Source organism: Leopardus geoffroyi, chromosome D3 (genome assembly GCF_018350155.1).
Source record: "Leopardus geoffroyi isolate Oge1 chromosome D3, O.geoffroyi_Oge1_pat1.0, whole genome shotgun sequence".
In the NCBI taxonomy this organism is placed as follows: Eukaryota; Metazoa; Chordata; class Mammalia; order Carnivora; family Felidae; genus Leopardus; species Leopardus geoffroyi.
Window position 1 is genome coordinate 13,777,317 of NC_059339.1, and position 475,777 is coordinate 14,253,093.

At 49.2% G+C, this 475,777-nt stretch overlaps 4 protein-coding genes, 5 long non-coding RNA genes and 1 pseudogene across 25 annotated transcripts; 5 read left to right on the forward strand and 5 right to left on the reverse strand.

The window, feature by feature from the left end:
• The first annotated feature begins 16,777 nt into the window (after window positions 1-16,777).
• Window positions 16,778-143,322, forward strand: FBXW8 (F-box and WD repeat domain containing 8). Of its 3 annotated transcripts, none has more exons than XM_045457952.1 (12): window positions 16,778-16,892; window positions 37,502-37,606; window positions 56,224-56,388; window positions 58,970-59,058; window positions 73,179-73,336; window positions 102,025-102,221; window positions 105,213-105,419; window positions 124,862-124,989; window positions 139,520-139,693; window positions 142,054-142,161; window positions 142,297-142,440; window positions 142,592-143,322. In XM_045457952.1, the coding sequence occupies exons 2-12, from the start codon at window positions 37,508-37,510 to the stop codon at window positions 142,734-142,736; spliced, it is 1,614 nt and encodes a 537-aa protein (XP_045313908.1). In that variant the 5' UTR covers window positions 16,778-16,892; window positions 37,502-37,507; the 3' UTR covers window positions 142,737-143,322. The 3 variants fall into 3 exon arrangements, with proteins under 3 accessions (XP_045313908.1, XP_045313906.1, XP_045313907.1); XM_045457950.1 differs by lacking the exon at window positions 16,778-16,892 and adding an exon at window positions 22,869-23,266; XM_045457951.1 differs by lacking the exons at window positions 16,778-16,892; window positions 142,297-142,440 and adding an exon at window positions 22,871-23,266.
• On the reverse strand, window positions 118,975-122,425 carry LOC123587878 (annotated as a pseudogene).
• On the reverse strand, window positions 134,059-142,620 carry LOC123587888. Of its 2 annotated transcripts, XR_006707584.1 has the most exons (3): window positions 142,490-142,620; window positions 139,097-139,178; window positions 134,059-138,143 (listed from the first exon to the last, which is right to left on the reverse strand). It is a non-coding gene; the product is annotated as an uncharacterized LOC123587888 (long non-coding RNA). The 2 variants fall into 2 exon arrangements; XR_006707583.1 differs by lacking the exon at window positions 142,490-142,620 and having other exon boundaries at window positions 139,097-139,526.
• Window positions 143,323-150,059: 6,737 nt separating the features above from the next.
• On the reverse strand, window positions 150,060-201,993 carry TESC (tescalcin). Its single transcript, XM_045457953.1, has 8 exons — window positions 201,789-201,993; window positions 177,066-177,135; window positions 162,286-162,366; window positions 157,919-158,058; window positions 156,236-156,297; window positions 156,026-156,133; window positions 152,240-152,287; window positions 150,060-150,330 (listed from the first exon to the last, which is right to left on the reverse strand). Exons 1-8 carry the CDS (start codon window positions 201,844-201,846, stop codon window positions 150,253-150,255), a joined length of 645 nt encoding a protein of 214 aa, XP_045313909.1. The 5' UTR covers window positions 201,847-201,993; the 3' UTR covers window positions 150,060-150,252.
• A 12,190-nt stretch (window positions 201,994-214,183) lies between these two features.
• Window positions 214,184-279,366, reverse strand: FBXO21 (F-box protein 21). 10 transcript variants are annotated; one of them, XM_045459120.1, is made up of 15 exons: window positions 279,068-279,335; window positions 278,060-278,195; window positions 275,665-275,759; window positions 268,337-268,458; window positions 265,220-265,366; window positions 264,780-264,916; window positions 263,557-263,693; window positions 254,534-254,713; window positions 253,296-253,428; window positions 245,656-245,867; window positions 243,719-243,876; window positions 220,706-220,717; window positions 216,189-216,198; window positions 214,454-214,457; window positions 214,184-214,195 (listed from the first exon to the last, which is right to left on the reverse strand). In XM_045459120.1, coding segments are annotated over exons 1-13 (1,710 nt in total). In that variant the 5' UTR covers window positions 279,307-279,335; the 3' UTR covers window positions 214,184-214,195; window positions 214,454-214,457; window positions 216,189-216,196. The 10 variants fall into 10 exon arrangements, with proteins under 10 accessions (XP_045315076.1, XP_045315068.1, XP_045315067.1 ...); XM_045459112.1 differs by lacking the exons at window positions 214,184-214,195; window positions 214,454-214,457; window positions 216,189-216,198; window positions 220,706-220,717 and adding exons at window positions 219,721-220,477; window positions 223,949-224,194; window positions 224,752-224,784 and having other exon boundaries at window positions 245,656-245,846; window positions 279,068-279,339; XM_045459111.1 differs by lacking the exons at window positions 214,184-214,195; window positions 214,454-214,457; window positions 216,189-216,198; window positions 220,706-220,717 and adding exons at window positions 219,721-220,477; window positions 223,949-224,194; window positions 224,752-224,784 and having other exon boundaries at window positions 279,068-279,339.
• Window positions 279,367-290,662: 11,296 nt separating this feature from the next.
• On the reverse strand, window positions 290,663-475,075 carry NOS1 (nitric oxide synthase 1). Of its 4 annotated transcripts, none has more exons than XM_045456924.1 (30): window positions 474,771-475,075; window positions 379,746-380,872; window positions 365,577-365,703; window positions 349,992-350,120; window positions 348,463-348,608; window positions 346,515-346,677; window positions 345,430-345,521; window positions 342,122-342,263; window positions 339,543-339,682; window positions 337,064-337,238; window positions 333,608-333,709; window positions 331,455-331,649; window positions 330,933-331,018; window positions 328,466-328,610; window positions 327,074-327,178; window positions 326,105-326,163; window positions 325,049-325,150; window positions 322,662-322,778; window positions 318,780-318,954; window positions 315,227-315,365; window positions 314,693-314,771; window positions 308,639-308,832; window positions 306,780-306,949; window positions 304,036-304,246; window positions 303,242-303,329; window positions 301,532-301,653; window positions 300,320-300,468; window positions 299,106-299,300; window positions 297,314-297,432; window positions 295,851-296,134 (listed from the first exon to the last, which is right to left on the reverse strand). In XM_045456924.1, exons 2-30 carry the CDS (start codon window positions 380,453-380,455, stop codon window positions 296,119-296,121), a joined length of 4,392 nt encoding a protein of 1,463 aa, XP_045312880.1. In that variant the 5' UTR covers window positions 380,456-380,872; window positions 474,771-475,075; the 3' UTR covers window positions 295,851-296,118. The 4 variants fall into 4 exon arrangements, with proteins under 4 accessions (XP_045312883.1, XP_045312880.1, XP_045312882.1 ...); XM_045456926.1 differs by lacking the exon at window positions 474,771-475,075 and adding an exon at window positions 405,842-405,948; XM_045456925.1 differs by lacking the exon at window positions 474,771-475,075 and adding an exon at window positions 405,442-405,491.
• Window positions 312,082-313,716, forward strand: LOC123587307. 2 transcript variants are annotated; one of them, XR_006707223.1, is made up of 3 exons: window positions 312,082-312,746; window positions 312,845-312,940; window positions 313,158-313,716. It is a non-coding gene; the product is annotated as an uncharacterized LOC123587307 (long non-coding RNA). The 2 variants fall into 2 exon arrangements; XR_006707222.1 differs by having other exon boundaries at window positions 312,082-312,940.
• Window positions 408,778-420,818, forward strand: LOC123587308. The gene is made up of 3 exons (XR_006707224.1): window positions 408,778-408,866; window positions 410,924-411,095; window positions 420,582-420,818. It is a non-coding gene; the product is annotated as an uncharacterized LOC123587308 (long non-coding RNA).
• On the forward strand, window positions 441,797-442,796 carry LOC123587306. The gene is made up of 2 exons (XR_006707221.1): window positions 441,797-442,326; window positions 442,529-442,796. It is a non-coding gene; the product is annotated as an uncharacterized LOC123587306 (long non-coding RNA).
• Window positions 450,317-451,091, forward strand: LOC123587305. Its single transcript, XR_006707220.1, has 2 exons — window positions 450,317-450,512; window positions 450,734-451,091. It is a non-coding gene; the product is annotated as an uncharacterized LOC123587305 (long non-coding RNA).
• Window positions 475,076-475,777: the final 702 nt, after the last annotated feature.

A 475,777-nucleotide genomic window follows, 5' to 3' on the forward strand; every position in this document is an offset into this window, starting at 1 on the left:
GGGGGAGGGGCTCAGGAGCCTTAAACTGGAGAGGCTGGAGTTGTCCCTGCTACTGAAGATAAAGATGGGCGAGGGACACTCAGGATTTTGGGGGGGAGATAATGAGTCCTTCTTAAATTTAATGGGATTCGGAGAACTTTGGGATTCAGAAAACTGGAGGCGCCAGAGGCGTCTCCAAGCCGGCTCTCTGGAACCTGATGAAAAAACTTTGATTCTCTCCTTCCCTCGGGCAGAGTGTCGCCCAGGCCCAAGTCCTTGGGTCTTTTGAAAAAGATTCTCAAGACCATGAACACGTTTTGGATTTGCATTTATCACGAGGAGAGATTTCCCCATGGCCTCCAGCATGGTCGGGGCTCAGATCCCAGCTCCGCGGTGTGATCTTGGCGGGCGCTGCCCTCGCCCAGTGCCTTTTGCTACACTTAGTAAGGGCCGAAATTTACCTTCTGAGCGCCTTCTGTGCAGGTTACTGGGGTAAGGTCCCTGCCTGGCTGCCTAAAGTAAATCCCCTAACGCTTCTGGGGTCGGAGGGGTGCTCTTACTGGCCTACTTTGCAGATGGAGAAACTGAGGCACGGGGAGTCAAGGCCTCTTGCCCAAGTTCACAGAGTTGGTGAAGAGTGAACCTGGGTCTAAATTAGGACGGCATGCTGCAGGCTCTAAGCGCTCAACCATGGTTTTATACTGCCCCCTGTAATCTGGGAATAATAATACCTCCCTCCCAGGATTGGGGCAGAGATTAAATGAGAGAAATGTATGCCAAGCACCTGGCATGCAGCGGGCCCTGGATAAACCTTGGTTCCCTTTGCTCCTGGCCAGAACCACTTTCTCATTCTCTGGGGACTCACCTCCTTAATCCCCCCTAGTCTGTGCAGAGGGGACCTGATCCATTGCCCGGTGTAGCGTTCCAAGAATGAAGATACAGTGTCTATTTGAAAAGCCCTTTGGATTTAAACTGAACAATTCCCTCCCCCCCTTTTTAATCTGCACGCTTTTAACGGCTCACTTCATGGACATTAATTTTAATGGGACGATTATTACCCTGTTTGGAAGCCTGCCCCTCGAAATGCTAGGCTCGCAAGGTGGCGCTGGGTTGGGTCCCAGCCGCTTGGATGTTTTCTGTAGCAAAGAGAGTGCAGCCTTGGCCGTGGGGATGTGTCACTCAACAGAGGGAAAAGAGAAGGGTGATGGAGAGTGGGAGAAAAGAGAAGTCATACACACCCGCACACTCCGCATCTGACAGTCCCTAATTTGTTCATGCTGGAGTTGTTTGGCCCCACCCCACCATTCACCAACTGGAGATCTTAGCCTTGAGATAAGGCTTTTCGGAGCCTCCGTTTTCCCCATCTGTAAAGTGGAAACAGTAATACTACCTACCTTATGGAATTAAACAAGACCGTACTGTAATGCCCCGAGCACTGTGTCCGGCATATTGTTCGCATCTAATAAATACAGGCTACTGGGGGTGCCTGGGCGGTTCAGTTTCTTGAGCTCAGCTCAGCAAGGTCTTGACCTTGCTCAAGACCTTGACCTGCTCAGCTCAGGTCTTGACCTCCAGGTCATGAGTTCAAGCCCCACATCGGACTCCACGCTGGGCATGAAGCCTACTTAAGAAAAAATGTTGACTATTAATATTCTAAAGTAGATCTTGTAAGCTAAACAGTGTGCTTTGAAGAATGTTGGAGGGCACACACCCTCAATGATACGTGATTCCCCTATTGTGAGTTGGCCGTTCCATCGCTGATGTTAAGTGTTGTCCAGAAAAAGCAAAGCCTTGGGGAGAGTAAATAACACCCTCTTCACAGTTCAGTAAAAATGAGTTTTTAATTTTAATGTTTACTAAACACTTATATAGTGCTTCCTTTGTACGAGGCGCTGTTCTAAGTCCTTAGACCTGTTGACTCATTGAACCCTTCTAACAACCGTATGTCATAGGACGGGTCCTGTATTTTGGATGAACAAATGGAGGCAGGGTATTTAAAGAGCTTCTCCAAGGTCACATAGCTGTCTGTGCTCATTAGCATTATGCCACTACTGGGCACTTGGGACGAGAGAGAGAGAGAGAGAGAGGCTATTATGGGCTGAACTGTGTCTCCCCAAAATTCCTGTGTGGAAGCCCTAATCCTCAAGACCTCAGAATGATTCTATTAGGAGACAAGGTCTTTAAAGAGGTAATTAATGGGGCGCCTGGGTGGCGCAGTCGGTTAAGCGTCCGACTTCAGCCAGGTCACGATCTCGCGGTCCGTGAGCTCGAGCCCCGCGTCGGGCTCTGGGCTGATGGCTCAGAGCCTGGAGCCTGTTTCCGATTCTGTGTCTCCCTCTCTCTCTGCCCCTCCCCCGTTCATGCTCTGTCTCTCTCTGTCCCAAAAATAAATAAACGTTGAAAAAAAAAATAAATAAAGAGGTAATTAAGGTTAAATTAGGTCATAAGGATGGGGCCCTAATCCAATATGACTATAAAAAGAGGGAGAGGGGCACCTGGGTGGCTCTGTTGGTTAAGCATCCAACTCTTGATTTCAGCTCAGGTCGTGATCCCACGGTTCATGAGATCGAGCCCTGGTCCATTTCCACAATAACAGCACCGAGGCTGCTTGGGATTCTCTCTTCCTCTCTCTCTCTCTCTCTCTCTCTCTCTCTGCCCCTCCCCTGCTTGTGCTCTCTCTCTCTCTCAAAATAAATAAATAAACTTAAGAAAAAAAAAGACGGAGAGATACCAGGGGTGCAAAGGGGTGGCCATCTGCAAGCCGAGGAGAGAGGCTTCAAGAGAAATCACCCCTTCCAGCCCCTCGAGAGGTTGATTATTATCTGAGAAAATAAATGTCTGTGGTTTAAGCTACCCAGTGTAGCACTTTGTTGTGGCGGCCCTAGCAAATGAAGACAGAGACCATGAGAGGGAAAGAATGTCCCAAAAGGGAAGGTGGAAGCAGGTACTTACCAGACCGTGGCCGCACATGTTCCCGGGTTCTTGCAAAGGACTGAGTTCTAGGACTGCGTACACGCTCCCTTCTTCCTCGTCCTGTTGGAGACGTGTAAGGGAGGAGAGGTTTTAGGGATGATTTGAGAAGTGCTTCGTGAAATCCAGTTGACGAGGAACCGAGGAACCTTTCCCCGTCAGTTGCAAGGATGTGCCAGCTATCTCTCCTAAAGAAATAGGACAGATTTTTCTTGTCCATGAAGGTTTCCTACGGTGTCCCAGTGCTGAGAGCTGGGCTTAGCACACAATAGGTATTCAGTAAACGAGAGATTCAATGGATGAATGAATGATAAGCATCCTGATTTGTGTCTCTCTCAAACGTACACGATATAGAATTATCATCGATAACATACGAAAATGTCCTGCTCCACATCATTCCCTCACCTCCTACAGAAATCAATACTCCAGTGTTTTGAGCAGGAAGGGGAAGGGTATTTTTTTTTTTTTTTTTTTTTTTGATGAAAGCAATAATTACCTATCCTGGTGTTTGAGACTGAGTGAGCCTTACCTTATGGTGTTTTAATTCGTGTGGCTTGGTGAAGTGGTAAATGAATGAACAGCTGTTGCCTCCTCCAAACAGCTGTGTTTCCTGAAGCCATGTATTAATGCCAGGGCCAGATTCGATGCCAGGAGTCGGCTTGGTGAACAACGGAGTTCTTGAATCAAAGTCAGAGTTATAGCAGAGTGGCTTGACGCTCCGAGCCAGAGAGATCCGAGTTTGAACCCTAGCCTCACCATGCAATAGCTAGCTACCTTGGGCATATTGTTCACCTCTTTGAGCCTCCACTTTCCCATCTGTAAAATAGGAATAAGCATAGTCTCTGCCTCATTGGGTTGCTGCGAGGATTGAAAGAGAGAATTATTGAGTGGTTAGCAAAGTGTTTGGCACTCAGTAAATATTAGTGATGGTCCTTGTTATTCTATCGGGAATATTAAGCATCCACTTAAGAAAAAGAACTGGGACCCTGACCCAAACCCATTGGGAAAACAAGAGGATTCCGATTTCAGTGAGTCCAATATTCAATTACATTACAGTTATTCCCAGGAAAGTTCCCTCCACTTAATAGACCCAGAGCAGGACAGCTATCATCTCTCAAATTTATGCTATTTCACCCTCTGATACCTGAAAAGATGGGGTAACGCCTTCTCCAGGGATCTCCTAATTATTCATTTGCTACCTCTCCCTTAAGGATCTTTTTGTTGTACGTAAAGAGGGAACAGCCACGGATGTCCACAGCAGGGGAGAAAAAAAAAAACTAACCAGCCCATAATTATAGTCTCATCAATACTTTAAGTGTAAAGGGTAAACCTCACTTAAATAAAACCTAATGCCTTGATTACTGGAGTCACAAAAGATAGGGTTGATTAAAGCAGCATTCCTGCTGTGAAAATTCAGACATATTGTCCTTTGCTCAGGCAATAATCACTTTATTGAAGGCAACCGAGCTTAGTTTAAACAAGTGAATTGCTAGACTTGAAATTATACTGTTGAGAGGGTAAATGAGGATAAATGCTGGAGAACAATTTGGCAAACGTGGAAGAGCTGAACGTGCACCTGCCCTATGACCAGGTGATTCCATTTCTAACTATTTCTAGATCAGTGCTTCTCAACTAAGAACAATTTTGCTCCCCGGGAGACATTTGGCAATGTCTGGAGACGTATTTTGGCTATCAAAACTGAAGGGTGCTATTGGGCGCCTGGGTGGCTCAGTCTGACTCTCGATTTCAGCTCAGGGCATGATCTTGAGGTTTGCGGGTTCGAGCCCTGCATCGGGCTCTGCACTGATGGCACGGAGCCTGCTTGGGATCCTGCCCCTCCCCCGCTTGTGTGCGCTCCTCTCTCTCTCTCTCTCTCTCTCTCTCTCTCTCTCTCAAAATAAATAAATAAACTTAAAAAAAAAACTGAAGTGTGCTACTAGGATCTAATGCCTAAAAGCTAGGGATGCTGCTTAACATCCAACAATGCACAGATAACAAATACTTATCTGTCCTAAAAGGTCAATAGTGCTGAGCTTGAGAAGCCCTGCTCTAGATATATCAGTATGCATTTGCTGCAAGTAACAGAAAATCTGACTGGTAGAGTCTTAAATCATAAGGATTTTTATTCTTTGCTTAACAAAAGTCCAGAGCAGGGCTTGGCAAACTATGATATGTGGACCAGTCGGCTCACTGCCTGTTTCTGTAATAATTTCATTTGAACACAACCATGCTCATTCATTTATGCATTATTTCTGGCTGCTTTTGTGCTATAACAGCAGAGTTAAATAGTTGCAACAGAAATCGTATGGCCTGCAAAGTCTGAAATATTACCATCTATCTGGCCCTTTATAGAAAAAGTGTGTCGACCCCTGATCCAGAGAAAGGCAAGCTCAGGGTTGGGTTTGTAGTGCAAGTTTTCATTAAGGATCAGGCTATACTGATCCTTATACTTCTGCTCCGTCACCCTTAGAATGTTGGTTTTAGTCCTCAGGCTTATTTGTCTCATGGCAGCAAGATGGCTGCCACAGATCCAGATATCACACGTGTACCGGGTTGAATAGTGTCTTCACAAGTTCTCACAAATTCATCTCCATCTAGAAGCTGCGAATTCAACCTTCTTGGAAGATACGTTCTTTGCAAATGTAAACAAGTTAAAATGAGGTCGTACGGAATTAGGGCAGGTCCTAATCCAATGACTGGCTTCCTTGTAAAAAGATTGAAATTTGGGAAATGGCCATGTAAAAATGGAGGCAGAGAGTGGAGTGATGCTGGCACAAATCAAGGAATACCAAGGAATGCTGGAAACCACCAGAAGCTAGGAGACAAGCAAGGAAAGATTCTTCCCTGGAGACTTGGGAGGCATAGTGTACTGTCTCATGATCCAAAATGGCCCCTTGAATTCCCACAACACTTCTACATTCCCAGAATTACCATTTAACACTTTCACATACATTTTATTGACCAGAATAACAATCACATGGCCACATCTAGCTACATGGGATGCTGGGAATTGTAGTCTTTTAGCTAGGCAGCCATGTGCCTAGCTAATATATGAGTTGTGTTACTAAAAAGGAAAGGAAGAAAGGTGGTCGCTTAAGGTCTTTGCCTCGCCATCATTGCCTTAGACCAGGGGTTGGCAACCTATGGCCTGCAGGCCAAATTCAGTCTTCCGTCTGTTTTTCTTTTTTTAATGAAATGTGTATTGAATAATTATAGATTCACGTGCAATTATAGAAATAATATAGGCAAATCCCTTCTACACTTTGCCCGGTATCCGCCAAAGGTAAGGATATATGGCAAAATTCTAGTATAATACCATAACCAGGATATGGACATTGATGTGATCCACTGATCTTATTCAGATTTCCCATTCTACTTGCACTTGTGTGTTTGTATATGTGTGCACATAAGTTCTGTACAATTTAATCACCTGTGCAGGTTCATGTATCCATTGTTATCGTAAAGCTACTGATCCCATGGTATGGATGTGCCGTAATTTGTTAAATTATTCACTCATCAAAGAACATCTGGGTTGTTTCCAGTTTGAGGCTCTGGGAAATAAAATTACTATGAACATTCACGTACAGGTGTTTGTGTGAATATAAGTTTTCATTTTCCTGGGATAAATGCCCAGGAATCCAGTTATCGGGTCATGTGATAGTTGTATATCTAGTTTTCTAAGAATCTACCAAACTGTTTCCAGCATGGGGGGGGGGGCGCATTTTAACATGCCCACCAGCAATGGATGAGTGATCTCAGTTTCTCCGCATCCTCTCCAGCATTTGGTGTCGTCACTATTTTGTATTTTAGCCATGCCGACAGGTGTGTGGTGATATCGCATGGTGGTTTTAATTTGCTTTTGCCTAATGGCAAATGATGTTACCCATTTTTACATATGCCTATCTGCTATTTGTATATCTTCATTGGGGACTTCATCTATTTTTGTCAATAAAGTTTTATTGGAACACACTCAACCGTTTATATATCATCCGTGTCTGTTCTTACACTCTAACAGCGGAGTTAAGCACGTGTGACGGAAGCTGTATGACCTGTGAGCCTAAAATATTTACTTTTTTTGCCTTTTACCGGACAGTTTGCCAAACTCTGCCTTAGACAAATTATGATTTATTCCTTGTGTCTGGGCACAGAATATTCAAGCAAAATCAGGACTTTATTGGCAAGGAAGAAGGAAGAAATGATGGTATTTGCTGCACTAAATAAGCCCACCAGTGGAGCTCAAATATGTTCATGCAGCGTTGTTTGAAATAAACAAAATTTAGCAGAAACAAAAATATCCCCAAAAGGAGAGTGGGTAAATGAAATGTGATAGATTCATGCTTACGGATATTGAATACTTGTATGCACAAACTAGATGTATAGATAGATGTATTTGAAAAACAATCTTGGGTATCACTCTCAACACTTAAGAAATGCCAAGGGTTTGGGTAGCTGTAAGGCAGGAACCATGGAGGAAGACCGAATGTATATTAGAAATCTATTTTGATCATCTCAATGACAAAATATAATTTTTTCACAGAAATCACAATATCACAGTGGTGCCTGGGTGGCTCAGTCGGTTAAGCGTCCAACTTTGGCTCAGGTTATGATCTCACTGTTTGTGGGTTCGAGTCCCACATCGGGCTCTGTGCTGACAGCTTGGAGCCTGGAGCCTGCTTCGGATTCGGTGTCTTCCTCTCTCTCTCTGCCCCTCCCCTGCTCCTGCTCACTCTCTCTGGCTCTCTGTCTCTCTCACACAAATAAATAAACATTTAAAAAATAAACCACAATATCACAGTCATGGTGTATAATTCTTTTTATACATTGTTGGATTTGATTTGCTAACATTTTGTTGAGGACTTTTTTCTCTATGTTCATGAGAGAGAAATTAATCTGTAGTTTTCTTTTCTGGTGGTGACTTTGTCTGGTTTTGGTATTAGGGTAATGCTGGCCTCACAAAAAAATTAAAAAGTATTCCCTCTCCTCTGCTTCTGTCCTCTGAAATAGATTGGAGAGAATTGGTATAATTTATTCCTCAAGTGTATGGTAGAATTCACCAGTGATCCCATCTGGGCCTGGTGCTTTCTGTTCTAGAAGGTTATTCATTTTTGATTCAATTTCTTTAATAGACACAGGCCTATTCAGATCATCTATTTCTTCTTGTATGAGTTTTGGCAGATGGTACCTCTCAAGGAATTGGTCCTTCTCATGTATTCTCAAATTTGTGGGCATGAAGTTGTTCATAAGACTCCTTTATATCTCCATGGGATCTGTAATGATATCCCCTATCGTTTTTTGTATTAGTAATTCACACCTTCTCTTTGTTCTTAGTTGGCTTGGTTAGAGGCTTAACAATGTTATTGATCTTTTCAAAGCATCAGCTTTGGATATCATCAATTTTCTCTATTGATTTCCTGTTTTCAATTTCACTCAATTCTGTTCTAATTCTTATTATTTATTTTTCTTCTGCTTACTTAATTTAATTTGCTCTTCTTTTTCTAGTTTCCTAAAGTGGAAACTTAGATTATGGACGTTATATCTTTTTTCTTTTCTAATCTATGTATTCAATGCTATTAATTTTCCTCTCAGCACTGTTTTCCCTGCACCCCACAAATTTTGATAAATTGAGTTTTTATTTAGTTCAAAACATTTTAAAATTTTTCTTGAGATTTCTTCTTCATGTGCTATTTAGAAGTGTGTTTAATCTTCACACATTTTGGGGATTTTCCAACTATCTTTCTGTTATTGATTTTATTTTAATTCCGTTTAATTTTAATTCCATTGTAGTCTGAAAACAGATATTGTATAATATCTATTCTTTACAGTTCTAAAGGTGTTTTTTTATGGCCCAGAGTGTGGTCTGTCTTGGTGAAAGTTTCAGATAAGGTTGAAAAGGATGTATATTCTGCTGTTGTTGGATGAAGTTGTCTATAAATGTCAGTTACATCCAGTTGACTGATGGTGTTGTTGAGTTCAGTTATGTTCTTACGATTTTATGCCTGCTGATCTGTCTGTTTCTAATAGAGGGGTGTTGACATCTCCAACTATGATAGTGGATTCATCTATTTCTCCTTGCAATTCTATTGATTTTTTCCATGCATAGTTTGAGGCTGTCAAATACAAGGCACCTACAAGTTAAGGATTGTTACCTTCTTGGAGAATTGACCCCTTTATCATTATACATAATGCCCCCTGTATCCCTGATAACTTTTTTCCTCTGAAGTCTGTTCTGTCTGACATTAATATAGCTGCTCCTGTTTTCTTCTGAGTGGTGCTAACATGGTATATTTTTCTCCACCCATTTACTTTTAATCTAGATGTGTCTATATTTAAAGTGGGCTTCTTGTAGACAATGTATAGGTGGGTCTTGTTTTTTAAATCCACTATGATAATTTCTGTCTTTTAATTAGTGCATTTGGACCATTGATGTTCAAAGCAATTATTGATATAGTTGGGTTAATAGCTACTGTAGTTGTTACTATTTCCTATTGGCTGCCCTTTTTCTTTGTTCTAGTTTTGTCTTCCACTCTTTCCGCCTTTTGTGGTTTTTGCTGGTTGTTGTATATTTCCATTTTCTCTCTTTTCTTAGTCTATCAGTTACACACCTTTTAAAACTTTTTTTAGTGCTCGAGTTAGAGTTTTCGATACACATTCACAACTAATCCAAGCCCACTTTCAGATAACAGTATACCACTTTATGGTGATGTGAGTACCCTATCATAACAGAGTAACCCTAATTCTTCCTTCCCATCCTTGTATCATTGCTGTCATTCCACTATATATAAACACACATAGGTATATATACATAAGATATATATATATATATATATATATATATATATATATATATATGTAAGCATTCATACATAATTGAATACATTGTTGTTATTATTTTGAACAAACTTACCTGTTAGATCAATTAGGAATAAGAAAAATAGTATTTTTGTTTTACTTAAAATTTTTTTTATTATTTATTTATTTTAGAGAGAGACAGGGTGTGAGCAGGGGAGGGGCAGAGAGAGAGGGAGACACAGAATCAGGCTCCAGGCTCTGAGCAAGCTGTCAGCACAGAGCCGGACACGGGACTCGAACCCACAGACTGGGAGATCATGACCTGAGCCGAAGTCGGATGCTTAACCGACTGAGTCACCCAGATGCCCCCAAAATAGTTTTTATTTTGCTTCACTTACTCCTTTGATGCTCTTCCTTTTTTCCTGTCTATCTCAGTTTCTGACCTGTTATCAGTTTCCTGCTCCCTAAACACCTTTCGATGTTTCTTGCAGCGCAAACTTACTGGCACAAAATCTCCCAAGTTTCGTTTGCCTGAGAAAGTCTTTATTTCTCTTCACTTTGGAAAGATAATTTTGTAGGGAACAGAATTCTAGGTTGATGGATTCTTTTCCTCTCAATGTATCCAATATTCCACTTGTTCTATTATTCAATACAGTCTACTTCCTTCTTGTTTGCATGGTTTCTGGGAAGTCAGGTGTAATTCTTTGTTACTCTCTAAGTAAGGTATATTTTTCTCCTGCTCTGGCTTCTTTCAGGATTTTTTCCCTTTATTTTTGATTTTCTGTAGTTTGAAAGGGATACCTCTAGGTATAGATTTGGGGGCTTTTTTTTTTCCTGCTTGGAGTTCTCCCAGCTTCCTGGAGCTGTGGTTTGATGTCTGACATTAATCTGGGGGAACATCCTCAGTCATCGTTGTTTCAAATATTTCTTCTGTTCTTTACTCTTTTCATTCCTCCCGGTGTTCCCATGATGCATATGTTACACCTTTTGTAGTGGCCCCACGGTCTTTTGATCTTCTGTTCTGTGTTTTCTCAGTCTTTGTTTTCTTTCCTTTTCAGTTTTGGAAGTTTCTGTTGAGAGACACCCCCCCCCCCCGCCAAGCTCAGAGGGTTTTTCCTCAGCTGTGCCCCATCTACTAATAAGCCCATCAAAGACATTCTCCATTTCCGTTTCTGTTTTCGATCTCTAGCATTTCTTTTTGGTTCTTTCCTAGGATTTCCAGCTCCCTGCGTTCATTGCCCATCTGCTCTGGTGTGCTGTCTACTTTACCCGAGGGCTTTGTAGCGCATGAACCCTTGCTGTTTTAAGCTCCTGGTCAGATAATTCCAGCATCTCTGCCATGTCTGGGCCTGATGCTTGTTTCAGCTCTTCAAATTGTGTGTGTGCGTGTCTCATTTAGTATGCTTTATGATGTCTTCTTGATAGTATCACGTGCTGTACCAAGTAAAAGGAACTGCTGTAAATAGACCTTTGGTAATATGGTGGTGAGGTGGGTGTGGGAGGCAGGAGCATTCCATAGTCCTGTGATCAGGGCCATCTTTAAGTGGACCTCTACCTATGTAATGCGAATTTCGTGTGTTTCTTAGTTTTTTCTTTCCCCTGCGGTGGGACAGGACGGCTGGAGTGGACGGGAATTTCCTTCTCCCGTGGGGAAGGCTGGAGCTAACTGGATTTGGGTATTTCCGTTTCCCAGATCAGTTCGGCTCTGATAATACTCCAGCAGGTTAGGCTCTTGTTAACTAGCTTCTCCTGAGGGCAGGTCTTGTTAAGAAGAACAGAGTAGTGTTGCAAAGATGGTTCTTTCCTTCCTCTCTGCTGGAAGCGAGAGGAGACTTTTCCCCCCACCCACCTATCTGTTGTGAGAACTGGCTCAAGCTCCTGGAGGAAGAACTCCAAAAAGGTTGGGCCCCTTCTGTGACTACGTCCCTCTGGAGCTTTTCACTCTCAGCCTTGTCCTCGCTGAGTCTCCAGCAGTTTGTCAATTGCAGTTGAGGATTTCCTACCCCGGCATCGGTTTCCGCTTGTGAGTCTGCTTTGGTAAGCTGAGACTCCCTGTATTTGTCTGTTTCCATTCTTGGGGCCAGTCAGTTTTCTCTGCGTCCTCACCTCTGCTACAGATCCAAGAAGAGTTGATGATTTTTCAGTCTGTTCAGGTTTTTACTTGATGTTAGGACAGGGTAGAGACTTCCAAGCTCCTAACACGCAGAAGTGAAAGTCAACCTAAAACATCTTAAGTAATATAGAACCTCACTCAGTCTGGAGAAGGAGGAAGAAGGAGAGGAAGGCTTCTCGGAGGAAGTGTCCTCTAAAACAAAACCTGGCAGGAGTTAGGCAAGTGTCAGTGACAGGGGATGAGAGTTCCAGGCAAGAGAGAGCACAAGGTAATGGGAGGCTGGAAGAGTCTGAGATGATCAGAGCTTAGAGACGGAAGGGAAAGTGTCCAGAGATCAGGCTGCAGAGATGGGCTAGAGTCAGATTGCAGGAGGTCTTAGATGGCATTGTCCTTGGAGAAATCTTGTGAAACCAGACGTTAAGATTCACAACAGTGACACATCTCCAAAGAATGCAGGCACATTAAAGACATTCCTGACTTCACCCTCCTGACAGCTCCTGAGATGTCCATCTGCAAAGTGCTTTGAAGGAATCCTCAGCCGCTTAGGGCACTTTGCTGCTGTTAAGTGCTCATATAAATCGTAACTTATTGGCTCAAATGTTTGATTTCCTATTTTTCTTTCCATTTGTGTGTCACCTGTAATTAGAGTTCCAAAGTGCTCCGCGCACCAAAGTGCTCAGAGTGATTTTTCTATTGAAACAGAAAGGAGAGGAGGCTCCTCTCTTTAGCAGAGCGGAAAGTGGAATAGACCAGGCAACTCCTTCTATCTCCTGTACAAGCACTCGGGGCGAGATTTATGAGGCTTACAGTGACATCTCTCACTTCCTTCTTAGAGGAGTGAATTCATCTTTCTCTCTGCTGCTGTGTGTGTGTGTGTGTGTATGTGTGTGTGCATATCTTTATTGTAGCCTCATCCGTAACACAAGTTTTTATTGAGCATTTACCATGTGTGGTCACAAACCTCAGAAATACCTTCTGCCCTCTCCTAGCTCCATCATTCATGGATTCATTTGTTTATTCATTCATTCCTTCAACCAATGAACCAACATTTTTTTAATGTTTATTTATTTTTTGTTTTTTATTTATTTTTTTAAAAATTTTTTTTTCAACGTTTATTTATTTTTGGCACAGAGAGAGACAGAGCATGAACGGGGGAGGGGCAGAGAGAGAGGGAGACACAGAATCGGAAACAGACTCCAGGCTCTGAGCCATCAGCCCAGAGCCCGACGCGGGGCTCGAACTCACGGACCGCAAGATCGTGACCTGGCTGAAGTCGGACGCTTAACCGACTGCGCCACCCAGGCGCCCCTATTTTTTATTTTTTTTAATGTTTATTAATTTTTGACAGAGAGAGAGAGAGAGAGAGACAGAGCATGAGCGGGGGAGGGGCAGACAGAGAGGGAGACACAGAATCAGAAGCAGGCTCCAGACTCTGAGCAAGCTGTCAGCACAGAGTCCGACACGGGGCTCGCACCCACAGACCGGGAGATCATGACCTGAGCCGAAGTCGGACACTCAACCGACTGAGCCACCCAGGCACCCCATGAACCAACAATTATTGAACACATCCTAGGAACCAGGCTCTGTGCTAGGAACGAACAACTGGACGTGGTTCCCCCTCTCAGGGAGCCTATATTCTGATGAGAGAGATGTACAGACATGTAAATAATAAAACAATTAACCCATTAAGGTAAGGGCCAATTTCAGGGATAGAGAAACTTGTGTGTGGATGTGTTACTTGGATGAGGCACACAGGGACAGCTTGTCTGAGGAGGTCACCTTTAAGCTGAGAGTTGAAGGGCAAAGCCACACCGAGGAGTGATGTGGAAAGAGTATTTGAGAAGACAGAAGTATGTGTAAAGGCCCTGGGGTTGGAAAAAGGCTTACCTTCTTCAGACCACAAACAGGTTTAAATGGGAAAGTGTAAAATACACAGCAAGCCCTCGTACACTACGGGTAGGGATGTAAAATAGTGCATCCACTTTGAAAAAACCGCATGGGAGTTTCTCAAATGATTAAACACGATTTTAAAGGACTTAACCCAATAAAGGCGCCTGGCTGGCTCAGCCTGAGGATTCTATGCTACTCTTGATCTTGGGGTTGTGAGTTCAAGCTGCACACTGGGTATAGAGAGTACTTAAAATGGATAAATAAATTAAAACTTAAAAAAAATTTTTAATGACTTAACCTAACAGTCCAAGTGTATAGCCAAGAAAAATGAAAACACGTGCCTACACAAACACCTGGAATGAATGTTCGTAGCAGCATATTCACAATCGCCAATGGGTAGAAACAACCCAGATGTCCGTGAATGGATGAATGAATAAATAAAATGTGGTCTATGCATACAATGAAATATTATTCCACCATTAAAAGGAACGGCGTGCTAATAGACGCTACAACATGGTTGAACCTCGAAAACGTGATGCTTTGAATGAAACCAGTTGCAAAGGACCACACATCATATGATTCCATTTATGTGAAATGTCCAGAAGAGAGAAATCTATATAGAATGTGGAATTATGCTTGGCTAGGAAAGATTGAGGGGTGATGGCCAAAGGAAGTGTTTTTTTTCCTGGGGTGGTGAAAACGTTCTAAAATGTAGTGATGGGGTGCCTCGGTGACTCAGTCAGAAAAGCATGTGACTCTTGATCTCTAGGTTGTGAGTTTGAGCCCCATGTTGGGTGTAGGGATTACTTAAAAGTAAAATTCTTAAAAAAATAAAATGTAGTGATGGTTACACATATCTGTGAATATTCTAAAAGCCATTGAACTGCATTCTTCAGATGGGTGAATTGTACAGCATGTGAATTGTATCTCAATAAAGCTGTTTTCAAAAAGGATTTTTATTTGTTATTTTAAGAACACGGAGGCACCTCAAGGTGTTTTAAATGAGGGTGTCCTGATTTGACTCACTTTTACAAAAGTGGCAGCTGTGTGATTCATTGCCAGGATCGAGAATGGAGGTGGGGAGGGGCGCTTGGGTGACTTAGTCAGTTGAGGGTCAGACTTCGGCTCAGGTCCTGATTTCGTGGTTCGTGAGTTTGAGCCCTGCATTGGGCTCGCTGCTGTCAGGGTAGAGCCTGCTTTGGATCCCCTGTCCTCCTCTCTCTCTGCCCCTCCCCCACTTATTCTCTCTCTCTCTCTCTCTCTCTCTCTCTCTCTCTGTCTCTCTGTCTCTCTCACTCACTCAAAAAGTGAATAAACGTTAAAAAAAAAAAAAAAAAAGAAGGGTGCCTGAGTGGCTCAGTCAGTTAAGCGTCCAACTTTGGCTCAGGTCATGATCTCATGGCTCATGGGTTCGAGCCCCATATCGGGCTCTGTGCTGACAGCTCAGAGCCTGGAGCCTGCTTTGGATTCTGTGTCTCCCTCTTTCTATGCCCCTTCCCCGCTCCTGCTCTCTCTCCCTCGATCTCTCTCTCTCTCTCTCTCTCTCTCTCTCAAAAATAAACATTAGGGGCGCCTGGGTGGCGCAGTCGGTTAAGCGTCCGACTTCAGCCAGGTCACGATCTCACGGTCCGTGAGTTCGAGCCCCGCGTCGGGCTCTGGGCTGATGGCTCAGAGCCTGGAGCCTGTTTCCGATTCTGTGTCTCCCTCTCTCTCTGCCCCTCCCCTGTTCATGCTCTGTCTCTCTCTGTCCCAAAAATAAATAAACGAAAAAAAAAATTAAAAAAAAAAATAAACATTAGGGGCGCCTGGGTGACTCAGTCGGTTAAGCATCCGACTTCAGCTCAGGTCACGATCTCGCAGTCCGTGAGTTTGAGCCCCGCATCGGGCTCTGGGCTGACGGCTCAGAGCCTGGAGCCTGCTTTGGATTCTGTGTCTCCCTCTCTCTCTGCCCCTCCCCCGTTCGTGCTCTGTCTCTCTCTGTCTCAAAAATAAATAAACGTTAAAAAAATTAAAATAAATAAATAAATAAATAAATAATCATTAAAAAAAATTAAAAGTAAAAAGAATGGAAGTGGGGAGACCAGTTAGGAGTGACTTCGGTGGTCCAGGTGCAATGTCAGGGTCTTGGACTTAGGGCTGCCAGATTTAGTGAATAACAACGCAGAACACCTAGTTAAATTTGAATTTCAGATAAGCAAAGAACTGTTTTCAGTATAAGTATGCCCCCCCCCCCAAATATTGCATGGGGCATATTCATAATAAAAAGTTCTTTGCTGACCTCAAATTCAAATTCAAATTTTGCACCATCATACAAAAAAAAATCATTGTGTGTCTGGTATCCCAGTTGAATTGGGCGTCCTGTATGTTATGGGGCAACCCCACCTGCACTAGGCTGATGGGAGAGATGGAGAAAAGCAGACAGATTCAATATGTATTGTGAAGGTACACTTGTCAGGCTTTGCTAATGTGAGAACCAGGTTCCTGGTTCTAAAGCACTGGGGTAGCAGTGTAGTTGGCTGAGATAGGAAAAACTTGATTGGAGTTGCGAAGAAACAAGTTGGGAGAAACGATTTGGAATTAAAAAATAATTTTGGGGGGCGCCTGGGTGGTGCAGTCGGTTAAGCGTCCGACTTCAGCCAGGTCACGATCTCGCGGTCCGTGAGTTCGAGCCCCGTGTCAGGCTCTGGGCTGATGGCTCAGAGCCTGGAGCCTGTTTCCGATTCTGTGTCTCCCTCTCTCTCTGCCCCTCCCCCGTTCATGCTCTGTCTCTCTCTGTCCCAAAAATAAATAAACGTTGAAAAAAAAATTAAAAAAAAAATAATAATAATTTTGGGGTGCTCCTTTCCTTGGAGGAGTCAGGGTCAAAGTCAGGCTAAGAACCAGAATATCTTCGTGTGCCTCCAGAGTGCGGCAGCTCCACGAACAACTCATGCTTTGTCTTAGCACGCTGCTTCTTAAATGGGCAGACAAGGAGATCAGCTCTTGGAGCCTCAGAGTCTGAGTTGGAGTGAGAACACCCATCTCGCAGACCAACGTCATCACCTCTTCCTTGTGTGCCAGCGATGGCTGAGCGAAGCATCTCTGATGAGCTGAATTCCCAAGAGACAGAAAAGGGACCCAAAGACGGAACCTGCCCCTTCTCCGGGAGAAGGTAACGTTTCAGAGGGAGGGGCTTGGGAACCAGGCTGGGGAGATCAGGGGCAGATTGGAGGAGGCTTCAATAAAAGCAGGAGGGGATGGAGGAGAGAGCGAGAGAGATGGGGAGTGGTGTCCATATGGGACAACTTCCTTTTGAATGACTAAGTCTGTAGCTAGCAGCTGACACTGAATCCCGTCTGCGCAGCCTTTTAAAGAAAGGAATTATCCGTGGGGGGATTCTCAAGAACAAGCAAATTGTCTCTTGCTACAGATCGCTTTTCTTTTTTTAAAGACCAAAGTTTTATTTTTCTCCCGCGGAATTTTATATTTTGTTGATTGCGAGGGCATAAAATAGCAATGAAGGGCAATAATGCCCATAGCGATACATCAGGGTCATTGTTGACTTTCAAAAGGGCTGCATCTGATGTTTTTGTTGATGTGTCTAAACAATACACTTTGAATCATAATTGTTGCCTTGTATCACTTTTCATGTTGATCTCCCGGTGTTCCTCACACACTAATGATCCCAAATGAGGTGTGATTCTCCAGTCTTCACGAGAGCTAAGGAGGTATCTTAATGTAAGTTAAAGGGGGTTTTGGGGTGCCTGGGTGGCTCAGTCGGCTGAGAGTCTGACTTCAGCTCAGGTCATGATCTCGTGGTTCGTGAGTTCGAGCCCCATGTCGTGCTCTGTGCTGACAGCTCAGAGCCTGCTTCAGATTCTGTGTCCCCCTCTCTCTCCACCCCACCCCTGCTTGTGCTCTCTCTCTGTCTTTCAAAAATGAATAAACATAAAACAAAATTTAAAAAAAAAGCTAAAGGGAGTTTTGTCATGGATTGTTCAAGAACGAACTACGTCTGGGTTCGAAGCCTACCGAATGCAATTTATGCTTTTAACAAAAAATCTTTATTCTTTACGAAAGTGGAACGTGTTGCTAATAATTAAAAATCAAGATAGTCATTGTCAGATGATGCGGACTAAGGTCCAGCAGGTGGGTGGAGCAGACTACTGTCTAGATGGGCATCCATGCTCCAGCTTGGGACAGTCTACACCTGGCTCACCTGCCTCATTTCTGTTTCCTGGAGTCATCTGTAGGCATTTGGGTCTGTGGTCACTGAAGGCTTTCTGCAGTAGGCTGAATGATAGCCCCCAAAGATAGCCAGGTCCTAATCCCTGGAACCTGTGAATGTTATCTTGGATGGCAAAAAAGATTTTGCAGATGTGTCCAAATTAAGGCTCTTGAGCAGAAGAAGATCCTGGATTATCCAGATATGCCTTCTGTGATCACAAGTATCCTTATAAGAGGGAGGCAGAGGGTGACCTGAACCCAGAGACAGAAGGTAGATACCGGCTGAAGCAAAAATGCTGTGCTGCTGGCTTTCGAAGGTGGAGGCAGGAACCACAAGCCCAGGAATGCAGCTCTAGAAGCTGGGAAGAGCAATGAAACAGAATTTCCAATGGAGGAAGCATGGTCCTGCCCATACCTTGGTTTCAGCACTGTGAAACTGCTTTTGGACTCTGGCCTCTAGAACTTCATCTTGGTAGTCCAGTGTGGGACTGGCCTGAGGAGGGCAAATGAGACAGGACGTACTTGGGGGAAAGATGGTGGCCATTTTCCCTGCCATCTTTCTGTGGCTCTGGCAGACCTGAGCTTGGGTTTTGAGGGGGACACACAGCACATCGACAGTGGGCAGTAAATAACTCTGATGGCATGAGAGGCATGAAGACTGGATTCCTAAAGTCTCCCTTCTGTGATAGCCTTGTCGATTTTTAGTTTGGCCCAGTATCCCTCCTTACCCGTTCTGTTTTGGGGAACTCTGCCTCCTCATTTCAGAGAGTCCTGGAAAGTGAGCCGTTGCGACCCCCAACTCTTCAAGGGCCAGGAACCAGGCCATTCTGTTGACTACTGGTTCTCTGGAAGGTACTGAGAGGGATTGTTAAAACATGCATTGTTGGGGCGCCTGGGTGGCGCAGTCGGTTAAGTGTCCGACTTCAGCCAGGTCACGATCTCGCGGTCCGTGAGTTCGAGCCCCGCATCAGGCTCTGGGCTGATGGCTCAGAGCCTGGAGCCTGTTTCCGATTCTGTGTCTCCCTCTCTCTCTGCCCCTCCCCCGTTCATGCTCTGTCTCTCTCTGTCCCAAAAATAAATAAACGTTGAAAAAAAAAATTAAAAAAAAACAAAAAAACAAAAAAACATGCATTGTTGGGGTTGTACCCCCAGAGTTTCTGACTCAGTAATTCTAGGCTGAGAATTTGCATTCCGTACAAGTTCCCAGGTGATGCTGGGTTGAGGGACCACACTGAGAACGCTTGCTCTCAGAATTTGAGTCTTAGAAGACAGAAGACAGGTGGTGAGATCATCCAAAACAGGTGGTTCATGGCTTCCTCTAATGAAACTCCTGAATCTGATCTGATTCTGGGTATTCTGAGGATATGATTATTTTTTGTTTGTTTGTTTTAACTTTGTGAGCCATCCTGAGCTCCATTTCTTTTTGCTTAAGCTAGTAAGACTTGCAACCTAAGAATTTTAATGGACTGAGCTTGCAAGGAACACTAGATCTAGAAAAAGGTGGGTCACACGGAACACCAGACCTGTAGAGCGTAGGTTGGATGTAATCTCTATTGGCCAAGACTTAATAATATGGATTGTAGCCAGCCTTTACTCAATGTCTACTGTGTGCCTTACGGGTGCTAGGAGTTCTATAAACCACTATCAACCTTTCAGTCACTCTGAACAGAATATATTTTTATTTTTCATTTGAGGAAATGAGAGGCCCAGGAATTTACTGTTGAAAAAAACACCAGAATCAACATACATATTGTCAGTGAATTTGGCAATGCTGAATGGAGCACGGTATCTTCCTTTCTTTTGGCAGATTTTCTCCCCTCCCCCCCACTTTCTCTGGGTGACCAATGGCCCCATTAGCCTGCCTGCATCGACCCTGTAAAAATTCTTTTAAAAAGGCAAGAGGAAACCATAATTTTTTTAAACATCATTATTAGGTGTTTTAAAATTGTTTCGTCTTAAATATTAGATGTTCTGTAAACTCCAGAGCTATCAGAAAAGCCGTATGTGGGTTTTGACTCATAAACAGATAATCAAAACAAACTTGACCCTTGGAATTTCATATGGAAAATAATATGAGGCAGGACGTAAGCTAAAGTTTCTGAGGAAAACAGCTCCTTGTTTTTATTACAAAAAGAATCCTCACTGGACTCATATGCCCCACATCACATCCTCTTGACTCACCTTCTGCTTCGTCATTGCTTAGTAATAGGCTTTGTGCACGGGTCACTGGACAGTCCCTCCTGTTTGCTGCATAGGGTAGTTCTTGCTTTTTGCCCGAGAGCATCTCTGCTCCCCTGGTGTGGGACATTGGTAACAACCCATTTTCTTAAACTCCCCTTCCATTGGAAGCAGGAGACTACGAAAAACTCTTTCCTTAATGTTCCTCTAATAGAGGATGGCTGAGTGAATCCAGTCTCCCTTCTTCCATTTCTGATCTCTTGGGAAGACCATCCAGAGGGGTCGTCTTCAAAAGGCTGCTTGGATGATCTCAGTGGGATGGAGTGTAAATTGTGCACAGCAGGACCAACTCAAGATGGTCTTTGGATTAGCTGTCCCTCCTTCCTGTTGATTCCTTTCTTGGTACCCCACTCCTATTTTCCAGAAGCACTTCAACAAACAACTAGCTGCCTGCAAGCCCAGGTCTCAGGCTCTGTTTTCTAGGGGGATCCAGGTTAGGCTAACCTTCACTGTAGGAAGTTAGAATATACAGATAAAAACACTAACCCATAATCCTGCCCTTTAGAGAGCTCTTCTGTTTTGAGTATATATTCTTCTTAAAAGCATACACACTTTACATTTTTTTTAATGTTTATTTTTCGGAGAGAGACAGTGTGAGCAGGGGAGAGGCAGAGAGAAATAGAGAGGGAGACACAGAATCTGACTCAGGCTCCAGGCCCTGAGCTGTCAGCACAGAGCCGGACGCGGGGCTCGAACCCATGAACTGTGAGATCATGACCTGAGGCGAAGTAGGATGCTTAACGGATTGAACCACCCAGGTGCCCGAAATGCACCTACACTTAGTAAGCAGTACTGGGATCATACTGTATTATGTTTGTCCTGGCTTTCTTTCACTTGCTAGGTTATATTTTCAGGTGATTAAATTTTCTCCATGTGATATTTAATAACTGCACAGTATTTCATCGATGCATTATTTATAGAGCAGCTACTATGTCCCAGGCATAGTTTTGAGTGCTGAAGACTTAGCAGTGAACGAAGATCTCTGCTCTTGCGGAGCTGACACTCTAGTTAGGATCTTTCTTACATCCTAATGGGGCAAAATTTATTTAATCAATGGCCTATTGTCAGTTACTTCAATTGCTTCTGATTTTCAGTATTAGAAAACAATGCTTCGGTGTACATCCTTGAAGGTATTCTTTGAAATCATCCTCCATTTTCTTCTCTTAGGATAAACTCGTAGAAATGAAGTTGCTGGAAGAAAGCAGATGTGAGTAAATGAGGTGCTGGGATTCCCACCTAGATGTCTGTCTGATTCTGGAGCTCAGGCTGTTGATAACCATGCTGTTAATTTCCCTGCATTGAAAAATCATGGTAATTAAAGTAGCCAATGGTTCCTAGCTGGCTTATGATTTAAAGAGGTCAGGTCTGGAGTTAAAATACATACATATATATATATATATATACATATATATATATATATTTTTAATATGTATAATCAGAATCCTTGGTCTACACATCACCAGCTGTGTGATTTTTTTTTTCTTTTTTTCTTTTTTGGCTCTGTTTCTTCATCTGTAAAGCCAGGACAATAGTTCTCATCCAAATGGGCTGTTAGTAAATATTTACTGAATGCCTACTAATCTCCAGACTCCAAGCTAAGAATGGGCAGTCCAGTAGGAAAGGGAGATATTATAATTACACAGGGGCGCCTGGGTGGCTCAGTGGGTCGGGTGCCCACTTGATTTCTGCTCAGGTCGTCATCTCAGGGTTAGTGGGATGGTGCCCCGCCTCAGGCTGTAAGCGCTGACAGCTGGGAGCCCGCTTGAGATTCTCTCCCTCTCGCCCTGTTCCCCGCCCCCCCCCCCCCCCACCGTGCGTGAGTGTGCGTGCTCTCGTTCTCTCTCAAAATAAATATATAAACTAAAAAAAAAATTTACACAAATACTCAATTACAAACTGTTCTGTGTTATGAGAAGTATGGGATGCTATAAGAATGAATAACCAGGTGACCCCATTTTGGGTGGAGGGGGAAGAAGGAGTTTAAGTCAGGTGGGAGCTGAGCTATGAAAGATGTATAGGCCTTAACTGGGTCAAGGGGGAAGCAAAATTCCCGGAGAAGGAAACAGCAGTTACAAAGCATTTGGAAGATGGAATGCGATTGTATGTGCCTTCCTTTCCTATCTCCCTTGTAGTTCCTTCTGGAAATGTCTCTTAGATCTTCCCAGGGCTGGTTTCTCTTCTCCTTTAGCTCTTAGTGCAGATGACATCTCCCAGATGCCCTGCGAGAACATCCCTGTAAAGTCAACCGCCCCCATCCCCACCCTGTGCCTCATTTTTCCTTTATTTCCTTAACAGTTACCACTGATTCAAACCTTCCTGTTCATTTGTGGAACGTCTCCTCCCCCCTCTTACCCCCCCAACTTGAAACCCCAAGAGGGGAGGGATATTGCGGGGTTTTAGGATTTAAATGCTGAATCCTCAGCTCCTGGCATCTATTAGTTGCTCAATTGGATGTTCGATGAATGAAGAAACGGTGCTTGGGGTCAAGTCCGTGCTTGACAAAGGCGCCAGGCGGGAAGCGGAGAGGCGGGGCGCCCGGGTCCCGCCTCTGGGCTCGGCTTGGGGCAGCGCGAGCCACCTCCGCCGGGGACCGCTCGAGGGGCGCGCCGGGGGCGGGGCGGGGCGGGGCGGGGCCGCCCACCCGGAACTCGGGTGCGGCGGCGGCGCGGGTTTCCGGCCGCGGCGGACACTTCCCGCGGAGGGACTGTCCCGTGGCAGCCGGCGGGCCGAGAGCGACGCGGAGGGCGGGGAGCGGCGGCGGCGATGGACGACCACAGCCTGGACGAGTTCCGCCGGCGCTGGCAGGAGGAGCTGGCGCAGGCCCAGGCGCTCAGGAAGCGGCGGCGGCCCGAGACTGCAGAGCGGCGGCCGCGGCGGCCCGAAGTGGCTCTGGGGCGCGGCGAGCAGGCCTCGGGGTACCTGGCGCTGGCCCAGGGCCTCCTGGAGGGCGCGGGGCGGCCCCCGGCTCCGCGGGCGACCCGGGCCGAGAGGCAGGACGCGGCGAGCCGCTCCCGCTCCCCTCCGGCCCGCGAGGCCGCGGGGGGCGGGGAGCAGCTGGTGGACCAGCTCATCCGAGACCTGGTGAGTGGCTTCAGCCTCCTGCCGAGGTCCCGGCTTGCCCCGGCCACACACCCCTGCAACGAAATGGAAAGTAACTGTGCCACCCGGGGTCTGTGCGTGCATAGAGTATCTCTGGAAGTGGTAGTTTCCACCCTGGGTGACCTTGTTTTCCCATCTTGGTAGTAGTGTCTGCAGACCTTTTTTGGATACCACTACTGGGTTGGGGGCGTTGCTATCGTAAATCTAATGGGTAGAAGTCAAGGATACTCCCGAACATCCTGCCGTGTATAGACAGCGCCCAGAAGAAAACGATCCAGCCCACAGTGTCAGTATCAGCTGGTGAACTCCTGCTCTTCAAGAACTCCCGTAACTTAACAAGGGTTGCCTTTAGGGAGGCAAGAGGTCTCGGGACGGTTAGGAAGCAATTGTTTTTATTCTGTAGAATATTCGTAGTACTCATTTTTTCCCAATTGCACATGTATTCATAAAGCAGGAAAGGAAAAATCCTTTGGGCACTACCATTGGCATGGAGGTTCTTTCTCGTTTTGTGCACATGGATCCTTTCGGAGGATCTGCAGAGAAGCTGGGGACCCTCTCTCCCCTAAAGAAGGCCCCCTTTACGAAGTTGGCATGGTCAGGATCACCTGAAACACATCCATGGTTAAGGGTTACGGCAATACAGCAGGTTTTAGTGGTTCAACTTAAATTAGGCTTAAGCCTTCTACAGCCTCCCAGTTTAGAGTAATTGTGTAATTGGCAAAAGCTGTTTTGAGAAAAAATGGTTTATTTAACAGTTCTGTTCAAATAACATTAATAGCTATTGGGGTTTTCACCAAGTTTCTGGGCCTGTGCTCTGCCTGTCTCTAAGTTGAGAGAAGCTGTGTGTGTGTGTGTGTGTGTTATGTGAATTACAAGCTCTCCTTTAATGTGAACAATTCTCGTATATATGAAAATTATTGCTGCCGTCACTTCTGCTTCTATAAGAAGTGGGTCATCACTAAGGAAGTCTGGCAGATGTAAAAATAATCTTTGAATGCCTTGGTAAGGTGGTTTAGCACCAGATAAGTTGGTCAGGCCAGTCCAGATCTATGCAGAAGTTATTCCCTGGGAAATAGATTTGTAGACTAAGGCAAGACCAGCTCATGGAGGTAGAGAGAAACAGGAAAGTGGATTGTTAGGACCGAGGCACGGTTGGGGGCCTGCCAGTTAAAATCCAACCTACTGAATGTGGCAGTGTCTTCAGGCTTCATAAGAATCCTGGGAAGTACCTGTTGTTAGTCTCCTTTTATGAATGAGGATATTCAAAAACGTTTTGTGTAACTGTTCCAGGGATACCTGGATGATAAGTTCTGGGGATTAAATTTGGATCCAGGTCTCTTGGACTCTAAATTTCACCAGCTAGGAGTTTTGCAAACCTGACTGAGTGTAGGAATCCCCTTTGCTTTATTAAAAGACAGGTTCTGGTCTGTACCTAGACCTGCCTAATCAATATCCAGAGGAGGCTTCTAGAAATGTGATGTTTGAGATGGTCAGGCAATTTTGAGACCTTGTTCTCTGCTGCACAGTTTCTTTTGGTTTACTGTCTTGACTCTTAAAGGCTTTCTAGCCCTAATACTTCTGAGGGATAGGCATTGATACCAAAAATAGCGGAGCCCTAAATGAAGTGTTCTAGAAATGGAGGGGGCTTGCCTACTGTAGGATCCCAGGGGCGTACTGGCATCAGAGTTTATTTAAAAAAAAAAAAAAAAAAAAAAGCCTGCCCTGGAATGCATGCCCATGATCTCCTCTGTTGCCAGAATCCCCACATCAGGTACTGCTGGGCTCTACATCCTACGAACATGCAACCTTCAGGGCGCTTTTTTTTTTTAAGTACTTTAAAATACTATAAATAAAATTACGGCTATAAATAAAATTACTCGCTTTCTCCTTGGTGCTGCTTTAAGGGTTTAAAGACCTTCTTCAGTTCTCCCAACAACCCTCTTCCATGGCTATTATTAGCCCCATTTGACAGATGAGCATTAAGAAAGTAATTGATTTTCAGGGGCAGTCAACCCACTCAGTATCTTAATGTGAGAAATGATGGTAACCTTTATAGAAAAGGCTTCGATTCCTAGATCAGTGGTTGTAAGCCCCAAAGCCCAGAGGTCAAGCAGATAATGCAAAGGAGTGAGGTAGCTTAGGTATGGCTTATTCCCTCCTTTTTCCTAGTTCATCGGGTGTCTTGTTAGGTATCTTTTCCAGGTTCCAGTCATACACCTGTAATGCTTCGATTCATGATGGCTGGCTTTTTTTTTTCTTTTTCTTTAATTTATCTACTCTGTACACCCAACTTGGGGCTCAAACTCACAACCCCACATGTTCCACCAACTGACCAGCCAGACATCCCATGTTGGCTATCATTCTTTTTGTCACATTAAATATTAAACATGACTGTGTAGAAATGACTTTCATGATATCCCTAAAAAATACTTAAATGTTTTTTCAAAGCCTCGTCCTCGTCTTGGTCTTGTTTTTCTCCTTTTGAAAGTTTTTTCAGGGGCGCCTAGGTGACTCGGTTAAGCATTTGATATCTCAATCTCACGACTGACTCATCATAGCTGTGAGGTCGTGCCCAGCATCGTGCTCTGTGCTGACAGTGCGGAGCCTGCTTGGGATCCTCTCTCTCCTCTCTGTCTGCCCCTCCCCTCCTCATCATACGTGCTCTCTCTCTAAATCATTAAATGTTTTTTTCTTTAAATCAAACCCTGCATAAAATCATAAATGTACAAGTTGGTGAGTTATCACGGGCGTACACATCCATGTAAACAGCACCCAGATTTCAGAACAGCATTGTCAGCTCGTCAGAACCCCCAACGTGTTCTCTTCTTTCACTCTCACCTGACTTCTAACACTGTATTTTAATTTTGTCTGTTTCTGAACTATAAGTAGAATCCTATGGCACGTGCTTTCCTGTGTCTGGTTCTAGCACGTAGCATCATGTGTGAGATTCATCCCTATGAACATGTCCTGTTTTATGCTGTTGATGGGCATTCTTGATCAGTAGTTCAACAGCCAGTTTGGGACTGTTGGGAGTAGTGCTGTGAATGCTTTGCATATGTGTGTACCCATTTTTCTTGGGTACACACCTAATCGTGGAATTGCCGGGTCATAGGTATGCAGATGTTCAGCCTTAGTAGCCACTGGCAAACAATTTTCCAAGGTAGTTACAGTGGTTTTCCTACCTGATAATAAGTGTGTAGATTATGGTGTTTCACTTTCTTCTTTGCCATAAATATAACCGTATCTAACTGAGATAATGCATGGCAACTGAACTTGACCTCCACGTGAGGGGGATGAGAAAGTGACAATTTGGGGAATACACACTGTAGCTGGGCTAAAGGTGGGAGCCACTGCCCATGTCAACTGGTTGTTTCCTTGTGGGAATGTGGTCCCAGTGTGGACGCCTTCAGACTTTTGTAATTGGGAATGTTTATTTTTATGTGGACTCTGTCTGTTTTTGCAACACAACAAACACCCAAGACTTTGGCCTAAAACACCGGTATTTAGCTTGGGGTACCTGGGTGGCTCAGTTGGTTGAGTGTGCAACTCTTGATTTTGACTCAGGTCATGGACTCACGGTTTGTGAGAGCGAGTCCCGTATTGGGCTCTGTGCTAACAGTGCAGAGCCTGCTTGGAATTCTCTCTCTCTCTCTCTCTCTCTCTCTCTCTCTCTCTTTCTCTGCTCCTCCCCTGCTTCCTCTCTATCTCTCTCTCAAAAATAAATAAAAATTAAAAAAAATCACAGCATTGAAAAAAAAAAAACAAAACCAAAAACACACACCAGTATTTAGCTCACCATTTTGCAAAGTGGCAATTTGGGCCGGGCATCGGTAGGTTCACTCAGATGTCTAAGGTTAGCTGCTGGTTAGCCAGGTGGCTTCGCTTTGGGGGGCTGGCTAGTTGTTGAGTACGTGTGCCTTCGTTATAGGTCTCGTCATCCAACAGGTGAGCCCTGGGTGGGCCTTCTCAGAGTTCTTAGAGCAAGAGGAGGGCACGTTGTAATGCCCAAGTGCTTTCAAAGTCTCTGGCCAGGTCATCCTTGTTATTGTCACGTTGGCCAGAGCAAGCCATATGGCCAAGTCTGGAGTTCACGTGGAGTCACCCGGTGCCTGGATACAGGAAGGAATGAACGAAGCAGAGGCCATTAATGCCCTCTATCACTCCAATTCTTCCTGTTTGTAATTGTTGGTAAGGAATACAAAAAAATTTTAAGTACTAACACTGTGGGTTAAATGAAACCTGTGGGCCAGGTCTGCCTTGGGTTAGGAGTTTGTGATCTTTGCCTTTATTTTCCAAAGAATCCTTATTTGATCCATGCCTGACTTCTGAAAAGGAAGATTTAGTTCCGTTTGAGACGCCACAGAAACTGACAGGTTGATCCAGTTGACGTGAAAGAGAAGGAAAAATCCGGTGCCACCTCCTCACGCCCCCTCTCGCGGGGCACTGCCCCGCCACCTTTGGCGCGCTCTCTCGTGCCAGCCCACCCTGCCGTACCTCACCTGACGCAGCCTCTTTCACTCCAGAGTTCTCAGTATCCTCACTGGAGTGAGAGCCAGCTAGTAAGTTAGCAGTCGGGAGGCTTTGCCTTCGGAGGAATTAGGCAAACAGCACTGCCTGACGGTGTCGGGCTGGGTGTCGGCCAGACCTTCGACGGACAAGCACAGCTGAGCTAAAAAGTGAGAAGTGAGTCCTCTTGAGCCGCATCTTCGCTTCTGAAGCTTTAAGTAACGGCCTTGAGAAGCCATGTGCTTTTAGGTGATGAATGGGAACATCTGGACTGTCTTTTTAGTATAGGGTTTTTTAACTGGTGAAAGAAATGCTACGGCCCTGGACAGAATTTCAGAGGCAGTAGGCACTCTTTTTTTTCTTCCATTTCTCTCTCCATTACCTCCAACTTCTCCATGGTCATGGGGCACTTGAGCAAAATTGCAAGTATGCTTCTTTCTTGGAATCTGTGATGTCCAGTTGCTTGGTCCTGTTTCTGTTCAGGTGATATGTCCGGCTTGGAGCCACAAGAAATCAGCGCCAAACTCAAAGTGGCTTCAGAAACCCAAACTGGAATCTCTTGACTCAAATAACTGAAAATTCCAGGTGGTGGTGCTTGGTCTGGGTGCTTAGATAATGCACCTGGAAATCTCTGCGGTCCTGCTTTCCTTTTTTGTTTGTTTGTTTGTTTACTTATTTAGAGAGAAAGAGTGCGTGAGTGTGGGAGAGGGGCAGAAAGGGAGGGAGAGAGAGAATCCCAAGCAGACTCCACCCTGAGCATGGAGCCCTCCACAGGGCTCCATCTCACAACTGTGAGATCATGACCTGAGCTGAAATCAAGAGTCATACACGTAACCGACTGAGTCACCCAGGCGCCCCCTCTTTTTGTCTCTATTCACAGGAAGATTCTCCCCTCCTGGAAATAAAATGACTACCAGCAGCTCCAGTCTTACCTTCTGTTTGCTTCTAACAGGAGAAAGGGAGCATCTGTTTTCTGCAGAAGTTACGAACTTAAATTCCCATTGGTCCAGACTGGATCATGTGTTCATCCTCAGGCCGGTCACGGGCTCAAGTTGGCCAGGCTTGTGTCCACTGCCCACTCCTGATGATCAGGGCGGAGGGGTCAGCCTCACTGAACCATGTAGTCCAAGTGTGGCCGTCAGGTGGTTTCCTAAGAGAAGAGGGAGTGAATATTGGGCAGGAAACAGCAGAGACAACAGATACCCATCTTAGGTGGGGTTCGGAACAGCCCTAACTATGAGAATGTATGTGTTTTCTAATCGCCAAACGTATTTATTGATCACCTGGGGGCTGGGGAATCAATAGTAAACAGAATGGACACAGTCTCTGACCCGAGAAGCCCGTAGTCTTGCTTCTTTTAACTGAAAGCATGGCATTAATGAAAGCTATAGGCCTGGTTACGGGTCTAGGCTCCGGAGTCAGGTGGACCCAAGTTCAAATTCAGACTCTGCTAACTGCCTGTTTGACGTTGGACAGGTTAACTTACCCTGCCTTACTTATCAAATGAGGATGATGCTAATGCCTGTCTTGTGAAGAGACTGTGAAACAAAACCTGGAATGTTCTAGCACAAAGCCTGGCATGCGGTGAGCAGCCAACAAATTCAAGCTGGTCCTGTTATTTAAAAAAAAATTTTTAATGTTTGTTTATTTTTGAGAGAGAGAGCATGAGCAGGGGAGGGGCAGAGAGAGAGGAAGACACAGTGTCTGAGGCAGGTTCCAGGCTCTGAGATGTCACCACAGAGCCCCATGCAGGGCTCGAACTCACAAACCGTGAGATCATGACCTGAGCCAAAGTCGGACACTTAACCGACTTTGAGCCACCCAGGCACCCCAAAGCTGGTCCTATTAGTATCATTACTATTGCAGGAGAGTTCACTCTGCTCACTTCCTCTTTGCTAAGACTTCTCACCGATCAGCCCCTGCCGCCCTCCTCCTTGGATTGGGAGTCCCTGGAGGGCAGGGCCTCCTGTCTTACTCCTGTCCCCTCACCTCTAGTACTCCGTGCAGTAGGGGCCCCCACTGCATTTGTTGCATCGAAATAACATGGGCAGAATTCCTGCTCCCAACAGCAGTGTTACAGAGAGGCTCTAGGGTTGTTAGAACCCCTGGGAACGTTCAAACGTTCTTCAAGTTAAGATTGGGGTTTTCAGGCCTGATAAAGTTTTAATAGTGCTGGCTGATCTGTATTGTTCACCATGTCAGTATTTGGTTTGTCAGAACCTACAGCTCTGCTGTCAGCAAGATCAGTTTGATGGCTTAGCTTCCTTCTGCTTTTAAGTTAGCAATGAGTGAGGAAAGTTGCTAATCTGCACTGAGGCAAACAATCGGATGTAAACTCCTGACATGGCTTAGCTGGGACAGCTTCCCTTCCTCTTTGCTGCCTTCTGTCTTCTCTTTAATGTTCACCTTGGGTTCTGTCTCTTGCGTTAACTCTTCTCTGATCTCTCCAGCCCAGATTTCTCTTCCTTCTTCGTTCCCTCAATGGAAAAGTTCTTACTATCCATGCGATTCATTTTTTTTTCCTGTTATGGATTAGGAGGTCTCTGCTTGGGCACCCTTTGAAATGGCCTCTGTGTATACCAGAACAACTTGTAACGTAGGCCATCTCTTCATTGCAAGATTCAGTGGGTGGAAGCAGCTTGGGCTTTATTCATTCATTCCACAAATATTTATTAAGTGGCTTCTTAGTACCAGGCACTGTTCTAGGCGTGGAAGATACAGCCACGAACAAGACCGAAAAGACCCATACCCTTATACAACTTACGTTCTGGAGAGAGGTAGACAATGAACAAATAATTGTCAGATAGTGGTCTGGAGAAAAATTAAGCAAGTAGGAGGAATCGAGTGTATAAGTTTTGGGAGAGAGGCTATAATTTTAAATGGCACTTTCAAGAAGGCCTTCCTGAAGACTCACACTTCGTGGAAGGAGATGAGGAAGCAAGCGTGAAGAGATCTGAGGGGGGGGATTCTCGGCAGAGAACAGCAAATGTGGAGGTTTTGTGGTGGCCAAGGTCGGCTGGCCTTGTGGCCTGTGTGACCTATGGAATTGAAAATTCTTAGTCTTTTTGGGGGCACTTGGGTGGCTCAGTTGGTTAAGTGTCTGACTTTGGCTGAGGTCATGATCTCCTGGTTCATGAGTTTGAGCCCCGCATCGGACTCTCTTTTGTCAACATAGAGCCAGCTTCGGATCTTCTGTCTTCATCTCCCTCTCTCTCTGTCTCTCTCTCTCTCTCTGCCCTTCCCCAGCTCATTCTCTCTCTCTCTCTAAATAAACTTTAAGGATGTTATTTTTTATTTTTTTAATCCTTTTCCAACAAGGGCCTCCCCTGTTTTGTTTTACGTGGGGCTCCACAGATTATATAGCCAATGCTGATGGTAGAAACGTCCTTGGAGTAGTTAGGACAGTTGACATGAAACTATTTGCTCTTCTCACAAATGAATCCACAAATGGTCCAAGTTTCTGACTAGGGAGCTGCCCCTTCACCTGTCTTACCTCCTTTCTGGGTCCTTAAGCTCTGATCCCGGTTTATTTAATTTTTTTTTTAATTCGTATTTATTTTAAGAGAGTGAGAGTGAGCAGGGGAGGGGCAGAGAGGGCGAGAGGGCGAGAGAGCGAGAATCCCAAACAGGCTCCATGCCCAGCATGCAGGGCCTGATGCGATGCTCGAATTCACAAACTGTTGAGATCATGACCTGAGCCGAGGTCTAGAGTCGGATGCTTAACCAACTGAGCCACCCAGGCGCCCCAGATCCCAGTTTAAACTGCGACTTTGAAGGCAGAGCTCCCGCCTCTCTTGCCTCCTACCGGCTTCTTTTGCTGCCACGCCAAGCACTCGCTCCCAGTCCTTCAGATTGGCATTTTCTGCCTCCGTCCCTTGCCAGAGTGCCCAGCCGAATCCTACCAGTAGGTGGTGAATGAGAATTGTCCTTGAAGTTGGAAAGCCTGTTTAAAAAAAAAAAGTCCCTCGGACCTTAGTTGTGTGTCTGCTGTGCGCAAGGCAGCGTGCCGCTTAGACCGTGCAGTGTTACATTTCTGTCGCCACGCGTGCAGTCGACAGAAACCTAAATAAACATTTTTTGCCCTTTCTCCTCGAGAGGCACGGGGATTAGGTTAAATGTGAAGAGATAACTTGGCTTTTTGTGGACTGTTCTGGAGCTTAACCACTCCTTGCCCGGCTTCTTTGGAGAAATGCTTCTCAAGTTCTAAATAGCTGACTTCCTAATGAACTTTGGAATACCTTCGGGGACCGTTTATGTTGCCTTTCGTAGTCGCCTGTTTTGATGCTGTTCCATGGGACGATGACTTCTCTCTCTCAAAGATTTGAGCCGTATGAGTGTAGACATCCTTTCTTAACGCATTTGCCACCAGCACCTGGGATGGCCCTGATTTCAGATAGTGTTTTGAACACCGAACACCTTGTTTCAAAAGTGTGTTGCTTTGCTGTGTCTGTGAAAATACCACAAACTTATTGTAAAAATACTTGGGGATTTGAGAAGACGAAGAAAACAAATCCTGTAATGCCGTTGCTCGAAGGCGACTACTGCTGCTAACATTTATTTGGTGTACTTTGGGCATTTTTTTTTTTTTTTTTGGTACGAATAAGAATATGTATTTCAAGACCACTGTGGGATTGTGAACAAATGCCTGTTTATCTGGACGGTGTTTCAGACCCTGTTTCTTTTTTTGGAAGAAGACCCGGGTGAACCCAGCACTCCTCTGTTCTGGTTGGGATTGTGTGGTCCTGCCGTACTCCACGTTTGCAGGAGGCAGAGAATGGAGAGAAATTCCTTTAGAAAAGTGTCCTGTCAGCCACAGATGGAGCAGAAATACTACTATGTCCGTTGTGTGTCTGAGGTGTTCTTCTCTGTTCCTTTGGACACCACCTAGAGAGATCTGGAGTGTTCTGTTTGCCCTGGAGATGTCCACTGGGGACAAACGTGGAGTCCGTTTCTTCACTTCTCACTGATTTTTGGCTCTTAATAATTACCCCTTCTTCTTCTAAACCAGAGAAGACAGATTAAATTTCTAACAGTAAGGCACAAAACCAATCCATTTACAGAATTAGTCTTACATTAGCACATAGGAGTACAAATCAGCCTCCCCGGGGATGGATCTGTTTGCAATTTCTTTTAGCATTTTTGGAGAAAGTCCAGTAGACTTTGGGAAAATCTACTGTTCACTGACTTTGAATTAACAAAGTAACATGAGCCCTTTGTGGGGTTTGTGTGGGTTTTCTTTTCTTTTTTTTTTTTTGCTTGAGTGGGAAAGGATTGTTTTTAATCCACCTATGATTTAGGGTTGTGGTTCTCAACTTCTAGTGTGCATGAGGATCCCTGAGGAAGAGCTACTCGAGCCTCACCCCTGGAAGTTTGGAGTAATAGGCAATTTGGGGCATTTTTTTTTTTTTTAACTCCACAGATGGTCTTGATATGTAATACAGGACAAGAGTCACCATAGTGGTAAAGAATCAATATTTGAGCCATAAAGAGTTAAAAGCCCAGTTGTGTTTTATCCACATGATGTTTTTCCTCAAATTCGAAACCATGTTAATACATCAATATATTAGTTTTCTGTAGCATTATTGGCCATTGTCACGTTGCTTGGGCTATAAAATTAATGGGAAGTGATTCTCTCTAAACATTGTAGTCCTATGGCCCTTTTTGTAATGTGACCAGTTTTCCACGTTAATATTTCTTCATTCTTGGGATATCTCTGTTTCTGAAATGTCAACTTGTCCCTTTCCATGTTTGAAAGTTCATATAGATACAAAATTGGTTCATGTGGCCTATAACTTTTCAGATGGCTGTGTGTTTCAGAAAGGCCTAGGTGGAAATCTCCTAGCATCCTTTATTTTATAAGGTATTTCTCTGCATACTGGTAGCAAATGGTGTTTTTTTACTTCTGTTTCTAAACTGTGGGAAGTGCCAGATGGGAGTGCTTAAGTCCTGGTAGGTTGTGTGTAGATAGTGGGCTAGTACCTCTGTCCAGGATGTGGCTCCACATCCTTGTCAAATCCTGGATCCCTATAAGAGAACTGCATTTTCAACCACAGGGTCAAACATGCTGCTAACTCTCAATCTTTGGTAAGGTGTTTCTCAAGTGATGGGTTACTAATAACAAAGCGACAGTTATGAGTGACTTATTTAACCTTGAATCTACTCTGGATTGTTTTGTCTTTTGGGTGTCATAATGTCCCTATAACTTCATTCCACTTCCTCGAGTGGAGGAAAGGGAAGTGGGTTAGCTAGGCTCCTGTCTCCACAGTTGTGCAGCAGAGCCTTTGGGAATGTGCTCAGTACAGGACTGTCCTGGATCACATCTGCTGCTTTGGGGAAACAGGTTGGATTTTTCGGGAAACAGATTCTGGGTTGGAGATCTGCAGGCAGGCAGTTGAGCAGGTTGGCCTTTCCCAGAAGTCCCGAACTGAGGCAAGGGGGCCAAGCCTTTGTCCCTAGGTATTGACTGGTCACTGGATGTGGGCTCCAGGAGGGGATGTAGCCTTGGACAAGGCAGCTTGTTTGACCAAGGGCGGTGCCTAGGAAGGGACTCTGCTGTCAGGCTGAGCCAGTGAGCCATGAGCAGGAAGCATTGTGCCCACCTGGGGGAATGGGTGTTAGGGACCCACAGGTAGAGTCTGAGTGACCCCTGCAGCATCCACTACACGGACTGGTGATAAAAATATCTTGCCAAAAAGATTCCAAGTGTGCAGCTTGAAGCTTCAGCCTTCGATCTCCTGACCTTGTGGGTCTCCGTAGGTCTTGAGAGGTGGACCTTCCTTTAGCACATCGGTTTCTTTCCTTCCCTGCCATTCCCCAACCAGTGGTAGCAACAGGGAGGGTTGTTCACATGAGTCTGGAATCTGATCTGTTGGGGGTTGACAGTCATTTTGGAGTTTAGACGTTGTAATTCTCGGGGCACAGTGATTCTTAAGAAGTGTGGCTTTGTAATGTTTGTGTTTACATAATTATAATTCATTGCTGTGAAGTTCAGTTCTCAAGACGCATCATCACAGGTACATTAACAGTGAGACCAGCATGGCATCTCAGCTAATTTGTTGGCGTGAGGGACATTACACCCCTGACTGGTCATCTGCTCTCGGTGGTGGCTACACTGTTGTCTTCCACTGTGCACTAAAGCAGATCCTTCTTTGGTTATTACCGTGGTATAACCTTTTAAAATTGGTGATTCTCTTGGAAAGTTTCTCTGGAAAAAGACCTGTTGTATGGACACTCCCATCGTTCAGACTCCTGAATAACTTCATGTCCGCGTGCCTTTCCCTCTCCACTGTCGCCAACTGTCCTTTGCTTCTGGTAGGACAGGGGGAGACCACTTTTCTGTGTAAACAGCACGTAGAGGAGCCCCATGGAATGTGGACCTAATCAGCCAATACTTGTCGAAGGGGAAGAAGAGAGCTGGGGTGCCACTCCAGGAAGGAAGATGGCAGTATTAATCAGGTATTGTATGCTTTGCTCTGGTACTTGGCCCGCCCACACCCTTCCTGTGTACCGTTTCGCTTTATTCTTGTAACTCTCCCAAGTAGGTACATTCTCCTTTAGAGACGAAGCCGAGGCTCGGATGTATTTAGCGTAGTCACGTGGTTACTCAGCTGGCAGAACCAAGGTTATCAGTTTGACTCTTGGTCCTGAACCTCCATCCCAGAGGTCACCGTGGTTGGGATCAAGGAGGAAGACGGCAGGGCTGTGGCTCTGCTAGGGCAGAGGCGCCGTTCTCCGGGAGGAGGGAGGATTGGCCATCTCAGTGAGCAGAAGAGGGGGAAGCCTCCCGCCACCAGAAGTGTGATTTTCTGTCCTAGGATAACTAAAAACAAAGGCGATTTGTCCTGCTTCATTACAGTAGTGTCACATCCAGAAAGCAGTTGATAGTCCCAAAGGGGGGACCGATGGAAGAAAGTGATGCCTGGCATCTCTAACTGTGAAAAGCTCAACAGGAGTTCACTTTGCACGAGTGCAGGCTTGTGTTGGCCTTCCTCCTTCTCATATGAGGTTAAGGAAGGATAAGCATTTTTCCCTTGTTTCTCTACCAAGGAGGTAAAGTAGGCTCCTTCACCTTATCATGGTCCAGTAATCCAAGAGAAAGCAGAGGGAACTCCAGGGTCACAAATGACAGGCTGGCTCGTGTGTGGCTTTGCTCAGCTGGCAGTGGGTGACCCCCCTCCCGCCCCCCACCGGGTTGTGTGAAGGAGTCTCCAGTTGTATCTGGGGCAAGTGAGAGAGAGCTGCCTCTTCTCCTCACCAATGAAGCCGACTAGCTGTAAGAGGGGACCTAGCCTGACATCAGACTAATGACTTTCCGGTATGTTTTTAGGCGGGACCCCTTCGCCTGCTGATTACACTTGCAGATTTTTTCCCGTTTTGTTTTTCCGTCTCCCCCTGTATGGCCAACATCTCTCTGCCGGCTTCACATTCTGCCCTGTCTTTGCCCCCAGAGAACTGTCAGCTCTTGCTCTGTTCCCTCCAGAGCTCCTTTTTGGCCTCGTACTCAGCCTTGCACTGTTGTTGCAAAGTCAACACATTTCCTTCTTAGGCCTTCACGTTATCTTTTAGCTCTGAGACTCCTAGATGATTGGAAACATGATCCAGAAAAATCTTTACCCTGGATCTTGGTCGGGTCTAAATCAGTGCTCACGTTCCCTTAAAAATGCTGAGATGACTTTCAGCTTTCAGACTGTAGCTTGCGGTATAGGACCGTTGTGTTCGGTGAATTACGAATTCGCTGGCAACCTACAAGTCACTGATGTCAGCCAGAGCTTATTAAAAATGAATTTTATTAAGTTCCATTGAGACCAACAGCCTGCTTTCCCTAGCTTTGCAGAAATACATACAAAAGTGAACTTTAGCAGGTGGATTTGGGAACAGGCAGAGAGGAACACATACACTCTTGGCTTTGTGTTTCACCCTCCCGTTCCTTTGTGCTACCAGGATCGTCATGACAGCCTTATCTCTCAAATAAAGCCTGTTACCTCATCCCTAATTGCTTATCCAAAGGCAGGCGAGCTCTCATTTCTCCACATTAATAAATGACACCGAAGATCTGCATTGTTTGCACTGGCTCCCTCAGGTTCACCGGTGGGGGCCCCTGAGTGCATTAGGAAACCCTGTGCTTCTCCAGCGGCGGAAGGGAGGCGGTGCTCACCTCCTTCAGGAGCAGCATTTCGTTTGTGTACTTCTCGCCCCCGTTCATAGCCCTGCTCCCCCGACGGGGGCCCCTTAGTGACCTACCTCGGTCAGCGCTTCTCTGGCTGCGGGTGCTCGCTGCCCTCCGGGGGGCGGGGGTGAAGTAAGAGTTGTCCTGGGGGGACCGGTGGCCCCTCCGATTTCAAAGCTCACCTTCTTGGCTACACACCGCTCAGCTTCCCTTAGAGGCCAAGAGCTTCCCGCAGCCTGTGCGCGGATGCCCGAGGCGTCCACCTCTCCCAGACCCCAGGTTGTCAGCTGGCGCCCTTGCTTCTCCTTTGTGAAGCCTTATGGGAAGTGGCCTTGCGGATTTTACAAGTGAAGAGTGAGGAGGGTGGGCTCGTGGCCGTCCGGTTGTGAGTCCGTTCTGTGACTGCCCCGTGGAGTCGTGAGACTGCGTGGCTCCCCCGGGACGACAGCACCTCTCTCGTTCCCACCTCACGATATCTCTTGTCATCGAAAGGAGCATTTTCATTCCTCCGAATTGTAAGCTTCTTTCCCTTTTCTTCTCCTCAGAATGAAATGGATGACGTGCCCTTCTTTGACATCCAGCTGCCTTATGAACTGGCAATCAACATATTTCAGTATCTGGACAGGAAAGACCTGGGAAGGTGTGCACAGGTAAGCAGCCACTAAACTGGTGTTCAAGGTTTACTTCCACGCGAGACAAAAGTGTAGGAAGCTCCTGGGTAACAGAACGTGACTTCCCAGAACTGCAGACTTGAAAGAAGGAAGGAATCAAGTAGCCACTCTGCTTGAAGGAAAGCAACCCTGAACCTAAGGCTTCTGCTCCTCATCTCCAGTTGGTGTTTATCTCTTTGTAACTGTCTGCCCAAGAGCTCTGTTCCCCCGCAGTCTCCGTAGGGTTGGCCTGTGGCAGTGTGCTTGTGACCAATGACTTTGTGCTCTGCTTCTCGAGCTAGCCTGAGCCGTTCGTGTCCTCGCTGTTTTTAATGCAGAGATGCCACCAGCCCTTGGTCAAATCAAGCCAGTCGTTAGGTTGGGAGCTGAGGGTCAGCCTGGGGACAAAACCGTGAAGTCGCGTTTTAGGCGTAGAGTCCAAATTGCCCTTTAAACACTAGAATCCCACTCAGTGAGGTGCGAAGCACCTGAGAACTGACACCCGCTGAGGGAATTGCAAATCGGTGTCCCCATCTCCTGCCTTCTGGGGCATACGCCCGCCCGTGGGGTGGCACGGTGGCAGATACCGTCCGGGCCACACTTCACTGTGTACGTGAATCACAGGGGATCTTGATAAGATGCAAATGCCAACTCAGGAGGTCCGGAGTGGGACTCATATTCTGCGTTCCGAACCAGGTAATGTCAGCGTGGCTTTGGCCACACTTGGAGAGGCAAAGGTTTATGCCGTTAAATTGGGTCTCTTGTTCACCTCTTTTTGGCAAAGAGTATAATTTCTCCAAAGACAAATATATGATTGCTGACCATTTGGCTTTCATGGATAACTGTATTTCCCAGGAGAAAGAGTATCTTTTGTCCATAACTCCCAAAGAATTAATTTGTCTAATGGCTACCATTTCCTACCCCTGGATTCTAGACTGCATTTTACATACGTGTCTACACCTTTAAAAGAAAGAGCTAGGTAAGATGGAGTGGTAGTAAAAATCCAGGGATGCCTGGCTGGCTCAGTTGGAAGAGAATGCAACTCTTGATCTCGGGGTTGTGAGTTCAAGCCCCACATTAGGTGTAGAGATTACTGAAATAAATAAACTTTAAAAAATGTAAAAAAACAAACAAACAAACAAAACCCTAAAGCACCAAGAACGTGGAGTTAAAAACATTACGGCAGCTTGAGAGGTGTAAAATGTAGTGACCAGATTTAGACTCTGGAGGTTGCTATCTCTGGCACTTCCGTGAAGTCACAGAAAATATAAGGCAATTTTAAAAGTTTCTGGCTTATGCTATTTTTTTATGAAGCAGTTTGCCTAATCAAAATTTTCTACCTAGATACGAATTTGAAAAAGTTTACAGGGTTCTTGACTGCCACACTATTACGTGGGGGTGTTCGCGACTATTTTTTTTTTGATGCAGAGTCTGGAATCTTTAGGAATGATGGAAGGAATTATTCCAGGGCTAAAATTCACTAAATGAAAACGGACTGAAACGTAAACCATGCTCAGAGCCTATCAATCGCATTAAGCAAGAGTACCTATATCGTCTTCTTCTTTCCCTTGGAAATTGGATTTGTTCTATTCTAACTTTACACTTTGGCCCTGTTCCCAAGAGTTGAAAACAAGGGTGTAGCTAAATGAGTCCAACTCCTGGATTTCAGCCTGATGCTGTTAGCCGAAGTCTTGGAACAGGGTCTAATAGCTAGCTGTTTTCCACAAAGTCCGCATTAGATGATAAAATCTTCACTCTTGATAGGGAGCTGCTGTTCAAGGAATCATTTCTTTTAACATGCTTTTTGCTCCCCCGCTTTGTAGAGGGCCATGTGGCTTTCACGTCTGCTGCTGGTTTTCTCATCCAAAGAGTTTATCGGTGAAAGATAGGATCTGGTGGAAGAAGAGATCCCCCTTTTGGTACAAGGGGGCTGCATTTCAGGAGTGATTCGTTATGCTGGTGAGATTATTGTGCAGGTGTGAACGGTTTCATTTGCAACACAGTGGTCCAATTGTCAACCAGAATTCTTCTCTCTTTGGCCAGTTGGATTTGTTTTTGTTTTTCCTTTCAATCTAATTTTTAGAGCACACGTATATGAATAGAAAAGATTCTTAAGCAGAACCCTTCCGGTGGCTCTGGTCTATGAAGCCAAGAATTTTTTTTTTTTTTTTTTTTTTTTAATAGCGCCTTTTCATGAAGGTGACCATGGGCGGCCAGTGATTTTTAGAATTGGCTTTGTTTTTTCGAGCATTAAAATACAACTGCAAGGTAATAAAGATGAGTAGCATTTTCATTTGTTTCTTGGGGTGTTTTTATTTTTGAAACTGGGAAAAAGTCCTTCTGTTGAGCGGAATGTCCTGCTGCTTTATGATTTGATTTTAGAGGGGGCTTGCTCTGTCTGTCCCTGTCTGTCTCTTTTCTCTTTTAATCGAGCCACCTTGGGATTTTAGTGAAATTGGGCCAGTTCTAGTGGAATTGGCACCGTGAACTATTTGTGTGCCCTTGGAGAAAACCTGTTTGCTTAGATCTGTATGCCAAATTGGTAACTGACTAACAGTAAGGAACCCAGATCGGGAAGGACTTGTTGAGATTTAATTATGCCACGAACTGTGCTGGAGAAGTGATTTTGCTTTGACTTTGTCTCCTTTCTGTATCCCCTCTTTTTCTGCTTTGTAGGCTTTGTGCTTCCAGAAAGAAAGTCCTGTGATCCTTGTATACCTCTGCTGCTGACCTTTCTAGCTCCTTGCTATCCATAGTGGTCCCTCGAGGGATTTAGTGTCCTTGTGGGAGTGTTCCATGCCGAAATGTCTTGAGAACAGTGTGACTTGTAGTAAACAAAGTTATGCACTGGGCGATTCATTGAACGGCTTTATCATTTTGCTACTTACAATTTTATGGTTTTGTATGTGGGTGTGTGTGCACGCCCACAAGATCCCTGGCACTTTAAAAGATAATATTTTTAAATGGATAACAATTACAAAACTGAGTTCAAAGTTACAGAAAGTTTTTTTTTTTTTATGGGAAGAGTAAGTCTGCTATTATATTACAATATGAATAATTCTGAGGAGTAACAGTTTTAGGATTTACTGACTTTCATTTTTAAAACTTTAAAAATGGGGCGCCTGGGTGGCTCAGTCGGTTAAGCGGCCGACTTCGGCTCAGGTCATGATCTCGCGGTCCGTGAGTTCGAGCCCCGCGTCGGGCTCTGTGCTGACAGCTCAGAGCCTGGAGCCTGTTTCGGATTCTGTGTCTCCCTCTCTCTGACCCTCCCCCGTTCATGCTCTGTCTCTCTCTGTCTCAAAAATAAATAAACGTTAAAAAAAAAAATTAAAAAAAAAAACTTTAAAAATAATCATAAATTCATGGGTAGTTGCAAAAGATAGTACGGAGAGGTCTTGTGTTCTCTTCCCCCAGTTTCCTTCGTTGGCAATATCTTGCGTAACGACCTAGTCCTATCAAAGCCAGGAAACTGACCTCAGTACAGTCCACGGAGCTTACTCAGATTTCCACAGTTTTACGTACACTTGTGAGTGAATTTAGTTCTGTGCAGTTTTATCACAGGTGTGGTGGATTTGTGTGACCACACAGTAAAGGTATACAACATTCATCACAAGGATCTTTTGTGCTACCTTTTCTGGCCTGGCCACCTCTGCCACTCCCCATCCCTAACCCCTGGCAACCCTGATCTGTTTTCATCTCTATAATTTGGTCTTTTTTTTAATTTTCATTTGTATCACATTTTATTTATGTATATTTGCTAAAGTAAAATTTTAGAAATCTAGCTGCATAGGTAACAATGTCACATTCTTCAGGTGAGAAGTAGAAAAACGTGCATGAAGAGAGCAGTAAAGGAACAAGGGAAGAGACGGAGGTTAGCAGCTTAAGATGTATGATAAAATTGGTAAGCAAGAAGCAGGTGATAACCAAAATAGATAAATTGGGAACTAAAGCCCACCGTACTAGATAGATCATGATGTTTAAAGTTGTTAAGTAGGTTCTACACTCGAGACGGGGCTTGAACTCACAACCTTGAAATCAGGAGTAGCACACTCTACTGACTGAGCCGGCCAGGCACCCCTGATATTTCAGGCTTTAAGGAAAATGTGATCTCGTGATCTTCCCAGATATCCAAACAGAAGCACCTAAAATCTGAGGTTTTATGGCTAAAGATCTTCATGGAGTCTTTCAAGCTGGGAGTCCACAGCCAAGCGCTGCTAGACTGATTTTTCTTAGCAGAAATGATTCTGAAAACCTGTAACTGCTGGCAGGGTTCCTTTCGTCCTTAATAGTGGCCTTTGCCACTTGACTCCATCTCCCAGGGACACATGCTCCGGGCCCAGGCCCCCTCAGGGGTTTCCTTTTAATTCGCAGAGTTGGGGCGCCTGGGTGGCGCAGTCGGTTAAGCGTCTGACTTCAGCCAGGTCACGATCTCGCGGTCCGTGAGTTCGAGCCCCGCGTCGGGCTCTGGGCTGATGGCTCAGAGCCTGGAGCCTGTTTCCGATTCTGTGTCTCCCTCTCTCTCTGCCCCTCCCCCGTTCATGCTCTGTCTCTCTCTGTCCCAGAAATAAATAAACGTTGAAAAAAAAAAAAAATTTAATTCGCAGAGTTACCGTGGCTGCCTCCTTTAACGGGGGTGACTGAAAAAACAGCAACTCTGGGAGAAGATGGGGAGCCGGCTGCAAGAAGAAGGGCAGGGTATTGATAATTACTTGAACTGAGTCCTGGGGACTGAGTCCTGAGGCGCTTTCTACTGCTCACTTTATTTTGTGTGTGTTTGAAATTGTCCCTAATTAAAAAGTTTAAAAGAAGGGGGAAAAAACCCAGAAAGTGAGAACTGGTATTTATAAGAAAGTCAGAGCCTCTTGAGGGCAGTACATGCCAGAAGCTGGCCATTGAAAATAAAAGCAATGCAGTTTTTTTTTTTAAGTGTTGAATTTTTAAAAGTTGGACTTGTTTCTCCGTCTCTTTCAGTTATTTACCCCTTTAGTAAGCGCCCAGTTAAGTAACGTGTGTTCCAGATGGTGATGTGTGCTATGGAGAAACCTGTGCCCCCAGAGGTGATGTGGGGACTGCCCTTGTAAGCGGCCAGGGAAGACTTCACAGAGAAGGTGACCTTTGGGCAAAGACCTGAACGAGGGAAGAAAGAAGCTGTGCAGGTCTCTGGCGGAGGCCCGTAGCAGGTGCAGAGGCCTTGAGGTGGCGCGCACCTGTTAGGGTAGAGGAACAGCAGGAAGGTCAGAGCCGGGGGGAGGTGGTAGACAGAATAATGCCCCTTCCCCGAGATGTCCACTTCCTAATCCTCAGAACCTATGAATAGGTTACCTCGTCTGGTAACGGGCCTTTGCAGATGTGAGGAGGTTAAGGATCTTGGGATGGGATGGTTATCTTGGATGATCCAGGTGGGCTCCCTTCAGGAGGGAGGCTAGAGGTCAGAGACAAGAGAAAATGGTGCGTTGTTGGCTCTGAAAATGGAGGAACAGACTACAAAGCTGAGGAATAGAAGGTGGAAAGAAGGAAACAGATATTTCCCCCAAAGCCTCCAGAAGAAATGGAGCCCTGCCTCCTACACTTTGATTTTGGACTTCTGGCCTCCAGAACCAAACAGAATAAATTTGTATTGTTTTTAGATACTAGGTTTGTGGTAATTTGTTAGAGCACCAACAGGAAACTAATAGGGGTGAAGGTATAATGAGCAGATGGGGATAAGAGAAGAAGAAATAGTCAAAATGTGAAAGGCACTTAAATCCGTCAAAATAACTTGAACGTTTATTCGGAATGAGGCGGGAAGCCATTCAAGTGCTTTGAACAGAGTAGTTACAAGGTCTGACTTCCCTTCTGAGCGGGATCATCTCGGTTGCTGTGTGGAGACCGGACTTGAAGGGGGACAAGGATGCAGCAGGGAGACCCGTGAGTGAGCTGTTCGAATAACCCAGACGAGAGAAGATGGTGGCTTGGAGCGCGTGGTACCAGTAGATGTGGGCAAAGTCGGGACTGCCAATGGCCATGGAAGGGGGAGAGAAAGAGGAGTTGGCCGGGACTCTGTTTATTTGGCCTAAACAACCGCACGGACGAGATTGTGGTTACTGACCAGGGGGAGACCGTGAGATGACCAAGTTTTCAGGGAAGACCAGTAGTGAGATGTGAGGCTGGAGGGAGATAGGAACTGGGGAGCCGTGAGCGCATCGTTGGCATTTAAGTCCAGGAAACTGGCCGAGGTCATCAGGGAAGTGAGCGAAGGGGGTGGGGGATTCAGGGATTGAGCCCTGTCACGCCACAGTGGTGAGAGGTCAAGATGAGGCATTGGAGAAGGCAGTCCCTGTGACGTGGGGAGAAACCCAGAGCACACGGTCCCCTGGAACCAAGGGATAACCTTTTCGAGGAGGAGACGGTGATCAGAGGGTTAAGTGCAACTGTTAAGCAAGAGGATGACTGAGAAGTAGCCATTGGATTGAGCACCTTGGAGGTCACTGGCAACCTTGACCAGAATCCGTGGCATGGTGCACACGGGGTGAATCTGGGGCTAGGGTGAGCAGGTTTGAGAGTGAATGGGGAAAAAGGAGATAAGGAAATTGAGAGAATGAGTGTATGTAGAACTGTCTGTGCAAGGTATATCTTCCCCAAATAGACTTGATTCGTGAACATGTGACTAGAACAATGATGCTTTTCCCCTTGTCATGGGCCTCACTGGTAACCCTAATCCAGGCAGAGTTAATAAAGCTAGTTTTGGAGCCAAGGGCTTTCTTTCTTTCTTTTTTTCTTTTTTTTTTTTTTTTTTTTGATGCTGTAATTCACAGTGGTGCTATAAAGCAAAATGCTGGAGACACTTTTATTAGCAAATTCTCACAGCTGAGGCTCACTCAGTGGGGCTTTTACTGGGCAGAGCCATTCCAGTCCTAGTGTATTAAAGACCATTAGGCCTTTGGAAAATTCAGGCTTATAAACTTGCAAGATTTAATTTAATGTAAGAAATTTAAACTATTGGCTTTCTTTTTGGTGAGAATCTTTAAAATTGTGAAAGTTTAGGTCTTATTATTTTGTTTTGTTTTTCCTTTCAGGATTAAAAGAAATTCTTAAAACCTGTCATTTTTGTGTTCCTTTAAAAGAAGAGAGAAAAAGCACCCTCCCTTTACAGTTTGCCAAAGAAATTGTTGGCACATTTCTGTGTTTAATACCTAACTGTAGGTATAGTCCTGATCCCTTTTTGGAAGGAACTCTCGCCTCTAGTTTTTGTAAATCCCTCAAAGAGATTATTGTTGGTTATCCAGGATTTAAACTTGATCCTGAATATTACTTTCCACAGAATAAGCCCTGTGATCTAGGGGCTAGCAGTGGGAGTGATGTACCGAAACATCAACTTTTTGTTCTCCGTTTTTCATCCCAAAACCCTGTTATACAAATTTCAGGTCATGTTGTTTAAAGTGACTTGGCATTTTCTTTGAAGGGGAGAGAAAAACCTGTTTTCTGCTTCTGGTGCTTTTAAGGTCTCATGTATGGGGGACTTCTTGAAAGTTTCACTGAGAAAAAAGTTCCTCCATTTTAAAGTGGCTGAGAACTGTATGGTGTAGTAGAACTCATGAAAACTATTCCAGAATGTTTATTTTAACTGGTATCTTCTAGCTTGTAATCACTGAGCATCGGATTTGGGTTTTCTTCAAACGCTGCCGCTGATTCAGTGGCTCCATCTAATTAAAATAACGACAGGGGCGCCTGGGTGGCTCAGTCGGTTAAGCATCCGACTTCAGCTCGGGTCACGATCTCGCGGTCTGTGAGTTCGAGCCCCGCGTCAGGCTCTGGGCTGGTGGCTCAGAGCCTGGAGCCTGCTTCCGATTCTGTGTCTCCCTCTCTCTCTGCCCCTCCCCCATTCATGCTCTGTCTCTCTCTGTCCCAAAAATAAATAAACGTTAAAAAAAAATTAAAAAAATAAAATAACAACAAAGAACAAAATGTCCTGTAGCTAATTTTTGCACTAGAGAGTTAAAAACATTGTCCCACACTTGGTCCAGGCTTGGGATCCAACCTGACTGTAAAGGCACAGACCAAAACCTTTCCCTGTAGCTTCCCCACCACAGGGGAGGAGTGTCCTGCAAAGGGGGTCTGTTTGGCAGATGGAGCTGGCAGGTGGAGAATTGCTGCTCCTTGTGGCCAGCACAGACCTTAATCAGGTCACCAGTAGCCCATATTGGTGTTCTCTCCAGTGTCTTCTGCAGAGCACGAAAGCTCTCAGACTGTTCTTGCAGGAAGCGTTCAGGAGCCAAGTAAGTTTGAGGAACGCAGCGTATCCCATCCTTCTGAGAGAGCTCCAGCACGTGTCAGTTGGTTAAAAGCTCTCAGAAGTTCTTCAGCAAACAGCCCTGCTTAGTTTTGGTTAAACCAGTGTTCCCCAAACTCCTCTGACCATGGAATCCTTTAAAAAAATTTTTTTAGTGTTTATTTTTGAGAGAGAGAGACAGAGAATGAGTGGGGAAGGGGCAGAGAGAGAGGGAGACACAGAACCCGAAGTAGCTCCAGGCTCCGAGCTGTCGGCACAGACTGTGAGATCATGACCTGAGCCCAAGTCGGACGCTCAACCGATTGAGCCACCCAGGCACCCCGGCCATGGAATCCTTTTTTTTTTTTTTTTTTAATTTTTTTTTTTCAATGTTTATTTATTTTTGGGACAGAGAGAGACAGAGCATGAACAGGGGAGGGTCAGAGAGAGAGGGAGACACAGAATCGGAAACAGGCTCCAGGCTCTGAGCCATCAACCCAGAGCCTGACGCGGGGCTCGAACTCACAGACCGCGAGATCGTGACCTGGCCGAAGTCAGACGCTTAACCGACTGCGCCACCCAGGCGCCCCATGGAATCCTTTTTAAAAGTAACATTATTAACCCCCCTGAGGAGCTGTTTTACTGAACATGCTTTGGAAAGTGCCAGTCTGTGCAATAATGCCTACCGTTTATATTCTGTCTCAGCTACTCTGAGTCTTTTGTCCAGTTACATTTCATAGTTTTTACAACATTTTACATTTTATAATTTTTACCGAAAAGGCTCACGTATCCCCAGATCAGAGGGGAGCTGCCCTGTGTTTAGTTAGCACTTGCTGCCTTTGAGGACCCATTAGGGTTGCTGGCTGTTAGCCCTGATCTTCTACTTTATTTAACCCTGAATTCCAGAGGTCTGGTAGGGAGGTGATTCTGCTCTGGAACCATTTGAGTTGTGGCTTGGCTCCCTCACAGCTCACGTTGGTCCGTCCCTCTCTGCTCTTCGTGATTGCCCGGTGCTCAGACTCAACTCTGGCACAGACAGATGGACAGACACCGCTCGTGGCAGGGGCAGGCTCAGCTGTGGACCAAACACGCCCAAAATAAAACCGTGGTGTTCTGTCTCGTCAGAACTGGAGCTTCGGTGTTACAGAGTCGCTCTCCCATTCTTTATGGCCTGACCACTTGTGATCAGGTGAGGGTTGGTTTCCCTGATGCCCTCCTGGCTAAGGTGGAGAAGTGCGGGCTGACAGTGTGGGTAAGTGGATTTGTAACTGATGCTGTGGCCAGGCCTGGGGTGGGCTGCTTAATGGACCCATGTCAGCCTTGGTGGGGGGGAGGGCTATAGTGGCTTGCCACGGGCTCTGTCCTCAGCCCCATCCTGGTTAACTTTTTTTTTTTTTTTGTAAATAAGACGCAAAGGCCCGCAGACCATATTTTGCAGAAGAGTATGTATAGGAGAAGCAGCTAATGCAACAGATGACAGAATTGGGATTCAGGGATGCGCTAAAATGCTGGGAAGGGGGTGGGTACAGTGAGCTGGGGTTTAAAACAGGTTTTAAAATTATATTAAAAAAACCATAGAGTGAAAGTAAGAGGTAGGGACTTTTTTTTTTTTCCAACGTTTATTTATTTTTGGGACAGAGAGAGACAGAGCATGAACGGGGGAGGGGCAGAGAGAGAGGGAGACACAGAATCGGAAACAGGCTCCAGGCTCTGAGCCATCAGCCCAGAGCCCGACGCGGGGCTCGAACTCACGGACCGCGAGATCGTGACCTGGCTGAAGTCGGACGCTTAACCGACTGCGCCACCCAGGCACCCCAAGAGGTAGGGACTTTAATTGCCGTTTGTGTTTAAAAAAAAAAAAAAAAAAAAAACTCTGAAGAATGATGAACACCAAATTCAGATTACCCTTGAGGCAGGGGAGAGTATGTGCATCAGAAATGTACAGGACTTTGTTATTTTTATTTATTTTTTATTTTATTTATTTTAAAAAAATTTTTTAATGTTTATTTATTTTTGAGAGAGACAGAGACAGAATGCGAGTGGGTTAGGGGCAGAGAGAGAGGGAGACACAGAAGCCGAAGCAGGCTCCAGGCTCTGAGCTATCAGCACAGAGCCCAACTCGGGGCTCGAACTCGAGAGCTGTGAGATCATGACCTGAGCCGAAGTCGGACGCTGAACTGACTGAGCCACCCAGGTGCCCCGTGGGACTTTAAACTTATCAGTATCTTAAGTGGGATGGTGAGTCCACAGGTGTTTGTAGTATTTTTGTTGTTGTTTGCCTTAAATGTTTAATTAACTAAACAGACTCCAGAAGGTTCGGTGCACTGTGAGTTTAGTAGCCACGATGGTGTATTTACAAGTGAAGCAGCAAATGAGCGTCTGCTAAAATCCTCCTGTTTGTGGCACTTGACAGCCCACATTTGGGATAGTGTTCCATCCTGAGTACCTCCTGAGTACCACATGTGAAGGGGGTTACTGTATATGCATAAATACTAGGGTACGTTCAGAGATCATGGGTACACGAACCAGTCTAGTCCTAGGGCAGTTAGTTGAAGAAATGGACGATAGACCTACGAGATGACTAAGGGGAATCATGATGGTATCTTCAGCCTTTTGAAGAACTATCAGGTGGAAGAAGGAATAGAGATTTCTTCAGAAAGGCAAAATCAGGGCCATGGGTGGAATCCCTTTACTAAGGAAAGGGAGGAAGTACTTCCTAATAGCCAGACTGCTTTGCGGTCGATCAGCCCGATGTGAGGGTCAGCTCTCTGCAGAAGCCTCTCCCCAACCAGGGCTGCCAGGAGGAGCCCTTCCTGGGGTGGGGAGTTGCCCCGGTTGGTCTCCGGGACCTCTCTTCTTCAGTTTCTAAACAATCGAACACTGGAGCCAGTGTGACCCCTGCTGCATTATGGTGTGGCACTTTGGTTCAGAAAAGTGATTGGAGCCTCGTACTACTTTGTGCCACCTGGTCTAATTTCTGACGCTGTGCCTTCCACACAGAGTGCCCGTGCCTAAAGGGAAGGTGACCTAGGTGACATGATTGTTTGTCACACCTAGAGCTTACATGCCCGCATACACAGCAAAAATGTAATCAAGGAAGCCAGAATTTCAGTGTGCCATCACAAGAATGTTCTGTGGGTCAGTGTCACTTTGACACTTTTAGTGTACTTTCAGTTGAATAAGGTGTCCTAAGGAATGTTTTTAATATAGTCTGCTCGAGATGGAAAATCAGAAATTTTGACACTGAACAACCCGAGTTCTTGGATTCTGACTAATTTTTACTTATTCTTTTAAATTATTTTTTTAATGTCTGTCTTTTGAGAGACAGAGACAGCGTGAGTGGGGGAGGGGCAGACACACACACGCGCACACACACACACACAGAATCTGAAGCAGGCCCCAGGCTCTGAGCTGTTGGCACAGAACCTGACGTGGGGCTCGAACTCACGAACTGTGAGATTATGACCTGAGCCGAAGTCAGACACTTAAGTAACTGACTGAGCCACCCAGGCACCCCTCAGACTAACTTTTACTTCTAAGTTCTAGCCTCTTTCTGCTGCCATGGAGCAAGTAGCACCCCACTATAGATTTAATAAAAGTTATTTGTAAAAATAAAAAGCTAATGGCTTCTTTAAAGTAATTGGAGCAGCGTAAGTTTACAATAAGGAGCTGTATCCTGTAGTGTTATCGGTGGTGACCTGTGTAGTGTGTGACCTGTGTGTAAAGAATTACACTTGCACAACACTTGAACCCTTTGAGATGCACAACAGCCCTGTGGGTGGTGGCATATGGTGGCTCACATTTGGAGGATGAGAAAACCAAGGCCCCGGGGTCATAGTTTAGTGTTGTAAGAGACATTTTAGGGTGTCGGATTCCTCCCCACCACTGAGGAGGAAAGCGGTGCGGAAAAGCCTAGTGACCTTGTCACAGTCCCGCAGCTAGTTAGTGAAAGACTGGACACAAGAATCTGAGGTTTGGGGGTTTTTTTCACCCCAAGTGTAACTGGTTTTCTATTATATCTTGCTGCTCCTTGGATAATACAGGTGACCTTGAGCGCCTTCCTAAAAAGTTGATCAAATTTGTATTTACATCCCTATCACTTTAAGGCTCTTTAGGGACATCATTATGTAAAGGAACTCTTTTGTATAGTACAGATTTATTTTGAATATAATGAACTCCCTTTAATTTTAAAGTGTTTGTTAATCTGAGAACTGCATGTGGTTTTTGTCCTTGACCCTAGTACCAGGATATCACCTTGATATTTGTGTGTTAAACTGACTCTGCATTCCTGAGACAAATCGCACAGGGTTATGACGTACTACCCTTGTTGTACATAGCTGGATTCAGTTTGCTAGGGTTTTGTTGAAGATTTTTACAGTATGTTCATCACATCAGGAATGATTGGTTTGTAGTTTTCTTGTGAGGTCTTTGTCTGTTTTGGATATCAGAAATACTAGCCTCGTAGAAGGTGTTGGGAAGTGTTCCCTCCTCTTTTGTTTTTGGAAGAATTTGTGAATGATTGGTTAATTCATTAATCTTTTAAAACATTTGGTAAGAGTTAATTCTTTTAAAAGTTCTTTTAACTTAGTTTTAACCATTTTTAAAATTCTTTTCAAACATTTAGAATTTACCAGTGATGTCATCTAGGCTTGGGCTTTACTTTGTGCTAAGTTGTTGTTGTTGTTTTAATCACTAATGTAACCTCTTGTAAGTCTATGCAGATTTTCCATCTTCTCGAGTTAACTTCAGTACTTTGTGTCTTTTTCTAAGCATTTGCCTATAATCACCTAGTTTTGGCATATAAATTGTTCAGTGTCCCTTTATAATGCTTTTCGTTTTTGTGGTTGTCGATGGTGATGGCCCCTCTCCTTGGGTTTAGGAATTTGAGCCTTCTCCACACCCACGCCCCCATTTGGTCAGTCTAGCTAAAGGTTTGTAAATTTTGGTGATCTTTGCAAGTAACCAGTTTTTACTTACTTCATTTTCTTTTTGTTTCACTTATTTCTGTTGTAATTTGTGTGTGTGTAAATTTTTTTTAACGTTTGTTTTTGAGAGAGTGAGCACAAGCCGGGAGGGGCAGAGGGAGAAGGGGACAGAGCAGAGGATCCAAAGCAGGTTTTGTGCTGACAGCAGCGAGCCCGATGTGGGGCTCAAACTCCTGAACCGTGAGATCATGCTCGGAGCTGAAGTCGGATGCTCAACGAACTGAGCCACCCAGGCTCCCCGTTTCTGTTGTAATTTTTATTTTCTTCTTGGGTTTAGTTTTCTTTTTCTCTAACCTAGCCTCTGGAAGGCTAGGTTATAGATTTTAGATTTTTTAAATTTTTTTTTTTTTTAACATTTATTTATTTTTGAGACAGAGAGAGACAGAGCATGAACGGGGGAGGGGCAGAGAGAGAGGGAGACACAGAATCGGAAACAGGCTCCAGGCTCTGAGCCATCAGCCCAGAGCCTGACGCGGGGCTCGAACTCACGGAGTGCGAGATCGTGACCTGGCTGAAGTCGGACGCTTAACCGACTGCGCCACCCAGGCGCCCCTAGATTTTTTAAAATATGGGAATTTATAGCTATAAATTTTTCTCTAAGCACTGCCTTCACTGTGCCTCATAAGTTTTGAACGTTCTATTATTTTCACTCACTGCAGAGTATTTTCTAGTTTCTTCTGCAGTTTCTTCTTTGACACGTTGGTTGTTTAGCATGTTAACATTTGTTAGTGTGTTGTTTAATTTCCACACATTTGTGAATTTCGCATATTTCCTCCTTTTATCAATGTCTGATTTTCACTCCACCGTGGTCAGAGAACATACTTTGTATAATTTTGGTTCTTTTGAATTTATTGAGATTTGTTTTATAGCCTAGTATATGGTCTATCCTGTAGAGTGTTCCATTGCACTTGAGAATAATGCTCAAATTGTTGTTGAGTAGAGTGTCCCATGGATGTCTCTTATGTCTAGTTGGTTTATAGTGTTGGGTTCTTCTATTTTCTTGTTGATAGATATTCTGCTTACTCTATCTTTTATCGAAAGTGGGTATTGGAGTCCGATTATCCATTTCTTCAGTTTTTTCATTTTTTTGCTTGTGTTTGGGGGCTTTGTTGTTAGGAATATATGTTTACAATTGTTAGGTTTTTGTGATGGATTGACCCTCATTATAAAAATATCTTTTGTCTCTAGTAATCATTTTTGTCTTAAAAATTATTTTAAGTGGTATTGGTATATGCACTCTAGCTCTCTTTCAGGTACTGCTTACAAGTTATACCTTTTTCTATCCTTTTACTGTTTGTGTGTGTGGATCTAAAGTGTGTGTGTCTCAGGGCATCTGGTTGTCTCCGTTGTAGAGCATGTGACTCTTGATCTCGGGGTTGTGAGTTTGAGCCCCACGTTGGGTGCAGAGTTTAATTTAAAAAAAATGTATGGGGACATCTGGGCAGCTCAGTCAGTTAAGTGTCCGACTCTTGATCTCAGCTCAGGTCTTGATCTCAGGGCTGTGAGTTCAAGCCCCACACTGGGAGTGAAGCCTACTTAAAAAAAAAAAAAAAAAGTATGTAGTTATCTTGTAGTCAGCATATCCTTAGGTCATGTTTATTTATACCACCAATCTCTGTCTTTTGCTTGGAGTGCTTAGTCCATTTCCATTTAATATAATTATTGATAAGGAAGCATTTATATCTGCCATTTTGCTATTTGTTTTCTGTATGGCTTATGTCATTTTAGTTCCTCTTTCTCTTCATTACTGCCTCCTTTTGTGTTTAAGTAGACCTTTTTCTAGCATACTATTTTAATTCCTTTTATCTTTTGCTACTCTTTTTAAAGTTTTTTTTCTTAATGATTGCCCAGGGATTACAACTGATGTCTTAAAACAATCTAGTTTGTATTAATGCCAACTTACTTTCAATAGTATAGCAAAACTGCTACAATATAACTTCATTCCTTCTCCCTTCTTTAACTATTATTTCATACAAATTATGTCTTTATTGTTTTACTTTAGGCAGTTATCTTTTTAATTAGATAAAAGAAAAGCGTTGCAAGCAAAACTATATTTATACTGTCTTTTATATTTACCCTTGTAATGACCTTTACCGGTTTACTTTCTTTATTTATGTGGGTTGAGTTCCTGTCTGGTGTCCTTGTATTTTAGCCTAAAGGACTCCCTTGGTATTTCTTGTAGGACAAGTCTACTAGTGATGAATTATCTTATTTTTATTTATCTTGGAATAATTTCTCTCTTATTTTGGGGGGTAGTTTCGCTAGATGCAGTTACTGGTTAGCAGTCTCTTCCTTTAGCACTTTGAATATGCCAGCCGACTGCTTTCTGACCTCCCTAATTTTTAATGAGAAGAACACACAATGTGTCTTTTTCTTTTGTTGCTTTTCAGTTTTCAACAATTTGACTATGATGTGTCTAGGTGTGAATCTCTTTGAGTTTATCCTTCATGGAGTTCAGTGAGCTGCTTTAGTGTGTGGATCAATGTTTTTCATCATGTTTGGAAAGTTTCTAGCCATTATTTCTTCAGACGTTCCTTCTACCCCTTTCTCCTTCCCTTATAGGACTCCGATAATGCCTTTGTTGATCCACTTGGATGGTATCCAGTAGGTCTCTGAGGTTCTGTTAATTTTGTTAATTTTGGGAAGGGGGGTTCTTTTGTCCTTTTTTTTTTTTTTTTTTTAAGTTTATTTATTCCGAAAGCGGGGGGGGGGGGGGGGGGGAGGGGGGGAGGGAGAGAAACAGAACGAGCTGACGAGGGGCAGAGAGAGAGGGGGGACAGAGGAACTGAAGCAGGCTCCCCACCGACCGCAGAGAGTCCAATGCGGGGCTTGAACTCCTGAACCACGAGATCATGATCTGAGCCGAAGTTGGACACCCAACCAACTAAGCCACCCAGACGCCCCTAGACTGGATAATCTTAATTGACCTTGAGTTTGCTGATTATTCTGTTAGCTCAAATCTGTTGAACCCCTCTATTGAATTTTTTATTTCAGTTACTGTGCTTTTTGACTTTAAAACTTGTGTTTTTTTAAAGTTTCTTTATCACTGTTTTCTACTTGGTGAAACATTGTGCTTATAACTTTTATTTTTCTAGACATGCTTTCCTTTAGTGTTTTGAACATATTTATAATAGCTGACTTAAAGTCTTAGTTTAATAAGTCCAAAGTCTGGACTTGCTCAGGCTGCTTTTTCTTTCCATATATGGTTCATTCTTTACTGTTTCTTTGCATGTGTCTACATTTTGTGTTTAAAAACTGGACTGTTAAAATGTGACAACTCCTTTAAAATGTGATTCACTCTCTTCTGGAGAGTTAGTTGTTGCTCTTTGTTATTGCTGCTATTTTTTAGTGACTTTTCTGGACTAATACTCTGGTTTGTATTTTTTGTCATGTGTGACCACTGAAATCTCTGCTCATTTAGCTGAGTGGTTAGTGATTGGACAGAGGTTTCCTTAAATATGTTGAAGCAATAAATCTCCCATCTTTTGCTGAGTTGCTTTCTGTATGTTGGGGCATGCTTTCATTGTGCCAGCGGTTCACAACTCTGTTTTAGCCTTCACATCATGCTGTGCAAAGCTTCAAGCTGAGCCAGGGTGAGAGATCAGGGCCTTCTGATCCCTTTTCTGGGCGCACACACAGTCCTATACAGGTGCATGACACTGACTCCCAGAAATCTGTGGGAGCCTTTCAAAGCCCTTTATGGACATCCCATTCCCCAGGTTTTCCTTTTAAGTTTTAGGTCAGCTCTTTGTAGCCCCAGGGTGGTAATGGTACCTCAGGCAGCCACAACCTTAAACAGTTCTCCCTTACTGTTTGGGACAAATGCACTGGAGATAAGGCAGAGGAAGCTTTAAGTCAGGTCAGATAAAGACAAGCCTCCAGAAGAGAGCTTTCCAGCAGGCTGTCTCACAGGTCAAATGGTGACCATTTCCTGGGGATGGCATTTTGGGCACCTGTGAAGCCATCTGGCCCCTTCGGTGTCTTCCAGGCTGCTGGTTTTCACAGCTACCATAGTTGCGAAGCTGTTGTTTTTCAAGGTTACCGTGGAGCTACCTGTGGTGCCCGAAGAGGAGGATGGGATTAGTGCAAGTTAAAACAGCGTGGAGGTAGTTGCCCTTACCAAGATGAAGCCATTTTTCTTGAATAAATGCTCCTCGGAATGTTGAAAGTCTTTAGTTAATTTCCAGAGTTCTGAAAAAGTTGATTTTGACAACTTTTGGCAGTATTCTTGTTGCTTGAATGTAGGAGCAGATTTTCGGAGTTCTTTATTCTGCCATCCTAAAAGTGAACTACCTATTGGTACTTCTTCAAACGAGGAATCCTAATGAGACACATGCCGTGTGCACTCTCGCCTACTTTGTCTCGTGTTCTCTCTTCTGTCTGTGTATTCTACGTCTTGAAGTGGCCCCAAGGGAGTGTTCAGGAGCACAGGTTACTGTAAACCAGTGGCCATGACCTTCACTTTATTAGAAATGAGTCTCAACCTTTAGATGGGCGGCAAGTGTTAAGCACTTGACCCCACAGACTCAAGATCATGTTGATTTGCTGGATCATTCTCTCATCTTGCCAACAGAGTCCACCTTTTGTGCAACTTTGTACGGTATCCTGTGAAGAAGTAACTGCTCTGTCCCCTGAGTTAGGTTTGGAGGACAGAATACTAATAGCAAAAATGGCCATTTCCTCTGGATACTGTTGGGATTTGAAATTCAGTCCAGACAGAACATTAATTTCTCTCTATCAGACGTTACGGTCCTGGTGAACAGCTTGAGTTTTGTGTAAAATTTTTTTTTTAGTCTATCCACTTAAAGTCTAAGTTTTTCTACATAATATAAATTTGAATTTCTCATATGACCAGAAGTGTTGAGTTATGGATATTGATTTTCTTACAGCCTTTTATTTCAGAGACAGTCAGTCTCCACTTGTATAAGAAGAAATATAAAAAAAAAAAAAAAAAAAAAAAAAAAAAAGAAAGAAGAAAAAGAAAGAAAGAAAGGGAAAGAAATACAAGTGCCTATTGGTAAAAGGAAAGTGAAGACATTCTGGTCTGAAAAACTGTACAGTTGCAGTTTACATTTTTTGCCGTTTATGTATTTGTGTATTTTCTCCTTACATGTTATATAATAATTTCCTTACACGTTATACAATAATTTAACCAAGGCATCTAACATGTGGTATGAAATGATAGAACAACAGTTTGGAAGTCTCGAAAAATAAAACTGGAAACGTTTGCTTGTATTTCTTTTCCACCTCAGAATGTTTTGTTAATGAGACGTTTTATACTGCCATAAACTCGGGGTAATAATAAAGGTGTTGATTGATTTTTGGATGGCGAGGGGCTTCTCTAATTGCAGAATTCGACATTTGTGTCACTTGTGCCGTTTTAGGTGAGCAAGACGTGGAAGGTGATTGCCGAAGACGAAGTGCTTTGGTACCGGCTGTGCCGGCAGGAAGGGCACCTTCCCGAGAGCAGCATCTCTGATTACTCGTGCTGGAAGCTCATCTTCCAAGAGTGCCGAGCCAAGGAACACATGTTAAGAACCAACTGGAAGGTAGGCGGTGGCCAGTCTCGTTACCTGTACTGAAGAATAGCCGGCAAGGATTCGGGAATCCAGGCCCCGGATTAACCCCGCAGGCCCTCCGATTACGGCCTGAGGCCAACTAACTGCCAAAAGCAAAGAGGAGTGCGGTGAGCATCCTGTCGGCTGCCGGTGGTTCGTTGCCCGTTTTGCTCGCCGTTAGGGTATCTGCCCCCCTTTGCAACCGTGCTGTTGGGGAGCATCCTGTTGTCTAGGAGAGGAGGGGTGAGGTTGGGGTGCCGCCCCCTCCCCTCTGATGGCTCGTGCTCAGTGCAGTCCCCTTTCACTTTCACCGACCCTGACCCCTGACGCATCAACAAAGCAAAAGCACCGCCTGAATACGAAAGCAGTGCCGCAAATGTGATTTCCAGTGACTGCGAGGGAGGTTGTTAAATGTCTCTGAGTCCTGTCTTCTCTCCCCTCACATAACCCACTGGCTTGCTTCCATAGCATTTATCACTTCAAAATCTCTACAGAAATATTAGATCACAGCTAAGAATTTGCACGGTGCTGTGTTTCTGTAGGAAATCGCTGTCAAGAACGGCGTTACATAAAGCTGTTCGAGGCCTGACAAGACCACAGTGCGGTGGCGGCCCTCCTTCCTACCCGGTAGCTGGAGATGCCCTCGTAGGGCAGCGGTGGAACCACACCTACTGCCTCCACTCCTGTAAAGGTCGATCCTAACGGACTTTGAGATCACAGGCTTTTGCTCATTACTGACGGTGACCCGTTGCCTGTGTGCGGGTCCGTCCTCGGTCACCTCATAACCTCGTTCGTGACCGATGCTCTTGGTCTGGGTAAACTCACAGTTTCTGGCAAAGCGAATAGGAGCAGTGTTTCTCAACCTCGCATTAGGGGCCAGACAATTCCTTTGGTGGGGGCTGCCCTGTGTGTGTGGTAGCATGCTGAGCAGCTTCCTTAACCTCTACCCAGTGGGTGCCAATAGCATCCTCCACCTACCCCACGTCGTGACAGCCACAGATGGCTTCAGGCATGTCAGATGTCCCTTGGGGCGGGGGCACAATGGCCCCCGGCTGAGAACTGCCTTTCCAAGGGGAACGAGCATAGGTGTCCTTTGATAGGCTGTTAAGACACCTCTGAGTAAAAAGCACCCTGGCCCCGCAGCTGTGTGCTCACCAGGTGATAGCCTCGTGTGGAGACCCCTCCCCACCCAGCCTTCTTGCCCATGTGCTTGGCTGGGCCTGCTTGAGGGAAGTCGGTGAGAGGCAGCTGTGAGGGTTTGACAGAGCTGCTTAGACGAGCTGGGCCCGAGCCTGGCAGGAAGGGCTGGAATTGAAGGAGAGCTGGTGAGTTAGCTTGAACTGGGGCCTTTCCCTCCGGGAAGGAGGGATATTTTGACTTGTGCACGTGGGTGCTGCAATGGTCTGTGTACATCGGCTCGAATTCTGAGCCGTCAGACCCTGAGAGAGCGCAGCCGCTAAGTTTTCTGCTTCCTCTTTGGTGGTGGAGAAAGCCCCAGAGGGAGGCAGGTACCTCCTCATCCGCTGGAGGTGGCAGCAGTGAAGGTGTCCGGAGCCCTGCCCCCAGGCATCTGGGCCTCCATAACCGCTGCAAGTCACATACAGTTGACTGGAACGTCTCGTTGTCTTTAGCAAGTATAAAGCCATTTGTTTGGTTAGCGCTTGATAAATGAGTTAGTGGACTGGAGTCAGATGGCTCAGCCCCTTTCCTGGCCCTGTTAACAGTGAGGACTACGAAAGTGAAATGGGGAATCCTGCCCTGACTGTGATGGTGGGATTCTTACTGTGATTCTAGAGAGAAAGCTCCATCGAAACATGAAAGGTGGTGTTAGAGCAAGTTGCTTTCCTTCGGAGGCCCCCGTTTTCCCCTCTCTAAAGTGGGGGCTGATGGTAGCCCGCTCATAGGGTAGTGGCGAGGATGACTGTTTAATGCTCCTCCCGTACAGCCTGGCCTGTGGCCGGCATGATGATCTTTGTACAAGTGACTCAAAAGTCACCAGAGTCCATACGGTGGAAAACCCATCTGCTACCTGCCGCCTAGTCTCAGGAACCACACGTGTCCTGGGCTTTAGGGTTTCCTTTAAAAATACCAATTCCACGAGCCTCTGACCTTGCGGTCTTCTTCCTTTCCCCATCCTGACTTTTGTCTCTGTGTGTACTCTCTCATCGTATCCTCTGAGTGTTCGTAAGGGCTGTTGGCACGTAAAACACCCTTAAATACTTTCTGTCCTCGGAACTGCGCTTTCGAAACAGACTTTGTGTTTCTTCAGATACGTGCCCCCGCCAGCCTAGTGGAGCGCACACCTTGCCTTTCTAGCCTGTAACCCCCCTGAGCGCGGGAGCAGCGTCTCCCACGGCCGTGCCCCCGGGTTCACGGTCTTCTTGTGTGGGGTAACTCGTAAATGCTAATACCTTAGCAGATTAGCTGTCCTCGTGGTCCTTTGGAACGCCCCGGTGACTTTGAGCACAATACCCGTGGTAAGACACGGCCGTGGAGCGTAGCTGAGCGCGGAGTGCTGCCGTCGGGGTGTCCCGAGAGTACGACCAACTGCATCCCCCTTCTCCTTATGCAGAATCGCAAAGGTGCCGTGAGCGAACTGGAGCACGTTCCCGATGCGGTTTTGTGTGACGTGCATTCCCATGACGGCGTTGTCATTGCCGGGTAAGCAAAAACCTTTTTTCACATAGTAATTAACTCTTCATCTTAAGGTCTTTCGTTTCTCACGCGCCACCCTCTGAGCCTCAGTGCCGCGATCTTCCCCTGAGAGCGTGTACCTTCCCGCCTCAGCCCGGGTTTGAGACGGACACTCTCCATGATTCTGCCGTCCGGGATCGGAGTCTGAAGTTGGTGGTGAGAAGCACGCGGTGTAGCCTAGAGCTACAGTCCATTTGTCTCCATGTGTCTTCCCTGGCTTTTAAATCACTCTTGTGGCGTGTTAGGTTAGATGTTCATTGAGGCAAACCGTCAGTATTTTATGAAGACATAAAAAAGTCAAGCAAGGATGATACGTGTTGGCACAAACAGAGCCCACTCTTCCTCTTGTTCCGAGGCCGTTAGGAGGAAGGGCCGAGGCCACACATAATCTTCCTGCCCCGCCACACAGTGTGTATCTGCTGCTTAACTTGTCCTGAAATAGGCTTTTTAGTTATCTCCATCACGAAGAAATTGAATTTTAGCTTCTGTAAATTCCAGTGGCTTCTGTCCCAAAAACCCCTTTCGTGAATTCTTCCTGTTTGACTACAGAAATGTGAAACAGTTTGTGTATTTCTTTAATGTACAGTGAGGAGACCTATTTCATCTTTGGATTGAGAAGCAATCTTGACAGATCTCATGTTTTTCACTCGTACGTGGATCTTGAGAAGCTTAACAGAAGACCATGGGGGAGGGGAAGGGGAAAAAATAGTTACAGAGAGGGAGGGAGGCAAACCATCGGAGACTCTTAAATACAGAGAACAAACTGAGGGTTGATGGGGGTTGGGGGAGAGGGGAAAGTGGGTGATGGGCATGGAGGAGGGCACTTGTTGGGATGAGCACTGGGTGTTGTATGCAAGCCAATTTGACAATACATTATATTTAAAAACTAACAAATTTTCAGGAAAAGATGAATAAACATTAAAAAAAAAAAGCCGTCTTGAATTACGTCTCAAATTGTATACTTAACATTTGAAGTGGAGACCAGAATACTTAAAACCCTGAGTCTGGATTAGATTTGGGGTGAGTCCCCTAGGAGAGGTTTCTACTTGGAGGAAACCAAAAACAAACCTTGGCCTGAACAGCTTGGTAGTAGGTAGTCTTTTTCTTTAAAGAGGACGCTTTCCTTCCCCCCCCCCCATTCTTAATGTTTATTTATTTATTTACTTTTGAAAGACAGGGGGCAAGCAGGGGAGGGGCGGAGACCAAGGGAGACACAGAGTCCAGAGCAGGCTCCAGGCTCTGAGCTGTCAGCAGAAAGCCAGATGTGGTGGTTGAACTCACAAACTGTGAGATCATGACCTGAACCAAAGTCAGACGCTTAACTGACTGAGCCACCCAGGTGCCCCAAGAAGACTCGATCCTTAAGCATTCCTCGAAGGACACCATTTGAGTTGAAACTCCAAACAGGTAAATGTTCCGTGATCTGCGGGGCCTAAAAAAAGTATGTTTGCTTTAAACAAGATCTGCTCAGGAGGAACACTTTTCCTTAGCTTTTGTTTTGCTGGCCACAATTTAGAGGTTAATGCCCTTGCTGTAAATGCCATAGAACTACTGTTTTTAGAAAGATGAGTGGACCACAAATACGGAAGTGTGGCTTTTGGCTTCTGTCTCTCATTGCTAAAATGTGGGCCTAAGAGCTCGTGCTCCATATGGTCCTTTCTGCCCACAAATTCTAAGACTCCATGGTAACTTGGAAAGGACCTCTGTCCTTCGAGCTTCAAGGGGTCTCCTGGTGTGTCAGGAGGCCTTTGAGGACAGAATATTGAGTTTGGACTGAGAGTCATAGAAGAAATTATGGCTAAAGGGGACTTTAATCTCAGAAGCCAAGTGTGAATTGATCTGGACACGGACCTCACAAGGGCAGGCTGGCCACGAGTCCAGAGGCCAGCCCTTTCTTTCCTGCCTCTCCATTCCCCTGAGGGCTTCTCCATGTTACAGATGATGCCAGCGCAACGCAAAGCGGTGGCAGAGTTTGGTGGGTCGATAGGATGAAGCAGGACCTGTGGGTCAGAGAGGCTCCTCCCGACTCCTCTTCCTAAGAGAATCTTACGTTTACGGCCTGGCATTGGGTACTTCGGTCTTGCTTGTGCGTAGAGCATCTTGTGTTTATCATTAAAATTTTATCTGGTGGTTACGATGCTTGTTTTCTGGGTCGGATCTTGGATCCCTTTTCATTTGAGACAGCGGTGTTTGTGGTTACCTCATTCCCAATCAATGTCGTATTCGCCCGGCTTTGTGCAGCCTGTGCATCTCCAAGGACTTGCCTGCAGAGACGCCAGCCACTTCGCCATCTCTTTCCCCCGTCCTTAGGCTGTGTTTCTCTGATTTTGCTTCTTTTCCTTTCTCTCCCTTTGATCATAAGCAGAATTTGTTCGGGGACTTAAGTTTTGTGCACCTACAGCTAAACCGAAATCTGTTAAGTTTGTTTCATATAATTGACAGCAAGGGCTGTTACGAAACCTCCTGCTTCTTCCCATCTTTTTCAAGCCTCTGTAAAAGTTCCTGCTTTGGAGTCACATTGCTAAGGCCTAGAGTAATTTGCATTACAATTAGCCTTGCAGGTGACCCCATCTTGGGTCTGCCTTGCTCTGCCTCACTCAGAACCAGAGTAACCTTCAAATACTCTTTCACTCAAACCTGCCCGAGACCCAGACCTCAAATGAGCAGGACCTGGATGACGCCTCCTCCCTCAGACTTGTCTTCCAGCAGAGTAGGCAGATGTTATTCTCAGGGCTTTTGGTCTTTTGCTCTTTTTTCCAGGAGTCTTCGCTTCCCTTACTATCTCACAGATGGTAATTTCAAGTTACCTTTTCCTGATGTTCTGAGCCCTTTGAAATTGGTTTCCAACCTACCTTTCTCCTGATTACTCTCCTGAGGGTAACTTTGGCTTTTCCCACGGTGCTTCAGTTGCCTCTGGCCATGTCTTCTTTATTTTTTAACATTGAGATATAAATCATACACCATAAAATGTACCCTTTTAGGTTGCAGAAGTCAGTAATTTCTAGTATATTCACAAGGCTGTGTAACCTTCTGCCACCGTCTCATCCAGAACATTTTCATCACCCTAAAGAGAACCCAGTCCCCATTCTTTAAGGCCCAACTCAAGTCTTCTCTCCTCCCATGGGCATCTATAGCCCCCTGGCCTCTTAACCCCACCCCAATACCTGCCCACCTCCTGACTCCTGGGGAAGTGACTGTCTGCAGCTTCTAGCACAGCTTTGCCTTGACATTTTTGTTTTCTGCTGTGGCTTTACTTTGAAATAATTCACAGCTTTGTATTTTCTGTGCAGTTAATTTGTAAGCACTTTTGTTTTTTTTTTTTTTTTTTTTAGTTTATTTGAGAGCAGGGTGAGGCAGAGAGAGAGGGAGAGAGAGAGAATTCCAAGCAGGCTCCACACTGTCAACACAAAACCCGTCAAAACCCGTCGTGGTGCTCGAACTTACATACCATGAGGTCATGACCTGAGCCAAAACCAGGAGTTGGACACTTAAATGACTAAGCCACCCAGGTGTCCCTGTAAGCATCTTTTTTAAAACTAGGGGTGGCATGTGATATTTGATTAACTGCCACAAAGTGCTTGTACATCATTTTGTCCGAAAGAAGTACTACAATTTAATATACAGACCCCCATCCCACCTGTATACCGCATGTTACATGGTACACTGGAGAAATCCCTAGTTTCTCTGGTCTGTTCTTTGATTTTTCTTAGTCTTTTCAAGAAACTTGGAATCATGTAGTTTTAAACCTGGAAGGAGCTGTCGAGGAAACTGTTTCAAAGCACGCTCGTTTTGTGTGGCTGACCGAGGCTGAGGGGTGTGGTGAGCCGGGACTGGCGTGTGCGTGCACGGCCGCTCTGCCGTTCATCTGCAGTGTCCACGTGGAGAGCCGGGCACCAGGGCTCCCTTCTCGAGTCCTCATTTGCTACTGTGATGGCCCGTACTACCAATCTTCTTTAAAAATTATAAAACACGTGCTTATCAAGAGCCTTTAGGGGCGCCTGGGTGGCGCAGTCGGTTAAGCATCCGACTTCAACCAGGTCACGATCTCGCGGTCCGTGAGTTTGAGCCCCGCATCGGGCTCTGGGCTGATGGCTCAGAGCCTGGAGCCTGTTTCCGATTCTGTGTCTCCCTCTCTCTCTGCTCCTCCCCCGTTCATGCTCTGTCTCTCTCTGTCCCAAAAATAAATAAAAACGTGAAAAAAAAAATTAAAAAAAAAAAAAAAAGAGCCTTTAAATTCCATAAAAGTGTGTGGAATAAAGAATGACACGTCCCTAGCCTCGTTTTCCTAGGCTAGAGTCCCATTTGTGGAATTGCTGCATTTAGAGGAATAAATTTTCACATTTTCCAGATTAAGAAATTATTATTTTTAAAATATTTTTTGTATTTTTTTTATTGAATAGAGACTGAGACTGTGCGAGCGGGGGAGGGGCAGAGAGAGAGGGCGAGAGAATCCCAAGCAGGCTCTGCGCCAGCGGCTCGAGGGCTCGAACCCATGAAACTGCGAGATCATAACCTGAGTCAAAACCGAGAGTGGGATGCGTAACCGACTGAGCCACCCAGGTGCCCCAAGAAACTACTTTTGAAATGCCCCGATGACCCTCAACTCCTTTCCAGGCTAATTTTTTGCTTTGAAGTCTCCAAACCGTCCCTCAAGCCTGCCCTCCTGAATACACCTCCCTCGTTTGTGTCTGTGCATAAGTAACGAGCAGACACGTTCACGTCTTAACCTCCTGCAGCATGGCTTCATCCCTGCCCTTCCACCGAGCCACATGCTGTCACCGGTCACGGGTGCTCACGGGCCGGCGGTCTTTTCTTGGCCCATCCCCTCCCGTGTGGTGGCCGTGTTGGGTCTTGTTGGCTGTATCCCTCTTAACGTGCTGGAGGTGGTGCATCGAGCGCGTGTGGACCCTCAGAGCCTGACACCGGGCCCGGCACCCGAGAACCTTGGAGGAAAGTGTACGGGATGAAAACTCCCTGCTTCTGGGACCCTGTGCTTTCTGTGCTTCCTGACCGCATCTTCCGTACCTTACTGCCCGGGCTCCTGTCGCTGCCCTTCTTGCCTTTCTGTGGTCTTCTTTGGCTGCTTAGCAGTGGTGTGCAGCATCCTGGAAAGCACCTGCAGCCGTTGTTGTCTTTGCTGGTTGGAAAAGTAGAAGTTCCTTCACCTGTGACTGAGTTAGTCAGACACAACCTATACCTTGTTCTTCCAGCTAAAACTTCCGTTTCTTTTTTTTTTTTTAATAAAATTTTAAAAAATGTTTATTTTTGAGAGAGAGACAGAGTGTGAGCAGGGCGGGGTGGGGGTGGGGGGCGCAGACAGAGAGGGAGACACAGACTCTGAGGCAGGCTCCAGGCTCTCAGCACAGAGCCCGACGCGGGGCTCGAACTCCCGAACTGCGAGATCATGACCTGAGCCAAAGTCGGATGCTTAACCCAGGCGCCCCACCCATTTCTTTAACCTGAGGAGAAATTTGTGTTCAGAAGCCAGCAGTCTCCACGCAGTAAACCACCTGTCTGTCAGAGTTCATCCTCCGGCTGTGTTTCCTCTGTGATGGGGTACGACTCCTGAAACTGAGGTTTCGTGTGGGCTTTTCCTTGTATTTAGAAGAAGACATGTGATCTGGACGGTTTGTGGATTATCCGCGATTAGGAAGTGTGGTCTTTGTGTTTCTTTTGGTGATGACAGCTCTGGGAATTTTAAAATGTTTCTCAAGTTCTGCGGATCAGAGATGAGCCTAGGGGAACATCCCTGGCCTGTTTTGTGATGCTTCCACTGTTCTTCGTGTCCCCAGTTGCACTCTGGAAGGGAAGAGCGTTGAAAGAGAGTTGAGAGAGGCCCTGTTGTAAACCTGAGCTGTAGGTCTAGGTGTGATGGGCCAGAAGGAGGTTTGCTTTACCGCCACCTAGTGAAGGAGAGAACTCCAGGAACGACGCGCAGGACACTGTCAGCCTGGGGCTCACGGGGGGCCTTGTGCGCCGCCCCCCATGAGGCTGTTAGCCCCCCAGACGCTTTTGTCAGATGCCCGGGTGTACGGTGGTGTCTTCAAACAAACTCCCTCCTCACTGTTACTCACGATTTGCAAGCCAGAAGCGTTGCGGTTTGCGGAAGAGCATGCTTCTCTATCCCCATTCGGGGACCTTTTCCTCCCCGTTTGGTTGAAACGATATGAAGCCCCCTCTCTGTGTCGCGGTTTTTCTCAGCACTCCTTAATGTTTTCCTGCCCTGTCCTCTGCTGATGTGATCTGTCTTTTTAGCGTACGGTCTCTGTCTGTACTGGAAGGAACGGTGACGGCGTCTCAGTGTCTCTGATCCGTGATCCGCGATCGGTGCCTCTGCCAAGAGTGGTTGGAGGGGCGAACTAGCATTTGGCGTGGCAAAATATCAGCACTCTTCCTTCCCTGAAGATACTGCTGTCCCCTGTGGTCTCGTTTTCATCCACCCCTGTTCCTTTTGAGGCAAGAGTGCCCGAGCAGACGTGTGACCAGAGTGCCGGCACCTGTCTGTAGCAGCCAAGTGACTTGTGGCTGTGGCTCCGGCTTCTGCCTTTATCAGCTCTGTATATCCGCACGACCTGGACACCAGGGCTTCCAGGCTTCTGCGGGGGGGGGGGGGGGGGGGGAAGCTGAGCCTTGAGCTTCCAGTTTCTATATGTAAAATAGAACGTCTGACTGTCCGGTTCAGTTTGCACTTGCAGTGCAATTGTCTCATTATTTCTAAATAAGAACTACAGGAAAATAGTGATTCAAATGCAGTCCCACATCTAAGGGAACTTGAAATACCCTGCTTTTAGCCCCTCTTCCTCCACTTTTTCCCAGTAATTAAAAAAGTGCCCTTTCGTTGACTATGTACCATACCACAAATGGCTTTCCTCTAAAATCGTGGGGGCGCCTGGGTGGCTCAGTCGGTTGGGCGGCCGACTTCGGCTCAGGTCATGATCTCGCGGTCTGTGAGTTCGAGCCCCGCGTCGGGCTCTGTGCTGACAGCTCAGAGCCTGGAGCCTGTTTCGGATCCTGTGTCTCCCTCTCTCTGACCCTCCCCCATTCATGCTCTGTCTTTCTCTCTATCTCAAAAATAAATAAACGTTAAAAAAAAATCGTGTGTGTGCCCCATTTTAAAAATATATTCTACCCAGGAGCTAAAGACGGCAAAGACAGGATTTAGTACTCGGCTAGCTTCAAGTGAATGTATAAAAAACGGGTAATACCTGTGGATTGCTTTGAGACTTTGGAGATAACATGCTTTGTAAGTAGAGACCGGTGATAAAGATGTGTTAGATAAATGTCCCCTCGCTTATACTTAGTAAGGACATGCTTTTTATCTTTCTCCTTCTTAAGGAACTTTTTCTCTTGACAGTTTTCCTTTCAACCTTGGTTTATATAGATTTTGTGCTGCGGCTCATTATGACATTGGACTGTTTCCCATAAGGAATTCGATCATTATCCGTTAGGGACCTCTTTTTTAAAAGTACTTCTAAATTTATTTATTTTCTGCTGTGAGGTATACATGCTCTTCTGGTAAATAAGTCTGAGGTAAGGTATTGATAAGAGACTGGAGAAGAGCATTACATTTATTGTATCCTTAATGAAGGAGCTCCAGAATATCCTTAATAAATACTGGTGAACTCATGACTGCATTTATCCATCTCTGGTTCTCCAAGGAATAATGGGAAGGGCCACAGCTACAATAACTCTGCATAACCATCATTGACTCTGACTCTATTGATTGTGATTAACCAAGATGTATGGAAAACAGTTTTAAGTGTGTAGTGCATGTATCTCGTAAGGTCCATTAAGATGTTCATTATTTTTCAATTGATGCGTCTTAAGCTGCACTTGATGTCTACAGTAGTGCTTTTCCACGGAAAGACTGCACTGTGGGATTGAGTTCATTTTGTTAATTGCATAATCCAATACAGTCATGTTTCATAGAAAACAGTAAATACTCTTGATTTCATTGATTTGTACTCTTTGGTTATTACTAAATAAACTATGGAGCATGAGAATAGTCCTTAAAGCTTCTACATGTTAAGGGAAAAAAATGTTTCCTGAAATGTGGGACCTCTGCCAAATTGCTTTGTAGGCTTTAAACCACTTCTACCTTCTGAGTTTAAGTCGGTAGATTGATTCATTCAACATTTACTAAGCACGTATGAATACTCCAGACACCTCCCTTGCTCCCCGGCTGGCAAGGGACACGGTCCAGGCGGCCACAGAACAACCAGGGAGACGTGAGGGGAGGCCGAGAGCAGGGCGCCCGCCATAGTACACTGGGGAGAGGCACCTCGTCCGGGCCTGGAGTCAGGCCGGCTTTCTGCTGGGACGTGACTTCTCAGCCGAGTCTGGAAGGATGAGTGGGAGCTGGCGGGTAGAGTTTTGTCTGAGGCAGGGATGCGAATGAGTTCCCTACGTGCTGTCACTCCTCAGTCCCACACCTGCGATGGGCATTAATAATCCATCGCGGCATTTGTGATGGCGTTCAGCTTCAGGATCCTTCTCCACACCCGGCCGCTACCAGCTTCCCGGATTTGACACACAAATGCAAACATTTGCATTCCTGGCCTGAGGCCTCGTAGCAAGGCTCCTTTGGGCTGCCGCGAGTATTGACCAGAGGAGAACCGTGACTTCGCTTTGGGGATGGTTGTATGCGTGTGGCTCTGTCGAGGGTGCGGTTCTGTCAGCCGTTCTGTACGTCCTCCCACGTCCCCTGTGGAGCGTGTGTGGGAGGCTCCACTGCGCCCACCTGGCCTCACGCTCCTTGCCAGCACAGGGAGTCTTTTTGTTGGCTGCCTCCCTTCCGGTTAGAGACGGTGGTGGGATTGGTGGCTTAGGTTCAGGAGTTGTGTCCTGCAAGCCTGAGTCCCAATACTGAAAACGATAAAGGACGTATGTTGCACTTGAGTGGGGATGGTTCTGGAAAGCCGTATTTGTTTGAAGACACTGTCCTGTGAGGAGGCAGCCTGGCTCATTGGCTAAGCAGCAGTTGGAGAACAGCCTGGGGACCTGTTTTGATCCCAGCTGTGCCACTAAAATGTTTTTTGTGACCTTGGGTGAGTCACTTAACCTTACTTACAGCATTCTTGAATCAAAACAACCCCCCCCCCCCTTGTCATGAAGAGCCTGGGGAAAAAAGTGTTTTTAGCAAATAAGTACAGGCACCTGGAAGCAGTGTAAACACCCTCTTTCCTCTCTGCTGCCCACCCCCCCCCTTTGGATATTTATACAAGAAGAAAGGCTAAAGCTGGGTTTTGTTGTTTGTTTGTTTTTTTTTTAACTGCACAGCATTTCTTCTTTTCCTTCGGGTCTCTTAGTCCAAATGAGTAGTCTGTTTGGTGGAAACTTACTAGTCAATAGAAGCTCTTTGGTGGTAAATCATCAAAAATTGGCAATTGCTCTGGCATGCGGAGCTTGAGAGAGGCTCTATTCCCATTCTTTCAACAAAAAAATCAGCTGTGGTCTCTGACCTATTTATTTGGAGGTAACCTTGCCAAGCGTAAAAGAGATTGAGAGAGCATACAGTGTCACTGGTCCGTGCCATGGGCTGGGACATCCTCCCTCATTTTGAAAAGCCTTCTTTCTCCTTCAGTTTTTCTTTAGTGCTCTTACGTCAGCTAATATATTAGTTGCAGTTGTACTTTGCACAGACACTAATTAGAGAGCCATCAACATTGGGGTCCAAAGGCTTACCGACAATGCAACTGTCGTAGTGGCGTCTTAATTGGTTGAGTGTAATTGTCATTAGGCAGCGATAAAGACATCTGGAGCTCTGGAGAAAAATCAGCTTCTTTTCCTGCCTCCCTTCGATATCTGTTCTTGCTTCTCCTGGCCAATGTTGTTAAGCACTTTTAGATCACATTTAGGGCTTGGTCCATTTCCCTCTGCTCCATCCGGTGTTGTACCCTCATGAAGCTGTCTGTTTCTTCAGCACGAGTTCGTTAGCATGGAGTCTGATCTCCTTGGCTATGGCTGCTTGCACTTGCATTAGATTCTAGAGCCTGGCTCTGAGTCATCCCCCAGCACCTCCTGAAACGGTATTTATTCTCTGTTCATTCTGCTCAAAAAGGAGACATACGGTCTTTTATATTTTGCAGCAAAACATTTATGCTATTGGGGCACCTGGGTGGTGCAGTCAGTCGATCGTCCAACTCCTGTTTTTGGCTCAGGTCATGATTTCAGGGTCATGGGATTGAGCCCTCTTTGGGCTCTGAGATGGCTGGAGCCTGCTTAAGATTGATATATTCTCTCTCTCTCTCTCTCTCTCTCTCTCTCTGTCACCCTCTCCCTGGCTCACATGCTCTCTCTGAAATTAAAATTAAATTATAAAAATTATAAAAATTATAAAATTATAAAAAAGAAAAAACATCTCATGCTCTTTGGACATGAAGAATGAAGTTGATTTAAATGGATATCTATGAAAATGTTCTTCTTTACCAAAATAATTTAGCTTATCCTGTGTTTTTATAGATACTTCAATCAGTTTGGAAGTAAATGCAGGGAATTTAATACCTATCAGTGTGTGTGTTCTGAGTGTGTCACTGACCATCAGCAGAAGGTGGGCAGTAGGAGTAGAAGGAGATGCCACTCAAACCAGTCAGGTTGTTCCTTGTGGACACCCTCTTTCAGTCACTGTTTACTGTTACCCGTGTGTAAGCCACTGTGATGGAGATAACAGCATTGATATCTGGCCTTCTCAGGGACTTGACAGTGAAGTTGAGACCTGGAATGTAACTGTGAATGCCGTTTCTTCAGGTACAGGGCGTGCTAGTTGAGTCAGAAAAGGCTTCCTGGGGGAGGAGGGCATCTGCTGGACACTGAGGGGTTGGTAGGCTTGGGCTAGGTAGGGGGTTCTCCATGTTGCCTAAACATTGGAAACACTGATGGCCTGGTTCCACTCCGAGAGAGTCCGATTTTAACTGGTCTGTGTGTGCTTCAGGCATCAGGAGTTTGGAAAGCATCCCAGGTGATTCTCGTGTGCAGCCAGCACTGGGACCCCCCGGGCTGGGTTGTCAGGAGGGAGAACACCCCAGAAAAGTGGACAGTTGAACAGAGATGCAGAGGCAAGAGTATGTGGAAGCCAGGAATGGCGGACTTGGCTGGAGGCTGGTTCATGCTAAGGAAGAGCAGAACAGGAGACTGGGTGGAAGCTAGTTTGGGGAGGGTTCTCTGTGCGAGGCCCAGTGATGAAGCCGTCAAGGCCTGAGGAGTTAGTGAGCTTCCTCAGTGTCCGGTGCTATTCTGGCCTGACTCTTCTAGTTGTTGGACTCACAGTAAGGCCCAGCCCCTGCCCTGAGAAGCAGGCTTGTAGGTTCTTGGGGAGATGAGCAGACACACACACACACACACACACACACGCATGCACGCACACACACACTTGCCATGAGAAAAAAAGTCTAGGTTGCTGTCATCTGGGCTAGATCACGGGGGGACTTGGGCTAGTGTGGAGGTGAAGGGAGGGAGGGAGAATGAGTATTCATGTCATCAAGTACTTTTGAGAGCTTGGCTTGTGCAGGGTTGACTCTGGGGGAGGCTCAAACTAAGGGGCTGTGAGGTGCCGAGAGGTTTGGACCGGAGTGGCATCCCTGGGGAAGGAAAGGGAGAGGACGTGGCCCCTGAACGCAGAGGACAGTGTGTGGTGGGCGGCAGAGAGGATATGGAGGAGCTGCCCGGTTTTGCACCAGTGATGGGACTAGTGTGGTCACCTAGGAAAGGAAGGAGTTTAGCAACAGGCTGGTTTGTGGGGAACTGAAGCCTTTCAAGGAGCACATGCATTTAATTCTAGACACATGGCATCTCAGGGTGAGTGGGACATTTTTTGTGGAGGACAGGCCCATCAGGACCCTCCACGTATTAATAGAGCGCTCTTGGTGGGGCCCTGCGTGCCCTCCCTCTCCTCCTCCCGGGAGCTGAGCGGGGGCATCCGGTTGTATTTCCCAGCTTGCTGCTGGGTGTGGTCCAGCAGTTTTTCAGGTTTTGGTTTTGTGGTTTTGCCTCCAAACTATATGTGTAAAGGGACCTTGGGGCTGGAGCTCAGGCCGCTGAAACGCTCTCCTGTGGCCCCTGGTGGGGTGCACCTGTGAGACTGTGGGTGTGGGCCAGCGTACTGGTCGTCAACGGACAGGAAGCACACCTCCCAAGCACACCTCGCCCTGAAAGCCCTTCGTTCTCTGACTACCGCGTTCCCTTTCCATGTCTCCCACTCCCCTTCTCTGTACTTCTGGGGGCGTCACCACCCTTCTCTCTTTTCTTTTTTTTAATCTTTTTTAATGTTTATTTATTATTGAGAGACAGAGCATGAGCAGGGGAAGGGCAGAGAGAGAGGGAGACACAGAATCCGAAGCAGGCTCCAAGCTGTCAGCACAGAGCCTGATGCGGGGCTCGAACCCACAAACCACGAGATCATGACTTGAACCAAAGTCGGACGCTTAACCAACTGAGCCACCCGTGTGCCCCACCCTTCTGTCTTTTCTGAAATGGCTCCTAACTTCCACATGGAATGTAACCTGGAGAATCTCATCATGCACAGTCTAGACAGTCAAACACGTTATCTCTGTTGAGTGTTGCCATAGCTAAGCGAGTGGCCTCTGTCCAGGGAACGCTGGAGTTGTTGTCAGGGATGTCGCGGTGAGCCTGGTAGATCTGGCGCAGTGGTGTGTGTTCTTGTGTAGGGTTCCTCATTAGGAGGGGTGATTTGGAAAACTGCCCGGAAGACCTGGGAGCCAGCGGCCGTGCTTTGGCCGCGGGGATATCAATATCCGCCCTTGCTTGCTTATCGCCAGGCTTAACGACACTCGTGGAGCGAACGTTCCTATTTACTGGAGGATCAGTGGTCCTGCAGAGTTCCCTGAGTCCGATTTTAGAAAGCCCGTCTCTCCTGTTGGCCCTTTACACCACACGTACACTCCCCAGGCACTGTCCTGCAGGGGGAGAACCGGATCTCCAGCGGAGGGACTTTGACAGAATCACCTTTGAATTACATGATATGTGTGTTTACTGTCAGTAGTTTGAGGGAAATCCTGCTACGTTCAGTAAACGAAGCACTCCTCTATCAGAGTGTTCTTAGTTTGTTTATTGAGAAATTGATCTGTAACGACTTCACAGATCTATCATGTGATTTCAGTAGTTAAGTAAATCTCAGAGATTATCTTGTTTGAGTGTTTATACTTTTAATGTCAGATCCAAGAAACCCTGAAGGACCTACAGCCTCAGGAGGACTGAACCTGCTTAAACTTGCCTGCCTGTCTTTGTGTTTGTGGGGGTGCATCATTAGACTCTTAAAGCATTTCTAACACACCTCCTCACAGTCGCCGTACATGTTGAATCGAACCCTCTGTGGCAGATGTAAGGAACTTGGTGTAAATACCTCGATGGCAGGCACACCACCTCATCTGGTCATTCCATTATCCTCGTATCTGTGGGGCCTGATGTCTGAGCAGCTTCTGGCCCTGCCTTGGCTTTGATGGAGAGAGTCATTTGTTGGAGTGGCACTAGTAATAGGAGAGAGTGAGTGCTCCTATTTTCTAAGTGGGCAAAACCGGGGAGCGTCATGCATTCGGGCAAGAGCTTTTCATGAGAAAGCAGCATTGTCTGGCTGCTAAAGGCAAGATTTAATTGTTTCAGCAAATCAATTAGTCTTTGGGGACTTTAATCAGTCAAATCTGATGCATGGATGAGGCATTAGAAAGCTCGAGCCTGTAAGACCATTAGTCCTTAGCATCTCTCTGTCTTGACTGTATATGTGTAAACAAACACTGGGACTTCTACAAATTCCTGCTAGCCATCCCTTTGCTGGGAGAATGCAGGGTAGCAGACTCGTTACGATAGCGTAAAGGAGATCTCAACACCCAGTGTCGTAGTGTGGCGTTCTCATTGAACCGTCACCATTGTGCTGAGAACACGAACCGTGTTGACAGCCTTCTGTCGTCTGCTTGACATTTTCTCCTGTTGGAGTCACTCATCTAAACAACGTGGCAGGAGTGGTTCTACACCGACCAGATCTTCTTCCTCTGTTGTTTTAAGGCTCTCCCCATTTCCCCCACCACAGCCCTGCTCTCCGGTCCCCATTTGGACCCAGGTGTGCCCTTCTTTTCCAGATACACATCAGGGGACGTAAGGGTGTGGGACACCCGCACCTGGGACTACACAGCCCCTTTCCTGGACTCAGAGTATGAGGAGGACGAGCCTGGAATGCAGCCATATGTCTCCTTTGTGAGGATAAACAGCTCGCTGGCGGTAGCGGCTTATGAGGATGGTAAGTAACCGCAACCCTCCTCCCTATTAAGGAAAAAAAAAAAGCTTTACAAAAATTAAGCAGCTGTGGCCGGCTCCCCCCTGTAATCCCTGCATACATATACGTGGGCACACACACATGTGCACACACATACACCCACTCTTTGCCTTTATGTGAAGAAGTTGGCCAATAACCGTCCCTGCATTAGTAGGCAGTGGGGCACAGCACCCAGTAAGACTGGTGTTTAATTCCTACTGGAGCTGGTAGACTGGGTTTCTGTGCCAGACACGAGGCTGGCCAAGCCATCTTAAGCAAATAGCTTGTTTGGTATAAAATATTAAATATACTTGGCCTCCTTTTCCTTCAGTCTCTGCTCAGTCCAAAGGGAACAGGGAAAGGGAGGGATAGATAATCTATTGACAAATATGAAAATAGAAAAATAAAAGTCGGTGCCTACCTTGTCCTGGCACTTCCATACCATACAAGATAATTTATGGTGATCTGTGGTCTCTCTGGGATTGATAGAATCCTTTTGTGTACAAACAACTGTGGATTTACAGAACTAGCTAGGAAAAGTCTAAAATTATATGCACCTGAGTCATGAAACACTGGTCAGTTTTGTAGCTAACAGGAATAATGATTTCGAGGGCCATGACATCCGTGTTCCTGCCTTCCGTTATGTGTGAATTTGGAATCTCTAAGCTCTGTTTCCCCACTTGCCTGAAAGGTGAACCACAAAATATTTTGGAATGTTAGTGTTCATGTTGTGGCACTATGGCAGATCTTCAGAGTCAGTGGTTGGCTCAGGGACAAAACTATAGTAAAGTAGCTCATGGGCAATTTTAGATTCGTACGTCGTTTAAAAAATAGGGCTGAAGTCTTGAAAATATTTTCGATTTATTACTTTAACGACATGAACTCTGTTCTTTCAGTTTGACATTAGTAGACACCATTGGTAGATTTTTTTCAGCCTCTAGAAATTCAGCTAAGCTGTTTCTGTGGTATGTAGTATTTCCTCTATGTTTACTGAGATCCTGGATAGATAACAGAAGATCAGCTTGAGTGTGTTTGGTACTTTCCAAATTACCAATGAGGTTTTTTGTGTGTGTGGTTTAATTTTTTTAATTTTATTTATTTATTTTTAAATTTACATCCAAATTAGTATATAGTGCAACAATGATTTCAGGAGTAGATTCCTGAATGCCCCTTACCCATTTAGCCCATCCTCCCTCCCACAACCCCTCCAGCAACCCTCAGTTTGTTCTCCATATTTATGAGTCTCTTCTGTTTTGTCCCCCTCCCTGTTTTTATATTATTTTTGTTTCCCTTCCCTTGTGTTCATCTGTTCTGTGTCTTAAAGTGCTCCTGTGAGTGAAGTCATATGGTATTTGTCTTTCTCTGACTAATTTCACTTAGCATAATACCCTCCAGTTCCATCCACATAGTTGCAAATGGCAAGATTTCATTCTTTTTGATTGCCGGGTAATACTCCTTTGTATATACGTACCACATCTTCTTTATCCATTCATCCATCAGTGGACATTTGGGCTCTTTCCATACGTTGGCTATTGTTGAAAGTGCTGCTCTAAACATGGGGGTGCATGTGTCCCTCCGAAACAGCACACCTGTATCCCGTGGATAAATGCCTAGTAGTGCACTTGCTGGGTTGTAGGGTAGTTCTGTTTTTAGTTTTTTGAGGAACCTCCATACTGTTTACCAGAGTGGCTGCACCAGCTTGCATTCCTAGAGGGTTTTTAAATACAAGTATGCAAAGGTTGTAGTACAGTTAGAATCCTACAGTTTTAGAATCCTCTCCTAGCCCCACCCCCCAGCCATGTGCATACATGTACACCCACATTTTTCTTCAGACGGGGAAATGGGGGTCCAGAGAGGCCAACTGAGTGATTTGCTTGAGTGCATCCAGAAGTGTGAATATGTGTCCCAGGCCATGTCAGGGTTGTAGTGCACTATTTATGTAATCTGAAACACAGATGCCTGGAGGAATATGGGCACCTGATTGATTTCCACCCCCACGTTTCCTATCTTGTGAGCTTGAAAATACAGCTTGAGGAGATAGGACGCGGGCTCCTGGTTTTGCGTCACTGGTGACAATCGTGTTTGTCCCCCTCTTCCCTGTTGCCGCACAGAAACATTGGGGAGCCACAAAGGTAGGACAGAGAGACTACTTCCTTTGGCAAATAATGGCCAAAATGTATTTTTAAAACTTGATTTTAAAAAATACAGTTAAAATTCAAACAGAGCAAAAGTATAAAATGAAAAGAAAGTGTATCCAAAGAGAAGCTGAAGTGTTCCATCCTGCCCCCCTGTCTCTGTCCCTTTCACGTTTTACTCAGAGGTCCTATGCGATGTGCTTTTCTGCACCTCACTTTTATTTTATTTTATTTTATTTTATTTTTTTAATAACATAATGACACATCTTGGTATCCTTCCACATTGGCACTTATAGGTAAATTTTTTCATCCTGTGTACTATGGCATGAAGTGGCTGTATTTATAATTTATTTATTAGAGCCCTTAATGACACACACTTGGATTGTTTATTTTTGTTATTAAAAACGGCGCTGCAAGCAATATCCTCTAACAAACATCACGATGGACTCGTGCAAGTCCAGCTATGGGGTAAATTACCAGTCATTACCGGGTTGGAGGCTACAGATGCTTCATGTTTTGATAAATACTACCAAATTGCCCTCCAAAAAGGTTCAACCAGTTAATGGTCGCACCAAATAGATGAGAGTGACGGCTTCCTCATGCTGGTCTGATGGGTGGAAATGGCATTTCCCCGTTGTCTTTGTCTGCCTTCATGTGAATGCAGTGAATTTCATTGTCTTCCTTTTTCCCTATTTTTCTGCAAATGGCTTGTTCCTCCTGTCCCCATTTTTCTCTGGGTTCTCTTTTCTGGTTGGAAAGAAAGGGATAAAGACGTAGTCCTTGCCATGCCTACTTCAAGTATATTTTTTTTAGCTCGTCAGTTTTTCTTCAGTGGACCTTATTTATGGTTTATTTTTCAAGATGGTAGTTGTACATGTGTATAATTCTAATTTTTTGAGAGAGAACGTGTGTGCAGGGGGGGGGGGGGAGGGGCAGAGGTGAGGAGATAGAGAATCCCGAGTAGGCTCCATGCCCAGCACAGTACCTGATGTGGGACTCGATCTCTCAGACTGTGGAATCGTGACCTGAGTCGAAATCAAGAGCCGGACTCTTTAACCGACTGAGCCACCCAGGCACCCCCTAATTTAATTTTTTAATCCATAAATGAAGTGGGTTTCATTTTGTAATTTAACGTCTTTGAATAAGTACTACATTTTGGGGGACATAAGATGAAACAACTATAAACAGTTACACGTTGAGAAGTCTTGCTTTTACCTATTTTGTCTACTCCATTCTATTTTTTTTTTTTTTTTCAACGTTTATTTATTTTTGGGACAGAGAGAGACAGAGCATGAACGGGGGAGGGGCAGAGAGAGAGGGAGACACAGAATCGGAAACAGGCTCCAGGCTCTGAGCCATCAGCCCAGAGCCTGATGCGGAGCTCGAACTCCCAGACCGTGAAATCGTGACCTGGCTGAAGTCGGACACTTAACCGACTGCGCCACCCAGGCGCCCCTTGTCTACTCCATTCTAAAGCAACCATATATTTTAGGATTTTGTCTGTCCTTCCAATATCTCAGCATTGTAAATATAAGCAAATATGAATATTCTTATTCTCCCCCCCCTTTTTTTTAAATTTTTTTAAATGTTTGTTTATTTTTGAGAGAGAGAGTGAGAGTAGGGGAGGGGCAAACAGAGAGAGACACAGAATCCGAAGCAGGCTCCGGGCTCTGAACTGTCGGCACAGAGCCCAACGTAGGGCTCGAACTCAGGAACCGCCAGATCATGACCTGAGCCGAAGTCGGATGCTCAACCTACTGAGCCCTTCAAGCGGCCCATTCTCCCCCTTTTTCTTAAATGAAAGCTCACATATTACTTTGTATTATTCCACACCTTGGCTTTTTTTCACTTAATGACCTGTCTTGAAAGCTTGTCCATGTCTGTATATAGAAAAACAGCTTCCTCTTTTTTTCATAACTGCACAGTATTCGATACGTACAAGGACCTTGGTTCACTGACACTGTCCGTTATTGAGGAACTGTTGTGTTGTTGCTGACCTTCTGCCATGACAGCATTGTAATGAAAGACCCTGCCTATAAGACCGTTCATGTACATGCAGGAAGGGTAGTTTCCTATAAAATTGACGAATCAAAGGGGAAATGCAAATGGGGTTTATACAATGTTGCTCTGTCACCAGCAAGGTATGTAGGTATGCCTGTTTCCTCACAGTATTTTTTTTTAAATGTTTATTTATTTTGGAGACAGAGCGAGAGCGGGGAAGGGGCAGAGAAAGAGGGAGACACAGAATCTGAAACGGGCTCCAGGCCCTGAGCTGTTTGTTAGCACAGAGCTTGATGGGCTCAAACCCATGAACCACGAGATCATGACCTGAGCCGAAGTCGGACGCTCAATGACTGAGCCACCCAGGCGCCCCTATTTCCTCACAGTTTTGCCAGCAAGATGTGTTTCAGACATCTAGGTATTTGTTGGTTTGATAGATCAGAAATGGTATCCAAGGGTGCCTGGCTGGCTCAGTTGGTGGAGCGTGTGTGCGACTTTTGATCTCGGGATTGTGAGTTCCAGCCCCATGTTGGGTGTAGAGACAACTGAAAAATAAAATCTAAAAAAAAAAAAAAAAAAATGGTACCCAAATGTAGTTTCAGTTTACATCTCTTAGCCTAAGAATTTTTTTCATCTTTGTACCTGTTACTTGTACCTCTTTCTAATAAGCTGGGGCTTATTTTTCATGCTTGAATTTTGGCCAATATAGAGTTCATCCTGGGACCGTATAAAATACGAATCTGAGAATTTTTTTTCTGGCATCTCTTACTAGAAAGCCCATCCCTACCTACTCACTGGTTTGAGGTGCTGCCTTTATATGTTTTTAGGTGTGAGATTCTCTTAGTACCCAGGTCTGTTTCTGGATGTTGTGCTCTGTTCCTGTTGGTCTGTCTAGTTGTTTTACTTTTACACCTTCACGTTTGTCTTTCTCAGTTTCCTGGCATGCTTGGGGGGGGGGGGGTCAACCCTACTCTAAGGTCAGATTCAATCTATAGAATCTATAGTACTTCCATCATTTATGTTGAAATCTTTGGTTGGTCTCAAATTCATGTTGGCATAAGGACTATTTCTTTGGTGAGAACTCTTACATGTTTATCTCCCTCTCACTCTGAGCTGGTTTTACCAGTCTGATTGGGATTTAGCTATTCATGGGCTACACAACTCTTTCGTTTTTTTCCCAGACCTCAGGTGGCATTGTCTTTGGTCTCACTTCAGTTTAACAGATTGACACTGTGGTATTTATACCAACATATTCATGAGTAGCTACTTCTGGGCAAAGACAGATTGAAATAATCAAATGCACATTTTGATACTGTTCCTTTCCAGGAGCCGCAAACAGGCACTTCTTAGGCAAAACACGGTGAAAAGGCAATGTACCTTGTGGGGTCTGCTGTGTAGTATTTGCAACTGCCATGCAGAAGAGAAGAATAAGATGATAGGATGAGTTCATGAACTTCAGCACCCTTGGCTGTGCCGAAGGGAGGCTCTTAGCCACTGAGGCCCTGTTGATGGTCTACACACGTATTCTCCACGGAAGGGGTCTGATCCAGAGGGGAGATGGAAGCCGCTTTGGGTGCAAGGAAGTCGTCCCTACATCCTTTTCAGCCTCCTCGCCCTGCGGGAACACTGTACACCCACCTGGGGTGTTGAGATTTGGCAAGGTGATCCACAGTTGTGATTTTGTGAATTCCAACCCACTGGCCTCATATTTCTTCTGCCTTGTTTCCGATTGTCAGCACTGGCCGTCCTCCAGTTTGATTTTACCACTAATTGTGTTGCACGTTACCGTACCGAAATGAATCAAATCAAAATGCTTTTCCTGGAGCATTAGATAAAGCAGGCGAAGGTTCTGAGTAATGAGCAGATGCTGCTAATGCGGGGACAGTGGGGACCTTGCCAGGACTCCATCTGCTCCATGCTTGCCTGCCTCTGGCCCCGAGCCACAGCACGAGGGAAGGCGGTGTACTCGAAACCCGCTCCCCGTTCACAGAGTTTGTCTTGAAAACTCACTGTTGGATGAGAAATGAGATGGCACCCTTCGTAGATGCAAAGAAGTTCTCGTCTGGCCCCCTGAGTGGACAGGAGAGACATGGCCCGGTGGGTATTAGCTAGCGTGTGGAAGTCGGGCCGGGATAGCCAACAGTCGTCCTGTGCCACCGTCCGGCAAGGCGGAGTGGCTTCTCCACTCGTGCGGCACTCCCAGCACAATTGTCGCAACACACACATGCTCCGTTGTCCCAGGGCTGGGGTGACTGTCATTTCTCACTTCCTGGCGTAGGAACAATGGATGGGAGTGGGTCTCTCCGGGCCTTGGTAGGACTGTGTTTTAGTTAGGCAGCTTTGATGGAGACTGGGTGCTTTTTAAGCTTTGTTTATAATTGTATGTTTAACAAAAAAATGAATTCTTTGGTTTGCTTATGTGTCTTGTGTGTATGTTGATGGTGACATTTGAATATAATGACATAACTTGTGACTATAGTAACATACAATCACGGCCCCGCCTCCCCCCCAATCAAGATAGAAGTTTTAAAAGTGAGGCCCCTGGGTGGCTCAGGTGGTTAAGCATCCGACTCTTGATCTCAGGATCGTGAGTTCAAGCCCCACATGGGGCTCTACACTGGGTATGAAGCTTACTTAAAAAAAAAAAAAAAAAAAAAAGAAGTTTTAAAAGTGGAACATTAACATGTCAGAGCATCGCTTGGGAGGTGGCTCAGACACCTGAATGTGGGTTATGGAGGATTTTTTTTTTTTTTTTTTTTTTTTTTTTTTTTGCCAAGGCCTTTCTTGGCTGTTCATTTTTCTCTTCAGTTTCAGTAACTAGTTTTTGTTTGAAACCTCTGCCTACCCTTGGGTCTAGGAGTCTTCCTCAGATATTTGACAAAACAAAATGCAACCACTTTCTGACAACCCCCAAATACTGGGTATAGTCCTTTTAAAAGATAGGATACCTTGATAGACATGAACAATGAACAGTAGGAACGCTCACATTGTCAGGTTTCTCGGAGCGGAATTAAACCCTGAAATGCAGAGTTCTGAACTGAGGTCATTCTTTTCAGTGTTGAGGGAGTATTTCTGGGGGGATTGAACTTACAGTGGACTGCCATCTGGCATGGGCTGGAGTGCTACATTGTGTTTCATAGACATGCCATAGGGACTGTGCATATGTAGGAAGTTTTTGAATAAAAAAAAACTTCAGGGGCTCCTGGGTGGCTCAGTCAGTAAAGCATCCAACTCTTTCTTTCTTTCTTTTTTTTTTTTTTTTTAACTTGATGTTTACTTATTTTTGGGAGACAGAGAGGGTGAATGAGAACAAGTGGGGGAGGGGCACAGAGAGAGGGAGACATAGAAACCCAAGCAGGCTCCAGGCTCTGAGCTGTCAGCCCAGAGTCCAACGCGGGGGTTGAACTCACAAACCGCGAGATCATGACCTGAGCCAAAGTTGGACGCTTGACCGACTGAGCCACCCAGGTGCCCCTAAAATATTCAACTCTTAATTTGGGCTCAGGTCATGATCTCACAGTCATGAGATTGAGCCCTATGTCAGGCTCATCTCTGGGTTGTGGAGCCTGCTTAAGATTGGCTGACTCTCTCCCTCTCAAAAAAATAAAAAATCTTTTAAAAGTTTTTTCATTTTTGGTGAGAAGAGTTTGGCATTATATTGCACACTTGGTTACATATGCTTTGGGCTGAGTTGCACACTTTGGGTTACATATGCTTTGTTCCTCAAATGGGAATTTAGAGATAAAGTCTTGAGCAGGAGCTGTGAGATCTCTACAAAAGGTTTGTTCTGTTTAAATCTATAGTTTTATAGGAATCTAAAAAAAAAAAAAAGAAAAACAAAACTGGATCCTTTGACCTTGTAACTGAACCATACTGCATGATCTCAGTGTTTGAATTTGCAGTTTGTGTTCCCAGCCTATTGGCACCAAGTGATCACATGACCTACATACCTTGTGGTTGTTTGTCATGCTGCGGGTCCACAGGTTACTTTTTAGAAGTCTGCAATCTCTCAAATTTAAGAAACACTGGGGAGGGAAGTTCTTATGCTATAGGCACAGATTAGCAGATGATAAATTTCTAGGATAACCACACGTTTTTGAAGTTACTAGTGAAAAAAACTTGAAACAATTTTTCTCATGCAGAAAGTGGCACATTAAGTTTGTGGGAGGAGATTTGGTGGTAATCTGATTAATTGCGTGGTTTTCCTGAAAACTGATTTTTTTTTTTTAATGTTTATTTCTTTTGAGAGAGAGAGCACAAGCAGGGGAGGGGCAGAGAGAGGGAGAGAGGGGGAAAGAGAGAATCCCAAGCAGGCTCTTCGCTGTCAGTGCAGAGCCTGACAAGGGGCTGGATCTCACAAACTGGGAGACCACGACCTGAGCGGAAATGAAGAGACAGGTGCTCAACTGACTGAACCACCCAGGCGCCCCTGAAACCTGATATTTAGTAGCACACAGTATGAAGCATTAAATTCCAAGTATTTGTCCTGTCTTATTAAAGTTGAGATTAAAAATAGAAAGGAACAAAAAATAGTGCAAAGTATTTTTCCAGGGAGACAGTTGGAGACTACAGAAATAAATTGTCAAAGTTCTTAAATGTACCTAATGAAATCCAAACATTAACTTGTTGTTTTGGAGGCTGATAAATCAGATCAGCATGAAAATTTAATTTCCCTTTCAATACTTGTGATTTTGATTGTAGCGTCTATTCTGTACTAAACCCTAGGGCTCTGTTAAAGCAGAAGTAAACATACTCGTGGAGCGCGTTTTTGTTTTAAAAGCAAGATGTGCCCACTTGTCTGCCATTCCAGTCAAAAGGCTGTTAGGCAAGCTGCAGTAGAGTAGGAAGGGAGCCCAGTGGGGCCAGGGACAGGTGGAGGAGGGAGTCTGAACAGTGGCCTGGCGGGTGTGGGAGGTTGGCAGCATCGAGGGAGATGGAATTAGGTAAGTATATTAAGGATCGTGGAAGCCAGTTTTCTCACTTTTGGAGAAGGGAGTTACAGGCATGGAAGAGAGCGATCCAGATGAACCCTGTGGTGCTGGATTGGAATAGGAGGTGTCCGTGTGGAATTCATGGTTTTCAACATAGATGGAGAAGCGAGTAGAGATGTACGTGCGCTAGTACGTGTGTCCTAGCTTTGTTTGCTGGGAAGGCGTAAGAGCAGTAATAGTCCAGTAGCAGTGAACACACGTAGTGCTCAGATCTTAAAAATACGAGTCTCCACTGAAAGGAATCAGGGCTGCTTGGCAAAGAGGTTGACTCCAGGGCTGGGCTAGGGAAAGAATGAAATAAGCCTGGAACATCCTACTGTACCAGGGAATATGGAAGTGCTTAAGGAATAAGGGTGACGTGTCAAAAGAACACAGAAGCTACCTTGAAGGCGTTCTCACTGGCCAAACCTGGGACAATTTGAATATCAGAATAATGCTAGTAACAGATTACAACTTACCGGACAAAATAGGAATCCTTGAGTTACACACTTAAAGTAGAATGTCACCTAACAAATACAGAAGGAATGATGGCATTAGAAAATCATTAATTGGCAGTTAGGATGATGATAATTGAGACAAAAAAAAAAATCTATTGATGCTAAAACTAGAGATGAGAAGAAGATAAGGGATAGGATTTTACATCTCAAAGAAGCTCCCTGCCAAACACTAATTAATTACAGAGTGAGGAAAAAAAGTAACTTTGTAGTCAAGTCTGGCAGATGCCAAATTAATAAAGTGGTCACATTCAACATCAGTAATGGGACAAATTGACATCCTGTGCTACTTAATAGAATACATTGAGACAAACACAGAATTGCTTCTGTGATATTCCAGTCAAAAAGGATATAGCCCAGTCGAATCATGAGGAAATATTAGAAGACCCAAATTGAAGGACATTCCACAGAAAGACTGATCTGACTCCTAAAAAGCTGTCAAACTCATGAAAGTGTTAAAAAAGAAAATATTCCAGGTTGAAGGAGACAAGACAAGGGAGTGCCATGTGTTATCCCAGATTGGATCCTTTTGCTATAAAGGACATTACTGGAACAATTGGAAATGGGATCTGAATAATGGGTATGTAGAAGTTCTTGCAAGTTTTCTGTAATTGTCAGGTTGTTTCACCGTAAGTTTAAAAAAAACAAACTAACAACTTTTGCTTCTGATTAAGATGAACTAACAGGGAGTAGATTTATTCTTCTGCCTTAAACAACCAGAAAACCAGACAGAATATATTAAACAGTTTTCAGACATTGATCTTCTTTAAGGGATCAGAGTCTTGGACTATGTGTTTTCAAACAAGCTTACCAACCAGAAACAGCTTACCAACTAGAAACAACCCAGTACAAGGAAAGGGAACCTGAACAGAACCTGGACCTCACTGAGTTGAGGAGACACCAAGAGGTCAAGGAAGCCAAGATGGAAAGAATTTGTGGGCCAGAGTGTCAGGGAGGAGGGAGCTGCACAAAGGGAGAACTCTGCCGATCTAAAGGGACCCCTCTGTCTTTGAGTACTGATGTGCCCGTGTGTGAGAAGAAATACCCAAGACCAGGGAAATAACTGCCAGAAAAGGAGAAGGCAGAACAATTTTTGAAGCTCACATGGGGTTAGGAATAGTTTTCATTCCCACCAAACATCAGGGAAAGAGCTCTCTCTTCTTATAAGGCCATTGATCCTATCATGAGGGCCCCCTCTCAAGACTTAATCTAATCCCAATCACCTCCCAAAAACCGCATCTCCATATAGCATCACATTGGGGCTTTAAGCTTCCACTTGTGAATCTGAGGGGAGACAAACATTCAGTCCATAGCTTTACAAGAAAGCTATTTTAAGTATGAAGATACAAGTAGGTTAAAAGGATGGGCAGTTATACCATGCAAGCATAAATCAAAAGAAAGCTGGAGTGGCTAAATTAATTTCAAACAAAGTCGATTTTATTTTTTTAATTTAATTTAATTTTTTAATGTTTATTTTTGAGAGAGAGAGAAAGAGGTGAGTGGGCAAGGAATAGAGAGAGAGGAAGACACAGAATCCGAAGCAGGCTCCAGGCTCCGAGCTGTCAGCACAGAGCCCAATGTGGGCTTGAACTCACGAACTGTGAGATCATGACCTCAGCCGAAGTTGGACGCTTAGCCAGCTAAGCCACCCAGGCACCCTAAACAAAGTAGATTTTAGAACAGGGAATATTATCAGGGAAAAAAGGGACATTTCATAGTGATAAAAGGGGTCAGTTCATCAAGTGGATATAAAAACCCTAAATATGTATGCGTCTAATAACACAACTTCAAGATACACAAAAGCTGACCAGTGAAAGGGAATAGACAAATTCATAATTATAGTGGAAATTTCAGGCACTTTGATTTCAGTAATTGATGCAGGTAATCAGTAATTAGTAAGGTCGTACAAGATTGAACAACATTGTCAGACAGTTTTACCTAATTGACATTTATAGAACTTTATCCGCAGCAACTACAAAATACACATTCTTTTCAGGTAGATCAAGACAGACTATGTTCTGGGCCATAAAATTAGTTTCAGTAACTTTTTTTTTTTTTTTTCAACGTTTTATTTTATTTTTGGGACAGAGAGAGACAGAGCATGAACGGGGGAGGGGCAGAGAGAGAGGGAGACACAGAATCGGAAACAGGCTCCAGGCTCTGAGCCATCAGCCCAGAGCCTGACGCGGGGCTCGAACTCCCAGACCGGGAGATGGTGACCTGGCTGAAGTCTGGCGCTTAACCGACTGCGCCACCCAGGCGCCCCTAGTTTCAGTAACTTTAAGACGATTGATATCCTACAAAATGTGTTTTCCCACAAAGTATGTTTTTGGACAACTACAGAATTAAAGTGAAAATAACAAAATAGCTATAAAACCTGCAAGTCCTTGGAAATTAAACAACACACTTTCTTAAAAATTTATTTTTTTACTTCAGTTTTGAGAGAGAGTGAGAATGGTAGAGGGGCAGAGAGAGAGAGAGACACAGTATCTGAAGCAGGCTCCAAGCTCCGAGCTGTCCCCTCAGAGCCCCATGTGGGGCTCGAACTCCTGAATGGTGAGCTCATGACCTGAGCCAAAGTCGGATGCTTAACCGACTGAGCCACCTAGGCGCCCCTGAACAGCACACTTCTAAATAACCCCTAAGTTAAAGAAGAGGGACGCCTGGGTGGCCCAGTTGGTTGAGCATCCAACTTCGGTTCAGGTCATGATCTCCCACTTCATGAGTTCCAGCCCTGTGTCGGGTTTGCTGCTGTCAGCGCGGAGCCTGCTTCGGATTCTCTGTTCCCGCCTCTCTCTGCTTCTCCCCCACTCATGCTCACTCGTTCTCAAAAATAAACATTAAAAAAATAAATCAGGTAATATTTTGAATGAAAATGAAAAACCGTATATCAAAGTGTATGCAATGTAGCCAAAGCAGTGCTTAGAGGGAGATTTAAAGCAATAAATGCTTACATTAGAAAAAAGTCCATGATCTCACTTTTCACCTTAACTAGAAAAAGAGCAAATTAAAATAAGCAGGAGAAGTACAATAATAATAGGAATCCATGAAATTGAAGGGGAAAAAATACAGGAAAATCAAAACTGGTTTGTTTAAAAAAAAAAAATCAAGTTGACAAGCACTAGTCAGAATGATTAGGGGGAAAAAACCCAACATCAGGAATGCAAAAGGAACATCATCACAGATCTTACAGATGTTAAGACTGCACTGAAAAATTATGAACAACTTTACACCAGTAAATTCATCCTCTTAGATGAAGTGGATAAATTGACTTTTTGAAAGACACAAGCTACCAAAATTCACTTAAGAACTAGAAAGCTTAAAATAAAATTCAAGTCCAGTGGCTTTACTGGAGAATTCTACCAAGGGTCTAAGGAAGTAATAATACTGTATACTTTCATAAAATAGACTAGGAGGGAACACTTTTCAATGAGATCAGCATTACCGTCATACCAAAACCAGATACGAAAAAAATAACTGGTGTATGAAAACAAGGAAACTACAGATCAATATTCCACGTGAATGGAAGTGTAAAAATGCTTAACAAAATACTGTAAAATGGAGTCCTACAATACATTGAAAGGATAATACATCATAGCCACTTAAGATTCATCTAGGGAATTTAAGGTTAGTTTAACACTTGAAAATCATTTCATTATATTAACAGATTATAAAAGAAAAACTGATCAACTCAATGAAACAGAAAAAAATATTTGACAAGAACCAATTAGTATTGATGATTAAAAACTCCTGGCTGACTGGGGTGCCTGGTGGCTCAGTCGGTTAAGCATCCAACTTTGGCTCAGGTCATGATCTCATAGTTTGTGGGTTCGAGCCCCACGTTGGGCTCTGTTGACAGCTTGGAGCCTGGAGCCTGCTTTGGATTCTGTGTCTCCCTCTCTCTCTGCCCCTTCCCCGCTTATGCTCTCTCTCTCTCAAAAATAAATAAACATTAAAAATTGAAAAACAAAAAGACTCCTGGCTGAGTGACATAGAAAGGAACCTTTCGGGGTGCTTGGGTGGCTCAATCAGTTGAGTGTCCGTCTTCATTTCATTTCAGCTCAGCTCATGATTTCACAGTTTGTGGGTTCAAGCCCCATGACAGGCTCTGTGCTGATAGTGGGGAGCCTGCTTGGGATTCTCTCTTTTCCTGTCATCCACTGGTGTGTGCATGCTCTCTCTCTCAAAATAAACTAAAACAAAACAAAACAAAACAAAAAAACCCTTTCTATGAAAGACCTACAGCTAACTTCATAATGGTACTTTTACATAATGGTAAAAGACCAGGTTTTCTCAAAATTGGAAACATGGCAAGGATGTCCCCTTTTACTACTGTTATCCAACACTGTATTGGAAGTCCTCCTTAGTCCACTCATGCCAGAAAAAGAAAGGGCATACAGATAGAAAAAAGTAAGAGTGGTTGTAGATAAATTGTCTTTGCATAAAATCCTAAACAGTCAACAAAAATGTCACTAGAACTTGTAAGTATCTTTAGAACTGTCACTGGAGATGAGATCAGTATGCAAAAAACCAGTCGTATCCAAGTTAGCAACAGACAGTTGGAAAAATATAAGCTAATTGGGATTAATTCAACAAATATTCAGCAAAATATGTGTAAGACCTATGTGCTGAAAACTACAAAATACTGAGAGAAATTAAAGCCCAAATGAATGTAGAGAGTTATATTCATGGATTGGAAGATTGAATGCTGTTGAGATTCAGCTGTCCCCTCAATGACCTAGAGATTCAGTTCAATCCCAATCAGAATCCCTGAAGAATTTTTTTTCTTTTGATAGAAACTGATAAGCTTATTCTAAAATTTAAAATCTAATTTAAAGGACCAAGAATAGCAAGGAACAATTTTGAAAAGAAGTACAAAGTTGGTAGAGTTACCCTATCCAATTTCAAGGTTTACTGTGAAACTAGTAATCAAAACAGTGTAACAATACTGGCCTGAGGATAGACCCATAGGCCACTGGAACAGAATAAAGTCCAGAAAAACCCACCCACTGATTTTTTAATACAAGTGCCAAGGTCATTCAATGAAGAAATGATTGTCTTTTCAACAAATGATGTTGAAAGAAGCAGATAGCTCTATTCCTTTTTATCCCTGCCTGTGAACCTCTACTTTTACTTCATGCTATCTACAAGGAACTCAAATGGATTATATAGACTTAAATATAAAATTTTCGGACAAAAAGTAGAAAAATCTTTGTGACCTTGGCTGGGCAAAGATTTCTTAGGACACAGAAAGCACAAATTGTAAAATAAAAAAAATATGTTAGACTTCATCAAGTAAAAACCTTTGATCGTGAATATACTAAGAAAATGAAAAGGCAAGCTACAGATTGGCAGAAAATATTTGCAAAACACATCTGATGTAGGACTTACATCTAGAATATATAAAGAACGTTTATAGTTCAAATATAAGAAGACAGCCTATTAAAAATAGGAGAAGGTTTGCATAGACCTTTCAGAGAAGACCTATAAATGGAAAGTAAACACATGAAAAGATGCTCAGCACCATTAATCGTTAGGGAAATGTGAATTAAAACCATTATGAAATATACTGTTGCACATAATACACCGGCTTTAAAAGACCGATAATACCACATGTTGGTGAGACTGGTGGAGTTGGCACTTTCTTTCCTTGCTGGTGGGAATGCAAAATGGCGCAGCCACATGGGTAAACAGGTTGGCAGTTTCTTACAAAACTAAACACAAACTCACCAGATGACCCAAGCACTCCCACTCCTATATTATCCAAGAGAATGAAACCTATGTTCACACAAAAACTTGTACTTGAATATTTATAGAATTTTATTTGTTTTAATATAATTTATCAAATTGGCTGACATACAGTGTGTATGGTGTGCTCTTGGTTTTGAGGGTAGATTACTATAGTTCATTGCTTACATGCTGTAACATTTTAATCATGGTAGCTCCAAACTGGAAGCCACATAGATCAATATTAACCGATGAATGAGTAGGTGTGTTGTAGTACATCCATACAATAGGCCATCGCTCGTCGATTTTAGACAACAAACTACAGATACATGCAACAATACAGATAAATCTTAGTAGCGCTAATGCTAAGTAAAAGAAGCCAGCCACAAAAGAGTACATACTATATAATTCTGTTTATGTGGAATTCTAGAAGAAGCAAAACTGTGACAGAAAGCAAGTGAATAGTTGCCAGGGGAAGGTGACTGTCAAAAGTGTGGTGGAAATATTCTGTTATGATTGGGTGGTGGTTACGGGACCATAAATATTTGTCTGTTCGTATCCAATAGTGCACTTAAAGTTGATGAGGTTTTTTTTTACATGTAGGTTAGAACTACATGATTTTTTAACGTATTTTTAAAAGACCAAAAAGTCCCATTTCAAGATTTTCTACAATATAGTTGGTGCTACTCTTGGGAAGTTTCATTTTGTTGGTTTTTGCTCATCAGGAAAGGTCAAGATTCTGAAATGTGTTAGAGTCTGAGGACAAGAGTGCTTTCCATCTCGGTTCTAGAGTTGAGTGGATGCTTGAGAGCAGAGAATTCCCCTGGTGGCTCATGGCCACCAGAACACGTTTAGTGATTGAAGTTTTTGTTGTGTCTTTAATTTAACAATAATCTTTCGTGAAGAAACCTGGACCTATTTTCAAAGAAATACAAAGTAATATTGTATTTATGGGATCATAGTATAGTGGTAGCAGGCATGGCCAAAAATAGTGGCTATATGTACCTGGAATTGTTCCTCTTTCTTTGTGTTTAACTCTGCTCTGAAATAGGACTTAAAACCCAGGATCATGCGATATTACAAAAAAAAAAAAAAAAATTCCTGGATAAGCAACTCTTCTCAATTCTTTATTCCAAGGCCATGGAAGATTTTTCTGCATATTTTAAAGAGCTTATGACCTTTGAGGCAAAGACCTGGCTTTTATTCTAATTCCTAAGAGTTGCAGGCATGCATTGTGCTACCCTAGTAACAGTAAGCGCAGCTAGTGCCCAGATCTTGGTCTCTAAATATCATTAATTCTTCAGTGAGTGGAACCAGTGCTAGGAGAGACAAATACAAGATGAGTCTGGAACATCTTGTGGGACCAGAAAGTAAGGGTGGTCCAAAAAAAAAAAAAAAAAAAAAAGTGGGTAAGATGGAAGGAGGAGGTTCTCTTTATAGGAAAATGGAAACAAACTGGAGCTCCTTCCCAACGGCAAATCAGGGGCAGTTCAAGCAACAAAATAGGATATTAATGGATTATAACCTATAGAATAAAGTAAATATCCACAAGTCCATGCCAGTATAAATAAATAGTTAAATAAATAAGCAAGGGAGAAGAGTCAGCTCTTCTTTACAATAGCATTTCAATTAATGAATTTCTCTATATGGAGGAGTGATGAAAATAGAAACTCATTTGGCAAGTGCTAGAATAATTCTTACAGGCAAGAATCAATGGATGCTAAAATCAGTATGATGAAAAACAGGATATGGTGAATAATGAGAAATTGACATCATGTACCTCCTGATTCACTGAAAAGGCACGTTACTTCTGTGCTACTTATGTCAAAAAATGCATAACCTGATTTTAACCATGAGTAAACATTAGACAACTGAGAGATCTTCTATAAGATACATGGTCCGTACTTTTCAAGTGTCAGGGACAGGAAGGACAAAGATAGATTGAGGAATTGTCTCAGAGCAAGGAGACATGACAAATGCAACATGGAATTCTGAATTGGATCCTGGAAGGGGTGGGGGTGGGGGGGAAGGATTTTGGTGACCCACTTCATGAAATGGAAATAAGGTCTGTAGGTTAAACATCTTGTATCAATGTTAATTTCCTGTCTTTGATCATGTTACTGTGGTTATGTAATATGTTAACATTGGGGAAGCTGGGTGAAGGGTCAACTGTAACTCCTTGTATGATTTTTAGAGCTTTTTTGTAAGTCTCAAATATTTCAAAATTAAAAAATCATTAAACAAGGTAAAATTTTTCTCATAGCAATTTAAAATGCCATGTTTTTATATGCTAACTGATTACTCAGGAAAAAAAAATGTGCCTGACCGTTTTCTTTTTCGCTGAATTGGGAGCCTGATATTTGATGAGATTAGGACCTAGGTTCTTCTGGTGGTGATTCTACAATTAAGGATTCTCCACACACTTTGTGTCTGTATTTTGCTTTTTATCTTTGGGCTATTCTTTCCCCCTTTTATTTAATGCATGATGGTATGAGTGATATTTCATTTCCAAAGAATACTTTTTAAAGAATGATATAGCCATTTTATTTTATTATTTAAAATTTTTTTCACATTTATTTATTTCAGAGAGTGAGACAGTGTGTGAGCGGGGGAGGGACAGAGAGGGAGGACACAGAATCTGAAGCATAGCCATTTTATTTTAAAATGTCAGTATTTAGCAGTATGCCAGAAGTTAGGGTTTTTTTGTGTGTGTGTTTTTTGGTTTTTTGGGGGTTTTTTTTTGCCACTACACGATAAACAAGATTTTTCGGTTTTATATGTAAGATATGAAAGGGAGACCTGATTTGCCAAAATAATTTTGGGGGGGGGGGCGTAAACAAAAAAGTCTGAAGACCACTAGTCTTTAAGGCAGGTGGATCCATGGGTCTGGAGTTCAGAGGAGAATCTGTATAGGGCTGTTGTAATCCACACCTGCCCCTGTCTTGTCCCCCAGGGAGCACCTAGGGACATGGGGGCGCCCCAGCTTAAACATTCTTGGCCCTCCTGGCAAAACCCATCCACATGCAGGGAGATTTGCATTGGGGGTTTCAGATGCCTAAGTGAAATGTGAGATCATCTGCTGTTCCCTTTCTCCTTCTTGTTTGGCGTAACTCAGAGTTGACTACAGTGGTGCCATAATCTAAATCTTTGATTTTTTTCTACTTTTCCTTTGAGCCATGTAATACTTTTATTGAAAGGGAATTCATTGATAGTATGATTTCAGGATATTTCGAGGGCTTGGAAGGGGATTTCCAAAACCTGCAAAATGTCATCGCTGGAATTTCCATTGCAAATCTGTTCTGAGACTACACTAAGTTCGGAGCGTAGCTCCTGAAAACTTTTGCAAAATACAAGTTCTGTGTCTTCACTTTTGTCAGTGATAGCTTTTCAAATTATTTTTAAGAATCCTTTTATTGTAGGAAATTCAAAATACACAAAATTGGGGAGAATAGGGTGATGAATCCCCATGTACCCATCATTCTGCTTCAGTAGTCCTGAGCGTTATCTTAAATCACGCATTTCTAAATATTATATAGTTCTGTCACTTAGCACATGAGTGGAACTGTTTTTGAAGATAGACCTATTTGCCTTTTAGTAACAAATAAACTTTTTGAAAAGAGAAAGAACAAGGAGATTAAGACTTACCCTGGGCTACTCTTGGCCTGGGCTCTCTTGCACCTGTCTGGTCAGGAAAGTGGTGGCGATGTTGCATACTCCTTTGGAGTTTAATTCACCTTAACCTATCACTGAGTCAGAAGTAGAATTTGTATATCAGAGTTAAATGTTGATTATAAAATTATGTGGACCGTGATTGGGAAAAGTGAAAAAAATCTCATCACAAATCATGTTAATATTTATAAAGATATGTATACAAATTATAATACAATTTTTGAGATAGTATAACATGTAGAAAAAATTCAAATTGTCCCAAAGGATGTGTAGTGAAGAATAAGTGTTCTTTCTCTACCCACCACCACTGTCCCGATTGCCCAGTACCATAGTTTGTGTGCTGGAGGCATCACCTAGTACCACTGTCTGATGGACTCTTCAAAATATATTTCAGATTATGTTTATATTGCTCCGTTATAGTGTAGGAAGACACTGGCTGGAGCTGGCAGGGTTGGTGGCTGCGTGCATAGTGATGTCTCTTTCGCGTTCTCTGCCTCCTTGGCACTTCCCCTTGTAGAAGACCTGGTCCGGATGCTTCCCCATGAATCCGTTTTTCCTTGGACTCCATTAACTCTGAAATTCTTCTACGGAGTCACATTGTCCTGTCTTACGATCTGTTATTTGATTCCTTTTCAACTTACTGTCTTTTCTCATTTTTTATTTTTAAAATGTTTTTCTTCTGCTTTGAACCTGAGACTCCTAACTGTATTCATCTTGCTTTCTTCTTGACTCTCTTTCTGCTTTGGTGATCTCTCATCCGGTCGCTGATCTGTTGTGCCTAACCAGCCACTTGATCGGTCCATGAGCCCATTCAGATTCTCGTCAGTCCAAAGTACAGCTTCCAGAATGCTTCCTATGCGTTGTTTTTCTCCACATCACAGGGTTCAGGTTTAGAGTTGTGTTCGGCTGCAGTGTTGAGGATGAACATGCACGGTAGACGCTTTGTCTTATTCCAAACCTTCGTACTGAGCACTTCAACACGACCCTTGTTTGCACTGATATGAACCTCCCTGGCCACCTCTTCCGTAAAAGCAAAATTTATTTTCTCCTTTCAAACTCATGCCACCTTTACACCTCTGGCCTCTATCTCATAGTGCTGTTGTATGGACTTGATGAATGAGGCAGTACACAGTGAATGCAATGGGTAGATCTTAAATTTTTGTTAAAATGCTTTTTCTCTTGTCAAGGAGTTTTTTTGGCTCCTGTTTATTTATAGGCAAGTGTTTACGGGGTGGAAATTGAAGTTACAAGCTGTTTTTAAAAACAGTTTCATTCACTGTTCTCTGAACTGCAGTTAGATGACCCTGCCTACGTAACTACAGCAGTGCCCCCTTATCCGTGATTTCAGTTTCTGCAGCTTCAGTTACCCGCAGCCACTGGTCTAGAAGCAGGGGGGGGAGGGGGGGGGTCCTCGGTCAGTGGTAGTCTAACGCTACCTCATGCACATTGTTCCATCTCTTCACGCAGGTGTGTTATTATCTCACATCATCGCAAAAAGAGGGATGAGTTCAGTTCAATAAGATACTTTGAGAGAGAGACCACATTCACATGACTTTTGTCACAATATAGTGTTATAATTGTGCTATTTTATTGTTGATCTCTTACTGTGCTTTTTTTTTGTTTATAAATTAAACTTTATCAAAGGTATGTATGTAAAGGAAAAAACATAGTACCTAGCGGGTTTGGAACTGTCCATGGTCAGGCATGTCCTGGGGATCTTGAAACGTATCCCTCACAGGTAATGGGGGGGTCGATTACTGTGGTCAGAAACTGCCCTACGCCTCAGGTGTTTACTGTCCAAGCTCAAGAGGATAGGAGCTCATGGCTACAATAAGTTCTAATCAAGGAAGCACTAAAGACCACAAGATACTCTGTGGTTTAAGAAGTGACTAGTCTGTGACTTTCTAAACTGTCAACCTGTTTTAAATTTTAATGGTGCTTGAAAAAGATCAAAGGGGAGGGGGCAGGGCCAGTTGTGTGTGGTGTGTTTCCCCACCCCCCCCCCCAAAACCAGTTCAGCAGTTATTTACCTTTCAAGCAATTAACATAATTACCATTATGCTAAAAAGTAATTTTGGAAAGTTCTGCCCTGAGCTCTTACGACCCCACCGGGACAGTTTTAGTTGGGACTTATCTTTTTGATGGAAGCCTAATTGCAATTTTGGCTTTGTGCACACAAACAGAAGCAGCTAATTGTTTAGGCAAATAGCAGATTAATTTAAATATGCATCCCTAATAAAACAAAAATGGTATCCATTATGGTCCTTGTTCCCATGACGAGGAATATAAATATTCTGTGCAAGTACCATTAGGCGGAGGTCTTAAGGATTGTCGACATTATTTCACAGTGGTAGCACTTTCCTGATATCGAGTAATCTTTACAAAAGCTCACATAAATCAGTTTAAACTCATTTAGATCCCATTTCCACTATGTGCAGTTTCATTACCACACTCTGGCTGGCCTCCTCCGGGAGGTGGGAGGGGCATGTCGCAAACTGGCATGGGTGCCCACCACAGCTGCTGAGCAGGCTTTGTGTCTCCTCAGAAGACTGGCCATCGTTACTCATGTCATTGTTAACAACCGTTCCCCGGTCTAGGGTGAGCTCCGAGTTCCTTCCGCCCTGCTGCCGCTTGTCAGAGCCCCACTCCCGTCTCCTCGATTGGGCCGAGGGCCCTCACTCATTGTGCTCTTCCAGATTTTTTGACAGACCCTTTTTCTTCTTTCGTCTGCATCCGTTTCATATTTCTCGTGGATGAAGTCGTGTTGTCGTGAGGCTGGCACTGGCTCAGAGTTGAACATCCTTCATCCAGCTCTTGAGGTTTCGTCAGGGAGAAAGAAAGACCTCTGCTGTCCTTTTAGTTTTCCCGGTGTGGGGCAAATGGGGTCGTGAGCTCTGGCGCTTAGGGATCATGGCTCGTTCAGGAAATGATGGCAGTGACCTGCTTTTTAAGTCACTACTGAGGAACTACACAGATCCTCCCTTTGCATTTGCTAAGACATTTTCTCGTTTTCCCCTGGCCTGACTTGCAGGATAAGTGTAGTAGACACTTTTGGGGTGTCTCCTAACCCCAGTGAACCTCCTTAGCCCCCGTAGGGGTAGGCACGTTCACCGTGAGTATTTGCATTAGTCTTTGGCCTCGGTTGGACGAGGGTGGGAACCGTAGGCCCGGGGGGCAGCTAATTCATGGACTGGGATGAGCCATTTGGGCCTCACACATTCAGTTCTCGTTCTAGGCCTGGATTAGAAGACTCTGCAGATTGGGGAAGAGCGACGGCTGGTTTGTGGGGGGGGGGGACAGAAGAATGAAAACAGCTGCCCAGAGAGGCACACAGAACACATAGCCTGCCGTGGTTCTGAATGTCTTCCTAGTCCCTGGTTCAGATTCCTTACGATCTCCAGCCGTAGTTCTTGCCTTTGGGTTCCGCGAAATAGCCCCATTCCCTCCCAGCCCATTTCCCTTTTGTGTTTGAGTTGCGGTGGATTTTTGTCTCTTAGAACCAGATGTCCCTTGCTAAAACGTAAGACAAACATTTGGCAAACCTTCATTGACAGCCACGTTGTCAGTGACGTTCTGAATTCACTGACATAGGCGATACGGAAGAAAAAGGACACAGTCTGACACTTGAGAGGTCCATACAATATCAAGAGCCAAATCCATATCATTATTGTTTCTGTGATATAAGACTTGGCCTTTTGAATGAATTTCTATCAGATTTTTAAAAATTATCACCTGTTTGACAAGTGACTATATTTGGTTCTGACAGGCATTGGCTACTTACTTCTTAATGTCACGTGATGGTTGTGCATCCAGTTCAACTTGAAGTGTCTAGAGAAATTAGCCGCCCCTTCTTTGGGGATATTAAAATAATTTTATGACATGATAAAAAGCGTATCCATTTTCCCATTGTACTTTGTATCTTCTGTTATGTGTTACATTTTGGCCATTAAAAGGTTTGTTTCTCTCAGGTGCAGGTTCTGTGAGAATAGGAGTCCTATCCTTTCTGTCTGCCCCCAAACGAGATGCTTGGTAGATGCCATGAGAATATTCACTGCATGCAGTCGGTGATTTTCTTGTTTCATTTTGTCTTATTTGCCGCAGTTTCCCGACTACCTAGAATAGTGGCTGGCCCAAAGCCGGGGCTCAGTAAATACTTGATTGTACTATTACATCGATTCCCTTTTGACTAAATGTCGGTTAACGTGGGTGATAGTCAGCTACAATATTAGAAGACATTATTATAATTCAGGTATTCGTAGTTCAAGTCCCTGCAGTTTTGAGGTTGTAAGAGTAGCCATGATGTAACTAGTAACGCATAGATTGATCATTTATAAAACTAGCTTCCACCCAAACATCTCTCCCCATTCGCTGCTGTGTCTGTTCCTGCCCACCTTGCCCGGGTGGTTTTGGGTCAAGTGTCCAGCAACACAGTTGCAAAGTGAAATTGCAAATCTTGCAAAAGCTGCACGATTTAATGTTAAAAGTGATATTGGAAGAGCCCCAGATGCGGTAATTACATGGGTAAGTATACGTGGCTTTTTTTTTCTTACTATTTAAGTCCTTTTTTAAAGATTAATTGCCTGCTGATGCAAAAGTAATAATGTACATGGGGTTCATCACACACATAGAAACGAAAAGCCTGACCACAGTGGCACAAAGGCTGGGGGGCAGGAAATGGAAGTGTGTGCCAGTGAAGCTCGCCCTCTTCACATGAAGTGGGGCAGTGTCACTGGAGGGTAGACCGGTAAGTTAAAGATGAATGCTAAAATGCTGAAGCATTTGGGCTAAAATAACACAACAAGAGTTTGGGCTAATGAGCCAACAGGGGAACGCAAATGGAATAAACACATACTTGGTTGAAGCAGATACTCCATCTAAAAGCAGGCAGAAAAAGAGAAAAAGGGAACACAGAACACATGGGACAAATAGCAAAATGGTAGGAAAAACCCATTCCTGCCCATAACCACCTTAAAGGAAATAGTCTACACACTCCAGTTAAAAACAAGACCAAGTATATATGCTGTCGACAAGAAACTCGTTTCAAATGTGAAGGCACAAGGCAAAGAGAAAGGACAGAAAAATATATACAGTGCTAACACTAATCAGGAGAAAGCTGGAATGCCTATATCCATAGCAGACAAAGAAGATCTCAGAGCGAAGAACACAACCAGGGGTAAAGAGGGACATTTCACACAACGAAGGGTCAATTCGTTCAGAGGACATGACAGTTTTAAATGTTCACACATGTAAAAGTGGTCTTGGAGGACTGTGCTGTCGACAAGGAAGGGGCTGACAAGGTTTTATATGCTTAGTAGTTGAAGGGAGTAGAGAGAATTGATAAAGATGACGACGCTGTGGGAGTCCAGAAAAGAATGTGGCCATTAAATTGAGGGAACCCTAGAATATATTTTCCAAAAAGACTTTTCTTAGGATGGCTCTGTGAAGCTCAACCTTGCAGCAAAGGATATTTTATTGCACAAGATTCTGTTGGAATAGTGATGCCGACAAAACCGAGTAGTTGATTAATAATGAAAAATGTGTTTATAGATAAACTCCATGTGTGCTTAGAGTGAGCCGTGGTTGAGTAACTTCCACATTTGGCAGAATCCAGGCAAGTTTACGTCATTTGCTCGTGGAGCTCATGGTTATTTTATGCACTTGGAGAGGCAGCCGCACATCCCGCACTTTCCCAGCATAATTCCAGCCCAGCCTCATCACATACCAAGTGGCTTTGGACCAGTTGTTTAACCACTCGGAGCTTCTGTTCTCTTTTGTAAATGAGGATAATGATGTTCCTCCCAAAATGGAAGTGAGCACTCAATGAGAGGAGACAAATGAAAATGTCTCACTCTCAAAAGCTCTATGAAAATTGCAAATTTTGTTTCTCTCGTGACTGTTTATTGTGACGTCTCTGAACAAAGGCAAACACACATAACGCAGAAGTGCTTGGAGGAGGCACATCTTGGAATATGCCTGTCTCCTATTGAATGTGTATTCAGCATTTTCTGCAGCATCTCTGTTTCTTCTGAGAGTGGGGAGGACTTGCCAAAACATTTGCCAGGGGAATGTGTCGTGGAGCCGTGTGTGACCCGCGGATCCCCTTGGTTTATCGTAATTCTTAGAAAAGAACGCTGTTTTACGTCTGAAGCGACATTTAACTTGAAGAAAGCTCCGCTTCTGTTTGTCATCACCCACCCAGCCTGCTGGCGGTTTCAAAGTCTTGCAAAGCAGCCCACATGCATTACTTTCTTCTGACTGTATTTATTTAGTACTGAATGATGCTTTATGGTAAGATCCTAAGTTCAAAGCACTTGGATTGCCGAGAGAAGAAACGTGAAAGAGCTTTATCTGTTTTGGGTAATAGGAAGTTGTAGGAAGTAGGATTAGATTTTTGGAGGAGCAACGGAGGGAATTTGCACTATTAGTAGATTGTAAACATGCTTTACAACATGGCAGGCCTTCTAGAACACATGAAAGGTAAAAATGATTGGCCTATTTCCAGCCTTTGGTGTGGCTTTTCCCCTTTCGTCTGTCCAACAGTCCTGTGCAGTAGGTAATGTTATCTTCCGTTTTGTAGATGAAGAGACAGGCCCACAGCCTAAAGTAACTTGCCCAAGACCTTCTGCTAGCAAGTGGTAGAGCTGGATTGGAACTCAAATAACCACAGACTGTTATTTCTGTACAATCATTTCTCAGGGAACCTCGAAAAATAAAACCAGTGGGAATTGGAGCAGGACGTTATCCAGTATGATGCAGACAGTAATTATTTTCTTGGGTACATATTGGCAGGGAAAGAAGTGGGTGGGAATGATAAAAAGAATTCGGGTAAGAAGAAGAAAGGCGTCCCAGGTACAGAAAAGTTTCTGTTTCTGATAGAAGAGTGTAAGTTCCTGTAGACAGACTGGTTCTCAGACTTGAGCGTATATCCCCAGAGTTTCTGTTGCCCCCAGATCGGCATTTCTAACAAGCCCCCAGGTGATGCTGCAGCTGCTGGGGCTTCTGGTCTGAAGACCACTTGGAAAACTTGGATATCATGCTGTAGACCATTTGAGAAAGGTGGAGACACACAGCCAGTGTGTGTAAGAGGGATTCATCTGGGTAGCAGCATCCAGGGAGCTGGAGAGAGAAGGGTGTGTAGGTAGATCAAGGTTTTTAGCAAGTGTAGGATAGTTAAGCTCACGTTTGATAACGATGGAAAGTAAAGCATCAGTGCTCACTGCGGCTGGAAGAGGGTGGTGTGAGGAAGGATGTAAAATACAAGTTAGTGGCTGTTTTCAGATCTTGCTGGCATCTAGAACAGTGCCCCGTATATAACATGCTCAGTAATTTTCTGCCTGATATCTCAACGCTTGCTAGAATGGCTGTCGTCAAAGACCAGGGATGACAGATGCTGGTGAGGATGTGGAGAGAAAGGAGCCCTCGTGCATTGTCGGTGGGAATGTAAATTTGTGCAACCACTGGAAAACGGTATGGAGGTTCCCCCAAAAATGAAATCTAGAACTCTAGATTTCTTAGGGTCCAGCAATTCCACTTCTGGGTATATGTCCAAAGGAGATGAAGTCACTGTCCCGAAGAACCGTCCGCACCCCACGTGCACTGCAGCATTGGCATTATTCATGACAGCCAAGACGTGGAAACAGCCTGAGTGTCCATTGACAGTCGAACAGATAAAGAAATTGTGGTATACGTGTCCAACGGAATACTATTCAGCCATGAAAATCCCGCTATTGGCAACAACATGGGTGAACCTTGAGGGCGTTATGCTAAGTGAAATAAGTCCGAGGAAAAACAAATACTGTGTGATCTCACTTATGTGTGGAATCTAAAAACAAACAAACAAACAAACAAACAAAACGCTCAGAAACAGAGAACAGATTTGTGATTCCTGGGGACGGAGGTGTGGGAAAAATCAGTAAAGGTGGTCAAAAGGTGTCCAAACTTCCAGTTAGAAGATAAGTTCTGGGGATCTAACCTACAACATGGCAACCACAGTTAATACCGTACCGTATATTTGAAAGTTGCCAAGAGAGTAGATTTTAAAAGTTCTCATTCTAAGGAAAAAGAAATTTGTTAACTGTGTGAGGTGATGGGTATTAACTAATAATGTACTATGGTAATCATTTTACAGCGTATGCATATATCAGACTGTTGTGTCGTACAACTTATATGTCAACCATAATCAATAAAACTGGGAAAAATTATTTGTTGCATGAATGGACAATTAAGAGAATGAATTAGGAGCGCCATATGTGCAAAGTATCCAGCAATTGATGTGTGTCCTGCTATTGTTAAGTTTGTCTCATAAAAACATTTTATAAAATTTTTCTTTTTAGTAAAAATAATTTTAGGGAAAATCTTCAGAATATACAAGTGGATATATAGTAAAATGCCCTCCTACTCTTGTCCCTTCTCTTTCGTTTCTTTCCTTCAATGCCAAGCACTGGTAACAGTTTCTTGTGTATCCTTCCATACACGAGGATAGTCTGTGTATACGTTGGTGTGTGTGTGTGTAAATTTTTTAAAACACGGAAGTAGTATAACCTGCTATACCACTACTCTGTCCTTCACTTTTTTCATTTAATAATATATTTTGTTGATCTTTCAGATAGCTTATGTATAAGTCTGACACAGTCTTTTTAACTCCTCATTTTATTTAAATTTCAAACTGTGGTGCACATTTAGATAGCTTCTAATCTTTTGACATAATGAAAAACATTTCAGCGACTATCCTATAGACATTCGTAATTTGGTACGTATCATCAAATTGCCTCCCAAGTTGGGTGAATTAGTTTATATCTCCACCAACAATTTAAGATAGAGCCTAGGGTGCCTGGGTGGCTTTGTCAGTGAAGCATCTGACTCAGTCAGTTTTGGCTCAGGTCATGATCTCATGGTTTGGTTGTGAGATCGAGCCCCAGGTTGGGCTCTGCACTGACAGCGTGGGGCCTGCTTGGGATTCTCTCTCCGCCCGCCCCCCCCCACTCTCTGTGCCCCTCTCCCCCCTCAAAATAAATAAGCATTTAAAAAAATAGAGCCTATTTCCCTATAGCCTCAACAACAAAATGTTTTATGAAATTTTTCATCTTTGTCAATTTGATGGATGAAAAATAATATTCTGTTACCGTTTTTGTGTTTTTCTTTTTTTTTTAGTGTTTTATTTTTTCTTAGAGAGCGCATGCGCTTGCCCGTGAACTGGGGAGGGGGGTGGGGGGGGGCAGAGCAAGAGAGGGACACAGAATCCAAAGCAGGCTCCAGGCTCTGAGCTGTCAGCACAGATCCCGATGCAGGGCTCGAATGCATGAACCGTGGAATCATGACCTGAGTTGAAGTCAGATGCTCAGCCGACTGAGCCACCCAGGTGCCCCCGTTTTTGTATTTTTCTAATTGTGAGTGAATTTTTGCATTTTTCTTACGTTTGTATATCAGTTGTATTTCTTTTACTGTGACCAGCATGCTCTTGTCCTTTGCTCACTTTCCAATTGCTTTTTTTTTTCCTTATTGGACCTTAGAAGCTCATTGTTAAGGAAATCGGCCCTGTGTTGTATGTGATGCAAATTTGTCGTTTACCTTTTAACTTTCTTTATATTGCACGATTACTTTATAATTGTGCGTTTTAAGCGAATCTAAAATTACCTGCGCTGTTTTTCTCTACGTAGGGTTTCTTAATATCTGGGATCTAAGGACCGGAAAGTATCCCATCCATCGTTTTGAGCATGACGCAAGAATACAGGCACTAGCTCTCAGCCAGGAAGATGCAACGGTTGCCACAGCTTCCGCTTTTGATGTCGTAATGTTGCGCCCCAACGACGAGGGCTACTGGCAAATCGCGGCAGAGTTCGAAGTTCAGAAACTGGTGAGCTTTTTAGTCCAGTCATTTGATTCTCCATTCTTAGAACCTCTGGGTCTGATCAAACAGATAGTAATGACTTCGGCAGCTCCCATTCCCTCGGGGCTTCCTGGGGGCCTTACATTTCTAAATCTCACTGCAGCCTTGCAAAATAGGTAGATCGTATTCTTTTTGTATTCTTTTTCCCCATTTACCAAAAAGCCCGTAGAGGCTGAGAGCAGTGTATCTATTGGCTTGCCCCGGATCTCAGAGCTAAGGAGCTGAGATTCAGATCTCGGGGCTGACCTCCAGGCCAGGGGTTTCTCGTCACTGTGGTCCTCAGCCTCCTTCCGCCTCTGGAAATGTGAGCTCGGTTTCTGGCCTATCATGTCAGTGAAAATGATGAAAATGATGAAAATGAATTCAGTGGTACCTTCCCAGTCCATATGGGAGGGAAGATTTCCGTCCTACACTTTCTTCCGCCTCAGATTTTCTCACCTGGAATTAAGAGTAACTCCTAAGTGAAAACAAGTTTAAGTCAGTGTTAATTGGGGAGCCGAGTTCCAGGATGTCATGCGTGAAGCTCAGCCAACCTGAAGCGTTCTTTACGTCAAGCTTATCTCCATACTCAGTTACACGTGAGCCTCCACTTTTATACGGTGGGAGGTGATTCTGCGGTAAGAAGCAAGTGCTCAAATCTGCGCTAAATTTGGATTTAATGTAAACAAACTCGATTTTGGCACTAGTAGAGTGAGCAGAAAAGCCAGTGTTGAATAACGAATTGGTGGTCTGATCCGGAACAGATCCTGTTTTTCTGCCTTTTCCCCCTGGTGGAGATCTTGTTAGCCTTGAGTATCTAAAAAGCCATGATGTCAGCACTTCGCCTGCATAAGCTTCTTGTCCCTTTAATGACCAGTTTCTGCCCTGTGGGTGGTGTTCCCCCCAAACCGTCTGATGCTCCTCTCGGGGGTTTTACTAGAAAAATGTGAAGTACCATCTTTCTTTGTTCTCAAAACTACCGTAGTGCTTATTATTTGGTCTTTGCCTAAAGAACATTCTAGACCAGCAATAATTATATGAATGCAGACAGTTACTTAAGATGTGAGTTCCTCCGTAAAGTGTAAATCCTGCCTTGGCAATAAAGTGGCATCCTGGCACCCACTGGAAGCTTTTTGAAGGAGTTTACAGCTTCTGGCAAATGGCACCACCACAGTCAGTCTGAGCCTCTTGGTCTGTCAGAAGTCCAACAATAAAGTGAAACTAAACAGCTAGGCTGAGGATGTTAATTTTAGGGAAATAAGAAATGACTTTTAGAATGGGGGGGAGAGGAAGCAAGCCACGACTGCTTGGCAGCATAGGCCTCATTTCTCATCTCGGATGAGGGGCTGCCGGGCCTCCCTGAGAAAGGTCGTGTCCCCCCCCTCCCCCGCCCCCGCCCAGCCCGGCCCTGCGGGCCACTTTTGTCTTCCCAGGTGGGCTCCCCCGAATCACAATGGCCATCTTCCCTGGGTTGCAGCACTGGCCTAGCCCTTCTGTCCTTCCTTTGTGATGAGTCCTCAGCTGGGCAGGTTGGGGGGGTGGGGGGGCAGCACTCACACTCACACTCTTGGGCCTGAGGATGAACAGCAGAGGCCCCCGGATGTATACTGTCCCTCCAGCTCCTCTGGACAGTCCTTAGGATTCAGGCTTTTGAACTCGTTTGGCTTCTTGTCAGGGCCACGCTGTCCTTTCATGCGGTGATTTTCACGATTACACAGTGTGGCACACCTGCTTTTGTACGCTGAGATTTTACTCAAGGAGGTGAAAACCTGGTGTGAAATGTGCTCGGGAGAAATGTGCCACTTAGGGAAGTAGAAAAGCAAGTGATGCCTGAAGGGAGCGCCTCGTTGCCGTGCAGATCAGAGGCAGCGGTCACGCTAATGCGGTCAGGAGTACCGTGGCGGTGGTATCATACCTTCGATGACCTGGAAACAGCAGAGGACGGATAACGCCGCTCTTTTTAACCTTTTAGCCGCACGTTTCTGGTACCTGCACAAATGCTAAAATGTGAATTTTGCTGATTGGGAACCGAGGGGATTTGATTCAGTTTCTTGTAAAAAGAGAAAACAAGGAAACTTAATATTTTGAATAGTTCTTATACTCTCATGTTGCAGAATTTAAAAGGCAGGAAGGTTTATGGGAGAAATCTCTCTTCCACCCCATCAAAGAACTCTGTTCCCTCTTTGCAGGCAGCCGTCCTTAGCAGATTTATGCTTGCACAAGCCACGCACACCGTGTTCCCTCTGCCCCCCTCCACGCACGTTAGTGCACTGTGAATCCTGCTACTCCCCTTCCTTGCTTTTTGTCCCCAAATTTATCTTGGAGATGGTTCCATTTTGTATCATGCTTTTTTCTGTGACTACATGGTATTCCTGTTAATTAGCCCCTTAGTAAGGCATGTGTAGTAGGTGTTTCCAGTTTTTAGCTATGACAGCATTGTGCTACAGCAGATAACCTTGTATGCAGTTGTGTGTGTGTGTGTGTGTGTGTGTGTGTGTGTGTGTGTGTGTGTGTGTTTATTTGTAAGTAAATTCCTAGGACTGACTTGCTGGTTCAGTGCTTATGTGCATTTGACATCGTGATAAGTATTGCCAGATTTCCCTCTAGAGAAGTTGGACTAGATTACATCCCACCAACCATAAGTGGGATCCACAAATATGGTTGTCTCCCCTCTACTTCCAGACCGGTGTCCTATCAAGCTAATGGATTTTACTGCTATGACTGGTAAAAATGGTATCTCGGTGAATTTTTACTTCGTATTTCTCTTATTAGGAACATACTGTGTTTCTTTTACAAAGAGCTTCTCTTTATTAGTGTAGGAACTGTGTTCTCCTTTCCTATGAACTGTTTCTTTGCCCATCTTTTTCTGTTAGGTCGCTGGTCTTAGTGACCTATGGGAGGCATCGTGTGTTTTTTGACCAAGTAAGGATGAGCTGGAGGTGAGACCTGACAGACTGTGTAACTCTTCCCCGTTCACAGGTTGACTACCTTGAAATCGTTCCAGATACCGGAAGGTATCCTGTGGCAGTGGCCACAGCTGGAGATCTGGTATACCTGCTGAAAGCTGAAGACTCTGCCAGAACCCTCCATTACGTCTATGGCCAGCCAGTCACATGTCTGGATGTCTCAGCCAACCAGGCTGCTTTTGGTGTGAAGAGTCTGGGATGGGTATACGAAGGAAACAAGGTACAGAAATAGTAAGGTGTATAATCAACGAAAAAGAACGTCGATTTTTATTTTTTAGAAGGCAATTAAAAAATTAAGGCTCTCTGATATTATATATTTTTAAGATGTATTCAGACCATATACATTTAGCATGGTAAAAAAAAAAAAAAAAAAAAAAAAACAGACCCCGAAGCTCTTCTAAAGGATGTAAAATGGAAAGTAATTGTCTCCTTTCTCCTCCCTTCCCCCAGCCCCATTCCACAGAAGAAACTAAGCATTTTTTAGGTATCAAGAAAAATTTAATGTGTTTAGAAGTGTATTTATGCACCAAAAACCGTATTTGTGGAAATGCGATTGTAGTATACATCTGTTCTGTACCCAACATTTTTATTCAGTAATAAGCCTTGGAGGGCATTCCACGTCACCACATACCATGCTCCGTCTCGCTAGGATTCTGGCGTAGGCTTACAACCCATGGTCTGTGTATCTAGCCCCCTCGCTGGTGGGCATTTAGGTCACTTTCACTGTCTCAGCGATTACAGGCAGTGCTACGATGCATATTGCAACTCTTGCGAGTCCTCGTGTGGTCGATCTCTGGGATAGATTCCCAGCGGTTGTGTTGCCTGGGCAGAAGGTATACACTCAGGATGGTGGTAAGGGTTGCAGCAAGACTTGCATTCTCACCAGTAGTGCATAAAAGTGCCTTCTGATCATCCTTTTGCCAGAATTAAGGAGACAAGTTTGTAATTGAAATTCTTTGCATGATGACTAAATTTTATCACTACCTAGCATTTTGTAAGCCAAGTAGTTAGTCTTAAACTTGATTTATAGAACTCTTTCTCCTCCAGTGGAATCGGGAGAAAGGGATTCAGTTTTTTATTTTGTTTTGCTTTGTTTTTCTCCAATTTTCCTGCCCTTGACCCTGCTGCCTATGGGTACAGTCCCTGGGAAGGAACTTCCCTGAGCCAGCGGCTCCTCTGACAGCACCCTTCTCCTTCGGGAAGGAAGCCCTTCTCCACAGAGCAGCACAGGAGCTGGAGGAGCTGACTCTGGATGCACGCAGCCTGAGTTTCAGTACCAACTCGGTAGTAACCTACCGCCCTGTGTGACCTTAAGCAGGTGGCTTAACCCTCTTCATGCCCCAGGGAGTTCAGAACAGTGGCTACTTGGTAAAATTGTAGGGTTAAATGAAAACCTGTCTGTAAAGCTTTAAGCGTGGTGCCTGGCGAGCGAGCATTACCATCACGGTGCTTTTATTTCCTCCCCTTATAGTTTAAGTCTGGCCTCTGGTTGTGGTTTTTACATACTGTTTCCCCTTTGTGTAGCCCCCCGTAAGGTCAGATCTCATTCATTTAGATGTTCACTGGTTTTGCAACTTAGTAAGTGCTCAAAGAATTGAAGCATCCTGGATTCCACGGACCTCTTCTTCGTTCAGGAAGAGGCAATAAAGTGGCAGAAAATATGTGTGGCTTATTGTAACCTCACTGTGACAACGGACTCCCTTTGTGCTCAAGTTGGCCTGTTTTGTTGGAGCACATTCACAGCTTAGCTGGCGAGATAGACGATGATAGAATTGTGCTGTGCCTTCCTAGGAAGTGGGGGAGGGGACCACAGTTTGTGTCCTAAGGCAGTTTCCTTTCTCGGGCTTTGAGAACACCTTCTTTTCTGGTCCCCACTGAGCTCATTTGTTGAGGGAAGAGAGACTGTTTGCTTTCTGACTTTTCATCCATCATACTTTCAGGCTTTGGTTCTCATTTATTTCTCAAGTTCTCGGCGTAGTGAGATGATAGTTATATTTAGCACTAGCCTGATTTAAATTTGTCATACTTTAATAAATTTTTCATAAACAGGCCCTCTTTCTCTTTGACTTACGTGAGTGGATATATTTGAGAAACCAGCAAAGGGGCAGAGTGTTGAGCTCAAATTTAGACCGGGTGCATCCTTTCAATATCGATGTAAGAAAGTGCTGTTTGGGATGCCTTTTGGGTTTTTCAGCCCAGTTAAAAGCATTGATTATAAGAATCAGCTGATTATTGATTTTATGGAAATCCATTTTTAAAAGTTTCTAGTCCCTCAAATAAGTGATTACCCGGTATTTTTCATCGGGGTTTTAAAATGAAGAGTGGAAATAAATTTGCTACAAGAGCGTGTTTAACAACCTCTTCGAAATCTGACGGTAGCATTAGTCATCCAAATATTTTGTGAGTGCGGCTTCAAACCCTCCATCACTTGTGTGGGTGGAGAGTCGGTTGTTGTTCGTAGTTTGGTAATAACTTTGCATGGAGCTGTTTCTCCGACATGAGTGCCGCCCACGGGAACGTGAGGGAAGCCAGGCTTTCCCTATGAAACTTCCCTCATTTTTGAGGAGGCAGCACTTTCCGTCTGATTGCGTTTAATGGATTGTCTGCTTCCTGACAAAAACCTGCATTTTTAGGAATTGAAATTGTCATGTGATATGCCTGTGTGAATTAAGCCATGTTATGGGTGACGCTGTGAGATTTTAGTGTCCTCCTGCTATCCTATATCGTAATATCATAATTCCCAAACAGTCTCATGTGCGTTGCTCGGTGTCACCGTGCTTGTGAGTACCATGTTTTGGCTACATCTGTGCTGTGGCCTGGCCGCATGTGGCCCAGCACATTTTATTAGGTTGATGCGAGACCATTACCAGTAGAGTTTGCCTGGAGCTATATACACAGGGGGGTTTGTGTCTGTGCCTCTGGCCTGTATATTTAGGATTCAGATGAAAGCTTTATGAGAACAGAGAGTTTGGTTTATCTTCGTTTTTACTGATACAGAACTGGGGTTTAGTTATAATCCGTTATTGATTAACTGTGATCAAAGCGGACAGTGAAGTCCAAATACTGACACAGAATTTGAGTCAGCAACCAGAATTTCCCTAACCTGTAGAAGTATTCCAGAGGCGTTATTTTTGTTTAGCAGGAGAACATCCTTGCACCGTATGATGATCACATTAGCATTTTATAGGCACCACAGCTGTCTGAGCATCAAGTAATAATGGTTCAAATCCATCCATTCACACATCTAGCTAGCCAGCCGGACGTGTGTTCGGCACAGAGAGTTACAGAACACCAGTTGTGTTCCTGGCATTGGAGCTTGACAACGGCATTCTGCATAGACTTCAGCAAATTGGCACTTGTCAAGAACCTAGCCCTCTTACTACACATAGTCTCCTAAGGAAATGAAACACGGAACATAGCAGAAGTGTATTTAGTCTTAAGAAGAGACTTGTAGGAGCCTCTGGGTGGCTCAGTTGGTTGAGTGTCCAACTCTTAATTTCGGCTCAGGTCATGATCTCACAGTCCTAAGATTGAGCCCCGCTGCATGGGATTCTCTCTCCCTCTCTCTCTGTCTCTCTCTCTCTCTCTGCCCCTCTGCCACTCATGTGCTCTCTCAAAATAAATAAATAAGCTTTTTAAAAAATTAAAAAGAAAAGGCTTGTAAACACAGCTGGTTGTTCAGCTATTTCCGGCTCAGGTAGGAGGGTTCAGAGAGAGAGAGAGTAGTGTCCCAGTACATCTTGGTTTGCCTGTGTGCAAGGATCCCCAGACTTAGGGGTTCCAGAGTTTTGATATCGCCTTCTTGGGCTCTTACCTTCATTGGCATCGATGACCTGAAAGGTAGCCATTGCCAAGTGACTGAAGGAAAAAAAGATGTGGTTGTGATTACTCTGGCCTCTCCATCATGCTGCCGTGTAAAAATCAGTGTCACTTCTGTTAACATCCCTCTAAAATTTGTTTGTGTGTCTCACATTTCCTGACTCTGTCAAAAATACTTCCTCCATGAGAATGGTATTTATGATACCATATTATCTTTATTAATTCTTTTGCTGCTTGAATTAAATTTTGCTCTCAGAGGTAGAGGGTTAGAAGATAGAATTGCCTCATTTAAGAGCATTATGTTGATGATGAGCCTCATGCCTCATAAAGGAAAGAGAGAGACCCACTTAGGGCTCTTAGCGTCATTCTATGTATTTGGACATATTTCCTAATTTAGTTCTGAAGTACTTGGCATTCGATGGCAGATTGTATTAAGCAGCATGCGGCGCGCATCCTAATCAGGGAGATGCGAGTGAAGTAATCCAGAAGGCTGGAATATGTTTGACAAGGACGCTTGCTTGGCCCTGCTGCCTCAGCTTACATCACGCTGTAAAATAATTGCTAACGTCTCCTATGATAATCATTCCCTGTACGTGGACGTGAAAAGACTCTGGATTGGTTGCTTGTACTCATCATAAGTTGAAATATCTGTCTGAGAGACCCTTCGGAATCAGAAACACAGCGCCTGTGGATTCGGGCACTGCTCTCCCACACCTACACCAGAATAGAACGTCCATTTTTTTTTTTTTCAACGTTTATTTATTTTTGGGACAGAGAGAGACAGAGCATGAACGGGGGAGGGGCAGAGAGAGAGGGAGACACAGAATCGGAAACAGGCTCCAGGCTCCGAGCCATCAGCCCAGAGCCCGAAGCGGGGCTCGAACTCACGGACCGCGAGATCGTGACCTGGCTGAAGTCGGACGCTTAACCGACTGCGCCACCCAGGCGCCTCTAGAACGTCCATTTTTTGCTCAAGGTTCTATTGCAGAGAATAAAAGCTTGGTATTTCACAAGCAGGATGACTGATTTAAAATTTAAAGTTCACAAAGTAAATGGCTAATTTTCTTTTCACTCTCACCTTGAAAGCTTTAACTATATCTGTATGTTTTGTTCTTGGAGAAATTTAAGAAAATAGCTCTTGAAGACCGTTTTCTGGGTTCCTGAGTGAGGCTGACCATCATTTTTGCTGTTGTGGTTGCGGCCGCTGTTAATGACTGCTTATCGCACACATACCTTAAAGCTGAATTTCTGATCAGCACTGGAAACAGATGAATCACACATGACATCTACATGGGGGGTCCCTGTGGGCCTTACCAACAACTTAGCAACATAAAGGTGGTTTTCACCTCAACAAAATGGACCCGAGGCCCTGTGGGGGCCCTCTTCCTGATGTTGTTGAATTTCAGGGTAATGAAAAGTTCTACAGATAAATAGATGATGATTGGACCTTCAAATGCAAAAAAAGAAAAAAAAAAAAGAAAAACCAAAAAGCACCCAAATGCATTTTGGACACGTTTTAGTATTAAAATGGTGTCAGGAGGTGATATAATTGTTCTATATTGTTAATAATAATACTCACATGTCATGAAAGCCTTGGAGCACCTCCCTAGCCCTGGGGTTTCTCAGGACAGAGCACAGAACCTCTGACTTTAGAGACCTTCGGGACTGCCTCTGATATCCTGTGCAGCCATGGCAGGTGATTCTGCATTTCTTGGGAGTACTGTTGCTCACGGAAGCTAAGAGGGCTTGAGGGTCTCTAGCGGTCCTGAATCACTGCTGAGAGGGAGTGACAAAGTCGGAGAAAGGAAGTACAGGGGAAAGTGTTTCCAGCTCCATTCGAGAAGCTCTGTAACCACTGGAGACTCAGCAAGGGTTCTGGAGTCAGTTAACCTTAGGCGGGTCACTTGCACGCCTCAGGCTCCCCGTTTAGAAAGGGAAAAGACCCGGCAAAGGCAGGTGGTGGGCTTTGCACATGGCTGGTGCTCAGCACTTGTCAGTTTCCTCCTTGGCCTCCCCCCCCCCCCCCCCCCCCGGCTTTAGGTCAAGTGGGAGTTCTTCAGGAGAGCCTAGGCCGGGTGCAAGTCCAGACAGAAGCATCAGGCCTGGAGGAGGGAGTTTGGGAGGGGGGAGAGCAGCATTGGGGTGACGCGGGCCGGCCGGAACACAGGGGCCCAGGGGCTGGTGCGGGGCTGGTGCGGGGCTGGTGCGGGGCTGGGCTAGGCCCGTACTTGTAGTAATAGCAGTCTGTGGTGCTTCCCGAGTTTCGTTTTCCTGAAAATTGTTCTGGAAGAATACATTTAGAATAGATAAGGGATGGACCCACTTAGCTTCTTGCAGAACTACTGGAGGGAGTTAATGTATGTGAATGCCGAGTCCCTTTGTGTCAAAAGCCTCATCGGAGAGGGCTGGAGGGCTGGCGCTGTGTCTCGCACATCTTTGTCTTTGCTCACATTTGCATGATTTTTGTACATCAGTGACATTTGTATCATTTTGGAAGTTTTAAAAACATTGACCAGCATTCTTGAAGTTCTAAGCAAGATTACAAGACGTATATTATCATCGTTGCCTTTCTTCTCTTTTTCCCCTTGAATTAGCTTAGAGTTTTAGTTAGGGCCTAATTTTCTCTCTTTCTTTTTTAACTGAGATATAGCCGACATGCAGTGTCGTATTAGTTTCAGGTGTTCCACATAGTGATTTAACAGGTCTGCACATTCGGTTATTCTGTCTGTCCGCATACAATGTTTTTACAGTATTACTACATTTCCTGTGCTGTGTTTCTCATCCCCATAACTTACAACTGGAAGTTTGTACCTCTTAATCCCCTTCACCTATCCAAAGAAGATCTACCGATCTATTAACAGGGCCTGATTTTTCTAATGGCTTTCCTGATCATTTACATGGAATTTCCGTCCTGGTTTACCATTGCGCACCCATGGAAGAGCGTGAACTTGGAGTTGACCTTTGTGTTTGTTTCACCTCACAAATAGTTATGGCTTTGGTTTCTTTGTGACACATCAGCCTTAAAGTAAATATAGCCCAAGCAGCAACTAGGTTTTGTTAAGGTTAAAAATTAGCTTGTTTTTTAAGTTAATAAAGATCAAGGGTGGCTATTGGAAATGTTTGTCTTTGCCCTAGAAGTAAAAGCAATAACATCGTAGAATAGGCTTCATGCTTTTGACACACACACACACACACACACACACACACACACACACATTTGAAACTGATGGGTAGCTTGGCAAAGAGTAGGAAAAAGAAGGCACACAGATGACCTGTGTGAGTGGAATTTCAGAACACTTACGACATTTTACTGTTTTCAAGTACGCATAGCAGCTTGGACTAGTCTAACAAAATATTACAAGTTAGCGAACTTTGCTTTTTATTCATTCCATAGATGGAATATGATTTATTCATTCACTCAGCTCTTCAGTCTCCTACAAGGCGTCATGTTAGAGTGGGTTAATAATGATAAATTATTGAGTTGCAGATGAGTCCTAATGGACACAAAGTTATTCTTCTAAGCATTCTCTCTGTGTGTTACTAATTTGCAGGGTAAAAGAAAACTCTAGCTCAGTCCAAGTTTGATCGTATTCCACATTAAGGAATTTGAGATGAGTTATGAGGTTTACAGTGTGTTCAAATGAGGCCAGGAATCCAAAAGAGTGCCCCTCACCAAACGTCCACAGTTATTGGAACCTGTGAATAGGTTAGGTTACATGACAGAGGGGAATGAAGGCTGTAGATGGAAGTAAGGTTGTCAATCTCTTGACCTTAAAATAGGGAGATTGTTCTGGATTATCTGGTGGAACCGAGTGTAATCGCGAGGGTCCTTAAAAGTGGAAGAGGGTGGCAGGAGAGGAGGTCGGAGTAATGTCACATGAGAAGGTCCCGACCCCCGGTTGAGACAGAGGGAAGGGATCTAAGAGCCAGGGAATGTGGGCAACTTCTAGAAGCTGGAAAAGGCAAGGAAACGGATTCTTCCCTAGGCTTCAGCATGAAACATAGCTAGCTGACACCTGGATGTTAGCCAGTGAGACCCACAGTAGGTTTCCAACCTACAGAATTATAAGATGGTAACTATTTGTTTCAAAGGGAGGGAGGGAGGGAGGAGAAAGAGAGAGAGGGAGAGAGAGAGAGAGAGAGAGAGAGAGAGAGAGAGAGAGAAAGAAAGAGGAAAAAGGAAAAAACCCCGAGGCCAGAAATCTTCTGAACTGTTCAGCAGGCAGAAAGTAGGTCTGCTGGGGCGTGGGCCCCAGCCTCTGCTCAGCTCTCCTGCTCCAGAAACGTCCATTGATAAGGGACCGACTGGCTGGATCTGGACCAAATTCAATATCCAGATCCTTTCTAGGTTAGGACCTCTGGCTGAGGCTCCATCTACTCCCCTGGGTGGCCCCATTGCCCTGCAGTGTTTCCTTGGGGTGTGAACTCTTGTCTCATGTTCACAAAAATGACATGAAAGTATTTGCTCCCCAGGCCCCCCTCCCTTGTCTCTGCCCTCTCCCCACCACTGCCTCTTACACCACCTATCAGCCTACCTCCTCATGGTCCCTGTCTGGTTTTACCAGAGTGAGGGCTGCGTGCTGAGGACTGTGGGTAAGGCCCTGGTGCTGGCCTTCAGCGTGGCCCTCAAGACCTGGGGGGACCGGGTTTCCATCCTGCATCCCACACCTCCAGAACGAGCCCCTTGCTCCAGCCAGGCCAACTCGATCCAGAATATGCCATGTTACTGACTAGCGGTAGCGTTCCCTCTTCCCCTCCTGTCTCCCCACGTCCTTTCAGGGAAGGTCCGTCCAGAGTCCCACTTGCCAGAACGAGCCTTACTGATGTCTGACTCTCAGTGCATACCCTTCTTCTCTGACTTGTGTGGCACGTGGGTGTAAATCTCACGTTTTGGTACTGTCGCTGCCCAGCACGATTCTTAACCAGATTGGCATCAGCTGGGAGGTAGGAAGTGAGCATTTATAGTTGAGTAACACTTCTGTCCTGGTGGAGACTCATTTTTGGCTTGGGAGGCAGTATAGGTTAGTGCAGGGGTTCTCAGGTGCCAGGGGACACAGAAATATATGGACCTCTGCACCCTACCCCAAGGCTTCTGAGTCGGGGGGTCTGGGGTGGGAGAATATGAGAATCTGCATGTCTAGCGAGGGCTATGATGCCACTCGTCCAGGGGCCATACTCTTGTGCATCCTGGGGCAGAGGTTTAAAGAGCATCGGCTTGGAGGCCCGCCACCAAGGTTTGAATCCTGGTCCCCAAACCTCCGCACTGTGTACATGCTTTGACCTCTCCACACCTCCGCTTCCGCATGTGTACAGGGTGTAAAGTCATAATACCCACCATATGGGATTGCAGGGATCGGGTGAGAGACTGCGTCACGGTGGGCTTTTGCACCTGAGAGAACGCTGTAAGCGTCAGCCATTATTAACCATTTTTCTTGGAATCCAGAAAGGCATTGTGATATGGTGGCAGACACTGATGTAGGGACGGGACAGGATGGGCTCTGCCTGCTGTGTCCTTGGCTACTGTCGTCACCTGTGTAATTGGGGCAAGCTATTCAAGCATTTCTAGGCCTTAGTTTCTTCATGTATAAAACGTAGGCAGTAGTATTTGTCTGTTTTCCTCTTGCTGGCTGTGAGAATCACGTGGAGTATTCTGAAAGGATTTATATGAAAGGAATATCAGAATTATTATTAACAGCTGCTACGTATAGCATTCCTTATGTACAGAACACGTCTAAGCTCGTGCGTGTGGGTGCAGTCGTGAACCACACTGGCGGGGTGGACTGTCTGCCCTACGCCAAAGGCCGATTGTTCACTGCGATTGCTGGCCTCCTCCGTTGGCCTTCCTGGTCCTGTGATCTGATTTTAGCCCCACTCTTCCTGTCTTCCCCCTTCAAAGCCTCTGTCAAGTCTAACCTGGGGCCAAACGAGAAGTCTCCAGGCTCGTCAAAGGAAAATTGAGAACCGAGCCAGTGTGATAGCCTGAACTTCAGGAGCGATGTGGAGTCTGTAGGCTTACAGATACCTTCACGTGTTGATAGTCTCACTTGTAATCTTCCTATTGAAAAAATAACGTCTCAGTTGCCTATCATTTTGAAGAATTCATTTCAGAGTCTGCAGCCTCCCTTTTCTTCCCTATATGAGAGAGATGTAATAACTTTCTTTCTCGTGGGGGCTATGATCAGTTACATGTGGCTAATATTTGTGAAGGGCTTTGAAACTGGCTGTGCTCTTTGTTACCATGAGGCGTGTTGGGACATAACAGGAGGACGGGAGGACTTTCAGCTTTCGGTTAGACGTTTGTATAACCAGTGTAATCTCTTCATTGGGCTGAATGCTCTGACAAGGAGCATTTCCTGTTGATTTTATGTGCCCCTTATCGGGTTCTTTGTGGCCACCTCTCTGTTCTTTATTCTAGCACTAGGACAGAGATTGTCTAGAGAGAGCCCTGAAGCAAAGCAGGGAGCTGTATTCTGCTCACTCCACAAAGTAGACCTGCCTTTCTTATTTCCAGCATCTATGAACGTAGGGCTGAGAGAGAGAGATGTGGGTTACATCTGCCTGCGTTTTCACCCGAGCTTACTCTTGCTCTCTGGGCTGCTTTCGGGTTTAGGTCATAATAGGTGTTGGTTCGGCCTCGCTCTGGTCCTTTGTAGACATCTGCCCGCGCCACAGAGCCCCTGCGTTTGGCACAGACCACGGTGATTGGCAGTGCCTTCCCAGGCAGGGTCCAGTCCTGGAACAGCGGGGGTTGCAGGTGCATTGGCACGTGCTGGTGGGGAGCGCACACGGGCCTTGCCCACCCAGCGCCTGGCGACTCTCAGCAACACGGTCCCATCTCTGAAATATCTTGGCCTTGTGGGCTTGTCACTCCAATTAAAACTTCAACATGAAAGCAGCCCAGGCTGCTGCTCCCTTTGTGCTGCATGTGAGCGTGGCCCGTGCCAGGAGCATGTCATGGAGACCGTGGAGGGGGCGCCACGTTTCGGGGGCCTGCGCTCGTGTCGGGGGTCCGTTTCTTCAAGCTTCACGTCTTGCTGGTTGCTGCTGCTAAGTGCACCTGAGAGGCAACTTTCTGTTTGCCAACAGACAGTCACCTTTGGGCTGGTGGTGAAAGTCATTTTGCACATGTTCACAGATCCGCCGTGTTACCAAGCCTCACGCTCTGACTTCTCTCTGGCAAGGACTTACAAAATAGTCTCTCTGGCTGATTGTCAAAAATTACATCATATCGGAGTAAACTGCTTTTAAATCAGACATCCATTATTCATGTATATTAACTGCTTTTTTATTTTTTTATTGGCTGTTTTGTGTATGATTTACTCTTTTCTCACTAGGTCCCCCCTCCCTCCCCGATTGTCTGTCTTCCTCCTCGTTGTTTTTTTTTTTTAATCTTAGCTCATCTGTGAATTTATAGAGGCTGTTGACTTAGCTTTGCATGTGAGTATCAATATGCTGGCCCTGCATTGTTTTGTAGTGAAATTTTAACCACGTTTTTGCAGGCCATATTTATGTTGGGTCAGGACAGCAGCTTGGGTCATTTACATGAGTAAATTCTACCCCAAAGACTGAGAAGTCTTGGGGCGCCTGGGTGGCGCAGTCGGTTAAGCGTCCGACTTCAGCCAGGTCACGATCTCGCGGTCCGTGAGTTCGAGCCCCGCGTCGGGCTCTGGGCTGATGGCTCAGAGCCTGGAGCCTGTTTCCGATTCTGTGTCTCCCTCTCTCTCTGCCCCTCCCCCGTTCATGCTCTGTCTCTCTCTGTCCCAAAAATAAACGTTGAAAAAAAAAAATTAAAAAAAAAAAAAAAAAAGACTGAGAAGTCTTTTTCTCTTGTACCTTTTGTATTGTTTTAATGGGCATTACTAGTTTTGTACCTCAAGAGCCGTACTGAACGAACTGTACCTCCCACTTATGAAACAGCTAAATACGTTGCCATGAGTGAAAAAGCCAATGGACTTAATGTGTTCATTTGTATGCACGGAGCAGATCTCTACTGTAGGCCGGTGTGCTGTGGGCCCGGGATCGATAGACACAGGCCGAGATGTGTAGCACTCACTCATTCTTTCATCAGATCCGCATTCAGTCCCTCCCATGGTGCCAAACACAGCACAGGTCTCCAGGAAGTACCTGTCGACTCCACACCATAGTGCCAGAGGGTCCCCTGGGCAGCCGGCATCTTTGTGGCCATGGTGCAGTGCCCTGACCCGTGGCACTTGTCTGTTTGGAATAAGGACCACGTGCAGTTTGAACTACTTATTTAACCCAGATCGGCAGGGTTATTGTGGATAATTGGTATTTGCATACTTTTAAGCACATTTACCTGAATCTTTGCTCACCGTTCCTTCCAGCACCTCAGACCTTTTTTCTGGAATGATTTTCCACCTTCCAAAAATATACTCTTTTTTTAAAAAAAAAATTTTTTTTAACGTTTATTTATTTTTGAGGCAGAGAGAGACAGAGCATGAATAGGGGAGGGGCAGAGAGAGAGGGAGACACAGAATCCGAAGCATGCTCCAGGCTCTGAGCTGTCAGCACAGAGCCCGACGCGGGGCTCGAACTCACAGACTGTGAGATCGTGACCTGAGCCGAAGTCGGACGCTTAACCGACTGAGCCACCCAGGCGCCCCACCAAAAATATACTCTGAAGAAGTTCCTTTAGTGAGGGTCTCCTAGGCGCAGGAGTTCTCTGTATTTTTCCCCAAGAACCTCTTTTTTTTTGGCCTCAGTCTAAAGGTAGTTTTGCTGGTCCTTTATAACTGTGGGTTGACAGTCCTCTACGCTCAGCCCTTTGGAGAGACGATTGGTTTGGACTCCATTGGGTCCACTGAGAGCTTGGCTGTCAGTCTAACGGTCATTGTGCTCAAGCCTCTTCCTCCTCTTTTGTCTGCTTTGAAGATCTTTTCCTAGTCTTGCTTTTCTGTGGTTTCCCTCTGATGTCTCTAGGTGTGCCTGTACTTTCATTTTTCCCATTGGATCTCTTGTGCTTCCTCCTTCCGGTTGTAGAACATTCTCAGTCATTGTGGAAATTTTCCCCTCCCTCATCCTATCTGTTCTTCCTCTCTGGAACTCAGGGCAGATGTGTGTTGGACCAGCTTGTCCTCTCTGGGCTGTGTGCTGCTCACTCACATTTTCCATCTCTGCCTCTCTGTGTTGCATTCTAAGTGACGTCTTCAAATCTGTCTTGAGTTCATGGAATTCCTTGGACTTTAATTCTCTAGCTCGTCCATTGCCTTTGTAATTTCTAGAAATTGTTTGTTTTGTTTTTGCAGAGGCTTCTTTGATGCTTTTGACTCCTCACCATTTTATTTCTATAAACATTTTCAGCATATGTTTTTTGTTTTATCTAATAAACATCTGATGTCCTTGGAAGTCTAATCAGTTTGTTTTCTACCTCTCATTTTTGATGAGTTGTTCCTTTCTGTAGTTGGGATTTTTTTTTTTTGAGCCTCATAAATATCTATTTATTTATTTTTACTTTTAATTTAAATTTTAGTTAACATACTAATATTGGTTTCAGAGTAATTCAGTGGTCCATCACTTACATACAACACCCAGTGCCCATCACAAGTGCTTCCTTAATGCCCATCTAGCCCATCCCCCACCCACCTCCTTCCATCAACCCTCAGTTTGTTCTGTGTCCTTAAGAGTCTCTTGTGGTTTCTTTCCCTCTCTCCTCTCCCCCCTGCCCAACCCCGCCTTGGGATTTTTTTTTAATGAGCTGTATTTGGCTGATCTTGATTTGTAGGTTTTCTTTTGTTCTTTGTTTTTTTCCAATCAAAAGGTCTCACATATTTCTTACTGAGCCAACCTACTGGTGCAGAGGCATAGTAACAGACAAAAATCATTTCCCCGGTAAAACAGGTCTATTGTTCAGGTAGTAGGGATGACTACAGAGTGATAGGGGAGGAACATGGGGCCTCATGCAGCATTAATGTGTGTGCCATCTCATGTGCGATCCCTTATAGATGCAGCTTGGTTCTTCTTCAGTGTCTCCTCTTGGAGTTGTACCTGATTTTATTACCGGTTTTTATCTGAATCCACTGGGGAATAGGATGATTCTGCTTTTGTTCCTTGGCCATGAATTGCTTGATCCGGAAAGTCTTGTGAGAAGACACGGAGACAACCGTCAACTGCCCACACCACAATGGCGGAGAAAAGGAAAGCAATTTGTAGGTTTCCTAAGGGGCCTGGGTTGAGAGGATCTTCCTCCTGAGAAGACCCTGCCAGCTACTAGGAGACATGTTACCAACCTGAAAATACTTCAGTTACCAGGCCAGGGGGCTTTGGGGCCTTGCAAGTAGTTTAAATGTCTATTTATTTATTTTTGAGAAAGGGAGAGAGAATCCCAAGCAGGCTCCAGACTGTCAGCACAGAGCCCTATGGGGGGGGGGGCTCTATCCTGCCAATGAGAGATCATGACCTGAGTTGAAATCAAAGAGTTGGATGCTTGACTGACTGAGCCACCCAGGTGCTTTGGGCCTTACAGGTAGTATAAATTTAAACTGTGAACCTGGGTGAGGGCAGACCCGGGGCAAACAGTTTCCACACTGAGTTGAACCTGAGGCAGAAACGAGTTTCCAGAGAGGCTCTATTTGCCAATGGATAGGCTTCTCCACTGGTCTGATTTTTACTGAGCGTACCCGTCTGTACGAGGGCCCCAGCAATAGGCAAACATCTCGGTTCTGGTGTTTCCACTTGGTGCTGGCCAGAAACCGTGCCTCTTGTCTCCCCAGGCTCCTGGGCTCCTGACATTGGCAGATATCCTCAGAGCAGCCCCTGACATGAGCGCCCCTTCCTTTTCTGGTTTTAGCGCCCTCTTCGTTTTTGGCTCCTCCGAATTTCTCTGATTTCTCAGGAGTTAAACAGAATGTTTGAGGAATATTTAATAGACTGAATCTTATGCAGCATTTTCAGTGTTTGTAAACAGGAGGGTTTTCCCCATATTCTAGTCTGCTGCGCTGTCAGAGAAAACCTTAGCCTGGCTACAGTTGGAGTGCTCTAGAATCTGGATGGTCTGGAGAGGGATCTGTGGAACCTCCTTCTGTTTTGAGTAGGATGAAGTAATTCTTTGTATAAGCCAATAACGGGATTAGGCATCCAGAAATGGGGGAGTGCGTCAAGCAAAAAAAGGTGTATCTGCGTATTTATCGTGAACCAGACTGTGGTTACCAGATTTGCCGATGTACCAATCAGTTCATCTCCAAGCACATGCTGGGCCCTTGATCAGTGCTGCAGGAATGAATGATAGGATTTCTTCCCTAAGGAACTTAGGGTCTGAGTCCGAGGCAGTGTTCTATGGCATGTGGCATGGCGCTGGGTAGCACAGCCTCAGCTGGCCTGGCCGAACCAGTTTCCGGTGTTTGAGAACCACGGGTCTGAGAAAAAGAAGCTGACGTGCTGTTCGAGACGGCACCTCGTAAACAGCAGCTGAAGCGTGTAGACAGTAAATACCTTCATTACCGACGAGAGGAGATGAACTCTGCCAAAGGCACAGAGAGAGCACAAAATAAGCTTCCTTGGGGTGGAAGAGGAGAGGACGTGAGGACTGTTTGCTTTATGCCCTAGAATTTGGCTTCTTACCATGACTTTTTCCCCTCAGAAGAGCAAAGTATGTGTGGTAGTGGTGGGGGCGGGTTATTAGGGAATCAATAGAGAAAAGTACGTAGACTGTCATCTCCAAAGATTTCAGTCAAATACCCACCCCCATGCCTTTTATCTTGGACTCTCTCAGCCTAGCATCTGCCAGCCTTCCGCTCTCCTTGTCCCTTCCCCTTCTTAAAATAGCAGCAGAGGGGGTGCCTGGGCGGCTCAGCCAGTTAAGCATCTGACTTCGGCTCGGGTTGTGATCTCAGTTTGTGGATTCAAGTCCCATGTCGGGCTCTCTGTCAGCCCAGAGTGCACTTTGGAACCTCTGTCTCCCTCTCTCTCTGCCCCTCCCCCACGCAGCAGACAAGTGATCTTTAATTCACCATGCTTTTGAAAATGCCACTGTCTCGTAAGGAAGGCTTCTGACCACTCCTCACTTTTTGGGAAGGGCAGTGCTGCGGTCCTGAGGAGGCCAGCCAGCTGCTCAGGTGGGTGTTGGAGTGATGCCTTTGACAGAAGTGTATGAGGAGGACTTACTGTTTTGGTAAGTTTAAAATCAAAACACAGACGGAGTTCCTTTCTTCATTCATCAGTGTGTGACCAAAAGTCGGGGACCGCGAGGCTCTGTAATCTCTTCGTAGTGATTCCTGTATGCAACTGGGTGCTGTTTCATGATGAAGGTAACAGCGTGCCCACATTTAGGAAACCTCTGCCGTGCGATATTCACTTCTTACTAGGTGGGTGAAGGACCTCGCCCACTGCAGGGACAGTAGCCGTTGGTCAGCTCTTGCCTTCACGCTTTGGTTGGAAGGCCAGTCCTGGGCACACTGAGTGTTCCGGGTCGCACCGGGGTATCCCAGATGCTGGCCCCGTGGCCGTCCCCCACTTCCTGATTCTACCCTGCCGCCCCTGCCATTACAACACCAGATGCTAGGACGTGGCTGTAAGGTGGACCTCCTCAGAGAGGCGGGTCCCACATATCGAGGAGCAGGACAGCCGGTGGCCGTGCACCAGCTGGTGAAGAGGCGGCTTGTTGCAGCTGGCAGCAGGCTGAGGCCTCCACGTGTCACCCACCGTCCCTGTTCATTCCAGTACCGACTGCAAAGAAGATGATTGATAAATATTTGTTGCAGTAACGAAGTACGTTATTTTGTCTAAAAATTTATTAACAGCCCAAATAGCCATCAATACGAAATTACACATCCATAAGAAATTCTATGCAGGCATTAAAAAGAACAAGATTTACCTATAGATACTAATGAAGAAAGGACTCTCCTGTTGTTTAAGTAGGAAAAACAAGTTATAAAACAATAATCCCATTCAGGGAAAAAACAGTTTTACACACACACACACACACACACACACACACACACGTAGAAAGGCAAGGCAGACCTGTGTCAGAAAAAGTCTAGCGGTATATACACCGAACTGCTGAAGTGTAGTTATTTCTGAGATTGACCTACAGAAGGTTACCACTCCTTATTTAATTCTGTTGTGTTAGAATTTGTTACAAGATCTATTACGTTTGAAATCAGAAAACAATTTTTTTTAAGAAAAGAATTTCAAAGAAATCTGAATAGCTGACAGAATTTAAAGTTTGGATTCTAAGACTAGGATTTAGGAAGATATTTTAAGGTTTTTACAAAGAGGAGGAAAAAACACAGAAAAAAACTTTCTGCTGAAGTTCTTTGTCTATGGTGTTTGCTTCCATCCGGTGCCCTCTCGGTCTGCCTGGAAGCCAAAGAGCAGGGAGGGCCACCCAGTGTCCTGCGACTGTAACACTGCACATCCTATAGTTACCTCTGCAGAATAGCTGTTGGTCATTGTAGATAATTCTTAAAATAAAAATTTGCTCTGTAATCACTATGTAGGCTCCTCTGCAACATTCACTTGGTACTTAAAAGTAAAAATCCCCAGCAGCATCTATTGATTTGGCGGTCACATGAATGCAGAACATTTTCTCCAAGATTTTAGCTCTGGGTAGTATTTTCCTTCTTTCTAGCATATCCATACACCTCTGAGAGGGAGTCAAGTGGCCATGGGTTGAGACTCACCCAACTAGGGCAATAAAGAGAAAAATTAGTCTAATGCATGGTCTTAACAAGAGGGGGAGTGTGAGCATGAATAATTAATCTCACTAGTCTGTGGCAATCAGATAAAATGAAGTCCCATTTGCTCAACCTTATTAAAAGAGAGAGAGCGTGGGAGGGAGCGAGCAAGGGAGGGAGAAATGGTAAAGGTCGTTAAGGGACTTTTAACAGGGAAAGAACCGCCTCAGAGATGGGTAATGTGTTTTCTAATCTCTGTGGTCTTTAACTAACCCTAATGGTAAAGGTACTCTTTGGATATTCTGATTCATTGAATTATTAAACATTTCAGAAAATACTTGACTCTTTGCTATGAACTCTGATGCCTTTATGATGAATTTGCAGTCTTTCCGGAGAGGGATCAGAGTTCCCTGTGTCACTCAGAGATGACCTATCCACTTGTCAAAAATGAACTAGAAAAAGTAAAGACGGACTCAATACCAGATTTTAATTCTTAGGTTTACCACAGACCTTTGCACTTTTAAGGCCTACCTTCCTACGGTGGAAGTGGAACTATTATAAAAACAAAAAGACATTGAGTCTAACAACTCTACTGAAAGCTCTATCGTGACACAGAAGTGTGGAAATTACGAGAGACCATGAGGTTGCTGTTTGAATTGTTTTTATCCTCCCAGGAATGGATTTTATGCAACTTTTAGGTTACTCACTATAGATAGATTTGATTACTTCTAATCAATATTACTTGGAAGAAGAACTTCTTTTGGATATTTTAGAATTGTTGAAATTGTTTTCATTTAAAATTGTTGGAATTTTCTCAAACTTACTTTCAACTGCGTGAAAATAAAAATAAAATTTAGCTTGCTCTCTGTAGTCTTTATGATTAGGAAGGCGGTTTAAATTTTGAAATTGCCTCTTTCCTTTCAGCCTCTTTCAGGTGCTGCTCACAATAGTTAATTAATATTAGTCTTTTTTTTTAAACTGTGAAGCATTTCCAAAGGTTCACTTATTAGAAGTGTGTGTTGATGAAGAGATCGTGGTTTTCAAGGTGGAGACCCACAACCTCTCAGTACTGAAATAAGAATCTGTATCCTGATAATTGGTAATCGTACAAGTTGAGAAGAAAAAGATAGCACATTTCATTTTCATGTGTGTGAGAAGGGAGGAGAATCTATCTACAAAATATTAACATTAAAACTTCTGAGTTCAATAAATTTAACCACATGACCAACAGGATAGAATGCATGTTCAGGGAGGGTGTGTGTGTGTGAGTGTGGGTGAATGAGGAGGCTTTTGAACTGTGAATTTGGGCAAGGGCTGTATCTTCAGTATTAACAACAGTGAATAATGCATAGCAAGCATTTCATGTTAATTCACTGAATTACTAAGATTTTTTGTTTAGTAAAAGACTTAAATATTCTTTAGAAAGATTCCTCATAAATCCTCCTTTTTTTTCTTTTTGCTGGAGAGATAGCACAGAAATGTTCAAATATGATGAATACGTTGTCTAGTGATCAAGGATACCTTATTTGCCTCTATACCTTATAGAACAGAGCCTCCTAAAATTAGCAAGTTGAGAGTGGCTGAAGAGAGAAATGGTTGGGAATGTTCATTATACCAATATGATTATACCAATTATATCAATAACAAAATTTTTTTTTAATGCTTGGGAACAAGGCTTTGTGTTTTGGTTTGCAGTTTAACCTAAAGGAATCACTGGTCATGTAGTGATTAAGTGTCCATCTTCCCGGATACTTGTAGTGTTGTTTTTACCTTCCGGGATATCCACAGAGAGAGGGGAAAAATAAAGAGAACACAGGCTGGCTCATCTGCAGACATCAGAGAATCAGAAAGCAGCTTCTCAGCAGTCAGTGACCCTTGTTTTCTCTGCTGCTTTTTCTGGCTTAGGAAATTGGGATACCTCATATCCCCATTTGGCATTTTCTTTTGTGTCCTAGGATTTTGCACCTTGGCCTGAGGAATTCTTGGGATGTTCTTTTGTTTTCTTTTGCGTGTCCTTTTGTCATTCCAATAGCCATATCCCTACACTGTCACTCCTTGGAAAAGGTAAGGACATTAAGCGGCAGATCCTGTCCCTTATAAAAGGAGCTGGGGAGTAATAATGGCCCTGCCCTGGGCAAGGCTGCAGTGAGAAGTGTTGCATGTAGGCCTCCTGTGTGCAGCTGCAAACCCACGCGTCTTCCTTCCTTCCCAGATCCTGGTGTACAGCCTGGAGGCAGAGCGCTGCCTCTCGAAGCTGGGTAACGCGCTCGGGGATTTCACTTGCGTCAACCTCAGAGACAGCCCTCCCAACCTCATGGTCAGTGGCAACATGGACAGGAGGTAAGTCTGAGCGAGGAGCCGCGTCTCATAGCCACGGGAGCTCCTGCCGAGGCTTTGCCCCTCGGCTCGGCGCCACTGTTCTCGCTCATTCCCTCTGCTGCTCACACCGCTGCGTGCTCGCTCCACAGCCTCGCCCGCCTCAGCTCAGCCCTGATCCTTAAATACCGCCCCTGTGAACGTGGAGAACAAAGTCTTGCATTAGGTAATAGTTGGACAGAGCTGGGTCTCCGCCTCATTTCTGAAACGCTCCGGGAAGGTGGTCTTTTCAGCCATTTGGTGGACACAGTTGGTAGAAGGTCCAGTGAGACCACTTGGAATATCTTTTGTTCCCCTGCTGCAAAATTTGTTTGGCATTCAAAAGCTCACTTTCTAATATTAAAAACAATAACCTAAGGGCTGAATCATGTTCAACAGAATAGGGTTGCTTGCCAAATGATGTCAAGAGTGTATTTCAGAACACTATGGTGTCCCTCTGGTGATGGGGGGAGAAAGGGACTTGATGGGAACAGATTCCAGTTTCTCTTTAGCTGATTAGCAGTCTTCTCTTTAACGCTTTGGCTTAGGGAGTCGGATTTTCCTGGTACAGGGTCCAGTGCCAGCCACGACGCTCCAGGAACCATCAGCACGAAAGGATTAAAGTGTTTGAAAAGACCCTCTGAGTCCAAATTTTAGGTCTTTTTCTCTGCCCATTCCCTCTCCCCCTTGTCTTTTCTTTTCCTTGTCTTTTTTTTTTTCTCTTTTCTCTTTTTTTTTTGGCTGGTTATCTGCCTTGTCTGATCCGGTGCCCCGAAGAGAGGTAGCATGGCTAGAGGCCAGGGTCTGCCGGCGCCCCCCTCCCCCGGCCCGGCCCCGGGCTGCAGGTGGTGGGCTGCTCGGTGGGGGGGATCGGATCGCGAGGCGGGCACTCCTGCGTGCCAAGTCCCAGACCTCGGCCGCACCCGCACCGCTGCAGCAGCTTGCAAAAGTAATTATCATGTCAAATAATATTTTCAACTCCTGACCTTCACCCCTCTGCTACCCCCTTCCCCTAGAGCAAACAGATTATGTGAGTGTGCTCTATCGAAAGAAAATTTTTTTCTCAAGGCTTCCTAAAATGGCTGATGATTTCTGAGCTCGAGAATTGAACTCCTCAGTGTAGGTCCCATTTTTCTATTTCAAAACAAAACAAAACCAGGCTTGATAAGCGGCCCCTCGTGAGGCACAGCAAATGAAACCAGTCAGTTTGTAGTTCTACTCCCATGTTTGAGTTTGTAGACCGAGCTGTACAAAGGCTCCAGGCTTATCTGATAGGATCTCCCTCCAGGGACCTAGTAGCTACTCACCGCTTTCCAGGAGAGCGAATGCAGAGGGCTCCTGCGGGCGTCCACATGGAAGGGTTTCGGATTGTAGCTTATGCTTCAGAGTTTGTTTACAGCGTGAGCATTTAGGTAGGTGTTCAGCTACATCTCGGCTCACAGGACAGCATGGTAGTGTTCCAGAGAAGAGACGGCTCCCTTCTGCCTAACTTAGCCTAGTCGGTTGTAGGGCAGTTAAAGCCAGGTTTTCCTGACCCTTGTTGGCTGAACAGGATCCTTGTCAGTTAGGAGACCTACAGACTTCAGACTCTGTAAAGCTGAATTTTTCCCCTGGAGCAAGGCTGTCTGAGGGGCTAAAGGCCTTGTGTAAAATGGCTCTCTGGTCGTTTTTTCTTTCTTTCTTTCTTTCTTTCTTTCTTTCTTTCTTTCTTTCTTTCTTTCTTTCTTTCTTTCTTTCTTTCTTTTTCTTTTCTTTTCTTTTCTTTTCTTTTCTTTTCTTTCTTTTCTTTTCTTTCTTTTCTTTCTTTCTCTTTCTTTCTTTCTTTCTTTCTTAAAAAATTTTTTTAATGTTTGTTTATTTTTGAAAGAGCACAAGCAGGGGAGAGGCAGAGAGAGGGAGGGAGGGAGGGAGGGAGCAAGACACAGAATCCGAAGCAGTCTCCAGGCTCAGCACGGAGCCCAACGTGGGACTCAAACGCATGAACCGCGAGATCATGACCTGAGCCAAAGTCGGACGCCCAACCGACTGAACCGCCCAGGCACCCCTCTCTGGTCATTTTCAAGTGCAGATTTGACCATGTTAAGCCTGTTTTATTAGGAAACGAATGTTATGTTTTTTGTTTGTTTCTTAATCCCCTGTCTCTGTGGGGTGAAAGGAACAGACTAGTGGTTTGGCGTTCAGGAGGCGGTGTGCAAGGTGGCATTTCATCAGGGCAGTCCTACAACTGCATGCCAGCTGTTTGACCACTCTGCTGGTGACCATCATATAGGAGGTCACTCTCTGTGAAGCAGAAAAGCAGTGTAAGCACAAAGAATTTGAAACATGGGTGTTAAAAAATTATGTCTGGAAAAAGAAAAGAATGAAGAATGTAGGCTTTCAGATCGGTAGAGGGGAGTCGTGCGTGCATGTGTTTCCCCAAAGGCTTAATGAGCTATGAGTAGGATCTCACTAGAAATGCATGCCCAGGCTCACACGGCTTATGTTTCATTTCAACAGAGGCAGAAAGGGGTCAGATACTATGAAGAGAACTATATGTAGTTCTGGCTGCCACTATAATGGTCAATGCACTTGTAAAAGCCTGGAACCTCCTCTTTCATATTTAAACTTAATCCTACTGCCCTCTCTTCATACTCTATCAACAACCTAAGAGTGTAGTGGACTGTAAAGATACATGAAACTGTCCCAGGTTAGGACAAAAATAATTTTTCATTAACATAAGGAAATCAGGAAACATGGGTAGAATTTTGTAAGGAGCTTGGGGGAGGGGTGGGAAGCAGGGGGTACTGATAGGCTGAAATTTAAAAAATATCAGGGCACCTGGGTGGCTCAGTTGGTTAAGCGTCCAACTTCAGCTCAGGTCATGATCTCTCAGTTTGTGTGTTTGAGCCCCGCGTTGGGCTCCATGCTGACAGCCTAGAGCCTGCATCTGATTCTCTATCTCCCTCTCTCTCTGCCTTTCCTGCTCATGCTCTCTCCCTCAGAAATAAGCATTAAACACACACACACACACACACACACGGAAAAAGCTCACCTAGCCTGTCACCCTGTCCACAAGAAGCAGGTTAGAGTCTGATGAAGTTGAAGAGAATGATTGCCTGGAAACAGCTCTGGTTGGATCATGCCTCTGCCTCTCCCCTGCTGGCAGAGAAGGGCTATAAAGCAGGGACGGAGTGAGGTGTGGCTCTGCACGAGAGTTTTAACACTGTAGATCAGTGACTTCTTCTGAACGCACCCTTTGTCCTTTCCTTGGAAAGCAAGAAGAGTGAGGAATAGCGGAGTACCACGGACACTCACGTTCCTCCCCAGAGTGTCAGTCTAGCGCTCAGCGAGTGCCCAACACAAAGCTTTGTATTTACTCTAAGATGCCCTTCTCCTTTTACGTTTTCACCTCTGTGAAATCAGGACTTGCCGTTTACAAGGGCATCGTAAAATTGGCAGCATTTTTAAATGTTACCCAAAGTAACGGTGCTTCTTACGATCAATGGTATTTTTAATTAAATGAAACTATGTATTTGTTCACTGAAGGCAAAAATGAATTAATGGCCTGGGAATGAGAACATTTATGAGAAGCTTGAATAGATTACCAAGAGGAAGACTGCAGGAAATAAGCCACTTTGTTGTTGTTGTTTAACCTGTTTGGCGTTCACCGAGCATTTAAATCTGTGAATTTATGTCTTCTACAAAATTTAGAAAGTTTTCGGTCATTACTTCTTCAGATATTTTTTTTCTGCGCTCATCCCCTCCCCTCCTGGGACTCCAGTGATGTCAAAGTCAGACCTTCGGATACTGTCCATCAGCCACTGATGCTATATGTTCCTTTTCTTCCCTAAACTTTCTGTTCTTCAGACTGCATAAGTATCCATTTAATTTCAGGTTCATGGCCGCCTTCTTTCCTCTGGCATCCCCATGTTCCTACTGAGCCCCTTCAGTGAATTTTTTATTTCAGATATTTTTAGTTCAAAATTTCCACTTAGATCTCTTTCTCTGTTCAGAACATCATTCTCTCTTACCATTTTTACCTTTACTCCTTGGAATATAGTCACAGTAGCTGCTTTGAAAGTCATTGATGGTTCCCCAAGTCTGGGTTGTTTTTTCCCATGAGAGCGGGTCACATTTTCCTGCGTGTGTGTGTGTGTGTGTGTGTGTTTGCAGGGGTGGGGTGGGGGGTATGTCAAGTAATTTAGGACTATATCCTGGACATTTGGAGTGTTACGTTGTGTCTGCTTTGGATCCTATTGCATAATCCTCTGGAGAATGTTAAGATTTTTGTTTTCAACAGGCAGCCGTCCTGGTTAAGTTCAGACTGGAAGTTCTGTCTCCTGTGGGTGGATATTCAAGTGTCCGCTCAATTTTCAAAGGTTTTTTTTATGCGGCTCTCGCTCTGTCCGACACATATGCCACCCAGCTCCCCAGGGGTTAGTCTGAGATGGTAGTGGTCTTTTACTTTTTTAAGTTGAAATATTGGTTGACATATAATGTTATATTAGTTTCACATGTACAACATGGTGATCAGCCGTTTTATCCACCTATCCATTATCAGCAGAATAAGGGTAGTTACCATCTATTACCATACAATATTTTTATAACATTCTGGACTGTATTCCCTTTGCTGTACTTTTCATCTCTGTGACTTATTTATTTTATAACTGGGATTCTGTGTCCTCTTAGTCTCCTTCACCGTTTTGCTCATCCTCCCAACCTCCCTTTGCTCCGGCAGCCACGAGTTCATTCTCTGTATTTATGAGTCTGTTTCTGTTTTTGGTTTGATCTCTTGTTTTGTTTCTTAGGTTCCATATCTGTGACATCATATGGTATTTGTCTTTTTCTCTTTGACTTATTTCAGGTAGTATAATACCTTCTAGGTCCGTGCATGTTGTAGGAGGAGAGACTTCATTTTTTGTGGCTGAGTAGTGTTCCATTGTATATACACACCACATCTTTATCCATCCACCAACAGACACTTAAGTTGCTTCCGTATCTTGGCTCTTGTAAATAATGCTGCAGTGAACATGGGGATGCCATGCATCTTTTCAAATTAGTGGTTTTGTTTTCTTTGGGTAAATAACCAGTGATGGAATTTTGAATATTTCTTTTAATGTTTGTATTAATTTTTGAGACAGAGTGAGACAGAGCATTGAGCGGGGGAGGGGCAGAGAGAGAGGGGACAACAGAATCTGAAGCAGGCTCCAGGCTCCGAGCTGTCAGCACAGAGCCCGACGTGGGGCTCGATCTCACAACCATGAGATCATGACCTGACCCAAAATCAAGAGTCAGGTGTTTAATCGAGTGAGCCACCCAGGCACCCCCCTTGTTATTTCTCTTCCATACTAGCCATTCTAACTGGCATGAGGTCGTATCTCATTGTGGTTTTGATTTGCATTTCCCTGATGATGAGTGGTGTTGAGCATCTTGTCATGTGTCTGTTGGTCACCTCTGTTCCTCAGGAAAAAATGTCTATTCAGCTCCTCTGGAGATGGCAGCGGTTTAAATCTTAGTTGAGATCGCACAGCCTTTGCTCTGCTGATTTGGATCTCACCTGTGCAGCTCAGAGATGAGCCTGGGATTCATGTATGTGTAAGAAGCTTTCCTTTAGTGCCCTCCTCTCTTCAACCCTGCATTCTCCAGCCTTTTAGGTGCTCCTTTCCCTTGGGCCTCTCACCGGAAGAGGGGGTTTCTCTCAGAGTTTTACCTGCTTGCTTTGCTACCACTGTGCAACCCTGTGACTAGAGTCTGCCTTTGGGGCAAAGCAACAGAGAGAAGAGGGAGAAATCCCCACAAAGAACTTCCCCCCAAAAAACACACACATTGTTTGGACTGCAGGGGCCCCTTTCCGTGGTTCTTCAGAAAGGTGGTGGGATTTTTTTGGAGCTCTAGCTCCTGTTGCACGTACAGCTCTGCTCTTGGAGCTCATGCCTGGGGCATGGCTGTGAGCAAGAGGACCCCCACGTGATCACTGCCTCCGTAGCCCAGCGTCTCGAGTTGACTCTCCAGAGTCTTCAGGTATTTGGTTTTTGTGTTGCATCCGGAGGTTTTGGTTGTAGTTCAGCAGGAGACAGAGGTGGTAATGGGCTTTAGTTCCTGTTGGCCAGAACCAGAACTCCCATCTTCTCTTCAGTGAGAATAGTTGGCAGTCAAGGGCTGTTTGAATGAGGCCCCTTCCCATTCTGTCTGTTGTTCTCAGTCTTCTCATCGGTGACCCGCTCGTTCCCCGCCATGAAACCGGGGATCTGGAACAGAGCAGCTCATCAGTCCTCTGCAGGGAGGATCTAAATAGGATGTGGTGGTGAGGGCCTAGGTCAGGTTGGTAGTGGGTTGTCAAGGCAACAGTACTGCACCAACAATTCCCACTGCTTTTTTCTCCCTATAATCTCAAGATTATTTAAATTTTTAGCAGCTTTATTGAGATAAAATTCACATGCCTACAACTCACCAGTTTAAACTGTACAATTGAGTGTAACATCCACAAGGTTGTGCGACCATCACCATCATCCCCATCTGTCTGGGACATTTCCTATAAATGGAATCCTATAAAATGTGACCCGTCGTGACTGGCTTCTTCCACTTGGCATAGTTATTTCCGAGATAAACGTGCGTTGTAGCATGAATCACTACTTTATTCCTTTTTATGGACAGACAGTATTCATTGTGTGAGTATGCCACATTATTCATTCATCAGTTAATGAACATCTGGGTTATTTCCACTTTCTGACTATTATGAATACTGCTGTCGTCATTCAGGTACAAATTTTTGTGTAGACGTATGTTTTCAGTTTTCTTGGCTATATACTTAGGAGTGGAGTTCCTGGCTTATATGGTAACCCAACGTTTACCCATCTCGGGAACTTGGACGCCTTTTTTGAAAGTGACTGCGCCATTTCACATCCCCACTGGCAGTCGGTGATGGTTCTGATTTCTCCACCGCCTGGCCCGTACTTACTCTGGTCTCTAATTACAGCGTAACGGGTATGAGGGGTAGCTCATTGTGATTTTGATTTTCATTCTCCCGGTGGCTGATGATGTTGAACACCCTTTCGTTTGCTTTTTGGCCTCATCGGATAAATGTCCGTTCAGATCCTTGGCCCATTTTTTAGCTGGGTTGTCTTTTTATTTATTGAGTTGTAAGAGTCTTTCATAGATTACAGATACCAATCCTTTATCAGATAGGATTTCTAAGTATTTGCTCCTAATGTGTGGGTTGTCCCTTCACTCTCTCAGTGGCATCCTTTGAAACACAATTGTTTTTAATTTGAGTGAAGTTCAGTGTATCTTTTTTTCTGTCACCAGTGCTGTTGGTGTCCTACTGAAGAAGCCATTTCCTAGCCCAGGATCACCACGATTTACTCTTCTGTTTTCTCTAAAGAGGTTTTCTAGTTTGGGCTGCTACAGTAAGGTCTCCAATGCATTTGGAGTTGATTTTTGTATGTTGTGAGGTAGGAGTCTGGCCTCATTCTCTCACATGTGGATGCCCTGGTGTCCCAGCACCATCTGCTGAAAAGACTGTTCTTTCCCCCATTGAACTGTCTCAGTACCATTGTTGAAAATCCACTGACCATAAAATAGGTTATTCCGAGTGTACTCCTCTGATTAAAATTTAAAATCTACAAGGACATTAACGTAAGCCAAATATTTCCATGTTTCCAGTTTGGGATCTTGTGCCGTATTATTTGGGCGTTCTGTGTATCACCATTACTGCTCACAGACCTCTTCAGGGCCATCCAGTGCTGGCCCAGCTGAGGAACGAGGGCCAGAAAGGTTGAGTGATCATTCCACGGGTCCTGCTGCTCTTCGTGGACACCGTAAGGGGGGCTCTAAACCCCAGAGACATACAGCTTTTAACACGCAGAGCTCTGAGCCGACCCTGGAGTTGGATCCTTAAACTGGCTAGTTCTACTTTAAAACTGCGTGTTCTTGTAGTTGCTGTTTCAAGTGAATTGTTCACCAGAGGCCATCAGTGGTATATAGACAAAGCTATTCATTTTGGCATATAAGGTTGTATGTAAGGTCCTCTCTAATAGCCCAAGTTCAGTGAGACAAAACAGAATCCTGTGATTTCTTTAAAAAAAATAAATAAATAAATAATATATATAAAATAAACACACACACACTTCCATTTTAAAGGTTTCTTATTTGTCCCGTCTATTTTCTGGATAGAAATCCAGCTTTAGGTCAGGTCCTTCTAAATGAAACTGCTGAGCCAGAGTCTGAATAGGCTTCATCTCTGCCATCAGATATGGCTTGCCTTATTATCATACAGAACTATTTAATCCAAACCAATGGGAAGCGAGCCCCCCCCCCCCCCGCCCCAGTCAAAGAGTCTCGGAGCTTACTTCTGGCCCTGACAAATAGGAAGTTGTGGTGCCCTGCTCCCTGCTGTCAGCGAGCGAGCGAGCGAGCGGGGAGTGGGGCGTAAATGTTGTGTTTGCTCCATCTGTAAGTGTTAGAATAAGTTATTCAGAGCTCTTAGCACAGGACCAACCAGAGTGGGCCTCCCTCCCCGTTCCAGCACGTTTTCCTGCCCATCAGATGGATGCTCCTCTGCTGGAGTCTTTGGAAGGTTCTGGTGTCTTTTATTTTAATTGGCGGGCGAGAGCCGACTCCTACGGCGCGATTTTCATTAGAGAGGGGCTGGAGCGAGGGAGTGTTGGAACAGCCCTCCAAACCCAACCATGAATATTAAACATAACACAATTACAGCTTTCGGACCAATTATTTTTCTTTTCAACGGGCAAAGTTGATGAAATACTCGCAGGATAGGAATTCACAATATCTACTGTTGGCTTCTTTTTGTCCCTGGCGTCGGTGGTCTTGGCGTTATGTTGTGCCCGTTTGTGGTGCTACCTGTGTCCCAGCATCAAGTCTTTGGTTGGAGCGCTGAATTTGCCAAGGCAGGCAGTTCAGGGCGGGGTGGCTCCGTCAGGCGTTCGAGGCAGACCCCGCTCTCCCCGTGGGAACGTGAATGGCTCACGCGGACTCTGCCATTTCTGTCTGTGGACAAGAAAGCAGAGGATGCCTCTCCCGGGAGATGTCCTATACCTGCTCTTCCTTTTTTCCTGGGGGGGGGGGGGGGGGTTCAAATCCGTTTTGGCCGTTCTTGTTTTCCTTAGTGATGTAAAATACACAAATGCTGCATCTTTTGGTGTATTTGTTTATTTTGTTTGGAGCCATCCACGCTGGTATCTAAATACAATAGGAAAACAGATGGCAAACTTTGAACTTCTGGGCCGAATTTGTGTTTGCCTTTGTCTTCCTAACAGCCAAACTGTAAATTATAGAGTATAAATATTCAACAGAGGAGCTCTTTATGAAAATCACCACGGTGAAATGGACCCCTATTAACCAGATATCCGCTGACAAGTACTGGGGCTAGAATCTTCCTCTTCACGTTGCGGTTGGTAAGCGGTGCAGCTGTCGCCTGCTGCCAGCCTGCCTTTTCCAGGGGGTCCACCTTTTCTCACAGATGCCTCAAGTGGCTCTAAATGCTGATGGAGGGAGACCTTTGTCTCCCAAGTCTGCTCCACGCTGTCTGCATCTCGGGTCCAGACCCCACGCTGGGGAGGGGGGCCCGCGGGGCGCGCCATAGTCAGAGAGTGTGAGGTGGTTCCAGGCCCTCGCCCGTGTGCCAGGAGTACGGATTTCTCAACTCCAGGTTTATGTACAGGAGCGCGTGTGAGACACGGCACGGTTTGAACAGGAACAGCGTGCCTGTGCGGCCACCGCCCAGCCTACCCAGTGCCCCCGTCGGGAACGAGTCTGCTTCGCAAACAGCATGACAGTGCCCGCGACTAGAGGGAGCGGGCACCTTTAACCCCTTCGTCCCGCTGTCTCCACTCCTCCCCGCCGTAACTGCTGTTATGCATTCAAGTGCGTCCTTCCAGCATCTTACACTCTTTCACCTAAACAGGTAACCTGCATGAAGCGACGTTTCTGGGCACTTCTCTTTCCGAGCAGCCTGGTCCTCCTCCTCGGTCAGCATTCTCCGGAGGGGTCTGTACGCACATGCGCGGAGACATTCTTCTCCCCCCCCCCCCACCCCGACCCTTGTCACACCATTGGCCCTGTGCCCTCCGTGTGTAGCAGTGGCTTGGTGACAGCTCCCCTCCCGTGGTAGAGACCGGGCGTGGCCACCGTGTGACTGCACCGGCAGTGCCCGAGCGAGAGCCGTTCGTGTCCATTCGCACTCGTGCCTACTCCACGGCGGCCCGTGGCTCCCGCCACCCTGCTTGGCGTTCGAGAGGTGATGCGTCTTTCCATCAGGTTGAAGGCCTTTTGTCTTCTGCACTTGCCCACTTTAGTAAGATACTCTTCGGTATGTCATTCTCACTTTGATGAGTGCCGAGCGTGAGCATGTGTGCCCTTCGTGAGTGCTAGAAACACGCCCGCCACTTACTATTCGAATATTGCCTCTTTGCAGTATGCTTTGTTTTCTCCGTCTGGAACTTCTTTTGGACACAGGCTGAACTGTCCCCTTCTATCATTTGTGTCTCCTAATCCGTTGGTCACATTTTTTATTTATGTGCACTCCATTCTAGGTCATCTTTCAGATTTACCGTCTAATTCACAAAGTCTTCCAGCCTATCTAATGAATTTAATTTCAGGGGCTGTGTTTTCATTTACAGAAGTTTTATATAAGAATTTTTTTTAAGTTTACTTATTTCGAGGGGCACTTGGGTGGCTCGGTCTGTGAAGCATCAGTCTCAGTGCTGACAGCCTGGAGCCTGCTTCAGATTCTGTGTCGCCCTCTCTCTGCCCCTCCCCCACTCATGCCCTGTCTCTCTCAAAAATAAACATTAAAAAAAATTTGAGAGAGTGAGTGAGAGCAGAGAGAGAAGAAAAGACAAAGACTCCCAAGCCGGCTCTGTGCTTTCAGCCCAGGGGTTTGAGCCCCACGAACCATGAGGTCATGACCTGAGCCGAACCCAGGAGTCGGATGCTTACCTGAGCCACCCAGGCACCCCTCATTTATAGAACTGTGACTTTTTGTGTGTGTGTGTGTAAAGCAGGAATCTATTCCCACCCCCTTTGGGTGGGCCCAGGTCTTACCTTCTTGCCGCTGTGTTTTGGGAAGCTCCATCCCTACCCGTAGTTCCTGAAGTTGGCACCTGGCAACAGACTCACCCCACCCCACATGCATGCCGGCAACTGAGACACCGAGCAGTGCATTTTCAGGGGTGTAATTTATCCGGCCGTATTAAGTGACTTTCAGTGGGAGGGTCAGGAGATCGTCTGAAACAGAAACCCCATCTTCTAAAAACCGTGCTAATGGCCTTGTGTGGCCATGTGTATTTGTATATGTATATTAGGTACAGCCTAGATAAAATTCCTAGCAGCAAAACTGCTGGGTCAGAAGCGAAGTATATTGTTGCTGGATATTGCCAGAACACTCCCCGAAGAGGGGTCTGTGCTCACATCGGGCGTGTGTAAGTGTGTATCTATCCAGGTCTCTCCAGCGTGGAGGGTCTCACGGGGTGGATTACCAAACTTGATCTCTGCTGGGTAGACAGGTAACCGGTGGTATCGAACTGTAGTTCTAGTTCTTAATTTCTCTCATTACCAGTGAACACATCTCACACATGTTTAAAAGCCATTAGTAATTTCCTGTTTTTTCTTAGCTTTTATTTTAATTTTGGGTTGCCCATCTTTACTTTCAATTTGAAGGAATTTTTTTTTTTTACAAGAAATTAGCCATTCCTCTCTGATGCATACATTTTCCCCAGTTTATCATTTGCCTCGACTTTGATTTTTTCCCCCCTCTGTGGGAAAAATTTCAATACTTTTATCAATATTTTTGACTTCTGGGTTTATTTGTTTAGAAGGGCCTTCCCTATCCTGAATATTCTTGGCCGTTAATTATGATGAACTCTTTGAGCCACCTGTAATTTATTTTGATGCAGTGTATATGGTAGAGATCCAAGTTGAGAGAGTTAATTGCTCTCTTAAGTGGGATCTTTTCTTTGATTACATTTTTAAAACCAGTGGTTGGTTTTAAGACAGCTATTGATTTTGACGTATTAATTTCATTTGATTCTGAGTTATTACTGAATTATCTTTGGCTGTCATCTCTAATTTGTCCCCTTCTCATTTTTTCTTTTATCTAATCAGGTCTGGTTTTTTTTTTTTTTTTTAATGTTTATTTTTGAGAGGGTGCAAGCGGGGGAGGGGGACGGAGGGTCCCAGCGGGCTCTGGCAGAGAGCCTGACGCGGGCCTCAAACTCACAAACCTCGGGATCGTGACCTGAGCCACCCAGGTGCCCCTAATTGTGTCTGTTTTTAAACAAGTGAAGTATTGGTAAAAACGGATCGTCATTTTTTAAAGCCTTCGTTAGAAGGAAGTGTTCTGTCTCCTCGAATTTGTTTTCAGCGCTCGTGGAAACGACTGTGTGAACTGCAGTAGACTCCTCGACGGGTTCTGCTTGTGGGTAGCACATGGCTCTGGACCCTGCTGTACTGTCTTGAGGTCTGGCATTGACCCAGACCCAGGGCCGCCTCTCACACTGGGCCGATCGGCAGGGTCTGGGTGATGACAGGATGCCGGCCTCACATCAAGATCGGGGAAGCGGTTTGCTCCTTCTTGTGCTGGGGAACCGTGTGCGCGGCCCCAGGGGGCCTTCCCTCCAGAGTGTGCCTGTGTCGCTCGCTTGTTCCAGGGACCGTTGGCTCCCTTGAGAGCTTTCCCCGTCTGCTCATTGTTACTTTTTCTATCCTCGGGGGTCAGTTTGGGTAATTCCCAGGAGATTGAAGAAAATCGGCTCAAACCTGAGTACATAGTGACTCAAGAAACCATTATTAAAAAAAAAAAATCTCCAAAAAAAATTAGGTCCATGTAGGTTTTTCCTGTCCAGGCACATTTTATCAGACACCTGCTAAACTGTCTCCATCATTATAAAGCTTTTCATGCTGCAGTCCACCTCTCATTCGTAGCACATACTGAGTCGTAGGTACTTGGTGATCCATTTGGAGCCCTTCTTGCTCCTAGGTGGGTTCTTCCCACATGCAGTCTGTGACTTCGCAAAGCCATCTTCTCGAGCCACGCTGGAGTGTTTCACGCATCCCTCTGTGTGCTCCCCTCCCAGTCCTTCCAGTATTTTGCCACATCCCTTTCTTTTCGAGAGATCCACAGCTAGCAGATTTGGGGTCCTTTTCTGTTAAAAAAAAATCTTAATTACGCCTTCAAACTCGGTAGGTCCACGAGGTGTAGAATTTTTGGTTCAAACTAATGTTCCTCAGAACTCTGCGTACCATTGATCTGGTGCGCATGCTCATAACTGGGAGTTGAGGACCCAGCGGGTTTCAGATCCTCTCTCTGCACCACTTGTCTAGACCACACTTCCCATGCTAGCATTAGCTGGGTCTGGCCTCCTGCTAGGCACTGGGTCTTTTACTTTTTGACTTGCAGCAGCGAGGCTGTTAAGTTCACCTGTACTGAAATTTTGCCCCTTTTAATTTTTGCTCTGTGGCTTTTATTTCAGGAACCGTGTTGGTGTTTTGCCAGATAAGGGATCTGCCTCGTTTATCCATGTGTGGAAATGCAGCATATACTTAAACAGTCATTTTTTTTGACATTTTTTAAAATTTATTTTTGAGAGAGAGGCAGAACACTAGCAGGGTAAGAGCACAGAGAGAGGGAGACACAGAATCCGAAGCAGGCTCCAGGCCTGAGCTGTCAGCATAGAGCCCAACACCAGGCTGGAACCCGGGAACCGTGAGATCATGACCTGAGCCAAAATCAAGAGTCAGACGCTTAACCGACTGAGCCACCCAGGCACCCCAAGCAGAGTCATTTTTAAAGAGGTTCTTAAATTCACATTATTACAAGGCAAGTAATTATTGTGGGACTTCAGATGAGTGGCAGCCAAGTGTCCACATATTCTTATCGTGATTTTATTACGCTTCGTCAACTACAGACACATTGCTTTCCAAATTTCGACAAGAGGGTGATAAAATTTAAAAGTCAAGCTAAATTCAACCCCAGAAAAGTGTCATTTTCCCAACCAGGTAAGGGTTTGGGTTGCAGACGAGTGTGGCCGGTTTACCTCCTGCCCTTAACAGAATTTGGTGGTACCAGCAAAACCCCTGGGCTGGGCGGTACACTTACCACTGGGTCAGCCTCCTCAGTCCGGTGTGGTCAGAGTTGAGCTTTCCTGTGTGTGGGCTCCTGCTCAGGGCAGGTGTCTTCCCTGTTGAGCAGAGAAAGCATGTGTGATGGGTCAGCTGATATAGTTGTCTTGAGTCTATCTTGTTCCGGGGGCTTTTAAATCATTCTGATTAGACAGTTGTGGGTACTGTAAACTCGTTCATTTGTCGCACCCTAGCATCCTATGACCATGTACTAATAAGGAGGTAAAAGTTCTATATCAGTATGAAGATATTGGCACACAACGGTTGTTTTTTTTTTTTTTTTTAACGTTCTGGCACAAGATTGTTGGGCATCGACCAGCACAACCAAGGATGAACCTGTCATTTCGGGCCTTAACACGAATCCCATTTCTCTTCTCTGTGCTTCTCTCGGGCCTTCCAGGGTGAGGATCCATGACTTCCGCACTGACAAAATCGCCCTGTCGCTCTCCGCCCACCAACTGGGCGTCTCTGCAGTGCAAATGGACGACTGGAAAATCGTCAGTGGAGGCGAAGAAGGCCTGGTCTCGGTGTGGGACTATCGGATGAACCAGAAGCTGTGGGAGGTGCATTCCAGGTAACTGAATGGAACAGGAGCCGTAGGGGTAGCAGGCCGCCTCTGAGCCAGTTCCTTGTGTCACCACACCGTCCTCAGCGTAACCGAGGAGCTGGCTGCGGTAAGTTCCTCTCTCCATTTCTCAGGCGAGGAACCTGAGACCCAGAGATGGCGCTGGTCACTGGAGAGGTAGTTCTACTCACGCCGTTAAAGCTGCTGTGACTTACACCCAGCCAGGGTAGGCAAGGCCTGCTGGGAGTCCCCAGCCGCATCCTCCACTCTGGAGTCCCAACATGCGGGACCTTGATTGTCCATTTCTTGGACTTGCTTTCCACTGTTTAGAAGGGCCCTAGGACTGCAAGTAGTCAGGCTTCAGCTAAGGAGGGAGCAGTGTGGCCTTTCATTATCCCAAGTGTAGGTGGGGGGCCTCACGGATGTAGGCAGATAACCTTAAGGATGCCTAACAGGTAGAGGCAGCCGTGCCTGGAGCTGACTTGAGGCCGTCCCCCTCTTGCCTGGGGATGGGGCTCTCCCTCCCCCCTTACCCTGCCACAGCCACCTGGCCCTACATGCCACCAGTTGGGGGCAGGGAAAGAGGAGAGCCTTCTTCCCAGCTGGCCCAGCACCACTGTGAAGGCACATTCTGCGACGTGGACTGGGAGAAGAAGAGGAGGAAACACACAGACGCTGAGCCCACAAATAGAAATTTCAAGTCCTAGTAAGAGAAGGCAGTACAGTCCAGGCCCGGTACCAGCGGTGGCAAGGTTAAAACAGGAATTGACTGCTTCTTAAAAGACAGGGGTGGCTAGTGCTTGCTCCCTCCCGCAGCTTCTATCAGACTACACCATCTGGCTCTGTCCAGCCCTGTCTTACTCAGCAAACAGGTGCAGAAGCCCTTTTCCTGCTTTCTGTGGTGATACGAAGAGTTGCCACCAGGTGGTGCCGAAGGGCAACTAAACGTCCTCCATGGTGGCACCTTAGAAGGAGGAAGCCCTTTTATTGCTTGGACGAGCCGGGTCAGCCTCTCCTACTAGCACAGCTCACTGCAGCTGCGGCCCTGGGGGGCTGCCACCCTCCCGTCCCGCTTTCCAGCAGCAGCGCCGCCTGTTCACTAGGGCTGGACTCCAGCAAAATCTCGTTTTCTCTCCCGGAAGAGCTGTGTTCCCTTTGACATATCATTCAAGCGAAGCCACAGTCAGTAAGGTCTTCCCCAGCCGTGTCCTGTCCTGGCACTTGCCTCCCTAACTCACTTGTAAGTGTACAAGCAGTCCTTGCCGCCGGTTAGTGGCTTGGGCCACCTGGCAAGGTCCCCATGTCCACCAGTGAAGGGCTGGGCCCCACTCTTCAGTGTCCTACCTGGAGCTCGTGTGCTCATCAGGTCCTCGCCTGCCTTGCGTGCAGCCCGTCTGGGTCCTCTCGAGCCTCTGGTCCGGCCCCGCGGTACAGCAGAGCCTCTCCCTCCACACTCAGCCTGCTCTCCCTTGGCCCCACCTCGCCGGGCCCCTAGTGAAGTCTCCCAGACATGCTTGCTTCTGGTTGGTGCCCTGAATCCTGGACTGGCGGGGCCAGGTTCAGATTCCCCTGGACTTTCGATACCGAGAAGAGAATGCTCTGTTCCGGCCAAGAAGCCAGCCCCTGCTCGGCCTGCACAGAGTTTCCCTCATCTCTGCCTTTACTGCAAGGGCCTGGCTGATGGGCTCAATGCTGAAGCCTGTGTCCCATCCTTGGGGCTTGTGACATCTTTCATGCTCTAGAAACCTTGGCTTCGTTTTGGGGGAATGCACTCTTACATTCTTAGCTAGTTAGGAAACCTCTGATAGCAGGTTCCCGATTGCATTGGACATCCTTTACATCCTGTGGCTCCTGGCTTGGAGCTGTGACCAAGGCACTGGATAGAAGTGTTTAGAATGAACAAAAGCCTTTACTCCACCCGTCGGCTTCAAGCTACTGTTGCAAAATTTTGCAGCACAAGAGCACAGAGTCCAACTATCAGTTGTAGCCCTCTCAAACGTAGGAGGAGGGGGCCTTTGATGGATCAGCCCCACACCCTGCAGAGGGGGAGCCTGGCGAACCTGTCCAGGGCCGGCCAGCCAGAAATGGGGCTGTTTTCTACCACGTGCTGCTAAAATCCTTCACGTCAAAACATACCAAGTTGGGTGGCCGGCCAGGAGACATAGGGGGCACCCGGACTTGTTAACAGCAGTGCCCAGAGTACAGAACCAAGGCAAGTCTCTGCCCCTGTTGGGGGCCCGGGTTCCTCCCCTGTTCATGAGAAGCTTGGTAGAGGGTTCTAGAGCCCCTGTACTCTAAACTTCCGAACGTAGAGGGGGCCCAGTTTGGGGGGGGCTTCCCTTTACCAGGCGCTCTCTGTTGTGTTCCAGGCACCCCGTCCGCCACCTGTCCTTCAACAGCCACAGCCTCATCACGGCCAACGTGCCCTATGAGAGGGTGGTGCGCAACACTGACCTGGACTTCACGGCCCACAGGAGGTCAGTGCGTGGGGCTGGCTTTGTTGGGGCTCAGAACACAGCATCTTGGCTTGACTGTGTTACTAGGACCCCTGGGCCACCTCGTCCCCCCAGGGTCACCTCGTACCCCATCGGGTACGGCCATTGTTTTCACAGAAGCTGCGAACTTACGCGGCCGCGCAGCAAAGTGTGCACATCGCGATGCTCCTGCCGTGGTTACGCTCCCGGTGACAAAGCCCCCTCCTCCTGCTCCATCTGCTGGGGGACTCCGTTCCCAACGAGGGGGAGACCCCCGTGCAGGTGGCTCGGGTGACTGCTGGCCTCCCCTCCGTCAGATGCGGCGGCTCACCTGTCTCTAGTCCCGGGACTGCGTGTCCGCCACGCTGTCGGCCCAAAGGACGGGAGCATTCACGGGGACCGTCCCGACGCATGCTGTCTGTGCTTCCTCTAGGCACCGCGGGCTGATCCACGCCTACGAGTTCGCGGTCGACCGGCTGGCCTTGCAGAGCACACTGCCCGTCTGCCGTTCGTCCGCAGACCCCACGGCCGGCCACGGCTATGCCCTTGCGCTCGCCTTCCCCCAGGACCAGAGTTAGGCGCGAGCCTCCCTGCGGAGCGGGGAGAAAAGCGGGAAGAACCACGCCTGCCGGATTTGGAAACTCCCGGGGGGAAGAACACGACCTCCGGTGCACTCGTCTGACCCCACACATGCCTCGGCTGCCTTTGCCTTCCTCCGCTGCCTGTTTGTTTTTCTGTAGCTGCCTGTGGAAAGCGGGAGCCTGTCGCGGCTTGTCTCGTCTGTTTTCTGGGTGCTCTGGTCCTCCTCTGGGGCTTTCTTACCACTCACGCTGCACCTCCTCCCCCCGCCCCTCCACGTCCACCCTGGCCCCATCCGGGCCCCTCTGTCCGGATACCGTGTGGACCTCCCCCCACGTCTGCACACTACAGTCCAGGGCCCTGCTCACCTGCTGCCGCCATCCTTCCGGTCTTCAAGCCCTTTCTCCAGGGGCAGGGGGGAGGGGAGGTGCCTGAGCTGACACGGCCCCCCCTCCCCTGGACCCGAGGGCACATACTCACTCGGGCCCGTCTGTGATGCCACCACCCGGCGTAGACTTGGGATCACAGGCCTGTTTCCTCCTAGTTCTTAACCATGATTCATAATTATATATTTATACAATTGCATTAAGGACTCTGTGGTCTGCTCTTTTGTCCACAACCTGTGATACAAAGTAGATTATTTTCTACATGTGTGTTGCATAAACAGCCATCCTCCACGCAGGATGGAAGAGCTGGCGGAGAAACCGCTACCCTAAACCACGGCGCTACAGCAGGGCAACACCTGGGGGGGGGGCACGAGTATGATAAACAGCCTCCATTTCCGAGGGAGGCCGAGCGGTCACCTTACAAAGGATGGAGACTGTGCAGCAGCAACCGCCCGATGTCCCTTCAAAACAGCAAAGCAGAAACTGAGAGGACCACGAAGGGAAAGTCCATCCCCAGAGCGAGTGATCAATAAGGACTCCGAGGATTTACTTGGCGGAATTTACAAGCGTGATCCAATACGCGTATGTAGTTTGGGGCCTCTTTAAATACCCGTAGACCATGCACGGTACATGAGTCCGTGTGAGGACCACAAAGGATGATCCCATCCAGGCCAAATTCCATGACCCCCAATGCAGTAAAATTAGATAAGGTGAAATACGTCCACCTGGAAATTCCAAATACTCCAGAATTGGTTCAAAGAAAAATGGAAATATGAACTCCCTAGACCAGGGTGACCATGACTGCACTGAACATCAAAACCCCCAGGACGAGGCCAGGGTGGACAGAAGCTGTGGCTCGAGTAGAAAGCACAACAGGCCAAGATAAATGGATAGCTGTCACCTCAGATAGAGACCTCAAAGGAGGGTGTTAGGCAAAGATTAAAAAACACATTGATGGGACAGAAAGCCAATAAATAGTAAAGTTTATCACAATGCCGGAAACCCCACGCTTGTACCATTTTACGCTGGACCAGCTTTTTTGAAAAGCCAAAATATACAAGTCTTGATTAAAAAAAAAAGGCACAAGGGGCTTTTCAGGGCGACAACCTGCCCACGCTGACCCAAGAGAAAGGGACGCTTTCCTACTGTACACGGGAGCAGAAAATTGGGACACGTGTGCCATTACGGAGAGTCCCGGCCCTTCTGAGTTGTGAAGGTTTCAGTTTTTTCAGATGAATTCGGTCCACGTTAAAAACCGACGTGCAACTAGACAGGACGGGGGAACCGGGAAAAGCCCCGCCTGGGAATCCTCAACCCGCGGGGTGACGCTGGCTTCCAGACCGCCTTCCTGGGCAGGAGCTTCGTCAGCACGGCCTTCTGCTTCCTCTCAACCAAATTACTTCATAAATGAAGCCGGTCTGCAGTTAGCAGATGAAGGATTTTACTTACTCCTCGTGTCATGTGCTGCTCTGACCCCCTAGTGACCTCGCTTTATAAGGTTTTCATCTTTCATAGCCTTAATGTAACTGGACCACTGGGTAAAAGACATTTTTCTTCTAAGAAGCGGGCCCTTCCAATCCGATTTTTACCTCTCATTTTGCAGACGCAGTCACCCTTCCTAGCTTCGCAGCCGTGAAAGGTAGTTGAAGAGTTGCAAAGAAATCAGACCCAGAAAAATATACCAAAACTAAAAATAGTTCTAAACTCTTGTCATTCGCGGCCAAAAGCTGGTCCAGCGTAAGATGGCACCGCCACAGGGGTTTTCTTACCTCCCCAGCCTGTTTATAACCTCTCCCTTTACGGAGAAGTGCCTGTTTTTTGCAGAGGAGGGCTTATCAGATCCAGACTCTGATCCCCAGGCACGGCAACCTGTGTTTGCTGCTACAAACTTTACATCCTGGAACGTGGGGAAGGGACCGAATTCCTCCATAAATTCCCATTTACCCAGTGACTTAAAACGCCGTGGCCCGTATCCCCCCACCCCTTCTGCTCCGCCCTCCTTACCTGGATCCCTGTGCTCTTTTGAGGAAGCTTCTTTGCAGGTTCTGAGTTCGCAGGTGGATCATCTCCTTTCCTTCCTCCGTAGCTCTTCTCCTCCTCAGACTCTGCACCCCTCCGGCTCCCCCGAAGACAGAAGCAGCTCCTGTACCACCTGGGGAGCCAGAGGGCCCCACACCAGGGCTCTTGTGTCCTAGGACATCGCCTGCCTTTTGCTTTCTACTTTTATCAACTGTCTGTCCCGATATTAAATTTTTGAAATTTGTTTCTTGCTCAAATGACCGCTTGCCCTGGCAAGGCCCCCGGCCAGCCGACCGTGGCATCTGCTCTCCCCGACCCCCGGCGTGCGCCGCCAGCAGGGCAGCCTGGTGTCACAGGCCACAGGGGAGCGCGACCACCACTCACAGGGGTTCCCAGGCCAGGATCCAAGAAACCCACAAGATGAGGTGTGAAACCGGACACAAGCGTTAGGCAGGTTGGCTTTCGTCAGGTGTAAGGGGACTGCCGAGAATCACATCTCGGCCACTGGATTGCGCCTTTTGAGCCAAGCCACGTGCTGCCTTCGAGCTGCCATTGCACAGCCAGTGATTTGTGTTTAAAAGCTACCCCGGGGGTGGCATCACCACCCCCAGGAGGCACAACGCTCTCCCTGGCTGACTTCCCCAAGATGGGGATTTGGGTCTGTTGTGAAAGGAACGTCTGATGGCTCCCTAGATGAAGTCCTGTATCCCAGCTCCCCGCTTCAGAGAGAGAGGCCCCCCAGGGGCACCTGGGCGGCTCAGTCAGTTGGGCATCCGACTTCAGCTCAGGTCAAGATCTCGCCGTTTGTGGGTTCGAGCCCCGCGTCGGGCTCCGTGCTGACGGCTCAGAGCCTGGAGCTGCTTCGGATCCTGTGTCTCCCTCCCTCTCTCTGCCCCTCCCCTACTCGAGCATAAACAACAAATTTTGTTTTTAAACTAGAGGCCCGGCATGTAGGGGATGGCATGCCGCTCTGCGTTTGAATGACAAGCACCAGCTTACTGCAGACAGACTCTGCTCACTGAGGAGGGGAAGTGGCTTCCCCTCATGAGGGCACAGCCTTCTCGTTAGAACCGCCTGGTAGCTTGCCATTACCGGCAGGCCCGTGACCACGGGCTAGACAGGTGCTGTCTCGCCCCCCGACTCGGGGCCTCTGCTTTGGGCAGCCGCTGCGGCGGCCAGGAGCTTATGATGCCGGCCGGGCCGCGGCACCGTGAGCCACGCAGACCTGCCCGCCTCGCCCTCGAGCCAGGCCAGACGGTTACCTGGCTGCTGCGGCAGGCCCTGCCGGTGGCTGTCTGGACAGGGCCGCCTCCGATGTGCGGCGGCAGGTTCCCTCTCGCGGGGCTGCAGCGGCCCCGGGCAGGGCAGGCGTTCGGCCTCCGACCTTCGCCGTGGGTTTCCAGCCGCAGGTTTGCACACCGGCTCAGCGCCAGGGCCCGCTTCTTCCCTAGGAAGGGCGGGAACGCTCCCAGCTCCCCGCAGCCCCCCAAGAGCTGAGCCTGTCACATCTTCCCTTCCCGTGCCCACTGGCAGGACGCTCCCTGTCCCTCGAAGACTGAGGGGACCGACGCTGCTGCTCAACATATCCCTCACCCTGACTGCTGCTCGGGGCTCTGGGGCTGAACGTGAAGCCTGGTCCCTTGCTGACTTGGTTGGATTAGAAGGCTCGGCAGCCACCACGGGCCAAGTTCATCCACTGCCGAACACTCCGCTGGCACTTGCCTCCTGATTCCGGAAAGGCCCAGAGACAAAGGCAGAGCTGACAGAAACCCGGGCTCCTCCGGCTCCCCCCTCTCCAAGGCCTTCCCAAGGTCACCGTGTGGGAGGACAGCTTGCAAAGCAGGTGTTTGCAAAAACCCTCGCCAAGGCAACTTGTATTTTTAACTCTGTCAGCCCACGGAAGTCACTGCCGATCCTGGTGCTGCGGTTCAGCCTCAGCAGGCAGGTGGGGGCAGGCTCGGGTGCATGTGTGACCTGCCTCCCCTGAGCAGAGCACAGAAAGAACTTTCCAGTCCCTCGGACAAGAAGGTGATGGAGTTGTTTTGCGCAAGTCCAGCAAGGTGGTGCTTGGCCAAATTTGGAAATGGTTGTGATCTTAGGCTATTCCCTGATCCGTGATGCACGGTCAGCGTGGCTGCCGGATGTTTCCCCCGAGCTCCTCCTATTAGATTTCCATTACGCAGCCCTTTTGTGAAGCTACCAGACTCCTGCGTTTGTGTCAAATTGCTGGATCCTCTGAACATCCAAAAGCTGAGTTCTGGTAACTTCTCCCCTTGGTGACACGGCAGCATGGGACTAGATCCGGCCTTCAACCCGACTGCCGGCAGATGGGTGAAGAACAGAAGGGGGCCCTCACCCTGCTGGGTCTCCACCCACCGCCGGCGGCCTTCAAAGCACGACCTTACTTCCTCCAAATATTTGCCTTAGCACTGATTTCTGCCTATTTCCTTTTAGTCACTGCTGGAATTCTTGATAGAAGACAGGCTGTCGAACAAGCATATCTGTTGATTGGACCACTTGCCTCTTTTAGAACCAATTTCCAAACAAACACACCGCTTGCTTCTGACGAGGCGCCCGATCCAGGGACCCAGGGACGTAGCATACTTGCTCAGGGGCGATGCAGCCACAAAGCCCCTCCTGGGCACCCTCGCCGGTCCGGCGGGTGACAGGGGGGAATGGGAGCCCCCACCTGCGTCCTCTGCTAGACTGTGGGGAATTAACCTGCCCTTTCTAGAAGCAGGTTTGCACCCACTGCTAGGAAACCCTGATCACTCCCCAAATGACTGAACGGGTACCCTGGGAGCTGGTGGGAGCCCCAGGTAAACTCTGCAGGCCACGCTCTGGTGGGAATAAGCCTTAACCCTGCCAATTTCGTGACACCCTCGGTGACTGGGAACAAATTAGCTTTCTTTTGAGCAGCATGGACTGGGCTCATGGTGAATAAATCTCTTTTTAATTAGCTGTTTAGGTAAGCCGGGGCCCAAAGCTTCAAAGACGTTAGGCTGGCCCTCAGCGGTCCGAACAGATGAAAACGTTTGATGTGTGCCCACAGTGGCCACCTCTCCCAAACTAAAACTCAGGGCACAGGGGCTGATGGGAAACGGTTTCTAACAACACTTCACATTAACGAACTGCCTTTGTAGAGAAGCACAAAATCGAAGCAAATTGGGGGAGCCCCAGGAAGTCCAGGCCGACGGTGGCCACACCAGCCATGCCGCTGCTCAAAGGCACCGTGGGGGGAGGGGAAGGGGAGGGTGCGCACCTCTGCGAGGCTGCAGGGGGTCACCGGGCCGAGATGCTTCCGGGAGAGTGCCAGATTCCAGCACACCAGGCCATGCCAGGGACTTGAGACCGTCTCCGAGGGCAGCCGGGAAAGCCAAGGACGTGAGCAAGACGGTCCCTAGGGGCAGCAGTGAGATGAGGCAGCTCACGTCCCACTCCTGCTCCAGGAAACACAGTTCAGGGTCCCACCAGGTGGCTGGTACCCTGAGGGCAGGAAGCCAGGCCTCTGCCTTCCCCGCAGACCTACCGCTTAGGAAATGTCAAAACACTTGTTGAGTAAGCGCTAGTCTAAACAGCCGAGCTCTGGAAGTGACTTCAGACCGCTCTCTACTTCCCCACGGGCGGGGCCATGTGGCCTCCCTGCCACCCACCAGGGCCCGGGAGGGAGAGAGGAGGCCGCGGCTCGCACCGCAGGCCAGCATCCCTCAGGCTCCGGGTCAGGGCCCCAGGCCGCCCAGTTATGCCCTTACTGCCTCACCTCCAAGAGGCGTCTGCTCTCACCTCCAAGGTCCTAAGCGTCACCAGAAGGATGCGCGCGCTTCCCAAACCGCCACCGCCACGGTGTGCCAGCCTCGGGACTCCTGCCCTGCACACGGTGCTCCTTCCACACAGTCCCCCTCCACCCTGCCTCACTGCTCTGTTTCAACTTTTCACTTAAATACCGACATTCAGCTCATCCTCGGCAATATACCTGCTTGCGTCTGCAGGAACAGCCCCGGAAGGATGTCAAAGAAACAGGCTGACCTGACTGCCTTCGGGAAGGGCAAGCCGGGGCCCGCCGGCACGGGAGAAGGGCCGTGTGCTGTGCCTTCCTGCGCCTTTTCAATTCTGTACCCCCACGCACAGGTGTTAGCTAAAACACGCTTAGTAACAAAGCTCCGGAAGTGCGAGAAGGCCAATAACGGCAGTTCTCGGTTCCCGGAACTTTCTTGGAAGGCTGGAAAGGGACCTCCCAGTGAGTGTGGACGGCAGGAGCCACGCAAGGGGGCCCGGGACGCCGCCAGCGATGAGCGATCACAGCAACGGCCGTGCTGGCCCCACCGAGCACCAACCGGGAGCGTTCAGCCCGTGCCGGCCTCTGCTGACCCACCGGCCATAGCCACCAACCGGATGGACAACTTTCATCTCCCCGCCCCTAGCGCAGCTCACCCCTGAGTCAGAAGGTGACCTTGGAGCTGTGGGAGCCACTCCCCGGGGACAATCCCCTCCCCTGCTGCCACCACCACTGGGGACTGCCACATGCCGGCCTGGGAGGGTGTGGACGCACTCAGCCCGACCTCGGCAGCCAGGCCCGGAGTCCAGTGCCCCGGGTACCGTCGGCGGGCTTGGGCACATCACCGCAGGTCCCCCTTATCTCCTCTGGCCTAGATGCTCAGTCACAATACCAAGGAAACCACACCGCCTGCGTCCCGGCCACCACGGCACGAGGAGCTGCCTCGTCTTACTAATTACCGCCCGGCACTCATGCAAAGGAGCAAACCTTGCACCCAAAATACACCAGAAAAGGTCTGGGAGGAAAAAAAAAAAAAACTCCCCTTTTCCAAACCAGCCTTTGAAAATCAGCTGTCCTGTTCAGCCTCGTGCCACCAGGTGGCCAGGCCACCGAGTGGACGTGGGGAACAGACAGGAGCCGTGTTCATTAACAAACCAACCGTCTTCTTTTTTATTAGACATAAAAACAGAGTAGTCCCACATACCACACCCTCGGGAAAACAGGACGGCAGAGGGGGGCTATTTACAAGAGCTGCAGCAGGACACCGGTGGCCTCGGGCCCCGAGGGCGGCTGCGGACCCCAGTGCGGCTTCCGGGGAGCGGGGATGCCTGCGGGTCAGTGGCAAAGGGCGATGGTTTCCATATTGAGGAAGCGGACGTGCATCTTGGTCTCGATGTCTATTCCCTGCCAGATCTGGAACGGACAGAGCAGCAGCACTGAGCGCGCGTCCCTGCCGCCACCGGCCCACGTCCCCGCCCTCCCCTCCACCAGGACAGGTGACAACCAGAGGGCCGGTTTCAAGGCTGTGAGCCAAGCGAGGAAAAGAAACTTCCACCTGCCTTTCTGCGGGTTAATTTGGCTCTGACGTGTGGATCCTTTCTGATGCTGTCACAGCAAGTTGTTATTAAGTGCTGAATCCAAGCTCTTCGCTCCAAGTCATTCCCGTCCCACCCACCTCACTTCAGCCTCTGTGATTTTCATGCAAGTTCCTTAACCCCAGTAAACCTCTTCATCAGCACCACGCCGGGACCACCACCTGCACTGCCCACGTTAAGTCACACGATGTCGGGGGCTCAGAGGGGATCATCCGTGGAAACATTCTGTAAACTATTAAGCGCTGTGCGTTAGTCGCACCGTTTCATTAAGCCATCCTCGCTAATTAAAAGGTCACGACAGTTTGGTGTTTATAGCCTCCCTGGGATAAGCCACCTCGGTTCTACGTAGACAAGCTCACGCCCGGGAAGGGCAAAGATGTCCACAGGCACGTACCTGGCACGGGTTCTGCCGTGACAGTCCACCCTGGCCACGGCCCCGGGGGACATCTGACCCCAACTGCCACGCTACGAGTCCCCCCACTCCCAGGACTGCGCTTGCTAGGTCTTTGGCCACTCGGCGGTGGGGGGGAGGGGGGCCCAAGAGGGCCGCAGACGGAGAAACGGCCAGACCTGGCTCGGCCTCCCCGCTTGTGAGAACTTCTAACACTCAAGCTGTCGCCTGCAGCATCTCCAGGGCCTGCCACCAGGCTGCAGTCAGAGTCCTGCCGGCACCCAAGCTGCTTTCTGGGATCCTGCACCTGTTCTTGGTGTGGTGCCGGGAGGGGGCAGAGAAAACAGACCCGGTTCCTGGGGAAGGTGGTGGGGCACCCGGGGTGCTTTCTGCTAAATGCCAGGTGGGAACAGGGTCACCGGCAAGGCCCAGGGGAGGGGAGGGGCCAGCCGGTCAGGAAGGGCCCCCACGGGGTGGGGACAGGCTCGGGGAACACTGGAGGCCTCGGGTGGGGGGCAGAGGGAGCCTTCCGGGGAAGAAGCTGGGTCTCACAGGCTCTTCGCCCTGCCCAGCCCCGGCGGATGCAAGGTGGAAGGGGCTGCCCAGCCCCCTTCCTGCAGAGCTGGCAGCTGACTGGCCAGGTTAGCAGTGCAGCCCGGGCGGAGTGCCCATCGAGCTGCCCCTGGGCTCCGTGGGGCCATGACCGCCCAAGTCCCGGCCTGGCCCCAGGCCCGGGCCCATCAGCGCCCTCAGGCGGGTCAGAGGCTGGCGCGGCAGGCTGGACTGGGACCTCTGGGTTGTGTTCCCCTGACTTCCTATCCTAATCCCAGAATGAGCCTGGCGGCCCGCTGTCGGGGCTCTCGGCACCAGGCACAGGGCAGGCGGGTTCATCTCCCTCCGCCGGGCTCCTGCCAGTCCGAGCAGTGAGGGGGTCCCAGTTCCCAACCTCGGAGCACGTTTGTGACGGCAGGGGCCTGGTGTCCACCCGTGGGGGCTGGGAGAATGGGCAGCTATGTCCAAGGCACGGGAGAAGCAAGGGGCTAAACCCCACACAGCTGATTCCACTATGTGACTCGCAGGCATAGAACATTCCAAAACCCGGTTCCAACTGTCGGCAGTGACGCTTCTGACATGGGGACCGGGGACTTGTGGGGGAGAAACGGTATCATTGCGGCCCTTTTGTACGGCTCCAGTCGCTCCGACCACGTGTGACTATTGCCCTCCCGATAAAAATAAGTACAGCCATGCGTGCCCCCTCTCCACAGAGGTGCCAGTCTCCTCCTGCCCAGTGGGCAGGAACTCCCCTCAGCCCCCACCTCTGCTCCTAGACACCCACCTTCAGGAAGTCGTCGAAGGTGATCCCCTCGTACACCTGGTCAGGCTCCTGGGGACAGAACACACGCAGAGTGAGCGGCCTCCCGGGAGACCCCCATCCCTGCCTCCCCCGGGACGCAGATGGTCGGGCCCATTCAGTCCGAGAAGCGGGGGTCCCTCCGGACTTGCTGCTTCCAGCTGGAAGCCAGTCCCTCTGAATTCCAACTTGGACTGGAAGGGAGGCTGTGGGCTGACCAGGGCCCCATCCAAGGCCCCCAGGGAGAACCTGGTGGGTGAGGGTGGAAAGGAAGGCGGTGGGCACAGAGGCACGGGCTCCCCTTCCCCCCAGCCACCCTGCTGCCATTTCCCGGTCCTGCGTCACCATGCCCGCACTGACCCTCTGAGCTCACAGACCACTGGGGCAAGGGGGGTAAAGGGCTGGCCCGTGCGGCCCACCCCTCTTGCCCAGTGAGTCACCATGATAACGCCTGCCCGCCGGGCCTCTCACCCACCTAGTCATGGCCAGTGCCAGTCTCCACCTGTGTCCTTCCTGCTCTGGGCACACATGACCTCATGAGACCAGAGGTAGGGCTCCTGCCCCTCGTACGACTATCTCGGGCTCTGGCACAGCTAAGTCTCCCCAGACCTCACCCCTGCCTGCAGCACTCTTTGTGACCAAAAGCCCGGCTGCCGTCCCGTGTCCATCAACAGAAGACTGGCTAAATAAATCGTGGTCCTCCTTGCTATTGATTACCAAGCATCCATTAAGAAGGGGTCGATCCCTACATGCAGATATGGAAAAGGCTCCAAGATGCATGGTGGAAAAAAAACAAACACGTGGAAAGAGGTCTGCAGATCCGTGCACGCATTCCAATTTCTTCCTGTATCGCTAACCAGACTGTCGCCATCTGCCCTGGGGACGTGTGGGGTCAGCAGAGGCAAAGGAGTCCGGTCAGTTCCATTGTGTGCACGTCAAAAATAAAAGACACACGTGTACGTCGGTGTGTGTTGGAAAATAAACTCCAGCAAGGATGCTTCCCTCTAGGGAGGAGTGGCTGAGGGGGAGAAGGGCACAGAGAATTCACCTCTCTTCCTATACCTCCCTGCAATTTTTTTTTAACCTTTTTAATGTCCTATTTATTTTTGAGAGAGAGAGAGCGTGAGTGGTGGCGGGCGGGGGAGGAGGGAGGCAGAGAGAGAGGGAGACACAGAATCAGACGCAGGTTCCAGGCCCTGAGCTGTCAGCACAGAGCCCGACGCGGGGCTCGAACTCACGAACCGCGAGATCATGACCTGAGCCGAAGTTGGATGCTTAACCGACTCAGCCCCCCAGGCGCCCCTGGAGTTGTTCTGATGTGTATTTAATAGCAGGCGCTCAGTGTCTGCTATTCGGGTTCTGTTCTCAGTCCCATTTTACAGATAAGGCCACTGAGGTGCACAGAGGCAAGGCCACCTGCCTGTCCAGCTGGGAGTAGCACGGCTGACTCCAAGTGTCTGATAGGATTCTTCACCCTCTGGGGTTTCTTTACACTTGTTTTTAACACAGAAAACAAATCTATATATGTCTTAATTTTGTAAATGTGACCAGTTCTCCAGTCCCCGGGCAGGTCCCTGGGGCTCCCTGCTCCTCCCGCCCAGGGGCGTAGGGAGAGGTGGGTGCCCTCTCTCTGAAGGCAACCCCCAGGTCCCCTGGGGCAGCCGAGGGGAGCTAATTATAGACCAGGCTCTGTATCCTGAGCGGGGGCGGGGGGGGGAACCCAAGCTGATACCCCAGCCAAGCAGCCCCACCCTCAAGCCACAAGACCGTCCAGAGAAAGCACTCTGGGAAGAAAGCACTGCTCCGATCAATAACCGGCTCTGGAAGTCCATTAACGCGGGGCGATGGATCGGCTGGCTTCGGTGGGCTGCACAGGCTGGAACGCTCGGCGTCCCTGGAGGCCGGATGGTATTGAACCGCGCGGCCGGCCCTCGCCCTGTGCGTGCGTGTGCATGGCTCACGTTTATCCGGCTGACGTTGACACGAGAAAACATTTTCAGAGCACACAGAGGACCCGTAAGTAGAGAGAGAGGCTCGGGACACACACCCGGGAGGCAGCCACGGGCTCTCAAATAGCCCCGCTTCTGAGGTCGTGTGCCTTTTATGCAGATGAGCAGCTGCCAGCTGCCAACAGTTTCACTGCAGCAAATTAAGGAAACTGTCACCGGTTGCCACCGGAGCGAGACGGGGAGCAATTTGGAGGAGGAGAGTGTAATTAAGTCAAATGGGAATTTGGCTCCACGGCAGGCACGGCAGGGGGATCCCTGCGCTCTCCACGGAGGTCGCGGCCCTTTCTGCCACAGTTAATCTGCTGAGTGGGGGGTGGTTTCACCAAAGCCAGACGCCTCCCCCTGGGCCCCAGAAGCAGACCGATAAAATGCAGGCCAATAAAATGACCACAGCCCCTGCCTCTGGGAGCAGGCCCCGGGCGTGCCAGGACCCTCGATGGCAGGCCGGGGGCACAGACAGCAGGTTCCGGCAGGAACACACCCCTCCACTCGGGCCGTGCTGAACCCAACGCCATAAAGGCATCTAGAGCCACAGCCGCTTTAAGCACAAGGTGTGAGGAGGTTGACGGTTCGGTGGGACCCACCGAAACCCTCAGGGAACGCAGTCATCGAGACGGTCGGGTGCCACCCTGTCCTCAAGGTCCCCCGGGGCTCAAAGCCACTGTGCCGGGCTAGCCAGGCTAGACCCGGTCCTACGAGAGTGTGTCCAGTGGGCACAGTAAAGATCACTGCCCCCAATTCCAGAAAGTTCCTTATGTCCTTGGGCCTCAGTTTCCCCACCAGTAAAATGGGACTAAAAACCTATGAAACAACGCACGTCTGCACATGCCGTGCGGTCACGCTCAGGGAGAGGAGCCTACCTGCGGGTGCCCCACATGCCTGACAGCCACCGCTCACCGGGCCCAGTGCGGCGACCGCTCGGCTCACCGTCTGTTTCTGGGCCCCTCCAGTTGATGGCTCTTCACTGGGGACCATCCCGGCCTCCTGCCAGGGACATCTGGCCACGTCTGGGGACACCCTTGGTTGTCACGACTAGGAGGGGATGACTGACGTCTAGTGGGTGAAGGCCAGGGACGCGGCTAAACACCCTACGACACACAGGACGGACCCCACCACGGACGGCTATCCCGCGTGGCACTCTGAGAAATGACCCAGCCGCTTCCTACCAGCGCAGCCCCCGACGAGCACGTGTGTGGAGGCTCCAATGCTCCCGCCTGCCTGTCCTCCTCCCCCCTCAGCCCTGCCCCAGGCCCTCGGCAGCCACACGTCCCCCTCCACGGCTACCTGCCTCTGGCCCCCGCATCACTTCTGGGGCCGGCCGGGGGCTCCCCCTCCACAGTCGCCAGCCCCGAGGCCGGCACCCCCCTCCTCTGTCCCGTTTACACGTGCCCCCCACTCCCGGCTCCACACGGGTCCCCAGACTAGGTGGCCCTGCTGACCCCTTCTCCAGACCAGAAATGCCCTCCCAGCCACTTGTCGTCAACTGCGTGTGGCACGCTGACAGCAGGGCTCCGGGGGGGGGGGGGGGAGGCCACACACTGCGGGGGCTGCCTGGCGGGGTCTCCACTCCAGGGGTCTCCCCGGGGCGGGAAAGCAGTGGGGTAAGAGCATCGAGTCGGACAGGCACCACCAGGCCTTCCAGAAACACGGACCACAAGCAGGGCAAGGTGTGGGAGTTAGCCAAGGGGCAGGGGAGGGGACCGGAGATTCTGGGGACCTGGCTCTTCCCCCCCACCCCGCCCCGCTCGGGGACCTGGCTCACCATCTGCCCCACGCACACGCTGGCCGCCTCCATCATGGCCCCGTCGGCGATGGAGCGGGCCGACTCCTTCTCGATGTGCGGGTTTCCCGACAGCAGCTCCTCTACCACCTGCCGGGCGAGTAGACACAGGGTGACCTTGGGCCTCCGTCCAGGCCACGGGGCAGGGAGGTGCCAGGAGCCCTGGCCCGCGGGCAGAGGAGCATACTTTACATTTCGATATTCCTCCAGGGTGATGCGGCCGTCGCTGTCCGAGTCATACATGTGGAACAGAACTGGGGGCGGCAGCGGGGGAGAGAGAAGGGCTTGGTCAGACGAGCCAGGAGGGGAGCCCCGGGTCCTCCTGCTCCCCCAACCTTCCTGCTCAGAAAGCTACCTCCAAATGAGCAAAAGACACCCATGATGAACCCTAAACGGCAACCGTAGGGGTCAAGGGCAAAGGCCATGGGTCCAGACCGCCTCCTTCCTGGCGGGTGACCTTGGGCAAGTGACCTAACTTCTGAGCCTCGGCTCTCCCACCTATAAAACGAGAGCAACAACAACAACAGTGTCCACTTCGAGGCGTCCCGAGGGCTCAGTGAGCCACCGAGCTGGGGGGTTAGGGACCAAAGGTCCCGGCACACTGTCAGCGCAGATGCGACACTCTCGTCGAAGTGAAGACAAATCAACATGATCCCAAAATGTCATTTCCTCGAAGACCCAAGAAGGCAGCTACCAGCGGCAGGTCGTGGACCCCGCTGCCCATGTTCCAGACCCCTGGCTGGTCTGAGCCGGTCCCTGGTGGGCCCGAAGGACACCAGCACCTCCTCGCCTCTGGTTATCCCACTTGGTGACAGTCCTCTGTTCCTTTACTGGCATCACGCAGCATCCGGCAGCCCAAAGAGGCCAGGAGCCGAAGGGGGGCAAGCCCTGCCCCAGCGGCTCACCCTCAAACTCACAAAGTCCCCGGCCCTGACCCCGCATGGATCAGACGCCCTGAGCCACGCAGCGTGTGGCAAGCGTCATTTCTTCTCATCCACACGTGACCCCGTGAGGCAAGGCTGCCCTGAGCCCGTTTCACAGACTGCACCGTCGAAGCTCAGACAAGTTAACGTGTTTGCCCACGGCTGCCCCATGAAGGGAGGGGAAACCAGGGGCCCCCACGACCTCTGACCCGGCCCTTGGAGCAGGTGGGCAGCTGGGCTGCCACCAGGCTGCCCCCGGTCCAGGATGCCGTCGGAAGGCCTCGGGCCACCCAGCCCGGGAAAGTTCCCGGCAGCCCTCCCGTCTGCATTCCAGAGCTAAATACAGCCCAGTCCCCGTGTTTACATGTTCCTGCCGATGAGGCTGAGCCTCGGGTGGGGTGGGGGCGGGATGTCAGGAGTCGTGGGAAAGTCCACACGGGGGACGGACATGTGACACATGGGACCCTGGGACCCTGTGCTGCTTGGCCAGCCCGGATCACAGCCAACCCCGCTCCAGAGCCCGGAGGCCCGGGGGGTTCCTCCAGGACATATCAGCCAGAGGCTCGTCCCATGAACTTGGCATTTGAGGCGCCTCGAGGACGAGGGAAGCCAGGGTCTCTGCCTATGTGACCTCACTGAGCCTCACAACGGGCTGTGTTCACCATCAGCACCCGTGTCCTGGTTCAAGGCCACACGTCTGCCTAGTGGAAGGGGCCCGACTGGAGCCCAGGTCCTTGCTCTGTTCCCGTCACCCACTCCACCCCCCGCCATTCCCCCAAAACACCAGCTGCTGGGGGGGTGTCCACGAGGAGGCCACCAGGGCGCGGCCTGGGAGGAGAAACACCAGTGGGGGCCTTCCTGGGTGCCGTAACCTGGGACCGGCGTCCCCCCACCCACCCCTCCATGCTCGCCCACCGCCTGCCGCAGGGGCGCGGCCCCCATGCTCACGCACATCTCAGCTTCTCCTTCCGGCACAGCTGCACCTGCTCCTCGTCCATGGTGGTGTCGATGGGCCGGAAGTAGGACATGATGGTCAGGAAGTCCTCAAAGTTGATCTCGTCGGCCAGGCCACTGGATCCCTTGCGCAGGTTCCTGTGGGAGCAGAGACGGGAAGTCAGCGACGGATTAAACGCCGGATCTTACCCTTTGAGCACCGATGCTTCAGAGAACTCGGCCCTTCTGGGCACACGCCTCGCCCACGGCGGCCGTCCTAGCCTTGGGTTCTGTTTCCCAGCAACCTGCTTATGGGGTGCGGGGCAGCGGGGGGGGGTGGGTGGAGGGGGAGGAGGTGCTGCCCTCCCCGAGCTCAGCATGAGGGGGGCAGGGGGAGACACACAGTTGCACTGCTGTTGGTGAAGGCCGGGGTGGAGGGCTGCCTGGGTGTGCTACAGTGCGCAGGGCGGGGCCCTCAAGGGTGGGGAAACCAAGGCACCAAGCAACTCAGTAACTCACCAAACTGACCCTTTCCTTCAGATCCAGGGCGGGCAACCACGGCCCGCGGGCCAAACCCTGCCTGCTGCCGATTTTTGTACGGTCCGTGAACCAAGAAGGGCTTTTATGTTTTCGCATGGTTGCAAATAGGTTTTCGGGGAGAAAAAACCCGAAACGGTAGCAGCACTTCATGACAAACTTTGGTAAAAATCACATAAAATTTGCAAGTCAACGTCTATAAATAAAGTTTTATTGGCACACAGCCACGCCCATTCATTTGCTGTCTGTGGCTGCTTTCCTGCTACCAAGGCAGAGCTGAGCAGCCCTGACAGACACCGCATGGCCCACGAAGCCTAAAATATTTACTCTGTGGCCTTTTGCAGAAAAAGTTTGCCGACTCCTGCTGTCTATCAGCTGCCTCAAACTCTAGCACAGTGGTCAGCTTGGCTGAGTAATCGCTTTACTACCAAAGTGAAAAGTCTACTCTTAATTTCAGGGTGTTTTTAGCAAGTCAAGGCGGGCTCCAGGTGGTCGCTGCTGACCTGCTTCTCAGAAGGGGCAAGAAGGGTTCGTGTTCCAGGTGAGGCTCAAGCTGGGTCAACCGCGTGGCTGGCCCGGTGCCAGGCATACAGCAGGCGCTCAGCAGACGGGCAGTTTCCCTTCTCTTCTGCAAAGATGCCCAGTTCAGACACTATTTTTCACCCTTAACTTCCCGAGGATCCCATAAGATGGAACCCTTCGAGGTGGGGAAAGACCCTGCTCACACCGCCCTCCAGACCAGCTTCTCCGTCCACAGTCCTGTTCCTGAAGGGTCTCGGGAGGCAAGGCTGACCGTGGTATTTCGTGCGAAGAAAATTCTGTCTCTGGCCCCCCCGCTCCAAAGTCGTCCTTCACCACGCCCCTCGGAACTTCTAGGACGAGGAGTGAAGAACTATGGGATATACAGGCTCTTAGCTGCAGCGTCCAGGCTGTTCTGGGGACTGGCTGGGGGAGCCCTGCCTCAGTCGTCCCCTCTTCAGAGACGTCCAGGCTGCCTGCCCACTCGCCTACCTGCCATGGCCACCCAGCTCCGCCATTCCCAGCAGGACCCTCCCCCGCTGTGCTCCAGGAGCAGCCACATGGGCTTTTGCAAAACGCAGATCAGACCCCACTGCTCCCCTGCCCGAAGCCGTCCAGAGGCCTCGGTTCTCAGGGTAACCCCAGCTCCCCCACCTGCTATCTCAGGCCCGGAAGGCGGGTATTGGTCTCACCAGCCACCCCAGCCCTGGACAACCCTTCCTGCCGCACTCCGGCCCCCACAGGCTTGTCCGGATGTCTATCTTCTGGACACTCAATATCCCCCGACCGCCTGACATCACTTCCTTCCTCCTGTGGCAGCACCGCGTCTGCACCAGCCCTCCGCCAGCTGTCCTAACTCCGGACCCTCCGAGGAAGGGGGGGGCTTGTCCCTCCTGCCTCTCACTGACCGCCCCGAAGTCCAGTCCCCGAGCCAGACAGAGGCCTCAGCTCCGCCCCGCTCCCACGCCCCATCCCCTCAGCCGACACCCGAATGCCACCCGAGAGCTGAAAAACCAGCTCCTGAGGCCGCTCCCAGTTCCCACGGGTGACGGATGAAAGCCAAGCTGCGACCTCGGGTCAGATTTAAGGCCCCCAAACATTCTCGCCCATGCCAGGAGTGCCCTCTCTCTCTCGTCCGAATACACTCCCTGCTAGAGCAGTGGGGAGGAATGAAGGACCAGCCTGCGCGTTCCCGGCCCAGGCTGGCTCCCGCAGGCCCCGGGGAGCCGCCTTTGCTGGTCCCTCCGGGGCCACCACCCTCTCCCCACCCGAGTGGACCTTGTGCTACGGGAGACACTGGCCCCTCCAGCTCCACCCCACGGAAGGCTGGGTCCCTGGTGCCCGGCCAGCTACCCAGGTGGCCAGGTCCGCACGGAGCCTTTTGGAAACAAGCGTCCCCCACAGACCCACACGCGGCAGGCACGCGGACAACGCGCACACATCCTCACCCCCCCCTTGTCGTGCCAGGCACCACTAGGCTCTGGTCACCCTCTGCCATCTTCCTATGACACCTTTCAACCCTAGACCCCAGCCCTAGACCCCCCGACCCACATCAACTCCCCCGGCACCCCCTCCCGCCACCCGTCAGCCTCACTGCCCACCGAGGCCTCCCTCCGAGACCCTTCACGCAGAACCAGGGTTACGAGTGGGTGGGGGCTCTGAATTCCAGCCCCACCTCCACCACGGACCGTGCACCTCCCCCCTCCTTCCTCCCCCCCCCCCCCCCCCGGCAACGGGACAATCCACCGTGAAGGTTCCTTCAGCGCCGGCTTGTCACCTCCAACCCCAGACTGGACTCTCACTCCGTCCTCTGGCATCCCCTCCCCGGTGGCGCAAAGCTGCCCACGGCTCTCCAGCTCCCCTCAGCAGCCCTGCCTCCAGCCTGGGGAACCGCAGGACGCCCCCTCCTGGGCCCCGGCGGCCAGAGTGTGCGCCCCCCCCCCCCCCGCCCCCGCCGCTGCTCTCAGGTTGAGGTCAAGACCCCTCTTACTGGTCAAGAGGCTGCACGATGCAGCTCTGCCCTCCGCACCCCTCTCCTCTTGCACGGCCTGTGCTCCGGCCAGACCTCCTTTCTGCCACACACACTCGCTGTACTTTGTGCCGCAGGGCCTTTGTACATGCAGTTCTGTCCTCCCAGAACACCTCCTCTCTCTGCTTTGCCTCATTAACTCTTGGTCACTGTCTCAGGCCTTGCCCTGCATCTTCCAGGGCAGCTGAGGACTCCTACCCCTACCCCATGAACAGGGAAGGCCCAGAGAGGGAGGCACAGCTGGCAGAACCAGAGCTGAGTGGCTCAGGCTCACAAACCTGAAACCTGTCCGGAAGTCACTGCCCATCTTCTGGCCACAGCATGGCTGTTCCCTTCCTCCCTCTTTCTGCCGGTTCTCTGGTTTCTCGGCCATCTCTGCAGACACTGGCTGTCAGGCATATGGTCCCGGTGTGTTTGCCCACAGGCCCTGGCAGCCTGGAGAGGGCGTCCCCGACCCGAATCTTGCTAGAGCCTCAGACAGAGCGAGCCTCCATCCAGTCATGAGAGTCTCACGACTCCGACAACGCTGGACAGTTGAGGACACGAGCTCTGCTTGGAGCCTCAGCTCTGGGACACTGGCCCAGGTGCACCGCCTCCCTGTGCCTCAGTTTCCCTGTAAGTCAGGGCAATGAGCAGAATGATACCCAACCTGGTACACATCAGATCAGTGTACCCTCAGCGATCCTGCGAGGCAGATGCTATCGTTACATCCGTTTTACAGGTAAGGAAACTGAGGTGGCCTCTGAAATCACCCTCAACGATCCCCACCTCCTGGCACTCAGCCCCGTGTGGTCCCCTCTCCTCGTGTGGGAGGCCCTGGTGACTCACTTCTCATGAGGAGGACACAGAAAAACTGATGGGAGGTCCCCGAAGCAGGGCCTGCCGGCAGCCACACGTGTGAGCTTGGAAACAGAGCCACCCCCCGCCGAGCCTTCAGATTGCTGGAGCCCCAGTGCCTTTGAACCCGAGAACTCAGACAGTTTGCCCGTGGGTCCCTCATGTACAGAAACAGTGAGGTGGTATTTGTTTTAAACTGCTAAGTACTGGGATAATTTGTTACGCAGTCATAGCTAACTAATACACAGGCCTAGAGGGACTGAGTGAGCTGCCCAAAGTCAACGAGCCAGAGTTGTCTGACCCCAAGCTGTGCTCATAACTCCTACTCAAAGCAACCCCCTCCTCTGCTCAATGGCTTAAGGAGACATTCAGAGCACACAGCACCATAAGAAGGTACAAAGGTAAAACACTCCCTCAAGGCCAAAGTCATCTGCCATTGGGCTGGTTCAGGGACAAGGGCCCACCTGTTGTCGAAGAAGGCACGGACGATTTTGGAGCGGATCGGGTTGAGCTCCAGGTCAGGAACATTGTTGAAGTTCTCTTTGCTGAGTTCCAGGAAGGAGAAGCACCAGGAAAAGAAAGAGGGGGGGGGGGGGAAATCAAATGTCAGATGGCAGGTCCACCACTTATCGGGCTGTATTTTTAATCCTGAGCCAATCCCACAAGAAGAGTCCAGAGATGAGACTGGAATGTGCTGCATTGATCTGCCCCCACTCTAACCTTTGACTGGCAGGAGCTGGGAGGATTCGGAGGCTCAAAGATGTTACGTGTCCTCGACGTTCACCCTCAGAAAGACACAGAGACACAAGATGTGCACCCCACCCCAAGAACTCAGAGACCACCGGAGGCCCATCACAGACCCCCAGGCAAGGAGACCCTGGTTGGGCCATTCTGGAATTGGGGCAGCAGAATGGTGGCTTGGACACCAGAAGATAGTCTGACGAGTCCTCAGTGGGTGGCATGGAGAGTTACTGCGTGCCCCAGCAGTTCCACTCCTAGATATACGGCCAAGAGAAATGAAAACACGCATCCACGTAAAGACTCGTACATGCGTGGTATAGCAGCCTTACTCATAAGAGCCACAAAGTGGGAATCTCCCAAGTGTCTGTCAACCGATGAGTCGATAAATTGCGGTCGATTCTCCAGCCATAAAAAGGAAAGAAGTGGGGATCCACGCTGCGACACAGAGGAGCCTTGAAAACACTAGATGTGCTGAGTAAAAGCAGCCAGACGCCAAAGACTACACAGTGTTGACTCCATCTACACGAAACATCTAGAACGGGTAAATCCGTAGAGACAGGAAGTAGACCGGTGGTTGCCAGGGGCTGGGAGAATGATGGAAAGTGACGGCAAAGGTACAAGGTTTCTTTAGAGGATGATCAAAATGTTCTGAAATTGACTCTGGGGCTGGACACACACCTTCAAGGATTCTAAAAGCCACGGAATTATATACACTTTTTTAAGATTTTATTTTTAAGTGATCTATACCCAACGTGGGGCTTGAACTCACAACCCCGAGATCAAGAGTTGCCTGCTCTACCCACTGAGGCAGCCAGGCACCCCTGGAATTATACATTTTGATGGGCAAGACGTATGGTATGTGACCTGTATTTCGGTAAAGATGTTTAAAACAACAAACAAACAAACAAACAAAAAAACGATCCTGGCTTGGGGTGGGAGAGGGTGAATTGCAAACCCAGCTACCCCGTCACTGGGTCATACAGGCTGCGGGTCCACAGTCCAACCTTCCCACATAAGGCCATCCTCTGTTCTCAGAACCTGCTTCCTACTCACCTCTTTCTTCTGTTCCATGGACTTCAAGGAGTAGTAGCCTTGAAAGGGACCCAAGGCACAGGCTGGTAATCCCGGGCAGCAAGGAGGCACCCCAGGCCAGGGAAGAGGAAATAGCAGCTACTTAAAATGAGAATGTCCAGGGGTGGGATATTCATCAGATCTGGAACTCAAAACTAGAACAAAGCCATGCTGGGAAGGAGGAAGTGCCACATACCTGGAGAATTAAGCACGGTTTGAGTTGGAAGCTTCCCGAAGCACATGGCTGACCCCTGTCCCGCCCCCACCCTACCGATGGGGAGACTGAGGCCCAGAGGGAAACGGAGACCTGGTCCTGGCGTTCAGAATCCCCTGCCCCCGTGAGCCCACCCCGACCCCCACGCTCCTTTCTGTCTTTTTCCTAATGCTCCTGGCCGGGCTGGCTGGTGGGGCGCCGGGCCAAACTCAGGAGCCAGTGTCAGTGGATGTCCGCGTTTTAGATTCCTAAGATCCCAGGTCCAAAGAAGGGGTACACTCAGGACAGTCGCCTGGGGGATGGAATACTATTTGGCCACGACAAGGAATGTAGTACGGATACGTGCTACGATGTAGACCAACCTTGAAGACATGGCACTAAGTGAAGGAAGCCAGGCACGGGATGCTTGGGTGGTACAAGCGGTTGAGCATCTGGCTCTTGATTTTGGCTCAGGCTGTGATCTCGCGGTTTGTGAGTTCGAGCCCCGCACTCGGCTCGGTGCTGACAGCTCAGAGCCTGAGCCTGCTTCGGATTCTGTGTCTCCCTCTCTCTCTGCCCCTCCCTCACTTGTGTGTTTTTTTCTCTCTCAAAAGTAAGAGGGGAGGGGAGGGGAGGGGAGGGAACGGAAAAGAAAAGAAAAGAAAAGAAAAGAAAAGAAAAGAAAAGAAAAGAAAAGAAAAGAAAAGAAAAGGAAAAGAAAAGAAAAGAAAAGAAAAAGAAAAAGGAGCAGCCTGGCTCAAAAGGGCCACGTATGAGAGGACCCATTTATACTTGGTGACTGGAAGAGATAAATCCATAGGGACTGAAAGAAGACGACTGGTTGCCAGGGGTAGGGTGCTAGAGGGGTTGATGGCTAATTAGTACAGGGTTTCTTTGGGGGGTGGTGACAGAAATGTCCTCAAATTGATTGCATACTTTCTTTTAATATACTTTTTAAAATTCTTTTAAATGTTTATTCTTAGAGAGAGAGAGAGAGTGTGAGCAGGGGAGGGGCAGGGAGAGAAGGGGAGACACAGAACCCGGGGCAGGCTCCAGGCTCCGAGCTGTCAGCACAGAGCCTGATGCAGGGCTCGAACCCATGAACCATGAGATCATGACCTGAACCAAAGTTGGAAGCTCAACCAAGCCACCCAGGCGCTCCTAATTACGTACTTTAAATGGGTAAACTGTACAATAACGTTGTACTGGAGACAACAGACAGAATGCCCAGAGACCCCGCGTGGGAACAAGTCAAGTCAAAGGGGCCACGTGGAGCCGGAGAGAGAATTCTGGGAGAATGGAAAAGCAGCAACCAGCTGCCCCGTGGCGAGTTAGTACTCGAGACCCCAAGCCCCCTCTGGCTTTCCTTGGCCAGAGGGTCACGGCTAATTCCTCCTCAGCCTCAGTTTCCTCATCTGTAAAGCAGGCGCACAGATGCCATAGACGGGAGCTTTCACACGCCCGAGAGCATGCAGCATGGGGACAGGGACTCTCATTTCCATAGCCCCACATTCTCAACCTCATATGGCTGGGGGCATCACAGGTGCTCAGGGAGCGGAGTGGAAGGGGTGGTGAGCACGGGTGGGGCTCGCCTCCCGGTTCATTCTGTCCTGGCGCCAGACTCAGTTCCCCTCCCAGGTGCCCAGACCTTTCAGCTGCTCCCAGGACTTCCCCTTGGATCCTTGGAGACCATCAACCCCCAGCTGTGGCTTGCTGAGCTCGGGAATGGGCTACCAGAGGAGCTGTCCCCCAGAGCTGCTGGAAGGAGCATATTGGGGGACACACCTGGGAAATGGATCTGGTTAATTCCCCGGAAGGGAACAGAGACCATCGACAGGGAAACTGCGGGTTCTAGGGGGTTGGGAGAAACCCGGGCCTATGCTGACTCTGGAAGGAGGCAGAATAGAGGGAAGAAGGACCTCACAGAGCCTGACCAGTGTCTACAGAAGAATGGTAAGAAGAAAAGGCTGACCTCCCACTGACAGAAGAGGAGGTGAGGCAGATACTCGGACTCGGACAAGGGCAGTGTCCTGGGTCCTGGCATCACAGCCTTTGGCGGGTCTGTGCAGGTGTCTCAGAAGCCCAGCTGCCCTTGCCCCCTCTCTCCATGGGTGCCTGCTGGATTCCTCCTCAAATCTCAGCTCTCCCTCACACGGGCACCGTACGGATGCCCCGTGCCTCAGTTTCTTCATCTGTGAATTTGGTGAACACCTAGCACCGCCCACGGCAAAGGGGATGTGAAATCAAGTGTACCCGGGGTCTGGTTCAGGATCTGCTCCTCACCAGGCCCATCATCTTGGGTGAGCCTCTCCACATCTCAGAGCCTCAATTTCTCCTCTGTGAAATGGGGATCATGGGAATGCCTAGGCAGTATCATGGGGTTAACGAAATTATTAAATCCGATAAACACACATAAGGTACTTAGGACATTGCCTGACACACAGCGAGCTCTTAATTTTAAAATGAGAATAATAGGGGTGCCTGGGTGACCCAGTTGGTTAAGCCTCCGACTCCTGGTTTCGGCTCAGGTCATGATCTCACAGTTCATGGGTTCGAGCCCTGCGTGAGGCTTCTCACTGACCGCGTGGAGCCTGCTTGGGATTCTCTCTCTCCCTCTCTCTGTCCCTCCCCCACTTGCTGTCAGTCTCAAAATAAATGAATAAAAACTTAAAGTAAATAAATATGTATGTACGCACACACACACGTGTGTGTGTATTTAAAGGTAGAATAATAATACCAGCTAACCTATTACTCCCAAAGTGTCAGGTAACTGCTCTAAGAGATTTACCTTATTCTCCTACAAGGCAGACGCTCATCCCCATGTTAAAGATGGGGGAAACTGAGGCAGAGAGCTAAAGAACTGTCTTGTGGCAAAGAAAAGAGACAGGCAGCACTCAGAATCCCCAGGGAGCAGATGCTAGCAAGACTTGGGTCCTGGCTGCCGGTCTCGGGGACACTCCCGGATATTTGCCAACCTCCTTTTTGAACGAGTCGATTGCAGGCCTCGGGTCCAGAGCCTGGGAGAGGCTGACCGCAGTTTAATGTCCCATAAACGCCAGTTTCGGTCTTGTTTTCCTTCCTCCCCCACCCCCACCGCCAGGTGCCCACTGGGCGGGTAGAACCGGCTCAGCTGAAGGTGTCGGGCCCAGGCTGCAGCCCGGAAGGGCTCTGCTCCACCCAAGCCCAGGGCTCTGGGGCCACAGCTGATATGCGGTGGCCGGGGTCTGGCCATGGGGCCCCTGTGACCAGCGGGGAGGGGTCCCCCACGGAGACCCCAGGGGCACACAACTTGCACACCTCCTCTGGGTGGGGTGGAGGATCGAACCCCGGGGTTTAAGGATTCTCTGCACCCCCCTCGCCCGCATCCTGAGGGCTTTCCCAGGGCCAGGCTGTGCAAAGCGCTTTGCAAACACCGCCACATTTGATCCGCCCCACACACCCACAGTCCCCATCGTGCAGGTGAGAAAAGGAGGCCCAGGGAGGCCAAGTGAGGAGGCCACAGCCCCACAGCTAGGAGGACAGCTCTGAATCCGGCTCTAACCGCCCTGTGCGCTTCCTCACACTTGCTACTTCCTCTGGGTTGCACGGTTTTACTTGAAAGAGAGCACACAACTGAAATCTTGGTCGGGGATCTGCCCCCACCCAGCCCCGAGAGGCCCCATCCGGGACCCAGAAAGAAGGCAAGACAAGCGTCCAGCCCGCAAGGGAAGGAAAGACTGAGCAACCACCAAGGAAGGGCTCCTCCGCAAGCCTCGTCGTGGGGGCCGGTTTCCGGCACCTCTGAGGGCCAGCTTCTCTGCCAGGCCCTCTGCCGGCTTGGTCATCCTCAGCCCCCACCGGGCCTGACCCACCGGGAGCTGAAGACCCAGCGAGGCCCCAACGGCTCCCAGCCTGGAATTCCAGCCTCCTTGCTCTCACCGGCCCATCGGAGAAGGGTCTCTACCGCGGGGGCTGCCTGCCTGACTCTCCTGGAGGCCCCACCCTGGAGAAACTGGGGACCCATGGGGACTCACAAAGGAGGAACCAAGAGTCACTAACCACGCGTCTCCCCGGGCAATGCTGAGCAGCTCAAAGTGTCATCCCTGGGCCAGAAGCATCAGTCTCACTTGGTGTGTGACACACAGAGCCCTTAGCTGGCCCGGAATCAGAGCCTGCATTTTAACGTGATCCCCGGGGAACTCGCATGAAGGTTAACGTTTAAGAAACGCTAGGAATTCCCTAACTATGCCAGGCGTTTCTCCCGTCCACGTGCCTTTGCACGAAAGATCTGGCACAGGAGCACCTGGGTGGCTCAGTCGGTTAAGCGTCCAACTCCTGACTTTGGCTCAGGTCATGATCTTGCAGTTCGTGGGATCGAGCCCTGCATCAGGCTCTGCACACTGTGCAGCCTGCTTGGGAGTTCCTCTCCTACCCTCTCTCTCTCTCTCTGCCCTTCCCCAGCTCATGTGCACACATTCTTACTCACTCTCAAAATAAACACTAAATATATATGTGTGTGTGTGTGTGTGTGTGTGTGTGTATGTGTGTGTGTGTGTATACCCACACATATACACAGAAAAAGCCCTGGTCCCCTTGCCACCAGGCAAATGCCTCTTTCAGTGACTGGGGCAGCGTCACCAACATCACCCTTCCCCACCACACGCTTTCTCAACTTCTCCTGTATCTGCTCCAGGCCCGTACCCAGCTGTCCTCTCAACACCTGCCCTGTGCTGATCACAGGGACCTTCGAGGTGCTGGCTTCAGCGGTGAGTGGGGCAGACATCACCCCTCCTGGGATTCCAGCAGGGGAAATGAGACAGAGGGAAAATGACCTGTCTCGGGCAGCAATGAGCACTTTGCAAGCACACCAAGCAGAGACAGGACAGAGACCCCAGGGAATCGGATGAAGTCTCAGTGGGGCGACCAGGAAAGGTGACACATGGCAGAGAGCAGAGGGTGGCGAGTTCTCAACCCCCCAGGGAATATGGGGCCATGTCTGGGGACCTTTTCGGTAGTCACCCGGTGGGGGGGGTCCCAGAATGTGCTCTACACCCTACCATGCACAGAACACCCCTGCCCCCACACACATTCTCCAGCCCCAAGTGCCAATAGAAACCCCGCTCTGGAGAAAAGCACTCTAGAAAGCAGGTCATGAGTGTGTTCTAGAGCTCCGAGGCAGGAACAGCAGGAACAGCCCCGTGCCTGGCACATGCCAGCCCTCAGCTAACGGCAGCTGGGACTCCTATGTATGCACCTGACTGTGAGCAGACCTTTAACTTGACAAAGCAGGGGTGAGTGCTGCCGGGGGATGCAAAACAGGACACGGAGTTAGGACGGGAGCAGGAGGCTGACAGGTCAGGAGGGAGGTAGGGACGAAGGCCCATCGCACAGGGGTCTGCCACTGCCTCTGTCTAGCGCCCCTTCCCTCTTGTCATCACACAGGTGACATCACACTCCTTCTGTCCCTTCTGTTCTAGTCCAAACGTGGCCACCTACCCCAAGGTCCTTCTCCCACCACGGTCCCAAGACATGCACCCTCCCCGTCCCGTTTCCTTCCCTCATCTCACATGTGATGAGCTTGTGGGACGCGTGGGTGGCTCAGTCGGTTAAGCAGCCGACTTCCGCTCAGTCATGATTTCACTCTTTGTAAGTTCAAGGCCCGCGGTGGGTTTTGTGCTGACAGCTCAGAGCCTGGAGCCTGCTTTGGGTTGTGTCTCCCTCTCTCCCCTATTCATGCTCTTTTTCTCTCAAAAATAAACACTAAAAAAAAAACCCTAAAGAATACATATAATGAACTTGTGTGCATGCTAGTTCCCTCTCCGGTCCTCCCTCCCCGCACCCCCACCCATGTCCCCACTCCAAACAGAAGCCCCCACTACCTGCTTCTGCAAGCAAGGGCTGAGTCCTTCAGCTTCCGGGGGAAAGAGTCTCTGTAAAAACTCTCTATTCGAGTCCTTGCGAATTATTCGGGTCCATTTAGAAAGCTTCGTCCTGTTTCAGGGACACCTTGCACCCCTCAAACTGAAGGGACCCCCTGCACGGCTCTCCGGGTCACCTGAACGGACAGGAGAGCGGGCCCGCTTGTGCCCACTGTGGCCTGGGGAGTTTTACAAGCAACCGTGGGTTTTTCTCTTTCAGATGAACATGCACCATCTAAGCTGACGCCTTAAAGGGAAGATGCGTTAACTCCCGGAACCTGTTATAAACACTGACAGCAAAATGGCCCGAGGATGAAGGCAGGGCCTCAACTCCTCACTGTTGTGAGTACTTAAAGGGAAAAAAAGGAAATTGCTAGCTATTTGACAAGTTAAAAGCAAAGTTACTGGATTAAAATGACTTACTTTAGACAAATGCAGTATGATGGCTGTAGGCTCTGGCTTTTCTTCTAAGCAGGGAACACCCTCCCCTAAGTAAACCCATCAAAAGATGCAGCTTTAAAAAAATTTTTTTTTAATGTTTGCTTATTTTTGAGAGAGTGAGACAGTGCGAGTGGGGGAGGAACAGAGAGAGGGAGACACAGAAATGGAAGCAGACCCCAGGCTCTGAGCTGCCAGCACAGAGCCCGACGCGGGGCTCGAACCCATGAATCGTGAGCTCATGACCTGAGCTGAAACCAAGGCTAGGACGCTCCACCAACTGAGCCACCTAGGTGTCCCTAAAAGATACAAATTTTAAATAGGAAAATATTTGGGGGCCTCCAGCTCTGCCTCTGAACCCCAGCCCTGCTGGGTGACCTTATCCTCTTGAGCCTCAGTTTCTCAATCTGGAAGATGGGATAATGGTGTGAACTTCACAGGCTCCCTGAGACCCCTAGGACCCCACGTGTGGCCATTCAGCCCCGTGCCCGGCACATGCCAGCCCTCAGCTAACGGCAGCTGGGGCTCCTACGTACGCACTTGACTGTGAGCAGACCTTTAACTCGACAGAGCCGGGGTGAGTGCTGCCGGGGGATGCAAAACAGAACGCGGAGTCAGGGCTTTGTCGGTGCCCTGGCGGGCAGCCTGTCCGAAGACTGCCGTATGCTTTGGAGACGAACAACGAACACCGCCCCCCGCCTTCGCCTCGTGTGTCCGTGGTTCCCTTCACGCCACAACTCACTCCACACTCGGGGGCCTGGTGAATCTACAAATATTTTTGCGGTGTGGCTTTACCTAATCAGCCCTCCTACCGGCCTGCAGCACTATGTCTGACATTTCCTTGGGGAGGAAACCCCAATGGGTTTCCTTGGGGAGGGGCTTCCCTGCTGGAAGAAGAAAACGTTTTGAGGACAGAGGTCTCTGCAAAGGATTGGTACTCAATGCGTCACATGACCATTTTCTACTCAAGCATTTCTCCAAGAGGCCACGGAGCTCAGTGCTCTGTGGTCAGGGTGGATTCAGGTTTTGGGGGGCCCTTAAAGAAAAATAATGCAGCATTATGAATTTTTGTTTTTAAAAAATTTTTTTTAACATTTATTCATTTTTTGATAGAGACAGACGTGAGTAGGGGAGGGGCAGAGAGAGAAGGAGACACAGAATCCAAAGCAGACTCCAGGCTCAGAAATGACAGCACAGAGCCCGACGCGGGGCTCGAACACACGGACCCTGAGGTCATGAACGGAGCCAAAGTTGGACGCCCAACCGACTGAGCCACCCAGGCGCCCCGAATTTTTGTTTCTTAAATCAGATGCTGGGCTTTGTAAGAAACACACACACACACACACACACACACACACACACAGAGTGGGAGTCCTGACACATCAGCTTTGAGGCCTCAGGGGTGAGGCCATCCCTGGACATCCTAGGATAATTTTTAGAAGGAGAGGAGACTAACCAAACATGGATAGGAAAAAATGGTGGGTTAACATTAAATCCGTTTTGGCAGTTTTTACTCGATTTTGATTTTTTTTTTTTAAGCTATATACAACTTATCAAAGTCACAAATTCAGAAACTCAATTCTTCATTAATTTAAAGTTTTATATTTTTTTAAGTTTATTTATTTTGAAAGGGAGCAAGTGGGGGAGGGGCAGAGAGGGAGAGCGAGAATCCCAAGCAGGCTCCCCACTATCCACGCAGAGTCGAACCCACGAACCGTGGAGATCATGACCTGAGCCCCTCTTCATTTTTTAATGCAACTTACAAAACTTATTAGGTCTATGTTTAAAGCCTGCAGGTTTAAATGGCCACTTTTAAGGGGCCTTTTGCACTGGAGGTATTTACCTCTCCCCCCCCCCCCTCCCCAACCCCTGCCCCATGGGATCCTAGGCTCTCGGGCACCTTCATTTTCTGAGAGGCAGGGGCAAAGGGTGCTGCCTCCCACACCCCTCACAGACTGCGGGGGCCTCGCCCAGCGGACCCCAGTCAGTGCCTTTCGCCAAACTCAACCCTAAGGAAGCAAAAGCCCCTTTCCCTACTCAGAAACCCCAGCATAGCCCACAGCCCCCCCAGGTGTGCCCAGGTATCAGAGAGCCCCCCCCCCAGGGTCACTCGGGAACCCCCTGGCAGTGTGGGGACGGTGCTAGGGACCAGATCACAGCCCAGGGCTGCTCATCCTTCTGCCCTAGGAGGGTGGGCAGGAAAGCCCGCGGGACGGAAAACCTGCCCAATCACCCTTTTCCGGGTCCTGAGAGACAGATTAGGCTTAGGCAAAGTGACTCTGGGAGGGGCTTTTCAGGCAGGCCTGTTTGCATAGAACACTGTGGCCTGTCACCTCCTTCCTGCTGGGCAGGGCTGTCACCATGTGCAGCTGACGCTACCCTCCCAGCAGAGACTAGGAAATTAGGGAGCAGGGGCTTTGGTGGTGGGAATTATACATGCCTACCGCGGGATGGTAAGGGTCCTCAGACGGCAGACGAGGGTGACTGAGGTCCTGAGACCACTCACAAGAAATGTCCACAACTTCCTTACAGAGGCATCTCAGCACTGAGCGCCTCCACTTACGAGCTGTGTGACTCAGTCACAGGTACACAACCTCTCTGAGCCTCCCGTCTGTAAAATGGGGAGAACAGGTGTTCCTACCACTGCTTCCTGTGGGGTTTTTATGAAGCTCAAGTAACATGCTCCGGCTACGCAGCACAGAAAACGTGCTCAGATAATAACAACTTACATCGGTGAGCAGTTCCTATGAGCCAGGCCCCAGATAAATTCTTTCCCGGGAATATGTACACCCTCTGGAGGGAAACAGTATTAACAACAACGGGTCTCACGCACACCATGCTTCCTGGCGTATAAAGAGAACTTTGGTAGTCCTGGGATGCCTGGGTGGCTCAGTTGGTTAAGCCTCCGATCTTTAGTTCATGAGTTTGAGCCCCATATTGGGCTCTGTGCTGACAGCTCAGAGCCTGGACCCTGAGCTCAGCTTCAGATTCTGTCTGTCTCTCTCTCTCTCTGCCCCTCCCTCCCTCTCCCTCTCAAAAATAAACATTAAAAACAATTTTAAAGAATTTTGGTAGTTCTTATACTCACTTTTGCCTCATTACTTTGGTCTCATTCATTCATTCATTCATTCGTTCATTCATTCATTCGTTCATTCATTCATTCGTTCATTCATTCGTTCGTTCATTCATTCGTTCATTCATTCGTTCATTCATTCGTTCATTCATTCGTTCATTCATTCGTTCATTCATTCGTTCATTCATTCGTTCATTCATTCGTTCATTCATTCGTTCAACCGGCCAGTTGTACCCCCGAGCATCTAGAACGTTACCAGCCCTGAACTGAGCACTAGGCCAAGAAAAAAAGCCCCAGTTCCCGCCCTGCACGGGGCCAGCTGTCTATTACGGGCACAGTTGCAATTCTGTAAGTGGCAGGTTGGGGCAACCCCAGGAGGAGGCCATGGGAGGACAGGAGGTAGGGGGGTTATCCTGCAGGACGTGGTGTCCACACTGAGACCTCAGCAAAGCAAAAGCCAGCATCTAAAGACCTTGGCGGACCCCAGCTAGAGTACGGATGTCACCTTAAAGGCACAGGGGAGCCCCAAAAGCTGAAGCAAGGGCTGCTCACTGGGTCTCGGCAGATGCGCAAAGGGTGAGATGTGCGGTGGTCCTGGGGGTGGGCAGGCAGAGCCGAGGGCTCGTATTCCCACGCCCTGGCCTAGCCCACGAGTGGGAGGTAGGAGTCTCCGTGCCCGAGAGGGTGCAGCCTCCACCCATAGAACCCGGGGGGCCCACTGGGCACCATCCTCCGTGCTGGGGAGGCCGACCTGCCCACGACCACCCATGCTTGTTGGAAATGCAGAGTCTCGGGCCCGGCTCCAGACCCGTGAATCAAATCCTGCCTTTGAACCAGGTTCCCAGGTGATTCACACGCACATTCACAGCCAGCGTCCCACAGGGAGGCCAACTGGAGTCACCCCATGCGGCTACAGAGAAGACGTGCGGGGCCCAGGGAGCCTGACGGGGCACTGACTGGGTCAGGGGCATCGTCCAGGCAGACTTGGCTGAAGAAACGTTGCTCAGGCCCAACAGCCGGGACGGGTTTAGTCAGAGGGATGTGAGGCCAGGGAGGGAGGCCACGGGCCTGAGGGGAGTGGAGGAGGTTGGAAATACCACACAGACTGACGTCTGAGGCCAGGGGGCGGGAGAGCGGGTCAGTGGCAGAGAGAAAGGCAGCTGCATTTGCTGAGTGAGCATTTAACTGTGCCCCGGGGCACCGTGCTGGCCACCCGGGGGCCCTGCGACCCCCAGTGAAATGCAGAGTCTCAGGCCCCACCCACCTGCTGAGGCCGAGCCTGCATTAGGAACATTCTCGAGTGATCCACACACATGCTCAAGCTGGGAAAGAATGTGTGCAGGTCACCGTGTTTCAGTTCGTCCTTGCAGAGGCCCCGGAGGGGCCGCTGGGCAACACCGGGCTCGGATGCTAGAACCTCGAAGTGGGAGGGGCTCCGAGGGCCTCACAGCCCCCTCCCCCCACAGCACCTGTGCTCCCCGCCTCCACTCCCGCCCCACGGTCAGACATCTGCTAACAGGCATCTCAAGGTGGGTCCCCGAGACCTCACCAACCGTGGGGAGGATGGCAGCCAGGCTGCCCAACCGGCTCAAAGTGGGATCTTCCCGCATGGTACCTGCTTACTTTCCGCACCCAAATCACTTTGTGGATGAGGACGGAGGCTCAGAGACAGAGAGCAACTAACGCAAACACACACAGCCCCTCCTATACAGGAGGCCGATGCCAATGGTTTCTCAAGTCTGGGTTTTTGCCTCTGTTTCCCCCAAGTCTGGAAATGAAACACACGCGGCACGGGAACTTAAAACCTCTCAAGAGGCAAGACCCAGAGACCCCCGACTAGAGCAGCTTCTTACGGGGCTTACTGGAAAACTATCTTGAGAAAGGGGGCCCCGCCTTCACACGCCACCCACGGTAGGCTGCATCCAGCAGCACAGGTACCAAGCACCTGGTACAGAGCACATGCCCAGAAGCTCCCGAAGGAAGGGGGGTGCCCTTGACACTTCCAGGTTCCAACATCCAGGTGCACAGATGCGGCCTCTCCTTAGACTCCCAGGTGTCCGGCCAAGGTGTGCCCACCCGGCCCTGGGAAAGCACTCCAGTCTCCACCCCGGCTGATGGCCCAGCCCCGCTCCGTCACTGCTCTGGGAAAAACCAATTTGCATCTCTAGCCCTGGCCACGGTGACCGGCTCCGACTCGGACATGGAACGCTCTTGGAGCCAATGAGAAGCCAGGTGACTTTCCCCTGGGCTCACTCCCTCTCCTTCACGGGGCTTACCCAGGTGTCACGGACAGAATTGACCACAAGACTCCTAACTGGCTTTAATTCTGCCTTGGATACCATCGAACTGAGACAGGAGGCCACCGGAACCAAGAGATCACCAGAATCTAAGCTCTGGAAACGGATGCTTTGAAAACATGACGCGTGGGATCGACAACACGCTTTCGTTTCGACAGACCAAGGAAAGTGATCATTGTTTCTGTCAATTTCCATAAAGCTTAAGTGAAATTTTAGTCTGTTGGCTAAGAAGAAGGACGTTTCCCTGGGTTACTAAAGGTTAAGTATTATTTTTAAATTTTAATATTTTTAATATTATTAAATTATTATTAAGTATTATTAAATGTTGGAAGTTCAAAGACTGTAACCTGAAGACCTTGCATATTTATTTTAGGAAACTCCATCTGTTTGAAAGTCTGTGGTAGAACGCCGTTTACTCTGTGTCGGGGACCCCGCTTGCTACACTTCAACTCGAAGCTTCCTCCCCAACTGTGCAACAGCCAAACATGCTAACTAGGATCGCTCACTAACCTAGTTCTATAGAACTCAACCAGCATGGAAGACTGAACACACTCTCTCTTGGGGTAAGGAGGACAGTTTAGGGCATTGCTCCTCATAAAGAAATAACCTGGGGCGCCTGGGTGGCTCAGTCGGTTGGGCGTCTGACTTCGGCCCAGATCATGATCTCACAGTGTGTGAGTTCGAGCCCCGCGTCGGGCTCCGTGCTGACAGTTCATAGCCTGGAGCCTGCTTCACATTCTGTGTCTCCCTCTCTCTCTGCCCCTCCCCAGCTCACGCTCGTACTCTGTCAAAAATAAACTTAAAAACAAAGTAAAAAAAAAAAAAAAAGAGAATGAACCTACCCAGCTTCTAAAAGATTAACATTAAACACGCAATGTAGGGGGGCACCTGGGTGGCTCAGTCGGGTAGGCATCTAACTTTAGCTCAGGTCATGATCTTACGGCTTGTGAGTTCAGGCCCCGAGTCAGGCTCCGTGCTGACAGCTCAGAGACTGGAGCCTGCTTCCGATTCTGGGTCTCCCTCTGTCTCTGCCCCTCCCCCACTCATGCTCTGTCTCTCAAAAATAAAATTAAAAAAAAATTTTTTTAAAGGCAATGTAGGACGGCCAGTCTGACTTCTGTCAAGAAATCGGTCTGCTGCCCGCCATCTTGCCTGAGGCCCGAACTAACAACAGAGAGGAAGCAGAGTGAAGAGACCTTCAACGAGGTCTTCAAGTTACGTATACCTGAGATTCTAAGCACAGAGGCCAGGAGCATGTCCCATTTGAGGAAGCCAGGGCAGGGTACACGTGGCTGACTGGCCCCCTGTCTTCACTCTAGACAGACATTCCTGATCCCAACAAGTATGGCTCTAGATTGGCTCTAGAACATCTGATCTAGAGTGACCAAAAGAATGACAACTGCAAGTTTGCCACAGGAAATGGGGCCACCCAGGGGCTCTTCCAGAGTCATGCTGCACTCAGGGAAAGAGAGAGAAGAGAAATCCTCCAGGGCCATGGAGCTGCCCAAGGCCCAAACCCAACTGCAGATCTTACCGAATGGTGGGCTGGTCTCCACTCAGCTGCTTAAACCTCCGGTGGAGCTGCTCGATCTGGTCTGAGGAGACTGGGAAACGGGAGGGAGGGAGAGAAAGAGAGAGAGAAGACATCACTGACCGCTGAACTTGAGCCGCCAGCAGGAGGCTGGTGACATTCTCCCACACTTCCCAGGCGGGCAACACCGACCACCACCAGACGAAGAAACCGACAAAGGGCGTCCCATTCTTCCTGGCAGTGCACCCCTGGGGTCATTACCTCCGATCCCCCGGCAAGATAGCCTGTGCTACAAACGGCAGCTGCTGGGACAGCACGAAAGTGAACCAGCTCATTTTCCCCTTCCCCTAAAGGGATCACATCCGTGTGACTTCTTCCCCTCCTGCTCCCGAAGACAGGGCTTTTCCTAGCTGAGCAAGGGGCTTCATACGGTCACGTACAGAGAGACAGAGGGGCAGGGCAAAGGGGTTGGGGCTGCTGCTGGAAGTCACCTGGGAGACACGTAGTAGGACGCGGAAGGAGAATCTGGTGCAAGGGGACTGGAAGGAGAAGAAAGAATTTTGATCATTGCGCGGTGGAGGACGTGTTTAGATCTTCCCAGTAGTTCTAGAAAACCTTAAGTACAGTTTTTCGTAATTACCATTTCGGGCGGGCGGGCCACCGTGTCTTCCCCCAGTAAGACGGGGCCTTGCCCGTCCGGGTTTCATAAGGGCTCCGCCCCCACGAGGGCCTGTTTCATGAAGCACACAGTATGGCACTTCATGAAGCACACAGTATGGCACCCGGACCTGCATTCTCTGCCCTCATCCACGACACATCCTGCATAAGGGAGCAGATGTGCTTTTCTCCGTGGGATAATTCGCAAACTGCAGCTCAGAGCACTCGAGACCGCACGACCGGTGACTGGTAGAGTGGGGTCCCTCTCCTGACCCCGCCTTCAACCTGCCTTCACTCGGTATCGCCTGCCCGCCCACATATCCTGGTGCTCCAAGGCCTTGAGGGCCGGTTCCCGGGGACTATACACGGTTCAGGCAAAACTTTCCAAACAGGGGCTGGGCTGAGAAGCAGCCATCCCCCTCCCCCCGGCTCCTCCCGGCATTTCCCATGCCCTATTATAAATGTCTTTTCTTGTTCCAGAGACAGCTAATTTCTGGGACCAGCTGGTCATCTCATTTGCTGTTGGTTTTTTTTTTTCAAGTATTACAAGAAAAAAATATTTTTTTTTTATTTTAGAGAGAGAGAGAGAGAGAGAGAGAGAGTGTGTGTGTGTGTGTGTGTGTGTGTGTGTGTGTGTGCACGAGGGGGGGAAGGGGCAGAGGGAGAGAGAATCCCAAGCAGTCTCCACGCTCAGCATGGAGCCCAACGTGGGGCTCAGTCCCACGACCCTGGGATCATGACCTGAGCCGAAATCAAGAGTCAGACACTCAGCCGACTGAGCCACCTAGGCACCCCCTTTTTAAGTAATTTAAGTAATCTCTATATCCAATGCAGGGCTCAAACTACAACCCCCAGATCAAGAGTCACATGCTCCACCGACTGAGCTAGTCAGGTGTCCTCCTCATCTTTTTTGGGGGGGTAGGGTGGGGGGGGGGTTTCAGGCTCAGGTTGTATCACTTTAAGAATACGTAGCTCAAGGGCTCCTGGGTGGCTCAGTCAGTTGAGCATCTGACTTCGGCCCAAGTCATGATCTCACAGTTTGTGAATTCGAGCCCCACATCGGGCTCACTGCTGTCCGCGCAGAGCCTGCTTCAGATCCTCTGTCCCCCTCTCTCTGCCCCTCCCCTGCTTGTGCTCTTCCCAGAATAAATAGATGTTTAAAAAAAAGAATCTATAGCTCAGAATTCTCCAGCCTCCCTAGAAGCTGTTGGTGAGGAAATACCCCTTAGGACGGCCAACAGCTGTGAAGGGTTCTCCGTGTACCAGAGGCACATCTCCACACATTAGTGCACCTGTTCCCCATGGCACCCTGGGATAGGGCTGTATTCCCATTACAGATGTAGAAACTGACTCTTGGAAAAGTGGGATGACCGTGAGGGGCAATAACCGCCTTTCTGGAGGAGGACATGGCCATTCCTATCATGTGTGTATCAGCAAGGACATCCGAGTACTCTACAGGGCTGAGCGATTGCAGTCCTGGGTACACATCCAACAGAAATGCACACTTGCGCTCGTCAGAAGAGGTACAGAAAGGAGGAGAGGTTCACAGCAGTGCGGTTCCAACAGCCCTAGACTGGAACCTATCCAAATGCCCGACAACGGCAGAATCAAGTGTTGAGGTGCAGTCTACTCAAGCAATGGAATAGTATACAGCAAGGAAAACGAGCAGACAGTGCATGCCATAAGTTGGGTGAGCTTCAGAAACATAAAATCAAGGAAAAGAAGTCAGATGCGAAAGAGCAAGTACGTTAGGATTCCATTTAAATGGAGCTCGATCTGGGCTGATGGCTCAGAGCCTGGAGCCCGTTTCCGATTCTGTGTCTCCCTCTCTCTCTGCCCCTCCCCCGTTCATGCTCTGTCTCTCTCTGTCCCAAAAATAAATAAAAACGTTGAAAGAAAAAAAAAATTTAAATGGAGCTCGAAAAAGGGGAAAAACTCCTCTGTAGTGTCAGAAGTCGGGACGGAAAGGCTGCGCACGGTAAGATTCTACTATAGGACCTCCTGGAAAAGGCAAAACCGCGAAGACACGAGAAAGGTCTCCGTGTCCGAGTCTGGGGATGAGGAACGAACAGGCCGAGCACAGAGGGTTTCCGGGGCAGTTAAACTATCCTGTGGGTCCCATCATGACGGACACACGTCGCTGAACACACGTCCAAACCTGCAGAAGGTGCACCACCACAGGTGAACCCTAACGTGAACAATGGACTCTGGGCGATAATGAAGTGTCGATACAGGTTCATCGACTGTATCAAACGCACCACACTGGTGGGGGCCACGGATAAGGCGGGAGGCTATGGCACGTGTCGGGGTGAGGACATAGGCGAAAACTAACTTCCTCTGAATTTTGCTATGAACGTATCTAAGACTTGTCTGATAATAGAAATGATAAGGTGGTGCCTGGGTGGCACAGAGAGTTGAGTGTCCGACCCTTGATATCGGCTCGGGTCATGACCCCAGGGTCATGGGAGCAAGCCCCACGTCAGGCTCCACATGGGGGTGAGCATGGGGCCTGCTGGAGATTCTCTCTCTCTCTCTCTCTCTCTCTCTCTCTCCTCTCTCTCCCCCTCCCCCACTCATACACTCTCTAAAAGAAACAAAAGACTTTAAAAAATATAATAAAAATGATGATGATGTTGTCTTATTTTTTTAAAAAAGAGAAGTCAGAATAGTGGTTGCTCCCGAACGGAGAGTAGTGATTTGAATGGGGCGTGAGGGGCACCTCTGGGTAGTGGGAATATTCTATTTCTTCATCCAGGTTCAGGTTACACACACGTGTGCTCAGCAAGGACATGGAACTCTATGCTCACAGGTGATGTACTTTTCTGTACCTGATATTACGATAAAAGGTTTACCCGAAAATTTCAGTGATTCTACCTGGCAGGAAAAAATAAATCCATGGGGCGCCTGGGTGGCGCAGTCGGTTAAGCGTCCGACTTCAGCCAGGTCACGATCTCGCGGTCCGTGAGTTCGAGCCCCGCATCGGGCTCTGTGCTGACAGCTCAGAGCCTGGAGCCTGTTTCCGATTCTGTGTCTCCCTCTCTCTCTGCCCCTCCCCCGTTCATGCTCTGTCTCTCTCTGTCCCAAAAATAAATAAACGTTGAAAAAATAAATAAATAAAATAAATAAATAAATAAATAAATAAATCCAACGAGTACAAAAGACAAATACATAAATGTGTCCACCCGTGGATTCTTAACAGCTTAAAAAATGGACTCGACCTAAGTGCTCACCCAAAGCAGATTGGTCAAATATTTTACGGAATGCTTAGCCAATTAAAAAAAAAAAAAAAGCAAGCTGCTTTTGAGGAGTGACAGTTATATATCGGACATGAAAATACGTTCCACAGAGAATGTTTAAAAGTCAGGGCGCCTGGGTAGCTCAGCTGAGGGTCCCACTCTTGATATCAGCTCAAGTCATGATCTCATGGTTTGTGAGTTCGAGCCCTGTCAATGCAAAGCCTGCTTGGGATTCTGTGTGTGTGTGTGTGTGTGTGTGTGTGTGTGTGTGTCTCTCTCTCTCTCTCTCTCTCTCTCTCGCTCAAAATGAATTTTAAAATGTTTTAAACAGCTTGCTATGGGGCGCCTGGCTGGCTCAGCGGGTAGAGCCTGCCCCTCTCAGTCTTGGGGTTGTGAGGTCAAGCCCCACACTGGGCATGGACCTTACTTAAAACACAACGGCCTGCTACAAAAATAGCATGACCTCATGCTGGGGAAAACATGTAGATATACACAAATGTATAGAAGTAATGAAAGAAAATCCGGACTCCCTTTCCCCAAAATAATAATAGCAGTTGTCTTTCTCAGTAGAGGGATTAAAGGCTTTGTTTTGGTTGAATTCATCTATATCTTCTAAATTTCCTCTAATACACAATGCATATTTATTAGTCATGTAATGAATATTTGAGGCACACAATATGGTACCACATGGGACAGCCGAAGGATCTCGAAAATATTGCTACTGATGAATCATCTGTTAGCTGAGTACCATATCCTGGGCACACGTGGTCTTATTTAACCCTTACCATGACTGTATAATGGAAGGACTGCTCCCATTTTCCAGAAGAGTAAACTGAGGATCTGAGGGGTAAGGTGACTTGAAGGTCAGGCCCTAAACTTGAAAGGGAGGCCCAGGATTTAAGCTCAGTTTGTCGGGCAGAACGTGTGCGGTTTTACGTTCGTGGGTTACCGATCAAAGGCAGCCCAGCTCTCAACCGCAGGTCAAAAAAAACCCCAAAAACAAAAACACAAAAAACAAAAGCACACGGACGAGAAACAACCATAGAAATTGCAGCCACACGTGTGCTCCTAACATTGCATGAATCCATTTATAGGAGATGCTCAGGGAGGCAAATCCAAACTGGACCAGGGCTTGCCTGGGGCTAGGCAAGGATGGGGAGTCATGCTGATAGGTACTGAGCCTCTTGGGGGAGGGCGGGGGGGAGGGGAGGAAAATGTTCCAAAGTTAGATTGTGAGGGACGCCCAGCCCTGTGATTATACTAAAACCCGAGTACACTTTGAATGGGTGAGATGTAGGGAACGTGTTACGTCTCAAAAGCACCATCAGGAAAACGAATTACGTGCCTAATCCTGGGAACCACAGCAGTCCACGTCAATTGAGCGCTGACTGTCCAGGGCACTGTGTCAGCCCTACTCACACAACCCTCTCGTCAATCCTATCGGCTAGGGATGGTGTGTACCCCCATTCTAGAGACGGGAACACCGAGACGTGCCCACGCTCACACAGACAAGAGGTGGTGGGCACGCCAGAAATCAGAGACCAGGTTTGTCTAATGAAATTCCGGCGAACTGCATCCAAAGCACACGCACGGGTGCCCACACCCTTCCCTGTCGTGCCTGACTGAAAGCAGAGGGATGAGGAAAACAGCCTCCCATCTCTGGTCCCCTGTCTTCGGCACCCAAATCCCCCTGAGCCAAGAGCTCGGAGCTCAACTCGGGGAAGCCTTCCCGGGCTCAGGGACTGGGAGAAGGAACATCCGAGGCCTCGCGAACTGACTTCCGAAGACCTCACGCGCTCTCCGGTCCCTGGGGTCCCCCAGAGGATGTGTCCTGTGGGCACCTACACCTGTGTGCAGAGCGCCGTCGGGGGCTCCAAGGACAGAAGCTCTTCTAGTCTCCCTGCTCCTCCCTCAGCCCTTCTCCAGGTCCCCATGCGGTCACGGGTGCCATGGAGACAAGAGGCAGAGTCACTTGGGTGCCTGGCACGTGGACCTCGTTATCTTTGGTTTTAGATTTCAGCCTGAGGGTTGAGGTCACACCCTTCCACAGGCTGGTGGGAGTTTAACTGGCCCAATCTGTGTGTGTGTGTGTGTGTGTGTGTGTGTGTGTAGTCCAAGCTGGCACCGGAGGTGTGAAATTGTGTAAAATACACACCAGCTTCCAAAGACTTAGTACAAAAAAGAATGCACACAGTCTCCATAATTTTTATATTGGTCACACGTTGAAATATTTTAGAAGTAAAATATTAAAATTAACTGTATCTTGTTTCTTTTCTAAACATGGCTACTACAGGGGCAGTGCCTGGGTGGCTCAGTCAGTTAAGCGGCCGACTTCAGCTCAGGTCACGATCTCTCGGTTCATGGGTTCGAGCCCCGCGTCAGGCTCTGTGCTGTCGGCTCGGAGCCTGGCGCCTGCTTCGGATTCTGTGTCTCCCCCTCTCTCTGCCCCTCCCCCCCCCCGCTCGTGCTTTCCCTCAAAAATAAACATTACAAATTTTTTTTTAAGCATGGCTACTAGAAAACGTAGAATTACATATGTAGCTTCTGAAAACATTTAGAATTATTCCGCCTTGCATTATAATTTGCACTGGACAGTGCTGGTATCTGCTTTTAACCAGCAACTTGATCCCTAGGAACAAATACTGAGGAACTGAGACGACTGTACAGAGATAAACAGGTAACCGTCATCATCCTGGCCTGTTTAAAACAGTAAAAAACTGGGTCACCTGGGTGGCTCGGTCAGTTAAGCACATGACTCTTGACTTCAGCTCATGATCTAACTGGGAGACAGAGCCCAGCGTCGGGCTCTGCACTGACAGCGTGGAGCCTGCTTGGGATTCTCTCTCTCCCCCTCCCCTGCTCATGTGCACGTGCCCGCTCTCTCTCTCCCTCCCTCTCTCTCTCAAAATAAACTCATGGGACACCTGGGTGGTTCAGTGGCTTAAGCATCTGATTCCTGATTTCAGCTCAGGTCACGATCTCATGGTTAGCGGGTACCAGCCCTGCGTCAGGCTTCGCGCAGAGCCTGCTATGGATTCTCGTGTGCTCTCGCTCTTTATCTGCCCCTCCCCTGCTTGCATGCTCTTTCTCTCTCAAAATAAACTTAAAAAAAAAATCTATAAATAAGTATGTAAATAAGCAAACTTTAAAATTGGGGAAGTGGTGAGCTATAAGGAAACGGGTTGAAATAAATCCTGGTACATCCGAAAGGCAGTATACTACAGAGCCTTAAGAAACATTTTTAAAATATTTAGGGGAGCCTGGGTGGCTCAGTTGGCTAAGGATCCGATTTCAGCTCAAGTCATGACCCCGGGTTTGAGCCCCGCTGTGCAGACAGCTCAGAGCCTGGAGACTGCTTTGGATTCCGTCTCTGTCTCCCTCTCTGCTCCTCCCTCGTTCACACTCTGTCTCTCCCTCTCTCTCAAAAATAAACATTAAAAAAATTTTTTTTTAAATATTTAGAACACAGAAAAATTTTCATGGGATGTCGCTACAGGGAAAAACCAACAGGCCACAAGATCTCACGTACATGAAAGTCCGTAATGATATAGTTGTGTGCACAGGAAAAAATAGGAAAGGATGAACAAAATAGCACATTGCTTCCAGGCGGCAGGTTTCCAGGACATCCCTCTCTTCCTCTTGTCCCTTATCTTTGCTGATCGGTCCCTTAACTTTTCTCTAATTATCAGAGATGCCTTGTATAATCTTCAATTGCAACGTTGATGGCTAGGATGAAAAATAAAACCTACAGTAACAAGCTCCGGTGGGACTGCGGAGAAACTGACATCCTCGTGCGCTGCCGATGGGAATGTCACATGGTGCAGCCACCGTGGGACACAATTCCGTGGATCCTCAATAAATTAAAGACAGATTCACCACGTAATCCAGAAATCTTCCTCCCAAATACGTACCCGAGATACATGAAAACCACGTCCACACAAAAACCCATAAACGAGCGTTCACAGCGGCACTATTCACAATAGCCTAGAGGGAACAACGCAAACGTCCAACGATAGACGAAACTATAAACAAAACGTGGTCTGTCCATACAGTGGCATAGGATTCGGTCACAAGTGGAACGAAGCGTGGACACGTGCTCCAACATCCATGAACCCTGAATACATAATGCCAAGGAGAGAAGCCGGACGCAGCCATGTATCGTAGGATTCCATGTATGTGAAACGTCCAGAGTAGGCAAATCTCGCCACAGAAAGTAGATCAAGGGGTTGCCAGGGTTCGGGGTCGAGAGGAATATGGAGTGATGCGGACACGGGGTTTCTGCCTGGTCCTGGCCTCCCCTGTCCGGCTGTGGGAGCCACCTTACAGCCTCGCTGTGCTGAGCAAGGGGTCACCGGGCAGGAGGAGGGTCGCGTAGACCAGGAGGTCAGAGACAACCCTCAAGGAGGTGGAGGCAGGAGCCTGGGTGGAGGCAGGAGACCCAGAAAAGGGGCATGAAATCCCTCACGAGGCCCAGCCTCCCTCATCTGACTCTGGAGGAGATCGAGCATCAGCCTTCACCACACCCACTATGGGGTGGCCAGGATCACTTGAGCCTGTATCTCCAGGGACCCGAGTCTGGTGGCAAAGAACACCTAAAATAGCGCTTGGTCCTTCCCAATCCACGCTGGCTCCCAGGGGTGTGGGGAGACCTGACTGACTCCCTCTGAGAGATGCTGTTCACTAAGAGACATTTACTGGGGCGCCCGGTAGATGCTGGGGGTACAGACACAAGCAGAGCCCTTATCTACTGGAAAGACACATCACCTCCCTGGGGTCCAGGGTAAGAAACGTGGTGTCAGCTTGCCAAGGAGCACCCATAGGGAGCTGATGCCCTGTGGGATCCTGAAGGCTGAGGGCCAGGCCGGGGAGGGCAGGGTGGGCAGAGCTCAGGAAGCCCCGGGTTCTTCAGCCCGGGCAGAAGGCAGGCTGAGGACAGCGGAGAAAGGAGGTAAGTAGTGGCAGTCACACATACTGAACTCAAGCATTCAGACCTCACCCTGAGTTTACATAGGATGCTAAGGGAAGGGACAAGATCGCATGTGCCTGGTGACAGAGTGCAGGGTGGATGCAAAGGACAGGATGTAGGGAACCCGCTGAGGGATCGGCAGGTGTAGCCGTCCGGGGGTGGGGGTGGGGGTCTCAAAACGCAGTTGCAAGGACAAGGGCGGCTGACATTATGCACCTGATCTCTCCAGGGGCTCTGCAGGCGCCACCCTGCCTCCCCGTCTCCCCAGCCGTGCCGCCCTGGATGCAGGCCCCAGGACGCCAAGTGGCATCACTGGGAAGGTCTCGGTGGCTTCCAGGGCCCCCAAAGCTCTCCGGCTTGCCGTGTCCTGACAGACCGGCCAGGACTCAACCCAAGCACCAGCCAAAGTCCCCAAATACAGAGGTGAGCCAGGCCAGACAGAAAGGTGAGCTAACAACATCTCTGCCAAGAGCTGCTGGCTCGGTCCCCAGCTTCCCGTCCCACTAAACTGTCCCCGCCTCCCCCGGAATACAGAGATCACAAGAGCACCACCCTCCTGAAGCTGTCCACGCCCCGGAAAACAATCAGAGTCGCAGACACGCCATGCGCGATCCCCGGAGGGTAGGGACACCCAAGCGTGCATCAAGTGGTCGACAGATGAACCAAACGGGGTAGCTCTACGCAGCCCGACATCATCCTACCACAGAAAGGAAGGAAGCACAGGCACCTGCTGCAGCACAGACGACCTTGAAAACAGGATGCCAAGCACCCAAGGCCACCGCTATAGCCTGCCATTTACATGGAGCATCCAAAAAGGCGAGTCCACGGGTTCAGAAAGTAGATTTGTGGTTGCCACAGGCTGTGCGTGGGGGGATTTCAGGGGCGGCTAATGGGCACGAGGTTTCTTTTTGTTGGGGGGGGGGCGGTGAGGATGCCCTGGAACTGATGGCCGCACAACACCGTGGATGCGCTTAACTAAGCTAGCAAACTGTAGGTTCAAAAATGGTGACTATGGGAAGTTTTAGGTTGTGTGAGTCTTTCCCCAATTAAATAAAAAAAAAATCAGGGGCGCCTGGGTGGCTCCGTGGGTTGGGCGTCCGACTTCGGCTCGGTTCGTGATCTCGGGGTTCGTGAGTTCAAGCCCCACATGGGGCTCTGTGCTGACAGCTCGGAGCCCGGAGCCCGCTTCGGATTCTGTGCCTCCCTCTCTCTCTGCCCCTCACCCACTCACATTCTGTCTCTGTCTCTCTCAAAAATAAACATTAAAAAAATAAATAATAAATAAATAAATAAACATTAACACATTTTTTTTTTTAATTTTAAGAAAATTACATATATTTTGCACCGGACCCAGCGGGAAGAGCTGAGACACCAGAGTCGCCACTACAGCTATGATGATGCCCTTAAAGTAATAATCCTGTGGTGCCTACTCTGCTCCTCCGAGGTCTCCCAGCTCACTCACAGGGGAGGGAAGAGGCAACTGCACGCCGCCTGGGGCTACAGCCAAAGCAATGACTAATCCTGGGCCTCGGGAGGGAGGTGGGGGGAGGAGGGCTAAGAGTGGATGGAGACCTCCACAGCCTGGAAAGGGACCAGCCCATCGTACAGAAGACGCTTCGCGTGGCTTCACGGACGCCCTGCTTCCGTCCTTCCCCTGCGCCACACGCTCAGTGTGTACCCATCAGGGACCACGCCTCACCGCCGGGATTTGTAAACAAACCAGCGATGCAGGGCGCCTGGGTGGCTCGGTTGGGTAAGCGTCCCAACTCGTGATCTCAGCTCAGGTCATGATCCCGCAGTTCGTGAGTTCGAGCGCCGAATCGGGCTCTGCGCTGGCAGCACGGAGCCCACTTGGGATGCTCTCTCTCCCTCTCTCTGCCCACTAGCCTCCCCCCGCGCTCATGAGCGTGCTCTCAAAAATAAGCAAACTTAAAAAAAAAAAAAAAACCCACAAAGACGCACTCGGCCTTGAGAAGGAAATTATCAAAGCCAATTCTAGTCTCCAAAGCAGAAGTAGGAACAAGGAGGTCCGCTACTGGCTTTTATCCAGCACCTTCGAACCCTTTTCATGCCAACTTCAACTCAGTCTCTAAGTTATGAGCCAAGGAACCCCTGGGGGGGGCTGCCCCAGGCCCCGGCCAGCACGGGGATGGCTTTTATTTTAATCTCAAGTATGGAGGGTCTCCTAAGGATCTCTGTGGGTATCTTTCCTCGCGGAATGAATCTTCCATAGCAGAAGCCGAGACAGAATGAAAGGGGCTTGACTTTGGAAACTATCCTTTTCCCATGAGCGATGAGGCACCTTGGCACCCGGTCAGAGTGGGTGAGCACGACTCTCGGAAGCACACAGCCTGGGCTTTGCTCATCTGTGCTCACCTTCCTACTGCTGTGCGCTTTGCCATTTGCCCGATCCCAGCAATAACTGCCACGTGGTAGCATTTACTCAGAGGCAGGAGCTGCTCTGTGCCCAAAGTTGAGGATGACGGGGGACAAGGAACACGTATCATTTATGTCACTAAAGAGACAAAGAGGTCTCCGTTGTAATAAGAAGACTAAAGATGGGGAAGGCAGGTGGGGGGGAGATGCGAGTGAACCAGCAGAGATTTGAAGAGTGGGCGTCTTTCAGAGCATCCAAGGAAACAAATGGCTTCCCACATCCTTCCAGAACTATCTTCAACTCCAGAATTAGATGGAGGCCAAATCAAGCGGAGACAGGCTCACCGAAAGCAGAAAGGCTTATTAAGTAAAGAACTCCAGTTCCTGCTATGTGGAACGAACACAGACCCTCCATCCCAGCACAGATCCCCGAAGCACTGGATAAAATAGGAAAAACCTCACATACACCACTAAGCTCAAAAGCAAGGGACACTCTCAAGGCCAGAAGCAAGGAGGGACGTCACACCCAGCAGGGTGGGAGTAGGAGATGCTGCTGAGGTGGCCCAGGGCTGTGAGAATGGTTACAGGCTCTAACAGCTAAGGGGAGGAAGCTTCCAGCCCACTGAGTGACAGAAGTGGCCGTGGTTCTATGGAGGCTAGAAGGGAGACTCCCATCAGAAGCTGAAGCATAAAAGGCTGCTTCCCCATGGAAGATGGGCTAGAAAAAGTATCCCCTACTGTCTCCGACAATCAGCAAGGAAGTGGACTTGGCTGAGGAGGTGACCGGGTGCAGGAGAAAGGGGGCAGGCCTGTGATGTACCAAGATGCCAAGTCTGTGCCATGCACAGGTGCAAGATCCAAACCTGTGTGGTGCAGGAAAGCCAAATTGAGGAATCAACGCAAAAAAGTGTTTCTAGACCAGTGACATCTCTAAGGTCCTAGAAATAAATGAAAAGCACTGTGAGGGACCCTCATGGGAGAGGTACTTTAGATAAGCCCTTCTCCACTTGGTTTGGCCTCAGCATAAATCGGGCACTGAAGATAGTTCCAAGAGGATGTGAAAACCAGGGGAGGCAGCCCAATCGAACAGGAGCTCATAATCAAAAATCAAACCACACAAGCAAATGAATCACCGTAAGGGACAATCAGCAGACACAATTAACAAAAGGAAGGGCACCCTTTTTGTTTTAAATGTGTTAATAACATCACGATCTGGTGGGATTTATTCCAGGGATGCAAGGGTGTTTCAATATTTGCAAATCAATCAAAGTGATACGTCACACTAACAAGAGAAAAGATAAAAGCCTTATGATCATAACAAAAGATGCAGAAAAAGCATTTGACAAGATATCCATTCAGGATTAAAACTCTTAAGGGGATTTAGAGGGAACATACCCGAATGTAACAAAGTCCATAGCCGAGAAACTCACAACTAACATCATACTCAATGGTGAAAAACTGAGAACTTTTACTCTAAGATGAGGAACAAGACAGGGTTGTCCTCTCTCACCACTTTTCTTCAACATAGTAGTGGAAGTCCTCCTAGCTGCAGCAGTCAGACATGAAACAAAATGAATTCCAGTAAAGTTGTAGGATACAGAATATACAGAAATCTGTTGCAACTCTATACACTAATAATGAAGTGGCAGATAAAGAAATTAAGAAAACAACCCCATTTATCACTGCACCAAAAAGAATAAACTTAACCAAGGAAGGAAAGACATATACTGTGAAAACCGTAAGACGCTGATAAATGAAATTCAAGAGGACACAGATAGGAAGATATACCATCTTCATGGATTGGCAGAATATTGTTCAATGTCTCTACTACCCAAAGTAATCTATAGATTCAAAGCAATCCCTATCAAAACAGCAAAAAGCATTTTTCACGGAACTACAACAAATCAGCCTAAAATTTGCATGGAACCATGAAAGACCCGAAATAGCAAAAGCAATCTTGAGAAAGATGGACTTACAGGTTCCAGATTTCAAAACCTACTACAAAGCTCTAATACTCAAAACAGTATAATACTGGCAAAAAAAAAAAAAAAAAATAGACACCTACGTCACTGCAACAGGAACAAGGGCCCAGAAATAAACTTATGCTCCTGTGGTCAATTAATCTATGACAAAGGAGGCAAGAATACACAATGGGGAAGAAACAGTCTTTCCAATAAGCAGTGTTGGGAAAACTCGGACAGCTACGTGCAAAAAAAAAAAAAAAAAAAAAAAAAAAAAAAATAGAACTGGACTACTCGCTCACACCATACCCAAAAAAACAAACTCAAAATGGGTTAAAGACCTAAATACGAGACCTGAAACTATAAAAGTCCCAAGAGAAAACATAGGCAATAATCTCTTGGACATCAAGCTTAGAAACAAATGGGACCACTAAACGAAACTGAAAAGCTTTTGCATAGCAAAAGAAACCATCAACAAAACCAAAAGGCAACCTACCAAATGGGAGAAGATATTTGCAAATGGCACGTGCAGTAAGAGGTTAATATCCAAGGTATATAAAGAACTCATACAATTTAACACCAACCCCCTCCCCCACCACGCCGAACAATTCTATTTAAAAAACAAGCAGAGGACCTGAATAGACATTTTTTTCGCAAAGAGAAAAGATGGCCAGGGGAGCCTGGGTGGTTCAGTCAGTTCGGTGTCTGACTTCGGCTCAGGTCATGGTCTCAAGGTTCATGAGTTTGAGCCCTGTGTCGGACTCAGCTCTCAGCGTGGAGCCCATCTAAGATCTTCTAACCCCTCCTCTCTCTGCCCCTTCCCCACTCGTACTCTATCTCCAAAATAAACATTAAGAAGATATATAAGAAAAGTGACGGCCATCAGACGTGAAAAGATGTTTAATATCATTCCTCAGGGAAATGCAAATTTAAACCACAATGAGAGATCACCTCACACCAGTGAGAATGGTTAATATCAAAAAGACAAATGAGTGGTGGTGAGGGTGTGGAGAAAAGGGACTCTCGAGCACTGCCGGTAAGAATGTAAATTGGCATAACAGCCGTGGAAAACAGCATGAGGTTTCCTCAAAAAAAAAAAAAAAAAAAAAAAAAAAAAAAAAAAAAAAAAATCACACGAGCCAGTAATTCCACTCCTGGGTATTTTACCCAGAGAAAATGGAAACACATGCATCCCTATGTTTCTTGCAGCACTATTTACAAGAGCCAAAATACGGAAGCAGCCAAGTGTCGCCGACGACAAGATCTGACAATACAAGATCTAGGATGGACCTAGAGGGAATTATGCGAAGTCAAATAAGTCGGAGAAAGACAAATACCATAGGATTTCACTGCTATGTAGGATCTAGAAAACAAAACAGACTCTTGAATACCAGGAGCTGGTAGTTGCCACAGAGAAGGTGTGGGGGGAGGAATGGGTGAAAGGGATTGAGGGTCACAAACTTTCGGTCACAGAGATGAAAGGTAGGCGTGCGGAATAGAGACAATACTATCATCATGACACCGTTTGGTGATAAACGGCGACCACACTTACTGTCCTGAGCACTGAGTAATGTCCAGAATTGGCAAATCACTAGGTCACTTACTAACACTGTATGTCAATTATACCTCAAGAAATTTTTTTCAATAAAAAAATCGGGGGGCGCCTGGGTGGCTCAATTGGTTAAACATCCGACTTCGCTCGGGTCGTGATCTCACAGTTCGTGAGTTCAAGCCCCACGTCGGGCTCTGTGCTGACGGCTTGGAGCCTGGAGCCTTGGAGCTTCGGATTCTGTCTCTCTCTCTCTCTGCCCCTCACCTGCTCACACTCTGTCTCCCTCTGTCTCTCAAACATAAATAAACATTAAAAAAAATTTTTTTTAAAAATCGGGAGGGGGGGCATGCCTGGCTGGCTCAGTCGGTAGAGCACCTAACTCTTGATCTTGGGGTTGTAAGTTTGAGCCCTATGTTGGGGGTAGAGTTTAAATTTTTTCTTTAATTTTAACAAGGAATGGCACCACAAGAGGGTGAAACAGAAGAAACCATGTAGGAAGCGTTAAATTTTTACAAATAATGAAAGAGCACCATGACAAAAGCAGTGAGTTTGAAAACCATATGGAACTTATAAAAAAATGTTTTAAGTTTTGTTGAGAAATAGCGTGCACACACAGGAGCAGGGGAAGGGCAGAGAGAGAGAGAGAGAGAGAGAGAGAAAATCCCAAGCAGGCTCCACACTGTCAGTGCAGAGCCCAATGTGGGCCTGATCTCACAACCATGAGATCAGGACCTGAGCTGAAATCAAGAGTCAGTCGTTTAACTGACTGGGCCACCCAGGTGCCCCGTGTTTTTTTTTTTTTAAAGTCATTGGAATTTAAAAACTTAAGGGGCAGCAAGATTTAAAATTTTTTAATGTTTATTTTATTTTTGAGAGAGACAGAGCACAAGCGGGGGAGGGGCAGAGAGAGAGGGAGACACAGAATCCGAAGCAGGCTCCAGGCTCCGAGCTGTCAGCACAGAGCCCGATGTGGGGCTCAAACTCACTGATGGTAAGATCATGAGCTGAGCCGAAGTTGGATGCCCAACCGACTGAGCCACCCAGGCACCCTGGGGCAATAAGATTTTAATAGCTAAAGAGAGAATTAGTGAAGTGGAAGAGAGACCTAAGAAAAAGACTCCAAATACAGCAAAAAGCAGTAAAACGATAGAAAATATCAGAGAGGAGTAAAGAGGCATTCAAGACAGAATGACATGGTCCAACTTTTAAATTTTTTTTTTAATGTTTATTTATTTTTGAGACAGAGAGAGACAGAGCATGAGCAGGGGAGGGTCAGAGAGAGGGGGAGACACAGAATCTGAAGCAGGCTCCAAGCTGTCAGCACAGAGCCCGACGCGGGGCTCGAACTCACAGACGGTGAGATCACGACCTGAACCAAAGCGAGACGCTTAACCGACTGAGCCACCCAGGCGCCCCGGTCCAATGTATTTCTAATAGGAATTACTGAAGAAGAAAATAAAGAGAAGGGTCGGGGAGAGAACATTTTTCATATGGTAAGACGTAAGCCTTCTTCAGAATAAAAGAGCATAAACCATTCTCAAGCAGGACAAATAAAACAAATCCACCTAGACAAAGTGCAGTTAAAAACAAAAACAAAACCCCAAAAATCTCAGAGGTACAAAAGCAGATTTCACACAAAAGAATCAGACCAAAGAGATGACTTCTCAACAGCAACAAGGGACCAAAACCAAAGTGCTGAGAGAAGATATAGCCGGCCAGTGATCCCAGGAGGATCCTGGCAAAATCTAGTCACTTTCAGACAGCTGCTGACTCAGAGACTCACTGGAAAGCCTATGGAAAGGTGGAGCACATAAGAAAATGAGATCTGTGGGGGAAACCTGTTCCAAGAATTAATAGGGTCTGCATATAGGAATAATCAAACCAACGAGTGGCTTTCAAAAACAGAAAAAGCACCACAGAGTGACGTAAATTAAGGTGGGTTAAGGTCCCTGATCATCAGTACAGGGAAAGACAAAGACTAATGTCACTTGTGTCAAATGGCGGCCATGTCAAAAAATGAAATGAATTAGCGAAGTTACAGAATGCCCTAAAAGGGAAAAATTGTATGGGGCGCCTGGGTGGTTCCGTCGGTTAAGCATCCAACTCTCGATCTGGGCTCAGGTCACCATCCCAGGGTCGTGGGATGAAGCCCCGTATTGGGCTCCACGCTGAGCATGGAGCCTGCTGAAGATTCTCTCTCTGCCTCTGCCCCGCTCCCTCACTCTCCACAAAATGAAAAATGAAATGAAATTTTAAAAAGGGAGGAACATAGCCAGCCCCTGAATGGTTCCTTTTTTAATGTTTATTTTTAATTTATTTTTAATTTTTTTTAACATTTATTTTTGAGACAGAGAGAGAGCATGAACGGGGGAGGGTCAGAGAGAGAGGGAGACACAGAATCTGAAACAGGCTCCAGGCTCTGAGCTGTCAGCCCAGAGCCCGACGCGGGGCTTGAACTCACGGACGGCGAGATCATGACCTGAGCCGAAGTCGACCGCTTAACCGACTGAGCCACCCAGGCGCCCCTTAATGTTTATTTATTTTTGAGAGAGAGAGAGAGAGAGAGAGAGAGAGAGAGAGACAGAGTGTGAGTGGGGGAGGAAAAGAGAGACAGGGAGACACAGAATCTGAAATAGGCTCTAGGCTCCGAGCTGTCGGCACAGAGCCCAACGGGGGGCTCGAACCCACAGACCGCGAGATCACGACCTGAGCCGAAGTCGGACGCTCAACTGACTGAGCCACCCAGGCACCCCTGCCTCTGAGTGGTTTCTAACGGAATTAGTACTTGCCAACAGCTACTGAACAATGTGTCAAGGGCTTTGCTAAAATTCTCATTTAATCCTCCCAATAGCCCTGCAACACGTGCCCATCTGACAGATGAGAAAACCAAGACATGGAAGCAAAGTTACTCGCCCAGACAGGGAAAGGCGGTGCCAAGTTCAAAGCCGCATCTATCTGCTGCTATGGGCCAAGGTCAGGGGAGCCCAGCATGTGCCTGTGTGGGACCTCGGCTGCAGTCTTGGGGGATGCAGGTGAGGACAAGACAAGAGAACCCCCGGGAACATCAGGTGTGTTGGGCCTAACTAAGTGCTCAATTGAGGGTTCTTTGACCACTGGGACCCCAGCATAAATGCTCAGGAGGAAGGAAGGGAACCCCCACCCCTTCTAACCTCAGCCCACAAAGTCCTTGACCGTGGCCACCTTCTCCCTCCATCACGGTCTAGGACTCAGCCACGCCAGTAGTGAGGCCTCCTGCTGGCCGCCTGCCCACCCTCCCAGAGGCACCTGATCCCCGAGACCTGAATGTGCCTTCTCGCCTCCTAGGGAGCCGTGCCAAGAGCCCAAGACCCACTTCTGACAGCTTGCCCATCCGCAAAGGTCACACTGCTGGAACAACAAAGGGCCTTTTTGTCCTCGCGCTTAAGGTGGCTGCCACCACCGGCGCAAATCACCCACTCGACCTTCTGGCTTTATGAATTAATAATAAAGTTGGCACGGGCGGCAGGGAGGCTCACGGGCCCAGACGCCGCCTCCTCCCCATCCCCTCGCCTGGTCCCACCAACGTGGGTACGAGAGGGCCCCTCGCCCTATCTCCCCAAAGCAGTGGGCACCTCTGAGCCAAAAACACCATGTTCCCGCCACTTGAGATAGCAGATGCTGGAGGGCTCTGCGAGAGTAAAAAGCACCTTATCGACACGACACTCGAGGTATTCCGTCTGGATGATTGGGTCCTGCGGCATGTCTGGGCACTGGTGACAGTCCGTGCTGCATTCCGGGGGGGCCATTAACTCACAAAAAGAGATCCTGCCAGAGTGGGGCTGGGGGTGGGGTGAGAAAGAAAGACGCATAAAGGATCTGGTTACTCCTAATTCGCGGAGCTATAGGAAGTCTTGAGCGGCCTGCCAATTACTTTCCTGCAGGGAAAATACAGATTCTTCCTCTGAAACAGACGTGAGCCACCCAGCAAGACCCCACAGAGCAGAGAGGGCAGCACATTCCAGCTCTCGCTCTCAGAGCCCCCAATTCCCCCTCGTGATGCCCCCCACCGAGCTTGTCCTCCCTGGGGACAGCACAAGACCAAGCCTGTCTGCCTCAAGGTCCAATTCTCCCCCTGCCAACTTAGTAAACGAGCATGTGGGACTCTGTCTACGAGGTCACGGTGTAATGGCGTTGCCTCTCCCAGACATACAAGATCCTTGGTCTCTGTCCAGCTTGTGTGGGGCTTAGGTCACGTGGGAGAGTCAGCTTTGAATCTGGGTTCCCCACTCAGCATTTAAGTGACCTTGAGCAGTCCCTTCGGGTGTCTGAGCCTCCGTTTCCTCATCTGTAAATTGGCAACATATGCTACCGTGAAAGTGGAGAGGATCCGGCCCAGCCGGAGTACAAAGTATTAGCAGGGCTGGGCCAGAGGGCAGAGGTGCTTCCGGTGCTTACGAATTAAGTGCATTTCCCACCCGGCCCTTTTAAAGGCTTCCAGAAGCAGCCTGCACATTTCCGCACCGCAAGCACCCCGGGATGAGCAGGGGTGGAAGAATCTGGATACTGCCCACCTTACCAAGCTCTGGAGGGTTCCCGAGGGCCGGGACCACTGTGCCCACATCGCCACCAGACCACGGGCCCCAGCCCACCCCGAGAGCTCAGCCTGTGGTGACAGATCCTCCCCAGGCCCCACAGACGTGCTTATTCCTCCTTGCCCAGAGGCCACTTTTCGCCTTGTCCTAAAAAATGTTTTTAATTATTTTCTTATTACGGGAGGCTTTAGGATTTACATGAGTCTGATGAGCGCTGGGGCTCTGGTCCCAACCCCACCCCGCCAGAGCCCCACAGACACAGCAGTGCACCCTATTTCGTGGGGCTTACAGAGTGACCCCGGAGCCCAGGGCAAAAAGCCATAATCCACCCGCAGGAAACAGAAAGGGGCTGGGTAGGTGCTATCGGTCATTTGACTTCACAGGCCTCGGCGGATGACAGGACGAACTCAGTGGTACCGGCCAGGGCGCCTGCACCCCTCAAAGGCCCTGAGCTCCTGGAGGGCCGGGAAGGGGTCCGGTCCACCTGGCTATCCAGAGGGAACATAACGCACGGCAAATAGGCCGAGGCCTTTACGACCTCAGAGTAGTGCCCAGCGGCCAGAGGCCAGTGGAAAACGCAGGGCCACCCACGCTCGCCCGTGTGGGCCACACAAGCCTCCGTCCCTGGGGAAGAGGTCTGGGGAGCAGACCAGAAACTGAACCCCGGCTCTACCTCTCAGTAGCTTGTGGCCTCGGGCAAGGGGCCCGCTGCCCGAAGCTTCCAGGGCCTCATCTGAGAAACGGGAATCTACGGTGTACCTGGGGGGAGGGGGGGGCGGAGTGGGGGGCCCGAGAGCAGCTGTGCACGTGAACCGCACGGCTCGGCTCCGAGTTCGGCAGATGACGGGCGCCTGGTGCACACTCACTGTCACCATGACGAGGTCTAACTCTAGATCTGGGACGTTGTTTTTCCTTCGTCCTTCTGGCAGCTTCTTGGCATGTACATAGATAGGCCTGTGGAGCTGTTTGGGAGCCTGAAGGAAAAAATAGACCCTCCACCTTCCCCAGAATTCTTCATTTATTATTTCCTTTGCAGCCTCAGGAGCAGACCAGATTGGGGGGGCGGGGTGGGGGGGGAGGCGGGTGGCAGGAAGGGGCCACGCCTGCTCAAGGTGGTGAAGGGGAGCGGACGCACACCTTCGGTGAGTGATTCCCAAGGGGCCTCTCTTCCCGTCAGGGGGCCCCCGTCACACCTCGGGGCTGATCCCGCTGTGGAAGGAGAAAGGCCAGCTCAGGGTTCAATGTGAATTTTAACAATCTAGGTAGTCAGCCTTCTCGGCTCAGAAGAGATGTTTGGATGACTTTTTTTTAGGTTTTAAATCAATCAAGGAGACTCGCAGGCAAGGGGAGGTGGGCGTGGAACCCAGAGATGCCCTGTGTGGGCGAGCTCGCACTCAGGCCTATTTTTGGCGGGGCTGGCTCAGCTCTGAAGCCCACAGACTGGATCTCACGGTGCCGGGCAGGCGTGGCGGAGGCCGGCCAGTGGGGTGGCACCGGGGGTCGCTCCTGGGCAACACCCCTTGGGTTATAAAGTCCCCGGGGTCTCCGCCCCTCCAACACGAGCGGCTTGTGGCCCAAGGACCACGCACACATACAAAGGTGAATGAGAAAGACACCACATCTCCTGCGGTCGAGGAGCGCCAAGCTTCGAGGGGGTGGCTGGTGACAGAGCTGACAGTTCCACCGGGGTGTGATGTGTGCTATAACGGGAGGGGACGCAGGGGGCGTGGCCATCTCGAGGATGCACATTAACCCTCAAAGGCTGGATGGAGAGTAACCAGGGCGGCTTCTGGAAGGGCGCTAGGGAGCCCTGAACCACGACGAAGGGGTTTGCAAAAAGACAGGCCTGAGGGGAAGCGTTTGCCATCTTAACCTGGCTGCTGGTTACAGAAGCATCTCCTTACATAAACGCCAAATTATGCCCCTTCGAGGGAAGAGTGCTCCAGGCAGAGGGAATGGCTTGCACCACGGCCCAGAGGTGAGAAAAAGAGACGAGCAACCTGTTCCTACCCCTTCTGCGTTCCTAGACATCAGAGAGGCAACTCAACACGGTGAAAGCACAGTGTCGGAGGAAATGGACTTAGGGATCCTCTGAGCCCCTGCTCCTCCACTTATGACCCCTGAGGCTGCCACCTTGGAGGCTTCACCCCTCCAAGCCTCAGTTTCCTTATCCGTAAAATGGCCACATGGCCATCTTCCATGGAGGGTTATTATGAAGATTCCACCAGAATGCGCGCAGAGGGTTCAGCACAGAGCCCGGTGCTCAAGGAATCGTGCCCACTGTCACCATCTCGTGCTCATCAGTTCCAGATGGAGTCCTCAGAGAGGGGCCAGGCTGACCCTTCAAATTAGGGACCATCTTGGTCCTCAAAGAGGCTGGGGAGCCCAGCAACGTTGTGGGCACAGCCCGTTCCTTGGCTGACTGGGCCTTTAGGCTGAATGCTTCCCACGGATTCTTGTGGGAGCAGGATCCTGGGAGCTGACCTTCCCATGCCAAGCCAAGCCCTTGACATACATATATACATCATGTCACTGAATCCATGTAACCGCCCCAGAATCCAGATGGGGACCCTGACGCTCAGAGGTACAAGGACTTGTTTAAGGTCACGCAGCTGGGAAGAGGTAGGACCAAGCTTTAACTCTTAGCCGTGGTTCAGAGTGATGGGGACAAATGGGTCTAAAACACGGCCAATAGTACCAAACACTCGCCCAAAGCCACACACCTAGCAAGACCCCTTTAAATCAGGCTCCTCCCACAAACTGAGCCCTCACTATGGCTGCACCCTCCTCTCACACAATTCTCATTTATTGTCCTCAACGTCTTCCCGCCACAGGGCCCTTGCACTCACTGTTCCCTCTGCCCAAAATGTACTTTTTGCTGACTTGCACGTAGCTGGTTCCTTCCTATTTAGGTTTCTGTTCCATTTTTGCCTCTGCAGAGAAGCCCTCCTGATCCTCTCTAAAGAATTGTTCCCTTGCCGTTCCTCGGACTCTCATGCCACTGTGTAACTCCCCTCAGGGACATCAGCCTCTAAATCTCCAAGTCCCTGGTCAACAAATACTCACTGAACGGGTAAAAGCGCCAGACTGTACCGGCCCCTATCAGAGAACTAGGTGGAACTTTCCACCTGCTGAAAGTTCAGAGAACTGAAGGCATTCATTCTCCTTTCTGACTTCAGAACCCCTTTCCTGACCCCCCCCCTCCCCCATCTCTCTTCTCCCTTTGGAGTACAAACTAGAATCCTGGGGCAACAAGAAGGGAAGCCACATCAGCCATTTGTAGGAAGGCTACAGGGGGAACACTCAGCATCAGTCTTCTCCCCCCACCCCCTACCCCAGACCTGAGGCACCCAGGAAACTGACAAGATTCCCATCATGCTCTGCAGTCCCATCACCTATCAAACTCACAAACAGATGGAATCCCCCGCAACCGCCTGTGCGGGGGCTGCCTGAGTGATGGAGGCTGGTGGCCAGCCCACCCTTCTGGCAGAAATCCCAGCTCCAGGGAACCCTGATTTCAACCAGTCCAGACACAAGGCAGCAAGAGAGTGTGCAGCTAACAGGGGAAACCCAACAAAGAGGGGAATCCTACCTCCTCTCTCATGTTAGCCTTCGGGTTGAACTGGACTTAAAACTTTTTGAAGTAAAACATTCATACGTTGTTCAAAAATGAAAATATTTTAAAAAACTATAATGAAAAGCTCCCTCTCCCTTCATCCCTCCCACCAAACCTCCAAGTATTCATTATTCTTCCTTGTGGATCCTTCCAGAGTCCTTGATGTAAACAAAGCGATTGTAAACGTAGGTTCTTATTTTTTTTTTAATGTTTATTTATTTTTGAGACAGAGAGAGAGACAGAGCACGAACAGGGGAGGGGCAGAGAGAGAGGGAGACACAGAATCGGAAACAGGCTCCAGGCTCTGAGCTGTCAGCACAGAGCCCGATGCGGGGCTCCAACTCATGGACCGTGAGATCATGACCTGAGCCGAAGTCGGCCGCTCAACCAAGCGAGCCACCCAGGTGCCCCTGTTATTATTATTTTTAAACCAAAAAGTGTTCCATATTATATATACTACACACTTTTCCCCCCTCCAGTCGCAAATACTCTTGTATTTGTCCACGGGAAGATATACACATGTATGTACGTGGTGTGTGAATGTGTGTATGCACACATGCGTGTACACACACACGTACGCACACACACACACCCTCCCCAGACCAGTTATTAAGGTGTTTTCTGTAATTTTCACCCAATTCTCCTGGAAAGAGCTGTTCAGATTAGGATCAGCAGGGGTCGCCTTTCAGCCTGGGCACAAGTGGCTGGGTCACCTCCACCCCCACCCAGGTCACCAATTATGGACCTGGCTGACTGCACAAAATTCAAAGCAGGTGCCAGCTCTTCCCTTGAAATAACACTGCAGCTCCCATATCTTGGGCATCTAGCAGGTACTAGCAGAACTCTCATTCTAGAGAGAAGGAAAAAGAGAGAGGAAGTGACTAGCCCAAGGTCACACAGCCAGAAATTGGTGTCGGCAGGATTCACATCGCCCTGTCCAGTGCGCCCCCTCGCACTGGGGACCCGGCCTCCCTCGGTCTTCAGCCCACGCTCCCCTTCACGGCGGGTGGCAGAACCCGGCACCCCGAGGTCAGAGCCCAGGGTCAAGTTCCCAGCTGGGCTGGACTGGGGCGGACAAACGCTTCCGCCGTCACTTCCCTGCGGTCAGCTCGGGGGCCCCCGCGGCCAGACCGCTCCGTGCGCCCAGCCTCGGGCCGGATGCGGGGCGCGCAGCCTCTGCGGGTCCCAGGAGCCCGGGCGAGCTTGAGGAAGGTCGCCGGGCTCCAGCCCAGTGATCCGCGGGCTCTGCCAGCTACGCGGGGAGGTGGGCCCGCCTGAACCCACTTTACAGACGGGAGGACAAAGGCGCAGGGGGAGGCGCTCACCCGCCCGAGGTCACACGGCCGGAGAACGCCCGGCTGCCACCCAGGTCCCGTCGACTTCAAAACTTTCCGGCCCCTGCGCCTCGCGAACCCGAACGACTTTCAGGTGCGGAGCGCGCACACCGGCTGGGCGGCCCGGGCGCTCACGCTCCCGGCCGGGACGCCCGCCCAGCCCTGCTCCCTCCCGGGTCCGCAGTCCCCAGGCCCGGGGGCTCCCTGCCAACCCCGAGGGCGCCGAGGCTGAGCGGCCGCGGCACTTACTCAGCATCGCCGCGGAGCTCCTCGCCGCAGCCTGCAAAGTGGCCGGCGGGGACCCATTTGCAGGAGGGGGAGACTGAGGCGCAGAGAGGGCCAGCTGCCGGCCCAAGGTCACACAGCGCGGCGGCGCGGAGCCGGCCGGGCGGCAGTGAGCTGGGAGCCCCGCGCCAGCCGGCCGCCGGTCCCCGCCCGCGTCCCCGCGGATACTCACAGCCGGTCTTGCCCACGAGCTCCCGCACCTCCTCGGACGCGGAGTGGGCAGCGCCCATGGTGCCCGCGGCGGGGACCCCGGGGCGCGCGTCCCTCGCAGGCCCCGGGCTGGCGTCGGCTGCGCCGCGGCGGGTCCGGCCTCGGGTCCAGCGCGGGTCGGGACGCCGGGGACGGGTCTGAGCCGCGGGTTCCGCGTGGGGCGCGAGCGCGGCCTCTTATAGCGGCGGAGGGCGGCGCGCCGCGGTCCTAGCGCGCGCCGGCTTCGAGCACCGCGGGGAGGAGGGGGAGCGCCCTGCCCCCGGCAAGAAACGGTGGGGAGGGGAGGAGGGGGGTGCAGGGCCTAGGAGCCCCCCGCCAAGGTTCCCCCGTCCCCCACGCAGCGCCTGGGCTCCTCGCGGCTCGGCACCACCTCCGCAGCGCCGCCGGCTTTGGAAAGAGGCAGGTGTGAACAGAGTTGGGGTGTAGGTGGGCGGGAGCAGCCCCCTGGGAGGTTCCGTGTTCACCCCACCCCGCTTCCACCACACCCTCCCAGATCTCAGGAGGGAAACTCACCTGGGACAGTGAAGAAACACAGCCAGGGTTAACTAGCTCGATGGCGAACAGCAGTGAAGGTAACATAATAATAGTAATCCCAAGCGCACCGGGTGCTTGGCTTGGCTTTGTTCCAGGAAAAGTCCTTGGCCCCTCCCCAGCACCTTGATGAAGCGGACAAACCCCAGGCCAGAGCCGCCCATCCTAGTAACACAGCCCAGGAGCCCGGGGTGGGGGGTGGGGTTCTCAAACTTGAGGGGCAGGGGACTCCCCCTTCCCCCACCATTCTGACTGAGGCAGGGCCCCGGAAGGCTGCATTTCCAAAATGCCAGAGAGAATGTAATGAGGGTGGTCCCTGAGCCTCCTGGGAGAAGTTTTGCCTTAAATTGGTTTAAGGAATGGGATGCTGTGGTCAGCCTGGATGACCTGGGCCAGTCCTGCCACCTGTTTGACCCTGATTCCTTCTAGTTAAAATGGGGAGAATGACAGTCAATGACAGGTCTATCAGAAGGGCCTGGCATGGGACGAAGCACAAGGCAGTTGCTGTGGAATCACGTCCATTTTACAAGGGAGGAACCGATTCTCAGAAAGGTCACACAGCCAGGGCAGAAATTCAAAGTCAACACCTTCTAGGTCTCAAGGCCAGGCCATTGCGCTCCACAGTGCTTGGTGATGTGGCCGTCAATCTTCAGCACGTACTTGGTGTATGTCCCGGATGCCAGGCTCTGTGACAGTGTAGGTGCTCACAAAGGCCTAGATGGGCCCGCCTACAGCAGCTTCACAGGGCACTGGGGAGGGCACTGCCCATTCCTCCCGATCACAGGTCCAAAGTGAGAGTCACAGCCCTGGGGTGGGGGGAGGGGGCAGTGTCCTGCAACCAGCCAGAGCTGCGGAAAGAAGGAAAGGGACCCCCCTCCTAGTTGAAGATCCAGATGCCCGTTCCACTCTGTTGGCACTCTGGAGCAGTACCTGGAATCTGCGTTTCCAAAGCACTCTTGGGCAGTGCCGAGATAGCCAAGCTGGGGGAGTGTTGGCTGTGGGGCATCAGCTGGTCTGAGTTAACTGGACCCAGAGTTTGCATTTCAAGGCAAGAAGGAATCTAGAAATCGAGATTGGCCTCAGGACCAGGAAAGGGGTTCTAGGGCCCCTTCGGAATTACCCACAATTGCTGGACACAATTTTATTCTCACTTAAAATACCCGTTCCTAAAAAAAAAAGTACCTGTTCCTGGGGTGCCTGGGTGGCTCAGTTGATTGAGCACTGGACTCCTGATTCCGGCTCAGGTCATGATCTCATGGTTCGTGAGTCTGAGCCTCACATCCTCAGGCTCTGTGCTGTAGCACAGAGCCTGCTTGGGATTTTGTGTCTCCTTCTCTCTCTGCCCCTCCCCTGCTCTCCCTCTTTCTCTCTCTCTCAACATAAATAAACTTTAGGGGTGCCTGGTGGTTCAGTTGGTTAAGCAGTGAAGCGTCCTACTTCGGCTCAGGTCATGATCTTATGATTTGTACGTTCGAGCCCTGGAGCCCTGCATTGGGCTCTGTGCTGACAGCCCAGAGCCTGGAGCCTGCTTCGGATTCTGTGTCTCCCTCTCTCTCTCTGTCCCTCCCCCGCTCATGCTCTGTCTCTCTCTCAAAAATAAATAAACATTAAAATTTTTTAAAATAAGTAAACAAAGTTTGGAATAAAATAAAATACCAGTTCCTGGAATTTTATTATATTAAATTATCCAAGGGTTAAATGATGGGGCTTTCTGCTGAAGACACAGAAAATAGCATTTTCAGGACCGCACCTCCGCCCCCTCGGCATAGCTGCTCCCAGAGCTAGAGACAGTGCAGGTGGGTGGGGAAGAAAGCTCTGGGGCAGTTGGGGGGGGGGGGGAGGGGCATGGCTCTGCTCTGCCCCTCAGTGATACCAAGAGGCCCCAGCGTGTGGGATGTCTGTCTTCACTCTATGACCTGTCTACACGGTCACCCCAAGCCCCACTGGCTCCTGTCAGCTCCTAGATGAGTCCTGGCACTTGTCCCTTCCCCTCCCTCTTCCTACAGCTGGGGCTTCCTCTTGAGATCTCAGTGTAAACATCACCTCCTCTGAGAGGCCTCCTCAAGGCCTCCCTCTGCCCTCCTGGGTCTGTTGCCAACAAGCCACCTTCAGGAGCCAGCAGGGAGCTGGAGGAGGGGGGGGGGGGCCTGGGACATGATGACCAGGGTGGGTATTTATTCCTGACTGCAAGCCTTGGAGAGATACTCAGGAGTTCCTTGTGGCAGCAGGAAGGTGGAGAGGCCAAGGCCAAGTGTTCGTTCATTCATCCATTTCACATTTATTGAAACCCTGACGTGTTGCAACCCCTGGCTGGGTCCTGGGGCCACAAACCAGGAACAATCAGGAGCCACCCTTTGGCTCCTAAGGAACTCCTGGAGGAATGGACAGACAGACACACAGGAGGTGACAAGGCAGAGGGGTCAAGCACGGGCTGACTTAGGCCAGGAAAGATCCAGAATGTTCAAGCCAGAATGGTTCCTGGAAAGACTCTTGTCATCCCTTAAGCCGAGCTTCGGGGAATCCAGGACTAGCCCCAGCTGCGAGCCCAAATGGGCAGGCCGGAGGCACACACTGGGTGGACAGCTGTATCTGTGAGGTGTGGGGGGCCTGGGCCTTGCCCCCCTGCTCTGGCGGTGATGCACGAACGCAGCATGGGCTCTCCCCCACACGAAGCCTGCTGCTGCCTGTTCTAGGGCGTCACGGCTTTAATTCCATCCTAGCAGTGGCTCTGGTGGCGTCAGAGCAGGAAGGAGGTCTGGAGCCTCGCGTGGGGTCTGGCTCGGCTGATTGCATCTGGAGCCCTGCAAAAGGGGCACCCCGTGTGAGGATCTTTAGGTTCGCTTTACACGGCATGCCCTTCCGGGGGCTGGAAAACACTTCGGTCACCAGGCAACTGCCTCTCTTCTCCCCGAGGAGCTGATTAAAACGGGTGGCCGAGATTAGAATGGCTGGTAACTGTGAGTCCACAAAGGACAGCAGTGCCCAGAGACTTCAAGGATGGTATTCCTGCAGCTCTCCCACCTTCCCGTTAGGGAAGGCTCCCAGACCATATGTGCGCAAGTGACTTCCCCTCCCTGGGCCTCAGTTTCCCCATCTGTAAAATGGCAATAATAATGGTGCCTTCCTCAGGGTGGCGTGAGGGCGAAACGTGGGTATTTGAAAGGGCTTAAAACAGTGCCTGATGGGGGAAGCGCTATCTAGTGGTGGTATGCAGGTAAAGCTGGGGACGCCCTACTTTGTAGCATTTGCCCATATCCGTGGTGTAAATATTCCATCAATTTCAAGCTACCAATAGTTTGACAAGGGGCTTGCAAAATTCCTGAACGTCTGACGATTCCATCTTGCAAGCCGGTCTGAGCCCACTGCAGCATCACCACACGGTAGACCATTATTCACAGGTTCATTCGTTATTTTTTTTAAGTTTGTTTATTTAGTAATCTCTACGCCCAACATGAGGCTGGAAGCCAGGACCCTGAGATCAAGAGTCACACGCTATTCTGGCTGAGCCAGCCAGGGGCCCTCGTTCATCTGCTTTGAGTGCCAGGAATTTTTTTTTTTTTTAATTTATTTATTTTGGGAGAGACAGAGACAGCTCAAGTGGAGAGGGGCAGAGAGAGAGAGAGGGGGAGAAAGAGAGAGAGAGAGAGAGAGAGAGAGAGAGAATCCCAAGCAGGCTCTGTGCTGCCAGCTATGGAGTCCAACACGAGGACTCGAACCCAAGAACTGTGGGATCATGACCTGAGCCGAAACCAAGAGTCAGATGCTTAACCGACTGAGCCACCCAGGTGCTCCTTAAATACTACAGTAAAGGAGCCAGTTCCTGACCTTGGAGGATCCCGGAGTCAGGAAGAAAAGAGGTATAAACAGACCATCCCAGTACAGCTAATGGATACCAGCTGCTGTGGGAGTCTGGAGGAGGGGCACCTAACACATGCCCATTTTATTAATGGGAAAACCAAGGTATTCAGAACGTATGGTAAACCAGAATCAGAATGCAGGTGTGAAGCTGGATAAATGGCAGTTCCTATCATTCATCTGTGTCGATTCCTTTTCCCTCTAATCACTTAGGGGCGCTCCCAAGGCTCCACAATGTTCTGGGAGCAAACAAAATGCCTTGATCTTCAGGCCCCTGCTCTAAGAAATTTACAGGGAATACAAGTGCCACCTGGCTTAGCCTCGGACTTAGAGAAGAGCACATCTAAACCACTTCAAACAAGTAAGGATTAGTGATGCTCCCATAAAATATGTTGAGGCGGGAAGGGAGGGGATCTCTGTAGGTGCCCACACCCACGTCTAGTCTCTAACACGGGCAGTTTTTCTCTTAAGCTCATTAAGGCTCCTGCTGGTCTCATGAATGGAATCAGAGAAGAATCATCCCCAATCTGCCCTTTTTTTCTTATGTTTATTTATTTTTGAGATAGAGAACGAGACGGAGTGCAAGCAGGGGAGGGGCAGAGAGGGAGGGAGACACAGAATCCCAAGCAGGGTCCAGGCTCCCAGCTGTCAGCGCAGAGCCCGACGCGGGGCTCAAACCCATGAACCATGAGATCATGACCTGAACTGAAGTCTGAGGCTCAATCAACTGAGCCACTCAGGCGCCCCACCCCCAATCTGTCTTTTGAATTAAAGTTGCCCTTTTGGTTATCTTTTAAACAATCCTTTCTTACCCGAGGCACCCTGATCTTTTAGGTGAACCTTGGGCGACAGCGTGTTCCAGCAGACAGGCATCGGATCCCCCGCAACGGCTCTGGCATTCCTGGTTGTGTGCCCCAAGGGTTGCCTGCTTTACCCTCTGAACCTTGATGTCCTCATCGGTAGAAGGGGTCCACAGCCCCATCTTTCTTGAGAGGGCTCAGCAAGGGGAACGGCTGGCACGGAACATGGCTTCCACACCTGGCCGTTCCCTTTCTTGGGGGACAAGAGCAGGACCTTGTAGCCAGGCTGACTCTCCTGTCTCTCCATCGCTCTCCTCCCTGCAATACCCCGTGAGACAATTAAACGGAACTTGCGCGCGAACTTTGGTCTTACCTCCACTTGTTAAATCATTTGCCGTCTCGAAGAGCATTTTACAAGCATTGCTCCCTCTCTTCATCTCCGAGACTCCCCCCCCCCCCCCCCCACCCTGAGCTGGAAAATCATGTCCTCTCGACCGCCTGGGATAAGGATCCTTCCGGGTGGCCAAGTTCCCCGGATCCTTCACGCCCCCCACCCTCCCGGGCTGCCCCCAGCATCTCCAACCTAACCCATAGCTGGAGCCCACAGCCCGGACCACAGAGGGACGCAGCTCCATGGGAGGGAGGGCCGGCTGCCTAAAAAATAGGAGACAGGGGCTCTTTGGGGAGGGCGGCCTTCTCTCATTTATATAATTATAAATAGTGACCTATTGCCGGAGTTTGCAGGGGGCAGATGGAAGCCTGTCCCTGGATGGGCGTCAAACGGCCCTGTTGTCCGAGAAACAGGCTCACCGGAGAAGCAGAAAGAGGTGGCAGGGGCCCAGAATCTATTTTAACTTCGCTGTCGCCATCGATTCACATCGAGCGGCGCGGCAGGCTTTGCAGAGAGAGTCATCATCAGTGTGTGGGAGGGTCTGGTAGGACTGCTTCTCAGACCCGAATGCAGCCACCCCGTGGGGGCTCCAAATGGCACTGCTTTGATTTACTCAGGATCTGTGCTGTGTGGAGAGGCATCCTACACACTGAGCAGCAGGACTGTATGGAAGGCAGAATAACGGCCCCCAAAGGCGTCCACGTTCTTATCCCTGGAACCTGTGAGCACGCCAGCCGACCCGGAGACGGGGAGGTTATCCTGGACCATGCGGGTGGGCCCAACATAATCACGAGGGTCTTTGCATGTGAAAGAGGAAGGCAGGAGGGGGTCAGGGTCAAGAGTGACGTGATGTGAGAAAGAGTCCACTAGGCGTCGCTAGCTTTGGATCGGAGGAAGGGTCTGCAAGCAGAGGGGTGCAGGCGGCCTCCGGAAGCTGGAAAATGCAAGGAAACAGATCCTTCCCCAGAGGCTCCAGAAAGGAACACAGCCCTGCTGACGGCAATGGCAGCCCAGTGAGGCCCGTTCCCGACTTCTGACCTCCAGAACTGTGGGTCAAGACATTTGTGTTGCTGCCAGCCGTCAAGTTTGGGGTCATCTGTTACAACAGCCTTAGGAAATTACCGGAGCGTGGGTTTGCACCTGCAAATACCCCAGTGCCGAGGAAACTAGCGTCGACCAGACTGTCTTCCCAGGGGGATGGCTCTTTAGATTCTGTGTGCATGCACATCACCTGGTGTTCTTGCTGAAATTCAGATTCCTGGGCCCCCCTGCACAGGTCCAGACTCAGCAGGCCGAGGAATGCATGGGAAATGAGAACTCCAGGTGATTCTGATACCGACGGCCTTTTATTTTCGGTACTGGCTACTCGAGATGTCATCCACATACCAGACAACTCCCCGTTTAGAGCATACAATTCAGCGGTTTTCGGTATCTCCAAAGAGTTGGGCAACCATCACTATAATCAATTTTAGAACGTTTGCGCCATCCCCCAAAGAAACCCCACACCCTTAACCTATCCCCCCTCGGTCACCCATTCTCTCTGACCCCTGACAACCACTAATTACTTTCCCGTCTCTATGGATTTGCCTCTTCTGGACATTTCATGTAAGTGGAGTCTGTAATATGTGACCTTCTGTGTCTGGCTTCTTTCACTTAGCGGGATGGTTTCAAGGGTCGTCGCTTTGTGGCAGGGGGCAGCATGGCACTCCTTTTAGTTGCCGGGGAATACAGCGTTGTGCGGGTATACCGCATTTTCTTTCTTCACCCATCCATTGAGGAACACTTGAGTAACGGCATGGCTTTCCTTAAAGTATCTCACTCAGCCACTGCAGCCGAATGACGGGGGGTTTGGCAATCTAGCATTCCCACTTTGTAGATGTGGAAACTGAGGCTCATAGGGCTCAAATCGCATGCTCAAGTCACGTGCTCTGTAAGCGAGGCCCCGGTGGGTCTGAGACCCTGGCCCATGAACCAGTGACACCTCTTGCTGGGGTCTCCACTGAGACTCTTCTGTGACCTGCCAGCCGGGTGACAGAGCTGGCAAAAGAGGGAAGAAAATGGAAAACCCACTTCTTCCCTCTGCTGAATCAGTTGGCCATAATTTCACTGCGCTACTGAGTAATGACCCAGGCGATGCCCTTCACCGAGGGCTAAGCACTTTACTGTATTTACCTCTGGATCCTATGACAACACGTGGGATCTGCATTCCTCACTCCTCTCCGTCCCCATTATACGCACGAGGAACTCAGGGCTTGGAGAGTCCAAGCTCTTGGCCACCACATGGGTGGTTCTTAAATGGTTTTGTGCCTCAGCGTTACATAAAGGGCGTGGCCCAGGAATCTGCATTTTTAACGAGGGCCCCAGCTGTTTCTGATGCAGGTCACCTGGGGACCACACACACGAAGCCTTGCACCGTCCCCAAATGTCGGGGGCAGGATGCAGACATGACTGTGCTCCCACGAGACCCCTTCAGGCACTTGCCCAAATCCTTTCAGGAAAGGTGTGCGGGCTGGGGTCCAAGACTGCGCCGGGGACTGACACACTGGCTTGTCACATCCTCACTGTCCCCGGGCCCCTGTGGGAACAGACTCCACGTTCGGGTGCAGGGAGAGAGACCCTTCCCAAAAGCCCACCTCTGTGGCTGCAAACAGGTACAGACAGTGAAGAAAACTGGGCTCTGGTTCACCTTCTACTATGACTGACTGTCCCCTCGGCTGCCTGGCCCTCAGGCAGGTCCCCACCTCCAGTGTGCTGGTAGGTGGCAGGGCAGCCATCTGGGGGACCACGAGCTGACCGGCAGGGCAGGACACGGGCTGGGATCCTGCCACCCGCTCTGTCTTAGCACCTCGCCACCTCCCACCGCCCTCTCTCCCTCCCTCCTCCCCTTCCCTCCAGGACGGCTTGCGTGTTCAAGCAAGACCCCAGCTGAGCGCCTGGAAGGCAGGATGATAAATACACGTTGGGGTTCGGAATCGGCACAGTCAATAATTTGGGGCTTACTTGGGAGAGGACGCAGCAGGCACCTACCATTAGGGCAGCTGGCGGCGGAGGGGGCGGGCGGGCGCGGAGGTGGGCCCAGGGCCTCCCGCTCCCCGTGTTGACTCAGCAGAGCTCAGGGCCTGCTCCAGCTGACCGGGCGCCCTTCCCAGATGTCCACTCTGGGCTGTCTCTTAGACCTCTCCTGGGGCTGGCTGCGGAGAGCAGAGATGGGAACCAGATCCGGCTCTCCTGCCTCATGAAAAGGAAGGATGTGAGTGTGAGGGAAAGGCAGGAGGTCCTTTACGCTGGGGAGGCTTCCTCTGTGCCTGAGACTCCAGGGGGTGGGTGGGTGGGGAAGGGACGTGGCCTGGAGGCTTCTCAGTCCCACTGGGTGTGGAGGCAGGTGCAAATCCTGGGCAGGGTTCAGCGTTTTGACCTGGCAGAGGGGCCTGCCGGGAGAAAGCCCGAAAGAGAGCCCCCTCTCTCTTCCCTACGTCACGCTGGATGGGAGCCAAGCTGGAGGGCTCGAAGCAGAACTGAAAAGCTCTCTGCAATTGGTGAGCTCAGTGCTCTCATTTTCCCAGGACAGGAAGCTCAGAGAGGTCAAGGTCATGCAGCAAGGACAACCCTGGCTGGGCCCAGAAGAGGCCCTGAGACTCAGAGCAGGGTGAGGGGACGGCTGGTCCCTGGGCCATTTATGTCAGGGTCTCCTGCATTTTGTACAGAGGTGCAGGCTCCTGGGACCTACTGGGCTGATTTTTATGTACTCTCAAATTTGGGAGCCTCTGCTGCAGAGGTTGGGGTGGGGTTGGAGATACGGTTCAAATCTTGTTTTCGGCCTCAGGCCACGACTTGCCTGGGGAATCGTTGGTCCCCATCTGTGAAATGGGTACCTGAGACTTCACATGAAGTGCTCACAGCATGCTGGCGCATGGAGGGTGCTCAGCCTCGGGCAGGTCTCTGGGCCAGCTCGGGGCCAACCAGCTGCCTGTCCTGGCTGCCTCTAGGTGGGGGCTGGCAGAGGGCAGGCTCCCTGCACCAGCTGGCACGTGTGCACTGGGGGGACCGTGCAGAGGGAAGAAGCTGTGTGCAGCTTGTGACGAGGAGGACGCTGGGGCTCATCCCCTGGGGCCAGGCTAAGCCCCACAGAAGGAGGGAGTAAGATAGGAAGGGCCAAAGAGGCCATGCCTCCTGGATTTTGTCAAGCCTGGGCCCCAAGCCCAGAGACCAAATGTCACAGGGTGAAGAGAGGGCCTGTGGATTTCCGGGGAGAGGGAGGCTGGTGCAGACAGCAACGAATCGAGCACTGCGGTGGGTCCCCGTGGGCTTGCGGGTCAACAGGAACGGAGTGTGCGTGTTGGGAAGGGTCCCGCGAGCCGGGGCATCCAGAAGGAGGCATCCCTCCCTGGGGACCTCAGTCAGGCCAGGGCACGATTCAAGGGCACAAAGGAGACAGCCCTTGATGGGCTCAGATCCTGCAGTGTGCACTTGAGGGCTGATGAACCAGGACCTCCCCCCACCCCACCCCGCACCCCGCAGAGATGAGTGGTGAGGCCTGGCGGTTGGCTTACAGCAAAGGCCCCCTTCCCTCTGTCTCTGCCCACAAAGCACAGTAGAATGGGGCACGTTTTCATGCCACTCATGCTGAGTGTTTATTTCCTGTTCAGGGAGAGGCAGCCAGAAGACTTACTGCTTCGGATTGACTTCTTCTTGACATTCAGAAGCCCAGAACAGAGTTTTCTGGAGACGCTTATCTATATATGAGCAGCAACACGGGACCGAAGTCTCTTTCGGGAGGACTCTGCAAGGGCAGGGCAGCCCTGTCTGTAGGGGATCAGGGGTGGGGCCAAGAGTCCGGATGCAGAACGAACCAGAACCGTGTTCTCCAACCTGGCCACACGTTTGAATCACCTGGGGGAGCATTTCAAGACCCTAATGCCCAGGCCACACCCCCCACCCCAATTAAATCAGGCTGGGGTGGGGGAGGGCCGTATTTTAACCTCCCAGATGATTCCAATACACAGGAGAGTTTGAGAAACGCTGTCTCCACCCCAAGCTGCAAGTTAGGCTCGCCTGGGGCGCTCCTAAAGCCAACAGGGGCAGGCTGCGTGCGTCCTGGGCGCAAGGAATCAGAACTCAGGGGGTGGGGGCTCCGGGGTTGGTGGCTGTGAAGTGGCCACCAGGGTGGAGAGTCACAAATCGCGTCAACGTGGCGGTGGCATTCCTCCGCCACCTGGTAGCACGGGTGCACACGTGTCAGTATTCTCTTGGTGAGTTCTGGTAGTGTGACCTTGGACCAGCTGCTCGCCAGCTGTGCTGAAAGATGTGGCTCATTAGCCCCGTGTCCCAGAGACTCCAGTGGCCTATCAGCCTCGAGGGCGCGTGGCCAGGGCACCAGGGACGCCCCACAGGTGGCCTCCTGTCTTTCCACTCAGGGTACATGTGGGTCCTCGGGCGGTAGGGACAATCCTGGTAAAGGGAGCGTGAGTAATCTGGGGGAGGCTGAGTGCGACCTTGGGTAAGTAGCTTCTCTTCTCTAGCTTCAGTGTGTCCTTTGTTAAAAAAAAAAAATGAAGAAGAAGAAGAAAGAAATGAAAAAAAGAAAATCTGCCTTTATCCTTCCTTGCAGGCAAAATGTGTAGGTGAAGGCTTTGGGCTCTCTGAAAGTCAGGTGTCACGAGTTTTAAAGATGATTTGTCAGGGCACCTGGGTGGCTCGGTCGGTTAAGTGTCGTAACTCTTGATTTCGGCTCAGGTCGTGATCTCGCGGTTTGAATTTGAGCCCCGCATCCGGCTCTGTGCTGATGGTGGGAACCTGCTGGGGATTCTCTCTCTCCCTCTCTCTTTGTCCCTCCCCCATTTGTGTCGTGTGTGTGTGTGTGTGTGTGTGTGTCAAAAATAAATGAATAAACTTAAAACAATTCATATTAAACAAAAAAGATGATTTACGTAGCCCCAACTGAATGTGTGAAGGCAGAACCACACCGGTGAAAGGGCGAAATTGAGGTTTGGGGGCTAGATTGTGTGGAACCAGGGTGCAAGGTCAGAATCCTCACGTGCAGCCCCAATATCCTGGAAAATCCCCCAGGGGCCATCAAGTATGGTGCGCAGAGCTTTGCGGATAACGAATCAACTCACACGGGCAGAGCCTGAAAACAGCAAGACATCATTTGAAACAGTGTTTTGAGTTTTGTTTAAACTGTTCCCTTCTCCTTTCTCTCCCCCTAGACCCCCCAACCCCTCCAAAGCCTCCAGTAGGAGCTCACAGCTCCTGGCGGGGGCGGGGGGGGCACCACAATTTAGCCTTGGGAGGACTTCATCTCTGTACTCTAGCCCCAGAATTTATTTTGACTTCAGAAAAAGTCAGGGGTCACCCTGCTGGCGCTCTGAGCAAGTTCCAAACTCAGTGTGCATTGAGAAGTGTCTGGTGTGGTGGGCAGGGGTGGGGGACCGGGGTCTGCTCCTGTTAGAAGCCCCCCAATGAGGGATGGAGAGGCAGGGGTGAGCAGGATGAAGGCACCTATGTTCCAAATCCCAGGACCTGCCCTGTGCCCTCCCCTGCTGACTTCTGCTCCAACAGCAGGATGGTCAAACAGCAGGATGGTGAGGAAGGGGAGAAGTGACACATTAGGAACCCGCAGACTGGGGCGCCTGGGTGGCTCAAGGGTTAAGTGTCTGACTTTGGCTCAGGACATGATCTCACGGTTTGTGGGTTCAAGCCCCGCGTGGGGCTCTGTGCTGACAGCTCAGAGCCTGGAGCCTGCTTCCGATTCTGTGTCTCCCTCTCCCTCTGCCCCTCCCCCACTCATTCCCTCTGTCTCTCTCTCTCTCTAATAAACATTAAAAATTTTAAAAAAAGGAAAGGAACTCGCAGACCGATGGAAACCCCGCTTGTCCCGGGATCACCAGACCCCTTCCTGTCCCTTCGGCAGGCCCTCTCTGGAGGGACGGTGGAGCCCTCCTGGGCAGATGTTGCAAAGCTGGAGGAAACCACGGCCCCGCCCCCAAGCTGCTGCTGTGCTCTGATGTCACCAGAAAGCCTCTCCCGTCAGCTATTCTTAGTCTGGAGAACACACCTCCGCCTGTTAGAAGTTTCTAGACTTCAGGCTCTTTATAAATAACTTAGAAACTTGTAGTGTGCCACCGGCTTAAGCACTTGCTTCTTTTATGCAGGATGTTCAGAGAATCTGGAAGCTGGGGCACCTGCTCCCTCCCCGGCGAACCTTGTAAATACTGTTCCTCTACCCGGAAGGCTGGCTTCCACTTCCATGCAGCCCTCCTGGAACCAGACCTCATCAGTACCAGCAGCTACCCAGGGAGTGGGTCGTGTACGGTGCTGGGCGCTAAGTAAGCACTGAGGGATGTCGGAGGCAGTTCTGGTCGCCACCCGGGGACCCGGGTTCAAATCCGGACCCCGCCCCTCACGGGTCAGGTGATCTCGAGAAGCCACTTTGCTGCTCTTTGCCTCCGCGTCTGCATCTGTGAAACCAGGACACGGGCTGTTGTGCAGGCGACAGGAACCAAAACACGGCACACACACACAGCACGCTTGGGGTGGCACAGGGGAGCTCTCTCTGAGGGCCCGTGTTGCTCCTGGGGTGAACGAGAAAGTGCTTCCGGAGGAGGGACTGTTCTCTCTGTTCACCCACAGGAAACAGAGACCCCGGCCTGCAGGTTAAACGACTTGCCCACAGCTGCTCAATTAGTATCAGAAGTCGAATTTGAACCTGGGTCTCTGCCGCCAGAAGCACACAATTATGAAGTGCTGTTGCCCCCTAGGGCATGAGGAGGAATCAGAACCAAGTCTAGTGTGTGGGGGTGGGGTGGGGTGGGGTGGGGGGACTCCCTATCTCTCCGAACCTGAGGGAGCCATCCCTCTCCACCGTCTGTTTCTTTTCCCTTGAGACCTTGGGCAACTCAGTGCCCCTCGCTGAGCTTCAGTTTCTCCATCTATAGACTGGGTTTATAATAATAGCATCCACTCTGCAGAGGAGCATGAGGACTTTGAAAGGGGCGGGGGGCGCCCTCTTCGGCGTCCTGGGTAGAGCAGACACCCCCCACCCCCGCCCTCCCGCAAGACCAACTGACCTCCAAGATGCGCCAAGGTTGGAACGCTCCCGTCTTCCTCCACACGTCCCTAGAGCCCTGGGCACCGATCCCGGGCGACTTGCATCGGTCGATCGTGTGCGTAAATATCTCCCTCGATGGACACGAAGGTTCTGCCGTTGTCCTCGCCAGGGAGCAGGTGCCCAGGAGGATCAGAGCAAGGCTGCTTCCCCAGCTGCCTCCCCTCACCACCCCCCTCCCTCCCCGGGGCATTACGTACTAGCTCACTTTGCATGGTGAAACACCATCTGGAGACTTTTTATCTAGGCGTTCCCCACATTTTTCCATGTTTGTGATGGAGCACCGCACGGGGTAGAATTCACGGCAAAGGCCAGTGCCTCTTGCTGGCGGCAGGAGGGAGTCGGGCATAGAGCAGAGTGACAGGACCCAAGGGGAGGGGAGCAGCCCCTTCCCCAGCCCCCTCCAGGCTGGCCGGCTCACTGAGCCCTTGCTCTGCGCATTCGAGCCTTACCAGTCCCGTGCTACCACCAGACGATGGGAAGAGGGGGGCTCAGCAGGGACGAAGGCTGCTCACGAGGTGTGGGCCACGAAACAGTGTGGCCAGCTGCTGTTTCACTTATCAGACTCGAATGAGTTCCCCTCACCTCTTGAGCTTTCCTTCTCTTGGAGGCTCGTTCTCCAAAGACCGGTTGTCAGTTCTCCTTTCTGGAAAATCCTTCTCTGCTGTCCCTGACTCCCACCACGCTCTTCCTTCTCTGGAAATCTACAGGAGTAAGAGCCAGGAGGAGCCTGGGGTGCGCCATCATCAGGGCCCCAGGGTGCAGCATCAGCAGGGTGCGATGAAAGTTCTCAGCAGGAGTCGTGACCCTGGCAGGTGCGAAGAATTCAGGGCAGGAGGAAGCCGTGCAGACGGCACAGTTCGGCAGCTCTGAAGAAAAAACGGGGGCTGGAGAGTCAAGGTGGGGGGGGTCAATTAGGGTATCTGCCATCAGACCCAGGGAATCTAGGCTTTGAGACCACAGCCCCCCATGGAGAGTGAAGGGGACCCGGAATCTTCCATTGGCATAGTGACTACAATTAAGATTCGGCTGAGGTCCCTGGAAAAATCAATTCCTTCCTCCTGGCCAAAGAGCAGTTTGCAGACTTCTGTACTTCCCGGGAGCATCAGCTTGCTTGGGATTGCACGGCGCTTTTCTTAGGACTTTACTCCCCAGACGGGTTGTACTATTTAGTACGGAGATGAAAAACTAAAGCAAAGCCATAGTTCTTGGTCTTTATTTTCATCCTATCTTATAATGGAAAGCAACCTACATATATTTTGTATTTTCAGTGCTTAACACATGGAAGAGAATTTGGCATCCTCAAACAGGAAGGCTTTGTGGCTCCCATTTTAAAGGTACCGAGTCGTCGGTATGGCCAGATCTTCTTTCCTAAATGTGGCAAAATACACATGAACACAAAACTGACCTTCTTAACCACTTTTAAGCGCACGTTTCGGTGGCGTGAAGCACATTCACATTGTATCGGGCAGATTTTTAATTTGAAAGTTGTAAGTTTGCAGAGAGGATGTTACTGTTGAAGAGAATGGAGATTTGCCACATTCAAAAGTTCAACTTAGTGGATGTATAAGAATTCATGAGGGCCATCTGGGTGGCTAAGTCAGTTGAGCATCTGACTCTTGGTTCCAGCTCAGGTCATGATCTCGGGGTCGTGGGATTGAGCCCTGCTTGGGATTCTCTCTCTCTCCCTCTGCCCCTCTCCCCGACTTGTGCTCTATTTCTCTCTCTAAAATTAAAAAAATATATATATTTTTTAATTCATGAAGTACTTGGAAGGTTTGGAAAAGTGCTTAAGAAGAAATCAAATATATTAAATTCATGAGTGCACTTAAAGTATTTAAGGGGAATTAAATTTTTTTTTTAAAAGAAGTGATTGTAAAATGCAGTCAATTTTATAAACAAAATGGATTCATAAATTCAACACAAAATCTTAGGGAAGAACTGTGTTTTGAATTTGTGTTTGTAAGAAATAGAATATTAATTGGAAAAAAACAGCACAGAGGTCCCGGATCCCCTTTCACAAAAGGCTTTCAAGACAGCAAGTTGACACAGAGTGCTTCCCAGCCTTAAAACCATTTGTGCGTAAGAGCTCACTGTTCAGCAGTTCCCAAACTTGAGTGTGCATCACAAGCCCTCGGAGGGCGGCTTGTTCACAAACAGAACTTGGGCTCCAGCCCCAGAGTTCCTGATCCAGTGGGTCTGGTGCCCAAGAGCCCGTGTTTCGTTTCTTTTTTCTCTTCTCTTTTTTTTCAAGATTTTATTTTTAAGCAATCTCTACACCCAGCGTGGGGCTCAAACTCACAACCCTGAGATCAAGAGTTGCACGCTCTTCTGAATGAGCCAGCCAGGTACCTCAGAGCCTGTATTTCTAACAAGTTCCCAGGAGATGCTGATGTAGCTGGTCCAGGGACCAGACTTTGAAACCCAGGGTGCTAGGTCCACACAACGTACCCCGAGAGGCCAGGTGGTGGTTTTTTGTTTTGTTTTGTTTTGAAGTAAGCTCGAAGCCCATCACGGGGCTTGAACTCATGATCGTGAGATCAAGTTGCGTGCTCTACAGACTGAGCCAGCCAGGCGCCCCCCATTTACTATGAACGATCAAGGGCTGGCTATGAGGGCAATACTTACGTACTGCCCACAAGTGGCCACGCCCGAAGCCCCTGGTCTCAGGGTCTTTCTCCAGGAAGGTGAGGGAGGTGACGGTGCCTAGTGACCGAAGACAGTGAGGCCACCTTATCTGCGCTGTTCCCCCAGCCTCGGCTTGCGGGGACGTGGGATTCCTTCCTGTCCACGGAATGCCTAGCGAGCGCAAAGGCAGAGCAGAGACGCTGGCCTGGTGGGAAGCGCCAGCCCCAGGGCAGGACGGGGGGCTGAGCAGACCAGCCGCACACAGGGGCGGCTGAGGAGCCAGGGACACGGGGTGTGAGTGGCCACCTGGCCAGGTGCCTGCCGCGGAGAACCCCGGGAGACGTAACCACCAGCTCATCGTCCGAGGAAAGAGTCTCTTTGAAGGTCACCTGGTGACTTTTCAAATGTGGGCTGTCAGATTAGGGACTCCTGCTCTTGGGGTGCGGCCGCCGTCCCGATGAGGAGGTGGACATTCCCACGCCTGCCCCAGTTCCCTCAGAAGAGAGCCCTGGAGTTTTCTTCCCTGGCTGTTCTTGTGGGAGAATGTTCTGCCACCTCCCCCATGGCTCGCGCCATACTTTGTTCAGCTAGTTCTTGGATCGAAACGCAGAGGGATTACGTGAGTTGGGCTTCTCTAAGACTGACATGAGGAGACAGATGGCTCTCCCCAGCTGGGGCTCCTCAGGCCCCTGTCTCCCTGGTATCTACAGGGAACTTCTCCTCAGGGATTCTGCACATTTGGTTGGAAAGTGAACAGGGAGACATTCAAGATTGTGTAGCCACAGTAGGAGGAAACATACTAAGCTGCCTTCTCTTTGTACCAATGAGCATTTATTTATATAATAAGAATGATGCGTTATTTCGGTTATTTAGGACCTGTTAAGGCTCTAAGTAAGGAATACTTGCTTGGTGTAAACATCACAGACAGACATTATCTCTCTTATTAAGAAGCTGGAGATGAGCATTTCCAGGGTTGGTACAGAAGCTGAGCAAAGTTGGGACCCTGGGCTGGCATTTCTGCAGTCCTTCGGGCTCTCCCCTCATGGCTGTAACGTGGCTGCAGCAGCTCCAGACATCACATCCTCTCAAAATATAGGTATTCGGACCAGGATGGGAGGAGAGGCAGAAAGGAAAGGCTTCTCCTCTCATCAGGGAGCGAAATCTTACCAATATCTCTGTGCAGATGCATTGTATGTCAGGCTGAGTCCCACACCCTCTCCCAGACCAATCGCTGGCAAACTGGGTTAACCATACTTGGCTTTCACCGCTTGTAGGTAGTTCATATCTAACTGGGGGAGCTAGGTACATTGCTGCCAGAACAAAGTTTGGGTTCTTTTTGTAAGAATGAAGAACTAGCTATGGAACAGCAACCAAGATGCAGTAAGCTGTCCCTGGGGTCCTGCTAGATCCCTGGCTTCATGTGACGTCCTTTTCGCCAACCGCCAACTATCTCCTGAGTGCCTCGTACCCCCTTGGCATTGTGCTAAGCACATGAAGATAATCTGGGGACAGAAGGGACCAGAGGCGGTCCCACTGACTAAGCATGCATTGTTGCAGGTGTCGACAAAGCATGGCTGACCCCTGGTTTTGCAAATAAAGTTTTATTGGAACACGGCCACGCCTGTTTGTTTAGGTCTCTGGCTGTTTCCCTCGTACCACAGCAGAGCTGAGCAGTTGCAACAGAGACTATCACGCCTGCAAAGCCTGTATTATTTACTATCCGGCCCTTCCTTTACAGAAGACATTTGTCAGTCTGGGCCTTGCCGTGCTACCCGTCATTATTGACAATTCGGAGGACTGCCTGCCCTCTGGGAAGATGACACGCGCAAAAGGAGAACACAATAGGCATGACCCATCACTCGAGTCTATGTGTCTGGAAAGGTGTGGGGGCATCTCATGGAACGGATGGCTTCTTCCTTTTTCCTTCTCAAAGGATTTTTTCAGGGTGGCTCCGTGGGTTGAGCGTCCGACTTTGGCTCAGGTCATGATCTCATGGTTCGCGGGTTCGAGCCCCGCGTCGGGTTCTGTGCTGACAGCCCAGATGTGTTCCAAATCCACGCAAACAGACGCAGCAATGAGCGGCCAAAGCCTCGCAGTAGGGCCTCCTGAACCCCACGTGTCACTGGGGCACCAAGGGGTGGCAGTGTCTTCATCTAAAATGAAATGAGGATATGGGGCCCCCAGGTGGCTCAGTCGGTGAAGCGTCCGACTTCGACTCTGTTCCCGGGTTCGAGCCACTTGTCGGGCTCTGTGCTGGCAGCTCGGAGCCTGCCTGGAGCCTGCTTCGGATTCTGCGTCTCCCTCTCTTTCTGCCCCTCCTCTGCTCGCACTCTGTCTCTCTCCTTCAAAAATAAATAAGAATATTAAGAACAATTTTTTTTTTAATGAAATGAGGACAGAGAGATGGCACACCCAGGCAAGCGGGTGGCCCCGCAGAGGCATCCGGAAGCAGATCGCGGGGAGAAGTTACGGTCAGGAGGTGGAGTGGGGCCCGACGAAGTCCTCCCGGCCTTCGATCTGTGAGGCTCCACCAGAGAAATGACAGAAGGAGTTAAAAACAAGCTGGGAACAGATCTGGTTTTCTTCTGAGTCACCCAGGGAGGGAAAATGGAAAATTCCCAGTCTCCCTCTCTCTCCTTCCCAAATGGGAACACGGGTTCCCGGGAGGGGACGGCGTAGCCTGGGGTGTGAGACCAGCTGGCAGGACACCGGGGCCATCTTGTGTGGTGGCTCGCTCCTTTCTGGCTCTCTGGGTGCTCCCTGCTCAGCACAGTCTTCCCTTGCCAGGTCGCGGGGTGCCAGGAGCCTAATGAGATGGTAAGGTTAGTGCTGCTGATGGTTTTGGGCCGCTGCCTGATGGGGGTGACTCATGCCGAATGTACCTTGCCTGGACAGTGACGCGTAGCAGAGTCCATCACGGCCAGAGGAAACTACAAAGCCGGTGCCCCAGATCTCCTGGCCTGCCCTCACCACGGAACCATCTGTTTGTCTCTATTACCACGTGCACAACACTGTTAGGAGACCTCTGCCTCCCTGCTCTGTGGCTTACCTGGGGATGGCGGCTCCACATGTCACAACCTGAGCCCCTGAGACCCGGAATCAGCCCTTCTGTTGTGCAGGGGTACGTCCACCCCCAGCCCCCAGAGGAGGCTGAAACCAGGCTGGATGGTAAACAATGCCCCGACAATTTCAGTGGAAAACTACGAGCAAAGGAAGGTGGAAGGCCTGACACACGTAGAGGGAATCTTAGCCGACGATAAATAACACACCCATAGACATAGAGCATGAGTTACCATCCTGAGAAACCAACAGATCAACAGGTGGTCCTCCGAACGCCTTTGGATGGCAGCTTCTAATCCCCGCCTGGAAAGGCAAAATGATGATGTGCACAAGAATAAGTCATGCTTTGGCACAGGTCATAAGGCATGCCCTGAGTCTACCCCTGGGACTTCAACTAACTCACCCGAACTACACTCTCTGACATTTTGTCACAATTTCACAGACACCGTGTCTCCCCCTCTCTGCCCCTTCCCCGCCATGCTCTGTCTCTCTCTGTCTCTCAAACATGAATAAACGTTAAAAAAAAACATTTTATAAAAAAAAAAAAAAAAGAATAAGTCATGCTTTGGCACAGGTCATAAGGCATGCCCTGAGTCTACCCCTGGGACTTCAACTAACTCACCCAAACTACACTCTCTGACATTTTGTCACAATTTCACAGACACCTGTAGGCACTTTTATACAAGAGGTTGCCTTGTTCTACTCTATCCTGGCACAGAATCAAGGCTCTGAGGAGTGTGAGCGTGGACAGTATGGGATGTTTGTGCTTTTGGGGCAGAGTATCTGTTGTGGGAAGGTAAAGGGACTTCAGTTAATGTTCTAGAAGCATTTGCCTGCCACAGTGTCAGCCGCTGTGGATACAGATGGGAATAAGTGTGAATGCTGACATTGGGAGCTCACGGTTTTACATCCCACTGAGGTCTCGCCCCGCCCCTGCTGCCCCAGCAGAAGGGAAGTCGGCTTCACGGCCCAATGGCATGACACATGCCAGCCAGACTTGGGTGAATGAGCCCCTGCTTCTCAGAGGCACGTGTGGTCTAAACAGCCAAGGCAGCACACCACTCGGGCCACTGTGAGTCTAAATCACCCCCACACTAAACCAGGTTAGTCCGGGTGTGAGAGGAGAGTCCCATTTGGTTCTAAACCTCTGCTGACTGTGTCTTCCACATCATGAGGTCCAGGCCCTAAAGGCAGATGAACAGACTGGCGGAAATGGAGGAGAACGGTGGCCCTGTGCCCAGCCGCCCACGCCAAGCACTAACGGAGAAGCCGGCTGCAAGCGTGCAAAACTGGAGGTTTTGGGAACAGTATCCGCTTAGACCAAGGGACTTGGATGAGCCCCAGCCCGTGGTATCTCCAGTCCTGACAAGACTCTGGGCTGGACCTCTCCAGATGAATGCTTTCAAGTCTGCATTTGTGGAAGAACATCTCTGTCATCCAGGGCTCAGAAAAACAACCCCCTCCCACCCAGCCTGGGAGGGGAGAAGTGGAGGGCGTTGGGTTAAGTAAGCATTTGAAGACAGGGGCTCGTGGAAGATGTAACTGGAAACGGCTGTTGGTGGAGCCCTACCCACGGCCAAGCATCCTGCGTGGGCCAAGAAGGGTAGATGCTTAAGGCCCAGGAGGGGTAAGAGGCAAGAATGCGAACGTTTCGATGCATCAGCACATCACTGGCTCGTTCACACGATGGGCAGGCTCAGAAGAAGAGAGGCCATTAGGTTCTCTGTGTTTGCAAGTGGAATTGCTGAGAACCAGACCCAGAAATAAAGCACAGCCCCCAGACCGACCTTGGATGGATTATCTTCTTATACCTCAGCCCAAATCATTGTTCTTAGAGCCAATGCAGTCAATGGAATTAGGGTCTTCTTAGGCTGAGTTTGGATGGGTTATTTTCTTAAAAAAAAAAAAAATTTTTTAACGTTTATGTATTTTTGAGAGAGAGAGAGAGAGAGAGAGAGAGAGACAGACAGAGCATGAGCAAGGAAGGGGCAGAGACAGGGACAAACAGAATCCGAAGCAGGCTCCAGGCTCTGAGCTGTCAGCACAGAGCCCGACACGGGGTTCGAACCCACAAACCTTGAGATCATGACCTGAGCTGAAATCAAGAGTCTGATGCTTAACTGAGCCATCCAGGTGCCACCCTCCCAATGCCCTAACTTAAAATAAAACTCTCTATTTGTTTTTAAGAGAGAGAGAGAGAGAGAGAGAGAGAGAGAAAGAGAGAGTGAGCAGGGGAGGGGCAGAGAGAGAGACAGGGAGACACAATTCGAAGCAGGCTCCAGGCTCCGAGCTGTCAGCACAGAGCCCGATGCGGGGCTCGAACTCACAAACTGTGCAATCATGACCTGAGCGGAAGCTGGACGCTTAACTGACTGAGCCACCCAGGTGCCCCTAGATGGGTTATTTTCTTATACCTGGGCCCAAATCATTGTTCTTAGAGCCAATGCAGTCAATGGAATGAGGGTCTTCAGGGTACCTAATTAAGGAAGAAAGTCGCAAGGTCACGTATGGGCCTTTATGAGAGAACTCCGCTACCTTGAGTTCTGCAGAGCTTCTGGGCAGACAGTGCTAATTGTGGGGGCTCCCGCTAAGCCGTGAGTGGAAAATGTAAGCAACCCATCCCTTTGTGGGCAGAAGGGGGGGACCACCCATCTCTGCTAAATTAGCAAACGCTTTAAAAAAAACAAAACAAAACCCTGTTTCTGCTGAATTTTATGCCCCTCGTCAAGGAACATCTCAGAGCCGAAGCTTACCTGAAACCACAGGTCTCTTGTTGTCAGGATGCCACAGGCTCACCTCGGGCAAACAGACTTCCTGGTGAGTGATTTTCAACAGCTTCTCTTGAACAACTTCTACCCACGGGGCCAGGTGCTCCCCAGGGTGCTCCAGGGAAATTGCAAGTGGTGTAAGATTCTGTGGGAACACTGGTTGGTCCTCAACACCCAGTCTCATACTGAGGATATGCTTCTTGCTGTTAACTTTCTTAGGTACGCACGGCACTGTGGTTGGGGAGGAAAGCATCCTCGTTCTTAGGAGAGAGGCATCAAAGAATTTAGGGAGAAGTCTCAGGTTGTCTGAGACACTTTCACATGGGTCGGGGGGAAAACGTATAGAGAGAAGGGAAATAAAGAAAATATAGTAAATGTTGAACCTTGGTGCAGGGTATGTGAGTTTCTATTACCCTTTTCAACTTTTTAAAAAAGTTTATTTATTTTTTAGTAATCTCTATACCCAACATGGGGCTCGAACTCACCACCCCAATATCAAGAGTTGCATGCTTCTGACTAAGCCAGCCAGGTGCCCTGACCCTCTTTCAACTTTTCGATGTTGCTTCTGCTTAGACTTCCGTTTAAAGAAAATAGTCAAGTGGATTGTACAGTAGGGTCAGTAACCTACAGCCTGTGGGCCTTCCCCAGCCCATGCCTGTTTTTGTCAATAAAGTTTTATTGGCACAAAGCCACACTCACTCATTGACCTATTGCCTATGGCTGTTTTCCTGCTGCAAGGGCAGGCCTGAGTAATCGTGTGGCCTGAAATTTCAGCCAAAAATACTTACTCTCTGGCCCTTCCCAGGAGAAGTCGGCGACCCCTGCTTGAGGAGAAATCATATTTTAGGTTACGGTTACACAAGATGAGCTAAGTTCCAGAGATCAATTACACTTCCATAAAGCCGGAGGGGAAAAAAGCAACTGCCTATAAAAAGTCTTTGCAGGTTTTGAGGCGCCTGGGTGGCTCAGTCAGTTAGGCGTCCGACTTTGGCTCAGGTCATGATCTTGCGGTCTGTGGGTTCGAGCCCCACGTCAGGCTCTGTTCTGACAGCTCAGAGCCCGGAGCCTGCTTTGGATTCTGTGTCTCCCTCTCTCTCTCTGCCCCTCCCCTGCTCATGCTCTGTCTCTCTATCTCTCTCTCTTTCAGAAATAAGTGAACATTTAAAAAAAATTTAAAAAGTCTTTGCAGGTTTTGAATAAGATTTCCCCAAACTTCAAGAGGACAAATTTCCCAGACAATGAGGGATAAATAACGCTTTCTCATCCTCCGTCACAGTGAATGTGAGGGAAATAAGAGACTGCTGAAGCTGGCGGGGAGGTTGCCACGCAGTTAGCAAGGGAGAAATTTAACAAGGTTTTGAATGCCAAATAGTAAGGGATGATGTTATTAGCAAGTTTCCCTGCAGGACAAGAAAACCCTCAGAGGAAGCAATTTGGGGGCAACAGAAACACCTCCGCAGTCAAATCCAAAGGCTCAGGCTTGAGTACCTGATCTGAGCCACCCGCCAGACACCCTCCACGGGCCTCATTATTTCTCTTTGTAAAATGCCAGGAACAATGGTCTAGCAGAGGCCTTTAGCTTTCAAATTTCCTAATCTCCTGGGAGTGGTTTCATACAAAGGGAGCCATTACCCAGAAAGTCTTACAACTGCACTTTCTTTCATCTCATTTTTTTTTTTTAAGTAGGCTCTACCCCCAAGGTAGGGCTTGAACTCACAGCCCTGGGATCCAGAGTCTGATGTACCACTGACTGAGCCAGCCACGCGCCCCGTTTTCATCCCATTTTTAGAAGAGGCAAGTCAGGGCAAAGACCGGGTAACAGGGATCCCAAAAGTTCCTTAGAATATACGGGTTAGCAGTTGCAGGTGACAGAAACGGCACTTCTCCGGGCAGAGCTCCTGGCACAAAGGTGGGTGCCATGAAGACACTCAAGACACCAGGGGTCGACCAGCTAGAAGACAGAGACAGCGGCTCTTCCCAGTGCCACCTCCCAGAGAGGGACGACAGTGGGGCGACACTGTCCCCGAAGGGCAAATGGTTGCTGGGGAGGATGAAAAGTCATTACTCTCCGGATGTATAAAGCACAGGTGTCCATATGTGCATAAGCAGACTTAACATCGCATTCAGGGTTCATGGCAGGTCTCTTCCCAAGAGTCCAAAAGTGGAAACAACCCAAAGGTCCGTTAATAGCTGAATGGATAAACAAAACGTGGCGCGTCCACACAACGGAGTATCATTCGGCCTTAGGAGGACTGGAACACTGATTCATGCTACGGAGCGGATGGCCTGTGAAAACGCTGCTAAGTGGAAGAAGCCAGTCGCCAAAGATCACGTGCTGCCTGATCCCACCCTCATGAACTGTTGGGAACAGGCCAATCCATAGAGCAGGAGGTAGACGGGGCGCTTGGGGGAGGGAGGAATGGGGAGTGGTCGCTTAAAACAGGGCTTTACTTTGAGGTGGCGAGAGTGTTTTCATCTACACAGAGGTGGCGGTCGCACAACTTTGTGAAGGTACTAACTGCCACTGAGCTGTGCATTTTTAAATGATTCGCTTCAGGGGCGCCCGCGTGGCTCAGTTGGTTATGCATCCCATTTCAGCTCAGGTCGTGATCTGTTTGTGAGTTCGAGGCCCGCGTCGGACTCTGTGCTGACAGCTCAGAGCCTGGAGCCTGCTTCCGGTTCTGCGTCTCCCTCTCTCTCTCTGCCCCTCCCCCACTCGGACTCTCTCTCTTTCTCAAAAATAAACACTAAAAAAAATAAAATGGTTCACTTTATGTCATGTGAATTTCACCTAAAAAAAGAGACAGCAAAACAATTTCATGGGGGAGGTGACGAGGAAAAACTCGTCTGAGGTTCGTGGGATGGGTGGGGAGGCAATACTGGAAAAAAGGCCGAGCAGAGCCGGGGAAGGGGGTACAGGGAGGGATGTAGGAGAGCCTGTGGGCCAAGTCCTCTGCATGCGAACAGCAGGTGGGGTTCAGGGCAGGCCGCCCCCAAAGACGCCACTGTGGCTTATTGATCATTTTGAACTAAAGTGCAGCCAGGGCAAGGAGGGCACTTTGACCCTCCTTTGTCCCCCTGAGAGCAGGAAATCCTTCTCCCTTGCGCACGGTACTCCCGCCCCGTGCCAGGAGAAAGAGAGGCGTCCTTATCACCAGCGGGAACTCGGGGCCGAGAAGCCTGTGGAAACCACCCTGGCTGCTTCTCCACTAATCTGCGGCCCCACGCCCAAACCCCTTGCCCTCGATTCTCCACAGAAGTGTTGGTTGTCTAGAAGGCACAAATGATGCCTGCCGTGGGCACTCCTCTGAGTGTCTTATTTCTAGGGGCTCCTGCAAGAAATTACATTTACTACTATTTTTTCTCCTGTTCATCTGTCTTGTGTCAATTTAATGATGAGACCAGCCAAAGAACCTAGCAGGAAGGAGGGAAGTCAATGTTCTGTCCTGGGGCCATGACTGAGGGAGGACATCACCATATAGTTAAGTGGTGCGGTATTAGAGAATTCCAAAACCTGGGGGGAGGACCAGGTTTTGGAGACAGGGAAAACACACACACACACACACACACACACACAACAACGAGCTTTCATTGAGTGCTCCGACTTCTGCGGCTTGACTATGAACGTTTCCATTAAGATCTGTGTCATTCTAAGGGAAGCAGTTAGGAATTCTGGCCCCTCGAGGATTCTAGAATGCATGCTGCCCGGCTGGTTCTCTCCCAAATTTCTTTCCTTTTTTTCTGTCAACTTCCTTTCCTAAGTTCACCGAACGATTTGCCTTTAGGTCTTTCCAAACCCCAGATAACTTGCCATCATTATCCTTTTTTTTTTGCACAGCCAAATGGGGAAGAATTTCCTATGGGAATATTAGCCTAACTCTAAACTTAAACCCCACCCTCCCCTGCACCCCCGTCACCCACAAAACTAAAACGTTTTAAAGGGGAATCCGCTGTGAAAAAAAAACCCTAAATCGCAGGGCGGCAGCCTGGCAGTGAGGTGGCAAGGAACACCTTGCCGGAGGCTGGGAGGCGCGAGGGCCGCTTTTGGGGCTTTGCTTACCGTTTGCAGCGTTTGGAGCCACTGGGGTGCTGCATCTGGTCTAGGGGAAGCAGCCGAAGAGAGAATATAGCGTGTGTCCACTGCCCTTTGCCGCTTACAGCAAGGTCATCACGAGGAAGATGCTCAGCGGAAAACGCGAGAACCAGGGGTCAGAAATCCCGGGCTTCCTAGGTTCCAAAACGGAACTGCTTCTGTGCGACCCCCAGCACGAGAGGAGGAGGAGGATCACTTTGAGCCATGCAGGCTCGTTAAACACCTTGACCCAGCTGTGGCTAATATCAGACTCAAGTGGCCGCCGTTAAGCCAGGGGGTGGGGGCCGAGATAGGCACGGGCAAGAAAACAGAACAGGCTGGCAAGTTCTGGCAAAGAACTATGATCACGGGCACAGATAGGGGAGTAGTCTAAGGGTTCGAGGGAATCGTTCCCAGAGGAATCACGAGCCGGGAAAATGAAAGACGCCCGGGGCTGACCCCAGACCTGCACCAGGCGGGAAGTACTCGGTCAAGTTGCCCAGCTCCCAGGGAAGATGCGCCCCCTCCCCCCACTAGTGGTGTGACCAGGGAGGACTGGGCTCAGAGGGGAGGAGGGGCGGCAGCAACCAGTCTCCCCACCCCCCTCCCCCCACTGTGGGGGGCAGGGCGGCTTCATGGTACCTGCCCACCTGCCCAGCAGAGTATCTTGTCACTGGCAGCACGGTGGCTTCTGTGCGTCTCGCTCTTCTTCCAGGTGGCAGTTTGTACTGCAGCTGTCTGGCCCCTGCATCCTCACTGAATGGGGACCGGGGGGAGGGGCATGTCAAAACTTCTGGTTTAGGGGGCTGGTCCCCAAGGAGCCACAGCGGACTGACTCCGGCGGGACACAGGAAGTGGGTAGGAGAGGTTTGGGGTGAGCCGCACAGATGAGGCGGGGCCCCCAAGCCTTTCCTTTTCCACAGGTGCACGGGAGGCCGTTCCCTTCGGAGTTATGCTGTGGGTGGGTCCGCGACTTGTGTGGCTCCTGAGGCAGAAGTGACACACGTGGCTTGTCCTGAGGCCTCCTCTCTTTCCCCACCCCCGTGGCCATCTGCTGTAGACGGAGGAGTTAAACTCCCACCCCTGGTGGCTGTGCTGCTGCGGCCAGAGCAAAGCAATAGTTTCTGGACTGAGTGGTATCTGCCACCCGAAAGTCTGACCTCACAGAGGCGGTCTCCCCGGGGAGGAGGCACGTCCTGCCGTGGGGAGCACACCCAGAGTGGGGAGGCCACATCGGTGTCCAGGTCTTCATTCCCAGCCCCCCCTGGTGGAACGTGAGAGGCAGTGCCACCAAGGGCCACCCCAGCTTCCCCGCATGGAGCCCCCCCCCCCCACCCCAGCCCGGACGTGTCCCTCTGTGCTCACTGCCCTTTGGGGCAGGTGGATGACGGCTCCCCGGTGCTCTCGGAGGCCGCACACCCCGAAGCAGACAGCAGAGCCCCCTGCCCACCCCATCCCCCTGCCCGGTGTTAGGTGAGCAAGAAAGGTCTATTGTGTTCGAGCCACGGTATATTTTTGGGTCTATTTATTACAGAACTAGCATTACCCTAATACAATCATCGCTAAATGGCCATAATACATTTATTCTATAATTGCACAGAATTTTATTCACCGAAGGAATGTCCTTTCCTCTCAAGACTCTAAGTGTTCAGAACTGAAACGTTTAGAAGTTAAAGTGGCTGCAAAGGATAAAACCAGTGCGAGGTAGTTGCTAAAGTTGGCGGTAGTGTGGTAGTCAAGAGCTGGCGCTCGGAGGTCGGGTCCCCGGGTCCCCCGCCCGCTGTCCCACCTGCGCGCAGTGCGCTCCGGCTCCCCGTCTGCTCGGTGGGACGCTGGCGGGGCCCGCACCTTGGCTGAGCTCGGCAGACTGTGGCCCACGGGCCAGACCACCCCAGAGCCCGTTTTCTTTACAGCCCTCGAGCTGAGAAGGTCTTCTACGTTTTGGAAAACAAAGAACACGTGACCTTAAGTGGCCCGCAACAATAATCGACCGCCCGGCCCTGCCTTAGAGGGTTGCCGTGAAGAATATAGGTGAGGCCAGTGCTGGCTCAAAGTAAGCTTGCGATACGAAATAACACATGCACCACAACCATCGACGTCTCCAGAAATAAACGGTCACAGGGCCAGATTCTGCATTTCGTCTGGGTGAACATTCACTCCTTTCCTCCAGAAAACAGACAGAAACACATAAACAGCTACATCTGGATTATTATGGCCACAGGTTACTTGTCAAATTAAAAGGCTGCTGGTAATCCAGTTTTATGTACTTGGAATATGGAGAAAGGAAAACAAGTTATTTTCCCTTCTAGCGGTAGAAGAGAGCCTAGAACGTGAGCGTTTGACTCCATTTCATGTGTTAAGAAAGAGACATTTTAAAATGAGAACAAGTCCTTAAGTAGGTATTGTAAAATGCAAAACCGATTTAGCAACAGTACGAATGCTGGTTTCGGCGAAAAACAACTCTGCGGTGGAAATTCACTTATGATGGAGAAGCTACCATGAGGTCCAGGTGGAGGCAACGTGAAGCCAGCCTTTCAAAATCGGACTAGACCAAAGTTTTCAAACGAGAGAGAGAGAGAGAGAGAGAGAGACAGAGAGAGAGAGAGAGAGACACGCCTGGCCAAACCAGCCTGAGGATACAGTGGACTAGTTTTGGACACACACAGTGTTTCCCAAAGCACGTCTGCAAACCCTGGACCTCGGGGATGCTGTGTGTGTGTGTGTCCGTCCGTGTGGCAGAGGAAAGTTCTAGGGTCTAAGCAGGGAAGACACAGCACAGTACACTGTCCTCTCATGAAGTCACAACGCACAACAGGATGTTAAAGGTCTGGGACCACTGCGGTGCAGGAAACCGGTGACCGTGTGGCCCCTGACCGCTGCGCTCCGCACGGCGCGGCACGCGGGGGCATCACGGACAGTGTGTGCTCTGCAGGACGTTGTGGACACGTGGAACGTCATGCAGCTATCACCTCGTTAACAACGCACCGGGCACCTGCCCTTTTCCCTTCGTACAAGTACTCTAACAGCAGCAAAAAGCTGCAATGTTCGCATTGTAACCAGGTGCCCTCAATACTCCTAGCCAGCTTCTAAAATTGCTGTTTGGCAAGGAACCCGCAGAACAAAGTACCCTGTTCACTCACCAACGTTAAGAAAAATTCAGTAGAGCCAAGTTTTGCATGTTTGGATCAGAAGAGAAGCCAGAGACGTTCTGTTGCCGTCAAGGCTGGGCTTTCTGTTCCGAAACGAGACCGGGCAGGCCGCTTGTGTGGATTCTCTGGGTAAGTTCCATTTATTAATCATTGTACAAAAAAATCTTGGCATTCATTTGAAGAGAAAAGAAGTCACTCTATCCAAATAGTTAGTATTTTAACATCGTGAAAGTCCTACTTTGTTATAACAGGACTTCTTAAAATGGAGAAAACTTTTGGAAAAAATTTTAAAAAGAAACTTATGATTTATTAGAGTACAGGAGATCCAAAACACGTTTTTAGAAAAATATAAAGTGCCCAAATACCAACTTACACAGGTGACACAGGCTTCCTGGAGCCAAATGAAGCATTCATGAAGAAACACATTTAAAAACGGTCTAGATACATATTTACATTGGGTCACTAAAGGTAAAACCATCCTTCTTGGCTTTGATGTGACTCTAAGGAAAAAGGAAATCAAACCAGAAAACCAACAATTATAACTCAGCATGCTCCACAGTTTCTTAGTAATGCATCTGGTTAGTATTACCTCTGGATTAACTAGTTCTCACCTTCAAACGAGAGTAGTGTAAGACCCCCGGCCTCGGCGGGCTGGGTGCTGTGAGTGGTCACATTTCCCAGGCCGATCGAAACCATCAGGCTCTGGATCTGACTGGCGACAGCGAGCTGGGGCTGGCAGGGGCCGGCCAGACCCTCGCCTCTTTCTAATAACTGCTCACCAGCCGTCAGTGACTACTAAGTGGTCTCGGGTGGCCTCCCCAAACCTCGGTCATCCCAGGGCTTCCAAAGGGGGAAATGAGGCAGTCATCAAACAGGGTGTGGGGAACCACATGCAAATGCACAGAAGGGCGGCGAGGCGGGGTCGGATCACAGCCCCCGAAGCCTCGCTCACCAGAGCGACTGGATTCTTTGCAACTCAGAGAGTAATGTAACTAGGTCCTAACTCCCGAAGGCAGCTTCTACTGGTTAACTACGAATTAGCTAGCTCGCGTGAGAACTGGCAGGTCGAGAGTGGCGGGCGCTTGGGGCTGTGAGGGCCTCGGTGCCCCCGAGCTCAGGGACCAAGGGTGGGGGGCGGGAAACCAGTGGGACCTTCAGGGCAGCGGGGACTCGAGAAAGCAGGGCGCTCCCGCCTCCTTCCCCACGGATTGACACTCCTCAGGTTAAAGACGTTTTACCTGCGTCCACCCTGCCACAGCCGGCAGGGTCAAAGAGTGATTCTAAGGGATGACGGGGGACACGGACCCTCCTCTTTCCCCTTTAAAAAAATGCATAAGGTTCATTATTTCTTTTTTTCTGATTACAAAAGTGAAACCTCCTTCAGGTCTTTGGAGACCACGGAGTGTGGTTTCTAAAAGTGAACATTCTAACACCAGATTGTACTTCCTACTATAAAGAGAACCCATCACTGACTTAAGATCTATTTATGATACTGGAATATTTTTAAAATTAAAGGAGAGAAAAAAGTAGTTATTTCAAAGGGAAGGAGAGTAGACGAATGTGGGAAAATCCATCCATAAAGGCCATTACGGTGCACTTTCTCACAAGATTTCACGTAAGGAAACAGAAAACTGGGGATTTGCAGACAGGAGCACGGACCTGGGAGGAACGTGGCGGGCAACGCTCTGCCGTGCTCCCGCTTCAAATAAAGGAAGAGATAAAGCGGCTGAAATCTGTTTCACGTGTTGGAACAAATAAAGCCGAACGGTTCTGATGACCGATCCGCGTGTTCGCGTCCCCGCCGCTCGGATGCTGCTGCCGTCGCTCGCAGCCTCGCCTCTGAAGAAGCAACTACACGCAGGGCGAAAAGACAAGCGGTCCCGACTCCGGGCCGCGCGCGCTCCACGGCGAAACCAGAAGGGAACCGGTGCAAACATGGAACCCCATCCGTCCGGCAAATGAAACGGTCGGAGACGAGTGTAGACAGACGTAACGGGAAGTGGGCGGGAAGGATGATTCTACGAGTGTCGACTGTGAGGCCTCATGAAGACAGAGTGTCACAAACTGTCACCACAGGACAAGCACACAAGCCATGCCACTGAACACAGTGCCGTCAAATGAATTCACTAGTGTAGGCGGAGAGCGACATTGTCTTTGCAGCTGGAGGAGAGCACACGTTGTTTAAACTTGGTGGGAGGCAACCAGCGCTACTGGTTAAGTGCTTTCCTGGTGGTGTGAATCCAGAGGGATCCGTGGAGACTTCTTCCGGAATCCTGTTCTCCTGGAGACAGCGGCAGCGGCAAAGGCTCGGTGTCCTCTACTGGATATGCTACTCTATGTCCTCCTTCTTTGCACTGTAAATATTCTGCACCGTTTCATACACAGACTCCAGGTCCTCCGGGTACCGGATTTCTAGCTCCGCGTTCGGGATGTAGTGAGTGCCGGTAAACTCTGAGAAATAGCGTCCCACGTCAGGGTGTGAGATTTCTTGAGGCTCCACGTTATATTCCAGGTTTTCTGTTGGCAAAGAGGCACATGGACAGTCCTATTAACACGGACACTTGTGTAGCATCTTTTATCCAGAGAGCGTCCTATCTCTCGCCCCCTTTCGCGCAGCAGGATTGAGGTGGAGAAGGAGAGGCCTGTTTATGGGATCTGAAGGAGGTAACAGGACCAAGGCAGCGGGGGCGGTGGGGACAGTGGGGGGCTGGAGGAATGGGCCCCACCGGCTCCGCACTAAACAGAGTGTTTCCTATTCTCTGAGCAAGAAGTCTGCCCCGGGAAAACGTCCATGCTTTCAGGACCGGCAAACTACAGATGCGTCACGGTCCTCTGACTTGATCGTGCAAACAGCCAAGCGTAAGGGACCCGGGCATCCCAGCCTGCCCGATGGCTGCCACAGGTTCACCCTGTGAAGCCCCCACACCACGTGGCTACAAGTCTGGCACCTGCCACCCGTCTCCTCTACTGACCGGAGCTTCCACACAGACCTCACTTCGTGTCGCCCCCCGCCCGGTGCCTTCCGATCCCGGCTGGTGCTTGTGCAGCGAGCCTGCTCTGGGCTGTCAGGAACCCGTGGGAGGAGTCGACGAGCGGCTCGCACCTCCAACCTGTACGGATGTGGGTTATCGCTACTTGTGCGGTCTCCTAGGAAACCACACTACCTCCTCTCCCTGCTCGCCATTCTGCCACTAGAGAAACAGAAAGACTCCTTCAAAACAGAACGACGAAAACCACCAGAAGAAAACACGTACAAGCTATTTAAAAGGCTGAAATCCTAGGGCCGCCTAGGTGGCTTGGTCGGTTGGGTGCCTGACTCTTGATTTCGGCTCAGCTCGTGATTTCACGGTTTATGAGTTCAAGCCCTGCAGTGGGCTCTGCACTGACAGCACGGAGCCTGCGTGGGATTCTCTCTCTCCCTCTCCCAATAAATACATTAAAAAATAAAATAAAAAAGGCTGAAATCCTTTCATATCGCTTCTCCCTAAAAAACTGAAAAATGGCTCCCCCGAGGGCCCAATGAAAGGACAGTGTCTTGAGCCCCCCACATCCAGGAGAAGCCGAGCCACGCCCCCCACGGCCCGGCACCAAGAGGAGCTGGGCCAGGCAGATCTTCCCGCTCAGACTGGGGGCCAGGGCAGTCTCAGTTCTGATCGACAGCCACACTCTGCACAGCCTATCACTCGAATTAATTCAACGGAGTCTCTGTGCAAGCCTAGCCCAGGGCCTAACACAAACAGTGCAGCCAACTGTCCCTAAAACAGCTTGGTTAAACATCCTGAAATGCAAATTCAGGACATTCAGCGCCCTCCACCCAGAGGCCCTGCATCCCCAGCATCTCCAGCCTCCACCGGAGCATCATTTGGAAGCGCTGACTTTAACTGGTGCTGGGAATGGGAAGGAATTGCGTGATTCAATCCGGAACTTTTTTTTTTTTTAACAAAACAGGAAGGGATTTAAAGAAATTTTGGGCTAACAGCGGCTGTGTTTCTTCAGACTGCGTTAGAAGGACATACTCGGGGCACCAGTCCGAGACTCAGTGCTGCCGAGGAAAACACATACAATCCGTATGCAAGGGTGAACACCGTGAGGTCACCCTAACCTTACTTAGCGAGGGCGCAAGAGCGGTCCAATGGTCCACTGCAGCTCACCGTGGCCATCACGGCACATTAATCCTGCACAGGACAGGCAGCCGGGAAACAAGTGACCTGTTTCCCACATCCTGCGACGCAAGGGGGAGGGGAACTCCACACTGCACCGAAGGAGCCCGGAGGCCACACAGCAGGGCTACTCTGTCCACGGCACACTACGCATCTCTCTTTTCCACGTGGGCGCTCCCAGCCAGGGAGTGTGCCAGGCACTACGACGGCCAGCCAGGCCCCAGCTGACAGTGCGCACGCGTTGTTGCACAAGGGGCCCCTGTCACAACTCCCATCTGCAGCCGAGTACTCCGTGGCACAGACAGAAAGACCTGGCCCCGGACGTATTGGGACTCAAACCCAGACAGTCCAGCTCCAGAGCTGAGGGCGTCGGAGTAGGAGACACACGACGGGGGGTGGGGGTGGGGGGCAGGGGCTCACGGATGGAGGAGCGAGGACTGGCTGGACGGCCCGCTGGGGCCCCAGGAGGGCAGCGCAGGCTCTGGCTGACGGTGCTCTGTGGATGCAGGGGCCCGAGGTTTTCCAGAAGGGAGACTGAGTAGTCTGTGAACACGGATAGCTGCTCTTACACTAGACCTCTACAGAGAACTTTATTTCCTTCTTTAGGTTTTACAGGTTTCTTCTTTCTTGTTAGTATTTACTTACTTATATATTTTTATAACTAGGCTCCATGCCCAGGGCACAGCCCGATGCGGGGCTTGAACTTACAGCCCTGAGATGAAAATCTGAGCTGAGATCAAGGGCCAGGCACTTCACCGACTGAGCCACCCAGGTGCCTGGTTTTATAGGTTTCTAGAGCTGCAACTAAAAAAACAAGTGTAAAAAAACCCCTCCGATGTTTACAAATGCCACTGGCTGAGAAAATGCCCCTTCCTGCAACTGTGCCTGCCGCCGTCTTCCCTGGCCAGGCCTCTGGGTGCAGCCACGGCCACAGTGTTTTAACCAGGGCAGCTGCCGAGGGGCCTCGGGTTTTCTTGCTGAGGAACGCACAAGTATTAGGGGGAGGGTCTGGACTCTGGGGATACCACCGAGAGGCAGAAAAGCTGTTTTGCTCTGAAGGGACCATAGTCACCTGTCACTGGTAGGCATGATAGAAATATTGAAAATAAAAAGAATTCAAGTGGGTCATTCAGAACAACTGTTCTATTGCCAGTTTGTGGAGAGCGGTGGTTCTCAACTGGGGGCTGTTCTGCCCCTTGCAGGACAATCAGCAGGATGTGAGGACGGGTCTGGTTGTCACAAGGGGGGCTGCCACTGGCATCTGGTGGGAGGAGGGCAGGGCCGCCGATCAACAAACGCACACGACAGTCCCCACCACAAAGGACGGACTGGACCAAAATGGCAACTGCAACTGCCCTGGCAATTCAGGTGTATGTTTTAGCACCGTTTCACCCTTTTTTCCCCTTCCTTTTTCTGGGTATTAAGTAGCAGCTCCTAAGGGCTGGGAAGAGGACAGGAAGGTCAAGGCCAGGTTATGGTCATGGATCTGGGAGAAGACGTGACCCCACAGCGGCTGCACAGAATCCTGTGTGTGGGCCCAAAAAGAGGCACGGACAGCACAGACCGGCTGGGAACCACGTGGGGGGTCAGCAGCAGTGACCCTCACAGCCCCATGCCCGGCTGGTAAGGAGGGGCGGGGCCCGGATTTGTGCATTACCTGCCCAGGCTCCTAGCGAAACAGGAAAGAAGGTACTAACACGAAAACACTTTGGAGGAAAAAGGGTAATGAAGATGGTTCTATGTATTATGAGGGACAAAGTTGAAAAAAATTCACCTGAAGAGTAATGAAAAATCTAAGCAATACTACAGTAAGTAAAATATCAAACGGGGCCTACCTAAAAGTCCCAGAGAGATTTTTTTGTCAATTTTTTTTAACATGTATTTATTTTTGAGAGATAGAGCTGCGAATGGGGCAAGGGCAGAGAGAGAGAGAGGGAGACACAGAGTCCGAAGCAGGCTCCAGGCTCCCGGCTGTCAGCACAGAACCATGAACTGTAAGATCGTGACCCGAGCTGAAGTCGGACGCTTAACCAACTGAGGCACCCAGGTGCCCCAAAAGTCCCAGGGAAATCTTAAGAGGTCTTTCCCAATTCCCTTGACGTTTTTCACAGAAATGTCTGCTTATTTCTGAAAGAGAGAGAGAGAGAGAGGGAGGGAGGGAGAGAGAGAGCGTGTGCACAGGCACGAGAGCAGGAAAGGGGCAGTGAGAGAAGGAGACAGAGGATGTGAAGCGGGCTCCGCTCTGACAGCAGAAAGCCCAATGTGGGGCTCAAATTCACGAACCATGAGATCATGACCCGAGCTGAAGTTGGATGGTTAACTCACTGAGCCACCCAGGTGCCCCGTGTCTGCGTATCTTATTTTCAGCTACCCAGGGGACACCTGGCCAGCTCAGTTGGTACAGCATGAGACTCTTCATCTCAGGGTCATGAGTTCAAGTCCCATGTTGGGCATGCGGCCTACTGAAAACAAATTTCGGCCGCCCAGATATGTAAGTACAGTCCTGTAAACCTATGGGACCACCAAGCAGAGTCCTCCCCTCTTGAAGTAGCTAGACATAACTACATATAAAGAGAACTTGGTATTGTTTGTGTCTATTATGTGAAGCATACCGTAAGCATTTATCTGCAACTCGTTTAGTTGCAGCTTCGCATTCCGCAGTCTGACAGACCCCCAATTCACCTGGCGAGCCTTTGAATGACATTGCTGTCCCATTCCGACAAGAACACAGACACACGTCTGAGTGTGTCTCCAGTGGAAGGAGTGGGGGTGGAACGGCCGGGACACAGGAGAGTGAGCACATCGACCTCTGAAATGGCTGAGAACGTGCACTCCACCCCCCCACGGGGGCTCCACGCACTTGCCGGCACACGCAGACAGCCACGGACGGCTCGTGGGTGGACATTCCCGCTTCATAGTGTAAGACAAATTATAAAGACGGGAGCTGACACTCCCTGAGGCACCCCACGTCCCCGGTGTTCCCGGAGGAGCTTTGTCATTCTATACAGAACACACGTCAGAATGGGATTTTCACAGTGCGCTGAATTCCTGGCCGTCCAAGATGGGCAGCTGACTCCCATTCAGACCATCTGTGATGTTCACTTTCTGCAGTAGCTAAGTATGGGGGAGGGGGGGTGGGGGTGTGGAGGGGAGGGGTGGGAAGCTGAGCACGAGGTGCTGCCCCTGCCCCGGTGTCTAGAAAGTGCTGAAGTGTGCCCCCTAGTGGGAGCAAAAGTGAGCCCCCTAGTGGGAGCAGACGACACTATACAGCACCCCACTTGGGTTTAGCTGAAATCTCACATATTGAGAGAAAAATTCTCTCAATTATGCAGACTAAAACTATTCGAGGATGTCATGCATGTATGTGGCTTATAGTTCACTCTTCAACTCTCTGTGGGGAGCTTAGAATTAGGGAAGCATTCATCAGTGGGCTCTACCCAACAGGATTACCAGAGCCAAAGGATGAACATTTAAATCACGAAAACGTTTAAAAACAAAATAATTTGATGCAAATAAATTAACTGAAAATGTTCAAAGAATACTTAAATAAGTGTTTTTTTTTTTTTTTTGTTTTTTTTTTTAAAGATTTTATTTTTCAGTAATCTCTCTGCCCAACACGGGGCTTCAACTCACAACCCCCGAGATCAAAGGCTACGTGCTAGGGGTGCCTGGGTAGCTCAGTCGCTTAAGCCATCCAACTCTTGATTTCAACTCAGGTCATGATCTCATCGTTTTTGAGTTCGAGCCCCATGTCAGGCTCTGTGCTGACAGTGCAGAGCCTGCATGGGATTCTCTCTCTCCCTTTACCCCTCCCCCACTCACACACACAGGTGCTCTCTCTCTCTCTCTCTCTCATAAGTAAATGAACTGAAAAACACACATATATAAAAAAACCTTTTTTTTATTAGCATTTTTTTTTGTTAATGTTTATTTCTTTTTGAGATACAGAGAGACCACAGGTGGGGGAGGAAGGGAGAGAGAGGGAGACACAGAATCTGAAACAGGCTCCAGGCTCCGAGCTGTCAGCACAGAGCCCAAAGCGGGGCTTGGACCCACAAACCTTGATATCATGACCTGAGCTGCAGTCGGACGCCTAACCGACTGAGCCACCCAGGCGCCCCTATAAAAAAATTTTACATAGGGGAGCCTGGATGGCTCAGTCGGTTAGGCGTCTGACTCTTGATTCCAGCTCAGGTCATGACCTCATGGCTTGTGAGACCGAGCCCCATGCTCTGCGCTGACAGCAGGGAGCCTGCTTGGAATTCTCTCTCTCCCTCTCTCTGCTCCTCCCCTGCTTGCATTCTCTCTTTCTCAAAATAAATAAATAAACATTAAAACAATCAAAAATGAAAATAAAACCTTATTAAAAAAAAGAAAAAAGTCACATGCTCTACCAACAGAGCCAGCCAGGTGTCCCAGTGTGTTTGTTCTCTCTCTCCCTCTGCCCCCGCCCCCACTTGCATTCTGTCTCCCTAAAGAAAAATAAATAAATAAATTAACTCAGGAATTTACGGGAGAGGGGAAGAAGTGAGAGGGCAATAAGCAAGGAAGGAAAAAGGGGGAGGGGGGAGGGGACAGGGAAGCTCTCGTTCACAGAAATGAAAGAGAAGGGCAGCATTTGCAACTCTCCTGCAATAATTTAGGCAAGGAGATTCAACAGGTACTGAAACAAAAATACGGGTTCAAGTTATCGGGAACAGGATATTCACGGGACGTCACAGTGTTAGCTGCAAAGGGAAAACTGTGTCTTACATCGATCTTGGCTAAGTGACCAAACTGCCTACCACCAGTGGGACATCGATCACACGGGCTCTGGAGGAGATGCAGGAGACACACACAGCATCTGACAGTGAGCATTCTAGCCAAAAATATGCACCTGATCTAATCCAGCCTCAGACTCTGCTTCCAGTTTGCAGATAATGCAGAGAAGGAAACAGTGAGACACACGCGGAATGTTAGGCGATTTGCGAGACAACCAGCCTGGAAGGAAGAAAACGAGGTGAGGAATGAGGAATGAACCGGTCTTAGAGAAAAGGCTCTGCCGTTGGAGACAGCAACCAAACGCAGTGCGAGGATCCTGGCTGGATCACGACGGAGCAGCAAGCGGCTATCAAAGCCGGGCTGGTGGCAAGTGGGAAACGGGGCCGCTGACCGGGCATCAGACAGCAGACATTTACTTGTCACGCGTGGCGATGTGACTGTGGCAACGCATGGAAACGTCCTATTCTTACACGACGCCTGATTAAGCATTCGGGTCGTTAGGTCTGCAATAGTCTCTCAAAAAAGTTCAGCAGAAACCTAAAATCTCTACCTACAGATAAAACAAATATGGTAAACGCTAGCTGTTGAATCTAATGGACGGTGTATGGGGTATTCGATGTATACTTCTGACCATTTTGCATATTTGAAAATGCTCTTAATCCAAAGTTGTAAAAACAGTTAGCATCTTATTAATGACGCGCTATTTACACTCACCTCATTATTTTGCGCTTCTTTTTTAAATTAACTTATTTATTTTGAGGGAGAGAGCGTGAGCGAGGGAAGGGCAGAGAGAGAAGGAGAGACAGAGTCCCAAGCAGGCTCTGTGCTGTCAGCGCAGAGGCCAAGTGGGGCTCGAACCCCTGAACTGCAAGATCATGACCTGAGTCGAAATCAAGAGTCAGACGCTCAACCGACTGAGCCACCCCGCCAGCACCACTGCATCTGTGTCTATAAGCTTCTCTGTCAGACAGAGGTGAGCATCCACTGGGGTCTGGAGCACCCCGCGGCATGGACTCCTCACCAGACGGGCAGACTGGGGTCTGGCTCTACATGCAGAGAGCTTGCGACGGAGAGAGAGGGCCAGATGGTCAACGGGAAATCCTGCAATTCCCATGAAGGGGTGAGGACTCGGAAGGGGCGGGGGGGGGGTCAGGGACCTTGGAGCAGGGACAGCCGACCCAATCTCAGTCCTGTGGGGGAACAGCAGGGGGGAGAAAAGCTGCTGGAAGGAAGTGACGTTAACCTGAAGCATTAGAGAAAAGAGCCTGCTCGTGAGGGACAACTACCTGCGCAAAGACTTGCGCGAAGGATGGTGTCAAAGAACAAGGTCTGGCTGGCTGGAGTGCGCCGGGGGCAGGAGCAGAGAGGAGGCTGTGGGACGGGGTCCAGGTCACCGCCATGCAGGGGAGTCTGGTGGATGCCAGTGAGAGACGGCATGATACAGGCAAGGAGCAGGTGTGGCTGGAGCGTGGGGGGCAGGAATGGAAATCAGTGGATGGAAACAGGACAGACGTGCAGGAGACACAGCTGGCATCCGCGGGCCGGACAGATGATGAGAGGAAGGACAGGGAAGAGATGGTGGCCCCAGAGCCCCTGAGCCCCTCGGAGCGCACAGGCCAGGACGCTCTCTGGCCCCGCGGCCCGGCACCTGGGAAACAGCGACCGAGGGCCGACAGGGCCCCGGGGCAGACGGACAGCGCTCGTAGGGGAATCCTGGCTGTCCACCCCTAAGAGCCTCTAAAAGTCTCAGAATTTCAAACTAAGAAAGGCAACTGCGAACCTTGCTCACATTCACTCAGCTCAATCTCAGTTTTAGAATGCAGAATCGCAGATAGGAAGTTGTTTTTTGTTTTTTTTAAGTCATTACTACACCACAACTCTGATAAACCTGACATTACAGCGCATGTTTGCTTAGATCTGTTTGAGATGAATTCCCCAATCTTCAATACAAACACCAAATTTGGAACACCTACAACTGCATACCCAGTTTTACCTACTCTGAAAAGCCCATTTTAAAGTTAGTATGTTTCTAGAAACTCAAATATTAAATGCTAAATGTCTTAATATCGACCGTACGTAAAGGGCAGCAAAGGCACACACATGGCCAGAGCCCCGGACACTGGCCTGCGATGCTGGGGAAGGGACGGTGCCCTTCACTCTTGGGATATGTGACATGCAATGCTTACCAGGTGACTAGTGGGGGTGCAAGAGTCCACCAAATCATCCAATAATTTCTAAATCATTTGTTGGTTTTTAAACACTGTTAGTATGATTTTTTTTTTTTTTTTTTTTTAATATGGCACAGCTTCAAAAGTTAAATGAAATCCCCATCGGCCCCTTCATCTAACAGGGGACACACAGACCCTTCTCCTACAACTGTCCCAGCATACTGATGGAGGTTAAGCTTCCTGCACAGCCTCAATGAACAGAATCTCTCTCAATTCTGTATACAACCCTCTCTCAGCTTCTGAGGAGTTAACATGAATAGGAAACTTTCTAGTCTGAGATTTTTATACATCCGATATTTCTATTATTACATTTACCAACACAATACTGAGTTAGGTCAAACCTGATGCTTTAGGTCACACACAAACAGGTGTGGCAATGACAGTTAAGGGCATGGCTCTCGGCCAACGTGTCAGGTTCAAATTCACACTTTGTTAGATTAAACTTGGAATGAGCCCATGCGCGTCAGTTTCTTCATGTACAACACGAGTATGATGAGGACAGTATTCCTATTCTCAAGTGGAGTTAATATACATCAGAACACTGCCTGTCACAGACCAGCATTACATTAGCATTTGTGGTTATTATTTTTTTTAGTAATCTCTACGCCCAACATGGGGCTTGAACTCACAACCCTGAGATCAAAAGTTGCGGGCTCTTCAGGTTGAGCCGGCCAGGCGCCCCACATTTGTGTTTGTTTTTATTAATAAAACAAAAGCTGTGAATGCCTTGACAGGCAGCCATACAGTAAGTTCATCCCACTAAATGGAGGAACAAGGAAAAAGGAGACCCACACTGCGGGCATCTGCCTCTAACCTGCCTCTCCAGACTCCACCCACTCCCCCCTCACGAGTGCCCCGGACGAGCACCTATCAGGGCTGGCAGTGGCCCCAGACACCACCAAGCACCTGTTGACTACCAGGGGCTCTCAGAGCCAGTGCCGTGGGCTGCAGTTCCCACAGTGGCCACTTGAGGGCATCCCCGGGGAAGAAGAGCAGGCCGCCCGCCTCAGGATGCCAGAGGCTGCTGGGGTGATCCTTCCAACATTGTCCACTCGGTGCCCTCCAGTTCAGGCAGGCCATATGGGCAGCGCACTGGGCAGCAAGACTTTTGGGAATTTGGCAAAGGCAATGACAGAGGTCGGCAACAGCACTGGAACGGGGTCCCGGGTGTGGTGGTGATGGAGGGAAGAATCTAGGGGCAGCGACTAACCCAAGGCATGGCTGCAGCACGGCATACCCACCCATGTTTAGCGGAATACTGGCCCTGATGAGGTTAGCCATCTCTAAATAAACTGATGACTGTGCCCACAATATTGGAGCGCTCAAATGTGTGCTTAAAATGTGCCTGTGTGTCACTACAGGTACAGACAGGACTAGTTACTCACCTTGGGCTGCATATCTACAAGAACCATCCTCCACCAGAACATTATAGAAAGGCTGATGATGGCCATGAGGCAGGCTGTGGACGTTCATGTTTCGGATCCATTCGTGTCCCATCATGCAGGTAGGGTCCCAGCCATAGATCACACAGTTATAGCCATACCTAATTAACATAAGAGCAAGGGCAAATCAATTCCCTGGACCCTGTCACAGCAACTATGAAATATATAAACGATGGCTTGGCTTCTCTTAAGTTCATGTTCTTACGAATTTACCTGCTTTTATCCCTGTTAATAAGCATTTTTCAGGATACTCTTGGCTCCCTTTACAAACCCCTCTTATTATCAAGATAGCACGTCAGGTGGAAAAAAACAGACTTCAATGGAGAGTCACAGGACAACTGGTTATCCAAATGGAAAAAGGGATCAGGACCCAGGCCTGAGAACAGCGCACAGTGTCCTAGTGGGACAAAGGCCTGGATAGAAAACACAGAATTTGTAGGCTAGCTTCATGACACAGGACATAAAAAGAGTTCTTAAACCAGGTATGAAAAATACAGCCCATAAGGGAAAAGAGTACTTGATTTAATAGTATTAAAAGGACCCAGATTCAAGCAGACTATTAAAAAACTACAGGACAGGGGCGCCTGGGTGGCGCAGTTGGTTAAGCGTCCGACTTCAGCCAGGTCACGATCTCGCGGTCCGTGAGTTCGAGCCCCGCGTCAGGCTCTGGGCTGATGGCTCAGAGCCTGGAGCCTGTTTCTGATTCTGTGTCTCCCTCTCTCTCTGCCCCTCCCCTGTTCATGCTCTGTCTCTCTCTGTCCCAAAAAAAATAAATAAATGTTGAAAAAAAAAAATTAAAAAACAAAACAAAACAAAAAAAAACTACAGTACAACTGGGGAAACAGGAACCCTGACTAGACCTAAGTGAGGAGGTGAAGGAGTTGTTTTTTTCTTAGATACAAGAGGATGGTAAATGTACTTTTAAAGGAGACAGCAAGGCCTTACCTTTTAGGTACACACACTGAAACAGCTACAGGTGAGCCACAGATGGAATGACATCTGGTACCAGCTTCCAGGGAGGGGCGGGGTTAGGGGGATGAAAAGAGTGAAGGCAGACCCTCACGACAACTGTTGAAGCTGGTTATGGGAGCATCATCTGGTTCACTATCCTCGTCTCTACTCATATATGCTTGAAATTTCCATATTAAAGTTGAAGACAAAAAGAATGCACTAAAAGGATAAAAAATACTAGCCCCAAACTGGGAAAAGATATTGCCAATGTATACGCACACAGACACAAGTAACAGGATAAAGGACTGAAAACCCCTAAGAAAGACGAATAACTCAAATGAAAAACCGGAAGACTTGAAGATGTGCTTAATAAAAGGAAACTTGAATGAGCTTCTTTTCCAGGTTCACTAGCCCATCCGCGTAGTCAACCGGGGAAATGCAAACGAAAACCACAATGAAATACCAGTCGCCATTTACTCTGTAAGTGCATTTTTAAAGGTCTGGCAATAACACGTAGGGGAGAACAGGACCCTCTGCTCCCAGCCTGCCGGTGGCACGTAAATCGTAACCAGCACTGTCACTGTGGATGCGGTTGAGTTTTGCCTAGTCAATCGACCATGAGCTTGCCCTACAGACGGGCAAGCCCTACCTGCAACTCGGATTCCCAGGGATGGAGATAAACGAAGCGTCAGGACAACGAGGAAATGAGCGGAACACCCCCCCCCAGCTTACAGCTCTCCCATTAGAAGACCCTGAGGGAGGACAGCGAGACTCTTCTTACAAAACGAAAAGGGTAGATGCGGTTCAGACCAGCTCGGCCTCGGGCGGCTCCCGCGGTGGCCAGTCCGTCGCGGCGGCTCCCGAGACACGTGCTGGCAGGCACGCGTGTCCTCTGCAGCCGTGTGGGGATGGCCGCCACGGGCACTCACCTCTTATGCTTCATAATGAGCCCAATGGAGTAGCAGACGTCTCTGTGCTTCTCGTGGGAGCGCAGCTTCACCTCCACACCCACCTCCTCCTTCTTGCGCTCGATGTGCTCTAACGTGTGCTGCACCAGATAGCCCACCGCCCCATGCTGCCCGGGGTCTAGGGTTTGAATGTGCTGGAGGATGTCAAGCACCTTCAAGACAAGACAGAAAGACTAGGAGATAATATTTTCATTTAGGCCTTTTCTTTTTTGCGGCACAGGATTTAGAGCTACCTAACCTGGCACAAGGCGGCAAGCTGGGGGCCGTGCTGATGGCCCCCACGTCTGGGAGCTGGTGGTCTCCCCTCTAACGCCGGGCACTGGTCCCACAGCAGATTCGACCAGCGGGAACGTGGGAATTATTTAGAAACACGGTGGGCCAGAACAAGCGAGGGGTGAGGAGGCAAGAGCCTGCCACCCACGGACGTGTCTGGATTGGGGAACTCCAACAGAAGGTGGTAACACTCTTGCTGGTCAGTGTGGGGATTCCATTCTTTACACACAGAAAGAAGAGGGTTTTAATACATTGCTGACCAACTGGGAAGAAAAGTAACTGCTCAGCTGCTTCAATCCAGATCAAGGGGACGTGTGACAGAGCTGCCTCGACTACCCAGGGGGAAGGGGCTACACAGAAACCATGGAGTGATGCCCATGAGCTTAGCTGATGAAGCCGTGGGTCTCAAGGTTCTGAACACGTACCGATCATTTTCAGCTATTTTAACTCGCAGTGCAATTCCGCACGCACTCAAGTGGACAAGGAGAAACCGCATCTATGTGGAATTTAAATGACTAAGCTGCTCGCGGCAGAGCTGACTCCAAGGTTATGTTTTCCTACCGTACACAGTGCTGCTAAGGAAACCTGCAAATTCAAATAAAGTTTTACACACACACACACGCGTGCACACACACAAAATCACTTAGCACCTATTCTATGACGCCATTTAGCAGAGGGTCTCTGACATGTTCTTCTTTTGGAAACAGGATCTTTTCCTATTTACTCAGCCCTAAGACAGAGTAGGTAAGCAGACAGAGTGACCTATATTCTAGTCCCAGATCCAGCAAATGGTTTTTACCTTTAAGTTAGTTTATTCACGTTATCAGACGATGACTAGTAACTGTCCTATTTCCTGATGTATTTTGACCCACCAAAAGTGCTGTGAAAATTAGCTTTTTGCAGGGCGCCTGGGTGGCTCAGGCGGTTAAGCACCCGACTCTTGACTTCGGCTCAGGTCAGGATCTCACAGTTCATGAGATTGAGCCCTGAGTCTGGCTCCGCGCTGAGTGTGGAGACTGCTTGGGATTCTCTCTCCCCACTCCCCTGCTCCTCCCATGCAAACACGTGCACTCTCTCCCTCAAATACACAGACATAAAAAAAAAACACCAAAACCTAGTTTTTTGCAGTGTAAGATGTTATTATGAAACCCACTCCTAACCTCCAGATTGGTATTTGCAGGATCTCAGTATTTTGTGAATGCTTCTTCTCCACTGATCACTGATTCGTGCCAAGCCCATCACATTTATTTCATTTCATCCTCCCAACGTGAAGTATAGTCAATGCTGATTTCCAAAGAGGAATCAGGCATCATCAAGTTAAGGAACTTGCTGGAGGTTCCCAGAGTATGAAAGTGTGGAGGGAGAATGTGGACCGGGGGGGGGGGGGGGGGGGGGGCTGACTCCAAACCTAAGGTCGCAACCACCTTCTTACCAGAGCAAGAGCAGGAGCATTTTAATTCATTGTTAGGAAAACTTTCAAACCCATAAAAACTGGGGTGCCTGGATGGCTCAGTCGGTTAAGCATCTGACTCTTGATTTCTGCTCAGGCCATGATCTCACGGTTCACGAGTTCAAACTCCATGCTGGGCTCTGGGCTGAGAGTGAGTGTCGAGTGTTGCTTGCGATTCTCTTTCTCCCTCACTCTCTGCCCCTCCTGTGCGAGTGCCCTTTCTCTCTCAAAATAAGTAACTTAAAAAAAAAAAAATCAGTAAGATTGCTTAAAACACACACACACACACACACACACACACAAATGGACAGAATGGTATAACCCTAAGCACCTCAAACTCAGCTTCAACCAGTATCAACTGAGAGCCAATTTCCATCCACCACCCCACCTTTGCTTTAGTTTGTACTGTGCTTTACTTTGGGGGACACTAATCATATTCATCCTCTGAAGCTAAAAGCATCGGGTCTGAACGGTGAGTTCTATTTCCGGCGCTTGCGTGTGGCTTTCCTTGTGTTCCCATATGCAGCTCCAACTACAGCCGACCCTTGAACAACACGGGTTTGAACTGCATGGGTCCGCCTATATGAGGATTTTTTCCAGTATGGGACCGTAAATGTATTTTCTCTTTCTTGTAATTTTCTCAGTAACATTTGCTTTCCTCTAGCTTACTCTATTATGAGAATATAGTATGTTACACATAAAACATGCACAATATGTTAACTAGCTAGTTGTTATCCGAGAGGCTTCTAATCAACAGCAGACCATCAGTTAAGTTTTGAGTCAAAAGTTATACATGGAGTTTTGACTGTGTCAGGGGTCAGCACCCCTACACCTACCCCCCCCAACCCCGCTCCGTCTGTGCAAGGGTTGACTATAGTTACTTTTTTTAAAATGTTTGAGAGAGAGAGAGAGAGCGAGCATGAACAGGGGAGGGTCACAAGAGAGAGGGAGACATGGAATCTGAAACAGGCTCTAGGCTCTGAGCTGTCAGCACAGAGCCCGATGCGGAGCTCAAACCCACGAACCGTGAGATCATGACCTGAGCCGAAGTCGGACGCTTAACCGACTGAGCCACCTAGGCGCCCCAACTGTAGTTACTTCTGACCACACTTCTGCTACATTCTACAGATACAGCTTCCCTCCCTAACTAGCAGCCCCTCCCCTGCAGATAAGTGCAACAGACCTATCTTGGGAGTCTTGTAAGCACAGGGGAAGGCTTAAACTCCCTTGTAGCATCAGGAAGAGACAAGGTTCAGGGGTAATTACCACTCCCTGTCCCCAGATGTGCAGATGACAGGGTGAAGGGAGAGGGCAGAAACAGAAAAGATACCATGACAGGGGCCTGGTGTGCTCCTGAAGGACAGTACTGATGACAGCGGCAGGGGTGGGGGGTGGGGGGCGTTATGATGTCTCCAAACACATGTCTAGGCTGACAATCCCAAGAGCCCACAGTTTTGGGGGTAGGGATCTTGGAACACAGGGGTCTGTCACTCATGATTGGCAACCTTTACCGTAAGGAGCCAGAGAGTAACTACGGCCTTGTGGCCCACATGGTGTCGGACCCAACTACTCTCCTCTGCCCCCTGTGGCTGGAGAGTAGCCAGCGATAAAAAAGCAAGCAGATGGGCCTCTTTCGAAATATGCCTTTGATAAAACACATCCACAAATCCAGGCAGCAGAGTGTGCTGACCCTGTTCTGTCCCGGCTACCGGTTTCCCCTGTGGCTCTCTGTGAAGTGCCTGGCTCCATGCTGCAGACCTCCACTTGGCTGGGGGCTCTTCTGCTTTTGGGGCTTCAGCCACCAGACGCTGATACGGGGAGCCCCTGCCAGATGTCCTCAGACGGCTGCACTCAATGGCCCCGGTCGTATCCAATCCAACAAACCCCAAACTGAACACTTTCTCCTGCCCCTGAAACAAGTCTGTTCTCCAAACACCCGTTTTTTTTTGAGGGGTAGGGGGCGAGGGGCAGAGAGAGAATCCCAGGCAGGTTCAGCACTGTCAGCACAGAGCTCAGTGCAGGGCTCGAACTCACGAACCACTGTGAGATCATGACCTGAGCCGAAATCAAGAGTTGGATGCCCAACCAAATAAGCACCCAAGCGCCCCAATACCCAGTACAGAGCCCAACATGGGGCTCGAACTCATGACCCTGAGATCAAGACCTGAGCAGAGATCAGAGTTGGATGTTTAACCGACTGAGCCACCCAGGCGCCCCATCCAAATACCCACTTTTAACGCGCCCAAACAGTCTCCCTTGTTGGAAAATCTGGATATCCTCTCCCTCGTTATCTAACAAAGATCTTAGTCACTCGTCCAAACCATTTTTTTGAGCACCTCCTGCGTCTCGGGACTTGGGCGGAGAGCCAGGGGGGCCGCTACCCTGAAGAACCACACAGATGCGGTCCTCGCCCTCAGGGAGCCCGGTCCCTGGCGAAGGCACAGTACACACGCAGCCACAGTGTCCTCAGAAGACGTTCTGCGGCAGCGCAAGCACACAGCTGGCAGAGCAGGGGACCTGGACTGCTGCGGACGGGCTGGGGAAGGGGTTTCGGAGGCGCAGCCAATGGGACCGAGGCCTAAGGAAAGGCGTTTGGGGCAGCGCCGGGGCGCGCACCAAGCACTGAGGCGAGAGAACACGGTTGAGTGGAGGGCGCAGCCGGGCAGCACAGCGTCCAAAAGGGGCAACCGTGAGCACCAAGGCAGCTGAGGCTGGCAGGGCCAGACCGCCGAGAATCTAGTAAGCCATGACGAAGAGAATGAGCCTGATCTTCATGACACCGAGGCAGCTACTCAGAGGGCTCTGAGCACTGAAGGGGCAGGGCCGCCATCTTCAGAGATTGCTCCGGCCCCAGTGTACGGAACAGGTTCCGAGGGGTAAGGGTGGAGGGGGGAGAGCAGGCAGGAGGCCTGGGCGGCGGTCTAGGAGATGGGGCCGCGGGCACATGTGCAGCAGACACCTGGGCACGCGGGTCTGGAGCCCGGGGTCCAGGCAGAGCGTCCGTCGGGGGCGGTCAGCCTGCGGACGGTAACTGAAGCAAGGCCAGGTGACCTCACCTCGGGGAAAGGTGTTCACCGAAGTCTAGAAACTACCCTGCGGGGAAGAAACATAGGACCCGGAACTAGCAAGAGGCTGAGAACCATGGACCAGACTCAAAGGAACAGAGTGTTCTGAGCAGTGAATGGCCCTCAGTGATCCAGAAAGATAAGGAAAGACAAGTATCTGTGGATTCGTCAACAAAAAGAACGGTTTCTGTCAAAAGGGGTCATTGGCTTCCTTGGCAAGAGCGGCGTGTGGAGGGGGGAAATGATCCCCATGTTCTGGGGCGCAGGTGGGAGGCCAGGCATGCGGCCATCTGGGGCTGGAGTCCCGCAGGGGAGGAGAGAGATAAGGAGGCGGCCGCAGGGATGTCATGGGAGCGCGTTTCGTTTCTTCCCCAAAGATGAGAAAGATCGATTGGAGTCAGCAGAACGCCAACGGCAGACAGCAGAAACAGGGAGTTGTAGACATAGGAGAAATAAAGGCAAACAGAGTGGGATGGAGCACAGAGAGTTGCCTTGGAAAACCAGAAGGGTATCTTTTCCAGTGGGACGTAGAGGAGGGTGAGGGAAGGGAGGGAGGGCTATGGGTCAAACTGAAGAGGGAGGTCTGGCAGCAGGAAGCAGAATGGGCCCGGGTGCCGGCTTCACCGTCCCCCCCGTAGCCCGCTGGCCCACAGGGGTGAGGCGTGCGGGTGGGCTCAGGCACCGAACTGCCTGTGCGCAATTCCCAACGCCATTGACGCCAGCGCGGGTGGCCTCAGCAGGTTACCTCACTATTTACAGAATGACAAAAACCCGGCATCCACCCCACAGGGTTGGAAGGAGGCGTCTGGTGCCAGTGACTTTTCAAAACGTGACCACCCTCCACTGTCTCTTCCCATCACAGCCACAAGGACCCTGGACTATGACGACAGTGACCCAGAGGGCTTGTGTTTCTTCGCTCTTTCTGATTTACTTCAACTGAAAACAAGCTGACTTTCCAGTGTTCCCAGTTTGGGAACTAATAAGGCCACACTAATTCCAAGCCTTCCAGAAACTCATCTGAAAAATATGCACACAGCTGCTCACGTTTCCACGCGCATATATGAGTACGGGCATACAAAGCCTTGTCGGGTGGGCCCACAGTGCTGGGCCCGTCCACCTCCGTGCCAGGCACAGGCTGCCCCTGCCCACGGGAACAGCTGCCTTTTCTGCCCTCTGAATGGTTTCCCACCCTTCAAGGTCCACCTCAAACACCTTCTCTGGAGAGGAGCCTTTCCTCATGGCTTCAGTGTCCCCTGGAAATTTCCTCATCAGAAGCCCCCGTGTTCCCACTCTCTCCGGTGGCACCCGCCTAGCTCAAGTGCACTCTCGTGGAGGGGAGCGACTTTGCATTCCTGATCCCCGCATGAGGGGCCATCTAAGGTGCTCAACCCCAGAAGCAAACGAATGGTCGTCATGAGGAAAAATGTTCTGCACGTAAGCAACCGGGATCTTGTTCTAGTGACATTTACTTGGCAGGATGGCACTCTTGGTCATCCACGGAGGGTACTGAGGTATTTCCCCAGTGCACAGCATGAGCACTGAACGGAGTCCATCATCAAAGAAAGGTAAGGATGCCAGAGCTCCTGCAGACTTTCCCCCAGGGCAGATGTTAACCTTACCCCTTCTAAGGCTGATGTGTAATTTAATACAGAATTTACATCTAAAAAGTCATGCTTTGAGAGGGTTTCAGCATTCTACAAATTATCATGGCATTCCTTAATTGAAGAAAGAAGTGACAAGAGTTAGTTATGTATAGCCCAGCATCAAAAATAAAGTGGGGGAAAAAAAATAAACGACTGAGCTGTGGATAAGAGGGTTCTGGGAAGTAGGTGGTAACTTCGGTAGAGGGTCTGGTTCTGGCAGACCACAGGATGTTCCGGGAGGACATCTGCTACTTGGACTACAGATGACCTCTTAAGATAGGAGCTCAGGGATGTTCCTACCAATGTGTCCTTTCTCAGAACGATTCCACATCTTTGAAGTGGGGAATAAATGAGATAATTTAAACCTAAGCAATGTGGGGTCATACTATTGACCCCTCTCTAACAACACGAACGGATGATTTTATGCTGATGTCCCTGTGAGCACCCGGAACAAAATTCTCTCGCCAGGCTGCTCTAAACAGACATAATGGATTATTAACATATTCCCCTGGAAAAGCCAGCCCATGACGGAAAGGCGCAGCTGCTCCCACGCTGTAACACACCCTCGCACTCAGACACCTGCTGCACTCACAGCTTGCTGAGGAGCGTTTCTGATCGCAGACGCCGCGGTCCTCTGAAAGGGCTTGCTGCTGGCCACAGGGGACATTAGAAAAAGGAGGAGCCCAAGTGGGACTGTATCAGAATCCACAGTTTTCAAAGACGAAACCAGTCCGTGAAACCCAGCAGCTGGACCGGAACTCAGCCAAGATCTACTTTTCCTTTGTTAAACAGGGGTGCTCACATGGTCAGTGTGAGCACCACCAGCACTGCTGGAGGGTGAACACTTAAAGTTCTGCTTCCCCTTGCTGAGTCAGGGTGACCCGGGGGGAACACGTGTGGGCACCAACAGGTGGGTTGCAGAGCTGAGGCCTTGTGCTTTCAGGTGTTTAAGGCATGGACCACAAAGAGAACAGGCAACCCCTGGCAGTGTAGCCAAGTTTTTTAGATTTAAAGGAGACAAAAAACATTTAATTGACAGGCCGAGATAGGGAGAGTGAATAAATTCACGTTCATCCTCCAGGCTGATATGAGGATAAACTTCCAAGAGCCGCCTTTCAAGCTAGAGTTCCTCTCTAACGCAAGTGCAAAGCATCAAAGTAAAATAATTACCTTCTCTGGCCAGATGCCCAGGTGGAAATAGAGCCTGGCTTGCAGGAGGAGAAGCTGCACCTGGTCCGGGTACATCGCCAGGTACAGATCCAGAGAGTCTCGCAGGAGTTGGTAAGACTGGTCGATGCCTTCCCTAGTGGGGGAAATCAATCACGGCCTCACTTTCTGCTTGCTTCTCAGCTGAGACCCTCTTTTTCAAGACCCAGGTTTTATGAGTAATGGACACAAAGGCCACACACCTTTTCGGATTCCGATACCTCCTCTCTGTTCAGCAAATAGTTACAATGATCTTAGTAACAATATTAAAAAAGCCCCAGAAGAAACGTTAACTTTTGTACCCCACTTTGGTGATGGGCATGAAAACTGGAAGCACTTTCACTGTATAGTCACCTCCATAACGCTGCACATAATCAAAAATAACTTCTGCCTAGGTGGAGCACAGAGGACTTTTAGGGCAGTAAAACTGTTCCGCACAATACCACGACGGTTGGTTCGTCACGGTGCGTTCATCCAAACCCACAGAACGTACGCCACCAAGAGGGAAGTCGGGTGTTAACTGTAGAGTCTGAGGATGACGTGTCTGTGGGGGTTCGTCAGCTGTAACCAGTGTCCCACTCTGATGGGGGATGTTGGGGAGGTGCGGGGGAGGGGGTAATAGAACTCTCTGTACTTTCCACTCCATTTTGTTGTGAACCTAAAATTGCTCTAAAAAATACAGCCTATTTTAAAAGAACAAAGAATTCCACCGTTAGGCAGGGAACTACGACTACAACACACAATCTTCTATTTTCCCTGTAAGACATATTCCCTTGGACTCAGAGGCAGAATGGTTTCATATTTTTGTTTGCTTTCTTATCTAAGTGATAGAAATGTATAAACCAAGGGACAACAAGGCACTTGGACCGAAGAACACACTGCCCTGAAAAGTAACCTTTACCAGTCTCAAATATTCCGGTTACTAAAGAAAATATTGAAAATATTACAGAAAACTTGCACACAAGTCCACTGCAAAAGTGTCAAAGTCACTCAGTACATCTTAAGCCAGGACAGCATTATGTCACAAGGATGCGTTTCTCTCTGTGGTGGGTAGACAGCCGCAGACAGCCCAACTGTGCCTCCCGGCATCCACAGCTTTGCCGCATGACGGGAGGCCCATCAAATAAAATCCTCTGTAAGGCAATCCGAGCCTCCAAAGACATGCATTCTGCAGAAGTGCTGGAAAACCACGAAAACCTTACCGCTTTCCCAGGCTTAAAAGGTTTCCCACCATTCGCTGTAACACCTTCTTCACGTTGACCACCCCGTACAGTGCTGCCGTCACGTGCTGGCCGATCAGGTATTCACACTCTTTCACTGTCAGCTGCTTCCCTTTCCCAAAAGCGTCTATGTAGATGTAGTCAAAGATGTCCAGGGTCGCCCTATCCAGACAGCACAGGCAGTTAGCCAAATCTCAAGTCAGAGCTGAACAAGGCAATGTCTAACATCCCCTCCCCCCTCCCCACAAGTAGCTCAAATTAGAGACTGAATATTATTAACACAGCAGCATTTTCACTTAAAATAGTAAGGCCTTGTCTAAAGTTCAAAATCTGACCCTTTAGACATTCCCTGCTGTGTTAAGACTTCAGGACACAGATGTTTAGGAAACGGCACCGATGCGTGCCATCAAATATAGTTTTGTGAGGAGATTCAGCCAGATCAAACCAAGTTTAAAAGAGAACAGAAGAGAATTTATTGACCTTAGTCTACAAAACGCTCTATCAGAAGTTGGGTGGGAAGGCCCGAGGCACTTTATGATTCTGCAGATTAGCACAGTTAACGTCTGTGGGCCCTAGGCCCCTGGGGCTGTGAGGAAAGTTACAGAACCCAGCCCTGCCAAGTGTCCTGCCCCCGACCCTGCAGACACACTCCGGTGGGCACTCAGGGCTCAGCCTGGGAACCTGGCTCCAGACCAGAGAGCTGAGCCCCCACACTTGACCCTGCCACCCCTCCCGTGAACCGTGTTCTCAAAAAGGGTGGTGGCCTGAGCTGAGCGGAGCGGTGGGAGGAGGTCACATGAAGCCAGTCCTCATCACCATTACCAAGAACATTCTCTGAGGACTCCTGAGGGTCTTTGTTTCAGGGACAGTTGCGTTTTTTTTTTCTTGAGCAGCTGTTCCACTTTGATCTTATGCTCATTGCAAACCACGCAGGAGATTTTCACTTGGGCTGCTTTCTTTCTTTCTTTCTTTCTTTCTTTCTTTCTTTCTTTCTTTCTTTCTTTCTTTAAATTTTTATTTACTTTAGAGACAGAGAGACAGAGCACAAGTGGGGAAGGGGCGGAGAGAGCCGGAGATGGAATCCGAAGCCGGAGATGGAATCTGAGCTGTCAGCACAGAGCCCGATGTGGGGCTCAAACCCATGAACCATGAGATCATGACCCGAGCCGAAGTCAGACACCCAACTGACTGAGCCACCCAGGCTCCCCTCACTTGGGCTCCTTTAAAAAGCCCAGTCAGATTTCTTCCTAGAGTCATATTAATATACTTCCTGTAGCAAGACAGACACAATGTTCCAAAAATAAGAGATGCTCTTCAACTCTTTTTATGAGTCTAGAAGAACTACACATATACACACAAATTGATTACAGACAAAAATCCTAAATAAAATAGGAGCAAATCACATACAGCAATGAATTTTTAAAAATCCTATGATTAAGACAGATGTACCCCAAGAATGAAAGGATAATTGAATGTTAAAAAATCTATTTCAGCATGTATGAAGAAAAATGTATGATTTTATCAGTAGACACAGAAAAGAGATTTTGGAAAAAAAAAAATCGAATGCCTACTTATTTAATAAAACTTAAGCAGGGGCAGCTGGGTGGCTCAGCTGGCTAAGAATCCAACTTTGGCTCAGATTCTATCTCTTGGTTCATGAGTTTGAGCCCTGCATTGGGTGAGCTCAAGCCCTACTTCAGGCTCTGCACGGACAGTGTGGGGGAGCTGAGTGGGATTCTCTCTCCCTCTCTTTCTGCCCCTCGCTCACTCTCACCCTCTTTCTAAAAAAAGAATAATAATAATAATAATTAAAAAGAACTTAAGCAAACTAGGAATTTAGAAGGCAGCTTTGATAATCTCAATGAAAGGAAATACACCAAACGTCATGCCTGATGATGAAATTTTGAAAGCATTCCACCTAAAGTCATACCCAAGACAAGGGTACCCACTATCACTGTTTCTACTCAACTCTGTGTGAGAACACCCAGCCATCAGAATAAGTGTAAGAAACAAATGTACAAAGGCTAGAAAGAAAAGAACCAAAACGGTCACGATTCACAGGCAATATGACCATCTACACTGGAAACCCACAAGAGTTGACAATTAGCTCCAATAATTTATTCAGCAAAGGTGATGATTATCAGATTTATATCTAAATATCAGTCATATCCCTATACATCATCAATACTTAGAAAACAATTTTAAAAATTACCATTTACATTAGCAATAAATATTTAAGGTACTTAACGAATAAGTCTGGCAAGAGTTAAAGAACTTCATGAAGAAAACAATAAAATCTTTTTAAGGATATTAAAGACAACTTACATGTGTAGGGAGGCATCCCGTTCACAGACAGACTCAGGAGCAAAACACTGAAACACTGCTCATATTAATCTATGAATCCAATCCAAAGTAAACTCTGGTACCGATTAACATCCTTATGGACTTCTGAAGGAGGCTGGTAAATGCATTCTAAATCTACAGAAGAGCAAAAGGCTAAGAAGAGCCAAGGAAATTCTGAAGAACTCGATGGGGGGGTGGGGTCTGACCTACCAGGTACTAGTAAACGATAAAGTTACAGTAAGTAAGACAACAGGGTCTTGGTGCAGGGACGGATCAGAGACCAAGGGCATGAACGTGGGTCCAGGTGAGGAGAGGGCTTGCAGCCCGGCCGTTGCTTCATGGGCTGTGCACCCGCACTATTCTCACCGGCCTCCTGACTCCTTTGCCCTGAGGACGCAGCCAGGGGCTCGGTGTTTGTTTCTGCCAGGTGCCTGGCGTACAGACAAATTATTTTATTGCTCATCTGCACTGTTAGTGCACATTCACCGTAGCCTGAGAAGAAAAAATGATACTGTTACCATGCACAACTGTGCCCAGCAATACGTTTCTGTGGCAAATAATATGGCAACTGCAGTTTTAAATGCTTTCTATCATGCAGAGATCCTTGGTGGATTATTACATGGGCATTTAAGATTATTTTTGAGATATTTGGGGAAATCGGTTGGGTTACCTAGGCAGAGAGAATGGACTGAGAGAGCATATTCCCCATTTACAATCACGGAAAGTGGGTACCTGCTACCCAAAGCCACGCAATACGTGTAGAAAGGGTATCTGGAAAAGAAAGGACGCCCATGCATACCATTTAAGGAAATATACATATGTAATGAACTATAAAAATTTGCATGGAAATAACAGAAACTTGCAGGTAACTGGTGGTTATCTCTGCAAAGGAGAGGAAGAAGGAGGGGATGAGGAATACCCAGGAGGCTCCCAACTATTCATGTTTTATTTTTTAAACTAGGGGGTAGAAATACAGAGATGAGTTATGATTCCAGGTATGATTCACAAATTCTACTAGGTGTATAAAGCACTGGGCCATCTCAATCCTCCAAATGCTTGAAAAACACGTGCTCCATTTTCACAGAGGAAGAAACTGAGGCTCAGAAGAAGCCGAGGTCTGAACCCAGCCCAACACTAAAGCTCAGGTACTACTATACTGCTCATCACTCGCCAGAGGATATTACAAGGTCATTCAAAGCACAGGATATAATTAAATAACTTTGTTTCTTTTTCCTCTAAATGGCACATTTAATGAGAAGATAGTTCTGACTATGTGATGAACTATTTCTTTCACAAAAGCTAGATTACAGTTGAAAAAAAGCTTTATGTCCAATAGGACACCAAGCTTAAAGGAGAACAAAACAGAACTGGTTGACCTGGTCTACAAAATGCACATCAGTCACCAACCTTACCTAAAAGGGGCATCACTGATGATAAGAAACTGAGCATTTGCTGTGCACATGAGTGAAGAAGTCAGCTACCCTGCTGTCTCCCCCTCCCCCATCCTCCCTCTCTCTCTCTCTGGTGAGGAGGGAGGGAGGGGAGATTTTATGGAAGACTGCAAAATAAGGCTTTAAGAACTCTTTGATCTAGATGGACTTAACAGATATATTCAGAACATTCCATCCTAAAACGGCAGAATACACGTTCTTTTCAAGTGCACATGTGACATTCTCCAGAACAGATCACATATTAGGTCACAAATCGAGCCTCAACAAATACAAAATGACTGAGATCATACCATGCATCTTTTCTGACCACAATGCTATGAAACTTGAAGTCGACCACAAGAAATAATTTAGAAATAAAACAAATACAAGGAGGTTAAACAACATGCTACCAAACGTGAATGGGTCAACCAGGAAATCAAAGAAGAAATAAAAAAAATACACAGAAACCAATGAAAATGAAAACACAATGGTCTAAAACCTCTGGATGCAGCAAAAGTGGTCCTAAGAGGGAAGTATATAGCAATACACATCTACGTCAAGTAAGAAAAATCTCAAATCAACAACCTAAACTTGTACCTAAAGGAGCTAGAAAAAGAAAAATAAAACTAAAGCCAGCAGAAGAAGGGAAATAATAAAGATTAGAGCAGAAATAAATGATACAGAAACTACAACAACAACAGAACAGATCCAGGAAACCAGAAGCCAGTTCTTTGAAAAAAATTAATGAAATTGATAAACCTCTATCAGACTTATCAAAAAAGAGTAAGGACCCACATAAATAAAATCACAAGTAAGAGAGGAGAAACAGAAATATAAACAATTAAAAGAGTACTATGAAAAATTAGAAGCCAACAAACTGGACATCCTGGAAGTGATGGATACATTCCGAGAAGCATATTAACTACCAAAACTAAAACAGGAAGAAACAGAAAATTGAACAGACCCATGACCAGCAAAGACATTGGATCAGTAGTAAAAAATCTCCCAACAAACAGAAGTCCAGGACCAGATGGCTTCACAGGGGAATTTTACCAAATTTTACCAAATTTAAAGAAGAGTTAATACCTATTCTTCTCAAACTATTCCAAAAAATAGAGAAAGAAGGAAAACTCCCAAATTCAATCTATGAAGCCAGCATTACCCTGATACCAAAAGCAGATACAGACACCACTCAAAAAGAAAACTACAGGCCAATATCCCTGATGAACACGGATTCAAAAATTCTCAACAAGATACTAGCAAATTAAATCCAACAGTTCACTAGAAGAATTATTCACCACGATCAAGTGGGATTTCTTCCTGGGTGCCAGGGTGGTTCAACATTCACAAATCAATCAACATGATAAACCACATTAATAAAAGAAAGGATAAGAACCATACGAACATTTCGATGGATGCAGAAAAAGTTTCTGACACAGTACAACACCCGTTCATGATAAAAGCCTCCAACAAAGTAGGTTTCAAGGAAAATACCTCAACATCATAAAGGCCATATATGAAAAACACACAGCTAATATCCTCCTCAATGGGGAAAAACTGACAGCTTTCCCTCTACAGTCAGGAAAAAGATGTTTACTTTCACCACTGCTATTTAACACAGTACTGGAAGTCCTAGCCTCACCAATCAGACAACCAAAAGAAATAAAAAGGACCCAAATCGGTAATGAGGAAGTCAAACTTTCACTATCTGCAGAAGACATGATACTCTATGTAGAAACCCTAAAAGACTCCACCAAAAAATTGCCAGAACCGATACACGAATTCAGTAAAGTCAGTTGCAAGTTACAAAATCCACATATAGAAATCTGCTGCATTTCTATACAATAATGAAGCAGCAAAAAGAAATTAAGGAATCAATCCAATTTATAATTGCACCAAAGACTGTAAGATACCTAGGAATAAACCTAACCAAAGAGGTCAAAGATTTGTACACTGAAAAATATAAAACACTGATGTAAGAAACTGAAGACACAAAAAAATGGAAAAACACTCCATACTCACGGATAAGAATAAATATTGTTAAAACGTGTAAACTACCCAAAGCGATTTACACATTTAATGCAATCCCTCTCAAAATACCAACAGCATTTTTCAGAGAGTTATAATAAACAATCCTAACATTTGTATGGAACCACAAAAGACCCCAAATAGCCAAAGCAACCTTGAAAAAGAAAAGCGAAGCTGGAGGCATCACAATTCCAGACTTCAAGCTATCTTGCAAAGCTGTAGTGATCTAAACAGTCTGGTACTGACACAAAAATAGACATATAGATCAGTGAACAGAACAGAAAACCCAGAAATGAACCCACAACTATATGATGAATTAATCTTTGACAAAGCAGGAAAGAATATCCAACGGAGAAAAGACAGTCTCTTCAACAAATGGTGTTGGGAAAACTGGACAGCTACATGCAAAAGAATGAAACTGGACCACTTTCATACATCATTCATAAAAATAAATTCAAGATGGATGAAAGACCTAAACATGAGACAGGCAACCATTAAAATCATAGAGGGGAGCACAGGTAGCATCTTCTTTCTAAATAGGTCTCCAGAGGCAAGGGAAACAAAAGCAAAAATAAACAAATGGGACTTCATCAAAATAAAAAGTTTCTGAGGCGCTTGGGTGGCTCAGTCGGTTAAGCGACCGACTTCGGCTCAGGTCATGATCGCAGGGTTTGTGGGTTCGAGCCCCGGGTCAGGTTCTGTGCTGACCAGCTCCAAGACTGGAGCCTGCTTCGGTTTCTGTGTCTCCCCTCTCTCTCTGCCCACCCCTGCGAGTGCTCTGTCTCTCTCTCTCTCTCTCTCAAAAATAAATAAAGAACAAAAAAATAAATAAAATAAAAAGTAAATAAATAAATAAAAAGTTTCTGCACAGCGAAGGAAACAATCAACAAAACCAAAAGACAACCTACACAATGGGAAAAGACAGTTGCCAATGACATATCCAATAAAGGGTTAGTATCCAAAATATATTAAAAAAACTCATTAAAACTCAACACTACAAAAGCAAATAATCCAATTAAAAATGGGCAGAAGACACAAATAGACATTTTTTCAAAGAAGACATACAAATAGCCAACAGACACATGGAAAGATGCTCATCATCACTCGCCATCAGGGAAACACAAATCAAAACTACAATGACATATCACCTTACACTGTCAGAATGGTGAATATCAACAATACAAGAAACACCAGGTGTGGATAAGGATGTGGAGAAAGGGGAATGAACCCTTGCACACTGTTGGTGGGAATGCAAACTGGTGCATCCATTCTGGGAAACAGTATGAAGGTTCCTCAAAAGGTTAATCCAGCAATCACATTACTAGGTATTTATCCAAAGAATACAAAAATACTAATCCAAAGGGATATATGCCCCCTATGTTTATAGCAGCATTATCTACAATAGCGAAATTATGGAAGCAGCCCAAGTGTCCATCAACTGGTGAATGGATAAAAAAGGTGTGGGGGGTGTGTGTGTGTGTGTGTGTGTGTATACATATATATGTATATACATATCCATATGTGTGTATATATAGTGGAATATTACTCAGCGATAAAAAAGAATGAAATCTTACCATCTGTAAGGATGTGGATGGAACTTGAGGATATTATGCAAAGCAAAATACATCAGAGAAAGACAAATACCACATGATTCCACTCATATGTGGAATTTAAGAAATAAAACAAATAAAGAAAGGGAAAAGAAAAAAAAAAGGCAAACCAAGAAACAGACTCTTAACTATAGAGAATAAACTGATGGTTACGGGGCGGGGGGGAGGAGGTGCACGGGGGGATGGGAGAAATAGGTGATGGAGATTAAGGAGTGCACGTGTTGTGATGGGCACCAAGTGTTGTACAGAAGTGCTGCTGAATCACTAAATTGTACACTGGAAACTAACATTACACCGTATGTCAACTAACTGGAATTTATTTTTTTTTTTTTTTATTTTTTTTTTTTTTAGATAATTTTTTTTCAACGTTTATTTATTTTTGGGACAGAGAGAGACAGAGCATGAATGGGGGAGGGGCAGAGAGAGAGGGAGACACAGAATCAGAAACAGGCTCCAGGCTCTGAGCCATCAGCCCAGAGCCTGACACGGGGCTCGAACTCACGGACCGCGAGATCGTGACCTGGCTGAAGTCGGACGCTTAACCGACTGCGCCACCCAGGCGCCCCAACTAACTGGAATTTAAATAAAAACTTAAAAAAAAAAAAGTAAAAAGCAAGATTCCTTGTTAAACAAAAAGAACTCTTTGATCTGATCTGCTTTGCAACAAAAGGATTTTAAGATCCACCTAAATTCCTGAACTCCTAGTCCTACTCTTTTTTTTTTTTTTTTTTTTTTTTAAAGTTTATTTAGTTTGGGGCTGGGTGACTCAGCTGGTTAAGTGTCCGACTCCAGCTCAGGTTCGGGATCTTGTGGTTCATGAGTTCCAGCCCCATGTGGGGCTCTGTGCTGACAGCGTGGGGCCTGGAACCTGCTTCAGATTCTGTGTCTCCCTCACTCTCTGCCCCTCTCCGCTCACACACACTCTCTTTCTCCAAAATAAACAAACTTAAACATGTTTTTTAATGTTTATTCATTTTGGAGAAAGACTGTGCATGTGCAAGCGGGTGTGGGGCAGAGAGAGAGGGAGGCAGACTCCACGTGGTCTGTGCAGAGCCAGACAGTGTTTGATCTCAGGAATTGTGAGAGCGGAAATCAAGAGGCAGATCCTTAGCCCACTGAGCCATACAGGTGCTCCTCTATTCCTTTTTGGTTTTTTTAACGTTTATTTAATTTTGAGAGACAGAGACAGAGTGCGAATGAGGGAGAGGCACAGAGAGAGGGAGACACAGAAAGGAAGCAGGCTCCAGGCTGTCAGCACAGAGCCTGACTCAGGGCTTGAACTCATGAATGTGAGATCATGACCTGAGCTGAAGTCGGACGCTTAATCGACTGAGCCACCCAGGCACCCCTAGTCCTAGTCTTTATACTTACTTTTAGATGACTGTAAATTCACATGCAGCTTTAAGAAGTAATACAGAAAGATCCAGAGTGCCCTTCTCTCAGAACCAGAATACGGACACTGATGGCCAAGGAACAAGACAGCTGCCCCACCCCCCGTACCCTAGTCGACCTCTGTTCTGTTACCACACTTCCTCTCAGCACAGTGGGAGTGAATCCCAAGGACCAATCACAACATATGGCATAGGTGGCTCACCCTTCTGCACCTTGGCACCACCTTAACAAGAAGTGACTGGGGAAGTTGACAGGTTCCAGTGGGACCCCCAACTGCCGGGCAATTGTCAAGTAGAGCAGAGACATGCTGATCGGAATTCCTGTTCTTCGAATCAAAACCTGAAGGAGAAAAAAAATCCTTTAGCTTCACAGAAACGAACCTTCCCTTCTCATTCCTTCAGAGCAAGTCCTTACTAGGCACTCACTGTGCATCAGGAACGACACTAGGTTTTGTGGTTTAAGTGGATGAATATTTGCTTTTTTTTAGATCAAGGGTCTGCAAACTGCAGTCCGCAGGCCAAGTCCACCACTTGTTTCTGTACGGCCCGCATGAGAAAAGCTTTCACATTTTTTAGTGTTTAAAGAAAGTCAAAAGAATACCGTTTTGTGACACATTAAAAATTACATGAAACTCAAATTTCTATGTCCGTGTATACAGTTTCATTGGAATACAGCCGCACCCGTTTGTTTTGGTAACATCTGTGCCCCCTTTCAACTACAATGGCAGAACTAAGCAGTTGGGACACAGAGCATCTGGCTTGCCAAACCAAAAGGCCTGTTTGGCCCTTTACAGAAAAAGTCTACAGACCTGTGATCTAGGCTGTTCTTCCATTTTTTGTTTTAAGTTTCATTTATTTATTTTGAGACAAAAAGAGAGAGAATGAGCAGGGGAGGCGCAGGGGGAAAGGGAAAGAGAGACAATGCCAAGCAGGCTCCGCTCTGTCAGCGCAGATAGGCTGTTCTTCCAAAAGAATTTAAGGTCATTTCAAGGAAAGCGTATGAAACACGACAGAAAAAGATTAGCATACAGAGCAACAGAATCTGAAAACAGTGTCAAGAAGGAAGCACATAAAAACGAAGTATCAATTTGGCCAAAATGGCTGGCCAGACTTCTTCCAAGGCTTCTAGAAGCCAGTGTAGGAAAAAGATCCGATTAGTTTCACAGTTTAGTGTTCATAAGACACAAATTAACCAAAGTCAGAGAAATGTGTATTTCTAGACAGGAAATGATCAAGGGTTTTCACACAGAGGACACTATAAAGAAATAAAAATCCATAGCAATATCCTTACAGTGGAGGCAAAAGTGAGTTTCACTGGGCATTGAGAGATGAAAAGACCATGTATCTGTGCCCCAAACTATACAATTTTATCAAAAATGAGCTTTCAAAAAGACATATGATTATGTTTTAATACACCCACACTTACCTGGTGCATGTATAAGTTTAGGGCATTATAGTAATCCATTCGGTTCCCCTTAAACTTCAGCTGGTCATAAAGGACGTAGTTCATGGCGTCCAGCACCTGGCTCTGGAGTTCTATCTCCATTATCATGGAGGATTCACCTGAAACACAGAGATCTACTCTGAGGACAGAAGCACTGGCAAGGCTGTGACCAGCATCCCAAACGACCTGTCACACGCAGACACTGGCAATGTCCTAACAATACTCAGTAGGTGCTGCCAGTCCAGGGTGGAGGAAAGAATATGAAGTTCAAGTCTTTCACATTTCCAAGTGAACATGTGGTTGTGTCATTAACTGCTTCTTTGGTGACATAATGGAAACACACTACAGAATTTCTCACATTAACCAATAGCTCTGCTAGGTTTTCTTTTGCAAATACAGTTGGATCCAAAGCAATTCCACACCTGCCTTGAAGGCCAAGCTGGGGTGGCGACTGTTCATGCCCCGGAGGGTTTTGCAGACCAGCTCTACGATGTTGTCAATCTGGGCCTGGATATCTTTGAGGCTGATGTCAGAGAGAGGATTGCAGTACTGGTCAATATATACAGCGCCTGAAAATAAACAGGAATCACTGAATAAATTCCTATTTCTGCCCTCGTCCTATCAGTTGGTCACTCAGCACAGACACTTGGGGCCATCCTTCTTTCCACCACCTGCCAGATAAGCTTCATCTGTAGATGCCAGACCCTGCTGCTGATACATGGAAAAGGAGCAACCTTCTCACAACAAAGGAGTTTACACACTTTATTTTAAAAAAATAAAATAGGAGCGCCTGGGTGGGTGGCTCAGTCAGTTGAGCGTCCGGCTTCGGCTCAGGTCATGATCTCACAGTTCGTGGGTTCCAGCCCCACGTCAGGCTCTGTGCTGACAGCTCGGAGCCTGGAGCCTGCTTCGGGTTCTGTGTCTCCCTCTCTCTCTGCTCCTCCCCAGCTTGCACTGTCTCTCCCTCTCTCAAAAATAAGTAATAAACATTAAAAAAAATATTTTTTTTTAAATAAAAATAAACCAAACTCTCTCTCAAAGGTCATGGACTCTAGAAACCACGTGATATGCAGCATATTCCCATACTCTATTACAAAGAGGAATAAATGCTATAAAGGAGATCTTCCCCCAAGAACTCTGAACACTTAATGGCATAAGCCAGTTCCTTTACTTAAAAGAACATTTAAAAAGCTGAAAGCCCTCACAATGACAGATTTCCACAAACTGTACCCCTCAAAGGTGAAATAGTAAATGAACTCTGGAGACAACTATACTTCTGAATTACAGAAATAGTGACACTCAGGGGACCTGTAGCCAAAGACTTGTACAAAGTACACTGGAGACACGGTGTCTTGAAAATCACCTCTCTGCTCTTTATTATCTTGGGTCGTTTTCTTTTGTTTTGTATGTATGTATGTATGTATTTGTTTAGAATCACGTACGTATGTATTTAGAATACTAGGCAGGCTCTGCCCCGGCAGCGTGGAGCCCAATGAAGGGCTCCACACAGGGCTCGAACCCACAGGTTGTGAGATCACGACCCCAGCTGAAGTCAAGAGTCAGACGCCTACATGACTGAGCCACCCAGGCGCCCCGACCTTAGGTCATTTTCTAACCAGATGCCAAAGGGCTAACTTGATCATTTGGTTATGAAACAATTTCACTTGGGAAGCTGCAGTTATTGCTTTTTTTTTTAAGTCATTTTAAATTCAAGTCATTTAAATTCAGTTTAGGATCTTGACCCCCTACTCAACATCCCAAAGGAGCTGAAGGCAGTGAACAAGAGCTGGGACCCCAGTGCTAATTTTGCCACTAGCCAGGGATTGGCTCCTGGGCTTCCTCGGGATGGAGTTTCCTCACCTGCTGGCTGCAGGACTTCTCCAAAGTCCATTCCATCCTAATGCTATGATTCCTAGACTTCGTTAATAGTTATCAGATTATTCTTGTCAGTCACCAAGAATCAAAACCTTGGAGCCAACTTCCTGCTCAATCACTTAAAAACTTTCAATGGCTACCCAGTGCCTACAGTACTGATTGGATGAGTTATGGAAAACCATGTTACTTTGTATTTGGAAGATGAAAAAGAAGCAATCGTCTCTATAAATAAGCTACAGAAAACACACCCTGTTAAACTGTTCCTGACTGCAGAATGAACAGAAGAGTGGGGACTCTCAACTCCAGTACACATAGAAAATTCCAGGGTGATAAGGCTGTTTGATTTTAATCAACCGAAACAGATTTTTCACTTCCTTCTGGATATGAGACTTTTACACAATCAGTAGGAATCCACACTGGGCACCATGGAGTATGCAGTGGATCATAATAACGTTAAAGGACCAGGGACACAAGAAAGTTGATGATCAGTTGGAGAAAAATGCCCACACCTGAAACAGACATTAACCATGGTCTACGAGTCAATCTACTGCATCCCTCCCGAGGCAAGTAAAATCTGCACGCGTTGCAGTAGTCAGCAGAAACTCATCGGAAGTTACACAGGACCTGAACTCTTGCGGGCAAGCAGGATTTGACAGGGGGATACCACTAACGAAGATACAAAGCCAGGAGGGAGGACAACACTGGCTGGAGCAAAGGGTGTGTTTTGGAGAGTAATGGGGAAAAGTCTGGGGCTAGGGGAGGTCCGGATTACGGAAGGCACCAAAAAGCAACAACAAACAAAGGAAATCAGGTGGCCACTCGGAGTGGTGGAAAGGCCAGGTTTCGGGCTGGACTAGCACTAGGGGGTCAGAAGCCATGAGGCTCAGGGAAGCAAGTGCTACTCAGAAAGCTGCTGCTGGGAGAGCTGGTGACAGCCTGCACGACAACAGTAACAGAGCGGGGACATGACCACGGAAATGCTGGCAAGGAAGAAAACCGGCAAACTGGGTAAATTGTGGGGAGCAGGGAATGAAAGTGAACGGACAGGCATATCTGTACTCCATAACCATGACTTACGGGAGCGTTTGTGTGATACGCTAGGAATTTAAATTAGTTAAAAGAAAAAATTAAGTCACATTTTGTTCTTGCCCGACTTAGCAGGAACAGAAAGTTATTCCCTTCACTGCGTCCATCCACTCGACTTCTTCCTCCTCACTTCTCATTATGAACAAGCAGACTCACTGATGCGCGAGGGCACTTCGTCCTCCTTAAACTCCAACCAGGGAGGTGAAGGGATCTGCATGAGGTCCCATGGAGACAAAACTGGATACATTTATTTCTGATTCGGAAATGACGCTTGAAAGCTTAGACAAACAGGGAATTTAACCTCATTAGCTAAAATATCAGCCTCGTGCTTTGAACTGATGGTGCATCTTCAGAAGGCGCTGTCTTGCTTCAGCTGATGGCCAAATATTCTGGCAAAATGAGCTCTAGGGTGAGCAGTTCTGCCTACCTAAGTGATCAGACCACACAATCCCACCTCCAGAAGCCCACGCGGCCTGGCCCGGTCCATGTTTCCACTGCTCCACCCTTGGGGATGGTATCCACTACTGCTGAGAGCGACAACTTAGCTGCCTATTGGAAGATCATTGCTGAGATCTCACCTTCAAGGTACGATTCATAGTCATCAGGCTGCTGAAGAAATGCCTTTAGGTTATTTAAAATTTTCTGTTGGCGTAGGTAGTAAAGAATTTTTTTAGCGTAGTACTTCCAAGTCAGAGCTTTTCTGGAAAACAAACAAACAAGCCAATGAGAATCAAGACACTATAAAAACCTCCGATTACTTTTTTTTTTTTACTTCCCTTCACACTAATTACAGCATGTAAAGAGTCTACTTAACAAGAAGAATATAATTGGTTCATGACCACACAGCACTTGTTATCACAGAAGCAGACAACACAATTTAGGACTTTGCGTCTGTAATGTAACACTGAATCAGTAGTGCTGAAATCCAAGAAACACTGACCTGCGTGGCTTCAGATTGACTAAAAGGAAATCCAAGAGAAACCTGAAGAGCTGGGGCTTTTCAGCTGGGGCTGAAAAGTTGGTGGAGGCTCAGGAGCTAGGGGTGAGGCGTCTGGAATCCTTTGCTGGCCGCTGGGCACCTGCCTCAGGGAACTCAGGCCCTGGGCGGCTGACTTTCTCTACGATCACTGCCATGGTGATCTCGTCCAGTCTCATGGTTTCAAATATTGTTTCTGGCAGCCTTCAACTTATTTCCCAGAACACACTTCTCCTTACGTGCAACTGCTACTCCACATCCCCGCTTGGATATCCAGTGAGCTCCTGAAATGTCTCGGGTGAACGCGACTCTGCTGCTGCAGTCACGCCGCAAACCTTGGGGCCATCCTGCCCTCCTTGCTGGCCTGCTCTCGCAGACCATTCCAGCCATCCACCAGAGCTATCAGTTCTATCTTCAGCATGTATCGGACAGGTGAACACTTCTCACTAGCTCATCTGCGTCCTCACTGAGCTTCCACTTCAAATCCTGCCCTTCCACACGGCAGCCAGAGCGCTTCAGTTCACATGTTAAGTCAAGGCACAAAAATCCCGTACCCAAGTCTCCAGGGGGTTTCCACCTCGCTCAAAGTAAAAGCTCCAGTCCTAACGACGGTGCCTTAAACTCTTGCCCCATGACCTAACCTCAATTCCTGCTATTCCCCATCTCTGCCCGGCCTCCAGCCACACTGGCTTCCCTGCTGTGCCATCGTGCTCTGTGGTGCTCACCTGGGGCCTCAGCACTCTCAGGTCCTTGACTGGAAGGTTCATTCCCTGGAGATTTGCAACCTCCACCCTTACCTCCTTTCAGGTTTTCATCAAATGCCATTTTGAGTAAGGCCTTCTCCCCTCTCCCCGCTTCACCCTCTTGCCTGGTTAGTATCTGTCTAGAGCCCCTTCTCCTCTTCTAATGTACTAAATCATCTTACTAGGTTAGTGACTAACCCCCACTGGAAGGTAAGCCCCACAGATGCAGTGCTTTTTGTGTTGTTCACCGCTGTATCCTCAGTGCCTGGGATAGGTCTGGCACACAGCAGAAGCTCAACAAATACTTGCTAGTGGATGAGATACTTCACCAGACATACCAAATGTACATGGGGATCATGGGAAACAGGGTGACAGTGATTACTTTATCTGCGTGACTTCAGAAAGAAAGGCCTCTCACTCTTCAGTTAGTAAATGACTGTCAGCAGAGCTAGGTTCCACCAGCCTCTTAACCTTTGAGTTGTAAAGTGTGTCAATCTAGAAAAGTGCATGAAACAAGTAAGCAGCTTAATGCATTTGTATAAGGCAAACAGCCCTGTATCCACCACTCAGGCCGAGAAACTTTGCAGACACTCCAGAAGTACTCCAAGACCTTCTCCTCCCACCCACAGCAATCACAACCCGCACCTCCATGCTCATCACTGCCTCACCAAACATACAGCCCTAAACTCTCTAGCCAGTTTTGAGGTCTTTCAAGTCTCTTAATCCACAGGATCCCCTCCGTCTTTTCTGTCCCTTGCACTTTATTTGCTGAAGAAACCTGGTTGTGTGACCTGAATTTCCCAGTCTGGAATCTGCTGATTGCATCCACAAGGTATAGTTTCACATGCTCTTCTGTCTTCTGAATTCCCTGCAAATTGGATGTAGAGGCTTGATCAGATTCAGATTCTGTTTATTTGGCAAGGAAGTCCTTCCATCAGGAGGCAATCACGCCTTGGCTGTCTCTCTGGTGATGTTAGCAGCCACCGCTCCTCAGTGCCCAGGTCTGTTAACTCGTTAGAGGTCGCAAAGTGGTGATATTCTAATTCCACCATCCCTTCTTTATTTATTAGCCAGAGTATTCCTACAAGGAATAATTTCCTCTCATCTACTATCTGGCGCCCCCAACGGCACAATATATAGGAAAGGCGGGATAAACGCTCATGTCTTTCCTTTTACTGTTTTTCAAAATAATAATAATTTGGATTTCTATTACCCTCCAGAGGTGAACAATTAGTTGTTGCTAAGTATTATTATGAACTAGCAGAGCTAAACGCAGTTGGTGTGTTTCAACCCATTCCAGTTATTATCCACGCTACTGCTCAAATCCTATCTCTGGCCAATGGAAGCCTCTCCACGTTGGTCCCAGAACACTTACAACATGAAATATTGGTACTTCTCCTGATACCTGGTTCCAGGCTTTCAAGATTCTCCAGCCTGATCTTTTACAATTCCTGTATAAGACCTAGAATCAGCCCTTTCCCCAAAACCCTGGCTTCTTTTGATGGGAAATGGTATATTAAGACCACTGTCTGACTACTAGGGATCATCATTTCTACTAGGCTGGCTGTTGTTTCTGAACCTTTTCAATGGATAGAAATAAAAAATCTCATGTATCTATGTGTGTATATACACACACACACATACACCTACATTATTTTTAAATATACATCAGGAATTCATACTGACACTTCTAAATCAAATTCAGAACTATACAGTTTTTACCATTTTCTATTCTGTATCTATAGCTTTCTTTCTTCCAGGAATACTCTACTTATCCAGGATACCAGAGATGACTTAGAATATCACCTAGTTACTCATCTGCTTTATTCCACTTCTCTCTTAGAAACATACATATACCAAGCCTCAGAATAACGAGACCAATATATTTATCACCTTGATGAGTACTGAAAAGAGCTAAATTTATTTTGCTTACATTCTGCCCTATTCTCTGCTCAGCTTTTTAAACAGTTGTACTACATCTATATTAAAAGGGTTTACGGCCATTACATACAATACCTTCTACCCTATTAACTGTCACTTGGATGTAATCCTACAAATAAATACGGATTTGATGGTCACCATTAGTCCTCGTGTCAGTGTCTCTCTGGTTGTTTTGGTTGTCTGACACTGTCCTATTTTCTAGAACATTTCTCATGAAGGGCTCACAAGTCCCTGAGTCCTTGCAAGTTGGTAAGTTTGGGTCTGTGGTCTTTATACTTGGAAGTCAGTTTGGCTGGATATAAAAGTCCTCGGCTGACATTTTTGATCCTTGAGCATCTTAAATATGTTATTGTTTTTTCCTCTGACACAGAGCAGTTGTTGAAAAGTCTGATGATATTCTGATTTTCTTTCCCTTGTATGTGACTTCATCTTTTTTGCTTGGATGCCCAAAGGACTTTTCTTTTAAAATCCAGTAGGTTTACTGAAATGTTTCAGTGATGGTCACTCTGGGTCATTTTCTCAAGTATAGTGTATGCCATTTTTAATATGTTGTTTCAAATCTTTATTGAAGATGTACTCTTTTTAAAGACCACACAGAACACCATAAAAGCAAAATATTTTCAAATATCCAGAGATTAATGCTTTAGCATTTTTGGAAAACTATCCTTCTTCCTTTTTATACTTTCTGTATCTGCACAATAAGCATTCGCCAGGAATGAAAACAAACAGGCTCCTTCAATAATACCCAAAATATTTACAAATGTAAAGTATCCCAAAATGTTTACAAATGTGAGCATATTCCCTGTCATTTAAATACAACCCTGTCGGGGGCGCCTGGGTGGCTCAGTTGGTTGAGCGGCCGATTTCACCTCAGGTCATGATCTCACGGTCTGTGAGTTCGAGCCCTGCGTCGGCTCTGTGCTGACAGCTCAGAGCCTGGAGCCTGTTTCAGATTCTGTGTCTCCCTCTCTCTGACCCTCCCCCATTCATGCTCTGTCTCTCTCTGTCCCAAAAATAAATAAACGTTAAAAAAATTAAAAAAATAAAAATAAAAATAAATAAATAAATAAATAAATACAACCCTGTTTTAGGCTCAATTATGTCAGGCCAAGGGGTGACATATCTATGACATTTACTTCTAAAAAGACGATAACACTATACTTTTTTTTTTAATTAAAAAAAATTTTTTTAAATATTTATTTTTGAAGGAGAAAGAGACAGCATGTGAGCAGGGGACGGGCAAAGACAGTGGGAGACACAGAATCCAAAGCAGGCTTCAGGCTCTGAGTTGTCAGCACAGACCCTGATGTGGGGCTCGAACCCATGAGCTGTGATCATGACCTGAGCAGGTCAGACACTTAACTGACTAAGCCACCCAGGTGCCCCAACAGTATACTTTTTAATTGGCTGTGCCTATTTAGTCATTTTGCCAACGAGAGAGGTGAAAAAAGCAATATTTTGTTACTACTTAACATTTCTGTGAAGAGTGAATTTAAAGATCTACATGATTTTCAGCTACTTGAATTTGCTGTTTTCTGAATGTCCTCCTCCTTTGTACATTTTTCAATGTCCTCTTAGAAATTTTAAGAATTCTATCGGCTTTCTTTACAGTTTCTTTGCTCATAGGAAAGTTTATTTCTTATTGAAAAACCCTTTGTCTATATTCTTGTACTGCTTTTGTATTATCAGTCTTGGTTAAGTAGGTCTCCCTAGACTGGACACGAAGTCTATTTAATTGAGGGATTTTCATTGTGGTAACTTTTAAATTTAGGTAATTTAATCTTGTGGAACTTAATTTTGCTACATGATGTTCTAATTTCTTCCAGATGAATATTCAGTTACCTCCAATACTATTTATTAAATATGCCATCTTTCCCCCTCTGACTTTAAATAGATTATCTTCTATTCTGGGACCTGTTTCTGAATTATTATCACTGATGTCGCTCTCAACTTTCATTTAAACATTATATTGTTTTGATTACAGCTAGCTTTATCATATGCCTTATCATCTAGTGATGCAAGTCTTACATCATGATTATTTAAAAATGTTTTTTTCTGGCTTTTCTAGTGAATTTATTGTTCTCAATATATTTTATGCCAATATTATCCAGTTAAAACACACACACAAAAAAAACCCTCCTGTCCCCAAACTCTTTTTGGAACTGAAATGGAATGGTACTAGGGTTATGTGTTAATTTTAGAAGAACTGACATTTTTGTGATAATAAGTCTCCCCACCCAAGGACACGCTATCTTTTATGTTTTTCAATAACCTTCTATAGCCTGACCTCGGACACTCATTCCTACGAGCCTATTACTTAGAAATGACACCACAGGGGCGCCTGGGTGGCTCAGTCGGTTAAGCGTCCGACTTCAGCCAGGTCACGATCTCGCGGTCCGTGAGTTCGAGCCCCGCGTCGGGCTCTGGGCTGATGGCTCAGAGCCTGGAGCCTGTTTCCGATTCTGTGTCTCCCTCTCTCTCTGCCCCTCCCCCGTTCATGCTCTGTCTCTCTGTCTCAAAAAAATAAATAAAAACGAAAAAAAAAAAAAAAAAAAAAAGAAATGACACCACAAAAAACATCACCCTCCTCAGCAACATAAGATGGAGAAGATAGTGGTTACTCATCGATAGCAGGGTAGTTAAATAAACTGTGGTACATACTGTAAAACAGTAAACGGCCGTTAATAAAATGATTAGATTTCCACAAGGTAATGCTGAACGAGAAAAAAAAGATACAGGAAAGTACCTAGTTAATGATCACAATTTTGTGAAATAACGATGTGCTCCCATCCCCACGTATGTTGATGTATATTGGCATGAGGAACACAACCTAAGTTGGCAACCTAAGTTAATTACAGGGGCAGGGCTGGGAAACAACACAAATGGAGGGAGTAAGGAGCAAGGGAGAAACAGCATAAGCAAAAAGAAACACAGTCTGCACTCAACATCAAATCAAAACTAAAATAACTTGGGGCGCCTGGGTGGCTCAGTCGGTTGAGCCTCTGACTTCGGCTCAGGCCATGGTCTCGCAGTTCGTAAGTTCGAGCCCGCGTTGGGCTCTGTGCTAACAAACAGCTCAGAGCCTGGAACCTGCTTCGGATTCTGTGTGTGTCTCTCTCTCCCCGTCCCCTGCTCATGCTCTGCCTCTCTCTGTCTCTCAAGGACAAATAAATGTTTAAAAAAAAATTTAAAAAAACTAAAATAACTAATAAACAGTATATATGTTACATTTATGTATTTTAAAGTATATGCATATATATGTAAAAAAGACAGGCCAGCTTTTATTTTTAAGGCTGCACAATGCTGACTATTAGATCATACTTTAATTCATTTATAGATAAACCAAAATAGAAACGGAAAAATGACCTCTGCATCTGAACTCATCCAAGGCCTAGAATAGTGGCACATCTTACCTCTCCCCTACAGTTGTTCCACTGATAGACATTTCTCTTTCCTAAATCTCTTTAAAAACAGCAAGAAGAATACCTTACTTCTTGTTTGTGAGACATATCACAGTGAGCTCTCTTAAGGAAGATGCTAAGCTACATTTCTACCTTCCATCACTAATAGTTTCCAAACTGTTAGAGCAGAAAATCTTTTTCACAGGTATGTTACACTGGAAGCCAAGTCATCTTTTTAGGTAAACTGGAAATTAACCTTCACAGCAGAAAATAGAAGGCATAAACATTTTTAAGCAACAACCAAGAGATGATGGATTCTTCTTGATCAGGAGACATAAAAGAAGGACTCAACCAGATACCTAGAATGTTCATAGCCAAAGTAAGATGACTTCTTACCCAAATTCAGAAATTGTTAAAAAAAAACAAAAAACATCCATTAAGACATGCCTAAGAAATTAAAAAAAAAAAACAAAAAACCAACCCATAACAGACAAATTCAGTGATGGTGGATGGAGAGGTCATAACAAAGAAAGAGTAGTTTATATTACTAAATGGCATAACAGACACAAGTTCCCAGAGCCCTGTATGTGACCCACAGTGGGAACAAATACACATTCTCTTTTCTTCCCAGAAAGATTTTTGTAAGGTTTATTTAAATATCAATTGTCTCAGTGTATTTATATTATTTACACAGAATTTTTCAAAAATATAATTACAGCAAGACATGAAAGATTTGGAAGCACATGTCCCAGGGCTCGGCCACATACAAATTATAGCAGTTAATTCTGGGCATTATTATTAGAACAAACAAACAAAAAACAATCCCTGCTAAAACTATGACTTACCTTCCTTCCATATTTAGGATACACACCAGTTCATCCTCAAAAAATATCTCTGGTCCCTCAAGATTCTCTATGTCACTAAAACCATTACAAGGGACCTATGAAGAAGACATATACAAACAGGCCTCAGTCACAGGCAACAGTGCTGTCACTCTCATACACAAATCTGAGATACAAAGATGCTCATGTTCGTGGCAGTGGTCACTGCTATCCTACGCTATCTTGTACCACTCACCATGGCTGGAAAGTAATGTCCAGCATCAATAATTTGTTCAGATTTTATTGTCAATTGTACATTAATTATATTTTCATAGTCTGTAGCTTCAGTATCATAATTCACAATGATTTCATGCAATTTATGAGGCAGTCAAGTAGGAGCAGAGACCCAGAGAGAGAAGTCTAGTACTTTGGGCAAGTAGCTCAACTCACTGGGCCTATTTTCTCCTCTGTAAATTTAGGTGATGGTACCAATGAGCTTTAACATTTTATTAATTCTTCCACTTTTTTTTTTAACACTTTTTTTTTTTTTAACACTTTTTTATTTTTTGAGAGACAGAGCATGAGAAGGGGAGGGGCAGAGAAAAGGGGGGAGACACAGAACCTGAAGCAGGCTCCAGGCTCTGAGCTGTCAGCACAGAGCCCGATGCGGAGCTCCAACTCACGAGCCGAGCTGTGAGATCATGACCTGAGCTGAAGTCAGACGCTTAACTGACTGAGCCACCCAGGCGCCCCCCACTTGGTTTTAAAAGTAGCCAGGAAATTTCATGTCAACCTGTGTGCATGCAGAGAACACAGGAATAGAAAGGTCCTGAGCCAAAGTAATCATTCGCCCACTGATCAATCTTAAGTATATTCCTACTATGTTCAAAGTCTTTGACATACTTCTAATTAGGCAGTGGTACAGGGAAAGAGGGAGCTAAGGAAAAAACATAACAATTCATCATTATTGGACAAACACACAGGCTGTTAAAAATGCACACAAAACCAGTTGGACTAGAAGTAGGAGTTGCAAACCAGCAGCCCATGACAAAGTGCATCAAATGTATCTAGCACCCACAAACAATTTGTACCAGTTTTTAAAATATGGTATGAATGCTTTCAGCCAGGACATGGCTCATCCAGAACATAAACTATCCATCCTAATATCAACGAACGTTTATTTATAGAAATGAATTATACTGGGGAGTATCTAGTTTTATTCTCCACAGAAGAATAAGTTCAAATTTGTCCAAAGTTCAAATTTTCCCCTTCAAAACTTGAAAAGCCTTGAAAACACTCTGCATGTATGAACTCTATGAAGTAATATTAATTAACATTAGAAAACAGGAATTGATCGGGGTGCTTTGCTGGCTCAGTCGGTAGAGCATGCAACTCTTGATCCTGGGGTTGTAAATTCAAGCCCCATATAGAGTGTAGAGATTACTTAAAAATAAAATCTTGAAAGAAAGAAAGAAAGAAAGAAAAGAAAAGAGGAATTAATCTTCGGTAAACCATGATAGTAAAATAAATCAGGGGTGCCTGGCTGGCTCATTTGGTAGAGCATGTGAGTCTTGATCTCAGGGGTCATGAGTTCAAGCCCCCCACTGGGCGTACAGTTTACTTTAAAAAAAAAAAAAAAAAAAAACCCAAAAATAAATAAATCAGACTGGCTCTACTTCCAGACCTCCCCCAACCCCTGTACTAAGAAATAAATTTAAAAGATTAGTGTGAACTACTTCCCAGAGTTACAAAAAGAACCAGGACCTGATACAGAAATTCTGAGACACTTTGTGGGAAAACACAAACAACAAAACCCCATGCATTTCAGCAATATTAAGAAAAACAACAAGGACACAAAAACTTTTCGGGGATTATGATATGTAATGTAAGATAATTTAGCTGAGGGAATAATAATTTGATTTACAGATCGCTTCTAATCCTCTGCTACCTTAACAAATAGTGCTATTCACCACGGGTTAGAATCTTCAAAGCCACAGAGAAGAAAAACTGTGTTAATTTCGTCAACCCTTCCGGGAAAACTACTGGGTGAAATCTGTACAGCGTTCAATCACTGATGATTCCCCAACTCAAGGGGAGGCTCCGAAAAATAGGTTTAACCCCCTTGCAGGGAAAGAATGCTGATCTGGATTCCCTCTACATTGTGCTGCAGTTCCGTCCCTCCCCCTCCAGCCCCATTCTCTCGCAGGCTTTAGAAAAGTAAAGCTGGCAGGGACAAATGGCTTCGTGTTGTTGGATAGGAGGAAAAGGACACAATGACTCTTGCGGCCATCTAAGTGAGTAAGGGATTGTGAGGACTGAAAAACGGATACGGAAAAGAGCTGGATGAGCTAAAGCCTCCAGACCCAGACACATGCACCACGGTAGGCAAAAGCCGGGAGCTACATCAACAGATCCTTACGTGCTCTGAAAAGAACCTCTTTGAGAAGGAGGCTACAATCTTCCGGGCTTCTAACCCAGCTTTCTGCCGAACTTTATACTCCTCCAACCAATTGACGTAGTCGGTGGGGCTGTAGTGTTTCATAAGGGAAGGCCACCTACAAGGAGAGAAACACCCCCTCAGCTTCACAGAGACTCAAAGGCAGACACGCGAAATCAAAGGCAGCCTTGAGACACAGGGAAAGAGCAGTATGGTTTAGCGGCACTAGGGGCCCTGGCGATGGACCCCGTTCAAATCTCCACCCGGCACGCACGCACTCGCTCGCGGCGTGACCTTGGCGTAGCAGTAGGAATGCTGTGTCTCCGCTCCCCATCTATAAAATGGGGCCAGTTGCAGCAACAATAACAGTGACGACAAGGGCTGCTAACATTTCCTGCGCGCCTCCCAAGAGCCGGGCCCCGCGTAAATGCTCCTTACATATCATCTCATTTAATAACTAACAGCAAAAGGTAGGTCTAATTATCACCGCCTAAAGTCGATGCATGAGGCTCAAAAGGAAGGGAAGTCGCTACCCCGCAAGGTCACACGGCGAGTGTGCCAGGGCCAGATTTATCCGCGGTCCCACATCGAAATCTGTGCTCTCCGCCCGCAAGCAGGGGATGCTGCGTCCGCTTCCTCCAAGGGCTGTTAAGATCATTGCATCGCCGGATCCATGTAAACATTTTAACTCGGAGTCGGGCACAAAGAAGCGCGCGGGATGGATCAGCAGGGATCCTACCGTCGTGACCCTCTAAGGCGGGCCCGGCTGCCGGGCGCTTCCCGATGCGCAATTTGGGCAGCGGCGTGGACCCGAGGGGCCCGGGGAGCCGGCGGCCTGGAGGCCTTTGTCTGTCGGTCCGCGGGCAGGGGTCCGGGGGTGGCCTCCGGGGAGGGGTCCGCGCGCGAGCAGGGAGGCGGCGGCGCGGGCCGGCCAGGCCCGGGCCCAGGGGGCGCAGGGCGGGGGCGCGGGCGGCGGGGCGGCCGGCTCACCTCACCCGGAACTGCTCCTTCCACACCTTCCCGCTACTCTGGCACAGCTCGCGCAGCCGCCGGCAGGTGCTGGAGACGCGGCCGATGTCGGCGGCCGTCAGCGAGCCGCTGCACAGGATGTACTCCAGCACCTCGCCGGGCAGGTTGACGAGGCAGCTGAGGCCCGCCGCCTCGGGCGCGGCCTCCTCCGCCAGCGCCGGCACCACCTCCATCGCGCTGTCGACCGCTGCCGCCGCCATCTTGTCCGCGTACCTGGGCCCGCCGCGCGCGCGCGCCAGGGCCCTCCGCTTCGCCCCGCCCACCCGCCTCGAGGGGCCGGGCCCCAGGTCGCCCCGCCCACACCCGTGGCCACCCCCCCCCCCCCCCCCCCGCCCGCCCGCCCGCCCGCGACGCGGGCCACGGCTGACCCAGGGAAACCCGTTCTTACAAACCAGCTGTGCTGTGGGCCCTGCGGCTGCGAACCAGCGATCAAAGCAGATTCCCTTTTTGGTTATGTGTCCGGAGCGCTTCCTGTGCATGAGCTCATCAGATCTTCCCAATAACCCTATCAACTTTTATCGCCTTGAGTTACAGATGGGGAAACTGAGCTTCAGGGAGATAAACGGACTTACTCAGAATCCCGTGTCCTAGATGTTAATTCAGATCCGCTTGGCTTGTGCTTGACTGTGCTCTAAGCCAGTATGCCGTAATAACAGCTAATTTAATATTCTTGAGAGGGTACCGTGCCAAGCAGTTTACAGGTTCTTTCTCCTGTTACGTACTGTAATGATACCCATTCTAGTATCATTAAGGAAATAATAAGGAATAAGGAAAATAAGGCTCATAAAGGTGGGAGCCACTGGTTCAAAGTCACAGACACAAAAAATGGTAGAGCCTGGGTTTGAACGCTCAAAGCAGGAATTGCCACCCAGGTGTGGGTGGGCACTCTTTTTTGGTGCCTGTTCCTATTATTACCATTACTATTACTATTACTAACCCAGGCCCTGTGCTGTGTTCCCTGGAGATACAGATATGAGTAAGATGCTGTCCTTGCCTCCTAGGAGTTCGAAGTCCAGTTGGGTGGGTGAGTGGAGGGGGGGGGCACACAGGCATAGAACGATTTGTTGTCAGTACTTAGAGGCTCAACAAGGTAGCCCCCACCTCAATTTGGAAATCAGAATGCCCTGGAAGTAATAAAGTTATAAAGTTAACTCTCAGTGGATGGTGAGCCATCCATAGCTCCCTACTGCCCTTAGAAATGAATCTGAAATCTCTAACATTGTTGCAAAGGGATAGACCCCTGTCTACCTCTTCTTGCCTATCTGAAGCCATCCTCTCCCTCACTAGCCATGCCCCAGCCAGCCTGGTCTCTTTCCTTCCACTTCTGGCCTTCACATGTATGCTGGCCCCACTGCCTAGAATATACTTTGTGCTAGAATGTCTTCCTTTGAGCTACTCCTTCTCTTCCTCCAGGCCTTAGCTTAACCTCTCCAGATGACATTTCTTCCCTCACCTCAGCCCCACTGCCCCAGGTATGATTCCTTCCCAGGATTTTTCAGTCTTGTCATTAATTAATTTATAACTATCCAACCTTTGTCTTTCCTGCTAGATCAAAAGCAACTTCAGCATCGGGACAGCATTTGATCACCTGTGGGTGCCCAGTGACGTGGCCCAGACCCTACACATAGTCGATCCTCAATAATTGTCTATTATTTGCAATTGTCTAACGAGCTGTTTAGCTCGAGCAGGTCAGACTTTCTGAGGGGCAGCTTCTTATCTGTAAAATGGGGATAATAATAAGAATGCTGGCCTCCTGGGACTGTCAACAGAATTAAATGAGTACATTGAGGTAAAGTGCATAGAACAGTGCCCGACACAGGGAAAGTACTGGATGAAAGTATGTTATAGAGGAATGGGGAGAAACTGTTCCAATATTTTGGAACTAGATAGAGGTGGTGGTTGAACATTGTGAATGTACTAACTGCCACTGAGTAGTTCATTTTTATTTTATTTATTTAAAAAAAATTTTTTTAATGTTTATTTATTTTTGAGACAGAGACAGAGCATGAACAGGGGAGAGGCAGAGAGAGAGGGAGACACAGAATCCGAAACAGGCTCCAGGCTCTGAGCAGTCAGCACAGAGCCTGACGCGGGGCTCGAACTCACAGACCGTGAGATCATGACCTGAGCCGAAGTCGGACGCTTAACCAACCAAGCCACCCAGGCGCCCCGAGTAGTTCATTTTTAAATGTTTAGTTTTAGGGGCACCTGCCTGGCTGGTCTCAGGGTTGTGAGTTAGAGCCCCACGTGGGGTGTAGAGCTCCCTTAAAAAAAAATAAAATGTTTCATTTTATGTCGTGTGAATTTCACCTCAATACATTTGTTCAAAAGTGTGTTACTGATTGTATTCGTTTGCTAAAGCACTGTAACAAAGCACCCCAGAGTGAGTGGCTTCACAGAAATGTATTTTTCCATGGTTCTAGAGGCCAGAAGTCTGAGTTCAAGGTGTGGGCAGGGTGGCCTTCTTCTGAGGCTTGTCTCCATGGCTCGGGGATGGCCGTCTTCTCCCTCTGTCCTCACGTGGTCTTCTCTGTGCGTGTGTCCGTGTCCTAGTCTCCTCTTAGAAGGACACTAGTCCTGTTCGATTAGGGGCCATCCTAACGGCCTCATTTTAACTCAGTTACCTCTTTAAAGACCTTGCCTTGATCTCCTATTTTTTTAAGTGGCCTTATTATTGGCAATTTTTTCAAGTAATCGCTACACCCAGTGTGGAGCTCGAACTTGCGGCCCTGAGATCAAGAGTCACAGGCTCCACCCACTGTGCCTTGGGATCCTCATCTATAAAGTGGGAGAAACAACAGATCTCCCTAAGGCGAGAGGACTCTTCGGGACATCAAGACCTTCTACACACCTCCATTGAGGAGATGCCCCTCAATGTGACTGACCTCATCTGAGGGGCTGTCCTGCTACCTAGTCCTACCCAGGGTTCAGTCCATGTGGCGCTGAGGAGGAGCAGGAGGGGACAGGGAAGAGAGCCAAGGGATGGACCTCTTGTCATTTTTTTCTCTGAGTAAACGTCACTTTTTGAGGCAAAAGAAAGACAACAACAGATCTTCCTATTAAATGAAACCGTGCATATATGTCAGTTACTATTGCCACAGGACAAATAAACCCCAAACTTAAACAGCATAGTACAACATAGTACAGCCGTGTGCCCTTGATTTTGTGGATCAGGAAATGGGAAAAGGCTTAGCTGGGCAGCTATAAACTGGAATGACGTGGCGGACCCAGATTCCATGCTGTCAACCGTGGCACGTACTTACTTGCCTCTGTCAGGTCCTATAGGGCCTGCAAAGAGGCTTGGGATCGTGTCTTAAGTGTGCTGGGAAGCACTATCCATATTCAAATGCCCAAGCAGAGGGTATGTTCTCTCTGCCTCAGTTTCTCCGAGAAAACTTTTTCTTCTTTTGGAACGAGGAAGCAATTCTCTTCTCTAAACAGATCACTCCTAATGGTCGTCAATCTGTCTCCTCCTCTCCGTTTTCCTCAGCCACAGTCTAGGTCCATGTCCCCAGTGTGACTCCTAAATGTTCCCCTGGCTTTCACTCTGGCCACAAGAATGTGAAAATCAGCCCCAATGACCCTAAGACTTTAGTAAGCAAAGTGTTCAGCCCCTTAGGTGGAAGGCAGACCCCACAGCTGCACAGGTGATTGGTACGCCATTCTTAAGAACAACTCTTATTTTCTTATCGATGCCATCCAGGCCTTCCCTCTGCCCATTTCTTCTTCTTCTTCTTCTTTTTTTTTTTTAATCTTTTTAATGTCTATTTATTTTTGAGAGACAGAGAGACAGAGCGTGAGCAGGGGAGGGCAGAAAGAGAGGGAGACATGGAATCAAGAGCAGGCTCCAGACTCTGGGCTGACAGCACAGAGCCCACACTGGGCTCGAACCCACAAACCATGAAATCATGACCCGAGCTGAAGTCGGACACCTAGCTGACTGAGCCATCCAGGCACCCCTGCCCAGTTCTGATCAAAGATGGCCAAGACGCCATTGGGAAAAAATTAAAGTCTCCTGCCAATCCAGAAAATCCTCTCCCAATTCTAGAAAAGAGTCGTTTCAATAGTGGGAGCAGGCATTAAACCAGACTTAAGGCACAGCACAGGTAATCCGCTAATGAGATTACAAGGACGGAGAAATTCCACTCTTTTGATATACAGCCAAGTATCGCGTCACATACATGCTTTCGAGATGAATGTTAACTTCCTCAGGGACGAGGACCTGGTCACATATTTCCTAGTTCATCCTAAGCTCATTTGGTAATTGGGGTACACATTGTGCTAGCGAATTGCCTTTGGCTCAAGGAAGTATGAAAACTTCTTATCTTTACCACAGGCCAGTGGTTACAGCTTGGAACAAGACGCTTAGGCTAAACCCCCACAGTCACAGGGAGATAGGGACACTATCTTCCTTGATATTTACATTTCAAAGAGATGTTTCGCAGGCCCTTAAGGAAAATATTCCTGAATTTTACTACTGTCACAAGGCTTGTTTAGCCTTTTAAAAATGTTTTTTATTTATTTATTCTTGAGAGAGAGAGAGAGAGGGAACGTGAGCAGGGGAGGGGCAGAGAGAGAAAGGGAGAGAGAGAGAGTCCCAACCAACTCAGCCCCAACTGAGTCCCTCAGGTCCCCCGGCTTGTTGAGCCTTTCAAAAAGATTTGCAAAATGTCATATATATGCGCAGTGGAATATTATTCAGCTGTAAAAAGGAATGGAGTACTGATATGTGTTATAACACGGATGAACCTTGAGGACGTTATGCTAAGTGAAAGCAGCCAGTCACAGAAGGACAGATACCGTATCATCCCACTGCTGTGAAACTTCTAGAAGAGGCAAATACATAGACGCTGAATGTAGACTGGTGGTCACCAAGGGCTGGGAGTGAGGAGGCAATGGGGAGTTCTTGCTTAATGGTTATAGTTTCTGTGTAGGGTGATAGAAAACGTTCTGGAAAGAGATACGGGTGACAGTTATATGCCATTAAGAATGCCCTTTAGGGGCGCCTGGGTGGCGCAGTCGGTTAAGCGTCCGACTTCAGCCAGGTCACGATCTCGCGTCCGTGAGTTCGAGCCCCGCGTCAGGCTCTGGGCTGATGGCTCAGAGCCTGGAGCCTGTTTCCGATTCTGTGTCTCCCTCCCTCTCTGCCCCTCCCCCGTTCATGCTCTGTCTCTCCCTGTCCCAAAAATAAATAAACGTTGAAAAAAAAAATTAAAAAAAAAAAAAAAGAATGCCCTTTATACCATCGGATTGTATGCTTAAAAATAGTTCACTGGCAAATTTCCTGTTACATGTAGTTTACCATAATAAAAAAAAAATAGCACTGACAGAAAAGATTTGCGTACATATCAAAGGACAGAGGAGAGATTTACACATACGCAGTTTCTCAAGGAAATGCTCTGAGAAGGGAAGATGGGAATGAGTCTCTTTCTCTTTGGGCAACAGGGGAGATTCTAGGTGTTAAAATTAATCCTACAGTTCCCTCTCGCTGAACTGCTGACTCTATGTATTGAACACAGAGGCAGTATAGCTCTGCTTAAAATTACCTAATATAAGCCTAAATGCTAGACTAACCCCCTCCCACCCCATCCTACAAGCCCCCCCAGAGCTCCTCCAGGGTGCCCTCTCCCTGCGAATAAACTCATCTTTGTGGACTATCAGCATATGGTGTACATCTGGTTATCTTTGGCCGGAGGGTTTCAATATTCCTCTCCCAAGAGATCTCTACAATCTAACTAGAGAGACCATTTCCACACCCCTCAACGACCTCAGTGGCTTTCCTTGTTCTCAAAATATGTCTACACTTTCTCTTCTGGTCCATTTCCCCAGACTCTGTTCCAGCCGAGGGCTTTTGCTAGTTCAGTTCCTTTTTCCTGGAGTGCTGGCTTCCCAGCTCCTCACTTACCCTTTGACTTGCTCCCTCAGTCACGTGGTTGATGAGACCTCCCCCCACCCGCCACCAAACCGCCTTATTTAAACTCTCCGTCTGTTTTTTTTTTTTTCTCCAAAATCACTTATCACCATCTATCGCTATAACATACTCCCTCAAAAAAAAAAAAAAAAAAAAAAATTACGGTCTCTCTCCTTCCAACAGATGTGAGCCCTCCTGGTTGATCTCCAGTGTCTATGAAAGGGCCTAACACACAGTAAATCCTCATTATATTTCTGGTGAATAAGTAATCCTGTGAGTGCAAGTCAGTTTAGCTGGCTGTATTTTGCACGGGGTGGGGTGGGGGTGGGCATCAGTCTCCGGGGGCCAGAGGGCGGACTACGGTAGGCTGAGTGGTAGCCCCCAAACACGTTCACATTCTAATCCCTGGAGCCTCTGACGTGTGTGTGTTTTCTCCCAGCACCACCAAGCAATTCTCCGACACTACAACTCGACCCAATTCTGACACTGTCTACCTGGAGATAGCATCAGCCCCCACAGGTTCAGGCTTAGACCTCTAAGACTGCCCCAGCCCCCCTTTAGCCGGTACTTAACAAGCCAAGGTTGTTACCTGTAGTTCTGATTGGCTATAAATCAGAGGTTCCCTTGATCTCTTCAACCAGTTTGCTAGAATGACTCACAGAACTCAGAGACATTTTACTTCCCAGATCACTGGCTTATTATAAAAGGATATAACTCAGGAACAGCCAGATAGAAGGTACGGGGAGAGGTCTAGGAGCTCCCATGCCCTCTCAAAGGGCACCGTTCTCCATGAATCGCCACGGGTTCACCAACCTCGGTGCTTCTGAATCCTGTCCTTTTGGGTTTTTATGGAGGCTTCATTACAAAGGCATGGTTGATTCACTCATTGGCCACTGGTGATTGATTCAACAACCTCCGACCCCTCTCCCCTCCTCGGAGGTCAGGAAGGGTGGGACTGAAAGTTCCAACCCTTTGGTCACATGGTTCGTTTCCCTGGCAACCAGCCCCCCATCCCCAGATGCTTTCCCAAACTCACTGCATTTACATCCACTCAGGTGTGGGTGAAAGGGGTTTGTTGGGAATGAGACAACTTTATCGCTCTTATCACTTAGGAAATCCCAAGGGTTTTAGGAACTCTTTGCCAGAAACAGGGGTGAAGACCAAATATGTATTTCTTATTATAAATCACAAGTTCACAGTTACCTTACATGGCAAAAGGGACTTTGCGGATGTAATTAGGTTAGGACTCTTGAGATGGGGAATTTTCCTAGACAACCTGGGTGAGCCCAATGTAATCACAAAGGTCCTTATAAGGAGACAGGAGGGTCAGAGGCAGAGAGTGGAGATGTGACACAGGGCAGCTTCTAGAAGCAGGAAGAGGCAAGGAAAGGGATTCTTTCCTAGAGCAGTAGCGAATATGAAACTACCACAGATTTAATGCAGATTTTGTATGAGTTTTCCATTGCTGTTGTAATAAATTACCACAATTTACTGGCTTAAAACAACACAAATGTAGGGGCACCTGGGTGGCCCAGTCAGTTAAGCATCGGCTCTTGGTTTCAGACCCCATCATGATCTCACGGTTTGTGGGATCGAGCCCCACGTAGGGCTGCGTGCTGATAGTGCAAAGTCCACTTGGGATTCTCTCTCTTCCTCTCTCCGCCCCTCCCCTGCTCACGCTCGCTGTCTCTCACTCTCAAATAAATAAACACACTTTATAAGAAAAACCTCACGGGGCGCCTGGGTGGCTCAGCCGACTTCAGCTCAGGTCATGATCTCACAGCTCTTGAGTTCGAGCCCCGTGCTGACAGCTCAGAGCCTGGAGCCTGCTTCGGATTCTGTGTCTCTCTCTCTCTCTCTCTCTGCCCTTCCCCCACTCACACTCTGTCTCTCTCTCCTTCAAAAATAAATAAACATAAAAAAAAAAGCCTCACAAATTTATGATCTCACTGCTCTGGATGTCAGGGGTCTCTGACGGGTTTTACGAAGCTACAGTAAAGGTGGCTGCAGGAGTGCTGCTCACAGCCGCATGACCCCGAAATCTGCAGTAATGCAGTGTGCCAGGGAGATTACGTGGTTGGCTGTTACTCAGCATTCAGTGGCAAGAGGTAACAAATACATAGAGGCAGATAAAACATGCGCGCGCAGACACACATAACGATTGCAAAGCAAACTCTCCAATACGCCAAGCGACTGGTTACAGAGAAGCTGAAAAGGCAGTGTTTGAATCCAGCCCTCAGCAATAGACATGGGATTGGAGTTGGGCAAAGAGGAGGGGTGAGCTTTCCAGGTAAGGGGAGGAGCAGAAACAAAGGCTAGCCAGAAGGAGAGAAAAGCTGCCTTTAGAACCCTTGGGGGGTGGGCGGGGAGGCCAGGAAAATGGGTGGTGGGCATTGAGGGGGGCACTCGGGAGGAGCCCTGGGTGTTTTATGTAAGTGATGAGTCATGGGAATCTACTCCCGAAGCCAAGAGCACACTGTGTGTTAGCTAACTTGGCAATAAATTATATGCAAAATAAATAAATAAAAGACAAAGGCAAAACACACACACGCACACACATACACAAAGAACCATTGGGGTGAACCCACAGACGGGGAAGCTTTGTGTGGAGCCAGGGAGGCAACCAAAATTGAGAAAGCCTGCCTGTGGCCAGAGCAAGCACTGAATATTGGCCAGAGGGGATGGCCCTGATCCTCTGGTCCCTGGCGGCATTGAATGCCTTGTAAAAAAAAGGCATGACGGATAAGAGAGATGTTTCAGAAGGGCAATCTGGGGGCAGTGTGTGTTTTTCAAAGAAGGGGAAGCCACCAGCCTGGAGGAAAAAGGAACAGGTGTCTCTCTCCCCACAGATTGGCCTGTAGCTCTCTGCTAATAACGGCATTTCCATCAGTGACTCTTTTCAAAGCCTTCAAAATGAAACTCAGTTACCGCACAGTTTCACCAAGGCCACGGATACCACACCTGGAAATTACAGTGGGTCTCAGAGGCTTTCCTGCGCTTAGTATCTTTTCCCCACCACGTCCCCGTGAGACCAGAAATGGGAGCAGAGGAAGGAGGGGCTCATAACTTGAAGATCTCACGTTCCTGGGAACTGTAAGGAAAAGCTAAGAGAGGCTTCCGATATCAACTCTGAATTCCAGCGGAGGAAACCCAGACTGCCGAGAGACCAAGAGACCACACGCCCCTGTTCCCTTCCCTCCCTAAGTCTAGCAGTACAAAAAGATTTAAAAAAAAAAAAAAAACAAAAAACCCTTTACTAATTACTCAGCTTTAATTGTCTGCTGTTTGATTAACTTAATCTTATTTTCCTCCAGAGGCCATTGCTAAAGCGATTTCCTTGTAGTGATGTGGGTTCCAAGCTCCATACTGATCCCTCGATTGTAAATAATTTCTCTGGTTTTGTTCTCTCGGTGATTTTGCCAAGGGTCCAATGAAGAAAAAAAAAAGTACATTTTTACTATTTAACTGACCGTGAGGCCCATATTCTATATGGACCTGCGTTTTCCTCCTTCCCCCACTTGTCTCCCACCCCCTTCTCCTTTTGATTTGTGGTTGGGAAGGTTCTGTTTTGGTGTAAACTTGGATTTTTTTTTTCACCTGGTTGCCAGGCAACAGCAGTCACCCCAGTCAGGATGCGGAGAAATGTTAAATTGTTCCCAGCCACCTCTGAGGCTGGACTTGTCAAAACTCCAGTGCAGGTTGGGGGGCTGGTTAAAAATTCAGAAGTCAGAACTTATCCCTAGCAAGCGCTAATGGGCAGGCGGGGGGAGAAACCCAGGAAATCGGCTTTTAAAATGTCTCCTCTGATGACAGAAGTCTCAAGGGGTGCCTAAGGGACCCAGGGCTGAATAGCAAATGGTAAATTATGCCAAGAAGGAGCCGTGTGACAGGCGCCTGGGTGACTCCGTCGGTTAAACGTCCGACTTTGGCTCAGGTCATGATCTCATAGTTCGTGAGTTCGAGCCCCGCGTCGGGCTCTGTGCTGACAGCTCAGAGCCTGGAGCCTGCTTCACATTCTGTGTCTCCTCTCTCTCTGCCCCTCCTCCCCCTGCTTGCACTCTGTCACTCTCTCTCGAAAATAAACACTAGAAAAAAATTTTAAAAGAAAGATGGAAAATTAAGAAGAAAGATGGAGCTTCCATAAGAGAAAAAAAGCTGAGAACATCGGAAGCTAGGACCTTAATTTATTTATTCATATATGGGACTATTCTATCCTATCCTATACTGTTCTATGTATGTTGAATATGTTAATATATGAACCCATTTAATCCCATTGCAAGACAATGAAGTTGAAACAACCGCAGCCTACTAGACATGCAGAAAGGAAGAAACAGAGAGGTTGAGTAACTCGTCCAAAGTTGCACAGCCGGGAAGTGGAAGAGCCGGGATTTGAACTTTGACTGTCTGGGTCTCTTGGCAGCAGCACTGGCTGGTGGTGTAGAATGCAGATTCTAGAGCTGGACAGTCTGGGTTCGAATTCTACCTGTAACGTGTACTAGCTACGTTCACCTTGCACAAACTGGCTCATCTCCTTGTGCCTCAGTTTCCCAACTTGAGTAATGATACACGCCTAACTATTCCCATGAAGATTGGCATTTGATAACTCTTAGCCATTATTTTAATTAGTTTCTGTGAGGCAGGGTAGAGCTGGACACTGAGGGCTTCTCTGGTCCCACCCCCATCTCTGACCTGCATCTCGCATTTGAACTTGGGCCTGAGGTTCAGGAATAGGGTGGAGAAGGCAGGGATGGTATGTGGGGAATGTTTGATGTTGGGGAAGTTATTCTGTAGTTTAAAAGGCTATCTAGCTGTTTGTGCTTTTTGGCCAGGAAATAGGCGTGAAGGTCAAAATGGTCACGGCATCCAAATGGCCATGTCCAGAAGGGCATGACGAAGCCTTGGGGCCCCCCACCCCCCCAGTTTATCCTTTTATACTAACCATCCTGTCGGGGCATTTGGGGTAAGCTCCTCTTCATCTGTCCTTTTGGTGCTTTTGAGGCTCCTTCCTTCTGGAACCGGGTCTGAAGCTAGCTAGGAATTAGGTTTTAGGGTCCTCAGGGTTGTGTATACAGGGAGAGAGGGCTGGGGCGAAGGTGGTACAGTTTCTTTGGGGCCCATGCAGTGAATGCAGCCATCATGGGGGCAAAGGTGTTGTGGGGCAGTGTGGACAGGATGCTGGGAATGCTCCACCGGGATCTGGATCCATGTCAAGACTCTAGAACTGTTCCCCAGCTGCTGGAAGCATCCTGGAGCGCCCTCAGCAATCCACCCCTCCGGGGTGGCTTCTACTGCAGAGAGCAGGCTGGTCCAGGACTGGCTGACAGAGGGGTATGAAACCCGGCCTTCTGGCCGCAAATCACGGGACAGCTCCGGAAGGTCACCTTCAGAATTCCCTGCACTGTTGGCTGAAATTTCTGTTGCGACAATATTGCAGCTCCGGCTTTCCCTCGGATCAGGTGGACTGCTCTCCCTCCCTCCCTCCCCGCCTCTCCCCTCCCCTGCCTCAGACCACTCCCCAACGCATCTCTGCCACCTCCCTCAGGGTGGGCTTCCTGGGTGGGGGTGGTGGGGGGGGACACCTGGCCAGCGACAGCAAGCAAAGGTGGGAGAAGCTCCAAGCAAATCAAACAACAGACAACAGCCAGTGAAGTCGACTCCACTTTTTAATATTGTAACCATAATGCAAACAGGCATAAGTAGACTTTTGTTGAATTCCATCAAGTTAGAAGATGAGGACGAGTTAGAAGGACAGCATGCAGTGAACACAGCTTGGACAACCTCGCGAGGAGCGTGGGGCGGGCGTCAGTCCTTAAAGGAAGGTGCCGGAGCGCATGGGACACTGGGCGGACATTAGCAGCATCGAGAGCTCAGAGGTAGGGGGACGTCCGAGTTTCTGACGGCGTGTGTGTGTGTGTGTGTGTGTTTGGTGACATGTGACACCCACTCTGCCCACCTCCCCAGCTCCTCAACCCTGAATGGAAACCCATTGGGACAGCAAGGAGGGGCGGCCAACTGCGTGTTCTCTCTCTCTTTCTGCCTTCCAGAAAACCACTGCTGAGCCCAGAGTGGGTCTACGATCACAAGACAGCGCGACACAAGGAAAACAGGGTGGAGGCAGGGCGGCACGGCATTGGGCCTTCACGGGTCATAATCAGAGCGATGCCGAGGGCACAGCCTCCTACCGGGATGGAAGCAGCATCCTTCTGTCTTGGGAGGGAGTTTGTGAAACCACTTTTTTTATCCCCCCGGCCCCCCACCAAATCCTTGGAGTCTCAAGTTGGTGGCAGATAACGGAAACAAAGCCATCAGGCCGAGGGGTCCTCCGCTGACTCCAGTAGGTCCGTGATGAAAACGCCTGGGGCAGCCAGGAGCGATGTTTTTGCTCCCAGGGGACATCTGGCAATGTCCGAAGACATATTTGGTTGTCACATTTGGCAGGACGGGGACTGATACTGGCTTTTAGTGGGTGGAGGCCAGAGATGACATGCCACATCCTGTCTTTACAACGCCCAGGGCAGCCCCCACCACAAAGAACTGGGCCCAAATGCCAATAGTGCTGAGGTTGGCTGGCCCTGGACCAGAGGCTCTGACAGCTTGGGTGCCAAGCTGGGGCACTTTGATGTCCTGGAGTCATTTTCTGGAAGACTACGGAAAAGCAGCATCTTAAGGCAGGTTTGTTCGGTCCTGCCTGCCAGGGCCACCTCGTTAAGAATGGTCGCTGTCCTGGACCAGGCAGACATGTCCTTCTTGTCCAGAACCGTTCGGACATTCCAGGACAACTCAGACGCCTCAACAAACAAAGGCATATCTACCCCTGACCTCCGCCCTTGCACGGGGCTTTGACAAGTAGTCATAGGGAATAGACTCAAGACCCGTGTTCCAGGGGTGAACATTTAGCTGGGTCCTCACCTAAGACTCACCCGAGTCTCATCGGTGTTTGGGGGCAGGGATTGGCGGGGGACCGAGGACAGGGTGTGTATGATAGAGAAAGGAGAGACCAGGTTCGTGTCAGCGCCGGAAGGTCAGATTCAGGTTCGTGGGACCATCTGTGATGAGTCCCGGACGGTGGGAGGTAGGGCAGGGACTCTCAGATCTCCCTTCCCCCATTCCAGCCCCTGGCCTTTAATTCTTGAGCTAACCAGGACTTTTGGATGCAGGAAGCCTTACAAGGGTTGAGAGATGTCAGTGAGGATGGACAAGTCCTCTAGGATGCCCAGATGAATATTTCTCTCTCCTTGTCACCTGCAGGTGGTCTCAGATGAACCGGCCAGTTCAGACAGAAGGCTTTGTGGGTAAGGGGGCCATGGTGACACATTAGAGGTCAGGGTAGCAGAGATGAAAATATGCCAGTTAATGGCCGGCTTCAAACAAGATCTTAACCCCACAGTTTTCCTGATGGCACGAATGGCCAACGTTCTAGAGGAGAAGGGGCCCAGGCATCTGGCTGGCCCATCCTGGCATAGAAACTGTTTACCCGTGATCTGGGTCAAAAAATCTCACTTGTTTTGGACTTCGGGCAAAACCTGACCTCCTTTCGGAAGTCCAAAGCAGGTGGCTGCCGAGAATGTGTTTGGCAAGAAAATCCCGTGTTCTAAGGCCAACGTCTACTGGCCTGGGGTCAGTTCTCTTTGTGTGCATGCAGGCATGGCCGGAGCCTGGAAGGATTCACCCCATTGGCTGGTAATCATGGCAACAAGTGTACACTCTTCTTTCCCATGAGGCTGGTTTTTTTGTTTTTTGTTTTGTTTTTTCCTCACGAGGCTCCTTTCTCAGCCTAGAGGTAAGACTCTTGACTTTCTCCGCAACAGATAGGTCCCCAGTTCCTGGTGACTCAGCCCCTGGAGTGGCTTTGTCACTGCATCTGCCTCTTCCCTCGGTCCAGTCTTGGTAACCGCAATACTCCACAGATAGTTCAACAGGCCAGCCATCCACGCTCTGTGCTGCAGCCCCAATATTCTTTTCCAAGCGCAATTCCAGTCGCCTTATTTTTTTCCCATTAAAAAAAAAAACGTTCTTAGGGATTTCCTGCTGCCTACCAAATGAAGTCAAAATTCCTCGACATGCCCTCGCCTCTCCCTAGCACCTGGCCCCTGCTCACCTGCCAGGCATCTGCCTCACCACCGACAGCTTCCACAGCCTTCCAAAGCCACGCCTGAAAGCCAGCCCCGATTTACCGTTCCCAGTCTGTGCCTTTCGTCCCCACTCTTCCTACTTCCTCGAAACCTGGTGTCCCCAGGCCGGCAGGTGCAATCCACCCAATTCTCGAACCCCAGACATGTATGTTGATTCTAAGCCTTGTGTGTCTACATACGAGATTCTAATCTTCCACAAACAGGAACTGTATATTGTTCTGTACACATCATTGCGCCTTCTGCATACAGTTACTGACGAAGTGAAAAAAAAAAAATTCAAAAGCGTCAGCGGGCCAGGAGGTATAAATGGTTATTTTACGGGCATTATCTCATTTAACCCACTTTGCTCTATAGGCGCTGTAGATGGACTTGGAAAGGTTAAGTCACCAGCCCGGGGCTGTCTGTGGAAACAGGGAGGAGGGGTGACAGAGTTACCATTTGGACTCGGGTCCGTTTCCAAAAAGCTCCATTTCGGTAAGTCCGAAGCATTTCCCCGAACAGAAAGGTCCCGGGCTGCCTCACTCTGTGGAAACCAATCGGGAAAACACTCCTCCGCTCAGGGAGTTTAATTACCTCTCTTCTTTCATAACACGAGGTGCGGGATTCATAGTCAAGACGTGATTATGGATTCATCGTCAAGATGGGCAGCGTGACCGTTTCACCTTTTCCTGTTTGCTGGGGATGTCTCCTTCCTCTTGGCCAAACTCACTTTTGTTACATGCGGTTGGAGCCACGGCAGACCAGTTCAAGGCGGAGAGGGACCAAAAGGGCTGCAGCCTAGGTGACCCCCAAATGCCCAGTGAATCCTTCTTTCTGCTCACCTGTTGTGAAGCCAAATTGGGCCCCTCGTTTTGGCCACTGGGACTGAACTAAAAACCACCACAAGAGGGCAGCATTTACCCACCCTGGATCAGACCTAAACCCTGAACCTGGACTTCACTCTGCCTCCCGATAGGCTCCTAACAGCGAGGTTTTTCCTAACAGGGATTCTGGCAAAGGAGAGAAACACATCAGACCGATCTCCAGTCTTCTCCCCGGGCATCATGAAGCAGCTTGTGTCGGGAGTTGAAAGGCGTTTACTCTAAAAACAAAACTCCTTTTTGGGGACGAAAGATGCATCCCCGTTCTATAATCGCTGCTTCGGACTCCCTGACACAATGAGATGATGTTTCCCGCTGCCTGCCTGCTACTAGAAGGGCAGGGCTATACGAAGAAGATGCACAGAGGAACTTCACACAAGTACTTATTTGGGGACGGAGAAGCACGCGCAGAGCTTGGTCTGGAGAGGGAAGCGCTGATGAATTCCTCCTTGAATGACGGGCGGGCGGAGAAAGGCGAGGTCTAGTTTGCCCTTTGCCTTTAAGAATCTCCGAGGTTGTCCCCTCCTGGGGACGCCTCTTTGGCGCCCCCTGTCCTAAGTCCCTTCTAGAGAGGGTGGGGGGGCACTTTCTCTTTGGCAGGCCCCCCAAGCGGAGCATCAGGAAATGCCCACTGTGACCTACAGAAAGGCGAAGCTGTCTCTCTGTATGCTAGGACACAACCAAACAGAAGCACCCACTGTCTGAAGGCTCCCCTTCCAGCCCTGGGGACCCAGGGCAGGCCCCTCGCCCTGAAGACTGCTGGCCATTTTTGATTGGAGTCAAAGTTCGTTAATGTGTCAAAATTATTTTATCAGGCTTGAAACCACGGGATCACTCGTAGAAGTCCGAGAGCGTGTGGGGCAGGCCACCCTGGGTTGTGGTCCCATACAAGAAGCTATGTGAAGCCTCGTTATGGCTTCCCTCTCCAACTACCCTTTTGGACGGGCTTCTGTGATTTCCTTCCTAGGGCAGATCGGCAAGTTCCCATTTGGAGAAGACAAAACGAAACAAAAAACCCGGCGATGAGACTCTTCCTTGAGATGCTCTCCAGTCTCCACCACTTTAAAGTTTCATCTATTCATACTCTTCTTTTTTTTTTTTTTTTTTTTTAGCTTCATAACATGACAAGGGGAAACTGAGGACAAGTGACTTGCCCCAAGTCACCTGGTGGCGAAGACAGGAACATTACTTCCCAGACTTGCGGGTAGGATTATCTGGGGAGGGCCAAATCAGGTGATCCTATCTGGGGCGGGCAGGGTAGGATCAGGGAGGGGGGTTTGCTTAATCCTTGAGATGGGTTAGTTTCCCAGAGAGGGCTCGCTCACTGGTGCGTGCTGGGATCTAAACGCATGCAATTCCGTGAGCCCCTTTTTGATGGAGATTTCCCCTTAATCGTCACACTCCCTTCTCCCTGCCCTTGGCAACCGGGGACCGTTAAGGTGCTTCAGGGATAAGAATTTCAGGAACACGGAGCACAGATCTTAAGTTATGGACACGTGAGGAACCAATACAAGGCCAGGGCACGGTTTGGGGCACTGAGAGGCTGCCGGCAACACGCCTGTCCAGGGGAGGGGGCGGACGACGGGGACCCAGGCCTGTCACATGCGTGCACACACGTGCACACATACACACACAACGAGGACGTCATCATAAAAAAAGGATAAGGTGGGGGGGGGGGCTTCAGCGGCAGAGGGACTGGCTGGGACTCTCCTGACCAGTCCCTGCAGCCTCTCCAGGGGAAACCCCAGAAAACAAGCCCTAATAGGAGCGACGGCCATGTTCCAGTGACTTCATGCACCAGTGATTTGCCCTTGTCAGGAAGAGAGAGAGAGAGGGGGACACAGTTTTGGAAGAGCCACTGTGGATTATAAAGGCATTGCATTGCGGCAGGAAAACTCAAGGAGAAAACCCAGGAGGGCCAAGGAAACCACCGAGGGGTGGGGACCCAGAAGAGGAACAACCACGGTGACAGGACGAGAGGGACAGCGGGGGCCACGTGGGGTCCCGTAGGGAAGGTTCAGCAGTGTCCACGCTTAGGAAACCTGCAGCCGCCCCTGCCGGAGCGCAGGGGACAGCCCCCCGGCCATCCATCTGGGCAAGAGGAGCCAGTTAGGAGCTGAAAACTCTGTAGGAAGACAGGGAGGGAGGGAGTTAGTGTCACAGAACAGAGCTGCTCTGTTTCCTTGCAGAGCCCCAGGGAAGCCACCAAGCTCTGGGCACAGGGCACCAAGCTCTGTCGTTTCTTCTGCAGCCTGCCCACCCCCCCCTCCCCACTCCTCGCCCCCAGCTGGGGCTCCTCTGGAATGAACAACACAAAGGGCCAGGAAGAGGGACAATGAAAGGGGCTTTCTGACAGCCAGAGGGGTTGTAATCTGAAAGGCAATCAAGTGTGGGCCTACTGGACACGAAGTATGTCATCCTAAGGGGGGAGAAAGGAGGCTGCTTAAGAAATGGGGTGTCTTGGGGCGCCTGGGTGGCATCTGAGTTCCGCTCAGGTCATGATCTTGAGGTTTGTGAGTTCAAGCCCCGCATTGGGCTCTCTGCACTGGTGGCGTGGGGCCTGCTCGGGATTCTCTCTCTCCCTCTTTCTCTCTGTCCCTCCCCCACTTACATGTGCGTGGGCACTCTCTCTCTCTCTCTCTGTCAGAATAAACAAACTTAAGGAAAAAAGAAACAGGTGTCTTCCCTCTGCTACCAAAAACGAGACAGCCGAATTCCCACTTAATTCAACACAAGGGGCATCCGGTGGTGGTCTGGAAGTTCTCTGTGGCGGGAATAGGGTGAGCGACCTTGCAATCGCAGTTCAAAGGTCAAGGCCTTCAGATAAGGTTGAAATCCTGAGACTCAATCCAGTCTCGCGACGCCTCTGACTGTTCCCAGCAACTTCCAGAAGGCCGGTAAACTTGTCATAATAACACCAATTGGGATTTGTGTGGATGAGAATGTTCTGAGCGACTTGGGGGGCGTGGGAGGCGGTGTAAATGCGGGAGCAGTGGCTACAACACGCCCTCCCAGAGGCTGGAGCCATTGTTCCACTAGGGGGCGCCCCAGGCAGACGCTGGGCACCCAAAGCCCGGGTTCCCACACATGGAGGGGCCTCAGAATCCCCTGAGGGCTTTCTAAAACACAAACCGAGGTTCTCGCTCCAGAGTTTCAGAGTCAGCAGGTGTGGGTGGCCTGAGAATGTGCATTTGCCCTCCTCCCTCTCCCCTCCCCCCCCCCCCCCCACATTGTGGGAAAGCCAGTGTGAAACGAAGCCTGACACCCCTGCCCGCCCCTTGCCCACAGGATGGAGGCTGCTTACTCATCAGTGTCTTTTTTGCTCTCCTCAATGAAGGCAATGGATTCAGATCTAAGGCGGTTGGTCACTTCATATGTTCGCAGGGTGACCCCGAAAATATCCTCATGGTACCGGTTGTCATCCTGGGGGACAGAAACAGCCCTCAAATGCCAGCCAAAGGCGGGAAAGGGACAGACAACGCTGACACCCTGGAATGGAATATCCCTAAAGAAGTCCGTTCCTAAAGAAACAAGGTGCAACCCAGCGCCCCCTGGAGGATCTCTGGCCTCCAGGGCTGCGTTTCACAAGACCCTGGGCTCTCCAGCGCAGAGCCGTCTCTCCAGCCCAGGGGGCAAAGAACATTTCGCTTTGCATCCAGAAACAGAGCTGCCGATTCTGAGGACAGAGGGAGTGAGGAGGTCAAAGGGAAACCTCGCTCCCTTTCTCTCCCTCCTCCTGTTCCTGCAAAGTTCAGCTCTGGGCATGGCTGGGTGGAGTGTAAAAGGCATCACAGCCCAAAGAAGCCAGCAGAGATGGGAGAAAAGAAAAGTGCCCGTTTAGCACTCAGGGAACACCGCACAGCCACCAGAGTGGAGACTTGGCGGGCACACATGAGTTTATCCAAAGACGGGCATCTTTGCGCAGAAATAAACAGCCAAAAAAGAGGAATCTCCTCTGGGGATTCAAGAAACAGCACAAGTGATGACCGATTTCTGGCGTCTAAGAGTTTCTGGAGAATGTGGGAGCTCCTTCAGCAAACTGAGGGGCAGGCAGCAAGAACATCCTCCCAGGGCCGTGTCCTTGAGGATTCAACAAGGGGAAAGTGTGCCCCGCTGCTGAGGCAGGGCACTGGTTGGGGGAACAACGCGGAATCACAGTGAAGCACAACGAGGCACAGAGTTCAGTTCTGGCACCCTTCGGTCCTGAAGGAAGTTGCACATTTGTAGAATGGGTTCACCTTTAATTGGGGTAGGTTTTGAACCTTATTTTGCAGAGGTCCGGGAATCTATGACAGTGTCTCCAAGGCTCATGCCAACGAGATTGAGCGATAGGAGCTCTCTGCCGCTCCCCTTGGTTCTGTGGCATTTCTACCAGAAAGTTCTTTTCTTTTTCTTCTTCTTCTTCTCCTTCTTCTTCTTTTTTTAACCACCTGGGGTTCAGCATTAGATTTAGGGCAAGACTTCTTGTGCAAAAAAATGTTTAATGCTCATTTAGGGAAGAAGGGGGAAGGATGGGATCATCTCTGGAGCTTTGTGGAGGCATGGGACTCGGTCCCTCCTATTTGGGGCAGCTGGCCACTCAATCAGGACTCTGCTTGCGGGGCTGCTTCCAGCCTCTGTGCAAATTAGGTGAAAGTAGCCCTCTTTCTGGGGTAGACACAGTTCCGTGCCAAGGTACATGGCTCTGTGCAAACATAGGGTGGCTGGCCTTAGACAAACTTTTTTTTGTGCAGTGTTCAACCTGCACCACCACACAGGGCAGTGCTGCAGCTTGGTTCTGGGGGCAGGAAAAGTTGGGTGTGGACGGTTTCTATCTAGCCACCCAGCAGCCCACTCACTTGTTATTTTCACACAGCACTGCCGCCCTCCCTATTTAATACCTGCACCTGCCCTGACCCAGCGCCCAGTCACCCTTCCTTCTCTCTCAACTATGGTCTGGGGCCACCAGTAGCCTCCACCTTGCGCCACACATGGGAAAATGGAGCAGCCGGGGATGTCATCAAGGCTCCCCCGATCACTGAGACAGGCGGGGTGAGGAAGAGGAGACGGGAACTGGATGCCAGAAAAGGGATCCAAGAAGCCGGCCTGTCGCTCACCCTCAGCCTGCTGATGAACACGCCAGCATCCTCCGCTGAGAGCTTCCCTTGCTGGGTCATGATGCGCTGGATGGCTTTGAGGACATCGGCGGCCATGGTGACGTCCCCGCAGACGTAAATGTGGCCCCCTTGCTCCTTCAGGGCTCGGTACACAGGTTCTGCCAAATGCTCCTCCAGGATGTCCTGAACGTACTTCTGCGGGGAGCAGGAAGAGCCATGGGGAGGAGCTGGGGTCCGGCGCAGCTCACTCCCCCAGGGGAGCGCAGCCCGACACCCGTGACCCCAGGGGACCGGGAGGAGTGAGTAAGACCGCGAAAGCCAAGCCAAGGGTGTGTGAATGGGGCTCAGCCCTGCTAAGGACCCTCTAGGGGGGAGGACACACCCCAGCGCCACCCCCTGGAGCAGCACAGAGCAGGGCACTATCTATCTGCTCCCCTCTGCAACGGCCAGCGGTCACCCACGGGGTGGGAACGCCTGTTCTCCACGAGGTGTGGGTTTCGCGCCTGCGGGCATCCTGGGCTGGCGTCCCGAGGAGGCCCCAGGCCAGACAGCAAGAGGCGGGAGGGGCGAGGGGCTCTCAGTTCACACCCGCACAAACCCAGCACACCGGTTGTCAAACAGCCGCTGCCCGGACCCTCTGAGTGCCCACCCTACCCCAGCTGCCCTGGGCCCTTTCCGGGGACCGCCCCCTGGGTCTCCCCAAGATCCAGCAGGAGCGTGCTCCAGTCCAGTGGCCTGTGACCATTCTGACAGGTAGTGCCTCTAATGGACTGTTAAATGTGTTTTTCGGTTTTTTATTATTCATATTTTTAAGTATTTTTTTTTTATTTTGGTAAAATACACACCACATATAAAAGTGGACAATTCAGTGGCATTTCATATACCACAATCTTGGGCCACCATCACTCTGTCTAGCTCTAGAACTTATTCATGACCCCCAAAGGAAACTCTGTGCCCATCGGCGGTCAGCCCCCCATCCCCGCAGCTCCTAGTAACCAACAATTCCGCTGCCTGTTTCTACGGATTTGGCTGTTCCGGATATTTCATAGAAGTGGCATCAGAGGATATGGGCTGTTAAATATTTTGAATCGGTATTTTTGTGCTCCTGCTTCCTGAAGTACAGAGCAATGTTCCGCAGGAGAATTCGGGAAAGGGGGGGGTTGTCGGCAGGTGTTGGGCTGGGGCGTGGGGACTGTGAACGGGCCGGATGTTACCTTTGGTTTGTCTGGCTCCCGCGAGTAGGCCGTGTAGAGTTCTCTGAAGACCCCCTTGTTCTTGGCCTGTAGAGTTTCCTCCCTGTAGATGTGGTCTATCTTGGATTGCCGGCACCCAAACACCAGGACCATGGGGCAGGGGCTCATTCCTGGGGACCGGGAAGATCTCGTGTCACTGACAGCTCTGAGGCCTGACCTGGGGCTATGGGTGGTGATGCCAGGGGTGGGGTGCTGAAAGCCTTGGTGTGTACCGTCCGGATACAGGTACACAAGCACGGGGACAGGCTGGGGTACACACACGCGCGCATGCACGCACTGAGGGAAGCAGGTACGGTGTGCTCAGGGTCTCAATCCTTCCTTCTGCCCCCACCCCCTGGCTATTTAGCACCCCCCTCCCCCACTTGGGTAGTGCTAGGGGCCTAGACTGTGGAGCCATACTACCTGGGTTCAAATCCCTGCTCGGTGTGATGGTGGGCAGCTTACTTAATGTCCTGGGTGTGTATTTCCCCAGGTGCAAATGGAATAAAAATAGCATCTACCTTCCAGGGTGACTGAGAAGTAAAACAGGGGAGCCCAGCAGGCGGCGAATCCTTTATCAGTATGAGCTATTCCAACCAGAATGACTGGTCTAGGACGGAAGCTTATTATTATTATTATTAATATTATTTTAACTTGTTTCCCTGTCTTGTTCATCGTTGTGCCTGTGGCACCCACAACAGCGTTTGGCATTTCTTACACGCTCAATAAATCCCCGTTTAATGCGTACCGCCACTGTGGGTTTCTTGCTCTCTCTCCTCCCAAAGCTGATGTGTTGTGTCTCTCACACAGCAAGGCTTGCCCTCGAGTAACCACCTTTGGGACGATCCCACACCCACACATGCCTTTGAGAAGGTTTAAGGTTTATTCTTTCAGGTCTGCGTGACGTTTCAGATGGGTCCTATCTTAACGGTCAAAGAAATGTCCTCTGGGGATGGAATTTCAGGCCCGAGGATGAACTGGGTTGGGAGAGTTGTTTGGATGTGTCCTTTGGAGTACAACCGTGGACCTCACCTCTGGGTCCGGTCAGTACTATGACCGCCCCCCCCTGCCCTTCCCCAGGCAGTGATGCAATGGAGAGACAACGCCATCATTCGTCCGGGTGGCTGGGACACAGGCGGGTCTCCCCGGGTCCAGGCGGGGTGGAAACCCCACAGCTGCTGAACTCTGACCCACCTTTGTGCTGGATATCAAATTGTCGCTGCTGCCAGAAGCTTCGGAAAGGGGCAATGCCAGTGCCTGGGCCAATGAGGATACAGGGCACTTGGGGATTTCGGGGCAGGTGGAAGCTGGGTGCTCTGGGCAAGAAAGAGAGAATCAGAAGGCTGGCTGAGCCCAAGTCTGATCAAGGATGCCTGACCGTCTTGGTAACTCAGTGGGATCGCACTCTTCATGTGGGGTCTGATCAGAGTGGGGGGGGGTCCCAGAGATTTGGGGAATCCCCCAAACAGGAGGTAATCTGGCTACGACTCCAATTCCCAATTTTCCTCGTTGCTGGGCTAAGACGCAAAGGGCAGTGGGATCGATTTAACTCAGGGTTTCCCAACCTCAGCATTCCTGACATTTGGGGCTGCACGCTTCTCTGCTGCGGGGGGGGCGGGGTGCCTCGTGCGTGGTAGGATATTGAGCAGCACCCCCTGGGCCTCTACCTACTAGACGCCAGGAGCACCCTCTATCTGTGACAAACAAGAGTGTCCACAGAATTTGCCAAATGTGCCCTGGGCGGGGATGGGGGGCGGGGGAGAATCCCCCGCTCTGAGAAGCAGTGATTTAACCACCCGTGGGATCTCCCAAGATCAGGGAGCAGCCTGCCGTGTATAAGAGAACCATGGGTGGGGGAGGGTGTTTAAAGTGCCGAATTTTGGGCAATGCAGCAAGTCTGGGCTCAGGATACTGTATTTTTGAAGCACCACGGGGGGCGGGGGTTCTCACGCTGATGGCATATGGACCATCCCATGAGCACTCTACTCCCAGCAGCTGAGAAAAACCACTGGTCGAGACCACTGCTCAGGTAGAGAAATTAGTGGTTGCCAAAGCAGGAACCTAGCGTGGGCTCAGGTATATCCTTTATCGTGAAAACTTTTTTAAGTTGTATTTTTTATTTGATTGTGGTAGGAACACTTCAATGAATCCTACCCTCTTAACAAAATTTTTAAGTGCACAGTATAGCACTGATCACCGTAGGCAGGAATGCCCTTTTAAAGTGAGTTTGGGGGCGCCTGGGTGGCTCAGTCGGTTAAGCGTCCGACTCCGGCTAAGGTCGTGATCTCGCGGTTTTGGGTACGAACCCCGCGTCGGGCTCTGTGCTGACAGCTCGGAGCCTGGAGCTGCTTCGGATTCTGTGTCTCCCTCTCTCTCTCTGCCCCTCCCCCACTCGTGCTCTGTCTCTCTCTCTCTCTCTCTCAAAAATAAACCTTAAAAAATAAAAAAAAATAAAGTGAGTTTGGGAGGAACAGCTCTGATCGATGCGGGGTGGGGGTGGGGGCATGGCTTGGATCTTCCCCATCTCCAAGAAAGTGGGAAACGGATAGGGTGGCCGGGAGACATCAGATAGAATTTCCACAAGGTTGCCGATTCCAGGAAAGCGGATATTGCGTTTGCCCGGCCGTCTCCTGCAGCCCCAGCATCCAGCCCAGGACATGCACTTGATACATATTTGTTACCTTGACCTGACTTGAACTGGAGGTCTTGCCCAGTTTCTGCTGCGTCGCCCTCCCATGATCCCACTGACTTAACAACTTGGAGTGATTCGGAGTGTTTGCTGATCTCAATTCTGTCTGACTCAGCCATTTCTCTGGAACCCGCGGGGCTGGTCCACCTACCCCACCTCAGGACATCCATATGCAGATTTGGGACAACGGTCATTCCTTTTCAGTTGCCACTCACCCTCTCACGAAACAGGGGACCACTTCGTCAGTCGGTATCCGGTTGAGCCAGGAGGAGCACACGCCGTGGTGAATTGGTCCTTCTCCATCTAGCAGAGGAACCAAGGCGGTCTGGCGCGCCTCCTGTCCCCAAGGTTCCCCGTCCCCGGCTTCCCCGCTCCCTCCAGAGCAGAAGGCCCAGAGCCCCATGCCAAGTCTGTGCCTTGGAATTCCTTGTCTGGACATGGTATGGTTGGGGTGAGCTCACGGCTGTGAAACCGCCCAGGGTTCCTGTGGGTAAGGGTGGGTCGGATTCAGATCCTGCCACTGACTGAGGTCACGGTCAGTGTGCTCTGGGTGACCTTCCAGGATGCCGGTCTCAGAGCTCCCCCGGGCACTGTGCATTTTAACTGCTTTATCAAGGAGGGAAAATACAGGAGGAAAACGCTAGGGTATCTGACTGACCTACAGCCAGCTGGACATCACGCAGCAGGGAGCTCCCCGCCCCGAGGGATGGGTGGGGGTGGCTTGTTTGAGTCGCTGCCTTGGTTGGGGGGGGGGTGGCGATGAGGAGATGACAGTAAAAGGGCTCTCAGGCTTGGGGAGTAGAGAAGAGTTTCAAACGCACATCCTTCTCGCTTCCTGATTCGGCACCGGGTTGGCTCTGCCTGAAGGGGCGATCCACCTGCCCGGCCCCTTTCCCAGCTCCTGGCCTTGGGGATGGGTCTCCTCCCTGGGAACTTGGGATTTGGCAGACCTGCAGAGGCCCCTGGGGGCAAACGCAGACCCGGAGGCTCTCCCAGTGCCCTTGCCCACCTCGGGTGTGGTAGGAGACAACGGCCACGGTGAGGTGCACCTCGTCAGGGTACATGTCTGGGGAAGAACTGATTGAATAGTATCGAGGCTGCAGCAGGGACAGCTGGGTCAGGAGCAGGGTGGTGGGCATCTGGATGGACGGGAACTCTTCCAGCACCTCCACGATGGTGGGGTTCTTGCCCCATTTCCATTCCTCGTACTCCTGCAAGCCCTGTGCCAAGGAGAGGGACACAGGACTTGCACCCGTCCCGGTACACACTTCCAACGAGGGCATCAGGATGTCCAGGGAAGGTAATGAGCCATCATAAATGATGGCTAACATTTATGCAGTAATTACTCCGTGCCAGCTTTTAATTCTTACGACCGTATGAGGCAACGGACAAATATGGACGCCCTTTGGCTTTAAGGCAGTGATTCTGGGTTTTGAATCCAGGTGGGGGGTGGCAGACTTCAGCCTGACAGGGAAATGTGGCTTAACCACCTGTTTCGTAGGAGCCTAGGAGCTAAGAGTTGTTTTTACGTGTTTGAACGGATGGGAGCTGGGGATGAAATCAAAAGAATACTATTTCATGACACGAGAATGTGATATGAAATTCAAATCTCTGCACCCACAAATGAGGTCTGATTGGACCCTGGCCACGCCCACTCACTTAGGTGCTGTCTATGCTGTTGGGCTATAACGGGAGAGTTTATGGGGTTGCGATAGAGACCTCAGGCACCGTGAGCCTCACATACTTCCTACCTGGCTGTCTATGGGAAAAGGTTGCTGACACCCACTTTAGGCCGTGTGGCCCCAGAATCTGTGCTCCCAACTATTATAGGTCCTGCCATATGTAAAGGTCAAGAGAGAAGGACCTGGAAATGGAAGGAGTTGTGACTCGTTGATACAGAACTCAGCTGTGATCTGTGAGTTTGCAGGGCTGGAGACGATGCATCTGCAGAGAGCATAGGTCAAGTTTAAGATGGTGAATGACAGCCCCAAAGGAATAGGTTAGGGTGTGGTGGACCATGTTCAGGGGCATGTGGACAGCACAGCCCCTCTGGGGCTCTGGAGTTATTTTTCCTACATCTCAGAAGCTGCCCTGGGCATTCCCTTATTGCTTAGAGGATGCTCAGACTTTGAGGAATAAAGCCTATTATAAGTGCATCGTATAACAAAGCTTTCCCCCATGTTCCTAAAGGCGACCCTTGCTCTATTGATAGGGTATGGCACCCTTAAGGACGTGCCCCCCCACCCCCAGACCTCCAGTCTCACTGATCTCTAGCTTACAAGGGTGCAATTAGCCAAGAGCCTCAGGAACTCCTGTCTGAAATGGACACCCACTAGAAACAGACATGGGTCACCAGTGCTGGTCCTTCCGAAGGCAGCAGCTGCCGTTCTAGATGCTTCCATTCAAACTTCTTCCCTCTCCTTCACTTGGGGTCAGACTTGTTAGAGGTCTGATGGTTCTCCCAGCCTTACCTGAGTCTTTGCCATTTTTCTCTCACACAGGTGTTTCCCTTATTAAAAATCCTTACTCATTTAACCCCACCTTAGAGTTTGCGCTCTTTGGAAGAAACGGGCTAAGACATACAGTTTATCAAATTCTACTTGAAATCATCCCGTCCGAACAGTACTGATCTCTGGTCCCTCTTCATAGCAGCCCCTGACTCATGAATTACACCTTTAAATTAAAGTTATGCATGTACACAGTGTAAAAAGTGAAACAATTCTGCAAAGCTTATGATGAAAATTAATGCTCTGACTTCTCCAATCTGTTTCCAACTTTCCAGAGTTAACCCCTTACAACTCTCTATAAATGTTCCTTTTGGTGTTACTTTTCTAACTTCTAAATACAGGTGATCCTCAAACAACACGGGTCCCTCAAACACATTTTCTTTTCTCTAACTTACTTTATTGTAAGAATACGGTATAGACTACGTATAACATACAAAATGTGTGTTAATCGACCGTTTATATTCCTGGTAAAGCTTCCAGTCAATCGTAGGCTATATTTGGGGCAATTCTGGGGGAGTCAAAAGTTATATGTGGATTTCTACTACATGGGGGGTGGTTAGCACCCTTAACCCCGGTGTTGTTCAAGGGTCGACTGTAATATGCATTCTTTGAATTAGCCTCTTCCTCTCTGCCCATCATTCAGTGCCCTCTCCTGGACAGCAGAAGAGAGCTAAACCAATGTTGCTTAGTGGAGAGGAGCGCCCACTGGGAGAAGTCTGGGTGGCCCCCCTGGGTAGGATTCTACTGAGCCAGGTTTTGCAGCAGCTTGGGGCAAGGAAGCCCTAGGCTTCAAAGCAAGGATGATAGAAGGGTTTGTTTGATTCATTTTACCATCAGAGGGGCTCCTATATCTTGCAGTCCTACCAATAAGTCCTCTGCTTTGGGAAAGGCCTCTCTCTAAAACAGGGCAAGTGGGATTCTCTATTTCTTTTCCTCCTAAGTATGGGCTCAGATAGAACTCATGGAAGCTCAAGAGTTGCAAAGGAAGGAGGAACAAGAGTTAGCACAGCAATTTCTACTAGGCCAGAGAACTCTGAGATTCAAAAGAGTTACCCTCGTTCTGTCAGACCTTAGAATGAAGGGAGATGCTCAGGACTAGCCAATATGGCGGCCGCCTGCAAACAAAAATTGGCAACTCTTGCTCAACCCTGCCACCTGCTGGACAGCTGTGGTTATAGTTCTATAACTCTCCGCCAACTAGGAGGTGAAAGGTGCCCTTGGGGGTTGTATGAGGCCAGGGACCCACCTTGCTGAGGACCAGCAGTCGCTGCTTCTCTTTCTCGCTGGTGGCCAGGGACGCAAACTGCTGCAGCTGCAGTGGCGTGGGCGGCGTGGTGATGTCCAGGTAGTACTTGAAGGCCTGGAAGATGGTGCAGGGCGGGAGGCGGTGCTCATCTGTCCAGTTACTGATGACGCCTATGGAGGTGAGGGGTGGACGGGGGAAGGAGAGTCTGAGCTCCGAGGGCTTAGGTCCAGGCCAGGAAGGCCAGATTTGCTTCTGGGACAGAGGACGGGGCCGGTGAGCCTTGGCTTGCCACCTTCCATGTTCCACATCTACACCCAGGGTTCTGGGGACCACGCGATCACCTCATCTATGCAAGGCGCATATGCAAAATCAATCGAGCAAACCAGTTCAAAAATAAAAAGAATAAACCATTATTAAAATAGCATGAGACAGTCCCGTGGCATTCTATGCAGTGAGCCCCCCTACTGAACACAAGCTATGGGTCTATTTTGGCTCTGTCTGCCCTCTCATGGTGCCAGCCTCTCAAACCTCTCAGTGGGACTTCAGTATTTAAAATTGCAAACATACCTAACACTTTCCTAGCACTTTCTCTAGGCCAAGTGCTATTCTCCAGTAATTCATTTAGTCCTTACAACAATCCTAGGTGATTGGTGCTATTATTATCATCATCCCCGTGTTGCCACTGAGAAAAAAGGAAAAAGCACAGAGAGGTAAAGGGATTTGCCCGAGGCCACACAAGTCATAAGTGTGAAGTCAGGCAGCACTGCTCCAGACCTCGTTCTGACTACTACACTGTAGGGCGTCTGTGTAATTTGCACCTGATATAGCCCCTAAACACAAGCCTTTACTTTATATCAGGGGTTCAACCCAAGATAAAAAAGTGCTAGTCCAACACCAAGGAAGAACTTGGCTGGGTAGGATTTATGAAGATAAAGTGTTGTCTCTCCAAAGTGGTATCTTTCTTCTTCTTTTTTTTTTTTTAAATGTTTATTTATTTATTTTGAGCAGAGGAGGAGCAGAGAGAGAGGGAGAGAGAGAGAGAGAGAGAGAATCCAAAGCAGGCTCCATGCTGTCAGCACAGAACACGAACCGTGAGATCATGTCCTGAGCTGAAATCAGGAGTTGGACACTTAATTGACTGAGCCACCCAGGCGCCCTCAAAGTGGTATCTTTCGGTGGGCTTTTCAGCAGGGCTCTGACCACATACTATTTCCACATTCTGCTCTGGCGGTACACCCTAACTCCTTCGGAAAGGTGATATGTCACCAAATCAGGGGCTGTCACGTAAGGTCACTGTGGTTCCTCGTACCTGAGCCCTAGGCTTACCTGCGCCTACTGAGCTGAAGCACCGAGACCCATTTGCCTGTGAAAGTTCTTCAACAGGAATGTCAAGGATGGTCACAGAAACGACCGGAACCTGATCTAATGAGGCCAGAAATGTGGTTCAACCTCTAGTGGGCCATCGAGCTGCATATAGTGCCTTTTCATTTTAAGAGGAGGGAGGGGCACTCAGCTGCTACTTATTTGGTGGGCAGTGAGGCGGTGGTGATGAAGGCAGGCAGAAGCCCCTGCCCCCAGGGATGAGCTATGGGTGTCCTGGTATCATGGACGCTGGTCCATGGACGCGGGCTCAGCCAGTTGGGCCAAGGTTGTTCAGCCATGAGCCCGGGAGGAGTTTTCAGTCTCAAAAACTGGAGGTGACAGAGACCCATTCTGCCACCTGGCACGGTGATGGGGAAGAAGGACGGGTCTCCTCTCCCCCCCCCCCCCCCCCCGACGCACTGCCCCTGGAGCCCCCGGGGGAAGGGGAGGAGCCTCGGGAGCAGCCGGGTGGGGTGCCCGGCCCTGGCCATAGTTACCCAAAGCCGTGTTCCTCTCCACCAGCAGTTCCACCTTCACCAGCTGGTTGACTGGGGGAGCATCTTCCAGCCGCTCCATCAGGGCGTTCACGAGGTCCTCGCGGTTGCCAGGGAAGACGCCCAGGTGGTCCCCAGGCTGGTACTGCAGTTCCTGATTCCCATTGGTGTGGAGACGCACGAAGATCGTTGATCGGCTGGAGGGGAAGTCGAGGAACAGTTGGGTAAGGGTCACCAGCTACTGCCTCCTCTCCTTGCTCCTTTGTCTCTTCTTGTGGCTGCAATCCCCCTCCTTCCATTCCGCGAGGCCCCAAGTCCTCTGCCCCCATCATTCCACACCACAGCTTTTGGCACCCATGAGCTCCGCATTGCAAATCCAATGGAAAGTTCCGAGCGCTCCTCTTGGTCATGGAAGACGCACTGGGCATATCTGCTCACTTCCTCCTTCTCAACTCCTTTGTCCTGGATTCTAGCACCCCAGGCTCTCCTGATCTTCTCTCCTTGGCGGCTCCTTCTTGTCTCCCCAAACTCTGGGCATGAGAGTACCTCAGGGTTCAGTCCTCAGATCCCTTGCTTTTCTATCTTCCTTCACCTGCCTTTCTCCAAACCACTTACCGCCATCTGCCCTCTAGTAGAGTTTACATCGTCATGTGGTTTGTGGTCTGGCCCCCTGCCTGCCCCCCTGGCCTCCAGGGCAATGTAAATTCTAGACGGCAAGGAATCTGCTTTCTCCACTGCTCTATTCCTGGCAAATAGGACCGTGCATGGCACATCGTTGGTACTCAAGAAATATTTATTAGATGAAGAGACCTCAGACTCCCAGGGTTAACCAGCCGCCATAACAGACTCTGTTCTCAGTACTAATTGGGGTTCTCCCAGGAACCACTACCCCATTGGAGCCAAGGTAGCTGAGTCCCCATTCTGTGTAATGCCGGCTCTCCTGGGAATCCCAAGCTCCACCCCTCTTCTGTAAGTGGAGGGTCCCCATATTGTCATGGAAATGAGAAACATAATTGGTCTTTGTTATGTGCAAATCCACCAATATAAGTTTGAGAGATCTAAGGAGAAAACGCAGAGAGAAATTTATTTATATCTGTCAGGTACTTCTCTTTTGCATTGGTTTTTGAATCTTAAGGGCAGAAGGCGTATGCCAAGGGAAGGCTTCAAGAATGAATTCACAGACTACGATCATTCTGGTCCTTTACAAAGTTTTAGTACAGATCCACCTGGAAACTTGGGGGCCCCATCACCCTTTGAAAATCAGATTCTTTGTACTCTTTGAGTCTGCATTTCGACCTGCTTTTCTTCGTTGCTAATTGGTTCTCAGTTGATAGAGACCCTTCGTATTCAATGTGAAGTTTCTACATTCTCCACAGAATGTAAATCATCACTTGAATAGATCAATGGGACTCGCTATTTAAAGGAGTCTCTGGCACACCCAAGAAGCCTTTTGTGCTGCAAATAGCCACCATTATTAAAAAGAGTTGTGCTGGCACATTCACTTTTGCAAGTATTTTCTTGAAGCAAGGCACCCCCCGTCCTTAGTCTGGTGGGGAAATTGGTGGCTGAAATTGTGAATGGTGCTGTCAGGGTCTGGGGTCCCATTCTCTTTTCCTGGACAGATTTTGCTATCCCTGGGACACTAATCTTGTCAATTATAAGGACTTGCTCGACTGATTCTGCTCTGAGTTCATAGGGATTTCTGGTTCCTGGAGAGCAAAGACATCATCACCTCCTGCCAGTTCCACGATCGGAATTAGCAGAGGCTGAGAGCCAGCAGGGGGCGCTGTGGGGCTGCTCATTTCGGAGCCTCTCGCGCCAACCACAGGAAGCCTTTGAAAGGCCCGCAAATCAATTCCCACTTTCTCCTAGATCATCACGATTTCTTTCAGAAGTATATTTGCCTCCGTTCTGGGCGGTACAAAATAGAAATGCGGAGGACCCGTACTTGCTGAGCTGGCTCACGTTCACAGTCATTTCTCCCAAGTCCTCCTGAACGTGACATAAGGTGGTCAGGCCGCCAAGGGGCAGGAATGGGGAGGCAGCTGGCAGGTTAGCTGGGTGGGCCCAGGCTGTGCCCCAGGCTGGGAATTTAACCCGGGGGACTCTGCAAGCCTCTGATCAGGCATGACTTCCTAAGCCCAGCGCTGAATGGCTGCGTGGCCCCAGGACACCCTGATGGGCTGCTCCTTGAGACTTTGTGGGGGCAGCAGATTTCCCCCCAACCCCTTCCCAGTTGCACTAACCTGGAGACCAGTTGTCTTAAATCTCAGTTGGGGGGGGGGGAGGGGTTTGTAAGAATTGTATAGGATTCTGTAAGTTTTTTTTTTTTTTTTTTTTTTTTTTTTTAAGCTTGGGACACATATGGGCCTTTGAGAAGTACAGAGAAAGGGGAGAAAGGGAGGGATGGGAAGGTAGCAGTCATTTGGAGCCTCACCATCCCCTCCTCCAGAGTATCCACTGCTTGTGATTTATATCCACGCACAGAAGCATAACACACACGTGTGCTTGGCAGTGGCTCATTGACGGGCTCACAGATGAAACAACAGTCAGCTAACATCCAGCATTAAATGGAAAAAAAAAATAGCTACTTTCATTCTTCAGTGGAAAGAGTAAATATTGTAAGTTTCAAGTTTCATTCGTTTAGCAAATTTATATTGAGTGCCGGGCACTGTTCTAGGCACTGGTGAGACAGTGATGGACGCACAACAAAGTGTTCTATTCTCATTGAGGAGCAACTTAAAAAGGTCTCAGAGGGGGTTGGTGATGTGGATGGGTGGGTGGTGATGGGCTGGGCCGAGTGACCATCAGATAAGGATGGTCAGGGAGCCCTCTGTGATGTCACATGTCAGCAGAGACCTGAACAAAGAGAAAAAGGCGACATGCAAAGATCTGTTTGGGAAGAGTGTGCATGTGCAAAGGCCCTGGGGTATGAAAAGGTGTGGCATGTTTGGGGAAGGGAAAGAAGGCTGGAGTGTTTGGAGGTGGGAGAAGGAGATCAGAGAGCCGGGCAGAGGCCAGATCACAAAGGCCTCATTATGACCTGTCATGGCAAGAAGTTTGAAGGTCTCCTCAATCCGGTGAGAAGCCACTAAAGGGCTTGAAGCAGCAGAGGATTCAATTTACGTTTTTAAAAGACTGGTCTGGCTGCCGTTTGGAAACGTATCTTTGAGAGAAAAGCCAAGACACAGGGAGACAAATACCATTGATGAACAGGGCTTTGCTCCAGGTGGCAGCTGTAGGTCTGAGACGAAGTTGAAAGCCAAGTCCCATAGGACCAGAGGACCGGCTGTGAGCTGGATGTGCAGTGTAAGGGAGGGGCAGGAGGCAAGATGGACGCTTGAGTTTTTGGGTTAAGCCAAATGTCGATGTTCTCTGTCGAAGCGGGAAAGTTGGAGAGAAGCAATTTCATCCGAGGCGAGACACGAATCGAGAGCTCCCCCACCAGGAACTGTCCGTCGTAATGTCCTGCCACCCTCCACGATGCCTCAGGGCTCAGGACCCCTGCTGCACCTTGGCTCCTGCCAGCCTCTGCCTAGACGCTCCTCCTTTGTCCTCATTTCCTTTCTAAAGCCTACCCTGTGTCTTCCTTCCTCCTTCTGATATCTGGGACTTAAGATCACCCAACCCGATTACCCATTACCACTCCATTATATCTGCTTCTCTATTGTTTGCTAATTGGTGTACCTAGAAAGTGTATCTCCTGGCCAGGCAGTAACCGTGGTCATTTTTCTCTTTCGATGAGGAAGAGAAATTGCAGGTCACTTTGCCTGCAATTAAGGGTCTGTGGGGCGGAGAAAGTTTTGTGATATCTTGCTCATGGCCCCAAAACTGTGACTTTGTGCCGACTTGGGCAGGGGGAAAATGGGAGAGAGTATCATACTTTTTGACTCAATCATCCTTTTAAAAAAACCCCAACTTATAAAGCTGGAGATGGCAGTAAGCCTGAAAAGAGGTACTGTTACGGATTGTGCTTCTCAAGACATAGACACCTGTATACAATCTGATTCTTTTTGTGTTCCTTCATGACTGATTTTAATACTACGTTCCAGGTCCTAACCTTGCTGGAGTATTCTCTCCCTCAGCATAGAGTCAGCTGTCCTTTCCAGAGGTGAGTGGGGGTTATTCTGGGACTTAGCATGCAGAACATTTGCAAAGGACCTTGCTTTTTATGGTTTAGGGAGTAATTTTTGTGATCTGGTTTTTCAGAGCTTGTTGCTAAAGGAAATTTCCAGTGGATTCTCGGTCCCTTCTCCTCTGGGCTACCAAAGTCATCGCTTTCCACAGGGCAGACTGGGAAGTAGGGTGCGTATTTCAAATACAGAGTCCCTCCCTGTATCAGAGATCATTATGCTCCGAATGTAGCATTTAATTAATTATTCAAAGGGATTAATTTCCCAATCCATTTCTTTCTTGCTGGAGGAGCTAAGAGAGAACATGAGAGCTCTGGGGGCTTCATCCTGCTGGTAACTTTATCAGAGGTTTGGAGCCCACGTAGAAAGCATGCATACTACATTTGCAGGTGTTTGATGCTGGGACAGACAAGGAAGAGAAGGGAAACGTATGATACGCTAGCTGCTTTGTGCACCTTGTCCTTAATACAACGGCTTTGCAATGCTCTTGAGGTCACATGTGGAGCCATCCAGCATACAGACTTTGGAGTCAGAGAACTGAGTCTGCGTGACCTTGGAAAAGTCACTTGCATTTTCTGATCGCCATTCTTCACGTTTAAAGTGTTGATGGTCAGAGGAGCACCTACTTCCTGGGCTGGTCAAAGAGTTCTGGGAGATCCCACACAGAGAGCAGTCAACACAGTGCCCGGCACACAGAAAGCACTAGCTAACCATCAGCGATCTTTATGGCCACCACTCTCCTTTGACATAAGGAGACGGGGCTCCGAGGCCCTGAGTGACTTTGCCCACGGTCACACAGCTGGTGTGCAGCAGAACCCAGGGCTGTCCAGCTTGCGAGCCTACTCTTTGCACTATGCCATGTGCAAAGAATCAAGATTTCAAAAGAGCGTTGTGGGCTGTAACTGGAAAGTGAAAACAAAAACGCCTTTCAACAGGGATCGATGCAAAGGACTTCATTAAGGCCACAAATACCTTTTACTCAAGGACAGTGATGGACGGACCTGGCTCCATCACTCTGAAAACACTCGATGTCTAAGAGCAGCAAGGATGCAAGCTTAATGCGAGAGCAGCGTGGCAATCAGGACAACGCCTGACATCTTGGGCGGCCTCAGGGTGTCCCGCTCAAACGGGGGGTGGTGGTTATAAGGCTACAAGAGCCTCGGGGCACGTGGCGGCTCCCACAGGTCCTCCACTGCACTGTGACCAGGTCTGAGAACGACATCCCCGGCAGGGCACAGCGTGTCCTTTGACGAACGCGAAAGGCTCGGGAAACTAGGCCTTAGGAAGAACGACGGGAAGGAATCAAGACCCCAGGAGAGGCTGGTTGGTGGCTTTGGCTCTTAGCGGATCTCCCATTTGGAAGAACTGAATCTGGTTTGGGTGTCGCTCGAGTATCACCGGGGTCAAAATGAAGTGCTAGGAAGATGCCCTCTGGTCATAGCGAGAGTAAGATGATCTCTGAGAACCTGCACTTCGAAACACAGCGTGGGCTGTTTTGTGAGGTGACGAACCTCCTGTCGTCCCAGAGGAATTTCAACAGAGTCCGGGTAGCCAGTTTTCAAGACTCCACAGAGAAGAAGGACCCACAAGGAGGAAATGTTCTCTGACCGGGATGCTGGGGTGCGATGCACGTTAGCAGTCTGACAAGGGTGCGGTCTATATCAAAAATGCCTCATAAATCCTTCCTGTTTCTGCTTTCCGCCATGGTCACCACCATCTCCGTTCCTGGACCTTCTAGGTCAGAGCTTGGCAAAGGGAAAGCAGGAAAATCTCGATGCTGCAAGGCAGCAGGGGGGGTCTCCGTGGCACTTGGAATAGTAACGGGGAAGCCAGTCCCCCGAGCCAACCAGGACTCTCTGCCCCGATCGTGGGTGACCCCCGGAGCACAGGGGGGTGACCCCGAGCCAACCAAAGGTGCTCCTACCTGGATTTAGGGCTCTGAAGGTTTTGGCGGCTGAGGAGTCGAGCGGCCGAGACCCGCTTTTTGTGGACATTGGATAGACCTGCGGGGAGCAAAACAACAGTCTTCCTGAGATGGGGTTAAACTGTGGTGGTGCAAACCCTCCAGCTTCTACTGACCCTCTCTTCACACTTCCACTGTCCCCCAGAGTGAAGCCAAGAGGTGAAAGAAAAGACTCTGGTGGGGGGGTGGGTGGTGCCGGCTGTGGAGAATGCGAAGGAAAAGCAAATCGGGTCCAGCTGAGTTGAGAAGAAGAGGTCAGAGTGACATCCTCCTGCTGGAGGGAGGGACATCCAAGGACACGCCTGGCTGAGCAGGGGTGTGGGGGGGGCGCTGGCAGTGGACTTGTTTTGAGAGGATTGCACGAAAGGTAAGCAATGAAACCCACCTCCTCTAAGTGGGTGGAGGTGAGAACTCCTGTCTTTCCTGCCCCTCCCCCCCCCCCCCCCCGTCTTGCGTGCCTCCCCAGGAGCGGGGGGGTGGGGGGGGGAGAGGTACCTTGTGTAAGTTCCGGAGCTTCGGCCACGTAGGTGAGGCGGAACTTGTCTCTCTTCCAGCTGCGGTCGTTGCTGATGAGGGAGTTGTTTGCCTTCTCAATGTTGACGTCATCTCCCACGCAGAACACATCGCAGGCTGCCTGTGGCACACACAGGGCTTCCGGTGACCTCTTTCAGCCAAGAGGGACTCTCCACCAACAGCTCCAAATCATGACATGAATCCCTCCATCCATCCATCCATCCGCCCATCTGTCCATTCATCCTTCCATCCCTCCGCCTACCCACCCATTCATCCTTCCACCCTTCCTTCCTTCCACCCCCCCTTCTTCCCTCCCTCCCTTCCTTCCTTCCTCTCTCCCCCTCCTTTCCTTTCTTTTTCCTTCCTTCCTTCCTCTTTCCCCCCTCTTTTCCTTTCCTTTCCTTTCCTTTCCTTTCCTTTCCTTTCCTTCCATCCTCCCTTCCTCCCTCCCTCCCTCCCTTCTTTCCTTCTTTCCTTCCTTCCTCCCTTCTTTCCTTCCTTCCTTCCTCTCCCCCTTCCTTTCCTTTCCCTTCCTTCCTCCCTCCCTCCCTTCCTTTCCCTTTCTCCCTCCTTTCCTTTTCTTTCTTTTCCTTTCCTTTCCTTTCCTTTCCTTCCCTTCCTTCCTTCTTTCCACCCTCCCTCCCTCCTTCCTTCCACCCTCCCTCCCTTCCTTCCTCTCTCCCCCTCCTTTCCTTCTTTCCTTCCTTCCTTCCTTCCTTCCTTCTACCCTCCCTTCCTCACTCCTCCCTCCCTCCCTTCCTTCCATCTATTCATCCATCCATCTGTCCATCTCTCCATCTACCCTTCCTTCCTTCCTTCCCTCCTTCCATCTATCTACCCTCCTACCCATCCATCTCTCCATCCCACCACATACCTGCCAGCCAATCATCCATCAATCCATCCACTAATCCATCCAGTATTTTTTGAACGCCTTTGATGTGCTGGACATATCATATTTACTAATAAGTTTAGGATTTAACCTCTACTTAACATGTAACTTCTACGTCATTTATTCCTAAAACCAATATTTGTAGAGACCTAACATTAAAAAAGAAAATAAACACCTTAGAATTTCCCATCCATCTTCCTCTAAAGGTTTAAAAAATTACATTAAAAGCAGAACATACTGAATGTTTGAATACCTGCATATGAAATTTTCTTCCTTTTTTTCCTTTTTTTTTTTTTTTTTTTTTTTTTTTTGCCAAGTTCATAAGTTCTCCGGCTTTAGTGGTCCTAAGAATTACTGTTTGGAATTCAGGTTTTTGGAATAAAAGCCACGGATAATTAAAAAGCTTTTAAGGGCAGATTTAACCCTTTTTTGGCCTTGCGTTGATTTTCAGACAATCTGAATGTCCATCAGTTGATGAACGGCTAACCAAAATATGATATATACGTACAGCAAAGTATCATTTGGCCATAAAAAGCAATGGGGTACTAATATATATATTGCAATGTGGACGAACCTTGAAAACATGCTAAGTGAATGAGCCAGTTTCAAAAGACCACATATTATATGATTTCATTCGTATGAAATGTCCAGGACAGGCAGCTCCCCAGAGACAGGAAGTAGATTAGCGGTTGTCAGGACTGGGAGTTTGATGGGAGGGGGGTGGTGATAACCAAAGGGTATAGGGGCTTGTAACAGACCCTGACTCTGGGGCATTCAATCGAAGTTGGCTGACGACGTCAAGAACCATAGTTTTCTCAAGGTAAAAAGAGCCGAGTTATCTCAGTTCTCCTCATCTAGGAAGAAATCCAGAAAGAGGCTTATGGACACAGCCTCCCCCCATAAATATCCTTCTAGCTCAGGGGCCTCAGTTTCCCCTCTTTCTATCTGCATTTACATGCAGGACGGAAAATGCCAACTGGATGATAGGCAGCTACCTAATCCACTTTCTCCTGGGGCTGCTGAAGAGAATGCATTCCAGGGTGGAGGAAGGAGCAGGTGACAGGTGGCAGGTACGTATTCATGGCTTTCTGTTTTTCCCAGGATGGCCAATCGAATCATGCCCCCATGCAGATAGAAGGCCATTATTCATTTCTTCCCCTGTGACCTCATGTCTAGAATAGCCCTGTGCAATACGAGGTTCCATCATGATGGGAATGTTCTGTGCTGTCTCATATAGTAACCAATAGCTATTTGTGGCTGCTGAAAATATGAAATACACAGCCAAGGAATGAGATTTTAAATTCTATATGATATGTGTATATTAAATAGAGTTTTTTAACTTCTATTTAATATGTGTATATTAAATAGAGTTACATATTTAATGAAAAATTAAAATTTTATACATCTATTATAGTATATAAATATATTTAATTATTTTATGTAATATCAATATAGTTCTGCAATTATGCAATATATAATATTTCTGTCTTCATATACGATATTATATATTATAATTAATCACCTAATTATTTCTATGTACATATACATATGCAAATTTTTTAAAAATGTTTATTTACTTATTTTGAAAGAGAGAGGGGGAGGAGGGGCAGAGAGAGAGGGAGAAAGAGAGAATCCCAAGCAGGATCCACTTTATCAGAGCAGAGCCCAACGTGGGGCTTGATCTCATGACCACGAGATCGTGACCTGAGCCGAAATCAAGAGTCAGATGCTTAAATGACTAAGCCACTCAGGCGCCCCTAGAAATTTTTCATGTAACATAAAATTCATCACTTTCAAATGTACAATTCAGTGGGTTTGAGTGTATTTACAAAGTTGCACAACCACGACCACAATCTGGTTTCAGAACATCTTCCTCCCCCAGAAGAGGCCCTGTACCTGTCAGCAGTCACTCCCACTCTCATGGCCCCAACCCCCTAGCAACCACTACTCTAATTTCTGTCTGTATGGGTTTGTCTATTGTGGACACTTCATTTAAATGGAATCATAGACCTTCTGTGTCTGGCTTCTTGCACTTAGCATAATGCTTTCAAGGTCCATCCACGTTGTAGCAGGTATAAGTTCTTTATACTTTTTATGGCTAAATAATATGTCACTGTAGAGACATACTATATTCACTTGTCCATTCATCCTACTGAATGTGAATTCATTCACATTTACATTTAAATAGCACATGGGGCCGGCAACTCCTGCATTGGTCAGCAAAGATCTAGCTCAAGAGGGATAAGTATGTCAAAGTAGACAAATCGTTGAGATCTGAGTTCCACGTCGAGGCACAGCCCCCTGGTGTGGCTAACCTACTTTATGGTTTTTTGTCTACTTGTCTACCAAATGTAAGCATGGGATGGATTCCTCCCAGCTGTGAAATTCCAAGAGCACAATGTTTTATAGACCAACTCCTTGCCCATGATGCAGGAGGTTAGATTCTGGGTGAAGAATGTATGTTTGAAGGCCACCCAAACTCATGTGAGTTGTTTAAAGCTGTATCCTGGCTGGACACACGGTGGGGAAACACCAGAAGTTCCCTCAGGTTTCTTCTATTTCATATGGTGTAGGCACTCTGTCTTTGGAGGTCTCAGGGGTCATGACTTCTCCCCCTGGGTCTCTGGGATCTGGGCAGGTGGTTACCTTGAAGACCTTCTTGGCCCAGGTCCTGAAAGCCTCTTCCTGCCCACAGAGCTCGTCTCCCTCCCTCATCTTCAGGATCCTCTCTCCTCCCAGCTCCTCCAAGAGGGTGTCCACGGCATGTCCAAAGGCGCAGAAATGAGGGTAAGCCCGGGAGCCAAGGCCAAAGACGGAGAACCTGCCGAGGAGACAACAGATGGTCTGTGTTAGGGGACTGTGGGGCATGAGGGGCTTCTGGTTTTATGGACTCCACGTCTCCCCTAAATTCATATATCGAAACTGTAACCCCTGATATGGCTGTATTTGGAGATGGGGACTTTAAGGTGGTAACTGAGGTTAAATACAGTCATAAGGATGGTCCCTAGTCCAATGGGACTTGTGTCCTTAGAAGAAGAGGAAGAAACACCCAATAGCATTCTCTCACTCTGAATGTGCACAGAGGAAAGGCCATGTGAGGGCACAGCAAGAAGGCAGCCGTCTGCAAACCAGGAAGAGAGGCCTCATCAGAGACCAATCTTACTGGCACCTTGATCTTGGACTTCCAGCCTCCAGAACTGTGAGCAGATAAATTTCTGTTGTTGAAGCCACCCATTCTGATATTTTGTTACAGTAGCTTGAGCAGACTAACACATCTGGCATCTCCAGAAGCATCTCCATTAGCCCATGGTGGTCAGACAGCCCCAAGCCCACCTGGGTTAGGCCATTTTTAAAAAATCTGGGAGCCCTTGGGGCCTCTTCTCCTCTCCTTCTGGTCTCTGCAAGGTATGACCATCCTCAGGAGAAAATTCCCAATGGTCCTAAGGAGGATGAGCTGGGGATAGCGATGACCCAGAACCATTGGCTGTGTCTTGTGTGCCCCTTTCTAAGCTGGAGAAATTAGTCTATTTTATGGGAGGGCTTGGATTCTACAAGGGACACAAGCAGATTAGTTTTAAGTACACAGGTAATGAAAACCATAACACGGAAGTCCTCAGGGACCTGCATTAACGAGATCAGAAGGCCTTGCCATTAGCACGTCAAATGTTCGCTGTGTGTTGACTAACTGGAATTAAAATAAAAACTTAAAAAACCCCACATCAAATGTTGGTGTGTAAACAGGTGCTTCTACAAGGGGATGGAAGACTTATAAAGATGCTGACTCCACCCCTTGCAATGTCTCTGGCATTAATTTGCCTCACAAACCCTCTCTGCATAGGTACCACCAAGAAAACGTGGCTGCTTGGATCAGCGGGGGTCAGGTTAATGAGATTTTCCTCTCTGTGAAGGTGGTGTGGCCTTGACTGAGGTATGAGAAGGGAGGGCTGTGTGTCAGATGGCCGCTCTTGCGGCCCGACTGTCCGACTGACACTTGGTCCTGGCTGTGGGTCTCGACGTCACTGGGACAGAAGTGACAGGTTCACACAAGTGGGACGAGAACGCCCCACCCCACGTCTTTCCTAGCCTGGAGTTTTCTGCTGGAGACTGTCATCTCAGACAAGCCCAGGCGTGGATCTGTGCGGGCTATTTCATACTGTCTCTGCCTCTGCCTCCCAATCCGTTTGTTTAGAATGAAGGGGTCAGGTTGGCGAAAGATTGAGATGGGGGAAGCAGAGAGGAGGAGGGGAATCTGGGAAGGGACTCCCATTCTCTCTGTCATTGGAGAATGCACTTGACATGGCTCTGGGGGTCTCACGGGTCAGGTAAAGGTTAGCATGGGTTAACATCTGCTTTTAATTGCACATGCATGCTTCCTCTCTGGGCCTCTTCTCCTCTCCTGCCCTTCTTTCCCTGGCTGTAGAGGCTTTCTAAAGAAAGCACATGGGATTAGGCAGTGTTTGCCCCCTCAGCCCCCCTCCCCCACCTGCCCGCTCATGCCCTTCCTGGAGGTGGGTTCCTCACCTTTTCCTCCAAGGGTGATGGTGTGACAGGAGAGCTGATAACTAGGAGTGGACTGGTTGGAGGGGGGCCAGGAACTTCTTTCCCAAGCCACGCCCCCCTTAACCTCAGTCCAGTGGAGACTGGAAATTCCCAGCATGAGTAATGGCTTTGTGGTTAAGCCGTTGTTCCTCAAACATGCGATGTTTACGTTCACGACGTCACCATATGTGACCACTGCTGATACTATTATTTGCTTATTACCGCTGTTTAGCTTGCTTTGAATTTGTCTTCACCACCTCACCAAAACCACTTGTGTTCACTAGCAGATGGTTCGGGTAATTCATGCATTAATACGTTTCCCGATGCACCTAAAGACCTGCCTCCCAGTCATCTCCTAGACTCACGTTTCCATTATGACCTTCACCTGGGGGTTTCAAACTTCCCATTTTAAGCCTCCCAACCAGGAATTGGCAAACTTATTAGACATGGGGCCGGAGAGTAAATATTTTTAGGTTTCTAGGCCAAGAAACAAAATCGAAGCTGTTATGGGGATGCCTTCGTAACAGAGAGAAAACAAATTCCTGCACGTTTTTATTGATGACATAAAAATTTAAAAAATTATTAATTACAGTTATTGAGGATGATTTTTTAATAATATGTCTACCTATGAGACTGGGGTTCCTTGTTTGGGGGGGTGGGTGGCATTTTGCTTAATTGGGGTTCAACGGTAACGGTTTCTATCCTCAAGTGAATTGCCAATGTTCAAGTGCAAAAACCACTCCCAGCTCATGGGTTGTGTAAAAACATACAGTGGTCAGGCTGGATTGGGTCTCCAGGCTACAGCTTGCCAATGCCTGCTCTGAGCCGTGATAGATTCAACAAGAGAAAAACGGGTCCGGCCGTCAACGCACAAAACTGGTGTTCCAATGTCAAACTAAAACAACGCACTGATGTCAAACCCCATAGAAAATAACACCAAGGGTGAACCCGGATGTACACTACGCACTTTGCGTGATGATGATGTGTTAGTGTAGGTTCATCAACCGTACCAACGGACCCCTCTGGATGGAGATGCTGCTGGTGGAAGAGGCTGTTTCTGTTGGGGGAGGGGATATATGGGAATTCTCTGTATCTTCCTCTAAGTTTTGCTGTGAACCTAAAACTGCTTGGAAAAAATAAAGTCTATTACAACGTGCACTACGGGGCATAAGACTTCGATATCCAGGGCCCCTTGTGATGTGTACCATCTACTGAGCACTGTCCTGAGCAGGTAGGAAAAGGTTCGGTCAGCAAAGGTCGGAAAGATTTGTGGCCAGGCCCGGATACTCAGTGTGCATCAACCTTGTTTTCACAAACATCTGTGAAACCAGGGATCTGCAGTTTTCTTTCTTTCTAAATGCTCATTGGACCGCATTCCCAACTGTTGAAATATAAAATATCTGCCCGTATCCCATATAAAATGATCTCTTGGTATGTGACCACTGCCCTTTGGTAAACATGGGGTTAGGCCAGTATTTTTTGAATCAGACTGCACATTAGAGTCACTTGGGGAAATTAAACAAACAAAAAAAAAAGGCAATACTTGCCCAATTCTAGACCAATTACATCAGAATCTCTGGAAATGGGGCTTGATTATCAGTATATTGCAAACATCTCCAGATGATTTTGATGTGTGTCCCAGGTTGAGAGCCACTGGGGCATGGCAGGGTGTCTCCAGAAGTTTCTATTAGGTGTAACATATCATTGGGAAGGGCAGCTTACTGAGTAATTTCCAGGGATTAACATCCTTCGGCACAAATGATGTGCTGATGACGGGGCGAGATTTGGGTGATGGGGCTCTGACAGAGTGTGCATAGGAAGGGGTCTGGGTAGTGTGCTTTAATGGGGCGAGGGGAGTCCCCAGAGAGCTAGAGTGCAGCTGGTTATTCAAGAGACGGACAGGAATACAAGGGAGGAACCTTAAGCCCACTTTGCAACTAAATCCAGTTCCCCAAGATGGCTTCCCTGAGGCCCTTGACCCCTGCTCACCTCACGTTGGCCAGGGGTCCAGCACTCTCAAAGTTGTCTCTGAGGTCTGGCCCGTCGCCTGATGATTTATGGGAGTCAGAATACGAGGAAACACTATTGAATCGGACCTTGTAGCTCCTGCCAAAACAGAAGAGACCCTGTGAGCTCTGGCTTGGAACCTCCCCCTGAGGTCCTGTTTCAAGGACCTTCTCTTGCATGTTGGTTGAGACCATAACACTTCCATGGACTCTTCCAGAATGGATAAACTTACCCACCACTAGAGCTAGCCATCTGCACATGACCCCACTTGTATTTAAAGAGATTTCCGACCATACTCAACTCAGGGATCTTGAGAGCCAGACAGCCAAAACGATTTAATTGGCAAAAAAGTCACGAATAGATCAGACCACCCCCTAACCATTAGAGAACGCTTCGTTGCTTCCCAAATTTTAACAAGCACAAGAATCATCTTGGGATGCTGTTAAAGTGCAGATTCTTTTTTTTTTTTTAATTTTTTTAATGTGTATTTATTTTTGAGAGAGACAGAGCATGAGCGGGGGAGGGGCAGAGAGGGAGAAGGAGACAGAATTTGAAGCAGGCTCCAGGCTCTGAGCTGTCAGCACAGAGCCGGATGAGGGACTCGAACCCATGTGCTGTAAGATCATGACCTGAGCCGAAGTCGGACGCTTAACCGACTGAGCCACCCAGGCACCCTAGAAAGTGCAGATTCTGATTCAGCAGATCTGGGCAGGGCCTAAAGTTCTGCATTCTAACAAGCATCCAAGAGGCACCAATGCTGCTGATCCCCAGACCTCACTTTGAGTAGCCAGGAACTAACTGGTGATGTCCACTCTGGTATCTCTGTGTGGCTATTTAAAAAAACCCTTTTTTTTAATGTTTATTCATTTTTTGAGAGAGAGAGTGGGGGAGGGGCAGAGAGGGAGACACAGAATCCGAAGCAGGTTCTAGGCTCCGCGCTGACAACACAGAGCCCAAGGCGGGGCTCGAACCCACAAACTGTGAGATCATGACCTGAGCCGAAGTCGGACGCTTAAGCAACTGAGCCACCAGGCGCCCGTACATGTGGCTATTTAAAAGTAAAGTTAAATTGATTCAAAATAAATACAGTTAAAAATTCTGTTCCTCACTTGCACTGGCCACATGTCAAGTGCTCAAGGGCCCCGTGTGGCTAGTGGCTGCCCTATCGGATGGCACAGACATAGAGCATTTAGAAAGTTTCATTGGATCGTGCTGGACAATTCCCATTCAATACTCTCTCTTCATCAAGTTATGGTCCTTGGATGTTTCAAGGATCTGTCACATTTCCCATTTCAAGTCAACGTGGATAACGTTCCGCACTGAGACATGGCATAAAAAGAGATTGAATTTCTTATTAAATGATTTTGAAGGGGAAAGAAGATGTTACTGGAACTCAGACCTCAGCACGAGAGGCTCAGGAGCTTTGAGACTTCAAAAAAAGATCCAGTTTCCCCATTTTCCTCTAAAAGTGGTCAGGTTTGTTCTCAGACAAGGCAAAAACAAAATAAAAACAAAAACAAAATCCCCAGACCAAAAAAACGAAACAGAACAACTCCCCCCAAAACAAGAGACCAAAACCAAAACACAACAGCTCAACAAATATGAGTGCAGAAGACGAAAGAAAAAAAAAGACACTGTGCATTCTGGCAGCAGGGTTTCTAAGCTGGATGTTCTTCAAAGTTTTTGTTCCAGCATCAGGAAAGTTCTAAATATATGTAAGTGTATTTTCTGCCCTAAAATAGTCTCACACTGAGTCACTTCTCCAAATAAGTCATGCAACATATCAGGGGGTGGCTGTGTTGTTAGTGTGGGAGGGATGGTTGATGGTTGTGGGTTAAAAATAACAGCACATGTATTTGTATGAGGTTTGCGGTTTTTCCAAATGCTTTCCTCTTTGTTTTTATCCTTTGATCCTCTCAACAAGTCCCAGAGGTGGTCAGGGCAGAGATGGGTTCTCCCCATTTGGCAGATGAGAAACACTGAGGTCCAGAGAGGTCAAACGCCTTGCTCAAGCCTGCTTAGTGAGTTAGTGGCACAGCCTGGGTTAGAGGGCAGGTCTCCTTGATACCCAGAGGTGGCTTTGGATGCTTGGGCATCGGACATGCGTGCACATGTGCACAATCACACACGCCTTGCGCACACACGCCTGCATGCACATATGAACGCGGTATATACATGTGCACGAACGCATGTGCACACATGCACAGGTACACACACATGCACACACGCACACACATGCACGCACACGTGCACATAATGCATGCCTGCACACATATGCACACGCACACATATGCATGTGCACACACACGCACGCCTGCACACACATGCACGCGTGCACACACATACACACATGCACACACGCACTCTACCTCTGCTGGCTGTCACGGGCTGCAGCCAGACCATGGACTTCTGTGTCACCTTGGGGGAGGGGAGGCCCTTTACGGGGAAAGAAACGCAAGGGTTCCGGGTACCTAGAGGGGAGAATGGATGGTGCCCTCTCTCTCCCTGAAGGAGGGGTGAGGGGGAGCCTGTGATGGCCACCTGGGAAAGAAGGGCAGGGAGAGCGAGGACTAAGGTGCTCATGGTCAAAGATGACCGATCATGAGGGACTCAGCTATCCCTTGGATATGGAACGAACGTATATGAGTTTGGCAACAGGTGCTTGGCTAAGAGAAACCCAGGAGAGGTTTTCCGCAGACCGCCGTCTCCAAACACCAGTCAGCTGTGGCGTCTGCTCTGCTCCATGCTGGAGGAGACGCCGTGTTGGCCTAATGGAAAGACAGCTCAACATGCACACGCTATATGTTGTCTACTTTAGGGGGGACTTACAGGCTTCGCAAGGGTGGTCATCATTACAGGTATTTGTCACCTTAGGAAATATCTTTAGAACCCAACCTGACCTTGGGATGCGATTTCAGCATGAATGTCTTTTGGCTACAGGTTTTTTTGGTTTGTTTCATTTTTGCCTTATGAGGTATCTTATCTACTGAACTCAACCTCTACATTAGCTACAACTCCACCATGAGCGTCTGATGGAAAAGTTTTAGGGAAAGGAGCTCACTTTTGCTGTTTTTGAATGTAGTTTCCAAAGGGGAAAGATAATAAGAATTGGTATTTACATAGGGCTTCTAAGTTTTCATAAGACGCTTATAGCTATTATATCTATTTTCTCCTTTGATTCTTACAAGAAATTAAGGCAGGTATTTATATGGACAAGGGAACTGAGACATGGGGCTGTGAAGTTACCAGAGAAGCCAAAATATCAGCCCCAGTAGACTCCAGACACCCACCAGCTAAAAATGCTCACAAATGGGCTTTAGGTCACAAAACCCAGCCAGAACCCAAATGTGAACCCCAGATGCCAAAAGACAATCTTCAGTTACCCACAGAGTATGTCATGTGACCCTGGAGGGTCATTCACTTACTTCCTTTCCTCCTGCACGGAGTTGGGGTGCCTCATTTCCATCAAAGCACAGCCGAATTTCTGGAAGCCAAGAGAGGAGTAAAATGTGAAGCATGGGTCTATGAACCCAGAATAGGGTAGGGCACTGAGCATCTGGGGTCCTGGCTGGTAAAAGAGGAGCCTGATGCCTCTGGGGGCCAGGATGTTAGAGATGGTTAGGGGTTCAGGCTGGGCAGCAGATGTGTGTGAAAGGGCCAGCTGATAAAAGGGCTACAGTGTGTGGACCCCCAATTCCCAGCACACAAATCCCCATTATGGCTTTCTCTTTACACATTTTTTTTTAATGTGAAATTTATTGTCAAATTGGTTTCCATACAACACCCAGTGCTCATCCCAACAGGTGCCCTCCTCAATGCCCATCACCCACCCTCCCCTCCCTCCCACCCCCCCATCAGCCCTTAGTTTATTCTCATTTTTTGAGTCTCTTATGGTTTGCCTCCATCCCTCTCTAACTTTTTCTCCCCCTTCCCCTCCCCCATGGTCTTCTGTTAAGTTTCTCAGGATCCACATAAGAGTGAAAACATATGGTATCTGTCTTTCTCTGTATGACTTATTTCACTTAGCATAGCACTCTCCAGTTCCATCCATGTTGCTACAAAAGGCCGTATTTCATTCTTTCTCATTGCCAAGTAGTATTGACTTTACTTCTCTCATCTGGAGCAGGGGATGCCAAGCTCTTAATTGGAGCATCCATTCCAAAAGAAGTAGCTCACTAAGGCGACAGCATTGTCACTAAAGATTGGCTCATCAGTGGGCACCAATAGGCTGAGGTCTTGGAATTGTCCCAAATCTTTGTGAACTTGGATCCAAATCCAAGTCGTGGGCTTTGAGGCTCTGGGAGGATTTGCTAACTGAACGGCAGGTGTAACTGAGGCCCCTCCTTCTTCCCCCTGATGGGGAACATGCTAGAACAGGTGAAAGCTCGTCTTACCTCCCCATTCTCTGGGGGGTCGCCATTGCCAAAAGTGCTGGTAACCACTAGGACCAGAGCTTCATGTTCCAGGTGTACAATGTCATATTCTTCCATGGACATCACCTAGGTGGGTGAGGGGGAAGGGATGGTGGGGGGAGAGGAAGTGAGGTGGTGACAAGGAGAAGAGGTAAGAGAGAACAAAAAGTGAAGGAGAAGAAGAGAGAGGAAAAAGAGGAGTCATCTTGAGCCATCTCCTTTGGAAGAAGAACCAAAAGTTCTGGGTGTCACTATTTCAATGGGCTCAAGTGGGTAGCACTAAAAGCTTTTTGGTAGTGTGGGACCTTTCTAAAGTCACAGTGGCCTGAAGGACCACAAAGAACCTGGGGCAATGGTGGAAGGGGTTGGCCGCTAATAGACACAGATCTTGATTGAGATCGTTGGGCTTCTTACAACCAACTGATCCGGGAATCTTCTTGACCACTTTTAGGCTGGGAATGGCCCGGCTGGATCTGACCAGGTCTGCTCAGTCTCCTTGCTAATCCTCCCTCCAGCAGTATGGGGCCTGGGCCAAGTAAGTCCGAGATCCCTGCCTTAAGGAAGATTATTGCCCTCTATCTTAGCATCTCTTGGGCCACATTTCTCCAAGTAGGTTCTAGGGAAGCCCAGACTTCCGAGAGGCTCCTTGAAAATAAGTGAGCCATGCACAAACATGTTTATATTCTATCTCCTTCTCATTGGGGGATTAGAATACAGCTGACCTAAAACAACATGGGTTTGAATTGTGTGTGTCCACTTATACGTGGATTTTTTCCAATAAATACAGTACTGTCAATGCATTTTCTCTTCCTTATGGTTTTTTAATAACATTTTCCTTTCTCTAGCTTACTTCATTGTAAGAATATGGTAATGATACATGTAACATACAAAACATGTCAATCAACTGTTCATGTTATCAGTAAGGCTTCTGGTCAACAATAGTTAAGTTTTTGGGAGTCAAAAGATGCATGTGGATTTTCAGTGCCCCTGAAACCCTGATGTTTTTCAAGGGTCAGCCGTACAGACTTGCAAATTCAAGCCTCCAAGAAGTCATTCAGCAAAGAAACCCACTGAACTGTGTTTAATTCAGAGCTTCCCAAGCTGACCCCAGAATGTTTTTTTTTTCATAAACCCTCTAAGATTTTGCTCTGAGATGGGGTTTCATTTTGTGGACTCCTAGACTCCTAGAAGGTCATGGGAAGAGAGGACATCAAAGTCCCCTGAAACTTAGGTGGATGTGCATATGTGTGTTGATGGCTACCTCGGGATATGCTATCATCCATTCTCAAAGGTTCTTCTCTGTTGACTCCACTCTCTCCCCTTCCAACTATACATACCATGGGGGCCAGGGAGCTGGCGCTTCCCCCTACTCACCTTGGCATCAAAGGCATGTTTGAAGATCTCACACAAGGTTTTAGCATAGGCCTGCGACTTGCCCGTCTCTGTGGCATAAAGGATGGTCGCCTTGACCCTCTTGGCCATTGCCTGCCCCATAAGCTTGGCTGAGAACTTGACGGCTCTGGAGAGAAAAGAATGGAGAGGAAAATGGGAAATGTAGAAAAAAGGGAAGATGCTAGGCTGGGACTTTGGGGCCAGAACCATGATCCTCGAAATGTAATGAGAGAGAACTTACTCTCTTGATCTCTGATGGTTTTAGGGACACTAGAAGGTTGGTTTTGTTAGTTTGTTGCTTGGTTGTCCAAACCTAGTCTTGAGAACCTTGGTTTGCCAAGCATTGCCCCCGAAGACAATCATTCATTCATTCATTCATTTGTTCATTAATTAAACATGTGTTGAGTGCAGAACATCTGCTAGGTATAGTTATAGGAGCTAAAGAACATAAAAAAGTAGGTGTCACGGGGCTTACATTTGTGTGTGTGTGTGTGTGTGTGTGTGTGTGTGAAAGAGAGAAAGAAAGAGAGAGAGAGAGAGAGACAGAGAGAGAAAGAATCACTAATAAATCACCAGGCATTGAATTAGAAGGAAATTTAGAGGTTTATAGATCCACAAAGGAAGGACTAGTCTGGTTTAGTCAGGCTTGCATATTCAGAGTCTCGCACAGAGACTGATATCTAATAGGTGCTAAATAAATATCAAAAGAAGGGATGATTTTTAAAGATGCTGCTACCACCGGAGCCCTGGGGAGTTGAAATATCAAGTCGAGGCTCTTTCTTGCTAAATGGAGAATTCAGAGCCAGTGTTCCTTTCTTCCCATCTACCAGGGCACGGGGGTGGCAGACAGGCAGTGGCTCGGGAATGGCTGGGCTCACCTTCTGAGCCAGCATCCCGGCTCTATTAGGAACCTCAGAGTAGACAAATCGCTAATTACCCCCACCTGGGGATTACTGATGGTAAATTCATCATTTTTTAGAATCAGGGAAACCACCCACATTGCAGGAGCATTCTGAGCCAAGGGGGAGAAACAGAAAAGAATAAAAGGTCCCTGGAGGAGTCCCTTCGAATGACTGGAGCATAAAAAAGCATCTATAATTAACTCCCATTGTTTCTACTCACTTAATAGTGCAATTAATGTTTTAGATTTCTTCCTCCCTTCTTCTCCCAGAAACAGTTGAACCGAACTGAAGCCAAAGGCTGCTCTCCCTGAGAATATCTGTGATTCTCTTGTTAGGAAAGAATGGCTGCTGATGCGTTCTCTTTTGGCTGGGAGATGGGGTTAGGTGGAAGGAGAGAGAAAGGAGGGAGAGAGGGAGACAGGTGCTCTGGGCCATGGGAATGGAGCCAGGACCTGGGTTTGAGTCCCTGTGGGATCCACAGCCCTCGCTTCTGGGGTCTGTGGCCTGCGTGGCACCTGTTGTACATCTAGGGATTGTATCCAGAGAGTTCTGGACCCAAGAGGGCCAATGGAGGAGCAGCTCAGTGCATGCCTAGCATCTGTGCCAGCACTTTAACTCCAAACAGGGGTCTCTGCTGAAGGGGCCAGTGGAATTCGCTTTCTTTAGGAGAAGGCTGGCATCCCCATTCGATCATCTCGGTCAGCCCCACCTCACTTGTCAGTGGGTCCTTTGGCTGGCCACACATTCTTCAGGCTTATTACTCTTCAGTGGCCTTGGCCCATAAGCCCCTTCCCTCTTCTCCTTTGCTCAGCTTAGTCTATTCATCTCATTCTTCAGCCCAACTGTCATCTTCTGAAGGAAGCCCTCTCTGACCTCCCAAACTGGGTTTGGTCTATTTACGGCACCACGAGACCATTCCTCGATGGCGCACTGTATTTGTGTGATTCTTGGACAAGTGAATGGCTTTGAGCTTTGACAAGAACATCATTTAACTGGCTGATCAGGCATTGCTGGAGCCTAGCACAGTGCCTGGCACAGAACAGGCACTCGGTATTCACTTGTTGGCCAAATGAATGAATGAATGACTGAAGGAGCGATGTTAGAGTTCAGCCCTGAGCGAGAGAGAGCCCTCCCGGGTTGGCTTGTACCAGCTCCTCCCTCCTCTGGGTTCAGTGACTTCCTGTTAGCAGCTTGAAATTGGCCATGGGGGGAGTATTTACACCCTGGAAATGGACAAATGTTACACATCTGTTGTTGTTGTTGTTGTTATTGTTATTATTAGAACAGCTGGTTTATCAAAACGTCATTGCCTCCAAGACAAGAATTTAGGAAGCAGAGGTGAGGAAAGTGAGGTTGGGAAGGAAAAAAGGTTGGCTCAACATCCATATCTCAGGCCCTCAGGCACAGAAGGCACGAGGTGGTCAGAGAAAATGGAGAACTCACATCGCACAAGAGGTCAGAGGCATAAGCATCTGCCCAGCCTCCTTCTCTGGCGCTCTCCGAGTTTGGAGGCACCTCCAGTCCCCACCTATTTCCAGGAGACTTACTCTGCCAGCTTCTTGAAGCCGATGGCTCGCCGCTTTGTGGGGGTTCCATTGGTGCCTTTCCAGACGTGGGTGTTCCAAGGCTCAGGCTGGGAAGAGAGGACGATGGTCACTGCAGTGAGCGAATCTGGCTCCTCTTGGGAGAGGCTCAGGACTCCCTGGGTACTTGTGGCTGCCCAGCTATGCCCAACCCTCAGCCCCTGAAGGGAGGAGATCTGCCAGCGGTGACCACAGCGGTCCTTGCGCCGAGTGGCCGGTCCAGTCTGCCTGTGTTGTCCTGCTAGACCTTCTCACTCAGCCCTTGGTCCCTCTGAAGCCCTCTCCTGGGGACCCCTGACCACTCCCTTTGTCTCCATTAGTGTTCTGGCTAGGGCCGCGCTGTCCAATATGGTAGCCACTAGCCACGTGGACTATGGAGCACTTGAGCGTCCGCAGAGGAAGTCTGAGTTGAGACATGCTTGGAGCCAAACATGCATATACCAGGTATTGGAGACTTAGGACAAAAGAGGCCGAAAGGGGCGGGACCTGGTATTCGAAGGACGGGGTGAGTCGGTAGTTGAGCATCTCCTGGTGGAAGACAGGGGTGACACTGCCAGACATGGGGGGCACAATCCACACCCAGTCGGCGGGGCAGCCCCCCCGGCAGCGGTATTCATTCTCCATGTGCTTGATGAAGGACTCGGTGGCAGAGTGGTGGTCAACAATGGTCACTTTGTCACTCTGCGGGAGGAGAGGGGGCACAGTCAGGCGGGAGGGGAGCTGGGGTGTTTCCGGGACTCCCTTCTCCACGGGGAGCGCTTCCCAAAGGGTGGTCCTGGAGATGCTGCGAGGCCTTGTGAGCTGATTCTCTGCATCTCTCTCTCACTCACATTCAGGGAAGAGTCTCCTTTTGACGCTAATACATCTTTTAATACCTCTCTTGCCAATTTTCCTCTCTCCTTTCTCCCTCCCTCCCTCCCTCCTTTTTTTTTTTTTTTTAAATAAGAGAGAGGAACCTCAAGCAGCATTTAGCTAGAATTTGACAACTCTGTGTTGTTTTCCTTCTGCTTATTTGCTGATTAATTTAATATTATAATTACCTTCTATTTATGGCAACCGATACTCTCCATTTATGGCAGTGATACAGAATCCTCTTAAAGAATTTTAAGTATTAAGGATGGGTTTATTTATCCATTTATTTAGTTTTTGAGAGAGAGAGAGAGGGGGCGCAAGTGAGCAAGGGGGAAGACAGAGAGAGAGAGAGAATCCCAGAAGGGGCAGAGGAAGAGAGAGAGAGAGATGGAGGGATGAAGGGAGGGAGGGAGGGAGAGGGAGAGGGAGGGGGAGAGAGAGAGAGAGAGAGAGAGAGAGAGAGAGAGAGAGAGAGAGAAGGGCTCACCTGAAGTGGGGCTCGTGTTCGCCCGATGTGGGAGTCGAACTCACTAACCGTGAGATCATAACCTGAGCCGAAGTCAGATGCCTTAACGACTGAGCCACCCAGGCGCCCCAAGGATGGGTTTATTAACACCGCGAGGCAGAAATCGCAATAGAGGTGGGTGGACTGCAAATCTGGATAACCGGCCCCGGGGCCCCCTCTGGTGGGCCGGTCTGGATTCCCACCGTGTGTAAACAGTGCTTCCCCTCTCTGCCCACTTCCCGTCCTCAGCCACTCATCCTGCTCACATCCCTGCTGTCTCAAGCCCACTGGACCACACTCCATCCTCCTCAAGGTCTCCCGAGGCCTCACTCGCCCATGGCCGAGAGAGAGAAGAGGGGGCTTGCTTCCGTCTCAGGCCATCCCAGCCTGTCTCTTCCCTGGGATATTCCTCAGCGTATCCATGCTCCCTGCTCCTGACCTGGGGGCCTGCAGTTCACATTCGTGTCCACCGATGACGTGATGCGTTCATTCTCTGTGTCCTTCTGTGCATGTCTGGGAGGGTCTAGCTTCCCAGACTCAGCCCCCAGAGGATAGAGCTGAGCTCTGTTAACAGAGTGTGAGCTCTACTCTGCAGTCGACAGGTTTGCCCAGGAGAATGCCAGCTTACGCCCATCACCCTGGCATTATTATCAGCAGTGTCTTCCTTTTGCCCTCAAAAGGATCATGGTTTGGGGCACCCGGGCGGTCAGTCAACTAAGTGTCCAACTCTTGATTACGGCTCAGATCATGATCTCACGGTTCATGAGTTCGGGCCCTGCGTTGGGTTTCTCTCTCTTTCCCTCTCTTCCTCTCTGCCCCTCCCCTGCTTGCATGCATGCTCTCTCTCTCTCTCTCTCTCTCAAAATAAATAAAATAAACTTAAAAATGAGTATCATGGTTTAGATGATACATTCTAAACTCATCCTACAAAATATCACTTACCACAGCGCCACGCATTGAGAAGCCTGTGCGTGTCTGGTTAATGAGGATGAGTACTTGTGTCTGTTGTGTGATAGTCTGAACCCCGAAGAGGTGGGCAGGACACAAAGGAGGCGGCCTGCCAGCCCAACTGTCATCGATCATAAGCAACAGGTCACAGCTCCCCTCCCCCACCTATTACCGCTTCCTCCAATGGTCCCCACCCAAGATCCAAAATGGAGATGGGAAGTGGACCTCATTGGTGCCCCCCCCCGCCCCCTCCCCAGGAGCCAGGTCTCACGACCGTCTGCTCCACACCTTGGAGGCGTTTTAGTTCCCCTCCGGGACGTGTGTGCTGTGCTACCTGGAAGCTGTAGAGAACAGCAATGTTGATTTCCACCAGTGCTTGGTCCTTCCACAGGGAGGACGTCTTCCTCATGTCCAAGTTCATGTTCTTGGCCACTTCCTGGAAGAGGAAGGAAACACAGACTCACAGGCTGGGGCACCCGTGGAGAGACAGGGCTAGCTGGTGGTCACTGATGAATTTCTTAACGAATTAGTCAACTCATTGCCGGACTGATTAACTCACTCAAAAGATTTTTTTTTTTTTTTAACGGAGAACCGACTGGTAGCAGGAAACTAGAGAGACGTGGACGGCCCTTTTATTTCTGAGTTTCCTTTCTTTCTTTTTTTATGTATTTATTATTTTATTTTATTTGAACTTTTTTAATGTTTATTTTTGAGAGAGAGAGAGAGAGATAGACAGAATGTAAGTGGAGGAGGGGCAGAGAGAGAGGGGGAGACACAGCATCCAAAGCAGGCTCCAGGCTCCGAGCTGGCAGCACAGAGCCCAACGTGGGACTCGAACCCATGAACCGCGAAATCGTGACCTGAGCCGAAGTGGGACGCTTGACTGAGCCACCCAGCCACCCCTCTGAGTTTACTTTCTAGTGGGGGAGGGAGACATTTACTATTTAGGGAGAAAATAAGACAAGGATATGAGATGAAGAGGAATACGGGGGCCGGATTTAGCCAGGACAGTCAGGGAGGACCAACTGTGGAGGTGGCATACCAGGTGGGACCAAAATAATGAGAAGCAAGACATCTTCAGATCTACGGAGGAAGGTTGTAGACAGAGAAGACAGTATGTGCAAAGACCCTGTGGTGGGATCAGGCTTCCACCATCTGAGATTCAGAAAGAAGGCTGGTGTATTGAGGGGTGGGTAGTGAGCCAGGGGAGTTGGTGGGAGATAAAGGCAGGACTGGATCATGCAGGATCTGGGATGAGCCCAGGAGTCAAGATTTTACTCCCAATACTGTAGCATGGAAAGAGTCTTCGGAGGGTTTGAAGCAGAAGAGTGGGTCTGAGAGTGACATCATCTGCCTTCTAGACGGAAAAGCTTTCCACTGATCCTGCTCCACGCCTGGGGTAGCCACACTTGGGATCCAGATCATGGGCGCTTTGCCCTCAGGCGGACACCTGTCTGACTCCATCTAACAGATGAGGAAACTGAGGCTCAGAGAGGTCCAGAGAGCCAGCTGGCCTCAGAGCCGGAGCCCAGGCAGACGCATAACGTCCAAGGACCCGAGAGCTGCCGCCATAGCCGGCCGACTCCTTTGGCAAAACTATTGGAAAAAAACAAAACAAAAACCTCCTGACATTTATGTTACAACTCAGGAGCTGATGTCAGGAGTGGGAAACACCCAACAGCAAATTCATTAATTAGAGCCTTGCTGTTCCTTGCTCTGTCAATTCCAGTCACTTGTGGGAGCCCAGGTCTCATTACGGGGCTAGCACACGACAGTTTCTGAGGTCTGGGTAAACTGCTTCCCAGCCCTGCTCTCAACATTCGTACATAACAGCCGTCGGGCCTGGAGGGCTGGGTGGGAGAGGATCTCATCTGAGTTACTCGGGAACAACTCTCTGCAATCAAAACATAAGCAGGAATCATGAAAGCAGATCTCATATTAATTCATTCTTTGAGGCCGAGGCGTTGGGTTCCTCTGTGGCCCTTTGATAGTGACACACACACACACACACACACACACACAGAAAGAACGAAATTCGCTGCTTTACATAAATACATAAAAAACTCGAGTAATTTTGTGAGAGTGGAAAGCATGTGTAGCCATTATGCTGAGACTGTTACTCCTACAACATTCTTTTGCTTAAAAGAATGGAACGCATTTGCGGGGGAAAAAAAAAAAAAGATTATGTGATTTTTAAAAATCCCCAAATGTGACTTGAGGCACATCTATGGAAATTGCCTGAAATGTCTCTTCCTTTCCTGCCAGAAGTTTGTACAGATCAGTGGCTGCCCTCTAGAATCTTCTGGGGAGCTCTGAAAAATGCAGGTATCGAGGCCCCATCCTTGAGCAACGATATCTGAATCCCGGCGAGTGGGAATCTGGGAATAATGAAGTTCCCTAGGTGACTCCGGTGTGTGGCAAGGCTGAGGACCCCGGGCTTCGATTTCCAAGCTAATACCTATGGAATTTTTTTTTTTTAATTTTTTTTTTCAACGTTTATTTTTTTGGGGACAGAGAGAGACAGAGCATGAACGGGGGAGGGGCAGAGAGAGGGAGACACAGAATCGGAAACAGGCTCCAGGCTCTGAGCCATCAGCCCAGAGCCTGACGCGGGGCTCGAACTCACGGACCGCGAGATCGTGACCTGGCTCAAGTCGGACGCTTAACCGACTGCGCCACCCAGGCGCTCCACCTATGGAATTTTTAAAAAACGTTGAGACACAGTTGGCATACAACGTTGTGTGAATTTAAGGGGTACAAATTCGAGGTGTTGGTTTGATACATTCATGTGTTGCAATATGATTACCACTGCGAGCTAACACCTCTGTCATGTCACATAATTATTATTTCTTTTTCTGTGGTGGGAACAATTAAGATCTAGTCTCTTAGCAACTTTGAAGTGTACAATTCAGTGGATTGTGGATTATAATTACCCTTCTGTGCCTTAGATTTCCAGAATTTACTTATCTTTATGCTGCAAGTTTGTACTCTTAAACACCTCCTCCCTAACTACCCCCACCCCCACCAGCTCCCGGTGACCAGCGTTCAATTCTCTTTTTTTTTTTATGAGTCTGGCTTTTTTAGATTCCACATATGAGCGGTATGTATCGTATAGTATTTGTCTCTGTCTGACTTAACCCACTTTAGCGTAACGTCTTCAAGGTCCATCCACATGAACGCCCGTGGATTTTAACCACATAAACCTAATTAATGCTTGATTCCGAGTTCTTTAAAAAAACGTTTTAACGTGTATTCATTTTTGAGAGACAGAGAGAGACACAGCGTGAGCGGGGGAGGGGCAGACAGAGGGAGACACAGAATCCAAAACAGCCTCCAGGCTTTGAGCCCGACACAGGGTTCGAATTCACGAACCATGAGATCATGACCTGAGCCGAAGTCAGATGCCCAACCGACCGAGCCACCCAGGCGCCCCTTGATTCTGAGTTCTAATCTTGCCTTATTTACTGTGTGACATAGGCCCAGTGCTTAACCTCTCTGTTTCCCAGTGCCTCCTTTCGAAACAAGACCCACCACAGCAGACAGTTGTCAGGGACAACGGCTGCTGGCAAGACCACAGCTATCCCAATGCATTCTCCAGATCTGAGCTCTAGCCCACAGGGGGGACATGCGCTGTTCACGCTGTGGGTGCCCTGGAATTGCCAGGGGCTCCACCGAGGTTGCGGAAGTTTCCACGTTTCCAAGCCCCAAAGCTCAGCTGTGGGGAAGGACTGTGGGGCCCACGCCCTCTGCCCTCTGCTGGCCCATCGCGATGGCGGGGGAGGGACCTCACCTCCAGGATGTTGTATCGAGAGTTGTCACAATAGTCGCGGACGCCAATCTCTGTGCCCATGTACCAGCCGCTGAAGGGACAGGCGGTGAACTCCAGGCCGCCAATCTCCAGCAGCATGTTGGACACAGCGGGGAGGCCATACCACTTCAGGCCCAGATCCTTGAACCACTCAAACCTGTGGAGAGCGACACAGCCCCGCTCACCATGGGGCAGGAGTCTCTCAGGCGGACATGTGGGCAGGACAGCCTTGGTCTGGGGATGCGGAAATGCCAGCAACCTCCCAGGACTTGCTGTGTCAGAACCGGACTCCTGGGCTCTGCTTTAGACCTGTGGGATCACAGGCTCCACGGCTGGGTCTGATAATATGCATTTTAAACATGTTTCCCAGGTGATTTGGGTGAACATCCGGGCCTGGGAACGAGTGCGCCAGGCTGCTGTTTCTCTCCCGAACCCACCCTGAAAGTTAATCCAGGAGAAAAGGGAGTCTTGCCGACTTCCTTCCTACCTCAGGGCCTTTGCATGGCAGTCCCTTCTTCCTGGGATCTTCTCTCTTCCTTCTGTGTCTGTCCAGCCCTTACCCAAACTTAAATTGTCAGCTAAAACGTTGCTTACTCTTGGAAGCCCTTCTCCGATGCCCAGTTTAGGTTGGGTCGGGCAACTTTGTCCCTCTGGGCATCATAAAATTTCTTTTGCAGCACTTTATTGGAATTAAGTGGTTATCTGGGTAACAGTACGTGCAAATTCTTCTCCTTGAGATCAAAAGTGTCATGGAGGCAGAAACGAAGTCAGCTACAATGGCCGGCCCAGAGCAGGAATAATAAACCGTGTTGAATGAGCGAATGAGTAAGTGAATGCATTAATGAATGTAGGCCAGGCTTCACCAGGGAGACTGGGTGAGTTCCCAGATATTGGGCAGTGGCATGAGCCTCAGGACACTTGGTTCCTCTCCAGGGCTGGGGCTAGGGTGAAATAAATAAGGCACTAGCCCTGGAGGCAAAATTTAAGGGTGCACCAACAAAACGAGGAATTGAGTCTAATGCTACTTTTTATTCACATTACATTCTAAATTAACTCAACGTTTTTCAAAAAATCAAAATTAATGGAAAAAAAAATCCATCGTGAGGGATGCCTGGGTGGCTCCGTTGGATGGGCGTCTCACTTCGGCTCAGGTCATGATCTCATGGCTCGTGAGTTCGAGCCCCGTGTCGGGCTCTGTGCTGACGGCTCGGAGCCTGGAGCCCGCTTCGGATTCTGCGCCTCCCTCTCTCTCTGCCCCTCCCCTGCTCACACACCGTCTTTCTCTCCCTCAAAAATAAATAAACGTTAAAAAAAAATCCATAGTGAACAAAATATCCCAAATTTAAAGACGGGTCTCACCTTGCACATGCATAACTTACCTTGCTTGCTCCACTTGAATCTCAGCCCTGAACTGGATCCTGTCTTTATTTGAAATTTTCAGATAAAAAAATTTAAATTTGGATCCAATTTTTGATATAGAAATTAATTTTGATAAGCGTATTACATTAAAATAATATTTATCTTGATTATTGAGCTTTGGGGCACCCCTCCCTTACCCTGCCCCTCGATTTTGCCTCCAAGGATAGTGTCTCCCTAAGGATCTCCTTCACTCTCAAAGCGTGTTTTGTTTTTAATTTTTTTTTAACATTTATTCATTTTTGAGAGACAGAAACAGAGCATGAGTGGGGGAGGGGCAGGGAGAGAGGGAGACACAGAATCCGAAGCGGGCTCCAGGCTCCGAGCTGTCAGCACCGAGCCCAACGTGGGGCTCGAATTCACGAGCCACGAGATCATGACCTGAGCCGAAGTCGGCCGCTTAACCGACTGAGCCCCCAGGTGCCCCATAAAATGTTTAGTTATTTTTGAGATAGATACAGAGCATACGCAGGTAAGGGGCAGGGAGAGAGGGAGACACAGAATCCGAAGCGGGCTCCAGGCTCCAAGCTGTCAGCACAGAGCCCGACGCGGGGCTCGAACCCACGAACCGTGAGATCATGACCTGAGCCGAAGTCGGACGCTTAACCGACTGAGCCACCCAGGGGCCCCTCAAAGTGTGAGTTTTGCTGGTGCGGCTGGCACAGCCCTCGTAGTTCCTTCCTGGCTCCAAATTCCTTTTGGACTTGACCCACATCAGGTCACACGGTTCTAGTGCTCACAACAAGACAAGAGGTGTTTCTGCTTTTCTACCCGTACGGCTGGAAAAAAAGGGCAAGTTCTGGTTGATTGCTTAGGAGCAGGGGGAGGAGCGAGATTCCGATTCAGAAGAGATGGTGGCCCCCTGGCTGGTCCAGGAGGATTTGCTCATTCCTGGGGAGGCCCACTCTGCCCAGGCCCAGGAAGGAACCAAGGCCCCCTTTCAGCCTCTGTCTGGGCTGGAGGGAGAGTCAGGGGGTTAGGGGGCCAGGGGGAGGCACTGGGTGAATCCTCCCACCCTCACCCACCCCATGCCAGTCCCTCTTACCTGGGGTGCCTGATGGGCACTTCCAACACCAGCTCTGGGGGGATCTGGAAGAGCTCGGGATCGTTGCCGTTGGCCTGGAGCAGGAGTGGCAGGATATCGAAGCGGCCTCTTGGGGGTTTCCAGCCCTGCTGCACACAGATCTGCAACCAGAAATGGCCAGGTCACACCACGGCCACCGCCGACCTGTCCCCAGACCCTCCAGGTGCTATGGCAATGGGGGGAGGGGCAGAGATCCCAACGCAAGCCTGCCGACAGCACCTTTGTCTGGAGGCTCTGGGCCACGCCATCTCCTCTACAAAGTTCTGACATCACACGTCTGTGTGACGTCTCCCGGTCCACAGGACAGAAGGCAAATCTGTCCTCCTGCACTGTGCTTTGTTATGTTTTCTGAGTTTTTCTTGTGGCCCGGGGACTCCTGGAGGATAAGAGCTGAATCTGATTGTTGTGTCTGTTAACGCCCTTGAGCACAGGGTCTGGCATGTCCTACGAAACTCACTCTGGAACTGTTTGCATTGAGCACCCTGAGAGATAAAGAAAGCCTATCATATTTCAGGAGGGCAGAATGATCAGAATTTGTGCATAAATGCATCTGTTAGAGCAGCTGTCCAATCAAAATATAAAGCAAGCCACATAGGGAATTAACACATTCTTCTAGTAGCCACATTAGAAAAAGTAAACAAAAGTCCAAACAGAAATCAGGTGAAATAATTTAAATAGTATATTCATCTTAGGGGCGCCTGGGTGGCGCAGTCGGTTAAGCGTCCGACTTCAGCCAGGTCACGATCTCGCGGTCCGGGAGTTCGAGCCCCGCGTCAGGCTCTGGGCTGATGGCTCAGAGCCTGGAGCCTGTTTCCGATTCTGGGTCTCCCTCTCTCTCTGCCCCTCCCCCGTTCATGCTCTGTCTCTCCCTGTCCCAAAAATAAATAAACGTTGAAAAAAAATAGTATATTCATCTTAATAATATTTCAACAATTTCAAAGTTTCAACACTATTTGATTATTAGTTACTAATCATCATAATTATAATATTTATTAGATTAATAATATCAACTTATTAATATTGAATTAAAGTATTGCTATCCATATATGAATATATTTGACATTAAAGTTAAATATGAAATATATTCATCCAACAAATGTGTCAAATATATACTGTGTAACATACAATTAAGTGTATTAATCATCATTAATTTGTTAATGATAAATGATTAAATACGTTATTAATATTACCATAATAAAGATATTTAACATTAACATAAAGTTTAATATATTTATTAACTCAATAGGTGTATTAACTATTAATAACTATAATAGATTAGCCTACCGTTATCTATAATATTATTTCTTTTTTTTTTTTTTTTTTTTTTCAACGTTTATTCATTTTTGGGACAGAGAGAGACACAGCATGAACGGGGGAGGGGCAGAGAGAGAGGGAGACACAGAATCGGAAACAGGCTCCAGGCTCTGAGCCATCAGCCCAGAGCCCGACGCGGGGCTCGAACTCACGGACCGCGAGATCGTGACCTGGCTGAAGTCGGACGCTTAACCGACTGCGCCACCCAGGCGCCCCTATAATATTATTTCAATAGGTAACTGAGATAAAAATTATTAATGAGGTGGTTCCTACTGTCTGTTTTGTTCTCAGTCTTTGAGACCCGGTGTGTGGTTTGCACTTAGGACGCACCTCCATTTGGACTCACCGCATTTCCAGGGCTCACTAGCCACATGTGGCCAGTGGCTGCCACACTGGCCAGGGCAGAGTGAGAGGGTTTCGAAAGATACGGTCATGTGGTTATGTTTGGGGTGATTCTTTCTGCTGTGTTAGTAGAAAGAGGAAGCTCGAAATCAGGGGCTTAGGCAAACATGTGCAGTCAGCGAGGTTTCTGGAGACAGAAGGGAAGGAAGGGGCTGTGGCATTTATGTTCTGGTGGCCATGAAGACAAGGTCAGCCAACTATGCAGTTAGCACTCAGCCAAGTGGAGCCGCGAGTCTGGCTGAGTCTAAACCCGCACAGGTGCAACTCCTGGTCGCCCTGGTTACAGCCCCTTCTTCTCGGTAATAACATTTTAATAAGAAAAGCCGCATGCAAATGAAGTCGGCAGCCAGGGAGTGGAGCAGGGCTTGGTCTGGCCAGCTCAGCCCTGAAGAAGGTCCTGGGTGGCGTTTGAGGAAAGAACAGAGAAGAACCTCGGCCAGGGATGAGTGAGCGATCAGGAAAAGGGGTGCCGGGCTGTGTGCCTGAGATCATTCTAGGCAGGGGTCTGCCCGTGGCGTCTCCCTTGGGCACAGAGGCCGGAAGCTACCGTGGCTAACCTGTGCTACCCGTCTGCGTCGCCACCGAATGGGGAGGTGGTGGTGACAACAGCTCCTATCATGAGGGTCGGGTGAGGTAATGGATGGAAACGACCAAATGACCGGCTGTAAGGGAACCAGCTGGACTGGGGGCCGCCCGAAGGAGCAGGAGGTCTGCAGAGGAGTAAACGGTACCCCACTGGCTGCTTTCCCTATCATGATAACAGGAAACGAAGAAAAGCCTACTGAAGACAGTTTGGGGGACTGGGCGGGGTGGGAGGCACACACCTCTGTGAATTCCACATTGGCTGGGTCCCCCAGGATGGAGCCATCAGGCTGCTTGTAGCCGGCATAGCGGATGAGCTGAGAGTTCCAGACTCGGAAATCGTGCTTGCCGTCCGTCCTCTGGGGGAATATGGTGATGGCGGATCTGTGGCGGAGAGAGGGAGACGTGGTATCGGGGCAGGGCTTGCACCTCGTGGACGTACTGCGAAGGGCGTCATCCGGGCCACCAACAGAGGCTCAGGGTGGATCACCTCTGTGCCAAGGTCCCCAAGGGCCCACGGAGCCGCTGTTGCAAGGGAGGGACCGTGCCCTGTCCCTCCACTGGACCATTGGTCTGAGGAAGGGTGGAATATGGGAGGCCCCACGCTAGCTCGCTTAAGAGTGGAGAATGCTGCTCTAACTGGAGACTCTGAAACACCCTTGACTTGGGCCAGCTTTCCAGGGGTTCTTGGGCAGCCGGTAAGCTCCAGGGAAACAACGGGGGGGGGGGCCCTCTTTCCCCACAAAGAGTGAATACCACTCATTCCAAATTCCACTCTTTTAAAAAAAAATTTTTTTTAAATCTCTATTTATTTTTGAGAGGGAGAGAGAGACAGAGAGAGACTGAGTGAGAGTAGGGGAGGAACAGAGAGAGAGGGAGACACAGAATCCGAAGCGGGCTCCAGGTTCCGAGCTGTCAGCACAGAGCCCGATGCGGGGCTCGAACCCACAAACCGTGAGATCGTGACCTGAGCCGAAGTTGGACGCTTAACCGACTGAGCCACCCAGGCGCCCCCCAACTTCCACTCTTGCTCTTATCGCCATCCTTACTTCTCCCCTGCTTGCCCCACCCCCACCCCTCCCTGTACCATACCAAAGTCTACAGACATAGGACTAAGAAGAAATCAACTTCCCTTGTACTCACATTCATCTACTCTAAAGGAAAACTGGAGATCGCCACTGGCCTCACCTACCTAAACTGGCAACTGTGAGACCATACACTGTTATTATGTTGCAGGAAGATTTGTCATTTGTGGAAGGCACCGAGCTGGCACCCAGCTGGCTCCCCTAAGGGGGAGATCGGCAGTGTTAGGTGTTAATGATGTCTCATCATCAAACTGGGATTTGGGGATCATCAGAAGGACTGAGAGCAACTGAAAGGAGAATGACTTCTTTACGACGTGATTTCAATGTTATTTCATCCCAGGAGTTCCTGCCATCCCGGCTCAACAGTCTCATCAGGGGACTCAATCCCAGGCTATGGGAGACACCACCCTGGCTCGGGTCAACATGAGGGTCACACGGTAGGTCCAACCCATTGCTTGCAGACCTTCTGTACACACCTTGCCCCTGGAACTTTCTTGCCTGGAATCCATCTCTCTGCTGTCACGTACCCAAGTTCAAGGCCAGACTCAGATTCACCTCGCCCACAAAGCATCTCCTGTCTCGTCTGCTCCCAGGACTACCTTCTTTCTGAGCCCACGTAGGTCTTGCCGTGTGCACATTACAGTATTGCATTTAATGCTGCAGGGATGGGACGCTGTACCTGGGGCTGAGTCTACAACGGGGGCTGAAGGCAGAAGTCGTATAAGGCCAACAGGGCTCTTAACAATCTTGTAGCAAAGGCACCATATTGGAGATGAACACAGAACGAGTCAAACGGTCAGTGTTCCCGCCAGCAGCAAAACACATTGCCGTTTCTTTGGTTGAGCACCAAATACAGGGTGTTTGTGTAATATATGTATTTAAAAAGCATGTTCAGAAACACCAGACTCACACACAGCGTGTGGAATGCTTACTCTCTGTGCGGGAACGGAGACCAATGGAAGAAATAGAACACACTTATGCCTCCTGAACATTATTTCACTGAACGGCAGATCGAGTGCCTGCTCCGTTTAAATTACATCCCTCTTTCCCTCCCTTCTTCTCCCTTGCCTGACTTCCTCTGTTATGTTTCGATAATTTCTATAGATGGTACACATTCCCTTAAGACCCTCTTCCATCCAGATTTGTGGTTTAAAACTTGTGGGGGCACCTGGGGTGGCTCCATCGGTTAAGCGTCTGACTTTGGCTCAGGTCATGATCTTGTGGTTTGTGTGTTTGAGCCCCGCGTGGGGGCTCTCGGGAAGTCAGTGCAGAGATCCTCTGTCTCCCTCTCTCTCTGCCCCTCCCTCGCCTCGCAGATTCATTCTCTCTCTCACTCTCAAAAATAAATATCGAAAACATTTTTAAAAACTTGTGAAAAAAAACGGGGTGCCTGGATCGCTCAGTCAGTTGAGTGTCTGACTCTTGATTTCGGCTCAGGTCACTGTTTCATGGTTGTTGGATTGAGCCCTCCATCAGGCTCCATGCTGAAAATGGAGTCTGCTTGGGATTCTCTCTCTCTCTCTCTCTCTTTCTCTCAAATAAAATTTTTAAAAAAGTGTAAAAAAAAAAAGGAATCAGCTGAATATTTCTTAAATAGAAGATCTCAAGAAGATGTTCTCTGAGGGGTGAGGTCTTTCAGGAAAAGATCTAAATACTAATTCCCCGAGCAGGCTCTGGGCTTATATTACAGGCCCTTTTCCTACTGGTAGGCTCAGCTGGGACACTGTTTCCTTCTCAAGGAAGGGACACATCCAGGAAAACCCATGCTTCATACAAACAAGCCACTATGGGGGTGACGCAGTGCAGCCTGGGGCTTGTGGGAATATCCCTGCAGAGGCCCACATGGCCCCACCGTGGGGCTGGTCCTCAGCAGCTGGGACAAGGACTGATTGCACGGGATTAACAAGTCTAACCGTCGGGCTGCGGGGCCCCAGCTGTCGCCTTCCAGCTGCAACTTGCCAGTGTGGAAGCCACCAGCTCACATGGTGCCTCCCTGCCTTGGCTTCCTCCCTGGGGCTTTGTTCTTTGGGGCAAGAGGAATCCAAGGTGTGGCTTGGCTTGGCCGAACCTGAAGGAACAGTGCCCCCAGCGGCAGGAAGAGAAACTGTCTTTGAAATGCAGGCAAAAGACCGAGAGCTGGTAAAAGCAGGTCACTATTGGCAATGGGACTTTCCGAGTCCTGGAAAGGGAAACACCCCTTCCTGCCCCCTCCACAGGTGATACTGAACTGTGAGGGTTGAACGTGATTTGGGCTGCTGTAGCTTTGCAAGCCACGCAAGAGTCTGTGTCTCCCGGAAGAGACAGGACACGGCAGGTGGGACAAGAAGCCAGGCCCCCTCTCGCGGCTTGGCACGTCTTCCCGAGAGGAGAGGGAGAGCATTTCCTCGGCCGGTGAGCCAACTCCACACCCAAGGGTCGACGCTTTGGGGACATCAGACCCCCCTCTCCGGGGCTGGCGGGCTCACCTGAGGTTCCCTTTGTTGGTGGCATACTTGATGTGGTTGCAGATGTAGTTGAACATCCCGTGAGCCGTGGTGCAGTCGCGGGCATCGAACACCTGCGAAGGATGCACGGTGAGAACGGGTGCCTCCTCCTTCCCTCCCCGGCTCCCCCGGTGCAGCCTTCCCACGGGACGAGAACCCGGAGCCCGTGCCACCTGCTGTCCCGCCAGAGTAGGGAGCACTCCCCTAATGTGATCAGGGCTGGGTTTTTACGGTTTCTTTTTCCCATCCTAATAACCACGGTCAGTCAAACCAGGAAGAATCCCCTGAAGGCAGGCCTGGTGTGTACATGAACGTGGTTAACGGGTGATGAGCAAAGGGGAGACCTGAGTGGGCTGCATGTATTTCCTGCTAGGTTACTAGGGATGAGGGGTTTCAAAACAAAACAAAGAAAAATCAAACAGAACCCCACTGACCTTGATAACTATTCTACTTCTGACTTCAAACTATTCCCCAGGGGGGCAGAAATCGTATCAGGGGACACAGAATCTAATGCTGTCAGGGAGTAGGTGGATAATATAAATACGCAGAGAGTAGGTGGAATACAAAAGAGAGTGGTGGGGTCTGTGGTAAACTGGAGAGCATAAGCCTTACCAAGAGACGAGCAAGTTGCTTTTTAAAAAAAAAAAAAAAAAAAAAACCGTGTTGGCGCACCTGGGTGGCTCAGTCGGTTGAGTGTCTGACTCTTGATTTCGGCTCAGGGCACGATCTCACGGTTCGTGAGATCGAGCCCCGCAGGGGGCTCCATGTGCTAACAGTGTAGAGCCTGCTTGGGACAGAGAACCTGCTCTCTCCCTCTCTCTCTGCCCCTCCCCCACTCATACTCTCTCTCAAAATAAAAATAAGTAAACATTAAAAAAATCCCCAGCATGTTGGCTAAGTGAGACACGACTATGAAGCAGATTGAGTCCCGATCCGAGAATCTGGGACCCCATGCCTACCATCTGGGACTTCGCCATACCCTCCCAGGTGGCCTTGGCGAGAGCAGACCCTTTGTAGAGCTCCATCCCTCCCTCCCTCCCCACCCACCGAAGAGCCTCACCGCCTACCTGCAGCTTGGACCACTGGATCCTGCCCACGCAGCGGGAGGCGTTCCGCCAGGCATGCTTGGCCCCGTAGATGAGCTCCGTGTCTTTGAGCTGGTAGGTGCCGGTGGTTTCGATCTCTTTGTTCACCTCTTCCAGCCTCTCCGTGTGGGCTTTGGAGCCAAACCTGAGCGAGGAGGGAAGGGACATGGGAGTGTCACCTCTGCTCCCAAGTTACGGGTCAGTGGAAGGAGTGAGCCATTCCGGGAGGCCAGAAGCTGCAGCAAGTCTGGGTCCATATGTGGAGACAGTAGTTCAAGCATAAGAAGACTGCAAACTCCAATGTCCACAAAGGCCCAGCAGGGACTAAACTGGCTGGGTGGAGACTGTGGCCAACAGGTGAGCCCGTGTCTGGCTCAAAGGTCTCCTTTCATGGGACGAGCACTGGGTGTTATATGTAAGTGATGAATCACTAAATTCTATTCTAAACAAACAAACAAACAAAATTTGATTAAAACAAAATAAACAAATAAAACCAAAGGTCTCCTTTCAAGAGAAACCGGATATCAGATTTTTATTTTTATTATATATATATATATATATGTATATGTATATGTATATGTATATGTATATATGTGTGTATATATATATATATATATATATATATATAGTGTTTATTTTTTTTATTTTTGGGACAGAGAGAGACAGAGCATGAGCAGGGGAGGGGCAGAGAGAGAGGGAGACACAGAATCCGAAGCAGGCTCCAGGCTCTGAGCTGTCAGCACAGAGACCCATGCGGGGCTTGAACTCCCAAACTGTGAGATCATGACCTGAGCCGAAGTCAGATGCTTAACCGACTGAGCCACCCAGGTGCCCCTTTATTTGTTTATTTTTAAAGATTTTTATTTTAAAGTAATCTCTCCACCCAATACGGGGCTCGAACTCACAACCCCAAGATTAAGAGTCACTCTCTCCACTGACTCAACCAGCCAGGCACCCCTGGAAATCTGATTTGTAAAGGGGACTCTCCTAATTTTTAAACGATGACAAGGAATTCAAGTTTAGAAAGCTGAAAAGATTATTGTAAAAAATTTGGGGCTTACAAAAAGGTATCAAAAACAATATGATGAATACTCAAGCCCAAGAAATAATACATGAGGGGCGCCTGGCTGTTTCAGTCAGAGGAGCGTATGACTTTTAATCTCGGGGTTGTGAGTTTGAGCCCCATGGTGGGTGGAGAGATTACGTAAATAAATAAAACTTAAAAAAATAATAGAAGAGAAATGATTTTATAATTCCTTGGGGACTATTTTCCCATCATAACCCACTTTCTTCTTGGAAGTGTCTCACGCTTTTCTTCATATGTTTGTCACACGTGTATATATTCCCTAAATCACATACAATATTGTTCTGTATGTTTAAAAAGCTTACATAAATGATGCTACCCTGAATGCATTCTTGCACAAACTTATCCTTTCTTCCTTTTGCACAGTTTGTTTGCGAGCTTCATTCCCACAAATGTGCCGAGCGCTAACTCATTCACCTTTTTACAGCTGTGTAATATTCCCTGACTCAGAAAATACCATCACTTACCCATGCATCCTCCTGTTGAGGGAGTCGAGGTGGTTTCTGGTTGGCTCTCTCTTTTTAATTTTTTCCCCTATTATAACAATGTTTCGGTGCACATTTTTACGCATACCTTCTGGCGAACACGTGTGAGAGTTTCTTTCGGGCACATATACCTAGGCATGGAGTTGCTTGAAATATTTCAAATTGAAGCAACACTTTGTAGGCCAGACAAAGACCTTTCTGGGGGCCAGATTTGGCCCTTGGGCCGCTGGTTTTCAACCTGTGTGTGTATGGTGGGCGGAGCCCTTACTCTTGGTTCAACTGTCTGCATTGTTGGAGCCGAAGTCTTTGTCCCTGGTACTCAGGAACTCGCCCTGGGTCCCCAGAGTCAACATACACTTGCCTTTTAATTGATGAGTAGTACTGGTCAATGAACTCTTTGGCGAGAGGGAAGAGCTGTTCTTTTGTGCGGACGTCTTCAGGCCTTCGTATCTGCTGAGAGGGGAGCATGATGGAGCCCATACAGATGTGCTCGGTGCAGCCCATTTCCTGGAGGGAAAAGAGAGATTTGGGCTACCACTTGGAGGCACGTGGGGGGCTGAGGCCATGGATCTGACCTTTGTGGTGGAGTTGACTTGGCCTTTAATCCCCAAACGGCACTGCTCAGGTGCCAGCTTCAAGTCATTGTAGGGTGTGGTCATCAGGCATGGTAAGGAATGATGGGCAGCATTCGAAGGTCCCCAAAGTGTTTGCTCTACCCAACTAGGGGAAGAGGGGCTTTCTGACTGGCACTCCCTGGGAATCAGACTCATTCCTACCGAATCCTCGAGTATTTTCTGAGCCCATGTTCATCAAGGAAGAACTACTATGGCTGAACACGTCTATGGCACACTGACTGCAAAAAAGGTCGTCCCAATGCCTCCCTTCCCTGCATCCACACCCTTTGCAATGTGACTTTGCAGGAACTGTCATTGAGAAGTGGAACCTCTCCCCTCTCCCCTTGAATATGAGCTGGTTTTGGCCAATAGAAAATGGCAGAGGTGACACTGTGCCCATCCCACGACTAGGCCTCAAGAGATCAAGCATGCTTTTGCTCATTTCCTCTGAAAACCTCGCAACCACCAAGGGAACCAGGCCGCGCTAGTTTGCTGGAGGATGAGAGAAACCACATGAAACACGTGAGCGATCACGGCCAAGGCCATCCTAGCCAGCCCACCCAGAGCTGACCCCTCAGATGACTGCAGATGCTTGAGATCAACTGAGACCAGCAGGAGCACCGAGGCAGTCTGTGGACTTTTGAAAAATGAGTGGTGGCTGTTTCAAGCCACTGAGTGTCAGGGAAATTTGTTACACGGCTATAACTCACCGATACAATGTTCTTCTAAGAAGCTCAATTTCAACAAAAATGTAAAGCAATATGGTGATTTGCTGACTGTTAAAAATATGATAGGGGTGCCTGGGTGGCTCAGTCGGTTAAGCGTCTGACTTTGGCTCAGGTCAGGATCTCACAGTTCATAAGTTCAAGCCCCGTGTCGGGCTCTGTGCTGACAGCCTAGAGCCTGGAGCCTGCTTCGGATTCTGTGTCTCCCTCTCTCTCTGCCCCGCCTCCACTCACACCTTGTCTCTCTCTCTTTCTCGAAAATAAATAAAAACATTAAAAAAATTAAGAAAGAAAGTGTTTCCATGAGTGAGTAAGTATCTGCCAGTGATTCTCAAATGGGAGGGGACTTCCCACCCAGGGGACAGTAAGTAATACCTCGAGACATTTTTGGTGTGGTCACAACTTCAGGGGGGCTACTGACATCTCACGTGTACAGGTCAGGGGTGATGCTAAACGTCCTACAGTGCACGGGGCGGTCCCCACACAAAGGCTTAGCCAAGGCCAAATGTGGTTAATTGTGAGGCTGGGCCACGCCCTGCTGGGGTACTCACCAATGTGCTCTTAAGGTGAAGGGTGTCAGTGAGGACCACGTCGGTCTCCCAGTTCTTGACCTTGAGGAAGCGGGGGCACTTGGAGGGGCTGCCGTTCTTTGTAGGAGACTGTTTTCCCGAGGCAGGGGGCTGGAGGAGAGATTGGAGGTGGAACATGAGACGGGGCTCGGGGGGCACTCGAAAACTGTCCTCTGGGATTCTTCCTGGAATCTGCCAGAGTTACCAAGGGTCTGCAGAGAGAGGACTCGATTCTCCCGGGGTGACACGTGCAAGGTGGCTGGGAACCTGGTCCCTCTGCCTATGAAGAAGGAGGCACCATGGAAAAGCCTTTTGGGCTCCGTTCTGGGGAGAGGGGTCAGGAACTCAAAGGTGGTCTCTCTGGTGTCTAACACAGGTCTTAGCATACAGCAGGGACTCAATGAATGTTTGTTGAATGAACAAATGAGCAAGGGACACCATCAGCCTCTCTGAACGGTACTGGCTTTCAGGCCTGAGGAATCACACCCGAAGCTAGGTCAGGTTACTTGGATTTCCGGGCTTTCCTGCTACAGCCCAAACTCACTATTTCCGGCGAGTACTGGGGAAACAGAAAAGATTTAATTGGAGAGTTTTGAAGCATGAATATTTCCCCAAACTTCAGGTTTCTGCCTTTCAAAAATGCCCAGTGCGTTCCTGCCTCAGGGCCTTTGCACTGACTGCTCCTCTGTCTTGAGCACCTTCAGTCCCCCATTTGTCTTCACTTCTATAAACAAATTGCCCAGTAGGTGGTGGGGGATAAGTCCTGGGCTGACCATCGTGGCCCATCCACTTGAGACCTCATTACTAAGGATCACATTCTGTCTTGGGTGTTTCTGAGGAACTGTCTACCTGCTTTTGCGCCAGACAAGCATCAGTCAGTCAGCGGCTGTCAGGGAGAGGCAGCAGGCACACCTTGACATGACAGCTGAGTGACAGAAGGGAGAAGACAAGCCAATGTGGAGTGACATTCATACCAAAGATCGGAGCACTGGGTAATGACCTTGTGTCAGGGCATGCTCACGCTCAACTAGTATTTATTGAGGACCTATTATGGGCTAGACACTGTTAGGCACTGGGGACACTGTCATGAGCAAGACAGAGAGTGCCCTCGCCCTTCTGGGACATTATTGTCAGAGAAGTGGGGATAAGTTATAAGTAAACCAACACCCAAATGATAGAATATCAGTTGGTTGTAAGGATATATATTGATGAGGAGAGAAAGGCAAGGGCAAAGGCCCTGAGGTACAGATGAGCTTGTTAAGTTCAAAGGGCCAGTGAGGAGGCCAGTGTGGCTGGAGTGCGTGAGTACGGTTAGTTCAAGGAGATGAAGTCAGAAAGGAGGCCGAATCGTCATCTCATCAGCTTGAGGGGCTCAGGATGGTGAGGAAGCTGTGAATTCCAATGAACTGGACGAAGTCCGGGAAAGAAATCACAAAGCACACTGAAGGACTACTACTGGAAACTGGCATTCAGTAAGCACTCACTATGTGCCAAGCAAAATCTTATCATGGCCATTTTACAGATGAGGAAACTGCAGCACACAGAGAGGTTAACTAAGTCGTCCAAGGTCACAAAGTTAGTACACTGGAACCAGGAGTCAAATCCTAGCAGTCTGTCTTTCACACCATGTCCTGAACTCTGACTCTCCTGCCTTTTGGCCATTATGCATCATTCATTCATTCATTCATTCAACATGTGTTTATTGAGTATCTCCTATGTTCCAAGCAAGGTAGCAAGGGCCAGGCCTACAGTGACAAACTAGGCAGATGTGATCCTCTGCCCTCATGGAGTTCATTGTGCAAGATGGGGGTCAGGGGACGGATGACAGTTTACGAGTCATTAAAACCAGGTGCAATGGCTGCCCTAACATGAGAAGTTGGTTGTATACAGGGTACTGTGGAAGCCCACAGAAGGGGCACCTGACCCAGAGCATTTGGCTTCTAAGCAGAGACCTGCAGGACAAGTAGGTATTAATCCGGCAGAGAGAGAAGCGCAAGGTCTTGTGGGCAGAAGGAACAGCTTACGCAAAGGTCCTGAGGTGAGAGGCATACCACAGCCACCTTTCTGGCCAGCAGAATAGAGAAGCTCTGTGCTAAAGCGTCTGTGCCGCCATGTTGGAATCTGGGGCCCAGCGGGTAGGTGAACAGCATGCTAAAGACCTCTCCAGAACCATGCAAGAGTTAGCAGAGAACAAATGGAAGGTGCCATGACTCCTCATCTTCCACACCTCCCTGCTGTGGCCAGATCCGGTCATCCCCAGCGATTCCCGTCTCAGTGCTGGGCATCACCATCCAACCACCTGTGCAAGCCACAGTTGGGGCCTGTCCTGAACATCATTCTCTTCATCCCCCGCAGCGAGTGCCTCCTCAGGTCCCACCATTTTAGCTTCTCCACAGCTCTAGAACCCACCGCCTCCTCTCACTTCCCATCGAACTGGCGAGCCCCCTGGCCAGGCCAACATCATCTTTCACCTGGATGAATGCAATCACCTCCTGAGTGTCAGCCATCACTTCTTGCTGCTGGCATGAGAATCTGCTACCCTTAGTGCACCTGCCAGTGCGGTCATTGGGGTCATTGCCGCAAGTATCACTACAGTCCTGCCACCCTGGGGGCAGGAGAAGATCCTTCTTCCCTTCACTCCCGTTCACATTTTCTGCTTGCTCAGCTCCAAGTTATGGAGCACCCCGGCCACTCTTCCTAAATACTGGGCATCACTCAGCCAGGTTACAAACTCTCTTGACCATCCCTAAGGATGTTCCAGAGGCTGAGGAGTAGCTGGAATCCCAAACGGGGGATAAGAGGCGCCTTGGTGGCATTGGGGTCAGGCCTAGGACCCAGAGAGGGGGTGCGAGGGCAGACGGTGGGGAGCACAGTGAGGCGGGAGGAAGAGGCGTGGGGTGTGGCTGGTGGGGGGGACAGCGAGCAGCCCTCATCGGCAGGGTGTGGAAGTAGCGAGGTAACAGGCATAATGAAAAAGGCCATCTGTGGAGGCTCCAGATGTGCGAGGGGTGGTCATTTCGAGCCCAGAACCTGGGGGCCCCGGGCGTGGGCCTTGCCCCGCTCCACCCTGGGCTGCGCGGACCGGCACCCCTGAAAGCAGGCATTAGGAGGCCTCTGGCAGGGCTGTTGTACTTGGGGCTTTGATGTTTTAATTAGCCAGCAGTCATATTAGATGACTCAGGAGGGGACAAATGGGGAGATTAATATAGCAGTCAGGGGCCCTGCATGGGGGATGCAAATGACTTTTCTGAGTGGGGACTGAAAGGTTCTCGCTAAAAATGCACATTAGTGGCACTTGTGAGTTATTAAGCTGGGGAGAGGGCACACACAGGCTTTGGGCTGTGGCTACGCATGTCCTCTTCTAGAATTGTGTCTGGGGTAGTCAGTGGAAGTTTTTCAGGTGGCAGGAGACACGGGCTAGGTCTTGGTGGGCTCTGGGGGGGGGGGTGCCCAGATGCTTGCCCCTAAAAACAGACAGGAGGCTCTGAACACTTAACTGACTGCACCCTGTTTCGTTCTGCCCCCTCCCTCCTCTCTCTTCTCCAAAAAGTACATATTGAGTGGGGCGCCTGGGTGGCTCAGTCGGTTAAGCATCCGACTTCGGCTCAGGTCATGATCTCGCAGCCTGTGAGTTCGAGCCCCGCGTTGGGCTCTGTGCTGACAGCTCGGAGTCTGGAACCTGATTCAGACTCTGTGTCTCCCTCTCTCTCTGCCCCTCCCCCCACTCATGCTCTGTCTCTCTCTGTCTCCTAAAAAATAAATAAACATTTAAAAAATTAAAAAAAAAATATGTATCGAGGGGTGCCTGGGTGGCTCAGTCGGTTGAGCATCAGACTCTTTGGCTCAGCTCAGGTCTTGAACTCAGGGTTATGGGTTCAAGCCCCACATTGGGCTCCACGCTGGGCATGAAGCCTACTTAAGAACAACAACAACAAAAAAATAAATACGTATCGAACACCTGTTGTGTGCCAGCGACCTGTGTTCTTGGCCCTACAGTGGTCCCCACTCTCATCCCACAACTGGGAGAAGCCTCATATGGTTGCGTGCAGAGGTTTGCAAACTGCAGCCCGGGGGCCAAACCTGGTCCCCTGCACATTTTTATACAGCCCATGAGCTAAGAATGGTTTTCCCATTTTTAGCCTGTTGAATAAAAATATCAAAAAAAGAGAGTAATGTTTCATGACACATACAAGGTACATGAAGTTCGAATTTCAGTGTTCATAAATAAAGTTTTATTGGCACATGGCCATACGCATTTGTTTCTATATTGTCTGTGGAGGCTTTTGTGATACAGCAACAGAGCAGGGTAGTTGTAATGGAGACCAAGATCATACAGCCCACAAAAGCCAAAAATATTTCCTACCTCTCCCTTTACAGAAAAGTCTGTGGACTCTTGATCCAAAGAATCAAATTCCAGTGGCTGAATGCTTAAGTTATGTTACTTATGTCTCCAGCTGCATTAGCGATCTCTCCCGATCATCTTTTAAAACAGCACCCCACCATTGATATTCCCTGTTCCCTTATCATGCTTTATTTTTCTTCAAGGCCCTTATCCCTGCCTGCAATTTATGAGTATATATGTTTCTGTAGGTGAATGCATACGTACCTATGTCTCTATGTCTTATACAGATAATTGGATACAGATACAGTTTTCTCTCTACCCGCTGTCCACTTAGCTCTATCTGCATATGCTACAAACACTTGAGGTCTGCGATGGACTGAACTGTGTCCCTCCTGAATTCATACGTTAAAGCCCTAACTCCCCATATGACTCTGTTAGGAGACGGCACCTTTAGGAAGTAATTAAGGTTAAAAGAGGCCATGAGAGTGGGACCTAAACTGATAGGATTGGTGGCCTTATAAGAAGAGGAAGAGACATCTCTCTCTTTCTCTTTTTCTCTCTCAGTGCACGCACAGAAAGGCAGAGTTAGGGCACAGTGAGGGCGGCCGTCTGCAAGCCAAGCAGGGAGCCCTCACCCAATGTGACTGTGCCGGCATCCTGACCTCTGACTTCCAGCCTCCAGAGCTATGAGAGATAACTTTCTACGTTTAAGCCCCAGAGCCTGTGGTATTTTGTGATGGTAGCCCGTGCTGATGGATGCCAGGTCTAAATGCATTTCAAAATTATAGAGCCCCTTGAAGGCTAAGCCAAAGGCTTTTGTCTTGACTTAGTAGAGAAGGGGGGACCCTGGAAGCTGCCTGATGCAGGGGGGAGCTTATCAAAGCTCTAGTTCAGGACACATGACTGCAAGGGCTGCAGTGGGGAGAGGGTGAGGGCAGAGAGACCCATGTGCAGGTGGGAAGGCGGAACACAGCTGCAGCTGCAGGGGGGTGGGAGGAGCTGGAGATTGGGGTGCCAGCAGCAGCAAAGACAGCCTGGGGGTGTGAGAGGGTGGGAGGGCAAGGGACCAAGTCAACACTGACTCGCAGGTTCTTCGTGAGTGGGAGTATGGCGAGCCTTCTGGAACCTTCTGGAGCTTTCTAGCAGAGATTAGGGAGTAAGGAGCAGAAGGGATGGCAAGGTGGAGGGAGGGGGTATTTGAAGGCAGGAAGATAGACACGAGACATCAGAATCTGGGAGATCTAGAAATAGAGGCCAAGCACCTTGCCCTCCCCCAACTGTGGGCTGTCACAGTCAGGGGCCTCCCAGTGGGATGGGGCCAAGAGCTTGACAGCAGGGAGGGAAGCCCCTGGGAGACACAACATCTTAGGAACCATTAATGGGCTGAACTGTGTCTCTCCCATATTCATATGCTGGTGTCCTAACCCTCCAGCACCTCAGAATATGGCCTTGGGGCATCTGGGTGGCTCAGTCAGTTAAGGGTCTGACTCTAGATTTCGGCTCAGGTCATGTTCTTGTGGTTCATGAGACTAAGCCCTGCGTTGGTCTCTGTGCTGACAGTGTGGAGCTTGCTTGGGATTCTCTCTCCCTCTCTCTCCCCTGCTCATATTCTCTCCTTCTCTCAAAATAAATAAACATTAAAAAAATTAAAAGAAAAAAAAGAATACGGCCTTATGTGTAGTTCTAAACAAGGCAATTAAATTAAAATGAGGTCATTCAGGTGGGTCCTAATCCAATATGGCCAGTGCCTTTATAAAAAGGAGAAATTTGGGGGCACCTGAGTGCCTAGTCGGTTAAGCATCTGACTTTAGCTCAGGTCATGATCTCGCAGCTCGTGGGTTCGAGCCCCGCGTCGGGCTGTGTGCTGACAGCTCGGAGCCTGGAGCCTGCTTCGGATTCTGTGTCTCCCCCCCTCTCTCTCTGCCCCTCCCCTGCTCTCTCTCCCTCTCAAAAATAAACTTTTAAAAAGAAGTGGGGAGGGAATTTCGAGGCTCACACACACACACACACACACACACACACACACACACACAGAGGGAGAAGCCGTGTGAGCATCCCCAAGCCAACGAGACAGGCCTGAGGAAGATTCTCCCTCGCAGCCCTCAGAAGGAAGCAACCTGCCAACACCTTGATTCCAGGAGCTCTCCAGCCTCCAGAACCGTGAGACAATACATCTTCTGTTGTTTAAACCACCCAGTTTGTCATGCTTTGTTAGAACAGCCCCGGGAACGAACCCAGCAGCTAAAGCCCAAACCTGTACGAGGCAAGTAACTTCTTACTCTTTGACCGTCAGCACCAGGGACAGCTTCTCCCTCCTGGGCCTGCAGCAACCCGCGGCACTTGGCTTGTCCCAAAACGAGGGCAGCATCCTGGGGCTGAGCCGGGCGTCAGGCCAGCCACCCTGGGGGGCCAGATGCCGCACGCCGTGCCCTCAGCCGCAGCCTCAAGCAGCACTGCCGCAGCCTGTGGGCACCGCCTCCCCAGGGCAGCAAGTGTAACCCGGTTATGAGCTGTGGCAGCTCAGGGGCCAGGACCACAGACCCGCAAACCAGCAGGTATGTGCCCATCTGTGCTGTGAAAAAAATTGCTACTTGTAAAACTTAACTGGGGCACCTCGGGGCCTCAGTTGGCTAAGCGTCCAGCTTCGGTTCAGGGCACGATCTCACGGTTCATGGGTTTGAGTCCCGCATCGGGCTCTGCTGTTAGCACAGAGCCCACTTGGGATCCTGTCTCCCTCTCTCTCTGCCTATCCTGTGCACGTGCTCTCTCTCTCTCTCTCTCAAAAATAAATAAACATTAAAAAAAAAAAAAGAAAAACTTAACCAACTGTGTTTCGTACCTTGGAGTATAATTTCCTTGTAGTGTATTCAAAGCGTTATTTCTAAAGTGATTCATTCTTTATAATAAGTCCACTGAAGCTTGAAATCATTTATTCTCCACCCCCCTCCCCCTGATTCAACAGTCCATTTTCTGTAGAGGATGATTAAAGAAAGGAGGTACTCCACAGTCAGACCATCACAGTTTGGATCCACAGACAAGGGCCTCTGCAGATAAGGGGTCTTTAAGTTATTTTGCTGAGTAGATGCTTAAAGTTGCACTGATGTTGCGAGGCAACTAAATGTTATTAGACAACTCTAAATTTGGTCCCATTACCAGACCAAAATGTATCTGTGCATTATGAATTAATTTTAATGTTTATTTTATTATTTTTGAGAGGGAGGGAGAGAGGAGGGGAGAGAGAGAGAGAGCGCATGCGAGTGAGCATGAGTGGGGGAGGGGTAGAAAGCGAGAGGGAGACACAGAATCCGAAGCAGGTTCCAGGCTCCAAGCTGTCAGCACAGGTCCCGACTTGGGACTCGAACCCACAAACTGCAAGATCATAAGCTGAGCTGAAGTTGGACACTTAACCAACTGAGCCACCCAGGCGCCCCGAATTCACTTTAAAAGAAATCTTAGAATTACCTTGTGGCCTAACCCCCTTCTGCTACATTGGCACCGTGTGCGTGTTTAAATGAGAGCATTAACTTGCTAAAGGTAAATATTTAACATGCACAACAAGCTTGGTGATTATGTTTTGTCCTTTTTACCTTTTAAAATATCCTAGGTGGGGCGCCTGGGTGGCGTAGTCGGTTAGGCGTCCGACTTCAGCCAGGTCACAATCTCGCGGTCCGTGAGTTCGAACCCCGCGTCAGGCTCTGGGCTGATGGCTCAGAGCCTGGAGCCTGTTTCCGATTCTGTGTCTCCCTCTCTCTCTGCCCCTCCCCCGTTCATGCTCTGTCTCTCTCTGTCCCAAAAATGAATAAACGTTGAAAAAAAAAATTAAAAAAAAATATCCTAGGACCCTCGGAAAATGGAAGTGGGTTGGGGCTCTATCGACCTCTAAGGATCTGCTTGGAGAACTACCAGTTTCCACAAAGAGAAACAATGACTTTGACCGAACTTGGCTTATCTGGGAAAAGAATAGGAATACGGTTTGATGCAATGAATAAGCACGCGGAGTGGTGTCACGGATTCCTGAACCAGACATCACTGTCGCACTGGAAAGCGCCAGGACGGCTTGCTTTGAATACACTCACTATCAAAACAAACAGTTAGCAAAAGACGTGGAAATTCCTGCAGGGCTGAACCCAAACCCCCATCAATTCAGGCCCCGCTTCCTGGCTCCTCCCTGGCTCTGAACACCTGGGGCGGCAGGATAGGAAGGCTGATCTCATGGCTAAATGACCTATAAAGACCCTGAGGGTCACCAGCAGGTGACATCGTGGGTGGAGGGAAACAAGGTTTGGATTTGGCTGCCACTGGGGCCTGACGAAGACTCTGCCCCACATAATTCCCAGAAGCATCTTTGTTGAGGCTGTTTTTGTCCCCCGTTTGAGGGCGTCCCTGGAGCACTGGGTAACGTAACAGAGGGGGGTACTGAAGGCACTTTGGGGAAATCCAGCCTAGATGGTCTTATCCTGGTCACGAGCTGGAACCAACCAAGGGATAGCTAGTCCGATTGAGCTGGGGGCGATAATGAGTTCAGTAGCTGTTTATCGCTTGTGATTTGGGCACCTTCCCACAGAGAGAGATTAATCTCCAAACACAGGAGTTTCCTTAAGTGCTCAGAGAGGCTTAGGGAAGGGAATAATCCACCGGCAGCCCGATGGAGCCAGTGTCTCTGGCTAACGCCCGCCAGGCAGGTCTGCGGGGAACGTCTGAGTGTGATTCCACAAGATTCCAACTATCACGGTATATTAACTGCCGTTTGTGCGTGTATGTGATGTCTGTAGCTTGTCCCGGACATGGAAGTTTCCGGAGGTCGAGGCAACTATTTGACGAAAAGACGACGCCCAGGCGGTGAACTTCTCCAGGGCAGTGATCGTGTCCCATCTCCTTCCATTGTGAGCGGCGTTCCGTGAGTGCCTATTCGGTGCCCGGCTGGGGCCAGGCCATTGAGCATCCAGGGGCTCACGGAATCCTCATGGTAAACCCATTTTTCAGAGGAGAAAACAGAGGCTCTGAGAGGTGCAATGACAAGCTTCAAATTAACAGCTGACAGGCAACAGAGCTGGGCCCGCAAAGCCCCCGCCTTCCCACTGCAGACACGGCTGCTCTCAGTGTATCCTCCCAGAGCCTGGACTCAAGCAGTGGCAGAAAGATACACACACTGCCTCTATCTCAACGATCGACGAGAACGACGACGGAGTCACAGAGGGAGACAGGTCCAGCTGTGTCACTCGGTGACTCCGTGGCCGCTTACCTTCCCTTTCTAAGCCCCATGGGTGTCATCTGTGTAACGGGGATCGTGCTTCCTGCCCTACGTGCCTCCCGTTAGCAATATAACAATTAGCAGTAAATCTACATCTGAATCAGCAACATGAGAATTAGCCAGATGAAACGCCAGCAAAAGCAGCGATAATAATCATGCACTTTTTTGGAACGCTTATTCTGCGCCGGACCTTTAAGAATTAAGAGTGGGCTCCGTGGCCTGGGTTCAAGGCCCATTTCCATCACGCGCCAGTCACGTGACCTCCATCCAGCTAACCCTCTGTGCCGCAGTTTAGTTATCTGTCAGATGGGGGCGATAGAACTTCACTGAATCGGGCTGGGGGTTCACGGAGACCACGGACCCGAAGCGCCCAGCACCGTGCCTGAGGTTGCTCAGCAAATAGCGACTATTGCCACAGATGCTGCCATTCCACACCTCACCTCCCCACGACTGGATGAATCTGTTAGGAAACAGAGCCTCGGTGCAGGTGCGAATTTGTTCTCTGTCCAAGGTCACCAGTGGGATGAGGCCCAAACCCAGCGGACCCCAGAGCTGAGCTCTTGGCCCCGTGCTGAGGGTGGGGAGTCTGAGGGTTCCAACGGCCACACCGCGCAGGGTGGTGTCGGAATCCTCATTATTGTTATTTTTGTCCTGACATCGTGAACGCGCGGTGAGTCAGGGCTGACTTAGCTTTCCCTGTGGCAGGCTGGGTTGTCATCGAGAGGCAGACAGTTTTGCTGGTTTGCCTTCATTCGGATGCAGCCGGGGTGGGGCTGGCTGGCGCCTTTCGTCTTTCGGTTTTCAGCAAAGCCAGCACTTGCTGGCCAGCTGGGGCTTGTGCCTGAGTGGAGAGGGGCCCAGACCTCCTCTGATCGTCTCAAGACTGGGGATCCGCAAGCACTCCCCACATGCCTCATAATTTGGGGCTCCCCAGAGAGACTGGGATGATGCCGACGCGTACCTCATAGTAGAGAAGAGCTTCTCAACAGATTTTGACATTTTGAAAGCAGCCAGCCAGCCCCAGGTCCCCAGGGGTGAGGAAATGCCAGGCTCTGGATGTAGTACGGGCAGGGGGAGGGGGGTTTCGATAAAACAGTCATCTCTCTGATTACCTGATCATCTCTGTCAGCAAGAGGCTGGAGAGACAGGCAGCAGGCTGAATAAGATGGGGGGAGGACAGCAGTGGACATCCCCCCCCCCAGGCTCAAGACCCTCCCTCACATCTACTAAGGACTGGATGAACAATGCTTAATTAGCATCTGAAAATAGACATTCTGCCCTTAAGGCGGACACCCTTTCCCCCTTTAGGAAAGCAAACCAGGCGGGTAAGGTGCTTAATGAAAGGGAAGCTGAGGGGCACCTGGGTGGCTCAGTCTGACTTCAGCTCAGGCCAGGATCTCACAGTTTGTGAGTTCAAGCCCTGTGTCGGGCTCTGTGCTGACAGCTCAGAGCCTGGAGGCTGCTTTGGGTTCTCTCTCTCTCTCAAAAAGAAATACACATTAATTTTTTTTTTTAATTAAAAAAAAAAAGAAGGGAAGCTGAGAAGGGCTTGATTCAAATCCTGAGGTTTTGCAGGGAGAACAGACCAATGGCAGTTTCTCAAGTCACTTTCCCAGGATGGCATTTGCACTTCAGAGGGTTATTACGTAAAGGGCCTTTAGAATGGTGTCCAAATTCAGTATGTGTCCCCGCTGGTATTAACGCTAAAGACAACCTCAGAGGTTCAATAATCATCCTTAGCAAGAAAAAAAAAAAAAAAAAAAGGCAGTGTATGAGCCACTGCTATTCCTTTTACTAGAATACCTTTTCCTACTTCCTACTAGGCAAACTCCTACATGATCTTCAAAACCCTGTTCAAATGTCCCTTCTTTAGGTAAACCTTTCCTGATACCTGCTGAAGTATTGATGTTCCCCAAGGGTTTTGTGTCCCTTTGTGTTTTAGATTAATTGCGCTGTATCTGTGTCTGTCTCCCCACATTTGTCTGCGAAGGTCTTAAGGGCAGGGAGGGCCATGTCTACTCATCTTTGCTTCCACCAGAGCTGTGCACGTGGCAAGCATGGGGTGAATGTTTGGTGATGGGTAAACTGATCCTTTTAAGCTACCAGCACATGCCAGATACAATTAAAGATGAGAATTAGAATCACACCCAGTGTTCCAGGGACTTGGGTCTCACTGGCTATGCCCACTGCTGAACCAGACTGTTAGCAAGAGAAATAACCATTAGATACAGATTGACATTTCAGCCTCGTGAGACTGGTTTAAGAGAAGGTGCTTCTGTGGCTGACTTTACTTGAATTCGGACAAAGGAGAGAATCAAGAAGGATGAAGCAGACCTCACTATTCCTTTGGGGAGCTAATAGTCTTCTGAATCAGGAAGTTCTTTCTCTTGTCTAACCGGCATCCGCCCTGCTTCACTTGGACTCTGTTGCCTTTTGCCGGGTCCCTGGGGAAGATGCGGACCAGCTATGCTTCCACTTTCTGCTGTCTATTCCTGACTCACGAAGGCAGGTAGCGGCCGGGTCTCTCTTTGTGTTATTAACAATGCTATTCCCCACAGATGCCTAAAAAAGCAGCAAATGTGGGTTACAACTGGGAGGAAGGAAGCCGATCCCAGGAGCTCCAGGTAAAGGGGCTTTGAGCAGGTAGAGAAGAGACTAAGCACATACGCCGATCTTTTAGGACAGAACGAAGAACGTTACGTTTTTCTATTAATTTGCTCAGCCTGGGAAACATTTCTCAGCACTGTGCCTATGGAGATGTCTAGCAGGAGGTAACAGGGCTGCTTCCTTTAGCTCTGGGGCTGGATTCCAATTTAACCAGGCGCTTGGATCTCTGTCCCCTTCCAGCTGTATTTCTGAGAGGCATATGGACACTGAGTCTCAGACAACTGAGCCAGGATGATCTCGCTGGCCAGTGGTTTTGGGATCACGGACGACACCAAGGATTTGCTCATGATAAAGGAGTGAATGTACATCCTGACCACTGCCGGTCTGTATCCCATGCGTCCAGGGGCTCCCAAATTCTAAAACTGCCTGGCTGCCTTCATCTCAGGAAGATGCAGTCTTTTCTTCTCTCTTTAGCACCTTCTCTACTTCTCCAAGCAAAGGGAATTGCCATTTCGAGGGGCCCTGAGACAAGGTCTCACAGCACCTCTTCCTGATGGCTACGCACTGAGCACTTGAGTCCCCCACCCAAATTCATATGTTGAAAGCTAACCCCCAGGTGAATGGTATTGGGAGGTGGGTCCTCGGGGACAGGATTCGATCACAGGGGTGGAGCCCCTATGGAGAGGATTAATGTCTTATAAAAGAGACCCCAGAGAGATGCCCCTTTGCCTTGTGAAGACACAGCGAGAAGACATCTGCCAGAAACCAGGCAGTGGGCTCTCATCAGACACTGAATTGCCTGTGCCTTGATCTTGGACTTCCCAGCCTCTGGAGCTGTGAGAAATAAATACCTGCTGTTCGTAAGCCACCCAGTTTATGGAATTCTGGAAATAAAGCAGCCTGCCTGACCTAAGACATTTGATCATTTCATCACAAAGCTCCAAAAACGGGGGTGGTCAGCGGTCCTATTAATCACTCTTGCCTTGTTCCCAACATTGAGAACCTCACTACTCAGGCTTGGCGTTCGAGGTTATGGCTTTCAAGCTGTGACTGTCTAACCGAGGTGGACAGCATAAAAGGAGATGGCTCTCGTCCTGCCACTGCCCCGATTTCGGCAGTGACTTTAAGGGTCTTTCTAGTGGGGTCAAGGCTTCCTCTGCTTTGTCTCTGTGAGTTAGATCTCGGGGGTTACTGCAGACCAGCGATTATAAACTCCGATACCTGGAGGGGACAGGTAGGAAGCTAAGGTAAATCAGCAAGGCGGCTTGGCTAACTTCAAGACGGATGTATAGTAAGCATGAAAGAATATTCTTCATTGTTGTAAGGCACGAAATCTTTCTCGTGTTTCCTGAAACATATAAATCTCTTGGTCTAACTCTAACCACTTATCACTTTGTGCCGCTTATCACAAAGTCATGGGTATGAAAATATTTCCCTTTCGTCCTGAGAAAATCAACAGCATTAATGTTATAAAAGGTGACAACAGACAACAGCCTTAACAAGAGGGATGTGATATGGAGTAGCGGGGATTGAGACAAACTAGGGAGTCCTTGCTCTGTCTAGAGGGACAGCTGCTGCTCAGTCCATGCAGATTATCGTCCCGTTAGAACACAGGCTCGAGGTGGTCAGATTGTCCACATTTTGTTAAGAGAAGCTGTGATTATGATATTTATATAAAATTGCAAAACACTGGCTGTAGATTCAAAGTACAGATATAAATTTCTCTTAGGACGCTAGAGTGCAGACCTAACACTTCATGTCCATAGCCTGGATCTAGCCTGAGGCTGCCTCTTTCTGTCCTTTTCATTTGTCTTGGGAGGGTCTGAATTATGCCAATACCCCTTTATTGTAAGTTAAAGAGAATATAAGGAAAAATGCTAACTTTTTTGTTCATTTAATCATGAGCGGAAAGTAGTCCCCTCCTGCTCACAGCGTGGCCCTGACTTTTGAGGACAGCATAGCAGAAGTCTACGATGCTGTTCATCGTCCAAGCATTCAGAGGTCACTGCAAGAGAGAGAGGAACTGGCCGGTGGGAGCACGGCTCTGACCTACCGCAGACCCGTGACATCCTTATCTTCCTGGCCAGCTATCAGCAGCTGAGGAAAGCAATCCCCACCGAGGCTCTGGAATGTCCCATCCTCCCCTGAGGCTACACAGAGAGGCTCTGGGTCATTGCTCAGGTGGACTGGTGGTAGTGAAAGGTGCCATCCACATACACGCATCAGAAGACAGAATTTGGCAACCTGCCCGATGCCGTCCAGGGCTTGAGACAGATGGAGAGAAGAAGGTGGCCTGTTGAGTGACCTGGGCCATCTCCCGGTTCTAACCTCGCATTTGTCATTCTGGCCTATACTTTATTGCAGTGCAGAGGCTGGGTGGGAAATTCATATGCTTTAATGGGGTGGCGCTGGCCTGGTCCGTTAGCTACCCGAGAAGGTAACAAAAAGGCACTGCTGATCTCTGGCCAAATCTATCCGTGCTCAGACACAGTATTGACTCAGCTGTCAAAACACATCTTCGCAAATTGGCAAAGACCGAAAAATTCGGTAATACGTTAGGTTGGCAGGGCTGTGGGGAAACCACCACTCTCCTGCTTGGCTGGTAGGTTTGGGACAATCTTTACAGTGAGCAATTTCTCAATGTCTGCCAAAACCACAAATGTATGTAATGTTGGACCCAGAAATTCCACTTCTAGGAATTTATTCTATTGAAAAGTCTGTCCATGTGCCACAGCAAGGCATTTATGGGATGTCACAGCAAAATACTGGCAGTGACTGAAGTGTCCATTATGGAGGATGAGCTCAGTAAGTATGGCGGAGCCATGCAATGGAATATTATACAGCCATGAAAAAGAACCAGGACTCTCTTTGCCCACTAATGGGGACTCATCACCAAGATACGGCGGTAAGTGAAAAAAGCAAAGTGCAAAGCAACATGTAGAACGTGCTCCCACTTGTGTGAAAATAATATGTGTGTGTCTTCGTCAGTCTATGCATAAAGTATTACTAAAAGGACCACAGAAATGATGACTATTGCTTGCCTCGGTGGAGGGAAACCGTGTGGCTGGGATTAGGGGAGAGAAGAAAACTTTTTACCATGTGTCTTTACCTTCTAAATTTGGAGTGCAAATGGCATGTGAGTGCCTTTCTTGGTGGAAACAGAATTACATTTGAGGTACAGCAAAATTACAAACAAAACAAAACAAAGGCAAAATCCATATCCCAGGATACACACTCCTGGCCTCAACGCCCCTCAGCCATGGTGGCTCATTTCCATCCCCACATGGCTGGCCATTTGGCATCCCTCCCCCCATCTTCACACCGGAGAAGGGCCAGGGACCGCGGGTAGAGTGTGAGAGCCACTTACCTGCTCCTTCTCCGAATACGGGTTGTTGAGGACGACAGGCACGTGGCCCTTCCCCCACAGGTCACTGAAGACTCGGTCATTCTCCACGCCCAAGGGCAGTGGCTTGTGTGACTTGCCATCCATACCTCTGAAAGGCAAAGCAGGGGAAGTGAGAAAGGCGAGACATCAGGAACGACAGGCCGGTTGCCCTGCCCTCAAAGTTCCGAGTCTGTACAGAACCTCCATGGTTCACCCACGTGACTCTATGTAGAGCCAGCAAGCTGTCGGCACCCAGCGTGCCCCTCGGTAGTATCGCCAGCAACACATGGGAAGGCAGCCCCGTCGTCAAGCACAAAGCGCACTGACGTCGGCACTGATGGGTGGCGTGCACCCACCGTGTGGACATCCCTTCAGAATGACCATGACAGGGCTTTTGCTCCTCCCTCCCCGTTTCAAAGAACTAGGAACGCAGAAGGCTCATCTCCTGGCAGACCCCCCTGGACAACTTAATGCCCACAGATAAGATAACGAGTCCTGGGGTCCAGGGTGATAAGTTATCTCAGTGCTGAATAAACACGGATAATAAGACGAATGATACCAGCCCAAGAGAAACATAAATGATTCTGAAAATGAGGGGAACAGAGCAAAAAAGTAAAATACCATTAAGAATGATAGCTAGTGTCTATTAAGCACGTATTGTGTGTCAAGCACTTTACAAATGTTTTAATTTAACCCTCGTGACGACTCTGTGAGGTGGGTGTGAATATTAACCACCATTTTATAGACGGTGTAAGTGAGACAAAGGCTAAGATGCTCAAGGTCACAGTTTTTCCACCCACTCTTCACACCCGTTCTGAAGTGGGGGCTCTCATTATTACCATTCATCAGCATCATTATCATTACCACCACCCTGTCACCATCATCATCACCACCATCACCATCATCACCACCACCATCACCACCACCACCATCACCACCACCACCACCATCACCATCATCACCACCCCCACCATCATCACCATCATCATCACCATCACCATCATCACCATCACGATTGCATCATCACCACCATCATCAATATCATGATTGCATCATCACCACCATCATCACCACCACCACCATCACCACCATCATCATCATCACCACCATCACCACTACCATCATCACCATCATCACCATCATCATCACCATCACCATCATCACCATCATCACCACCACCACCCTCACCATCATCATCACCATCACCATCATCACCATCATGATTGCATCATCACCACCATCACCACCACCATCATCATCACCATCATCACCATCATCACCATCATCATCACCACCACCATCATCACCATCATCATCACCACCCTCACCATCACCACCATCATTACCATCATCATCACCATCATCACCATCATGATTGCATCATCACCACCATCACCACCACCATCATCATCACCATCATCACCATCACCACCAACATCACCATCACGATTGCATCATCACCACCATCATCAATATCACGATTGCATCATCACCATGACCACCACTGCCACCATCACCACCATTATCACTACCACCATCACTATCATCACCACCATCACCATTATCACCATCACCACCATCATTACTGCCATCACCATGGCCATCATAACCATCACCATCATCATCACCACCACCACCACCATCATTACCATCATCACCACCACCACCATCATCACCATCATCATGACCATCATGACCATCATCACCACCATCATCACCATCACCACCACCATCATCACCATCAACACCATCACCATCATCACCATCACGATTGCATCATCACCACCATCACCACTGCCACCATCACCATCACCACTACCATCACCACCATCATCACCATCATGATTGCATCACCACCACCATCACCATCATCATCACCATCATCACCATCACGATTGCATCATCACCATGACCACCACTGCCACCATCAACCATCATCATCACCATCACCACCATCACCACCACCACCATCATCACCATCATCATCACCACCACCATCATCACCATCATTACTGCCATCACCATGGCCATCATCACCATCACCACCATCATCACCACCATCCAAACTTCCATTGTTACCACCATCACCACCACCATGATCACCACCATCACCATCACCACCACCATCTTCCTCATCCAACTTCTCATCAGCATAACCATTATCGCTATCACCATTGCCATAATCAATGTCATCATTACTATCATCACCTTCATTACATCATAATATTCACCATCATCACCATCATTACCAGCATCACCAACCTCCTCCATCATCACCGTCATTAGCATCTTCATTACTATAATCATAATCCTCAGAATCTTCCTAAGATCAGGAAACTGAGGCTCAGAGAGGTTAAAACACTAGCCTAAGTCACACAGCCAGGGATGATGGAGTTGGGATTCAAACCCAGACTGGTTCCTGACTCAAAAGGCTGGCTTCTTAACGGCAAAGTTTTCCTGGCTCTCTGTTCTTGAACTCAGATTCAGGGGGAGACTATCTTAGCTAGTTTCCACAGCCTGGTCATCCTCTAAGAAGGAGAGAAGTCATGGCTGAGATGGGACTGACTTTGCCTCAAAATCCAGACCTCCTGACCATCCCTCGTCTCTTTCTCTCTCCAGGCGCTGCCCCGCTGCTTCCTGACAACTGGCTTCTTTTGAACTAGCCCGTCCACTTTTACTCTGATTATAGCATCTGTCTGTGGCTTACTCTGGAGCCCCTCTTGGTTTTGGTCCCAGGTGTGGAAGCTGTTACCTAGCCCTTTGTTCTACATTCCCAGCTTTGGGGACTTAGAATCCTGGTTCTGTAATTTCCCCCAACCTCTAGTCTGGCGCTGACAGTCATTTGGGGTCAATCGGAAGCCAGGGCTCAAGCCCTCTGGCTGCTCACTCGGGGCCATCCAGACCTCTCCTCCTCACAATGTTCCAAAAGTCCTGGTGGCCTGCGTCAGAGCCACTTTGACTCTTCTGGTCGGAGAGGTCTGCAATTGTCAGAGGGAACATTCTGTTTTACCCTCTTTAAAAATGCCACCAAAACACACGGGGAGTGGTTCTTGATTACAGACATTTCACAAGTCAACGGCTCACCTACATGGTGACAAACAGAGAAATTGTCTGTTGAGAGGGCTGCTCTAAATGTCACTCTGCTCCCTCTCAGCTCTGAAAGTCCTGATCCCATGATACCACATGACTATAAGTGGCGATTTAGCGGAGAAGAGAGGTTAGCATTGTTGGAGCATGTGTAACACACCAGGTGCTTGCACAGATGTTACTTCATTTTATCCCAACAGACAACAAAAGCCCTATTTTACAGATGCAAAAACTGAGCCTGGAAAGGTCATGTAAGTTTCCTGAGTTCCCACAGTAAGACAAAGAAGGGCTGGGATTTGAAACTAGGTCTGAGTAATGTTTGGCCCAGATCCTTCCTTTTTTAAAACAGAGACAGGAAAAACTAGTTACTCTAAGCCAGAGGCTAAGGAGCAAGTAATGCAACATCTCTTGCTGAATGAGGCCAGTTTGCAAGAATTAAACAGGCAACAATTACCTAAGCAACTCCAAAGTGGGTTGTCTTGTGGGAATTTTCAGGGAGAGCTGCTTCTGTGTTGCAGTTCCCCGCTTTGTAAAAAGCCTTTAACACCTCTGTTTAAATAATGCATTTGAAGTGTTTTGTCCACAACAAACTTATTTAGGAGTCCTGTGCGAGGAGCAGGTGAACAATATTTTTAATATGGGACCAGAGGGAACATCCAGGTTGAACTATTTTGTTCCCATTCACCCAGGAGCAAAAACAGAAGTACATGTCAGTATTTTCCAACTCTCAGTCTGACAGTGATAACCAGGTCTGAGGGAAATATCTGGCTTATTGCTGCAAATTTGCTCACCCTGGGACCTAGCTGCTTGATGGGGTTCGTACAGGCAGGGTAGTTTGCTGGTTAAGAGCATGGGCTATGGGTTGGGTAGCATTGGGTTCAACTCTTGGCTTTGCTGGCTATAAGCTGTGCAACTTTGGATATTTTGGATACTCACACTTTCGAATTCTCCATTTATTCATCTCTAAAATAGGGTTAATAATACCTTGCTCATGGGATTGCTGCAAAGGTTAAATAAGGTAAAGCTCACAGCCCTTAGCTGTGTGGTACCTACTGGTGGTTGCTCTTACTGCTAATGTATGGGATGATCAGACAGAAACAGAAAAAGGGAAATGCTAGTTCTCTATGAAACAGTTAAGGGGCACCTGGGTGTATTGGTTGGTTCAGTGTCTGACTCTTGATTTTGGCTCGGGTCATGATCCTAGACTTGTGGGATTGAACCCCACGTCGGGCTCCATGCTGAGTGTGGAGCCTGCTTGTGATTCTCATTCTCTCTCTCTTTCTCCCTCTGCCTCTCCACCCAACTCATGCGCTCTCTCTCTTTCTGAGATAATAATAACAAAAAAGTTTCCTCTAAGCAAGCACGGTCTAGTAGAACTTTCTGTAATGAGAAGAACATCCTAAGTCTATGTTGTCCAGTTTTATAGCCACTGGTAACATGTGGCAATTGAATACTTGAAATGTGCCTATGGTCACTGAGAAACTGAATCTAAATGTTATCTAACTTTCATCATGTTTAAGTAGCCAAATGTAGCTGGTGGTTGTAGCATTGGACATATTGGTTATAGCAGTGAGCATCCCTCAAAGCCTAACGTCCCTCAACACTGGGGAACGGACACACGTAGCTCTTAGCCAAGAAGGACATCTTCCCTGGGGGTTGGGGGGCACAGGCAGAGATACCCAAACCCTTTCTAAGCTGTTCACAGGGCACAGGACTTTGGGAATTCTCTGCTTCCATTCTAGATTCCCAACTTCCATTATTCTCAGTCCTGATCTCCACTCTCCCCTCTTCCCGAGGAGCACACTGTTGTCCACTCCTACCTTTATATTTGCCGTCCCCGGGATGCCCTTTCATCTTCCCTCTGCCAGGAACCAACTCCTACTCAACCTTCAACACCCACTTCACACTCTTCCTCTCCTGGGGGTTAAATGAAGTCATGCATGTAAAATGCCTAACCCATAGTCAGAACTAACTAAACATGTGCGTCTTCATCGGCAACTAAGGAAATTGAAGCTCAGAGAGATTAGGTAACTTGTCAAAGGTCACAGCACCAATGAGCAGTGGAGAAAGCCTGAAATTCAGGTGTTTCCTTCTTGCTGTTGTGCTGGCTGAGAATCACTGAGAACAGGGATTAAGAGGGTAGCGGAGGGGCCATTTGGTTGAACCTCATACTTTTGAAGAACTTCAAATTTAGGTATTGATTTTTCCTTCCAAATGAAATAGGGGTGTTGAATGTTTTTATCTGTTGAATGAGATTTTCGTAACTTTAATGCATCATTTCTTCATTTAAATAAATACACTGGGAGTCCATAGGTGGAGGTGGATGGGGACTGTTTTGACTTCTTAGAAGCCAGGATGGTGACTTTCCTTTGCCATACTCATGAGTGTGGGTCCTTCCAGCTGCCTGGAGTGGTCTCAGTTTAGATCAGGGTTTCTCAAACTGGAACTATTGATATTTGGGGGGCTGGGTAATTCTTTGTTGTGGGGGGCTGTCCTGTTCCTTGTAGGATGTCTAGCAGCGTTCTCTAGGGGGTCTCTACCCATTAGATGCCAGCAACACTCCTTCCCTTTCCACAGTCCCTCCCAGTTGTGACAATCCAAAATCTCTCCAGATATTGCCCAATGTCCCTTTGGGGAGGAAACCAAATGTACTCCTCCTTATTGAGAAGCACTGGCTTGGGTGTGGCTGAGGACCCCGATCTCATGCTTCCCAGTCCTTCCCTTCCTTGTTCTATACCCATCTCTGTGTCTACAAGGCTTTATTTACCAGTTGTCCCTTGTTCCCAGATGGGATTGAAGAGACTGTCTTCACTAAGTGTCTTTTATCTCCCCTCAGGTGTCCTTAGCCCTCTGGAAAGGCCATCCTCCAGTGGGCTTGCGTTCTAGGCGGACCAGTAACCCCAGAGCCATCATGCCATCATGTTTGGCATTTCTCACTTCAGAGTGCATCAGCATCAACTGTTAAAACTCTCCTGAACTCGCCCTTTGGAGAGTCTGGGTCCCCAGGGAAGCCTGGAACCTGCATTGTCAAAAGCACCCCACATGGTTCACAGACCTCCTTGAAGACCCACCTTCCTGGGAGGGCTCTGGGCCTGACTCTTGGCTGTGAACAGCAAGGCGCCCTCCTGGTCAGAAATATCAACATCCCCCAAGCTCCCTCTCTTCTTTCCCCCCATAAAACCAGGCATGGAAGTCTAACTCCCACTTGGCGAGCATTTTCTATCCTTTCTGGCAAGGACTAAACTAAAGCTCCTTTTCCTCCACTTTGCTAGCTAGACAATCATACCCAAGCCAACAGTCAGTCTGGCATCTCTAGACCTTCTAAGAACCTTTGCCAAATCCTTCCAACTGGGGGGCTTCCTGGGGGCCAGGCCTCGGACTCTCACACAGGGGGTGGGCTCAACTCCACAGGAAGTTGGCACGTGTGTTGATCAGCCCAGTGCTGACCACCAACCAACCCCAAGCATCCAGGATGGGGAGCAGGAGGGCCACGCCTGTGTGCAGGGCACAGTCTGGAAGTGGGGGCCACCTGCTCTGGCCCAACCGGGCAAGGAGGCTGCTGAGGAGAGCTGCTCCTGGCAGGAAGCGCTCTGCATCTCTCCACAGACACCACACTATTCCCTGACCACCCCCCTTCTCGCCCACCCCCCCTCCACCTGGCTGTGGATGCTGGGAGCTAAGTTAAAACAGGAGGACTTGGGGACTGTGGAAAATGAATCTGGGGTCTCTGCAAAGCTTTGTTCTAGAGCTCTTCGTGCTGGGGTGGGGGAAGGTTGTGAGAGAGAAAAGTATGCTCTTGAGAGCTGGAATTTTACCACAATCCTCTAGCTGAGAAGTGAGGTGAGGGCCTCTGGGCTCAGCAGCAATCACGACTGTAATTGCTCACATCACAAATGCTGGGCAGGATCCTCAACCTCCAGTGTTTGCAGCGTCTGGGCTGAGCAGATTGGCTGGTTTTGGATCCTGGGCCACTGGAGAGCCCATGCCAGCTCCCGCACAGCTCCCGAGGCTGGTTGTCTCCCCACAATAGAGACTTGGTCCTAATAGCTCTTCCGATGCTCTCTTTATTTTTGAGAGGCTGGAAATCAGGTTTAATGTGAAACCTCTTGATTTCTCTGTTTTGCCATGAAATCGCTTTTTCAGAAAACTCTGCGGGCCCAATAAAACTCGAGGGAGATCTGAGTGTGACCCTCGATCCCCAGTTTGTGACCTCTGACCTAAAGGGGTGTTTGAGTGCCTCTCCCTGGAGTGATGGTCTGGGGAGGTCGAATGGAGCAGTGAACCTTCCAGGTGGGTTTGACAGGAGGTGGACCAGTAAGTTGCTTGGCCTGTGATGAGCGTGCCCACCATTGACCTTCAGGAGGACCCTGAATGGTAGTTCTGGAAGGAATCTTAGGGCTCATCTGGCCCACACGCTACTTTTACACATGGGGAAACCGAGGCCCAGAGAGGTCAAGGGGCTTTCCTAAAATATGTAGCTAATGATGGCAAAGGGGGGTCTAGAAGGAAGGACACTGAGCCCAGTCCAATGAGACCTCATAGTAATGGCCAGTCCAGGGTCTGGCCACAGAATTGCTCAGTAGGGCTTGTTGGATGGGGGTGGGGGGCTGAAAATGGCCCCCAAAGACATCAAATCCTAATCCCCAGAACCCACATATGTTACCTTATATGGAAAGAGGGTCTTTACAGGGGTGATGAAGTTAAGGATCTTGAAATTGGGGAGATCATCTTGGATGGGCCATTAACTATAATGGCCGTAAGGATGCCATCACATGTGTCCTTATGAGAAGGAAGCAGAGGGAGTTCTGCCACGGAAGACAAAGGCCATGAGACTCCAGAAGCAAGATGCTCATGCTGGAAGGGGCAGGCAGGGGCCCCAGCCAAGAAAGGCAAGGGATGAAGCTCTAGAAGCTGGAAAAGGTAAGGAAACAGATTTGCCCCTAGAGCCTCCAGATGTAAGATCTCCAGAGCTGTAAGAGAATAAATGTATACTGTTTCAAGCCACCACATTTGTGGTCATTTGTTACAACTGCAAAGGGAAATGGATACAATGAATATTTGGTGGCAGGGGCAGGGATGGCTTGGGCTGTGTGTGTGTGTGTGTGTGTGTGTGTGTATGCGCGCCTAGCTCTCTCTTCCTACTCACTACATTCACGTCCCACAGACCTTCTTTCCGTTTCTTGAACATCTCAACCTTGTTCCTGCCTCAGGGCCTTTGCTCCTGCTGTACCTTCTGCCAGGAACGCCCTTCCCTAGATTTCACATGGTTCATACCTTCTGGCCTCAGTATAAATGTTACCTCTTCAGGGAGGCCTTCTCTGACCCTCTGATCTAGTTTTTTTTTTTTTTTTTTTTCCCCAATCCCAAGCCATATTTCTTCAAATCACTATTCCATTTCTTTTATAGCATGTGTCACTATCTAACATGATTGCCTGAGAGCCTGAGTCTATCTGTTTATCATCCATTTCTTGTCTGTGACTCCATAATGGCAGAGGCTCATCAGTGGATCCCCAGTTCCAAGGACAGTATCTGGAGCAGAAAAGATGCTCCGTGAATATTTGCTGAATGAAAGATGGTGAGAAGCTCCCCTTCCTTGCACACAATCTGGGGGTGAATGGGTGGCTGCGTGGGCTCATTCCATAGCTCCTCCTCGGAATGAGGGGCTGGGTGCCACTTGACAAGATGGCGGGGACACAGATAGGAGAGAGTGCAAAGTAAGAGTAATAGCTCTATAACCAGGACTTCTCTCCCCTCCCCAGGAAACGACGGACTGGGGAAGCCCCTTATGTTCACATGGTCAAGGTGAGAATGAAAACTTGCACTTAGGTTCAGTGTGAAGGCAGTCATTGGAGTCAATGCCAACGGACTGATTCAAAGCCATGAGACATGTCAAGTGCAGTCACGGAGGAGACCCTCTATTGCAGACGGTCCTGGAATCAGTGTGGTCATTGGTTGGTCTGAGGTCAGTTCTCCTGGGGTGCTATCTTGCGTGGGGGGCACTTCAGTTTCCCTTCCAGACTGAGAAAATACCCCAAGTCCTCAGAAACTTGATGGCTAGCGGTCAAGTGCACTGTGGCCAACAGTGTAATCTATGTTAGTGGAGGCCAAGAGCATGGGCCTGGGGTCAAGTCCTGGCTCTGTCATTTGCTAGCTCTGTGAGCTGGGACACGTGACTGTGCCTCTCTGAGCCTTGGCTTGCTTACTAGGAAAATGGGGTGCTACGAGGAGCAAATGAGGTAACTGATGTAAAGACCTTAGTGTGAGGCCAGGCCCCCTGGAGGGCTCAGTACAGCTTGATTAGTATGTTGGTCATAAAACAGAGGCTTGTCACAGGAGACCTCCTCTCCCCAGTTAAGCTCATTCTCTAGGATCGAAACTGACTTCTGAGCCTCCGGCCACCTCTTCTCACCTGGTTTCGTGTCAACTGTAGCCACCCACCGTGAGATTTCTAGCAGAACCAAGATGAGCACTCTGTGGCCAGGGCTGTGTGACTCTGAGCAAATTGCCCCACCTTTCTGAGCGTCAGTTTCCTTGCCTATAAGGCGGCCCAAACCATACAACCTACTTAGGAAGCAGGGCTGAATTCACCCAAGCTCTGAAGAGATGGCTATTATGAAGGTTCTCTGTAAGTAACCGACTGCCCTGCGAGTGGAGAAGTCATCAGAACGCAGGGCGAGGCTGACCGGCTGGTCCAGATGGATGCTGGACCAGGGACCTTGGCCTCTTTAGAACCCTCCTTCAGGGCAGCAATCTGAACAACCTGGATATCCTCTGACACGCAGCATTTTAAAGTGACCGTTCCCAAGTGCCGAAGGTCCCAGAAGCCCCCAGATTTCCCTTCCTTACGCTCCCCGCACACTGCCACCACCTGCCGGACCCACCTTCCCCCTGGGATCAAGGGTGAGACTGTGTCTAGACTAAACATCGCTTCTCTCCCCAACGGAGGGCCAGCATTCCCAAACAACAGGACTAGGGACGCCCCGTGAGGGCAAGGAGTTAGATAAAGCAGGTGAATAAGTCCTCGTCCAAGAGGAAAGACGGAAGGAAGGAAATGAGGCCAAGAGAGCAGGAGAGTCAAGGGCACCGCTGAGAACCAGGGACAGCCCCAGCCTCTGCTTGGCCCCCGGAAGCCACAGCCTGCTGGCTGTGACCCGGATGTGGGGCTCCAGGCCTGGTAGGCAGCCGGCCTCACTGGGCATCCAGAATCCGGGCTGCCAGCTCTGACCCCCACCCAAAAAAGCAGCCTGGATGGGGAAGCCACTGGAAGGCTGAGTAATTTCCAGGCGGCCACGTGCTCCAAGGGGCTGGAATCGTCCCCAGCCTGCCAAGCCCGGAGAGTGACGTTGAAGACCCTTCTGTCTCTCGGCTTGCATTTCCTGACTTGGGACGCTGACACTTAACAAGGCTCTTATTCCTGTCACCTAGTTTGGTGATTTCTGAGGGCACTTTTGGTTTTTCCAATGATGGTGAGGGTCCCTGGCATCACGGTGGAAAGGAGGTGGCATTGGGGATGGTCCAGGGGCAAACCCACACAAGGAAGAAGGGTCCTGCCTGCCATGCGACCTTAACACATCAACCAAGATGAAAAGCAAGCTTAAACTTCTGAGTCAAGACCCCGATTCAGTCTTACGCTAAAACATGGCTTTAAAACATACTCAGTTTTCCGTGCATGCAACCATTGGGAAAAGACAGGACATCATTTTATTGGGAGTCTGTCACCATTTCGGAAGATCACATCACCAAGGAAACACCGCTGGTGGCATCTGAGTGGCCAAAACAATACACCTGGTTCCACCTGCATTTGACACGGTCGTGAGTGGACCAATTCTCTGTTTAGGGGCAAATAGCTGAGCGCTGATAGATGAAATTACAGCTTCTGTTATGATAAATTACTTTTATGCCTGGTCTCCTTCAGTTTATAGTTAGGGCATTATTAGCTCCTGGTTAAGAAAGGGGGCATTTAAAAATATTTGTGGGGGTGCCTGGGTAGCTCAGTCGGGTAAGCGTCTGAGTTCTGCTCAGGTCATGATCTCATGGTTCATGGGTTCGAGCCCCATGTTGGGCTCTGTGCTGACAGCTCAGAGCCTGGAGCCTGATTCAGATTCTGTCTCCCCCTCTCTCTCTGCCTCTCCCCTGCTCGTGCTCTGTCCCTCAAAATAAATAAACGCTAAAAAAATTAAAAATATTTGTTAACGTGGAGGGTGGGGAGCTTTGAGCACAGGCGTGGGCCACTGAGCTAGGGGACCATGCACTATTATTGGATAATACTCCTGCTGAGAACCGTTTACCCTAGCGGGGTTCATGGAGCCCTGTACTTGCCCTGGGCCACTTTCTTCCAAAGCAGTGTTTCCTGCTCCTTTTGGTCACTGGAGGGAGGACTGTGATGGATGAGGGCGGGTTGAGAGCTGAGGTGCAGCCTCCCAATTTGGGAAAATAGGTCTGCCGGAGGAGACCCCGTGTCAGACCAGCATGTCCTGCCCCGGTCCTCGGGGAAACAAAGGCTGCTTTTCGGAGGCGGTGTTTGGAGGGGCCCCTGAGGCCAGGATCCCGTTAAAGTCCTTCACGTTTGGCAACCTCACCCAAGCCTAGTGTCCTGCATCAGGTTTTTGCATCCCGCACTGCCAGCTGGGAGAGGGTCACGCTGGCTTCTCAGAGGGGGAGGGCCGAGCTCCCAATGATAAGAGGGACCCCTCCGGGGGCCTTCTCCATGTCACACAGGGAGATTCAGGCTCCTAGGTCTGGGGCGGGGCTGAAGGAAAGCCCCAGGGAATTCTGATGCTCACAACCCCATGCCCACCCCATGCCCAGCTGAGAATCAGAACCAAGCGTATGGAGCATCATTCAGGGCCCCATTGCTCTTCCTAGGAGGAGGGGGTGTTGAGGAGCAGGGAGGCACATATATCCAGAATGGGAAGAAGAGGTTGTACTCAGAAGACTTCGTTGGGGGGCGGGGGCACATCTGGTGCCTCCTAGAAAACCAGGCCAATGATTGATTCTGGATTCTATAGATGCTTTAGGATTTAAGCCCACCGGATGAGACTTGGGGGCCGCTGGCTGCCCAGAAACTACATCAAGACCTATGTTATCTCAAAACAAAAATATGTTATCTCTGCTGCAGGTGCTGTCGTAGGGACACCTGGGAAATGGCAGCTCCCCTGAGGACCCGGCTCTAGCCTGGTAGGGAGGGTCTCCAGGCTTAGTCATGGGTGAAGCAAGCCCCAGATCTCTGGATGCCAGGACAGCCCTGAGGACTGATCCCAGCCCCCAGCTCTGGCAAGGAAGGTCAGGACAATAGGGGCCCCCATCCACTTGCCCCACCGAGAGGGTAACACCACGTCCTGTGTACTGGGGCCAAGACTCTCCATCTCCTGTGGAGATGGGACCAAAGGTATGGGGAGACTCCAAACTGCGCCCCCCGCCCCCAGGAGCTCACAGAAGAGGGAAGAAGCAGGTTGGAGGACAGGAGCTCAAAGAGCAGCAGGGAACCCCTGGGGCTTCTGGCAGAGACCCCATCTTCCCGCTCGGGGTATTGCTGGAATCAGCTGGGCTTTTGCTCAGGTGGGAGAAGTTGGAAAAGCTCCAGGATGCAACGGCGGCCTGAGGTGCGGTGCCATAGACCGAGGGCCCCCCTCAAAGGGTGGTTGGGGGGCTGACCCGTCAGGAAGGGAGACTGGGTCCCACGCAGGCCTTCCACCACATCAGGCACCCTCCCACCTCAGGACCTTGGCACCTGCCATTCCTCCGCCCGGCATGCCCCTCCTCCATAAAGCTTCGACGTGCCCTTCTTCCCCTCCCTCCGGGTCTTCCAACATCTGCTTCCTTGAGACCTGCCCAGCCTCTCTCTCTAAAATCCACCTTCCGCAATAATTCCTGACCCCCGTCTGATTCCGTGTATCTCCTTAGCACATATCTGACGGCCTACTTATGTTAACATTTTTATCTCACTGATTCTTTGCCTTTTCCCCGTGACACTGTAAGGTCCCCAAGCTCACGGGGCTTGTCTATTTCATTCACTCACAAGGTCAGAGGGTCGGCGTGTTCCCTCCACCCCTGGTGCCGGGTTTGTCTTCAACAAACATGTGTTAAATGAAATCAGTGCAGGAGCCTGGAGAGAGTTGCTTTAATTCAGGTTCCTGAGGGACACCCTGGGGACCTCTAAGTGCTCTCTGGACACTCAGGGGTCCTTGGGGATGGGGTGGGTGGGTGGGTGGGTGGGAAATCTTGTCCTGGGTTTCTGGGTGGCCCCACATGGGGGCTGGATAAGAAGTGGGGGCTGTGCTAACCTGAGACCAGAATGGGCACACAGAGAAGCTTGCCTCTCTCCTCTGTCCCTGGACCCACTATTCTCTGACCCCTTGGCCCAGCTGCCCACTCCTCCCCAGAGAAGGAGCTAGAATCGCCCACTGTGTCACCTGTTCTCTTCCTCCACAGAGGCAGAAAATGCCAATCTGGCAAACACAGAGGGGCCGGGACCCGGGTTTTCCTGTTCTCGCCTTGGTTCCTGCAGACTCTGAGCAAGAGCGCCGCTTTGGGGGCGGGGGAGGGGGGCAGGGCCTCTACTTCGATTCCATTCCCTTCCCTTAGAACCTCCCTTGCTCTCCAGCGGCTGCCCAAGGCGAGAGCTGGTTTAGGCTGAGGCCTGCGCAGGCCTCGGCCCATCCCCTCTCTCTTCCCAGGACCTTGGTATTCACCCTATGCAGAGGCCGCCGCGGACACGCGGCTCTCGCTCACGGGGCGACTCGGGAAGGGCCCCTCCTCTCTGAGCCTCAGTCTTCTGCCCCATGAACTGCAGATCGCAAAAATACCCATGCTGAGTGAGGGGTTGCTGGAAGACGTGACATCAGCCACCGCGACCGTCAGCTGGGTCTCGTGGCAAGAGATACAGGCTGGAGGTTACGCCCATTCTGTTCCTGCGGTTGCACTTTTGAGAGAAAGAGGCAAGAGCGGTTGAGGGCATGTGCCTCTGCAGGTGTCTGGGACGGCTCGGGTGGGCTTCTGGGCTGTGAGACTGAGTTGCGACACACGTTTGCGTACGACACATCCATGCACACACACAGGGCTTACCTGTCCACCTGGACTTCTGCATCCTTCGTCTCTGCCTTGGAAGGTCCCCCGCCATTGATCCCTTTGCTCCCACTGGTGAGAAGGCTCAGTACAGGTTCTATCTCTTTGAGCAAATCACTGTTCTGGCTGCCCTGGATGCTCTTCTTGGCAGAGTCCTGGCCCGGGGGCCCGGGAGCCCGGCTCTTGGTATGGGGGAGAGAGCCGGCTTCCTGCCCACCGTCTTGGGCGTGCTGCGGCCCATTGCCAGGACCCGTGGCCCTGTCCACTGCCGGTGAGTGCTCTCTGCTGGCCGATGACTGGTGAGACAGATCGACAGCGGTGGTGGGGGGAGCCAGAGGCCGCGTCACGCGGATGGTCTTGGGGGTCCCGTCCCCGGTGAAGGTGGTCTCCAGGTGAGTGGTGAAGCCCTCGGGGCCCCTCAGAATGAGGACCACGTGGGTCTCAGAGGCGATGCCCCTGAGCACCTCCAGGGCGCTGTCATAGCTCAGGTCCACCAGGGGCTGGCCGTTGACTGCAAGGATGATGTCACCGGCCTGGATGAGGCCGCTCTGCTCCGCGGCACCCCCCCGAATCAGGTCGGAGATGATCACGGGCGGCTTGCTCACCCGCTCCTTCACCAGGAACCCCAGGCCCCCCACCTTGCGCTTGAAGAGGCGGACGGAGATGACGTTGGGTTGGATCTGCTGAACGCTGAACACCTGATTCTCCATGGTGTTTACTACCCAGGTGTCTCAAGACCTCAAAATGCGTCAAGCCAAGATGGTTTCACCAGGAGGAGCCAGGCTTCAGGGCGTGCTCGGAGGAAGAGGGGGCTGGTGCTGAGGCGTCTCAGGAATGAGCTGCTCTGGGGCTTTGTCTTCTCCGTCTCTGACGTCAACACGGCATCACCCGCTCATTGCTGTCCGGCCATCGGTGGCATGATCTCCTGCGTCTGCCTTCCTCCTCGTTCTCTAGGAAGCGATGGTTGATCAGGCGGACGTCAGGACCAGCCGTGGGACGTGTCCCCAAGCAACAGGTCAGGCAGACTGGGGAGGAGATGTGTCTGGTGGATGTGTCTAGATGTGTCTAGAGGTGACGCAAGCTTCGGCACACTATTCTCCGGGCGCCGCCAGCCCGTCAGACCCGTGCTGGAGAGGAGGAACAAGGGAGGGGGTGGAGAGAATCACAAAAGAGAGATTGATGTGGAGTGCCCAACACCACCTTCAAAACCGAGATGGAAAATGCAGCCAACTGAGAAGTCCAACCACGAGACGCTGGAGCTTGGAAGCCAACCTAGAAATGAAATCCTTCCTCCTCGAGGGGAGTGGGGGGACCTTCCCAGTGAGCTGCAAATTGCCTGGTTTCATCTCCCATGAGCAAAGCCCTCTAAGACCGAGGGTCTCCTTGAAAAACCACTGCTAACTGTGGAAATCAGATGGCAAGAATCACGATCTTATCTCTTATCTCTTTCCCACCTCGTGAAGTCAACCTGTCACGTGGTCTTTGGCTCTCTGTGTTTTACAAACATTTTCCACTCACGGGTCAGGAGCTCAGCCGGCATGGACCTTTGGACGCTCTGTCCCAGCTACCCCCAAAGTCCCCACAACAAACCCACTGGAAGGAGGAGGGCCACCAATGATGTCAATTGGCCTCTCTGACCATTTTTGTAATGAGTGACTTGTTCCAGGCTCAAAAGGACAGACGTGGCCGCATTACAAACCAGTATAAACCAAATTTGGTGTGATAAATACGGAAGACAAGGGTTCACGCAAAACTCTGGAGGGCATCTGCATTCCACAGACAACCCGAAACCCTAATGCGGAAACATTTGGAAGAGCGACTGTGTCCCCCTAAGCGCACAGCATGTGCTCAATGAGTGTTGACTGAAGAAAAATCCCAAAAGATTAAACATAGCAGACACTTATTGAGTAAGTACGCTCCTAACGTATATATTTTTTCTCCTTTGATCCTCACGATTACCCTTCAGTAGATGAGAAGCCAGGGAAGGGTAGTTCACTTGTCCAAGGTCATGCAGAAATGATGGCAAAGAGAGGTTTAAATTCAGGTGTGCCCCACTCTTGAGCCCGAGCTTTTAAACTTACACTCTGATTTTTTAAATTTCATATTCTGGTTATTTTCTTCACTCTCCCTGGCCCCCCCAGGCTTGGAGACACGGGGTATATGGTTGGGGGTACCAGGGCGCAACAGGGGACCTCGCTGAAGATGCTATGGCCCGGGGGGGGGTGTGCACCTGTGGAATGCACACACAGCAGGCAGCTATTAGTGAGTGCCATGTGTCTGGGTTGGAGCAGGTTGTCTGTGGGTTGTGGGTGGAGTGGGGGCAGGAGGGAGGCAGCAGAGAACCCCTCCATCATTCTCTGTCCCCCGGTTCAAGTCCTGGTTCCAGCTCTATCCCGACACCCTTCCCTGCGGGCATCGTCCCCACACTCAGCGCGGGGAGGGAGCCCCCATCTGCCACTACCAACAAAGTGACACTCCCTCCCTCGTTTCCCTTTTGGCGAATTCCCGGGGTCATCCGGGGGCTGAGGCAGCTGACCGGCTCCCACTGCCTCTGTGAGCAGGAGGCGGGGGCAGACACCCCCAAGAAGGAGGTGCCACTTCCTGGATCCCCTCGAGGCGGGGCGGGGAGCAAGTCCACCTCCCCCTTTGCAGCTCGCAGTATGTAACTCCACCAGTCCCTGTGCGTGGGTGAGGGGAGAATGAATCCCCGGGCCCAGCCCGGGCTGCGCTCTCCATCTGGCGTCGCTGTGTGTGTGTGTTTCTCTCTGTGTATTCATGCATCGCCCTCATGCTGTGTCATTCCTCTGCTGTGTGTGTGAGCGCGTGTGGCCCGTGTGTCGACCAACCGAGTGTCTTCTTTCTGCAGAGAAAACCACCCAGAGCCCCTGTGTCTCTCCTCACCGTGGAGGACCGGCCCTCCCCCCACCCCTTGGCTTCCTTCACTCATTTCTTCTGGGTACTGAACCCAGGGTGTTCGTTGTTTAGGTGGAAGCAGAGACAGCCGGGACCTCTAGATCTCTCTTGAGCGTCCAAGTTAGGCAGTGGACCCTGTTCATTAATTAAAGAAGGGACTCTCACGTAAGCTTCTAGGGAGGCGAGGTTTGCGAGGTTTTTTTTTTTTTTTTTTTTTTTTTTTGCCACTTCTGGCTTGGGCCAGATCTTGGAAAGGACAGAACCTGGGCTTGGCTTAAGAGAAAAGGAAAAGAATAAAGCGATCCACACGCCTTCCCAGCCACGCTCAGTTTTTCCTCTTTCTCAGTTGGTTTCCAAATCAGGGAGGGCTGCTGGTTGGCACTTGGGAAATTGGGGTGCTGTTTCTCAGACTTCGGCTTTAGGAAGGCAACTTGATCTTTGGAAACAACCGGAAAGAGGCTGGGCTTGGGAGGAGCAGGGATATTCACTGTCTGCTGAGACAGAAAGAGAGAGAGAGAGAGAGAACAAGCCCTGTGTCTCAGTGACCAGACTCTAAGCACTCACCAGGATCTATCTGGATCCTAATAACAATCCCACAACACTTTTGTCTCCCTCCTTTTCCTCCCCAAAGCACATCCTCACCTACTGCCATATTTTTATCCTCACTCTGACCAGGGTCAGGTTCAAATATCCCCATTTAACAGATGAATACATTAAGTTGCCACAGGGAGACCAATTTGTCCCAGCTTGTGAATGTCCAGTGTCCAGGAGGCTCCTGGGTCAGCTGGGGTGGTTGGATACCCTTCTGCCACAGGGGAGATTAAAAAAATTTTTTTAAATATTTATTTATTTTTGAGAGAGAGAAAGAGAGAGAGGGAGAGAGAGAGAAACAGAGAGAGAGAGAGACAGACAGACAGACAGACAGAATCTGAAGCAGGCTCCAGGCTCTGAGCTGTCAGCACACAGCCCGACATGGGGCTCGAACCCACAAACTATGAGATCACGACCTAAGTCGAAGTCCAGAGCTTAACCGACTGAGCCACCCAGGTGCCCCCACAGGGGAGATTTTTAAGGGCCTTTTTGGCTCTGTGTGTTTCCAGAGGAGTTCTTTACTTTCTCGGAACTTCTATTTCCTTATCTGTAAAATGGGGTTGGTAAGCAATTACACTGCCCTGGGTAACCAGGGGGATTAAATAAAATAGCAAAATCAGGGTCCTCAAGCAATGTCACACAGCAAACGCTCAGAAGAAATGGCTTCCTGTTATTGTTACATAATATGCAAAGATTCGGGCTTCCTGGCTTTTAATTTTAATTTTCTACACCATCGCAGTTTTGCCAGAGGTCGTTCATGTGCCATCTAGAGGGGGTCCTTTGCTGGAAATCGCACGGCGGAATCTGGCGCTGGTCGCGGTACAGGGCTCTGAACACAAGGGGCCGGGTGCCGGGCCGCGTATCCTGCCGACCCAGCCTCCACCCTTTGGAGCAGTGACTTTAAACAAATCACATGCGTGCACGCCCTCGTGCATATCGTGGAAACAATACTTGGACCCGGGCCTCATTCGAGTAGTTCAGTGGTGTCGGGGGTATTTATTTCATTTACCTGGCTGCGAGGAAATTAGCGGCTGACTTTCGGGACAATTGCCAGGGAGAAGGAGGGAGCCAAAATAGGCCAGCGTCAGCCAGTACCGTCTCATTGTGCGACCTTGGGCAAGCCGCTCCCCGTTCTGGGCTGCATTTTTGCAACCAGAAGGGTGGGGAGGGCAGCAGTTTCTAGTAAGGGAGAGTCTCCTGTGTGCTAAGCACGGCGCTGAGCCCACGGCACAGGTGCCTTATTTGATCCTGGCAGGGACCGCAAGGAGAAACTGCTATCCCCACCTTACCCATGGACAAGGTGAAGTGAACCCAGGCGGCAACCTTGCATCTAGCAGGTGGATTCTGAGCACTTACCAGGGTCGGTCCTAATCCTAACACCACCCCTAACACCAACACGCCTCATTTATCCTCCTCCCGAAAGCACACCCTCATCAGCTGCCATATTTTTCATCCTCCCTCTGATCAGGGTCACCTTTGATTGTCCCCATCTTCTAGATGTGGAGATCAAGCTGCCATAGAAGACCTGACTGTCCTGGCTTGTCCGTGACTTTCCATTTGTAGCACCGAAAGTCAGAGGACGTTAGGGCGAAGGACAGCCGTTGAGGTGATCCAACCCGACCTCCGTTCAAAAATGAGCAAACAGAGGCCTGGAGAAGTAAGAGGCTCATTCAACGTGGATCAACAACAGGTCGGGGAGGGGAGGGTCTAGGGCCGTGCCCTCCAGGAGGCTAGCCACTAGCCACACGCGGCCATTGAACTCCTTAACTGTGGCTGGTTCCATTGAGGTCTGCTGCAGGAGCAAAACACACATTGGGTTTCAAAGGCTAGTAGGAGAGGAAGAACAGGGGCGCCTGGGTGGCTCAGTCAGTTACACGTCTGACTCTTGATTTCTTGGCTCAGATCATAATCTCACGGTTTGTAAGCTCAAGTCCCACATCAGGCTCTGTGCTGACAGCTGCAGAGCCTGCTTGGGATTCTCTCTCCCCCGCTGTCTCTCTGCCCCCCCCCCAACCCCGCCCACTCATGTATGCATGCACTTGCTCTCTCAAAATAAATAATAATAAAAAAAAAGAATGAGCCAGATCTCTATTCACAGGTACAAAACGAGCTCCAAGGTACAAAAAGAAAGATGCACATGTGTGAATTCTTCACATGTAAATGCAGAGAATATTCTGGAAAGAATGGGTGGCAATTGGTTGCAATTCACAAGGAATACTAGCAGTTAGAAGTAGGAGGGAGACATCCTTTGCACGGACTACCTTGTTTTTCTCTTTGAACATCATTTAAATGCTGTTTTTAATTACATACATATTACCTCTTAAGTGAGCAGTATCGAAGAAACAGCACCCAGCCTGTGAACTCCTGGGTGTTTTCTGCTTGCACACTCACAAAATCGCGGACGGAGTTATGGCACCATTTACCATCTCCCTTTAATCTCATTTAAGAACAAATTCCAAGTCTCCATCTCTTAAAAACAAAACAAAACCAAAGACCCAAACCGTAACTCAACCCTGCTCTTTAAAAAAACAACAGCAAAACACAACAAAACAACCAACTTCCTTGTATCTCCCGAACTGCTAATTTGCAGTCTTTCCCCCGAGAGAACACCACCCGGGAATCAAGCTGACACGCTTTCTCCCACGCTGGCAAGTCATTGCTACAAACCCGCCAACCTCTGCAAATCAAGGAGGTGAGCTGGCGTTCTGTGTCTTGGGGGTCCCAGAGACATGTAACTCCCCCAGTTTCATTACTACAGCTTGCTGGTGGTGATGGCCCTGATCTCAGATCGGATGCCCACATCTTACAAGTAGTTCAGAGTTAGCAGAATGAGGATTCACGGGGGTTTCAAGTTTGATAGTGTGCCTCGTCATGAGGCTTCGGGAAACCCTCACTCTCTCACTCTGCTGCACTGTACCATCTCTTTGAATGGCAGTTTGGCAAGATTTAGCCTAAAACTTAAAATACACAGATCTTTGGCCTGGCAATTCAATTTTTAGGACTTTCTCTTGCAGATACACTAGAGGGAACATCCTTTACACACACACACACACACACACACACACACACACACACCCCTTCCTTGCAGGGTTGTTCAGAGTATCAACAGATTAAATAAACAATGGCACATCCATGCAGTGGAATCCTGTGTAGGCATTAAATAAGGGTGGGGGGGGGGGTGCCTGGGTGGCGCAGTCGGTTAAGCGTCCGACTTCAGCCAGGTCACGATCTCGCGGTCCGTGAGTTCGAGCCCCGCGTCGGGCTCTGGGCTGATGGCTCAGAACCTGGAGCCTGTTTCCGATTCTGTGTCTCCCTCTCTCTCTGCCCCTCCCCCGTTCATGCTCTGTCTCTCCCTGTCCCAAAAATAAATAAACGTTGAAAAAAATTAAAAAAAAAATAAATAAGGGTGGGGGATAGATCTAAAAGGACCAATGGGAATGGGGAGGTGGCTTAGTTGGTTGGGCATCTGATGCTTGATTTAGGCTCAGGTCATACTCTCAAGTCATGCTGAGCCCTAGTCTGCTTGAAATTCTCTCCCTCCCTCTCCCTCTGCTCCTTCCTGGCTTGTGCACTCGCTCTCTCTCGCTCTCTCTCTCTCTAAAAAAAAAAAAAAAAAAGGACCAATGGGGAAGGAGCTTCAAGATACACTATTAAATTTTAAAAGGTGGAGAGCACTGACATATAAATATATTTACATATCCATCCTATGTATTCATCCATAATCCCATAGAAGTTTGATGATGCATTGAATATCTCTGGAAAAACACCCGAGATATTGGTAAATATGCTTGCTTCTGGGAAAGGGGGCTGGGAGGCTAGGGGTGGGGTGGGAGAAAAGCTTACTTTTTATTATATATTCTTTTTTTTATATGTTCTTTGGTGATGCTTACTTATTCATCTTTCACTCTGTTTTTGTATCATATATAAACCAAAGAGCGTGGGCTTTGAAGCCAGACTGTCTTAAATCTGGACTCTGGCTTCTCCACTTGGCTTTGTGATGGTGAGCAGTTTGCTTAACCTCTCTGAGTCACACTTTTTGCATCTATAACATGGGGATGAGAACAGCATTTCTTCAGGGTGTCTGTGAAGACGGAATAATAGTTAATATTTTCTGAGCTCTAACAACATGCCGTACCTACAGTCAGTGCCCATCAGACGAATCTTCTTCCCACTGCTTTCACTAATAACTATCACACTGGCAGCCATTATGCTCTTGGTCCTCTGTGATGTCAATGGACGGACATACGTTGCTTAAAGTACTTTGTGTCGAAGGACAACTAAAAGCCGTGGACACACAGGCTGGTCTTGGTTTTCAGTGGAGTGGGTGCCTGTCACCGAGTCCTCGCATCACCAAAGGAGCGGGGTTTGGTGTGTTGGAATGTGGAACTCAAGAGAGGCAGCCAGAAACTCAGGCCCCGGATCTTGGTGATGAGTCACCACCACTGCGGTGGGATGGGGGTGTCGTGGGTCCAGTCCATCATCAGTAGAGAGCTACAGGGCTGTCGTCCCCATGTTGGAATAGATCTGGGGAATTATGGAGCCTACATTTCATCTTCATTTTGCAAAGCTCATTTTTATGAGTGAGTTCAGTCAGCTGTAGAGCACTAAATCCATCATACAGACAGAAAACCCCAGGGTTTGGGGCTAAGGTAATTAGCTTCCTTCCATCACCCCTCAGTGGCACAAAAATCCGCAAAGATGCACCTCCACTGCCCGCGACCCTCGCCAGACACGCTCCGTTGCTGGTGGTGTCATGCAGCAGTCAGAGTGGCGAGCGTTAGAGCCAGAAGACGAGAGTTTGGGACCCACTTCTACTACGTATTAGCCTCAGCTTTGTCATCTGTAAGATGGGAACAATGATGGTTTCTACCTTTCAGGTAGAAATGAAGTGGGAGTACATCCAATGGGATAATCTATGTAAAACGTGTGGCACTGCTCCGTGACTATTTTTAGAGTCGCTTTCGACTGCACCTCAAGGAAAATGAGCAATTTCAGGCCAGATATGTGAACATAATCACAGCCAAGAGGATGGCCTCATTACTGTAAAAATGAAGCACTACCAGTGGGCTCTGAAACATTGCTTAAGAACCATTACAAAGACTTAGTGCATATTTCATACCCCCAATCAACCTTACCCTCTTTCTCTCTTTCTTCCTCCTCTTTTCTCTCCTTCCCTTCCTCTCTTCCTTCCTTTTTTTTTTTCATTCACACCATCCATTCATTCATTATGAAAGGGTACACAGCTCCCACCTGGGTCAGCAAGGAGGATGGCGGTGGAAAAGCAGGGATGGATAAGATAGCTCCCTGCCCTCAGAGCTTACAACCTGGGGGTGGGGGAGAGTGGGGTGGAAAAGAGATATTAGTGACAAGTGCAGCAGGCAGAACAAAGTGGAAATGCAGGCTGTTAGCAGGAACACGGACAGGAAACCAAACAGTCTGGGTGGTGGTGGTCAGGGAAGGCTTCCTGGTGGAAGAGTCACAGTTAGCCAGACTGAAGGGGTGGATGGTAAGAGGGAGGAGGGGAGGAGAGAAGGCGCTGAGAAGGCAGAGAGAGAGAGCAGACATTTGAGGTAGTCCACTGTGCCCTCTCCACTGTGGCAGAAGAAAGCCAATGTCTTATAAATCTGGAGAGGTCTTCAGAAGCTGGATCACATAGGTCTCTTGAGAGCTAAGCTAAGATTCTGGCCTTTATTCTTACAGCAATGATGAGCACTGGAGAGTTTTGAGGACAGAAGTTCTATGGTCAGGTTTAGAGTTGATAAAGATCACTCGGGTTGCTGCATGGAAAATGGGTCAGAAAGGCAAGGCTGGCTACGGGGAGCCCAGTTAGGAGGCTGTGGCAGGCCAGAGATGAGTAATGACAGTGGTTAGCATAGTGAAGGGAGGAAGGGGGAAAGTGGGCAGGTTTGTTTTTTTTTAATTTTTTTAAACTTTGTTTTTAATGTTTCTTTTTGGGAGAGAGAGAGAGAGAGACACAGGGTGTGAGTGGGGGAGGGGCAGAGAGAGAGGGACACAGAATCTGAAGCAGGCTCCAGGCTCTGATCCGTCAGCACAGAGCCCAGCGTGGAGCTTGAACCCATGAACCATGAGATCATGACCTGAGCCAAAGCTGGATGCTTAACCGACTGAGCTACCCAGGCACCCCTTTTGTAATTAAAAAAAAAAAAAAAATCTTTTAACTGTTTATTTATTTTGGAGAGAGAGAGACAGAGCATGAGGGAGGGAGGGGCAGAGAGAGAGGGAGACAAAGAATCTGAAGCAGGCTCCAGGCTCTGAGCTGTCAGCACAGAGCCCGACATGGGGCTCGAACTCACAAACCGTGAGATCATGACCTGAGCTGAAGTCAGATGCTCAATCGACTGAGCCACCCAGGTGCTCCTTAGGGTAGGTTTAAGATACTTAGGAGTTTAGGTCAACAAGATGTGGTGACTGAGTGGGTAGAGGGCACAAAGGAGAGAGAGGTGTCCATGGTGATTTCCCAGCTTCTGGCTTCCACAAGTAGATGGAATGTGATGCTATTTCCTGGCTGAGAGCATCAGAGGGCAGGGAAAAAATAGGGTAAAAGAAAGGATAAGAATGAATGAATCTTATTTGGATGAACTGTCCTGCTTGCATAGTAATAAATAATTTAACTCTGGTCTAGGATATTGCAAAAGTCAACATTTCCTGATATCATTATTTCCACAATTTTGGGACACATCAACACTGTATATTTACAGGAAACGTACACTTGATTTGGCTCATTCCCCAGCCATTTGATATTGGGCAAATCATTAAACACTTTGAATCTCAATTTCCTTTTGTCAAATTGAAAAGGTAATAACAACCATGTCCAAGGTTTTTGTGAAGATTAAATAAGACAGATGCTGTAAAGAGCACTTTGTAAACTGTGAATGTCAACTGCAGTGGCGATGCTACGTCTTTATTTCAAGGACAACATCAAGAATGGTACTCTTCAAATTGCTGCTCAGTATTAATGTGAGACTCAACCAAGTTTCTCCTCTCATGCCCAGGTGTCCCTGGTGCAGGGAAACTGGGTCAAGCCAAAGGTGCCCACGGAAGGAAAAAGAAGTAAGAGTGGTTATCTTAAGGAAGAAGTGATAATATCTGCTCCCTTAACTTGAAAGTTCCCTGCAAATAGATCACAGTATCCACATAGGTCTGAATCAGTTACAAATGAATTTCAGCAAAGGGAGAATATGTTAAATAGAAAATGCAAACTACGGGGGCGCCTGGGTGGCGCAGTCGGTTAAGCGTCCGACTTCAGCCAGGTCACGATCTCGCGGTCCGTGAGTTCGAGCCCCGCGTCGGGCTCTGGGCTGATGGCTCAGAGCCTGGAGCCTGTTTCCGATTCTGTGTCTCCCTCTCTCTCTGCCCCTCCCCCGTTCATGCTCTGTCTCTCTCTGTCCCAAAAATAAATAAATGTTGAAAAAAAAATTTAAAAAAAAAAGAAAATGCAAACTACGACATTAAGAATAACACCACATATGTCAGATATATCAGGAAAAACAATAAATGTAAATGGGTTAAACTTGAGTAAAAGATCAAGACTCTCAGATTAACTAAATGCATTTTGGTTGCCCTATATTAGCATGGATGTGGGGACAAGGGTGAAAGACAGGAGGAAAAATAGCTCACCAAGGCAGGTATGGGTTTGATGTACATTTGTAAAGGCAGCCTAGGTCTGCTTTGATTTGAAAGATATAATTCACTCTCTTAAAATATGTTAGCACTTGGTAAGCACAAAATAAATATTTACTAAATAAATGATCAGCTATCCACAGCAATTTCTTTAATTTAATTTTTATTAATTAGGTTTAACTCTCCTAAATTAGCGGTTTTGCAAATGATCAAATTCAACCCAATATTTTGAACATTTGTATATATAAACACTTTGTTGAATTACCTAATTTCATTCTTGCAACAACTGTATGAAGGACATGATCTTATGATTCCCATTTTATAGATGCTGAAACTGAGGCTCAAAGAGATTAATTATATTATAGAAGTTGATGCAGCCACTGCCAATGATGGGGATTCAAACCAAGTTTGTCTGAGCTCAAAGTCGTTGCTTTTTTTTTTTTTTACCTGATAAACTCTTTTATTATCTCCAGTAAATTTTAGTCTCAGATTTTCTAAGCAGATAATTATATCACTTACAAATAATGACAGTTCAAAGACTTTTTTGTTGTCACTTTCCAAATACTACTGTGTATTTTTATTTCAGCTGGCCTGATAACTACCTATAATTTTAGTAATTGGTCGCTGAAAGGACTGTAGGGGGTTTCTATTCCAATTGTTCATAATATGGAGTCTATGGACCCCCAGCAGGGCTCAGGGATCCCTGACAATCCTGGAATTGTGTGCACAACTTTTGTGACCACGTGCATATGTGTGTTTACATGGGGAGACAGTCCCTAATATGATTGTCTAAGCACTCCATGACCCAGTGAGCAATAAGAGTAGAAGTCACTGGATTAACCCTACCTTTTACAGATGAGAAGTCTGAGGCTTACAGATAGGGAAGGATTTGCCAAAGGTTCTTAGAGACAGAGTCAGAACTAGGATTCAGGTCTCTTGCATGATTTCTTCTCAACCTCAAGTTCCATGCTTATTTTCCTTACTCCCCCCATGAAATCAGGAAATGTATTCAGGGTCCTATATTTGACACTAATGCTCATCTCAGGATGTGAGGCACAGCCTCCCCAGTAGATGCCCTTGATGTCTGTTTTTACTGTTTCTTGATTATTCAAAATAAATCCAAGCAGTCAAGTATCTTATCCCTCCCCACCCTTCCTGATGAACCACCTCCAATTATTATCTGCCTATCCAGGGTTGATAACAGGGGGTGGGAAGAAACCATGACAGGTGAAGGCAGGGGGAAAATCATTACAGAAGCTGCACAATGCAATTTCAGGATTCTCAGGTGTCCCAGATACCCTAGAGCTCTGTAGGGTTCCATAGACCCCATACTAATTGCTTGTCAAAGAAAATGTTTAAAAGATCAAATTCATTGTTAGGATAAAAAGCTGATTATACTTGTCTAGTATTGATGAAGGGAGCCATAAACAATAACACAGTTTTTAAAATAAAAAATAAAATAAAAAGAAAGATCGTAGTGTCAGAGACCCCAGACACAACTCCTTCCTTTACTGAGCTTTTACTGAGTAACTATGTTGTTCCCCAAACCTATCATCCTAAATGAATTATGAAATCGTATGCTCCTTGAAGACGGGAACCCTGGTTTTCTGGTTTACCACTGGATCCCTGGGGCACAGCAAGGTGACCAGCAGACAGTAGGTGCTCAGTAAATCAGAGTCTCAATACCTGAGTCCACAGCTATGGAAGGAGGCGGCCCAGGCGGGAGGTGAGAGGGAGCGATGGGGACCGTAGGGACCTGGAGAACCCCGTGCCACATCCAGAGCACTATTCTGGGCTGGTGGCTGCCACACAGGAAGGCAGGGCCGGGGTCATTTCACTTGTTGCTGTCACGCAGCTACAGGGAGGTGATAACACGGCCCATTACAAATCAAAGAACAAATAAAGGAGACCTCACATCCTCGGGTAAGAACACTTGGATTCAGAAAAAGGAGAGGCAAAGAGGAGGGGGTTCTCAACAAGTTTGTAAAGTCACCAGTGATGGACACGGTCCAGTGCCTACTATATAGAAGCTGTGGTCCACGGACCAGCAATCACCACCCGAGAGCTGGTTAGGAATTGCAGAACCTCAGCCCCAACCCAGACCTAGGAATCCGACTCTGCATTTTAAGACGACCCCGGGCGATTGGTGTGCCCTTATGTCTTGAGAAACCCTGGTCCACTTTGACTCTCAATGCCTGTGTTACCCTTTTGCGGTCCCTTCAGGCTTCAAGCAGAATACTTGAGTCAAGGGGGTAGAATAATATTAGGTCGAACCGAGTAAAATTGCAGATATCCACCTATTTCGTGACCTGCAAAAATGGCAACTGCCAGCGAAATTTCATTTTCACCTAAACTATAAACCGTTCTGCACAAAAGTGCTTTAGACGCAGGGTATCACTTGCTTCAAAAAGTCTTGGGTCAGATGCTACAGACAACAGCCCATAGGCATACACATGAGTTCTGTTTGGTCAACAGAGCTAAAAACATTTTTTTTTTTCAAATTGGTTACCACTATCTAAAAAAACCTGGAAGTTTCACATGAAATGCAAATTTCTGGTTTTTTTGGAATGCTGGACGGCGTGCTAGTCCTCGATCTGCATTTCTGAATGTCGGCAAACAGCTGGGGTGGGTAGTGGCACCCACTTTAAATGTTTATTTTTACTTATTTTTTGAGAGAGAGAGAGAGAGAGAGAGCGTGCACATGCACATGTGCATTAGCAGAGGAGGGGCAGAGAGAGAAAGAGAGAAAGAGAGAATCCCTAGCAGGCTCCGTGCTGTCAGGGTGAGCCCAGCATGAGGCTTGAACTCATGAACTGTGAGATTATGACCTGAGCAGAAATCAAGAGTTGGATGCTTGGCCAACTGAGCCCCCCCAGGCGCCCCATAGCAGCACCCCCTGTAGATGGGGCATGGGCTCTCCAGTTCCCCTCAGCCCCATGCAGCCGCCCTCACTCATTTGTTCCTTGCCAGGACCTTAGAGGTATCTATTTGACCGTGGGACCCCTGTTACATAGGGAGTTTTTAAGAGAAACAAGGAAGGTCACCTTTAGAAGCTGCCCAATGAAAGGACAGATGTGCTTAGTGACTTGGGTCCTGCCATAGGTGCCCTGGTTGATCTGGGTGTTCAATGGGATGCCCACCTTCCTGACAGCCCTCTGCATCTGTCCCCGCTTGTGCCCCGTGGCCGATGCTCATCCAGCCCTCATGTTCCCTGGGTTACAGCTACGAGAACGGGGGAGCATTTCACACAGCAGTCACCTTTAACTCCCTAGCTGCTGCTTCACTCCACTTGGTGCAGGGGTTTACAAAACCCTTCCTGGAGTGACACCTTTCTCTCTAAATGGAGCTTTCGCTTTTGACGTCAAAGCAGTCTGCCTACTCGTTCCGACAAGAGCTGCACAGAGACCAGCTTCCCTTCACTTAGAGGGAACACACAGTCCAAGATCTCATTCATTTTCCTTAGGTGACGCTACCTTGGGGTTCCCTGCACTGGCTGGGAACTGGTACATGTTGTACCAGTGCATCTGGAAAGCCCCTAGAAGACACCCCTCCCTCGGCCCTGAGCGACACATGCCCGCCTGATTCAGCCTTACTGAACAGAGCACTGTGAACGTCCCCCCCTGGAAAGTAAAACCACCACGAGCACCATCTAAGCTGACATCACAGAGGCAGGAAGGAAGTCTTACGGGGGATTGTCATAGTTAAGACTGTAGGCCCTGGGTTCAAATCCTGACTCTGCCATTTACTGACTGGGTGGCCTTGGGCAAGACATCTAGTGTCTCTGTGCCTCTGCTTCCTCATCTGTAAAATGGCAAATACTAGTATTTACTTTGTGAGGCTCTTGTGAAAATTACACAAAACGATGTCGTGTTTCCCCGACCACCTGCGCCTCACCTATGCAATCATCTGTCTTCCTCACAGTTGACTCACTTTTTACCTTAAATACTTATTATAGCCTCATCTTTTTAAAAAAAACTTTAAATGTTGATTTATTTTTGAGAGGGACACACACAGAGTACAAGTGGGGGAGGGTCAGAGAGAGAGAGAGACACAGAATCCAAAGCAGGCTCCAGGCTCTGAGCTGTCAGCATAGGGCCCCATGTGGGGCTCGAACTCACGAATGGTGAGATTAGACCTGAGCCAAAGTCAGACACTCAACCAACTGAGCCATCCAGGCGCCCTTATTATAGCCTCATCTTAAGGAATAATATCCACGGAACCATGGTACAAAGATAACAGCTACATTTGTCTATTATTGATCAAAACAAGTATTTAATGAGTCAATTTAAAAAAGGGATACCACCGTGTTCCAATCGTGAGACAAGCACTGAACACAGTCAAATTGAGGGACATCCTCCACAGTAACTGACCAGTAGTTTTCAGAAGTTTCAAACTCCTAAGAGGCAGCCCGTGTGACAAACTGTCACAGAGGAGAAGAAACTAAGGAGAAATTAGCACTAAAAGTGTGTGGGATCCTGGATAAGATCTGGGAACAGAAAACGGTCATTTGTGGGAAAAGTGAGATTCAAGAGAGGTTGGTAGCTTAGTTAACAATTGTACCAAAGCTCTGAATGACGTTAACATCAGGGGGTGCTGGATAAGGGATATAAAGAAACTTGGTGCACTATTTTTGCAACATCTCTGTAAGTCTAAAACTACTTCAAAATAAAAGATTTTAAAAAATGAGTACAAGTGAAGCACTCTCTTTCTCCCCCTGCCTTTTCCCGCCCGTCCCCCTCGAGAGCCTGGCAACAATCTACTTTCTGTCTCTATGGATTTGCCTGTTCCAGGCATTTCGTACAAACGGAATCCTACAACATGTGGTCTTTTGTGCCTGGTTTGTTTTACTCAGCACCATGTTGTCAAGGTTCATCCACGTTGTGGCATACGTCAGTAATTCATTCCTTTTTATGGCTGGATATTACTCCATTGTATGGACACACCACCTTTGGTTTACCTGTTGATGGACATTTGGGTTGTTTCCACCTACTGACTATCACGAATGGTGTTGCTCTGAGCGTTCATGTACAGGTTTTTGTCGGAACGCTTGTTTCCAAGTTTTAGTGGGGATAAGGTTTCCCACTGGGGTGGGGAAACGTTTTGGAGCAGGACAGAATTGATGGTTGTAAACCACTGAGGATGTATGCAAATACCACTAAATCGTACGGTTTAAAATGATACGTTTATGTTATGTGAATTTTACCATAATTTACCACTTGGAAAAGTTCTGTTTCTGCGAGCCCAGCGCTTAGCACAGCACCCGGCCCTCGGCATGTGTGCGAAGAATGCTGGCCTGTGCTGACATCATTGCTGGACCCCCACCGGTGCCCCAGCTCCTACTCTGTGATTCTTTCTACATCATCACGGGGCTTTGGCCAAGAAGTTCCTCCATGTTTGATCTACAGCTCTTCGAAGGTCAGCAACAAAATTTCAGGGTCCCTGGGACGCCACCACTAGAATGCCTTGCTTCGAAGGCATCTAAGAACTCCTGCTTCACAACAGGAGTACCCGGCAGGTACGTCATACCTGGCCATCGCCTCCAGCTACGTGCTCAGAGCATCATGGAGTAGACATCCGACTGGTTGCTTGTTGACTGAACACCAAGCCTATTTCAGCAGCCTCTCCAATAAGCCTTACCTCCTCAGAAGACCGCATGCTTTATTTACCCAAGATGCTACCCTACAATTTGCTGCTTAAGTCATGATGCCTTGAAATGCATTGGACTTTATAATGCCCACTCCCCATTTCCTCAAAGTACCTTGGGATGTATTTTGGTGCTTGCAATGAAAGTAAATGCCGGATCTATGTTGAGAATTTCATGGGGATCCTACAGAAAACTGGAGACACTCCAGCTCATCCCAGATGAGGGAAGCATGTTTCTGCCCGAAGATGCCGAGTTGAGGTTGGCTTTCTTCCTGATAATCAACAAGGTCTTCCTCTTTTCCCTGTCTGTGCAGGGATGGTTGTTCTCTATCCTTTGGCCCCGGATCTATTCTCCATCCTTCTCCTAACTTATCTGGGCCCCGGGAGGAGGCTGACCTCTATGGATATCAACAGGATCCTTGTCCTCTGGCTTCTGATTGGGTTTGGCCAATGGGAGAAAAGGGAGATGGGGAGGAGGGAGAGGGGGATCCATGCCATCTCAGTGCTGTGGTCTGGAGAGGTCTATATTTCTCTCTGAGCACAGCTTCTTCTGAGAGCTCCCCACACCCCATTCTATGGCCCGAAGGTTTCGGTAACATGCTCCCTCCCCCTGCTCCATTGGGCCTGGGGTGGTCATCACTGGCCCAGTTGCTGGTCCTTGAATGCTTCACTCTCCCTTGCTGGCATCTTAAATTGCATTCTTAAATAATACTTTCGTTACATTATCTTGGAATCAAAGTATCACAGCTACAAGTGTCTTCTGTTTCCTGGTTGGACCCTGGCTGAGAAACCTTGACCAGGGTCTAGGGATGAGGAGTACCAGAAGCAACCCCAATGTTCAAGGGTGTAGCATGTCTACACTGGATTACCTTAATGGTGATCCTCGTCCTTACGAATAAATGCACGGAACACCCAATAGGCACTGAGCATTTAACGGTCCCAATAACCCAGTGAGGTGGAATCATCCCCATGCTTACAGAAGAGGAAAACGAGGTTTAGAGAGAGATTCAATAACCTGCCCAAGGTTACAGGATGAGTAAGTGGCAGTGGCTGGATTCGAATCTGGCTTGGATGGGCTCCAGAATCCTGCCTCCTGCCATCACCTCATATCCAGAGGGGTCTCATACATCTAAAAGCCAATGTCAGGGCAAGTCAGACCCCTGTGCCTGGGAGAAGAGCCTGCTGTCTCCAAGAAGGATGTCAAATCCTCAATTTTGGATCACCTTTTGGAGCTGAAACGCACTCAAACCACACCCGGGCTATCAAGCCTCGCAGTGGAAAAGGCAACTTGGGAAGATATTCCAGAGATGAACCTCCACCTTGTTTCTGAATTCCTCAAGAGGCCCAGAACCTGTTTTGCTGCTGACAGAGAGAAGTGTCTGCTCACTGCTCAATGCCCCTGATGTAATGAGCGCCTCAGAAGAGGGCTCGATTGGGATGCTAAACAGCCGTAAATGACATTGTCACCAGCCTTCATAAAGCACGGTGACTCATAGCCCTAATTAAAATGCTGGGGGGAAAATGTAAAGAAAGGCTGCCATGAAAAACAGTGACATTCTGCTAAACTGCAGGATTATTTCTTCCAGGAAAAGCGGTGCTTGTGAGCGTGTGTATATGTGTGTGCATGTGTGCGTACGCGTGTGTGGGGAGGGGGGGCAGAGACGAGAAGCCGAATGTTATTCTTGCAAGAAACTTGGGAAAATTCAACACAGAGGAAAGCCTAAAGCTATTCTTGCCACCCCACTTCTCATTATGAAATATTTAAACACAGAGAATTGAAAAGAATAGTACAATAGCAATGATGAACCTCTAACCAGATTGGACGACTCTTACCATTTGCTATATTTGCCCTGCTTGTACCTGTCTGTCCATCTGTCCATCTACCCACCTACCCATCCATCTATCAGCTCTCGCTGACTTCATCTATCTACCTACCCTATTATCTTCGGTCTGCAACTATCTTTCCCGACCCATCTGAAAATAAGTTGCAAATGTCATGAAGCTTCAGCCCCTAACTCTTAAGCACACATATCTTAAAGACAGTGTCTCACAAGGTGCACAGTGCTGTTATAACACCTAAGAAAATTACCTGTACTTGCAAAAGGTCCCCAAATATTCAGTTAAGGTCACATTTTAAACAATGGCAACTGGAGTATTAAATCTAATCCCTACCGCTCAGGGGACAGAAGCCAATCGCAACATGGAAACAGGCTGTCAAGTGGTTCCTGAGCAGGCAGACTGTTGGCTTCATGGGGGCTGGTTCTCGTCATCAGAGTCTCAAGATCAAGTGCACAAAGCACAATGCTTGACTTAGACACCCGTTTGGAACCAGACAAAAAAAAAAAAAAAACAAAGTCCAAGTCTAATTATACCATACTGTTTTTTAAAAAGAGCCCCTCCTCAAGACAGAATCTCCACATGATTTCATCCCGTGTAATCACCCATCTTGAACACAAAATGTGCCTTTCAATGACTTCTTGTTATTTCTGAAATGCAAATCCACCCCCCCCCCCACAAAAGCCCAAGAAGCCATCATTAGGCAGGAGAGTCGGAAAGAAATGCGTAATTTCGGAAGGCAAGCCTTGAAGGAGGTACCCCCAAGAAATCCTGTGCATTGAAGACAGCAGTTAAGGAAATATTTACCTACACGTAGGAGTTTTGCATGCTTGTTAAAAAAAATAATCGAAACCAATAAAAATATCAACCCCAAACATCCATCCTGTCTCATTATTTTATGCCCTGCCTGGCGAGAAATAAAAGGATTTTATTTCAGCGACTACAGTGATACTCGGAAAGAAATGACAGATGAAGGTTTTTCCAGCTAAGACTTATCTTAATGAACTAGCACATAGATGTTATTGACTATTTTCATTACCTGCATTCTGGTTACATGAACGTAATTGTTTTCATTTTCCTTATTGGATATTGAACAGTCACAGCTAAAAGACTGCCTCAAAATCCAAAGGAAAAAAAAAAAAAAAAAAAGAAACATGCCCAAAATATGTCAGTTATTATCAGGTGGTATTTTGATTTATCCCCCTAGGTTACATGTTTAGGCTTACAATTCCTGGGATGAAATACAGCACAATGAAATCCACGCGGCTGTTTTAATGACCCAAGGCGATGGACTGCCCACATCATGTGCCCCACTGCATTCTAGTTATGGGCAAGTTGGTCGCTTTCTTGGACACCCAAGCCCCATGAGGGTAGGGAGAACGTCTTCTGTTTCTTTACGCCCCAGCCTCTCCCGCGGGGCTCTGTCACAGAGCTGGAAGCTTGGGGCTCGTTTGCTAGATGAAGAAACGGCTGCCCAGACTCTTGTTCATGACAAGAAATCCTTTAACTCAGAGGCACTGACTGGTCATCCACAGCATCTGAAGTTGCCATGTGCCCTTCTCCATTTCAACTTGGAAACAGGTTCCAGAAAGGCCCACCATCTAAATCCTCATGGTAATGATGTAGCTGTCAAGTTTTGAATAAGGAGGGCATTCCAGAGTATTATTTAACACCGGTGGGCCAAGTTTCCCAGCAGAAGCCGAGACACTTTTTGGGATACCCCTGATAATCTGTGGAATTTCTTTTAGGTGCCTTTAGTCAAGATGCCTAAAGCAGCCTGAGTGGCCAAAAAACAAACAAACAAACAAACAAGAAAGACCTGTGTTTTCTGGGAACCCCAACTGACAAGAGGTGATCTTATGATGGTCAGGGGCAGAACATCACAAATCAGAGGTGAGGAAAGAGAAAACATTGCCCGGGCTGGAAATGAGAACTTCACCCCTGCCAAGGGCCCCTGTGTTTCCAGTGCTAACAGACCAGGCTTCCTTCAGGAACTGTCAGCAGAAATCACGAATGCCACTGACAGACGAGAATTGGGCAAATGTTGGTCTCCGGTGAGCCCCAGAACGTTAAAGTGGAAAAGGTCTTTGAGGGGTTGTAAATGGAAAATGTCTTCAAGGGCCACGCAAGTGACATAAACGATATTTAATGGTGGGGTTTCTGACCTAAAGGTGCAAAGAAAACTAAACCAGTCCAGACCAAAATGCAAAGCCCGTAGCAGGCAGCCAGAACATTCCTGCAGGTTTCCGAAAGGCATTGCCCTTGAATGCTAAACATCATTTCACAGATGAGAAAATCGGCGCTGAGCGAGAACAGGCACGGTCCACATCAGAGGGCTAACTAAAGGGGTCTCTCTTGTTTCCATTTCTTTGCTTTGTTCTGATCACTAACACGGGCCTGAAGCTGTTTCCCGTTCCAGAGTTTCACATATACTATCTCACTGAATCTTCCTAACAGCTCCATGCGGTAGCCATAACCCCCATTTTATGGATGACATACCTGAGGTTCAGAGAGGTTAACTCACTCACCCCGAGTCACAGAATCCACAAGTGCTAGGGCCTGGTGTCAGGTGCCTTCCCAGATGACATCCCTTCTCGATGTTCCGTGTGGTCTCTGCCTTTCAACCTGGCTGCTCTTGACCCAGTTTGGCACCGGAGACCCTGTCACTGACAGGATGCTACGAATCAGTAAGGCCGATGCTGCCTCCTCTGAGCAGTCCTACGTGGATACCCCCAGTCATCCATCCGGGACGCCTGCTGCAACATTTCACTGCAGCCTCTCCCGCAGAACCGTCACACGTGCCACAAGGCTTGTTTGGAGCCCACTGCCCGACCAGACCACAGGCTTCGTCGGAGAGGAGCTCACCCCACCTTAATCTGAGCATCTGCCCTTGGGGTCCGGCACCGAGCCTGCCGTTTAGCACTCATCATTACACATTTGACAAATGTGCTGACGTCTGCCGCAGAGCCACAGATAACTGCTACTCATCTTTGGCCGATCGTCACGAAACACGGCTATGCCAAGACCCATGCCTGCTGCACCCTGTTAGCTACACTTTTATGGGGGACTTAGGGACCTTTTCTGTTGATCGATCATTTTTATTTAACAGATTCAAGTAGACTCAATCTTCCAGCATTGCTGGGTGCTGTTCATAGGAACAGGCCTGTGAGTGATATAAACCTGCAGGACTTGGAAAGGTTGGGTCGGGGGCTGACGCAGCTGTCGAAGAGCTCAAACCAATGGTTTTGGTGAAATCAATGGTAGTTAGACAGGGTTTATCAGCATCTGTGATTACTCGGCTCCTAAAATTTTACCCAATAGATCACTTTTAAGTGAAATCCTCTCTGCAAGGACAGATGGGTCCACCAATGGAGCTAATGCCCAACATGACACAGGGTCATAGGGCTGATGCGCCATGAGGCCAGACTGGAAGGAATCCTGATCAGTCTCTCCTGAACAATCTGACAACAACTGGGAGAGAGAGAGAGAGAGCTACAGAGAGAGAGGGAGAGAGAGAGAGAGAGACGTAATCAAATTCCTTTAAGTTCGGAAACTATGGGGCTTCTCTATCCTGGAGTAAACATGATGCTATCAGATTGAGCACTGGCAAAGAGTCAAGACACAGAGGTTTGTCAATACAGTGCTGTGTGACCTTTGGCAAGTCACATACCTTTTCTGAGTTTCGTTTCCCCCTCTGGAAGATGTGGTGGTGGATAAGAGCTGAGGGGATTAGAATCTGCTGCAGAAGTCATGTTAAAAACACAGAAACTTCAGGTCTCCCTCAGAAACGCTGACTCGTTAGACCTGGGCGTCAGAATCTGGCATCTGTGCTTTTGGGTTCTGATGGCGACAGTCTACTGGGCTGCCGTTCAGAAGCTGCTGGATTAGTGAGGTCTAAATGCTATCATGTATGAGGAAGATAAAAACGGTCATATCTACAGTCATTGTAGCCACTGTGTTGTTAAACACACAACCCACAATGACCTGTAATGGGAAGTGTGCCCCTTTGTTCAAACGGGCCAGGTGAAAATTGGTCCTAAAATGCCAAATTCAACTTCGGCGCATTCCAGTTTCTAATTAGGAAAAGCCCCGGTTCTAATGGGCACAGACTGTTGCCAATGGCTCTCAACCACGTTCCAAAGCTTACCAAGGCACGCACAGACCCACAGAACCAGAATGACGGGCAATATACTGAGTCTTGTCATAAGACACCCCAAAACATACAGCCAAGAAGGCACCACGGCCGGATCTGTGCATTCTCACAATACCCTGGTGAACTGACCCCCCCAAGTCTTCCTATGTCCTAGGAAACTGGCACCCCACCAGTAGGAAAGTTTGGGGACAGTTGTCCAGTTGGTACCTTGGACAGCGTCTTGGGCCTCAGAGGTAGAGGCTCTCAGGAAGAAAAGCACCCCGCTTCACCACTCCTAGACTCTCACCCTTTCCTGCAAGGTCCTTCTCTGTGGATGACAGCCTCCTAGACGGCTTGCGTTGGCCATCTGGGGAAAATAAAGAAGGGACAGGAAAAGCATAGGGCAGACCGGTCTGGAAACCACAGCCACACTACTGGCCCCAAAGAGTGTGACAGAAGACTTCCTCTGGAATCACCAATCTTGGCATAAACCTATTGTTTCCAGAACACCTTTCACATACATTATGAAGAAAATCTACAACACAACCCTGTGGGAGTTACGTTCTCATTTTGCAGATAATGAAACTGAATCTCAGAGAGGTTAAGTGGCTTGGTCTCAAGCAAAGATCTTCACCAGATCTCTCTACTGTGCTGATAGCTCTTTCTCTGCATGGTCAGGGACTTTGGGGAAATTACAATTTCTGGAGACACAGTCGTGCCCCTGGCCACTGGGGTAGTCTCTTGCTGAGCAGATGTATCAGGAAATGAGGCTGTGGGTGCAAGGGCACCCACATGGACTTGTTAGACCACTTAGGTGTCCAGATGTGGGTGCCCCCTCCCGCAAATGAAAGAGCTAAAACCTGAGACTAAATTCTCCAGCTGTGGCACTTACCACCTAGGCGACTGTGGGCAGGTGGCTGGGTTTAATCTGCCTCAGCTTTTGCATCTGCAAAATGGGATTCAGATCACTGCACTGGTAACCTGGGGGAGTTCGGGGGAGTATTCTGGGGTATTCCAGGGATACCTTATTATGTGACCTCCCCTTGGCGATGGCACAAAGCCGTGCACTCTTTCAGGGGTTCTGGAAATTGGATTCTTCGCAAGGACTGGGGTGGTGGTAGTGAAAGTGATGGTGTAGAATGTCTCCCTTAGGATTCTTGCCCAGGCTTCTCAGATCTGTCTGCTGAGCTGCCTGGGGGCAGAGAAGAATTGACACCACCCCTGCCAGCTGGGGCACAAAGGCCCCTTGCCGGCTTCAAGTTCAAAATAACAGTGGGGAAAATCAGGGCTTCCCTGAGTCTGAACCGGCAGCATTTGCCCCAACCCCAATTAGAGAAAGGGGTAGAAGAGAGGGAGAGGGTTTTTCTCCTTCCTCAGGGGGGGCTGGCTTGAGGGGTTACTTCCTTTTTCCTCTCTGTCAAGGTCGTGGGCCCCCGGAGGCCAGACCGTGTGCCCTGGGCAGGCTCACCAGCACCACATCTATGCTCACCCTTGGGGGTGCTCCGTCACTGGCCACTTGTAGATTCTTCTGGGGTCTGTGTGCATGGTTTGAACTAAACTATGGAATTAGAATGGGGTCTCATCTGCTAGGAAGAACCCTATGCATCTTCTCCTGGACTACTCGGGTTCCACTAGAGGTAAGTGCCTCCGACCCCAGCCTGGGGGCCTTGAGGGGCGGATCTGTAGGTCCTACTGGCAGGAAACACCTGACCCTGAGTCTCCCGAATCTGGCCCAGGGGCGTTATAATAATAAACTATCAGAAACACTGAGCACTTTATTCACATTCATAATTTTTTAACGTCCTCACCACAGCCCCACGAGAAAGGAATTGCTTTTCCCATTTTACAGACAAGAGAACTGAGGCCATACACCCGGTAAAAGGTAAATCTGGGATTGGAGCCCAGGGGTGTCCCTCGGAAGCTCCCTGTCCTCGCTCTACGCCTTGTCAGCGCGCACCTCTTCCCTCCGGGTGCCCACCGCAGGCAGCACGGTCTCCAGCCCGCAGAGAGCCCGGGGCGCTCCGGCCGCAGTGCCGCCCCCCACCCCGGGATGGAGGCGAGGGTCTCAGGGTTTCTAGGGCGCAATCCAGGGAGCCCTGTCGGGACCCTCGGACCCAAGGGACCTTCGGGTGGTCCTGGAAGCTGGATCTCACGGGGACCCTGCCCTGACCCTTGATCACCGGGAAGCAAAGCCGTTGCTCGCAGTGCACTGCCCGGTCCCAAATCCCAACCGTGGAGCGCGCCCCTCGTCCGTCCGGGGGACACGCGCGCCGGGAGCCCCAGAGCCTCTTTTCCAGCGAGAGGCACAACTTTCCTAGGTTCTGGGAGCCGGCGCTCTTACACCCCAATCTCGCCCGGGCTGGAGAAGTAAGAGGTGCAGGCGGCCCCGCCATGACCGCGGGCACGCGACGAGGATCCTCGCAAAGTTGGAAGCCAGGCAGGAGGGACGTTTCCCGAGAGCGGAGCCCTCCCAGCCTCCGGGCCCCCGCCGGAGGAGGCCAGCGATGCGGAGTCCGCCATTACCGCGGGCGCGCAGGTGCCATACCTCCGGAGGGCCGGGCGCGCAGCAAAGCTTAAAGTTGAGGCCGGGCAGGTGCAGCGATCCGCGGGGAGCGGCGTCCCCCAGCCGCGGGCTGCCCGCCGGGGACAGCGAGCGGTGCCAAGGGGTCCGCCATTACCGCGGGCGCGCAGCTCGCAGCCGAGCGCGCGGCTCGAGAGGGACGCGGGTCCCTGCAAAGTTGGAGCGCGGCGGGCGCGTCGACCCCAGGCCCGGCGCCCCCGGCCTGGGGCCGCCCGCTGGGAGGAGAAAACAGGGTCGCCCGAACCAAGTTGGGACGCGCGGCAAACCCCGCGCCTCCCGTGCACTCCCGGGGCTGGCGCCGGGGCGGGGAGCCCTAGGGCACCGGGAGGGGACGCGGGACGGCTGGGCCGAGAACTCACCTGCCGCCGAACCGGGCAGCGCCGAGGCTGCCTCTTCGCGCTGCGCGCCCGCCCGCCCGCCCGGCCGCGGGTCCGCTTGCCTGCCCTTCTCCTCCTCCTCTTCCTCCTCCTCCTTCTCCACCTCCTCCTCCCGGGCGCCCGCGGCCGCCGCGCTCGCGGTTCCGAATCCTCCCGGTCCGCCGCCCCGCGCGGCTGGAGGGCGCCAGTGGCACCCACTCACCTCCCGATGGGAGCCGCGCGCGTCCCTCCCCCTTCCCCTCCGCTTTGTGCCTCTCTGATCCCTCCCCGCCCCCTCTCGCCGAGCCCCCACCCCTCCCGAGTCCCCTCCCCTCCCTCCGCCCCAGCGAACCCAAGTTCGGGACGGAGGCTGCGGGCTTCCCCGCGTGCGCCCCTGGCTCACCCCGGCCGCCCGGCTGCCGCTCGCCGCCTGGCCGCCCCTCGGAGGAGCCGCCGCGCTAAGTGGCTCCTCGCCCAGCGGCTGGAAACGCGGCATAAATATGTAGGGACTGAGCCGTGAGCTCAGCGAGGGTCGTGAGGGGGAATTTATTTCTTAATGTCCCTCCTTTATCCTATCATCGCTGAAACGAATTAGCGGTGACGTCCAACCCGGCTGGTTTATGGGTGTGGGGCGGGAGACGTCGCAACCCTCATTAAAAGAGCCGCTCTGGGCTCCAAAGCATACATCTTTTATATAACCTAATTTCCATTTTTTTTCCCCTATCAGGAAACACACACACATACACACACACACCACGACGATTTCTGGGAGCCTGGAGGGGGCTGAATGCAGTGGCCACAGGGCAGCTCTCGGGGGCAGACAAGGCCCCATGGGAGGCGGGGATGGTTCTTTCGGTCTCTGCATCAGTGTTGGATAGGATTCCTTAACGGGACAGTGGGCCCCGCGGTTCCCCCACGCGGGGCGTGGCCGGAAGCCCCCAGGAGCCCGCAGGAGGTCGCAGCTTGGGTTCCGGCCCTGGCTCTTGGGTGGGCAGACTGGGACAGAAGCAGCCAGTTCTGGAAACGTTGCCTTGTTCTGGTCTTCTCCGGAGCAGCACTTAGGCCTGGCAGCTGGGGAGGGGCCTGGCTCACCTGTGGCCCAGTGGGCCTGCAGGTGGGGAGAGGGCCGGGGCTGGGCTGTGGGAGGAGAAGATCGAGATCCAAGCTTTCCTCCCTTTCTTAGGGGCTCTAACATATGGGTAACCATATAAACCCGTCTCAAAAGCTGTCTTTTCCTGGGCAGATTGCAAAGGATTTTGCATTTCACTGTTACTGCTGCTCACACACTCTTGGGGAAACAGCAAATCAAGGAAAGAGAGGAGACTTCACACACACACACACACACACACACACACACACACACACACACACACACCACCTGGCTCCAGGTGGCTTGATCTGACTTCCCCCACCAGCCTTGCTGAGAGAAACAAGCCTCTTCAGGTTCTGAGTTCTGCAGAGATGAGGCAAAGAAGAAACCCCCCCTCCACCCCTTGTCACTAAGAAATGCTTTTCAGAGCCTCTTGCATATGACGCTCCGGAGAGGGGGGTGTGACTTGGGGGCCAGAAGGAGAGGTATGGGGGGGATGAGGAGGGGAGGAAGGAATAAGGAGTAAGCTGGCGGGCACACGGAGCTGTTTGCTTGGTCCTGGAAAGAAGACGCCAGAAATTCCCTCTGGGCCCCAGGGCTCTGCTGCCACTTCCTGACTGTGCCACATGGGCCAAGTTCCAGAGCCTCGGTTTCCCCAGTGGTGAAATGGGCCTGAGGTCATCGGGAACATGTGTACGATGAGCTGATGCTGGTGAAGCTCTTGGCAAAAATGCCTGGCATATAGTAAATGCTCAGTAAACAGTAGCCAGAAAAGATAGTAACAATGCCGAGACTAATAGTGACATAAACGTTGGATGGGGCACCCCGGGGACGTGGGGCCGCAGCTGAGTCCTTCCAGCTTCCCTGGCCTGAACCATTTCAAAGTTGAGCACAGGCTCTCAGTGGTGTCAGACTCAGAATGCTGCTCCCCTCAATTACCATGGCAACTGGGGAAAATCAGGAAGCCAGGGGAAGGGAAGCCACTTTTCCGCTGGGCTGGCCGTTCACCTGCTCAAAGCAGCTACCTCGCCTGCGTGCGGGGTTGGGCCCAAAATAGGCCTAAGGCGGGGCACCTCCTCTCCTGGAGAACCAGTTGCCCCGATCTGGGGAGAGGGGTGGCTGGTGGGGAATGGGCAGCCACGAGATGGTGGGGTCAGGGCCCAGGCTGAGCTATGTCTGCAAAAGGCAGAGGTGGCCTGGGTTTGGGGACAGGGAGACAGAAACCCTGCTCCTTCAGGTCTGTCCTCACCGCCAGGTGTCCTGGTGCAATTGACAGCAAAGTCCCCCGAATGTGGCTCTCCAGACAGAGGTGTGGGGAGACGGGGCTTTCGAGCCCAGGGTAGGAGCTTGTCGTCCTGAGGGGTCCTGCGTGCGGGTATGAGAGCAAAAGAGAGAGAAAGAGAAGGAGAGAGAGATGAGAGAGAGGGCGGGGGGCGGAGTTTAGGCAGGGACTCCCCTTCCTTTACTGTGTTTATTGCCATCAGCTTAGGGGACTCGGACAATATAGTCCTCACAGTAGAAAGAATAATGGCTGTCAGCGTGAACCAAGCATTTTATAGGTAGATCTCATGGACTCATCATAAAAATTAAGAGATGATTCCTTTTCTTAGTCCCATCGTACATTTGGGGAGGGGGGCGGAGAAGCAGAGGTTCCGAGAGGCACAGAGGCTTGCTCCAGGTCACCCAGTTCATTGGTGGAAAAGCAACTGTGAGAACTCAGGTCCTGCTGATCCCAAAGTGGGGCCCTCCCTGCCTGCCCCCCCTGCCCCCGCCACCTCGTGGAGAAAGAGTGACTAAGTCAGAGACCTTCTTTCAGGATGGCGGGGGAGTGTCTGACATCGGGGGGCTCCCCTCGCTTGTGCCGGGCATGGACCCCGGAGGGCTTCAACAACTGGCGCTGGGACCAGAGACTCACAGCCATGTGGCCGTCCGGGACTATGTGGAGTGGCGGTCCCCGAAAGCTGCTCATGCGTGGTGCCCCCTGATGTCTCTTCCTCTCCGAGGCTGCTTGGGCATTCACTCTAAGCTGATTCCAACAGGACCCCCGTGGTGTTTAAAACGGGGCGGTGGGGGGGGGATGTCGGTAAAGCCACCCTTCTCCCCAACTGCTGTAGGAGTCAAGCAGCTATGACACATCCAGGGGTCAGCTCAGAGCAAGCTCTCCATAAATGGTCACCATGAGAACAATTATTCTTGGAGCTTCTCTGGGGCCCACACCCTCAATCCCCGTGTGGATGGTGGGTGTGTAAAAGGCCTCTGCCGGCCGAAAGGAGGCTGCCGCCTGTCCCCCCTCTCTGCCACCCTGGGCCCGAACCAGTCCCCACCCAGCAGCTTAGAGGTGAGCCCAGGGGAGCATAGTGCTCCAGCGGGACCAAGGGGAGGAGGGGGAAGGAGGAGGTTGGCTGATGTGGCTGCCACTGAGGGGGTAATACATTATCCAGGGCTAATGAAAACATAATTATCTTCTTTTGGCTGCAGAGAGGGGCTAATTTAATAGGCTGCGATCGAAAGGCATCTGTTGAATTCACCCAGCAGCGAAAACACTTGAAGGGCTTGGGTGGGGGTGGGGAGAGCGGCAGAGCGCAGCTGGTCAGCGGCAGGCCGGGCAGCAGCTGCATGTGGGTGGCAGCTCCCCCAGGGGAGGGGAGGGGGGTGGGAAGCAGCACGGGGAGGGGTGCAGCAGCTGGGGAGGTGTCCTATGCACAGGCCGACTGGGACTGCTTTCTCGCTGTGTGATCTTGGGCCAGTCCTCTGCTTCTCTGAGCCTCAGCCTCCTCATCTGTAAAGTGGGGTCAATCCTGCCTCCCTCCCATTGACTGGGAAGACTAGATGAGGAATATGAGAGGGGTTCTGGCACATTCTAAGTAAGTGTTTAACAAAAACTTCCCCCTTCTGCTGCTTTGCTGAGCCACTTCTAGTTAGCCTTCGGGATTCAGCATAAACACCCCCTCTTCCGGGGAGGCTCCTGCTCTGGGCTCCCCTAATGCCCTGCGCTTGCCTTTTCTTGAGGAAACCCATTGTAGGATATTTGCTGGGTTCCTGCTGGGCTGCTAAGAGCCCCACAAGGGTAGCAAGGGTCTGTCTCATCTGTCACTCAAAGTCAGTGCTTCTCAAAGCATGTTCCCTGGGCCAGAGGCCTCAGCATCCCTTTAGAACTTAGTTACCAGTTCCTGGGCCCTGCCCCACACCTGCTGAAGCAGACACCGAGGTGGGGGCCCAGCGAGCTGTGTTTCATGCAGGTTCTCCAGGAGGGGCTGGTCCACGCTCAAGTTGGAAAGCTTCTGCTCCAAACAGAAACCAAATTAATGTTTGTTGAATCAATGAATGAAGAGCTTCCTGGGGTCCAGCCATGAAATGGCAATAGCTCCCTAATTAGCCACCAACTGTATACCAAAGTCTGTGCCCCTCCCAGCCACTCCCTGTTCTCCACCACCCCTCCATTCGCCAGCAATGCCCCTTGGTTGGCCTCTCTGTCCTGAGGTGGAGACCCACAGGGAGTATTGAAAGACCCGGGGGGGGGGTGCCTCCTCTGTGTCCTCCCTCTGCTCCCACTGCACACAGATGCCCCTTCCCTTAAGTTGTCCTCCCCCCCGCCCACCCACGCAGGTCCTCTAATTCTGGAAAAGAATTAGACCCTGTCCCTGGGTGCCTGGCTTGGGAAGTCACTTAGATATGCTTATGAAGGATCATGCCTGTGGGTCAGTCTTGCACAGAGTGGGAGGGGCAGCCCGCGGAAGGGCCCTAGAGATGGCTGTCCCCAGCCGTGGCATTTTACACAGGGGGAGGCCAAAGTCCAGGGAGGTTTGGTGATTGATCCAAGAGCAACAGCCTGTTAGTGGCCTATAAGATCCTTGTCCTGGCTCCCAGCTCGAGATGCTGGTTCTGGTGCCCCTAAGAGGGGTGGGTCACCATAGTGGCACCAGGGCATCTGTGGGAGGGCAGGCCAGCAGGGCCAGGGAGCAGGGAAAGAGGTTGTTTGAGTGCCTAGAACTCCTGCGAGGGGTGGGGATGCCACGGTCCCCACGACTGCTACTGACTGGTCAAACACCCCTGGTAGACATTCATTCATAGGACTCCTGCAGAGAAGAAAGAGGGAGGAGCCCTTTAAGGCTTAAAGAGGCTGCCTGGGCCTAGGAAACACTAGATTTGAAGCTGGAACACCTGGCTTCCAGGCCTCGTTCTGTCACTAATGGGCTGTGGGCGCTTGGACAAACCCCTTGGAATCTCTCAGTCTCAGAAGAGTGATCTAAACCAGAAGATGGTTCCTGGAAGTATACACAAAATCAAGCCCAAGTGCGCTTTTCTGGGGTAGAGGGTTTTCAGTATTGAGTAGCTTTTTTAAAAGAGTCTAAAACCTTGGAAAGACCAGGAGAAACTGAACCAATGGTCTTTCAGGTGCTTTAATGGGCAAAATGGAGGCAACTTCTTGCCCGGGAAACCCCGCCCCGGCAAGTTTGCAGCGGCCCTTTGCTCTACGCAGCCGTTTCGGCAGAGGCAGTTCCCCGGATGACCGACAGATGGCGCTAAACCTTCACTATAGCCTTCCTGTTTTCCTGAGACTCTTCAGGTACGTTCTGCTCCTGTTCACTCAGCTTTGGGGACCTCCGGGCCTGGGTCCCCTTTACGCTGAGCTGACCTGAGTGGCATGAGACTGTTGGGTCATCCTGGGGGTTGTCTGTATCTTCTGGCTGCCACTCAGTCTTGCAGTGTCTGTCCATAGAGGAGACACCAAAAAGGATGTGAAGGTGGGGGCATTAGAGTGTGGGCGTCTTGAGCACCCCAGTGAATGAACTGAAAACTCCAAAGGAGCCTTATTTAGTCCTTTTGTTCTCCCCTGCACCCCCAATACAGGACCCCCTCCTGTACTCCCCCGTCTCAACCCGAGGTGCCATATCTCAGGCTCCTCCAAACCCTGGAGTGTTTGATAGCCTGTCACAACGGGGGTGTGAATGGGAATCAAAGTATTTGCATTTTGAAGGCAAAGACCTGGGGAAGCCAGTGCCTCCAGGGAACAGATGAGGTGGGCTGGCCCTGAGACATCAGGGAGCGGTAGGACCTGTGGCTAACTGGAGTGCAGGGTCCACCTAAAGGCATTCACATTCCAAGTCAGCCATCAGTGTAAGAATTCTGACCAAGGGAATGGATTTCAGCACCTGGCGGTGTCGATGTTTGAGTGCAAGGCAGGTCTTAATCAGAACATAAAGCAGTGGTCCCAGGGGCATTCGGGTGACTCAGTCAATGAGGCATCCGACTCTACGTGTCGGCTCAAGTCATGATCTCATGGTTTGTGAGTTCAAGCCCCACATCGGGCTCCGTGCTGACAGCATGGGACTTGTATGGACTTCCCTCTCTCCCTCTCTCTCTGCCCCTCCCCTGCTTGCATGCTCTCTCTCTCTCTCAAAATAAAGAAACAAACTTTAAAAAAAAAAAAAAAAAAAGGAACATAAAGCAGTGGTCCTTAAACTGCCAGGGGCATGAGAATTACCTGAGAAGACCACCAGTTCCTGGACCGCGCCTCCATAGATATCGGATCTGTAGGTCTTGGAGGGGGGAGAAGAGGATTCAAGAGGCTAAATTTTTAGCAAACTCCTCAGGGGAAACTGAGGCAGGCGGTCTTCTGGTCCCAGGTTGGCTACTCCATGCCAGCGAGGCCACCCCAGTGACCTGAGCTGGATCCTCAACCTCCACTTGCAAATACTTGGAGTTCAATGACACAGCTTCTCAGCAGCAGTGACGGCTCCCTCCCCGCATCAGAGCAGCGATCTAGCAATTCTGTCCCCCCCCCCCCCCATACCAGAGACATGCATAGAAAAGATGACACACTTGGACTTATTTCTAAGAGTTAGGAAACTTCTGAGACCAATCCCTGGGGGAGGGTAATGGGGAGGTGGTAGAGACAGGAGCAGATGGAAATGCCAGCTCAGTGTTCTGGAAACTACCAACCTGGGGCCAACGGGTTTGACTTCTCATCTGACCCTGTCCTCCATTCACTGTGCGACCTTGGGCAAGGCCCCTCCCCTCTCTGGGTCTCAGTTTTCCCATCTATAAAATTAAGGGGGTAGGACTGGAGCATAGCTTCCTTCTCTGTTCTAGGACTCCCTTGGGTTCTGCAGCAGTGTCTTGTGTAGGTGGAGGAAGAAGGGTGGGGAAGGGTGCCCTGAACCCCGTTATCTCCCCCTCCATTCTGAGCTGGTCTGTTCTTTGTCTGTGAATCTGAGAGACCAGGTTTCATTCGAAAAACAAACTCGAGAACGACTGGTGTGGGAACTCTCATGGCATCTTCTAGTGTCCATTTAATCATCTGCTGTCTCCTCTTTTTTGGTGGGCTACGTACCAGGCACTGTGCCAGGGGCTGGGGCAACCAAAACCCCCAGGCAGGATTCCTGGCTCCTGAAGGACTTCGTACAATGAGGAAGTCAGACAAGTTCACAGTCCAGCCTGCTAGCCTGCCATGCTTTGCAGTCTACGCTGCCCTGAACCCCAGAAAGTGATTCTGCTGGCCTTACCCTGTCTTTTAAAGCCTTAATGAGAGAACCCACTTTCTTCCTCTCAGCCTGACAGCCTAGAGCTCCATTAGCTTCCTATATTTTGGCATTTGATTTATTTAATCTGACACTCAAGCAAACTGTCTTATACTCTAATTGTGTGGAAGAGGGGAGTGTGCAAGGATATAGTGTGATTTAAAAGCTTTGGAGTTAGTCCTGGGATTTGCCACTTCCTAGCTGTGTGACCTTAGGCAAGTTAATTATCCTTTCCGTACCTCAGCTTTCTCATCTGTCAAAATGGGGGTGATGACAGTCCCTACCTCCCAGAATTGTGCTGATTAACTGAGATAATGCATGTGAAGCCCTTTGCATGGTCTTTGGCACATAGAACATGCTCAGACAGTGAGAGCTCCTTCTCCTATTATTATTATTATTGTTATTGTTATTGTTATTGTTATTATTAATATACAGGGGGTTCTTGTCTCTGTTTCGAGATTAGAAGATCTCTGAGAAGTATGAGCCATGCCTGAATCCGTTTGTATGGACTTCAATATACCTCGCAGTTTGCTAGTACATCCCAGGCACTCAAAAACTGAATTCTCTTGCATGGAAGAATCAGGACAGTTTCTCTGCAAAAGTGGTCCTCAATCAGCAGCTCTGGGGGTGGGGTCTGGCAATCTGAGTCTCAACAAACCTGCAGTGATCCTGACACATTTTTAAGTTTGAGAATTACTTTTCTACACCAATGATTTCCAAACTTCTTTTAGCTGTGGTAATACATATATTTTAAATTTCCAAATGGAATTGTAGGCAGAAGCCAATATATAAAATAAGTGAGGGAGGAATTCCTGAGAAATCACTGGGGAGGAGACAAGATCCCTGACTACCGTATCCTCCTCCAAGGAAGCCCTGAAGTGCTTATGACTTCTAGGAATAAAGCTTAAAAAGCATCACAATTTTTAATCCTCATGCCCATCTATCCACCCACTTACCCACCCACCCATCCTCATCCATCCATCCATCCATCCATCCATCTATCCATCCATCTATCCATCCATCCATCCACCAATCCATCCACCCATCTATCTACCCATCTGTCCATCCATCCATCCATCCATCCATCCATCCATCCATCCATCCTCCAATCCATCCATCCATCCATCCATCCATCCATCCATCCATCCATCTATATTTGTTGGGAGACCACCTATCTTATTCATTTCTGCAAGTCTTGCCAGAAGAGGCACTGATTGCCTTTTTTCCAGACTCTCTTTTCAAGATGTTTGTATAACAGTTTTGAAAAATGGAAATAGTATCTCCCTTCAGAGCAAAAGTCAGGCATGCCTACTGTCCTGTATAATAAAGATACTGACTCCCAGAGTGCCTGGGTGGCTCAGTCAGTTGAGCTTCTGACTTTGGCAAAGGTCATGATCTCATGGTTCATGGGTTTGAGCCCCATGTCGGGCTCTGTGCTGACAGCTCAGAGCCTGGAACCTGCTTCCGATTCTATGTCTCCCTCTGTCTCTGACCCTCCTCCCTCAAAAATAAACATTAAAAAATTAAAAAAAAAAAGACACTGACTTCCTCAAGAGCAAAGGGCAGGTTTGCTTACTCCCATTATAAATAATTCAGTTTCTCTAAATGTGAGATTCCTCTCCTGTTGTCCAAACCACAACACCTGGTCCTCTTTGTGTTGCCCTGTGGGAACTGGGGTTTGGGCTACTGACACAAATGCTGATACCCTGGTTACTACTATTGCTAGGAGTAATAAAATCCCATGTCTCTGACCCAGGAGTCTCATGTCTCCTGCCAGCATCCATAAAACCGTGGCAGCGTTGTGTGTTGGCTACTTCATGGCATAGAAAAGAAACTTAAGATACTGCCCTGGCCTTGAAAGGCTTACGGCTGGGTTGCCAAGGAGAAGCCTAAAGAGTCATCAAGAGCTTTAGCCATGCTGTAGGGCAGGAAGTGGGAGCTTTGGAGCCGAGTGAGAAGTATGGACAGAGGGGATAGCAGGGTGTTCAGAGAAAGCTGTGTCTGGGGGTCCACAGGGAAGGGAAGGGTCTGGACGCTTTGGCCTTTCACTGGATGTGATGTCAATGCTCTTCTGGCCCTCCCACTGTCCCAGTGCTGATCAGTTTGCTCTGTATTCGTTGTCCTCTGGCTCTGCGTCTCCATCTGATCCAGTGCTCCTTGAGGGCAGGGATCCTGTTTTCTTCATGTCTTGGGCCCCAGCGCTCCACCTAGTGTTTGGCACGTAGTAGGTGTTTAATAGTATTTTGCTGACTCACAGGACTTTAGATAATATTAAGGATGACAATAACAAGAAGTATGATGGTGGTAAATACTTGGATAGACACGTAGTAGCATGTGAGCACTCATAACATGGCAGGCACTTCCTACACCTTACCTCTCGCTCACGTGGTAAGTGGAGGAGCCAGGATTTGAACCCAGGAAGACTGGCTCCAGGGTCTGTGCAATGAAACCCCTACATGTTGGTGGCTGATACTGAGGAGGAAGTGGGTAAAAGAAGCAGCTCAGGGTACAGCAAGGTGGGGTAGCAAGTGACAAATAAGTAAGCATCACTTCTTGGAGATCGCCATGGTTACCATTTCTTGAGCACTTACTATGGGCCATGCTAATCCTTCTTAATCTTCACAGCCACCTTGCAGCTGGGTATCATTGACCTTCTTTGGGGAGAAACAGAGGCACAGAGAGGTAGAATGACTTGCTCAAGGACACATAGCTAAGTAGTGGCAGCTCCGGAATTTGAACCCAGATCTATTGGACTCCAAAGCCCACCAATCTTAAGGGGGGAATTTTGGTTGAAGTGAAGCCCTGGAGGGTTATAGTGACCTCAGGGCAAGGGGGTTCATTGGCTGAAGCTTGGGACAAGGCTGGGCTGACCCACACCTGGAGCCAAAAAGAAGACAGATAAACAAGATGAATGAGACAAACAGTGACCCTTCTTGAATTTTCTAGCCCAGAGTATCCACATTGCTATTTTCTAGCCCAGAGTATCCCGCCAGCTGACATTATGAAAGAAAGAGAATGGGCATGGAACCAGACAAGATAGGGCCAAATCTAAGCTCTGCCTCTTGCTTGCTGTGTGACCTTGAGCAAGTTACTCAGCCTCTCTGAGCCCCAGTACCTACCTGTCTTTCAAAAGCTTTGAAAATCATATTAATAAATAGCTACAAGGCACCTGGCATGTAGTAGGCATCCAACCAACGTCCATTATTGATTCATTCAATAAACAATTACTGTAGCACCTTCCAGCAGTGCCCCACCTGTATCTTCTTGGCATCTACAATTCTCACACATACTGATCCAAACTCTAGCTTGAAGCACCTTTCCTCTTTTGCAGAAGAAATGTCGGGTGATTAGCATACCCTCCCCGCCTCCCGCCCGCCTTAGAGTACCTTCAACCACTGCCCGACAGGAGTTGGGACATAAGTCCCCTTGAGTAAGGTAACTCTGAGATGTGTGGTCTACACTGGTTCCTAAGCCTCCCCTGCGGGATTCAGCTCTCATTTCCCACCGTGGTAACTTGCATGATAACACATATTTTTCTGGAATCACCTCTCAAAGAAATCCCTTGCACTTCAACCCTAGTCTCAATCTCCCAACTAAAACTAAAAGAAGACATTGACTGAGCGACTATGTGCCACATTCCATCCTGTGCCTGGATTAATGATTAACCAGACAGACATGGTCCCTGCTGTCCATTTAGAATCTGTAGTTAGGCCAGGAGAGGAAACAGACAGTGAAGAATTAACTGTGGTCAGTATAGGAGTATCTTACCCATCTCTCTTCACTTGCCCTTGGGGAATGGTAAGGTCTCTCTCTTTCTCTGCCTCTCTCTGTCTCTCTCTCTCTCAGAATACACCCAAGTTCTGTCCAGAATTGTAATTGTTTTTTCTTGACCACCCCATGAATAAGCATTTTGAAGCCAGAATCCACGTCTTAATGTTCAGATTTTTTTCCCCTTGCAAAATCCCTGGCCCAGTGCTTGGCATGTGTTCATCTGATAAATATTCAGTGAGCACTCACTGTGTGTTCTAGGCTGCGGGGACATAAGAGTGAGCAAAGCAGAGTCAGTCTTGGCCCTCAAGAAGCTGACGCTCTGGTCTGGGAGACGGACCACAAAATAAGTAAAGACATAAACACCATATAAATCGGCAAAGAAGCAAGTAATATGATGTCAGACTGGGATAAATACTATGACAAAAACAGGGCAAAGGGCAGAGAGGGGACTGGGCCGGGGGTAATTGTAGGTAATGTGGCAGAAAAGATCTCTTGGAGGATGTGCATACAGTTGGTGCTCAATAAAGGGCTGATGAATACAGGAAGTAAAACCTTTAGTTATGTAACCAATGAATAATAGCACAGAAGAGGATAGCATCTTCAGTGATGAGGGAGCATAAAGCAAGCTCAGGGCCAAGGAAGCATACTTGCCAGGCACACGCCACCCTCCCCCACCAACAAGGGGGATAGGTGTGTGACATCCCTCAGGCACTCCTGGCTGCCCCAAGAACAAAGGAAAGGGGAAAACAAATGGTTAACTGGTAAGAGATCACAGTCATTCGAGACACTGAGTCTCCATCAGTTTGCAAATATCTTAGTAAATTAAAAAAAAAAAAAGGCAATCTTATCAATAGCCTAATCTCCACGAACTCTCTACTGTCTTAATGATAGTACTTTGCTGGAGGGAAAAACAACCTTAGCTTGATAATAACTAGGCCTCCTATGAGTCTTCTTTAGCATATGGAAATCCCTTTAAGAAACTTCCTCTAGGGCATCCTGGGTGGCTCAGTCGGTTGACTTCAGCTCAGGTCACTATCTCAGGCTCAGGTCATGATCTCCCAGTTTGTGAGTTCGAGCCCCGAGTCAGGCTCTGTGCTGCCGGCCCAGAGCCTGGAGCCTGCTTCAAATTCTGTGTCTCCCTCTCCCTCTGCTCCTCCCCCACTCCCTCCCCCCCTTTCAAAAATAAACAAACATTAAAAAAATTTTTTTTAAAAGAAACTTCCTCTTGACTTTACCTCCAGCAGCTCCATACTATATAACAGGACACTTTTCACAACCCCAGTGCAGCTTTTTCTGTCCACGGGTCCTGTCCTCCTGCTTTAATAAAATCACCCTTTTTGCACCAAAGACATCTCAAGTATTCGTTCTTGGCCGTTGGCTCCGAACCCCACCATCCCTCTGAAACCTCATCATTCAGTATATAAAAGAAGGCTTTTCCAAGCCCTTCAAGGACTGCTAACCCCTCTCTGAGGTGATGCCACGAGAAAGGTATCCATGATTTCGTTCAGAAATCTGTTAGATCCCCATGCACACAGTTCTTGGGCCAATGAACACCCTTGAGACAAAGGCAGCCATGATATTTGATCAATACTAGTAGGAGTCTTGCCAGAATCAATGAGGGGCCATCCAAGGTCTTGGGAAAATCCTCTGCCTCTGGAAAGCAAAGGTCTGTAGCAGATTCTGCAGTAAGTCTCCTGACTGAGAAGTGGCTGAGGCCAGTGACAGCTAACACTGACTGTCTGCTTGCTCTGCTCTGTGTACCTTCCTAGATGCATTATAAGAGCCACGCCATTTAAGGCTCATAAAGACTCTGTTAGGAGGCTACTATTATGACCTTGTTTTCCAGGGGGGAGGAAAGGGAGGCTCAGAGAAGGCTAAGGAACGGCTCAAGGTCACACAATGACAAGGCAGGGTATCGTGGGCAATAATGGGAGGTGGTGGTGGGAGCAGGAAGGAGGCCTACCCAGCCTGGGACAAAGAAACTCCTATCCCGTGGGTGTAACTTCCAAGCCGAAGTCTGGCGAAGATTGGAGTTGGCCCAGGGAAGGGAGGAGGGGAGCAGGGGAAGGGGAAGGAACTCCAGAAATATGCAAAGACCCAGAACTGATGGCACATTCTGGAACCCCTTGGAGGCTGCATTTTGTCCAATGCAGAATTAGCCCCTTGCCTAATTTTGTGTGGCTCAGGATTCAGCAGGAAGCAGGTCATGTGTCTGCAGCCAGAGTTCAATTCTGGGCTGTACCATACTTCCTGGAAATCTGTAAGCAGAGCGTGGGCACCTGCCAGATGATTCTGGGTGATCCCCTAGTCCTTCTTTGGGTGGCAAGGTTATCCTTGTGCCCATCTCCCTCTGCCCAACAGAACAGAAGATCCTGGGGGCCAGTGACTGGGTCTCCATCATCTTGGGAAATAGAGGGATATTCATGTTGGTTCATGGCATGGGCCTGGGGAGTCCACAGCTATGGGGGGTTAGAGGTGACTGTAGCATCTGACAAGCTACTAGCATATCAGTAGCTGTAGCTGCTCACATCAAGCGCTCCTCATCACCTCACCAAGGCTGCAGCTGCCCCATCCAGGCCCATTGATGGGGCTCTAAGCTGCATTTATTTAGCAGCTTGATCAACTGCCACAGGTTTATAGTTCTCAAAGGCTCCGAATGTGCCCCAACCCTCAAACTCTATCTTTCCTTCTGTATGACCGCTCTCCAGTCTGAGCCGCCATCTTCCTCATCTAGGGCATCCCATCTACGGCTTCCCTGCCCACTGTAGTCCAGTCTCCCCATGCAGATCAGAGACACCTTTCCAAAATGCAAATCTGACCATGCCACCTGCTGAGCTGGAAACACTTCAACATCTCCAGTGCCCTCTGGGTAAAGCCCATCTTTAGCATTCCTTGGTTCATTTATTCTTCCAACTTGCAAATGTTGATTGAGCACCAATGAGTGATCCTTCTGAGGTTTGATGAAACATTAGCTTCTCAACTGACTTGGTTTTATTTTCTTTTTGGTAGCAGTGAGTCTTGTGAGGACATCTCTTGTTTTTATTTTCATTCATTCATTCATTCATTCATTTGTGTGGGCCCGGCCCTTGCATCCTTTCTTCTGGCAATTGCGCCTCAATTTTCTTTGGGGAGCTCCCCTCCCCCTTCAGATACAGTCCTGGAGTGTGGGTTCCTACCCCTGAGGGTCAGCTTTTCAGCTTTTTCTTGAAATCTTAGAGTTACCTGAATCCCTCCAGTACATTCTTGGTTTTGCTAGAGTTTTGCCAGAGTCATTTGGTGCCTGAAACCAAAGAGACCCTAATGGATGGCACTACCTCTTATGTTCCAACCTGAAAGTCTCATGGGCTGCTGTTGGCTCCTTCAGGTCTATTCACCCCACTTCAGCATCTCTGTTTGGTTCCCCTGTAGGCTGATCCAATCAGCAGAGCCCCTTGCCTCCAGCTTCTGGTTGGAATCAGCCAGTGGAAAGCATGGGCAGAACAGTGGGAGTTGGGAGGACAGTGAGGGTGGGTTTATTCCATTCTGGGTCCTTCCCTGTGGGCTGGGGGAACAGTGGCTATGTCCCTCTGTTAAAGGCAGCTCTTCCCACACAGCTCACTCTGCTGGCTGCTCCCTCCTCTTGCTCTGTGAGGATCCCCATGGTCCTGGTTCCTGTATGCGCCTTGTTGGTTTCTCTTGACCATGACCACACCTTCATAAACAGACTCTTCATTAGTCTCTCTTTGATTACACACTTTGAGTGTGCATCCCTCTCTTGCCAGGGCCCTGACTGATACAGGAGGAGTGTCTGCCATGAACTGTACCTGCCTAGGGTCCAGAGGAGATCGGAAGGAGCGGTGAGTTTCCCAGGATCTTGGGAAGTGGGAAGAGAATGGAGGTCTGAGAGAAGACAAAGAGAAGTCTCACCAAGTACCTCCAAATAGGATTGCTAAGGAGAGCCCCAGCTAGAAAGAGCTCTGAGCTGTAGATTCTCCACTTCCTTGCTGTGTGCCTTTAGGAAAAACCACTGCCTGTCTCTGGGCCTTATCTTCTCATCTGTGAAATGGGAATGGTAATAGAGCCTACCACATTAGTTGTGCCAGGGAGTCAATGACACCATGTTATTCATTCATTCATCATTCACTCATTCATTCATTCAACAAATATGTACTGGGCTCTACTATGTACCTGGTAATGTGCTAGGTGGTGGGGACACAGCAGTAAAGAGAACAGGTAACTGCTCTTACCCTCTGGGAACTGATAGCCTATGTGGGGAAAAGGACATAAACAAGGAGCCACACAAATACTCAACTAGCCCTTCCCCGAAGGGTCCCATTTGGACTGAAAAGTCCTCTGTGAAGAAATGGCTAATGTTTGAGCTGAGTCTTGGAAGATGAAGATCAGCCGGTCGGAAAGGTGATCCGAGTGTAGATAACAGAACAGGTCAGTGATGAGGGTGGTTGCTGGAGGAAGCACGAGTGATGGGGGAAGAACAAGACGAAGTGGGAGAGGTCACAGGAACCAGGCTAATCCAGCTTTGCACGCCTCAGTGAGGGTTTGCGTTTTATTCTGAGTGTGGGGGGTGATATGGATGGTCTGATATATGGTTTGAAGCACTACTGTGGCTGCTGTGTGAAGAACAGACTAGAGAAGCAATAGGAATGAAGTCAGGGAGACCAGAAGGGGACTGTTTCAGTCACCCAAGTGACACATGACGGGGGCTTAGATGGGGGAAGTGGCAGGGAACTGAGGCAGAGATGGCTGGCTGTCTATTTCCATAGTGTAATGTTGTGGCTGGGAAGGAGCTGCCCAGCCAGAGACCACGTTTCCCAGGGACCCTGCATCTAGATGGCGTCATGTGACTGGTTCTCACCAATGCAAGTGATGGCATCGCTTCTGGGCTCAAGTGGCTAGAAGCAGATGTGTCTTCCCTGCCTTCTCTTTTTCTGTCCATTGGTTGGAAGCGATGCCTTAAGGGTTGGTGACTCATAAGATCGGAGCTCCCTGGGTCCCCGAATCATCATCTGGGTCCTTAACTAGACTTTACTTGATCTAAGAACACATTTCTATACTATGGATTCCACTGCGAGCGTGGGGTCTATCTGTTAGAGCAGCTAGCACTACTTTAACTACCCAATGAACAGATCAGTTAGGAGAAAGAACCATCAGGACTTGGCAATGAATTGGCTGTTGTGGATGAGTGAGAAGGAGGTCAAGAACAACCTTGAAGTTTTAGCTTAAGCGACTACGGAGATGAAGTTGATATTTCCTGAGCTGGGAAGACGTGAGAGAGTCTTCTGTGTGTGTGTCGCGGGGGCAGGTAAAGAGCTGCATTTAGAACACGGAAGTTTGCAGTCTGGGAGACATTCAAATGGCAATGTCAAGTAGAAAGATATAAAGATTCAAAAGAGGTCTGAGCTGGTGACGTAATTTATGGATTTGTCTTGTAGACAGAATCTGAAGTGCATAGTAGCTACTTAATAAACCCTCTCTGAATCAGAACGTGAATCATTTCTTCTTTATTTCTAGCTAGCATTTGGAAGTCCATGGGCACAAATCACCCAAAAGTGATGAACACCCCTCCCCAACCTGAGAGCGAGCCAAAGAACCATCCATTTCTTGCTCTGCTCTCATATGCCCATTGAAGAGGCTCTCTGAGCTCAGAGAAGTCTGAGAATCCAGCCATTCAAAGGCTGAATGAAGGTAATTCTGACGATGTTTGAAATTGCCTTCCTGACACATTGGGTAAAACACTCACTCATCTTTGATGCACTGAAAACCACTTGAATCTCTGCCTTTTATTCCCTCAAGTGGCTTCACCTAATAGGCTGGGTTTTGAAAACAGAGTGTGAAAAAGGCAAGTCTGGGCTTCACCTGCCTCTGGATAAGGCCACTTGTCTCTCTCCCCAGGCTAAATGTCTTTTGCTCCATGGAGGCTTTGGAGGAGCCACGGTGGAGAGAAAGGGTTCTGGGCAGGCTTGGAGGCAATTTGACTAGGCAGAGACTCTTGGCAAAGCTGATGGTTTCCCCCAGTGCTCTCTACTCCCAGGATAGCAAACTTTGTCAAATGCCTGCAGGAACCAGCCAGTTAATGCATCATGACTCAGAAAAATGCATCGTGTGGGAACCTTGAAGAATGGGAGAGTACAGGTCTTATTTAAGGGGTGGATACAACGTGGGTCCAGCCAATCATTTCTATGTGGAACATGCATCCATCATCACTAGGTCTATCTGGCTTCCCAAGAGAAGCCTCAGATTCAGATTTTAGAAATCTACTGAGTTTTAAACGCTGGCAACGAATTATATCTAAAGAGTGATCTGTGGGCCAAAGAGCATGTGCCTTGTGCATATGATCCCTGGGCTTGGAACCAGCTTGAAAGCCTCAGGGAGTTATGGAATGGGTGTGTGCCTCCTTCCTAAGAAAGTTCCCAAAGGGGAAAAGATAGAATCATTTTGGAACTGTTACTGAACGAACACAAGTTCTTTGACTCAGCCATGTACATTGTGAACCATAATTTGTGTGTCAACTTTTTATCCCCTCATTGGTGAGGTAAACATTGAAAGCTTATCAACAGGTGAGGAAAAGAGTGAGGACTGAGAGTCAGCTAGACTTAGAGCATGAGGGCTGTGTCTTCTTCACTGCTGAATCCTCAGGCCTGAGAAGGTGCATAGAAATATTGTTGAATAAAGTAATGAATGAAAGGGACTGGGTGAATAAAAGAGTAATAACCACAGAAGCAAGTTTGCATGCTTCAGGGTGTGGGAACCCTTGGTGAGTGGCCCGGCTGTCTCCCAAGACTCCCATTTTACTTCTGCTACATGTAAATTATTCTTTTACAGAGGACACCTATAGGATGCTGGTGCAACCTACGATGGTCTCCATGGAGGTGAACATGAACTTAGCGTTAACAAGGCGTATGTAGCTGACCTTCTCTCCCAGCTAGAATTTTCCCAAGATTTTAAATCACAATTCCAGACTTCTCTACAAACAAAGCTGTCACTGACACCCCCAGGAAATGGTGCCAACCACATTCCCATTTAATGAGCAGCTACTACATTCCAGACACTGTCCTAGGTGTTTGTAATGGGTTTTAGTAGCCTTTTGTAATGTGTCCTGGCCATGGTGGTGAGTACAGGACTAAGGTGTAGCCAATCATAGTACCTCATTCCCTTCTTCCAAAGCGATTGGCCTGCAGAGTGAGCATGTGACTAAGCAGGACCAATCAAGGGCTTTCCCTGGGACTGATACACTGTTACTAGGTGAAGGAAGCTCTCTCTCTCTGCTGAGGGTGGTTCTGTCCACGCCATTTGGAAGAGGCTCGTCTGTGGGAGGAGAGACTGAGGGTTCCATTTTAAGAGAAGAAGAGACAAGCAGAGAACAGAGGGAACTAGGGACACGATACATTCCCTTTTGTCTGTCTGGAGTTGGGTTTCTGTCACTTGCAACCAAAAGAATCCTGACCGGGGCACCTGGGTGGCTCAGTTGGTTAAGCATCCAACTCGGCTCAGGTCCTGATCTCACGATTCATGAATTCCAGCCCCACAGTGGGCTCTGTATTGTCAGCACAGAGATCTTCTTCAGATCATTTGCCTCCCCCGCCTCCCTACCGCTCTCCCTCTCCCTCTCTCTCTCTCTCTCTCTCAAAAATAAATAAATAAAAAAAAGAATCCTGACTGATACAGCCCTTTATATACCTTGTCTCTCTCAACAACCCTATGAAAATGGTATTAATAACCCTCATTTTGTAGATGAAATTGAGGCTCAGAGAGGTGAGAAGACTTGCCCAAAGCCACACAGCCAGTAGGAGGCAGTTTTGATGACTCCCAACCTGTTCTGTTTCCACTGTGCTACTCTGCCCGTCCTGACGAATCAGCTTTCCAAGTTGGAGCTGACCTTATATTTTCTATTGTGAGTGCAATCCCCTATGGGCATAAGTGTCTTCTACTAAGAAATCCATCATTTCAGGGTTAGAAGCAACTTCAGAAGTCAGCTGGGGCTCTCTGGAAAGAGCAGCGGGCTGGGAGTGAGAAGCCTTCCAGGGCAAGTTCTGTTTCTTACTAGTTGGAAAAGTCACTTAACTTCTGTGAATCTGAATTTCCTCATCTGTGAGAAGGAGATTATATTCAGGATGCTAGTCAAGATACACGGGTGTTATGACAATTAAGAGACAAAGAATATGAAACTGTTTTACAAATGTGAAGTCCTATACAAAGTAAGATACCAGTGCTGTGGTTTACCCCTGTGAGACTGAGTCCTATCTCATTCTGTGCTTCAATATCCCCCCACACAGAGGGCTCACTGCCTCTTAAGGCAGCTCTTTCTGTCTTTGTTTCCATTCTTATTGTTGTAAAAAAAATTCTCTCCCATTCTAAGTTGAAATATTTCCTTCTTGAATTTGATTAATTTGTTTTTAAAAAATTGTTTTAACATTTATTTATTGTTGAGAGACAGAGACAGACAGAGCATGAGCAGGGGAGGGGCAGAGAGAGAGGGAGACACAGAATCTGAAGCAGGCTCCAGACTCTCAGCTGTTAGCACAGCTGACTGCGGGGCTCGAACCCACGAACTGCGAGATCATGACCCGAGCCGAAGTCGGACGCTCAACCAACTGAGCCACCCAGGTACCCCTATTAATTTGTTTTATGGGTTTCATTCATTCATTCATTTCCTTCCTTCCTTCCTCCCTCCCACCCATCCATCTACTGTAATAATATTGAAGATGGAGAGTTAAGAAGATACAACCCCACGTTTACACTAGCTTCACCCCATCTATCCAATTCATTCTCCTCAGAGCAGTGAGAGTGATATTCTGACACACAAACATAATCAATTCTGCCATGCTTTTACTCCAAGCCCATCAGTGGCCCTCTGTTGTCCTCAAGATAGAATGAACTGCAGATCCCTATCTGATCCCTGCCCACCTCTCCAGCCTTTCCTCTCCCCTTGTCCCCCCGCCATGACCCAGACTTTGGCCAAATAGAGAATAAAGTGACTGACAATTGCTAGTATAGGCCATTGTCTTCCACCCCTGGGCCTTTGCACAAGCTCTTCTTTATGCCTAGAATATCTGCCTAACCTTTTTTCCCTGGCTAACCCCTACTTCTCCTTCAAATCTCAGCTAAGATATCACTCCCTCCAGGAGACCTGTCTTACCTCCAGAGACTGGGGTGAGTGCCCCCTCTGTGTTTCTGAGTCTCCTGGGCTCACCTCCAACTCATCATAGACCACACTCCTCTTGGTTCCCTGGCTGCTTCTCTGTGTCTGTGTCATGTTCCTGACTGGCCGGCTCTCTAACGCCTAACAAAGTTGCAAATAAAGAGTTCTGAATGAATGCCACCTGTCCTTCACTTCTGACTCCTGTCCCCTGCCACGATCCATCAGGGCCCTGTAGTTGCAAAGAGAGTTACTGGTTCCCACAAGGTTGGGAGGGAGAAGCTGCGGGAGGTGCATCCTGTCCCCGTCCACCATGGCTCTGACCTACCACAGTGCTGGAAAGGCCACGGGGATCCTCAAGTCAAGACCTTACGTTAAGCATGTGACTTTTCCAGTGTCAGGGAAGCGTTCCATGGGACAAAAGACCCAGAAGGGGGTGTGCGTGTTCCACACTGTAGTACTCTGAAAGGGTCTCATTGTCCACAGCAATGCGATCAGGGGCCAGGTGAGACGCTGTCCCTCTGAGACCATGTGGCACAATGGTTACCTCCTCTGGCTGGGGTGTCTGGCTTCCTGGGTTTGAATCTTGCCCCCATCATTTACCTTCTATGTGCCTCAGTTTCCCCTTCTGTAAAAATGATCTTGATGAGAAAAGACTTTTGGGGTCAGGAGGGGCCTTCAGTGCCATGTTGCTGGTGAATTGATGAACCTCAGCTATTATCATTATTGTCCTTTAAACTTAAAGGGAAATTATCCTGCTTACCCAGAAGACCTGGCCTCTGGGCGCAGGTCCGAGCAAGTCCCTTCCCTTCTCTGGGCCTCCGCGGCTGTGCTTGGATTCTCCCACCCCGGGGAAGGTGGGCTTTGCCAAGCAGCTGGGAAGCAGCTGTCGGACCGCCTGGCCCAGGCCCGCCCTTTCAGGGGGTGCTCAGAAGGCTGGCTGGGTGGAAAGCGGGACTGATTCGCCCGCAGAAGCCCAGGGTGGCCTGTGTAAAGGGCCGGTAAAGGGGCCACGGGTTGGGTGACTGACCTGGCTGGTTTGCCCAGGATTATCCTAGTTTGGGCACAGAAAGTTCCACATCCTGGGAACCCCCTCAGTCCTGGGCAACCTGGGACCATCAGTCTCCACCGTAGCCCAGCAGATCCTAACACTTCCGTGCATAATGAGGCTGAGTAGGGAACAGATGTGGCTACGGAGGCCCTGGGGGGGGGTGGGGTGTGGGCGGGTGGTCTTGCCCACCCGGCCCGGCTGGAGCTGGGGCAGAGGCCCGGGGAGAGGCACAGGAAGGGCTGCTACTGTCTTTTTTTCTGCACCTCTTTCCCCCACAAGTCGGCTGCCTTGCGGAATGAAAGCTGACCTTTCCAGCCTCAAAGCCTTATTCAGGCTGCACCCACTGCCTGGACCTCCCCACCCTCCCTCCTTTCCTTGAAATTTTGGGAAGGGCGCGGGACCCAGCTCAGATATCAGCCCTCTTTCCTGACCCGCCAGCTGGGTAACCCTTCTCTGCACGGCGCCCCTGGGACCCTGCAGAAAGCCCTCTGTCACAAGCCCTCAGGCAAGCTACTGAAATACCTTCATCTCTTTGCACAACAGACGTAATCAGAGAAGTGACCTCCTAGGGTCATCCGGATGATTCCGTGAGATAATGTTTCAAGTTCTTAGAACACTGCCTGCAACGGAGTCCGTGGTCAACAAATGCTAAGTGATCATAGTAAGGACAACAGTGGCGATAGAAAACTACCAGGTGATGGAGACGAGAACGGTGCTCCTCTTGTGTTTCAGGTGTGTCCCCCCTCCCCCTTCAATCTTCTGGTCGCATTGCTCTTACCTACTTAAACCGGGTCCACATATGTATCCATCCCAGGCTGGCCTACAGCTCTCCATACATGCATGATGTATGCATGTTGAACCACAGACTTTGAAGCCTGCTTTCCAAGGACTGGAAAGGTCCTTTGGCAAGAGAACAGTCAGAGCTAACATTTGTTGAGCATTTACCGTGTGCCAGGAAATGTTCTAAGCGCCCCGGACGCTGGTCTGGGGCAGTCTCTGTCTATCAAGTGTTCCCCACCTGCCAGGCAGAGTACAAAACACCCACAGCAGTGATTTTTGGCAGGGACAATATTGACCCTTCAGGGACATTTGGCAGGGTCTGGAGACAGTTTTGGTTGTCACGAGTCGGGGTGGGGTGCCACGGCATCTAGTGGGTTGAGGTCAAGGATGGGCCAAGGATGGGCCAACGGTGGTCCTGGACACCCTACAAAGCGCAGGACAGCCACAAAAATGATCCAGACCAGGGGATCAGTCAGCAGCATCAAGGTCGAGAGACCCTATTTTGTCCTTCCAATGGCCCTGTGTCATAGGAATCATGGAGGAGGAAACAGAGGCTCAGAGAGGTCCAGGTGAATGCCCAGTGGAACCAGAACACGATCAAAACCCGGTGAATCTGATGCTCAACCCTGTGTTCTTTTAAGCCCCTGCTCTGGATGAGCAGATTCCGAGGGGAGAGCAGAGGTGGCCGCCTTGGAGGGGGGGATGAAGGCGGGTGCTTGGCAGGAGGGGGAGGACTCTCCTGATTAGCTGAGCACAGCCCTGTCTGAGGGTCACTGGAGGGTCGGGTCGGGGCAGAGTGGCTTGTCCAGAACCCAGAGCTGGCCTACGGGGAATTCTCCAGGCCAGCCAGCGCAGCCGCCAGATGGGAGGCAGAGTAGAATTTAATATCTGACCATCTGCAGCCAGCAGCCCCCGAACTCGGCAGGCAGCCCTCCCGGTGGATGAGAAGTCTCTTCCAGCAGCCCTGCACACTGGATTCCCTGCTGGTCCTGGAAGGCCTGACTGCTGAAGAGTGTCCCACGCCATGGGCGCTCTCTCTCTCTCTCTCTCTCTCTCACACACACACACACACACACACACACATGCCCACACACCCAGCTTCCATCTCCTGAGTGCCAGGAGCTCTGATGAGCACTGAAAGTGTCCCTCTCTCTGCCCCATGGCTGCTCTCCTCTGTCACTGCTACTCCCCAGAGTACTGAGCTGTGATGGGCGGTCTCTTTGTCCCCTGTGCCAACACCAAAATTTCTGTGAGCGGAGGCTTGATGCGCCCAGGGCAGACATTCAGGAGTGCAAGGTGACACCTGGATCTCTCTTGGCTGTCCCCAGCCCACCGTTAGCCTTCAGAAAGGCCCCAGTCCCTTCTCCCTCCTGTGAGCTGCCAGCCCATGCTCTGCTCTTCCTTGATCCGCTTCCAGAGAAACACATCTAGCTTTATTCCTCGGGACCCGAGGGGGTCTTTAGGGCTGCAGAATCCCTCTACAGAAGCACATCTCTTAATAGCAACGGGGAGCTACCAGTAACTGAGGATTTCTATCAGGCACAGGCACTGCAATTCTTGTGTCACCTTCAAGGCCTTAGGACAGCTCTGTAGGTGCTGAGATGAGTCCCGTTTTCTGCAGCTCAAAGAGGTCAAGTCTTTCTCCCAAGGTCACAGAGCAAGTACACTGTTTCAGGTTTCCTGGTATGTTGCGAATGGCTACAGATCATCCCGAAGGGTCTAGGGTAGAGCTGGCATAGGGCAGGCACCCCGGATTAATCCATATCCCCGTGGGGTCTCAGGGAGCCCTCTCAAGGAGGCACAAGAGCTGCTTACCAGCCTGGCTACGCCTCAGGTGTCGTGGGCAGTCTGTTCCCTTGAGGTGGCTGGAGGACACGTGATTGCCAAGCAGGGAGTTCATGTCGCTGACGCCTTTGGCCAAAGCTCTCTATAGAATAGGCTTACAACCCACTTCATGTCAACTCTGCAGCTGAGAAAAGGTCCCAAGTCTGGAAGGTGCAGCTTCTGACCCTCACCCTGTTCAGAAATGATATTTTTCCTTGATTCTCTAATCGATTAGCCCAACGTGATTAAGGGCTGAGTCTGTGCCAGGCACGAGGGAAACAAGCATGGTGGTGACACAGCTCTGCCCGGCGTGTCCCCCCCACGCCAAAGAGAGTCACCGTTTGCTAGACAACTACTTTCCACAGGGTGCTTTGCAGGCCCTCACGGTGGTCCTGTGAGGTTAGATTACCATCTCTTCCATTTTGCAATTCTGGAAACCGGGGCTTTGACGCGTCCGTGGCTTGCTTAGGGTCCTACAGTCAGATAGTGCCGGAGGTGGGATGGCGAACCCGGCTGGCTGGGGTGTGGGTCCCCGTCCCTTCTGGGTATGAGCTCTGCCCACGTCTGGAAGGCTGCCCTGCCCTGGGCTTGCTGGGGTCAGGAATGAACAGGCCCTTTCCCTTTGCTTCCTTGGCTAGGCCACTGTGCTTTGCCATCTCTGGGGGTCCAAGGCAACCTCCTCCCAGTGGGACCAGTTTCACCCTCCCAGTTTCACCTGAGCAGGCAGTGCCGGCCGGTTGCAATTCCTCAGTAACTTTCAGGCGTCCCATGAGATCAAGCCAGACAGGGCACATCTTTTGCTCCTGCTGGCCCAGAAGACTTGAGTCTTCCCTAGTCAAGGAAATTGCATTACCGAATTACGGTTCGTTTGCAAGGTTCCCCTGACCAGCCAGGAGGCTGGCTTCCTGACCCCATTAGTCAGATATTCAACTTCCCAAGATCAGGGCAGCCCAGACGGTCTGTGGCTGCATCCCAGAGGACACTGGCCTGACCTCTGTGGAGCAAAATGCCAATGACAAAAACACGGTTCAAATTCCAGCCGCTCTTCCTGATTTCGGGGCCAGTCACCTGACTCCTCTGACCCTCAACCTTCTCACCTATAAAACAGGGAGAGGAACAGCGTTTGGCAGACTTTCCCACCCCACCCTCGTAAATCGGGATTATATAGGATGCTGCCGGCAAAGCATTCAACCTGGTGCCTGGCTAACTGTCCCTCTGGGGCAGGTGGCCCCCACAGAGCCCCCAGTGATCCCTGCCTCCTGGTGGTCACACCCACATCCCTGTGAGGCCCGCGCCTTTCAGTGTGACTTGTTTCTAATGACACGGCTAAAATGACGGATGCTTCTTCTGAGATTAGGTTCCAAAAGACAGAAGCTCTGTCTCCCTGCCTTCTCTTGCCCTTGCCTTAGGATTAATTAAGGCGATGGCTGCCACTCGGCTGACCCAGTACTCGAGGGTCCCTGGGAGCCCTCGCCCTGGGGAAAGCTGTGAGCAGCCCCATGGAGAAGCCCACGGGCGAGGAGCCGAGGCCTGCCAAGAGCCTTGTGAGCGAGCCTGGATATGGATTCCTCCCCGGTAGCGCCTTGAGATGACTTCTGGTCTGCTTTCTTTTCCTGGCCTTCGGAGGATCCACAGGGACTGTGGTGTTCAAGAGCTCTGTAAGCTCTGAAGCCCTCTGAGACGCTAGCTAGCAGGCCATCTGTTAACCGTTACGCGGGCAACCGGCACGGCCTGAGTACTCTCTGTGTGCCAGGCGCTGTGTGAAACCCACCGGTCCATCTGGTTTTCTGAAATCCCCATTTTCCAGATGTGAAAACTGAGGCAGGGAGCAGTTAAGACACCTGTACGCAGTCACGCAGCTGCTACGTGTCTGAGGACTCAAGACAGAGTTGGCCTGGCCTCTGAGCCTTTGCTTCCCAGCAGATAGGGTGGGCCTCCCAGGAAGTGGGCCCCAAGGAGCCCTTTGCTTGGTCCAGGAAGGACCCTTAGCCTGTGCCTGGGCTGGAAGAGGGCATCAGTGTTGTCGTCTTGCCCAAAGGGACATCCGAAGCGGAGACCTGTCCCAAGACGTAAGTGGTTTTGTGGCTTCTTCCTCTTAGGAACAGTCTGCAGTGGAGGCAGGGGAATGGCCGAGGTGGCCTGTATGAGCGCTGGCCGACCTGGACTCCTCCCACATCCTCCTGGATCGGAGCCCTGAGGCCCTGGCCACAGGCTTCTGCCTCTGGGTCCCTGAAGGCCCCTGATGGAGAACGGCCCCGCCTGTGGGATTGAGGGGCGAAGCACCCCACTATCAGCCCCGTTCCAGGGGAAATCTCATCTGAGCCAGAGGTTCGTGGCTGCTGTGACCTCATCCCCCTGTGTGCGTCCCTGCTTCCCCATAATTTATGTCCACGTCCACATTAATTGATGGTGCCGAGGCCGTGAACTGGGCTGATTGTTTCCAAATATCGAATTGTGAGGGTTCTTGGCTGATTACAGGGCATCAGAGTGGGAAGCAGCAATGTTCTGTTGTGTGATAATTAATGAAGGACCCAGGAGACGCCATCTGCCCGGATGGGACTCAGAAGCCTCGGCATGGCGTGGTCACCCAGCAGCCTTGGACGCCCTCCAACCCCAGACCACAGGAACGGTGCATCTCTTGGACACAGCGGGAGGTATTCCATCTCCCCAGGTTCATGCGGTGATGATGTGGCGGAAAGAAGGAGCCTCATGGTGGACTTCCAGGCCACAGAGAAGCGAATGTTGCTAGACCATGATGATAACAATAATTACGACTACGATCATCGCGGTATAGACTATGTGCCGGGAACTGTGCTGGTGCTTTCCGTAGGTCTCATTCATTCATTCATTCATTCATTATTTACTTATTTACTTAAATGTTTATTGGGGCACTTGGGTGGCTCAGTCAGTTGGGCGTCCGGCTTCAGCTCACATCATGATCTCGCAGGTCACGAGTTCGAGCCCCGCGTCGGGCTCCGGGCTGATGGCTCGGAGCCCTCAGCCTGCTTCAGATTCTGTCTCCTTCTCTCTCTCTCCCCCTCCCCTGCTCATGCTCTCTCTCTCTCTCTCTCTCTCTCAGAAATAAAGAAACATTAAAAAAATTAAAAAAAATCAATGCTTATTCATTTTTGAGAGGGAGAGAGAGTGCGTGCGCGAGTTGAGGGTTGGGGCAGAGAAAAGGAGGAGACAGAGGATCCGAAGTGGACTCCTCACTGACTGCAGCGAGCCCAGTGTGGGGCTCGAACCCACGAACCGTGAGATCATGACCTCGACCGACTGAGCCACCCCGTCTCCCCACCCCCCAGCCCCCCGCCCCTCAGGTCTCTTTTAATTAACACCCTGCCCCTGCGAGGAAGCCTCCCTTAGTTGCTCCTATTTTGCAGATGAGAAAACTGAGACCCGGAGAGGTGACAGCGCACAGCCAGGACGAGGTGGAGCTGGGTTTCCATTCTGCCTAGTCTGGCTCCAAAGCTCATGCTCTTAGCCACAACTCCCAACCGCCTTTCCAGGCAGCTGTGTGCCAGCCAGATGAGCTCATATCTCTAGTGGAAGCTCTGGGTTTTGTTTTTTTTTTTTTAAACTTCCTGTTCCTTTCCAGTTGTTCCAATCTCAGTTCCTGTCTAGATCAGCCCCTCCACACATTCCTTATCCAGTTATTCCAGGCTCTTCTCCCTTCCCTTCCTGACTTCTCACCTCCCCCCCTGCCTCACCCCCCAGGCAGGGAGACAGGGCGGGAAGCAGAGACATAGAACGTATTGAATCGTTTCGCATATATGATCGCACTTAATCTTTAAAAAATACTACTTGACAGGAGTGATGTCATTGCTGTAGTAACGAGATGAGGAAACCGAGGCTATGAGAGGCAGGTAACTTGCCCAAGGTCATGCGGGACATACGTGGCGGAGCCAGGAGCAGTCTGAACTCAGTCTGCCCTTCATCGTGACAAGGGGCCTCAGGACAATCCCTCTGTTACTGCTCTGCGTCTATTTCTAGTTGGGCATTTTTCACCAGGATGCACGAGATTATCCATTTGATCAGCTAATAGCTGGTAAATAGCTGGCCTGTGCACACAGCCCACTCTTCCCTTGCCCCTGGCAGACATTACTAGCGGATCACAGCACACTTCCCTGCTGAGCCTGTGTCTGTGTTCAACGCGGTGGTCTAGGCAGTCCTTTCCAAACATTCTGAGATGGCATTTAGATAAAAATCAGGTGTTACTCCTGTCCCAGAGGGTCATCTTGAGGACAAGACGACGTTTCTAAGCCCTTGGTCACAAATCCCACAGCCTCAGATGACTTCCCAAAGACATGAGGGAACCCCAAAAGGCCTCTAAGCCTGCTGAAAACAAACCCCACCCAAGGTTTGGCTGCCTCCCCAAAAGCACAATTATTTCTGGGAGGTACCCTTTCTGGCACCAATTTTCGTTGAGTACCGCTCAATTGCAATGCTTGGCTCTCACTCTTCTGAGACCTACAGAAGAGATAAGGCAATGCACCTTCACGGGCGTGCCTGATTTTAAGGCTGCAAAAACATTGCCGCAGAGAAATAAAGTCCTGGTCACCACCAGGAGTGCCCCTTCCCACCGGTGAGTTCACTGCATCAGGCACGGTGTGGCTGAAATGGGGCGATGGTGCATACAGCCCTCATGCACCCGTGGGAGACTCTAGGTCCTTCTCTTCCGCTCCTGAACGTTTCTCTTACTGCCAGGGATATGTGTGTGGGGACCTCCTGTAATGTGCTCTGATTTGTCTCGAGTCAGGTCTCTACACACTCGAGTGCCCTAGTGTCTCTAGGCTGGTCCTGACACACCATCGTCCCGCCCTGGGGGAGAGGACCACCACCCTAAGCCATGGGGCCAGAAACAACCTCTCTCATCCAGTGCCCGAGCCTTTTCCCCGATAGTTGGCACAGAGGAGTACACGCCACGTGCACTTGCTGGAGGCATCTCCTGGGTTTGCCTGGCTGCATCCCACCCTTTTCTGGGTGGATCTTCCTTCCCATCTTCCTTTGGGGAACAATTCCCCCCTTCCTCTCACTGCCATGACATTGGTTGAGGAGCCAGTGGCTCCGGCCAGGGCACTCAGAGGTACCACATATCTGCTACCGCCTGCCCATTACTCTCCAACCCCCTCTCAGCTACGATTATTTTAGAGGCCTTCTTAGCCTGACTTATATGTTGTCTGCATCCACTGCTAGAACATAAGCTCTAAGAGGACAAGAACGCTGTCCCTTTCGTGTAGTGATGGCTCCCCAGTTCTTAGAGCAGTGCCTAGAACATAGTAGGTGCCCGAGTGATAAGTGTGAAGGCCTGTCCAGTGGATAAATAGTGGCTCAACTCTGCCTGCAGTGATTAGGAAAGAGAGCCTCTTTTCCCGCTGGAGCTGCTATTCTGGTAGAACAAAGGCCTGAGAATGAAGACAGCCGGAGGAGAGCAGATCTAAGTGAACGGAGAAAGATCCCCTGATGATGAAGCCACCTGGATCCAACTGTGCCTGAAGCTGGCATTGGAAGCACAGCATTAGGTGGCTGCTTTTCTCACTCTACTAGGGGTAATTCATTGTGCTGGGTGATGTATTGGTAAACAAAATACCCAGGGCCTCCGTTTTCATAGCTCAGAGGAGGAACTAGGCAGCATAGGTGCAAACAAATGAACAAAAGCTTTAACTGCAAGCCCCGATAAGGGCTACGAAGAAATGCCATAGGGTGCAGTGAATGAGAATGATAAGGGAGGCTTACTTCCGCTAGGTGTTCTGGAACATTTACTCTGACTTGAAATACAAACTTGAAGGCCAAGAATGAGTACCGTTGCCCCTCACGTGAAGACGGGGTATTCCAGGCAGAGGAGAGAGCACGTGCAAAGGCCCTGAAGTTGTGTTTGAGGATGCCAGAATCCTGATGTGGACGGGTGAGGGTCCGCGTGTCTTGGGATGAGGCTGGACAGGTAGACATGAGCTCATCACTTAGACTACAACCTGGAGGTCAAGGTGAGACATGGAGATTTTCTCTGATGTGCATTGAGAAGCTACAGAAGGATCTGGAATGAGGGAATGATGGTCGCTCTGTCTCTAGACAGATCCCCTGTGGGACGCCCATTCCCAGCCTGGCCCCGAGGCACACTTAGTCATTTCCAGGCCTGGCCTTCCAGGCTCATTCTTTTACCTGCGTTTCTCTCTGTTTTTTAATCTCTTCATTAGTTCCTAATTGTCCAGATTTCAGTTCTTTCTTGTTCTTGTCAAACACCAATTTAAAAAATGAGTCATCATGAACTTCATGCCAATCCTCGTTTATAATTAGGCCCATTTCCCCCAGCTCTCTCTCTCTCTCTCTCTCTCTCTCTTTTCTGCTTCGAAAAACCAGGGAAGAAAAAAATGATCCTGTTTTGACATCCTCACAGGTCCCTTCCATGGCCTACGTAAGCGGCCTTGTGCTTTGGCCACATAAAGATCACACCTGGGGGTCCAGGAAGGCTCCAGGATGCCTCAAAAAACAGTCCGCTGGATTGCACCCTTGATGGCTCCTGGAGACGTCCATCAGAGAGCCCAACCTCCAGGCCCCTGGACTCAGCCTCCCAGACTGGCCAGCTGAGGCTGGACCACCGGGGATGTGAATCCAGTGCTCACCCCATGAGCAAAGCTGGTCTGACTTTGACCTACCGCCTGGGAAGTAATCCTAGGCGCTTTCAACATAGCAACTCCAAAAACCAAACAGCAAGACTGACAGCTGTTTTAAGGGGGTTCACTTCACCTAGTCAGTTAGCAAACATTGATGGCATGTCTAGTGGGTCCCAGGGCTCCAACGGGAGGGAAGGCAGGATCATCCAGTGGTCAAGGGCAGGGTCTGGATTCAAGCTGGCGGAGGCTGCTTCTTATAGGCTGTGGGATCTGGGGCAAATGTCTTCACCTCTCTGAACCTCATCTGTAAAATGGCAGGAAAAGAAACACCTTCCTTACAGGGCCGTTTCGAGAATTGAAACAGATAATACAGAAATCTCTGTCGGGCCCAGAGCGATGAGCAGTAGGAGGACCTTGAGGAGACACAACTTGTAGAGAGGAAGAGGCACGGGGAATTGTCGACGGGCACAGTAATCCGCACTTTCTGGAGAGGGTGTTGTGGAGCGAGAAATAAAAATACACTGTCCGACTATCAAGAAGGGGCCTATGGCACAAAAGGAACATTCTGTGTGCTTCCATCTTAGCAAGTTCAAGAGGAAGGACCCTGTTCCTTCCAGAATCGTAGTTACCTCTAGGGGTGGGTTACTGGTTACGAGAGCTCACGAGTGAGATTGCAAGGTGTGCTGGAAATGTTCTGCATCTTGATCCAGATGTGTGGATATACACCTGGCAATGCAGGTAGATATCCTTGTAAAAATCCACCAAAACATTAAAAAAAAAAAAAAATGGGACGCCTGTGTGGCTCAGTCGGTTAAGCGTCCGACTTCCGCTCAGGTCGTGATCTCGCGGTTTGTGAGTTCAAGCCCCATGTCGGGCTCTGGGCTGACAGCTCGGAGCCTGGAGCCTGCTTTGGATTCTGTGTCTCCGTCTCTCTCGGCCCCTTCCCTGCTCATGCTCTGTCTCTGTCTCTCTCTCTTTCTCTGTCAAAAATAAATTAAAAAACATTAAAAAAAAAATCCACCAAGCCTGTGCCTTTCAGATTAGTGCGCCATATTGGGTGTGGTCTATTCCTCCATTCAAAAGAGAGGGCCAGAAATAAATGGAGGGTCCGGGGGAGACCACAGGAAGGGCCAGGCCAGGAGAGAAAGGAGGAAAAGCTCAGGGACCTGGCTGAGCACCTTGAACCCCAAGCCATGCTAATATTCCCTCCTTTCACTGAAGCCACACCTCCGTGACAGGCTAGGTTCTCAAGGTGGTCCTTGGAGCAGCAGCATGGATGTCAAGTGGGAAGGTGTTAGAAATGTACATTTCCGAGCTGGCCCCAGACTTCCTGAATCAGGTGTCAGACCAGCCCACTCTATCCCGCGCCCCTTCCGAGGAAGCTTTGGCTTTGATGACCCCCAGTCATTCGAAAGAACTTCTTCCTTCGATTTTCACAGCTGCCCTGTCTCGGCCCCACTTCATCCTGTGGTTGCCTCTTCTGTCTCATCCCATACAGGTTTCTTTGTCCCTTTTACCCCTCCCCACCGTTCTGGAGACTTCAGTCATCATCTACCTACTCCCTCCCCCACCAACTCTGGAGGCTTCGTCAGTCAGGTACCCACTATCCTGTCCCCAGACTCTCCCATCAGGTCACACCTCTGTCCTGAACTACCAGCAGGTTCCTCGACCCTTCTGCCTGGGCTGAATCTCAGCTCTACCACACCCGAACCGGGGGTGGGGTGGGGGGAGCTTGGCACTCAGTTTTATCATCCCCTGGGGTGTCAGTTGCCTCCCGGTAAAGTGGAAATAATCATACGTAACTCATCAGTCTGCTCTGAGAAGTAATGGAAATAAAATATGGATCCAAATCTCAGCTGTGCCACACACTGGCTGTGTGACCCCCCACTGGACCATTCTGAGCCTGGGTTTCTTCATCTGTCCAATGGGATGTGGAATGTATGCACTCAGTGGAGGTGTTGGGAGCGCTTCTCAGGGCCCGGAAGGAGATGACTGCTGGCTCCACCTCTTGATCTATGACTTGGCCGAAGCCTGGGCTGTTGACTTAGTTGGGGTGGACTTGGCCTAACTTCAAAGGTGCTGGGGGGCTGGGGGGAGGAGGGAACCATTTCTGAGGGAAGGGCCGGCCCCAGACTGCCCCTCATTTACTTATTTTTTAATTTTTTTAAACGTTTATTTATTATTGAGAGACACAGAGAGACAGAGTGTGAGCAGGGGAGGGGCCGAGAGAGGGGGAGACAGAGAATCTGAAGCAGGCTCCGGGCTCTGAGCTGTCAGCACAGAGCTTGACGTGGGGTTTGACGACCTGAGCCGAAGTCGGATGCTTAACACCGACTGAGCCACCCAGGTGCCCCTCAGACTGCCCCTCATTTAAAAACAAAAGCCCTTCCACAGCTTCAGGGGCTTTAGTGTAATAATTCCTCCTCCCTTTTCTCCAAACCTGGAAGTGCTTTAGTTCGAGCAGAAAAACAAGCCCTGGGCCATGATTAAACATCTACAGTACACTCAGTTATGTGAGCAATTTAGATTTAATAAGAGGGTTCCTGGGTTGTGTAATAAAATACAGTGAGCGGGTTATCAGGTGAGGTCTGATCTCTATTTAATTAGATGCCAGCTTCCTGTGGCTTCGGGGGACAGCAAAGGAATTCTGGGCTTGGCTGATGGCTTTTGGAGCTGGGTCTATGTTCCTCTTCAGGATATCTGTTGAAGCTAGTAATGAAATATAAAATCCAGGGGGAAAGCCTTTATTGGTGCCGTAAACTAAGGAAGCTTGGCATCCATGTTGCCCAAAACTTCAGGTAAGTTATGCAAGATAGAGTATAGATGGGATTAGATGGGAGGGAGGTGGAAACAGATCCGTGGAAGTTCATGTGAGAAAGAATAACTCACTGTCAAGTCAGAAGGAGAGGTCCCCGAGCATACCACTGTCAGGAATGGGGAGTAACAAGCAGCTCAATTAATCCAGCTGGTGCCTATGGGAAGGATGCAGTAGGGGCCGCCATGTTATAGGGAACCCCATGGTGCCGCCATGGCCGACTGCCATGGCCGACTGCCACTGAGGAAAGACGGGCTTGGCGAGGGACTAAGGACACTACCTCAACTTCCCCCTGCTTCCACGAGTACCAGAGAAAGGATACTATTTGACCTAAAGCTGAACTTCCTGATGAGGTTGCCCATGGCGCAAGTCTCCAGCGCGCTCCCCCAGGGGGCTGGAATCCCAAACGAGACATGTTTCACTGTTAACAACTTCAATTTTCCCCTTCTGACTTCCTGGGCCCCGAAGGATCAACAGGATGCCTAATCTTAGAAAAACGTGGTTCAGTTGCCTGCACTGTATTGGCAGAAGGCTCCCGTAGAAAGAACGAGCAAATAGGAGATGGTGTATCGGAAAGAATGGCACGGTGTATCCTCATGTAATGGGAAGATCATAAAGGAATCAGGGTCAACCATCAAATTCCTAATCTGTATTCTTGAGACAACTCTAAGGAATGCCACCTCTAAGAAACCATAGGAAGCATAGAAAGAGGCATAGCTGAGATTACGGAAGACTGAAGAGAGGCGAGCATGACTGCTGAATTAAAAGCTACAGTGGAAACAGGAAACGGAAGATTAAAACTAAACCAGAGACCGAAGGACAATCAATGAGCACACGAAAAGATGGATAATACCGGTCGTCAGAGAAACACAAATTAAAACCACACACCCTCCCTCCACACCCATCAGAATGGCTGGAACAAGGCAAAAGCAAAAACAAAACAAAAACAAAAACACAACAATTGTTTGAAACCCTGGCAATTTCAAGAGCTGTTCAGGATGTGCAACTAGTGTGCATTGGTCCCGTCACATTGGAAAACTCTTTGACGGGTTCTTACAAAGGTAAACATTGACTGTGTCTATGATCTAGCAATTCCTCTCCCACACACATACCTGATGTTGGAAAAAAGACCTGCAGGAGAATGGAAGTCCCAAACTGGAAACCACCCCAGTGTCCATTTGTGGGAGAATGGAAGCGCAAACTGGTATATTAATTCAGTGGAATCCTACTCAGGTGGAAACAACACAAGGAATGAAACCGGTGGTACGTGTCACGGGGTGGATGAATCCCAAAGGTGTTGTGTTGACTGAGCTGAGCCAGACATAAGGGTCGTACTGTGTGATTCCATTTATATAGAGTGCAAGAGGGGCACCTGACTGGTTCAGTCGGTAGAGCCTATGACTCTCACTCTCGGGGTCATGAGTTCAAGCCCCGCTTGGGCACGGAGCCTCCTTAAAATAATCAGGGTGCAAGAACAGACGAAAAGAGACCATAGTACTCTCAGAATGCATCATATGGGTGGAAGAACGAATACAAAGAACCCAGGGGGAACATTCCGTGGTGGTAGACATATTTTCTATCTTGACCTGGTTGATGGTTACATGGGTAGCTTGTTGGTCGAAATTTTTAATTAAAGATTTCTGCGTTTTACTGTATGTTTGTGACAGTCGAACACAGTTCCTTCACACGTGTGTGCGTGCACACACATGCGCATTCGTGCACACACACACACACACACACACACACCGCGTCATGGGGAACGAATCATAACCCAAGAATTCTGCAGTCTCCAAATTGCCTTAAGTGGGAAGGCACCAGAAATACATTCTCACACAGGCTTACACAGTTTGCCACCTATGTGTCCTTAAAAAAAAAAAGTACCCCGATATAAGCCCCAATTGACCAAATAATGAATCAAGGTAAATAATCCAAGAATGCGGTGGAGAGGATGGTGGTTTTTAAGCACTGGTACTGAGTGATAAAACCAGGAAAATGAAAAGATAGATCTATTTTTTTTTGCCGGTGGTTATTGACAATGCAAATATCAAATAATTATCTGAAGCAAGATCTAGTCCGTGAAACTATTTTATGATAATAATAATAATAATTGGAATCTAAGCCTCCAGAATACAGTGGCAGAAACAGGGAAAACAAGGGAAGAAATAAAATCTTAAGCAAATGAACGGACACAGGACAAAAGGTGAAGGTATAAGGAGGGTCATCAAGTTACTGACTGGAGAGAGGAAACGATGTAAGAGTCTAACAATAGAAGATCGGAGGACGGAATATTATGAAGGTCATAGACCTATGTCCTCTTCCTCATCTGGTGCCTTCTTACAGGGTGGGGGGTCCCTTCACCTCAGAGTCTCAGGTTCCTCATCTGTAAGCAGGATCGTTCACTCTAATCTGACAGGGTCACTCATCATTTGTTCATTCATTCAGCAAATGCTTTTTGAACGCCTCCTAAGTGCCAGGTGTTGTGCTAGGTCCCGGGGACACAGAGTGGACACTTCAGCTACCTGCACTCATGAAGCTAACATCTGACGTTCTGGTGTGTCTGGGGATAACGGGGATCTGGAGAGAAATAGGACAGGGTAGGGACATGGTGGGGAGAGGGGATGCTGGGTGGTCAGCAAAGGCCTCTTTGGTGAGGAATCATTTCATCAGAAACCTGATGTCAGTGGGGGAATGAGACATGTGGATACTTGGGGGAATAGGTTTCTAGCTGGAGAGAACAGCCAGTGCAAAGGCCCTGAGGTATAAGTATGCTCAGTGTGCTGAAGAAACAACAGTGTGGTTTGAGCAGAGCCAGTGAGAAGGGAGCGATAGGAAAAGACCCTAGAGATAATGGGGGCTTTATGGACCATGGTGAGGACATTGGACCTCACTCTGAGTCTTCTCGGAAGTCACCGGAAGGTTTTGAACAGGGAGTGACATCATTTGACTCCTATTTTCATGGAATCCCTCTATGTGGGAGAATAAACATAGCGGCACTGTAAGAATATGATCAACGACCATGGGGAACACACAGAGTCTGGCACACAGCCATGCTCAATAATGTTTTTTAAAACCTTACTTCCCGTGCACGCAGGAGAAAGCAGGATTCTTTTTGTTATAAGGGGTGGGAAACGAGGAGGCACCTTAAATGTCCATTTGGTCCCTTATTTTTCTAATTGTGCTCCTTCCAGAGGGCCCTGGGTGTGCAGTGACTGTTTGCAAGGCCTGATGGACCTGCCGGGCTTTGCTCTTGTGGCTATGACTTCTGCCAAGCTCTGAGCAGTGCCTGCTATGAGTAAGTATGTAATAAGTGTGAAATCAGTACAAAAAGTCCAAATTGGTCCCTGTTGCTACATGACACGCTGGCACCAGAAGCGGGGGCAGGGTGCATTTGATCTGGAGGAGGCCAGAGAGAACAGTGGTTTGCCTCCCCCTCCCCAGGAAGAGCGCCCCCCCCACCCCCCGCCGCCCCACCGGGTCATCTCTCTGCTTTGCAGGTGCTTGTCTGTAACCTTCCTGAACCCTGTCCAAAGTCCTGGACTATTATGGTGCCAGCGGAGTTGAAGGGACACCGTGCAGCCATGAACAGTATGAACTTCAGAGCCAGACAGACCCGGTCTGAATCTTGATTCTGCCACCTCCCAGCTGCGTGACTTCAATCCTCTCCCTGCCCCGGGCCTCAGCTTTGTCATCTGCAAAATGGGGATGGTAATAATGGTACCCACTTGGCTAGGTTGTTGGAGCATTAAATGAGACCATTCCACACCTCTCCGCATCTCGTAGACAGGACCCAGTGCCGTGCATAGGGCTACAACAGCGAATGGGACAGGAATGGTCCCTAGCCTTGACAGGGAGGGGACACTGGCACAAAGCCAGCCCTGAATAGTATGAATCAGTTGTAATAACTGAATGACAATGTTCATTCTCTCCCCTCTTCTCCAAATAGTCCAAAGACCCATGATCCCAGCATGGATAATCAAGCTCCTCTTTTAATGCCTCTGGCCTCAGTTTCCCCAGGCTTGTGGGAGGCTTGCTATGATCTTTGCAGGAGGGCCACTGTGCACTGAGTCAGCCTGATCCTCTTCCACAGACCTGGCCCCATCTGGGAGGACCCAGCTCTTTTGTGCTCTCTCAGGACCTAGGAGATGTCCCAGAGCACACGGGCTGTGTTTGTTGTTTGTCAATTGGGAGAGAGGCTTTGCCAGCGAGAGAGGTTCACTGAGACGAGCTCAGGGCACGGATCTCAAAAATTTGCTTTTAGACCAAATAACAAAGCCACAAGAGGGGCCCTTGGTCCATGCTTAATATTCGAACTTGAGGGAAAAAAGGTCCTGAGACTTTTCTGGCCAAGCCACTTGGGTTTTCCCTGGGAAAATAGACAGGAGGATTGATGGAGAACCACTGGGGGCTTGTCAAGCTTTGGCTACTGATGAATTACAGGAGACTCAGCTCCGGGGGAGAGATGCACGTGCCCAGCGTAAACAGCCGGGCCTCCTTCTGTTTCAAGGACAGATTATGAAATAATAGGCCTTCCTTTCTCCACTATCTTATTTGAGCTTTGTGACAACCTACGAGGCAGGCAGGAGGGGTCTATTTTACCTGTAATGGAACTGAAAAAAACAACCAACCAAAACCGAGGTCCAGAGAAGCTAAGTAACTTTCCAAGGCTACATAACTAAGTAACTGACAGCTTCTCAGAGCCAGATTAAGTGCTGGTGCCACCATCCACGAAGACTGTACATAAATACCGGACCTGGGCGTGGAAGGAACACGCCCCCATGGCAGATGACAAAAAATGACAGCAACATTTTGTGACTCTCCCTAAGTTGGTGGAGTTTACCTCACCGCCCCTTGAATTTGCACTGGTTGTGTAACTTGCTTGACCAACGAAATACAGCAGAAGTGACATTTCCTAGCGCCCCGTATCCTGTACCACTACATTTACAAGTTCAGAATCGCCTGCCGGAGGCTGAGAGGCTAGCTGGGGTAGGGGCAAACCATCCTAGCTTAAAGCTTTCCAGATCAGCCAGCCCCCAGTGGATCTGGTTAGCTGACCACCGATGCATGAACGAGCCCCCCTGGAAACCGGAAGCACCACTCAACCTGACCCAGCCTACAGTGCCAACTTGCGGCATTAGGAACTTAAATAGTGACTTAAAATCATAAGCATTTGCATTTGGGGGTGGATTGTTACACAGTAGAAGCTGACTGATACATCGCAAGGAGAGGCTTCGGAGGGCCATCAACGACCCACACCTGTCCGACTTGGAACATCCGTAGGGATAGGCCCTTATCCCCTCATGAGGCCAGAGCCTTGGTAATTGCGTCTGACGGTCAGTTCTCCTGGGTACCCCCCCAGCCTGCTTTCAAGCTGGGACCACAGATGCCTCTTACGCAATAAACAGACGTAGCTGTATCCTGTTTGGAGTAAGCACTCTATAAGCTGTTCGCCAGTGGACTAAATCTAGTGTGGTGGTTAAGGGCATGGACAGTCTCGTCTCAAATGTGCTCATCAACAGTCACACTCCCTACCTCTCCGAGCCTCAATTTTTTAACCTGCAAAACGGGGAGTATTAAGAGTCCCCATCTCATAGGGCGTCCGTGAGAAAGGATGGACCTAATGGCATAAGCCTCTTGCTACGGGTCTAGCATAGAGCCAATGCCAACATGTGTCAGGTGTTAGCACTTCTGGGCCTTTTCTCATTGCAAGCTCCAAACAGCAGCCCACACAGCGTCTTGGTTTTTTCCCCTCTATATTTCCAGGAGGAGAACATGACATCCTCATCCTGCGGCAAAATAAAGGAAGTAGAGAAACACATAGCCCAGGGGCTCTCAACCTCAGCACCACTGACATTTGGGACCTGATGATTCTTTGTGAGTGGGGGAGGGCTGTCCTGTGCCTTGTAGGTTATTTGCCCGTGTCCCCAGTCTACCCACCAGACACAAGGAGCACCCTCTGCCCCAGCTGTGAGTGTGAGAGCCAAAAATGTCTCCCAGCATTGCCAAATGTCTCTGGGGAGGGGTGTGGGGGGCAAAAGTGTCTTCAGTTGAAGACCACTGACATAGACACCCTCTTATGCCCACAAACCAGGGCAGAATTTTCTCCATCGCGGAGGGCAGCAGAAGGTGGAGAGAGGCAGCTAAAAATAACGGCTGCCCAATCAAGGATCATAAATCACCACAAAGGGAGCTCTCTCGCCCAGATGATGCCATCTGTTTCCAAGTCGGTGGTGGAGGTGCCCGGGGAAGGCGGCCGGGAGGGGAAGGCAGAGCAGGGAGGAGGTGGGGAGAGCAAGGAGGCAACGGAACCAGGTTGGGAGGGAGGGGCATTTGGAAGGCTGAGATGAAAAGAGATCACGTCTTTGGTTGGGTTCCCCAGAAGCAGACCCTGAGATGAGGATTTGTATGGCAGTGATTGATTGGGATACGTGTCCACGAGAAATGGCAGGGGAGAAAGGGAGATGGGAACAGGGAGGGAAGGTGACCAAGAGAGGGGTGTGCTATCAGTAAAGTCCCCAGAGGTCGGTCTTGTAGGGAAGTGCTGCAGACAGTGTAGACAAGACCCCAGAGTTGTCCCCCTTAGGGTGTGAGGAGGCCACACCCCTCCCGCTCAACCACCCCCAGGAGGATGCAGGTTCCCAGATACTCGGCTTCTCTCCCAGGCAAAGCGGGTTCCGGCTGTTGGGAGTGAATGCACACGGGGAGCCAGTGTGCACAAATATGGTGAAAAAATCGTAACGGATCGGTGCAGGGCACTGACCGCGTCTGCTACAGACACTTCGAGAAAGAACTCGATTGAAGAAATATTAATGCACAGACGCATTTGTCTTTTCTCGAACAAAGTGCCAGGTACTGTGCCCATCACTTTATGGATATGAGCCCGTTTCTTCCCCCAGTAACCCGTGAGGTGATGTCTTTATTCCTCCTGCTTCAGGGGAAGTGGTGAACTCCACTCTTCCTTGCACTGGATTCTTAGCTGTGAGTACGAGATTACAGGGCATGGGGGAGGGGGGGTGGATAAGGAGGGGCACAGATGAAGAAGAAGAACTTTCAGAATCGCCTGGGACGAGGCAGAAAGACATGCAGGGGCTTGCTGGGCTCTTCTCTCTCCATTTCCCTGCCCTCTTTCCCTTGCTTCCCTCTGTCTGGGCAGATTAGAGCTGCCTTGAAGCCGACTCAGCCAGCCTGGCCTCTGGAGAACAGCCCAGATCAGCGCCTTTAGGTGCCGGGGCTGGAAAGGGTAGCGGAGAGCTTAGGACCCTCCGTGCGACCACCCTAGGTGCCCTGTTGCACCCAGGGGATGCTGAACCCACGCCCGCTCCTCAGCTCCGGCCGATCGTTCCAGGTGGGAATGTGGAGGATCCAGCGCGGCCAGATGACCTGATCTAAAATTTTTTTTAAATGTTTATTTATTTTTGACAGAGAGAGAGACAGACAGAGCATGAGCGGGGGAGGGGCAAAGAGAGAGGGAGACACAGAATCCGAAGCAGGCTCCAGGCTCCGAGCCATCAGCACAGAGCCCGATGCGGGGCTCGAACTCACGGACCGCGAGATCGTGACCTGAGCTGAAGTCAGATGCTCAACCGACTGAGCCACCCAGGCACCCTGAGCTTTGTTCTTTTAGTGTAAAATCTCCTGAATTTTATTTTTTTATTTTTTTTCAACGTTTATTTATTTTTGGGACAGAGAGAGACAGAGCATGAATGGGGGAGGGGCAGAGAGAGAGGGAGACACAGAATCGGAAACAGGCTCCAGGCTCCGAGGCATCAGCCCAGAGCCTGACGCGGGGCTCGAACTCACGGACCGCGAGATCGTGACCTGGCTGAAGTCGGACGCTTAACCGACTGCGCCACCCAGGCGCCCCAATAAATTTTTTTTTTTAATTTTTTTTAATTTTTTATTTATTTTTGGGACAGAGAGAGACAGAGCATGAACGGGGGAGGGGCAGAGAGAGGGAGACACAGAATCGGAAACAGGCTCCAGGCTCTGAGCCATCAGCCCAGAGCCCGACGCGGGGCTCGAACCCACGGACCGCGAGATCGTGACCTGGCTGAAGTCGGACGCTTAACCGACTGCGCCACCCAGGCGCCCCTCTCCTGAATTTTAAATCGGGCAACTCACCCCCAGAGCAAACCCAACAAGATATAGCACTGCAGGCTGAACAGAATGTGCCCGCCTCAGAGCTGTTTGCGTGTGACAGCTGGCTTCTCGGGTCAGGACAGAAGGACCATGGAATGGCGAGACCATGATGCTACATCTTACTGTATGGGATCCCACCCTTTTTAAAAAAGGTCTCTCTTTCTCTCTTCCAATTTTGTCCTGTCCGCTCCCCATTCCTGTTACCCCCTTTCACCAAAATGTTACACATGACAGACTTTCCAGCTTGCCTCAAATATATCCTCGCCATTTTGTGCCTCGGTGCTTTCGGACATACAGTTCCCTGTGTCTGACGTGCCCCTTCCTCGCTGCTTCCCTTCTGGCTCAGCTTCTACTCCTTCCAAGAGGGGCAACTCGTTGCTAATTTCTCTAGACTTACACAAAGCAGAGCCAGGCCAGCCCCCCACACCTCTAATACAGAACATAACTCCCGTGTTTGTAAACGTGTACTTGATGTATACCCATACTTAACCCTAGGAGGGGAGGAATGATACATTTTTTGAGCAACACAGTCCTGCCCGTACAGTAGGTGTGAACACAACGTGTGGAGTGAATGAATGAGTGAGAGAATAAATGAGTGTATGAGACTACATTCCCCCTTGGGTGTGGCGGACTGGCCTCGAGAAGATTCACACGCTAACAAGGGTCAAGGTCAGGGTTTGTGCGCTCCGTGTGCTAGTGGGGGAGGGGCAGAGAAAGAGGGAGACAGACGATCTGAAAGCAGCCTCCGCGCTGACAGCAGAGGGCCTGGCGTGTGGCTCGAACTCACGAGCTATGAGATGTACGACCTGAGCCGAAGTCAGATGCTTAACCGACTGAGCCACCCAGGCGCCCCAGCAAGGGTTTATTTCCATGTCATGTGGTCAGGGACTCACGTGGGAACAACCACAATCCTGGGAAAGCCTGAGTCTTACGGTGAAGGCTGGCCCTCAAAATCCAGCCAGGCAGTCAGATCTCTCCCTTGGGAACTGAAGCCCCCAAAACGTTCAGAAACGGTCCTGCGTCAGAGATAGGGAGGAGATGGGACAAGGAAGCAGTCAGGGGTGCCAGAGGCATAGATATGATGCTGAGAGGACGGGGGTGGGTACCCCACAAACGTGTTGTTATTCTTAAGCGCTTGGCACGGGAGCTTGGAAATAGAGCTGTCCTCAGCTGAGCCTTCGGAGGAGACTTCACTCCGGGCTGATACCCTGACTGCAGTCTCATCAGAGATCATGAAGCAGAGGAACCAGCTGGGCCAAACCCAGCTTCCTGATCCAGGGAAACTGCGACCATAGCTGTGTGTTGTTTTAAGCCATTAAGTTTGTGGTGACTAGTTTACGTGGCAACAGATAAGTAATATATCTTATATATTTAATAAGTATATATAATAGCTAAAGTTGTTAACAGTTAACATATACATCATATATCACTTAGTCCTCTATCTTTCTATCTATCTCTTGTCTATACAGTCCTGAGGCCAGACACCCACCCACTGGGCTCTCCAGGAACGGAAGCCATTATTTTCACGTTACTGGTGTGGGTGGGAAAGAGAAAGCCACAGGCTGCCCGTGCATTTCCCAATCATGACAAACACCCCAACTGTTTTTGCTTTTCTGTATTTTCCGATGTGTCAGCAAAGAACCCAAATATATGCAAAAATCCGCATTGGCAATATCCATAAGCAAAGCAAGTCTGGCTGAACCGACTTCAGGAATTAAAGGCCGAGTTCCTGAAAACACCCGAGAGGACATCCTTCTCTGTATCTGCCGATGCACCTCTCCGTTCTCAGCAGTCCTACCAAGGGCTCCAGCCTCCTCTGTCCAGTCCCTGCTATTCCTTCCTCTGGGAGCCCCCTTTGTGCCCTTCCTTACATGGCTCATGCTTGGTCATCTTCCAGGTCCCAGGTGAGACCCGCCTCTTCTAGGAAGTCCCCCTGGCTCTCCCGGGTTGGGTGAGATGTTTCCTTCACGCTCCCACGGTGGCCTGCCTCATCCCACTGATGAGGGACGGAAGCAGAAAAACGTTCACCCTTAGCTCGGCAGGCTGAACTTCAGCCTGCACCATTCCGATAAGGATCAGATTCGTGCCGGTGGCTACGTTCTCCAAGGGTCTCATGGCTGCCTGCACATCTGAAGGACAGTCCATAGCGAACTGGACGATAAGCACCAGGGAAAGCTTGCAAAAGTAATTTTACGAGTAGAATTTCGAAGAAGACACTGATAATCTGCTGTTTCCCGCACGTCCCCTTCCCCTCGAACGCTCCTCGTCTTATCACCAGCTTCGTACAGCAAAAGGGCAAGCCCTTTCTGCCCACGGGTCCTGTCTCTGTGCTACTCAAATAAACTTACTAAGTGGCACCATACGTGTCCAGAATTCTTCCTTGGCCGTTGTGCTCCGTGACCCTGCAACACAACCACACCCCCCAGGTCCCCTCACTGAAGTCCTACATGTCTCCCTAGTGCCGGCAGGCCTCCTTCTGCCCGGAGCAGGAACTTCAAAGGCAGGTACCCGTTATCTCTGAATCTCTGAACCGAATGACCGTGGGGTCACTCACACAGTCACCAAGATGCAGTGATAGGGTTCCAAGCAGGGACGTTCCGTTCATCGGACAGCTTTTAACTTCTGGCCAGCCCCAGGCTATGGCACCTGCCGTGCGCCATGAATCAATATTTAAAACAAGTCCCTTCATTTTCCTAGGACCAGCACACTTGTATTGCCCTGTTGTGGGCTGGGTGTTAAATGCGGCCCCATTAGCTCATTGCAAGCATTTAAAATACAGCAGCAGGTTTTTAACACTCTGTTTAGAAATTTCCTCCTTTTCCTGTATCCCGGGAGCTTCAGGAAATGGGGATGGTGTGGATCTCTCTCGAATGCTGAAAAGCCCCCGTTCCTGGCTCCCACTGTTGCCACCCCTAGAAACACCTTACTAATTCCCCTCTTCCCCGGGGGCAAACTTGCCCTGACCCCTCCAGTGCCTTCAGCGGGACAATTTCCTTAACCAAATTAAGACCCTGCCCAGGATGGTCAGGTGGGCGGTACCTGGGCTGGGCCTCACTGAGGGCTCTTTACCAAGTCTTGGCAGAAGAGGCCCCTCCCTACCAGGCAGAAGGGCTGTGCTCCTCCCTGCCCAGGCCTCCTACCTGGGGAGACCCTTCAAGGCTCCTCCTCTTCCTCCTCCTTCTGCTTCGGAGCTGGGCGGGCAGATCCCGTGGGCGCCTTTCTCCTTGCTTTCCCAGAGGCCTGGCCCCCTCGAGCTCCTGGCAGCCTGGCACTGAGCAGGTCTGCCCCCCGGCCCCGGCAAGCCCTCCCTCACAGGGCCCCAGGCCGTGAGAACCAGCCCAGGTGAGTCCTCTGGGGCCCTGTGACCTGGACCCAGATGTCCCCATGATCCTGGGACTGTACCTGAGATGACAGGGCTGCAGCTGAAGGGAGGGGGAGAAGGTGGAGCTCCAGGCTCCCCCCTCCCTCCCCGGGCAGGGCACAGCAGCCTTTCACAACAGGGAGCTTGTTAAAACACTCAGGGCACCCGCGTGGGGGTCTCCAGAAATCTGTATCTTTAACAGGTGCCCCAGAAATGCTCACAAACGGGCGAGTTGGGGCAAGAGCGAAGGCAAGTTCGGCAGCGCAGACCCCCTCGTTAGCAGGACAGAGCGAGCAACGTCAGGAGAGGTACCAGCGTTCGCGGATGGAGGGCCAGCCGGAAGGAGACAGGCAGCGGCCTGGTCGTCTCCCCCTGAGTCTTTGCCCGACTTGTGATTACATACTTACCTGTTTGTTTACTTGTTCTTGCTGTGTCCCACACTAGAGTGTTAGCCCTAGGAGGGCAGGGACTGTGTCTTCCCAGTTCACACACAGCAACGTCCCAGGCCTAGCCTAGTTCCTGGCACATAGTAGGTGCTCAATAAATATTTGTGGACTAAATGAACGAATGAAATGGATGCATGAGAGCAGGGACTGGCAGACAGGCAGATAGGCAGATGGATGGATGGATGGATGGATGGACAGACGGACAGGCAAAAGAGATAGAAAGGTGAGTGGACAGGTGTATGGACAAGCACCAGGTCTGGTGTCCAGGCAGGCTCCTGCCCAGTCCCCTGCCCTATTTCTCCACCCTAAGAATCCTTCTAAACCTTGAAGCAGCCCCCATTTTCTTTGCCAGCCTGGCCCAAGGCCCTCCTACCTCCTCAGCAGCTTGGGTTCTCCCTGAGTCCACTCCAGACAAAGGAAATCTACCCAGAGAGAGAAGGTGCCTCCTGGGTCATGCCAGAGAGTTCCATAGGCCAGGTCATAGCTGTCCTGAATAGATCTCGAAGCCTCAGACCCAAAGCTGAAGGGTGTGCTGAGGGCAGGGCTCTGATTCAGCAGCTGAGGCCCCAGGAGACTACCTTCCTGCCTTCCAGCCTCGAGATGGAGGGAGGTGTCATACTTTGTAAGAACCACACATAATAAAACAACCACTTCACATATTCCTACTACCCTGCATTAACCCTGATTAACATTTTGGCATTCTAGCTTTTTTCTAGACATATGCCTAAAAAAATTTTTTTTAAATGTTTATTTTTGGGGAGAGACAGAGACAAAGCGCAAGCGGTGTGGGGGGGGGGGGCAGAGAGAGAGGAAGACGCAGAATCCGAAGCAGACTCCAGGCTCTGAGCTGTCAGCACAGAGCCCGACATGGGGCTCGAACCAACGGACCGCAAAATCATGATCTGAGCCGAAGCTGGACACTTAAATGACTGAGCCACCCAGGCGCCCCTAGGCATGTGCTTTTTAAAAAAATAAATTTTAATTTTTAGAGCGGTTTTAGGTTCGCAGCAAAATTGAACGGAAAGTACACAGAGTTCCTATATCCTTCTGCCCACCCTCCCAACCTCCCCCACAGTCAACATCCTGCACAGGGTGGGAGGTTTGTTACTATTGGTGAAGCTGTGTTGATACATGGTTATCACCCAGAGTCCATAGTTTACATTCAAGTTCACTCTTGGTGGTGCGCATTCTATGGGTTTGGACAAATGTATAATGACATGTATCCACCATCACAGTATCAGATAGAATACTTTCCCTGCTCTAGAAATCCCCTTGCTCTGCCTATATATCCCTCCCTCTCCAGTACCTCCTGGCAACCACTGATTTTTTTCTTCCCCCTAGTGTTGCCCTTTCCAGAATGTCCTATAGTTGGAATCGTACAGAATGTAGCCTTTTCAGATCGGCCTCCTTCACTTAGTAATAGACATTTAATGTTCCTTCACCTTTTTCATGGCTTGCTAGCTCATTTCTCTAAATAACATTGCATTGCGTGGGTGGGCCACACTTTATCCACTCACCTACTGAAGGGTATTTTGGTTGTTTCCAAATCTTAGTAATTATAAGTAAGGCTGCTGCAAACATCTGTCTGCAGGGTTTTGTGTGGACAAAAGATTTCCACTCCTTTGAGTAAATACCAAGGAATGGGATTGCCTGGATTGAAAGGTAGGAGTATGTTTAGGCATATATTTTTATTTTTATTTATTTATTTATTTATTTAGGCATGTATTTTTAAAAACAACGTGCTTAATATATGAATACATTGTCCCCCTAAAAACGTGGCTGACATTATTAAGCACCTACGTATGCCAGATGTTTCTCTGCATTTTTTTTTTCAACGTTTATTTATTTTTGGGACAGAGAGAGACACAGCATGAAGTGGGGAGGAGCAGAGAGAGAGGGAGACACAGAATCGGAAACAGGCTCCAGGCTCTGAGCCATCAGCCCAGAGCCCGACGTGGGGCTCGAACTCACGGAGCGCGAGATCGTGACCTGGCTGAAGTCGGACGCTTAACCGACGGCGCCACCCAGGCGCCCCTCTGCATTTTAAACAAAGTATCGCACGTCATCGGCACAAACACTCTTTGACAAAGGCATCATTGCCCCATGTTACAGATAAGGAACGCAAGGCCAGAAGAGATTAAGTAACTAGCCCAGGGTCACACACTCATGGGGCCAAGATTTGAACCTCGGGAAGTCTGACTTTGGAGTCCGGCTCGTAGCCAACTATGCTAGAAAAAATTAGAAAATGACAGGTAAAGCCAAAGTCCCCTTTGACCCCCTAGCCTAGACCCTAGCTTTCCCTAGCAATGAGGTCCCAAGGGCGGGGCTGAGGGGGGTGGCCCGCCCTGAAAGCAGGAAATATGAGCGGTCTGTAGAAAACTGTGCAGCAATAATAAAACCGACTGAAGTCAGTCTGCTTTTTATTTTCACTGAGCAGTGTCTCTTTTAACCAAAGTCAGTGATCAAATAAATACTCCTCCCTGAGAAAGTATTTTGTTTGTCTAAGTTGTAAACCACTGCTGCATTACTGTTAAGTTTTGAGAGTAAGTTTCAAAGCAGCCCATTTTTATCACTTTTAGTGAAGGTGGTATTGTACCTGGAAGCCAATTCAGAGAACCCGCTGGTTAGACACTGGATCCCGACACAGGTAGACTCAGCTACATTTCAAAAGTTCCCAACACTTTGGAATTGTTCAAAGTCACCTTTGGGTTCGGTTTGTGTCTCCAACCTCTGGGATAATATATATTCCTACATTTAAGCAGTAGGTTCAAAATAAACAGTGATTATAGACACGGAGAAACAACAGGAACAAATTATTCCAGTCACTCTTTGTCACTACCTGGAGTGGCATTTAAAACTTATCTGTGTTTAAAACTTGAGTGAAATGGAGAACAAATCGCTAGGTATAATATTTTTTGTTCTCTGTTTTGTAAGGCACAGATGTTTCACTCATTCACGATCATCTTTCACATTGAAATTCATTCTTTAAAAACCAAAGACCAAACCATGAGAATAATAATTTTTATTATAGAATTGTTATTGCAAGTAGTCTTGTCATCTAGAGGAGTGTTAAAAATTGATCTGTTCTAGGTATCAAATATCCTCTAAGGTTAACTGCTTCCCAGAGGCACTCTGTGCCGTGATTTACTTGTGTATGTTTCCAACCTTGCTTTCCGTGGATACATACAAATACAGGTATCCGTAAAACATACAGAGTGTTATTTTGTATATGTACAGATGTTGAAACAGACATTAATATTATCCCCTTTTCCACTTTGCCCTGTAACAACTTTCTTTTCTTCCTCTACAGGATGCGTGAGATCTTGTTACATGAAGGCTCACAGATCTACCTCTTTCTTTTTAAATTGCTGTATCCGTTAAAGAAACCACATTTTACTTATTCACTCCCCTCCTAATGGGCATTTAGGCTGTTTCCAGTTTTTTACTATTATAAACAACGTGCCCCTTGGCCGCAGCTGCTCTAGACATGGCAAGGTCAGAGGCAGGCTGAGTTCTCCGGTTAATAGGTCCTGTCAGGTGCCATCCTGAAGGCTGTTCCAGCCTGTAGCTTCTGACAGTCCAGGGTTATTTTCACCCTTGCCCTTTCTCCAGACAGCCCAGGGCCAGGCGAGGCTCAGGATGCCTTTCTCATCTCAGGTGGCATCTCTTCCATGGATCCCGTGATCCAGTGGCTGTCACAAACCCTGCACCACGAGCCTCGTGATCTGGGCTATTTAGGCAACCTCGCCCACCCTAACACACACACACACACACACACACACACACACACACACACACACACCATCCCTTGGTCAGTCCATGCCAGTGAGAGATTTCCAGGCCTGATCATGTTCCCCTGCTCTGATTTCCCGGGCTGGCAGCTGGCGCTGGGGATCCCAGGGGCTGTTCTCATTGCCTGTCTACACTCGAAGCTTCTCTCTCAAACATTCCCCTGGCGGTCCATGGCCCATACCTGCGAGGTACAGTAGGCATGATTAACTCTCCTCTCCCTTTTATATACATGCCTGCCTCCCAAGCTAGCCTGTGATATCCTTGAGAGTAGGGACAGTGTCTTGTTCACTGGGTCCCCAGAACGTGGCACAAAATAGGTGTTGGTACACTGGAGAGTTAACAAGTGATAAATGAAATAATTACAGCGACTCTGTTGGGCACCATTCTTTATGTGCATTTTCTCATTTAATCCTCACACAGTAGTAGAGTAGATGCTCTTGTGTCTCCTGTGAGGTAGGTAATTAGCCTTATTTTATGGTTGAGAAAACCAAGGCTCAGAGAGCTGGAGCATGTTGCCTGAGGCCACACAGCAAGTTCCTCCATGAGCAGGATCTGAACCAAGATGTGCCTGACCTCCGCTGGGGATACTCTCTAGCTCCTGCCATCTGAATAGGTCAAGTTTGGGAGTTTGGAGGTGAGACAGGCACCATGTGCATCCTCAATTCCTTAGCCATATTAGAAAGCCTTAGGTTCCCACCCTCTCTCACCAGGATTGCTGTGAACACCTGCTAACTGTAGGTCTCTTGCCTTCTCTTCATGCCCATCCAGCTGGGTGTCCATCTGAATTTATCTGCCTTCTTCCTTGACTCCCCACTACCCAAGTTCCATAAGCTGTCTGGCAGCCCTTCCTTGACCCAGACCTGCCTGTGTCCCAGGCTCACCTCTCTTGATCACTCACCACCCCAGCTCCATGTTCCAGCCACACCTGGCTGCCTTCAGTTCTGTGGTTGGTTGCCCCTCCCTCTTCCTCACCCCAGGGACTTTGCACATGCTGCTTCCTCCACCTGGAGCACTTTCCCCTCTCTCTCCCTCCCTCTGTGGACTCAACCTTCAGATCCGTCCCATGAAAGCTGCCGGGATTCTCATTGGAAGAAAAGTCTGGCCCTTGTTATCAAGCTGCAGCCCTGATCTGGGGTTTGGGATCACCTGACTCAGCCCCAGGGACTAATCTCAGCCATGGGGACATATAGCAGCAGTGGCAGAGGAGGGGGGAGAAAGCCACGACTGGCGGCCAAGGTTGCCCTGGCCGTGAGGCTGGACCCCATCGCATGGACACTGTGACTTCTTCTGTGCCTGCATGGAAGGACCTCCCTCAAGAACTGCCCTGGAAGGGAGAAAAAGCCAGTGTGTTTTTGTTTTTTTTTTTTTTTTTTTTTTTGCAAATGCTGGGAGAATGATGTCCACAAGAGGGACAGGGGGAGGACCAGGCAGGGGACAGCATGTCCAGTCCAGGACTTGTTCCATTTGATCTTCAGTCTTCAGAACAGCCCAATGAGTTCAGCAGTCTTGGTCCCATTTTATAGATGAAGCGTTAGGGGCTCCGGAAATAGAAAAAGATTGTTGAGAGGCACAAGCCCACTTAAGAAAAAATGGGAGTGGGGCACCCTCATGGCCACCTGGCTCTCCTCCCGGACCACAGACCCTTTTGTCACTCAGAAGGCCCAGCTGCCATCGTGGGCTGGTCGGTGGCACATGGTGCCCTTGTGATGGGATCCAGCTGGGGACAGACGGGGTCTGGGCCCAGGGCCAGGAGGGGCCTGGCCAGCAGCACCAGGGGACAGGGAGTCCCTGGGCCCAGACTCTCTTTGTGGGGGGCCTCCCTGTCGGTGGCTTCAGCGCCAGGATCCCGGCGGCCATGGGCGATTCTGGGATCAGTGGCTGTGCGAGGAGACTGAGGCTGGACAGGTGGCCCCTGGGCACCCTCACGTGGGTGGTGGGGGTCACACCATGCTTCTCAGGCCCCTGGAGAAGGGCCCGTTCTTCGCAGGCAGGGGGGAGTTGTCATTCTAGACAGCCTGGGGGCCGCTCTGCGATGCACGCCTGAGCTGGAGGTGTGGCCTCAGACGGCCACTGGCCTCATCTCACGTCTGGGCCGGGGCCGGGGGCCCCCCACCCCCTCCTGCCTGCAGCTGCAGGTGTCGGAGAAGCGCGTCTTGCTGCGGGAAGATCATGGTGCGCCCACGCCTCACGTGGGTGACGTGCCCTGTGTGACAGGCAGTGGCCCTGCCTGGCAGTGACCGAGGGTGAGAACGTGCTCCAGCTGGAGGTGGATACACAGGGCATCCACACCCCGGGCCCCGCGCCGGCAGCCTCAGTGGATGCCGTAGCGCGTCTACACCTCAGGGACCTGCCCGAGCCCACAGACACACGGGCTGGGCCTCTCACCCAGGTGCGCCCTTGATCTCCAGCCTACCTCGGCCGCGTGAGGAGTCTGGCGGTGAACCCAGACCCTATCACCTTGCCTCGCTCTGTGGGCATCCAGTGGGCAGTGGGGACCAGGGGCTGCCCAGTCGCCCAGTGCAGCTGGCCCTCTGGGACTCTGGCTCCAGGCCCCAGCAGCCACGCAGGAGAGTCCTCAGGGGCCCCTGCCTGGGGTCCGCAAGAGATCTACTGCAGGTAGGCTCCCACCTCCCAGAGCTTCTGGCCCCTGCACTCAGCCCATGTCACATTGTTGATGTATATTTATCTGGACTCTAGATTCTAGGGGTGATGGATCTTTATTTCCAGAAATGGTGTAAGTTGTACCTAACTTTTTAAAGAAGTATTTTTAAAAAAACCACCGTAAACTGGGATTTTTAATACGTTTTGTCTTTCAACTCTATTATGAGATTTGCTTCCACCAATTTTTAATAACATAAGAAATCTGCCCTGCTTCTTAAAAATTAAAGTAACTTCTGGGGCGCCTGGGTGGCGCAGTCGGTTAAGCGTCCGACTTCGGCCAGGTCACGATCTCGCGGTCCGTGAGTTCGAGCCCCGCGTCAGGCTCTGGGCTGATGGCTCAGAGCCTGGAGCCTGTTTCCGATTCTGTGTCTCCCTCTCTCTCTGCCCCTCCCCCGTTCATGCTCTGTCTCTCTCTGTCCCGAAAATAAATAAAAACGTTGAAAAAAAAAAATTAAAGTAACTTCTGTTAAAAAAAAAAAAAAAAAAAGAACCGAAAAACACGAATTGGGAGTGGGGCAGAAGTGCCCTGGCTGAGGTTTCTTGAATCCTGATGTACACATGGGTCACCTGGGGGGGGGTCTTGCTGAACTGTTGATTCTGATTCTGCACGTCTGGGGCAGAGCCTGAGATTCTGCAGTTCTTTCTTATTTATTTATGACCATTGAACTGTAATTGACATGCAGCACTGTGTAAGTTTAAGGTACGCAGTGCATTGATGCGACGCATTTATATATCGCCCTACGATTAGTCAACACCTCTATGACGTCACATAATTATTATCTCTTTTTTTGGTGGGAATAATCAAGATCTTGTCTCTTAGCAACTTTGAAGTTTATAATACAGTCCTGTTGACTCTAATCACGAGATGCTATATTTCTAACCAGCTCTCAGGTGGACCACATTTTGGGCAACCACGCTATTCGATAAGGTGCCTTTCAAATATAACAACAACCCCCCTTTTTCAAATGCAGTCTTGTGCCCTACATCCCTGAGGAATGTCTGAGTTACGCTGACCTTCAGATCCATGGTAGAAAGTTTAAAAGTCTGTGTAAGGAGGGGGCACCCAGGTGGCTCTGTCGGTTAAATGTCGGACTTCAGCTCAGGTTGCCATCTCACGGTTCGTGGGTTGGAGCCCCGTGTCAGGCTCTGTGCTGACAGGTGGGAGCCTGGAGTCTGCTTCGGATTCTGTCTCCCTCTCTCTCTGCCCCTCCCCTGCTTGCACACATTGGTGCTCTCTCTCTCTCTCACAAAATAAATATTAAAAACATTAAAAAAAAAAAAGTCTGTGTAAGGAAAAGCAACCCCCTGAAACCAACACGTATTTATTGAGCACTTACTATGTGTCAAATCCAGCCAGGCAGGCCTGTGTCTGTTACACCTGTGCTGGTTTCCTGCGGCTGCTGTAACAAGGCTTAAAATAACAGCTACTTATTGTCCTATAGCTCTGGAAGCGGGAAATCCTTAGTCAAGGTACCTGCAGGGCCACATGTCCTCTGAAGCTTCCAGAGGACAATTCGTTCCCCGGCTCTCAGTTTCTTCTTCTTTCTTGCCGATCACATTTATTTTCTTATTTTTTTCTTTTAACAAACTTTTTGTTTTGAAATAATTACAGAGTCACAGGAAGTTGCAACAATTGTATGGGAAAGGGGGAGGGGCGGTCCTAGGTACTCTCAGCCTCTCCTGTTGCTGGTGATCCTTGGTATTCCCTGGCTTCCTTCCCCTTCTAAGGACCCCCGTCATTAGACTTGGGCCCACCCTAAAGCCAGGGTGACCTCATCAAGAAGTCCTTAACGTGATCACATTGGCAGAGACCCTATTTCCAAATAAGGTCCCATTCACAGGTATGGGGGAGCTACGACTTGGATATATCTTTTTTGGGGGACTCTGTTTAACCCTCAGGAAGAGGTAAAGATAGGAATGGGAATGAAAAGCGTCCAACTGGATACTGAACCCCATAGATTCACTACTCTAGTGGGTTGTGGCTGGAGGTGCCCAAATCGACCCCCACCTTCTGCAGGAACCCACTCCTCCCCACCCCCCACTGACGATCCCCCCCCACCCCCCCCGACGATGGGTCCAGTTCACCCCCCTGACGATGGGTCCCCCCTCTCCCTTCCTGACCCCTCAGTACTGATGACACTGCCCCATTCTACAGAACGTAGTATTTTCCTACAGAATCTAAAGTCACCGACTGGACTGCAGGATCCCAGGGGTCATAGACCCGAGAAAAGCCCCTCATCTTTTGGTACGAGGTGAGGACACGCTGGCTACTTTTAGCACTGGAAGGTTAAGATCACATGAGCGTCCGCCTTTACCTTTTCTTTATTCTTTCGTGATGCATGTGAACCGATTATTCACCCCCTCAACATGCCGGGCGCTGGGGTAGAGCTGACCCCAGTCCCAGGCTTAGCGAGAGGAGGCAAAGGCAATGTCAGACCCTGTCTCAGGCACTGCTTCTCTTGAAATCCCAGGGAGCATTCTCTTTGGAGCTCTCTGGTGTGGGTGCCTTAAACATGGTGCTGGGGAGGCCACCTGCCACTGAAACGCTGCTCGCCCTGACTTCGTGGGGGGTTCCAGCTGTTGCCTTCTGTCTAGCCCAGGGAAGTTAGTTACATTGCACAGTCAAGCCCAGACTCCCGAACATCCCTTTGGGGTGAGGCTCCGCCAAAGCCACCCACAAACTGGGTCGGGGCTGAGAGTCATGAGGGGCTGAGAGCCCAGGACCCAAACATTTGTCCTTTGGACTCTGCCAAAGTCCTCTCCAGAGGTGGGACAGGCAGGGGGGCCAAGCCCTAGAGGTTACCTCTTCTCCAACTGCTGCCAGGGAGTGTGGAAGCAGGGACCTTCCTCCACAAGGCAGCCCTTCAGGACTCTGAAAGTTGCTCTGACATCTTTCCAGACCATCTTTAAGAGATTGGTGAGGAGTGGGACGGTCAGGCAGCTGCGGCCCAAATCTGCATGTCCAGAATCTCCTGTGGCTCCCGCTCTGGGCCAGGTGTCTCTGAGGATGGTCTGCAGCCACTGGCACCACAATCACACAAGGACCTGGTAAAATGCAGATTCCAGGGCCCCACCCCAGCCTTTCTGAGTCAGAATCATGACCAAGCAACCTGGACCGCCACACAGAACCTCACACTCAGAAGGGCCCCAGGCTTCTGCTGAGATTCTCTGCCGCCATCTTGAAATGCTCATTAATTTCTGAGCCCCACAACTCGTAGAGCCAGCCCTGGTTAGAATCTCTGGAAGTGGGGCCTGGGAATCTCCTTTTTCTTTTTTTAGCCTGGTCCTTGGGCGGGTCAGATTTACGCTCAAGTTTATGAGCTGACCCCCTAGGGATTCTAAAGTATGAGAGCGCAAAGGTGGGGGAAGTTTCTGAATCCTCTCGCTTAAGAAGGTAAAATGCATTGAACACTGTTTCTTTTCCAAACCCCCAGCAGCTTGCCCGCCTGACCTTGGCCACTCAATCCGCTTGTCTGTAGGGGTGTCTTCTTTCGTCTACAGGAATCAGTCTCAAAATGCCCAGGTACCGTACTCTTCACTTATCTGGACAAGGGAGAGTACGAGGGAGGGGAGGAGGAGTGGTGGGGGGTGGGGAGGGAGGGGAAGAACCACAACCCAGTTCTGGTGACAGGCGTGTGTCCTTTACACTTGGGTTTGGGACATTCATTCGTAACCACGTGCCCTCTCCCTTCTCCTCCTGCCATTTTCTTCCTCCTCCTCCTCTTCTCCGTTGACCACTTACAGAAGGGATCACTACTTTCAAACCATTCTTCCTAAGTTGCGATGCAGTCCCGTCTCGTGGGCTGAATTGTGCTCCCCCCGGCCTCTGATTCAGGCACTGAAGTCCTCACCCCTGTAACTGATAACGTGACTTTGTTTGGAAATAAAATCATTGCAGATGTAATTAGTTAAGAGGTCCAACCGGGGTGTGGGGGGCAGTGCGATATGACTGGTGTCCTTAAAACAGAGCACATACGAAGAGCGAGACACACACAGAGAAAGATGATGCACAGGAAAGTTAGGGCCTTAGCCGCTTCTAAGTCCAGGAACACCCGAGGCCACCAGAACCAGGAAAGGGCGGGGGGCAGATTCTTTCCTTGGAAGGACGGCCCCTTGCCAGCACCTTGATCTTGGACTTCCAGCCTCCAGAACTGTGAGATGGTACATTTCTGTGGTTTATGCCTCCCAGTCCGTGGCAGTCGTAGCAAACTAATATATCTCTTCTTCAAGACGGTCAATAGCTCGCAGCCCAATCACAAAAGAGATACGGCCCCTCACATTTCAAAAGTGGGGCCATGGCGCCCAGAAGTGTCAATAATATGCTTGGTGGCCCCCAGCACGTCCAGCCCTGACAAGGCTGAGACTTGGAACAGTCTCTTTCCTCCAGGCAGCCTCTTTCTTCCTTTCTGCTGTGATGCATCTCCCACATCTCGTGGGTGGAGGTGACAGAGGGAGACAACGCGTCCACCGGCCACGGCTCTAACTGACACGATCTGGTCGTTCAGTCGCAGCCGCCATGGATGGTGGCTGAGCCCATTCGGGGGCTGAAGCCGCCCACTTTGGCGTGTCTTTCAGCCTTGCGTGGGGGAGGACACCGCCATCAGGCTGTCATCTGGCGCCTCTCGGCCTGTCAAAGTCACGGGGGAGAAAAAGCCACTCCCGCATCCCTCCCAGGAGACGAGGACCCTGGACAACCGATTTCCGATGGCTTTCTTTCTCCTGTTACCAGCCAGTCTCAGAATTCGAGGAATGATTCAAGGGTGTCCTTGGGCTGTCACTAAAATGTTGTCCGCTGTTCTCTGCCCCTGCTAAAAGAGCAGGCCATGTATTGCCAGCCTGGGAATCTCCGAGAGCTCTGGCAGCAATGGGCTGAGGGAGCCTCAGGTCAGTGTGCGGTCCACACAGCGTGTCCCGAGGCAGGGAGCACAGCCCACTTCAGGGAGGCTCATTTTGGCCACCCCTGAGGTCTTACTAGAGGAGTGGGGGTTCGCACCGCATTCACCCTGCTTCCTATCTAGCCCCGTGAGCTCGGGTCCTACAAGGGCACTGTCCCACTGCATTGATCTTTATGAGCCACAAGTGGCCTTCAGTCACGTTAATCCTCTCTCGTTAGAGACACAACTATCAGAAGTAAACGGACTCAGATTCAAATCCTGGCTCAGCCACTTCCTGAGTGATCCCCGGTGAGTAACACCACATCTTTGAGCCTCAGTGTCTTCGTCCGGAAAATGGAGATCATAGCTGAGATGGCTTTGTTTGTTTAGAAAATGCTAATGCAGGGCGCCTGGGTGGCTGGGTCAGTTAAGTGTCCCGACTCCTGCGTTCGGCTCAGGTCACGATCTCAGAGCCATGAGATCAAGCCCTGCATGGGGCTCCGAGCTCTGTGTTCCCAGAGCTGGCTTAGGATTCTCTCTCTCTCTCTCTCTCTCTCTCTCAAAATAAATAAACTTAAAAAAAAGAAATGCTAATACATATCAGAGGCTATGTGCAATGCTCAGAACACGGAAAATGTCCAAGCAAGGGTGGTGGTGGTTGTTTTTATCAATTCACAGACCCTTTAGAGCATTTTCTTGCTTATCCATAGAGAGACTTTCAAACTGGATCATCTGTGGTCCCTTGGGTTTCCAAAATCCAAAATCACCAAAATGCTAATGTGAGCAATTATATGACTTACACCTTGGCCCTAAGACCAGAAGGTCTGACCTTGCACCTGCACTGGGGTGCAAGCCTCTTAAAAAGGTATACCCAATTCGAGGTGCAGATACATTTTTTTTTTTCTTCGAGAAAGTTTCTGGCTGTTATCAGATTCTCAAAGGGGTTCTATGTCTCCCAAGGGATCATCTCTGGAAATGGTCTGAGCAGGTTGCTTGTGCCTAAGGGACAGGAGAAGGGACCCACCGTTTACCAAGCCCTACTATGTGCCAGGCTGACATACATCATCCCTGTACTAACAACTGGATAAAGTAGACCCTATCACTCTCACTTTCCAGTTGAGGAAACAGAGGTTCCCGGTGCTCAAACTGGGGGATAGACACTGGCCTTGGTCTCTTGCCTGCCCCACGGCTGGCACAGGCCTCTCTGATGCCAAGCTGGGCTCCATCATCGGCACTGAGCTCCCTCTGGGAAATGGAGCAAGGTACCCTAGCCGGGAAGTGCATGCCCTGCCCCTGGTCAGATCTCAGCTCGAGCTTCACCCCACGGAGTTTACCACTGACATATCAGGGACCACGGGACAGCCCCTCTCCAATTCTGTGAACGACCTCCCTTCAGGTCCACAGAGAATCCACAGCCCTGAGTGAAGCGTCCACCTCTTCTCCAGAAAGTACCTGGCACCTGGCTTAGACCACTCTCAGTCCCTCTCCGTGCTCGCGGCATGCCGTGCCAGAGGCCATGCAGTGGTTAAAAGCCTGGGTCCTGGAAGCAGGGAGAATTCTGACTCTGCCACTTATCAGCTACGTGACCTTGAATTATTCTGTGAACCCCTCTGTGCCTCACTTTCTACATTTCTACAGTGAAGCTAATAGCACCTATTTCACATGAGAGAGTATTACCTTTTTCTTGTGCCTTCTCCTATCAGGGACACCCTCACTTCTTTCTCCATCTATGTCCTATTCTCCTCCTGGAGAATTCCAAGCAGGTTCCACGCCCACTGGGGAGCCCCACGTGGGGCTTGATCCCACAACTGCGAGATCACCAACTGAGCCAATGTCAAGAGTTGGATGCTTACAGGCATCCCAGGGTGAGAGACTTTTTTTTTTTTTAATTTTTTGTTTGTTTATTTTTGAGAGAGACAGAGCATGAGCAGGGGAGGGGCAGAGAGAGGGAGACACAGAATCTGAAGCAAGGTCCAGGCTCTGAGCTGTCAGCACAGAGCCTGACGCGGGGCTCGAACTCACGAACTGCGAAATCATGACCCGAAGTTGGACGCCCAGTTGATGGAGCCACCCACGCGCCCCAAGAGACGTTTTTGAATGAAATATCCCTCATGTGTTACTGGCAGAGCTGGGGAAAGTTGGAACATGAACTTAAACTCAGGGCTACATGAAATAGGGTCAATCAATAGGGCACATGCTTTGATATCTCCATCAATGACAGAGTGTAGGATGAGAGAAATGTGAAGTTTGTTCCCTGTGGCATTTCTTATTATATACACCTTTATCAGGGACCAAAAGGTCATCTAATGTCTACCATTCCAACCGCTAACCTTTTTACTCACCTGCATATCCATTCATCCATCCATCCATCCAACCATATATCCATCCATCCATCCATCCATCCATCCATCCATCCTTCCATCCATCCATATATCCATCCATATATCCATCCATATATCCATCCATCCATCCATCCATCCATCTGAATATCCATCTATCCATCTATCCATCCATCCATCCATCCATCCATCCAAATATCCATCCATCCATATATTCATCCATCCATCCATCCATCCTTCCATCCATCCATCCATCCATCCATCCATCCATCCTTCCATCCATCCATATATCCATCCATATATCCATCCATATATCCATCCATCCATCCATCCATCCATCCATCCATCCATCCATCCATATATCCATCCATCCATCCATCCATCCATCCATCCATCCATCCTTCCATCCGTCCAGATATCCATCCAAATATTCATCTCTCTGTCCATCTATTCCTCCATCCATCTATCTATTCATCTACCCATTTGCACATCTATTAGAACATCTATCCACCCATAGCCTATCACAAACATATGCAGTGGACACTTTCTACCTTACAGGCACTGTGCTAGGCACTGTTGTGACCTGACAGTAAATGACATATGGATTCCACCTTCAAGGGATTTATATTCTAGAGGGGGAGGCAAACGAGCAAATAGGCAATCTTGATTCGGTAGGATATGAGTTATGATAGGGATGCATAGAGGGGCTGTGGGAGAGCACAAGACCGGGGAGGATCAGACAAACTTGTTGGCAGAGGTGACATCTCAGCTGAGGCAGGAAGACCCAGGAGGGGTCGCTGTGTGGGGACAAGGGCCTTCCAGGCTGAAGGAACCACATGTGCACAGGCAAAGGCAAGAGAAAGTGCTGGCCTGGGGAACTGTGGGGGGCTCCGTCTGGCCAGATCATAAGTAGTGAAGCTGGAAGGAATGAGAGGGCTGGCTGGAGTCCACAGCCTCAGGCTGAGTTTGAGTTTGGACTTTGTCCCAAGAGACTGGGAAGCCTTGGATGCATGTTAGAGAGGCCTGAGTGAAGAGAGCAGGCTCTAGAAAGGTCTTTCTCACAGGAAATAGATTCCCTTCTTGAACAGGAACACTATGTGGGAGGCAAGTTGTTATACTTGGAAACGATCCTAAAGAGGCTTCTTCCTTCTGAAATTTGGTCTTGCTGTCTCCTTTCCCAAAGCCATTTTCTGCCTGGCTGAAAATCTAGTGATGCTGGCAGGAGGGATGCTAATGATTCAGACAGTCATTAATATTCTCCCTGAAGAAGCTTCCTTGAAGCTCTAGCGGGAAATTCAGACCCAAGACCAGGAGAGGATTCCTGTAGTGCATAATTATGGGCAATGATGTCCTTTGGCCAATCGGGAGGGAGAAGCTTGCCTAGCATTAGTCCTGCTCCATTCCCTGGTCATGGCGTTGGCTGGGGGCTCATTGCCCAAGCAGGCAACCAGGTTAGGGGGTACATAAGACAGCCGAGAGGCAGCGCACAGGACACAGACTTACTGCTCCCCCCCCCCCCCAACTGTGTCCCACGTACTGTGCCGGGATACAGGAGAAATCAAACCAGATCCCTGCGGGACCTAATATTAAAGAGAGTGGGTTATCAATGATGCCAATGCAGGGAAAAGGGGAGGCGAAAGGAAGGCAGAACACCAGCATCTCATCTGAAGTAGTGTGGAGTCAAGATACACTGCCTGTAGTTGATGGAATAAGAAGTAAGAGAGTGAAGGTATTTCTTAAAGTTGCCAAAGTAACTAGTGTGAACCTAAAAATAATGGCACACCTATATTAGGAGGACAGGGCGGGAAATGTCAATGGATAAGGTCTAAGGTCTGCAAACCAGTAAATATCAAATGTAAGCACAGTTTTCAGAGATTTGTAGTTAACCACAGAGGGGACAGCCAGGAAACGTAAGAACAGTCACTCCTGGGAAGCAGATTCAGTAGGAGGGGGTGGGGTGGACATCTGCTTCTTAATGTAAGGCTTTCTCTTTTACTCAATTATTTCTTTTAATGTTTATTTATTTTGAGAGACAGAGACAGAGTGCAAGTGAGGGAGGGGCAGAGAGAGAGGGAGACACAGAATCCGAAGCAGGCTCCAGGTCTGAAGTGTCGGCACAGAGCCCCACGCGGGCTCTGGGGTCCTCTGGGGTGGGGGTGGGGTCCCATACCACTATGCTCGTGTTATAAGAGTTGTAACTGTGTGGCCGTTTGTAGGACATGATCATCGGCCTTTCCCGGATTCCCTGATAACCATCTTATCGCTGAGGATTGCCACGTGGTTCCAGTGACTGTTCTGTTATGATGGCCACTGGGCTGAGCTGCCCTGCTTTAATCCCAGCACAATAATAAGGAAAGGCTGTGGATGTAATGCAGAAATGAGGCCAGAATGCCACGCTGTACAAACAGAGGCTCCATAGCAGTGTATGGGGCACGGGGGTGGCGGGGGGAGAAATGGCAGAAAATTGAGTCAGTGGAGAACCCACTCCAGGCCGGGGTGGGGGGATATTCAAAAAGCCCTCTGGGCGGCCTGTCCTACGCTCACATGGTGAGCAAAACATCACTCTGCCCATTGCATACAGGCTTTGAATTCAAATTGGATTTGTTTTGCAATTGTGATCACATTTAATTTGTGGATTTGTTTTGGTGTCATCGCATTATTAGGGTGATGAAGCAGCATCTTTTAAGCAGCATCATAAGAAAAATATTTTATGGTAATGTTGAGAGGGAAGCATCTGAGAGAACATGTGCCCTTTAAAAGTATTTATGCTTGGGGCGCCTGGGTGGCTCAGTCGGTTAAGCGTCCGACTTTGGCTCAGGTCATGATCTCAAAGTTCATGGGTTCGAGCCCCACATCGCTCTGTGTTGACAGCTCAGAGCCTGGAACCTGCTTCGGATTCTGTGTCTCCCTCTCTCTCTCTGCTCCTCCCCCGCACTCCCTCTCTCTCTCTCTCTCTCTCTCAAAAATAAACATTAAAAAAGTTAAAGAAAAAAGTATTCTATGTTTGAAAGACGCAGAGCCACATACCATTTTGCAGACCATCCCCGTGGCTCAAAAACTATTGCCCACTTAGAGTTAATATTCCGAAAGCTTAGCCTCATCCCAGTACCCTGCTGGTCACCATGGACAGGCCCTCCACACCAGCTACCAGGTTAATTTAATATCCTTCAACTAGCTTGTGCCAGTTTCCAGCAACGGTAGGTAAGGCCGGGGTGTTTTAGGGGCTCACACCAGCGCCTAAACACTGGTCAGGGCCTGATAAATGAGAATACTACTCCTGAGAATACTACTGAGAATACTACTATTACTCTTACTTCATGGGGCTTGGGGAAGAGATATCTAAAGGTATAAAAATACCCTCCCCCGGGGGCGCCTGGGTGGCTCAGTCACGCATCTGACTCTGGCTTTGGCTCAGGTCATGATCTCACAGTTCATGAGTTCGAGCCCCGCATCAGGCTCTGTCCCGACAGCGTGGAGCTTGCTTGGGATTCTCTTTCTCCCTCTCCGTTTGCCCCTTCCCTGCTTGCGCACTCTCTCTCTCAAAATAAATAAGCATTAAAAAAAAAATAAATAAATACCCTCTCCTGATGTTCCTGTCTCCATATCTTATATCCCAGTCAAGAAAATAGAAGGAAAATTGACATAAAGGTGTGGAGCCTGGGAAGGAGACACGGGAGGTTCTGTGATGCCTTGGGGAGGAACATTCTGGACTGGAAAACACACCGTGGGGGTGAGGCCCAGCTCTGTGTGACCAGGGACAAGTTGTAATGTCTCCCTGAGCCTCGGGCTCCCAATATGTTAATGAGGACAAAGGATCATCCCAGCCTTGCCCACTTCATGGAGCAGGTGGGAGGACCAATGAGGTCAAGGATACGGAGGGTGTCAGTGACAACATGAAGGGCTGCCATTATTGTTGCAAGAGTGACAGCAGCAAGGCAGAGTGGAAGACATAGTCAGGAGCCAGTGAAGGATGGGAAGGCGGGGGGGGGGGGGTGGGTAGAGAGAGAGAGAGAGGGAGAGAGAGAGAGAGGAGATTCCCCCGAATCTGTGCGAATTGCTGGCTAACAGGAACTGCCAGCTTGCTTAAGACTAAATTTGTTTTTTCTGCTTTGGGGCTTGACTCTGTGAAAATATTTGGTCTTATTTGAGATCGTTTGTTTTTCTTTGTAAGCATTAAGTGTCTCTTTATAATGCACTGTTCTCGGGGAATCATGGGGAGCATTGCAAACCAATTTTTTTTTCCTAACTGTATTTTCTTGAATAACGAACTCTACTTTGATTTAAACATTTTTATGAGAAGTTCCCTCTTAATGGAAAAGTGATTTTTCAAAACGCATTTGGCAAGGGGGGGAGGGGGGTGGGGCGAGGGACGGTAAAGTTACAGTCTCATTTATTCTTCGTGAAGTGGAAGGGAAGTGGAACCCCGGGGAGAAATCGGATAAAAAAAAAAAAGTGATAGAATGAAAGGAGAAAAGAAATAATATAATGAATGCACGTGGGCTTTGAATAGGCGTCTCGTGATGTGCATAAGCTCTTGGGTTTGGGGAGACACAGCAATGAGTGGTCAGAGCTGACATCTGGCCAAAGACCAGGTCCTGTGACTTAGAGGCACTGCCATCTCACGCTGGGCCTCCCGGCCTCAGTCTCCCCACCTGTGGAATGGGATGAAGCCATCTTCGCGGGGCTGCTGGGAGGGCCTCAGGGAACAGTGAATGGGAACATGCAGGCTGTAGGGTGTGGGGCACACGGAGGGAGGATTGTTATTTGCGCAGTGGGGCCAGAGGGAAGGTTGTACTGAATAAGCTTCAAGACTCTTTCTAGCCCCAAAGATCCAGATTTTGATGAAAACGCACTGACGCACAGGTACACGCATGTGGTCACAGGTGTAGACATTGACGCACACACTCACAGGTGCGCACGTTTGTTCACAGGTACAGACGCGGACACACGATGCAGATACATAGTCACACACAGATACACGCACACGCCCTCAGACACACCCCACGTTCTTCAAAGGACACAGTCGCCGCTGGAGCCCCACGTCCCCTCCGCCCAGCTGAACACCACTCCGAAGTAGAGCCTTATGCTCCGTCCACTCCCCGAGCGGAGCCCACGTCCTCACAGCCCCGCCCCCAGGCTCTGCCCCATGGTGCCCAGAAACCGCTCAATGCTGTCGTCTCCCGGGCAATGTCCCTCTCTCTGTCCCCTGTCCTTGGCATTTGGTGACCCCCACTGTGAGCTTTGAGCTTCACGAGCTTCATGATCCTGTCTTTGTTGTGTATTTGTTTTTAATTTTCTAAAAATGTTTATATATTTTTGAAAGAGAAAGAGACAGAGTCGAGCAGGGGAGGGGCAGAGAGAAAGAGAGGGAGGCAAGGAATCCGAAGCGGGCTCCAGGCTCTGAGGTGTCAGCACAGAGCCTGACCCCACGAACTGTGAGATCATGACCTGAGCCGAAGTCGGAGGCTTAGCTGACGGAGCCACCCCAGCGCCCCTGTAGGGATCCTTTCTGCCTTGTTCATGAATGCATCGTCGGAGCGTGGCTCTTAGTGGGTGTTCAAGAAGTGCCAGTTGAATGACCGAATGGATGAATGAGCCCTACGGAGGGACATGGTCTGCTCAGCCCAGGGCTCTGGACTCTGGGGTCGGCATGGGGAGAAGAAGGGGGCCTGCCCCTGGGCCAGTGCCAGTGCCCTGCCCTCTCCAGCGCTCAGTCAAGCCCCGGGCCCCTCCGGAGCCGACTCTGCTCCGTCCACGCACGTCCTCCCTTCGCCGCCTCCTGTGGGACCCAAAGCGCTGGTGATATCCGGGACCTGCCACTGGTAGCTGTTTCTGGCTCATCTCCCACGGCCCCCAAGGTGCCTCCGGAGTTTGCGGGAAAGGATGGGGTTCCTCGGGAAGGCGGGTGCCCTGCAATCCCACCCGCCCTCCGCACGCCAGCACCGCCCCCTGCCAGGTCCCAGTAGGTCACCACGTGCTGGAACGGGGCTGTGCGATTCTCACATAAACCCCACATCCCAAAGCCGAGCAAACGCGGGCTCCAGCAGTGAAGTGACCGGCCCAAGGTCACAAGCCGGCAGGCGGCAGTCCTAGGAGTTGAACCCGGGCCCCAAATTCTTCACTGCTGCATTGGCCTGACTGCCCACACTGGGTCCGGCACCCTGTCCGGGGCTCCCTCGGCTTCTGTCTTCTCCACTGGGGCAACACGCCCTCTGTATCGTCCTTAGCTCCTACGCTGGGCCAGGAACGACTCAGGGACAGCAAGCTAGACCAGTCTGATGCCTCGTCTGGGTCCCCTTGGCCAGGCCAACGTGCCCGTTCGGCAGCCGCTGACCTTTTTTCTGGAGCGTTGCCTTACGTAGGAAAACTCACTTGCCGGGGGGGTTATGACACCCCTCACCCCAGCTGACCTCAACTGGAACCAGCGACTGGCGGGCAAGGGCAGGCAGGATCAACTCTGCGGCACAAGTCATGCTCTAGAATCCCTTGCGGGAACCAGCTGAGATCCCAGCCTTGCTAAGCGCCTTCTGCCCTCTCCTGCTTTCCTCACTCGCTCTTTCTAGAAAGCTCTCCTTCCAGAACCCATGTGCGCAGGATGTCATGTCTCAGGCTCTACTTCTAGAGAACCTGACCCGAGACAGGCAGGGACAGCCTGACAATCACTGAGACCCCAGGGTCAAGGCCAAGCGGATGGCAGGAACTTCATGGGCATTTATTGAAGGAACGAGGCATTTCTCCTGCCCTCTGTGCAAAGCTTCTGCTCCAACCCATGGGCCTCCTCAGTCAGGCCGTACAGAGAATCAGTTCTTGTTCAAAGGGAGGAGCTTGGTTTTCTGTGGGCACGAGCACACAGTAGGAGCTTAGTGAGCTTTTGTCAAATGAGTGATTATTTATTTGTTTGTTTGTTTGTTTTAAGAGAGAGAGAGAGAACCAGCGAGAGCACAAGTGGGGAAAGGGCAGAGAGAGGGAGAGAGAGAGAATCCCACGCAGGCTCCGCCCGGCCAGGGCAGAGCCCCACGTGGGGCTCAGCTCAAACTCCCGAACTCGCGAGGTCATGACCTGAGCTGAAGTCAGATGCTTAACTGCCTGAGCCACGCAGGCGCCCCAGTGAGTGAATATTTCAATGAGTGTCTGCTTTTCTCCATTCCTGTTTATATCCCCCCCAACCCCTCAAGGCCACCTCTGCCATCACCTGCCAGGTATCCTCACCTGCCATGCCCACCCGGGCTGGCTTTGGCTTCATACCAAAGCACCTTCCAGCTGTCTGCACACCTCAGAAGTTCACCGAGGGTCCTCAGGGGTCCCCCAAGGGCATGGGATCAGAGGTTCATGCCGAATAGCTCTGTTTGACCTATTTCCATGAGGTTTTGTTTGGACAAAAGCGCTCTGTGGCTGCAAAGACTGAGAAGCCCCTTGCCCCTCTGCTGTCTTGCATTTTCTTTCTCTCTCTCTCTTCCTCCCTCCCTCCCTCCCTCCCTTCCTTCCTCCCTTCCTTTCTCTTCCTTCCTTCCTTCCTTCCTCCCTCCCTCCATTCCTCCCTTCCTTCCTTCCTCCCTTTCTCTTCCTTCCTTCCTCCCTTCCTTCCTTCCTTCCTCTCTTTTGAGAGACAGTCTTAAGCAGGCTCCATGCCCAGAGCAGAGCCCAGTACAGGGCTCCCATCCCACCACCCTGGGATCATGACCTGAGCAGAAATCAAGAGCTGGATGCCCAAATGACTGAGCTCTCCATCCAAATTCTGTGTGTAGACATCCTCTTATGTCCCCATCTAATCAGGAACTCCCCGAGGATTCTAGTTTAAGGTTAAAAGCATAGGCTTTGGAGTCAGAAAGGCCCTGGGCCAGTTCATTTAGTCTCTCCTAGCCTCAGTTTCTGTAGCTGTAAAATGGGAAAGTCACAGAGCTACCACCTGAGGGCCGGGCAAGAATTCAGTAAGATGGATCATGTGCTAAGCAAGTGCCTGACTCCTGGCAAAATAATAAAATGTGCCTTCTAGTATTTTTTAATTCCCCAGGCAGTGCTTTGGGCATACTTGGAAATTAATTGCCAAAGTAATCAAACTCCTTCGGCCAAGGGAACTAAACGGTGGATATGCGTGAAGCTCACCCTGTCCTGGCATGGCTATTTCCCAGGGACCCAACACCATGTATCATGGCCATGACCACGGGGCTCTAGTGAAAGCCACCAATCCCAGGAGGACGCTGGGGACATTCCAAGTGGCAGCTGCACGGCTAAATAGAGCCTTCGCCCCTTGCTGCAAAAGGACTAGAGAAGGAACCCCAATGCTCCTCTGCTTCTTAAGCATCTGGCTTTCTCCCAGATCCAGGCTCGCCGTGCTTAGACAGCAGGGGAAGTTGGAAGAGAATATGGTTTCTCATTGCCTAGATTTGTTGGTGTATCTGCAGCGGCTTATACAAAGGTTGTGCACAGGGCGTGCTCAATAAAAATCGTGGGGTGAATGCAGGCATAGAGGGACGAGTGAATTGGAGCTCTGTCTGCCATGTAATTTCAGCATCTAGGATAGGTGTCTTTCAATAAATGTTTCGGAGTGAATGAATGAATTCTAGGTTCACTGCCCTGTTCTCAGTTCTGAGCCCGAGTCCCAGCACTGAGGAGGCGGGTGATGAATATTTATGGAGGAAATGAACCAGATCCAGTATTTCCCTGGGTAATAACTGGGCTTCAGCTGCGGTTGCCCTCTACCTCCCCACTTGCCCCAGAGTCACAGACATGGGTTCCAGGGACAGAGTCCTCGAGGCCAGTCGCCAGCCCAGCTTGGCCTCAGCCGGGTGGAATGGGGTCTAGAAAACAGAGCTATTTACCTTCCCCCGGGCACACCCGGGAGACTGACTGGCTGGCTTGCCAGTAAGCTTGGAGGGGATGCCCTTGGGGAACACTCACCCCCCCAGATGGACGGTGCTGGAAGGAGCAGAGCACAGTGACCCAGGGATGCCACCAAGGAGCCCTCATCGGCACGGCGTTGGCATCCTTATAACCACACAGGCGCACACACATTGATGGGGACATGTGGCCACGCCCCGCTGGGCACAGAGCTCTCTACAGTGACCCTTCCTTCCTCCCCTGTCTACACGTGGGAGCCACTGTCCCGAACAGGCTCCCGAGACCCACACGAGTGATCGTGTCTGTTCATCTTCCCAGGGCATCCCCGGGGGCACAGGCATGTGGCTGTGCACTCGGCCTTGCCCAGCCTCCCCCCTCTGCCATCCCATCCCAACGCACCTTGCCTCTGCCCCGAGCACACAGTGGCCACACACCGCCCTGTGGCACCACCAAGAGACAACACCACCTGTCACACGGGACCTCTTCCTTGGATCAGAGAAGCCCAATTAGCCAGGAGCTGCGGCTCAGAGTTCACAGCGCAGAACCAGAGACAAGTCACGGGTCCCCTCATTGCCTGGAGTTACGGGAGTCCCTCCCTAACCCCGCGTTCTGTGCCACTGACGGGCAGCCACTCCATCCTTCGACACCGCTGGGATTGACTCCCCCCGCCCCCACCCCACCCCAACCCAGGGGAACCAGGAAGTGGCCCCGCCCCTTAGAGTTGCCTGGCCTGCAGGCTGGAACGCTGTCCCCAGAAGTATCTGGGTCCTGGGCCGGGGCCCTACTTGGCCCCCAGCCGTGCAAGCCAGAGGCCTCCTCCCGACTCCGGTTTGCGGCGCAGCCGCTTGCCCATGCCTGCTGCCTGTGGGGTCTCGGGCCAGCCAAGCGCATGGGGCCACCCTACAGCACGAGCCGGCGAGTCGGAGGAACGCGGCCTTCGATGCCCAGACAGGCCGGCGCAAGGAACCAGTTCCGCACGGGGTGACGAGGAGGCAGCTGGGACCCTAAGGCCTCAATCTGTGCCGACTGATCCTTCCTTCCCCCGTCAGGTTCCCTTTAGCCTGGGGTTGGCCCCTGCAGCTGCACGGCCCGGGGAAGACGCCGGGCTGGCATTTGGTCCCCTTGGGTACCCTCCAGGTAGGGCGGAAGCGGAGCAGGTCGGGGATGCTGGGAGGCCCCGCAATGCCCCAGGAGAGCAAACCACAAGGGGAGCCCCCTTCCCGAGATGCCCAAGCTGGCTTCGCCACGCCCGCCTGCCCCGGGGGGCCGGGCCCCCGCCTGGTACTCACCCCGCTCCGCAGAGGCCTCACCCTCGCGTGGTGGCAGCCGCCCCCTCTCAGGCAGTGCTCCCCATCTGGAGAGGCCGCGGCACTAATCAGCCGCCTGGCGTGGTGCGGCCGAGTGGCTGGGGTTTAATTGACACCAGGTGGCCCCTCCCCAGGGGCAGGCTGGGAGGCGGCTCTGCCCGGCAGGGAGGCCAAGCCCCGGGCAGGGGGGCCCCCGGCACCCAGGCCTGGCCGGTTCAGGCCTCCCCTGGGGAGAGCAGGGCAGTCAGGCAGCTGCGGGCCACCCCTCCCCTCCTCTCCCACCGGCCGCCTCCGTAGCACACTCCAGCCCTGCTTTCCTAGGCTCTGACCTTTCTTTCATTTCAGAGGCAGCAGGGACAGTGACAGCGTCTGCCCAGGAGGAGGGTGGCTCAGGTTTCCCCCCTGACTGGCTGGGGGCAGCCAGGAGTGATGCACTGGGTCCACAGCGGCCAGGCCCTGTCGGCTGGCTCCTCAGGAGGGACACCCGTGGGCGTCGCAGACCATCCCCCAGACCATCTTTTATTGAACACTTACTACATGCCAGGCCCTGAACGGTGCCCACATTGTGCTGTGGGAGGTAGGCCTATGGTAATTCCTTCCACTTTGTAGATGAAGGAGCTGAGGCTCAGAGAAGCTAAGCTTCTTCCCGAAGTCACACAGCGGGACAGACACCTAGTCAGGGATTTTAACCACCACCTGTAAAGTAGGTCCCCATTTTCCAGATAAAGTAATCGAGGAGGCCACTTCTCAAGGTCACACAGCAAAGTATGGAATTTGGATCTGTCACCAGATGTGTTGGGCCGGGCTGCCCGGAAAAGTCAAGTCCAGTCGTGAAACAAGCTTCCTCTCCTGACCGACGGGTATCCCTGCTTATATGAGGGCTCCAAGTGAGTCACAGCTGGGGTTTAGGGGAAAGAACATTGGATGTAGAGTCAGAAGACCTGTGTCGAAGCTGCTGTGTGAATTTGAGCAAGTTACTCTACCTCTCT

Excerpts from the sequence above, each read along its gene's own strand:
- FBXO21 (XM_045459111.1), bottom strand. The coding sequence starts at position 279,306 with ATGGCGGCGGCAGCGGTCGACAGCGCGATGGAGGTGGTGCCGGCGCTG. Across the intron at positions 265,367-268,336 it reads CTATGAATCGTACCTTGAAG|GCGCTGTATATATTGACCAG; the intron begins GTGAGATCTCAG and ends GTTTATTTTCAG. Across the intron at positions 224,195-224,751 it reads CTCCTGGGAAGGGCCAGAGA|TGCCGTGCGTACCTAAGAAA; the intron begins GTAAGTATTTTT and ends CCCCAACCACAG.
- NOS1 (XM_045456924.1), bottom strand. The coding sequence starts at position 380,455 with ATGGAGAATCAGGTGTTCAGCGTTCAGCAGATCCAACCCAACGTCATC. Across the intron at positions 346,678-348,462 it reads TACTACTCATCAATTAAAAG|GTTTGGCTCCAAAGCCCACA; the intron begins GCAAGTGTATGT and ends CTCCTCGCTCAG. Across the intron at positions 314,772-315,226 it reads AGCTCCGGAACTTACACAAG|GTCTATCCAATGTCCACAAA; the intron begins GTACCTCTCCCC and ends TGCTCCCCGCAG.
- TESC (XM_045457953.1), bottom strand. The coding sequence starts at position 201,846 with ATGGGCGCTGCCCACTCCGCGTCCGAGGAGGTGCGGGAGCTCGTGGGC. Across the intron at positions 158,059-162,285 it reads CGTGCCTTCTTCGACAACAG|GAACCTGCGCAAGGGATCCA; the intron begins GTGGGCCCTTGT and ends CTGCTCCCACAG. Across the intron at positions 156,298-157,918 it reads CCGGAAGGAGAAGCTGAGAT|TTCTGTTCCACATGTATGAC; the intron begins GTGCGTGAGCAT and ends TGCCGCCCCCAG.
- FBXW8 (XM_045457950.1), top strand. The coding sequence starts at position 22,949 with ATGGACGACCACAGCCTGGACGAGTTCCGCCGGCGCTGGCAGGAGGAG. Across the intron at positions 105,420-124,861 it reads GGGTATACGAAGGAAACAAG|ATCCTGGTGTACAGCCTGGA; the intron begins GTACAGAAATAG and ends CTTCCTTCCCAG. Across the intron at positions 139,694-142,053 it reads CTGTGGGAGGTGCATTCCAG|GCACCCCGTCCGCCACCTGT; the intron begins GTAACTGAATGG and ends GTTGTGTTCCAG.